We start from the raw sequence: 539905 nt of genomic DNA on the forward strand, positions 1-539905 counted from the left end.
TAGGCTGAGTTCCCACAGCGAAGAAGAGGCTCAGATTCAAACACAGCCCAAGCCAGAACTGCTGCCCTGACTGTTTTAGACACAATAAGTGCTCTAGATCCATGGGCAGTGGCAGGAGGGGCTTGGTGGGCTTTAGCTCACTCACGATCTCCTCCTCTCCCCTATTCTCTGATATGGACAACGGAGGTGTTCTCAAGGGTATGTAATGTAACTTCATGACAAGTCCTGGGTTCCACCTTCTAACCACATTGCCCCCATAGAAAATGTTGGATCCGCCCCTGCCTACAACATATTTATAATTCGTTGGCCATGCACACACACACCCAGCCAGCACACACCATCTTACGTTTTGTATACAACCCAAGTTAAAAACATCTGCATTCTGTGCACAAGAGGCCTCTGTTTCACGTTCCCCAGGGGTTCCATGCTCCCTGTGATTCAGCCACGCAGGGAGGGTCACATTCACTAAGTGTGTCTTTTACCTTTTCCTCTGGGGTCTAGTGGGTACAGCTCCACTGAGCTCCTGTCCTGTGACCAACACCCAACCCAGACCACTAGACGGGCAGAGCGGGTCAAGAGTGGCACCTGGGGACAGTCAGAGGGCGGGCTCCCGGACACTGCAGGGAGGTGTTTAAGGTGCTGTCTCTGGGAGGGTTATTCCACGGGACCCTCTTAGTTTAGGGTCCCCCCAAAAGCAGCCTCTGGGAAGAATGTGATAATATGTAGGCAACTCGGGCTCAGTCCTTCTGGGGACCCTCTAAGAAAGTGGGTAGAACACACCTCAGAATTGTCCCACCGAGGGTCCTGGAAGCTGGGGTTCTTATCCACCAGGCCCTGCCCTCTTGGATTGAAGGTTGATTTGGGGATATGAACCCTCCAGCGCTTCCAGCCTGCGCCTCTGGGAGCAGAAACTCCTCCAAAGTCCCAGGCAGAGCCATGCAGGTGGTTGAGGTCAGAAGCTCTCAGGCCCTCCATATGAATAGGAGCTACTCACCAAAGCTCTAGATGCTTCTGGCTGGGACGGGGCACCAACGGAGTCTGCTACAAAGCTAGAGCAGGAAGAATACCAGCTCCCCCGTGTTCCAGCCCTGAGACTCCCGGGACCCTCAGCCCTGCTTCTTCCCTATCCTCTGCTGCTCGGACCTGTAGCCCTTCCTTTGGTGTAATCACACCTGGGATATCCCCCCTCCTGGGAAGTCCGTCCATGCATCTCCCCTGTGGCCTTCCTGCTGCAGCTGAATTCTGGCTGCCCTTTGTGCCCCCTTCCTTCCTCTGCTCTCAGGTATATGTTCTCCTCTGTGTTACAGAGAGCACTGGCCACCTCCCTTGTCTGGATCCTGCTGGCTCTCCTCGATGGGAAGTGCTTTGTATGTGCCTTCAGCAGCTCCGTGGACCCCGACAAGTTTCTAGACTTTGCCAACATGACTCCCAGCCAGGTGCAGCTCTTTCTGGCCAAGGTGCCCTGCAAGGAAGATGAGCTGGTCAGGGACAGCCCCGCTCAGAAGGCAGTGTCTCGCTACCTGCGGTGCCTGTCACAGGTAATTCGGGTGGTCCTCTCCCAGCCCTGGGAAATGTCCTGCATTGGTTCCGAGGGGCCTGGAGTGAGAAGGTACAAATGGTTTTCTGAGGCACCTCCCAATGCCGCAAGCACAACCATGGAGCATGTGGTCCCTGGAGGGATCAGGAGTGTGACTCACACACAGGACAGTGTTGGGCCTTAGGAAGTGGGGACTCTGCCATCAATGCTGACTCACCCCAGGGTGGATGCCAGGTGCTCATACGCTCCAGGAGTCCACTAGGCTCATCCCCAAGTTGGATGGCAGGAAAACACTGGAGATAGACTGCTCTACCCTGCCACCACCCCATACACACATTCTGCCCACGCCTCAGAAATATGATACTAATTACCATTTATTAAGCACATATGTGTCAGGCACTGTGTTAAGCATTTCATATGCATTACTTCATTTAGTTCTCAAAACAGTCCTATGAGGTGGATGCAATCATGATCATCCCATTTTGCAGATGAGGAAACTGAGGCTCTGAGAGTTTAGTTCACAAGGCCAAAGTCACAGTTTGTGAGAGGCTGGGCAGAGATTTGAAGTGCCATTCCTCCAAACCCTCTCATCCACCTCCCTACAATGCAGGCTCCCCAGATGTCCGGCTCCCCACAAGGCACAGAATCCATTATCCTGGGGACAAACCCCAGCCCCATCCATCCCCAGCCCAGGCTCCAGATTCCACCTCCACCACTCCCAGAGCCCAGCCTGGGCTGTGTCCCCCAAAACGTGTTTACATGAACCCACCACATGCAGAGCATCACTGGAGCTACAACCCAGCACTTTGGGGTGCCAGGACAGGCTTGTGGCAGATGCAGGCCCGTGGAGTGGCAGAGAGAGGACCAGTGCTCAGGATACACTTGGTTCTGCTTCAGACTGTGACCTCGGCCATGTCCCTCCCCCTCTGGGCCTCAGTTTCTCCTGCAAAGTAAATGGAGGTCTGGTCTCCTCACCTTGATGTCTCCTATAGATGTAAACACTGTAGGCTCTCACTAGTTCCCTGGAAAGAGTGTAGAATTCTCAGTCAGACCAGGGTTCAAGTCCTGACTCAGCTGTAAATGATCAGTCACACTAAATGCTCCTCCAGGTTAAATACTTACACGAGTATTTTTAATTTGGAGTGGGGGGAGGGAGGACCTTGTAAGAGGCCAAATGAGAGAGCTTTGTCAATCACATCTGCAAATGATAAGGATTCAAATATGTCTTTGTTGTTTAGAGGAGTGATACCTCTGCTCCAGGTCCACACGGTTGCTCGGGTCTTAAGCGATGTCTCAATACCTTTGGCTGGGCAGAGGGGAGGGCGAGGGGCTGGCCAGGTGGGGTCTCCAGCCTCAGAGAACTGCTTCCAGCTTCTCCTCATGCTTGGCCTGGAACAGTATTCCCTGTTCACATCCTGTAAACTCTTGTCACCCTTCAGGTCTCAGCCTCAACCGCACTGTCATCTGAGCCCTCAAGTTCAGGTTGGGTATCCCCCCTCTGATTTCCCACAACCCCCGATACATCCTTCAACATGGCGCTTAGCCATTCATCACCTATTTCATTGTATCTTTCACTAAAGTGTGAGCTCTAGGAGAGCAAAGACTGAGTCCTCAGTGTCTTCCCCAAAATATAGAATGGATGGATGCATAGATGGGATGGATACACATATATAAGCACGGATGAAGAACCGAATAAAAAGATGAAAGGATGATGGATGGATGGACGGATGAATGGATGGGAGTGAAAAGGAGGCAAAACTTGACCTCCACCCACCTTAGGTTTTCAGCTGAGACTAACAAAAAGACAGATTAACAGGAGGAAAACAAACAGTTTATTATTGTGTGCACTGATCATCACGCAGGAGAAACCTAAAACAAAGAGTAACAAAAAAAACAGGAGAAAGAGTAACTCAAAGCGGTGGCTTAGAAGTGTGCTTATATAGCATCTTCAACCATGAGCAATACCATTGTAGAGAAATGTCAGCACAAGGGAAAGCAGTTTTATGCTTCCAAGGGTGGAAACTGTGGGAAGGTAAATAAATACATGGGAGGAAACGAATGGAATAAGGTTTGTTTGCAGATTCCTCTGCTGCTGTCTCTGGGCTGATGAGAGTCTGTCTCCAGCAAAAGGGGGATTTATATCCTGCCTTCAGGCAGAAGGGGAGGTTGCTCCTTCTTAATTGTCTTCAGCTCAAAATAATTTTTATGTCAAAGAGGCATATTTTGGGGTGACATATTCTGTTTCCCTTCAGGAGGAAAGTTGGGGGGATGAATGGCAGGTGGATGGATGGTTGGATAGATAAAAGGAAGGAAGGATGCGAGTATGGGAACATGAATGGATGGGAGGCTAGGTGGCTGGATAGGAAGGAGGATGATGGACAGATGGAAGCATGGTTGAGAGGATGGCTGGATAGAAAGACGATAGATATACAGTCAGATAAGAGGATGGATGCCTCCTAGATGGGTGGAGAGATCGCTGGATAGAAAATGGATGCAAGGATGAAAGAATAAATGGGAGGAAGGACAGATGGAGGTGGTTGGTAGGATGGATGACTAAGTGGGAAGATGGATAAATTTGGAAAAGGATGCAAGGGATAAACAAAGGGAGAGACTTTGGAACCCCCTTGCCACATTGTACAATATCTGTGTCCCGCCACACTCAACCTCACGCTCCCCACCCTCCAGGCCATCGGCTGGGGTATCACCCTGCTGCTGGCCGTCGTGGCCTTCCTGGCCCACTGTTTGAGGCCCTGCTTTGACCAGACAGTCCTCCTGCAGCGCAGATACTGGAGCAACTACGTGGACCTGGAGCAGAAGCCCTTCGACGAGCCATGCTGTGAGCACGCGCGGGACTTTGCGCACCGCTGCATGCTGCACTTCTTTGCCAGTATGCAGAGCGAGATGCGGGCACGGGGGCTGCGCCGGGACTCCGCGGGCAGGGGTCCGGAGACCCCTGAGATGCCCGAGTCCCGCGAGGGCCTGGACGGTGGAAGCGGGAAAGCCCACCTGCGCGCAGTCTTCAGTCAGGAGCAGGTGGACCGCCTCCTGGGCACCTGGTACTCCAGCAAACCACCACTTGACCTCATGGCATCTCCTGGGCTCTGGGGGAGGGGGGTGGCGCCAGGAACCAGGCCATCCCAGCACACCGACGTGTAAGGACCCTGGCCGTGTCCCCACGTAAAATGCCCGCTCTGACAAGGGTCTGAGGGCTCTCCAGGCTATGGGGAGCCCAAGGCAGGGCAACTGAACCCCTGTTGGCCTCCTTCCCCAAAATAGCCCAATCTCTGGCCGAGTTTCTGGGTGTGGCCCCCTGTGTGCTCTACAGCTGTGCTTCCCAAGCTTCAGTGTGCTCACTGTTCACCTGGGCTCTTGTTAAATGCAGATTCTGAGTCAGTCCATCCAGGACTGGGGCTAAGACTGCATTTTTAACAAGCTCCCAGGTGATACTGATGCTTCTGGTCAGTGAACCAAATTTTGAGTAGCAAGAGTCTAAATAGATCTGCCATGGGTTCTGGGTCCTAGATGTCCAGATTCTACATTTAAAATAATAATAATGACAATAGCACATGCTTGTATGGTGCTTATTATGTGCCAGTCATTAGTCTAAATTCTTTCCATATATAATTCATTTAATCTTTATGATAATCTAATGAAGTAGGATGATTATTAGTCCCATTTTTTCGAGGAGAAAACTGAGGCATAAAAGGTTAAGCTGGGGCTTCCCTGGTGGTGCAGTGGTTGAGAGTCCACCTGCCGATGCAGGGGACACGGGTTTGTGCCCCGGTCCGGGAAGATCCCACATGCCGCGGAGAGGCTGGGCCCGTGAGCCGTGGCTGCTGAGCCTGCGCATCCGGAGCCTGTGCTCCGCAACGGGAGAGGCCCCAACAGTGAGAGGCTCGCGTACCGCAAAAAAAAAAAAAAAAAAAAAAGGTTAATCTGCCTGAGGTAACCAACCCATGTACGAGCTAGAACTTTATCCCAGGACGTCGGCTCTAGAGTCGGCTCTGAGCTACTGCATTAGCCTCCCCTCTGGACGGTTGGTGTGTGTGCTTGTTTTCAGTGCTCTGGTTGGGTTTCCTGTAGCCTCCAGCACGGTTCTCTGAGCAAGCTCAGCAAGCCCCACTTGTCGAGTTCCTCTTAGAAGTACTAATTAGTGCCTCTTGCTGACTACTGCAGATGAATAGCTTTATATCTTCCTGGCAAGGGGATTTTTCTGTTTTTGAATGTCAAGGGGGCTGACCTTCCAGCTCCCATCTTCCCAAGTCCCAGCAATTCTACTCCTAGCCCACCAAGGCTGAGCAGCCCTTCAAGATGCAGTTGCATTGTCAGCCCAGCCTTCTGCTCACCTCCAGCTAGCAGATGCTTCCTCCCTCACCCCTCTACTCGCCACCCTCCCCACCACCTGCAGCCTGACCCCTGAGCTTAGCCTCTCTTTCTAAGGCTACCTCATTCACCAGGCATTCCAGGGCTATCTACCCACTGCTCTCAGCAAGAAGCTGGCATCCTGGTAAGGATTTCCCCAGGGATACAGTGTATGGACCAGATCTGCAAATGAGGGTGCAAATTAGGTGTCTAGGCAGCCCTAGACATCTCCACACTGAACAGGAACCCCACGCGGCTCTGCAGATTCCAGTGTTTAAGAACCTCTGGGCCAAGTGTGGGTGTGGGGTCTGACTCAGGGATGAAGACCCTTGAAACACCAGGGTTAAATCTTGCTGAAAGAACTGCCACTCAAGCTCTAGCAGCCCAAACCGGAAGGGTTGGGGGAGATCTAGCCTGTGAGCTCCTCTGGGTCTCTGCCCCTCTCTGATGACTCACTCACCACACACACACTCACACACACACACACATCCTGTTATTGCCGCCATCAGCAGAGTAGTGCTTGGTGGCCACAGACATGCACAGACTTGGGTTCACCCCATGCTTTTCTGGTCCTCAGGGCATGGGGGCAGCACAGGGGCCCCTGGATGCCCTCCTGGAGCCCAGCCCCCTCCATATCAGGCAATCTCTGTTCTCCTGGGTGCTTGCCAAGGGACCTTGTAGGATGGACAATCCCTGCAGCTCAGCATTTCCCCTCACACCCTGCTGTGGTCAGGCCATGCAAATGTCTGAAATAGTACTGGGGTGGGGAAAGATTTAGGCAAAGTGTTAGCAGAGATTGGGGGAAGGGGGGGAAGGGAGGAGGGAGACCTTGGACATGGTCCAGTCAGCAGGGGTGAACTCCAGCCCAGGGAAAGGAGGCTCAGGGCCCCTACCTTGGGCTGCAAGGAAGCAACATCTGGACCAGTAAAAAGCCACTGACTGCAATCTATACTCTTGCCTTCTTATACTGAGCACTTATAGGTGCCTACTGCATAGAAAGCACTATGCCAGGGAGTAGGGAAGAGAGGATACACAGATAATGTGCCCCACCGTCAAGGAGCTCACTGTCTACTAGAGGGACACAGATGGGTATAGACATCATTATAGGGACTTCCTTGGTGGCACCGTGGTCAAGAATCTGCCTGCCAGTGCAGGGGACATGGGTTCGAGCCCTGGTCCAGGAAGATCCCACATGCCGCAGAGCAACTAAGCCCATGAGCCACAACTACTGAGCCCGCATGCCGCAGCTACTGACACCTGTGTGCCTAGAGCCCATGCTCTGCAACAAGAGAAGCCACCGCAGTGAGAAACCCCCACGCACCACAACGAAGAGTAGCCCCCGCTCGCCACAACTAGAGAAAGCCCGCACGCAGCAATAAAGACCCAACACAGCCAAAAATAAATATATTTTTAAAAAAATCATTATAATCCAAAGCAAAAGGTGTGATATGATAGAAGTTAGCCAGGTGCCACAGAGATTCGGCATGGAGAATAATGGCTCCAAGCTGGGGGATCCAGGAAGGCTTCATTGGAATGGGCCTTAAAGGATGGGGAGGGTTTTGACAAGTGGAGTGAGCGATGGGGGTGGGGGAGCAGAGTACATACAAGGAGGAAACAGAGAGAACAAAGGCAAAGAGACGGGAAAGGGCAGTGTATGGTTCATTGGTTCACTCAGCAAACATTGATGGAATGCCTAGAGTGCCAGAAAGCAGGACAGACATCCTCCAATCATAGTGGAGCTTCCAGTCTGAAGGGAAGATAAGACATGACCTGGTGAACAAAGAACCAAATGCAGGGCGTGTGGTCCAGCCTGGCAAAAGTGAAGGACCTTGGCCAGAGGGCTGAGGAGCCTACTGCAGAAGAGTCCCACCAAGAGACGCTCCCTGAGCCTTGCACCCAGTGACACATTCTTGGATCCTTAGCCTTCGACAGTCCTCAAATTCGTCCTTACCCTCTTTAGTCCCCAGATGACATGGTTTCAAACCCCAAACCTCCTTGCCCTCCTCCCTTCACACCACCATTTATTCATACCCTGTGAGAGAGAGATGCCTGGCACAGTTCATGCCACCCCGCCTGGGGGTGAAGGACACAGGTGGGAGGCTGCCACCTGCTCCCCTCCCAGGAGAGCAGCCCTCATGGGTGCCCGAACTCATTCCCCTAGCCTCATCCAGCTCTGGGAGATAGTCCTCCTGACCACACACTATACACAGGGCCTCTCTTCTGGGAGACACAGTGGGCAGATGGGCAAGGCAGAAATGTACTGGAAGAGTGGCTTTGGCTGCGTAAGTCCCCTGTCTCGTACAGCCTGGGCAGCTGCGGCTCTGCATGAGAAGGGGAAGATGGCGGCAGCCTTGAGGGTTTTGCTCAGGACTGAGTTTATCCTACAGGCAAGTACTTGTGGGCAGTCAGGAGGAGGGATGATTCTCGGGCTTCACCCACATGGCAGTGATGCCTGAAGCTGCCGGAATGGTAGGGCCAGCAAGAGAGAGAGAGGCTGAGTGGGAAGAGGAAGGACCGAGACCTTCAGAGTTTTGGAGGAGAAAGAGGAGGCAGCAAATGGGAGAAAGGGAAGGAATCACAGAGGCAAAGCGTCCAGAATAATGCCATGGAGGAGTGAATTTCAAGATGGGGGGAGGATGAGCAGTAAATCCAGAGCTTCAGAGGAACCCAGGAGGGAGGGGACTGGGAGAAAATCATAGGTTCTTGGTAACTGTCCAGGGCAGGAGACTGATCATCCAGGGAGGTGGTCCCGGCAAAGCAGATGGGTGGGAGTCAGATAAATCCCTGGACACCTACCCCACCCAACATTATAAAGGAAGAGTGGGAGGTTTGGAGCCTGCCCCAATTTAGGATATTGATATGGAGGACGGCACCAGGACCCAAAGACCATGATGGGAGGAGAGGAATCCACACCTCTCTGCCAAGAGGCCACCTCTGCCCAACTCTTTGAGGCCAAATGAAATGACCTCTCCTTGCGCCTTGATCAGCTCTCACACGGGGAGGGCAGAGGGGCTACGGGAAGGGGAGAGTGGCCCTGAGGGTCCAGAGAAGAGCAGTGGGAGATGGCCTAGGGTGGCCAATGGTAGCAGAGTGAAGGTGGCTGTTGCCATGGCAGTGAGCTTTGAATGTGCACCAGCACTTCCTGCCCACCGCCCCCGGCACATAAAGGAGGAACTGCTCTTCAGCCGTCCCCACTATGCTCACAGAAGCCAATCCTGAAGGCAAGCCCAGAGCCAGAGTGGCCAGGGCTGTAATATCCTGTTTGTGTCGGAATTCCTGCTTCCTCCCAAGTTTATCTTGGTCCAAGGCACACTTTTCTCTTTTATTCTCTTACTCATGCATTCATTCATTCTGCACTTACTAACTGAGCACCTACCAAACCAGGCACACTGTGCTGAGCCCTAGGAACATAACAGTAAAACAAAACAGATGTTGGCCTTCAGCCTTTATGGTCCAATGGGAGCCCCAGATATTAAATACACCCTCCAAAACAAGTAATTAACTGTAATTGGTGCTGTGAAAAGGAAGTACATGACTTGGGTGGGGGGCAGGAAAGCCTGTATCAGGGAATTCCCAGCGGTCCAGTCTGCACTTCCACCACAAGGGGCCCGGGTTCAATCCCTGGTCAGGGAACTAGGAAACTAGGATCCCACAAGCCACGCGGTGCAGCAAAAACAACCCAAAAAAGCAAAACCTGTATCAGCGGGACTCAACTAAGCTGAGTGTTCAGGAACTTCTCTCAAGAAGAGCCATTAAGCTGAGATGGTAAGGATGAACAGGAATTTCTCAGATGAAGAGTAGATGGAGAAGCATTCTAGGAATGTGCAAAGCATGTGCAAAAGTCCTGAGATGGAAGGGGTTGGTCCTGTTTAAGGAACTGAAATCAGGCATGTGAGCTGGAGAGTAGACATTGGGCGGAGAGTGGCCCTGGGGCCAGCTCTCACACGGCCATATAGGCCCTGTTAAGGACTGTTGGACTTCAACCATTGAAGGGAATTAAGTATGCACTAATTTAATCAGATGTGTAAAAAGATCACACTGTCCACAGTCTGGGAACAGTTTGATAGGGGCCTGGTATGAACTGTAGAAGGCAGGAAGAACTGATGGATCCTGGGTGAGGGTAGGAGAGAAATGACAGATTAGAGATATTTGGGAGGTGGGATGGACTCTGGGGCTCTCGTTTGTCGGTGTCCTGCTTAAAATAAACGCTTAGAGCAGACCACCCTGTATTTGTCAGATTAAACCAAGATGTAGAAATAAAATGCAGTCAAAACCAAAATGTCAGTGCATTAACACAACAAAGACATATTTCTTACGCAGGCAAAGTCTGAGGCAGGTAAACAGGGGAGGGAGGTGCGGAGGAGGGAGACTCCCCTGCTCACCTGGTGACCCAGCTGATGGAAGCTCCCCCATCTTGGGATGCTGCCATCCAGACACATGGCATTCCCCAGATCTTGAGACAAGGAGGTGAGTGGAAGCCGTTTACGTAGAAGTTGCTCCCAAGAAACACCAGGAAGGAACAGGGAAAGTGATACAGGAAAGGGAAGAAAGCCTGCAACGGGTGTGGAGCTGGTCGGTCACCGCTGTGGGAAACTCTGGGAGCCCATGCCCCACAGTCATCCCGACCCAGGGAGGAGGAAGGTGGGGGTTTATTGTCATTGCCGGGGACCCTAACGGCGGCACCTCCAGCTTGCTTTGGGTCAAATGTCTCAGGTGTGCCATGAGCAGCCTTCAAAAGTAGAAGTGAGTGCTGACAAAAATAGGGAGGTGCAAATAAACAAAGGAACTTCATCAAACTAAAACTCTTTTGCACAGAGAAGGAAACTATCAACAAAATGAAAAGGCAACCTACTTAATAGAAGATATTTGCAAATGATATATCTGATAAGGGGTTAATATCCAAAATATACAAAGAACTCATACAACTCAATGACAAAAAAACAAACAACCTGATTAAAAAATGGGCAGAGGACCTGAATAGACATTTTTCCAAAGAATACATACAGATGGCCAACAGGCACATGAAAAGGTGCTCAACATCACTAATCATCAAGGGAAAGGCAAATCAAACTCACGGTGAGATATCACCTCACACCTGTCAGAATGGCTATTATCAAAAAGACAGTAACAAGTGTTGGTAAGGATATAGAGAAAAGGGAACACTTGTGCACCGTTGGTGAGACTATAAATTGGTGCAGCCACTATGGAAAACAGTAGGGAGATTGCTCAAAAAATTAAAAATAGAACTACCATATGATCCAGCAATTCCACTCCTGGATATTTATCTGAAAAAAACAAAAACACTAATTTGAAAGTATATATGCTTTCCTATATTCATTGCAACATTATTTACAATAGCCAAGATATGGAAGCAACCTAAATGCCCATCAACAGATGAATGGATAAAGAAGATGTGAGAGATATACATATGTATGTATATAAATATAATGGAATATTAGCCATAAAAAAGTATGAAATCTTGCCATTTGTGACAACATGGATGGACCTAGAGAGTATATAAGTCAGATAGAGAAAGGCAAATACAGTATGATTTCACTTATATGCGGAATCTAAAAAACAAAACAAATGAACAAATGTAACAAACAGAAACAGAGTCATTGATATAGGAAACAAATAGGTGGATGCCAGAGGGGAGAGGGCTTGGGGGAGGAGAGAAATAGGTGAGGGAGATTAAGAGGTACAAACTTCCAATTACAAAATAAATGAGTCACAGGTATGATATGTACAGTATGGGAAATACAGTAATTGTGTAATATCTTTTTATGGTGACAGATGGTAACAACTTGTGGTGATTGTTTTGAAATGTATAGAAATATCAAATCACTATGCTGTGTACCAGGAACTAACATAGTGTTGTAGGTCAATTATACTTCAAAAACAAACAAACAAAGAATGGGTGGGGTTCAGAGGCACCTGTTACACTGGTGTCCAGGGTCCCAGAGACAGGAATGAAAAAGAGTGGGGACAATAGTCAGAGGTGAGGGGCCTATGCCAGAACTCAATCTCATGGCCCCAACCTACATGGAACAGGGGCTGGGAACTGTAAGGAAGCACATGAAATATTTGGGGAGCACTACCATTTTTTGGCCACAATATGCAACCTCCAATATAGGTTGGCTGTTGCAGAAGAGAATAGCATTGTATCCCTCTTAGTCAAAGCCCTCATACCTTGGATAACACAGCCTGACAGTACTTGAGCTGTCCCGGCAGCCCCATCTGGCTGATGGCTCCTGCCTCCTGCCCCACCCTGTTCTCTGGGCGCTCCCACAGTTGCTGGAAGACAGCAGTGCCCACTTGAGCACCACACACTCATGCCGTCCTATGCAAATTAGGTGTTTTCCTAAGGGTACAGCGTCCGCTCTCCAGAGGCCCCCTTTACATGCTGCTTCATGACACTTAACTCTTCCAAGGAGGAGAGGACTCACCAGTGGGGTTGGTGCCCAGACAACACTCCTGAGGGCAGGAGGTGAAGGGGGTGGTGCACACCCCACAGCAGTGGCTGCGGTTGGGTTTGCCACCAATGCATCGAAAAGCCTGAGCAGGGTTGTGACATCCTGCTTTCCATTTACACGCAGTCGTGCTCTAGGATTTACAGGGAGAGGTGGAGAAGACATGAAGCACTGCTAAGTACACTACCAAATACCCCTACCACAGTAGGCAGAATAACGGGCCCCCAGGGTCCACCAAGGGCCCCCAATTTCTGGAACCTGTGAATGTGGTACCTGCAAAAGGGACTTTGCAGATGTGATTCTGTTAAAAAACTTGAGATGGGGAGACTATCCTGGATTAGCCAGGTGGGAGCTTCCTAACCTTCTTCATATCCTGGTGCATCATGACACTGGTAACCTTGGTACATGACATTGGGGCAAACTGAGGGGATTTGTAGACACCTATAGAGAGTCTGTTGGGAAAAAAAGCAATTACATCTTCTTGATCTTATATAATTATGAAACTAAGAGGGAAGATGTAATACAACGTATTAGGAAAGACATTAAATACTGAATTGGTGTAAAACCTCCAAATGGAATCTCCCAGACTTCTTAAAATGAGAAACTTGATCTTGCTTTGGCGAACACAGCTTTTTAACATCAGACTTTTTGCATGAAATGACCACAGGCAATTCTTATTCAAAGATCTTTTTTTTTATTGACAGATAAAATTATATTAGTTTCAAAAAAATGGTTCTGAAGAACCTAGGGGCGAGACAGGAATAAAGACACAGACATAGAGAATAGACTTGAGGACACGGTGAGAGGGAAGGGTAAGCTGGGACAAAGTGAGAGAGTGGCATGGACATATATACACTACCGAATGTAAAATAGATAGCTAGTGGGAAGCAGCCGCATAGCACAGGAAGATCAGCTCGTGCTTTGTGACCACCTAGAGGGGTGGGATAGGGAGGGTGGGAGGGAGATGCAAGAGGGAGGAGATATGGGGATATATGTATACGTATAGTTGGTTCACTTTGTTATACAGCAGCAACTAACAAAACAATGTAAAGCAATTATACTCCAGTAAAGATGTTAAAATAACAAATAGAACTACCATATGACCCAGCAATCCCACTACTGGGCATATACCCTGAGAAAACCATAATTCAAAAAGAGTCATGTACCAAAATGTCATTGCAGCTCTATTTACAATAGCCCGGAGATGGAAACAACCTAAGTGTCCATCATCGGATGAATGGATAAAGAAGATGTGGCACATATATACAATGGAATATTACTCAGCCATAAAAAGAAACGAAGTTGAGCTATTTGTAATGAGGTGGATAGACCTAGAGTCTGTCATACAGAGTGAAGTAAGTCAGAAAGAGAAAGACAAATACCGTATGCTAACACATATATATGGAATTTAAGAAAAAAAAATGTCATGAAGAAACTAGGGGTAAGACGGGAATAAAGACACAGACCTACTAGAGAATGGAACTGAGGATATGGGGAGGGGGAAGGGTAAGCTGTGACAAAGTGAGAGAGTGGCACGGACATATATACACTACCAAACGTAAGGTAGATAGCTAGTGGGAAGCAGCCGCATAGCACAGGGAGATCAGCTCGGTGCTTTGTGACCGCCTGGAGGGATGGGATAGGGAGGGTGGGAGGGAGGGAGACACAAGAGGGAAGGGATATGGGAACAGATGTATATGTATAACTGATTCACTTTGTTATAAAGCAGAAACTAACACACCATTGTAAAGCAATTATACTCTAATAAAGATGTAAAAAAAGATGTTAAAATAATTATATAAGTTTCAGGTGCACAACATAATGATTAACTATTTGTATATATTGTTAAATGCCCCCCACAGTAAGTCTAGTTAATATCTATCAGCATGCATAGTTACAATTTTTTCTTGTGATGAGAACTTTTAAGATCTACTCTGGCAGCAACTTTCAAACATGCAATACAGTATTATTAACTATAATCACCAGGCTGTACATTACCTCACTAGGACTTATTTATTTTATAACTGAAAGTTTGTAACTTTTGACCCCCTTCACCCATTTCACTCACCCCGTACCCCTCAAGGCTCTTTAACGATGATCTCTTCAAATGTTTGATAAACACCACCCACAAAAATCGTGATCCAAGGAGGTGATAAAACTAATTTTTACAGCCATTCAAAAATTCATGAGACTTCCCTGGTGGTTAAAAATCCACCTGCCAATGCAGGGGACATGGGTTCGATCCCTAGTCCAGGAAGATCCCACATGCCGTGGAGCAACTAAGCCCGTGTGCCACAACTACTGAGCCTGTGCTCTAGAGCCCACGAGCCACAACTACTGAGCCCTCATGCCACAACTACCGAAGCCCAGGCGCCTAGAGCCCGTGCTCTGCAACAAGAGAAGCCACCTTAATGAGAGGCCTACGCACCACAACGAAGAGTAGCCCCCGCTCGCCGCAACTAAAAAGAAAGCCAGCACGCAGCAACAAAGACCCAATGCAGCCAAAAATTAATTAATTTAAAAATAACTGTAATCAAAATTCTAGTGATAATGAGAATAATGGGTTGAGAATCCAATCAAGCTGTTTTATTCCACGTATTTTAAAATAACACTGAATTTAGAATTTGCAGAGAGTGTATATGTGGTTAGAGCAGACACCTGAAGCCAATTTGGGCACCACGAAAAGGGCACATCGGCTACAAACAGGGAGCCGTGTCCACTATAGATGGAAGACAGAGATTCCAGGCAGCCTTTTGGAGCAACACTCCTCCTGGACTCCTGGCCTCATTTGCTGGGTCTCTCTCATCCTGCTCTCCACCTATGGCTGTGCCCCTTGGGAGCCCCCAACAGGGTCCTCCAGGGGCCACCAGCCTGGGTGCTCCAGTTACCCAAGGCCCAGGTTGAGGGCTAAGGGGAGCAATATCCTTCCCCACCTGTATCCTGCTTGTGACACACTAGCATTTCTACCCAGACTCGTAGAGCAGGAGAGAGAAAGGCAAAAAACCAAAAACAAAACACACTTCCCTGCCTCCTCCTCCACCCACACCCCTACCCCCCACTCCCACCTGGTCTGGGTTCAAATCCCACTCTTTCACCTACAAGTTGTGTAACTTTTAGCTGGTGCTGGGGAGGAAGAAAACTTTCCTCTACCCTTCTAGGTTCTTCTGGCTTGTTTAAGAATTAAATTGAAACAAGGCAGATGAACAGGAGGAAATCAAATTTAATTTCGTACGTATGGGAGTCTCACATACATTAGAGTGTCAGAGACAGAAAGGTAAAATCAGGTACTTACGCCATCCTGAGCTAAGGACTGGGATAGGGGCCTGGGGCTTCCAAGGGCAGGAGGCTCATTCACAGGATGATAAGTGTTACCAAAGCAGGTCTGTTTACCCAACACACAGCAAACCAAACTCTGAGATGCCAAGATTTGCGGCAGAGGAAGAGTGTGTTCACAGGAAGGCAATTGAGGAGAAGGGAGAGCAAGCCTCAGATCCGCCTCCCCCAAGGCGAGGGGGTTGGGATAGCTATGGAACAAGCAGGTGGGCTTGGCACGGGGAAAGGTGATTGGAGGCAGGAAAAACGTGTGGTAACTGGGGTTCTGCACAGGTGTATCTGGGTTACATGCTTCTGCATATTCAAAAATACAGGCACTTACCGTGATCTGAGGGTAAAGTTTTCCAGTCCTCTGACGTCAAAAGGCCATTCATGGGCTTCCCTGGTGGCGCAGTGGTTGAGAGTCCGCCTGCCGATGCAGGGGACACAGGTTCGTGCCCCGGTCCTGGAAGATCCCACATGCCGCGGAGCGGCTGGGCCCGTGAGCCATGGCCGCTGAGCCTGCGCATCCAGCAACGGGAGAGGCCACAACAGTGAGAGGCCCGCGAACCACACACACACACAAAAAAAGGCCATTCATCATACACCTCTGCAGGCCCAGTTTTAGGGGTGGTGGTCCCAACCAGCCTTAGCTGGCTTGCACTGGACAAGAACTGGCTCCAAGTTCCTGTAAGACAGTTGGGTTACGTGAAGCTGGGAAGCTATGCAATTAAAGAGGAAAAAAGGGAAAGACAGAAAAAATAACTAAAACAAGCTTAGTCAGTGAAGGCAGCTTACAAGCAGAGGGGTTTTTACAAGCTGTTCCCCTGTCTGTTGCCCTGAAAGACAAGCTCAAGAATTCCTCTTAGCTAACCATCAGCTTTCATTAACTCTGTGAGGTACGGTTTCACAAGAAGATGAGCAGATGTTTGGTAATTAGGTGTTTGCCCTGCCATATAGATGGTGCCACTTAGATAAAATTTACCTCTGGGAATAACTCTTTCTCTGGGAAAAATCCCCAATTTAAATTCCTGTAGTTAGTTAAGGGAGGAGCAGTAGTTTCTCTCAAGCCCACAGGGTCTCTACTGCCTTTAGCTCAAAATAACCCACATGCCAAAGTAGCACATCTTGGGGAGGTCTGTTCTGAACCCTACACTTGTAACTTAACCTCCCTGAGCCTCAGTCTCAACCTCTGTGAAATAGGGACAATAAAACCTACCCCATGGCATTGTATGAGGATCCCGTGAGGTGATGCGTGTGGAGTGCCGGCATAGGGCCTGACCCAGGGGAAGCCCCGGTCAGTGCCAGTTCTTGTCAGTCACACAGAGACACGCAGACACAAAGATCACTCATGTGGTTATGTAAGAGGATGAGGCCAGTACTGAACCCAAGTTCCACTGCTCGCCACTCAAAAGGCCAATACTGGGGTTCCCTGGTGGCGCAGTGGTTGAGAGTCCGCCTGCCGACGCAGGGGACACGGGTTCGTGCCCCAGTCCGGGAAGATCCCACATGCCGCAGAGCAGCTGGGCCTGTGAGCCATGGCCGCTGAGCCTGCACGTCCGGAGCCTGTGCTCCACGACGGGAGAGGCCACAACAGTGAGAGGCCTGCGTACCGCAAAAAAAAAAAAAAAAAAGGCCAGTACTAGGGGGACAAGTGTTGGTGGAAAAGGAACATCTGCTTGATTCAGCAGTCTTCATCTGGCAGGGGTCGGCTTCCTGTAAAAAGAACTTAGGAACGTGTGTCAGGCCTTTATCTGTGTCTTCGGGGAACTGGGAGTTTGGTGCCTCTGCTCTGTGGCTGGTCTGTCATCTAAACTGTTACCAGTTTCCCAGCACAACAACTAGTCTTTGTGTTTACATCTTCATGTTTCCTAACCATTAACTCTTGAGCCAGCCTTCTGAGTCTCAGGGGAGGCCTGGGAGACGAAAGCTTTGCTACAAACAAGAGGCTGGAGGACATGGGTTGGGGCTGGGTTGGGGAGGTCTGTCCCAGGAAGGCCCCACAGGACCCTGCTTGGTTACAGTTACACTCACACACTGCAGAGCCACAAACACTGAAGCCCAAAGCCACAGCAAGTTCACACACAGACACACACAGAGGCACACAGATCTGAAGGTCCCAGGGAGCTGCCCTGTCCAGGCTCTTGCTCAGCCTCCGCAGCCCCAACCTCACCCTCTCGCCCCAGACAGAAGCCATCTGGCTGGAGCTGGATCTGACCCACTCTTCTGAGAGAGCTGGCGACATCAAAGGGAGCCCTTTAAGCCCCTTTCCACTTTGCTGTGCTGGTGGAGGGGGCCCTGCCTTGGTTCCTGCAGACACTCTGGAGTCCCCAGCCCCAGGCATGAAACCTTACCGCCCACTCCTTTATTTTTTGATCTGGCGGAGTAGAGGTAGGAGGTACAGCCAGGAAAGGATTTTTCATCTGTAATCCACGAAGACACAGACACACCCACCGAGACACAGGCAGACAGGACATAAAAGCATCTGCATTATACTTATAGGCCATAGCTCTCTGCCCGGCAGGGAGGGGACCTAGCACCCTCTCAGATCCAAATCCACTGTCTCCAAATTCAGGACTTTTTACTTTATTCATTTAGCACTATCTCCACCACCATCCCCATCCCCACTGGGACCACTATCACCACCCTCATCACGATTATTACTGTGATCACCGCCACCACCAGCAATAATAGCATTGCCATCACCACTATCACCATCATAACTGCCATCACCACCACCATCACCACCATTAACACCATCCCCACCACCACCATTATCACCCCATTATAGCCACCACCACCACTGCCATCGCGACATCATCATACCATCCTTGTCTGAACAGATGGAGGAGCCCTCTTGGATCCTGACACAGCATGGAGGAAAGACCCAATGAGAAGGGCAGAGGGAGGGCGACATGCTTCCTAGGAGCCCAGGGGACAAGGTCCAGAAGCTCAGGCCTCTGCAGCATCCCTAGTTTCTCCCAAACTTCAACCCTGCTGGAGACAGTGTCTTCCCGGCCAAGTCTGAGCCTCCTTCCCTGCCCTCCTCCCAGCCCACAAAGAACTGGTCCCCATCAAGCATGGTCCTCGTGGTTTCCCTGTGCCAGAGCCAGCCGTGGAGAGAGAGAAACCCAGCAGGGGCGGGGCAGGGAGGGGCAGCACCCTGGCTGCACCCACGGGATTGGCCAACCTGTGCCCTCTCGGCCAGCACCTGACTTAGAAGGTTCCTCAAAGAGACAGTGGCCTCAGCCTCCGCCCTGAGCTCTGCCCATCTCAGCCATGAGGTACGCACCCAGTGGGCAGAGTGGGCCTCAGGGGCCATCCTGAGGCAGCGGTGAGGTGGGAGGAGGCCAGCAGGCCCCGTGGGGGACACCGTGGACAAGTTCCAGATGATCTTCCAGTTCCTGCAGTCCAACCAGGAGTCCTTCATGAACGGCATCTGCAGCATCGTGGCCCTGGCCAGCGCCCAGATGTACTCCGCCTTCGACTTCAACTGCCCCTGCCTGCGGGCTACAACGGGGCCTACAGCGCCAGCATTCTGCTGGCGCCACCTCTGGTGCTCTTTCTGCTCGGTCTGGTCATGAAGAACAATGTGTCCATGCTGGCTGAAGAGTGGACGGGGCCACTGGGCCGCCGGGCCACGGACCCCGCCGTGCTGCGCTACATGTTCTGCTCCATGGCTCAGCGCGCCCTCATCGCACCTGTCGTCTGGGTGGCCGTCACACTGCTGGATGGCAAGTGCTTCCTCTGTGCCTTCTGCACTGCTGTGCCCGTGACCATGCTGGGCAACGGCAGCCTGGACCCCGGCCTGCCCCCGCCCGGCCCCCGGCCTGCCCCTGCCCGAGCTCGCCCGCCTGCTGGCCCGGGTGCCCTGCCCCAAGGTCTATGACGGCGACTGGCTGCTGGCCCGCGAGGTGGCCGTGCACTACCTGTGCTGCATCTCGCAGGTAAGGGGCCAGATGGCCTTGGGCTGGGTCTCCCCTCACAGACCGGGTCCCTCGGAAAGGACCCCATCCCCCATCTCGAAATGGGGCTTCCTCAGGACGTGATCATGTTTCCCCAAATAGATGTAGGCCCCCAGCCAGGGCTGGGTCTCCCTCCTCAGACGGAGCTCCGTGGGGCAGGGGCATATTTCCCCAAAGGAGGCCAGGGCCTCCAAAGGCAGAACCATGTGTCTTCCCTCAGGTCAGTGCCACCTGGGGAAGGAGCACTGTGCCCTGTGCTGAGGTCCCCAGAGGGGACCCAACTGCTCAGCCAGCCCCCCATCCTCCACCCTGAGCTCCAGTTTGGAAATCTGGGGGAATTTGCATCCATTTCCTCTTCCAGGCTGGGGCAGTGGTGACGCCAGTGTATGGTGAGCCATTTGGGTACATTTCCCTGGTAAATGTCCCCAGCTGGCACTCCCTGCTCAGGGAGTGGGAGCTGAGGGGCCGGTGCCCCTGGAAGGGAGGTCTGAGTGAGGGGGATGCACTGTTGGGATGTGCCCCAAAGGAAGGGATGGAGGACCCACTGATGGGGAAATCTAGAGCTCAGCTCCCTCAGCCTTGCTCCCACGTCCTCCGCCCCTCTGGTCCCTCACCCGTCTGAGCCCCTCAGACCTCCTCTGCAGTTATTGTGTGTGGGGAGGAAGACCCAGGCAGGGAGCCAGGCTGTCAAGGAGGGGACAGGGGGCTGGGCCTGCCCTGCAAGCCTGGAGAAACATGCACACTCTGCTCCAGCGAATCCAGACACCCCCACTCCCCCTCCAGCCTGGGCTCTCCCCTGTGGGGCTTGCGTGGCCACCAGGCACCCATGTGAACCTCACGCTCCGAGCGTACAATCTGAACTCTGCTTCCCCCCCAGCCTGCACCTCCTCTCCTGTGGGTACTTGTCCGTCATCCCAGGCCTCGGGGCCTGGGGCAGCTGTCCCTCCACCTGACCTTTAAACCATCAACTCATAAACTAAAAGGGCCCCCGATGGCAGGCTGCCTGGCCTATAGATATGTTTCATTTGGCCTTCAGGGGTTGAATTCGAAATTCAATTTTACAATTAGTTGGTATCATCTAAAACCCAGAAATTTTCACATGAAAATGAGATTTTCCAGCTTTACTTGAAACTTCAGGAGATTCAGCCAAGTAGGGTCCACATTTCCTCATCCAGCACATGCTCCACACCTCCCCACTTGATGACTACTCTGCTATAACCCACTGACCCCACTACAGGCATTTGGTTTGCCCTGCTTCCCCATCCTGATCTGGCCAAATGCTTCTCTGTGCAACTGGGGTTGACCCTGAAGCTCAAACTGGGGGAGCAGCCTTCCCCACAGTGAGTTACAGGAAGAAGAGAACTAGCACCCAAGCATCCGGTGCTCTTCAGCATGGAGTTTGAGCAATTGTCCAGTTTGTCTCTGTGACCCCTGAGCCCAGCTCAGAGCCCACACAGAGGAGGCACTGACTGAGTGCTGCTGACTGAAAGGCAGACACTAGCAGAGCCGGAGGAGAGATACAGGACTCAGAGGAGGAAGCGTCACTATGGGAGGTCAAGGAAGGCTTCCTGAAGGAAGAGGCATGCTTACTGAGGGCTGGTTGGCCTAATAATAGTGGCTAACAGTTACTGAACACTAACTAGGTACCAGGCACTGTGCTAAGTTTATTATCACATTTAGTCCTCAGAACAACCCCATGGGATAGGTACTATCAACAGCCCCATTTTGTAGGTGGGAGATACTTTGCTCCTAGTCAACCGTTAAGGACAGGCATACTTCGTTTTATTGCAATTCACTTTATTAGGCTTTGTAGACTTTGCATTTTTCACAAGTTGAAGTTTCATGGCAACCCTGCATCGAGCAAGCCTATTGGTGCCATTTTTCCAACAGCTTTTGCTCACTTCGTGTCTCTGTGTCGCATTTTGCTTATTCTCATATTTCAAATTTTTCATTATTATATTTGTTATGGTGACCTGTGATCAATGATCTTTGATGTTACTACTATAACTCACTGAAGGCTCAAATGATGATTAGCATTTTGTAGCAATAAAGTATTTTTTAATTAAGGTATGTATATTGTTTTTTATACATAATGCTATTGCACACTTAATGGACTACAGTATAGTGTAAACATCACTTTTTTTTTTTTTTTTTTTTTTTTGCGGTACGCGGGCCTCTCACTGTCGTGGCCTCTCTCGTTGTGGAGCACAGGCTCCGGACACGCAGGCTCAGTGGCCATGGCTCACGGGCCTAGCCGCTCCGCGGCATGTGGGATCTTCCCAGACCGGGGCACGAACCCGTGTCCCCTGCATCGGCAGGCGGACTCTCACCCACTCTGCCACCAAGGAAGCCCTAAACATAACTTTTATATGCATTGGGCAACCAAAAACTTCGTGTGACTCACTTTATTGCAAGACTTGCTTTATTGTAATGGCCTGGAGCAGAACCCACCATATCTCTGGGATACGCCTGTAGTGGAGACAGGCAAACCCATGCAGCTTATTTCCAGGGTCTGCCCAGCTAACTCCTGTGTACTGAGTGCCAGACCTACATACAGGGCATTTTACTCACGTGGTCTCATTTCCATGAGATGGGTAGGTCTATGCCCATTTTACAGAACAGGAAGTGGAGGCCAAGAGGTGCTGTCATTTGCTCTTTGTTGTCAGTGCTCTTTTCCCTAAGGGCCCTGACATGAAGTGTGCTTTGGGGGGTTGGACAGGTTTGGGAGGCTAGAGGGCAGTGCCCAGCTGACTCTCTCTTCTCTCCCCTGCAGGCACTGGGCTGGTCCTTCGTGCTGCTGACCACACTGCTGGCATCCGTCGTGCGCTCTGTGTGGCCCTGCTTCACTCAGGCCGCCTTCCTCAAAAGCAAGTACTGGTCCCACTACATCGACACTGAGCACAAGCTCTTCGATGAGGCATGCACGGAGCACGCCAAGGCCTTTCCCAAGGTCTGTATCCAGCAGTTCTTCGAGGCCATGATCCATGACCTGGAGCTGGGTCACGGCCATGGGGCGCTGGCTGCAGTCCCTGCTGGCTCGGCTGCTCCCACTGCCACAGACGGTGCCAACGAGGAGAGGGAGAAGCTGCGTGGCATCACCGATCAAGGCACCGTGAACAGGCTGCTCATGCGCTGGCACGAGCGCAAGCCGCCCCTGCGGCTGAGCCAGGAGGAGCCACTGGTGGGCAATGGCTGGGCTGGGGGCGGGTCCCGGCCTTCACGCAAGGAGATGGCCACCTACTTCAGCAAAGTGTGAGCCGCAGCCAGGTGAAGAGGCAGGAATGGGGGTCTGAGGCCACAGCACCTCAGACCCCCAAACCAGATGGAGAAATGAAGGCTGCGAGTGCTGGCAGAAGGCCCCAGAGCACTCACCTTGTGCCCAGGCACTCACCTGCCCATTTGGGGCAGGAAATTTGGAGCTGGAAGGGGACCTCTCTCCTCCAACTGTGACACTACCCTGGGTGGCCCTGGAGTAATAGGGCCATGAGCAGTATTAGTCAGAAGGGTTCAGAACTGGCTTTGGGGGGACAAGCTCCCTCCTGCCCAGCCCCTCCCAGGCCACTCCACCCCTGGTTCATTATCTCCTTTCAGGTCCTACGAGCCTCCTTGCCCCAGCATCCACTCATCTGTGATTTTTTAGGATCTCTTTTCCCTTATGCTCAAGGCTCAGGGAGTGGGAGAGTGTCCAGCCATCTCATGAAGCAGGAATCCTCTGATTTTGGCCAATCTCCTGAGTGAGGCTGAACGGGCCAAGGTGGGCCATAACGACATGACACAGCCTCATGTGCCACAGGTGATAAGACAAGATGCCAGAAGCTATAGGTACACTCAGGAGAAGCCAGGGTGTGTCTCACCATGGAGTTCACGCAACATCATCAAGGTGGACTGCACATTTACTTAGCACTGGGCACAAAAGGCCCCGTGTCTTAGTCTGTTTGAATTGCTATAACAAATACGGCAGACTGGGTAGCTTATAAACAACAGAGACCTCTCTCACAATTCTGGAGACTGGAAGTCCAAGATCATGACGCTGCCATGGTCATGTTCTGACGGAGGTCCTCACTGGTTGGTAGCCAGTGCCTCCTCACTGTGTCCTCACGTGGCGGAAGAGACTAGGGGGCTCTCTGGAGCCTCTTTTATAAGGCATCAATCCCATGCCTTAAGCACCTCAAAGGCCCCACTCCCTGATATCATCACCTTTGGGGGTCAAGATTCAACATATGAATTTTGGGGGACACATTCAGACCATAGCACATCCATGGAGATGTCCTTGGAGACTGCCCTGACACATCCCTCACATCAAAAATCAGACCATCCCCAGAGCTTGAGCATTTAGAAAAAGAAGCTGATGCCTTCCCATTTTCTCAGAGACTACCCCCCCGCCCTGGGGGAGGGGGGTCTAAAGTGCTGAGAAGCTCCGCCCTGAGGTGGGGATGAGGGTGGAGGGGTGGGAGGGGAGCTGCCTAGGGTGGAAACAGCTCAGACTCCAGAGTGAGAGAGAACTGGGTCAAATGCTGGATCCACCACTTACAAACCGTGTCCCTTGGGTCAGTTGCTTCATTTTACTGTGCCTCAGTTTCCTCATCTGTACAGTGGGGATGAGGCACCTACTTCATGGGCTTGTGTGAGCATTAAATAGGTGAGGTGTGTAAAGTGCATGGCACGTGGTGGGCACTCAGTTTCTGGCGGATAATGTGTGTATCAATTTCCAAACCTGAGGTCTTATCCTCCTCCTCCCCCTGGACGTAGGGGGAGGGGACATAAGGAACTGGAGCTACCTTTGTCGAGGGGGAAGCTGAAGGCCGAGAAGATGAGCTTCTTGCCGCCCCCCACCCCCCAAGACATCTTTGAGACTAAGTCCCACTCATCTAAGAATTCATTTTGATCTTGATCCCTGTAACATTGTGTTAATAATTTCCATTCTTCCTTAGGCATCCTTCCCTGTGGTCCCACTTCTGAGACCCAGTCTCCCTCCCTTTAATTATTTGGGAAGAGGGTGAGACCTGGAAGCCAAGGTGGGCTGGAGGGCTCCTCCAGGAGGTGGGACTTGCTCTAGGGGAAGAGTCAGATGAGTAAAGACCAGGGGTGTGTTGGCAGCTGCGGGGTGGTGGGCTCCAGTGGGAAAAGCCAGCCCAGAGGTATTGGGAGGTACACAATATGAAGGAAAGAGTAAAGTTTGGGGTCAGACAGACCTGGGTTCAAATACTAGGGCTGTAGGACCTGTAGTTACCCAATCCCTCTGACCCCCAGTTGTCTGCCTATAAAACGGATGTTACAAAGACCTGCTTCTTAGGGTTATAGTGAGGTTAAAGGATGACTTTTGAGGAAGAATCGGGAACTTTGTTTGGCACATGGTAGGATGTGAAAAAATAAACACTGGTCCTTTTCTCTTCATTCCTGCATGTGAACAAGCCCAGCTCAGGGAGGCCAGCACGTCACTCAGCAGTTCCATGCTCCCAGAACCACAAGCAATGCAAAGCAGACAGGGGTCTGGGGGAGGGGGGGGTCTCTCCCTTGATCCTGGGGGTCATCTAGACTGTCCTTGGACAGGACTCTCCCTTTCAGCATTCCTGACCCATGGCTTTTCAGCCTCAGCTTGCATACTCCCACAGACGGGGAGCTCATGATCACTTTCTGGGACAGGCTGGGCAGCTCTGATTGTTACAAAGGGCTTCCTTGAGAAACCTGCCTCCTCCTCGTAATTTCTACCTACCAGTCAGAGCTCTACCCACAGGGCCTTAGAAAATCCCTAGAGTCCAGAATTTTCTCATTAGCGCTCCTGAGATTTGAAGCAGCACCTGGGGAGCTAGCTGGAGTACAGACAGAAGAGCCAGCAGGGGGAGGGTTTGCTCAGAGAGGGACAGGACGGCTCTGAGGGAGAAGGGCCAGAGCAGGGGAAGGGTACCCCTGGCTTTGCGCACCCCGCTAGGAGGCAGCGTCAGTCTGGTGGCACCTCTCCCTTAACCCTGCTTGGGACTCGGTTCTGGCAGCTTCTGTCGGTGGGGGTCAAGCAGGGGGTGCTGCTGAAACCGACCTGGAAGGCAGGCCGGGGCCAGATCTGGCTGAGGCCCCCTTCCTGGCCTGGAACTGGTCCCACTGGCGTGGAGCCTCAGAAGGCAGGCGAGCCGCCGCCGCAGGCCCCTCCACTTCCTCTCCTCTCCCCGCGCCGCCCTCCCCCACACTGCCTGGCGCCCGTCCGGAGGCTGTTTTTCCACTGGCTGGCGTGAACCATCCATCTCACGGGTTCTGCCTCTTTTCTGGAGTTAAAACTTTTCTGAAGACACCACAAGCCCCAGGCCCTGCTGGTCTCTCCGGAGCAGAAGCAAAGCGGAAGGGAGCCCGCCGAGGGCACGGGCTGGCCCATGCCCGGGAGCTCCAATGTCCTCACCCCACTTGGAGAGCCCAGCTCCGTGGAGGCCAAGGCCGCTGGTGCCCGCAGCTGACCCCAGGTAAGGAAGGGGAACGTGGCAGGGCCACTCCGAGGCTGCCCAGAGGAATTGTCCCGGGGAGCCAAGCCCCTCGTTGAGGCTCCCAGTCCCCAGCCACCGGTTTCCTGTCCTGACTGTTGCTGGTGGCGGTCCCATCCCGGGCCTGGGGGCCAGGGGCAGTCGTCTCAGAGACAGCCTGTTCCCTCCTCTGCTCACCACCCACCAGTGTTCAGGCGTCTTGTACCCCACTTTGGGTGGTTTCTGAACCCAGGGGAGCATATTAGGAGCCCTGAAGCCAAGAGGGGAGAAGGAAGAGGGAGAGGGGGCTGCCTTTAACCCGTTCATCCCCAGCAATATCACAAACTCTCTTTCCCGAGGAGTTAGGCTGGAGCCCCTGGGCCCCCAGGCAGTGAGTTAGGGAAGTCAGGTCTCCTCTTCCTCCTGGAAACCAGCCCATCTGGCCTCCTCGTGGCCACCCAGCTCTGCACCAGCCAGTCTGGCCGCGTTGACAGTGATTAGGAGGGGTGGTGGTCTAGAGAGGAGGCATAGAAGGAAATATGGGCAGGTCTCCCCACCTTTGTTTGCTCCGTCCCTCCACTCCCCAGATGCCTCTGGCCTGAGGACTTTGTTTTTCATTCCCGGGATGGAGGGTAGAACATGGGGCCACACCCTGGCCTGTGTGGGTGGAGCCTGGGAAGGGAGTTGGGGCAGAACATGGCTGGAGCCCGAGGCCATGGCCACTTCCTGGCAGGCTGCCAGCACATCTGCTGCCCAGACCAAGGCAAAGCAGGCTCGAGAGAGGGTGGTGGGTATGGCCAAGCCTTAGCCTTCATCAAGCCTTCCTGTTGCTGGCCGGCTGGGCGGTCCCCAGGCCTAGGGACCTCGGTGGAACAGAGCTGCTGGATAAGGAAAGGGTAACGGGTGGGGAAGGGGAGGTTTGCCAGGGCTCTTGCAGATGGGCACAGAGCAATGTCAGTAGGAAACCAGGAAAACAGAGGGCTCACTTAGCTTGACCCACCCTTGTCCACTTCCCAGGCCTCCTTAGGTCATGCTCAAAAGTCCTGTCCAGGCACCTCCATATCTGACTAGCTTTGAGCAGAGTACTTTATCCTCCTGAGGCCTTCGTCTCCTGATCTCTGCCAGAAGGACAATCATCCCCCATCTGCCTCACCTCTGGGAGGCACCCTCAGGACTGGACAGGGTGAGACGGAGGGTTTCATATATAGGGCAACTATCAGGCACTGTTTATTCCCTTTCATTTTCCTCCAGCATTCCTAAGAGGAGAGCAAGGACCAGAATGACTTATCCTCTTTTCACAGATGAGGACACTGAGGTCCAGAGAAAGGTCATGAAGTATGTCGAGAGCCAGGATCTCCTAAACCAGTCCAGAGCCTGAGGTCTCCAAAATGAAAAGGTTCTTATGAACTCCAGGGATGCTGCACCAGGCTCACCACTGACGGGGGGCCCCTTCCTCCACCCCCCCACCCCCCCATATCACAGGGTCAAGTCCAAGTCCCTTATCCACCAGGACACCTACTCTGGCTTTTATACCCATGGGCTAGACACCTTGAGGACACACCCTCCAAATAGTCCTAGGTCCCCCAGCACATTAGCAGTACCTGGAATCCCAAAGGGAAAGCCAGTCAACAGCCCACAGTCCCCAATGCCACAGGGCCAGTCCTAGTCCCCACATCAAGGGAAGCTTGTGGTGATGACAAGAACCTAAGTGTCTGAGGCAGATAGAGCTGAGCTTGAATCTCAGCTCTGCCATTCATATGTGAGCCTGATAAGCACTCACCCCAAGGAAGCCTCCACCTTCCCTACGCGCACTGGGATATCAGAGCTCAGTGCAGGATCTTGACGATGGGCAATGAGGGATGTAAAGCGCCCGATACAGTAAGAGCTCAGTGAACACTGCCTATTCTCACTCCACCCAGGCCCTGGGGCTCCCCGAGTCTCCTTCCTTTCTCACCAGCCTGACTTGACTACACAAGATCCCCTCGGTCCCTGTTTTTAGAGGCAAATACTGATCAGTCATCTCCAGTCCCACAGGAAGCACCAGGCCAGCCGCTGCAGGGGGTCAAATGGCAAGACTGTGCCCTGCCTTCAGGGGCCCATAGCCTGTGCGCTTTCCTAGTCCCACCAGGAGCCACCGTCCCAGTCTCGTCCTGCCTCCACCCTTGCCATCGGTCCCCCAGCTGACCCGTCCCCATGGCAGCCCTGATCGCAGAGAACTTCCGCTTCCTATCACTCTTCTTCAAGAGCAAGGATGTGATGATTTTCAACGGGCTGGTGGCACTGGGCACGGTGGGCAGCCAGGAGCTGTTCAGTGTGGTGGCGTTCCACTGCCCTTGCTCACCAGCCCGGAACTACCTGTACGGGCTGACAGCCATCGGTGTGCCCGCCCTGGTGCTCTTCCTCATCGGCGTCATCCTCAACAACCACACCTGGAACCTGGTTGCCGAGTGCCAGTACCGGAGGACCAAGAACTGCTCGGCGGCCCCCATCTTCCTCCTTCTAAGCTCCACTGTGGGCCGCGCAGCCGTGGCCCCCATCACCTGGTCTGTCATCTCTCTGCTGCGCGGTGAGGCCTATGTCTGTGCTCTCAGCGAATTCGTGGACCCCTCTTCGCTCACAGCTGGGGAAGACGGTTTCCCACTGGCCCAGGCCACAGAAATCCTGGCCCGGTTCCCGTGTGGGGAGGGCCCTGCCCACCTGTCGGGTTTCCAGGAAGAGGTCCGCCGCAGGCTCAAGTACGAGTCCCAGGTGAGCCTGTGCCAAGGGAAGCTCCTCTTCCTTCTCTCCTACGCGGTGGCTGGTGGGGAGGTGCCGGGATGACCCACATTAACGCTGGAGTCAGTCCTCAGGGGCTGAGCTCTCCAGGAAGTCACTAGATTATCAGCGTCGGGCATCAGAGTTGGGTAACTATGGGTCAGCGCTTGGTGGGGCAAGGGTGAATGCCATCCCCAATAAGAGAGTTTTAAACATTAAAGGAATGTTCTTCTTGCTCAGACCAAGCCTTGATCCCAGTCACAGAGTAAGCCCTTTGCTCCAGCCAGATTGAGCACGAACCCCTGCCATCTTATGAAATATTTGCTGTCGACCGTGAGCTGACCGTGGAGTGTGGCTGGCTCAAGGGATGAGCATATGCTCCTATCCCAGGAAAGGCCCCTGTCCAGCACTGAGTCAGCCTCAGGCATTGCTGACAGGAGGCGGACCCCTTGAGACAGGAAGGGGTGTCCAGTCGGGGGGGGCAGCAGCTGCCGCCCTGATCCGAGCCTCAGCCTTGGCTTAGTTCTGAAGGAGCGGAGTTGTCAGGGAGAGAGGACGAGGGCAGAGACCTGGGCAGAAGCAGAAAAACAGCCGAAGTATTCACTGAAGAGAAGCAGGGCATGAGGGAGAGCTAGGAAAGAGCAAAGATTTTCTAAGGGGCTCCTCTTGGGTACAGAAGAAACACATGTAGAAGCAGGGCTGGGGACAGCACCGAAGGAGATGGAAGGTGGTAGAGAGAGAAATAAAATGTACTCGACGATGCTCAAATGCCCACAGCTCTCTGTACAGGCTTTAATGGGGAAACAAGGATGACCTTGACTGTCCTAGCCCTCAACAGGCTCACAGCCAAGCGAGATAAGCACATGGGTAATTTCAAAACAAGGCAGAGAATGATGATACAAGAGGAACCAGGCCATGAGGACTCAGGGAAGGCAAAATTGCTCCCAGAAGGGATTTTTGAAGGCTTCCTGGAAGTGGTATCTGGGCTGAGCCTGGTAGATTGAGCTGGATTTTGGCGGGCTCAGATGATGTGGAGGGGGCCCTTGGGGCTGCAGGAATGGCAGCTGAAACTGCAGGAGGCTAAGTCTAAGTACAGAGACGGCGGAGGTCAAGGGAGTGAGGGCAAAGAGGAGGAATTACAGTCAGAAGGGCCTGCCGCCCTTAGAGGAATAGAATCTGCGGCCAGGGAAGTGACACAACCAGCTCTCAGGGGGTCGTGACGTCAGGTTCAGCCCAGCCCACACGCCCTGACCAGCTCCTGCTACTTCTTACGGGGGCGTTGGCGGTCCAGGCAGCTCCTTGCCTGCCCTCAACCCCGCCCTTTCTCTGGCCAGCTCTTCGGGTGGCTGCTCATCGGTGTGGTGGCCATCCTGGTGTTCCTGACCAAGTGCCTCAAGCACTACTGCTCACCACTCAGCTACCGCCAGGAGGCCTACTGGGCGCAGTACCGGGCCAACGAGGACCAGCTCTTCCAGCGCACGGCCGAGGTGCACTCGCGGGTGCTGGCTGCCAACAACGTGCGCCGCTTCTTCGGCTTCGTGGCACTCAACGAGGATGACGAGCAGCTGGTTGCCAAGTTCCCGGTGGAAGGCACCCAGCCACGGCCACAGTGGAACGCCATCACCGGTGTCTATTTGTACCGCGAGAACCAGGGCCTTCCACTCTACAGCCGCCTGCACAAGTGGGCCCAGGGTCTGGTGGGCAACGGCGCGGCCCAAGACAACACAGAGATGGTCCTGCTCGCCTCCTAAGGGTCCTGTTCCCACACTCTTTGCCAATGACACTACTTGGTCCCAAACAGAACCCCATGGCCTGTTTACATCAGCACCAGAGGGGAATTGTTTTTTGTGGGGGGTGCTTGTGGGATCTTAGTTCCCCAACCAGGGACTGAACCTGCACCCTCAGCAGTGAGAGCGCGGAGTCCCAACTACCTGACTGCTAGGGAATTCCCCAGAGGGGAATTTTTTTTTTTTTTTTTTTTTAACCATAGCTTTTGGGGAAAACAGGCCAGGAAAAAGGAACACAAAGTAAAACTGGGGAACAGATGTGAGAGCCAGTAGACAACGCCGTCAGCTCTGGCAGGAAGGCTCTCTCTCATACCCGAAGAAATTCCCTCTCCTGTTGCCACCAGCCACATGGTCAACAGCTTTGGAGAAAAGACCCTTTCCCGGAACTGGTCCTTAATTAACTATGATGTGGATGACCTTCGACTGGTAGGACCCAGTCCCACCGGTCTGCGAAGCCCCGGACAGCAGAGCCAGGTGACGGTGAAACTCACCAGCAGGCTCCTGTGCCGAACGTTGTGTGTAACTGCATATGGACACCTGGCCCGGTGCTGCTCACCTGGGAAGCAGCCCCCAATGTACGCCTCTAGCTTTATTTTCTATAAATTTTTGATATAAAGTTCAGCCCCCAATGTATGCCTCTAGCTTTATTTTCTATAAATTTTTGATATATAAAGTTTTTCTTAGTATAAAGGACTAGCTTGGTGTCTGCACGATTGGATGGGCCATGCCACAGCAGGCTGGAGGTCATGGGGACGGGCCCAAATCCCATTCCTGGGGAGGGAAGAGGACAGAGACTCTGGGCAAGACTGAAATGGATGGAAGGGAAGGCTGGGGCACAGGGAGAGCCAGGTGTTCCCACACGCAGGAAGGCCCTGGGATTGACGACGCCTTAACTGGGTTCAGTTTTCTGATTTGATCTGGGAAACAGATGGAGCCCGGCCTTTCTCAGAGGGGAAGCTCGGCTAAAATGTCACGAGTCAGCAGGCCCTGCCCTTGCACTCAGTAGGGCAGCCTAGCTCTCGTAACCTAGAGCCGGTGACCAAGAACCAGGCCGAGCCCTGCTCCGCCTCCCTCCCATGCCCGCCCCTGCCTGAGCCCCTCCACCGCCTCTAAAATCTCTGATGCTCTCTCCCTTGTCCCTGTCCTGCTTCCTGGCATATGACTCAGTCACTTCCCACGGAAGAGCTCTCCAGCTCTCAGGACATTTAAAGCTCTGCCCAAGAAAACTTTAATTCCCTTAAGACCAAGCCGAAAATGAACTGGCTTCAACAACTAGCTGGGTGTGTGCTGGCCTCGAGGAACTCTAGAACATACAGGATTATTACTTATCAAGGAGGAGGAGAGACAGTCTTTCTGGGAACTTTACAGGGAGGTGGGGGTATAGTGGGCCCGTCATGTCCCCTTCTCTCTCAGGACTCAAGGAACAACCAGCAAGTCAGTCGAGGCCCTCCGCCCAGCAAGCTCTCCTCAGGGGAGCTACAGGGAGCCAGAGAAACTGTGCAGCTCTCCCAAAGCCACACAGCACGTGGATCTACGTCCCAGCCTCACAGCCTCCACAAAGGGGCACGAGGTACTAGCTGAGCTGAGGCTGAGGGAATGCCCAGAGACTCTGTGATCTAGGAGAGCGAACCGCTTCCCAGACCCTGCTGACCCCCACTAGCTGGACCAAGAGCCTGCCAGGGCCAAAGTGGGATCCTGACCACAGAGTCCCTGGGAGTCGGCCCTCCATTCCTGCTCCCCGGGACCTCCCATGAAGGAGAGACTCTCAGCTTTTCTGGGAGCCCAGGAGCCTACTGCCTGCAACGACTGAGCAGCCCCAGAGAAGGAAAAAGATGAAATAAATTGGTTCCTAAAACAAGCAAAAAGGAATTATGAGAAATCTTAAATCCTTTTTTATCTTGACAGGATTACCCCACAGGATGCTGCAGAAAAAGCAACACTTAAACAGAGTCCTCAGGCAACACAGTTTCTCAACTGCCCAGGTGCCTGAGGGTCGGCCTGGCTGGCCCACTGCCACCAGTGCCCTCGGAGCCAGCTGGCCACTAGTCCTCCCACATGGAGCTCTTAGCCTCCACATATTCCAGGGCCTTCGCCTTTACTGCCTGCACGTCCTTCTCGGTGCCGTGTTGCTTCTCGTAGTCCAGGTAGCGCTTGAAGAAGAACTTCATTCGCTTGGGGGCCAGGCTCAGGTGAATGACCCGCTCGAAGATGTCCCTGGGAGGGAGAACAGCCAGTGTCTGCCTCTTGGTTCCCGGCCACACGATTCCTAGCTAGGCTTCACCCACTTGCTCTAAGGCTCTGGAGCCAGGCCTTCTGTTATCCAGCACTACCACTTCTACCTTTATTTTTTTTCCCTTTATAAACTCCCATCATGTCTGTGGAGAGGGAGAACACCACCCTCACTTTCCAGAGGAACAGAGATGTTAAAGGACTTACTGGCCTGAAGTCACACAGTGAATCAGGACAAAGCTAATGGGATGGGGACAGGCAATAAGGTGTGACTCTGTGAGAAAAGCTCTGCTTAAAACTCACTGATGGGCTTGGGTGAGGCATCAGTTCTTTCTGGACCACCACCGGTCTCTAATCCTCCCTGCCTTGGGGGGATGCTGGCGGTGATCAGTGAGATCATGCCTGTGAACACTCTCTACCATGAGAGCCAGGCTCAGCATTAATTATGAGGAAAACCCAAGTCTCCTGATTCCCAGGCCTGGGGCTAGCCTACCTCCCACCCAAGGTTCCAGCCAGACCAGAGGCTAGCCGCTGAGGCAGAAAAGAAACTGGAAAAGTGAATGTCATAGGACATGTCATGTCAAAGCCGTTTTTCCAGACAGAGTAAGAGAACTGGGGTTCCGGGAGCTGCTGGGGGGCTAAAACGCCTCCAAGTGGCCAATGTTCCCAACCCCCCAACAGGCAATTAGGCCTCAGCCTGTCCTCCCCTCTCACCGGACTTCCTTCTGGCTGCCACGCTTGATGATCATGTCGATGTAGACCGACCAGACATCCGTGCGCTTTGGGTAGGTGCTCAGCGTGTTCTCGAAAATGGCTTTGGCGCGCTCCGCATCCCCCAGCTGGAACTCAAGCTGGGCAAACTTGGCAATCACATCCACGTCTGCAGGGAGAGGACAACTCAGACACAGAAAGCAGACAGATGCCCTCATCAAAACACACTACCCTACAGGGACAGGGTCTGATGCCTGATTCCCTGCTCTTGGGTCCTAAGACCTAGGTGATGACAAGAGGGACAGTGGGGCGGGTTTAGGGCCAAATACACAGATGGGCACTGATCTATGACTCCCAACAGCAGACATCGTACCCTCCGGACCGAGAAGGGGGAATCGGGATGAGAGGTGGGCCGTGGGGCAGGCAGAGGCAAAAGAATTAGTGCTAATTCCTTTCTGTCCCTCTATCTTCGGAGTTTAGAATTTTAAAATGCAACACGAGCTATGTTCATGAGCATACGATCAAGAGAGAGAGAGCCACGTACGCTCCACAGGGCTTTCCCAACACCAGCCCTTGGATGAGGAGACCCCCAGCCCTCCGCCCAGATGGGAGACAGCCTACTGCGCCCTGGAATTGGGCCGGTGGGTGGGAACAAGCACTCACGTTCTTTCTTAGGCAGGCACTCGAGGGCTCGCTGCATCACGCGGTGACTGGCCCCAGCCTGGCCCCTCCGCAGAAGAAAGGCGCCGTATTTGATCCAGACAGCTTTCTCCTGCCTGAAACGTTTCAGCATCCGGTTGTAAAGTTCACCAGCTTCCTGTGGGAAAGACGACATAAGCTGAGGAGAGTGATTAAGACAGAGGGGCGACGGCAGAGACAGGCACCTACACTCATGGGAAGCTAGACCTGGGCTCAGACTCCATCAGTATCCAGGCCCAATGTCAGGTACGTGGGGGGAGAGGGCAGGCGCACAGGACGAGGAGAGCACGTGATGGGGAGTCTCCCTCCTAAGCCTGTGCCGTGAGGAGGTCCTAAGACTAGAAGAGAGAACGTGAGCATGACGAGGGGGAGGAGGAGAGATGAAAAAGGGCTACTGGGGTATGTCGCCTCCTGTCGGTGACACGCGTCGGCATCCCAAGGGATAGACCCCGGGGTCTGCTGTCCCTTCCCTTCCCTCATCCCGGCCCCACATTCCCAAAGCGGAGGCGGGGGAAACGACTTCTCCCACCTGGAAGGTGAGCAAGCCTGGGGCAGGACTGGGTCCAGATGCGGCTGTTCTCCCCCGAGACTTCCCTGCTGCCTCTGGGGCTCCCAGGAGCTCGTTTCTAAGTGGCTGAGGTCCCCCTGGCAGCCGGCCACCTGGCCCAGACTCCTACCTGGAATTTCTCTGACTTGGTGTAGATGTCAGCCAGATGGAGAAAGACCTTGAGAGGCTCGTTGTACTGCACGGCCCGCTCGAAGACCTTGGTCAGTGACCCCTGGGAGCCGTACATGTTTTCTAAGTTCAGCAGGGCCACCCACACGTTCAGCTTCTCCTGCTCCTCTCTGGAGGGAGAGCAGTCAGCACGTGAGCTCCATCATCTTGGCCCAACGAGCCCCCCACTGCTGTCGGGGGACTGGAACTACATCCTCCTCCCCAGGCTCCACCCACGTCCTCAGTTCCCACCCCCAAGTGCAGGCCCCGAGGGGCCCTGTCCCCACCGCAGCTCACACAGTAGCAGGAACCCCAACCCCATGGCTGTGGGGTCTGGGGCTCCCCGGGTTTCTGCCTCCACTCCTGGGAAGGAAACCTACCAAATCTCAAACCGGCCTGAGGTCTGGACTGGAAGGAATCTGTGGTCTGAATCTCCCCCCAAACTAAGAGAATGATGCAAAGGAGCACCATCCCTCTTCACTAGCCTTTGGGAAACCCACTCTACCCTCGGCCTGGAACATGGTCACCGACAGCGTTTTCGCCCAGGGATGTGGAGAGGTGTTTTCCCTCTTGTACTTCTGCTCCGAGTGGGGCACCTAACTGAGGGCCCATGCCTCGTGTAAATGTTACCCTTGGCTATCTCGGTGAAGAGGACTATAAAATATAAATGAGCAGATCTATTTCACAGACAGCACATCTCTGAAAGCCCGTGAACCCACAGGTGCCCGGTGGCAGCCACCCAAACTGCCGCCAGCCTGCCGAGGAGACACAGCCCCCCCTGGAGAAAGACAGGGCCCCAAGGCAGGAGGGCGTAGCCGAGACCTGAAGGAGATGGTCTTGAGCGCCCTCTCGGCCACGGCCCGGGCCTTCTCGATCTCCGTGGCCTGCAGGTGGAAGGCCATGTACTGCAGCCACAGGATGGAGCTGTTGGGGGAGCTCAGCACGAGCCGGTCGAAGTCATCTGCCGACTCCGGCTGCCGCCCGGGATCCATCAGCGCCTCCTCGATGCGGGACAGCTCTTTCTCTGCCTTCTGCTTCTCCAGCTCCCTTTCCTTCTTGCTTTTCTTCTTCTGCTGTGGAAGGCAAAACACCAAGTGAGCAATCTGCTGCTCAGCCCTGGGGAAGTCTGTGGTGGAGGTCAGGAGCCGGCAGGGCAGCCCCCGAGCTCCGCAAATGCTCCCAGCCTGAGACGGCCCCACCCCTCGGAAGAGACACCCAGGCTAGCTAGGACAGAGCACGGGAGAGCGGCGCCGAGGGTCCCTGCGGAAAGGACGAAGCCCTGGAAAATACGGCACCGTGGCCTGCTCTGTCTTCTCGTCCTCCTCGCCGTCGGAGCTCTCTTCGCGAGGTGGCAAGGCCGGGGTCAGAGTGTCCAGCTCCACATCCCAAGCGAAGCCGGAAGACAGCTGCAGCCGGGGTGCTTCTGCCGGCCTGGTCTGCTTCTCCTGGAGGATCACAGGCGCATGTGAAAAAAGCACTGAGCCCAGGCTGCCCCTGTTCCACAGCCCCTTTCCACCCGGAGAAGCAGGGACCGCCACGGTGCCCAGAGGCCTTTTCTCTCCTCCCACGGCCAGGCCAGGCCCCGGTGCACTGGGGACACTTTTAGGAGTGACGTGAAAGCTTCCTTTGTAAATAAGTAGGTTTAAGGAATATTTTTAAAAAGCCACATAGGCAAACACATATAAACGTGCAGGCATAAAACAGCAGTAGAGCTAGGACAGAGGTAGGACAGATGTTCCGAGGATGGCAGGGATGCGACACCTGAAGTCTGGGAGGCCCTTCCACACCTGCCCTCGGTCCCAGTAGCGCTGTCCTCATTTCTCGGAGCAGGACACAGGCTCAGACGGACAAGCCTCCTTTCCTTTTCCCGTCCCCCCACCCCCACTAATTCAATTCCACTCCAGCTAATAAACATCGACTAGAATTGACTTTCACAGCCCACTCAGCAGGTGAAGCAGCGGCCCTGTTCTCTGGAGCTGATGACCAACTGAGGAAACTAGGCACCCCACCTCCTCACATCTTACAGAAAATGAAGACAGGAGGGTGGTGCTGAGGACAGCCCAGCCCTCAGGCAGGGGAGCAGGGACTCCCTCCTGGGGCGGCCCTTCCCCCACATCCGGCGCCGCACTCACCTGGGGCCGCACACCCATCTCCTCCACGTCCTCTTCTCCTTCCCGGTAGTACACTTCCACACCGCTGTCGTCCTCCTCGGACGGGGCAGCTCTCCTCTGCCTCTTGTTCCCGCTTTCCTGGCATGACAGGCGGGGACGACGCTGAGCCTGGCTTCTCGCCCCGAGCGCCCTCCGCGGCCCCGAGCGGTACCCTCTCCCCACCCAAACTCAGCCTCTCTCGGTCCTCGAGGCTGAGGCGAAGCGGCTGCTGGGCGGATTCTGGAAGGCTCTCCTTTTCCTGTGAAGGAGGCCATCCTCCCCGAGGGCCCTACCTGCTCACTGCCAGACTCCGGGCGCGGCCGCTTGCCCAGCTTCTTCGCCTGGGGCTTCCGGGGCTCTTTCTTCTCCTTGCTGGGCAGCTGTGCCCCCTCCTGCCCCTTCCCAATCCTCTTCTCTTGCTGTTTCTGATTCTTCCTCTCCTCCTTCTCTTCTTCTCCTTTGTGGTCTCTCTCCTCTGCCTCTGTTTCCCTGCCCCCTTGCTTCGGAAGTGGCAGTCCCAGGGAGGCAGAAAACACGTCCGGCTTTCCAGTGTCGTCGGCGGGGATTGACAGCTCTACCAGGTTCTCCCGGCGGTTCAGGCTACGACAGGGAGACCAGACGAGCGGGCCATGGGGACAGCATAAGGAGCGCAATGGTCACAGTGAGCAGCCCGCAGTGTCTGGGCCTGCCCCCACCTGCCTTGGAATCCGTGCAGGGATCTCAGGAATTATCTGCACGATTGCTTTGGTAGAAAAATACAGAGGGCAGCTGTGCTATCCCTTCCCCCATCCCCAAAGACGGGTGCCTGTGCAGAGGAAAGTCTCCACGATTGCCTTTAGGAGCCGAGGTAGAAGGCTCCACACAAAGGGAGCTCACTCATCGTTACTTACCATTGCCTAAGCCATCGTGTTTATAGTTCACCTCTCCATCTCCACCCAGCGTTCCCAGAGAAAGAGGTGAGAAAGAGAGAAGAACACCTACCTTAGGACCTTGGCTGTGAGCAGCTTGCCCTCGGGGAGATACCTGTCGGAAGGGGCATCCTTGGACAGGCTGTACTGGGAGACATGTGGGTATCGGGCCAAACCTGTAACTGAGGGGCCAAGGCTGACAGGAGAGAGAGACAAGGGTCCTGTGGTCAGAAACACAGCAAGAGAGTCCCCAGCCAAGCCTAATGCCTCCTCTCTCCCAGAGACTCAAGTTGTGAAGAGGATTGAGGACAGACAGAAGGTTCCTGGCGCTCAACAAAATAAAGAGGGCTTTGTAGACTGGAAAAACCATCGAGCGTAATGAAGACATAATTGAAAAACGCTCTTTACCCCATATCAGAGCATCACAAAGCACTCACAAGCTGCTAGAAAGACCAGAAGAAAATGAGGAAACATAATTACAGCAGGGAAGGCTGTAACATCTGGGGGTTCATGGAACATTTACAAATCATGACCATGGACATGCCACATTCTTTGTCAAAAACGCCCAACAAGAGTAATTCAAAACTTCTTTGAAAGTATAAAAAGACTTGGAATTTAAAACACTGGTGGGAACACAGACTCTCCTTCCTTCATGTTCCCTCCAGAGATGGTGACCGGGGGCAGCAGCGGGCCAATCAAGACAGGCCCCGGGAGAATGCTCGGGGCTGGTCCACGCCCCCGGGCTCCGCCTCACTCACCCTAAGAGCACGCCGGACGGCTGGACGGACTTCACGTAGCCCCTCAGGAGCTGCCCTTCCTCAATATCCTGGATGGAGTTAATCTCAGGATCTGTTATTTTGCTTTTCGTCTCCGGGTTCGTCCTAAAGGAATAAAAGGTTTACTACACATTTACCTCTGACCCCATTTCCCGACCCTCACCCCCCAAATCTCCTGTGATAATCACACTTTGTAAGAATACGACTCTGGATCTGTCAGTAGGATATCACCATCAGAGCCCAGCCCTACCCTCTCCTGAACTCCTGGCAGCTGGGGACGGCTTTAAGAGTAACAGGGAGAGGCTGAGCAAGCCCGAGGGAGGTTAAACCCCATACATCCATTTCGAACCGTGACTTCAGGCCAATCCACTTCACGGCACACTTGTCCCTACTGTGGAGGCCTGGGGGCCTCAGCTTTTCTGGATAAAAAACGGGGCCGGGCATAAAGGGGGTGAGCAGAGAAGCAAGCTGGGAGGCCCAAAGCTCTGTGTCAGATCCACACAGCCTCTCCTCAGTCCTCTGGGGCCGGGGGTGGGGAGTTCTCCCCCAATTCTTCCCCCAACAACACAGACACTCACCTGGATGATCGCAGTGACAAAGTCAATACAGGGCCTGTAGTGGACAGCACATAACACCTGGAGTGAGAGCAAAAGAGAAGGAAACGCTGACGCCAGCCAGCACCTCAGGAGACGGGAGAGGGCCTCGGCTTCCTCTCCACAAGGCTGAGCAACAGGCGAGAGCGAGGGCTCTGTTCGTCCTGCTGACAGCCTGCTGAGGGACTCGGGACAAGTCCCCTCTCTAGGCCTCAGTTTACTAGTTCGTCAAGTAAAAATACTGCTACTTTCTCTCCTCACCCAAGAACGGTGCTGGGAGGAGGAAACAAGAGGATACATGCAAGCCCTCTGGAAGGCGCACAGGGCCACGCGGTGATTACTTAGGAGGTGAGACCAGCCCTGCATCGCGGGCTGGGAGGGTCTGGTCTCGTGGAGAGACAGACTCAGCACAGGAAACCATGACAGGGGACAGCCTGGTACCAGTGCCGACTCAGAGCAGCGGGTCAGAGGAGCCCATGAGGGAGGCCTGAGCAGGGGAGGTTTCTGGGAGGGAAACAGGATTTACTCTTTGGGGGGGGCGGTTTCCAAACCCACCACGCAATGGTGGTGTCATTTATACCACCATGCAAGGTAGAGGATCTCATCAGTAGAAAGGATCTCAGCAACAATGTAGTCCAAATTCTCCCATGACAGGCACGTGCCTTTTCTACCAGGGAATCACAGCCCTTAAAGCAGGAAAGGACCTGAAGGGATCATCTGTCTTTAGGCATTTAACTTATTATTCACATTGACAGATGAAGGAATTACAACTGAATGCTACTCATACATTTAACTACAATAATGCTATTTATTTATTTATTTATTTATTTATTTATTAAGATGTTGGGGGTAGGAGTTTATTAATTAATTTATTTATTTATGCTGTGTTGGGTCTTTGTTTCTGTGCGAGGGCTTTCCCTAGTTGCGGCGAGCGGGGGCCACTCTTCATCGCGGTGCGCGGGCCTCTCACTATCGCGGCCTCTCTTGTGGCGGAGCACAGGCTCCAGACGCGCAGGCTCAGTAGTTGTGGCTCACGGGCCTAGTTGCCCCGCGGCATGTGGGATCCTCCCAGACCAGGGCTCGAACCCGTGTCCCCTGCATTAGCAGGCAGATTCTCAACCACTGCGCCACCAGGGAAGCCCAATAATGTTATTTTTAAAAAATATTTTGCTAAAAAAAAAATCACACCTGTATTTTGTAAGCCTAAATAAGCAAAGCAGAGATGATCTTGGATTTCCCTCTGACTCATTCTTTTTCTTCTCCTAGGCCCTGGGCATTTTGTGCTGTTTAGCCCTGACAAGTGGTTGAGAATTTATGCAGGTGCTGGTGGCTGGGACACTCGAGATGGGAGGACAATTACTACTTTCCAGTCTCTGCCTCCTGAAGGTGTCTGCTCCACTGTTGGATAGCTGTGGTTGTCAGACAAGTCTGTATTGTACAAGGCTGAAATATGCCTCTCCATGCTAGTTTATTCAGGCTATAAAATGGTTTTAAAACTCTGAGGTAGGTTCATTTTTGTGCATCCAAAATAGTTCATAAAGCACCCCCCAACTGCAAAAGGTTACTGCTATCCTCTTGCAGAGAACACATACAGATCAATTTTTTTTTTAATTAAAAAGATGAATGGTTCAATAGTAAAATGAGGAAGCAACTTGGCCAAGCAAAGCACAGAACAAATGTAAACAGCCAATAAACATGAAAAATGACCAGTAAGAGAAATTCAAATTAAAATGCAAGATCAATTTCAGCCTATTCAATGGCAAAGGTAAAAAATTAAGAATATCCAGTGCTGACAGGGGTGTGAGGAATGAACAGTCATATTTATTGTTAATTGAGATAAAAATGAGCAAAGTCCTTTTGGAAGGCACTTTGGCAAAATGCATAACATTGTTTGACCCATCAACTTTACTCCTAGGAATTTATTTCACAGTTATACTTTCACTAGTATACAAACATATGTGCAAAAGATATTCACTTCAACATTATTGTCCATCAACAGAATTGTTTAAATAAACTGTGATTTTTAAAAAAACACGTCATGCAATACTAAAAAAAAATGTTAAAAATAAGGTAAAAGAACAAGGCTGATTTTAATATACTAGCACAGGAAAGAAAAAGTGTATGATAAACTGCCGTGAGAAAAAAGCAAGTTGCAGAATAGCACATAAAATGAAATTCTACTATTACATACAGGCAAATTATACCTATATATGTTAGAGTCTTGAAAGATAGAGATCAAAGTATCTAATGGCAAAAAGTGGTGGAGAAAGAGAGGAGCAACAGCAATTTTCATTTTCCATTTTATATACTATTTTTTTCTGGTACAAAATCACACATCTATAATTAAAAGAAAAACAAAAACAAAAAAACCCCCACCAATCCCACAGAGAGCTGAAAAGAGGAAGAGAACTCAGCCTACCTGACAATCTTCTGTGGGGTAAAGTTTTCCAGGGGCGTCTCTGAGTAGGAGTCACTCAAGTGAAATATACTGACTCTTCCGATCTTCCCGAAGGGGAAGGAGACGGTCAGTCCCTCCTTCGGAAGCACCTTCACCACGCGGCCCATGGCCACTTCGCCTTTCTTGAGCTTGTGAGGACCTGGCAGGAGAATGAACCAGATTCAGGGAAGAGGAAATGAGCCAAGAAAGAAGCCCAGGCACTGGCCAACCAGAGTCCAGGGGAGGTGGAGGTGTCCAGACTCGGGCTGTCTAGGCTGAGTGGACCTGAATGATCACACCACATGATCAGACCCGGATCACCATGCCATGTGGTCAAGAATGCGAGGGCCATGTGGTGGACAAACCTTTCTGAGAAACCTAAGAAAAACAACTGTGTAGGTCAAGGTGACTCAGACACAGGCCACAGAGCAAAGCCCCGAGAGAAAAACTGTTCCAAGGACATAGCCACCAGGCTAGGCTTTCTAAGGACTCCGAAACCCACAGCATCCTTCAACCTGGGCAGTGACTGAAGACCTCTTCCCGCTCCCTTCCACCCCCTCCCTTCCCTGACCAGGTCCCATTTCATCACCACACCTATGAGTGAAAGACACAAGAAGGCCTTGGAGGAATCTGGGCCGACCACGGTGGCCTTCAGGGCCTGGCCAATCCGGAACTTCTTATCTGGATGTTTCAGAACCTGGAAGGGCGAGAAAATTCTTCTGATGTTTGAGGAAAGGCCTGTCATTTATCCAAAACCACAGCATTTAAGTCTGCACGGTAAGTATCTCCCACGGTACGGTTCCCTGTACCCACTGCGAGCACACACCAGACACTAAGTTGAGCTCAGGGAGCTGGGGTTTCCTCTCCAGGGATCTCAGCCACACTGACCTTGAAGCTAAGAGAAGTGAGCAGTAAGGGAATTCTCCCCCGGATGTCTGGAGCGATGTCCACCTCAAGCCATTTCTTAACCACGTTGTACTAGGGGAAAAAAAAAAACAGGAGGAGAAATGGAATGGGCAGATACAAGCGTCTCTTCTCTTCCCTTCACTAAAACAGACTCTCCTAAAATCACAGGGCTCAAAGGGCCCAAAGCCTACATTGTCCCAAGGAACAGGAATGCACCCCTACGTCCCAATGCCCCTGTCCAACCTCCACTTCTCGCAGGCTTCACTCAGAGTCTAGCTCAGAGCCTTTGCCAGCCCAGCAGAACATGCATCTCTTCTGGCGCCTCAGCTGATTAGGAGGCAAAAAAGGCCTCAGAGATATCCTCAAGCAGTAGGACCAGTCCCACTGACCTCTGTCGCCCCCCCCAAACTCAGTTGTGCCCAGTGACTGTTAACCATCTTCAGGGACTAACATCTTATTTCTAAATCAATTTAGATTTTGCTATTGACACGGTGTTCTGCCCTAAATACACACCCCAATTTTCAGGTCAACTCAACAAAACATGTTATCAAGCAGCCACTGTGTATATGGCATGAGAGGGGTAAGTAAAAGCCAGGCCCTGCCTTCAAAGAGATTACAGTCTGCAGAGAGTAAGTCAAATGAGTATGCAGGAGCAAGCAACAAGGAAGAGCACAGCATGTTACGGGACCCTGTAGGAGAACTAGTAAGAAGGGAGGGTTATCTGTGCTGGACCTTGAAGGGTTGTAGGCAATAAGAATAGACAGTACCCCCAGTGTAGAAATAAAGGCAAGAAGGGAGAAAAATAGAGGAGGTTTTCAGCATGACTGGTATACCAGATTCATAAAGCCAGATTATGAAGGGCTTAAACACCACTCTAAGGCATCTCGGGTTTATGAATGTCTACAGACAACAGGTAACTAAAAGGACCAAGCACCACAGACATACTCAGATACATGCTCATGGAGGAAGAATCTGGCAGCAATGAAGAGGAATTATCCTTCAGGGTCAAGCTCAGACCAACCCACTCTCTGATGTATTCCAACTGGTATAGTTCTCACTGATCTCTTCCCTTTACTCAACTCCTGTTCCACTTGGGGTTAGAACGCATAATCTGGCACCCAACTACATATGGTTTTGCACTGTTACCGAACTTTATAAAAGGCAAGAATCTAAGATCCAACATTTTATTTTAAATAAAACATTCTTATTTTTATTTAAAATATTTGTGTGTGTGTGTGTGTCTTCTGATAAAACTTTATTTGTGGACACTGAAATTTGAATTTTACATTATTTAAGATAAAATAAAGAACCGGATTTAAAATCTTGCTCTGTGATGTATTTTTCTTTCCATTTTGTACAATTAATCTATAAATATGCAGAAGTGTGACTTGCTTGCTAGCTGTTTTGTAGGCCATAGATTTAACTCCTTGATTAGACCAGAAGTTTTCTAGGAGCAGAGACCTTCTACTGTCTTCTACAAACCAGCATGGCAGCAAACACAGAAGCAAAGCCTAGTGCAAATGGTCATTGTCAGTTTCTCCCCGTTTTCTTCTGTAAGAGGGACAGCATTGCATTGCAGGGCGTGCACTACTCACCTTCTTCAAGAAGCAAGTGACAGTCTGACCAGCCTGGTACTGTTTAATCTTCTCCAAGGGGCCAACAGAATGAGTGTTGAGAGCAGTGTGGCCATCCTTCTCCAGCTCACTGGTTGCAGAAAGGCAAGGGAAAGAGGAAACCAACCTCTGGAATCAGCTTCTAGCTTGAAACCATCTCCCTCGAGTGGCCATGGATTGATTTTACAGGACTCCGCTAACTCATACACACCCACCATGCACCACCCCCCGGCCATTTCTCTCCTTAAAGGGGAATGAATGTTCACAATACCTGCGTGAAAATTAATCCCTTCCAATTCACTCACCTAGGTATGAACAAGCTCTAAAGGAGGTAGCCAACAATAATCTTTATAAGTATAGGAAACAAAACTATTTTACTTCTTTCAGTGCTTTAGCTACTGCTTTACCGTTTGCAGAACTGCTTTCACAAATAATCTCTCACTGAATGTGACAACACTCTCATGTGTGCATCAAGTAGGACAGATATTATTAAACTCATTTTATGCTACAGACCCAGGAGTTGAAGTCAGAGTTCCTGATTCAAAAATCCAGTGCTCTCTCCCCTATGCTACCTTGGCATCATCACTTTCTTGATTCTCTTTTTCTTCTCAGAAAAGCCACAAGGAGATGTGGTCTGAAAGTTATCAGTCCCCAAATCACTTCAAAGGAAGCACAGAATTCCCACCATTCCAACCAGCCCAGCTTACCAATTCAAATTTCTAAAACAAAACAGAACTCATCAGTAAAATGGTACAAGTAATACTGGTAAAACTGTAACATATAATAGCAAGTACTGGTGAATATAGGAACACAGGAAACTCATACACTAGTAAAGCTGAAACACACCCAGCAATTCCACCCTAGAGAAATCCCTGCACAGGCGCACAATGGAACGAGTTCAAGGATGTTCACTGTGGCATTGTGGAAACAACCGTAAACGTCCTCCATCAGCTTGAAAATATATACAGTTTGGCACAGGCACAGGATGGGTTACTGTTTTAACTCTAGGCCCCGAAATGGAGAGATCGCAAGAACAAAAGTTTGAGTGAAGAAAACAAGCTGCAGAATATTAAGCCCAGCATACAATTTATGTAAAATTTGAAAACCATACAAAATAACTTTTTGTATATATATATATATATATATATATATATATATATGTATGTATGTATAACGAAAGTATAAAAGCAAGAGCTGGATATATGTCAAATAATGGAGAATTCATCCTCTGGGGGTGAAGGGAGAAGCCTGAGAAGGGAACATCTGTAAAATGTCATTTCTTAAAACACACACAGAACATCCATGTGCCTGGCACTCTAATAGATAACTAACAGATAATTTACATTCATTATCTATAATGCCTTTATACATATATATATATAATATATATGTATAGTTATGATAAAAAAATTTATTCCTCAATAGCTGATATGGGAGTGCCTCTGTTATGAGCTGAATTGTCTCACCCAGCCCCCCAAATTCTTATGTTGAAGCACCAACTTCCAATACCTCAGAATGTGACTGTGTTTGGAGACAGGGAATTTAAAGAGGCAATTAAGTTAAAATGAAGTCGTTAGGGTGGGACTTAATCCAACACTACTGGTATCCTTATAAGAAATTAAGCTACAACTCAATAATAAAAAAACAAATAACCTGACTGAAAAACAGAACTGGAACAGACATTTCTCCAAAGAAGATAATACAAACATCCAAGAAGCATAGGAAAAGGTCCTCAACATCACTAGCAGGGAAATATAAATCAAAACCACAGCGAGATATTAACCTCACATCTGTAAGGATGGCCATTATCAAACAGAAAATAACAAGCATTGGCTAGGATGTGGGAAAAGGGAATCCATCCCTGCACACTGCTGGTAGGACTGTAAAATGGTGCAGCCACTATGGAGAACAGTATGGAAGTTCCTCAAAAAACTACCATATGATACAGCACTCTTACTTCTGGGTATGTAGCTAAAAGAATTAAAAACAAGATCTCAAAGAGATATCTGTATATCCATGTTCACTGCAGCACTATTCATAATAGCCAAGGTGTGGAAACAACCTAAATGTCCACTGATGGATGAATGGATAAAGACAACATATATACACACAATGGAATATTACTCAGCTTAAAAAAGAAGGAAATCTTGCTGTATGTTACCACACGGATGAACCCTGAGGATGTTGTGCTGAGTGAAATAAGCCAGTCACAGAAGGACTGTGCAGGACTCCACTTATATGAGGTATCGAAGTAATCAAACTCAAAGAAACAGAAAGTAGAATGATGGTTGCGAGAGGCTGGGGAGTCAGGGGGAAATGAATGGCTATAGAGTTTCGGTCATGCAAGATGAAAAAGTTTAGAGATCTGTTATATAAAAATATGCATATAGAACAATACCATAATGTATACCTAAAAAGTGTTAAGAGGGCAAATTTATGTTATTTATGTTATTATTTTTTTTACATCTTTATTGGAATATAATTGCTTTACAATGGTGTGTCAGTTTCTGCTTTATAACAAAGTGAACCAGTTATACATATACATATGTTCCCATATCTCTTCCCGCTTGCGTCTCCCTCCCTCCCACCCTCCCTATCCCACCCCTCCAGGCGGTCACAAAGCGCCGAGCTGATCTCCCTGTGCTATGCGGCTGCTTCCCACTAGCTATCTGCCTTACGTTGGGTAGTGTATATATGTCCACGCCTCTCTCTCGCTTTGTCACAGCTTACCCTTCCCCCTCCCCATATCCTCAAGTCCTTTCTCTAGTAGGTCTGTGTCTTTATTCCTGTCTTACCCCTAGGTTCTTCATGACATTTCTTCTTTTTTTTATGTTATGTTTTTACCACAATAAAAAAAATTTGAAAAAAGAGGAGATTAGAACATAGATAAATACAAAGAGAAGACCATATGAAGACACTGGAGAAGATGGCCACCTGCAAGCTAAGGAGACAGGCCTCAGAAGAACAAACCCTGCTGATACCTTCGTCTCAGACTGAAAGCCTCCAGAATTGTGAGAAAACAGATGTCTGCTTAAGTTTAAAAGGTATATAAAACACAAACACACATAACAAGTATGCGTTATCTTTTTTCTTTTCCCAAAATGATTTTAAACTGACTCTCTTAAAAAAAAAAAAAAAAGGTGGGCGCAACTACATTAATGGCAAGAGAAAGCTCAGTGACTAGCAGGAACTCCAGAGATACATGTAGTGACTCCTGACCTGCCCTGCTCTCTTAACTTCCCCCCCTCCAAATGGGTAAACGAGCAGGTACCGTTTCATCTCGCTCGAGTGTCCCTCACCAACCCTGAACTCAACTCGAAGACACATGACATTCTCTTTGTGCACAAGAGCTCCATATACAAGTGGGAATGAAAATATGATGGCATTTCGTAAGGAAGTCAACACCGTCAATTAAATAAATGTTTTTCCTCCTGACTTCAAAACATGTATTTTAAAACATAAAGCATTTGAGAAATACAGCAACAATAGCATTATGTTTATGCTAAGTTTCTCGGGGGCCTCGATTGACATAAAATAATTAACAATACAGCACAGGTGCGTGGAGGAGGTGGAAGATGTGCTACAGTGTTTTACCTGTCCATCTGTCTATCTGTCCTTCTAACTCTCCATCCTCCATCTCCTCTATGGAATGAACTCATTTCCTGGCTTGGCCCGCACTGCCACTACCAAGGACCGCCGCTATGGCTGACACCAGTCTCCAGAGACAGGAGGGTGGAGCAGCACAGCAGTGATGGTTCATGAGAGGCTCCAGACTCTGAGGGTCAAGAACCATTCAGGATGTTAGTGAGTCTTCCCACAATGCTCACTGACTCGCCCCTTGCAGTATTCATTGATTTAACATACCTACCCTTAGCCTGGGTCAACTACTTGACCTTAACCCTTAATTAAACAAGACGTCCAGCCTCAGCGGCGAAGACACCGCAGACTAAAACAACGAATATGAGGAGGTCTCTGTTTTCACGACAAAGGGACACAATCAAGTCTACAAAACTAAGGGAACCACAGATTAAGCAAATAGGAACGTGTGCGTCCACCGAATCTCATCATTCTGGAACTAAAGGGCTTTCTTTCACATCCTTCGAAGTAAGCATTGTGACCATCTGGTACTTCAAGGTTCCAGGAATATTTCCCTACCTCAGACACAAGCCTTCTCCGAACTATTCCACTTCTATTCTGATCCCTTCAGGATGCTAACCAAACCTTATCCTCGGAAAGCTGCTTAAGAGGTCTTTCCATGACATCCTAGGCACATAAGACTTACAGCCTGTATGGATCTGGGCCTGACCCTGCAGAGGCACTGGCACAGTCATGTGTATCTAGCTTCATTCACTGATGGCCTATCAGGTCCTAGAGGCTGGGTTTTTTTAAGTGGGGGAAGCAGAAGCAGAAGCAGATAGGCCCATAGATCAACATGCTTAAGATCCTCTGCAAGAATGACCCCAGACAAACTGGATCCACCACTTCACGGAACTACTAGTTCCACCAGTCCACCTAGAATCCCTCGTGGAACATCCCTCTGCAGAATCCACCAGAACGTGACCTAAGATTTCAGTCACCGAGCAGTAGTCTATTATCAAAGAACAGGCATTCTTGGCTACGTGGTGTTTATTTAGGGAATTACTGAGTTCTAGAAAATTAGGTTGAGAGCAAAAATGTTTCTTTTTGTTACATGCCAACAAACAGAACTGCAATCAGCCTTTAAATTGATACTTAAACCCTGAATACAGCTTTCACATTAATTCTCATATAATCCCTCTAGCCAGCTGTATGAGAACCAGACAAATATCCCTCCTGGAGAAAAAAAAGACAACCTGGACAGAGAGAGGCAAAGGAAGTCACAACCCTGGCTGAATCAAGCCTAGAACTCAGGCTCCTGACTCCAAGCCCAGCGCTCCTTCCATGAGACCACTGGAGCTCCCCTCACCTTGGCCGAACACTCAGCTCCGGGATGGTTCGAATAAATCTGGGATGACTTATTGGGAGAAACCTGGAGAAACAAATAATGTCAAATCATTTCTCTTATTCTCTGTAACACCATAATCGGGAGACCAGAATTTCTAACTGCCCACCAAACCGAGCTTAAAAAACCGCCCACTCCACTGCCACACCGCCCACTGGTAATACCAGGCCTGAGGGCTTCCATTCTCATCGTTTGAGTAAATGTTAAGGAACTGGCTCATCTGATCTTTTAGGGTTGTCATATTAAACCCTGAAAAGAATTTTCCAATCCTTTCATTCTAAAAATAAGGAAATTGAGGTCTAGAGAGAACAAATGACTTACTGAAGATCCCGCGGTTACTGAAATTAATATGCAAATCATTGGCTAGACTTTGAATTCTCTTTTTGGTTTTCTTATAGCAAGGACTTCTGCTGAAATAACATAATGTAACTAGATTGAAAGTAAACGAGTATAATTAAGGTATGCTGTGGAGGATGGATTACAGTAACTGCTGACATATATGGAGCAATAACTATGTGTCAGACAACCCACCAGGCACACTCAGTGCTAGGTGTTCTCTCTTCCAATCTTTGCAATGGCCCTGCAAGGTGGTCACTACCATTACTCTCACTTTACAAATTAGGAAAAATAAAACTCAGAGGGCTGAGTAACTACTTAACTCCTGGTCGCATAATTTTAAGTGGCAAATCTGGAATTCGCCCCAGATCTGACTCTAAATCAACGCTCTTATCCACTACATTATACACCATTAAAAAATAAAGACATACAAAAGGATTATTTGGCGAATATTTTGGTTAACTAAAAGAAAATCTAACGTATGCACAACTTTTTGGAAACTGCCTCAGTTCCCATGCCTTCTCCCACGATTACCACCATCTCCCCTCCAAGCCAGTCCCTCCCGCAAAGCCTCCATACTTGAATGTCTTCATGTCTCTCCCGCCAATCACTCGGGCAGTGACCTTCTTCCCAACTTTCAGCTTGGCAGTAGGAGATGTGCCCACTGGAACATCATCTAGAATGTGGGAGGCATGGATGCAGCCAACGATGCCATCTTCCAGGGTCACAACCACATGGGTGGGCTTAATGGACTTGACGGTCCCTGTGACCACGTCCCCGATGGACAGGGTGTGCTTCCTTACAGTCCCTAAAACCAGAGCTGGATCTACTTCCTCGTCCTCGTCGACCGTCTCAGAGTCCTTCCGGGTCTGTCTCATGGTCCTCTTAGCAGCTGGCCCCTCAACGGCCAAAAGAAGACCCGTCACTCCTGGTTCTGTGGTCTGGAGGGTTAGGGAGACACCCTGTCCCACCTGCAACTTCTCTGAATCAAAGCGGAAGGTGTCGTTGAGGTGAGAGGTCAGGGAGAAAGCTGCTAGCTGGCCAGTCTCTACCAAGGAGGCAAGGGCAAAGGGCTCCTCCAAGTGCTGCACAATCGCCTGGTGATCACTGCCTTTCTTCAGCTGGAAAACAGAAAACCCACCATCCCTGCTTCTTACAGAGCACAAGGACTTGTTCCTCACCCACTGCGCAGGGTGGGTCTGGGAAAGTCCTCTGAGTCCAGGGGCTCAAGGCTAATCTGAGCTGTAACAAACTAGCCTCCACTGCCTGGACCCAGCTTTCCCCTCCTGTACACTGAGGCGAAGTGACCACACTCAAGGCGCCACATCAGGATCACCTGGAGTTAGCCTCTGTTTTGAATTCAGATTCCGAGATCCTATCCTGGAACTAGTGAGAGCAGAACTTTAAAGGTGACTCTGATGCACAGCCAAGTGACCTCTAATGGTTCTCCAGCTTTAAGATACTGTGGTTCCTCCTCTCTTAGTCCCGCAGCTCTCCACCCAATTTATTCACTCACTCAACAAAGACAGTCATTACTGAGAGCTTATTGTGTGCAAGGCATGTAGCCTGTCTTTCTCCAACATCCAACTTGTGCTCATGCCCTTACATGCACTAGCTTCTCTCGGATGACAGAATGGGACAGGGACCTGCTAGAAAGCTTAGTGAGGGGTTAATACTGTTTTCTATTTCTCTTTGTCTCTCAAAGTCTTAAGATTATAAGCAACTGGAGGTTAAGGATTACATCTGTATAATTCTCTGTAACATACCCTATGTGATTAGGGGATTAATAAGTACTTTAGACGATGACGAAATATACGTGTCATCCGGAGAAAAATACCACTCATTTTAAGACTTCTCTTGAACCCATTCTTTGCCCACACAAAAGTGGACAGAAGAGGGTGTTAGATGAGCAGCCTGGAGGTCAGAACTACCCACAGACATGTTTTGTTTGGTTCACGGGATGTTTAAAAAGAAAAATGGTTTCAACATTTCCTACATTTATTTCAAATAAAAAATCCACATTCTGCCTTCTCTTCAAATTCAAAGACTTCCCAACACTAGACGCAGATGTTCTCCTGTGGCAACAGTGAGATGGGACCGAGTAGTCTCTGCTCCTCGGTGGCAGTGCGTGCACTCCGCAGCCTGTCAGTCCCACTGTCGAGTCCCACTGTCACCACCCCCCAAGACACCTGGCCCGCTTTGCTCATCCAAGCACCTGCTTGGCCCTAATCAGGGTGACCACGTGATTTACAGCCCGAACCACAGTGAAAGTCACTGCAACTAGCAAGCACACCAGGGAAGAATTCCCTGGAGGCCCAGTGGTTAGGACTCGGTGCGGTCACTGCCAGGGCCCGGGTTCAATCCTTGGTTGGGGAACTAAGATCCTGCAAGCCGCATGGCTCGGCCAAAAAAAAAAAAAAACAACAAGCACACCAGGGTGAGAGGTACACCTGGGAATGACCCAGACAAATCCAGGCACACGGCCACCCTGTCTACAGGTATCTGTGAACCATGTGGGGTTGAAGGGGTGTGTAACACCTTTGAAACCATGGGAATGGAAGTCCTCAATCAGCAAGCTTACCTTTTTAGCTTTTCTATTCACCAAATCGTGGCAGAGGGAAACATGTACTTCCAACTTCAACACATCAACGTTTAAGATCACAACCTTCTTTTTCTGCCCAGATTCCACCTCCTGCCCTGCAGTGCAGAACCAAACACAAGGTGATCACCCTCCTGGAGCAGGGGCGAAGGCAGACAGCATCTCTCCAACAGCCCTGCAGCCCACAGGCACAAAAAGGAAAAGTGGACCTATGTCCTAGGTTTATATGCGCTAGGGAAGCCAAGGGTCTAGCTCCCATAATTCACATTCAGGTTGTGTCGATTTATGCAACCTGGTATATAAAAATCTAGATTTACCCAAATACAACAATAAAGAGATTCATACCTAAACCTTCTTTAGTATGCTGCTGTCTTGATTTGCATTTACACAAGATAAGCATGCCAAAAATTTCTGCTGGATCAGCTCATCTATGTATTTGGAAATTCTGTACCCAGAAGAGGAAGCAACGGGCAAGTGGTTTCCTCTACAAACCATGATGGGCGAGAGAGATGCACTCACCTGCCCGATGATACTTGCTGGCTCTTAGGACCAGGCCGGGCACTGGGCCCTCACTGAACAGTACAGAGCCATCTCCCAACACCTCCTGCACCTCTAGATCAAGGACCATCCCTGGGGTCATCTCAGCCAGCGTCTGGATCAACGCAGAGTCTGCCAGAGACCCAAAGGAAATAGGGATTAACAAGATGAAATGACATTCACCATTCTTTTCCTCTGGAAATACGGTGACACATGGAGGACATTTCCAACATGGAGCATTGGAACCACTACGAAGGCAAAATCGCTCTTGGTAAAAATGTCCGATATCCATGAAAATTCCCAGTACAGGCAGAGACCTATGCCCCTTGCTCATCCCACATGGCCACAATTCATGGAATAGCCAACGAATGCCAGAAACACATGCTTTCCTTTGATTTCGGAATTTTCATTCTTTCTGTTTGGAATCTACTCTCTCAAGGTTCTTATTCCCAAATCCCATCAGGGTTCCAACAAATCTACACAGTGGTTCAAAGCTTAGTAGGGTCAGATTAATAACCCCCCACAAAGTCTTCCAGCAGGTCCCTGTTCCATTTTACCATCCACTACACATCTGATGAATAAAGGAACAAAAAGTGAAGAAGTGAATGGATTCACAACAAATGCAAACCTGAGCTCACAGAACTCAGGGAAATTTTGATTCTGGACTGGGAGGGAGCCCCAGGGGAACTTCTGGGATACCAAGTAATGATCTTTTATCTGAATCTGGATGACAGTTAAACAGGGATGTTCACTTTATAAATGTTTACTGAGCTGTACTCTAATAGATTTGTGCACTTTATGGAGATCCTACTCCCATTAACAAAAGTGTACCCATTTTTTTTTAACGTCGGGGAAGACCAACAACTCATTGGAATAGACTGAAGACACACACGCCCCACCCCTGGCCCTCATCCTCCGCCCTCCTGCCCCCACCTCGGTTGCTCATGAGGCTACGGACGCCCTGCCGCTCCTCCAGGCACTGGCTCAGGAGGAGGAGGCTGGTGGTGGCCAGGTCCCCCAGACTGCAGTCCGACAGCCGCAGCGACAGCAGCATCCGCTGCTTCTCCTCGTCCACGTTGGTCACCTTAGCAACCACCGTCTGCCCCTCGACAAAGTGGTCACTTGTGGAGGTCACAAACTTGTCACTCATGATCTAAAAGGGAAGAGCGGGCGCAAAATGAAGAAAGGAAAGGAAGTCTTTATTAGGACAACCCACTTGAAACACCCAGAAAGAAGTGTGTGAGGCAGGAGGTGGACCCCAGGAAGGTCCCCCCAGCCCTCTGAGCACAGCTCACCTCCCCTTTCGTAAAAACACAGGAGGCGCCCTGGCTGCCAACCCAGCTGAGAAGGCCCCAGAGCAACTCTCTGCCCCTCACTGTGCATGTTTCTGGGGCCCTCCCCCCTCTCCCATTTTAAAAATTGTTCTGGCAGGGAATGCAAATGAGACCTGCCCAAGCAAAACATCAGGGGAACACACCCACGGAAAGGACGAAACACTTATAAATTATCTGTGGCAGGAATGAGCGATGAGCCCTTTGCTCACCACCATCTTTCACGGGCTTTGGTAAGACTCCTCCCCGCTCTGGGTGTCAGTTTATGCGGCAGGCCTGAGAGGGGGTTCAACTACGGGATCGCTAGGATCTTTTCCAGTCTGAAAAGTCTGCTATCCCATGACCTACCCAATGCTGTAGCATGAAGTAGAAAAGGTGCCCCTTCCTCCAGGACACAGGCTAGGCAAGAGGCCTGCAGACTGAGTCTCAGCTCCACTCCGGCTCAGCCAGGTGCCTCTGTGTCATGCCCCTGAAAACCTTTCAAGAGAATCGATTCTTTCCCACCAACCCTCAGGTTCCATGTCCCTGCTGTCTCCCCTCAAAGGCCCTTGTGCAGGGAGGTGAACTTACAGCTTTGGGAGCCAGTCCACTAAGGCCTGACGGGAACTGGACGAACACACCGTAGTCCTTGATGTTCTTCACAAAACCAGTGAGCAGCATTCCAGGATGGATTTCTGAGAAGCTCTTGGGATCCTGGCCACTCTCTACTGCAGACACCAAAGCTGGCTTCCTGCAAAGGAGCTAGTGGCACTTCGTCAAGGAATGTTCCAGAAACGGCAGAGCTGTCCATCTCTCCCATCTCCGTTCTCCACTCTACACCCTCTCTACCACCGTGATTCTCTAAGTGTGCAGACCAGCAGCATTAGCATCACCAGGAACTAGTTAGAGAGGCAAATTCTTAAGCACCAGCCCAGACCTACTGAATCAGACACTTCGGGGGCGCGGGGAGCAGGCTGTGTTGGACCAAGCCCTCCAGGGGATTCTGATTCACACTGAAGTCTGGGAATCACTGTTTCGCTCCTGCCCTTATTAACTCACCTCCAGATTACTGGAGGGGACCTAAGGGGAAGGCTTCATCCCTGTGGTTTGGCAGCTGGATCGGCTGTGACACCATCCTCCTGCCTATCTTCACACTAACCAACCCTATTTCCCCTCCTCTGCCTATCTCCACCCTAAGGAGAATCGATTTCATATTCTGCAAGAAAGGAGGCAGTGTCTTCCTTCTAAGCGCCCACACGAAGACCGAAAGCAATATTCTGAGACCTATATCCCAGCAGGGGGAGGCGGAGGGGAGAAAAGAGGACAGCAGGTACTTATTAACTGTTCCAACTCAGGGGGGTGAGCACTGAGTGCCCCAAGAAGGCTGGATGTGCCACTGGGAGTGTCCCGCTGGGCCTGGAGTGCACGTGGCCCTCTCCCCAACACCCTGGGCTCCCCCTCTGCCCTGACCACCAGCATCTGCCAGCAGTACCTCGATCCTGCTCTAACGCCCACCAGGGGAACAGAGGCAAAGTGCAGGCTTGCCCACTGGTTTGGTCTGTGGAGGTATTTCTGCAGTCAGAGGGTCGACTTATTTCCCATGGAGTTTCCAACTAAGAGCAGAGCCTGACCCGGAGTTCCCCAGCGCCCCCCTCCCCGCCGAGGGCCCACAGCTCCCACACCTCCACCTCCGCGGCCCCCCAGAGACCAGTAAAGGATACAACACGCCCCTCACCCTCGCTCAGACACAGGACTCTGTGAAGGGTGTCGCCTGCCTGGAGCCAGCTATGCAACAGTGGGCCGTTGGTGACGTGGTCTGACAGATGAGGCGTGGGAAGGAAGCCGGGGACGTTGTGAGGCAGGACAGCCACCTGCAGCCCATCCTTGGTCTTCTCCAGAACCTTCACATCCACCAACTACTCAGGGAAAAGGAAGACAAAAAAGAGCGCTTGTCTCGAGCAGAGAGCAACTCGTGTGCGTCGGGCAGAGATCAGAGGCATCGAATATCCAGCACCAGGGATGACTGAGAGGTCGAGATCAGAGAAGCAGCTTTCTCCCACTCCCCACCCCACGCTCCCAAAGACCCAACAGGCACACACACCCGCACACACAGCAGGACCCATCTGGTGCTCACATCACTCCTCTCCCAGGTCCCTCCACTGGGTCCCAAAGGAAAGACAGTTTTGCAGGCTGGTCCTAGGGACCAGAAAGGAAAGAGAGCAGCAGCACACCGCTGACAAGCCACACCGTAACATCACTTTCCTTCCTAGACAGTCCACCTGCTCTGACACACAGCCCCAGAGCCTTATCTAGCTTCCTTCATCTTCCCCCTGCATGGTTTCCAGCACCCCAGGTGTCAGTGGTGCCCTGCTCTCTACCACCGTAACTAAAATAATTTGTCTGGAGAAGTCCAGGTACCTGCCCAGCGGTAATGGCTTTTTTTTTCTTCTGACTGTGTCCCGCACATTCTTTCTTGGGATCACTTGACAGCTTGAAGGACAAGAGCATCCTCTCTTTGGATGGCTCACAGTTCAGCACTGCAACCTTCACCACCTGGTGAGAAACCATACCTGCTTGGCCCTGGAGAGAGGTGCCCCCCACCAGCACCACAGAGGCCTTGGGTGGTTCACCAAGACCCTGGACCAGATCAGAAGGCAGTGAAGAGAAACGTACTGAGAGCTACACAGAGTCCCCACAAGTCAGCCTTTCGGGTGACAAAAGACATGAATGAATTTTGGGGTATAATCCCAAGTTTTAAAAAATCATTTTTTCCTAGACAGACCCAGACTCATCGGATGTAGCGCACTGCCCCCTTGTGGTGATAGTGGCCTCAGAACAATTTCTGATGTGAGGGACACTAGTGTATTACAGGTGAAGATTAATTTCTTCTAGGTTGAGGGCCTAAGTTCCATTAGTTTGCTAGCATCCATTGAGCCCCCTTGAGGGTTTCTCTCTGTTCTGTTCCATCTCCTCCACTTAGCTGCCTCAGGCCCGCTACCCCACATGCTCTCTTCTGTGACCCTTAAAAAGTAGCCTTCCATGGGCTTTCCCTGGTGGCGCAGTGGTTGAGAGTCTGCCTGGTGATGCAGGGGACGCGGGTTTGTGCCCCGATCTGGGAGGATCCCACGTGCCGCGGAGCGGCTGGGCCCGTGAGCCATGGCCGCTGAGCCTGCGCGTCCGGAGCCTGTGCTCCGCAACGGGAGAGGCCACAACAGTGAGAGGCCCATGTACTGCAAAAAAAAAAAAAAAAGTAGCCTTCCTACTCCTTCAAATCTGTGTTCATGGGGTCACCAACGGTAGGAGCCTATCCAGGGGAAGGGTTACCTGGCCAGTGTAAAAGACACTCTCTGGGTCAGGGATATACTCGGCACTGAGCTCATGCCTGGGCACCAGTCCCTGCACGTCATTGTAGAACTTCACAATGCAGCCGTAGTCCTTGACCCGCAGGATAAAGCCGTGTGTCTGCAGACCAGGCTTAGCATCGGCATAGCTGGTAATGGCAGGAAGCTTGGACTCAACCAGGGTTTTCTTCAGGGTCATCATCAGCTTCCTGGCTTCAGGGTCACAAAGCAAAACCTAGGCAAAGGATACTGGCCATGACCAAGTCATCCATTACCAAGAGAGCCACTGAGATGGTCTCTGCATCCCCCTGAGAGCCATGGTCAGTCCCTAAAAACCTGCTATCTCTTTCCCTCTGAGAATAATAGCTGCAGACTGTCCCCGCTTCCTGCTGAATGATGACCTAGGGAGCATTTATCTCTATTTCAAATGTACTACCTCCCAAAAGTCCCCTCCTGGGCCTAGAGCAACACTCGCCATCCCGGTGCACCTCCAGAGTCCTGTGTCGGTTACTCCTACTCTGCCTCCACTCCCTCTCCCTCCTGGACCGCTGCATCTCATCTAACAGAATGAATGACTGAACCAGTTTACCCCCTCAACAGTGTTGTGGACTAGCTGTAAGCTAAGACTGAGTGCGCCAACCACCTCTCATTCCTCAAAAAGTCATCTCCTCGAGGGCAGAGAAATTCCTCTATTTCTAACTTCCTGACCCCACCACTATAAAACTTTGTACCAATGGGTAATCAATACCTTTGTTGAGTCCATAATGAAATAAAATGAAAATAAGAAAATCCAACATTCTAAGTGTCTGCACACACCAGGCCCTAAGCACTGTATATTATCATGTTTAATCTTCACAACTCTGTGAAGTTTCTGTCAGCATCCAAGCCTTTGTTATAAAACACTCAAGTTTTGGCAGCTCTGGTTGGGCTATTTCTGTGCCTAACACAACCCCTGCTCCTCCTCAACCTTCTAAATCCTACCCATCCTTTCCAGTTCAAGCCCCACCTCTGCCAGAAATCTAGAAGACATTGTAAGAGCTCAACTGAGCTCAAATAGAGCTCCATTTGAAAACTGGTTCTGCCATTTATTAGCTGTGTGACTCTGGGCAAGATACTCTGCTTTCCTAAGCGTTCCTTTCCCCATCTGCAAAATGAGGATAACAGTACTTCCTTCATAGGGCCATTTTAAGGATGAAATGAAGTAAGGCGTGTTACGATGTGCCCAGCACAGCAACTGGCACAGAATACACGTTACATGGTAGTTGCTATTGATCATATTGATCATCACTGATTATCAATAATTCTTGCTGCCCCAGCCTACCCTCACCTCCCCGTTCTGAGATATGACCACAAGCATACAGCCTGCACCAAACCACCTGGCCTGCTCTCTTCATGTATGGATATTTTAACTACCAATTATACCATACAATTATCAAGGGCAGGGACCCAGTTTTCTCTTCCCAATGCCAAGCGCAGGACTGCAGATATTATGTGGTCACTTTGTGGAAAAAGGCAGAAACTTCAGCTGAGAAGCATCATTCTCTTCCCATATGGCCAAAACCCCACCAGCGACCCTTCAGGAGGCTCACCCGGCACTTGACCTCATCTCCAGCGTGGTACTTCTTCTCCGGATTCTTCATAAGGATGTCGGCCAGGTGCATGGGAGGTATCAGGGCCCTGATTTGCTTGCCCACCTTCACCAGCATCCCGTATGGCTTTATGGTCATCACTTTGCCCTAGGAAAAGATGCCATGATGCCTCAAGAATATCTTTGCTATACTTCTTACCACAAAGCATCTCACACCTCTCTTTCGAAGCTCAGCTTCCTGAGGTAACTGTGCCTGTTATTCCAGATCTCAGAGGGACACAGCACATACCCCCCAGTGATCTGGGTGCAGCAGGGTTTATTTATGAGAACCTTCATATCTTTTTGTGCGAGGATCTTCTTTCTATCTGCCTTACAAATTCATTATCCAACGGAGAGGACTATGTCTCCTAAGGAATGAACTCTACATATAAAGGGGAGCTGCTCAACTGGGGCTGAGTGGCTGCACAGGAGCAGCAACTGGCTTCTTACTAATATCCCGGCTGGCTCAATTATCAAAGAGCTAACTTTTGACCTGGTCTAATCAACACCATCAAATCCCAGGACTGATGACCTACTTCCTCTGTGTAGTGGGGCGGTACCAGCAAGACCTTACCTGGAAATTAATTACAAGTTACCCAAGGGAAGAAAAAGAAATCCCAGTTAGCAGGCAGAGAGAAGGAATATGACTTTAAACGTGTTCACATGGGGACGAATGTGCTGACAGTTAGCCTGTGAACTAAAGACTATCTGAAGGTCGTAGAGCATCTAATTATACGCTTGAGGTCTTACCTTTACCAAGGCCCCAGGCTTGATGTCATGATAACTAAGGAACTGAGCTTCAATAACGGACCTAGAACAAAAGGCAAATACAAGATTCAGTACATTAGGACAGAGGCTGCCTAAAATTCAGGGCTACCAAAATCATGCTGGCAAGAAAGGAAACCCTCACCAAGCAAGGCCACGAGACACTGTGGGCGTGCGCTGCACAGGAGCACACCTCTACACCCCGCACAAGTCAGTGACAGACTTACGTCCTCAGAGAGAGCAAAGCCAGTTCATCCATTTGGCTGTAGTCGACGATTCTACACTTGTGAGTGTTCCCTGGCTTGAAGGTCTCAGGTTTGAAGACTTTCTTAGAATTGGAGAGATGGCTGAGCTACAAAGTACCAAGTGATTAAGGACCAGCCAGAAGCAACAGATCTGAGGCAATCAGACATTAAATCAGACAAGGAGTTGACTCAGTACATTTGTCACCTACCATAAAAAGAGCACTGTGATTACCTGTTAAAATAATTGCTCTAACTAAAGAACTGCTTTATACTACCACAGAATCTCTATAAAGTCAGAGAAGAGTCTAGATCACGGGTCGATAAATTACAGCTCATGATTAAGTCTCTATATTTGTAAGTAAAAGTTTGACTGGACCACAGCCGTGCCCTTTCATTTACATACTGTCCTTGCTGCTTTCAGGCTATAACAACAAAACTGAGTAGTTAGGACAGAGTCTGTATGATCCATAAGCCTAAAATATTTACTATCTGGCCCTTTAAAATAACTTTCCCAAGCCCTGGTGTAGATCCTAACTCATTCTTGTACCTAGCATCAACCAGGTATCAATTAAGGCAAGTCAATCTTAAGGCACTCTAATATAACAAACAGACCTTGTTCTAGTCCTTATGAACTGTCTGCCACGTTTGGGGAAATTCAAAAACAGGAAACTAATACCCAAGGATGAAGGAAGCAGAAAAGAACTTGTGTCCCCAAAGTCCTTCTGGTGATAAGATCGTGATGAAACAAAGAGCCTCCTTACCCGGGCATAGGCCAGAGCCCCATCCGTCAGCCTGAAGGTGGCCCCGGCTTTGCCGAAAAAGCCCTGGACAGGAACATCATCCAGTACAGCTCCCAGCTGCTGGCAAGAAAGCCGGGTGAGTGGACGCCCGGGCTGCAGGAAGACAGCGCGCAGGCTCAGCCGTACAGCTCTAGTCCGAGGATGGACGCAGAGGACACAGGCCCGTACCTAGACAAGGGAAAGGGCATAATGAGCAAGACAAGGCACACCAGAGACAAGGCACCCTGGAGCAGACTTTCAGGGGTCAAGACTCTCCATGTGTTGACCAAGCTATAGATGTAAGTACTAAAATCAGCTTGTGCAATCAAACAGAATGTCCCAGAGGAACTATGTCCGACTGAATCAATGCTTACACAAGGCCAGGAAAACATATACCAGCGTCCCCTCAACACCATGAGGCTAATAATACATATGCAACAGGAGCCATGTACTGGCATCACTATATCAGAAGCTCATCTGAAACACACCAGAAACAGCCTGCTCTGATCACAAGGCCATAGCATGTAAAATGTCTCAACTCTGCACACAAATATGGCTACAAGGAGGAAAAAATTACTAGAAAGAGGTTCACCAAAAAATTAACAATATTATTACTAGGTGGTGGGAAAACCTACTTTTACTTAAAAAAATAAAACAACAGAAAAAACCAACAGTCTCTATAGCTTCCATTAGTATGTGTTACTGTTAAAAACAAAAAATAAATCATTTTAGGATTTTTAATAAAAAACAATGATTACCACATATTGGGATTTTCTTCCCAAATATCCACGTTCATTGCAGAAAATCTGAATATTTAGACAAGGGTAGAAAAATCACCCAGACTTAATCACTAACACCTGATTGCATAATCAGCCAGCATTTTGACCAGATGTACTTTTTAAGACTTTTTTCCTCCAAAATTGAATCTATATTATAGCACTTTGTAAACTACATTTGTGTATTTAAACATATATCTTGTTCTATGTTAAACACTCTACTAGAACACTTTAAATTATAAAAGCAAAAGATTTACTACCAAGAAAAAAAAATCAAAGAGTATGAAATAAAAACTACAAGTTGCGTTCTTCTCCACAGGCTCCTCCTCTAATCTCAATCCCCAGAAAGAACCACTGGCAGTTTCTTGTGGCCCTTCCAAGACACTTTTCATTCCCCTCATCACCCCTCTGACACCTGTACACATGCAGTCCTAGGACCTGCCTGTAGCAGCTGTGACACTGGATGGCTGGTTGAGACACAACTGAAATCCAGAAAAGATAAGTGCAACATTTCTTACTGGCTGATTTGAGAAATATGTTCTGGCTTTCTTAGGGTCCAGGTGCATAAAGTCAACCACGCCACTGAAGAACGAGAGGAATTTTAGCGTAAGGCCAAATGGAGTCACCTAGAAATAAAAAGAATCAGTTATGAAAAACATCTCTCTGAAGGAACCAGGAATGAGACTGTTCATAAAGCCACATTATCCATGATGATAACTGTGTGTCTCTCCTCCCCCAGCTAACCCTTATCATCTTTCTTCCCATAAAATGAAATGGCAGCACATCTCCTGGCACTGGCTGTTCCTTAATTCAGTAAGGTCATCGCGCCCAGGCCTGAGAGGACATCAGTCCTCCACCCTCAGGATTTCCCAATGGGATGGAAGGCACTTTACACAAGGAACCTCGGGGAACTGCCAGCCTGACAACTGGGACAAACTGTTGCTAACTTGGTGATGTGCTCAGACTAAGAAGGTAAAAACCCACATGCTTGCCAGAGGGAGATACTGACCGGAGCAATTCACCCTACAGAGCCCCACAAAGCTAAGAAAGTAGAGGTGACAAGCCTCTCAAAAGAGAGCAGGGAGGCAGGTGACTGAAATAAGGGAAACTAAGTCAGATCCCCAGGTCCTCTCCTCAAAACTATAGGATCCACCCTTCTCCCATCTCTACAGAAAATGGGAGAGTTATTCTCTGGGAAACTGTACCAGACTCAAAACACAGGAACAGTGCAAACCATGAAAATGTGAATTAAGAAAAATTCTGAATATCATATATAGATATGGAGACCGCCAGCCCCTTTCTGCCATCTAGCTCTTTGGCAGCCAGGCTTATATGCTCCTGATTCGGGTGTCAGTAGATCCTTTCCAGAGAAATCTAACATGCCAGAGAAGACTTCTAACAGTGACATCTGGAGGTTGCCACTAGTTCCTGACCCTGACAGGGAAGTCAGCCAGTCAGCAAGTCGCACCCAGGCACACAGACTTCCCAGCAGTTTTTTAGTGCCTCTCTCATAACATGGCAGTAAAAACAAAAACTCAATAGAGAATGTGAAGTTTAAGTTGAGAGACTTTCCCAGAGGTAGGATATAGACAAATACATGCATGTACCAAACCAAAGAAGAGAGGAAAAAATAAGAAAATTAGAACTGATCCATTAAGTCCAACATCATACTAACAGGAGTTCTAGAAAAATAAAAGAAAATTATATTAAAAATTTTAGGGCTTCCCTGGTGGCACAGTGGTTAAGAATCTGCCTGCCAATGCAGGGGACATGGGTTCAAGCCCTGGTCTGGGAAGATCCCACATGCTACGGAGCAACAAGGCCCATGAGCCACAACTACTGAGCCTGCGCATCTGGAGCCTGTGCTCCGCAACGGGAGAGGCCACAACAATGAGAGGCCCACGCACCGCGATGAAGAGGGGCCCCTGCTCACCGCAATTGGAGAAAGCCCTCGCACAGAAATGAAGACCCAACACAGCCAAATGAATGAATAAATAAATAAATAAATTATTTTATTTTATTTTTTTTGCGGTACACTGGCCTCTCACTGTTGTAGCCTCTCCCGTTGCGGAGCAACAGGCTCCGGACGCGCAGGCTCAGCAGCCATGGCTCACGGGCCCAGCCGCTCCACGGCATGTGGGATCTTCCCAGACCGGGGCACGAACCCGTGTCCCCTGCATCGGCAGGCGGACTCTCAACCACTGCGCCACCAGGGAAGCCCAATAAATTTATTTAAAAAAAATTTTTTTTAAGATCTGATAAGGGGCTAGTATCCAGAAGATACAAAGAACCCTTACACCATTCACACTAAAAAGATAATCTAACTTTTAAATGGATAAAGACTTCTGATTCAATATTTCTCCAAGGAAGATTTATAAATGGCTAATAAGCACATGAAAAGATGCTCAACATCACTAATCATTGGAGAAACGCAAATCAAAATCACAAAATACCACTTCACACCCACACCCACTAGAGTGGCTATAATAAAAAGAATAATAATAAGTGTTTGTGAGAATGTGGCGAAATTGGAACCCTTATATTGCTGGTGGGGATGTAAAATGTTGCAGCCACTTTGGCTGTTCCTCAGGAAGTTAAAACACAGAGTTACCATATGACCCAGCAAGTCCACTCCTAGATATACACTCAAGAGAAATGAAAACATATGTCCCTACAAAAACTTATATACAAATTTCATAGCAGCATTACCCATAACAAGACAAAAGTGGAAACAACCCAAATGTCTACCAACTCTATATGATGGAGTATTATTCAGCCATAAAAAGGAATGAATCACTGATAAATACTACAATATGGATGAATTTTGAAAACATGCTAAGTACAAGAAACCAGACATAAAAGACTACATACTGTATGGTTCAATTTATATGAAATATCCACAATAGGCAAAGCTAGAGATAAAAAGTAGATTCGTGGTTGCCAGGGGCTTGAGGGAGGGAATGAATGGAGAGTGACAACCAGTGGGTACGGGGTTTCTTACTGGGGTGATGAAAATGTTCTGGAATTAAATAGTGATGACAGCTGTACACCCTTGTGAATACACTGAAACACCACTAAGCTGTACACTTTAAAAGGGTGAATCTTACTATATGTGAATTATATCTCAACTTAAAAATTGGAAAAAGAAAAAACCCCACAGTGATACAGAAAACTTTCCCAGAACTTAAGGATCTACATTTCTGGATTACAGGAGGTCAGCACAAATAAATGGAAAGAGAGTCATATAAAAGCACATCATTGTGAAATTTTAAAATGAAAGGGATAAAGACAAGATCCTTGAACATACAAAGAAAAGGAAATCAAGATAACATCAGGCTTTTCAACAGCAGTAGAGGCCAGGTGATAATGGGAACAAGATCTTCAAAATTCTGAGGTATTTTTTACCTAGAATTCTAACCCCAGATTAACTACCAATCTCACGTTAGAGCAGAATAAAGGTATTTTCAGATATACTAGGTGTGCAGAAAACAGTTAACATAGCAGGCCTGAGACTGCGATCCTTGGAAAAGCATGCTTGCGGTGTTGGCCCTGGCCTGGTGTCTGGGAACTTAGACTTCAAGAGGGTTCCCACCACTCTCAGAACTGAGTGGCTCACTGTACCTAAACTATTTGTGCAAACAATATGGTTTATGCTAAACACTCGAATTCCTTAGGAGAGTCAGGAATTTTGGTACATGCCAGGTAGCGGGTGCCTATGTGACCAGCCGCAAATAAAAACCCTCAATGAGCTTTGCTAGTAGACAACATTCACCCATGTTGTCATAACCTGCTGCTGGGGGAATTAAATACACCCTATGTGACTCCACTGGAAGAGGATTCTTGGAGGCTTGTGCCTGGTTTCTTTCAGACTTCATTCCATGGGCCTTTTCCCTTTGCTGATTTTGCTTTGCCTCCTTTCACTGCAATAAATCACAGCCGTGAGGACTACTATATGCTGATGGTGTGAGTCTTCCTAGTGAATCATCGAACCTGGGAGCGGTCTTGGGAATTTTAAGACACATGAAGTGAAGAAATTAACCTCCCGTGTACTTTTCTGAGGGTGCTTCTGGCGAATGTGACACATTAAAATGAGTGAGTAAACCAAAAAAGAGGAATACATGGAATCAAAGAAGATTCTATCCAATACAGAAGAGTGGGGAAGGATCCGGGATGACAGGGAAGGGAGCCCTACAGAGCAACCAGTCCAGACTGGAGCCGGATGACAGTACAAGGGGCTCCGGGTAGGGGGAAAAAGTAGCAAAGATTATTTAAAGGGTTTGAAAACACAGAAAATAGTGAGAGAAAAATAACTACAGGATGTATGAAGAAATAGTAAAAGGTAGGAAGAGAATTCAGCAAATGACAAAAACAAAGCTGATTAGCAACTCCAGGAAAAAAAGCTGTTCAAGAAACAAATTATATTATCTAGCCCAGCAAATAAATGATATCTATGTAGTCATATAATTTAAACACTGAATAATGATTTAGCCAAAATTTTAATATTCCTTTGTTGAAAGGTTGGGAGAAGGTAAGGATAAGCGAGCCAAAACTTCATCTACCTTGATAAGAAGTTAAAACTCAATGCCTCAAAGTGATAGGATGCAGCAGAAGCTTATTATTATACTTCGAAACACAGAGGTAAATTTCAAAAGATAAGCTAAGAGTTAAAGATGGGGGTTAGATGGGATGAGCGTTCTTCATCATAAGCCTTTTAATACTATTTGATCTTTTAGATCAGCACTGTCCAAGAGAAATATAAGCCACATATGTAATTTTAAGTTTCCTAGCAGTCACACTGTAAAAATTACAAAGAAACAGCTGAAATTTATTTTAATAGTTTATTTAACCCAGTATAGGCAAAATATTATCATTTCAACACGTGGTACTGGCTACATTTCCAGTGCTTAATGGTCACATGGGACCAGGGGCTACCCTACTGGACAGCACTCTTTTAGACTGTGTGCACGTACTATTTTAATAAAAATTTTAATAAAAATTATTTTTATTTTAGAAAATAGTAGTAACAATGAACGGCTTACCTTCTGTACCTGGGCTTTGACTACCAGTCCTGGTAACAAGCTGTTGAGGGTCCAGTTTTGCTCCTCAGTAGCAATGGCAGCAGAAACTTCTGAGTAACCAACAGACAGACTAACAACTCCTCCGTTGCCTTTCACCTCTTCAATAAGGCAGTTCAGGTACTGACCTACCTTCAATTTAGCACCTGCAAGTCCAGCCCCCAAAATGAAAAATAGCTATTATGAGAAGGACTTTGAACTTGGGCTCGAGTGATACCTGAGAGATCCATGGCCTACTTGCCCAGTTACCATGCAATACTCCCCATACTCCCAATTTCTCAGGGACCAACTACAAGAAGGGCGTGAAATGACCCTGAATGATCTGGAATCAACTACCACACAAAAATACGAAAACCTCAACAAGGCGGGAGAGTACTGGTTCAGAGGCTCCGGGGGCCCAATTTCAGCGGAATCTTCTAAGTGAGAAAAAGTGAAACTGGTCCATCAGATCTTAATGAGACTGCCACTCCCTGACCCTTCACACATCTCCCTTTTTCTATCACCTAAGATTAACAGTTGATTTTAGCAAAGCCAAACATGCTTCAGGGTCAGCATTCTGCATTTTACTCACCAAAGTGGCATTTAAATATAACCCCCCCATATACCACCTCACTACCATGGACTGGTCACTCTTCTTCCTCTTACCTTTGTTCTTCTGTTGGATGTACTCCTGGGCTTTCTGCAGTGGCAGAAAAGCTCTGGCCCCACTAACACCAATGTCCACTAGATAGCCATGGTCTTCCAGGCTGGACACAGTACCCGTAAGCAGCTGGAGGAAGGCAAAGCATTCCCAAAAGTTCAAAAGTCAAAGGTCATGGGACACATAACAAACATCCACTACTAAACATGACTGTTCCCACCATCCCATAATCCCACACATCCTCTCACTTTTAACTTTAAACCTCAATCCCTACAACACAGGGAATATAGCCAATATTTTATTATAACTATAAATGGAGTATAACCGTTAAAAATTGTGAATCACTGTAACATACACCTGTAACTTGCATAATATTGTACATTAATTATACTTAAAAAAATTTTTTTTAAAGAAAAGAAAAAAAAACTCAGTCCCACTACAGGATAGAAGAGGGAAAGACATCAACTTTAATTCTCCCAGGGTTTGAAGGATCTTATGGTTTCCAGACAGAGAGGAGTTGAATAATGGAATGACAGAGAGGGGATTCTCCCCTGGAGGATTTTCAAAAGAAGGAAAGACTTTCATGTTATGCAAAGAGATAAACCAGATGGCCTTGCAGTGCCAGCACTCTCAGCACCATGACTAATGAGAATCCAGAACTACCCTTCTAGCTGTCATCAAGTCTTTTCTAAGCACCTCCAAGATGTCTCCCCCCACAATCCTGCCAACCTCCTTTACCTTTCACGGGAAGCAAGCACTGTGGCACTCAAATCCGGCTCTGACACTTACTAACTGTTTGGTGTTTGGCCACTTAAGTCACTTAAACCTTGTTCAGTCTGTTTTCTCAAATGTACAAGAGGGATACCTACCAGCCTCACAGGGTTGCTATGAAAATTTCTTCAGAGAAAGTGTCTAAAACAGCACCTGTCAAACAGCGGCCTCTCTTGGGCTTCCCTGGTGGCGCAGTGGTTGACAGTCTGCCTGCCGATGCAGGGGACGCGGGTTCATGCCCCGGTCCAGGAAGATCCCACATGCTGTGGAGCGGCTGGGCCCGTGAGCCATGGCCGCTGAGCCTGTGCTCCGCAACGGGAGAGGCCACAACAGTGAGAGGCCCGCGTACCGCAAAAAAAACCAAAACCAAAAACAAAAAAAACAGCGGCCTCTCAATACCTGTCAATTTCCTACAACTTGGCTTACTGTTATTCCCCACTCTACCCAACGTTCAGGGCCTGGTCCAAACTCCACCGCTTCTAACCAAATGTTCCAAGATCATACTGATCTCCTTCCTCTTAAGTGAGTATAGTTTATATGAGTGTGTTTTGTACCTACTTGACTTGGAGGCACTGAGTGGGGATACATTTCTGCTGAACCTGCATAGGACTAGGAGAGTCAGTAGTGGATCATCCATTAGTACGGCTGACAGGCTAATTGCCCTGTCTACCCTGTCTCTCACTCTCAGAGAGCAGCCCTCAAGCTCTCCCCACAAATGCCAGTGGCCTCTGAAAAAGACTTCATCTGTGAAGAAGTCTCGGTAAAGAAGGCACTTCAAGGAACTCCTTCTTACCCTTGCTAAGATTCCTTGGAAGCATTTTTTTCCCCCTACCAGCAAATCTTGGACTTGCTTTCCCTTTCTCCCCTCCAGGGTAATGTGATTAGGTTCAAGTCTTCAATTTCCATTAAGTACCCAAAGTACCCTGGCGACCTTCCCCCCAGGAAAACACGCACCCCCATGTGTAACAGTTAAGCTGAAAGTGAAAGGTAGTCTAGACACACCCCAGGAGGCAGGACAGGGAGAAGGCATAGTTGCCTGCTTCTCTGCCCTGGCCCCAGAGACGTACCATGCCGGGTTTCAGGGCCTCAGCACTCAGCACTTTGTTGACATTTCTGGGGTTCAGAGACAGCTTGACATTCTTTTTGCCCCTCTTTGTCATGTCCAGACTGCTCACCACACATCTCACCAGCATCCCAGGTGAGAAGAGCTCAGGCAAGCTGACCAGGTCCTGCAGAATATAAATGAGAAAAAACTGATACGTACCCTTCCCCTGCACTGAGAATTTATTGCCTGGTCCTGGCTCAGCGGTTTCTCATCCTCAGATCCCAAAGAGCCCAAAAGGCAGATGAAGAGAGTAACTGCTCACCCACAAAGGAAGCGGCCTGTGGCCATGTCACAGTCTTGGATTACAGCTTAAGGTCTCCAAACATCTCCACGCAATGGGCCGATGTAAAATGACGTGTTAAAAGAATCGTCTACAATTACGGTCTCTACTTCCTCACCTTCTCCTCACTCTTCAGCTCACTGCAATCTGAGTTCCACCCCCATCACTCCATACTTGATCTCCCAACAAAATCTCCAATGACTTCCATGTCACTAAACCCAACAGTCCACTTTACAGTCCTTCTCTCACGTGACCTTTACAAAGCATTTAACTCTGGTGCTGCTTCCTTAAGCATTTCCTCCCGGCTTCCAACCCTTCGTTCACCTTTCTTCCTTCTCTGTGTCTCTGGTCCCACCCTCTTCTGACAGCAACTCTCCTTTTATTCAGCAACTAAAATATAGTATTTGCCCCAGGCTCGGTCTTTCAGTCTCTTCTCCCTCTATGTGCTCCCTCTAAGCAACTTCTTCCCCCTCCACAGCTTCAATTACCACCTATACAAAGAAGTCTCACCCATTCATGTTTCTAACCCAAACGTCCCTGAGCTCCAGCATCATCTATCTACTGGTTGTCTCAACTGTACCTCAAACTCAACATAACAGAAAATCATATCACGATCATCTCTCCTAATCCAGGTCCCCTTTCAGGGTTTCCTGTCTCAGGATGGCATGGCCAACTGTCAAGCCGTGCTCAGCAGAAACCTAGGACTCACCTCTGACGCGTCTCTCGGCCTTGCCACTCATATGGAATTCGTCACTAAGCACTGACTTTACCTCCTCAGCCCTCAGTAAATCCATCAATCTCAGAGCCTAGACTACGACAAAAGCCTCCTAACTGGTCTCTAAGCAGCTACACATGCCTCTTCAATTCATTCTCTGTGCTGTCTACATGGCACCCACCCCAGTGAGAACATTTCAAGGGCTTCCCACTGATTCTAGAAAAACAACCCTAAACGTGGTCTGGCCTCCACCCAGCCCTCCAGCCCCATCCCACTCCACTCTCCCCGGCTCTCTCTGCTCTAGCCACACTGGCCTTCTGCTGCATGTCGGGCTCCTTCTGCCTGAACCCCCTTCCTTCCTTCCTTCTCTAGCATACCCTCATCCTTCCTACCTCAGCTCAGGCATCCCTTCCTCAGGCAAGTGTTCCAGGTTCCCTGGGCTAAGTCAAAATCCCCTTATTTTTTTTTTAAAAAAAAAAAGGAGAAGAAGAAAAGAAAAAAAATTTCCCTATTATAAACTCTCTTGGTACCTTGTACCCTTCCTTCTTAACACTTAGCAAAGTTGTCATTTTACATTTGTTGGTGTACTACTTATTTCCAGTTACAGATTTCATGCGGGTTTCCCTTACCTGCAGGGGTTCTTCTTGTGCCACCTGCTCATTCAGCTTTGCAGTGTAGGCATCACAGATTTCAGTCACTTGCACACACCCCTGGAGGCCGTTGGGGAGACTAATCACCAGTTCCAGTTCATTTACCTCTTTCACGCAACCCAAAATCCGCATCCCCTCACACAGGGACTAGAAGAGAAGAGTGAAATGTATACAGCAGGGAAGAGAACAATGATTGGGGAGGTTGGGGGGGGTTCTGGCTTCTAGTCCCAACTCTGACATATAAAAGCTACGAGACACATATGTGTACATGTCGGTACACTCATCACACATCTGAGCACGACGAAAGATCGAAATTATACAACAGTGTTTCCAGCAGGGTGCTGGAGGGCACTCTCGCCTTTTCCTTTATTCCAAGCAGCCCAAACTCAAAGGCCTAGCAGGCAACACAATGCAGGACAGAAGTCAGTGGAGACAATGGCAGTCTGGAGGGTGCATGCCAGGTCTAAAGGGCGCAACCACTATGCAGCTCTGTGTGTCTACAAACATGAGGGAGTGCGAGCTTGTATTGTCAGCACTTTCAAATTTTTACAAAAAAAGCCGGAAATCACATTTTTATGGAAAATTTTTTAGTTTTCTAATGTTGGCATGAAGTTAAACAATTATTTTTTTAAGTAGCACACAGGACAAAGAAAATACTTCTGCAGGCTGAATCTATATCTTTCCCTTAACTATCATTTGACTTTTTTTTTCTTTTTTTACAACTAATGTGTATCAGAGTTATCTAAAAATTTAAGGAACATAATAAGACTGCTTCACTTCTCTGAGATAATTTCCACATCTATGAAATGAAAGGGAAGAATTAGAGTGATTGCTAAAGTTATTGCCAGTTCTAACCTACGACTCTACTAAAACACAAGTTCCATGAGGGCATCGGCGGGATGAGGGACTCAGCAGCTAAAAAGAAAAACTAAAAAAACAACACATGATCACAGGCACTGGTTAATAATTGAAGGAAATAATGCTCAATTCTGAACAAAACTGGAAGAAGTTCTAGAGACATAAGCTACACACACATATTTATATGAAAAGAATGAAGGAAAAAAGGAAAGAGGAAAGGAAGAAGACATACACAGACTTAAGCAACTCAGAGAGTTTGTTTAAAACAAAACCAGTTATAAAGCAGAAACTAACACACCACTGTAAAGCAATTATACTCCAAAAAAGATGTTAAAAATAAGAAAAAAAAACTTTGACAAACCTCCACACTAAGGATTTCAAACTTCTCTCTTACAAACTTGCTGCTTTCTCTCTTTTCAACTTTCAACTTTTTTGTTTTTGCTGGCTCTTTCTGGATCTTTTTCCTTTTGGTGGATTCCTCTTCAGTAGAAATCTAAAGGGGGCAAAAGATCCAAAAGAATAAAAACCAGTAATCCTAGCCTTTCCCTCCAACTTTAGGTCATCTGTCACCTTGCTTTGTTTCCCTTCTACTCCACCCCACTCCCAATTGTTCCTTTAATTCCTGCCTCAACGCCAGTCTCCTGTTCTGACACCAATTCTCCCTTTGACCAAAATCCGAGCTCTGTTTTCAAAGCCCCTTCTCTCCTGTGTTCTTCCTCCCTTGACTGGGATGAGCACTGGGGTTCCCCGCTGGGAGAAGCAATTTGGAACAGTGCAAGAAAATAAAAGGTGGAGTTACGAAGACCCGAGTTAAATTCCTATCCCCACCATTACAAGCTGTGTGATTTCAGCTAAATTATATAACCTCTCTGGGCCTCAGTTCCTCACCATGGAATGATGATCTCTACTACACAGTACAGCTGGAAAGATTACATAAAATAGACATGAGACCATACAATCAAATGTTAGTTACCGTCCCTCTAGCATTTGAAGCACAACCTACTCTAGGTGAAGATTTCAAATTCTACTGCAAATTATGATCACTTTATACAGCAAGAACCTCATTCAAAAATGCAGTGATCAGGGCTTCCCTGGTGGTGCAGTGGTTGAGAGTCCGCCTGCCGATGCAGGGGACATGGGTTCATGCCCCGGTCTGGGAAGATCCCACATGCCGCGGAGTGGCTAGGCCCGTGAGCCATGGCCGCTGAGCCTGTGCGTCCGGAGCCTGTGCTCCGCAACGAGAGAGGCCACAACAGTGAGAGGCCCGCGTACCGCCAAAAAAAAAAAAAAAAAAAAAAAAAAATGCAGTGATCAGACTGTTTTCTCTCCATCCTTAATCAACATGGTAAGTTTCTAAGAATAAGAAACAGGGAATTCCCCAGCGGTCCAGTGGTTAGGACTCCGTGCTTTCACTGCCAAGGACGCGGGTTGGATCCCTGGTCAGGGAATTAAGATCCCACAAGCCGGGCGACGTGGCCAAAGAAAGAAAGAAAGGAACAATGGCACTGCAAACTCAAATACTAAATGCCATACTTCAAAAGATATAGCCTTGTGGTGGCAAGGACTCTCTAACAAGTTTAATTTATAAAAGTAGACTTCAACAAGAATCCAATCTGGAAAGCCACACATTCTCAAACAAGGCTCATTCTCCATAAGGACACTAGAGAGAAGGTGTTCAGTGAGTCTTATCAAAAAAGCACACCACTTACATTAAATAAGTTGTCTTGTTCAAATGACTGCTGGAAAGCTTTCTCTTTCTCTGATTTGTGGGTCTTTCTTGTACCCCCTCGGGGGAAGCTTTCTTCCATGGTTGCCGTGTTTGGGTGTCCTAAAAACAATGCAAAGAATAGGTGAGTTGTATCCTTAGTGTCAAGGTTGTGATCAATGGGCAAGAGATAGAGCCTTCTAGCACGAATGTGCTGGACAGCATTCAGGACTAAGAAATGGATGGTTTGATGCCAGGCAACAGATAATCCATAATTCATCTTTCCAAAGGTCTTTGCTTCAAAACCACAAGTCCACACATTTTTCTCCAGTAAAAGAAGTTAGTTTCAATGTAGTAAATATCATTAAGCAGTTTCAGTTAAGTCACAGATACATACACAGATGAATACATAACCCCCTACCTTCAAAGAATACACATACTTTTAAGAAGATAAAACAATTACGCAAACTATCTAAAATACAAATCAGATTATAAACTATCAACAAGGTGGTAGGAAATAATGAGGCTTCAGCAAAGGAGGAAAGCTTCCTAAAAAAGATGCGTTTGAGCTGAATGTTAAAAGATGAATAAAATTTTGACAGGTGGAAAGGGAAAAACAGAAGGAATACGAGAAAAAGCATGGAAATAGGAAAAAAAAACAATTATTTCGATAAGCACCAGCAATGTCTGTCAAGCTGCTCAAAAGCTTGCTCTTGCCTTTCTTTGAAGAACTGTTCAACTAGATTACAAGGTGAATAAAGCATAATAATTGGAGTTAAATTTTAAAAGACACGTTGGGCTTTTTGTGTCAGATCTTTCATCAGGTGTGAATAGATTAACGTTCACTTTGGCAAGTCAGAGCCTTAAGAAGAGGGAAAGACAGAAAGTAACAAAAAATATATATACTTCAGGCTATAGATTGGACAGGGAAATAGGACAGAAGGAAGGTACACCGGGTACAAGGATTTAACTGCAGTACAACAGAGAAATCATAAGAACCAGAACTACTGAATAGCTAAAAGTGAGAACAGAAGATAGGGGTTGGTTCTGAGAGACACTTGGGAATAGGAATCTAAAAAGGCTTGAGACTGTGAAAGAGGTGAAGACCTAGAGGGAGCCTAGGAGTTGGAATCAGGAATGGATGTGTTTGGTAGAAATAGAACAAGCAATGCCGTCCAGTTTATTAGGAATTTGACCCTTAATCTCATTTCAGACAAGGCGAAACTGAAGCTTCAAAGAGTAAACTGATCCCGCGACAAAGAAGGGCCTTGAGCTACTTCCTGGGGACATATTCTGACGTTACAGGGACCACTCCAGCAGAGCCGGCTTCGGAGCCCAACCACTCACCCGGCACTGCGGGTGCATGGCAGGGATCCAGAGGACCTAGTACTGGGACAGACCTGGAAGCCACTCAGTTTCCACCCTTGTCGCCTTTTACCCCCACTCACCAGCCCCAGGACGCCAGCACTTCTACTTCGGAGGCCGAGCCACTGTAATCACACACGCGGAGTCTAGACACCAGCAGCCCAAGGCTGCTCTTCCGGAAGCGTGGGCGGGCTCAAAGCCTCCTTCGGTATGCTGTACCGAGTCCTATAGGGCGGGGCGGGGTGGGGGGCGAGCCATTTAGAGACAGGAAGCGGAAGGGCGGGACTTAGAGCCGTAGCCAGTCGGCACGGAGGGCCAACTCCGTAAGGCCCGTTGAACGTTTGCGGGGGAGGCGGCTTCTTCCGGCGGGGCTGAGGAGCAGCTTCGTCAGTTGAAGGACACTTGCCGCGGGGTCTGTTCGTTTTGGAAGGTGGGTGTGGAGGGGAACCCGGGCTCGAACCTGGCGGCTCCGCTTTGTGGGGCTGGCCTAGAATCCGACCGTTTCCTGGTTCGGGCACACCGCGAGGTCTTCGCTTTGGGTGGGGGGCGTGGGGTGGGGGAGAGTGATGGTGAATGGAAAAGAAATTAGAGAAAATGAGGGCCGGGCGTGAGGGTTCGGACAGTGGCTGGGAAGCTTTGGTGCGAGTTAAAGGCCCCTTTCCCCCAGCTCATAAAGGCCCTTAGAATGCATTTTCCAGTGGAGAAAAAGGCCCGCAGCGAAGGGAGTGTCCCAAGGTCACCCAGTGACGTAATATTGGATGAGAACTCGGGCTTTTGACCCCCTCTGGTCATGTTTACCTCTTTCCCACTGTATGCGCAAAGCAGTTTGTTTGCACTGAGCTGTGCTTAGGAAGCTGTCCAGCTAGGCCTCCTTTAGCTGCGCTGCAGCCTTTGTCAAGCGCGAGTGAGTGTAGCCCGCCTTCTGCGCTTCGCCGAGCCCGCGATAAGCGGGTTAGATTTCAATCTGTTCGATCAGTGGGGAAGGCCTTTCCTAGGAGGTAGCCAGAATAGAGAGCTGTAAACTCCTTTAAGTGCAAGAGGCTGCTGCTTCTGGTACGTGAGCGGCTCTCCCTCGTCTTTGCCTCCTTTACCGCGTCATCTCACCAATCCAGGTGGGTGTCCGGTCCGACACAACAGCAGTACCCAGAAACAGAAAGTAGCGAGGGTAGTTTCTGAAGGGCCCATTTTACAGGTGAAGAGAGGCGTGGAAAGATGAATTATACTTAATAGCAGTTCGCCCCTTAATTAGAAACAAGCGAAGACCCCATCGCTTAGACTCTGCCATAGGCTACAGTTTAGCAGTTAGTACAGTTTAGTCTAGGTATTTTTCATTAATGTCTTTCTAAACTGAAGTATGACTCAGAAGGAAAGCAAGTTTCAGTTCAGTTATTCCACAAAGTACCCTCTAACACGAGGATTCCTGATGTTTGCCCAAAAGTAACCTGCAATTTGCTGAGGAAGCAGACCCAAGTGCTTGCAGGCTTTGCTCCAGTTGTTTATCTCAGTTTCCCCTCCATCGCAGCGTTTTTTAAGAGTCTTTCTTTACAACCTAGACTAAATTGCAGTTCCTGTACTGTGCCTTTCCCTGCAGTCAGAATTAGTCCTCTGTGTAATATTGCAAACATCAGCCTTCCTTCTATATTGTGTGGAGAGAAGTTCAAAGCACCTTAATATTGTTTCAATTGTACACCATTTCACCTTCTGAAAATGTTTGTTAAACACAAGGTAGTCGGAATTATCAGTTAATAATTGGACAAAGTTAAGCCCTTATTTTCTGTAGGGTTTCTCCGAGAAACCTACTTGACACTATGAGAATCCAAAAATCTGTCCTGAAGATGAATGGGAAAGCATGTGTTTAATAAGTTTACTAAAATAAAACAATTAATATGAAAGCTATATCATAAAGATTTCTTTTAATGGAGATTTTCCTACTGGGCCTGAACTGGCCAAGGCCCCTAAGGTGGCCCAGGGAAGTTTGGAATCCTTCATTGCTACAAGAACTTTCTTGAAACAGTTTTCAAAATTAAGGTCATTTGTCCAAAGTTTCATTGCCAATTCTATGCATGTGAATGCCTCTGAAGGCCTTTGAATGGTAAACTGGAGAGTGCCAGTTTCCATAGCAACGACTTCCTCGCAGGTCTCTCCCGCTTCCATTTCATCAAGAGCCAACTGAGTCACTGCCACTGCCTACCAATCTCGACCGGACCTCGACCGGCTCGTTTATATTGCCAATCGACTCGGCGTGGCGTCGGTCGTGGTAGATAGGCGGTCATACAGACGAATTTTCGAGTGTTGTTCTGGTGACCTTTGAATGTGCCTTTACTATTTTTTATTATAAAAGAAATACACGCCTTTGTGAAATACATAGGTTCTATAACTGTAACCCCGTTTTAAAGTTTGCTATATATTCTTCCAGGTTTTTTTCCCAATATAATTACTAATAAGCATCTCGTTTTGTTTCTGTTACTGCAGTGTTTTTCAAACTTTTAACATACATCAGAATCACCTAGAGGGCATATTAAAACAGATTGTTGGGACTCAGGGTTTCTGATTCAATAGGCCTGAGAATTTTCATTTCTAACAAGTTTCCATGAATAGTGACAGTGTGGGGACCAGACTTTGAGAACCATTGATGTGCTCTATAATGTCCAGAAATAGGATTTTTAAAATATTTAACATGACATTGGGACGTGTTTCCATGTCAGTACATAAAGATCTGCGTGCATGAGGACATCATTCCATGTCTATATATAAAGATCTCCATGCATTCTGTTTCCTTCAGTGGAAACCATCACTTATCAGTCTCCTGTAGACGGACTTCTAGTTCTTCTTTATTTTCATAAACTATTTCATTTACCATTTTTGAACCATACTATATGTTTCTACTTTGTAATATTTCTATAAGGATAAATTCCTGGCGAACAAACGAACCAGCTAGGTAAAAGGATATGCTAAGTTTTTAATTTGATAGCTATTGCAGAAGAATTGCGTATTAGGAAGGTTGTACCAGTTACACTCCCTCCAGGCAACAGAGAGAATCCTTATTTTCCCACATTCCCACTACTACTGCTAATTATCATAAATTTATCTTTGTAGCCTGATGGCTAAATATTGGTCTCATTTTACATTTCTTTGATCATTAGGTGATGTATGTTTCACCTTTTTGCATTTGGCCACCTTTATATTTTCCCTTCCCTAAGATGATTAAAATATTTGCCCATGTTTTCTTCAGGATATTTTGGCTTCACTTTTACATTTAAATCTTTTGATCTGTTTTGGTGTAAGGAGTAAGGATTTCAGCTCCCCGCCCCCACCAATAGTTAGTATGTATCAACTCCATTTAGTAAATGACCCCTTCTCCTCCTTCCCATGGAGGTCCTAAATTTATAAGAAAAACTGTAAAAAGAGGGGTTGCAAGGTGAGCTGTTTAGTTGGTGGCTACCCCTCTGAGGAACTTTGAAAAGTATCACAAGCTCCAGCTTTCAGCTAGTCTTAAAACTGATTAATTCCAGGTACAGTGTACTGTGGTATAGATAGAGCCAGGAATGAAAACATCAACCAATATTGAGTCAGAGGATGGACTTAAAGACTCTTCCTGTGCCGAGTGATTTGATATATATTCTGGAGTGTTGTGTGATAACAACCAAGATAAAGTCCTCCTTCCAAACGTTTCTCTTATCAGCAAGGTTTTTTCCACCGTTTTTCTGCTGCTTTGTTGGGTGGGGCATACATAAAATTTACAACATTTATATGTAATGAATTTTTTTGAAATTTTTAATTAAAAAATTTTTTTCTTTTAAATTGCATCCAAACCAATTTGTTGCTTTCTTTCTTTTTTTAAAAGATTGAAATCATGGCAGGTCCAGAAACTGATGCTCAGTTCCAATTCACTGGTATCAAAAAATATTTCAACTCTTACACTCTCACAGGGAGAATGAATGTAAGTATTAATGATACCTTTAAGCAGTTGTTTTAGAATAAAATAGACGTGACAACAACTCTTGTTTACTTTTTCCTCTCGTTTTCAGTGTGTACTGGCCACATATGGAGGTGTTGCTTTGATCGTTTTATACTTTAAGTTAAGGTCTAAAAAAACTCCAGCTGTGAAAGCAACATAAACGGTAAGAAATTAACATTTAAGACTTTATATAACTTTGCCATTTTGATCTTAGGGTTCCCCCCCCCCACTATACAAGTATACTGTTCAAATTTTATTACATTCAAGAAAAAAAAAAGAAAGAAAAATATTGTCCATGTCCCCATTACCCTGACAATGTTCGTTAACATTTCGGTTTAGCTCTTTTTTAATATATTTGTTTGGTTTCCAGTGGCTATGATCCATATCTGTAATTTTGTCTTATAACATGCATGTTCTCTATAATTTGAATGCATGAGTGCTCATGGGTATATGATTTATTTCACAGAGGAAATGTCTCCTACTAGAATTTTTTCTTAATATAAATAACATTACAATGAATGCCTTTGAGCATGAAATGTTTGTATCTGTGACTGTTTTCTTAAGGTGAAGCGCCTTCCCAGAGGGTTGTGGGGTGCCTAGCTTTCTTCCCCAGGCAGTGTTGACTAACATCAGTTTCTGATTTTTGTTAATTTGAGGAGTAAAAATAATCTCTTTTTGATAAAGTTGTATATTTTTTCCATTTGTTTACCACTTGTATTTTTCTTAACATTCTGTGTTCTTCTCATTTAACATTTGGGACTTTCTCTTTGTGAAGACCTTCTCTCTCTTGTATAAGCTCTCTTAATAGTTATTAACCAGCCTTTTAAATCAGTTGCAAATATATCTTGGTTTTTGCTAGTTTCAATTTTTATGTAAGCCATTCTGTCTCTTCCTTAAATCCCCCTAGACTTCATTTTCTTCTTATAGTGCCACCCAACCCCCATTTGCCCTTGCTTGAGTAAATATTTGTTGTGTTGGCGGTAGATGAGGTGCAGAAAACACAAAACCCCAAACCCAGATCTTTATCTAATGTAGCCCTCCATGACAGAAAATTTTTTCCTTTCCTCTTAAAAACTTTTCCAGTCACAAAACTATTGACCTTAAGGGACTGACTGCATATCCCGGAATGCAGTGGCCCATGGCTTGTTCCTGACAGGCAGTTTTTTGCCCAATTTTTCATGTTAGGTTCCTCCTAACTTTGTTTTTACAATGGAGATAATACACCCTCCCTGTTTTCTACTGTTTAAAATACTACTTTATGAAAAAAGATGTTATTCTATGTACTAGGCTTTTCTAATGGTATACATTTAGCATCATACTGAATTATTGGCAGCTCTTTTGTTAAAGGGGGAGTGTTAAATTGTATTAAGCTGAGAGACACCTAAATTTTGGGGGGTTACTGACTCCTTTGAGAATCTAATGAATTTGCATTCAATTTCAGGGGGGTTCACGGATAGTCTTGTACTAGTAATTACTGAATGTCTTAAAAGTAGAGTTGAACACATTGGTGTCTAAACAATTTTTGTTTTGTTTATAGGATTCTCAACTGTACCTCATCTGTTAAGTTCCCATGCCTGAAGAAGCTAATGTCAACTCATCATGTGATACCCAATTTGTACAATAAATTATGAACCTGGAAAAGCTGGTTGTCTTTATTTACAAGATATCAAAAATATAAAAACTGTACAAAATGCAACAAAGGCAAAAAACTGGCAGTGACTTGGTCTAAATCTTTTAGTTTCCCAAAGCAAGGCTCAGTACTGGAGGTAAGCAATTGAAATGTCTGACTTCAAGTGTACTAGGTTGTATGTAGCCATTTTAGCTGAAGTAGAACATGGAAGTTAATTTCTTCACCTGGTTTACAGAGTGTTTGCGTGCACTCAATCCAACCGGTATAAATTCAGATGTCGATGGATGGTTGTACTTCATCTATTTCTCAAAAAGGAATTGTAGTTCACCTTACCCAGTTAACGTACATTCCACTAATTATGAGCCAAGCAAAAATGCTAGTGGATCATTTAACGTAGTACTTGAGTGCCATACAGTAACTACATTTTTACAGCAGGAACATACATGCTCATAGAATTCTTCAGCTAAAATTCAGGATGGTATTATATTACTCAATTTGAACCTTGAAGCAGGATGAATTACTGAAATCTACTGATTTTTTTCTAAACATAATAAATTAAAATAGCATTCGAACAGGTGATGCATAGTTTCCACAAAATCCAAAGCACCTTAAATGTCCCCTCCATGAACATAATACCTCTTATTCAACTAACGGAAATTAGTTAAATGTGGTTGCTATAGAAATGTGGAACTATCCTGTTCAGATTTTCCAAGCAGCATACTTCCAGATCCATATAGACAAAACATTCTTTGTAGCTTAAATATTAATCACTGAGGTATTTGCTTTTAGTCTCCCTTTTTCAAACAGTAGCTTCCAAAGGTCTTTACCGATGGTTTATTGCGGACTATAAGCTCCTGCAGCTAGAACCAAGTTTCTTCTAGTAAAATGGAGGTGTACAACTGGTGTTGATTTGGTCATATATGTTCCCAACAATAACTCCTGTGAATTCTCAGGTAAATTTATATGCCCAGTGGCTGTAGTAAAGTCATCAGTCTCTAAATCTTCAAATGCTTTGATAGCATCCCATAACCGTACTGTATTATCCATTGAACCTAAGGGGAGATCAAAGGAAATCATTTAGTAGCATCTGCCCTATTTAGATTCTGAGATTCTGTCAAGTATGCTTTATGCATTTGCTTTTTATTCCTGGTGAAAAAAATCTAAACTTGATTAATAACTCTTCCCTCTAAAGAAGCACTTCAAGCAGTAGTTTTAACCTGAAAAGTCAACATACATATAGGATAACAATCTGGAATCATGGCTAAGGAGAAGCAAAACTTAAAAAACAGCAGGACTTAATTTTGCAATGGTCAACATTCAGTGCTTCCTTTAAATATACCATTGACCCTTTACCACAAAGCCATTTCTAGTCATTTACCTGATGCCAAAATTTCACCATCTCTACTAAATCTAAGTGAACAGACTGTATCACTGTGGCCTTTTAATTCTCCAACCATCAAACCATGTCCAATATCCCAAAGGAGTACTCTGCCATCTGTTGCTCCTGTAGCCAGGAATCTCCCATTGGGAGAAAATGTCAAGGAATGAATTGGTCCCTAGAAAAGAAGTCCATGGAAAGAATCAAAAATAGGGTTAAAAATACCTAAGAAAATAAGACAAAAGTTAGAATTATAAAGTCTAGTGGTGCGAACAGTATCTTTAAAATGTGTCACTGGTTAATTTTTTTTTAACATCTTTATTGGGGCATATAATTGCTTTACAATGTTGTGTTAGTTTCTGCTGTATAACAAAGTGAATCAGCTATACATATACATATATCCCCATATCCCCTCCCTCTTGCGCCTCCCTCCCACCACTCTAAGTGGTCACAAAGCACCGAGCTGATCTCCCTGTGCTATGCAGCTGCTTCCCACTAGCTATTTTACATTTGGTAGTGTATATATGTCAATGCTACTCTCTCACTCCGTCCCAGCTTACCCTTCCCCCTCCCCGTGTTCTCAAGTCCATTCCCTACGTCTGCGTCTTTATTCCTGTCCTGCCCCTAGGTTCATCAGAACCATTTTTTTTTAGATTCCATATATATGTGTTAGCATATGGTATTTGTTTTTCTCTTTCAGACTTACTTCACTCTGTATGACAGACTCTAGGTCCATCCATCTGGTTAATTTTTAAACTATTTTTATCTCAAAAGAACCTTGTGTGCTGGAATAATGAAGGTATAAAATACCTTGTGTCCAGTGAAGATCCTTACACAGTTCCCATTCAGGACATCCCAGAGCCGCACAGTTCTGTCTGCAGAGCCCGTAGCAACATAATTAGAATTGGGATGGAATCTGGTACAATTCACATCAGCAAGATGGCCAGCAAATATCCTTAAAGGCTGATAGTGATCTGTAGCCCAGAGCCTTTAAAAAAATTATTGAAAACAAAAGAAGGTAATTAGATAACTGTGAAATGCCAAAATTCTATCCAAAATAAATATAGAAACCACCATGTGAACTGTTAGCTCCAAATGGGTCCCACTCACTAGTTACCTGAGGGAAAGAAGATGGAATGACTGAGACTAAACATTCTTTTTTTTTTGGCTGCAGTGCGGCTTGTGGGATCTTAGTTCCCTGACCAGGGATTGAACTCGTGCCCTCGGCAGTGAAAGCGCAGAGTCCTAACCACTGGACCGCCAGGGAATTCCCTAAACATTCTTAAGAAAAACTAACTGATACGGTACAAAAATTTTTTAATTCTATAATCCTTTAGTTCTCTGTATGTACACCCCCCACTCCAACTCCTAGTCTAACTTATAGAAGAGTATTTTTCCCTAGTTTTGGCCACCACATAATTAGTTTCTAACCCAAGACACCTCATCCTCAACTTCTAAGGAGATGACAGGGAAATAAACATGCTCACAGTGGTTGTAAAAGACAAGGTTTAGCATCCAGTTGGGGAAGGGGAGGGCATGGACTCTTGGTATAGACATAATTGCAGACAGTAATATTCCTGTCCCAAATTCGTTTTCAAATAAGGACCTATAAATGCTGACGTTCTCAAAATGTTGATCCTGAATAATAGAAGCAAAAATGAGTTTGGCTGGAGTTTCTAATTCCCAACAAGAAACCATTCTGTTCCTTGAATAGGCCCAGTCCTAAGCTCATAATGTTCTTACCGAGCTACTCGGTCGTGGCCCCCTGACACAAAATAATATCCATATGGAGAAAACTGTGTGTCCCACACTGGATAGTTGTGTCCTTTATATCCCACCAAGCAGGTAAATGTTTGAAGACTCCACAATCTAACAGTTCCATCTTCTGAAGAGGAAAGCAGGTAGTTCCTGAGAGAAAAGAAGGTAGTACATTCGATTCCTAGAATAACTTAGTTACCTGTCCAGTTTCTATGTACATTTGTATATATTAAACATAGCTAACTGACATGCTACATCTCACTTTTAATTTATACATGAAATTCACAGTAGATAACAAGAGTTGAAAGTACTAACTAATGTTAGCCGTGACACTCTACATCTACCGAGCACCTACTGAATGAGGCTAGATTATTTTAAAAACATTATCTATTAAGAGGAAAATCACAGTTCTTTGAAAAAAAAATACCAAAGATGTAATGACAAAAAGTATGATCAAATAAGGTCACCTGAGAAAGGCTTCTAAGAAATGTGATATGTCACTTAAAACTTAATTTTTTACTTCAAAATGGAGATGCTATTTTCATATCCTGTAAAAGTTGTGTAAGAATTTAGAAGTAAACATCTTTTAGACCCCAAAAAAAAAAAAAAAAAAAAGCCAAAACAAAAAACACTATAACGAGAGAATAATACTCTACCTTCTTCAGAAATGAACAGAAAAGCTGAATTACTCAGAAAGTACTACGGTTTTCAATGAAATCAGAAGTTTCCCTCAAGTAAAAATGTACCATCTGGCTAAATCCTATAAAATAACAAAAATCCTCATTCTCAAAGTTTCATAAGGATGAAAATCTTGATGGATTGAAAGCTATTATCTATCAAATAAGATACAGATGGTATTATTATAACAAAATACCCTCCCTGCATTTCTACAGAATGTTAGAGATCATGAAAAATAGGCAAACATATTTGTGGGTTTCAAATTCCCTTTTCAGTATTCTCTTAGTTCTTTTGATTATACAAAGATAAATCTTCAATTGATAGGTAATATGCCTTTAATATCAGTAATCTGTTGTGAATTTGGAGATGACAGAAGACAGCAGTAGCCACAAAACCCAAAGAAAGAACCCAAAGAAGCAATTCAACCCCTACTGGAGTTACACAAAACTAAAGCTGATTTTTATAACCAGCAAACCCAAAGCTATGTATCCTGATTCTGTAAATTTGGGTATTATACACCAGTACCCCAATATAAATCAGCAGAGGGCAAGATGCTAAAAGATAATGCACTACTATGTATAAAATAGATAACTAATGAGAACCTACTGTATAGCACAGGGAACTCTACTCAGTGCTCTGTGGTGACCTAAATAGGAAGGAAATCCAAAAAAGGGGATACATGTATACATATAGCTGATTCACTTTGCTGTACAGCAGAAACTAACACAACAATGTAAAGCAACTATACTCCAATAAAAATGAATTTAAAAAAAATTTTAAAGGATAATAAAATAATTCTCTACAAAAAAAATAGTAATAATAAAAACGGGGCTTCCCTGGTGGCGCAGTGGTTGAGAGTCCGCCTACCGATGCACGGGACACGGGTATGTGCCCCGGTCCGGGAAGATCCCACATGCCGCGGAGCGGCTGGGCCCATGAGCCATGGCCGCTGAGCCTGTGCATCCGGAGCCTGTGCTCCACAGCGGGAGAGGCCGCAACAGTGAGAGGCCCGCGTACCGCAAAAAAAAAAAGAATGAATGATAGGCAACCACAAGATTTTTCTAAAGGAATTTTCCCCAACATTCTCATAATGTTCCCAGTAGTTAACTTTCATATAATCTCAATGTAATACAGCAGTATTTAATTCTTTTGTTTGTATTTTACCTATCTGGACTGAAGCTGGCTCCATAGACGGGCCCACTGTGACCATACAAAATCTTCAACTCACTTGCTGTTTTCTCATCCATGATTCTTTCTAAGACATCATCAGATTCTTTATCTATGAGGCTAAGATCTAAAATGGTCCAGAAATGTTAATTTTTTAAAGTACATTCATTAAAACATTTTAAGGCAATTACATCACAGTTCAGGAGAAGAACTAACATTTGAACTGTTCCTCCTACATACCAACCACTGTGCTAATGCCTCTAAATTAGGTGCTATCATCCCAGTGTATAAGAGAAGAAAGTGAGGTTCAGAACAGTTAATAATATGCCAGAGTGCACACAGCTACTTAGTGTTGGAACTAGGGCTGAAACTCAAATTTATCCATTATATCACCATGTTTCACAAAAGGAAACTACAGAAATATTAAAATAAATTATTGAAAATGTATTATCTTGTTTAACAATACAGTTAGCAAGAAACTTTCTTTAAAATGTAACCCTGGTCTTAGTTCATTTTAGCCATTTTTATGGCTAAAACAGAAAGTACTCTCCCACTATTTAAAGTTTTTTTTTTTTAATTCACAAGCAAACAATCATAAAATGTTAAGATTTTTAACCTTAGGGAGTTTTCTAGCCTAATGTCCTCATTCTACAGATGAGAAAACTGAGGACCAGTGAAATTAAACCAGACTAGCACCCCAGTCTCCTGATTGCCACTCCAATGCACTTTTCACTGTTGGCAATGTTATTAGCCATTTTGACTTAAAGTAAAATCAAGTGAAATTCTGCTAAGGTCACAATGTCTTCTGTATACTTCTTGGAATCAAGATTGGTGTAAACTAACAATGAGCTTATATCCTGACAGGTCATCTCAGTTACCTGCTGCTTGTTTGACACTACGAAGCTTTTTGGGTGTCACAGACCACACTCTGACAGTTGAATCTGCAAAACCTCCAGCAATCAAACTAGAATCATCAGTGACATCCACTGCAGTGAGGCCCTGCCAATTAAAAAATATATATATATATATATACACACACACACACACACACACACACACTAAACGATACTGTTTTAGGGAAAAAATTATAATCACATATTAGAGAATATATAATGATAGCTATTTTTCTCATATAAAAGATCATTTGAGATTTCATTCTCCTTTGAAATCAACTGTTCAAAAGCACTTACTTTGAGAACACGTCATTTACCCCTTTTTGCCCTCTGAATTTGGAGTGCATCATATAAAGCAAATGTTAATCATTTTTGTACTTTACTAAATATATCCTCAGCAGCCTATTATAAAGCCTTATGTCTATAGAGGCTTACAGACATAAAGATGTGAAGAATTCTTAATAAAAAATATTAAGTTTACGTAAGTACTTAAGTTCAAGGGAGATGAACCACATAGCTTCCTCCTTTTTCAAAGGCTAGCAGAATTCTGATCAGTGAAATGAAGGACACATACAAGCAAGATTCTGGTACCTATAAGTCGCTAAAGGTCTTTTAAACATTGCCTTCTATCTATTCTGAGCAATGTCCAATTCTGCTTTCCTAACTGCTGTCTTTAAGCCATATTTGTATCAAGAGTTTAAAGAAGAAATCTTCATTTTAGTTAAGACATCTAAGTTACTTTTAATGGTAATCACTATTTTTCATGACTCCTAATTTTCTCCCAGAAATTGCCAAATCATTTTACCAACCTGGTAAGCATTGAGGAATGTATAGAAACAAATTGAGGGTAAACAATCTGGCCCAAGGCGTACTCGTTTGGTGGTTTCTTTCATATTCATGATCTTATCCAATTTATCTGAATCTTTCAACTCAGGAAGAGGGATTCTGTGAAAGAAAAACAGACTGGAAATTACTCTGAATATTAAATAACTTGAACCATCTATAACATTGTCTTAAACTTCCACACATGTTCCTGAGGTTTTTTTCCTCACCTGTTTTGAGGTGGAGCATTGGGATCTTGTTTTTTGCTTTTGGATCCGATACTATCTTTTTTAGGCTTCTTCTTTTTAGGTTTTCCTTCTTCATTTTCTCCTTCTTCATCCTCATCATCCAAAGGCACCTCAATTTCTGGCTCTTTTAATAAACCAAAAAATACCTACAAGTCAAAGGAGCCAATTTTTTAAATTACTTTTTTGTTCATTAATACATCCTTTTCATATCTTGATAGGAGGAATCACAATTACAATAGGGTCATGTATATCCTGAAGCAGATTCTGTACTTGTCTACCCAGTAGCCAATCTCCCCTTCTTCCTTACTAACAGAACCCTGATTTTGTTGGAGCAGCAGTATGCTCAGTTAAAATAATTTCTGTTCCCGGGCTCCCGTGAAGCCATACAATGGCCATATAATATCATTCTGGCCAATAGATGTACACACAGATATACTGGGTAGTGTTTTAGAAAAAAATACTGTTTTCCTGATAAAAAGGGAGAGATTCAGCAGGTATGTCTTTCATCCTCCCCCTTCTGCCTTCCTGGAATACAGATGCAAAGCTGGCACTGCAATAGCCACCTGTGAGCACAATGAAGAAAGCCACGTTCTGAAGATGGCAGAGCAGAAAGTAGAAGGACCCAGGGTCCTTGATGGCACTGTGGAACCCTCACACCAGCCTAGGAGGGCCTTCTGCTTTAATTCATTTTATGTGAGAAAAACCCTTACTTGCTTCTGCCAATGTAGTCAGGGTTCTGTTAAATGCATCCATTCCCAAATTCTCACTAATATATACATCATCCTTAGAACATGAAACTTAGTATACAGTGTAAAATTATTCCCAAACTAGCTATAAGAAAAATGTGTAAATTATGTAGATGGAAATGCTACAATTTTTCATAATCTGCATTATATAGTTCTTAGGTTTATTCCCATACCTTTGATTTGTTTGCCTCTCGTTTAGCCTCTCCTGCCAAACTTCCCACCATCGCATCTATCTGTTGCTTACTACGCGGCATCCCATCAAAGATGTCAATGTAGAGGTGCTCCTGAACTATGTTCCATATCTGATTGTTCTGTTTCTCCTGAAGATGCCTCTTCAAGAGTTGGTACGAGTCTCGGGAAATACGCAGAACAAATTTACTTGTTCGAAAATCCAACATGGTCTCATTCCCTTTCATGTGTTCCTTTTTGGTAAGACTAGATAATACTCGAAGGTCATCCTGGTAATAACATTCCTGATCTCCATGGAACCTGTTTCAGTGATTTTAAAAAGTCATTTTTCAATGTAATCGTTAAGGGATCTGCCTCTCCCCCATATATTTATAAACATCCCAGAATATTTTCAACGTAGTAGTCTGAATAATCGTGGACTAAGCTGTAGGATAAGAAGTAACGCATTTCAAAATGATTACAATTCAGTTCTGAATTCATCCTAAAAATGACCAATTTAATTCTCTAATGAAATAAATGCATCATAAACATTTTAAGAGGATTTGAAATAAATACCATAAATGAATGAAAGATAAGCTATCCACCATTGGCAGACAGTCTCATTTGAATGCCACCATTGGTAGACATTTGAAAATGTTAGAAACTTTGCTCTACTAAATTTTATGTTCTCTCAAAACTCACTTTTTAAAACTTTTTATTATGGGAAATTTCACACACATACAAAAGTAGAAACTATTATAAGGAATTCAGTGTACCTATCACCCAGCCTCTCAACAATAATCAACACATGACATTCTCACAAAACCCTTCATTTTTAGTGATTTCGCATATTCTTAATACCAGATATAAAGAATAAACATCCGTACTTTAATAACATGACTAAAGAACAAACGTGTTGATATCAAACAGTGAGCACTCCATTTACTCACCATTACCAAAGGCAATTAAATAAAGCTTTCAGCCTTGATGACAATTACTAAATTTAAATGTATTTTTGTTTCTACAAATCTTAATTATCCTAATAAAATAAAATGTAAGGATCATATATTGACACTCACAAAGAGCAGCAAACAATGCAAAAACATTTAGAAAACAAATGATTAAACATATTAGGACTCTAGCTCTGACACACAGCCAGTAGATTCCTAAACTGTTACCTGTGCTACCCTACTATGACTCATCAAGACATGAATTAAGAGTTTCTGTCTAAGATTTGAATGAAATTAGAAATCTCAGCCTCCTGGTGTTGTATTAGTCGCCACCAATAAGCTCATCTGAGCATGGGGTCCTGGCAAGGGCTGAGACTGTTCATGACAAGGACACAGAAAGTCAGTCCCCTACGATATTCCAGCTTCCTATGTGAGGAGATGGCTACACCATGAGACTGGAAGAAGAGGTTTTTTGATGACAGTACTGTAAGAAAAATGAGCTTACAAATTCTGTCACCATCAGCCTTAATCTTTTCTTTCAGAAACAGTGAGCTACAGAACATTTGCCTTATATACCTCCTATTAGGCACTGTAGAATAATGAATGAATATAATGACACAGAAGCCAGGAGTCCTGAGTTCTCTTGTTCCTCTATTACCACTACCTGTGTTACCTGACAAGTTCTAGCTTCTGGGTCTATTGCTTGTACCAAAGAGCTCTCATTTAAACTGTTCAGCACTGCCTCCTTCTTAAACACTCCTTTTCTTTGGCTTCTATAACTCAACACTCTCCTGGTTTTCTTCCTGCTTCTCTGGCCTCTCCTTTTTCTTCTACTTGGTCATCTCTTCTACTCCAAATGTTGGAGTTCCTTGAGGCCCAGGCCTAGCCCTCCCATTGACTTAGTTCATACTCCTTCCTAGACAGTCTCATCCCTATCCATCAATATTGCACACACTCCAATTTATGGCTCCAGTCCCTACCTCTCCTCTAAGCTCAGAGCTTTATATATCCTCCATCTATCAACTTGACATCTCTTAAATAAGTCAAAGGCATAAACAAATCTGAACTCAAGATTATTCTACAACCTGACAGAACCGGTCCTCTTCTAGGGTTTTCTACCTCAGTGAAGAGCACCCCTATAAAGCTAGGGGAGCCAGAAACCTAGGGATTATCAATTATACTTTCATCTCCCTTACACCTCCATATCCAATCACTCACCAAGTGCCTCACGAATATGTCTACTTCCCTTCACCAACGCTCTCACACCCTAGTCCAGTGTTTCTCAACAGGGTTGCAACTAGTATTTGGGGCAAAAAATTCATTGCTAAGTGGGACTACCTGCACGTATTGGAACTTTTGGAATCCCTAAGACACCTGATCCTCCAGCCTAGTCATTACGACAACCAAAAACACCTCCAGTTTCAAACAGCCCAGAGGAAGGAGGCATAATATTACCTTCCGTTGAGAACCAGTACAATAACCCCCAAAATGGTCAACCTATAATCACTCTGTCCCCCACCATCTGTTTTCCCCACTGCATAAAGGTCCTTTCAAAATGTAAATCTAATAATAACATGGTCCTTCAATGACTTCTCTGGCAAAGATGTCTCACTGTCCCCAAATATCCATTTTTTTCTTTCTTCCTCCACAATAAAACACCTGAATACTAGCTGTCACATAGACACCTAGGTAAAGACCATATTTCCTACCTCCCTTGGCCATTGACTAATGACATAAAAAAGGGAGAAATATATGTCACTTCCAGGAAGGATGTGTGCCCTCCCTGCTGACTGTAACGCTGATATGATTTCTTAGAGCCAGAGAATCACCTTGTACCACAGGTGGAAAATGCATGCCAAGGATGTCAGAGCTACAAAATAAATCAACAGAGCCTGGGTCCTTGATAATCAAGGACTCCATACCAGTCCTAGACTGCCTACATTCATGAGAGAGAGAAATAAACTTTTATCGTATCCAAGCCTCTACTGTTTGGGGTCCAGTCACTCTCAGTCTAATCTAATCCTAACACAGCTTCATATTGCTCTTAGGATAAAAGTAAACATAAACTTTTATTTACGCCAACATTGTTTTGACTTTTCAGTGCATCTCAGCCAAATCTAATCCCATCCAATACAACCTCCTACTGCTCTGAGGATAAACAAAGACCCTCAATAAGGCCCAAGAACCGCCTGCTCCAGCCCCTAATCAACCGGCCAGCTTCCTGTTGTACCACACCCCACCCTCACACTCTGCTCCAGCCACACTTGCCTTTCATCTCTGTACCTACCATGATCCTTCCTGCCACAGAGCTGTCACACATGCTTCTCCCTCTTCTCTTCCCCTGGTTAACTCCTGTTCAATCTTCAGATCCTACCTCAAGCATCACTTCCTCTGGGAGCCTTCCCTGACTTCTGCAACTAGATCAAATCCCTCATTTTAGGTTCTCATAGCACCAGGTACCTCTCCTTCATAAAGTACTTTTTGAGTTGCAATCTTACATTTGTGTAGTTACAGATGCGTGTATTCATTATATATATATATAGCAATATATACATAAATTCACATACTTCTCAAAGAATGATTTTGCTTCATTCTCATGTTGATTGTAGACTAGTTCCAAATACATGTGTACAAATAGGGGATAAAAGAGTTGGGATAACTCTGCCCGATGGCAGTCCAAGGAACATTCAATGAAGTGTTTCAGTCCACTATAGTATTCTTCATACATTGTGGGGTCTCCTTGTTGGTTGTAGGCTGATAGTACGGCACTGACATCCGGCTGGTCTTCCACAGCTACACTTCCAACTGTTTAAAAAACGAAAAATAACTTTCAGGAAAGTGACCTGACATGCACCAAGAGACTAAGGCTGTTTTTGCTAAGGTCCAGAGGTGAACTGTTTCTCAGATGTTTGTCCTTCTCCTCTCAAATGCTCTTCCCCAACTCAATCACATAACCTTTTAATGGGATTCACTTTGTTTCAGTCACCCATCCAAAATTCCTTCGGTTTGTCCATATCTTAAAATAAAAATTTCAAATCAATAACAGAAAGAGGGGCTTCCCTGGTGGCGCAGTGGTTGAGAATCTGCCTGCTGATGCAGGGAACACGGGTTCGAGCCCTGGTCTGGGAGGATCCCACATGCCACGGAGCAACTAGGCCCGTGAGCCACAACTACTGAGCCTGTGTGTCTGGAGCCTGTGCTCCGCAACAAGAGAGGCCGTGATAGTGAGAGGCCCGCGCACCATGATGAAGAGTGGTCCCCGCTTGCCACAACTAGAGAAAGCCCTCGCACAGAAACAAAGACCCAACACGGCAAAAATAAATAAATCAATTAATAAACTCCTACCCCCAACGTAAAAAAAAAAAAAAAAAAAAAAAAAAAAAAATAACAGAAAGATTCAATATTTTTCCTAGAGGTACCTTATTTTAAAGACAAATTTTATAAAACATGGTATGTGCAGATCAAACAACTATCTTAATCTTCTCTCAAGGCTCAGTGCAAATGGCACCCACCACCACCAAGCTATGCCCTGGAGTAACATTTCCAGCTCTCTGAACTACCTAAATATTTTGTAACTGTCCAGCAACACATCCTATCCTGTTACCTTCATATATGTACATCTATCACTCCCTATAAAATATAAGCATGTTAATGGTGGGAAGGACTTGCCTTATTTATATTTCCAAAAGACAAATCTATTTTATATGCTTAAAACAATTTCCATAACCATCATTTCAAGGCAAAAAGCATGAGTATTTATTTGTAATACTTCAATACCAAACAATGATACATCTGTCAATTGAATCAGAGTTTGTTGGAAATTTTTAAGTTGCAATTATAGTACTGTTATGCTCTTTACTGCACAAATTTTAGAGAAGTTCTTTAGAAGTTTACTCTGATGGCCTCTTTTCCTCCCTACTGGTTTCTGAGTTACAATCTAAAAAACAGGTCAAGTTTCTGAAGAGATGAGAGATTACAACAAAATAACCAACAACATAATTCATCTATCTCATAGTTCATTCACAAAATTCAGCATTCAAAAAAGATTCCTCTCAATCACATTTGCATACATTTCTACTTATGGGGTACAATGCTACATATTCATACTTCACTTCTGGCAATGCTGCAAAGATTAGGTCTCATAAATACAAAAGGGGAGGGGGGAAGCCTCAGGTGTCAGGGATGGATACCTAGGCATAAACTTATCAGTGCCAGACATTTTACATATATTATATATAAATCTCACAATAACCCATTTAATAGAGGGGAAAAAAAAAACTCTCAAGCTTAGGAAGAATAACAATCAGCATCACACAAGTAAAAGCAACAGAGACAGAAACTGAACTCAGGTCTGCCCAACGGCTGTTCCTAAGTGAATGATTCTCAAACTTTGCCCTACACCAGTACCCCTTGGAAGCATTTATTTTAAAACGCAGATTCCCGGACTCCACCTGCACAGGGTCTGATTCACTAAGTCTGAACTGACGCCCAAGAATCTGCATTCCTTTAAAAGATTTAAAACCAATGTTAGTTAGCCTATATTTTGAGAGAGACTGGCTACACTATAGTCATCATTCCCTGGCTGTGTGGTCCAAAGCAAGTCCCTTGGCCTTTCTCAGTCTGTTTTCTCATCTCTAAAATAGAAGTACTGTCTACCTCACAGTGGAACTGAGAAAATTAAGATACATAACAAAGTATTTATAGTAAAAGTACGCTAGTACAAAACTGTACAAATATTGCTAGTGTTAATGTATCCCTGACCAAGGCTCAAGAGCCCAAATGAGAGGAAATGGACCAAAAGCTTGAAAGTCCCCGCCTCTCCGCGCCCACCGTCCCCATACATCCCTCAGCTCAACAGCTCTCCACAGCCTCTCGCTGGAACTGACAGCTCGGAAGAGGGTTTGACTGCGCAGCCGGCGCACCAGGGAAAGGGGCGGGCATGTGGCCCTAGAGGCGGGCCCAGGAAATTCAAAACAAGCCCGCAGAGGTGCAGGCCTGCCAGCCTCTGCCTTCCCGGGTCGCTCCCTTTCGTGCCGGCCCTGCCTCCCCGGGACCCCGCGGCTCACCTTTCCCCGGAGCCGCAGGACCTGTCGCTAAGCCCGAGACGGCGGCGGACCCCGAAGCACCGCTGACCGGAGGGTCGGGGGCCGCAGGGCCGGGGGCCGAGGCGGTGACCCGACTAAGAAGCGCGCTAGCCGTCTCAGCGCCGGCGCCGTCCGCCTCTCCCGGGGCTCCGGAGCCCGCCACTGCCTCCTCCAGCAGCCGGGCCTCACGGCGCAGCGCCTCTTCGGCCTCGCGGAGGTTGCTCTGCCGTAGAAACTGCAGCACGGCCAGCAGAGTCTGTCGATCGTGGGGAGCGCCGGCCTCCGGAGCAGCGGCGGGCACCGGGGCCGCCCCCGCCGGGGCAACGGCGGAGACAGCCACCGAGGGTTTGGGGGTCCCACCATCCCCGCCGGTCGACGACGACGCCGCAACGTTCCCACCGCCGCCGTTGGGGCCGTTGTTGGTTGTGCCGCCGCCACCCTCGCCAGCGCCGTCCCCCGCCTGCGGAGGTAGCAGCGTCGGCGGTCCCTCAGGCTCTAACTTGACCGCCACCTCCGTCTGCTCCTCCGCCAGCGCCGCCATCTTGCGGCTGAGCCACCTTGCGCCGTCAAGCGTGATTGCGTTTTCGCCACATGGAGGGCGGGGAGGAGCATTTTACGACAGCTCTGGAGGGCCATTTACGGCAGTAGGAGGGGCGAGAAAGGAGGAGAAAAAGGAATAGGAGCAAGAGCAACTTTCAAAAGTGAGTGACAAAAAGACAGGAAGTGGGAGTTAGGGACCGCCTCGTGCTTTTGCCCGATAATAATTACGTTTATTACAGACCAGATATATTCAGGCACTGCGATAGACATTTTACATTATGTGACCTTTAATTCAACAGTTTTTTAAGGTACTATTATCTTCACGTTACAGATGACTCAGCCAAGACCTAAAGACAAAATGCCAGATCAATATTCGAATCCAGGTCTTTAATTTAAAAGCATATACTATTTACCAGAGGGAGGCTTCTGAGATACTGGTAAAGTTTTATGTTTTGATCTGGGGGCGGTTACTTGTTTTTTTTCAATTTATGCTTTGTAAAAATTATTGAGCTGCACGCTTACGTTTTGTGAACTTTATAGCATGTATGTTATATTTCAATAAAAAGTTTTTAAGGACCTGAATTTTGTGATTGTGAAATGTATATGTTCTGTATTCGTGCTATGTTACCCATTATTACAAATAGACTGCATTTTAATTGTATATTTTAAAATAGTATGTGCCATTTTGCAATATGCTTCATAGGTTTAAAAACCTGCTGCATATTTTATCTCGTTTGAATCTCACAACGCTGTGAGATAGGTGCAGACAAGAAAAGTGAGCCTAAGACACGGGGGAAATCTAGCAGTTATTCAGGTTGTTGGTTTTGAGGTCTTACTGGCTTCCTTTGACCCTGCTTACTAGCTGAATGACCTGGAGCAAGTTACTTAACTTACACTACCCCAGTTGCCCAACTTCTAAAATAGGGACAATAATAGTACCTACCTCATAGAGTTGTGTGAGGATTAAATGACATAATGTATATATGATACCTAACACGTAATAACTATTGGTTATTTTTACTTAACCAACCTAAAGAGGTGTCCTGCAAATGTTTGATAAGAAAGTCCAATCATGATGTTCATGGTTATCTCAAGACTGAAATATAAAACTAATCTAATTTGACATAATGTAAGATTGTGAAACATGGGGAGGGGCAGGGAGTGGAGAGTGGCGGGGAGATGAGCAAGAATTGGTTAGCATTTAATCATCAGTGGCCAAGAGAAAAACTGAAATCGGATGATAACACTAAAGAGATGGGGAAATTAATCATTTTCCTCACGATCATTCAACTAATTTTTCTGACTCAGTATTCACTAATTGATATGTAATTAATTGGTAATTAATTGAGAACCAAGATGAGAAATGCTGTGAATAACAAGCCCAGGTGTATTTATAATTCCCTGGAAAGATGTTTTACCCATTATGAATAGTAAATTAACATCTTGATGCATACATCAGTCTCGTGAATCAGGTCCTAGGAACTGGATCCATCTGTACAGCTGAAGCCCAAATACTGGGACTACAAAAGTACAGCCACCCCGTTTCCTTCCGTGGAATCTAACTTTTTACCTGGCTTTGTGTCTTAAGTGCCAAAGAGTCTGGGTTGGGACTTCAGCCAAGGTTTCTTACACCAAGCTGAGTGGTTTTTCTGTTACACTGCAGTAGAGGTAAGTTTATTGAATGATTGCAAAGCCCACTTTTAATTCTTGTTTCTCTTTTCCCCTTCCTTCCTGATCCCTACTTCCCTTCTCCTACTCTCTCCTTAGAATGCTTTAAGAAGTCTAGTGTCAATCTCTATCTTGTTCCTTCATAGGAAAGCTGCTCTTTCTCTCTGGATGTTGCTCTTTCTCTTTGATGTTCTTTCATTTCACTCTAATGTGTCTAAGATTAGATTTTTCCTCTCTCTCCTGATTGGCCCTTTATGTACCCATTCAATCTGAGAATTTTTTTTTTTAGCTCTGGGAATTTAGCAAACATTGTATCTACAAATATTTCCTCCCCTCTATTTTTCCCCTTCCTATACTCTTCATGATGTAGATATTGATACTTCTATCCTCCAGGTTTGTTAACTTTCATATTTTCATGTTTACCCCTTCCTAATACCTTCTAGAAGACTTCCTGTACCTGATTTTTCAATGCGATAATTCATTCTTGGCCTAGATCCATATTGCTACATAACCCATTTATTGAGTTATTTACTTCAACCATTATATTTTTCACAGTGTTTTGAATTGGTTCTTCATGATTTATTGTTCCTGCTTCATGAAATACAGTTGGGTGACTTTGTTGCCCCCACCATCGGAACATTCAGCAATGTTTGGACACTTTTGGTTGTCACAACTTGGGGTAGTGCTACTGGCATCTAGTGGGTAGAAGCCAGAGCTGCTGCTAAACATCCCATAATGTACAGGACAGCCCACCCCACCACAACAAAGAATTATCTAGCCCAAAATGTCAAGGGTGCCAAGGTTGAGAAACCCTGATGTAACCAATATGAACTGTTTTCACTTTGAGAATATTTATTTAAATTATCTTTCCGTATGATGCATTTAATCTGTTTCATCTATTCTAGGTTGTCCAGTTTCTTGCTTTCCTAGGAGGTGTACCTCCTTCTACATCTCATTACTTTTCTACATGAATTTGTATTTCCCAGAAGGTATCAGCTACCTTGACTGATATGTATACCCATAGGGAGAGGCTGAAGCCCAGCATTGGGAAAAGGTGAAGGATGCACCAAAAACAAGAAAACCTGTGCTGTCATTGGCCCCATCACTCCCTGTTTGTCAACATACATGCACACATGTGCACAGACACATATCCTCAGGGTTTTCACAGTTTTTACAGATCTATCAGTTTCTGTGCCATCTCTAGGGTTGGATGTGATGGGGGATCCAGCCACTGGTGTGAGTTTACAATCTTGTTCAGTTCCTAAGTTTAAATTCACACTGCTAAGAGTGGACTTAGAGTTTGCCGCCTAAGGTAGGTAGTTGCAAAACCTGACCTGCACTACCTACTGCAGGAGCTACCAGTGTGGCTCTTGACCACTGCCACTGAATGTGGCTAGTCTGAGCTGAGATGTTCTGTAAGTGTGAAATACGTCCTGGATTTCAAAGACTTAGTATAAAAAGAATGTAAAATGGCTCAATAATTTTTATATTGATAACATGTTAAAAGGATATTATTTTTGATATGAGTTAAATATTTTATTAAAATTAATGTCCTATTTTTTTTTACTTTTTTCATGTGGCTTATGGAACTTTTTCTTTACATATGTGGCTCACCTTATATTTCTGTTGGACAGCACTGATCTAGACCAGTAGCTTTCAAGCATTTTTGGCCATGATTCACAGTAAGAAATATATTTAACATCAGAACCCAGGACTCACATATGTATGTGGATATTTATTATAAGTGAGGCAGAAGTTGTAACAATAATATGTATAATTATTACATGAAATGCACTCTGATATTTGATATTCTTTAAATAAAATGTTCAGTATGACTCATTAAATTTATTTTAGTTTAATTAATTTTAGATTGATCTGCAGTTTGAAAACCCCAGACCAGACTAATTATTATTAGCAGTATTAATATTGGAGGAGATGTGAATAAATTCATAAAATAATTGGTTTTGGAAACACAGGACTTAATAGTTAGATTTGGGGGATGAGGGCAAAGATTGGATTTGGCAGACATCCAGGCATCTGGCTTGGGTGTCTGAGAGGATGGAAGTACAATTCCCTGAGAATTGAACCCAGATGGGGAGGAAGATTATAAATTCAATTTTTGACTTGTTGAGTTTGAGATCCCTGGAAGTGTACAAGGGAGCTAGCCAGTAGACAGAAACACATATGGTTTAGGGGTAAGGAAAAAACGTCTGGACAAGAGAGAGAGATTTGGAAATTAGCATATAGGTGGTAATTGAAGTCATATGAGTGAATAAGATTATCCCAGATAGTGTATAGGGCAAGAAATGAAGATCTAGAATAGAATTCTGAGGAACACACTTAAAACACACACCACACTTAAAGACAAATCCAGGGACCACTCACTCACACATTCTTGAAACTATCTTTTCTCTTGGATTTTGGAACCCAAACCTTTCCATGTTTTCCTCCTTCTTCTGACCACTCCTTGACTTTTCCCTTGCCACTGCCTTCTTCTACCTCACTTTAATTTTTTTTTCCAGATTTAATTTATTTTTAAAACTTTTAAAATTAACAATTTCAGATTTATAGGAAAGTTGCAAAAGTGGTACAAAGAATTCCCAATTACCCTTCACCCACATTCCCCAAATGTTAACATTTCCTACATATACTTTATCCTTCGATAGATAAGATGGATGGATAGGTCTCTCTATATATAGATATAGAGTTCAGACTTACTCTCAGTGGTTCAGTTCAGTTCAACGTACTCTTCGTAGTTCAGAAAAAAATATATATATATATATACACAAAAAGTTGTAGACATGATGTCCCTTTGCCCTTTAAATATCAGTACTTCAGTGTGTATTTGCTCAAAACCAGGCATTCTCTTACACGACCACAGGACAATTCCCAAAGTTAATAAATAAACATTGATGCAACACTACTGTCTCAATAATTGTCTACACACCTTGTTTTGATTTTTCCAGTTGTCCAAATAACATCCTTTATAGCAAAAGAAATTCCAAGATAATTGATTACATGCAGTTGTCATATCTCTCTAGCCTCCTTTAATGTGAATCTTTGGTTATATTTCAAAAGTTTGACATTTTTTAAGACTATGGGCCAGTTAATTTGTAGATTGATCTCCAGTTAGAGTTTGTCTTATGTTTCCTTATGGATAGATTCAGGTTATGCATCTTTGGCAGGAATGTTATAGAAGTCATGCTGAGTTCTTCTAGTGCATCACATCAGGAAGCACGTGCTGTGGATTACTGCCATTACTGTCAATGTTAACTTTAATAATTTGGTTAAAGTGGTGACTGCCAGGTTTCTCCACTGTAAGCATGTTATAGGGAGATATTTTGAAGCTATGTAAATATCCTGTTATCTCTCAAACTTTCACTCACTAGTTTCAGCATCCATTGATGATTCTCGCCTACATAAATTATTAATATGATGGTCACTAAATGGTGATTTTCTAGTTCCATCATTCCTTTTACTTCTTTTTTTTTTTTTTTTGGCGATTCTGTGCTACTCGGCATATGGGATCTTAGTTCCCTGACCAGGGATGGAACCCACACCCCCTGCATTGGAAGCTTGGAGTCTTAACCACTGGACTGCCAGGGAAATCCCTCCTTTTACATTTATCAGTTGGCTTTCTAATATAAGAAAGAGCTTTCTCTTCTCCCATTTATTTAGTTAGTTATATCAATGTGGACTGATAGATTCTTAGTATATTCAATACATTATCATCTGTTACTATCATCGTTTTTATTTTGGTGTTCAATTTATTCAAGATGTAACCATTAAAAACTCCTTCGAACTGGCTCCTTTGTTCTTTTGACATAGCCCATCTTACTTTTTAGCACAATAAGAGGTTCTCGGTTCCCTTTGTATTTTCCCTGCTCCAGAGCTGGAATCAGCCATTTCTCCAAGGAAACTTGGTTCCTTTTAGTGGTATTAGAAACCACGAACAGGGTGCTAGGTGTGTCACTGCTTCTAGGCCCTCTCAGTTGACAAAGCTGAGAAATACACATATGCATGTACATATACGCATACACATATCTATATTCATTTATATCTATAGTTGTGGCGCACGGGCTTAGTTGCTCCGCGGCTTGTGGGATCTTCCTGGACCTGGGCTCGAACCCATATCCCCTGCATTGGCAGACAAATTCTTAACCACTACGCCACCAGGGAAGTCCCCTAGCATTTATTCTTGTTGGCTAAGAAGACAATGAATGTGGAGCAGTCCTAGACACAACCTGGGTTAGAACTGAGTGCAGACGAGCCCAGCAAGAGCTACAGTCCTCACTGCTCTAAAGAGCTGTGTTATGCACCACGTGTTTCTCACACTGCTCTGTGCCTCAGCTGAGGTGAACTGAGGTGGCCTTGGGCTGGAGAGCATCCTGTCTGGTAAGCTGTGACTTACGCTTAAAAAACTTGTTAGCAAAACTGAGCTGTGCCAATCCAGATTCTTCTTTTTGGAACAAGAACAAGACAGTAGCTGCTAGAGCTGACAGAAAGGTCTTGAGGCAGACCTGGGGCTGCGGTGTCTGCTTGGGACCATAGGTACCCGGAGGCTAGGAGGATGCTGGGTGATAGAGAGCGAGGAACCTGACATGGATGGATGGTTGGTCAAAACACACAAAAGATCTGCCAAAGGTAGCCTCACACCCCTGGCCTCCGCAGTGTCCTCCAGCGTCGTGCCCATCCCGGGGACCTTTTCCTGGCCACTGGCGTCCCGCAGCAAGCCTCGTAGGGGCATGCTGCGTCTAGCCGTGTTCTCCGACGTGCAGTGCAAGGTGCTGGAGAAGATGTTCCAGAAGCAGAAGTACATCAGCAAGCCTGACTGCAAGAAGCTAGCGGCCAAGTTGGGCTTGAAAGACTCACAGCTCAGCTTCCAACATTTTATCTTTCGATGTAAAATATCTCTGAGAGTTCCTTTAGTGTAAAATTTTATCCTGGTGTCACTTCCTCTGGGATATCACCCTTTTCATCACAACTATATTCCTCATTTCTGTCCATAAGTTTGCGTTCACTAACTCCATTTATGGGAATTTCCCTTCTAGTTTTATCACTTTTCCTTTTTTGTTGTACTTTCATCTTTGTTGGCCAATTCCTTCTTTCAATTATCCAGTTTTGTAAACTGTCAAGTTAGTTTATCACTGGCAGACAAGGAGACAAGGCAACTACTGCTGATAACAAAATTGCAGTGACCAATGACCAGCCAACTTTAAAAGTAGTGAGGTGATGGTCACTGATCACAGTGTGCCTCTGTTGTTTACTTAGAAATTTGTGGACTGGAGAATTGTATAGCAAAGCTTATACAATTACTCATGGTTCTTATACTATGGTAACTTGAAATTTGAACCTTGTTATTGGGGGACTGTTGTTATTTGACTAAAATATGGTAATTGAAATTCATGGATATCAGAACGGAGCAAATGTGAGGACTTTCTGTGCTTTTTTGTCTTTACTCTGAAGGCATATAGTCCAAATTCTGTACTCAAAAGTAATTTGATAACCATTCACAGTGGTTATCTTTTTCATTTGAAATATGCTTTGGCTCATTTATTTCTCCTTGTATTCAGTTTTAAAAGTTTCCCCCATCCTTGTTGATTTCTTTCTTTCTTTTTTTTGATGTGAAAGGACTATGTGAAAAGGTATATAGAGAGAAGTGTTATGTCCACTCCCTCTATCCTTTCCACCCCACTCTTACCAAACCCAGAGGTTCCAATCATAGCCTGAGTGTGATGGTGGTTATGCAAATCTTTTTTTAAAAATATTTATTTATTTATTTGGCTGTGTTGGGTCTTCACTGCAGCATGTGGGATCTTTCATTAAGGCACATGGGTTTCTCTCTAGCTGTGGCTTACAGGTTTTCTCTTCTCTAGTTGAGGCTCATGGGCTTAGTTGCCCCAAGGCATGTGGGATCTTAGTTCCCTGACCAGGGATCGAACCCACATCTCCTGCATTGGAAGGCGGATTCTTTACCACTAGATCACCAGAGAAGTCCCAGTTATGCAAATCTTAAATTGTAACTGGCTTATCTTTCTTATGTTAATTGTTGCTCATATATACAGATAGATGTGTATTTCCTTCTCTCTCCTTTCTTGAACAAAAGGTGGTATGCTATACATACTCTTTTGTATTTTGCTTTTTTCATTTAACAGTGTTTCCTGGAAATCACAACAGTTTTTAGGGAACTTCCACATTCTTTTTTTTTTAAGAGCTGCATAGTACTCCATCTCAAGGGTGTTCAGTTGCTTATTCAACAACTCTTTTGTATGGGGCATTAGCTGGTTTCCAATATTGTGTAATTACAAACAAAGCTGCAGTGAATAATCTTTTGTATATGTATTTTTGTATTGTGGGATTATATATTCAGAATAAATTCCTAGAAGACTGAAATTGAACTGTTTTTTGGCATGCAGTTCTGTGAATTTCCACACATCTTCTAGATTTGTGTCACTACCACCACACTCAGGATACAGAACAATTCCATCTCTAAAAAAACTCTCTCATGCTGGCTCTTTGGAGTCAAATCCTCCCGCCACCTCTAACCCCGGACAACCACTGATCTCTTCTCTGTCCCTATAGTTTTACCCTTTCCAGAATATCATATAAATGGAATCATGCAGTATGTAGCTTCTTTTTTTTTTTTAATTATTTATTTTGGCTGCGCTGGGTCTTCATTGTGGCATGAGGGCTTCTCTAGTTGAGGTGCGTGGGCTTAGTTGTAGTACATGGGATCTTAGTTCCCCGACCAGGGATCGAACTGGGCCCCTTGCATTGGGAGCGTGGAGTCTTATCCACTGGACCACCAGGGAAGTCCCTGTAGCTTCTTTTTTTTTTTTTTTTTTTCAGTACGCGGGCCTGTCACTGTTGTGGCCTCTCCCGTTGTGGAGCACAGGCTCCGGACGCACAGGCTCAGCGGCCATGGCTCACGGGCCCAGCCGCTCCGTGGCACGTGTGATCTTCCCAGACCAGGGCACGAACCCACGTCTCCTGCATCGGCAGTCGGACCCTCAACCACTGCGCCACCAGGGAAGCCACCCTGTAGCTTCTTGATACCAGCTTCTTTCACTCGGCATAATGCCTTTGAGATTCATGCATGTCATTTCATGTTTCAGTGTTTCCTTTTTATTGTTAAATAACATTCCATTGTATGGATGTACCACAGTTTATCTTTTTTACCCTTGTGTATTGGTTTCCCAGGGGTGGCATAACAAAATACCAAATTACTAATATATAGCAATATGTTCATTGCTAGTATACAGGAATAATGGTGATTTTGGCATGCTGACCTGGTATCCTATGACTTTTTTTTTTTTTTTTTTGGCCATACCATGCTGCATGTAGGATCTTAGTTCCCCGATCAGGGATCAAACCCATGCCCGTTGCATTGCAAGTGTGAGGTCTTAACCACTGGACACAGGGAAGTCCCCTATGACCTTACTTAAATCACTTAATTGTTGTAGAAGTTTTTTGTGTGTATTCTCTAGTGACAATCATGTCCTCTGTGAATAGGGACAATAAAAGGGAAAACACACTTTCTTCTCTATTCTCAACACGTGACACCAGATGTGTGGGTTTTTTCCCACACTGACCAATTGTCTGACACTAGCTGGTATCCTACAGTTCAGTTCTGATACTATCAATCTGAGGTTGGTATCTGCCCACCACCCACCACCAAATGTCAGTCATAGGTATAGGCCTTCCATGTTTCTTACCAACCTGCTATAAACTGGGGTCCCCATAACCCTCTCCTCCTGATAATTTGCTAGAACAGCTCACAGAACTCAGAGAAATGGTATACTTACTAGATTACCAGTTTATTATTAAAGGAAACAACTGAGGAACATCCAGATGGAAGAGATACGTAGGGCAATGTATGGGAAAAGGCGTATGGAGCTTCCATGCCCTATCCAGGTATATCACCCTACCAGTACTTCCATGTGTTCAGCAACCCAGAAGCTCTCTGAACCCCTTCAGTTAGGATTTTTAATGGAGGCTTCTTTATGTAGATATGATTGATTAAATCATTGGCCATTAGTGATTAGCTCAGCCTCCAGCCCCTCTCCCCTCCCCAGAAGTCAGGATGGTGAGGCTGAAATTTCCAACCTTCTAATCACATGGTTGGTTCTTTCAGGAACTGGACTCCATCCTGAAGCTATCCAGGAGTCCTCAGCCATTAGTCATCTTACTGGCATACAAAAAGACACATTATTTCAGAGATTCCAAAGGTTTTAAGAGTTATATGCCAGGAAGTGAGTGGGGGAAGTGAATAGAAACCAAATATATATTTCTTATTATGTCACAGTTTTTATTATATTCTTTCCAATCTGTATGCTGTTTATTTCTTTTTCTTGCCTTCTTCCACTGGTTAGAATTTACAATATGGTGTTGAATATGAGTGGTGAGGTGAAAGTGGACATGCTTAATTTTTTACTATTAAGTGTGATATTTACTGTAGGGTTATTATAAATGCCCTTTATCAAATTAAGGAAATTCCTAGGCAGTGGTATACCTTGTATCTTAGTTCTCAAAACCTGTGGAACAGTGATTAGATTCAGATCCATGCATATGATGACAAAAACTCAGCCTCCGTGCACCAGTGCCAAACTTAATCTCAGAGACAGAATTTTGGGTGAAGTAGAAAAGAATAGCTTTATTGCTTTGCCAGGCAAAGGGGGGCACAGTGGGCTCATGCCCTCAAAAACTGTGTCCCAACCTGGGGGGGATTTGGTGAGGAGTTTTATAGCAATGGTTCAAGGGCAGGGGTTGCTGATAGGGATCAGGGTGTGTGCAGGGCCTGCATTCCTTTAATCTGAACTCAGGTGGTCTTCTGATGAGCTTCTGTGATTCTCAGGGTTAGCAAACTGTGACCTTCTCTCTGGAATGAAGAATGCTTCATCAAGTTGTTAACATCTTCCATTTATTGGGGGTCTTAGTTCTGCAGAAGAGCTCAAAGATATTGTTTTGTGTATCCCTTGAGGAGGAACCAGGACCCTGCCCCAAGGCTGCACTATTGTTTCTTGACTGCTCCTCCCTCATTTCTGCATCCCCTCCCTTCCCTGATTAGCAACTGTTTGAACCTGCCCTGTGGAACTCAGGGAAGGTTATGGAGGCTGAAGCCTATTTCCTACAAACAAGAAACAGGGGACACAGAAAGGCTTCTGTGCCCAGGAGTGATGCTAAAAGCTCAGCCTCTGTGCACCAGTGCCAAATCAAATCTCAGAGACAGTTTCGGGTGAAGTAGAAAAGAATAGCTTTATTGTTTTGCCAGGCAAACAGGGGCACAGTGAGCTCCTGCTCTCAAAAACTGTGTGTCCCAACCCAGGAGGATTTGGGGAGGAGTTTTATAACAATAGTTCAGGGGTGGGGTTGCTCATAAGATTAAGGTGTGTGCAGGGCCTGCACTCCTTTAATCTGGTCTCAGGTAATCTCTTGATGAGCTTCTCTGGTTCCTTTAATCTGGCCCCAGGTGGTCTTCTCTGGAATGAAGAATGCTGACATCTTCCATTTGTTGGGGGTTTCAGTCCTATAAAGAGCTTAAAGGTACTGTTATGTGTATCCCTTGAAGAGGAACCAGGCCCCTGCCCCAAGGCTACACTATGGTTTTTTGGCTGTTCTTCCCTTGTCTCTGCATCCCCTCCCTTCCCTGATTAGCATCTGCTTGAATCTACACTTTGGGACTCAGGGAAGGTCATGGAGGCTGTAGTCTGTTCCTTACAAACAAGGAACAGGGGACACAGAAAGGCTTCTGTGCCCAGGAGCCCCACAGTGTCCTGCTTGGTTTCACATATGCTGCTTGAAGGTCAGCCTAGAAGTTCATACACAACTCTATGGTACCATTTTATTGACCTCCTTAATCTCCCCAACACTTGCATTTCTGGTTCTCTGGCTTCCTTGCTGTTCTGTGCACTCCTTGCAAATGCAACTGCCCTGGAGCCAAGCAAGAGGATAAACAGTGAAAACAGCACTGGGGGTAGCCCCTTGCTCTTGGGATCTGAGTTCCCTCAGAGTTTTAGGTGCTGGCCTGGCCTCCTCTGTCTTCCCCTCCATTGCTACTGTGGATTTTCCTGTGGACTGGTGTGGGAGAGAATGGGAAAGGAAAAACAAAGGAAACTTTGGATTTCCCTCACTCTCTATGACCTACAGGGGCCTCCTTTCCTGACACTCAGACCGTTAATAGAGGATTTCTCTTAGAGTTCTATCTGTTCACACCTGGTGCACAGTTCTGGGTTTCAGCTAGTTTTTGAGTTCAGGCCAGGAGATACCAGAGGAAAAACAAAATGGGAAACACAGTGATAGTTCAGTGGTACCTTGAGTTCTGGTTTCCTTCCCCAACCTGCCTGTTAACATTTGTATTCTGCAGTCTTCAGGTAGCTGTTCCATGCATTCTGTCCAGAATTTTTACCTGTATTCAGTGTGGAAATACAAAGTAAATAAAGTTCTTAATATCCTGACCAGAACCCAGTAATCTCAGTGTCATTTTAATTTATGTTTTCTCTTATCATTAGAGAGTTTGAACATCTTTCTATATTTGGGGAGCTGGGTTTTTTTTTTTTTTATTACTTTGGGGAATGAAGTTTTATCTTTTTTTCTCTAATTTTTAAGTTTTTAAAAATCTATTAGGTATATTAGTTCTTTATCCAAGTAAGTGTTGCAAATATTTTCTCCCAGTTTGTCCATTGTCTTTTTTTTTTTTTTTTTGTGGTACGCGGGCCTCTCACTGTTGTGGCCTCTCCCTTTGCGGAGCACAGGCTCCGGACGCACAGGCTCAGCGGCCATGGCTCACGGGCCTAGCCGCTCCGTGGCATGTGGGATCTTCCCGGACCGGGGCACGAACCCATGTCCCCTGCATCGGCAGGCAGACTCTCAACCACTGCACCACCAGGGAAGCCCTGTCCATTGTCTTTTGATACTGTTTATGTTTTGGGAGCCATGCAGAAGTTTTTTTTAAATGAAGTCATACTCATCAATCTTTATTTTATTTCAGCTGGATTTTAAATCTAGATAGAAATCCTTTTCTTTCATCCAAGTTAAAGAGGAACTCACCCATGTTTTTTCTCTAAAGCCTATATAGTTTCCAATTAGCTCTCTAATCAATCTGAGACTGAATCTTGTATATGGTGTGAGGTATGGATCTAACCTTATCTTTTTCAAAAGTGTTTCAGAAGTCCCACAACCTCTTCAAGTTCGGCAATTCACAAAAGATATACACAATATTCAATTGCAGGTTATACTCAAGGCTAAGGTTTATGACAGCAACGTATGCAGAACAAAAGCAGCAGAAAAAAGATGTATATTGGCAGAGTCCAGAGAATAAATTCAGGCTTCTGCATCTTTTCCATCCAGGACTGCACAGGACACGCTCTCTCTCTCTCTCTCTCTCTCTCTCTCTCTCTCTCTCTCGCATCAAACTACAGGCATATGTGGTATATGTCTCCCCAAGGAATCTTGTTTGTGTTTTAGAATCTGAGTCTTTTGTGCAGGGCAGCTGGTCATATGGGAGGCACATCCTGCTACACAGCCAGCCATGGCAACAGGCTGGACCCCAGCAATGAAATCAGTTGCATGCAAATCATCAGTCTTGATGTTTGTGCAAACCAATCTGACAAGCTGGGACAGCATGGTCCATTGCTCCAAGTGTACACAGCAAATCATCAATCACTGATATAAAAGAACATTCTGAGGGGCATATTCCAAGAGGTTTACGAAAGATCACTTGTGGTTCTAGGTTCCCTGGAAGATAGGAAGGCATACACGAGACCTGCTATTTTAACTCTTTCCTTGCAAAAAGGCTAACCAATTTTCCTAAGGACCTTTATGAAAAAGTCTGTCTTTGCCCCAGTGATTTGAGATGCCACTTTTATCATATACTGAAGTTCTATATGTACTGCCATCTATTTCTGGATTTTCTATTCTATTTCTCGTTTATCTAGTTATTCATACAGTAGTACACATGATGTTTTTGTGGGGTTTTTCATTTGTTTGTTTGTTTGTTTTGGGCCGCACCTCGCGGCTTGTGGAATCTTAGTTCCCTGACCAGGGACTGAACCCGAACCCTTAGCAGTGAAAGCGAAGAGTCCTAACCAACGGACCACCAGGGAATTTCCCACAATGTTTTCATTAGAAAGGTTTTATAATGTGTTTAATATTTGTAGAGATTGTCCATTCCTAGTGTTTTCCTGGTTAGTCTTGCATGTTTGTTTTTCCATTTGAAGTTTAGCATCAACATATCTATTTCCATGAAGAAACTTGTTTCTACCTAGGACTTCCTTTCCTTTGATAATTTCTATCTATTTTCTAATCTTTAAACAAATATCACTTTTTTCTACAAAAATAGAAAGCAAGAATGACAAAGAAAAACCACATTAATCCCAATACTCTAACATAACCATTGATATCATTTTGTTACTATTTCTTCTCACCCAATTGTAATTATACGTATTTTAATCATGTTATTAGAGTCTTCATAACCATCATTTTTAATGACTGAGGAATATTTGAACAAGGAGATAGTTATAATTTTTTCATGACATATTTAATCATTCCCTTATTGAAGAATATTTGTTATGCCCAAATTTTGGCTATTATAAACAATGCTAAATATTACATATTCATTTATTTATTTCCTTGGGGTAAAGAAGCCCGAGTGGAATTGCTATAAGGTAAAAGGTGTGAGCATTTTCAAGTTTCCTGATAAATGTTAATAAATTGCTTTCTTTAAGGTTGTACTATTTAAACTGCCACCAGCAATAAAAGGGCCTATTTTCACTACATTCTTACCTTTCATTGTATACCCTGGCTTAAAATAAAATAAAAACTTGTCCATTTCAATGTGTGACCAAAATGTAAAATATTTCGACCTTCTGACCCACCAATTCCACCTGTAGAATTATGGAAATACTTATCTGATATGCACATACAAGGATGTCCACTGAAGAATATGCCAGTGTGATACCAGGTACCCTAGAAACATAAGTGTGTTAAAGTCCACTTATGGATGGACTTTAGAGGATGATCATGGGGAAAGACTTCTGTATTTTACTTTATACACTTCTGTGTTAATTTAATTCTTCACAGTGAGAATGTATTACTTTAAAAAAAATTGTGGTAATGTGCATAACATGAAATCTACCATTTTAACTTTTTTTTTTTTTTTCTTCAGTACCCGGGCCTCTCACTGTTGTGGCCTCTCCCGTTGGGGAGCACAGGCTCCCGACGCGCAGGCTCAGCGGCCATGGCTCACGGGCCCAACCTCTCCGCAGCATGTGGGATCTTCCTGGACCCGGGGCACAAACCCGCGTCCCCTGCACCGGCAGGCGGACTCAACCACTGCGCCACCAGGGCAACCCCCATTTTAACTATTTTTCAGTGTACAGTACAGTGGCATTTAGTTCATTCGTATTGTTGTGCAACCATCTCCATGACTTTTTTCATCTTCCCAAAATGAAACTCCATAACAATTAAATGATAGTTCCCCATTAGTCCCTCCTCCCCAGCCCCTGGAAGCCACCCTTCTACTTCCTGTGTCTAGGAATTTGACTACTCTAGATACCTCATATTAGTGGAATCATATAATATTTGTCCTTTTGCATCTAGCTATTTCACTGAGCATAATGTTCTCAGGGTTTATCCATGTTGTAGCATAAGCATATTGAAGCAGTGTTTAAAAAGCATTCCTTCCTTTTTGAGGCTGCATAATGCTCCATTGTATATATACATACTACATTTTCTTTATCCATCATCTATCAAAGGACACTTGGGTTGTTCCCACCTTTTGGTTTTGGTGAATAACACTGCTACGAATATGGGTGTACAAAAGTCTCTTCGAGATCCTACTTTCAGTTATTTTGGGTATATACCCCCAAGTGTAATTGCTGGATCTATCTGGCTTTTAAACATTGATGTTCTTCAGGGCTAGATCCAGGACCCTGTTCGCTCTCTGTGATTTTCCCCTTACGTTGTCTCACTGATTTCCATGGGATTTAAATATCAAGGACTATCCAATTTTTATCTCTAGCCCATACCTCTCTCCTGTATCTCTAATACTTTGTTCTATATTTCCTCTTGATGATTATCCAGCATTTTAAACCCAGTGTATCCAAAACTGAACTCCACACTTGCTCCCTCCCTGTCTCAGTAATTGGCATTGCCATCATCCAGGTTTCTCAAGCCAGTACTCATTAACCCATATCCAGTCTTCTCCAAGTCCTAGTTTGAAATAGATCTCTATTTTGGCAATATATTTCCCTCTTCACTGCCATCACCCTAGACCAGACCATTAATTAGCAACTGTCATCTGGATTATTGCAGGAGGCTCCTAAAGGATCTCTTTACTTCTTTTCTTACTCTCTGTATTAGTTTCCTGAGGCTGCTATAACAAACTATCACAGGGGAATTCCTTGGTGGTCCAGTGGTTAGGACCTGGCTCTCTCACTGCCGTGGCCCCGTGTTTGATCCCTGGTCAGAGAACTAAGATCCCACAAGCTGCGTGGCATGGCCAATAAAACCCAAATTATCTCAAACTTGGTGGCTTTAAACAACAGAAATTTATTCTCTCACGGTTCTGGATGCCAGAAATCTGAAATTAAGGTGTTTTCAAGGCCGCATTCCCTCTGGAGGTTCTGTGTGTGTGGCGGGGTGTGAATTGAAACCTGATTCGTCTAGCTTCTGGTATTTACTGGCATTCCTTGATGTTCCTTGACATGTGACCACACTACTCCAATCTCTACCTCTGTCTTCACATCACCTTCTCTGTGTGTCTGCTTCTTTTCCTCTTCTGTCTGTCTCAAATATCCCTCTGCCTTTCCTTATGAGAACACGTGTCATTGTATTTAGGGCCCACCTGGATAATCCAGGGTTAGATCCTCATCTCAAGATTTTAATTGCATCTGCAAAGATCCTTTTTTCAAATAGGTAACATTCACAGGTTCCAGGGATTCAATGTGGAGATCCTCCTGGGGGCTTTGTTTCAGCCTACCACATCCCCTCTTTTCACCCAATAGCTAGAGTGATTTTTTGAAATGTAATTTTATTTAAAATTTTACATGCCTATAACCCTTCAGTGCCTTCTCACCCCAGTTATAATAATATACAAATTCTTTCCCTTGGTCCCCAGGCTCCTGCCTAATCTGAAGCCTCTCTCAAATCTCATCTCCCATTCATCTGCTACCCACTTTACCTAGGCAGCACTTCCCCCAACCTCCATTTTCATACAGTTTACTCCTATTATATCTTCTCTCTCCATAGGTTAGCTTATCAGCTGGTGTGGGAGTCCACACCTAATTCTAGGATGTTAGTTGTTCTACAGCAGGAGTCAGCAAACGTGCCGTTTTTTTTTTTTTTTTTTGGCTGCGCCACACGGCTTGTGGGACCTTAGTTCCCTGATCAGAGATTGAACCCACACCCCCGGGGTGAGGGCATGGAGTCCTAACCAGTGGACTACCAGGGAATTCCCAAACCTGCCTGTTTTTATAAATCAAGCTTTATTGGCACACGGAATTCTTTGTTTATGCATTATCTATGGCGGCTTCTGTGCTACAGCAGCAGAGTTGAGGGGTTGCAACAGAGACTGTATGACCCACAAAGCCAAACATATTTACTACATATGGACCTTTCCAGAAAAAAAAATTGGCAATCTCTGTTCTAGGGTGTTGGTTTCCTATTTAGTGCTCTCAGGTCCACTATTTGGTTTCCTCAACGTCTTTCCAGGTGCTATTGCTGCCTCCTCTAGTAAATACTCTAAGTTTTCAATAACTTGTGTTTATTGTAGATTGTGTTGCTTGGTCTATTAATAGGACATGGTGTGACTTGTGGAACAGGCAGCAGACATCAGGCAGCCACTGATCTTCATCCATGCCAACGCAGCCCTTCATAATAAAGAGAAGGGGTGATCTCACCCATCATGAGGGAATTTAAATAACTTGCACATTTTTATCTTATAAAGGAGTGACCATTTCCCCACTTCTCCAGCTCCTGTGCCTGGGTCTGTGCCAGGCCCTGACTTATGAAAGAGCATGCCCTGTTTACTATGCCCAGCAGATGTCTATATCCAAAGCCAATGTTGCTGGCCTGCAGACTCGGTACTTGCATCAAACTGTCTTTCTCTCTGTCTAGATACACTGTTCTTCATGGAGCGAGATAAGCATGACCCACTTCTCCTACAATGCTGGAGCCCTGACCTGGCTCTTCTGTGGGAGCCCATCCTTACTCGGGTGTGTGGCTGACTGCTGCTTTGTCCCCTCCTGCCTGAATAGCCTGCAGGGCATGGACCACTATGCTCCAAAGTGCAAGCTCTTCTGCCATTTACAAGCATAGGACTTGGCCAAAGCCATGTCTGAAAAGAGGCTATCAGCTTTTCAAGTCTTTTCTGACTCCCACCTGGTAGAGGTTTTTCCTCAGAATTCCAATATTTTCCAGTGGAACAACAGCATATCTTCTTACAAGGGGAAAATGAAGTGAAAACAAACTCCCAAACCTGAGAAACTGCTGCTTGGATGACTTATACAGGATATGCAAAAGTATTCACTTTCAGCTGTTGGTTAAAGTGTTCTCTACCTATCTGTACCCAAAGTAATCTTAAGGAGATTGTTGCTTTACTTAACTATGTTGCAGTGGTTTACCACAAACTGGCTCCTTTTCTTTCCTCAGTGGGCCCTTCTGATAGTAGTCTCAACCAAGAAGCCATGGGTTGCTTTATCTTGCCGAGTATCTTAAGTATCTTGCAGAGCATCTAAATTAAGCTAAACCAACATTGTGTCTACCAATGTATCCACACGCCCACCCCAAATGACAAGACTCTTCCTTATACACTTTAAAATATTTGGATCTCAGAACTATCAGTTGGAGACATTTCATTAGCACACACACACACAAAACCCCCTTTAACTATTTTATTTATTTTTTAAGAACAGGAAGGGGCTATCTAACATTCCTTAACACATGATGATGTGTACCAAACATATATCTGTGGGTTCACAAAACCATGTTAGAAAAACTGTGCTTAGTCTTATTTAGTCTCTGTTTCTTTGGTCCAGTGTCATCTTATGTGACAGACATTTTTTAAATTCGGGAATTATTTCTATTACACAATTTTTTTTTTTTTTTTACTTTTTATTTTATATTGGAGTATAGCCGATTAACAATGTTGTGATAGTTTCAGATGCACAGCAAAGGGACTCGGCTATACATATGCATGTACCCATTCTCCCCCAAACTCCCCTCCCATCCAGGCTGCCACATAACATTGAGCAGAGTCCCCTGTGCTATATAGTAGGTCCACTGGTTATCCATTTTTTTTTTAAAGTTTATTTATTTATTTTTTTAATTAGTTTCTGCTTTATAACAAAGTGAATCAGTCATACATATACATCTGTTCCCACATCCCTTCCCTCATGCATCTCCCTCCCTCCTACCCTCCCCATCCCACCCCTCCAGGCGGTCACAAAGCACCGAGCTGATCTCCCTGTGCTCTGCGGCTGCTTCCCACTATCTATCTACCTTACGTTTGGTAGTGTATACACGTCCATGCCTCTCTTTCGCCTTGTCACAGCCCACCCTTCCCCCTCCCCATATCCTCAAGTCCATTCTCAAGTAGGTCTGCGTCTTCATTCCCGTTTTGCCCCTAGGTTCTTCATGACATTTTTTTTTTAAATTCCGTATATATGTGTTAGCATACGGTATTTGTCTTTCTCTTTCTGACTAACTTCACTCTGTATGACAGACTCTAGGTCTATCCACCTCATTACAAATAGCTCAGTTTCGTTTCTTTTTATGGCTGAGTAATATTCCATTGTATATATGTGCCACATCTTCTTTATCCATTCATCCGATGATGGACACTTAGGCTGTTTCCATCTCCGGGCTATTGTGAATAGAGCTGCAATGAACATTTTGGTACATGACTCTTTTTGAATTATGGTTTTCTAAGGGTATATGCCCAGTAGTGGGATTGCTGGGTCATATGGTAGCTCTATTTGTAGTTTTTTAAGGAACCTCCACACTGTTCTCCATAGTGGCTGTACCAATGCACATTCCCACCAGCAGTGCAAGAGTGTTCCCTTTTCTCCACACGCTCTCCAGCATTTATTGTTTCTAGATTTTTTGATGATGGCCATTCTGACTGGTGTGAGATGATATCTCATTGTAGTTCTGATTTGTATTTCTCTAATGATTAATGATGTTGAGCATTCTTTCATGTGTTTGTTGGCAGTCTGTATATCTTCTTTGGAGAAATGTCTCTTTAGGTCTTCTGCCCATTTTTGGATTGGGTTGTCTGTTTTTTTGCTATTGAGCTGCATGAGCTGTTTATAAATTTTGGAGATTAATCCTTTGTCAGTTGCTTCATTTGCAAATATTTTCTCCCATTCTGAGGGTTGTCTTTTGGTCTTCTTTATGGTTTCCTTTGCTGTGCAAAAGCTTTGAAGTTTCATTAGGTCCCATTTGTTTATCTTTGTTTTTATTTCCATTTCTCTAGGAGGTGGGTCCAAAAGGATCTTGCTGTGATTTATGTCATAGAGTGTTCTACCTATGTTTTCCTCTAAGAGTTTGATAGTTTCTGGCCTTACATTTAAGTCTTTAATCCATTTTGAGCTTATTTTTGTGTATGGTGCTAGGGAATGATCTAATCTCAAACTTTTACATGTCCCTGTCCAGTTTTCCCAGCACCACTTATTGAAGAGGCTGTCCTTTCTCCACTGTACATTCCTGCCTCCTTTATCAAAGATAAGTTGGCCATATGTATTACACAATTTTTATGACCTCTTTTTTGAGCATAATTTTGAAGAAAAAGTTTAATGCAATCATAATGTACTATTTTCATATTTGCCATTTTACTCTCACTTTTAACTATCTTTATTGAGTATAATTCACATACCATACAATTCACACATTTATAGTATACAATCCAATGTTTTTTTGCAGCCATCATCACATTAAATTTTCATGCTTTTCATCACCCCCAGAAGAAACCCTGTACCCATTAAAAATACACGCCCCATTTACTCCCATCACGTCAGCCATAGGCAATCACTATTTTCTGTCTCTATGGATTTGCCTCTTCTGGACATTTCATATAAACAAAGCCATACAATATGTGGCCCTTTATGACTGACTCCTTTCACTTAGCTTAACGTTTTCAAAGTTCATCCGTGCTGAAGCATGTAACAGTACTTTATTTCATTTTGTGGCTAAATAATATCCCACTGAATGGATATGCAACATTTTATTTATCCATTATCTTGATGGATATAGGAATGTTTTTTGCTACTGTGAACTATGCTGCTATGAACACTCATGTAAGAGGCGTTGTGGGGACATATATTTTCATTTCTCTTGAGTATATACCTAGGAGTGGAATTGCTAGGTTATACGGTAACTTTATTTTTTGGCATGCATGCGGGATCTTAGTTCCCCAACCAGGGATTGAACCTGTGCCCCCTGCAGTGGAAGCGTGGAATCCTAACCAGTGAACGGCCAAGGAATTCCCTATATGGTAACTCTTAGGTTTGGGTTTTTTTTTTAATTAATTTATTATTTTTTAAATTTAGTTTTGGCTGTGTTGGGTCTTCGTTGCTGCGCGCGGGCTTTCTCTAGTTGCGGCGAGCCAGGGTTACCCTTACGTTGTGGTGCGCGGGCTTCTCATTGCGGTGGCTTCTCTTGTTGCAGACCACGTGGCACATGGGCTTGGTTGCTCTGCGGCATGTGGGATACTCCCGGACCACGGCTGGAACCCGTGTGCCCTGCATTGGCAGGAGGATTCTTAACCACTGTGTCACCAGGGAAGTCCCTACAGCAGACTCTTAATAAGTGTTTGTTGAATTAAATATAATTGTCTTTCCTTTATGTGATGGGGAATAATAGATGGCTTTCAAATTTTGATTAAATTTCCACCCTGTGTTAATACAAGCATTAATTCCTCCAAATAAATAAACTTACATATTTCAAAATAGAAACTAAATACTTCCTAACGGAAATAATCTTACATGGAAGAAACGCATAATTGGTACTCAAATTGAAATCATTATTATTCGTAATGCAGCATGGTTATAGCACCTATTTCAGTTCTCTGTGCATCAGTCAGTGCAAACAGAATATTGTTGTCTAAAAGGTATCAATTCCGTCGTTTTCAGAAGGCAGTGCAGAGCGACAGCCTTTCAAAGGAAAAAAAATGGGTGAGATTCCTCTAAGATGCGGCCTGCAAGCCCCGCCCCATATACCTGAGCGGCTCCTCCTACGCCCCAGCTTAGGTGCGGGTGGTGAACCACATTTCCCAGCTGGCCTTGCAGGCCTCCCACGCCTGCGCACTGTCAGCTCAGGCAGGCGGGCGGAACTCCCGCGCTATCGAGCCACCTGGTCTCGGTCTCGCCTCGCCTGGTCTCTACCCCTGGCATGGAGGGGGTCCCTGTGATAACGGCAGGCACCGCGGGCTCTGCCAAGGCCGAGGGAGCCGCAGCCATGCCGCCCCCGCCTCCCGTCTCCCCGCCTGCCCTTACCCCGGCGCCCGCAGCGGGTGAGGAGGGCCAGCCGCCACTGCCCGAGGCGGGGGCTCCCGGCTGCTCGGGCTCCCGGCCCCCTGAGCTGGAGCCGGAGCGCAGCCTGGGCCGCTTGAGGGGCCGCTTCGAGATCGAGGACGAGGAGTTGGAAGAGGATGAGGACCTGGAGGAGGAAGAAGAGGAGGAAGAGGAGGAAGAGATGAGCCACTTCTCGCTGAGGCTGGAGGGGGGCCGGCCGGACTCCGAGGACGAGGAGGAGGTATTGATAGCCCCTGTTTGACCACGCCGGGCCTCCTCAGTTAGGGCCGGGTTCCCCGCTCGCCGCTGAAGCCTTTGGCACTTGCACGGACCCTCACCTCTCCTTGCGCTGCCTGCTTGTGGCGCGGACCGGCCTTCTGTCCTGGCCCGGTTCTCTGCCGACTCATATTGTAACGTTCCTGCAGTCCCTTAAGCTCTCTGGGTCCGACTCACTCATTATTGAAGCTACTGCGTGCCAGGGATGTAGGCGCCAAGGGTACCGGCCTGCTGCCCTCCAGGAGCTTACGGTCCATTTCTACAGGGTGTTGAGAGGATGGGAAACCCTTCCCCACCTAGTCAGTCTCTAATGGGGAGATTTTTTTTTTTAATGGGGCAGCGCATACTTCATAAAGTTAGACAATATACCTAGCCACTCAGAATTAATATTAAACACCAGTATCTGGAAAGTTAGTCCATTTCACAATAATTCGTATAGTAAGATGCCCCTCATCTGGCAATATACAGTATCTCCAAAAGAATGAGATCTTTTCGGAACATTGGTTTATATTGTGTTATTGTAACTTTGATGAGAGTGTTTGAAGGGTTGGAGGTAATGTAACATGTTTCCATGTTGCAAAGTAAGCGACACATTGTTGATCATATAATTTGGGGATTATCGCTTAAGAATTTGAAAAGGCAAGGACTTGTATTTTAAAACTATTTCCATTGCATTTGCAGCGCCTGATAAATCTCTCTGAGCTGACCCCATACATCTTGTGTTCCATTTGCAAAGGTTACTTAATAGATGCAACTACCATTACAGAATGTCTTCATACATGTAAGCATATAGTTCATCATATTTCCAAATAATATGTTCAAGTTTTGAAATGTCTTGAAAGTATCCTAATTTCAACATTTTTTTTCCAACAGTTTGTAAAAGCTGCATTGTAAGACACTTTTACTATAGCAACAGGTGTCCAAAATGCAACATAGTAGTACATCAGACACAGCCTCTTTACAACATAAGGTAAGAATATATAAGTAAAATTTATATTTTAGGTATACTTTTTCTGAAAGCTTGAAATTGTGTAGTTGTTAGTAAATTCTTGACCTATCTCAAAATGACGAGAAAGGGAAATACATATTCTTTAAAGAAATACATATAGAGCACTTACTGTGTACCAGGCACTGTGATATCCACTGGGAACTTTAAAAAAAAAAAAAAGGCACAGATCTCTTTTCTTGAAGATTTTAATTTCATCAGTCAAGTTGATGAGGCTAGTTTAGGCTTATCCTTTTCTGTGTATCTAGAATTCTATTTTTAAAACTAATACCTGAAATAACTGGCCTCTTTAGAAAAGCCTGTCTGTCATAGGTCATTGTGGCTTATTAAATTTTCAGCTCATGCTCAGTTTCCTAAGGGAAGAAAAACACTAAAGGTGACCTGCTTTCATTTGTTTAGCAAATACTATTATGTTTTTACTACCTTCATAGAAGAGTGTTTTGCAGATGATACACAGATTTTCAAAATGCAGTCTCTGCCCTGAAGCTTGCATTCTTATTAAGGGAATAAGACCAGTTCACATGGAGCAATTTAGCAAATAGTTCAAGAGTCTATAATTACTTGTAATTATGACCACATACAATTACTTGAGTTTCTCTCAGATGAGAACCATGAGTGCTACCTTAAAAGTAACTCAGCTCTGAGAAAGAAGATAGTCACCCCTAAGAGAAAACAGTTACTTACAAAGAGCATCATTCACTCTGTACCAAATGCATTTTTCTGAATTCTGAGGTATTCTCCATCCTTTCCTTTTATTAGGTTGGACCGACAGTTACAAGACATAGTGTACAAATTAGTGATCAATCTAGAGGAAAGTAAGTTTATTTTATTACATAGTTGTGAATCCCAGAATCTCTCTGACTCTGCTAGTTACATTTTAAGTGTAATTTAGTCTGTGTTTTATCATTTTTTAGGAGAAAAAAAGCAAATGCATGATTTCTATAAAGAAAGAGGTCTAGAAGTACCTAAACCTGGTAAGTTTGGGTGTATACCATAATGTATTTATAGATTAAAGAATACTAACTTAATAAAATTTACTTCCTTTGAGGTTCTTTTTGGTGATAGCTGGTTATTTTATGATCAAAGAGAGAGAAGGATTTTGAAGGTCATGATTTACTATAATCCAATTTAATTATTTATCAGGATTAAAGAGTACAGGCTCTGGAGCTATATTGAGTGTGATCCTAGCTCTGCCACCTTACTAGGTGTATGACTTTGGCAAATTACTTCAATGTCTCAGTTTCCTCTTCTATAAAGCAGGGATAATCATAACACTTTATAAATTGTTGTAAGGATACGTTGAGTAATACAAAGCACTTAAAACAGTGCCTGGAACATAGTAACTGCTCAAATATTAGTTTTTATGATGATGGTAATGTCACAGTATGGAAGTTAGATTTGGGTTTAAATCTTCATTCTTCCACTTACTATGTGAGTGACTTTAGGCAAATTGCCTAATCTCATTAAACTGTAATCTCATTTTCTTTACAGTTAAAGTACACAAAATTGTAAATCAACTATACTCCAATAAAATTTAAAAGAAAAAAGCATTAGTACCTATGTCATGCAGTTATAATAAGGGCTAAATGAGATGGTGCATGTAAAGTGCTAAGCATGAGCCCTGAGCCCTGGCACATAGTAGTGCTTATTAAGGGCTACCTACAGCTATTGTTGCTATTATGCTGAGCTCTTTCTGTGGCCCTGATAAACCAGCCATACATGTCTGCCTTCCATTGTGGAGTGCTCCCCAGGCTTGTCACTAATTTCACTGGCTTTGACAGATTAACTGATATTATTTTAAAAAGGGAGAGTGAGTGCTTTGTGATCTTTTAAATAGTCAACATAGTTAAATTTCTGTAATTATTTTCCAAAGATCTCAGTTTATGATATTTATATTCTAACTTAACTTTTTTGTTTGGCTATCAAATAGCTGTTCCACAGCCAGTCCCTTCGAGCAAAGGAAGATCTAAGAAAGTCTTAGAATCAGTGTTTCGTATTCCACCTGAACTTGACATGTCTTTATTACTAGAGTTTATTGGGTGAGTAACCCTAAACCTCTACCCTAAACTTTAAAATAAAGAATTTTTTAAGTCCCAACAGTTACAAAATCATCCTGAACTAAGGTCATATCGAGTTTTTCTGATATCCTTTTAAAAAATAATTCTGAAATATTTAAGACTTAGAAAAAAGTACTAAAGAGTAGTAAAATAACCACTTGTATCTCCATCATCTGGCTTTTGAAATAAACCATGCTAATATGGCAGGAGGCACTTGGCCACCTCTTCCTGTTCATTCCCCCCTTCCCTTAGAGGTTAATAACTGTTCTCCTAAAAGTAATGATTGTCATTCCCATGCATTGTTTTTATGTGTTTGCCACATGTGTATCTATTTCTAAACAATATATAGAATTGTTTTTGGCCACTTAAAAACTTTAAATGGTATCATACCATGTTTTCTAACTTGCTTTTCTCACTCAGCATTGTGTGATTCATCCATGCTAAAATGTATAACTAGTTCACTCATTTTCACCATTGCCTGGTATTCCCTTAAAATAAATATACCATAATTTATCTTTTCTTGTACTGTGGAACACTTTGTTTCCAATTTTTTTGCTATTATAAACACTGTTGCTTTAAGCATTTTTTACGTATCTCCTTATATATATATATGAGATATTTCTCTAAGAGTGTAGATTTGCTGTGTCTTGGGATATGTTCGTCTTCAGCTTTACTTGGTTTTGCCAAATTATTTTCCAAAGTAGTTGGATATCTCCCTAAGTAATAAAAATTGCTTCTTTCAAACACTGTAGCATATGGTGTACTCCATTATCCTGCAATATTGTTAGGCCGACTGTCATCATAGAGTTGGCCTGTATCAAACTGTAGTTTTCAAAATAATTCCATAGTTTGCAGGATAAACTAAAATGCCTTTCTTGGAAGATCTAGATCTTCCATTTTATGTCACTGATGACTATTTGACTTCCCAGTCACTTCCTCCTTATAACTCTAGGTTGCCTGTATTATTTATTTAGTATCTAGCTTGTATTATGTTGTATTTATCTCTTTATGTATTCATCCTGTGTTCTCAACTGATATTAAGGATCCCTGAGAGGTGAGAAACCTTTCTTATGCCTCCACAGAGCCCATGTAGTAGTGGTTGATGATAATGAAATAAAGATCTCTTTAGAAGAATGAGAAGAAATCATGTAATACCAGACTTTAAACCAGCAATTTCTGTTATTAAAGAATGTGTTCCAACCTAAATGTCCAAAAGGGAACTGGTAAAATAATGGTATATAGCAATGAACATGTGCTAGTAACGCATGTGCTAATATGGAGCTATTGCCAAAATTCACTTTCTCAAGTGAAAAAAAGCAGATGTGGAAGAGAATATATAGCATGTACTCTTTATGTTTTTTTTTAAAAGCGGGTGGTGGGCATATATACATATATATATATTTTTTCCCCACAGGCACAGACCATTCCTGAAAGGACATATAAGAAAATGTTGATAGCAGTTGCTTCTAGAAAAGGGCACTGGAGTGTATGAGTATAGAATTGGAAAAAGTCTTACTTTTCATTGTATTTGACTTTTTACCATGTAACTTGATTTTTAATAAGTCTAGTTAATTAAAATTTGAAAATTGAAAGGAATTTATATTTCTAAAAAAAATATTTTCGGGAAATGTAACCTTTTCCACTAACGCACAGTTGGAACTGACAGTTTTTTTATACCTTTTTTGACAAGTGGCAGTAATGCAAAGATGGCAAATATGTGACAGGGGTGCTACATTACCTCTGTCTGTCCAAAGGAGAAATCAATACTTAATCATGGCAGGCCTTCCTAATGAGTGAGACTTGAGTACTGTCTGTGGTCAAAGCAGTCATTACCTCTTACTGGAGTTGTTACATTGTTAACACATTCCCTGCTGTAGAAAAAAAGAGCCCTCACTTGGAATAAGAAGATCTATATAAGTCCTGGCTCCTTTGTTATATAGCTTTGTGAAATTGAGCTAGTCGCTTTCTGTTTATTCATAAGATGTTTATTAAGGTCCTGCTGTGTACCAGCACAGCACTCTGCTAGCTGCTGGGAATGAAATTGGAATAAGTCAGCCATGGCCCTTGCCCTCATGGAACTTATATTTTTAACTTCTCAGAGCTTCAGCTTCCCTATCTGTAAAACAAGAGAATTGAACCTTATATGTTGATGATTATGATGCGTAGTCTGTCTACATCATAAAATAGTCTTTTATCTGTTTTCAAATGGTTATGGGGAAGAAAGCTTCCAATGTGGCAAAGAGTCCTTTTGAAAAAGTTGCCAGTCCTCAGAGTTAAATCCCCACATGTTTACTACATTGAAAAGCTTGGCGTTACCACTGAAGTCAGGCTACTGAGGGTAACCCATAGGAAGCTCTTTCATGGCAGGACAAATGGCAGGTGAGTTTTAACAAGTACAAGGGCAAATTTGGTCCAGCTGGTGACCCTGCTTGAATTGGATTAGCAAAAATCCTGAGGTAGGTTCAGCCCGTGGAAGTGATTTTTCAACCACTGGAATGAATATGAGATTCCCCGCTCCCCTAAATTTGGTATGCATGTTTTGTGATCTTAAGATAGTCTTGTACAGTACTTCTCCTTTTTGTTCTTCAGTTTCTATGTGTAAAGTAGAAGATTATAAAAAGAAATAACCTTAGGCAGTATAGTGTATATAGAAAGAGCATAGACTTTGAAGAGTGTAACTCAAGGTATGTAACCCCTAGGATGTAGCTTAACTTCTCTGATCATCAGTTTCCATATTTCTAAATTGGGGATTATAATACCAACTCACAGGATTGTTATAAGAATCAACATATGGTATTCCTAACATGTCTAAACTATTATCAGTATATGAATATTGAAATAATGCAGGGTCATTCAGAAATAAAGGTTAAAGTAGTCTGTAGTGCTGTAATGTGTACAACATCGGCCTAGTAAAGAAAATGGACTCACACGAAATAAGTGTATGAGAGAAGATATGGCAAAAATTCAATGCAATCTTAAACTCAGTGGTGTTTAGTAAACCAGGGAGGTGCTATCCCACTGTATGCTATGTTATCCAACTGGGGTGTTAATGTTCAGCTCTAGGCACTACATTTTAAGAGAGATGTTAGTAAATTGCGGTGTAATCAGAATAGTAAAAGGTGTGAAAACCATGTCATGTGTAGTAGCAGAAAGATTGAATCTAATTCACAAGAGTACCAAAAGGCAAAACTAGGACCAATAGGTGTAAGTTACAGGGAGAAACATATTTGATTCAGTGCAAGCAAGCAATATCTAACAAAGTTGCCCACAAATGGAATGAACCGACTTGTAAGTTAAGAAGCTATCTCTTTAGGTATTCAAGCAGAAGCCAGATGCCCATAAATCATGGATTCTATAGAGATAATTCTTATAATGAAAAAGATATTTTATTTATTTATTTATTTTGGCTGCGCAGCTTGCAGGATCTTAGTTCCCCAACCAGGGATCGACTTGCGTCCTTGGCAGTGAAAGCACGGAGTCCTAACCACTGGACCACCAGGGAATTCCCGAGGATATTTTATTTTGTAACTCTTAAGATATTATAATCTTAGATTTACATCTATATATAATGTGTATACATAAATTATGTTTTATGTTTGTCAATGTAACATTCTATAAATAGATATTTATACTATCTATATTGTATATTAATATATTTCTCTATATTTGTATTATAAGACTACTCTAGGTGATGCAATCGTGATATTGCCTATTCTTCACAACATGATAGGGAAGAAAGAATGTGAGCTTTGGGAATTCCCTGGCGGTCCAGTGGTTAGGACTCAACTCTTTCACTGCCCTGGCCCAGGTTCAATCTCTGGTCAGGGGAACTAAGATCCAGTGCAGCATGGCCGAAAAAAACAAAGAATGTGGGCTTTGATATGTACACCCGCGTTTGAAACCCAGCTTTATTACTTACTAGCTGTGTGACCTTAAGCAAGTTATTCCGCCTCTCTGAGCTTAATTTTCCTTATCTGTAGAATGGTGATTCTAATGCCTGAGTTAAAGGGTTACTGTGAGAACTGAATGAAAAACATGCATAATATATGAAGACCTAATATAATGCCTGGTGCATAGTAGATGGTCAAAAAAAGTTTGTTCCTTGTCTCCTCATGATATAAAAGTAATGGATTTAATCAAGAAATCTCTTTGTACTTTTAGGGGAAAAGCAAACTGAGTAAATCATGCCCAGGTGATTATGTTACAAGTAAAACAACAGGAAATGTAGCAGCTTTCTTGTAAGGACTCTATCTTGTAAATGTTGCTATCAAGAAAAAAACACATTAATTATGACAGAAAAAAAAGAAGTTTTACTTTAAGCTAGAAAATGTTAGAATGCTACATGTGGGGGAAATATAAATATTAAGAGTATACTTTTAACTCCTGGAAGTAAATATACAAAGCAATGTAAAATACTGTATAAAACTGCCTTTGCCTTACCACTAGGTGGCAGATATGACAATTAACTACATTTGTTTATTTCATAAAGGGTTAGGTGACCGTGTTTTAAAATTAAGTTGATGTTCCTCAAATATGTGTATTTATGTTATTTTTCTGTTATATAATTAAACATATAGTTCAAAACTGATTAATTTTGCTTTTGTTTTTCAGTGCTAATGAAGGCACGGGACATTTTAAGGTATTTTATTTTTCATTTACTTTACAAGAGTACCCTGTAGCACACAAATTTAAGATTAGCAATCACATGGAGACTGCCTTCAATTACAGTCTATAAAATTTGTTCTATAAATAAAACTTGTTGAAATATGAAGTACATTCAGTAATGCTCTCTTATAATAGGTTTATGAGAAAAGAGTTATTAAGTAGGGATTTGTTACTAATTCAGAACAGTGGTCTAAGGAAAAAATAAGTGAGTAATTTTTAAAACTGAAACCAAATGCTGTGTTAATTCGGTGATTAAAAAAATGTTTCAAAGCATTTTTTGCATATTTGGCATTTAGAGTTAAATATGAGCTTAAAATTTCATTTGCATGTAACATCTTTGGTTGAAGTTAGCCTGCCCCAACTTGTTACTTCAATCATTTACTGAAACTTTAAAGGTAAGAATGAACTCTTTTGTAACATACTTAAGCTCAGAGTTGTCTTAAAGGCTTCAATATCACAGGTGCCGTTGTACACAGTGTTGCTTCTATAGTATGAGTCACTCAGGAAAAGGTGACTTTTTTAAAAGGGGTAAATCAGGCCTATAGTTACTTGGGATTATAAATATATAAGGAAATAGTTGACTTTGATCTGCATAGATTTTCAGTGACTTTGTCAAAGTCTATACTAAAATATGGGTGAGGTTTCCCTGGTGGCGCAGTGGTTAAGAATCCGCCTGCCAATGCAGGGGACACAGGTTCGAGCCCTGGTCTGGGAAGATCCCATATGCCGTGGAGCAACTAAGCCCATGTGCCACAACTACTGAGCCTGCATTCTAGAGCCCGTGAGCCACAACTACTGAAGCCCACGCGCCTAGAGCCCATGCTCCGCAACAAGAGAAGCCACCGCAATGAGAAGCCCGCACACTGCAACCAAGAGTAGCCCCCGCTAGCCGCAACTAGAGAAAGCCCGTGCACAGCAATGAAGACCCAGTGCAGCCAAAAAAATAAATACATAAAATAAATAAGTTCAAAAAAATAAATAAAGGAAAATAAATTTTTAAAAAAAGAACACGTAATAAAAAATTTAAAATAAAATATGGGTGAATTATACCTGGTTGGGCATAGTGTTTTGTTTTGTGACTATAATGGCTTAGGGGACATGAATTGAAGCATAGGAATAAATGAGTACTTTTCTGGATGAAGTATATTATAGGTTTTTCCCAGAGATCATTGTGATGGAGGGAATGCAGTGTTAGGTTTGGTAACTTTTTACCTCTTCTAAGTTGTAAAATACCAAACTTATGGTGATTAACTTTAGGAAGTCCTTTCATAGTGTGCTGGGTGGGAAAGTAGCATATAAGTTTCTATATGGGACAAGTATAGAGTCATATGCTCCTAGAGTTCACTGAAGACACCTGTCCAGTGACCTGTAGTAGCCAGACAAGCCAACAGAGTATAAAAATCTCATGAAGAAAGAACTAAAATTAAAATATTAGCCTATTGCTTCCATGAAAGCACATATGCGCTTAGAATATTTATGTAGTTCTGATCCTCATACATCAAAAAAATATGACACTACCACCTATGAAGTGTTCTTGCCAAAAGAAATGTGAAGCTGATCATACCCCTAGATTACTAATTGACAGGAAATCCAGGGGACACAGGAACTTTTTAAATTACTCTGTAAGAATATATAATAAGCCAAACCTAGACAGTGGAAAACTGCAGGACAAACAGTTCTGTTTCTTCAGCAAATAAAAGGGAAAGACGTAAAGAGGGAACATGTAGATAGAACATACTGATTAAAAGAGACTCAAGGGACATCAGTGTATGGCGTTTATTTGGATTGGATTTGAAAATAAACTAAGAAATTTATGAGATGATAGTCCCAAATTGTAAGTAACCCAAATGTCCATCACCTGATGAATGGGTACACCAAATATGATATATCCATACAGTGGAATAGTATTTGGCAATAAAAAGGAATGAAATATTGATACATGCTACAACCTGTATGAACCTTGAAGACATGTTAAGTGAAAGAATCCAGGCACCCAAAGACCATGTTATATGATGCCATTTATATGAAATGTCCAATATAGGCAAAAGCATAGAGAAAGGAAGTAGATTAGTGGTTGCCAGAGGCTTGGGGGAGAGGGGGAATTGGGAGTGATTACTAATTGGTAAGATTTTCTTTTTGGGTGATGAAAATGTTCTGAAATTAGATAATGGTGATAGTTGCACAACTTTATAGATGTACTAAAAACCATTGAATTGTATACTTTAAAATGGTGAATTTAGGGCTTCCCTGGTGGCGCAGTGGTTGAGAGTCCGCCTGCCGATGCAGGGGACACGGGTTCGTGCCCCGGCCCGGGAAGATCCCACATGCCGCAGAGCGGCTGGGCCCGTGAGCCATGGACGCTGAGCCTGCGCGTCTGGAGCCTGTGCTCCGCAACGGGAGAGGCCACAACACTGAGAGGCCTGCGTACCGCTAAAAAAAAAAAAAAAAAAAAAAAAATGGTGAATTTAATTATATGTGAATTATATCTCAATAAATCTGTTAAATTTTAAAAAACAAGCCAAGATCCAATAGAAACTTCGAATAGAAGCATTATTTGTAGTATATTTGGTGTATACATTTGAGAGTACAAAAATATATCTGATAAAAATAATATATGCATAAATTAGAATTTTAGCTTGAGTCCATCACTGGTTATTATATTTTGTGTGTGAAATCTTTGTTTTATTTTTATTCTCTCTGTAATAACAACCCTAAAAATAATAAAATCATTTTCTACTAGGTAAGAAAATTGAGATGGTGAAATTTGTACATTTACTGTCTATTTTCTGATATCAAGGAATTTTAAAGTATGATAGTGGTATTATGTTCTTAAAAAGAGTTCTTATTTTTTAGAGATACATACTGAAGTATTTACAAATGAAATGATGTGTCTGGGGTCTGCTTCAAAACAAAACTGGGGAATGGGGGCCAGGAAGCAGTTGGAGTAGGAAATGGGTGGGGTATATTTAAAACAAGATTGGCTTTGAGTTGATAAAGCTAGGTTTATAGAAGTTTATTATACTGTTCTTATAGTTTTGAGGCATTAAGTTTTCAGTGTTAACTAATGATACTGATGTTAATTTGCAGGCTTATGTCTATAAGAGGTAATGAATATATTGTTTTAGAAACAAATGATCGTATTTCTGCGTATTTTGACTATTTTTACTTTGCTAAAACAGTCATTTTTTATATTTTCTTAGCTAACACATGGGCAATCTTAACATTTTTCTTTTAATTCTGTATTTATAAGGGAGTTCTAGCTTTTGATATTATAGCTCAGTATTCTCTACTACTTAAAGAGCTGTTTTTATACCTTGTCTTTTATTTATTGTTCAAATAAATATGTCTGACTAGGATGATGCCTAGTTAAACTATTCACCATGTACACTTATGGCATGAAAATCATAAAGTCTGTTTGCTACATTTAATTTAAAAGTGTTTCGCCAAGCAGTAATATAGTTCAGAAAATTTTTTCTTTAACTTTTAATTATGAAAATGTTTTAATACACTGAAGAGTAGACAGAATAGAACCTCCGTGCATCCATTACACAGCTTTGCCAATTAACTAATGACCAATGTAATTTCTTTTATACCTCCATCCACTTCCCTCCTTTCTTTTTTTTTTGGCCTTGCCACACAGCTTGTGGGATCTCACTTCCCCGCCAGGGACTGAACCCGGGCCACAGCAGTGAAAGCACCAAATCCTAACTACTAGGCCACCAGGGAATTCCCACACATCCCTTCTTTCTTTCTTTTTTTTTTTTTTTTAATTTATTTTTATTTATTTAGTTTTGGCTGTGGTGGGTCTTCTTTGCTGCGTGTGGGCTTTCTCTCTAGTTGTGGCAAGCAGGGGCTACTCTTCATTGCGGTGCACATTGAGGTTGCTTCTCTTGTTGCAGAGCATGGGCTCTAGGTGCATGGGCTTCAGTAGTTGTGGCTCGCGGGCTCTAGAGTGCAGGCTCAGTAGTTGTGGTGCATGGGCTTATTTGCTTCCTGGCATGTGGGACCTTCCCAGACCAGGGTTCGAACCCGTGTCCCCTGCATTGGCATGAATTCTTTTTTTTTTTTAATTTATTTATTTTTTATTTTTATTTTTGGCTGCATTGGGTCCTCGTTGCTGTGCACGGGCTTTCTCTGGTTGCGGCGAGCAGGGGCTACTCTTTGGGCGCGGGCTTCAGTAGTTGTGGCTCGCAGGCTCAGCAGGTGTGGCACGCGAGCTCTAGAACGCAGGCTCAGTAGTTGTGGCGCATGGGCTTAGTTGCTCTACGGCATGTGGGATCTTCCTGGGCCAGGGCTCGAACCCGTGTCCCCTGCATTGGCAGGCGGATTCTTAACCACTGTGCCACCAGGGAAGTCCCTTCTTTCTAATATTGTTCTGAAAGAAATCCCGGCATTTTGCCATTTCATCTGTAAAGTGTTTCAGTACTCTTAAAAGATGTCTCTTTTTTTAATGACCATGTAGCATACCAAAAAAAAGTAACAAAATGTCAGTGTTGAGAAAGATAAAAATAAAGTGACAGACCTATTCTAGATTAAAGGAGATTACAGAAATATGACAACAAAATGCAGTGTGTAATCCTTCATTAGATTCTGGATTGAAATAAGAACAACTTGTAAAGGACATTATTAGGACAACTGGAGAAATTTGAATTTTGACCCATTTAGATAATTACATTGTATTACTGTTATAAATTTCCTGATAATTATATTGTAGTTATAGAGGAGAGCCCCTTTATTCTGAGATGATAACTGCTGGTATATTTAGGGGTTAAATATCTCAATGTCTGCAAGTAACTTAAATAATAAATGTACACGTATATACACACATATTACATACATTGGAAGAGATGAAGCAAATATAGCAATATGTTAATCATTTGTAAAGTAGGTGAAGGCTATCTGGATCTTCACTTACTAGTGTAACTTCTTTGTAAGTTTGTGATTTTTCAAAAGGTTGAAGGTGGCGAATAAAAAGAAAATAAGTTTCTTACCAAATATCTAGTCAGTGTACAAGTTTTTATCTCAATCGTAGTGGGTGTTTTGTTTTGTTTTGTTTTGTTAACATCGTAAATCAGGATCCAAATAATGTTCACACATTGTAATTGGTTGATAGGTTTTTAAATCTGTAAGTTTTCTGTTTCTTTTTTCTTGCAATTCATTGTTGACAAAGCTGGGTCATTTGTGCTATAGTTTCCTACAGATTGGGTTTTGATGTTGCATCTCTGTGCTATGATTTAACACGTTCTTCTGTCTTCTGTCTTTCCCGTAAACTAGTAGTTAAGTCTGAGTGTTAATCAGACAGGTTTGATTTGAGGGAACCAAGAATACTTCATAGGTGGTGGTGTTTTTGTACATCTGGAGGCACATTAATGTCTGGTTGTTTGTGTCTTTGTGTTGTTAGCAAAAATTGGTACTCAATGTCTAAGCCCATTACCTGAATAGGGTTTGGGAAATGATTCTGTCATTCCTCCTCCTTTTATTAAAATACTTCAATAATGAGGAACTTCTATTTGATTAGCCAGTGGTACCATTCATATAGGAAAGAAAGAATAAATGCTGATTCTTTCCCTTGACTTACAAGGTTCAAAATAATGAGTTGGTTCATTAACATGCTCCAGTCATAATCAATTAGGTATTTTTGTTTTTGTTTTTACTTTAATATGAACTCATGCATTTAAATATATTTGTGGTTTAAACCCATTTTAATTATTATCTTTATTTATGTTCAAATTGTCTTATCATAGATAATCATGGTCTATAACAGCTTCCTTGCTATCTGATATGACAAGATGTTCCATGCTCAACTCATACATCTCTTGCCCCAGACACAGAATCTGTCATTTCTCCAAGGTGTCTTTTGGTGCTATTTCAAATTCACCATCTGGTTGCTAGGGATTTACCTTGCGACTGGGTTGGTAACTATTTTCAGTTGACAGAGGTAGGGATATTTTCAAGGTAAAATGAGTTGTTGCCATCTTTTTAAAAGATATTGGGTTGGCTAAAAAGTTCACTTGGAAAAACACGACCAAACTTTTTGGCCGACCCAATATTTTTAGTGGTATGCATTTTCTATAGTCAGAAAATAACTGAATGTCTCTTAAATCTCCCTATAGATTCTACCTTATTGTTTCAACTTTCTTCTCAAATTGACCTTTTGTGTTATAGATGGTGGGGAAGATTGCTGTGCTTAATTTCAAAGAAGTAAAATTCTTCTGTGGAATTTTTCTTTCCTGTTTATATGCAGATGGTAGGAGGCTATTAGATGCAGCAGGAAAAAAAAATGAGTTGACCATTTAGGTGAGAACCTGCTTTGTAGCCTTAAGAAAAAAAAAAAAAAGGCAAAAAACAAAAGCAAATTGTTAAAAAAGCTGGATCTGAATTATATCGGAAAAAAATTCTGTTAACTTGTGAGCCTAGGGTATGAAGACTAAGGTTAACCACGTGAGAACCCAACTTTGAAAGCCAAGGCCAATGTTTTTCTTTCAGATACTGGCAGATCTCATAATTCTGTTCTGGGTGGTCTAAAAAGTACAGTATTGATAAGTTTAGCTAAGTTGGATTAATCTTAATAAACACTTGGGGGTGAAGCGCTTACCAAGAACTATAAATGATGAATATTGAATTGTCCTCTGTTGGTATACCTGAAGCCTACTATTGAAATGGTAAGCCCCAGAAATTGACCTTCAGAAATGCACTGGTTGCCAGGCAGGCATCTAGCTAGATTACCCAGAATAGCAGCTTCTCAAGGCACATGATGGGATTCTCATGCTAATCAGGCAGTGCCACCTACAATGCGGTACCTTCATCAAGACTTCACCTGGAGCACTGCTGTATCTGCTCCTTAGTGAGAAAGACTGCCTTAGATTTTCAAGATGATTCTTAAACCTGCGTTAAAAGAACACAAGCCTTTGCCATTTTTGTCTAGATTATATCAGTATCCATGATGACAACTAGGTTCTCTAATTAGATTCCTTTACATAAAGAACAGAATAAATCAATACACTAGTAATAACTAAGTACTTACTGTGTGCCAGGAATTAATAGTTATTTACATATATTAGCACACTTTCCTTATGATAATTCTATGAGGTAGGTGCTATTAGTATCTCTATTTTAACAATACAAATGGGGAAATGGAGACACAGAAGCGTTTAGCAACTTGTCCAAAGACTTGCAGCTAGAAAATGGTAGAACCAGGGTTTAAACCCAGGCAGTCTGTCTCTGGAATATCTGCACTTAACATGCTCTCTGCTGCACTGTGGTAATAAGGGATAGATCTATTGTTAGGAAAGTTCTTAAGAAACCAAATTACAGATAAGAGAGCTGAGTGCTGTTACATGGAAGAAATGTGTGCCTAACCTGCCTGGGTCCTCTTGGTAGCAATTCTGGGCTCCCTGTCTGCTAGTGCTAGAAAAACATTGTTCACGTTTTCCTAAAAGGTACCCTTTTAGTTCTTATTACCCCAGCTTTTCATTTTTATTAATAGTAGTATCCTTAAAATTGCCTCAGAGAGAGAGTGGCTAGGTAAGCATTAGTTTCTATTTTAAAAGCCTATGGTCAGGGCTTCCCTGGTGGCGCAGCAGTTGAGAGTCCGCCTGCTGATGCAGGAGACACGGGTTCGTGCCCCGGTCCGGGAAGATCCCACGTGCCGTGGAGCAGCTGGGCCCGTGAGCCATGGCCGCTGAGCCTGCGCGTCCGGAGCCTGTGTTCCACAACGGGAGAGGCCACAATAGTGAGAGGCCCGCGTACTGCAAAAAAACAAAAAAAAACCTATGGTCTCTCTACCTATCACCTTAGACCATTGGATCAGATTCCAGCCATATAAGTCTAGATGTTATTTATTTTTTTTGCAGTATGCGGGCCTCTCACTATTGTGGCCTCTCCCGTTGCGGAGCACAGGTTCCTCAGGCTGCGCAGGACGCGCAGGCTCAGCGGCCATGGCTCACAGGCCCAGCTGCTCCACGGCACGTGGGATCTTCCCGGACCGGGGCACGAACCCATGTCCCCTGCATCGGCAGGCGGACTCTCAACCACTGCGCCACCAGGGAAGCCCCGTTAATCTTTTTATTTTCCACTTTTAAAAGAAAATTTCAGACTCATACAAAGGTAAACAGAATAGTAAAATGAATGCCCATGTATACATCACTTAACTTCAATAATTATAAAATCATGGCCCATCTCAATTCATCTATACCTTTAACACTTCTCTTATATGATCTTGAAGCAAATCCCACACTATGTATCATTTTATCAGTAAATAATTGTTTGTTTCTAAAAGATAAGGACATTTTATAAAAACATAATAATGATACTATAATTTTTATTTATTTTTATAACTTGTATCTGAACGTGTAAAGCAGCTTTTTAAATATTTATTTGTTTATCTATTATTTATTTTGGCTGCGCTGGGTCTTAGTTGCAGCATGTGGGATCTTCGTTGTGGCATGCGGAATCTTTTTTTTTTTTTTAATATTTATTTATTTATTTGGTTACACCGGGTCTTAGTTGCAGCACGTGGGCTCCTTAGTTGTGGCGTTAGAACTCTTAGTTGCAGCATGCATATGGGATCCAGTTCCCTGACCAGGGACTGAACCTGGGCCCCCTGCATTGAGAACATGGAGTCTTATCTACTATGCCACCAGGGAAGTCCCACATGGGATCTTTAGTTGCAGCATGCAAACTCTTAGTAGCGGAGTGCATATGGGATCTAGTTCCCCGACCAGGGATCTAACCCAGGCCCCCTGCATTGGGAATGCAGAGTCTTACCCACTGGACCACCAGGGTAGTCCCCAATACTATCATTTTTAAATTTTACAGTAATTCCTTAAATATCCACATGCTATTTAATTTTCCTAGATTGTCTTATGAAAATTGTTTTAAAGATTTTTAAAAATCAGGATTCAAATAAGATCCATATATTATAATTGGTTGATATATCTCTTACTTATAGGCCTTGTATCTTTTTTAGTCTAGCGGTTCCTCCTCAGCCTTGGTTGGTTTTTTTTTTTCCCTGAAGTTTTCTTGTTGAAGAAACCAGGTTGTTTTAGACATTGAATCTTGGGTATTTGCTGTCAATAAATTTTACTCTAAGTTTTATTCTTGATGAGGTAGTAAAACAAGTCAGTAAGCCTTTCTATTAAAAAAAATTGTTGACATACTTTTTGGAGAGGTGAAGCTAAGCAGAAATTCTTTTTTTTCTTGTTTGATAGATAAATTAACTCAAATTTCATAGTGATTTTTCTTTCATAAATCTGTTGAATTATCTGCTATAAAATGTGCTTTAAGGTTTATGCATTTTATGTATATTTAATCTGAAATTGGTTTGTTTGTTTACTTTTGTAGCCATTGGAAAAGAAGTTTGTCCGAGTTTCAGGAGAAGCAACTATTGGACATGTAGAAAAATTCCTCAGAAGAAAAATGGGTCTTGATCCAGCTTGTCAGGTAGAGTATATGTGTGTAAAAAGACAGGAAATTGGGAGATTACCTTTAACATATTGAAGAAAGAACCGTCTCTAGGATATCATGCAGTGGCTTTTATTTTATGACATTGTAGATATTGTAAATGTTAATTTGAATATTGGTACACAGTGATCCCCGCCCCCAAATTTAATCACATTTGACTTGCTGCCATTGGTGACCATCTATGGGTGTCAGAGAAAAGCTGAGGGTGTGAGAACGATTAAAGAGCTTCTAGAGCTTCAGCTCCAGCTCTTTTCTTTTTGATAGTAGAGCACAAGTTTACTTTTCCATCCATTCACTTCTCTTCAGAGGACATCCTTGGATTTATCAGTGTTTAGCTCAAGACACCTAGAAAAGTGAAACAGCTGTCTAATATAGACTCTGTTAGTTTCTTAAGGATTGAAAAAGATCTCTCATTCTAGCTATATAATTCTTTCTTGTTGTAAGATGGAAATCTCAAACCTCATGTATTGTTGCATATAAAGTGTAAGTAAACTCATAGTTTAATAATGTGGGCCAGTGAAAATGCACGTTTATATAGCTCTGCTTTTTCATTAGTCAAATTTAAAAGGGGTTTTTGTTATTCTCCATCATGTGTAAAATTTTGTAGAATAATTTTTATCTAAAATGTCTATTTGCTGTAGATCTGAAATTTTGCTAATGTTTTTAGTATCAATATCTGCTGGTACTAAATATATATTAAATTTAATTAAATGTGATTTCTCTTACTGACTTTGACATAATGCTAGCTGTATCTCATGGCAACTGAAAATTGGAAATGTCTTATCTATCACCTTGTAGCCAAAGCATACTTGAGGTTATTCTTAGCCTTTTGGTTAGAAATAGATAGCTGTTTAGGGACTCCTGAACAAAGAATTGTGAGTAATCCCATAATAGTCTATTATTTCTAAAAGCAGAAATCAGAAGACTTGCACCTGATTATATAGAATAAGAAGTGGCACCCAAGAGGGCTTTCTTTAGAATATAGATTACTTCCTCTGTGGCTAGATATTGATCAGAGCCATTTATAAGTTTCACACTGGTGTTTTAAGAAATTTGGTTGCCAAAGCTCTAAATTGGTTTTATTGTGTAAAAATGTGGGCTTATTTTTTGCTCATATCACAGAATTCAAGGCTTTTAACATTTTGAAATAAAATGATGTAAAATTTGTTTCAGTCTTTAATTTTGTCTCTCAGCTCTTCGCTCTTTAGGTAAATATTTTTTTCTAATTCAGGTACTATATACCTGGTAACATTCATAAATTACTATTTCACCAAAATTTTAAAATAGTGGAACAGAGAATTATCAAATATGCAGACCCATTTGTGACTAAAATTGTTTAAGCCTTCTAAATCCAAGAGAGAGTAAACAAGAGTTACTTCTAATATGAACAAAACATTGAGCTAGTTAACCATTAAACAAAATAAAATTCTTGGTCAACCCAGTCACTTGAGCCTTCTGTGCTGACCTTCCTTAAAACCATTTAGTCCCAAATAGAAAATGTATTCTTTGTTCACAGATATGTGACCTTCATAAATGGTTATTTACTAGCAGGAATGAATATTACTAGGGGACTATTAAATGATAAAATACCTTTAAAAGTATTATTTATTTGTGGCAGATAAAAATAAAAATGGAAGACAGTTCTGAAAGATAAAAAAAATGTAGACATGTGTTCTTAAGAGATTTAAGTTAATTCAAATCAGAAATCAATAATTATCTGAGTAGGGCTTCCGTGGCGGCACAGTGGTTGAGAGTCCGCCTGCCGATGCAGGGGACACGGGTTCGTGCCCCTGTCCGGGAAGATCCCACATGCCGCGGAGCGGCTGGGCCCGTGAGCCATGGCCGCTGAGCCTGCGCGTCCGGAGCCTGTGCTCCGCAACGGGAGAGACCACAGCAGTGAGAGGCCCACGTAGCGCAAAAAAAAACCCCAAAACCAAAAAACTGTAGACATATGTTCTTAAGAGATTTAAGTTAATTCAAATCAGAAATCAATAATTAGTAGGGCTTCCCTGATGGTGCAGTGGTTGAGAGTCCGCCTGCTGATGCAGGGGACATGGGTTCGTGCCCCGGTCCGGGAAGATCATCCCACATGCCGCGGCTAGGCCCATGAGCCATGGCTGCTTGAGCCTGCGCAGCTGGAGCCTGTGCTCCGCAACAGGAGAGGCCACAACAGTGAGAGGCCCGCGTACAGCAAAAAAAAAAAAAAAAAATTATCTGAGTAGATTTCTTTCACATAAGAGAGCCCAGTGCCTCTGGATCACCATGGTTGATTTAGTGGTGTTTTGAATTTATTGCTGTCGTATTGTATCTTGTTTTTTAATAACTCTTGTGTTCCTTTGTACATTATTTGATCTTCAGACCTTACTTTGCTTTTTTGAAATGATCACCACATTGATCACTAAATATTCTCTGTATAAACGATGTGGTAGTCGATTTTGTTGTTAATCCTACCAAAATTCGTTCCATCTTAAAAGACAGGTTCCTCTTTTTTAAAAAATAAATTTATTTATTTATTTATTTGGCTGAGTTGGGCCTTCGTTGCTTCGTGGGCTTTCTCTAGTTGATGCGAGCAGGGGCTGCTCTTTGTTGCAGTGCACTGGCTTTCTCATTGCGGTGGCTTCTCATTGCAGAGCGCAGGCTCTAGGCGTGCGGGCCTCAGTAGTTGAGGCTCATGGGCTCTAGGGCGCAGGCTCAGTAGTTGTGGCGCACGAGCTTAGTTGCTCCGTGGCTTGTGGGATCTTCCCAGAGCAAGGCTTGAACCCGTGTCCCCTGCACTGGCAGGCGGATTCTTAACCGCTGCACCACCAAGGGAGCCCAGGTTCCTTTTTTTATTATTTATTTAGTATATGACCTTAACCCTATCATTGAATTGTTTCCAAATCCTTTTTCAGAGACTCTAACATGTCATATGGTGTATCCCTACCGTTCATTTACTATCTATTGGTACTAAATTGAGCATCTATGTGCTTGGTCTCCAGTACAAAGATGAGACAGAAAATGCCACCAGGTGACTCCGAGTTGTGTGGGAAAGATATAAAAGTAAACAACTGAATGACAATAGGATATGATGAGTGCCACAAGAGCACAGAGTGAATGATTTAACTTTGGAGGGGGTCAAAGAAAGGATTTGAAGAATGGATTTTTTTTTTTTTTTTTTTAGCCAGACAAAGAAAAAAAGAACATTCTATCAAAGAAAAGTATGTATGAACAAAGAGGAATGAGTGTGGCACTGGCTCAATCAGTGAAAAATCCTGTCTTGAAAGCTTTAGTGTGATCTTGCTTTTAAAAAGATAAGGGTTTTTCTTCCCTTAAGACTATCTTCACATTACAGTTTCTGCTCTGAGATTCAGAAATATCGTAGTTATTCTTCCTAACTAAGACTTAATACTCCAAAGGGTAGAAAGATTATGCAGAAAAGAGTTAACAAAGCAGACCTGAGGCTGCTGCCTTTAGAAGGGCTGGCTTACAAGGTTGGCCCTTGCCTAGCTTCTAGGAAGCTGGCTTGTAAAAAGTTCCCTGTGCTAATATGAAAAGTTACCTAACTATTAAGGGTGTTTCCCTGTACCTAGACTGTACAAACAATGGGTCTATGATGAATACCTGCTTTACTTCTGGGAGTCTGGAATTTGGTAGTTGCTAGGCAGATAATGCCAACATGACCATCCCTCAGTAAAAACCCTAAACTCTGAACCTCAAATGGACTTCCCTGGGCAGAAACACTGCACAAATTGGCTGCATTTCCACTGCTAGAGAAAAGAGTGTGTGGGTGTTATCTCCTCTTGGACTGGGAGGGAAGAGCATAGGAAGCCTGTGCGTGGCTTTCTCCAGACTCTACCTACATCTTTTTACCTTACTGATGATCTGACTGTGTATCCTTGCTTTGTTGCTGTAATTACTCATAGCTGTGATCATGCTGAGTCCTGTGAGTCCTTCTAGCACATTATCAAATATGTGGGTCATGTTTGTGGCACCCTCAGAGATGTGATTCTGTTTGAATGAACTAATTTATGAAGTATTTACAGTCAAGTAACTTAAAAATCAGCATGTAAAATGAGAAGTAGTTTAAATGTTTATCAGGAGGATGGATGTATAGCTTATGATATATTCATAAAATGGAACACTATGCAGCTATTAAACACAGAGAGCTAACTATGCATTCCAAAAGATTCCATAGTATATTAAGTTTTTGTTGTTTGTGTGTGTCTGTGTGTGTTTTAAGAATATGTAGAACAAAATATGTGACATGATCCCATTTCTAGAAAAACAAAACCAAAATCCCCACATGCACACATTGCACCTAGGAGCATATGCATCAGACTGTTAGTAAATGGCTAACCTCTGGGGGTTAAGATTAAGTTGAAAAGAAAATTGTAGTAACCACATCATAAATGTATACCATGCAGCGAAGCCCACTAAGAGTGGTGGTCTCTGGATTGTTGGATACTTAATAAAAACATAATGTTAGTTTCCAAGTTCTTTAATTTTTCGTGGACCTAGTTCTGTGCATAAGATCTGCTATTATTGCTTTCAAGTCCTTTTGCAAACAAGTATTGCTTTGCCAACTTTGAAACTGGTAAGCATAAAACAAAAGTTGTTACTAATCGGAGGTTATTCATCGTGAGATACCACAGGGCTTGACTAACTGACCTATGGACCAAATCTAACCTGCCATCTTTTTATGAATTATGTTTTATTGGAACAGCCATACTATGGCTGCTTTCATGCTACAGTGACAGAATTGAGCACATGTGACAGTGATCCTGAGTCCCACAAGCCTAAAATGTTTATTATCTAGCTCTTTGTAGAAAGTTGGCCAACCCCTGACATGCACTTATCTGTGGAGAAAGATAGACCTGGGGACAGACCTGGGTTCCGATCTGAACTTTGCTACTTACTAGCTTTGTGACCTTAGGAAAGTTTAATGTCTTTACTTCTTAGCGTCCTATCTGTAAAATGGGAATTACAATACCTAGCTCACAGGAATGTGAAAATGAGATGAGATAACATATGTCAAATATATAGTGTAACAAATGCTGTGCATAGAGGCTACTCAGTTAAATGCAACTGCTTTTACTATTCTTACCCAACCATGCTGAAGGTTTTAGGGAAACTAACATGTTGGCAGTGCATAGGATTTTTAGAGTAAATGGAATTTGAAGGTCGGAAATCTGGTTAGGAGACGGTTTCAGTGGTTTAAGCCTAAGAGCAGCAGTTGAAAGAATGATATGAACTTAAAAGGCATGGTGAAGAAGGAAGCAACAGGACTTGGTAACTGCATGTGAGAAGAAAGGAAAAGGAGAAATAGGAGTTAGAGCTGATATTTTGGTTTGGAGCAAGGAGAAATTTCATGCCGTAAGCTAAATAGGGACGTTAGGAGGGGGAGCCTGTTAAGTGATATGTATTAATAAGATGTTGAGGACCTGTTCCCATTTTAAGGCAATGGGAAAGGAGTACTCAGTGAAAGATAATATAAAGATTTGCATTTCTGTTTCTAGCAAGTGAGTATACTGGAATCATATTACTATATAATATATAACTGTACAACCATATCGTTCTTTCTAGAGCATTCTATATAAAAGTAGATTTATCTTAGAGCTTTGACCTTACTAAAAGGGCTGAAAAGACCTTGTTAAGATTGTTCCATCTGTAAAACAGTTCCCTTATTGTGTACTTTATGTCAGTCGTAGACTTTCCACTGTTGGAAAATGAGATATTCCTCGTTAAGAAAATTATTCAAATAACTAAAGATTGCCTTTTTAAGCATTATAAGCCCTTTTAATCATTGTGTCATGAAACTTTTTTAAATAATAGACTTTTCTGTGCCTTCTTGTGCTGAACATATCAAATATGATTTAACTTGTTCTCAGAGATTCAAGGAAATCATTTTGATTGTCTGTAGTGTTCTTTGTCCTGCTATGTCCTCTAATGCTCCTTCCATTTTACTTTATTTGTAAAAAGTTTCTAAAATCTTTCTTGAGAGTGTTTAATCAGTCTAAAATAGCAAAGTCTAGTCTAAAAATAATTATGTTGATCTTCCTCATTTTGTCATATGGTTTTCTGAAGCAGGAAAGCAAACTTATACTCTTATTTGCCTGTAGGTAGATATCATCTGTGGTGATCACTTGTTAGAGCGGTACCAAACTCTAAGGGAAATTCGACGTGCAATAGGTGATGCAGCAATGCAGGTAGGTCTTAGACTTTACCATATTTATGCCTAATGGACAAGTTATTTAATGAAAGAAAAATGTTCCATGTTATCAATAAAGTTCTAATAAATATTCTATAATTTTCTTGAAATTATCTGGACTGTAAATAATAAAGCTAATGTTTATTGAATGCTTGCTGTGTGTCAGGCATTCTTCTAAATGATTTGTATCGATTAGCTCTCTTATTCCTCATAGTTCTATGAGGTAGGTATTCTTTTTTTCCTAATTTTAAAGATAAGGAAACCAAGGTACAGAGAGGACATGTAACTTACCACAGTGAGTGAGTGAGTGAGCCAGGGCTCAAACCCCAGGCAATTTGATTCTAGAGGCCTTTTTTTCTTTTTTCTCTGTCCAGTATTGCAGCAGAGCTTTGAAGACTACTGGGCAAATGTAACTGCAAGGACATTTCTCTAAGAAAAATTTGTAGAGACTCATTAGGCTATAGAGATTCACATACCATTCCTTGCTCAATTGGTAAGAAGCCATGGTAGCCGTTATGATGTTTTAATTAGCCTATAATGTGAGTGGGAATATAATATGAAATCTGGTCAGGATACATGAAAAGCAAGATAAGACTTACAATTTTAATGAAGAGAAAGATCCAGTTTCTCTTGGAACTTTACCCTCTAATTCTAAAATCCGTTGGTGGATCATATAGATGAGGAAACTGGTGTAGAGAGATTAAGTAACTTGCCCAAGGTCACTTGGCTAGTTAGTGGTAGAATCAAGGTTCACCTATTAAAAAAGTTGACCTTAAAGCTTAGAATCTTAACAAAAGGGTAGCTGAATACTTATTTGGGTGATTATTTGATTATTCTTACATGTTTTTAGAAATATAGCACCATACCAATTGTCTACATTTTGGTAACAAATAATTCAAAAGATTCTTCATAAAATACAAAAGCAAAATTGTTTCTTGGCTAAGTAAAGCATACTTAGAGATATAAACAAAACATTTCTTAAAATTTTTATAAGGTCAAACTTCAGAAATCTTAGAAAATGATTGTCTTTTTTTTTTTTAAATAAGTTTATTTATTTATTTTTGGCTGCATTGCGTCTTTGTTGCTGCACACGGGCTTTCTCTAGTTGCAGCAAGCGGGGACTACTCTTCGTTACCGTGCGCGGGCTTCTTGTTGCGGAGCATGAGCTCTAGGCGCTCAGGCTTCAGTAGTTGTGGCACGTGGGCTCAGTATTTGTGGCTCATGGGCTCTAGAGCGCAGGCTCAGTAGTTGTGGCGCACGGGCTCGGTTGCTCCGCAGCATGTGGGATCTTCCCGGACCAGGGCTCAAACCCGCATCCCCTGCATTGGCAGGCGGATTCTTAACCACCGCGCCACCAGGGAAGTCCCGATTGTCTTTTTAAAAGTTAAGCTTGATTAGAGATGTAAGAATCTAGGAGTAAAATCGCCAAGTCAGTGGAGTGGGTAGAAAATATGACTTCAATTCAAAAAATATTTACGGAGCACTATTCTAGACATGGGGAGATTCAGAGATGAGCAAGTCCCAGAACTTAAATAACCTGAAATATAATTAATTAAAGTCCTCATTGATAACAATGTGTCATGTAATCTCAGGACCTCTTAGCTAAATGAATAACATATCTTTGCAGTGGGAGAGCTAGGAGGTAGCAAGTGAGGGAGAGAATGGTAGGAGCTGAGATCTGAGCAGTTGGAATAAAACCATGCAGGACTTTATAGGCCATAGTATGAACTTTGGCTTTTAATTGAGTGAAGTGGGAAACTACTGATTGGAGAGATTTGAGCCAAGGACAGAAAAGACATAATCTGATTTACCTTTTAGGAGATTCACTCTGGTTGGATAGTTTAAGAAGACCATGAATGGAGACATCTAAATATAAAATATAAATAATATTTATATATTTCTATATATTTCTATGGAATATAAACATAATAGACAGATTTAAATTTGAATTATAAGGAATTATCTCATTTCATAAAATGCGATTTTATACATGTATTGAAGTTATGAGATTTTGAAACAGCTTGTAATAGTGAAATATAACTATATGCAAAAAAATTGACATTATGTAAAATGTAATTTGTATTCATGTAAAAATGTTAATAGGATCCTTCTGTGTGTGTTAGAATACAAATTCCTTTACTTTGATTAGACTAGTTAGTCTAGAACAGGTCTGATGGTCTGTGGGCCAAACATGGTATAGGACTATACTTTATTTGGCTTATTCTAATTTTTGAGTTTAAATTCCTTTAGCTAAGCATCTGCTCTCTGGTTTACCACTGGTCTCAACTTACCCTATTTGACTACATACATGACTCACATATTCATTTATTTTACTTTTCTGGCCTTTGTGGGCATTTGAATTGGTGAACCCCTTTCTAGAATTCTGGTGAGTTTTCACCGAAGTTGCCAGTAACAGTAGCCAGATTGCAGTGAGTTGAATAGTGAATGAGAAATGAGGAAGTGGAGCTATGAAAAAGCTTAATAAAGAAGGAAGAGAGAGCGATAGCTAGCGAAGGGTTGGAAATGCAAGGCGTGCATGCCACCACTCCCTCTATATGTTGCTCAAAGTAGGCCCATTGCCCATGGCATACTTCCCCAGCGAGCCTTCCTTTTAAGCTAGTTTTCCAGTTCATAGTAGATTAGAAATAACACCTTAAAAAGCACACTTTTAAGCAGCCTTGGTGAGAGCACAAAGAATTAAGACCTGATATCAAGAGAGGAGACATAAAAAGACTCAGAAACAAAGCATCTGGAGTCATTTACTGTCAGGTTATGTTTCCCACGACCCCAGAGGACATCACTGTGTTACAGCACAGTGTAGTTACTGTTCATAATGATGACTCTGGATATCAAAGAAAGGGTAAATTGTATTGAACAGACTTCAAGGAGGAAGTAAAATGTATGATACATTAAATGGGTAAGAGTTCCAAAATTTTCTCACTTGTTTTAGTTGTAAGCTGCATTTATGTAGGAAATAAATGTTTTATTTTCTTAGCAGATCCATGATACTTTATGACAATTGAGTCTTTTTTAGAGAAGTCCAGTGCTTGGGTGATATATTAAGTAATCTGTGCAGAATGAAATGTGTATCTTTTAGTTCTTTTTGAAGAACTGTTTTGCCATAAACAACCGTGACTAACTGTGGATACCTGGTAGTTTCAGAATTTTCTTCTGAGAGTCATTAAAAAGGCACATTGGGGCCTCCCTGGTGGCGCAGTGGTTGGGAGTCCGCCTGCCGATGCAGGGGATACGGGTTCGTGCCCCGGTCTGGGAGGGTCCCATATGCCGCGGAGCGGCTGGGCCCGTGAGCCATGGCCTCTGGGCCTGCACGTCCGGAGCCTGTGCTCCGCAACGGGAGAGGCCACAGCAGTGAGAGGCCCGCATACCGCAAAAAGAAAAAGAAAAAAAAAAAAAAAAAAAGGCACATTAACAGGGAGTGTTTAGTAATGAAGTGAGTGAGCAAGCAAGTTTATTTATCTTGGACCCTTTATTCTCTTTAAATCAAAGAATTTCATATTAGTGTTGGTTTATGAAAAATAAACTATCTTTGACTTGATCATTTACATAACTGATTTTTAAATAACTGCAGAACACTTTTTTTCTTTTCAGGATGGTCTGCTGGTCCTTCATTATGGACTTGTGGTTTCTCCTTTGAAAATTACTTGAAGATTCTAAGGGTATTATGAGGAGGGAAACAAAATAAGGAGACTTCTGCAGGATTGCATCTCACCAAAGATTTCCATGAAATGTGTAATTGCTATCACTTTGTGCTGTTCGAGACATAACTTACCTATTTCGAGCACCAAGAATCATAGGACTTACAATTACAACTTGGTATTATAGAATGCATCTGTTTTACTAGAGACTATATATAAAAAGCGTCCACAGCTCAGGGGGAAATTTTTAAAGCAATGAATTTTTATGATTTCAAATACTTTGACATTGATTTTGTTTCCTAATCTTTGAGGTAAATCAGTTACTGTTTTTGTTTTTGTCTTCATTGAGCCATACCCCTTTCAAGTTGGTGGTTAGGATTCTGCTCTCTGAAATGGCATCAGTTGGTCAGTCATCCTTTTGGAAAAGAAGTGTGCTTTTGAACTGAAGATTTAAAGCCAGTCTTTGTTAAATTACAGAATGTACCTCTTAGGCAAAGACCAAAACTATGGGCCACTTTTGTATGTTGCCATCTTATTTCGAACTTGTAACTTTTTTTTTTCAACCAGCAACACTACTAAAGAGATATTATTTAGTTCTAAAAGGGATGGATTATAATTTTTCTGTGTGAAGAGACTGTCTCCTGTAGGGTTTACGGCCCGTACCATAAGCCTTCAGTGTAATAAAGACTCCTTTAACATACCTTACAACAAGGGGTGCCTGTTTGCAACAGTATTTTTATTTTTTGAATGTTAGTCTGATTAACATTCATTTTGAGTACGTAATGTGATTGTCAATACCTTGTAATGGCACTGCTTTTGAAAGTAATTTAAAAATTTGAGTGAATTTGAGAAGTTTACAGAATACTTGTTCATTGTTTCCTCAGTAAGTCAGTTTAATGTTCATTTTCACATTACTTTGTCACTGGGATAAAGAATACGGGTGTTTGAGAGCTCACTCACTTGCATGCAAATATTTCAGTTTTAAAGACTATTTTGCCTAAAATTATCATTGTGATGCTTTCTAAAAGAAATATTTTGTAGACCTTATTTCACTGCAAAATTTCCAAGTCTGCCTAAAAAATATTACAATTGGAGAAAGATTGGCAATGTTTTATAAAGAATTTGTGAATTGTGTATAAATCTCTTCTAACATTTAATACAATTTTTTAAATAAAAATTTATTTTAACCTATTTTGAAATGTTTGTGTTTATTGTGGAATTTTAAAAAATAACCAAAACTCTTTAAGAGACGACATAGCCAAATCAAAGTTAAAGTGTGCCATCAAAATAGATATTTTATAAACATCTTTACCTTCACTGGTTATACTAGATGCCTTTATTTGACAATGGACAGAATAGCAACTATGGAACTCATTGCCTCTTAAATGTTTCTTGCACAAATTGCTTACTATTTTTATTCTTGTCCCATGTTAACATCTGTGTTGGGGATCCCCAAGACCACTCTCAGGTTTAATGGTTCACAAGAAGGACTCATGGGACCCAGAAAGCTATTATACTCTTGGTTATAGTTTATTACCGTGAAAGAATACAGATTAAAATCAGCAATGGGAAAAGATGTATAGGGTAGAGTCCAGGAGAAACCAGGCACGAGCTGCCATTTGTCCTCTCCCAGTGGAGATGCAGGGAGAGTGTTTAATTCTCCCAACAGTGTTGTGTGACATGTGTGAAGTGTTGCCAACCAGGGAAGCTCACCTGAACCCTAGAGTCCAGAGTTTTTATTGCAGTCAGTCACATAGGCATGCAGCATTGATACCCCAGCACCCACCATTTATGGTGAATGCCTATTTTTGTACACCTGGGCATCTGAGCAAAGATGCCCAGAGGGCTGGGCTGTGGTAATAGTAGCTCCGCAGAATGTGCGCTTGGCAGGTTTCTCAGTTCCTCCCTAAATGCCATCCCAATCTTTTCTCTCTGGTATCGTCATTTCCTCTGACCTTGGGCTTCACTGAGCTTCCCCTCTGCTTCTACTGCATTGCCCTTCCTTCCTGATTGAGTGGAATACATTCTTATCTAGTTTCTGACAATCTCTCCTCTGGACTCAAAGTTGACGCAGACCTTGCACACACTCACAGAGTGACTCTCCTACAGCAACTTCGGCTTTGAATTCTTGAAAGTAATGCCATTGACCAGTTTACTTGTCCTATTCAGTCTACCCAAAGTATAATCTCAGTGATCAATCCTAGATGAATATTCTTGTAGAATGACCAGGTCATAATTGCTTATTAGATATATGTGTGACTAATTAAAAATTTTTTTTCCCTTTCAAGTTCTAATAGTTGCAACCTCTGTGGTGTATTTTGTTATCTTGGAAAGCCCTAGCAGTAGAGAAGATTCAAGCAGATGCTGGTTCTGAATGTTTATTTTTGCTGTCTTCAGCAGATCATGTCCAAAGGGTAGGCCCTCATTTTTAACCTTTTTCAACATGTTGTTGTGTACATGAGTTTTATTTTTGGCCTCTCTTCAAAACTGGACTGATGAAATCTAAATTTTATCATCTATTGACATTAATAGTCCATGCGTAAACGAAATGCCATATTGATCTTCTGAAAGCTTGCCAAGTATTTACTTACATAGAATGGATATCATGGTTTCATCTTTACTTAATTTTGGTTTCAGTTTGTTGGTGTCTATTGTTTTACAGAGGTTATAATTGTGATACTATTTTCACTTAAGTGAGAAAAGTTTTTTTCTTCTGTTTCTAAGAAAGTGTTCTCCCAAAAGAAAAGCTGGTTAAATAACATTTTAAATCAGAAGATGAAGAAGACAGTGTTTGCCAGGAACAGATTTTACCCCCCAAAAGACACAGAGGCAGTATTGCACACTGGTTGAGGACATGAATTGTGAAGCCAGACTCACAGCTTTGACTTCCAGCTTTGCTATTTTCAAGCTGTGTGATCTTGAACATGTTATATAACTTCTCTGAGCTTTAGTTTTCCATATCTGTAAACTGGGACATGGTACCTAACTCAAAGACTTATGAGAATTAAGGCACTCAGAACAGTGGCTGGCATATAGTCTATTTTTTCAAATTCAAATATGGTTCCTATATAGTCACTTCTTAGATTACTTTGCTGAGTTAGCTTCTAATGAATAAGTAGGTCCATTATTATTAAAAGATTGATGTTAAACCATCTTTTCCCCCCTTTTTTCTTCCTTACATATTTTCTCTATTCACTTCTATTAATTACTGGATGAGGGGTGGGGATACAGGATCTGAAGTTGGACTTGAATTCTGCTTTCACCTTAATTCTAATCTTACCTCTGCTGTTTCTACTTCACAGACTAGGTCAGTCCATGGACAATTTCAGTTGCCAGAAAGAAGTTCCTTTTGCTGAGCTTACATCTGGCTTAAGATAAAGACAAAAGATTGTCTAGCCCTAAAGGACATCAAGAATTCTATATGTCATGTATGAATCCTTATGCCAGGAAATCATGGGAGATGGAAGTTACCCCTTTCATTTATTCATACTTATGGCATAGGAGATAAATCTGAGTTAAATTTGTTTTAATAAGCCCTTCTAAGGAAAAATGCTTTTTTTGCCCTGTGTAATAATCAGCAATTAACTAGACCTGCTACTGATTGTATTCCAGAATTCCAGCCCTCATATTAATGATTTTGGTTACACTCTGCTGAGCATTCTCTAACCCCTAGGAGAACGTGATAAAACTGGAATGAAATGTCTCGGAACAGAGACCACTTGTCTCATCAGGGGAGAGAGTAGCCATGTGGTGATCTACAGTAATTAATCAATGAGGAAGGGAGCCTGGAGACCCTTCCAAGATCAATCTTCATTTTTCTTTGTAGCCTGAGCTTTCTCTATTTTGTTTTATTCAGAATCACTGAAGCACTGTAGAAACATAATTCTTCAAATATCTGTGGTGTGACTCACTGTTTTATGACAATCCTGGTGTGTGTGGATGTGTGTGTATATTTCAAGGGATTGAAACAAAGAATTTATAAATTTTAGCTCGTCCCCACCCCCACCTAGTAAGCTTGTGAAATAGCATAAAACATGAGGGCAACCAAGTCATCTTCTAGGAGATGGACAGAGGAGAAACCTTTTGATCTACATAGTAACCATTCCTTTCTCCCTTTAAATGTATGTGGCAGGGGTTGGTAATGTAATAAAAACAGTCCTTTGTTTGGCTGGATTCAGGAGCACTCACCCCATTTGCAAATGGCATAGCCATGTGAGATATTGGAAAATAGCAAAAGGCATGGGTGACATCAACCTAACATGTACATTAAATCTGAATATGCAGCAAAGCCAGTAATGTATTGTCTATAAAGAAAAATAAAATTTCACATAGGATCTCTGTTTTAAGATCCTGCAAAGCTCCCCTCAGTTATTTCCATTTTAAATTGGTACTGTGCTTTCAGGTATACCAATTTATTTGGTTCTAAGAAACAAAATGTATTCTTACGATTTAGATGTTGCTTAAAAGCAACTTAGAGATTTCTGACGATATAATAATAAAAATGAAACTAGTTGGAAATCAGTGATTACCACTCATAAGCAAGCAACATTTCTAGCTATTCTTTCTTTCATTTACATCCAGGGAGATTTCTGGCTTTTTCTCCAGGCTCTGTTTTGAAATCAATACTACTCTTATTAGATCTGGCTTATGTGTTCCTAATGGAATTGCTTCTAACTGGGTTGACCCAGGTGGCTGTACATAATGGTCTCAGCTGGAGCAGAAGGTATGGTAGACTTCATAATTATATTTTTCTGATAGTTTCATAAATCGTCTATCAATGGATTTTTAAAATTGAGGTGAATTTACATGACATAAAATTAATCATTTTAAAGTGAATAATTCAGTGGCATTTAGTACATTTGCAATGTTGTGTAGCTACCACCTCTATCTAGTTTCAAAACATTTCCATCATTCCACAGTAAAACCCCATCCCTGTACCCATTTTTTCCAGCCCTAGCAACTACCAGTGTGCTTCCAGTTCTGATGGATTTTAAATACATTTGAAAAACTCTCATGTTTGCCTTTAGATCCATGAATGGTGGTTCTGGGCTCCCTGCTTATGTTCACAGGTAAGTTCTAGAAGTTCATCCCCAGGACTTTGTGTAATTTGCATTATCTCTGGAGGTAAAATTTGGACTCTAGCTTCCAGACTATTGTTCAAATCTTGCCCCCCTCTTTTTTTTTTTTTTTTTTTTTTTTTGCGGTATGTGGGCCTCTCACTGTTGTGGCCTCTCCCGTTGCGGAGCACAGGCTCTAGACGCGCAGGCTCAGCGGCCACGGCTCACGGGCCCAGCCGCTCCGCGGCATGTGGGATCTTCCCGGACCGGGGCACGAACCCGTGTCCCCTGCATCGGCAGGCGGACTCTCAACCACTGCGCCACCAGGGAAGCCCTTGCCCCCCTCTTTAGCCAGTACAGTAAAATGAATTATAAATATCCTGGATTTATTACCCCTTGAGGAGTGGTCCCTTCTGTAATATTCCCTTATTTCCAGGCTCTTTGATACTGAGCTACAGAAGTCCTTTAAATTATTTTTTAAAACTCCTTTTTAAAAAATAGGTAAATCGGGCTTCCCTGGTGGCGCAGTGGTTGAGAGTCCGCCTGCCGATGCAGGGGACACGGGTTCGTGCCCCGGTCTGGGAAGATCCCACATGCCGCACAGCGGCTAGGCCCGTGAGCCATGGCCACTGAGCCTGTGCGTCCGGAGCCTGTGCTCCACAAGGGGAGAGGCCACAACAGTGAGAGGCCCGCCTACCGCAAAAAATTAAAAAAATTAAAAAAATAAAAATAAAAAATAGGTAAATAGCCCCCAATTCTGTATAACTTTTAGCAGGAGCAAGGGGAGACTCGATTTGATAGGCCCAGAGCCCAGTTTTGGCCTGCCACCACCTTACTGCAATACAGGAAGGCAGTAGGCTCAGGAAGTCCGCAAAGTGTAGCAGTTTGCCTTTGGGACTTGATGTTGCCAAGGATTTCTGGGGCAGAGAAACCTTAAGTGAAACCTGGTGAGGAAGGGGTGAAAAAGAAGATAAAAAGAAAGATTTTTATTCCCTCAAGTGAGTGGACTTTCTTTTACATAGAAAGACAATGAAGGAAAGAAAAGCAAGCATTGTAGAGTCAGAAGGCCAGGGTTTAACTCCCAGCTCTGTTACTCACTATGTGGCATCAGACAAGGGTTTTAACCTTGTCATTCCAAGGATCTATTCCTTCATTTGTCAAATGGGTATACAAATACTACACCTAACGAGGGTTGTGAGGCTTAAATGAGATCAGTCTATGTTTACTGCCTAGTACAGTGGCTGGCACATAGTAAGTAGGTACTGAATAAATAATAGCCGTTATTAATACATCTCAGAATGCAGAGGATCACATTGCCTAGTGACTCTGAAAGTCATATTGGATATCATTAATGTACTTTGTGGACAGGCTTCCCCACAATCTCACAGACTCACTTTGTTGTCCTGTTCCATCATAACAGTTGATGTTGCTGCTTCCCTTTCCTTCTCCTCCCTGACTTATGAGTCTGAACACCATGTTTCCCTGTTACTATAATTGTTCTGATTTAATAATTTATCAACTCCATAATTTGCTTTTTTTTCCTTTAAATCACAGTGTTACTTCTGCCATTCTTTCTTTCTTTTGGTACAAACACACTTTTTTTTTGGCTGCGTTGGCTCTTTGTTGCTGCGGGCGGGCTTTCTCTAGTTACGGTGAGCAGGGGCTACTCTTTGTTGCGGTGCGCGGGCTTCTCATTGTGGTGGCTTCCCTTGTTGCGGAGCACAGGCTCTAGGTGCGCGGGCTTCAGTAGTTGTGGCACGAGGGCTCAGTAGTTGTGACTTGCGGGCTCTAGAGTGCAGGCTCAGTAGTTGTGGCACACGGGCTTAGTTGCTCTGTGGCATGTGGGATCTTCCTGGACCAGGGCTTGAACCTATGTCCCCTACATTGGCAGGCGGATTCTTAACCACTGAGCCACCAGGGAAGTCCCCCATAATATGCTTTTAATGTCTTTCTTTTATAAACGAGCTCATGGCAATTAGTGGCGACTCATTGAAAATAGGAGATACAAATGAGTCAGAGCCAGAAATTATATAAATTAATGAAAGGACTCTGGTCTTGCATAGAGAAGGATCCATTAACCATCTAGTACTATTCTTAGAAGCGGCAACCAACATCTACATTACAAACCCGTGTATTGATGACACTGTTGTTCCTTAATAGGCCCTGAAAGATGTTTTGATTACTACAAAACTCTCATTGTTAGTGTGCAACTAACATCTTTTTTCACTAGCAGTACCACTAATGTATCTTCAAGTGGCATGAAACTGCCCTTAGCCAGATGGACTAAGAATGACAGTATTGTTCAGGATTCAGCAAGCTCCAGCTTCAACCACTAGCACCAGCTGTGAATTGCATCCATATATCCCCTCATTTGCAGTCTCCATCCTGGAACCTGGCATGGCATTAGGGAATCTCAACTTGGCGTCCATGGACTCCTGGATACCCCAAGTAGATAGTCCTAAAGGAGTCACAAGCCCCTGATCTTTACAGTTTTGTGTGTGTATTCTTTTTTGGGAAGAGGATCCATAGCTTTCTCCAAGGGGTGTTTAATCCCCAAAAAAGGTTAAGAATCATTAGAGTAGAGGAAAATTCTATTACTGCTGCCCATGTTCTACCTAGACATCTGGGTTCTGCAAAAGTATAGCCTCATTTTTAAAGAAGGAAAAGATTCTTATCATTTTGAAGAACTTTTTATCATGTGCCTTCTGCCAGTTCATTCTCAGAAATCTTCACCAAGTTAAGCTAGTTAAATTATTATCCAGAACACGATTGGTTCAAGGTGGCAGAGTAGAAGGACGTGTGCTCACTTCCTCTTGTGAGAGCAACGGAATCACAACTAACTGCTGGGCAATCATCGACAGGAAGACACTGGAACTCACCAAGAAAGATACCCCACATCCAAAGACAAAGGAGAGGCTGCAGTGAGACGGTAGGAGGGGCACAATCACAATAAAATCAAATCCCATGACTGCTGGGTGGGTGACTCACAAACTGGAGAACAATTATACCACAGAAGTCCACCCACTGGAGTGAAGGTTCTGAGCCCGTCAGGCTTCCCAACCTGGGGCTCCAGCAACAGGAGGAGGAATTCTCAGAGAATCAGACTTTGAAGGCTGGCAGGATTTGATTGCAGGACTTCAACGGGACTGGGGGAAACAGAGACTCCACTCTTGGAGGGCAAGCACAGAGTGGTGTGTGCATGAGGACCCAGGGAGGAGCTGTGACCCCATAGGAAACAGAGTCAGACCTACCTGCTAGTGTTGGAGGGTTTCCTGCAGAGGCAGGGGGCGGCTGTGGCTCACTGTGGGAAGAGGGACACTGGTGGCAGAAGTTCTGGGAGGTGCTCCTTGGCATGAGCCCTCCCAGAGTCTGCCATTAGCCCCACCAAAGCACCTGTAGCCTCCAGTGCTGGGTCACCTCAGGCCAAACAACCAACAGGAGGGAACTCAGCCCCACCCATCAGCAAACAAGTGGATTAAAGTTTTACTGAGCTCTGCCCACCAGAGCAACACCCAGCTCTACCCACCACCAGTCCCTCCCATCAGGAAGCTTGCACAAGCCTCTTAGATAGCTGCATCCACCAGAGGGCAAATAGCAGAAGCAAGAAGAAATACAATCCTGCAGCCTGTGGAACAAAAACCACATTCACAGAAAAATAGACAAAATGAAAAGGCAGAGGATGATATACCAGATGAAGGAACAAGATAAAACCCCAGAAAAACAATTAAATGAAGTGGAGATAGGCAATCGTCCAGAAAAACAATTCAGAATAATGATAGTGAAGATGATCCAGGACCTTGGAAAAAGGATGGAGGGAAAGATTGAGAAGATGCAAGAAATGTTTAACAAAGACCTATAAGAATTAAAGAACAAACAAACAGAGATGAACAATACAATAACTGAAATGAAAAATACACTAGAAGGAATCTATAGCAGAATAATTGAGGCAGAAGAACGGATAAGTGACCTGGAAGACAGAATAGTGGAATTCACTGCTGCAGAACAGAATAAAGAAAAAAGAATGAAAAGAAATGAAGACAGCCTAAGAGACCTCTGGGACAACATTAAATGCAACAGCATTCACATTATAGGGGTCCCAGAAGGAGAAGAGAGAGAGGAAGGACCAGAGAAAATATTTGAAGAGATTATAGTTGAAAACTTCCCTAACATGGGAAAGGAAATAGCCACCCAAGTCCAGGAAGCACAGAGAGTCCCAGGCAGGATAAACCCAAGGAGAAACACACCGAGACACACAGAAATCAAATTGACAAAAATCAAAGACAAAGAAAAATTATTAAAAGCAACAAGGGAAAAACCACAAATAACATACAAGGGAACTCCCATAGGGTTAACAGCTGATTTCTTCAGCAGAAACTCTACAAGCCAGAAGGGAGTGGCATGATATATTTAAAGTGATGAAAGGGAAGAAACTACAACCAAGATGACTCTACCCAGCAAGGATCTCATTCAGATTCAATGGAGAAATCAAAAGCTTTACAGACAAGCAAAAGCTAAGAGAATTCAGGACCACCAAACCAGCTCTACAACAAATGCTAAAGGAACTTCTCTAAGTGGGAAGCACAAGAGAAGAAAAGGACCTACAAAAACAAAACCAAAACAATTAAGAAAATGGTAATAGGAACATGCATATTAATAATTACCTTAAATGTGAATGGATTAAATGCTCCAACCAAAAGACTGAGGCTTGCTGAATGGATACAAAAACAAGACCCATATATATGCTGTCTACAAGAGACCCACTTCAGACCTAGGGACACATACAGACTGAAAGTGAGGGGATGGAAAAAGATATTCCATGCAAATGGAAATCAAAAGAAAGCTGGAGTAGCAATACTCATATTAGATAAAATAGAGTTTAAAATAAAGACTGTTACAAGAGACAAGGAAGGTCACTACATAATGATCAAGGGATCAATCCAAGAAGAACATATAACAATTATAAATATGAAAGAGGAAACTGACAGTAATACAATAATAGTGGGGGACTTTATCACCTCACTTAATGGACAGATCATCCAGACAGAAAATTAGTATGGAAACACAAGCTTTAAATGACACAAGAGACCAGATAGATTTAATTGATATTTATAGGACATTTCATACAAAAACAGCAGATTACACTTTCTTCTCAAGTGCACATGGAACATTCTCCCAGATAGATCACATCTTGGGTCACAAATCAAGCCTCGGTAAATTTAAGAAAATTGAAATCATATCAAGCATCTTTTCTGACCACAACGCTATGAGATTAGAAATAAATTATGGGGAAAAACCCCGTAAAAACACAAACACATGGAGGCTAAACAATACGTTACTAAATAACCATGAGATCACTGAAGAAATCAAAGAGGAAATCAAAAAATACCTAGAGACAAATGACAACAAAAACACGACAATCCAAAACCTATGGGATGCAGCAAAAGCAGTTCTAAGAGGGAAGTTTATAGCAATACAATCCTACCTCAAGAAACAAGAAAACTCTCAGATAAAGCTTACACCTAAAGGAACTAGAGAAAGAAGAACAAACAAAACCCAAAGTTAGTAGAAGGAAAGAAATCATAATGGTCAGAGCAGAAAAATGAAATAGAAACAAAGAAAACAATAGCAAAGATCAATAAAACTAAAAGCTGTTTCTTTGAGAAGATAAACAAAATTGATAAATGTTTAGCCAGACTCATCAAGAAAAAGAGGGAGAAGACTCAAATCCATAAAATTAGAAAAGAAAAAGAAGTTACAGTGGACACTGCAGAAATACAAAGCATTATAAGAGATTACTACAAGCAACTCTATGCCAATAAAATGGACAACCTAGAAGAAATGGAAAAATTCTTAGAAAGGTATAATGTTCCAAGACTGAACCAGGAAGAAATAGAAAATATGAACAGACCAATCACAGTAATGAAATTGAAACTGTCATTAAAAATCTTCCAACAAACAAAAGTCCAGGTCCACATGGCTTTACAGGTGAATTTTATCAAACATTTAGAGAAGAGCTAACACCCATCCTTCTCAAACCCTTCCAAAAAATTGCAGAGGAAGGAACACTCCCAAACTCATTCTATGAGGCCACCATCACCCTGATACCAAAACCAAAGATACTACAAAAAAAAAAGAAAATTACATACCAATACCACTGATGAATATAGATGCAAAAATCCTCAACAAGATACTAGCAAACAGAATCCAACAACACATTAAAAGGATCATACACCATGATCAAGTGGGATTTATCCCAGGGATGCAAGGATTCTTCAGTACATGCAAATCAATCAACGTGATACACCATATTAGCAAATTGAAGAATAAAAACCATATGATCATCTCAATAGATGCAGAAAAAGCTTTTGATAAAATTCAACACCAATTTGTGATTAAAAACTCTCCAGAAAGTGGGCATAAAGGGAACCTACCTCAACATAATAAAGGCCATATATGACAAACCCACAGCAAACATCATTCTCCATGGTGAAAAACTGAAAGCATTTCCTCTAAGATCAGGAACAAGACAAGGATGTCCGCCCTCGCCACTCTTATTCAACATAGTTTTGGAAGTCCTAGCCATGGCAATCAGAGAAGAAAAAGAAATAAAAGGAATACAAACTGGAAAAGAAGACATAAAACTGTCACTGTTTGCAGATGATATGATACTATACATAGATAATCCTAAAGATGCCACCAGAAAACTAGTAGAGTTAATTAATGAATTTGGTAAAGTTACAGGATACAAAATTAATGCATAGAAATCTCTTGCATTCCTATACACTAACAACGAAAGATCAGAAAGAGAAATTAAGGAAACAACCCCATTCACCATTGCAACAAAAAGAATAAAATACCTAGGAAGAAACCTACCTAAGGAGGTCAAAGACCTGTACTCAGAAAACTACAAGACACTGATGAAAGAAATCAAAATGACAGAAACAGATGGAGAGATATACCATGTTCTTGGATTGGAAGAATCAATATTGTGAAAATGACTATACTACCCAAAGCAATCTACAGATTCAATGCAATCCCTATCAAAGTACCAATGGCATTTTTTACAAAACTAGAACAAAAAAATCTTAAAATTTCTATGGAGACACAAAAGACCCCAAATAGCTAAAGCAATCTTGAGGGGAAAAAATGGAGCTGGAGGAATCAGACTTCCTGAGTTCAGACTATACTACAAAGCCACAGTAATCAAGACACTATGGTCCTGGCACAAAAACAGAAATATAGATCAATGTAACAGGATAGAAAGACCAGAGATAAACCCACGAACCTATGGTCAACTAATCTATGACAAAGGAGGCAAGGATATACAATGGAGAAAAGACAGTCTCTTCAATAAGTGGTGCTGGGAGAACTGGACAGCTACATGTAAAAGAATGAAATTAGAACACTCCCTAACACCATACACAAAAATAAACTCAAAATGGATTAGAGACCTAAATGTAAGACCAGACAACATAAAACTCTTAGAGGAAAACATAGGAAGAACACCCTTTGACATAAATAACAGCAAGATCTTTTTTGGACACACCTCAGAGTAATGGAAATAAAAACAAAAATAAACAAATGGGACCTAATGAAACTTAAAAGCTTTTGCACAGCAAAGGAAACTATAAACAAGCTGAAAAGACAACCCTCAGAATGGGAGAAAATATTTGCAAATGAATCAACGGACAAAGGATTAACCTCCAAAATACATAAACAGGTCATGCAGCTCAATATTAAAAAAACAAACAACCCAGTCAGAAAATGGGCAGAAGACGTAAATAGACATTTCTCCAAAGAAGACATACAGATGGCAAAGAAGCACATGAAAAGCTGCTCAACGTCACTAAGTATTAGAGAAATGCAAATCAAAACTACGAGGTATCACCTCACACCAGTTAGAATGGCATCATCAGCAAATCTACAAACAACAAATGCTGGAGTGGGTGTGGAGAAAAGAGAACCCTCTTGTACTGTTGGTGGGAATGTAAATTGATACAGCCACTATGGAGAACAGTATGGAAGTTGCTTAAAAAACTAAAAATAGAATTACCATATGACCCAGCAATCCCACTACTGGGCGTATACCCAGAGAAAACCATAATTCAAAAAGACACATGCCCCACAATGTTCATTGCAGCAATATTTACAATAGCCAGGTAATGGAAGCAACCTAAATGCCCATCAACAGACAAACCTATAAAGATTATGTGGTACATATATACAGTGGAATATTACTCAGCCATAAAAGGGAACGAAATTAGGTCATTTGTAGAGACGTGGATGGACTTAGAGACTATCATACAGAGTGAAGTAAGTCAGAAAGAGAAAAACAAATATTGTATATTAACGCATATATGAGGAATCTAGAAAAATGCTACAGATGAACCGGTTTGCAAGGCAGAAATAGAGACATGTAGAGAACAAACGTATGGACACCAAGGGGGGAAAGCGGGGAGTGGTGGTGGTGGTGGGATGAACTGGGAGATTGGGATTGACATGTATACACTAATATGCATAAAATAGATTACTAATAAGAACCTGCTATTTAAAAAAATATAAAATTCAAAAAAAATTATTGTCCAGGTACAGAACACACTGTCTTTCATCATCTGATTGATTTCCCCACTTCCTGCCATGAACTGTCCACTTAGTGCATTATGTGTTTCAGACCAGACAGTCTGCAGACTGCCCAAAGGCCCTGGCAGGGAAAAAACAAAAAACAAACAAACAAAAGAACATTAAACGAAACTAAACGTGGATGCAGGAAACAGACAACATATGATTTCTGAATGACTTGGGGGTACACCCGTCTCATTGAACCAAAACAGTGCTTCTCTCAGTTAAAGCAGCAAAAACCACGAAACACATTATGTTGGTGGGATTCATGTGACTTTTAATTCTCATTTTACTAACATTTTACAGTAAGTGTGGGGCATAAAGATGGGATGGAGTAAGGGAAAGGAAGAAGAGAAAAGTATTCTTTCAAGTTCCTTGAATGACTGAAGCACGTGCTAGGATAAGAAAGTTCAGTAGAAGCATCATGTCCTTTTCACCAGAGTTCCTAATGGAGATGTGTGACAGAGATATAGCAACTCTTTAGATCTGGTGGAAGTGACTCCAACAGAGAATTAATTCTGCATCAAACTTGGCACACATGGAAGACTGGGCAATGCAGCTGCTACACAGCTGGGCAGATGAAAACTGGACTCTCCAGAATCTACTTCCTAGCATGTGAGTAGGAGCATGTGTGCCCCTTCTCTGGTCTGAGTATCTCTTTGTCTCCAGCAGGGAACGGAGACCCCACTAACCATGCAGCAGTGGGAAAACTGTTTGGGCAAGACTCTTTTAGAAAAGAGAAATATTTCTTTTTTATATTTGCTGGCGGTGTTGATTGACCAGAAGTGACTTCTTTTACTTTTGGGCAGGAGCATTGTGTCCTGGTGATAACATAATCTATACTTAGCACTCTTAAAAGGCATAAGAGTGAAAACAAGGCCTCCTTAGGACCTAGACTAGTGGGAAGGGGAATATGTGGATTCTGTCTAAGGGTAAAGGCATGAAACAGCTAATTCTCTATCACCACAAATGAACTGCCACAGATAAATGAGACCTTGGCCTTTCCCCTTCATACAAATACCTCAATGCCTCTTCTAGCTTATACTACTAAATCTAAGGTCAGCTTAATCACAGTTTGGGATTAACTATGACTGTGCTTCTAAAGGTGAAAAGCTACACTCAATAAAGTATTCCTTTTTCCTAATTAAATGGATTTGAATAAGCTAAAAGCCTAAAATCTAGGGACTTTTTTCAATATTTTATTTGTTGGGGGCAACCCATAAAACTTATCACTGCCATTTCTTTTAAACTATAGCAATAGAAGGACATGAAATGGACAGGGAGAAGTCACTACACAAATCACAGAAATGGTCAGCATGCATCTAATTCTACCTATTGAGCAGAGAGAGCTAAAGGGGGTAAGTTCTTTTGAGAAGAACCGAAATGTATTTCAAAGGGATAAATACTACACTAGCCTTTTTTTTTTTTTTTCTGAATGGAAGAAAAGGATATATGGAATTGAGGGGGGATGGGAGGGAAAGAGTCCATTAAACAAACACCTATCATTTGTGAAACAGTTCTATCAGGGTGGTGTCAGGTGTGGACCGTGGGTTTATCTTTGGCAGTGACCTTATGTTTTAGGTATCTAGAGTGAGATTAAATAGCTGGGTAATGGCTGGGTATGGTGAGTGAATATAGGTTTTAATTTCAATTCACAGCAAAATGATGATGATCACAGATTTAGTACCTTAGTTTGTACTTCCTTTGTACCTGAATCATCTATTGCTGTGAAGCCTAAGGTTTAGGTGAGAAAGCTGCATTCTTAGATAACTCCTCTGTGATTGCTCTAGGACTGCGGTTTGCTCCAATCTAAGGTGTGGTTTTCTTATTAGAGAAAGTAAGTATTCAATGCTAAATATGAGACTGAAGCCTTGAAAACACTGTGTAGTGGTGACAGGTGCTTTGGATCAGGAATAGGCTGTTTAACAAGTCAAATGCATATTATCCCCTCTTAAGCATTAACTTTTTTCAAGCAACAGAATTATATTTTTTGGCTTGAGATGGTGTTTTCTTCTATATTTGATTTCTCGGTTTTCTTAGCAGATATCACTGTCTCCTCCAATATTTCTTCAAAACTTTCCCCTATCTGGGAGGTTTTCTTCATGGCTACCTTAGAAGCCTCCTCTTCCTCCTCCTCTTTCTTAAGAGACAGCCCACTGGATGAGACTTTGGAGGTGGTAGAACTGAGGATTCTAGGAGGGAGCAGATAACTTGGATTGGGAAGTGGATTCAGCCCTGAAATGCTTAATCCACTGGTGCTAAAACGCGTCTCTTCGCCTTCCAGCAGTTTCCTGTAAATCCAACAGAGAAAAACTCTCAGGAAGTCAACTTGAAACTTTTAAAGAATTTAACCCTCCAGCCTCTATTCATTTTAGAAACATTAGAAAGATTTCGCAGTTTCTTCATGAGATTGAGGCCAATAAATATTGAATTTCAAGGCTCAAAGACCTGGACTTTATCTGGCACGTGCACACACACAAACACACACTCACACACACACACACACACACTCACAAATCTTTAGCACAAGCTGTGTTTAAAGCACTGTCAAGGGGAAACCTATCCTATTCGCAGATACATTTAAAAAAACCCTACAACTCCCCTTGGTCTCACCACACCCATTTTTGGCACTTAAGAGTCTACAAAGCTCTAAGGAGAAGTAATTTCACGAATTAACACCTTAAGTGCAACAGGGATAAGAAGGTAAGAAGTCCACAAAGGAATTGCCTAATCAGCCTGAACTTGAGATTTGTATTTTTTTCAATGTGTAGGGGTACAAAGGAAATGGAATCAGCAATAACAGAAACCAGTGAATTAAACTGTTTCAGATACCAAGCTTTTTCCCAGCCTGGCTTAAACAGCATCATAAAAGCATGGCCCCAATACCTTTTTTTCTCGTAACTCTAATAATTTTTATCATTTATTTTAAATCAGAAACTCAAAACACTATCAACTCCTCTTGGAGCTTTGTTTTGAAGTAGTATACATAGTGTAAGGAAAAAAAGAAAAAATTTTCAGACAGATCTGGGGTTGAGTTTGAGCTCTTCCATTACCAGCACTGTGACTTTGAGCATGTTGCACAGTCTGTGGTTCAAGTTTTCTCATCTGCAAAATGGGAATAATATGACTTGATACCTAGATAATTTATATGCAGAATCTAATATAGTGCCTGGAACACAGTAGTCATTCAAAAAATAGTAGCTGCTGTTATTTATTTATTTAGAAATTTATTTTTTTTTATACAGCAGGTTCTTATTAGTTATCTATTTTATACGTATTAGTGTATACATGTCAATCCCAATCTCCCAATTCATCACACCACCACCACCACCCCCACCATGTATTTATTTTTTTTAGAGGTAAATGTTCACTTACATATTGCTTGAGTAGGAATCTAGGGGGATACCTCACCTATTGGGACTTTCTATGTTATATGAACCTTATTTTAATTTAATTTAATTTTTTTTTTTTGCGGTACGCGGGCCTCTCACTGTTGTGGCCTCTCCCGTTGCGGAGCACAGGATCCGGACGCGCAGGCTCAGTGGCCATGGCTCACGGGCCCAGCCGCTCCGTGGCATGTGGGATCTTCCCGGACCAGGGTACGAACCCATGTCCCCTGCATCGGCAGGCGGACTCTCAACCACTGCGCCACCAGGGAAGCCCCGAACCTTATTTTTTTTTTTTTTAAACCAAGAGGTGATTTTTATTTATTTATTTATTTATTTATTTATTTATTTATTTATTTATATTAGTTTCTGCTTTATAACAAGGTGAATCAGTCATACATATACATCTGTTCCCACATCCCTTCCCTCTTGCATCTCCCTCCCTCCCACCCTCCCTATCCCACCCCTCCAGGCGGTCACAAAGCACCGAGCTGATCTCCCTGTGCTCTGCGGCTGCTTCCCACTATCTATCTACCTTACGTTTGGTAGTGTATATATATCCATGCCTCTCTTTCGCTTTGTCACAGCTTACCCTTCCCCCTCCCCATATCCTCAAGTAGGTCTGTGTCTTTATTCCTGTTTTACCCCTAGGTTCTTCATGACATTTTTTTTTTCTTAAATTCCATATGTATGTGTTAGCATACGGCCGAACCTTATTTTTAAAGTTAGAGTCTGATGGATTTTATTTCAACCTCTGTGCACTCACATTATCCCCTTAAATCCTTGCAGAGGTAGGTAGACTACTCCAGGCCTAGTAAGGTGGAGCTGGGATACAACCAAGTCGAGGGACATAAGGGTCAGCTCACCTGGAAGGAGCCCGTGATGACTTTCCTTAACCCCCCCTCACCCATCAGAAATCAGAGAGACTAAAACCACTCATTTGGGTAGAGATGCCCCAGGTGATGGGATCTGCTTGGGTGAGCATGCCCTGTGACATACCTGTAAGCTGCTATCTCAATGTCAAGAGCCATTTTGACATTGAGCAAGTCCTGGTATTCCCGAAGGTGGCGCGCCATCTCACTCTTGGTGTTCCTCAGATCATTCTCCAGCTGCCCAATGTTATCCTGAAAAGCAACGCGTGTCCAACATATTTAGGCCAAACCAGCTGACATTCATGGAGACGGAGATTGAGAAAGCAAGGATTCTCAACCCTGCCTACACATTAAAAATCCAGACCTGTCCCCCAGCCCAGATTCTGATTCATTTGTTCTAGGGTGGGGTCCCAGCATCTGCATTTTTTCATAAAGGTCCCCAGGAGATCTGGATACATTTCTACCACGGAGCACACAGTTCTAAACTGAATACTGGGGAAATATTTATTTTTTACTTACTTACCGTCCCTCCCTTGCTTGTTGTATTACTGCTGAATCACTCAGTTGTTACATGCACTTTCCCAAACCAAAGGCTCAGGTTAGGAGCTTAGATTCAGAAAATTCCAACTGTGGAGAGCACAGAGGGGATGGCAAGTCTTCTCTGCCTCCATTTGTTTTGATGGTTTCCTGGAAGTCTGCTACTCAATCACTTTACTGAAAGCATTTTACATGACAGATAGGGAGGAAGCATAAACACTCCAAGGAATTTTTTTTTAATCCAAATGGCAGATTGAAATTATAATAGTTTTTTAAAAAGAAACTAAGTTCATATAATACTTTTGCTTTAAGTTCCTCCAGGTACAAACCCAGGCACAGAAGAAAAACAGCTTTAAATCTGTGATTCTTGAGAAACCAGAGGATCTTTTAAAAACACAGTAGATCCTATTGCTCATCTTCCTAAAACCCTCCAACAGCTTTGGAATTAAGTCCAAACTCCTCAGCATGGCCTCTACTTTTCCCCTTGCTCAATGTGTTTCAGGGACCCTGGCCCTCTCTTTTGCTCCTTAAACTTACCAAGTTCATTGCTATCCCAGGCCCTTTAGGCTAGCTATTTCCTCTGTTTGGAATGCTCTGTGGTGGGTCTTCACATGACTGACATCATGTCATACTAGATTCAGTTCAAATGCCCTTTACTAAGACAGGTCTTCCTCAGCATCCAATTTAAGTACCCTTTCCACACTGATCTAGCACGTGATTTTACCTTAAACCAGGGCAGCTGCTAGCCCATGAAGGAACTTTGTGTAAATTAGAAAAAGGCACCTCCAGTGGGAAGACAAATTAGAAAAAAGCCCCCACTTGAAACTGGCCACTCTGCTTTTTATTTATTTATTATATTTAAAAAATAGATTTATTTTTGGTCGCGTTGGGTCTTTGTTGCTGCGCGTGGACTTTCTCTAGTTGCGGCGAGCGGGGGCTGCTCTTCGTTGTGGTGTGCGGGCTTCTCATTGCAGTGGCTTCTTTTGTTGCGGAGCGCCGGCTCTAGGCGCGTGGGCTTCAGTAGTTGCAGCACGCGGGCTCAGTAGGTGTAGCTCGCGGGCTCTAGAGCGCAGGCTCAGTAGTCGTGGCACACAGGCTTAGTTGTTCCGCGGCATGTGGGATCTTCCCGGACCAGGGATCTAACCCGTGTCCCCTGCACTGGCAGGCGGATTCTTAACCACTGCGCCACCAGGGAAGTCCCCACTCTGCTTTTTAGCTCTTATCATTATCTGGGTAATTCCTTGTTGTGGGCGGCCGTCCTATGAACGTAGGATTTTTAGCAGCATCCCTGACCTCTATCCACTAGATGCCAGTAGCACATGCCCTGCCTCCCAGCTGTGATAATCAACAATGTCTCCAGACACTGCTAAACGTCCCCGGGAGGGGGAATCACTGTTAGAGAACTATTGCACCAGGATGTAAGTTACATGGAAACCTGGACCCCTTCTGTCTAGTTCACCCCTGGAAGCCCATAGCCTAGCACAACGCACACTGTAGATGCTCAGTGAATGACTGTTGAATGAATGAATGATGCTACATAAGCATTTCTTTTCTTATTCTGAGCAGATAATTTATATAATTCAGTTGCAACTCTGTCAACATGAAGAGCACAGTGACTGAGAGTTATTTTTATGAAGTAGTGATGCAGATAAACATATCAGAAACCTCAAGAAAGTAAGCGCTGAGGAACGCTTTGAACTTCCCTTGTGGGGATGTTGAAGTGATGGTGAAAGGCAGGGCTGACACATTGGGGGTACAAACTTCCAAATCAAGAGAATCTGCAGAAAGAACAAAAATTCATACCACCTACCTGTTCTATAAATATTGACAGGAATACCACAAAGAAGAAACTCAATTAACTGGTGGGTACAGAGCAAGGGATGATAAGCAGTGGGGAAAATACATAATACACTGGACATTGATGAAAATATTCCAAAGTGTGTTAAGAGATCATGAGAGTTTAAAAGGATTTTTACCAAGAAATTTTACTGGATGGTTGCTGTATTTGAGGTTAAACTAGCCTACAAGCAAGTCTGCTAATGATGCATTAGAGGTAAGAGAATATTATTGTGGTAAGGGGGAAAAGAGTCTAGGGTGAAGGAAAAAGGAGAAAGGGGAGGGAGTATATTCATTATGCAAAGGAGCAAGAGAAATGTTATATGAGGAAAAAAAGAGGATTTCATCAGCATCTTTGGGTTGCATTTCTTGCCCTGCCACAAACATCTAACATACCTCAGTCAGTTTTCTATATTTCAGTTTCTTTGAAACCTCCATTTCTGTATATGGGAAATTACAGTGTTTATTCTTTTCTGAGGTGTTCTGAGATCCTCAACTTAGGATGCCAATTTAATGCACCTCACATTATTATGTGATGAATCCATTATCTGTTAAATTAGATAACAGGCATTAGAACAGCATATGGCACCTAGGAATGCTCAATAAATGTTAGTGATTTTTATTATTGTTAGTATCATACCATGTGACCCTCTACCCTTATAATGATATGGACAAATTAATCACGAGCCCTCCCTACAACCCTTTAGATAACTAAGGAAGGCGACGTAAAATAAAATTTTAATACTGGAGAGTTGGAGGCAAACCCCTTAAAGCACCACATTATTATTTTTTGTTTGTTTTTCATGAAGATGTACATCTCCGTAACAGATTTTTTTAAAATCACAATTTTAAATAAAAACCTTTCTGAAGTGGTTTGTAGTACTCTTACCTAGGACACTAAACATAATGCAACCTTTCTCAGCAACTAAGGATTAAGATAATGATCAATTATTTTTCTATAATTCTATAATTTTCTATAATTTCTATAATATTATTTTTCTATAATGTGATGTGATTTATCTTTTAGGTCAACTAAGATATATCAGACTGTTTATTTCTACCCTAAATGGCCCCTTAGAGCAGTATTTTTTTTTAATTTTTAATTAAAAAATTTTTTTAAAATTTTATTATTTTTTATACAGCAGGTTCTTATTCGTAATCTATTTTATACATATTAGCGTATATATGTCAATCCCAATCTCCCAATTTATAGAGCAGTGTTTGAGTTAGTGTTTGCTACGTATTGGTTTTCTTTGTCCTGCAAGCTTAACTGATCTGTTTCTACTCGTTCTTGACAATGCCTGACTCCAGTGGTTCCTCTTCTTTATCTTGCTGCAGACTTGAAATCCAAATAGCAAAGTACTTTAGAATCATGTAAAGTTAACAATAAACAGGCTGGGGGCAGCAGAAGGGCCAACGTCCCAATATGTGATTTAGAGATAGACGTTTTGTCACATCAGCAGGTTAATTAGGTCCTTTTCAAAAAATTATTTTTGTTTCACAGCTGTGTTTTCTGAATGAGAGGTTGTTGGGGAGCTGAGTTCCAGAGAGATGAAATTTCCTTCAACTTTTCTGTTACACATTTCACATGTCTATTTTATGGATCAGTGTAGACAGAAAGCACGACTTTGCTCCTGTTAGAAGGAACTGTGCTGACTGCTGACCACGGCTCCTCAGTGTCCAGTCTCCTTGTCTGCACTCTCTTCCCCACACCAGGCTGTCTTGCATTGCCCTTCAAAAGCCCTGCCAAAGATGGCCTCCAGCTCGAAATGTGAGCAGAGCGCTGCAGTCTGCTCCCTCCCCCAACCACGCAGCTACTGCTGGATTAGCCTGAGGGAGTGGGAGAGAGGCACTCCCAGCTCCAGCGGGGGTATCTCCTGGAATGGCTAAACCAAGTGCTGAGCATCTTCCTCAGGGCCAGAAGGAAGGATGAGGGCTGGGAGTAAAGAGAGAGAACTGGCCGCACTAGCATCTGCAGTGGAGCATAGGAACAACAGACAGTGCTGTGGGTTTCATCACTTTGAGGGGCCCTCAGCCAGGTGAGCAGTAGTGAGTGCGGCATTCACTGATTGAAAGAGGCTGTTCAGAATTACTGCTCTGCCTGATAAATGAAGGTGGGGAGAGAGGATTTCTATATAAGGTACACTCACAGGTCACCGTGCTGCCTTTTCTCACTCCTGTCTTTGCTTCATCCCATATTTTTTTTTCCTACCATACTTTAAAATGTTGCATTATATGTATTTCTATAGGCTGGTTTACACTGGGAAATGTGGTTTAAGTCAATGCACACCCAAATCAGTCTGAGGAATGACGGTGCTTTTATCGAAATTGCGTATTCCTGGGTCCCACCTGCAAACTGCTGAATCCGTATCTTTGGGAGTGGGCCTGAGAATCTTTCTGTTAAGCGCCCAAGTAACCTTGGTGGGTCAATGGGTTTAGGAACCACTAGTTTTTTTTTTCTGTAAAGGATCTATCAGGATGGCCCAGGTGACAATAATAGAGTGAGGTAGAGGGGGCAAAAACAGAACAAAAGAAAGCAAAAAGCACATGGATGAGTTGAAAAAAAAAAGAGAGAGGAACCAAATGAAGCTTTTTTCTTGAATTCTAATTTCAGAAATGGATCTATCAAGCTATAGATTTTTACTCAGCCACTGCCACCCCCAATCTCCAAGGGGCCAGCCCCTTCCTCCTATTTAATTAGGCTGCATTCCAATCTCATACTGGAGAGAGGAGGGCAGACTTGGCTCATCTCCCTGGAGAGCATTAACTAATGGTGTGATCTTGATTGTTCAGCAAGGTCTTTCAAGGAAAGCTTCAGCTTTCCAAGACTGACCATAGTATAGGGCCAGGGCCCCCAGTACCCTGCAAAAATGTCCTTAAGACATCTTTGGCAGAGCAAGGACTCTAATGGTGGTGAAGCAGCTATGCAGGAACCAGAATCACCCTGTGTCAGAAATGGAAAACCTTCAGCTAAAGAGGGTGGCTCTGTTGGGCTTCTGAGGACAACAGCCCTAACTCCTCATGATTTTTCCTGTTACCTGATTCAGGCTCTCTCATACACCACTGTATACTTACTATGTCACCCTGAATCATTCATCACCCTTTCAAAAGTGTGATAAGCTTTCTTTCCTCAAATAGGCTGATAGTTCTCAGGAGCAGGGAAAATGTGACTTTAATGGGGCCCTCCTCTGCCTCTAAGAGGGTGGCAAACTTGCAAAGGAAGATGAGCCTACCACTAATCTCTGAAGCAGAAGAAAGAACAGCCTCCACTACTGCAGTGAAAGGGGAGGGGGAGGGGGTTAGAGGGCAAGAAAACAATGGCTGAATCTCACTGTGGAGGAGGCTTTTCATCTCAGTCAGCACTGCTAAGACTGTTACAGAGAATAGCCTGATGACTCCCTTGTGGCTTCAGGACTTCAGGATCCCCAGGTGAAGATGTGAGCCCCACCTCAGCCTTAGGTCCTAAGAGGTAGGTAGGATATATATATATATATACACACACACACACACATATATATATATACACATATATATATACATATATATATGTATATACGTTGTCTGATCTTCTCTTCCATTCAAAGCAGGTCCACTGAGGCTCTGAGGCTAACGCTAATGGGGGCAGCACTGCAGAGCTGCAGAAGCTGCAGTTTCTGTTGTTTTTTGTTTTCTGCAGACTACATCTCCATGACCCTACTATTGTCTAACACTGAAAGCCTTTTAAAGCAAACAAAACAAGCCAGACAATACTGTCACTACCTCTCAGAATACAGGGGCTATAATGAGCAAACAGAGGACATGGCAAAGCCCAATTCAGATGGCAGTTGTGGCTAAGTTATCCTTTTTAGAGAAATACTGGGCTAGCCCTCCAGAAGACCACCTAACTCATCCTTTGAAGCTTCTAGAAGAAAACATGAAGTCTCAATTAACTAAATGTGATTAGTTCAGGCCGTCTGGGACCTAGGCCACATAGTGAAAAGTTCAAGTTGCAGATATTGAAGTGGAATAGAAGTATTTGAATATTACTGTAATTCCAAACACCAAAACAAATGGTCTAAGCAAGCTTCCTTCCTTTATCAAAGGGAGTAATTTATGATGAACAGCAAATACTGCACATCAATAGCTCCAGACTCAAATACCATTTTGAGGTTTCACTCCTTTCTTGATTGTATTTTATTATTGTTCCCAAACCCCATTAATTTTATCAAATGTAAACTTTGATCTTGGCTAGAATGAATTATTGCAAGTTTCTGCATTATTAGCATTCTATCCCATGGAATTTTTATTGCACTTTGAAACTGAACCACACTATTTAGATTCTTTTCTACACTTTTCTCCTGCCTCTGTGTCCTTTGTGGTCATAAGCCCAGAATGTTCTATGTGGTAAAACTGAAGATGCAGTGGCCTTTGTTTGGAGAGAAAAGGAGGAAAGAGCCAATCGATACCTTCACAGGGGCTTAGAGGACAGGCAAAGACGGAAAAAAAATAATTGACCGATAACAAAGATGAACCCATCTCTGTGATTTATCACATGCACTTAGGATGGAAAAATGTTAAGGAAATGGGCATTTTCGAGTGGGACTTCACTGCTGCTGAGCAGATTAAGTGGTTTTTGTTAAGTGCTAAGCCATCCATGAAAGTGAAAATTGATGCTGTCCACGAGGTGACCCTTTTGATTGCAGGTAGCCAAGACTGATGCGTTGGTGTTGCAGAAGAAAAAAAAATCAAAGCAGTTAATTGCCTAGAGACTCATAACTGGGACATGAGACAGGAGGGAAATTCTGAGATGGGAAGAACTAGAGATCAGCACCGAGGACAGCGACCGACAACTCTCATTTGCTATCGGCTGCAAAGCTTTCTTTAGGAAGAAGTAACATTACTCGGTCGAGGAGGGAACCGCGTATGTGTGTTGGGGGAGGACAGCAGAGCGGTTATTACGAGCCCAATCACTCGTCTTGTTGGCTCCCAATCTCTACTCCTTTGAGGGCAAAAGTCAAGACAATGGGATAGAACCCTTCCCAGTTTAGTCCCTCATTCTTCCCCCAACCCATGGGCAGAACTATTTCCAGGGCGCACAGAAAGCCTTTCAAAGTCAATCAAACAAGCCAGACAGCGGAAACAGCACCACCAGCCATGGAGAGGCTGTGACCCACCCCCGTTGGGCTCACTCCTACTTTGGGTGGGTGCTGTTCTTCAGGTCGCCAGCGTGTTTATGCCCACTTGCTGACAGGGAGGCATGAGGTAGATTTTAAGACTCCGAAGAACAGAAGCTTGAGGGCTTCTTTGTTAGAAGGGCTTGGACAGGGACGTTAAGTGAGGGGCAGGGAAAGAGGGCGTCCAGGCCCCTAAAATTAGCGAGGGAGGCTCCAGGGCTTTTTGTTTGCTAATGTCTCCAGGCGGGGCTCTTTCTGTCCCCTCCCTTATCCTCTCCTTGGTTTCTAGGGCCCCAACTGTGCGGGAAGTATGCGCGGGAGAGAACAGGACTCCCCTCCCTACGCAGCGTTCCAAACTTTACCTGGTAGCTGGCCACCTCGGCACTGTGACGCTCCTCCAGCTCTAGGATCTGCCTCTCCAAGGACTCGTTGGCCCCGCGCAGCCCCTCGATCTCGATAGTGCGTGCCTGCAGCTGGCGCCGGTACTCGTGAATCTCCTCGCGGCTGGCCCGGATGGCCTCGGTGCTGCGCGCCGCCTGCTCGTTCAGGTTGGCAAACTTGGACTTGTACCACTCTTCAGCTGACTGCAGGTTCTTGGCGGCCAGGGACTCATACTGGGCGCGGATCTCCCTCAGCGCCGAACTCAGGTCTGGTTTAGCCACAGCCACGTCCACCTCGGCCGCGGCCTGCGACGACGCCTGCAGCGTGGCCAGTAGCTCGGCCACCTCCTCGTCGTGCACCTGGCGCACGAAGGCCAGCTCGTCCAGCAGCGACTCCACCTTCTTCTCCAGATCCAGGCGGGCCAGCGTGGCGCCGTCCACGTCGCGCTGCTGCGCCTTCAGGGCGCGCTCGGCCCCTTCGCGCCCTCGGCTCTCCTCCTCGCAGCGTGCCCGTAGCCGCTGCACCTCCTCCGCCAGCCCGTCGCGCTCCAGCAGGGCCTGAGCGCGCGCCGAGCTCGCCTCCTCCAGCTGCGCGCGCAGCTCGCGCAGCTCGCGCTGGAAGAGTTCGCCGAGGCGCGACGGCTCGGCGTGGCGCTGCCGCAGCGCGGCCAGCTCGGCCTCGAGCGCGCGGTTCTGCGTCTCCAGCTGGTGCACCTTCTCTATGAACATGGCGAAGCGGTCGTTGAGGCCCTGAAGCTGCTCCTTCTCGTTAGTGCGGATGATCTTGTACTCGTTGGTGCGCGCCGCCGCCTGACTCAGGTCCAGCCCCTCGGACGCCGGAGACCGGCGGTAGGCCAGGCCCAGGCCGAGCGACGAGGCCGAGGAGCAGGCAGGCGAGGAGGCCACATTGCAGCGGGACAGCGACTGCGAGCGGAAGCTACCCGCGCCGCCGGCCCCGGAGAGGCGCGAGGACAGGCGCGAGCCGTCTCCGAACACCTTGCGGTAGGAGGAGGCGGCGCCCAGGTAGTGCTCCGAGCCGAAGCTCATGGTGCCGGGACCGGGGCCGGGAGAGCGGCTGCGCCGGAGCTGACGAGGAGAAGAGAGGTGAGCCGGCCGGGACGCGGCGGAGCGGTGTGCACCGGGTTTTAAGGCGTGGGGTGGCGGGGTTTGGGGGGTGGTGCCTGGGGCGGCGCGTTGTGGGCGGAGCTCCTGCTCCGGGTCTGGCGGAGAGAGGGAAGGGGGGCATCCAGGAGCGGGGGCGGGGAAGCGCAGTGACTACCGCAGCTGCGCGCGCCACGGACCGAGGGCGCGGGGACAGAGCCATTTGTGTAGGAGCCACCGCCTGTCTGAAGCGTCCGTCCCCGAGAGTTGTCTGGTTTGGAAGTGACTTGTGCGGAAGGGTGCCTAAACGATGGGGGTTTCCCATCCGGAAACCACACGGCTCCATCGCGTCCCTTGACCCTGTCCACCTTGCCCCCTTTAATCCCCTGGGAGGTTAGTGTTTTCTGGGAGGTATGCTGTACGCTCATCGCCACCCTGGAGCTCCCGAGCGTGAGGCCCTGTTTTTCCAGACAGAGTGTGGACCCTCAGGGCGCGGCTTTGGCCCCTCCCTCTGCCCGCTTGGGGTTCCCAGGGGAGAAGTGGGTCTACGTCAGAGAGCATCTCATCAGCTGTTCCTCTGCAGCTCTCCGGAGCGCCCGGGGTTGGGTGGCTGTGCTGAAAGCCTGCGACGCCCGGGAAGAGAGGGGAGGAAGGTAAAGAGAGTGGGCCTGAGTTGCAGAGAGTGGAGAGAAGCGGAAGAAAGAGCTGGGATGGCCACGATGGACAGAGCTGAGGTGCCCCTGCCACTTGTATAAGCGTGCTCTCCTGTTCACCACAGTCCCCCGCCACTCTCCATTGAATAACGTCCACCTTCTTTATTCATTTACTTTACCTGTCTGGACCTGTAGGCATTTGAGATTTCAGTCTGTGTAAATGTTCATCTGGTTTAGGGAGGGCCCCTTCTTGTGGAGATCTGTCTTTGGACAAAAGAGGTCCCTGCAAACAGATTAAACTCCAAAAGTAGGGAAGAGTGCTGATGACTGAGCTGGCCTCCTTCACTACACAGTGGTGGATTTCCAAGAAGGGGATCTGTAAAGATAAAGGCTGGGAGGAGGTCGGGTGGGGTCTTCAAACTTATAATCTCTCAGGATGTGGCTATGGCTTTGAAGAGGGAGGATGAAGAACTTTTTAGTAGATTCCAGAATTCCAAACTGAAGGCCTTTCTTGATCTTGGAATCTCAAGGATGTAGTTCTAGGATAAGTTTTACTTTCATGGAGGAAATACTGCCTGAGACAGGCCACTAAAGGAAGGGGGGAATGTTTAACCATGTTATCAGGACTACCAAAAATCAGCAAAATGTCCTAGTTAGAGTTTCGCCGTTCTTTTTCTTTCCATCCTCCAATAGAAGCAGTAATCCAAAGGCAAAACACACATAGAGCAGAAGGTGAGGCAAAAGGCCTGAATAATCCATCAAAGGGGTAGTGGCCCTGGAAAATCTAAAGTGGGCTGCATTTTGCAATTTCTGAATAGCTTACTGAGATTCCCCAGTGAGACTTGTGTCTCCCTGCCTCCCCTTTCTTGGCATACCACTCCGTAGGCCCAGATGTTTGGCTTTAATCATTTTAGCACAAAGCTGTACTACCAAGGAGTGATCTTGGCTGAGTCTCAAACCACAACTCCTTCCAGCTGGCCAGGTCTCCTGAGGGAGTGCCGTGCCCTATGCAAGGGGTGTATATTCATCTTCCTGTAATGTCACTCAGGCAGACATATTGTTCAGTTATCCCCAGGTTCTCCCTCATGCCACATTCTCTGTGGCCTCTGCATTTGGCAGTGCTCACTACTCTCCTGGGTTTCAAGGACTTAGTCTTTGGCCTCTGCTCTTCTCTCATAAATTCTTTTTTAGGTATGATGCCTCCCAGAGGCAGGGAGCCTTGTGATAAAGTTCTCTCCATAAGAGCTCTAGTTTTGGATCACAGTTCTTCCTAGCCATGGGACTTTGAACAAGTTGCTATTGTTTGCTGAACCTTAGTCTCTTCATCTGTAAAATTTCAATAAGACAATCCACCTGAGGAGTCTCCAAACCCGACTGCTCATTAGAAGTACCTGGGAACTTAAATTCAGATTCCCAGGCATTACCTCAGACCCATTGAATTTAGGTTTGAGAACCCTTGACCTCTCTCTCATGAGATTACTGTGAGGTGTAAATGTGATTATGTATACAAAGTGGGTATCACAGTGCCTGCCATGTGCATGCTCAAGAAATTCCTTTAAAATTCCTTGGAATTTTTTCCTGTGCCCCCACTTCGGCTGTTGAAATCCTTAAGGCTCAAATGCTGCCTCCTCCGTGAAGACTTCCCTGATATTTCCAATGTAAAGTGATCCTTCCCTCTCATGAACTCTCCTCCTCCTACCCACAGCCTTTGTAGTATTCACATAACATAATTGCCTCCCATCTTCTGCTGTAATTATTTGTGTGTAAACTGAACTGGAAGCTCCTTGAGCACAACTTCTACATCTATGTATGTCTCTCAGCATCTGTCACAGTATTAAACACATGTGAGGAGAAAAAGATGGTTGAATTTTTTCCTGTACAACCACTTGGGAAAACTCTTTGGCATGACACCAAGGGTGTGATCCATAAAAGAAATCAAGAAACTCGACTTCATAAAAATTAAAAAATCTTTTGCTCTGTAAAAGACCCATTTAAGAAGATGAGGGCTTCCCTGGTGGCGCAGTTGAGAGTCCGCCTGCCGATGCAGGGGACGCGGGTTTGTGCCCCGGTCCGGGAAGATCCCACATGCCGCGGAGCGGCTGGGCCCTTGAGCCATGGCCGCTGAGCCTGCGCATCCAGAGCCTGTGCTCCACAACGGGAGAGGCCACAACAGTGAGAGGCCCGAGTACTGAAGAAAAAAAAAAAAAGAAGATGAAAAGACAAACCACAGACTGGAGGAAGTATTTGCAAATCACATATCCAACAAAGGATGTGTATCCATAGTATATAAAGAACTCTAAACATAGCAGTAAGAAAATGAACATTCCAATTAGAAAATGGACAGAAGACTTGAGCAGACATTTTACCAAAGGGAATATACAGATGGCAAATAAGCATATGAAAAATATGTTCAACATCACTAGCCTTTGGGGAAATGCAAATTAAAACCACAATGATATATACTTATTAGAGTGGCAGAGACAAAACACTGACAATATCGAGTGCCTACAAGGATTCAGAGCATCTGGATCTCTTATCCACTGCTGGTGGGACTGTAAAACAGTACAGCCACTCTGGAAAACACTTCGGCAGTTTCTTATAAAGTTAAAAATACATTTACTGTATGACTCAGCAATCTCACTCCTGAGTAATTAGCCTAGAAAAATGAAAACCTATGTTCACAGAAAAATTTGTATGCGAATGTTCACATGAGCCTTCTTTATAATAGACAAAAACAGAAAACAACCTAAGTGTCCTTCAACAGGTGAATGGATAAACAAACTGTGATACGTCCATCTAAAGGAATGCTAATCTGTATTAAAAAGAATCAACTATTGATGAATAATTCTCAACAACTTGGATGAATCACAAGGGCATTATGCTGAGTGAAAAAGTGCTCCATATTATGTGACTCCATTTATGTAACATTCTTTTTTTTTTTTTTTTTTTTGCAGTATGAGGGCCTCTCACTGCTGTGGCCTCTCCTGTTGCGGAGCACAGGCTCCAGACGTGCAGGCTCAGCAGCCATGGCTCACGGGTCCAGCCGCTCCGCGGCATGTGGGATCTTCCCAGACCAGGGCACGAACCTGTGTCCCCTGCATCGGCAGGCGGACTCTCAACCACTGCGCCACCAGGGAAGCCCTATGTAACACTCTTGAAATGAAAAAATTGTAGTGATTGAAAACAGATCAGTGGTTGATGGATTAAGGTTAGGGGGAGGATACGACTATAAAGGGGTAACATGAAGATTGTTTCGTTCTGTAACTTTGAGTTCTGTTACTCAAATTTATACATGTGATAAAAATACATAGAATGAAAGAGGAGAGAGAGAGGGAGGAAGCTAGTGAAATCCAAATAAAGTCTGTAGTTGAATTAATTTGTTGTGTCAGTGTCATTTTCCTGGTTTTGATAATGTACTAAGGTTATGTAAGATATTATCATGAAGAGTGAGCTGGATGCATGGTACCTGGGAACTTTACTATTTTTGCAACTTCTTGTGGGTCTTAAACTATTTCAAAGTAAGAAATAGTTCTTTGAAAATTATATACATATCAAAAATAGGCAAATGTTCTTTGGAGGTATATGCTGAAGTATTTAGGTTTGCAATGTCATGATTTATATAACGTAGTCTCAGATGGTTTGGCAAAAATAGTACACACACACATACACACACACAGATGCAGGGGAGATAAAGCAAATGTGGCAAAAAGTTAACAGTTGGTGAATGCAGATGTTTATTGTATTAGTCTTGCAACTTTTCTATAGGTTTGGAAATTTCAAAATAAAAAGTTATGATAATTGATTAATATATAGGTAGATAGGTAGAAAGATAAAGTAAGCAAAAAAGAATGTAGTATCCAGAGCCTTCAATCTGATGCTCTACCAGCTTTGCCTAATTACAAAGTACTCTCCCCGCTCCCCTCCTGCCCAACAATAGGAAAATCCTGCTTGTTCTGGAGTAACAACAACAAAAAGTCAGAATTTACACTCTGTTGGGAGTATTTTAAGTGCTATACTGAATCCTTGGTGTTACCATAGCCAATTAACAAATATTTACTGAACCCTGGCTATGTGCCAGCTGCTGGAATTATAGCAATGAATATAGCTAGAAGTGATAAAAAGTGTCCTTTTCTCAGATTAATTTTTTTTAGTAAATATAGAATCATACACATTTTATATATGTTCTACAACTTTCATTTCTTACCTCATAAATTGTAGCCATTTACCCACATCAGTTATGTAGATCTATTTACTTCATTTTACAGTTCGGTGTGGTGTGCAGTTATATGGATGTGCCATAAGTTGTTTAATCAATCTCGTGTTGGACTCTTATATTGTTTTTAATTTTTCCACTATTAAAAACACCGTAATTTTTTAAAAAGAAAGAAAAATACATGACCTGAAAGAAAAAGAAAATATATTACCTGAGTGAAATCCAGCCTCCACGTCTACTTTGCCTTAAACAGCCAACCAACCGACATTTATTGAACACCTACTGTGTGTCCAGTTAAATGTTTTTGCTGCTTGTGTCTGTTTGTGTAGGAGAAGACATGTGATGTGGTCACTACCTCTAAGGAGTGAAGTTGAAGGGTTATGGCTAATTTGAGGTCCTAACTTACGGACTACGATAAGGCAGGACGTATTTGACTGCAGACCATGTGTGTTAAGTACTTAGAGGGAAGCCCACCCCTTTTCTGTGTCTGGTTTTATACTAGTAATATTTGTTCAGCCGAGTTTCTTCAGCCCCATGAAAAGATGCTTGCGTGAGCATGTCATTAAGGCAGGTGGGGAGGATTATGCCCCAAACTTGCTGGAGAAGTGGGAAATTTTTTTTTAACAAAGACACGTGAAAGAGCATGAATGACACCAAGCTAAGTCGTACACTTATTTGTACTCTGTCCATAAAAATTAAACAGTTTCTATCTACAAGAAAAGGCAAAAGAGCTCTGAGTCCTTTGGTATGGCTCAGTTGATGGTGACACGTCAATCTATGTGGTTGTAGTTTTGCTTACAAATTGGTATTTACACAGTTTTTTTTTTTTTTTTTTTTTTTTTTTTTTTGCGTTACGCGGGCCTCTCACTGTTGTGGCCTCTCCCGTTGCGGAGCACAGGCTCCGGACGCACAGGCTCAGCGGCCATGGCTCATGGGCCCAGCCACTCCACGGCATGTGGGATCTTCCCGGACCGGGGCACGAACCCGTGTCCCCTGCATCGGCAGGCGGACTCTCAACCACTGCGCCACCAGGGAAGCCCGACACAGTTTTGCATTGCATTGTTTGATGCACAGCCTTTTGTCCCCTTGCACTTGTTCCATATTTTTGCTTAGAGGTTTCTTGGTGACCATTCTAATTTAAAAATAAAATAAAAACAAAAGTTTCTATGTTTTGGCCTTAGCAGTCTCCCCGTGCTTAAGCTGACCCAGAAGACTCTGTGTGTTTGCATACTTCTCTCTCTCTCATCCTTTCCCCCTCCCCAGAATTAGCTCTTTGCTTACCTCTTCTAAATCCGAGTTCAGGCTGAACCAGAGTTGCCAGAGCCCCAGGGTTAGGAGAAACAGGGAAGCTTGCCCGCTCAGTTGCACTTCAGGACCTAGGACAGCTCCTCAGCCTTCCTGGTGTGGGCGCCTACTTTTTTAGACCTCACAGAACTTCAGAATGGAATCAAGTTTGAGAAGCCATTTGGTCTCCCCCCCACCCCCGCCTTTTGATGATGCCTAGAGAAAGGATCCCACTCAGCAAATGTTTCAGGATTATTAACTGCCTGGCTGTGGGAGATACAAAGGGCTTGGAGGGCTCCCACACCCCCGGCATTTCCTGTACCTACACGTCTGCTGATGCCTAAAAAAATCCTTCAGTTCAACTCAGCAAAATTATATGGATCAAGCTTTTCCCTCCCTGGAAAGAGGTTATGGCCTAAATACAGATATGCTGTGGGAAGGGGAACAAAGGGACTCCAGTTTGAAAGAGAAAATAATCCCTCCTGAGGGCTTATCTCGAAGGGTACTAAAGGAAGAGAGAGCACAGAGCATTGGGAGCCCAAAAGGGGCTGGAGAGGAAATGGCAGGAGGAAGTAAAGAAGAGGGGCGTTCAGAGAAGTCTGGGCAGATGTGGTGAGCTTCACACTGTTGGCCCCAAGTGTACCCTGAACACACAGTCCAAGGAGAAGCCTCACACTTTCTTAAGAAGAATACAGAGGCCTGTTGTCTCCTCTTCCAAATACACATAGCAAAAGTCACCAGACTCCTTTTCAAAAGATATTTATGTAATGATTTAATGCATTTTTTGTCTTCATTATTCCTCATAATAAACTTAGAAAGGGTTTGTTTTGGGTTTTTTAAAATTTTTATTTATTTATTTTTGGCTGTGTTGGGTCTTTGTTGCTGCACGCGGGCTTTCCCTAGTTACGGCGACCAGGGGCTACTCTTCGGTGTGGTGTGCGGGCTTCGTATTGCGGTGGCTTCTCTTGTTGCAGAGCACGGGCTCTAGGCACACGGGCTTCAGTAGTTGTGGCTCGTGGCCTCTAGAGCGCAGGCTCAGTAGTTGTGGCACACGGGCTTAGTTGCTCCACGGCATATGGGATCTTCCCGGACGAGGGATCGAACCTGTGTCCCCTGCATTGGCAGGCAGATTCTTATCTACTGTGCCACCAGGGAAACCCTAGAAAGGGTTTTATTATTTGCATTTTTCAAATGAATAAACTGAGATCCTGAGAGGTTGGGTAACTTGCCCAAAGTGACACAGCTGGAAAATGCAGAGCTGGGCCTTGAGCTCAGTTTCTCTGACTCCAAGCTGGTGTTCCTTCCATCACACTGCATCTCTAACAGGGTCTTTGTGTGCATGTGGTAAAATATACATAACATGAATTTTACTGTTTTACCTGAATTCTACTGTTTTAGCCATTTTAAAGTGTACAATTCAGTGGCATTAATTACATTCACAATGTTGTGTAATCATCACAACTATCTATTTCTAAAACTTTTTCATCACTCCAAACAGAAACTCTGTAACCATTAAATAATAACTCCCCCTGCCACCTCCCAGACTCCAGCCTCTGGTAACGTCTGTGTTTTGTCTCTTTGATTTTGACTATTCTAAGTACCTTATATAAGTGGAATGGTAGAATATTTGTTCTTTTGTACCTGGCTTATTTTATTTAGCGTAATGTTTTCAAGGTTCATTAGTGTTGTAGCAGGCACCAGAGTTCCATTTCTTTTTATGGCCTAATAGGGTCTTGTGGTTGCAAAGGACAGATTCACTCAGGCCACCAGAAGTAATGAGAGGTTATTGTAAGCAACCTTATAGAATTAAGGAAGACAGAAATCTCAGCCACAAGGCTAGAAGTTCAGGAACTGCCATATGGCTGGGCTTACTTCAGACTTAAATACAGTTTAGAATCTGATAAACACAGCTCTAGGGACCAAAATATCTCATTGCCCCGACAGTGGCAGGAGTTTGCTGTTTTCTGATACTTGGCCATTTTGTCATCTTAGCAATCTGCTTCGACAGCTCCTGTATGGTCTGGCACTACCAACCACCAACTTCTTACTCTCTGAAAAGCAATGCTCAGGCTTTTGCTGACTCCAGATTTCTACCACTTCAGTGATATGCTATCTTTTATCCTTCTGTGCCCTTCGTCTCCTGTGCCCACTGTCAACTGACAAGCTTTCTCCAAAAATCTGATTCTCTTTTTTGATGGCCTGGTTAGTCTCCAATCATCTCATATCTCATAAGCCATCTGCCTGCCCAGAAATTAGCTGCCCTTGAGTCAAGCATCTTCCCCTGCTCTTATCACTTGTGGCCAGCGTGATAAGTCACGTGCTATTAATATATGGTTCTTGATGGTAAAGCCCTGCCTCTCTCAGGAGGAGGTTGAGAGCACCGCAGGCAGGCGCCCAGAGAATCATTGGCTTAATTCTTCTACATCAGCTCTCCCACACTCTGCTGTGGAGCTGTCTATTGTACTTTAACCCTATGGCCTGCGTCTACTTCTGTGACTTCTCAAGTCATGGAGCAGAGGTAAATGTCTGGGTTAGTGTGTACTATGCAGATATTTCTACACATATTTTTAGATTATACAGGCATAGCTCAGAGATATTGGGCGTTCAGTTCCAGAACACTGTAATAAAGTGACTGTCTAAAACTAATATCACAATAAAGCAAGTCACACGAATTTTTTGGTTTTCCTGTGCATATAAAAGTTATATTTACACTATACTGTAGTCTATTAAATGTGCAATAGCATTTTGTCCAAAAAAATCAATGTACATACCTTAATTAAAAATATTGCTAGGGGGGCTTCCCTGGTGGCGCAGTGGTTGAGAGTCTGCCTGCCGATGCAGGGGACACGGGTTCATGCCCTGGTCCAGGAAGATCCCACATGCCGCGGAGTGGCTAGGCCCGTGAGCCATGGCCGCTGGGCCTGCGCATCCGGAGCCTGTGCTCCACAACGGGAGAGGCCACAACAGTGAGAGGCCCGCGTACCGCAAAAAAAAAAAAAGAAAGAAAATATTGCTAGGGACTTCCCTGGTGGTGCAGTGGTTAAGACTCTGTGCTCCTAATGCGGGGGGTCTGGGTTCGATCCCTGGTCAGGGAACTAGATTCCACATGCATGCCGCAACTAAGAGTTTGCATGCCACAACTAAGGAGCCCGCCTGCTGCAACTAAGACCTGGTGCAACCAAACAAATGAATAAATATTTTTTAAAAGTAAAGTAATTTAAAAAATTGCTAAAAAATGCTAACCATCATCTGAGGCTTCAGTGAATCACAATCTTTTTGCTGATGGGAGGTTTTAAGTATCGTGAGAATTATCAATATGTGACACAGAGACATTAAGTGAGCAAATGCTGTTGGAAGAATGGCACCGGTAGGCTGGCTTGATGCAGGGTTGTCACAAACCTTCACCTTGCCCCAGATAGTCTCAAAGGTCGCCTTCTAAGATTCTCTGATTGCTAGCTGACCATGTCCTGTTGACTTTTCCTGGTAGAGGTTTCTGTCCATTTCTTTCCATTCTTACTGCCATTGAGGTATATTATTTCTCACTCAGGTCATTCCAAAAGCCTTCTAATTGCCCCCTCCCCACCCATGTCTCCAGGCTGATGCATTTCAGCCTTCCTAGTTTTTCAAGATTATGTCATCTTCTTCCTCAAAAGCTTTCACTAGCTGCCCACTGCCTACTGAACAAAATCCATGTGATATCTGACATTTGAAGTCCTTGATAATCTGTGGTTGGTTATTTGTGCAGAGCTCTCTCCCCACAACTGTACTGTGGGCTCCTTGAGTTTCAGAACCATGCATGTCTGACTCACTTTATAGCCTCCCACACAGTTAAAGACTATTGACAAAGAACATCAAATATCTCCAAACTAGGAATGAAGCCCTAAGGAAGTGATAGAAACCTCCCAGTGAATTTCAGTGATGATGTTTGGCAGTTAGCACGCCCATGTTCTGCATGGTGGAAACATGCAGACTATGTGTGTGTTCAGATTTGCATTCAAGGTTGATGAAAGACTATCTGAAAGGCATTGTGCAGTAAGGGATGTAAGGAAGTTATGAAAGGTGTAAGGCAAGGTCCCTGCCCTCCAGGGGGTGAAGGGTTCAGGGGCCATGTGTGCAGGAAGACGTCTGCTTAGAACAGCAAAGGAGTCCTTGAAGTGGCTTCCTGGTGACCCAGCAAAGGGAAACTGGTTATTTGGGCTGACCTTGGTACAGCCCTCCTTCAAAGAAGTGCTGTGACTCAGACCCCACTGGCTTCAGCCCTAGTGCCACAGGGGACCCCTGGTGGGTGCAACACACAGGTTGAGGAGAGAAAAGGGGAAGGAAAGAGGGAGAGAAGGAAAGTGAAGAAGGAAATGGGAGTAAAGGAAGTACATTACTAAAGAATCTAACACTTTTATCCTACCTCCTAGTTCAAACAGCATTTTCACAAGAACGCTGTGAGGTGGCTATTAATATTTTTATTCTGATGATGATAAAAAGAAGGAGAGGTTAAGGGACTTGCCTAAAATCACATTCAGGGTTCTAACATAAAACCTCCAATAAGAGAAAGTACCTCAACTCCCATGCCATGAAGTAAATTATGATAGTAATGGTTATGACCCAAAGAATAAAATAAGTATCTGTGAGCCCATACTGATGTAACTAAAAGATTGAGTAAATAAATAAGTGGGGAAGAAGGAACAAATCTCCCTTACAGAAGAATTCAAATTAAGACATGTAAAAGGAATGAGAGAAACAGCAAATCATGATTAGAGCACCACAGTAATATTGCTGTAGGCAAGACCTACTGATAAAGGTAATATTAGTGAGCAAAAGTTTAAGGAGAAACATGACATTTGCATGGCCTCAAAGTATAGACTCCCAAATATTTAATTATCTTGATTTTAACATATGTCCACAAATGCTTGGATACTCCTCCCTCCATAAGGTAAAGCTTAATTCCTCTCCCCTTGGATGTGGGCTAGGTTTAGTGATATATTTCTAACAAATAGAGCAAGAGCCAGCGAAGAACCAAAGAGGAACTATGTTAGTCTCTGTGAGCCATACAGCCTTTTGCACAGCAACTCACCTCTGGTGTTGTAGCATGAAAGCAGCCACAGAAAATATGTTTAAAAAAAATGAGTGCAGCTGTGTACTAACAAAACTTTATTTACAAAAACAGTCAGTGGGCTTTGATTTGGCCTTCCAGCCATAGTTTGCTGACCTCTGGAATAGTGCATGGAAAGGAAAAAATGGTAACTTTGCAGTGGAGAAACCTGGCAGACCCCACCTTAACCAAGTAATCAAGGTTAACATTGCCAGTAATAAGTCATATTGAAGTGGTGTCAGCAGAGCAGCAAAGGAAGAACACCAAAGTTGATCCCTTCATAATAGTAACAAAAAATGCAGCAAAAACGGTCAGGATCAACTTTTTCAGAATACTGGACACTAACTAAAAGCCTCCAACAATCGGGAACGTTTTCAAGAAAAACCAGCTGAATTTCAGTAAGAATAGCAAGCTTTGTGGGGTTTTTTTTCTTTTTAAATTAAATTTATTTATGGCTGCGTTGCGTTTGTGGGGTTTTTTTTCTTTTAAAATTTATTTATTTATTTATGGCTGCGTTGGGTCTTCATTGCTGTGCTTGGGCTTTCTTTACTTATGGCGAGCAGGGGCTACTCTTTGCTGTGGTGCGTGGGCTTCTCATTGTGGTGGCTTCTCTTCTTGCGGAGCTCGGGCTCTAGGCGCACGGGCTTCAGTAGTTGTGGCTCGCGGGCTCTAGAGCACAGGCTCGGTAGTTGTGGCGCACGGGCTTAGTTGCTCTGTGGGATGTGGGATCTTCCCGGGCCAGGGCTTGAACCCGTGACCCCTGCATTGGCAGGCAGATTCTTAACCACTGCGCTACCAGGGAAGCCCCTTTGTGGTGTTTTTTGTTTTTTTAAATTTATTTATTTTATTATTTTTGTTTATTTATTTATTTTTGGTTGCGTTGCGTCTTCATTGCTGCGTGCGGGTTTCTCATTGCGGTGGCTTCTCTTGTTGTGGAATACGGGCTCTAGGCACACGGGCTTCAGTAGTTGTGGGTCGCAGGCTCTAGAGCGCAGGCTCAGTAGTTGTGGTGCATGGGCTTAGTTGCTCTGCGGCATGTGGGATCTTAGTTGCTCTGCGGCATGTGGGATTCTTCCCAGGCCAGGGCTCGAACCCGTGTCCCCTGCATTGGCAGGCGGGTTCTCAACCACTGCACCACCAGGGAAGCCCCTCTGTGGTGTTTTAACTTATTCTGGTCCCATCCAGTGTTGGAAGTGGCCTTGAAGAAAATAGCTGCATTCCCCGTACAGGTATTGGAAACAGAAAGAACAGAATGGATCTCATTCACAAGAAATTGTGGTTGTTTGTTTTGACCTATCTGGTGGCTCCCTCAAGAATTGGCTCAAAGGACTTACCTTAATTTGAAACCACATGAAAAAATAAAGAATGCCATTAAAGGTAACTCCATAGGTAAATATAAAAGACAGTACAAATGTATTTTTTGTAACTCTTTGTTTTCTACTATCTTATTTAAAAGATAACTACATAAAGCAATAATAATAACTTTGCATGGGCACACAACGTATTAAGAGATGTAGTCTGTATGACAATAATAGTACAAAGAAGGGGAGAGGGAACAGAGGTATATGGGGGCAAAATTTTTGTATAATAGTGAAATTGGTTGGCCTGAATCAGAACCAAATCATTATTAGTTAAGATGTTCATTGTAATTCCAATTATAACTGTCCAATTATACATTGTCCATGGTCCAATGACAATGACTAAGAAGTTAACCCAAAAATATAGTAAACAAGGGAATTAAAATGGGTACACTAGGACATAGCTAATCAACAAGAAAGAAGACAGTAATGGAAAAATAAGAGAAACAGAAAAGATATACAACATATAAAAAACAAATAGAAAAATAACAGATAAAATTCCTACCTTATGACCAATTACATTAAATGTAACTCCAATGAAAGGGCAGAGAGTGCTATAGTGGATTTTTAAAAAGTGATCCAACTATATGCTATCTACAAGAGACTCACTTTAGATTCAAAGACAGGAATAGGTAGAAACTAAAAGAATGGGAAAGATATTCCATGCAAATAGTAACTAAAAGAGAGCTGGAATGGCTATTCTAACATCATACAAAAAAGACAAAAATTGTTACAAGAGACAAAGAAGGACATTATATAATGATATAAATATATAACACTTATAAAAATATATGCACTTAACAACAGAGCCTCAAAATAAATGAAGCAAATATTGACCATATTGGAAGGAAAAATTGTTCAATAGTAATAGTTGGATGCTTTATTATCCCCATTTTCAATAATGAATAGAACAACTAGACAGGTGCACATGGAGTATTCTCCAGGATAGACCAAATGTTAGGCCAGAAAACAAATCTCAGTAAATTTTTAAAAAAATTGAGATCATATAAAGTATCTTTTCCAACCATAATGGAATTAAGCTAGAATCAATAGCAGAAGGAAGTTTGGAAAATTCACAAATATGTGGAAATTACATGACACACTCCTAAATAACAAAAAACTAAATCACAAGGTAAATTAGAAAATCCTTTGAGAGGAACAAAGAAGAAAACACAACATACCAAAACTTATGGTATGTAACAAAAGCAGTTCTCAGAAAGAAATTTATAGCTGTGAATACATACATTAAAGAAGAATGATATCAGATCAATAATCTAAACGTCTACCTTAATAAACTACAAAAAGAACAGCAAGCTAAACCCAAAGCAACAGAAGGAATGAAATAATAAATATTACAGGGGACTTGGATGAAATAGGGAAAGGAAAAACAACAGAGAAAATTAACAAAACCAAAATTTTGTTCTTCAAAAAGATTCACAAAACTGACAAACATTTAGCTAGACTAACCAAGAAAAAAAGGGGATGCTCAAATTACTAAAATTGGAAATGAAAGCAGGGACATTACTACTGACTATATAGAAATAAAAAGGATTTTAAGAGAATACTGTGAACAAGAGTATGCCCACAAATTAGATAACTTAGAATAATTGGGAAAATTCCTAGAAACACACAAACTATCTCAATTGATTCAAGAAGAAATAGAAAATCTGAATAGACCTATAAATAATGAGATTAAATCAGTAATCAAAAAACCTCTTAACAACAACAACAAAATCCCAGGACCAAATGGCTTCACTGGTGAGTCCTATCAAATATCTAAGGAAGAATCAGCACTAATTCTTCTCAAACTCTTGCAAAAAATAGAAAAGGAGAGAACACTTCCTAACTCATGCCAGAGATAACACATAAAAAGAAAACTACAGACCAATATCCCATATGAATACACATGCAAAAAACCCTCTACAGAATACTAGCAAACTGATTCAAGCAGTACATTAAGATTACTTCTCAAGACCAAGTGAGATTTATCCCAGCAGTGCAGTGGTGGCTCAACATATGAAAATCAGTCATTGTAATACACCACATTAATGGAATAAAGGACAAAAACTACATGTGATCATTTCAGTAAATGCAGAAAAAGTATTTGTCAAAATCTAACACCGTTTCATGATAAAAATACTCAACTAGAAATAGAAAGGAACTTTCTCAGCCTATTAAAACCATCTACAAAAACTCATAGCTAACATCACAATGGTGAAAGACTGAAAGCTTTCCACCAAAGATCAGGTACAAGACAAGGATATCCACTCTTGCCATGTCTATCCAACATGTACTGGAAGTTCCAGCTAAGGAATTAGGCAAGAAAAAAGAAATTTAAAAGCCTTCAGATTAGAAAGGAAGAAGTAAAGCTATTCCTATTCACTGATGACATAATCTCAGATATGAAAAATCTGAAAGAATCTACAAAATACCTATTAGAGTTACTAAACAAGTTTGGCAAGGTTGCAGGATATAAGATCAATGTACAAAAATCATTTGTACTTCTATAAACCAGCAATGAACAATCTGAACATTAAATTTTAAAATTTTCACTTATAATAGCATTAAAAAGAATAAATACAGTTTACCTTTGAACAACATGGGCATTAGGGGTGCCAACCCCTGCCCCAAGCACACAGTTGGAAATCCATGTATAATTTTATAGTTGGCCCCGTGGGGTTCCACATCCACAAATTCAGTCAACTGTGGATTGTGTAGTACTGTAGTACTTATTGAAAAAAATCCATATGTAAGTGGATCCATGTAGCTCAAACCCATGTTCAGGGGTCAACTGTACCTAGAGATAAATTTAACAAAAGAAATTCAGGACACTGAAAACTACAAAACATCATGGGAGGAAATTAAAGATCTAAATAAATGAAAAGATATCCCATGTTCATGTATTGGAGGACTTAACATTGTTATGATGGCAATACTCCCTGAACTGATCTACAGGTTTCATGCAATCCTTATCAAAATGTCAGCTGCCTTTTTTGCAGCTGGACATGGACAAACTGATTCTAAGATTCATATGGAATTACAAGGAATCCTGAATAACCAAACCAATTCTGAAAAAGAAGAACCAAGTTGGAGGACTCATGGTTCCTAAGTTCAAAACTTACTACAAAACTACAGTAACTAGAACAGTGTGGTACTGGCATAAGATAGACTTATGAATCAGTGGACTAGAGTTGTGTCCAGAAATAATCGCATACATCTCAGGTCACTTGATTTTGACAAGACCATTCAATGGGGAAAGAATAGTCTTTTCAACAAGTGATTTTGGGTCTACTGTATAGATGCATACAAAAGAATGAAGCTGACCTGTATTAGTTTGCTAGGGTTGCTATAACAAATACTACAGGCTGGATGGCTTCACACAACAGAAATGTATTTTCTCACAGTTCTGGAGGCTAGAAGTCTAAGATCAAGATGTTGGCAGAGTGGATTTCTTCTCTCCTTGGCTTGTAGATGGCCATCTTCTCCCTCTGTTTTCCCTCTATGCGTCCCTGTTTTATTATCTCCTCTTCTTATAAGGAGACTGGTCATATTGGATTAGGGCCCACAACAATGATGTCATTTAACCTTAATTACCTCTTTAAAGATCCTATCTCCAAATACAGGCACATTCTGAGGTACTGGGGGTTAGGACTTCAATACATGAATTGTGGGGAAGAGGTGCACACTTCAGTATGTGAGGGTGACCTTGGGAGCCCAGCACGGAACACCACAGAGATCCGGAGCAGCAAGCTCCCTGCAGCAGGAAGAGGCAGGCACGTGTCAGGCTGTGCATGGAGGGTTTTCATCAGCCACATGTGTAGCAGTGACAGAGGCAGCTGCTCCCCCAAACAGGTTCTCTGGTGAATGGAAATGTGTCTTCCATTCTCTGTCCTTAGCAACACTGGCCTCTTTGGTTTGTGTAGAACCGCAGATACAGGACAACTCAAAGGGAGAAAGGGATATTGGACTTTCTGTTTGTCTGGCATGTGGGTAATCAAGCTGGTTTTCTTTTGAAAAGTAGAAAACATGTGACCTTATGTGTCTTCCAGGCTGGTGATTCTGGCTGTTTCAGGTTATGCTGGTTACATAAATTCAAGCTGGGCTTCTGAGACACAATTGCTTCGTATCTTTTGTCATTATTTCTTTCCTTGTTTCTTTGGAGAACAGGGCTAGGATAGTGGAAAACCAGAATTCTAAACTGAATAGAAGGGCCCTTATCCTTCAGAGAGGACTGCCCCCGTGTATCTTAGTATCCGGTAAAATGTGACTGCGCCCCCTTCCCACTCACCACGGATGTGATTTTCTCATCATCTGAGACAGTTTGCTTCCCAGCCTTTTCATCCTCATTGCTTCTTCTCAGTCCCCATAGGTGGACACATGCTTAGTGGTCTGTAATGAATGTTTACTGATCCATCATTTCTATTGCTCAAATAAATTCATTTTTTAAGAAATTAATTAGGATGGATTATTCCTGCTCTAGGAGCTCATGATTAATGACTTGGTGCATTTAAAGTCCTGCACATGCAGGCAGTGTCAGGCCCTAATTCAAAAGCTTTTTTCCCCTCTGTTTCTTCATTTAGAACAATGTATTCCCTCTCTCTCTCTCATAAAAATAGGTTCAAAGTCATAAGTAGATTGTAGCTACTCCTTCAAAGATTCTCTCAGAATTAGGGCTCTATTTTTTTGTTTTTGTTTTTTTCTCTTTTGGCTGCGCCAAGTGGCTTGCGGGATCTCAGTTTCCTGACCAGGGGTTGAACCGGGGCCATGGCAGTGAAAGCCCAGAATCCTAACCATTAGACCATGGAGCATTCCCAGGGCTCTTGTGATAATTAGAGAAATAAGTCTCAAACTGAGCTTCCACCCAGCCTTATGAAAAGAACAAAAGTTTATTTTTTCCTCCCATTTCTTTGTTCTAATTCTCTCTTCTGCTTTTTAAAAATTTAACTTGTACTTCCTATTTCTCATGTTGCTGTACACTCTTCAAATATTTTAAGAATTATTATTCATAATTTTCACTTTTAATAGCTGCATTATAGCCCATCAGATTGGTATAGTTTACTTAGTCATTCCTCAATAGCTAGACATTTAGGTTTTTTTGTTCTTCAGTTTTTACCATTGTAAAAAACACTGCAGTGAATACTTTTCCCCATTTTTTTTCTTTTCAATTACTTACTTAAGGCAGACTCCCAGAAGCAGAATCACTGTGTTAAAGCGTGCACTCCCAGAAGTAGACTCACTGTGTTAAAGTGCGCAGACGTTTGTTGCAAAATTGTTTTCTAAAATGGTTGTGCTAGTGTATCATCTGGAACTTATTAATGTGTTTATTTTACCATACCCTGACCAACATGAAGCATTATAATTTTAAAACTTTGCTAGGGCCTCCCTGGTGGCGCAGTGGTTGAGAGTCCGCCTGCCGATGCAGGGGATACGGGTTCGTGCCCCGGTCTGGGAGGATCCCATATGCCGCGGAGCGGCTGGGCCCGTGAGCCATGGCCGCTGGGCCTGCGCGTCCGGAGCCTGTGCTCCGCAACGGGAAAGGCCACAACAGTGAGAGGCCCGCATACCGCAAAAAGAAAAAAAAAAAAAAAAAAAAAAAAAAAAAAACTTTGCTAACTAGAATATATATTTTATTCTTGACTTTTTATTTTGAAATATTTCAAATCTTCTGAAAAGTTATGAGTAATACAATGAACACTGGATGCCCTTTCCTTAGATTAAATTGTTAACATTTTGCCACATTTGCTTTAACTCTTTATACAGACACATATACATACAGACAGCTTTCCCTAAACCATTGAGTTAGTTGCAGGCATCATGACACTTCACTCCAAATACTTTAGCAAGTATCTCCTAAGAACATGGACGTTCTCCTACATAGCTGCAACATAATTATCACCCTTGGGAAATTTAACATTGATGCAAGGCTATATTTAAGATATATCCATATTCTAATTCCCCTGATTGTCCTTTATAGCTGGTTTTATTTTTTTTTTTTTTGGTTTTGGTTTTGGATCATACATTGCATTTGGTTGATATATCTCTTATATTTTCTTTAATCTAGAACTTTTTTTTTTCTTACATTGATCTTGTTGAAGCATCTAGGCCGGTTGTTTTGTCTTTGTCTGATTCTTTCCTTGTGTTTAGATTCAAGTTAGACACTTTTGGCAGGAGTACTACGTAGACAATGTTGTGTCCTTCCTGGTGCATCACGTTTGGAGGCTAGTGATACCAGATGGTCTCATCAGGTTAAAACTTTTATTCTGTGACAGTTTTGACATACAATTATTATTTCCTAGGAAGGACAGTGCTCTCCAAACTACTGCCTAAGAGGAATCGGGCTCTCTATTTCAAACAGGAAGGGAGAAGGAAGTAACACCAGTTGAGCACTTACTCTATTCCAGACACCATGCCAAGGGTGTTTACAGAATTAATCCCATTAAACCCTCATAACAACTCAGGGGTTATTATAAACATTTCACACATATGGAATCTAAGGCATAAAGAAAGGGCCAACTAACGTTTCAAAGTTCCAGAAACTGATGGAGCTTAATTTTAATACAGGTCAGTCTTACTTTAAAGCTCATGCTTATTCAACATAGTATGCTTTCTTAAAACCATGTTCAGAATAAGGTGGAGTATCCTCACGTAGACCCATCCAGCATGGGGTAATGAAAGGATGGCAAGTACAAGGTGCACACATCACTACTCATCATTCGTCACTCACGGCAGACATTGTTAATCAAACCCACCATGTAACCCTCCAAGCCTAGGTGTTTTGAATTCTTTCCCAAGTCACTGTTCCAGGCATGTGCCAACAACTGAGAGGAGTCAACAGGGGAGATAAAATTTATTCTGTGGATTTGTAAGCAGGCACACATGGGTTCAAACCCATACTCTACCACTTACTAGCTATATGACTTTGGACAAGTCACTTAACCTTTCTGAGGCTCAGTTTTGTTACCTATAAATTGAAATAATATGTAATTTGCACTAGAGTTGCATTAGAATTATCATGGGATTGTTATGTTTGTAAAAGTATCAAGTACCCAGTGCTGTACCTGGTCTGTATTTTGAACTCAAAAATGTATAGCTTTTGATGCTCAACATTGCTAATCATAAGAAAAATGTACTGATAAATCAAAACCACAATGAGATATCACCTCATATCTGTCAGGAAGGCTATCATCAAAAAAACAATAAATAACAAATGTTGGTGAGGATGTGGAGAAAAGGGAATCCTTATGCACTCTTGGTAGGAATGTAAGTTGGTGCAGCCACTATGGAAAAGTGTGGAGATTCCTCAAAAAACTAAAAATAGAACTCCCAGTGATCCAGCAATTCCACTCCTGGGTATATATCTGAAAAAAAACAAAAACACTGATTTGAAAAGCTATGTGCACCCCAATATTCATAGCAGCATCATTTACAATAACCAAGATATGGAAGCAACCTGAGTGTCCATCAACAGATGAATGGATGAAGAAGATGTGATACACACACACACACACACACACACACACACAAAACATGCACACACGCTGGAATACTACTCAGCCATAAAAAAGAATGAAATTTTGCCATTCGCAACAACATGGATGGATGGACCTGGAGGGTATTATGAAATGAGTCAGACAGAGAAAAAGTGTATGTTATCACTTCTATGTGGAATCTAAAAAAATAAAACAAGTGAATGAATATAGCAAAACAGAAACAGACTCACAGATATAGAGAACAAACTAGTGATTACCAGTGGGGAGAGGGAAGGTGGGTGTCAAGATAGGGGCAAGGGCTTAAGAGGTACAAACTACCATGAATAAATAAATAAGCTACAAGGATATATATTGTACAGCACGGGGAACATAGCTGATATTTTATAATAACTTTAAATGGACTATAATCTATAAAAACTTTGAATCACTATGTTGCATACCTGAAACTAATGTTGTAAATCAACTGTATCTCCAAAAAAATATATAGCTTTTAAGGAGCTCTATCCATCACTTCAGTTCTTGCTCTGTAGACCTGGGAAACATTAGAAAACAAGGAAATTATGTCAAGGAACCAAAGTTTGGAGATAAATACACACAGCACATAATTAAGTACAGGCTATGAGTTCTGTAGAGGTTAAAAAAAGGAGTGAAGGAGAGCCTGGCTGGAGTTCTACAGGGCGGCCTTCTGGAGGAGGTGAGATTTGAGCGGGTCTGAGGGAGATTTAGGGTTTGAAAGAGCCACCGGTGGGAAGGTGGTGCAACATGAGCAAAAGCGGTAAGAGAAAGTCAGCAGTACAAAAAGGAGACCAGTCCATTTGGAACATAGAGTGGAGCCTGGAGAATGTCTTGGGATAAGGAGAGTCTTCAGGAAAAGCCCCTCCAGGCAGTAACCTTTGGTTTCCCTCGCGTTCCCAGCCGGCCCTGTGGTCTTACCCAATTAGCCTCAAAGAGCACCGGGGAGGCCAGAGACGCTGCACAGTTTTGGGCTACCACCAGGGGGCAGTATGGCCCCACAACTTAGAGCTTCTCCGGTTCGTTTAGAACTTTTTCTGAGTTCCTATTTTGTGCCAGGAGCTGAGCTGGGAGCTTAAAAGTATCTCTCCACCAATCTAAGGGTCTAACGTTTGTGGAGCTCTTTGCATGGAGGTTGCAATGTACCTTTTCCTCGGTGATCTCACCTAATACTAATCACAATCCTGTGTGATCTCCGTGTATTTGTCTCATCCCCATGGAGGAACTGATGTTGAGGGGTTTAAATTCAAACCGACTGTGAGGGAATCTGAATTTGAACTCAGGGCTACGATCTCTAACCCGTGCCCTCTGCTACAACCTACAGCCTTTTGTCAAGGGGATAGGAGCATATAGATATTTAGCATAATAATGAGTTGTATTAATAATTATTAAAAACCAATGGTAGGGCTTCCCTGGTGGCGCAGTGGTTGAGAGTCCGCCTGCCGATGCAGGGGACACGGGTTCGTGCCCCGGTCTGGGAAGATCCCACGTGCTGCAGAGCGGCTGGGCCCGTGAGCCATGGCTGCTGGGCCTGCGCGTCCGGAGCCTGTGCTCTGCAAGGGGAGAGGCCACAACAGTGAGAGGCCCGCCTACCGCAAAAAAAAAAAAAAACCAATGGCAGAATTTCAGTTGGAGAAGATGAAAAAGTTCCAGAGATGGATAGTGGTGATGGTTGCACAACAGTATGTATGTGCTTAATGCCACTGAACTGTTCACTTAAAAATGGTTAAAATGGTAAGTTTTATGTTATGTATATGTTACCACAATTTAAAAACATTCATTAATAACAGTAGTTAATTATATTAGTAGCTGTCTTTTTAAAGCACTTATGAAGGTGTTAATCATTTAATTCTCACAACCACCAGTTGAGGTAGGTACTATTCTTATTCCCATTTAACAAAGAATTTCGGGAATTCCCTGACGGTCCAGTGGTTAGGACTCTGCGCTTTCATGTGTTCCATCCCTGGTTGGGAAAACTAGGATCCCGCAAGCTGTGCGGTGTGGCCAAAAAATAAAATAAAATAAAATAATTTCATCACTTGGTCTGTCCTTCCTCCCTCCCTCCTCCACAACAACTCCAGTATAGGCTGTGATCTGCACCTAACTAATCCTTGTTTGACCAGCATTTTAAAGTGTGATGGAGTGGAAAGACCATGGTCTTTGAAACTGACCGACCTGGAGCGGATATGGGCTCTGCTGCTTTACCAGCTGAATGTTCTTGGGCAAGATACTTAATCTCTCTGAGCCTCAATTTTTTCATTTATGCAATAAAGATAACAATAGTACCCACTTCATAGGGTTGTTGTGATGGGCAAAGAAGTGTAAAATGCGTAGCATAATGCCGATACATAGTAAGCACTTGAAAATGATGGCCGTTCTTATTATTTGCACATAGTAGAGTGTTCAGAAAATAATAAGTAAATGGATCGATGTGTCTTGAGAGTACCTGAAATAGCTCCTGGCCCTCCTGGGCACGTTAGAGGCAGGATATTCAGTCCCAATCAGTTTAGCCCAATCAGTCCAGGAATGACAGGACTGGATAAGCTTCTTTGAGTCCAACTCCATCATTTTACAGAGGAAGCCAAAGCCCAAGAAAGGGAGTCGTTTTGTGCGAGGTCACCCTTTGTGTCAGTCAGCCAGGAAGTTACCCTGAGAAGGAGTCTGGGGGTGAGAGCCCCGCCCCTGGAGCCAGGCCTGGGTGACGATGCGAGCTTCACATTAGCCAGCCTGGGACCTCTCCCAGAAAACAGGTTGTCATCAAGTCCCTTCCAGCCTTGGGTTTGTTCTGAGAGGCACTCGCCTCTGCCCTTTTCTGCAGGAGCAGCCAAGAGGATCATGAAACTGGGAAATCAGCTGTTTATCCTAGCTTCTAGGGTGGGGAGTGAGGGGAGAGAGGCAAGGGGAGGGACTCTGGGCACCTAGCCCTAGCAACACCTTTGGTTAATATTTATTCTTTCTCCTTCCTTGGGCTGGAAACCAAGGGGAATCCAAGCAGCACCATGTGAAGCAAGATCCCAGGGGCTCTGAGAAGCTTGTTCCAGTGAGAGGTGACTCAGCACAGGCCTCAGAACCACAGGGAGTGTCCCGCAGCCTGGATTCTGCGTAGGCCTGTGTGCACTATGTGGGCCACTGTGGCTGTTACTGTAGGTCTTCTGAGGGGAGGTTTTGTCTCCTAGGAGCCCGACGATGTCCTGGCCACCCCCCAGCTAATAAGTGGGTGGTAGGACCAGGGTCCTCGTTATGGTTTCATCTCTAAATAATGTACTTTCCCTTGAAGAAGCCCTTCATGTTTTGTCTGGATATGCAACCCTCCTTCTCTGCAGGCTCTTATCATCAGTACCATCTCCAGACTGGGATTTCTAGAACAGATGTCATCAGGGCACTCCCAAAAGATGCCTCACTGTTTGTGAATTGAGCTGTCATCCTTAGCACAACGTGGTCCTGACCAAAATTTCTGCCTCATCACAACCCCCACTCCTTTCTCCCACCAGGTACCCTGTACTATAGCCCAGGTTTTTGTTTTGTTTTGTTTTGTTTTTTACATCTTTATTGGTGTATAATTGCTTTACAATGGTGTGTTAGTTTCTGCTTTATAACAAAGTGAATCAGCTATACATATACATATGCTCCCATATCTCTTCCCTCTTGCGTCTCCCTCCCTCCCACCCTCCCTATCCCACCCCTCTAGGTGGTCACAAAGCACCGAGCTGATCTCCCTGTGCTATGCAGCTGCTTCCCACTAGCTATCTATTTTACGTTCGGTAGTGTATATATGTCCATGCCACTCTCTCACTTTGTCACAACTTACCCTTCCCCCTCCCCATATCCTCAAGTCCATTTCCTAGTAGGTCTGTGTCTTTATTCCTGTCTTACCCCTAGGTTCTTCATGACATTTTTTTTTCTTAAATTCCATATATATGTGTTATCATACGGTATTTGTCTTTCTCTTTCTGAATTACTTCACTCTGTATGACAGACTCTAGGTCCATCCACCTCATTACAAATAGCTCAATGTCGTTTAGCCCAGGGTTTTGCAGCATGAACTGTCCTCAGAAGCATCGAGGGCCCTTGTTTTTTTGTTTTTTTTTAATAAATTCATTTATTTATTTATTTTTGGCTGTGTTGGGTCTTTGTTGCTGCACACGGGCTTTCTCTAGTTGCGGTGAGCGGGGGCTACTCTTCGTTGCAGTGCGCGGGCTGCTCGTTGCGGTGGCTTCTCTTGTTGCGGAGCACGGGCTCTAGGTGTGCGGGCTTCAGTAGTTGTGGCACGCGGGCTCACTAGTTGTGGCTCACAGGTTCTAGAGCACAGGCTCAGTAGTTGTGGCGCACGGGCTTAGTTGCTCCGCGGCATGTGGGATCTTCCCGGACCAGGGCTCGAACCCGTGTCCCCTGCATTGGCAGGCGGATTCTCAACCACTGTGCCACCAGGGAAGCCCGAGCACACTTGTTTTTTTTAAATGCAGATTCCTAGGCCTACCAGATCCATTGCTCCCGGGGCCTGGGAACCTGCTTTTTAATGATACTGAGGCTGATTCTTGGGCAGACTGCCATTTAAGAACTACTGCTCTGCCAAACCAGATTGTTATTTCACGACTGTCTGGGCCCTCGGTGCCCTTTCTCATGCTGTCCCTCTTCCTAGAATGCCCTTCCTTTCCTTCCCAGCCTGGTGCACTCTGCTCCTCCTTTAAGGTTTATCTCATGTTAGCTCTTTTGTGCTCCTTCACCCCAAATCTAGGTTCCTTTCTTTGTGTTCACACAACCCCACTTCACTTTCTACCTACCTCTGCCCTAGAATTTTCGTACCGTCAGGGTTGGTTCCTCTGCTTGTTTGTGAGCTCCATAAAGACCATAGATAATTCGTTTTTGAATTCCCTAGACCTAGCAAAGTACCTGGCAGACAGAAAGCATGTTTGCTGAATGAAGGAATGAGTGAATGAATGGAGACCAGGCTCCAGTCTAACTCAGAAAGGTAGATTTAACCCATTTTGTAACTGACAGATTCAGGATTAATCGTGCAGGTTTCCTGCTTCACAGTTTCAGTCTGTTACTTGGTCTAAATATTTGGTCTACTCTTGAGGAAGCTACAGATTTACGTTTTGGCAAGAGCTATTTAGGTTAGCCATGAGTTAGGACTTAGAATTACTTTTTTTTTTTTAAATCTCAAAATGTGATTCTGTCTTAAGCCAAGGAACTGCTCTCTCCTGATCGCTTTGAGGATAGAACTCACCAGACTTTTTCTCCACCTCAGATCTGTTCCTCAGGATCATCCATCTCATAATTCTTGACCTTTTAACTCTAGTGCCATACCTGCCACCTCAGCCAGGCACACCCTGGGCCTTGCCATGACTGCTTCAGCTCAGAAATGCCAACATGCCGGTCTCTGGCCAGAACTTCCTTGCCTTCAGCTTACTCACTTCCCCCACTCCCAGTTCACCTGCTCTCTGACATCATGACTCCCTGATCTCTTTCCTAAGCCCCAACCCACAAGTAGCCTCCTTTCTTCTTCCCCTTCCACAGGGAGGTGCCCCTCCTTCCATCCCAGGCAATCCCTCGCCTGGGCGCTGGACTCCATCCCTCCCGATCCCTCAGCACTGTGTTGTGTCCTCACCTCCCTTTCCTCCATCTTCAGTCTCTCCCCTGCTGTTTTCCTACCACACATCAACACAGTCAAGCTCCTCTCACCTTTGTGGCTACCTTCCTCTAGCTATTAGCCAGTTAAGGTCTGGGACCAATTCTGATTGTGTGGAGCTTTCCCCACACCACCAAGCAATTCTTGGTTACCAGCTGGGTGTCCTACAATTCAACTCAGTTCTGACACTATCTACCCAGAGTTAGCATCAGATCCCACAGGTTAAGGGCTCAGTCCCACAAGACTGCCCACCCACCTTCAGATGCCAATCAAAAGCCCAAGTTGTGACCTGTGCTTCTGTCCAACTGGCTGTAAGTCAGAGGTTCCCATGACCCCCTCCTTCCTTGGGTTTGATTAATTTGCTAGAGTGGCTCACAGAACTCAGAGACACATTTTACTTATTAGATCACCGGTTTATTTTAAAAGGATATAACTCATGGATAGCCAGATAGAAAGAGATGTTCACCAACCTGGAAGTGCTCTAAACCCCATCCTTTTGGGTTTTTATGGAGGCTTCATTGTATAGGCATGATTGATTAAATCATTGGCCATTGGTGACTGATTCAACCTCCAGCCCCTCTCCCATCCCCAGAGGTCAGGGGCGTGGAAAGGTTCCACCCCTCTAAAAACATGGTTGATTCTCCTGGCAGCCAGCCCCATCCTTAGGTGTGGTCCAAGAGACCTCATTAACAAAAGACATCTTTATCACATTCATCACTTAGGAAATTCCAGGGGCTTTAGAAGCTCTGCCAGAAACATATGAAGACCAAATATATATTTCTTATTATAAATCACAATATCACACCAATCTTTCAAGTTCCCTTCACAGCATAGCTTATCAAGAGTAGGCCTAATTTGCTACCCACTCATTCCCAACCCAGTTTCTGTCCCCACCATTCCAGTGGTTCTTTCCAAGACCCCAGGTACTCCCAGCCTCCTAACTGTAAAATTCACTGAGCAGTTTTTAGTTGCTATTTTGCCTGCACTTTGTATGGTATTTGACACGAGGAGCCACTCCTTTCTTCTTGAATCTCTGTTCTTCCTTGGTTTGCAAAGCACTCTACCTACCACTGTCTTTATGGGGTCCTTTTCCTATTCTCAGACGTCAGCAGTCCATACCTTTCCTTGTTTAGCCCTTCTAGCTTCTTGTTTTATTCGTTCCCTCTGATATGCCTCATATAATCTGAAGCTTGCCACTTGGTATGCAAGACATCTGAACTTTAGTAAAATGAGAATTGTCATGAAAAGTACAACATAGGCATGCAAAGGGCTCAGCAAAGTGCCTGCCACAGAGTAGAGACTCCCTAAATGGTAGTACTTTGTATTATTATTGTTAATAATAAAATAATGTCTTTATCTCTGCCCTATAGGTTTACATCTCTTTATTATTATTTTTTAACTTACCTAATGGGTTTATATTTGATATAGTACTTCTCACCATGGAGATGTTACCAGTTAATATAAAGAGTTTTTTGTTTTTGTTAAACATTAAATCTCTTCTCTGTTTCAATGTCAATATAAAGTATTTTTTTTTACATTAAATCTTTTCTCCATTTCAACGTTAGGTACATCGAATACATTTTCTAAATGTTTCCCCCACAAAGAGATAAGTTTTAATTTTTGACCAACTGTATTTAATAGCTAGGTACAATATTAACTTGGGAGATAACAAAACAAAAATCCATTAAAAATATGGAGAAAAGACTCCTCGATGATGCAGGAGGCAGTGATTATAACTTAAACAGTGGAAATTTCCCAGGATTCTGGGCAAGAGTTTTCTTCTTCCTATTGAGAATTCTGAAACTGCAAAGTTCAGACAGCTCACTTCTTTGACCTTCTTTCTAAGGCATTTTTCAGTGCATTATTTGTTGTGAAGAAAACGTTTTGTTTTCCATTTAACATAGTATATCAATTTGTTCCTATTTATAGGGAAATAACCAAGACTATGAACTACCCTATTTACTGTTTCTTGGGAACTTTCAGTCACCAAAACTCAGTTCTGAACCTCAATAGCACAAAGGTTTTCAGGGCAAGGTTTGATTCAGGAGGCCCTTCAAAGTCACATCCGTCCATTTCTCTTTCGTGCATACACCCCCAAACAAGCACAAATGCCTGTAATGCTGAGAACCACACCGAGCAAGAGAGCGATTGCATCTCTGGCTTCTACTGCTTCAACAACAGGCAGCACCAAAAGCAATGAAAAGAGAACTAGGAACAATTGTGTTGAAACTGAGATCATGATGTTGAGATCTTGAGGTGACTGGTTCTTAAAGGCTGAAGGTTTCACAGAAAGCGGTATTTGTTTAATTCTATCAGTTCAGGATGCTGAGGCCAAGAGGTTCCATGTGATAGCACCTTCAAGGAAGCAGCCATTACAGGAACGGCAAGCAGGGCTATTATTGTTTTTTAAACTTTTTATTATGGTGATTTTTGACCGGTCCCCAGAGTAGACAGAATTGCGTAAAGAATCTCTGTGTACCATGCCTCAGCCCTAACAACCATTGCCCCATGGCCAGCCCTGCCCCATTCACCCATATTTTCTACAAAAGATACAAACTTTAAAAAATAACCATAGGGCTTCCCTGGTGGCGCAGTGGTTGAGAGTCTGCCTGCCGATGCAGGGGACACGGGTTCATGCCCCGGTCCGGGAAGATCCCACATGCCGTAGAGCGGCTGGGCCTGTGAACCATGGCCGCTGGGCCTGCGCGTCCGGAGCCTGTGCTCCGCAACGGGAGAGGCCACAACAGTGAGAGGCCCGTGTACTGCAAAAAAAAAATAAAATAAAAAAAATAAAAAATAAAAAATAACCATAATACTATTATCATACTTAAAAAAATATCCAACCTTCTGAGATCAATTTGTAGTGTATCTGATTCCTTTAAGATATTGCCACCTGGATATTCTCCAGGTACTTCAAACTCAGCTTGTTCAAAGCTGAACTCACCACCTTCTCAGAAACCTGTTCCTCCCCCACCAACTCTGTGGGCCCTGTCTTGGTGATGGACACCACTGTTCATCACTCCCTCAGGTCAGGACTTTGGGAGTAGCGTTTTGGGGCTCCTCATTCTTTCTGACGCCCCATCTAGCTAGCCACTCACCTCCTAGAGATCTCTAGTGTCTGTCCCCTACGTCTCCCCTGCCACTGTCTTACATTATCAGGCTCTTATTGGGTTCTTTGCCCCTGGGCATTAGCTTTTTAACTGGTCTCCTCATTGAGTTTTCACCTGCTAATCTTTTAATGCTATTGCCATAATTTTTTTGTGGTAAAATCCACATAATATAAAATTTACCATTTTAACCCATACAGTTAAGTGGCATCAAGTATATTCACATTGTTATGAAATCACTACCACCATCCATCTCTAAAACTTTTTCATCTTCCCAAACTGAAACTCTGTACCCATTAAACAGTAACTCTCCATTACCCATCTCCCTGTCTCCTTCCTGGTAACCATCATTCTACTTTCTGTCTCTGTAAATTTGACTACTCTAGGTACTTCGTACAGTATTTGTCCTTTTGTGTGTGGTTTATTTCACTTAGCACAATAAGGTTCCACGTTGTAACATGTACCAGAATTTTCTTCCTTTTTAAGGCTGAATACGTTCCGTTGTATATATGTACACCACATTTTGATTATTTATTCATTCGTCACTTGGGTTGCTTTTACCTTTCAGCTATTATGAATAATGTTGCTATAAACATGAATAGACAAATATCTCTTTGAGACCCTGCTTTTATTTTTTTTTGCGGTACGCGGGCCTCTCACTGTTGTGGCCTCTCCCGTTGCGGAGCACAGGCTCCGGACGCGCAGGCTCAGCGGCCATGGCTCACGGGCCCAGCCGCTCTGCGGCATGTGGGATCTTCCCAGACCGAGGCACGAACCCGTGTCCCCTGCATCGGCAGGCGGACTCTCAACCATTGCGCCACCAGGGAAGCCCGAGACCCTGCTTTTAATTCCTTTAGGTACATACCGAGAAGTGGAATTGCTGGACCATATGGTAATTCTATTTTTACTTTTTTGAGGAACTGCCCTACTGTCTTCCACGGCAGCTGCACCATTTTACACTCCCACCAGCAATACACAAGTGTTCCAATTTTTTCCACGTTCTCACCAACACTTATTATTTCCTATTTTTTTGTTATAGCCATCCTGCTGGCTATGAGGTGATACTTCATTGTGGTTTTGGTTTGAATTTCCCTAATGATTAGTGATGTTGAACATCTTTTCATGTACCTATTGGCCATTTGTATATCTTCTTTGGAGAGAGATCGATTCAAGTCCTTTGCCCATTTTTGAATCAGATTGTTTTTTGTTGTCCCATTGCATGAGTTGCCCTTTTTCTCTGGTAAGAGTGTACTTCGATGCACAGAAGTTTTCAATTTTGATGTAGTCCACTTTATCTGTTTTTTCTTTTGTTACCTGTGCTTTTGGTGTCATATCCTCCAATAACCTTTTAAATACATACAGTTGTATCCTTCCACTGTCCGTTTATAATCCTGCTATGGTTTCCTCTTTTAAACTCCTTAATGATCTAGTCTCTGTACTTCTTCAATCTCACCTCTTGGCGATAGCTCCACCCAAATATACTTATCAAGTCACTATGAATTACTGCATAGCTCTGAGCATTCACCATTCTTTACACTAGCTGCTTCCACTTTCTCTCCCTCTTCGTTTTTCACTAAACTACCTTTCATTCACCTTTTAAGACTTCTTCAATACCTCCTCCTTTAAGAAGACTTCTTTGACTTTTCCCAGAGTTAGGTGCCTTCCTTGTCTTTCCATTGTTGACTTTTACTGTAACACTTATCAGAATGTGTTTTAAATGTTGGCTCACCTGTGTCCTGTCCCTCCAGGTAGACTGTAAATTCCTTAAGGGCAGGGCCCTATCCCTGTCTTGTCATCTGCATGCTGCTCAAACTTAGTTGAACAATTGAACTGGAATCTCTGCCACTGTTCAGTTGTTTTGACCTTGAGAAAACTAGTTAAACTCCCTGGGTCTCAATTTCCTCATAAAGTCATTAGGATTTATTGAGATTATATTTGTAAGGTGCTTGGTGCTTACTCTGGCCCAAAGTAAAAGCTCAACAAAAAATGAGCTGTTATTATCATCAACTTGTTGAATTGATATCTCAAGCTCTAATCAGTTGTATGACTTCGGACAAAATTCTTAAACTCCCAGGGCCTCAGTTTTTCCTTTTGTAAAGTGAGGTGTTTGACCTGGATCCTCTATAGCAGTGGTTCTCAAACTAAGCTGCACATTGCAATCATCTGGGGAGCTTTAAAAATACTGATGTCTAGGTCCCTCTCCCAAATATTCTGATTTAATTGGTGTGAGGTACAGCCGGGCAAGGGTATTTTTTAAAAGCTCCCCTGGTGATTCTAATGTTTAGCCAGAATTAAGAACCACTGATCTAAAGTTTCTTCCAGATATAACACGTTGATATAACAAGTTGAGCTGCCAGGATTCTTTGGACGCCAGGGGATGGAATGTCTCCCAGCATTCTTCTGCTATCACTCTTTGTTAGTTTAGCAGGAAGCATTACTGAACAGGCTCACTAAGCTGGAATTCCAAGAGTATTTGTGGATTCCTGAGTGTTTATACTTAGCAGCTCCCTCCATCCTGGAGTGACCTGGGGGACCAGAAGTCTGAGAAGGAAAAATATTGGCTTCTCCTTAACCCCACTGCTCTAAACCAAGGCCCTGGAGTCTACCCTGGAGTGTTGTACTGTGGAAAGTACTGTGTCAGGCTGGAGGGAAAGATCCTTGGTATAAACTTAGTGGGAAAACTTGGGGCCCTGACTAGAAGGGGGTGGAGGCTGAGAGTCACAAATATGCATTCCTTTAGGGTGCTTTAACACCATATTCACAGCCATTACTTATATGATTCCCAGAACAACCTTGAGAAACACAAAGCAGGCATTACTGCCCCCATTTTGTAGAAGAGAAAAACAAGTCTCCAAATGGTTGAGGACTTCACCAAACATTACACGGTTGGGTTAGCAGCAGGACCAGCATGACAGCCCCTGTGTCCTGACTCCCCAAGCTGGCCTCTCTCACTATGTCTGCACACCCAGTGTGAGATAATAGAAAACACATATTGGTCTCATCTCCTGGTTCCTGGCACAGAGCTCCCAAAACCCTTGTAGTTTCCTGGGTGATGGGAGTGTTTTTTGTTCTAATGAGGCAACTCTGGGTGGGGTCCTGAGTGGCTCCTGGATGACCTGACTGGATGACCTAGCTGGAAAGACCAAGCCATGACTAGAAGCTTGGAATTTTCAGCCCTGCCTCTCATTCCCTCAAGAAGGGAGAAGAGCTGGTAGTGGAGTTAATGATCAGCTATGCCTACACGATGAAGCCTCCATTAAAATCCCAAAAGTATGGAGCTCAGGGAGCTTCCAGGTTGGTGAACACATGCAAGTACTAGGAGGGTGATACACCCCGCATTCACTGGGACAGAAGCTTCTGTGCTCGGACCCTCCCAGACCTCACCTTATGTATCTCTTCATCTGGCTGTTCATCTGTATCCTTTAATAAATTGGTAAATGTAAGTAAGTGTGTCTCTAAGTTCTGTGAGCTACCCTAGCAAATAATTGAATCCAAGGAGGAAGACGTCATGGGAACCTCCAATTTGTAGCCAAGTCAGACAGAAGGTGTGGGTATCGTGGTGGCCTACTACTTGTGATTGGCATCTGAATCTTGGTTGTGGGGATGGGGGGAGGGGGCAGTCTCATGGGACTGAGCCCTTAACCTGTGGGATCTGACGCTGTCTCTAGTAGATGGTGTCAGGATTGAGTTAAATTGTAGAACACCCTGGTGTGTCACAGAGAATTGCTTGGCGTGGGGGAAAACCCCACACCTGTGGTGTCAGAAGTGTTGTGAGTGTGGTAGTGGTGTGAGAGCAATGAAACACAGGTGGAAAGACTGAGGTTTTATCTAAAACACCCAGATAGCTCAGTCTTTCTTGGCTCCTTGGAGTTGGAGCTGTGGTTCTAAAAGGCCCCATCAAATGCTACCGCGAACAACTGAAATAACTCTGCCCAATTCCCCTGTGATCCCCCGCCTCTGAGCATAGCAGTGCTAAATGGGATCATTAGCAAATGCCTTCAGTTCTGCAGTTTGGGGTGTTCAGTACTAGCTTTGAGGCTTGGACACTCAGGGAGGTGTTTAGTTTTAATGGCCCATGTGTCCAGGGACACTCACAAGGGCCTGTAGAGCACTGTTAGTCAAATGCAAATGCTGGGTCACAGACAGGGTTTGGCCCTTGGCCACTGGCTCAAGATGAAATGGAAAAACCAGAACAGGGTAGTGATTTTTTTTTTTTTTTTTAACTAAGCTCAATTTAAAACCCTGTCTTTTTTTCTGAGATTATGTCTTTCCTACTTCTTTTGGTCTTAAAATTACCTTTCATAAAATAGTGGTAATGGTAGATGGCAGTTTATTTTAATGTTCTGAATGGCATAGTTAAAATAGGCACCCTACGTGAATTCCCAAAATTGCTTTTGAAATGTTATTGATCCAAGGAATCCTGAGTTTGGTAACACTCACCATTTTGGAGGGCCATGTGATCTCAACTCTTCAGGGGTGTGGGAGGCCACAGAGAGCGCCTCACCTCGAGGGCGGTGGTAAAAATTGAACAGTAAAATAATTAAAATGCATGGAATTGGGCTTTGCCACCTATAAGTTCGCAGAACCACTTTGATTTTATTTAACAGACATTTACATCGTGCTTCCTAGATGCCCAGCCCAGTCTCAACTGCTGCACAAACATGATCTCATTTCATTCTCATCAAGCCTTTGAGGTACATGCTATTATTATCTTCACTTCCATTTTAAAGCTGAGGAAACTAAAATGTGAGGGCATTGAGAAACTTGCCCAAGGTCACAACTAGTTAGCAGCAGAGCCAGAAATCAAAGCCAGGGAGTTTGGCTCTGGAGTCCATGCTCTTAATCCCTATACCATGCTGCCTGGTTAGAAGCAATTTCAGACTTCTGTGGCATGTAATGATCTATTTTCAGCCTCTGACTCCATAGACAGAAGCTGCCTGTGGACTAAGCTGCCTGATCTGTATTGAGCAGCTGTCAGTGATCTCTTTTGAGCCCTTCCACAACACCACTGGCAGAATCAGTGGGCAGATGGCTCTTGGACAGAGCCTGGCAAGTAAGCAATGGTGAAAGCAGTGAACTTTGGATAAGGTCAGGAAGTCCTTGTAGCTTGGAACCTGGGTCTGTGCAAAGGCCTTCTGAGAGGTCCCCTAGAGCTTAGACATGTGGTTTTCAAACACCTTTTGTGTGTGTGTGTGTGTGGTATGCGGGCCTCTCACTGTTGTGGCCTCTCCCGTTGCGGAGCACAGGCCCTGGACGCACAGGCTCAGCGGCCATGGCTCACGGGCCTAGCCGCTCCGCGGCATGTGGGATCTTCCCGGACCGGGGCACGAACCTGTGTCCCCTGCATCGGCAGGCAGACTGTCAACCACTGTGCCACCAGGGAAGCCCCTCAAACACATTTTTTAAAGCAACCAAACGCTTTTCTCAATCATAGACACATGGGCAGTTAATACATATACACACACACCCCATCTATGTGAACTCCCTTCTTAAAGCAGATACAAGTGGAGGGTGTGTTGAAGCAGAAGTGGGGATCCGGTTGATCTTACTCTGATCCCTTATGCACTATTGAGTCACTATCTGGGAACTTAGAGCTTTGAGGAGCACAGTTTGAAAACCATTGCTCCAGACCATGGTTTCCTGGAGCATGTCCTACAAAATATTAGTCTTGTAAGATGCTTTATAGGGAAAAAAAGTTTCATGGTCAAATACATTTGGGAAACTCAGGTTGTTTCATCCTTGCTTTTTTATTTACAGTTACTTATTAGTGGATAAAGTGTCCGAAAAATCTGGAAGGGGGTGAAACCACTTTTAATCCACAATTTTCCTCTTAAAAAAATGGATGAATTGAAAAAAAATGGGTGAATCATTTTATATTTACACAGTGCAGTACTATAGAGCAATGAAAATAGACGAACAATTGCTACATATGGATGCATCTTAATACTATACTAATAAGTGAAAGAAGCCAGACACAAAGGCATGTATACTGTATGAGGTGGAAGGTGACATAGTGCATGGACGGGGGCATGAGATGAGTTTTGAAGCTTCTGGTTATATTTTATATCTTGATTTGGGTGGTGGTTACATAAGTGTGTTTACTTCGTGAAAATGATTTGTGCATTTTTCTGCATATATATATGTTTATGTTATGCTTCAGGGAAAAAAAGGGAAAAGCAAACGAAATACCAACATTGAAGGGACCAAAAAAGAAATGTACATGAATTTAACTCATAAAAAATATATATATTTTTTTTAACACTGCAGCTTTTCTGAATCAGGTTATCTGGTTCAAAGGCAGGGCTCCTGGAAAACTCATAGGATGAAGGGTTTCCCCTGGACCACCACTAGAGAAAAGGTATTATAGTATGCACTGAGCAAGGAGGCCCACATTTATTTGACTCTGTAGTCTGTATTTGTTTCTGGTCTTCATTCCTAATTCCCTGTGTATTAGTTTCCTATTGCTGATGTAACTAATTATCATAAATTTCATGGCTTAAAGCAACACAAAAGTATTATCTAAATTCTGGAGATCAGAAGTCTGAAATGGATTTCAGCAGATTAAAATCAAGGTCTTATCCAGCTATGTTCCTACATTCCTTCTGGAGGCTCTCAGGGAAAATCAGTCTCCTTGCCTTCTTCAGCTTTTAGAGGCTACATACAGGTATTCCTTGGCTCATGGTCCCCTTCCATCTTCATAGCTAGCAATGGCCAGCTAACTCTTTCTCACATTGCATCACTGACGCTGACTCTTGTCCTTCCCTCTTCTACATTTATTATTTTTTAAAGATTTATTTATTATTTATTTATCTTATTTATTTTTGGCTGCGTCGGGTCTTAGTTGCACACCCGGGGTCTTTGTTGAGGCACACTGGATCTTTCGTTGTGGTGCGTGGGCTTCTCTCTAGTTGTGGAATACTGGTTTTCTCTTCTCTAGTTGTGACACGCAGGCTCCAGTGTGCGTGGACTCTGTATTTGTGGCATGTGGGCTCTGTAATTTGCAGAACATGGGCTTTCTAGTTGAGGCCCGCGAGCTCAGTAGTTGTGGTGCGTGGGCTTAGTTGCTCTGCGGCATGTACTCCCTATTTAAGGTCAGCTGATTAGCAAACTTAATTCCATCTGCTACCTTAATTCTCCTTTGCTCTATAATTGCGACACAGTCACAGGTTCTGGGGATTAAGCCATTATTCTGTTTACCACACCTGCTAAGGGATTAGATACAGATCCTAGTACTTAACCTATTCTCTCTTCTATTAGCATGGGTTTTCTTTCAGATAGTTAGCATCTGACCAAAAAATTAGTTGAAAATAATTGTTTTGGGTTTGCTGAAAGTAAAAGTAATGAACTCAACTATCCATCACTCAAATGAGAGATTTATTTACTTTTAACCCAATAGGACACTTGTTACAAGAGTGCTATAGATGCCAGATAAGGGAGGACCCCAGTTTGTGGCAGGCTTGGAAAACTGTGTGGGTCTCAGGGACTGCACCCTCTTCGTGCCAATGAAATGTAATCATTGAGGGCTAGTATCTGACATCTGAAGTGGAGACAAGAAAGGAGATTAAAAGACTGGTGCTCTGAAGGTGAGGTGACATAGTTTGTAATCCCTGATGGTACAAGTATGAGTCAGTTTCTTTGTTTGGGTCAATTGAATAGTTTCCACAGTATTGAAAAACGGCTGTTCACAGTGGCTCCTTGGACTAGCAAAGAAGGAAGAGACCCCAAAAGTCAGTTGTTGCCCAGGCAGCAGGCAGCAGGAGGTGGCTCAGACTGGCTGCTGCCGTGGCAACATTGATTACTGTCACAGGCAGGCATGTGGTAGGTAGATAGCAATTTCAGAGAACACACGGACAACCTGCATCAGAATTACCTGGAGAGTTTGTTTAAATACGAATTCCCAGGCTGCACAGCCAGAGATTGGGATGAGATCTGGAATCTGCCTTTTTGAAAGGCAACCCTTATTCTTTTTTTTTCTTTCAATTTACTTATTTTTATTTATTTTATTTTTGGCTGTGTTGGGTCTTTGTTGCTGTGCGTGGGCTTTCTCTAGTTGCGTCGATCAGGGGCTACTCTTCATTGCGGTGCACGGGCTTCTCATCGTGGTGGCTTCTCTTGCTGCAGAGCACCGGCTCTAGGTGTGCAGGCTTCAGTAGATGTGGTGCGTGGTCTCAGTAGTTATGGCGTATGGGCTCAGTAGTTGTGGCTCATGGGCTCTAGAGTACAAGCTCAGTAGTTGTGACACACAGGCTTAGTTGCTCCACGGCATGTGGGATCTTCCCAGACAAGGGCTCGAACCCGTGTCCCCTGCATTGGTGGGCGAATCCTTAACCACTGTGCCACCAGGGAAGCCCAACCCTTATTCTTTTTTTTTTTTTTGCGGTACGTGGGCCTCTCACTGTTGTGGCCTCTCCCGTTGCGGAGCACAGGCTCCGGACGCGCAGGCTCAGCGGCCATGGCTCATGGGCACAGCTGCTCTGAGGCATGTGGGATCTTCCCGGACCGGGGCACGAACCCGCGTCCCCTGCATCGGCAGGTGGACTCTCAACCACTGCGCCACCAGGGAAGCCCCCAACCTTTATTCTTGATTGTAGTTTAAGAACCACTGATTGAAGAAAATAATGCATCCCTGTTACAAGTCCCTATACAAACCCTTGTTGTATATCCTTGCATGAGGCCTCACCTCTTTGCTGTGAAAACCAGAGGCACTTTCTTGCTTACGAAGGCCTAATCTTCAAAAGCAAAGTAGATGTGCTGTCCCAGGAATTGATAATGACAAATGCCCAAGTTTTGCAAGTGCTAAGAGTTTAAATAGTCCTTTCATGATTTCTGCAAGAATGGAAATTTTTTTTTCCCCAAGGAACATCTAGTAACTCTCACAGAACTAGTCATGTCAAAATATACTTTGGGACTCCCAAAATAAATTTCCCAAACGGGTGAAATGCTGTTCTGTATCACTGGGAAGGACTAGGGTGGGACCCAAGCAGATTTCAATATGAACCCAGGACTGGAGAGGATGGCTAAGATGCAGGACTGGGCCTCTGATATGATGGAGAGATACCATTCTTTCTCTAGGAAGGTGGGACTATCGTGTGTACATAAAGAACACCACACAGACTTCCTGATTTTTCCAAGAATCACTGCTGTCATGAGCCACTGTTGCTGATGAGAATGTGTTCTTATCCCTTACGTGAGTTAAGAACAAGTGGATTAGTGGATGTGTGAAATTCAAAGTGTTTTATATTTCTCTAATACTACTGCAATACTTGTAACTCAAGGTGTGGGCAAATTCTGATTTGCTAGTTGTAGTGAACACTCTTGACTGCCTACCTAGCATCCATTCCCCACCCCTTCTCCCTGTCAAAAATCCCAGTTTTGCTCAGATATCCTCTCCATCCCCAAAACCCAGGGACAAATCTGATTAATCAGTGTATGATCCTTCCTTGGCAATGATTATTGGTCCTGGGGGTCTGCATGTGTCCTAATTCATCCCAGTGTGGTTGAAGGGAAGGACTTAGAATCTTTTGTTGACACAAACAAGGATACTTGTAGCCATCCTACAAGCAATGAGGGGAACATGTTGTAGGATGAAGGCAACCCTGAAGGTTGCAGGACAGAGAAATGAAACCTGTTCCTTGTGGCAATGTCAGTGACTGAATCGTGTACCCTGGAGTCCACAATACCTCTGGATTTTCTTATTGTTTAAGCGCCTTGTAACTGGGTTTTCTCTTCCTTATGGTCAAAAAATCTCCTAATGTTTACAGTTGCTCGTTTGCTTTGTACTCTCTGGTTTATGCATTTTATATGTAACACATAGAAAAGTAAAAAGAAAGAAGATTAGATTGTGGGCTGAGAGAATAATGATCTGTGGGACAAAATTTGTTTATATAAAAGCTGTTGTGAGTTGTGTGCTTCTTCCTGTATTATCACACCTTTCAGTTCCCACAGGTGTCCACATCCAGAAGACAAATTCATTAAATCAGTTTCTTTTTGTATTTCTTGTCTCCAAATTAATGATATGTGTCTAGCTTCCTTTTAGCACAGAATGTTGTTTACTGAGGTTGATGCAGAGTGCTAAGATGGGGACATTCAGTTAGGAAGTGCCTTCATTGACGAATGGCATAAAACCTAAACTTACCTAGGCTTATCAAAGAAGTGGCTTTCCCAATAAACGAGTGAACGCTCTTTCTCATTCTGACATTAGTATGCCTTACTTTTTGGTCCTAATATAGATGCTGCTTAACCTGAACACGTGAAATGCTCTATAGGGGGCTGGCAGGTCTGGTCCCACAGTGAAGAGGGGTTCCATCATAAGCCCAACAACTTACCACTTAGAGACCAAGATTGGAATGGCTGGTGCTGTAGCAGATCTACCTGGAAACAAATTGTACTACTGTCTGACTCAGGTTCCTGGTCCAAGAGACTGCTGACGACTTCACAAGGTAGAACACAGGGATATAAGCCCTGATGTACTTTTTTTTGGTTTTAAAATAATTTAATCAAACTCAAAGCATTGTAAAAGGCATTAAAATGAAAAACAATCCTACCACACACATTCATTTAGTTATTAATTAATTTATGTAAAAATATATATGGAATCCCCAATGTGCCAGACCCTGGGCTAGGTGCTGTATCCTCTCTCAGGGGATGAGACAGACACTGTGGACAAGACTGTCCTTGCTCCTCTGGAGCTTACAGCCTAATGAAAAGGCAGATATTAAAGACATAATCACACAAATATTTATTTAATTGCAATTGTGGGATGGGAAGGGAAGGGAAGGGAAGGTATGGGCAACATGAAAGAATACTGGGGTAGGGAGATCGGGAAGCCCTCTCTGAGTTACATTTGAGCTAAGGCTGAAAGGATGAATAGAGTTCAAAACGTAAAAAGAGCTTTTTGGAGGGACATGGGGACCAGCAACTGAAAAGTGGCAATTTGGAAGGAGCTCAGTGAACATGGAGGAAATGGCCCTATTTAAGTATTTGATTTCTTTTCTTTTAAGTTTTTTTGAATTTTTTTCCATTTTATTTAAAAAAAGTTTTTATCTGTGCAGTAAACACTTATTTTTTTTCTTTTCCATTATGGTTTATCTTAGGATATTGAATATAGTTCCCTGTGCTGTATAGTAGGACCTTGCTGTTTATCCATTCTATATGTAATTGTTTGCATCTGCTAACCCCAAACTTCCAGCCCACCCTCCCTTGAATTTTTTTTACTGTGGTAAAATATATATAACACAAACTTTGCCATTTTAGCCATTTTTAAGTGTACAACTTAGTGGCATGAGTACATTCACAGTGTTGTGCAACCGTCACCACTGCCTGTTTCAACACTTTTTTCATCATCACAAACAGAAATTCTGGACCCATTAAGCAATAACTTCCCATTCCTCCCCACTGCCCCAGTCTCTGGTAACCTCTGATCTACTTTCTGTCTCTATGAATTTGCCTATTTTAGATACTTCACAAAAGTAGTATCATATAATATTTGTCCTTTTGTGTCTGGCTTATTTCACTTGGCATAATGTTTTCAAGGTTTATCCATGTTGTAGCAGTACCAGAACTTCATTTATTTGTATGGCTGAGTAATAGTCCATTGTATGGATGTACCATACTTTGTTTATCCATTCATGTGTTGATGGCCATTTGGGTTGATTCCACCTTTTGGCTACTATGAATGATGCTACTATGAACATTGGCATATGAGTGTCCGTTTGAATCCCTGTTTTCAGTTCTTTGGGGAATATACCCAGAAGTAGAATTGCTGGGTCATATGGTAATTCTATATTTAGCTTTTTGAGGAACCACCACAGAGGCTGCACCATTTTACTTTCCTACCAGCAATGCAGGAGGGTTCCAGTTTCTCTACATCCTTGCCAACACTTACCTCCCTTTTTTTTTTTCCTTAAAGTAGGTATGAAGTAGTATCTCCGTGTATTCGATTCTGACTCTTCTGTCTCCTCAGGAATCTATCTATCCTGAAACTCTGAAGTTTTTCAGGACCACTAATCTGGCATGGGGCTTATAATGACCTACCTTCATCTTTTACCCAAGTGTTTAATTCCCTAAATAGATATTCAGCAACGCTGGGCTAAAGTGTGGGTGGGGAATCTATTTATTTATTTATTTATTTATTTATTTATGGCTGCGTTGTGTCTTCGTTGCTGCGCACGGGCTTTCTGTAGTTGCGGCGAGCGGGGGCTACTCTTCGTTGCGGTGCGCGGGCTTCTCATTGCTATGGCTTCTCTTGTTGCGGAGCACGGGCTCTAGGTACACGGGCTTCAGTAGTTGTGGCACATGGACTCAGTAGTTGTGGCTCATGGGCTCTTGAGCACAGGCTCAGTAGTTGTGGCGCACAGGCTTAGTTGCTATGCGGCATGTGGGATCTTCCCGGACCAGGGCTCGAACCCGTGTTCCCTGCATTGGCAGGCGGATTCTTAACCACTTTGCCTCCAGGAAGTCCCGGGGGATCAATTTAGATTTCCAGTATTTACTACCTGGTAGTTGTTTGATAAATAGAACAATTGTCATAGAGGTTGCAGATCTTATCTCTCTCATGTTGTAAACACCCAGTGGAAGTTTCCAACAGGCACCTCAGAGATCTTTGCTTGATTCAAATGAATTAATTTTCATGAGTATATGAGGCAATTGATTGGTTGGTTACATTCCATTCATTTGAACTGCAGACCTGATCTCTGCCACTCCTCTGCTTTATGCCGTCAAGTACTCTCCATTGCACTTAAGATAAGGCTACAGATGATTTATAAAGTGTATAGTGCCCTGTGCCCTCTGCCTCCTTACGGACCATTTTTTGCCACTTTCCCCCTTTCCCTCTAGGCTGCTGATCATTCTGCAGATAATACAAGGCTCATCCCTACTTCAGGGCCTTTGTGCCAACTGGTCCCTTTTTCAGGGATTCTCTACTCTTCCAGGTAAGCCCCTCTCTCACTTTTTTTACTTAAAAAAGTCCTATTCATCCTTCAGGGCTCAGCTGAGATGTTCCTGACCCTCTCCCTACCCCAAAGCCGAGCCCCTATTTTGTTCTCCCTCAAAACATCTTTTACTTTTCCTGCATAGCACTTACTAATTGTAGTAAAATAATTATTTGTTTGTTTAAAGTCCATCTTTCCAGGCAGTCAGAAACCTACGTGAGGGAAGAATCTCATGTCTTTATTGATCAGCGTTAGGCATATGGAAGGAGTTCAGTGCATATTTTTGAAGACATGTAGGTGCTCCTAAGTCTTACATGGATGTCCTGTCTCTCAAATTGAACTAGATGTTTCTAGCTGGACTAAATGTTATTCTGATTGTCTCCTCGAATAATGCATTATCACAGTAAGTGCTGACCCTATGCTGTTAGAGAAAGATGGATGAAAAAGAGAGGAGACTTCCAAGGTGGCTGATTGGATCTATGACTCAATACTTCCTGGGAGAAAGATCTGGGGGCAGGCTGTTTCTAGGCCATAGGGCAGGGTATTGAGCAATGCTTGCGTTTCTCTGAGGGATTCTGCCAAGAAGCAGAAAACTGATGAGTGACCTGTAAACGCAGCTCACATTCTGGGTGACTCAGAGTTTATGGTATTCTAGGGGGAAATTGTGTTAATCAGAGGGGTAGGGTAGCCATGTGGGTGCTTGGGCAGGAAGTTTGGTGAGAAGCCATCCAAGGCCACAGTGAGATGGCCTTTCTTGCCAAGTACTGCCTGGGCTCTTCCGCCAATGTCAAGTCAGAGACACCAAGCAAGCCACTTAAGGCTCTTCATTGCTTCCTCAGGCTCCCCAACCCTCTGTTAGAAGGTTGTTTCGTAGTTGGCATGGCTTGTCTTACTCCTGAAAGTCATGAGACCAGGTATCTTGTCCTTTTGCATTTGTAAAATTAATTTTTGATTAAAAAAGCAATGTAACGGAGCTGGAGGAATCAGGCTCCCTGACTTCAGACTATACTACAAAGCTACAGTAATCAAGACAGTATGGTACTGGCACAAAAACAGAAATATAGATCAATGGAACAGGATAGAAAGCCCAGAGATAAACCCACGCACATCTGGTCACCTTATCTTTTTTTTTTTTTTTTTTTTTGGCGGTACGCAGGCCTCTCACTGTTGTGGCCTCTCCCGTTGCGGAGCACAGGCTCTGGACGCGCAGGCTCAGCAGCCATGGCTCATGGGCCCAGCCGCTCCGCGGCATGTGGGATCTTCCCGGACGGGGGCACGAACCCGTGTCCCCTGCATCGGCAGGCAGACTCTCAACCATTGCGCCACCAGGTAAGCCCTGGTCACCTTATCTTTGATAAAGGAGGAGGAATGTACAGTGGAGAAAGGACAGCCTCTTCAATAAGTGGTGCTGGGAAAACTGGACAGGTACATGTAAAAGTATGAGATTAGATCACTCCCTAACACCATACACAAAAATAAGCTCAAAATGGATTAATAACCTAAACGTAAGGCCAGAAACTATCAAACTCTTAGAGGAAAACATAGGCAGAACACTCTATGACATAAATCACAGCAAGATCCTTTTTGACCCACCTCCTAGAGAAATGGAAATAAAAACAAAAATAAACAAATGGGACCTAATGAAACTTCAAAGCTTTTGCACAGCAAAGGAAACCATAAACAAGACCAAAAGACAACCCTCAGAATGGGAGAAAATATTTGCAAATGAAGCAAGTGACAAAGGATTAATCTCCAAAATTTACAAGCAGCTCATGCAGCTCGATAACAAAAAAACAAACAACCCAATCCAAATATGGGCAGAAGACCTAAATAGACATTTCTCCAAAGAAGATATACATTTTTTTTTCAAAGAGAAAACAAAATTTTAATATCAATAACATTGAGCACTTGGATCCAACCATATTTGGAGCCCGGTTTACTTCTAGATTTTTCTATCATATAAAACAATCTATTCTTCTTTGTTTTTTACTAAGCCATTTTTAAAAATTGAGGTAAGAGGCTTCCCTGGTGGCGCAGTGGTTGAGAGTCTGCCTGCCGATGCAGGGGACACGGGTTCGTGCCCCAGTCTGGGAAGATCCCACATGCCGCGGAGCGGCTGGGCCCGTGAGCCATGGCCACTGAGCCTGCGCGCCCGGAGCCTGTGTTCTGCAACAGGAGAGGCCACAACAGTGAGAGGCCCACGTACCGCAAAAAAAAAAAAAAAAAAAAAAAAAAAAAAATTGAGGTAAAGTTCACATACAGTGAAAAACACCTATCTTAATTATAAATTTTGATGAGTTTTGATAAAGGAAACACTCTTAACTACCTCCTCAGTCAAGATATAGTATATTCACATCACTCTTTCACTCCTTTCCAGTCCGTCCCTACCCCACCCCCATAGTCTACTGTTCTGATTTTCACCAGTTAAGATGAACTTCACCTGTTTTTTAACTGATTGTTAATGGAAATATACAGAATATATGCTATGCCCAGGGCCAGGAATAGAAGATACTCACTTGATATTGGTCAATATTGCTCCCTTGATCAATATTAGTTGATTCAGGCCCTCCTCACTTCTTGCCTATGTTACTAGCCCCTTCCTGAAGTTTTAAAGGTCTTACCTGACCTTTCTGCTTCTAGTCTCACCCTGCATGATGCCACTGGGATAATCTTTCTAAAGTGCAGATCAAATCATATCAGTCCAAAAATTCATCAGTCACTACCTATGGTGTTTGGGATTAAATACAAGCTTAAAAAAGCATTTAAACATCTCTAGCCTTTGCCTCCTATCCAACCATACACTGGAGAGAGGAGGGGCTACTCCCTCTCTCAGTGTATGCTCTACCTTTCCCCATGCCCTCCCCCATGATGTTTACTAAACGATTTGCCCTGCCTCTGGGCATATACTGCCCTGCCTGGGTATATACTGATTTATTTCTGCCTTATTTATCTTCCCATTTCTGGTTAGCTTTATGTGACATAAGCTCTAATTCAAGAGTTATTTCCTCTGGGAATCATATCTGGGCCACCAGGCTGAGTTAAGAGTCCCTTCTCCAAGTCCCCTTAGCACCTTAGGTATATCTTTATAATTGCCCTTATTACATAGATGACCTGCAATCAGAAAAACTTATCTTTCTTGTTCATTAGACAGCAGGCAGCTGGAAGACAAGGACTTCATTTTTCATCTCTATTCCCCAAGTACTCAATATGTATTTAATGAATGAACGAAGGTTTCTACCTCAGAAATTTCCCATTGCAGTTCTGCTATGCCATTTTCCTGTTTTCACTGGAGAAATACCTGTCTATTATGCTAGAACTCCAAAGTAGTAAAAACTTTTTTCTTTACCTAGGATATTTATTGTCAATTAAAAAGACAGTCACTGATTTTAATAGAATCTCCTGTGGATTATTTTCAGTTGAGAACAGGCAATTATCTACTAAGAAAACTATACTAACATTCTCCCTTTCAAATCTAACGATGTGAATACAAATAGAATTACATTTTCCTTCAATGTTAGTCCTACTGCTTTGGAGACAGCATTTGATCTGTAGGTCAATTTACTTAAAGATGTAATTGTAGAGTAACAAAATATGAAAACATGTATTAAAAACTAGCTTAAACCAGCTTTTGATTTAGTTCTTTCTATGCAAAACAAAAGCAAAAGCCCCCCAAATTCAAATAAACTCTAAGAAATTGAGAAACTATTAATGATTTACTCACCAATTATGAAAGAAAAATACTAGTAAACATCTCAATAGCTTTATTTCTTTCTCCACTAACAAAATAATTAACTTGTAAATTTCAAGTGATCAAATAAGATTTATCCTTTAAAGAAAGGAATAGTCAAAGAGTATCAGCTTTCTGTACTGCTAAGGCAAATAATAACAAAAATCAATTAGACTAAATTTGTTTTTATAAGAGCAGACTACTTTCTGTGTCCCCAGTTTTACTGTTCTTTATACCCTACTCAAGTTTTCCTAAGCCATTCCATTTTTTTAAACATCTGGTGTATTAGATAATGTTTAAAAGTTAATATTATGTGTTGGCAACCCACTATTTACCTGGAATTTATAAATAAATTAAAAATTTTCTAGCAATATGGACACCAAAAAGTTAGATTTAGAATTTTTGAATTTTGTATTACTTATCACAAAAGGTACAATATATAAGAATATATATATTCTTATATATATATTCTTGTTTTTAACAATTGTATTAAATGGACAACAACTTTAGCTAAGAATAATTATATGCTGGTGTACTTTCTCAGTTGTGATTATTTCTAGTATGCCCATTTTAAATTATAGTCATTGTAATTTTTGGATTGTCTGCAGTTGGAAAGTCTACTTACTAGTCTATTAATTTTATGAAGCTTCTAACAAAGAAGATATACAGACTGCCAACAAACACATGAAAGAATGCTCAACATCATTAATCATTAGAGAAATGCAAATCAGAATTACAATGAGATATCATCTCACACCAGTCAGAATGGCCATCATCAAAAAATCTAGAAACAATAAATGCTGGAGAGGGTGTGGAGAAAAGGGAACACTCTTGCACTGCTGGTGGGAATGTGAATTGGTACAGCCACTATGGAGAACAGTATGGAGGTTCCTTAAAAAACTACAAATAGAACTACCATATGACCCAGCAATCCCACTACTGGGCATATACCCTGAGAAAACCATAATTCAAAAAGAGACATGTACCAAAATGTTCATTGCAGCTCTATTCACAATAGCCCGGAGCTGGAAACAACCTAAGTGTCCATCATCGGATGAATGGATAAAGAAGATGTGGCACATATATACAATGGAATATTACTCAGCCATAAAAAGAAACGAAACTGAGCTATTTGTAATGAGGTGGATAGACCTAGAGTCTGTCATACAGAGTGAAGTTAGTCAGAAAGAGAAAGACAAATACCGTATGCTAACACATATATACGGAATTTAAAAAAAAAATGTCATGAAGAACCTAGGGGCAAAACGGGAATGAAGACGCAGACCTACTTGAGAATGGACTTGAGGATATGGGGAGGGGGAAGGGTGGGCTGTGACAAGGCGAAAGAGAGGCATGGACGTGTATACACTACCAAACGTCAGGTAGATAGATAGTGGGAAGCAGCCGCAGAGCACAGGGAGATCAGCTCGGTGCTTTGTGACCGCCTGGAGGGGTGGGATGGGGAGGGTGGGAGGGAGGGAGATGCATGAGGGAAGGGATGTGGGAACAGATGTATATGTATGACTGATTCACTTTGTTATAAAGCAGAAACTAATTAAAAAAATGAATAAATAAACTTAAAAAAAAAAAAAAAAAAAAAAAGAGTCATGTACCAAAATGTTCATTGCAGCTCTATTTACAATAGCCAGGAGATGGAAACAACCTAAGTGTCCATCATCGGATGAATGGATAAAGATGCGGCACATATATACAATGGAATATTACTCAGCCATAAAAAGAAACGAAATTGAGCTATTTGTAATGAGGTGGATGGACCTAGAGTCTGTCATACAGAGTGAAGTAAGTCAGAAAGAGAAAGACAAATACCGTATGCTAACACATATATATGGAATTTAAGAAAAAAAATGGGGCTTCCCTGATGGCGCAGTGGTTGAGAGTCCGCCTGTCAATGCTGGGGACACGGGTTCGTGCCCCGGTCTGGGAAGATCCCACATGCCGTGGAGCGGCTGGGCTCGTGAGCCATGGCCACTGAGCCTGTGCCTCCGGAGCCTGTGCTCTGCAACGGGAGAGGCCACAACAGTGAGAGGCCCGCGTACCGCAAAAAAAAAAAAAAAAAAAAAGAAAGAGAAAGAATGTCATGAAGAACCTAGGGGTAAGACAGGAATACAGACACAGACCTACTAGAGAATGGACTTGAGGATATGGGGAGGGGGAAGGGTAAGCTGTGACAAAGTGAGAGAGTGGCATGGACATATATACACTACCAAACATAAAATAGACAGCTAGTAGGAAGCATCCGCTTAGCACAGGGAGATCAGCTTGGTGCTTTGTGACCGCCTAGAGGGGTGGGACAGGGAGGGTGGGAGGGAGGGAGATGCAAGAGGGAAGAGAGATGGGAATGTATGTATATGTATAACTGATTTACTTTGTTATAAAGCAGAAACTAGCACACCATTGTAAAGCAATTATACTCCAATAAAGATGTAAAAAAAATGAAAAAAATAAAAAGCAATGCATGGGACTTCCCTGGTGGCGCAGTGGTTAAGAATCTGCCTGCCGGGGCTTCCCTGGTGGCGCAGTGGTTGAGAATCCGCCTGCTAATGCAGGGGACACGGGTTCGAGCCCTTGTCTGGGAGGATCCCACATGCCGCGGAGCAACTAGGCCCGTGAGCCACAACTACTGAGCCTGCGCGTCTGGAGCCTCTGCTCCACAACGAGAGGCCGCGATAGTGAGAGGCCCGCGCACTGGGATGAAGAGTGGCCCCCGCTTGCCACAACTAGAGAAAGCCCTCGCACAGAAATGAAGACCCAACACAGCAAAAATAAATAAATTAATTAATAAACTCCTACCCCCAACATCTTAAAAAAAAAAAAAAAAAAGAATCTGCCTGCCAGTGCAGGGGACACGGGTTTGAGCCCTGGTCCGGGAAGATCCCACATGCCGTGGAGCAACTAAGCCTGTGCGCTACAACCACTGAGCCCGCATGCCACAACTACTGAAGCCCATGCGCCTAGAGCCCGTGCTTCGCAACAAGAGAAGTCACCGCAATGAGAAACCCGCATACCTCAACGAAGAGTATCCCCCGCCCGCCGCAACTAGAGAAAGCCCGCGTGCAGCAAAAAAGACCCAATGCCATGAAAATAAATAAATTTATTATTTTTTTAAAAAGCAATGCATGAGTACATTTATCTTCTAAAACATTAAAGCTAATACCCCCTTTGAACATTATCCACAATCTTGGTCCTTTATCCCTGTCTTAAAGATAACCTCTGATAAAAGAGTTTGGCAGGTAGCCTTACAATCTGTTTTGAAAATCTTTTACAAACTTAATGTGTAATTGTCTTAGTTCAGGCTTCTATAACAGGATACCAGAGACTGGGTGGTCTATAAATAATATAAATTTATTTCTCACAGTTCTAGAGTTTGGGAAGCCCAAAAGCAAGGTATTAGCAGATTCAGTGTTTGGTGAAGGCCCACTTCCTGTTTCAGAGACAGCTGTCTTCTTGCTATGTCTTCACAGGGCAGAACGGAGTGGGCAGCTCTCTGGGATCTCTTTTAAAAGGACACTAATTCCATTTATGAGAGCTCTGCCCTCACGACCTAATTACCTCCCAAAGGCCCACCTTCAGATACCATCACATTGGGGATGAGGTTTCAGCATATGAAATTAGAGGGGACACAAATATTGTCTATAGCAGGGAGGATAAGAAATAATGGTATTTCTGTGTTTTATATTAACTTTTTATTTTTATTTTTTATTTGTTTATTTATTTATTTTTTGCGGTATGCGGGCCTCTCACTGTTGTGGCCTCTCCCGTTACAGAACACAGGCTCCAGACGCGCTGGCTCAGCGGCCATGGCTCACGGGCCCAGCCGCTCTGCGGCATGTGGGATCTTCCCAGACCGGGGCACGAACCCGTGTCCCCTGCATCGGCAGGCGGACTCTCAACCACTGCGCCACCAGGGAAGCCCTAACTTTTTATTTTGAAATAATTTAAGATTTACAGAAGAGTTACAAAGATAGTACAGAAAGTTTCAGTGTACCTTTCACTCAGCCTGTCCTAGTGCTACCAGCTTATATAACTCCAGTTCAGTCATCAAAATGAAGAAGTTAACATTGGAACAATACTATTAACTAAGCTATAGACTTTATTAGAACTTCACCAGTTTTCCCACTAATGTCCCTTTTCTTTTCCAGGATCCAATCCAGGATTCCATGTTATGTTTAGTTGTCTTGTCTCCTTAGTCTCCTTCAATCTTTAATAATTCTCAGTCTTTTCTTGGCTTTCATGACCTTAACACTTTTGAAGAGTCCAGGTCAGGTATTTTGTAGAATATCCCTCAATTTGGGCTTGTCTGATGATTTTTCATGATTAAACTAAAGTTATTCATTTTTGGGGAGAGTTTTTAAAAAATATCAAATCAGTCAATCAATCTCATGCTGCAATTTGCTGTTTTCATTCAACAATATGCTTTTGAGATAGATCTATATTAACATATATAGATCAAGGTCATTTATTTAAAATTCTCTACAGAATTCCATTTTATGAGTATTCTACATTTTATTTAGCCATTCCCCTGTTGCTGGGCATTATGGCTGATTCCAAATTTTCTTTATTAGCAGTATCATAGTAATTATCCTTGTACATACCTCCATAACATGGAGTTATGGTAGATAACTAGAAGTGGCATTGCTGAGACACGGATTTAATAGATGTTGTCCAATTGCCCTCTAAATGGCTGTGACAATTTACATTCTTTTGATATCATGAAGCTTGAAAATTGTTGCCAGTTTCTGTTTTAATTTCCATTTCCCTGGTTACTACTGAGGTTGGGCATCTTTTTGTATTCTTACTGGCAATTTATTTTTTTTTTTCTGTGAACTGCCTATTTACATTTGCCCATTTTTCTAGTGAATTTTTTTCTTATTGATTTGTTGAGTCCTTTATATGTTCCACATACAAATCCTTTGTTTTATATATTACAAATGTTTTCTCCTAGTCTGTTATTCTTAACTTTGTTTCCCATTTTTTTCAAGTTATTTCATCTCTCTGATTAAAAAAATTTTTTTTTCTCATTTTTTTCTTTTGGAAACAAAGTTCTTGATTATAAAAGTAATATAAACAATGTAGAAAATCTGGGAAATTTATGAAAAAGTATAAAGAACAAAAGAAACCACCCCAAGTCTTATCGCTGAAAGAAAACCACCATGAACATACTTAATGACATATTTCTTTCTAGTCTTGTGTGTGTGTGTGTGTGTGTGTGCATGCACATTTTTTGCTCAGATGAGATCACATTGCATATATATATTTTTTCTATTTGCTTAGTGCCACGGTCTTTAGGCACAAACTCTGGCCTTTTTCCATGTGCCCTTGGTTTAAAGGTAGTGTCAGACTACCTTCCAACTCCTATTTCTTCTCCCCATATATCCTGAAAAATCTAGTAGGTGAGAGCCCCAAGCCCTGTCCTCAGCCAACCTGAAGTTGGCTCAAAAACACGAGAGGGTAGAAATGCTCCAGCAGAGCACTTATTAAAAAGTCTTGGAGGTTTTAGCTGACTATAAGTTCAATGAGTCAGTAGTGCAGGTACCAAGAACTTTATTGCTTGAATTCAAGGCAGTACAAGGAGGAAGCTACAGTCCTGCTCTGCTCTGATGGTACCACAAACGTTTGGTTCAGTCTTGGGCAACGTACTCTAAAGTAGCCACAATCAAACCGAGTAGGTGCGTGAGAAGAATGAGGACAAAGACCCTCAAAACGAGGACAAAGGAGAAACAATGGAAGGAATGGGAGATACTGGTCTGGAAGAGAGAAGACCTTGGGCAGAGGTCTTCAAGTATCTGAAAAGTGGAAGGTGGGAGAGAGATTAGACCTGTTTGTTCTCTGAGGCTCCAAGGGATAGGACTTGGGCCAGAGAGTGGACGCTTAAGAAACACCTTCTGGCTAGTCAGAGCTGCCAAGACTAAGGAATGCATTGCTCTGGAAATAGTGGCTTTCTGTCATTGAGGAGTCTTCTTTCAGATGCAAGTTGGTGGTGGGTGGGTGGGAGTTGATATAATAATGAACATTTCTTGAGTGCCATGTGCCAGGACTGTGCCGAGGATCTTACCTCTGTTATCTTATTTCATCCTGTCACCACCCCATGAGGTAGGTACTGTTGTTATCCACCCCTATATTGAAGATAAGGGAACTAGGTATGATGAAGTCAGGTGTATGCCCAAAGTGACACAGTTGGCGAGTTGTGGAACTGGGGTTCCAACCCTTTCTGACAAACTCCAAAGCCGGTACTTTCAGTCATCATTGGGATTCAGGCGTGGTATGGGAGTCTGGACCAGAGGGTTTTTGAGGTCCGTTCGACTGGAATATTCTGTGGCTGGGAAAACGGATGCCCCCACCCCCCTAAGAGAAAGCGTCGCAGTGTAAGTGAGGTAGTCCAGGGCCCTGCAGAAGGCCCAGGGATGGAGACCTAAAGGACATGGAAGGGTTGTCAACGTGCGTCACCCCACAGCTCAGCAGCGAGCAATGTTCTGTTGTTTGAAGATCCCCAGACCCACGCAAGGGACCGGGACGCAGGACCGCCTCGCGGTTCTACTCCCGAAGCGCGGCCAGGGAGCGTCGCGGAGGCCGGGTTCTGCGGCGGAGCTGGGGGACGGAACAGCGCGCTGGTCCCTGGCCGGGCGCGAGCCGGGGGCGGTGCCGGGGCGGCGGGGGCTGGGAGGGCGCGCGCCCGGGCGGCTGCGGCAGTTGCGCTCTGGGTTTGCTGCCTTGCGGTGGGGCCGGTGAGTGCGGCGGGACCCGCGGGCGGGAGGGGAAGGAGCGGGCGGGCGAGGGAGCGAGGGAGGGTGCGCGGCAGAGCGCGCGACCTGGGCCAGGGCCCCCCTCCTGCCCCCACCCCGGCCCTACCCGGCCGCTACGCCTCTCAGGCCCCGCTCGTCCGGGCGCCCGCCTGAGAGCCCGCGGACCCCGCGCGCCTCCAGCCCCAGGTAGCCCCCGCCTCGGAGCAGCCCCTTGCTCCGCGCCGCGGCGACGCCCCCGGCCCCACGTCACGCTCGCGCCATTGTTTCCTGGCCTTGGGCTCGCTGGGAGCCGCCTTACCCTTGGAGCGCGGCCCTTCGCCTCGCCGCTTTCCGGCCCGGTGCCCCGCTTTTGCCTCGCGCTGGTGGCAGCCCCCATCCCGCCTCGGACGGACGCCTCTTTACGCAGTTCTGCTTATATTTTACGGCCGACGCCTGGCCTCCTCCTGTACGCACCCGAAGCCTGCCTTTCCGCCCTGTTAATGGACCTCCCCACCCCTTGCGCGTTCCCGGTCAACCCCGAGGAACTAGCTAGCCGCTGTGTTAGGATGCAAGGTTGACAGCGTTGTAGCAAGAACCACCAGAAATTGCCAACTGAAAGCCCACATGCTAGTTTGGTCGTTTGCAGCACTTCCTGGAAAGCTCACACCGAATTGCAGGCCGCCGCAAAAAAACGTGCTAGTTGTTTCCCAATGGCTGCCAAGTCAGGGGCCAAATGTCCGGTGGCAGTCTATTCCTTTCCTTTTCCTGGGGTACGCCGAAGCCCTCTAGAGCCAAGAGTGAGATGCAAATCTGAGGCCTAAACCATTAGTTGTAAGCATGACGTTGGGGGGCTTTTACTTCGGTAGACCTTAGCTTTTAAAGGCAGTAGGAAAAAATAAAAAAAATAAAACCAAAGGCAGTAGGTAGAGTTGGATGTCAGACGTAGTGTTTTCCCGGCTTTGGGCCGTTATTTTGAGGATGCGTTGTTAAGTGCGGTGCTCTGCAGTGACTAGTCACCATTATAGGGTTGTGTGTGCGCGCGCGTGTGCGTGTTTGGGGTGCGGACAGGTTCTTCTTGATTGAACTTGTTTCATAATGCGTATATACTGTTCATTTTGCCTCTTAAGGCAGCGGATGCAAACTCTGGTAACTGTAATGTGAAACAGTGCTATTTACTGTGGAAACAATGTTACTGAGGTCTTTTTAGATATTTACCTCGACACTTTTCAGCACTGGTTAGAATTTATCCAGATGAAGACATCCAGGCCTGAAGAGGTGAAGTTCAAGAAGACACAGCTTGTAATTAAAAGCAGAACTCTACATGCTGGGCTGACGCTAGCGCACACAGACTTTTTATTTTTGAAATGCATTTCTATTGCAGTGTAAGCCACTACATTTCGGTATAGGTGCTGCATCACTCTCATCAACCTAGACTTTAGATTTTATTTAATTAATTTATTTTTAAATAAATTTATTTATTTAATTTATTTATTTTTGGTGGCGTTGGGTCTTCGTTGCGGTGCGTGGGCTTTTCCTTGTGGCTTCTCTTGTTGCAGAGCACGGGCTCTAGGCACGCTGGCTTCAGTAGTTGCAGCATGGGGGCTCAGTAGTTGTGGCACACGGGCCTAGTTGCTCCAAGGAATGTGGGATCTTCCTGAACCAGGGATCGAACCCTTGTCCCCTGCATTGGCAGGCAGATTCTTAACCACTGCGCCACCAGGGAAGTCACCAGACTTTAGATATTTAGAATTCAGTGATTAGCTAATCTGTAAAACGAGAGGGCCAAAGGAGTTGTTTGCAAGGGTTCATTCCGTTCTAAGATTTGATTCCATTGTTTGCAAATTTACAATCAGCCTCAAGTTTCCAAAAGTTTATAATTGTAGGAAGATTTATATAGATATTTACATAGGGTATCTGCAAACCTTACTAGTGATATCAGGTGTATCTTCCTAAAGAGAGCCAGATTACAGTAGAATGTTAGGAGGAATGTTCATTCATCTGTCTCTAGGCTATTTCTACTGTTTAATAGGGGAAAGAAAGCACACAAAACATGTTTTTTTTTTTTAAGTACATCTTTTTTCCGCGGTACGCGGGCCTCTCACTGCTGTGGCCTCTCCCGTTGCGGAGCACAGGCTCCGGACGCGCAGGCTCAGCGGCCATGGCTCACGGGCCCAGCCGTTCCGCGGCATGTGGGATCTTCCCGGACCGGGGCACAAACCCGTGTCCCCTGCATCGGCAGACGGACTCTCAACCACTGTGCCACCAGGGAAGCCCTAAAAAAGTACATCTTTTTATTGCTTACCTCTTTTACCAAAAAGCTTAAATTCAATAGTAAAAAAAAAACCCAACTTTATCATGTTGTTTATGATAAATATCATATCTTTTCCAGTTCTTTTGTACATATAATTTTTATGTAGTTATAATTGCTGTGTACATATTTAAAATTTTGCAGTTCCGCACATTTTTGGGATGTCCATGTGTCTAGAGAATTCATCTGCTTTTCATTTGTGGAGGCTCTGTAACATGCTTTTATGCCCAGTAAGCAGTGCCTGGCATACAGGCTCTCAGTAACTTTTTGTTGAATGAATGTAATATTTTGAGCTGCCTAGACATCTCGGGCACAAAGTGTTGAATATCACAAGGCATATGTTAAATGACACGTGAGTGGTAAAGGCCATCGATGCAGGGGCACGTGAGACAGGAGGCAGCATCACGTATGTTTAAGGGCCTGGAGTTTGGAGTCTGGGTTTGAGAACTGGCTTTGCCACTTACCATCCGTGCACCCTTGGAGAACTTAACCGTAGAGAGCTTCACTCAGTTTCTCTCACCATGAACAAGGGAAAAACAGAACAAATTTCAAATTTCACAGAGTCGTGTGGGGTGAATGGGATAATTCCATTGAAGCAATACAGGCACGCATGAAATTCGCTATAAATGTTAGCTATTATTACTGTTTGTTTTTCATTCAAAGTGGAGAGATTACTGTAGGTTGGTGGGATCAGGGAAAACATCATAGAGAAGGTGACACTTGAGAGTAGGGAGAGGATGCAAAAGTGGACATATTGAGGGTTTACTGAGTAGATTGTTCTCACTAAAGCAAAGGGTTTGGTAGAGCAATACTATGAGATAAAACTGGAGAGGGAGGACTTCCCTGGTGGCGCAGTGGTTAAGAACCCACCTGCCAGTGCAGGGGACACGGGTTTGATCCCTAGTCTGGAAAGATCCCACATGCCGCAGAGCAACTAAGCCCATGCGCCACAACTACTGAGCCTGCACTCTAGAACCCGTGAGCCACAACTACTGAGCCCGCACTCTAGAGCCTGCGAGCCACAACTACTGAAGCCCGCACACCTAGAGCCCATGCTCTGCAACAAGAGAAGCCACCGCAGTGAGAAGTCCGCGCACCTCACCGGAACTAGAGAAAGCCAGCGGGCAGCAACGAAGACCCAACACAGCCAAAAATAAATAAATAAATTAATTAATTAATAGGAAAAAAAAACCCGGAGAGAGAAATTCTAGTAAACTGTTTCCAAGATATGCTACATGGGTTTCTTGCAGATAGAATAGAATTAATGAAGTAAGACAGCTCTTATTTGTGAGTAGCTGGTGTTTGTTTTGTTTTTTAAGTTCAGACCTTGAAAATTATTTGCTTTAAGGAAATCGATAGCAAATTGTTATGCAGTGCTAAGGTCCTTGTTATTTGACACAGTAAATCCTTTTTTTTAAATAAATTTTTTAAAGCATTTTAAAAAAATTAGTTATTTTATTTATTTTTGGCTGCATAGGGTCTTTGTTGCTGCACTCCGACTGGGCTTTCTCTAGTTGCGGCGAGCGGGGACTACTCTTCGTTGCAGTTCGCGGGCTTCTCATTGTGGTGGCTTCTCTTTTTGAGGAGCACTGGCTCTAGGTGCGTGGGCTTCAGTAGTTGCAGCGCATGGGCTCAGTAGTTGTGGCTTGCGGGCTCTAGAGCGCAGGCTCAGTAGTTGCGGCTCACGGGCTTAGTTGCTCTGCGGCATGTGGGATCTTCCCGGACCAGGGCTCAAACCCGTGTCCCCTGCATTGGCAGGAGGATTCTTAACCACTGCACCACCAGGGAAGCCACACAGTAAATCTTATATGACTTCCTACCATTTGAAATTTGTGTTTTATGATTGGTTACCAAGGTTTGCAGTGGCTGTTTTTTCTGTTGCTTTCTGTGGAAAACAACTTTAGCAGCAACTCCCACCCCCACCCCACGCCCCACCAAATAGCAAAATTGCCAGCAGAGCAGCAAGATAGCCCCCCTTTTAGGTGGAATACATACTCCAAAGGATTAAATTGCCTTGGAGAGTGTTGAACTATTTGTTCCTATCTTTTGTGTGTTTCTTTTGGTTGGGAAGCATTATCAGGAGTGTGAGATGAAAAAGCCTGCTGTGTCAGGATCTCCTTGGAAAGAGAAGACTGAAATCTGGTGCCTGAAGTTTAATGGCTAAAAATACACGTGTGTGTATATATATATATATAAATATATATACGTATATATTTATATACGTATAGAATATACATCTCAGTAAATTTGTTGGGTACAGTAGGCCCGTCGTATCCGGATGCAGAGCAGGGGAAAAAACAGAGGGGCGACTGTAGTGCTCCATTTTTTTTTTTTTTATTTTTTTTTTGCTACGTGGGCCTCTCACTGTTGTGGCCTCTCCCGTTGCGGAGCACAGGCCCCGGACGCGCAGGCTCAGCGGCCATGGCTCACGGGCCTAGCTGCTCCGCAGCATGTGGGATCTTCCCGGACCGGGGTATGAACCTATGTCCCCTGCTTCGGCAGGCGGACTCTCAACCACTGCGCCACCAGGGAAGCCCAATATATATACATATATATTTATATACATATAGAATATACATCTCAGTAAATTTGTTGGGTACAGTAGGCCCGTCGTATCCGGATGCAGGGCAGGGGAAAAAAACAGAGGGGCGACTGTAGTGCTCCATTTTATGTAAGGAGCTTGAGCATCTGGGGATTTTGGTATCTGTGATTGGGGGGCGTGTCCTGGCACCAACCCCCACGGATACAGAGTGACTGCTGTATTAGTATTTCTGTTTCCAATGTCCAGTGGAGTATATGTTTTTTAATGCTCCTTGGTTCAGTTTAATGTGGTTTCTTTAATGTTTTAATTTAAATTTATTCAAAAATATGAAATATTTCAAAATACAGGAAATAATGTAATGATCATCTTAATTATAGACCATCATATTTATTTTGTGTTTTTTTTACCCATTTTCTAATTGTGTAGTCTCTCTTTTCAATTTACTGTATTTTTCAAAGGGATAAAATTAGATACAGTTGAGGCCTGTATGAATCCTTGCTGATCCTATTACCCTCTCTTTCCCTGTCATGAATTCAGTAATTATCATTCCCATTATGTTTATATACTTTTACTAATATGTATATATCCCTGAAAGTGCATATACTTTTGTTTAATGTATTATGCACATGATTCTGCAACTTGGTTTTTTATTCAACATTGTTTTTATTTTTTTTGAAGATATGATTTTATGATAAAGCACTGATGAAAGAAGCTCATATGAAGATTTTTTTTGGGGGGGTAGGCAATGTTTAACTTCTTGCCCAGCCTGTGTTTCCAAGTCTGTCCCAATGTTGGGGCTATTCTTTCTTTTTTTAATTTAGTTTATTGATGTAACATTGATTTATAACATTATATAAGTTTCACAAGTACAGTGTTTTATTTCTACTTTTGTATACCCTTTGCTCACCACCAAAAATGTAGTGTCCGTCCATCACCATACAGTTGTTCCCCTTTACCCATTTTGCCCTCCCACTCCCACTCCCCCTGTGGCTCACTACTACTCTGTTCTATGTTTTTGTTTGGTTTGGTTTATTTATTGTTTGTTTGTTTATTAGTTTTTTATATTCCACATGAGTGAAATCATGTGGTATTTGTCTTTCTCCATCTGACTTGTTTCACTTAGCATGATATCCTTAACGTCCATCAATGTAGTTGCAAATGGCAAGATTTCATCTTTTTATGGCCAAGTAGTATTCCATTGTGTGTGTATGTATATATATCCCACATCTTTTCATCCACTGATGGGCACTAGGTTGTTTCCAATCTTGGCTATTGTAAATAATGCCGGGATGAACATAGGGGTGCATGTGTCTTTTTTCAGATTAGTGTTTTCGTATTCTTTGGATAAATATCCAGAAGTTGGATAGCTGGATCATATTAATTTTTTGAGGAATGTCCATACTGTCTTCCATAGTGGCTGCACCAATTTACGTTCCCACCAACAGTGTATGAGGGTTCCCTTCTCTCCACATCCTCACCAACACTTGTTATTTCTTGTTTTTTTGATAGTAGCCTTCCTGTCAGGTGAGAGGTGATATCTCTTTGTGGTTTTAATTTGCATTTCCCTAATAATTAGTGATGTTATTTAACATTGTTTTTGCTACATATCCATGTTGGCAGATAGATCTTTAGTTCATTCATTTTAATTTCTCTATAATATTGCATTATATGAATAAGCCAGTTTGTTTATGAATATTTAGGGGTTTCTGCCTTTTTTGTTATTAGTAACAGTGCTGTAATAAACATTCTTGGATGTGTCATCTTGTTTACATGTGTGAGAGAGAATTCTAAGCCTAGGGAATTCTTAGGTGGTAGGGTATGAGGATCTTCACCTTTACTAAATAAAGCTGAATTATTTTCCAAAATACTAAACACAAAACACCCATCAGCAGGTTGTGAGAGTTCCTTTTTTTTTTTTTTTGAGAGTTCCTTTTTTACCATATCCTTACAAACATTGATATTGCCAGACTCTTAAATTTTAAAATCAAATTAAATTTCATTTAATTTGCTTTTCCATTTATTGTAAGGATTTATTCCATTTGCATCCATTTATTGTAAGGTTTTCTTTTCTATAAATTGCTTCATTCTTTTTCTGTTGGCTCATTTTCTTTTCCATCATTAGTTTGCAGCTGTCTTTATCTCTATACTAATCCTCTCTCAGTTATGATGTTGCAAAAGTCTTCTCAGTGGTTGCTCTTTACTTTTTGTTGTGCATAAGTTTTACATTTTTATCCCAACTTTTTATTTGAAAAATTTCAGTCTTACAGAAAAGTGCAGTGAGAGTTCAATGAATACACTTACATCTTTCACCTGGATTCACCAACTGTTAACATTTTGCCATATTTACTTTTTATTTCATACATACATTTTTTTCCTAAAAGTAATTTGCAGACATCATGGCACTTCATCTCTTAAAAGATATACTTGAATATCCTAAAAACAAGGGTGTCCTACAAACCTACAGTATAATTATCACATTTAATATGAATGTAACATTATTATCTAATATACAGTACATATTAAAAATTTCTTAATTGTCCCAATAATGACCTTTATACTTAATCTCCAACCCCACCCCTGGCCAGGATCATGAGTTGCATTTAGTTGCCATGTCCCTTTAGTTACTTTTTTTTTTTTTTTAATCCCACATTTTGTTTATTTATTTATTTTTTTGGCTGTCTTGGGTCTTTGTTTCTGTGGGAGGGCTTTCTCTAGTTGCGGCGAGCGGGGGCCACTCTTCATCGCGGTGCGCGGGCCTCTCACTATCGCGGCCTCTCTTGTTGCGGAGCACAGGCTCCAGACGCGCAGGCTCAGTAGTTGTGGCTCACGGGCCTAGTTGCTCCAAGGCATGTGGGATCTTCCCAGACCAGGGCTCGAACCCGTGTCCCCTGCATTAGCAGGCAGATTCTCAACCACTGCACCACCAGGGAAGCCCCCCTTTAGTTACTTTTAATCGACAACAGGTCCCCAGACTTTGGTTTGTTTTCATAATATTGATATATTTGAAGAGTCCAGGTCAGTTGTTTTGTACAATGTCCTTCAATTTGGATTTGTCTGATCATTTCCTTAGATGTTTAAATTCAGACTAAATGTTTAGGGCAGGAAGAAGCTTTAAATTTTAACACAGTCAGATTTGTCTATCTTTTCCTTAATGGTTTGTGTTGTCTTTTATCCAAGAAAACCTTCCCTACCTTGATGTCATAGGGCTCTTCGTCTCTGTTTTCTTCTAAAAGTTGTATGGTTTTGCTTTTTTTTATATTTAGGCTTATAAATGCTGTTTATTTTTTCTGCTTAGTCTACCTTTAATGTGGTGTTAAATTAGCATTTGTGTTACACATTCTTTTTCTACCATTGTGTTTGTCATAAAATTACTCTGTAAATTCATAAAGGCTTTTGTTATGCACTAAATTGTGAAAATTTTGAGTTATCTGACCATGCTAAAGGTGTAGAGGTTGAAACAGCTGAAACATTCTGTGTGAAAATTGTAAAAATTTAAAGATGTATTTGTAAGAATTTAAGCATGGTATGCTGTAAATAAGACCAAGATGAAACATCAGGATCTTTCACAAATCTGAAATCAGTAAATGCCATATTTTTAACCTTGGATTATTGACTTTTGCAGTAGGTTTGATGAGATAATCCTATGTGGAACTAAGCTTTCGGGAACGAAAGAAACCTACAGATAGTACATTAAGATTAGATTTAGGATACTTACATTGACATTTAATGTGTGAAATTGTATAGCCTTTGCCACATAATTGACACTCTGAAGTTTTGACTCTGAAAGTAGAAACGTATTATAACATTCCTCCAAACATAAGGTACTACATTGTGCAGAGGCCCCTACATTGTGTAGAGGCCGCAAGTATTCAACACTGTGGGCTCTAGTATTATAAATAATAATTTATTATGCACTGTGTCAGCCACTGTTCTTAGCACCTTGCGCTTATTAATGCATTAAATCCTTGTTCCAACTCTGACCATTTTGGAGTTGAAGAAACTGAAGTGATTGTATAATTTGCTCAAACATAGAGCTAAATTAGTGTCGGAGCCAGGTTTTGAACCCGGACAGAATGGCTCCAGAATCTGCACTCTTCACTACAAGTATAATTCTGTGACCCTGGTCAAATTATTTAACTTCTCTATGCTGTTTTCTTCTTTGTACAATGAAGATAATAGTACCTAATTCATATGGTTGTTGTGAGAAGTTAATTAGATAAAATATGTATAGAGCTTAGAATAATACATGAAAAAAGTGAGCACTCAATAAATGTTAGCCATTATTATGTTAGCATTACTAAGGCATTGAACTTATACGTATCTCTGAATTTTTACCAAATAAATGAAGTATGCCATATATATGAGTGTATATATACAAAAAAGTAGAAATACCATGGTGATTATTTCTGCCTTTCTGATTTTTATCTCTTTATTATTTTGAAAGAGGAAAGATAACAGCTAAAACAAAATTGAGTGATGAGCCAGGAGCTCATTGGTAAGAGAATGAGTTCTTTTTGAAATAAAGCAGAATTTTTTATCTGCCTTTTAAAAGAATATTCAAGAATGATTACTAAAGGTGCAAAGTGTTATATATTAGCTGAATGTAAAAACTTTTCAGCTCTGTTACCTTTATGCTTTTGAAATTATAGGTTAATTATAATTAATTATAGCTTAGTTAATTATAGCAATGTTTTGAAGAAATAAAAATCATATTGTGGTCCCCCTTTATCTGCAGTTTCACTTTTCACAGTTTCAGTTACCTGCAGTCAACCATAGTCTGAAAATATTAAATGGAAAATTCCAGAAATAAACAATTCATAAGTTTTAGACTGTGTGCTGTTCTGAGTAGTGTGATGAAATCGTGCACCATCCTGCCTGGGATCCACAGTCACTGACATCCTCATGGCTCAGTAATCCAGGATCACCCAAAGCTGATGATCCTCCTTGTGACATATCGTCAGAAGATCAATAATAGCTTAACACTGTATCACAGTGCCTATGCCATTCACCTTACTGCATCTCATTACGTAGGCATTTTATCATCTCACATCATCACAAGAAGGATGAGTACAGTAGCATAAGATATCTCAAGAGAGAGAGAGAGAGAGAGAGAGAGACCACATTCATATAACTTTTGTTACAGCGTTTTGTTGGAATTGTTTTATTATTAGTTATTGTTGTTAATGTGCCTCTTATATGCCTAATTTGTAAATTAAACTTTATCATGTGTATGTATGTATGTTTAGGGAAAAATATAGTTTATATAGCATTCTGTACTATCCACAGCTTCAGGCATCCACTGGAGATCTGTACTACATATTCTCAAGCCCAATCATTTAAAATGTTTTCTTTACATACTCTTGTTCCTTTTTGTCAACAACCATGTTATTGTTGAAGGTCTGGTATTACTCAAAACATTCAGTTGGAAGCAACCTTCATATGCAGATGTAGAACAAATATTGCATTCTGTGTGATATGGCAGAGGTAATGGAATTCTAGGAGTAGCAGCAGTGAAGTGTTCAGGATAACATGAAATTCGGGTCTTTTTTGTGTATTTTTGGAACTTTAGGAACATATGCAATAAATTTACATTTTCTAGTTACAGTTTCAAACTAGAGATTGGAGCATGTTGTTGCTTGAAGAGGAAAAACAAATTGTCCGGGCAACAGGTACTACATTTCTTATTTGACAAGATCTCTTCTCAGCTTTGTTATTTTCTATTAGAGAACAGGGAACCTTTTGTTCCAAGGCCTGGTGTTGAAATGTGAGCAAAATACTACATCAATCAAGCTAAGAATCTTATTCGTTTTCTGAACCAAGAGTACGATTTCATGAAGATTCATTTAGAGCATTAAAAAAAACTTGTGTAATATTCTTGCATTTTCAGGCTTACACAGAACTTAGCCTCTGGAAAGCAAAGCACTCCCAAGTGTAGAGGTTTAGGAGTTTATTTCTGCCTGTGTATATCACGTCTATAGTTCAAGGAACTGGGGATACAGCAGCGAACAAAACCAGCCTCACCCTCATGAAACTTACATTTTAGAGAAAAGGACTTAATAGTACCAAACTGTCAGATACGTTATGTCTGGAAGTGTAAATGTGCACAAAAGAGAACCAAAATGGGGTGAGAGGATAGCACGTGGTATGTGTGGATAGGTAGGTGTGATTTTACCAGTTGGAATTTGTTAGCCATCTGTATCACTTGGTGTGTAGACTATGAATGTTGGTCTTTCACACAAATGTATAGTATAACTTGGGGCAAATGATATAAAGAACTCTGAATGAAAATAATGAATGAAATGAAAAATGAACAAAAAACTGTTCCTCATAAACTAAAAGATAGGAGTTAATGAAACATTTAACACAATTTATACGTAACACACTTTCAGGAGTCTTACTTTTTGGGAAAAATGTTCCTCATCTTAAAATATTTCATGTGATTATTTTCTTCCATGTATTTAATGTTTAGAAGGAACAAAGGTTACAAGAATACTTTCAAAGCTAAATTTTATTTCAAAGTGCTGTTCTTTGAGTTTAGAGGTGATCCTATTAACTACAGATACTGTGATTTAGGTTTTCAGCAGTATTATTAGACAAATTAATCTAAATTTGGATCTGACTTCCCTTGTTTTCCAGGGAATGTATTTGTAAGTAAATTGGTTTGTGGTCTTGTTACAGAGGGGACCCTTGATGGCAACATAATGATATAACCATCTAATTTACCTCTGTATTTTCTTGGTTTCACTTGCTCATCTGTCAAGGATTAGGATTATCAGGGGCTATGTGTAAAATGTTAGTATGATATCAGGCATACAGATAGACGATACAGCTTTAACTTTTCTTTTCCCATAAAGTAAACTAGTTTAATATGTGTGATATGCAAGTAAAGTTGTATTTATGAAAATAAACTAAATTTCAGGCTGGTGAGAAAATTCAAAAAAGCCATTCAAAATTATCCTTTCCACTCAAGTCTCAGGGCAGTGTTCATTGTTCTTAGAATGACAGTGGTTGATTATAAAACTTATAAATTCCTAGTTTTATATTTTCAAACACAAGATAAATTCCAGTGAAGTTTAGTAAAACAGTGAGTGTTCATATTTACTTAACTGTTATCATTATCCTATTATCTATTAGTGACACACTAATCCCATTGAAAGATGAATATTTAGTTCAAACTGCCACGTGTGTAAAACACTTTGCCTGATGGACCTGTGCTACATACTGTGTTTAAGTGTTACTTCTTTCTAAGTGAGCTACTGACATGATCTGAAAGAGACATTAAAATGGCCTTGCTAACCAGGCTGCAGATTGCTCACCAGGCTTACTCTGCAGTTTCAGTTACTCTTTGCTTCCTGTTTTCAGAAGTTGCCTGAAGCTTTTGGGGCAGCTGGTTTCCCTTTCTTTGGGGGAGGATGATGTTAGTGGTGAAGGGAACTATGTATGTTTTGCCTATGAAGTATTTTTAAAGTGTGAAACTAAAATATTTTAAATGCCTGAGAGTTCATTTCAGTTGTTACTCTTCAGATACAACTACTTTGCAGGCTGGATATTTTATATTGAAACAAAGGACTGTTTCAGTATAAACTGTACCACTATTGCTTGGAAGGAATTAAAATTTGAGCTTTTTATTCAGCATTAGTCACTGTTGTGCCTTACTGAAAAAACTACTCTTAAGCTTGACACTGTAAACAGGTGACAAATAAAGTGTTTACCTACTTATTGGAACATTTTTTTTTTGCCAGATGATAATCAACGTCTATAATTTTACTGTCGCTGTAAAAAATAGTTAAGCATTAGATAGACTGACTCTGTGCATAGAGTCCAAAAGTCTGTCATAGTAATGCTAACATGTGTTAGATAAGATCATAGGAAAACTTTCAAATAAGGAACTTTTTGAAGATGATGATTTAAGAAAATCTCACCCCTGTACCTTCACATAACTATATAGACTTCATGGCAAATTTTATTTCATATTAGTGATAATATGGTTATTTAATCATTTATGTTTACATTTTTACTTGAATAAAATCTTGTGTTATCTTTGCTGAGACTCTGTAATTTGAATTTTTAAAATAAAATGTATTCTGTTTAGTCCATGAATGATTCAAGAAAGTGCTTTGAATTTTTCCTACAAATAATTTGAAGAAAGTAATACAAAAAGAAGTTAAAATATATGGGGGAAATCTTTTTTTAGTATAATTACTACCTCTAATTTGTAAGGAAAGAGGGAAAGAAAAGCCTGCCTTTTAAAAAACAGTTTTATTGAGGTATAAATACATACAACAAACTCTATATTTAGAAGGTACAACAAGTTTGACATATGTATATAACCATGAAACAGTCACCATAATTGAGGTAATGAACATATCACACCCAAAAGTTTCCTTGGGCCCCTCCCCGCCTCATGCCTCCACTCTAGGCAACCACTGATCTGCTTTCTGTCACGGTAGCTTAGTGGCATTTTCTAGAATTTTATGTAAACAAAATCATGTAGTGTGCACTCATTTTTTTGTCTTCTTTCACTCAGCATAATTTTGAGATTTATTCTTGTATATCAATAGTTCATTCCTTTTTATTGCATAATCATATTCCGTTGTATGGATATGACACAACATGTATCCATTCACCTGTTCATAGACATTTGGGTTGTTTTCAGTTTCTGACTATGGCAAACAAAGCTGCTCTGAATATTCATATGCAAGTCTTTATATGGATATATGCTTTCATTTCTCTTGGACAATTACTTGGGAGTAGAAAGATTGGGACATAGAGTAGATGTCACGTTTAACTTTTAAAGAAATGGTGGGAGTTCCCTGGTGGCCTAATGGTTAGGATTCCGGGCTTTAACTTCGTGGGTCTGGTTGAATCCCTGGTCAGGAAACTGAGATCCTGCAAGACCAACAGCACGTCAAAAAAAAAAAAAAACCGAAATGGCAAATTGTTTTCTAAAGTGCTTGTACCGTTTTTATATTCTCACCAGCAGTGTATTGGAGTTCTAGTTGCTCTTTATCCTCATCAGATTTGGCATGGTCAGTCTTTTTTTTTTTTTTTTTTTGGCTGCACCTCACGGCACACGGGATCTTAGTTCTTCGACCAGGATTGAACCCGTGCCCCTTGCAGCGGAAGTGCAGAGACCTAGCCACTGGACCGCCAGGGAAGTCCTTGGTCAGACTTTTTACTTTTTTTTTTTTTTTTATGGTACGCGGGCCTCCCCCTGTTGTGGCCCCTCCCGTTGCGGAGCACAGGCTCCGGACGCACAGGCTCAGTGGCCATGGCTCACGGGCCCAGCCGCTCCGCGGCATGTGGGATCCTCCCAGACCGGGGCACGAACCCGTATCCCCTGCATCGGCAGGCGGACTCTCAACCACTGCGCCACCAGGGAAGCCCAGACTTTTTACTTTTAAACATTCTAATAGGCATGTAGTAGAATCTCATTATGGTTGTAATTTGCATTTCCCTGCTGATAAATGACGTTGAGTTTCATTTCATGTGTTTATTTGCCATCTATGTATCTTTTTTGATGAAGTGTCTATTCAAACACTTTGCCCATATTTTAATAATTGGATTCTTTGTTTTGTGTTTTGAGAGTTCTGTATATGTTCTGGATACATGTTCTTTTATCGGACGTGTGATTTGCAAATAGTTTCCCTCAGACTGTAGCTTATCTCCTCTGCTTTTCCTCCCAAAGAGTGATAGAAAACATTTTAATGGAAACATAATACGAAAATACAATTTTGTTTTGTTTATATTCCTCTGTTAGCCATGAAAAGGGACAAGTTGAGTATACAAACAAGATTGAAGAGACAATATTTAAACTTCCTAAGGGAGTAAAATATTTTAAGTGTTTTTGCATCACTCATATACATATAAACCATAATGTGCAAAACAGATTAATATGACTTGTAATGCCAACCTAGTAGTAAGTTGATTTATTTGTTTTATTTTATCTATCATCCGCTCACTTTACTGAGGTCTCTGAACAAATATTATTTCCTTATAGATACCTTCCAAGGTTTTCCTACAATATTATCATTGTCATTCTTTATCTCTTCACCTTATTTGTTTTACCTGTACCGTATACCACTTATCACTACCTGACACAGTGTGTTTGGTTACTGTCTTACTCCTCCACTAAGATGTAGGCTCCATGAGGCTGAGAATTTGTCTCTTCTGTTGTTGCTTGTTTTTTCCTCCTCTTATTGGTGTCTTCTGAAGAGCAGAAGTTTTAAATTTTGATGGAATCTAATTTATCAACTTTTTTTCTTTTATCCATTGTGCTTTAGGTTTTGGAACTAGGAAATTTTGACTAACCCAGAGCTCACAAAGACTTTCCCTTATGTTTTCTCCTAGAACTTTTATAGTCTTAGATTTTACATTTAGGCCTACAGTGCATTTTGAATTAATTTTTGTATATGCTGAGAGGTGCCTGATGGTACTGGCTAGGATAGAACCTCCAGTACAATTTTGAGTAGAAGTGGTGAGACTGTACATCTCTTTTTTCCTGATTTTAGGGGGAAAACATTGAGTCTTTCACCTTTTTAGTATGATGTTACCTGTAGGTTTTTGGTAGATGCACTTTATCATACTAAGGAAGTTACCTTTATAACTAGTTTGCTGAGAGTTCTTATCAGGGAAGCATGTCGAATTTTGTCTTATACTTTTTCTGTATCTATTGAGATGATCATACAGTTTTTCTTGTTCCTTTTTTTTTTTTTTTTTTTAAGTAGACTGATACGTTGACTGATTTTAGCATGTTAAATCATCTCTGCATTCCTGGGATTGACTCCACTTGGTTGTATTATTCTTTTAAAATATTGTTGGAGGGCTTCCCTGGTGGCACAGTGGTTGAGAGTCCACCTGCCAATGCAAGGGACATGGGTTCGTGCCCCAGTCTGGGAAGATCCCACATGCTGCGGAGTGGCTGGGCCCGTGAGCCATGGCCGCTGAGCCTGCGCGTCCGGAGCCTGTGCTCCGCAATGGGAGAGGCCACAGCAGTGAGAGGCCCGCGTACTGCAAAAAAAAAAAAAAAAAAAAAATTGTTGGATTTGATTTTTATTTCTGTGTGATCAGTAATAATTTCCCTGCTTTCATCTGATTCTAGTTACTTGCATCTTATCTCTGTTTCCTAGTCATTCTAGCTAAGGTTTTGTCAATTCTGTTGGTCATTTCAAAGAATGAACGTTTGGTTTCATTGATTCTGTGTTTATTCTCTATTTTACTTATTTCTTCCCTAATTGTTATTATTACCTTCCTTCTGCTGGGCTTGGGCTTAGTTTGTTCATCTTTTTTTTTTTTTTTTTTTGCCATTCTAGTTCCTCCAGGTATAAAGTTAGATTATTGATTTGAGATGTTTCTTCTTTTTAAAAATTTTTTTTATTAGTTTCTGCTTTATAACAAAGTGAATCAGTTATACATATGTTTCTTCTTTTTTAATGTAGGCATTTACAGCTGTAAATTTTCCTCTGAGTACATACGGCCTTCCCTGTATCTCATAAGTTTTTGGTGTTTTGTGTTTTTGTTTTCTTTTGTCTCAACTATTTTCTAGTTTTCCTTGTGATTTCTTCTTTGACCCTGTTGGTTGTTAAAGAGAGTGTTGATTAACTTCCACATATTTGTCAATTTTGTAGTTTTCCTTATCTTATTGACTTCTACCTTTATTCCATTACGATAGAAGAAGATACTTTGTATGATTTCAATTTTTTAAACATTTATTTATTTAATAAATTTATTTATTTTTGGCTGCATTGGGTCTTCATTGCTGCGCGTGGGCTTTCTCTAGTTGCGGAGAGCAGGGGCTACTCTTCGTTGCAGTGCACGGGCTTCTCATTGCAGTGGCTTCTCTTGTTGCGCAGCATGGGCTCCAGGAGCATGGGCTTCAGTAGTTGTGGTGTGCAGGCTCAGTAGTTGTGGCTCGTGCGTTCTAGAGCACAGGTTCAGTAGTTGTGGTGCACGGGCTTAGTTGCTCCTTGGCATGTGGGATCTTCCTGGACCAGGGTTTGAGCCCGTGTCCCCTGCATTGGCAGGTAGATTCTTAAACACTGTGCACCAGGGAAAGTCCTCACAAATTTTAATAATGTTGTATTTTCATTTTGAGTCAGTTCTAAATAATTTCTAATTTCTCCTTTGATTTCTTCTTTGACCCTTGGGTTATATAGAAGTGTGTTCATTTATTTGCAGATGTTTGGGGATTTTCCAGGTATCTTTCTGTATTTATTGCTAACTTAATTTCATCGTGGCCAGTGAACATACTTTGTAAGACTTGATTCTTTTTCAATTTCAATTTATTGAGACTTGTGTTATGGCCCAGAACATGATCTATCTTGGTAAGTGTTCCATGTGCACTTGAAAACAATGTGTATTCTGTGGTTGTTGGGTGGACTGTTTTATGAATGTCAGTTAGGTCAAGTTGGATGATAATGTTGGTCAAGTTTTTTCTATCCTTAACGGACATCCTGTCCACTTGTTCTATCAGTTATTGAAATATTACTGAAATCTCCAGCTATAATTGTGGTTTTTGTCACTTCCTCCTTGCAGTTCTACAAGTTTTTGCTTCATGTGTTTTGAAGCTCTGTTATTAGATGTACATAAGCATTTATGATTATTATGTCTTCTCGATAAATTGACCTGTTTATCATTAAGAAATGGGCTTCCTTAAACCTGGTAATATTCTTTGATCTGAAGTATACTTTGTCTAATACTAATGTAACCATGCCAACTTAAAAAAAATTTTTTTTATTGGAGTATAGTTGATTTACAGTGTTGTGTCGGTTTCTGATGTACAGCAAAGTGATTGTTTTATATATATATAAATATATATATTTTTTCTTTTTCATCTTTTCCGTTATGATTTATTATGGGATATTGAATATAGTTCCCTGTGCTATACAGTAGGACCTTGTTGTTTACCTATTTTATATATAGTAGTTTATATCTGCTAATCCCAAACTTCTAAATTATCCTGCCCCCATCCCCTTTCCGGTAACCTCAAGTTTGTTTTCTGTGTCTGTGAGTCTGTTTCTGTTTTGTAAATAAGTTCATTTGTATCATATTTTAGATTCCACATATTAGTGATATCATATGGTGTTTGTCTTTCTCTTTCTGACTTACTTCATTTAGTATGATAATCTCCAGGTCCATCCATGTTGCTGCACATGGCATTATTTCATTTTTTTTTATGGCTAGTATCCTATTGTATATATATATATGCAACATTTTCTTTATCTAGTCATCTGTCAATGGACATTTACATTGCTTCCTTGTCTTGGCTGTTGTAAATAGTGCTGCTATGAACATTGAGGTGCATGTATCTTTTTGAATTACAGTTTTCTCTGGATATATGCCCAGGAGTGGGATTGCTGGATCATATGGCAACTCTATTTTTAGTTCTGTTTTTTTTTTTTAAACCTCAGGATGGAGGACAGACTTTATTTATTTATTTATTTATTTGAACCATTTTATTTTTTGGCCACACCGTGTGACATGCATGATCCTAGCTCCCTGACCAGGGATTGAACCCCGTGCCCTTATCACTGAAAGCGTGGAGTCCCAACCACTGGACCACCAGGGAATTCCCTAGTTTTCGTGTTGTTGGGTTTTTTTTTTTTTGTTTTTGTTTTTGTTTTTGTTTTGCGGTATATGGGCCTCTCACTGTTGTGACCTCTCCCGTTGCAGAGCAGACTCCGGGCGCGCAGGCTCAGCGGCCACGGCTCACGGGCCCAGCCGCTCCGCGGCATGTGGGATCTTCCCAGACCGGGGCAGAAACCCGTGTCCCCTGCATTGGCAGGCGGACTCTCAACCACTGCACCACCGGGGAAGCCCCTATTGGGTTTTTTTAATATAAATTTATTTATTTATTTTTGGCTGCATTGGGTCTTTGTTGCTGCACCCAGGCTTTCTGTTGTTGCAGCGAGTGGAGGCTACTCTTCGTTGCAGTGTGCAGGCTTCTCACTGTGGTGGCCTGTCTTTGTTGCAGAGCACGGGCTCTAGGTGCGTGGGCTTCAGTAGTTGTGGCACGTGGGCTCAGTAGTGTGGCTCACGGACTCTAGAGCGCAGGCTCAGTACTTGTGGCGCATGGGATCAGTTGATCCATGGCATGTGGGATCTTCCCGGACTAGGGCTCGAACCCGTGTCCCTGCATTGGCAGGCGGATTCTTAACCACTGTGCCACCAGGGAAGTCCTAGATTTCGTTTTTTCTAAGGAACCTCCATACTGTTTTCCATACTGGTTGCACCAGTTTACATTCCCACCCACAGTGTAGACTTTTTTCCACACCCTCTCCAGCATTTGTTATTTGTAGACTTCTAAATGATGGCCATTCTGACCGGTGTGAGGTGATACCTCATTGTAGTTTTGATTTGTTTTTTTCTAATAATTAGCGATGTTGAGCATCTTTTCATGTGCCTATCGACCATCTGTATGTTTTCTTTGAAGAAATGTCTATTTAGGTCTTCCACCTATTTTTTGATTGGGTAATATTTATTGTTGTTGTTATTGAGTTGTATGAGCTGCTTATATACTTTGGAAATTAAGGCCTTGTTGGTCGCATCATTTGCAAATATTTTCTCCCAGTCTGTAGGTTGTCTTTTCATTTTGTTTATGATTTCCTTTGCTGTTCAAAAGCTTATAAGTTTGATTGGGTCCCACTTGTTTATTTTTGCTTTTATTTATATTGCCTTCGAGACTGACCTAAGAAAACATTGGTACAATTTATGTCAGAGAATGTTTTGCCTATGTTCTCTTCTGGGAGTTTTGTGGTGTCATGTCTTATATTTAGGTCCTACAGCTTTTTTTTTTTTGATTGGGATAGATATTTAAAACTTAATGTAATTTTAAAAATATGGTTGAGTAAAATTCTACCACCTTGCTATTTTTTTGTTTGTTGTTTCCTTTTTCTCTTTTTATGTCATATTTTGGGTTGATTATTTCTTGTTTCCATTTTATCTCTTTTGTTGCCTTATTAGCTATAACTTTGTTACTGTGGTGATTGCTTTAGGGTGTATAGTATGCAACTTTACCTTATCACAGTCTGCTTTCAAGTGGTATACTACTTCATGTGTACTATAGGAGTCTTAAAGTAGTATACTTCTGTTCTCTTCTTACACACCTTTGGGTTATTACTGTCACATATTTTAGTTCTGTATATGTTATAAACCTAACAATATATTACTGTTACTTTTACTTCAAACAGTTATCTTTTAGAAAAACTTAATAGTAGGGAAAAATATTTTATAGTTACCCATTCCTTTGTGTAGATTGATTTCCATCTGGTATTGTTTTCCTCTTACCTGAAGGACTTCCTTTAAAATTTCTTTTAGAGTCCGCTGTTGATGAATTCTTTCAGCTTTTCTACATCTGAAGAAGTCTTTATTTCTGAAGGATGTTTTTGTCAGGGAAAGAATTCTAGGTTGACACTTATTTTCTTCCAGTTCTTTAAAGGTGTTTCTCCACTTTTCTCTGGCTTCACTGCTTCAGATGAGGAATTTGTTTTTTTCTTCTCTATATGATGTCTTCTTTCTCTAGCTGCTTCTTTAATATTTTCTCTTTATCACTCCTTTTAAGTAATTTGATTTTGATGTGCCTTGGTGTAGTTTTCTTGTTTTGTGTGCTTGGGGTTTGCTGAGTTTTCTTAGACCTGTAGATTTATAATTTTCATTAAGTTAGAAATTTTCCCCCACTATTTCTTTAAATAATTTTTTTGTCTTCTCCCTTTCTCTTTTCTTTTGTGGACTCCAATTATGCATATATTAGAAATCAGAATACACTTGAAACTGTTGCACAGGTCACTGATCTGTTTTAATTTGGATAGTTTCTATTGCTATGTCTTCAAGATACTAATGTTTTCTTTAAAGTCTAATCTGTCATTAATCTATTCAGTGTATTTCTCATCTCAGATTGTAGTTGTCACTTCTAGATGTTTGAGTTGGGTCTTTTAAAAAGATTTTTCACGCCTGTAAACATTTTCAGTCTTCTAGTTTTTTGAACATATGAAATACATTCAGTTATCAATTATATATTGAATGATATATTATTTGAATTGCATATTATATATTGAATTTTGTCCAATTATAATAACTTAGTGTCTGAGTATTCTATCATCTGTGTCATTTGTGGGTTTGCTTCAGTTGATTTTTTTTTAAAGATTTATTCATTATTTATTTTATTTATTTTTGGCTGCGTCAGATCTTAGTTGAGGCACGAGGGATCTTCATTGAGACATGTGGGATCTTTCATTGAGGCGTGCGGGCTCTTCGTTGTGGTGCACAGGCTTCTCTAGTTGTGGCACGCAGTCTCCAGGGCACGTGGGCTCTGTAGTTTGTGGCACGTGGGCTGTAGTTGAGGCGTGCCAGCTCAGTAGTTGTGGCATGTGGGCTTAGTTGCCCCACGACATGTGGGATTTTAATTCCCTGACCAGGGATCAAAACCATGTCCCCTGCATTGTAAGGTGGATTCTTTACCACTGGGCCACCAGGTAAGTCCCTGCTTCAGTTGATTTTTCTCTTCATTATGTATCATAGTTTCCTTTTCCTTTGAATGCTGCTAATTTTTTTTCCCTAGGTATTTTATTCTTTTTTTTGAAGTGGTAAATGGGAGTGTTTGCTTAATTTCTCTTTCAGATTTTTCATCATTAGTGTATAGGAATGCAAGAAATTTCTGTGCATTAATTTTGCATCCTGCAACTTTACCAAATTCATTGATCAGCTCTAGTAGTTTTCTGGTGGCATCTTTAGGATTGTCTATGTATAGTGTCATGTCATCTGCAAACAGTGACAGTTTTACTTCTTTTCCAGCTTGTATTCCTTTTATTTCTTTTTCTTCTTTGATTCCCGTGGCTAGGACTTCCAAATCTAAGTTGAATAATAGTGGCGAGAGTGGACATCCTTGTCTTGTTCCTGATCTTAGAGGAAATGCTTTCAGTTTTTCACCATGGAGAATGATGTTTGCTGTGGGTTTGTCATATATGGCGTTTATTATGTTGAGGTAGGTTCCCTCTATACCCACTTTCTAGAGAGTTTTTATCATAAATGGTGTTGAATTTTGTCAAAAGCTTTTTCTGCATCTATTGAGGTGATCGTATGGTTTTTATTCTTCAGTTTGTTAATATGGTGTTAACAATTAATATGGTGTTAACATTGATTGATTTGCGTATATTGAAGAATCCTTGCATCCCTGGGATAAATCCCACTTGATCATGGTGTATGATCCTTTTAATGTGTTGTTGGGTTCTGTTTGCTAGTATTTTGTTGAGGATTTTTGCGTCTATATTCATCAGTGATATTGGTGTGTAGTTTTCCTTTTTGGGGTATCTTTGTCTGGTTCTGGTATCAGGGTGATGGTGGCCTCATAGAATGAGTTTCAGAGTGTTCTTTCCTCTGCAATTTTTGGAAGAGTTTGAGAAGGATGGGTGTTAGCTCTTCTCTAAGTGTTTGATAGAATTCACCTGTGAAGCCATCTGTTCCTGGACTTTTGTTTGTTGGAAGATTTTAAATCACAGTTTCAATTTCATTACTGTGATTGGTCTGTTCATATTTTCTATTTCTTCCTGGTTCAGTCTTGGAAAGTTATACCTTTCTAAGAATTTGTCCATTTCTTCCAGGTTGTCCGTTTTATTGGCATAGAGTTGCTTGTAGTAGTCTCTTAGGATGCTTTGTATTTCTTCTGTGTCTGTGGTAACTTCTCCTTTTTCATTTCTAATTTTATTGATTTGAGTCTTCTCCCTCTTTTTCTTGATGAGTCTGGCTAATGGTTTATCAATTTTGTTTATCTTCTCAAAGAACCAGCTTTTAGTTTTATTGATCTTTGCTATTGTTTTCTTTGTTTCTGTTTCATTTATTTCTGTTCTGATCTTTATGATTTCTTTCCTTCTACTAACTTTGGGTTTTGTTTGTTCTTCTTTCTCTAGTTCCTTTAGATGTAAGGTTAGATTGTTTGAGATGTTTGTTGTTTCTTAAGGTAGGCTCGTATAGCTATAAACTTCCCTCTTAAAACTGCTTTTGCTGCATCCCATAGGTTTTGGATCATCATGTTTTCATTGTCATTTGTGTCTAGGTATTTTCTGATTTCCTCTTTGATTTCTTCAGGGATCTCTTGGTTATTTAGTAATGTATTATTGTTTAGCCTCCATGTGTTTGTGTTTTTCACGTTTTTATTTCCCTGTAATTGATTTCTAATCTCATAGCGTTGTGGTCAGAAAAGTACTTGATATGATTTCAATTTTCTTAAATTTACTGAGGCTTGATTTGTGACCCAAGATGTGATGTATCCTGGAGAATGTTCCATGCTCACTTGAAAAGAAAGTGTAATCTGCTGTTTTTGGATGGAATGTCCTATAAATATCAATTCAATCTATCTGGTCTATTGTGTCATTTAAAGCTTGTGTTTCCTTATTAATTTTCTGTTTGGATGATCTGTCCGTTGGTGTAAATGAGGTGTTAAAGTCCTCCAGTATTATTGTGTTACTGTCGATTTCCTCCTTTGCAGCTGTTAACACTTGCCTTATATATTGAGGTGTTCCTGTGTTGGATGCATATATATTTATAATTGTTATATCTTCTTCTTGGATTGATCCCTTGATCATTATGTAGTTCCTTCTTTGTCTCTTCTAATAGTCTTTATTTTAAAGTCTGTTTTGCCTGAAATGAGTATTGCTACTCCAGCTTTCTTTTGACTTCCATTTGCATGGAATATCTTTTTCCATCCCCTCACTTTCAGTCTGTATGTGTCCCTAGGTCTGAAGTGGGTCTCTTGTGGACAGCATACGTATGGGTCTTGTTTTTGTATCCATTTAGCGAGCCTGTATCTTTTGGTTGGAGTATTTAATGCATTCACGTTTAAGGTAATTATCGATATGTATATTCCTGTTAACATTTTCTTAATTGCTTTGGGTTTGTTTTTGTAGGTCCTTTTCTTCTCTTGTGTTTCCTACTTAGAGAAGTTCCTTTAGCATTTGTTGTAGAGCTGGTTTGGTGGTGCTGAATTCTCTTAGCTTTTGCTCATCTGTAAAGCTTTTGATTTTTCCTTCGAATCTGAATGAGATCCTTGAAGGGTAGAGTAATCTTAGTTGTAACTTCTTCCCTTTCATGACTTTAAATATGTCATGCCACTGTCTTCTGGCTTGTAGAGTTTCTACTGAGAAATCAGGTTTTAACCTTATGGGAGTTCCCTTGTATGTCATTTGTGGTTTTTCCCTTGCTGCTTTCAATAATTTTTCTTTGTCTTTAATTTTTTCCAATTTGGGCTCCAGGCGTGCGGGCTTCACTAGTTGTGGCACGCGAGCTCAGTAATTGTGGCTCGCAGGCTCTAGAGCGCAGGCTCAGTAGTTGTGGCACATGGGCTTAGTTGCCTCGTGGCATGTGAGATCTTCCCAGACCAGGGCTCAAACCTGTGTCCCTTGCAGTGGCAGGCAGATTCTTAACCACTGCGCCACCAGGGAGGTCCCTTTTTTTTTCCATTTATTTATGGCCGTGTTGGGTCTTCATTGCTGTGCATGGGCTTTCTCTAGTTGCGTCGAGTGGGGGCTACTCTTCGTTGCGGTGTGCGGGCTGCTCATTGTGGTGGCTTCTTTTCTTGTGGAGCACGGGCTCCAGGCATGTGGGCTTCAGTAGTCGTGACACGCGGGCTCAGTAGTTGTGGCTTGCGGGCTCTAGAGTGCAGGCTCAGTAGTTGTGACACACGAGCTTAGTTGATCCGCAGCATGTGGGATCTTCCCAGACCAGGGATCGAACCCGCTTCCCCTGTATTGGCAGGCGGATTCTTAACCACTGCGCCACCAGGGAATCCCTCCTTAACTTTTTAAAAATAAAAAGAGGTAGACTTTTATGAATACTATTAGAGATTTTTAAAAAGTTGGAGTTCACTGAAGGCCTTAACAATAAATTAACAAAATTTGTTTCCTGTACTTTACTATATAGACTATAATTGCAGTAGAGCTCACGTTAAAGTTTTTCTTTAATGGCATGACTATTCTGATTTCCCTTAATTCGTCATAGAATACAAATTTCATTTCTGAGTCTTATTTAAACTTATGTAAGATATAGTCCTGGTCCTTCCCTCAACCTCCACTCCACCCCCCACCGAAAACCATTGAAGTTCCATTGTAATTCTCTACTTTTAAAAATTTAACCCTTTTTGGTCCACAAAATAGTCTGGATTTGCTACATGAATTTTTAAAAATAAACAAGTAACCCCATAGTGTATCTAGATTCAGTTATAGTAGTCTAGCAAATAACTTCTCTTAAGTTACGTAGGGTCCTACTTCCGCTACCAGGGATCGCATCTGTGCCCCCTGCAGTGGAAACACGGAGTCTTAACCATTGGACTGCCAGGGAAGTCCCTTAACTAGAGTCTTTTGCAAGTAACAGTACTTTTGTTATCTAAACAGTGTTTGGAAATCTTGATTACTTCAGAAACATTACAGACCTAAATATATATCCAAAAGAATTGAAAACTGGTACTCAAGTAAATACATTGTTTATACATGTTCATAGCAGTACTATTCACAGTAGCCAAAAGGTGGAAGTAGTCCAAATGTCTGTCAGCGGATGAAGAGATAAACAAATTGTGGTACATGCACACAGTGGAATATTTATTATTCAGCCATAGAAAGGAAGGAAGTATCTGAAACATGGTAGAACATGGATGAAACTAGAAAACATGCTAAATGAAAGAAGCCAGATACAAAAACTCACGTTCTGTATGATTCTACTTATATGAAATATCCAGAATAGATAAACCCAAAGAGGCAGAAGTGGGATTGGGGTGGCCATGGGGTGGGGAGAATGGGGAGAAACTGCTTAATGGGTAAAGGGTTTTACTTTGGAGTGACAGAAGTATTTTGGAACTAGATAGAGGTGGTGGTTGCACTATATTATGAACATACTAAATGCCATTGACTTATTTTAAAATGGTTAGTTTTCTTATGTGAATTTCACCTCAGTAAATTATTATTTTAAAAAGCTACAAAGATGGCTTACTTTAAAATTGCCATAATGTCATAAACAATGTTAGCATTTTCAAAATTGGAAATAAGTTAGAATGCAGATGTTTTCACAAACATTGGTATTTTAATAAAATGTTAATAAACTTCTTAACTCTAAAAGGTTATTTTTCATCCTTGTTTAAAGCTGAAGATGAAAACTGCAAAAATAGAAGTGAAACCTGTAACAGTGCCTATAGTAAAAATACAGTAAAGACACCTGCTCACCTCGATTTAGATGTTTATTCTAATGAGATGAAATGTTTTAGTTTATTTCTTCTTCTAGTTCAGTCTGTAATACTAGCTGCAAGATAATTTATCATTGAAAAATATAAAAGCAGGGCTTCCCTGATGGCACAGTGGTTGAGAGTCCGCCTGCTGATGCAGGGGACACAGGTTCATGCCCCGGTCCGGGAAGATCCCACATGCTGCGGAGCTGCTGGGCCTGTGAGCCATGGCTGCTGAGCCTGTGTGTCCGGAGCCTGTGCTCTGCAACGGGAGAGGCCACAATATTGAGAGGCCCGCGTACAGCAAAATAAAATAAAAAAACAAAAAGAAAAATATAACAGCATAATATAATTAGAAGTCAAATACTCATACATATTTGTACTACCATTGATTGAGTTTAGTATGTTTATCAGAATCAAAAAGTTGCTTACTTTACATATTTTGAACATACATTAACTGAAAATTATATATTTTCACATGTCTGTGGTCTCAGCCCCTTTTCTAGAATCTAGGATTAAAGTAAATTATTTTTTTTTAAAAAGTAAATTATTACTGGCAATCATGCTTAATTATTTGAAAGTGTTATATATGATCTTTCTGGATAGAAATTACTATATGAAATTATTTTCCTAAATTTACATAGTTTAGAAGTGTTACTTTAATTTTTCAGTATATTTCCATATTCAGTATATTTAAATAGTAATATCAGACAATTTGCAATCTAGAGTTTTACTAATTTTTAAAAAAAAATCTGATTTCAATATACAGATGCTAATGTTAATCTACTAAATTACTGATTTTCTTTTCTAGAATTGAGCATACAAGTAAAATAAAATGACAACTTCCTGGAGTGATCGGTTACAAAATGCAGCAGATATGCCTGCTAACATGGATAAACATGCCCTGAAAAAGTATCGACGAGAAGCTTATCATCGGTAAGTATTTTGTCTATTTAATCATCAAAACAGCTCTATAAAGTGGGCGTATAATATCTTCATTTTATGGATGATGAAATTAACGTGCAGAGTGGTTAGGCAATTTACCCTAGATCACATAACTGGTTCATGGTTCAAACCCAGTCCAAAGTCCAGAATTTTTTTGCCAGAATTTTACAACCACACTGCTGGTGCTTTTTTAAAAAACTTCTTACTGCTTCTTATATCTACTAAAAAAAAGTCCTTAAGAGCACAAAATCTTCAGCTGCTAGAAAATTGCGCCTTAGTTATTAATAATGCAGTTTGGTTTTTTTGTTTTTAAATGAGATATAGTTTTAATTTATCACAATGTCAAAGATTCAAAAGGTTAGGTATTAGTATAGATATGGGGAAACAGACACTTTCTTTTTTTTTGTATTTTTGAATTTCATTTTATTTTTTTATACAGCAGTTTCCTCTTAGTTATCCATTTTATACATATTAGTGTGTATATATCAATCCCAGTCTCCCAATTCATCACACACACCCCTCCACTTTCCCCCCTTGGAGTCCATACATTTGTTCTCTACATCTGTGTCTCAGTTTCTGCCCTGCAAACCGGTTCATCTGTACCATTTTTCTAGGTTCCACATATATGCGTTAATATACAATATTTGTTTTTCTCTTTCTGACTTAATTCACTCTGTATGACAGACTCTAGATCCATCCACATCTCTACAAATGACACAATTTCACTCCTTTTTATGGCTGAGTAATATTCCATTGTATATATGTACCACATCTTCTTTATTCATTCATCTTTCGATGGGCATTTAGGTTGCTTCCATGTCCTGGCTATTGTAAATAGTGCTGCAGTGAACATTGGGGTGCATGTGTCTTTTTGGATTATGGTTTTCTCTGGGTATATGCCCAGTAGTGGGATTGCTGGGTCATATGGTAATTCTATTTTTAGTTTTTTAAGGAAACTCCGTACTGTTCTCCATAGTGGCTGTATCAATTTACATTCCCACCAACAGTGCAAGAGGGTTCCCTTTTCTCCACACCCTCTCCAGCATTTGTTGTTTGTAGATTTTCTGATAGTGCCTATTCTAACTGGTGTGAGGTGTTACTTCATTGTAGTTTTGATTTGCATTTCTCTAATAATTAGTGATGTTGAGTAGCTTTTCATGTGCTTCTTGACCATCCGTATGTCTTCTTTGGAAAATGTCTATTTAGGTCTTCTGCCCATTTTTGGATTGGGTTGTTTGTTATTTTAATATTGAGCTGCATGTGCTGTTTATATATTTTAGAGATTAATCTTTTGTCTGTTGATTCATTTGCAAATATTTTCTCCTATTCTGAGGGTTGTCTTTTCGTCTTGTTTGTAGTTTCTTTTGTTGTGCAAAAGCTTTTAAGTTTCATTACGTCCCATTTGTTTATTTTTGTTTTTATTTTCGTTACTCTAGGAGGTGGATCAAAAAAGATCTTATTGTGATTTAGGTCAAAGAGTGTTCTTCCTTTGTTTTCCTCTAAGAGTTTTATAGTGTCCTGTCTTATATTTAGGTCTCTAATCCATTTTGAGTTTATTTTTGGGTATGGTGTTAGGGAGTGTTCTAATTTCATTCTTTTACATGTAGCTGTCCAGTTCTCCCAGCACCACTTATTGAAGAGACTGTCTTTGCTCCATTGTATATCCTTGCCTCCTTTGTCATAGATTAGTTGACCATAGGTGCGTGGGTTTATCTCTGGGCTTTCTATCCTGTTACATTGATCTATATTTCTGTTTTTGTGCCAGGACCATATTGTCTTGATTACTGTGGCTTTGTAGTGTAGTCTGAAGTCAGGGAGTCTGATTCCTCTAGCTCCATGTTTTCCCCTCAAGACCACTTTGGCTATTTGGGGTCTTTTGTGTCTCCATACAAATTTTAAGATTTTTTGTTCTAGTTCTGTAAAAAATGCCATTGGTAATTTGATAGGGATTGCATTGAATCTGTAGATTGCTTTGGGTAGTATAGTCATTTTCACAATATTGATTCTTCCAATCCAAGAACATGGTATATCTCTGTATCTGTTTGTATCATCTTTAATTTCTTTCATCAGTGTCTTACAGTTTTCTGCATAAAGGTCTTTTGTCTCCCTAGGTGGGTTTATTCCTAGGTATTTTATTCTTTTCATTGCAGTGGTAAATGGGAGTGTTTCCTTAATTTCTCTTCAGATTTTTCATCATTAGTGTATAGGAATGCAAGAAATTTCTGTGCATTAATTTTGTATCCTGCAACTTTACCAAATTCATTGATCAGCTCTAGTAGTTTTCTGGTGGCATCTTTAGGATTGTCTATGTATAGTGTCATGTCATCTGCAAACAGTGACAGTTTTACTTCTTTTCCAGCTTGTATTCCTTTTATTTCTTTTTCTTCTTTGATTCCCGTGGCTAGGACTTCCAAATCTAAGTTGAATAATAGTGGCGAGAGTGGACATCCTTGTCTTGTTCCTGATCTTAGAGGAAATGCTTTCAGTTTTTCACCATGGAGAATGATGTTTGCTGTGGGTTTGTCATATATGGCGTTTATTATGTTGAGGTAGGTTCCCTCTATACCCACTTTCTAGAGAGTTTTTATCATAAATGGTGTTGAATTTTGTCAAAAGCTTTTTCTGCATCTATTGAGGTGATCGTATGGTTTTTATTCTTCAGTTTGTTAATATGGTGTTAACAATTAATATGGTGTTAACATTGATTGATTTGCGTATATTGAAGAATCCTTGCATCCCTGGGATAAATCCCACTTGATCATGGTGTATGATCCTTTTAATGTGTTGTTGGGTTCTGTTTGCTAGTATTTTGTTGAGGATTTTTGCGTCTATATTCATCAGTGATATTGGTGTGTAGTTTTCCTTTTTGGAGTATCTTTGTCTGGTTCTGGTAACAGGGTGATGGTGGCCTCATAGAATGAGTTTCAGAGTGTTCCTTCCTCTGCAATTTTTGGAAGAGTTTGAGAAGGATGGGTGTTAGCTCTTCTCTAAGTGTTTGATAGAATTCACCTGTGAAGCCATCTGTTCCTGGACTTTTGTTTGTTGGAAGATTTTAAATCACAGTTTCAATTTCATTACTGTGATTGGTCTGTTCATATTTTCTATTTCTTCCTGGTTCAGTCTTGGAAAGTTATACCTTTCTAAGAATTTGTCCATTTCTTCCAGGTTGTCCGTTTTATTGGCATAGAGTTGCTTGTAGTAGTCTCTTAGGATGCTTTGTATTTCTTCTGTGTCTGTGGTAACTTCTCCTTTTTCATTTCTAATTTTATTGATTTGAGTCTTCTCCCTCTTTTTCTTGATGAGTCTGGCTAATGGTTTATCAATTTTGTTTATCTTCTCAAAGAACCAGCTTTTAGTTTTATTGATCTTTGCTATTGTTTTCTTTGTTTCTGTTTCATTTATTTCTGTTCTGATCTTTATGATTTCTTTCCTTCTACTAACTTTGGGTTTTGTTTGTTCTTCTTTCTCTAGTTCCTTTAGGTGTAAGGTTAGATTGTTTGAGATATTTATTGTTTCTTAAGGTAGGCTTGTATAGCTATAAACTTCCCTCTTAAAACTGCTTTTGCTGCATCCCGTAGGTTTTGGATCATCATGTTTTCATTGTCATTTGTGTCTAGGTATTTTCTGATTTCCTCTTTGATTTCTTCAGGGATCTCTTGGTTATTTAGTAATGTATTATTGTTTAGCCTCCATGTGTTTGTGTTTTTCACGTTTTTATTTCCCTGTAATTGATTTCTAATCTCATAGCGTTGTGGTCAGAAAAGTACTTGATATGATTTCAATTTTCTTAAATTTACTGAGGCTTGATTTGTGACCCAAGATGTGATGTATCCTGGAGAATGTTCCATGCTCACTTGAAAAGAAAGTGTAATCTGCTGTTTTTGGATGGAATGTCCTATAAATATCAATTCAATCTATCTGGTCTATTGTGTCATTTAAAGCTTGTGTTTCCTTATTAATTTTCTGTTTGGATGATCTGTCCGTTGGTGTAAATGAGGTGTTAAAGTCCTCCAGTATTATTGTATTACTGTCGACTTCCTCCTTTGCAGCTGTTAGCAGTTGCCTTATGTATTGAAGTGTCCTATGTTGGATGCATATATATTTATAATTGTTATATCTTCTTCTTGGATTGATCCCTTGATCATTATGTAGTGTCCTTCCTTGTCTCCTGTAACATTCTTTATTTTAAAGTCTATTTTATCTGATATGAGTATTGCTACTGCAGCTTTCCCTTTGATTTCTATTTGCATGGAATATCTTTTTCCATCCCCTCACTTTCAGTCGTATGTGTCCCTAGGTCTGAAGTGGGTCTCTTGTAGACAGCATATGTATGGGTCTTGTTTTTGTATCCATTTAGCGAGCCTGTATCTTTTGGTTGGAGCATTTAATGCATTCACGTTTAAGGTAATTATCGATATGTATATTCCTGTTAACATTTTCTTAATTGCTTTTGGTTTGTTTTTGTAGGTCCTTTTCTTCTCTTGTGTTTCCTACTTAGAGAAGTTCCTTTAGCGTTTATTGTAGAGCTGGTTTGGTGGTGCTGAATTCTCTTAGCTTTTGCTCATCTGTAAAGCTTTTGATTTTTCCTTCGAATCTGAATGAGATCCTTGAAGGGTAGAGTAATCTTGGTTGTAGCTTCTTCCCTTTCATGACTTTAAATATGTCATGCCACTCTCTTCTGGCTTGTAGAGTTTCTGCTGAGAAATCAGCTGTTAACCTTATGGGAGTTCCCTTGTATGTCATTTGTGGTTTTTCCCTTGCTGCTTTCAATAATTTTTCTTTGTCTTTAATTTTTTCCAATTTGATGACTCTGTGTCTCGGCATGTTTCTCTTTGGATTTATTCTGTATGGGACTCTTTGCACTTCCTGGACTTGGGTGGCTATTTCCTTTTTTTCATGTTAGGGAAGTTTTCAACTATAATCTCTTCAAATATTTTCTCCTGTTGTTTCTCTCTCTCTTCTCCTTCTGGGACCCCTCTAATGCAAATGTTGTTGCATTTAATGTTGTTCCAGGGGTCTCTTAGGCTGTCTTCATTTTTTTACATTCTTTTTTCTTTATTCTGTTCCGCAGCAGTGAATTCCACTCTAGGTCACTTATCTGTTCTTCTGCCTCAGTTATTCTGCTATTGATTCCTTGTAGTGTATTTTTCATTTCAGTTATTGTATTTTTCATTTCTGTTTGTTCTTTAATTCTTCTAGGTCTTTGTTAAACATTTCTTGCATCTTCTTGATCTTTGCTTCCATTCTTTTTCTGAGGTCCTGGATCATCTTCACTATCATTATTCTGAATTCTTTTTCTGGAAGGTTGCCTATCTCCACTTCATTTAGTTGTTTTTCTGGGGTTTTATCTTGTTCCTTCATCTGGTACATAGCTCTCTGCCTTTTCATCTTGTCTGTCTTTCTGTGAATGTAGTGTTTGTTCCACAGGCTGAAAGATTGTAGTTCTTCTTGCTTCTGCTGTCTGCCCTCTCAATAATGCAGTTTTTAATTGCCATTTGCCACAAACTGATTATAGTTTTTAAATAGTTTTAGAATTGTGCCTGCTGATTACTGTATTAGATTGAATGTGGATTATTCTGGGTATTAGCAGTGTTTACTTATATTGATTTAAGACTTCAATATTTTCTCTAAATCATTTTTCCTTTAAAAGTTTAAAAAGTAAGTATTTTCAATTCATTTGCCAGTTTTAATAGATTCAATTAAATGGCTGCTTCTAAATCTTAATGGCTACCTGAATCTTAAGTGGCTGAGATACTTGGAAGTAGATACTGCAATTAGGAATCATTTGGTTTTAGACAGAAATTAGAAGTTTATACTTGTAGGATAGAAAGATCTGGGTCCTAGTAGAACTGTCTCTGCCTCTGTCCTGGGAAAGCCAGGAAAAGTGGAAATGCTGGTGTACTGGTAGTGCAAAAACTTTGCATAGGCACTCCAGGAAGTCTACAACAACTCATAATTACTCATCTGTTCTGGGATGGTTAAACTAGTTTATACAGATAAGTTCTTGTAAGTAGACAAAAAAATAATTCTGATTCCATTCTTCTCTGTGTAGGAAAGCTAGGTCAGAATTAGGTAACATTTTAGTGCTTCAGTAAGCATTAATATTTTGAAGAAAATAGTTACTTGATATTGAATATTTTGAAAGTTAATTATTACATCAATAGTTGGTTTTTAAAGTAGGTTGGTGATATTTCCCTGATGGTAGGTCACTAGGTAGCATTTTTCCCAATTCATTAATGTTTACATTAAGAAAAAAGTTAATGTAAGAACAAACATTGTAAATACTACTTGTACTAAAGAAAAAAATTTTTGAAACTTATATCAAGAGAGAGTTCAAGATGAAAAATTAAAAACTGACTTCCAAAAGTAAAAAGGTTTGTATTCAAATAATTTAATTTATGATATACACAAAGTTTTATCACTTTTAGGTGAAAAACACACCTGCCTGCCAGCTGATGTCACATTCTTAGAAGGATGCAAAGGATGAATCCTGAACCTCACAAAATGTGCTAATTTTTGTACTCTGAGTTTAAAACATGGGTACAGCCTTTTCCAAATTCCAAATCTTTTATTCTGCTTTTTCTGTTTGCTTGTTATGTTCATTGGAAACACCCATTTCTTCTACATTCTTGGTTTGGTTTGGTCCAAGGGGTTTTATGTTCTCTTACCATCCAGTATTTGTTGAACAACAGGTTCATGCAGTATAAACTGTCCTTTCTTGTCAGTTTCATTTAATGCATATTTATATTTCACATAGTCCTGAGCTCAGTATGACCTAAATTAAGCACAGGAGCTGACAAGAAATCTCTGTCTTGGCAAGGTGGAATCTCCAGTCCATCCCACTGTAGGCAGTACCCATTTACCTTGTTTTAGGCCCCTGTAAGTTTTCTATTTTGATCACTTAGTGGTACAAATCTACCAGAAAGAAAAATAAGCCATATTTATATTAGTAGTATACTTCAAGGAACCAAAACATTTATATTGAATATTTGTACATAATTTTAATAATCAAGATCAAAAAGAAATGTACACAAGTGATCTACTTTAAAAATGTAAACGTCTAGGAATCAGATACATTGTATATTTATGATACATTGGACCTAGGAACACAGTGAAGATGACAAAATATAAGTTTATAATGCTGTCTCTGAAATTTGGTCTAAGCAATGGAAAAGAAGTCAGCAATTGGAGTCAGAGTTGGAAATGCTGGGTTCAGGTTTTGTGATCCAGGGGAGACCAGTTAGCCTCCCTGGGTGGTGGTTTCTTTAGGTATAAGATGATGAGATTAAAGGGGAAGGTCTTTAAGGCTTCTTCTAGCTTTAAAAATTCTATGCTCAATAAATATTTGTTGCTTTGAACTTAATAATTGCTAATTAATAATTGCTTACTTGAGAGCTTATGTTACACACTGCATATAAGAGTCTTTAGTCAACTGATCCACAAGTGAAAACAAGCTGAGCATTTACTGAATAAACTCCCAGTCACTGGCCCAGCAGGTTGTGATTTCACCTTCGTGGTAGTTCTCTGGTGAATGTGTTTATATGGAGGAAACAAAGTATTCCATAACAAATTGATTTAACTCTATTAAGCAGAAACATCTGCTGACTGTGTAGCATTTCTAGATTTTAGGCTGCTGTTTTTTCTTAAACCCTGAAAGAGTAAAAACATTTCAGGTTCCCATTAAGATATGAAGACTCAGAATCAATCAGTGGGTACCAATGATCCTCTGCAGTGTGTGAGACGTGTTGCTAGATGTGCATGGGAATTAAAGTATAAAACAGAGTTTTTATGTATAAATAAAACACATAACATATGCATTTGGAAGAGATAAAATATAAAGGTGTTTTATACTTTCTGTTCAATTATTTGCTCAGTCTGTATATTCATGAAGTATACATTTGGTTGTGATGTAACGTATTTATCAGTGGAAACAAGGGCTAGAATTATGCAATGAAGAGAGATCATCTAGGAAACATCAAGTGTCCTAATTGTATTTAATATTTCACAGCCTGAGAGCACTTCTGACTCATTTAGAATGATACTTCCTGGAAGATTCTGGACAGGCTCTGTACCCTACATTCTTCATATAGTAGAGTGCAATCTGAAGTAACAGAAGGAATAGAAAAAGCATCTTGAAGGGCTTGAATTCTTAAGTCATTTAAACCCCCCCCTTTTTCTATTTTTTCCCCTATTCCCCCCCTATTTTTTTACTAAAATAGAATTTTAATAAAGTACACATACCATAAAATTTGCCATCTTAACTGTTTTTAAGTATACAGTCAGTGGTATTAAATACATTCACATTGTTATGTAGTTATCACCACTGTCCATCCCCACAGCTCTTCATTTTGTGAAATTGAAACCTTACACCTACTGAGGAATAACTTGCCATTCTCCTCTCACCCCAGCCCTTGGCAACTAATCACCATTATCTTTCTGTCTTGATGATTTTGGTCACCCTAAGTACCTCATATAAATGGAATCATACAGTATTGGTCTTTTTGTGACTGGCTTGTTTCACTTAGCACGATGTCTCCAAGGTTCATCCATGATGTAGCATATTGCAGAATTTAAAAAATTAGATTCTTGAACTCTTGCAGGTATTTGCTTTTGTTAATTAAAATTTTTAAATAGAAAGCATTTAAAAGAAATTTGTTTTAGTTTTCTAGTTAAGTCAATTTGTAGAATGTTCTATTTCAGGGCTTTTTATTAAAGACATTTATTGGGGTTGGTAATTTATCATTGGTTAAATTAGGCAGGCTATGATGATCATTTATCATAACTGTACATTTTATGTGATGCTTTAGAATTCCCTTTTAGAAGAAGCTAAATATTTTTAATTAAGTAAATAAATATCTAACTTCTAGCTTTTTTTCTTGCTTAATGTTGGTCATCCAAGTTTCAATATGGAAATAATGGTCATGTGTCACTATTAAGAAACTGGCCTTCAGAATGTATGACTTATTCTTCTTCCATTTCCTTATTATGGTTGTTGAGTCTTCTAGGCTGGAGCTAATCATCAGGCCAAACCCTTCTTTGGAATATGTTTTGGTGTATGGTCAGAGACAGGCTGAGCTGCTCATATGTTACCGTCGCTTGAAGGAGGCAGGTTAGACACTTACCTCTGTTTAAAATCTGATAGTGATGAGTACAGATCACAGTTTGTATCCACCATATCCAGGACTGGAACAATTAGAATTTTCATCTGCTCTCCCTGTTGACAGTGTCCAGGATGCTGAAGTCAGGTATTTGGTTTTATCCTTTTAAAGTTTTATGATTACAGTACGAAAGAATTTTTGTAAGTGAATTTGCTCTTTCTTTATGAACACAGCTTATGAATTTATCAGTGGTTTTTATCATGTTGAACTGAAATTTGGTAAGTAATTGGGCTTGTGAATTTTTGGTTATCCAGTCTTTTGCCTTATTTTTTTTATTTTTATTTTTATTTATTTATTTTTTTTTAAGTTTATTTATTTATTTTTTTAATTAGTTTCTGCTTTATAACAAAGTGAATCAGTCATACATATACATCTGTTCCCACATCCCTTCCCTCATGCATCTCCCTCCCTCCCACCCTCCCCATCCCACCCCTCCAGGCGGTCACAAAGCACCGAGCTGATCTCCCTGTGCTCTGCGGCTGCTTCCCACTATCTATCTACCTTACGTTTGGTAGTGTATACACGTCCATGCCTCTCTTTCGCCTTGTCACAGCCCACCCTTCCCCCTCCCCATATCCTCAAGTCCATTCTCAAGTAGGTCTGCGTCTTCATTCCCGTTTTGCCCCTAGGTTCTTCATGACATTTTTTTTTTTTTAAATTCCGTATATATGTGTTAGCATACGGTATTTGTCTTTCTCTTTCTGACTAACTTCACTCTGTATGACAGACTCTAGGTCTATCCACCTCATTACAAATAGCTCAGTTTCGTTTCTTTTTATGGCTGAGTAATATTCCATTGTATATATGTGCCACATCTTCTTTATCCATTATTTTTATTTTTTTTAATTAATTTTTATTGGAGTATAGTTGCTTTATAATGTTGTGTTAGTTTCTACTGTACAGCAACAAAGTGAATCAGCTATATGTATATGTATATCGCCTCTTTTTCGGATTTCCTTCCCATTTAGGTCACCACAGAGTTCCCTGTGCTATACAGTAGGTTCTCATTAGTTATCTATTTTATACATAGTAGTGTATATATGTCAATCCCAATCTCCCAGTTCATCCCACCCTCCCTTGCCTTATTTTGAAAGACACTGCAGTTACTTTGTCTTTAAAGTTCTTTATATATTTATCTGAAATTATTTTTTTAATTGAAATTTTGGCCTTCATACCAGTATTTATTTAAATCTGTTGAATAATAATTCTCCAATCAAAATAAGTTTATTATATATGTTTAATAAAAAGGAATTTGCATACATATATAAAATTATTTTTTAGTACCTATAGCTTGGCACATTAGTAGAAGTAGAAATATTTATGGGTTTTTTTAACCTCAAATTAAAAGTAGGTATCAGGTTTTATGCAAAGATTGCAGGTTGATAAATTTTAATTTTTTTGTCAACCACTTATGGATATCACATGAATGTCATTCAGCTTTTTAGTTGTGTCATCAGTCAAGCCAAATTAACCTGCCATTTCAGTATGGTTTCAAATATTCAAATGGATAAATTGTTAACATTTCAGTAGCCATATTATAAATTGAAAATCACATGGAAATATAGGTCCTCAGGAATGCCAAGGAACCGTCCTTAAATAATGTACATACATCTTGTCAGAATAAGAAGAGTGAGGGGCTTCCCAGGTGGTGCAGTGGTTAAGAATCTGCCTGCCAATGCAGGGGACACGGGTTCGAGCCTTGGTCTGGGAAGATCCCACAGGCTGCGGAGCAGCTAAGCCCATGTGCCACAGCTGCTGAGCCAGCGCTCTAGAGCCCGTGTGCCACAACTACTGAAGCCCATGTGCTGAGAGCCCGTGCTCCGCAACAAGAGAAGCCACGGTAATGAGAATCCCGCACACCGCAGCGAAGAGTAGCCCCCACTCACCGCAACTAGAGAAAGCCCACGCGCAGCAATGAAGACCAAACGCAACCAAAAATAAATAAATTTAAAAAAAGAATGTTTAAAAAAAAAAGTGAGGTAGAGTATCAGAACTGTACTAAATTTTTTTGTTAGTGTATCATTCTAATGCTTTGGTTAGAGTTTCATATTCCTAAGGAATGACAAATGGGGATTCAGGAATTGGTAAGATTTTAAATTTTTATTTATTTTGACCCAAAACATTTGATCGATGGAATACTCTTCAGCAATAAAAACGAATTAACTATGGATACACACAACTTTAATATAGCTCAAGTAAACTATGCTGAGTTAATAAAGCAAATCTCAAAAGGTTACTTACTGTATGATTCCATGTCTATAACATTCCTGAAATGACAAAATTATGGAGATTGGGAAAAGAGTAGTGGTTGCCAGGGGTTAGGGATTGGCTTGGGTCGTGGGAGGTGGGTGTAGCTATAAAAAGTTGTACAAGGAATCCTTGTGATGGAACTGTTTTGTATCTTGACTCGAGTGGTGATTGCATGAGTCTACACACACACAAATGAGTGCATGTAAAACTGGTGAAGTCTGGTTGGTGGATTGTGTCAAGGTCAGTTTCCTGGTTGTGATATTGTGATATTGTACTATATTTATGCAAGATGTTCCCACTGGGGGGAAACTGGGTGAAGAGTGTAGGGAATCTCTCTGTATTATTTCTTACTACTGCATGTGAATCTACAATTATCTCAACATAAAAAGTTGACTTTAAAAAATTCTCTCAGTGACATACCTTTCCTTACATCATAGGTATTGTCTGTTCTAAATACAAGTACGCTTTATAATGAGCAGTGATACTACTTTATGGAATACAAATCCTCTAAACTTTATTGTTCAGAAGAAGATGCTGGATCCTAAAACATGCTCAATTTGTTTCTCTGCCACCGTTCCCTCTATGCTTCTTCCCAAAGCAGTATACCTAAGAGTAAAATAAAACAGGAAGTAGTGGTGGTGGCGGCATCAAGGAAGAGGAAGGATAAGTGATAGCAGATCTTTGATTTAATGAACTCCTGCAGTAAGAAACTCAGGCTGAGGAAATGTTAATCATATTTAGATAGTGTATTTCACCTTCAAGGATTCTGTCTGTGTGTGTGTGTGTGTGTGTGTGTGTTTTGCTTTGCTTTGCTTTGCTGCGCCACGCAGCCTGAGGGATCTCAGTTCCCTGACCAGGGATTGAACCTGGGCCATGGCAGTGACAGCCCCTAATCCTAACCACTGGGCCACCAGGGAACTCCCTCAAGGATTCTTTTGGATATGGCTTCTTTTATTCAGTGTACTGTCTGAGAGATTCATCCATGTTTTTGTGTATATCAGTAATTTGTTCTTTTTATTACTATCTGGCATTCCATTGTATCATTATACCACAGTTTGTTTATTCATTTTCTGTTAGTGGACCTTTGGGCTTTTTTCAGTTTTTAGCTACAGACTGAGAAAATAATTGTAAATCACATATCTGGTAAAGAACTTGTATTCAGAATAAATGAAGAACTTTTAAAATTCAATAATATGAAAACAACCCAATGAAGAAATGGGCAAAAGACTGACATGTCACTACAGAGGATATATGGATGGCATACACGCATATTTGTAACATCACTAGCCATTAGGGAATACAAATTAAAACCACATTGTATATGCCTATTACAGTGGCTGAAATAAAAAATACTGGCGATAGCAAGTGCTGTCAAGAATGTGGAGCAATTGGAGCTCTGATACATTGCTGCAGCTACTCTGCCAAACAGTTTGGTAATTTCTTATAAAGTTAGAGACCTTTAGCCAATGACCCAGAGATCTTACTCCTAGATACTTGCCCTAGGTAAAGGAAAACTTTATGCTCACACAAAAAACTGTACATGAGTAATGTTTATAGTATATCAGTCTATAATTGCCTCAAACAAGGGACAGCCCAAATATCCTTTAGTGGGTGAATGCATAAATAAAATGCAGTACATCCACACAATGAAATATAACTCGGAAAAAGGAACACTACGGAATACACAATTCAGTGGGTTTTAGTATATATCGAGAGTTATGTAACCATCACCACTATCTAATTCCAGAACATTTTCTTCACTCCAAAAAGAAACCCCACACTCATTATTAGTTACTCCCCATTCCCTTCTCTTCTCAATCCCTGACAACCACTAATCTACTTTCTGTCTCTATGGAATTACCTATTCTGGACATTTCATATAAATTGAATCATAAAATATGTGGCTTTTTTTCTTTCTATCTCTTGCACTTAATGTTTTCAGGGTTCATCCATATTGTAGCATGAGCCAATACTTAATTCCTTTAATGGCTGAATAATATTACATTGTCTGGATATACCACATTTTGTTTATCTGTTCATCTGTTGCTTAATATTTGGATTGTTTCCACATTTTGGCTGGTATGAGTAATGATACGTCAAACATTTGTGTATACATTTTGTGTGGACATGTTTTCAGTGTTGGGGATTATATATCTAGCAGTAGAATTTGCTGGGTCATATGGTAACTTTAACTTACTGAAGCATTATCAAACCGTTTTCCAGTGCAAATGCATCTTTTCCATTCCCTTCAGCAATGTTTGTGGCTTCCAATTTCTCTACGCCCTTCAAAACAACACTTGTTATTGTTAGTGGGTTTTTAAGAATTACTATAGCCATCCTAGTGTGTGTGTGGTGGTATCTCATTGTGATTTTGATGTGCATTTCCCTTATGATTAATGATGTTGAGCATCTTTTTATGCTCTTATTGGCCATTTGTATATCTTCTTTCGAGAAATATCTCTTCAGATCCTTTGCCCATTTCTTAATTGAGGTTTTTTTTTTATTATTGAGTTGTATAAGTTCTTCATGTTTTCTAGATACTAAACCTTTGTCTGGTATATGATTTTCAGACATTTTCTCCCATTCTGTGGGTTGTCTTTTCACCTTCTTGGTTATGTCATTTGAAGGACAAATGTTTTTTAATGCTGATGAAGTCCAATTTATGGTTTTTGTTGCTTGTGCTTTTGTCATCATGCTTAAGAAATCATTGCTTAACCTACGGTCACAAAGATTTAGACCTATATTTTCCTTTGAGAGTTTTATGTTTTATATTTAGGTTTTGGATACATTTTGAGTTAATTTTTGTATATGGTGCAAGATAGGGGTTTAAATTCATTCTTTTGCACGTGAATATCCAGTTATCTTAACTCTTGTTTGCTGAAAAAGAGTATTGTTTCCACATTAAATTATCTTGATACTCTTGTCAAAAATCAGTTAGCCATAGATATATGTGTTTCTTTCTGGCCTCCCCATTGTATTCCATTGGTCTATTTGTCCTCATGTCAGTACTACACAGTCTTAATTGCTACAGTTTTGTATTAAGTTTTGAAATTGTGATGTGAGTCCTACAGTTAGTTTTTCCTTCCTTTTCAAAATTGTTTTGACTATTCTGGGGACCTTCTATATACATAAGAATTTTAGGATCAGTTTGTCAATTTCTGTGAAAAAGCCAACTGGGATTTCAATGGGGAGTGCATTGACTCTATATATCAGTTTGAGGAGTATCATCATCTCAACAATATCAAGTGTTCCGATTGATGTACATGGGATGTCTTTACATTTGTTTAGACCTTCTTTAATCACTTTCAACAGTTTTTGTAGTTATCAGTATATAAGTCTTAACACTACTTTTGTTCAGTTCATTTCTAATTAGTCCATGATTTTTGGTGCTACAGTAAATGGAATTGTTTTCTTAATTTTATTTTTGGATTGTACATTGCTAGTTTATGGAAATACAACTGGTTTTTGCATATTGATCTTATATCCTGCAACTTTGCCAGATTTGTTTATTAGCTCTAATTGTGTGTGTGTGTGTGTGTGTGTATTCTTTAGGGATTTCTATATATAAGATCATGTCATCTTCAAATAAGGGTAGTTTTACTTCTTCTTTTCCAGTTTGGAGAGCCCTTTTCTTGCCTGATTGCCTTGGCTAGAATGTTCAGTACCGTGCTAAATAAAACTCATGAGAGTGGACATCCTTTTCTTTCGCCTCATCTTAGGAAGAAAGGTTGCAGTCTTTTTTTTTTTTTTTTGGCTGCGTTGTGTCTTTGTTGCTGCGCGTGGCCTTTGTCTAGTTGCGGCGAGCGGGGGCTACTCTTCGTTGCAGTGCGCGGGCTTCTCGTTGTGGTGCCTTCTCTTGTTGTGGAGCACGGGCTCTAGGCGCATGGGCTTCAGTAGTTGCAACACGCAGGCTCAGTAGTTGTGGCTCACGGGCTCTAGAGCACAGACTCAGTAGTTGTGGCACGTGGGCTCAGTAGTTGTGATGTGTGGGCTCAGTAGTTGTGGCTCATGGGCTCTAGAGCACAGGCTCAGTAGTTGAGGTACATGGGCTTAGTTGCTCCGCGGCATGTGGGATCTTCCCGAACCAGGGATTGAACCTGTGTCCCCTACATTGGCAGGTGGATTCTTAGCCACTGTGCCACCAGGGAAGTCCCAAGGTTGCAGTCTTTAATGATTAAGTTTGATGGTAGCTGCAGGGTTTTCATAGCTGCCCTTTATCAGGTTGAGGAAGTTCTTTTCTTTACTTTTTAAAATTTTTATTGGAGTATAGTTGCTTTACAATGTTGTGTTAGTTTCTACTGTACAGCAAAGTGAGTCAGCTATACGTATACATATATCCCCTCTTTTTTGGATTTCCTTCCCATTTAGGTCACCACAGAGTGCTGAGCAGAGTTCCCTGTGCTATACAGTAGGTTTTCATTAGTTATCTATTTTGTACATAGTATCAATAGTGTATATATGTCAATCCCAGTCTCCCAGTTCATCCCACCCCCTCTCCCCCCTTGGTATCCATATATGTTTGTTCTCTGTTTCTGCTTTGTAAATAAGATCGTCTATACCAATTTTTTTCAGATTCCACATATATGCATTAATATATGATATTTTTCTCTTTCTGACTTACTTCACAATGTACGACAGTCTCTAGGTCCATCCACATCTCTACAAATGACCCAATTTCATACCTTTTTATGGCTGAGTAATATTCCATTTTATATACGTACTACATCTTCCTTATCCATTCATCTGTTGATGGTCATTTAGGTTGTTTCCACGTGAGGAAGTTCTTTTCTATCCCTCATTTGAGGTCCCTTTCTATTCCTAGTTTGCAGAACCAAGGAAATAGAGGGCTGACTGCATGGATTTTCAACTCTGTGGGGTTTGGTGCCCCAACACCCTCCTTTTTCAAGGGTCAACTATATTATTATATATAATAGTAACATGCTCTCAGAAGTCAAAAGTATGCAAAAGGCCTATCAGAAATGTCACTCTCACTAATATTCCTCCCAAAATTGGTAGGTAATAAACTTTGGATTTCTTTTTATTTATCATGCTTGGGAGTCATTGGAGTTTTTGATTCTATGCTTGTGTTTAATTGGTTTCTAAATTCTCAGCCATTATCTTTTCATGTGTTGTCCTTGCTCTATTCTCTTTCTCCTCTCCTTCTGAACTCTAATAAGCATATGTTAGTCTTTAGCACTGTGTTCCTCTCTTCTTATATCCTTTCTTTTGTATTTTCCATCCTTTTTTCTCTCCATGTTACATTCTGGAAGGTTTTTCCTGACCTACCTTCCAATTAACTAATTATCTTTTTGGTTGGGTCTGACCTGAATCTGTTCATCACAATTTTTTTAAACATCTTTATTGGAGTATAATTGCTTTACATCGTTGTGTTAGTTTCTGCTGTATAACAAAGTGAATCAGCTATACGTATACATGTATCCCCATATCCCCTCCCTCTTGCGTCTCCCACCCTCCCTATCCCACCCCTCTAGGTGGTCACAACGCTCCGAGCTGATCTCTCTGTGCTATGCGGCTGCTTCCCACTAGCTATCTGTTTTGTTTTTTTTTAAATTTTTATTTTTAAAATTAATTTAATTTAATTTATTTTTATTTTTGGCTGCGTTGGGTCTTCATTGCTGTGCACAGGCTTTCTTTAGTTGCCGCAAGCGGGGGTTACTCTTTGTTGCAGTGCGCAGGCTTCTCATTGTGGTGGCTTCTCTTGTTGGGAGCACAGGCTCTAGGTGCACAGGCTCAGTAGTTGTGGTACATGGGCTTAGTTGCTCCGCAGCATGTGGGATCTTCCCGGACCAGGGCTCGAACCCATGTCCCCTGCATTGGCAAGCAGATTCTTTTTTTTTTTTTTTTTTTTGCGGTACATGGGCCTCTCACTGTTGTGACCTCTTACGTTACGGAGCACAGGCTCCAGACGCACAGGCTCAGTGGCCATGGCTCACGGGCCCAGCCACTCCGCGGCACGTGGGATCTTCCCGGACCGGGGCACAAACCCATGTCCCTTGCATCGGCAGGTGGACTCTCAATCACTGCGCCACCAGGGAAACCCTGGCAAGCAGATTCTTAACCACTGCACCACCAGGAAAGCCCCTAGCTACCTATTTTACATTTGGTAGTGTATATATGTCATTGCCACTTTCTCACTTCTTCCCAGCTTACCCTTCCCCTTCCGCATATCCTCAAGTCCATTCTCTACATCTGCGTCTTTATTCCTGTCCTGCCCCTAGGTTCTTTAGGACCACTTTTTTGTTTTTAGATTCCATGTATATGTGTTAGCATACGGTGTTTGTTTTTATCTTTCTGACTTACTTCACTTTGTATGACAGACTCTAGGTCCATCCACCTCACTAAAAATAATTCAATTTCGTTTCTTTTTATGGCGGAGTAATATTCCATTGTGTATGTGCCACATCTTCTTTATCCATTCATCTGTTGATGGACACTTAGGTTGCTTCCATGTCCTGGCTATTGTAAATAGTGCTGCAATGAACATTGTGGTACCTGACTCTTTTTGAATTATGGTTTTCTCAGGATATATGCCCAGTAGTGGGGTTGCTGGGTCATATGGTAGTTCTCTTTTTAGTTTTTTAAGGAACCTCCATACTGTTCTCCATAGTGGCTGTATCAATTTACATTCCCACCAACAGTGCAAGAGGGTTCCCTTTTCTCCACACCCTCTCCAGCATTTGTTGTTTGTAGATTTTTTGTATTCATCACATTTTTAATTTTAGTTTTTATTACTTTTTAGTTTCTTCAGAATTTCATTTTGGAATCTTTTTTCAAATATGCTCTGTTACTTTTTGTATTTCCAGTTATATATTAAACATTTAAATCTTAATGAACTTGGTTTAAGAATCAAAAACACCTGAAGTTTCCTGGCTCTATTTCCAACCACTTCCTTTTCAAAGCTTTTTTAAAGAGAACTGTAGTTGTTACTATTCCCATTAGTAAGACAAACCATCTCTGAATGTAACTACCATAGATCAAGAAATGGAGAGCAATACAATCATCAATCCCAAATTTTAATCTCTTAATTATTTTTTTAAAGTGTTTGAAATTATTTAGGTAATACACAAATAAATTCTTATTGTGCAATATTCAGGAATACAGAAATATATAGAGTAAAATATGAACATTCCCCTTTATTTACCCTTTCACCCCCCAGTCCTCTTTGTCATAGATGAACACTGTCAGTAGTTTGGAGATTATTCTTCTAGTCCCCTTTCAATACATTTAAACACACATGCACACGTGTGCACTTTAATACAGCCTCCTCATCTTTCTAGATTCTGGCCTGTTCTTTTCATTCCTGATGGTGCTAGTACAGGCTCTGGTCATCACTGTTGTGGTTTACAAAAGTAACCCCCATTAGGTCTCCCTGCCTTTAGCCTTGTCCTCTTCAGATCTGTTTTGTTAATCACGTTTATCACTCTGCTTAAGACCTTTAGTGGCATCACATCCAGCATGCTATGGGATAAATTCTAAGCCCATTAATAGAGCATTTAGGGCCCTGTGAGGACTGATCCTTTCCTTTGCACTTTCATCTTGAGCAGCTCCCTTCCTCAAACTCTGTATTCCATCAACTCTGAATTGAATCTAGGTTTTTTCCACACATCATAATGTCTGTGTCACTCTGCTGTTCATTCATAGTTTCTCTTCTGTTGGAATGTTCTCCACCCCTCTTTTCCTCTTAAGTCTGATTAATACCTGCTAATCTTTTTAGTGTGGTGGTTAGGAACCTGGGCCTTGGGTTAACATTTCGGATTATTTCGTTTAATTTCTTTAGAATCACAGTATTTAACTGCTGTAAACTTTGTTTTGTCATCTATGAAATTGGAATAATTTCTACCTCATAGAGTTATTTGAAGATTAAATGAGATAATAAATATATAAAGTGCTTAGCACAGTGTCAGTTTAACAACAACAACTTGGGCATCCTGTCTTTCAGCAAGACTGAGGAGAATATAGATGCACCTCTCTGTTGTGCGTATCTCTAATACTACAGTTACACACGACTTTTTCACAGATTTTGAGTGGGTCTCCTCCATTAGACTTGGAACTCCTTAAAATCAAGGACTGTCATGTTTGTTTCTGTATTACTGGTACCAGGCACTGGCACGTAGATATTTAGTAAATATTTCTTAAATGTATGAGTTTGAAATAGCTAGACAGTGCAGGCTCTTTTGCACAGGAAGCTCATATAAGTGTGCATACGCTCCGTTCAAGTGAGATTTTTGTTTTCCTTTCTCTTTACAAGTAGTAAAGTCTTAAAATAGTAATTACATTTATTTCCACCACACTGAGCTGTGATGCCACAAGCTGGAAATACAGGGAAGCCATGGGAAGTTGGCACTCTCAGGGATTAGATCATTTTTCCATATTCAGTTTGTATTCTTGTATTTATGGAATTTGGTTTGAGGATAGTGAAAGTCCTTATTCATGTATAATTTGAGAATTGGATTTTTAAAATGTGTTTCTCAAGAGATATTTTGGTGAGATAATGCTTGACAGTCGAGTTGCTTTCCCTGTACCCCAACCCCCCAAGTTACAATAGTTCTTTGAGTGCTTACCAATGACAGACAATAACCCTACCAGATGTTATCTGTCTTCTATAGATGAAAAATCTCAGGCTTAGGTTAATTAAGTTATTCAGCCAGAAAGCTGAATTCAAACCTAGTTGCTCTGGTGCTCGTTCTGTTTCCATTACACCATACTGTTTTTCTAAATACACTGAAAATAATTTCAGTTTGAATTTATAGTATTTAGTAGTGCTTTTAGTTACTTAGTGACTATTTAAACATTTTAGTAACTAATAGAAACCTTTATAGTAAGATATTTAGATACTATTTAAAGATAAAGTTTTTTAAAGTTAAATTTTAAATTCAACTAGTATTTCTTTAAGGTATATATATTTTATTTTTAATTTGAATCATCAATAGATGGATTTATTTGCCATACCAGTGTTCTTAGACTTTGGCACACTTGTTTATTTCTTCCCATGTTGCATAATCCCTATGCATTATATTGCTCAGGAGGCAGGAATGTTGCAGATGTTTTTCTTTCGAACTTCAGCTTGCTCTAAGATTTGGAATTAACTTTTAGAATGTTCTGGGTATATCCCCCACATGCCAAAGACCTGTAAATTTCTTTTCACATGGGCTGAAATTTTCAGATGTTTGGGTAAAATATATGTGAACACAGATGTTTTCCTTAAAAGCAGTTAATGGTCAGAAAAAAGACCACAGTGTGGAAATACTTCAGGTTCCTCCTGTAATATGATCGGCACATAAATACTTCCTTCTCTTGTAGTTCACATTGTTCATTTTCTAAGGGGAGGAAATAACTAAACTGATAATTAAAACATAGTATTATGTATTATGTTGGTTTTTTGTTTGTTTGTTTGTTTTTTTCTCCCAGAGTAAACTAAATGATTTGGACTGACTAGGGCTGCTCCGGTCTGTGAAACTCACATTGTTTGCGTACTGTTGGCGGGCCTCATTAGGGGGTAAATTTGCTTTTTCTGTGTGTTTGCCAGTAACGATTCCTGTCTCTTACGGGAACTTACCATTTGGATTGTCTCCTTCCTAAACTGGCCAGTCTTACACAGTTCAGACCATTAGTTATTTTTCCTGCTCTCCAATTTTTTCCTATTATTATTTGGTTTTCAAGTATTTAAAGCTGAGGATATTGGTCTCTGAGATATTGCCTGGTTAGGGTTCGGCATCATGCCCAAATTTGTTGGGCCTCTCAGGGCCTGAGTTCTCTGTGCTTTAACAAATGAGCTACAGTTCTCTAGAGATCAGTGAAGCTTGTTTGTTGATCCTGTATTCTCTTCCAGAGGAAGTAGATCTTTGAGAATGTCTAAGGAAGGGTAAGTGAGTTTATTATTCTTTTCTCCTCATTTTTCTCAGTGAAGAGATGTTCTAGTCATCTGAGTGAACTGGGAGATTAATAAGCAGTGCTACCAGTCTGAGAGTGGAGATGGGGGGGTGAGAGATTGAAAGAAATTCAGCTGAAAGTTTACATTGTTAGTGTTTCACATGTAATCTGCTGTAAAGTTACTCTTGCTATTTTGAACGACTGCATTGAGGATGGATGATCTTAATAGAAATTTAGTGAAATATAAGCACCCTGTTTACCCTGTGGTAAACTCATTTTGTTTTTCAGTAGAAAGTGTTTATGAAGATTGGAAGCAAGCAGTAGTATCTTACCAAAGAATTTTACATAGAAATAAGTGAAGTTTAAAAATTCAAATGCATTTTTAAATAATTTGTACCTTTAGAAAATGGTGTGAAAGATTGAAAAGCAGCCAGTGATATTGTTTTCTTTCTGGGCAGTGTAGACAAAAAATAATTTCAAGTGGAATCCCCTATTCCTCTGTATTTTGCAATATAAAATAGTTCTGTGTTAGGTTTTTTTATTGTCTTTATATTATTTTCTCTTATGTTTCAGAGTCTGAATTATTATTGATATTCTTTTTGTGACCACTATAATAGGTGACATGTCAGTTAATAGCTGCATACTGTTAATTATCTTATTTCTAGCCTTCAAGCATAACTAGACCTGGTTAATTTTAGAGAGACATTCCCTTTGATCACATAGGACATAGATTCCCTCAAAAATAAGTCTTTAAAAATACAGTGCAATTAAAATTTTTATTTTCTTGAAGCTCTTAATTTTTTTCTAATAGAAAATTTGAAATAGTTTCATAGCCTTGTGTTTAAAATTTAATCTAATCATGTATTGATTATGAGCAGAATAAAATTGGCCCATTTTACTGCTATTTTAAAACCTCATTATTGAGTAAAGAGAACAGCCATGGGTATAAATAATTCTGTATTATTTTTAGACCTCTCATGACATCACTAGAATTTTAAGGTTTCTTTAAATGTGAACATTATGAGAGGACTGCCTCTTCAGGTTTGTATGTTTTCTTTCCTTCCAGCACTGGCTACAAATTTGCAGTTTTTGTTAAACAATTTTTATGATAAATAGTATCATGGATGCTGGTAATATTTGTCAGGCTCGTACAAGTGGTTGTTTATAAAGCTGGTTTATAAATTTAAGAAGAACTATATTTCTAGATGCAGTCAAAATTAGTACTTCTTTCTCCCCTATGGTAAAGCATATGCTAGAATTGGTTAGTTAGAAAGGGCTCTGTATAAGTCAGAGGACACCATCAGGCCTGAGATATTCTTTTAGATTTATTTCTAGGGGCCCATGGGGTAGTTCTTGTACTGCCTGAATAGGTAATGAACAAGTGCATTTGAAATGCATGGATCATATATATGAAATGAGTTAGCTTTTATTTTCTTTTGCTACCTTTAGAAATAAGTGGATAAATCTTCTACTTTGGGATGAAAAGAATTCTTATGTTCAGAATTTTGGTATGTGTGATATTTTGATATCTATAAAATATTTCCCTAATATTAATGGGAAAGGATTGTTAGTAGAGTTAAATCATCAAAAATTATACTTGAGCCTTATGTAAACCTATAGTAATCAAGATAGTGTGGTATTAGTGTAAGGATAGATATATATAGATCATGAAACCTAATAGGGAATTTATAGACCCACACATATATAGTCAATTGATTTTCAGTAATGAGGCTATGGTAATTCAATGGCAAAAGGTTAGTCTTTGTAACAGATGTGCTGAAACAACTAAACATTCATATAGAAAAAAATGAACCTCAACCTTTGCCTCAACCATATATAAAAAATAACACAAAAAGGATCATAGCCCTAAATATAAAAGTTAAAAGTAAAGTGTAGGTGAAAATGTTTGTGAATTAGGTAAAGACTTCTCAGAAAAAATACATAAAAAAATAAAAACATGGAAGACAAAATTGATAAATTGAGCTTCATCAAAATTTTTTTAAAACCCTCTGCTTTTTTTTTTTTTTTTTTTTTTGTGGTACGCAGGCCTCTCACTGTTGTGGCCTCTCCCGTTGCGAAGCACAGGCTCTGGATGCGCAGGCTCAGCGGCCATGGCTCACGGGCCCAGCCGCTCCACGGCATGTGGGATCTTCCCGGACCAGGGCACGAACCCGTGTCCCCTGCATCAGCAGGCGGACTCTCAACCACTGCGCCACCAGAGAAGCCCAAACCCTCTGCTTTTTGAAAGACAACGTTAGGAAAATGAAAGGGCAAGCCACAGACTGGGAGAAAATATTCTCAATACATATGTATCTGATAGAGGACTTATTTTATCCAAAATATATGAAGAATTCTTATAACACAATAATGAGACAAACAACACAGTTTATAAATGGTTCTTCACACAAAAAGACATGGCCAATAAGCACTTGAAAAGATGCTCCACATTATTAGTCATTAGGGAAATACAAATTAAAACTACAGTGATACATCACTGCAGACCCACTAGAATGACTAAAATTAAAAACACTGACAACGTGGAGCGACTGGAATTCTCACGCATTTTGCATGAGAATGCAAAATAAAAATACATTTTGGCAATGTCTTTTAAAGTTAAACATATACTTACTAATGAACTAATGAGTCCACTTCTAGGTATTTACTCCAGGAGAAATGAAAGCGTATACCCACGCAGATTTGTACATGAGTGTTCATAGCATCATTATTTATAATAGCCAAAAACTGGGAACAACTCAAAGTATGCATTAACTGAATGGGTAAACAAATTGTGGTATATCCATGCAATGGAATACTACTCAGGAATAAAAGAACTGATTTTTTAAAAACAAATTTATTTATTTATTTATTCATTCATTCATTTATTTTTGTCTGTCTTGGGTCTTTGCTGCTGCGCACGGGCTCTCTGCAGTTGTGGAGAGCGGGGGCCACTCTTTGCTGCGGTGTGTGGGCCTCTCATTGTAGTGGCTTCTCTTGTTGTGGAGCACGGGCTCCAGGCACGCGGGCCGGAGCAGTCATGGCTCACAGGCTTAACAGTTGTGGCCCGTGGGCTCCAGAGCGCAGGCTCAGCAGCTGTGGTGTGCATGGGCCGAGCTGCTCCGCGGCACGCGGGATCCCCCCAGACCAGGGCTCGAATCCGTGTCCCCTGCATTGGCAGGTGGACTCCCAACCACTGTGCCACCAGGGAAGTCAGAGCTAATTTTTGATACATCTAACAACATGAATGAGCCTCAGAAGTATTGTGCTAAGAAAAATGACCAGACACAGACTACACGGTGTTTGATTCCATTTATCTGAAAGTTCTAGTGACAGAAAGCATAGATCAATGGTAGTCTGGGGCCGTGGGTTGGGGAGGGTATTGCAGAAGGACATGAGGGAATATTTTGGGTTGATTGGGGTAGTTGTTACATGAGTGTATACAATTGCCAAAACTCACCAAACTTCGCACTTAAAATGGGTAAATTTCACTTTAAGTAAATTATACCTCAATAAAGTATATACCTCAACTTGTTTATTTAAAATTCTGTAAATAGTTATTGTTTATGTATATTCAGGGGAATATATTTGGGAAGATACAGGTGCTCTAGGATGTGTAATGCAAGGAAAAATGCATTCTCCTTTCAGTGTCATGATTGAACTCTACTCTTCTAAAGCTGTTAGAAAGCCTTTTATTACTAGAGCTATTGTCCTTTAGATGAGAGACCAGAATCAGTTTTGGCATTTGCTTTTATTTTAAATTCTAGATTTTGACCTCTCTTTTCCATTATAGGTACAGTCAGTATACTTGTTAATTTGGTCTAATGATAACATGGATAAACATATTTTCTTCTCTAATTTTTATCCCACAGAATTCAACCTTAATATTTTGCTGCATTTTATAAATTATCTTCTACACACTGGTTTTTACTTTTAAAAATTGGGGAGAAAAAGTAAAAAAGAATTTAGGGGGAAATAGAAAAAAAGATTGGAAAAACCTGTTTTTAATTCAACTGAGATTTTAGAACAGTAAATTTGTTTTCAGAAGTACTGACATTGTTTCTGGTTTCTCCCTTAATTTATGTATCCTTTATTTGTTAGTCCTCTTTTTTTATTCCCCACCATTCTGCTCTCATTACTGCAGTTTCTTCATTTGAGATTGAAGGTGAAGGGAATTTTAATGTCTGTTTCTTAAAGAGAATCTCCTTAAAGTATGCTTTGAAGTCTTTGGGGGAAAGATAGCATGATCACTACTCTTAGTCTTTTATCGCTTTTAAGATACACATTTTTTTTTCACATTTAGACATCTCTGAATTTGGGCTACATCCACCTAGAATTAAGTTGAGTTCTTCTAGAAAGGGTTTCATTTCTCTCAGTCACTTAGGGGCAATATTAACCACCCTAGTAGTGTAAATGCAGACCACAAACCTACCTGACTTAATTGTTCAAATTCTCAGGGGGAGGATTTTCCCCTTCCTTGGACTCACTGTCAAGGCTGAGATGTACAAATGTCCTTATATGCTTTTTCTTTGTTGCAGATTTATTTCTCCTTTTTCCTTGTATTATGGGTATTGCCCTTTGATAATCCTAGCTTTGTGAGGTTGACTTTTCTTGGGCATCCCTCCCACCCACCCCCCCCTTGCCCTTTGCTAGTGACATATAACATGGGTGAGTTTTACAATTGATGGCATCCTAAATTTTAATCATCTTTAATTTTGTTCTGTGCATGCCTCTACATTCTCTTCTTTTTACTGGAACTTATTTATACTGAGTATTTGAGAAAAATTAATATTATAATTAATTCACATATTATTTTAGAAATGATAATATGCTTGTTCAGACTTTCAAAGTACAGGGTACTATTCTCATGGTATAATCTGATAAACAAAATGTATCACCCCTGAGGATGATCCTCAGAGAAAATATTCAGACAAATTAGTAAGAAGTTACTGGTTGCAAATTTATGAAGACAAAAACTTACGCTTAAATGACTTTTGTTTTTATAATCTAGTCTAAATTTTCTTGTTGTGTCTGTATATCCATGGTATTTAAACTTTGAATTTTTAAGAATCCATTTCATAAATTAGAAAGTTTTTATTTTTTTTAATTTATTTATTTATTTATTTATTTTTGGCTGTGTTGGGTCTTCGTTTCTGTGCGAGGGCTTTCTCTAGTTGTGGCAAGCGGGGGCCACTCTTCACTGCGGTGCGTGGGCCTCTCACTATCGCGGCCTCTCTTGTTGCGGAGCACAGGCTCCAGACGCGCAGGCTCAGTAGTTGTGGCTTACGGGCCTAGTTGCTCCGCGGCATGTGGAATCTTCCCAGACCAGAGCTCGAACCCGTATCCCCTGCATTGGCAGGCAGATTCTCAACCACTGCGCCACTAGGGAAGCCCCCTTTTTCTTTTTTTAATCACTAGCATTCTTTTACTGAAGAATGGAGACATAAAGGCAGAATGAGGTCTTGCCATTATGTTTTTTAAAAGAATAGCTTTATTGAGATATAGTTCACATACCATTCAGTTCACCCTTTAAAGAGTACAATTCAGTGGTTTTAGTATATTCACAAGAGTTGTGCAGCCAACAGCACTCTCTCATTTTAGAACATTTTTATTATCCCCCAAGGGAAACTCCCCATTCCCTCTCCCCAAGAGCCTCTGGCAGCCACTAATTGCTATTAAGGTTTTAGTTTAAATTTAATTTTTAGTTCTATTAAATACTGTGTCCGGTCTTTACCAGGCCCTATGCTAGTTTTTGGGAAGGCAATAAATCCTGACCTCAAAGTTTATAATCCAGTAAAGAATAAGAGAATTAAACACATACTTTATGTATGTGATAAAATATAGAAATAAATGATTTTGAGTATTCATACTGCTCACATGGATCACAACTTTATAGAATTTTAGTTGTTGGTGAAATTTCTTTCATTAACTAAAAAAGTGATCTGAGACCCAGAGGCACATCACTGTTACATAGTTCTCTGGCATGGCCAGAATAGTTTCTTAAAGAAATCACTTGAAATTGCTGGGTCTTGAAAAATAAGATAGAGATAACTGAGAAGGTCATTTCAGGTATGGGGAACAATATAAACAAAACCTCAGGGCACTTTTAGGAAATAACAAGTAGTTCATTTTGATTATTAGAGCAAATGGTGCATGATGTGGAGCAACATGAGATAAAACTGATTTTGGAAAGATCTCCATCTTTCCAAGGCTTTGAACTCCTTGAAGATATAAAAATTTGTAATATATTAGTCTGGTGGTAGGTAGTGAGGAATGTCTAAAAGTTATTAAGTAGGTGATTATAGAGCTGGGCATTAGGACAGTGCTTCTCCTGTATGTTAGAGGACCAGTTTTTTTTTTTAATTCTATTCTGTTTCAAATTGATACACTTATAATAAAAATGAATTACTAGAAAAATGAAAACATAAAATGTAAGTATACATTTTTTGTTACTGTGTTCAATAAACAAAATTTTTTTGTCGAATGAAAGTTTCTAAATACTTGCAATTTCTTGAATTACTAACAACACTTCACAAACCAGCATTAGTCTGTGGACCACACTTTGAGTAGCACTACTTCAAAGCAATTAATTTGGCATTAGTGTGCAGGCACAGCAATTGGGAGATGATTGCTGGAGAGTTAATGAGGACCTGGACAAATTGTTAGTAGTTTAAGCTGAATGGAAGATCTGGATTAGAGACATTTGGAAATTTAAATGAAGGCAAGTGAGATGATATGGATTTGAGGGAGAGGAAAGAATCAATAGATGTTAACTGGATTTTAGGCTTGAGGGGAAAATGAGAGTGCCATAGCAGAAATAGAAACTAGTTGGGGAGAAAAGATACTAAATTAGGTTTTCAACAAAAATTCACATTATAGCATTTTTCTGTTAATTAACACACACACGCACCCGCACCATTTGGTTGGTAATCTAAATTTGGCAGTCTCCAAAAAGCATTGTAACTTTTTCTTTTCTTTGATTGTAACAAACTTTGAGTAATATAATTACACAAACCCATAACCAAAACATGCCTAGGAAGATTTTTTACTTGTATCCTTATTCTCATTTATTGTTTCAGTAACTGTTATTGGGCCTTTGGCCAGGAACTTGTGACTCTTAGGCAGGGGGAGGAGCTAGGGATAAAGTTCACCAGTGCCAAAGAAATTCTATTCCAAATGGATTTGTGTGGAGCAACAGTGATATCCAATGACAAGTTAAATTAAACACAGAGGTGTTTTCTCCAACACTGTCTCAGAAGATACATGCTGTTGAGGGGGCCTGGTTCAGACTGAAACAGTCTTTTTGAAGTAAGGTTAAAGTCACACACAAAGAATTATACTAGGGTCTTGAAGAAGAATTTTGTTATGTGACTTCAAGAACTAGTTGACTCTGATAGTTGCACACTTTGCAGAACGGCAACCAGTGACAGATGAGGTAATACTGCTTTGAATTATGAGTTAAATCTCAAAACCATTAACAGTTTGCTATTTACAAAATTCCAAATTTAGTAAATTGCATGTTCATGTTCCTTAAGTGTAAGAATACTAGATCCCTGTTCTTAAAGCACATTATATTAATAGTCCTGTTTCTTTTGATTAATATCTATATTTATTTGGATAGCATTTCTTTAAGTTTTATGCCTTACTGCAGTGTTATATGATAGTAAAAACTGTTGCATTTGTCTTTGTGTTGAATTCTGTGCCTGGTTTTATAGTGTTTCTGGGTCTGTCTCCTAAAGATTGTGTCTCTTGTTTTAATGCTCAAGTCTATATCTTGCAAATGACTTAGTATGTAGGAATTTCTGGCTGATAATTGCATTTCAAGGTTGGATGCTTAGTTCAGTCATGCTTTCTAGGGTGGCAACTTTGTGCTTTATTTAAAGCAAGCTTCGGAAAGTTAGTTTCACAAATATATTCAGGCTCTTGAAGATAGAAGTGGAGTATGTTCCACTGGTTAATAATTTAGAAAAGTGACACAAGTTGACTGGCATTGACAAAGATACAGTCAGGGTCCTGGGACCAATAGAAATTTTTGGATTCCCCAAGCAGATAGAATATTTTCATTTTAAATGTGTGGTGGAACAGTGAGCCAGTCTTTTAATTGACATAGTACCTAACACTTTCTTTTATTATAATAGTAAAGAATAGTTATTAGTTTGAGGCCAAGAGATCAGTTTCTCTTTAAGACTATGTTCTGGAGATGTGGTATTTCTGGCTCAAGGCTGCCTCTCTGCTGAAGTCAGTGCATACTTTCAGCATTTGCATGTTTATTATCTTTGTAAATCATAGCATATATATTATTACAGTTCTCTATAATGCAGCTGTTCCATTTTGTCATCATAGCTTTGCTTATGCACTTTAGATATTCATGTACGAATTAGATTTAATTCCCTATTGCCCCCATCTCCCATGTTGTAGCATAAATTAGGGAAAGAAAAGGAGAGATGAGAATATATGTGAGGTTTTTCTTTTTGTTTCATAGTAGGAATAAATTAGACGGGGAGACAGGAGTGATTGTTTCTTTTTTAAATTCAGGAGTTGCTCCTGTGGGTGAGGGTACTTATTTTAAATGAAAATGAAAAGATAAAGCTTATTTGGTTTCATAGAAAAATGTGTTATTTTCTCATTTTAGACATCTAGAAAGTCTTTGCTAGTTTTAGCTACTCCCTAAAGGACAGCTTCTAGGATATATGTCATAAAATGGTACTTGCTTTGTAATAAGCATTCAACAAATCTGTTGATTGAATCAAGTGACCAGTTAGTCAACAAGGAAAGAGTGTGATTTGATGGATATTTAGCAACGATTATTTTCACAGAAAAAACAGATTTTCTTATTCCTGATATATATCATTCCCAGAGTTTCTCTGGATAATACCTAAGGTACATTATGATCTCTATATCCTTAAAAAATATGAAAAGGAATATAGGCTTAACCTCCCTTCTGGACGAGAAAGAAACGGGTAAACTCTCTAGCTGGGTCTGTTGATAGTTTCTTTCTACCTTAATCAGTGATTGAGTGATACTAGCAAAGTATCTTTTTTTCCTGTGATTTTAGCTGTGCCTAAAACCAGCTTGCATCATTCTTCTATCAGAATCAAAGCTGTTTCTTTTATTATGTGGCTCCACATACATCTCTCCTGGATAGAAGAATCTTCCCAGTCTGTTCCTGCCTCAATTCCCATAGAATATTTTAGGCATGTCAGCTGTTTGGGCTCTGATCAAGGATTTGATCCAGTTGGCCCCCTAGCCTGAATTGAGAGAGTGTTTGAAAAGCCTGAGCTTCAGTGTGTTTCCAGAGTTAAAACCATTACTCGGTGTCTTTTCCCTCTCTTGTGCCTTCATAAGGATTTATATAACTGGAAAAAGGTGATAATAAAGTAGATGCTCCAATCAGTAGAAATAGAGTGAAGTTTGATGAAGTGGTAGAAGGGTCATGGTGATATAGTTGGAGTTTGGGTTTGTTTTTTTTTTTTTTTTAAATTTGGGTAGGTGTCATTTATCCTCTAGTTCCCTGTATCTTTCAGTTATTCCCTACTCTTCCCCTCCCATCCATTATTAACCTAATCAAAGTAAATGTTGATTTTACAGAATACCAGGTTTTCTTAGGGAAAGAAAGTGTAGATGTTTTATATAACATCTCTCTCAGGAACTAAGAGTTTTATAAAGCTAATCTAGTGTTCATAGTGCACTATGAGATAAGTAATGATTTTCATATTTTTTAGAAGATAACATTTCTGAATTCAAGGACCTATTGATTTTTAAGTCCCCTATTAAAATATTTTTGTTGCTGTTGTTGGGGGTAGGAGTTTATTAATTAATTAATTTATGCTGTGTTGGGTCTTCGTTTCTGTGCAAGGGCTTTCTCTAGTTGTGGCAAGTGAGGGCCACTCTTTTTTTTTTTTTTTTTTTTGCGGTATGCAGGCCTCTCACTGTTGTGGCCTCTCCCGTTGCGGAGCACAGGCTCCGGACGCGCAGGCTCAGTGGCCATGGCTCACGGGCCCAGCCGCTCCGCGGCATGTGGGATCTTCCCGGACCGGGGCACGAACACGTGTCCCCTGCATCAGCAGGCGGACTCTTAACCACTACGCCACCAGGGCAGCCCCAGGGGCCACTCTTGATCGCGGTGCGCGGGCCTCTCACTATCGCGGCCTCTCTTGTTGCGGAGTACAGGCTCCAGACGCGCAGGCTCAGTAGTTGTGGCTCACGAGCCTAGTAGCTCCGCGGCATGTGGGATCCTCCCAGACCAGGGCTCGAACCCGTGTCCCCTGCATTAGCAGGCAGATTCTCAACCACTGCGCCACCAGGGAAGCCCTATTAAAATATTTTTAAGCAAATATTTGATTATTTGTCTGCATTTAAAATTGGTGCATATCAGGGAACTCTGCTCAGTGTTATGTGGCAGCCTGGATGGGAGGGGAGTGTGGGGGAGAATGGATACATGCATATGTATGGCTGAGTCCCTTTGCTGTGCATCTGAAACTATCACAACATCGTCAACTGCCTATACTCGAATATAAAATAAAAAGTTAAAAAAATAATAAAATAAAATTGGTGCATACATTCTGAGATGAGAGGAAAAGTTTTCTATTAAAGTTTATAACAGTAATATTTGAGTTGGTGAAGAGTTTTTTTAAAAAGTCATTATCTAGATTAGTGGTTTCCAAACTCTTGAGTATTTCACAGTTAAAATATGGAGCATTCATCCCTGTGTGTGCTTATTTATAAATTATTTATACTACTATTCTTACTTGTATGTAGTAGAAAACATACACAAATTAGATATTTTAAAATGATGAGATAAATTTGAATAGAAGCTGTAATATTTTCTTCTGTATCCCAGTGGAGTCTTCTGTATCCGCAGGTGCAGTCACTCCTCTTTGGAGACTACTGACCTATATTGTTAATGCGGGAAGCCCAGCCCAGGTATCTTTATTTCTACCAAGTTTCCTGGGTGATTTGTAGCATTCTCATTTCTCATAGCTACTTATGAAATGAAGGCAAAGAAGAGGTTTGGTAATAAGAGGATAAACCATTCAGTAATTTTGGCCACCATACTTTGGGATCAGATGGAGGGGGTATCCTTATTTTCAGAGATGATTAAAACTTACCGCAAAGCACCATCATGGTGATGATCCACCATACTAATATGTTTAGTTTTCTCTGTGTCTTCATAGCGATCTTTCTGAAATTTGAATCTGATTATTTCATTTCATCAAAATCTGATAATTTGTTCTTGCCTGCAGGATAAAGTCCCAACTCTCTAATGTGACATACAAAGTCTTCATTAATTGGACCCTTGCTGTCCTTTTTTACCTTCATAACCTTTGTTGCCTCTTTCCCTTCTCCTCTGGAAAACTTCGGTTTGCAAAAACAAACAAAAGTAAAACCAAAGAAAACCCAGCTCCAGCCTCAGTAAATGTTTTTTGTTCATTACAAACCCTGTCTTTCCTTTGTCATTCTGTCTGGAATGCCCTTCTTGCTTTGTCCTACTGGAAGGAAGACTTCTACTAATTGTTAAAATCAGCTCAGACATCTCATCTGGTCTCTAAACAACTTGTTTTCTCTCCTGCATGTTATTTTATAGCATTTATTGAATTGCTATAATTATTTGCTTGTAAGTCTCTCTCCTGCTATGCTGAATTCCTCAAGGTTAGAGATTGTAAGTTAAAATATAAGTTCCATGAGGGCAGGTACCCTTTAGTTCTCTGCCGTATCACAGGATCTGGCATATAGTAGGCATTCAGTAAGTATTTGTCACATGAATCTGTTTATATTTGCGTCTTTAGTGTCTGGCATATGGTAGGCTTTAAATGAACCTCTGTTTATTAAATAAACTATAAATGAATGAGTGAATGAATTATAAAATCTCAGAAATAAGCTTATATTATGGGGTCTGACTTAGAAAAGGGGAGTTGATTCTCTGAAAACTTGAATACATGGCATCACTAAAATCAAGACATAATAAGGAAATTTATGTATTTTTGTATAATATCTGATGTCACTTATGGTATAAGGAGGACTTGAATAATTTATATTTTGAATCTTCATATTGGTATTTAAATGAATTCTAGAAAGATAGCCAAATAATTCCATTGAACTTAATTTTTTTTATTGTTTCAGTGTTAATTGAGATATCATTTTTTACTCCTTTCTTTAGGGTGTTTGTGAACCGAAGTTTAGCCATGGAAAAAATAAAGTGTTTCGGTTTTGATATGGATTATACACTTGCTGGTAAGTAGCACTTTCTGATTGCTTAAGAACTACTACTTTGGATATAACACAGTAGGCCATTCAATAAACACTTGTTGACGTAGTCATATATTTAGCTCAATCTCTTTCATTGAGATTTATGAATATTGAAATTACCAGATGTCCTTGAGATCTAGATTGTAGAGATAGGTAGAACAAGTGCTAAATTACTTTAGAGACCCTGGTAAGAAATGATATGATGAAATTATACATTAATGTGTATATTTGGGCACTTTGGGCTTTTACTCTATTAAGCTGTTCTTCAAGGATGGAATTTTGTATCTCTCTACCACCGGTAAACGTTTATCAGTTAAAATTTTTAATATTTTCTTAAGACAAATGAAAAATGTGTTGATTTTCTATTGAAGTGATTGCACATATACTATGTAAAGACTTTTTAAAAACTAGAGCTATTACTTTGTTCATTATCAAATAGACCTTAAACACCAGCACTCTGCTGTTTTCCCCTTCATATCTCTGAGATACATTTGAAATACTCAGTGTATTAGCCAATAGTTGCAGCATCTGTTCAGAACGTATGAAGTTTTTATTAAAATATTTGCAGTCTGACAAAAATGTCATTTAATTTAAGAAGGAGTAGGGATGAACAAGGATCAACTGTATAGCACAGGGAACTATATTCTATATTCAATATCTTGTAACCTGTAATGGAAAAGAATCTGAAAAAGAATTATATATATATATATAACTGAATCACTTTGCTGTACACCTGAAACTAACACAGCATTGTAAATCAACTAACTGTACTTCAGTTAAAAAAAAGCTAAAAAGAAAAGTAGGGATGAAGAACTGAGTTGAGCACATGTGCATATATGTATCTACATGCACATGTATACAACTGTGACACTCAGAAAAGAATCTTTCAGAAATTTTCTCTAAAAAATACTGTCTTTAAGTACACAAAAACATTAAGATGTATTAATTCACTTATGTTCAGAAACTTTATATAACATTATTAGAAGGTTTATATCATCTCAAATTAGACAAATCTCAATTTGATTTTCAATTTAGGCTACAAATATAAGTGAATAATATAAATGTACAAAAATGAACACATGTAGTTTATAGGTACTTGCCACATATATGTGGGTATGGTATTTTACCAAACAAGTTCTATATTGAAAATATGCACTGACTTGATTTGAATTTCTCTTTCTTCCCTCTATATTCTTTATTTGGTATTCTATTGCCTTAAAGCTGTTTTTTCAGCAGTTAGATTCTTTTATATTTTCCTAATTGGACACAGACACTTTTTAGGTATACTTGTCAGAAAGCAGTTAGAAGCGCTATACTTTCTCAATGTAGATCTTGCTGTCCAAATTGGGAGAAAATCTTGCATTCTCTCTCCTTTCTAGAATTCTACTCTCCAGGGAAAAGAATGGCAAGCTAGTTTGGTAGCTGAAAGGGATATTAACTAAAGCAGAAGTAGAAGTTAATGGGGCTGAAACGTGACAAACTTTTTTTCTTGGTTAGTAAGACAGTCTCACTGTATTGAAGTAGTTCAATTCAATAAGTATTTATTGGAAACCTGTAATGTGCCTGGCACATTTTGTTACTGAACATTGAGATAAATGTATATTCCCATAGAATAATTTAAAAAAGAATTCTCTTGTTTAACAAAAAAGTCACTGAATCTTAGTTTCTAAACTTTAAAGCTACCTTATGGTTTCTTCTTTTTATATGCTTTTTTTTGGTAATCCCACTTTATATTTTAATGCTTACTCTTAGTCTAGACACTAATATACTTTGCTTATATGTAACAATAATTATTAACATTTATTAAGTGCTTATTATATGCCAAGCCCTGTTCTAAGTGTTTTACATAGGTTATTTCATTTAATACGTAGATTATCTCATTCACATCACTTATTTAATATTTACAAAATCCTATGAGGCAGATACTACTATTATTGTCTTCATTTTACAGCAGATGCTGATTTTTTAAGGACTTTGTCTAAAAACATTTAGCTGTGATATAGCTGAACTACAATTCAAACTTAAGCATCGTGTTTATATATGTATATGATATATATGTATATAATAAATTTAAATTATTATTGTGAATATTGACAGTTTATAGTGAGGTATAATTTCAAAGTAATAAGCACCCCCCCAAGCAAACTGAGACTTAAGCACTCAAAAGGGCAAAGCTCTTTAAAGTAGCCCCCTTGAGAGACTATATATTCTTCCAACAGTTCTATGTTGGATGAAAAACATTGGTACTACCCTGTGGTATTGCCTTCACTTCATAAAGCATGTAGGAAAACAAGTTTATTGACTTCATACCTGTCACCTGTTTTCCAGAATGGTATTCATTAAATTTGTCTGTGAATAACTTTTGGTAATTTTAACAATCAAACTGCACCCTTGAAGTGCTAAGGACTTTTCATCAGAAAAATGTGCCATGAAGTAGAGAGACAAGACTAAAAGAAGTGTTTTTTGAAAGCTTCGATAGATATCCCTGAAATAAGTGTAATAGCCTCACAGGGTGAATTCATGGAAAGGGCCTGTATTCTTTCTGAAGACTTTTCTTAGACATTGACTTCTCTGTGCAATCCTGACACCTTGCTATATCATTCCCCAGAGCAATTTGTATGTCACTTGCAGCTTTTGTTCACTTGCATGCCTCCCCTTTGGCCTGTGAATTCCTCAAGGGTAAGGGCTTTCTTTTTCACATTTATATCCTTTGTGTTGCCTAAAGCCTGACATATAGTAGTTGCCCAGTAAATATTTATTGAGTGAACGATTTGGGTGCATAAGTTTTAATATATCAGTTTAAGAATCAATCATAGTATTTTAGTTTACCCAGTATAAAATATACACTAATAATTCAAGTTAAATACTTCCAAATATGAACTTATTTTTTAAATTTTTATAAACTGTATTGAGGAATAAGTTACATACAATAAAGTACATGCATTTTAAGTATATAGATTGAGTTTGATAAAATGTATACACAACCACTGCCACAATCAAGATGTAGAATTTTTCCATCACTCCAGAAAGTTCCCTCATTGCCTTTTTGAAGTTACTTCTCTCTCCGGCCCCACTCTTTGCCTCAGGGCTTTTTGTCACTACAGATTAATTTTACCTTTCCAGAATTTCATGTATATGGAATCATATTCTAATGTACTCTTGTTTCTGGCTTCTTTTGCTTAGCATAATTTTTTTCGTGATTTATTCATGTGTGTCTGTCAGTAGGCAGTAAATTCTTTTTTTACCCCTAACTTTTAAAACTTTTTATTTTCAAATATTTTTAGACCTATGGAAGAGCTGCAAAAATAAGAGTTTGCCTTTAGTCTCTCCTCATGGTAACATCTTACTTGACCATGGTTGACTGTAGTACAATTATAAAAACTAAGAAATTAACATTAGTACAGTACTGTTAATTGAACTACAGACTTTATTCAGTTTTTACACTAAAGTCCTTTATTCCAATCCAATATCCAAACCAGAATCTCACATTGCATCTAGTTGTCATATATCCTTTGTCTCTTCTGTGACACTTCCTACGTCTTTCATTGCTTTGACACTTTAAAGAGTACTGGTTAGGTATTTTTGTAGAATATTTCACAATTTGGGTTTGTCTGATATTTCTTCATGAATAGATTGAAGTATTATGCATATTTGGGAAGAATACCACAGAAGTGATGTGCCCTTCTTAGAGCATGATACCAGGGGTACATAATGTTGATGGGTCTTACTACTAGTGAAGTTAACCAGTCAAAATTATGAAATTCTCCTTTCTCTTTAAACTTTACTTTTTTTTTTGGAGGGGAGGCCAAGTAGTAGTCCTTTGTTTTTATACTGCAATTTGTTTAATCCATTTATCTGCTGATGAGCATTTGGGTTGTTTCCAGTTTGGGGCTATTGTGAGTAAAACTGTTAAGAACATTGGTGGTGTACAGTCTTTTTGTGGATGTATGTTTTTCTTTTTTTCCTGGGAGAATACTTAGGAGTGTAATTGCCAGCTTACGTTTACCTTGTAGGGAACTGACAAATGGTTTTTCAAAGTAGTGATACCGTTTTAAATTTCTACTCAGCAAACATGCGATTTCTAGTTGCTTCACTCCTTGTTTACACTTGACATTGTCAGTCCTTTGAATTTAGCCATTATAGTGAATATGTAGTGTTATTTCACTGTGATTTTACTTCGTATTTCTCTGTTAACTAGTGATGTTGAAAATCTTCATGTACTTATTGGCTATTTGTATTTCTTTTGTGAAGTGCCTATTCAAATGCGCATGGTTTAATTGGGTTGTTTGTCTTTTTATTTTCAAGCTATAGAAGTTCTTTATATATTCTGAATACTGGTCCTTTGTCAGATATATACCTTCTGAATATATTGACCAATATATGTTGGTATGTCTACTGACATTCTATTCCATTGGTCTAAGTGACTATCACATGGTCTTGATTGATTATTGTAGGTTTTATAGTTAGTCTTGAAGTCAGGTAGTGTTAAGTCCTCTAACTTTATTCTTTCCTCGAATTGTTTTGATATTCTAGGTCCTTCACATTACTGTATAAATTTTAGAATAAGCTTATCACTTTTTCAAAAAAGCCTGGTGGGATCTTGATTAGGATTGTCTTGATCCCTTGTTCCATTTGTGGAAAATTGACATCTTAACTACATAGAATCTTCCAGTCCATAAACATTAATACATCATTCCATTTACCTAATCTTCTTTCTTATCTTTTAGCAATTTTTTTGTGATTTTTGGTGTAAAGGTCTTATACATATTTTGTCACATTCATTTGTTAAGTATTTCATATTTTTATGTAGTTGTAAATGGTGTTTTAAATTTCATTTTCTATTTTTTTGTCATTTGCATTTGGAAATGCAGCTTATTTTTGTGTCCTGTGACTTGCTTAATTTGCTTATTATTCAATACTTCTAGGAGCTCTTTTGTAGATTCCTTAGAATTATCTACATATATGATCATATGGTCTGCAAATAATTTACTTTTTCCTTTCCAATCTGTATATATCTTATTAAAAAAATTTTGGCCTCATTGCACTGACTAAAACCATAATACCATGTTGAATAGAGGTGTTGAGAATTGACCTCCTTGGGTGTTCTTGATCTTAAGGAGAGAATGTTTAGTTTTTCACTATTAAGTATGATGTTGGTTGCAGGTTTTTTATAGATGATTTTTGTTAGGTTGAGGAAGTTCCCTTTTATTCTTAGTTTTCCGAGAGTTTTTTTTTTTTTTAACATGAATTGGTTGCTAAATTTCATCAAATATTTTTCTGCCTCAATTGAGATGATTATGTGGTTTTTCTTTTTTGGTCTGTTAAAAGGGTGAATGGCATTGATTGATTTCTGAATGTTAAACCAATTTTGCATTCCTGGAATAAATCCTTCTTGGTCATGTGCCTTTTTTTTTTTATTGGCAAATTTGATTTGCCAATATTTTGTTGAGGATTTTTGCATTCTGTTCATGAGGGGTATTAGTTGATAGTTTTCTTGTAATGTCTGTCTAATTTTGGTTTTAGGGTAATGCTGACCTCATATACTGAGTTGGAAACCATTTCGCTTTCCCTTTTTCTCTTCTTTTTTTTTTTGTTTGTTTGTATTTTGGCGGTGCCTCGCAGCTTGTGGGATTTTAGTTCCCCAACCAGGGATCGAACCTGGGCCCTCCTCAGTAAGAGCACAGAGTCCTAACCACTGGACTGCCAGGGAATTCCCCCATTTCATTTTCTTATTTTTGGAGAGCTTGGGTAGGATTGGTATTATTTTTTCCTTAAATATTTGATAGGAGTGAAACCATGTAGGCCTGGAGTTACCTTTTTGTGGGAAGGTTTCAAATTATACATTCAACTTTTAAACATAGATATAGGGTACGTTTCTATTTCTTCTTGGATTAATTTTGATAATTTGTGCCAATTCGTCTAAGTTTCAAATTTATTGGCATCAAATTATTCATAATATTTTTTATTATTCTTTTGATGTCTGTAGGATCTGTAGTAATGTTCCTATTTTCATTCCTGATATTGGTAATTTGTGCCTTTTTTTTTTCCTTCATCGGTCTAGCCAGAGGTTTATCTATGTTATCAGTCCTCCCCCAAAGAACCACCTTTTGGTTTCAGTGAGTACATGAGAATGAGGAAGATTTAAATTTTTTTTTTTAACTATTGTTAAAAAAAATTTTTTTTAACAGTAGTTTAAAAAAAAATGTAGTTACTTATAAAATTAATAAAGTATTATCCAGATATCCCAGACATCATTATCTTTATTTGGTTTATATTTTTTTATTAGGATCTAGGCATTAACCATTTTTATTTCTGATGAAAGTTTTTTTTTTTTTTTTTTTTTTTTGCGGTACGCGGGCCTCTCACTGTTGTGGCCTCTCCCGTTGCAGAGCACAGGCTCCGGATGAGCAGGCTCAGCGGCCATGGCTCATGGGCCCGGCCACTCTGCAGCATGTGGGATCTTCCTGGACCGGGGCATGAACCCGTGTCCCCCACATCAGCAGGTGGACTCTCAACCACTGCGCCACCAGGGAAGCCCTTGCTTCTGTATTCTAACTCTTAGCACCATTAACATTTTTTATCTTGTTGGCCTACTTTCTTGCTTCAGGTGTTACTGGAAAATGTTGATTCTTTGTGCAGAATGAAATGTGGCACAATGCACTTTCTTTCAGTTTTTTTCCCCCTGTATATTTTGACTTTAGAGTTCGGGGGATTAGGGAATTGGTTGTTTTAGCCTTTTTTTCCAGTATAATTTCAGTGTATATTAAGGGCTTAATAAATAGTAGCAGTTACAATAAATAGCTACCCTCTTGTATACTATTCCTAACTAGAGAAGACATTCAATAACCATTTGCTTTTTTTTATTGGGGGAAGGAACAAGCCAATAAATGTTCATTTTATATGAAATGAAATTATTAGATATGCTATAAAATTGCTATTAGCATAATCTATGAATTGCCTATTCTGGCAAACAACATTTTGAGTGATAGAGAGTTATCATTTACAGCATAGATGGATTACTAGTTTTCAGAGTTAGAATGTAGTGAAATTGATAGTAAGGCTAGGATTGATGCTTCTGAAGTGTCTGGATAGGACATCACATCTCAAATGGCAGTTATGTTTTGGAATGGTACATTCAGTGAGAGAGGGTGGTTATTGGCTCAGGGCCTACCTTATCACGCTGTAAACTTTGCCTAAATTTCTTCTCAGAAAACAGTTACATAGGTTTTCTCAAAGTTTCTTTTCCCCTGTTTACAATGTTTGAAATATACATGTCTTTTTCATAGAAAGTGTTGGGGTTGGGGTCTAATTGTGGAGACTTAAGCTATTTTCATAAGGAAACAGTTCTGTTTTTGGTCTAGAAAATGGCCACAGGAGACCTTCTTTGGGAGGAGGGGTGTCATGGTTTGGGTTAGCTCTGATTTTTCACCTTTAATTCATATTGATAGGTAAGAAAATTGGCTTTGAATAATCCTCATGTTCTTCATGTCAAATGTTGGGGTTGATAGAATTAGTGATGAATGATCATTTAAAACTTTGACTTGTCACTAATAAATAAGGAAGAAGATAATTGAGGCAAGAATACATACATGGACTCTAAGAATGTTAAGCTGTATGTATATAATTATTCCAAACTTGTAAATTTCCAAAAGTAAATTATATGGACCTTTGGTAGAATGAAGTTAAGTTGTGGTATTTTTTGTTTGTTTGTTTAGTTTATTAAAAGAGAAATTGATAGCCTTATATTAATTTTTAAAAATTTTATGATTTTGCTTACAGTTTGGTACATTTATTCCCCTGAATGAAGTGAATCACAGTGTTCAGTATCAAATCCATTCTGATGGGAACCTCATTATCTTCATCTGATCTGAATGTCAGCCTCATAGCCCAGACAGTTTTTTAGAGAAGATCCCTTTATCATCAGCTATCCCTATAATTAAAGCAAGCTATACATTTTTGCTTTTATTAGTTTATTTGCAGGATATCTATGTAAGATTGACATTTTTATATAAGATAAAAATTAAAACTCCCAAACAAAAAACTTTTGGACCTAAAATCAGTTTTAATCCTGAAATCTGCCTAGAGAATTAATGCCAGTATTGGTATTTATTTAGCTCCATCTCTGTAATACTGTAGATTAACACTTTATTTCCCTATTGGGATTATGTACGTTAATTATGGTCTAACCAGTTTTTCTACTAAGTACAGATTAGTTTATATATGAAAGTCAATGTTTAGAATCTAGGTCATACTTAGTCTTGTATATTAGCTTTGCCACTGACTAATGGTGGACTATGTTTTATATAAAAAGTACCTATTAGGCCTATTTATAATTCCTCTCTCACCCCAATTACTTTATCAACATTCTTTCCACATGATGTATATCAGAAACTGGTCCTTTGCATTTTTGGCTTCCTCTACAGATAAGTGTTTTTCTTTTCCCTTGGCTTCTCTTTCCCTTAATTAGACCTGTTGAGTGCTCTGGTTTCTTATTTTATTAAGTTGCCCTAGTGTAGGTCCTTTCTAGACCTCAGAATTTGTTTCTGGTCTTTTTCTGAGAGTGATCTTTAGCCTTTTTGTGCTTAAGTGGGACAGACAGATGGATCAGACTTGTAAGTGCATTCTCCAGGACAAATCAAGCCAAAAAAGATCTTGATAGTCAACCTAAGATTAGGTCTTTGGACTTGTCAGAGAGCAAGAAGGTTGTTTTTAACCCAGTTACTCCCTCTCCACAGAATGAAGGGACCAATCTATACTATTTGTGAATTTTGTTTCTTTGACTTTGTTTGCATAGAGGACTCCTAAAAATGTTATGTTGCTGAATTTGTTGTTACTAAGAGTGGACAGAAGAGTGAAAATAGAAAACAAAAGGAGGATTGGAGTTTTTAAGGTTTAGTGCTTGTTCATTTTTCAAGTGGCATATAGGCATAAAAAGACCTGTGGTTTCCATTACTCTTAGTATTCTGTAACTTAGTTTTATAATATTATACCCAGAAATTTATTGCTGAGGTTTTAAATGAGAAAATCTTTTGTGATGAAATGAGTGACATAATGTACTTACATCACCTCCTCACAGTTACAGATCATCACTTTCTGACAGACTGCTAATCTACAAAATGTGGTTTCTTTAACAAGCAAAATGCTAGTCAGTAGCTGTTAAGTGAGAGTAATCTGGGTATAAAAAAGTGATTTAAAAAAAAAGCCAGAATAACCCTCTTTCTGTTTTGAGGGATAAGTCCCATAACACTCTGAGTTTAGGCCCAGTCTTGTTTTTCATCTTTACCTTAGAGGCTATGTGGTTGGAGAAGAAGAAGAAACCTCAGAGTGTGATAGACTTGGGTTTGGATCCCAGCTCTACCTGTACTAGCTCTTGGCCACCAGGCCACCAGCATGTTACTTAGCCTCCCTGAATCTCAGTTCCTTCATTTAATCCAAAAAGAAGGAAAGAGTGAGTATAGGGATAAACTATTGGTACAAAGTTTGAATGGAATAATGTATATAAAATGATAAATGCAGTGAAAGTAGTTTTCTTGCTCTGACTGGTGATACCAAAATATTAATATACTGAACTTGAGCATAAAGGAAACTCTAAGGAGAAAAGTGACAATATTAAACTCATTTGTACTCCTATATCTTGTGGGAAAACCTGGAGTGCTAAACAGATGGCAGTGGAATATATAATCATTCTTTTGAATTTTCTTCTTAAGTATTGCAAATGATCACAAACTTAACAGAAAGTTAAAGTTCTTTTCTGAGTAAATTTTTAATGACAGGGTATTTGGCATCAGATTATGTTTCCGTAGAAACTAAGCAGTGTTTTCAGTGAAGGGTTATTTCTTAGCAGGATCATGCTGAAGGAATAGATTTCTGAGAAAGGATCCTTAATTAAATTAAAAATTTTTACTTTATGACAAAGATATTACTGATATGCTTCTAATAAATGCAAGGGGAGTTATTTGCTTTTTTGAAACAATAAGACTCTTTTAAGTGAAAAGAACAAGTTGACTTTTGCAGTTGCATGAAAGACTTAAACATGCAGTAAGTTCCATGGAATTAACATCAAAATTATATATGTAGAATTGTTAAGTTTTCGGAAGTTTTTACCCCAAGGGAGAGTAGTACAACATTTTTGGCGGAGGGGGGAAGATTTGTTAATATTTACTTAATGCCCTTCACAAATACAGAGTGACTCTTGATTTAGGATTATGAAAATGTATTACTATTTCTAACTTGGTTCATTTAGGAAATCATCTTGATTTTTCTTTTTTCAATTAAGAAGTCTGGTGTTTTGTTTGTTTGGTTGGTTGGTTTGTTTGTTTCCCTCTTGAGCTCAAAGATCCCAAAGAGATACATTCCAATATTTTACCAGCTTCAATACCTTCAGGTTCTGAGCCATTTAAGTCCAGCAATAAGTTCCTTATTTCTGTTACCATTTCAGAAATAGTGGATGCCATGGGCAGTGTCTAGTGTCCCCATCTTTTCTGAAAAATTGTCAGGAGGAAGAGAATAAACATTTATTAAGCATGTATTATTATGAGCTAGAAAATGTACTTTATGTACAGCATAACTTTTAATCCTCATATCAACCCTCTGAAGTAGGGATTATTAGCTCCATTTTACAAATAAGGCCACCAAGTCAACAGGTAAAATGACCTGTATGTAGCTTGTACATTGGCTTAAGACTCATAGCTAAAATTTAAACCCAGGTCAGTTTCCATTTCTCCTGCTGCTCCCAGCTATTAGAGGTATAGAAATTATTTACTTACCTCTAGATGAGAACTTAGTAAGAGAAAAAAAAACTCATAAGCATAAAAGATCATCCTTCATTTTGTTCCCAAAATAGGAATTCTCCCTAGGGCGAAATCCATCTTGCTCTTGCATCTATTTAAATGTAATCCTCATTCTTAGACTGCAGATACAGTAGTCGCCTCTTACCTACAGTTTCACTTTCCATGGTTTCATTTAGCCACAGTCAACTGTGGTCAGAAATTTTTTTTTAATGGAATATTCCAGAAATAAGCAATTCATACGTTTTACATTGCACACTGTTCTGAGTAGCAGGATGGAATCTCGCACCTTCCTGCTCCATCCCACCCAGACTGTGAATCATCCCTTTGTCCCGTGTATCCTCCCTGTTAGTCATCTAACAGCCCTCTCAGTTATTAGATCAACTGTCATGATATCACAGTGCTTGTGTTCAAGTGACCTTTCTTTTTTTTTTTTAATTATGGCCCCAAAGAGCAAGAGTAGCGATGCTGGCAATGCTGGAGAGAAGCCTTTAACTGCTTCCTTTGAGTGAAAAAGTGAACGTGCTCAACTTCATTAGGAAAGAAAACAATCATGCTGAGGTTACTAAGATCTACAGTAAGAATGAATATGCGCGAAACTGTGAAGAAGGAAATAGAAACTCGTGCTAGTTCCGCTGTCACCTCAAACTACAAAAGTGTGGCCACCGTTTGTGCGGTGGGTGCTTAGTTAAGATGGAAAAGGCATTAAATATGTACAATAATTGAGAGAGAGAGTGTGCGTAACTTTCATTACAGTGTATCGTTATATTTTATTAGTAGTTAGTATTGTTCATCTCTTACTGTGCCTAATGTACAAATTAAGCTTCATCAGAGGTATGTATGTATATGAAGAAACATAGTATATGTAAGGTTTGGTACTGTCCATGGTTTCAGGTATTCACCGGGGCTCTTGGAACGAACTCACCAAAGATAAAGGGGGACTACTATAGTTTTACACTATTTTTCTTTCTCTAATTTTTAGAAGCAGTCTAAAGGGAATGAAGCCTTAAGAGTACTGTATTTTTAGAATTATAAAATTATTTTTAGAATTATAAAATTATGCTTTTTAGAATTATAAAAGTATGCTTTTTTCAATTAAAAAATCTTGGGAGGGATTGAAAATATACTTTAGACTCCTTTTGAATTTTTCTGTCCTCCTCTCCTTTCTAGGCCATGTCATTAGCCTCTGGGGATGAAATTTAATTATGCCAAAGCTAAGCACTTCGTATTAACAAGCCTAAAGTGGGGAGACAAGATAGAATAAAGCTATTAGGAGTATCAAGGAAGAAATTAAGAGAAACTAGTCCTTGGTTTTGGTACACCTGCTACTAGCAGAAGCATCTCAGGACTTTTGCTCTCTCATCCTGTCCTCTCAGGCATAGTACATGCACTCTGATCTTGTTTGATTGTTAACTGGAATTGACTCAATTCACTTGACATTTAAATGAACATTCTTTTGCATGGTGTATTTACTTGGACTAAAGTCCAGAGCCCTCAGATCATGTTTCTGTCAGCAATTGTATATTCCTACCAACCTTACTGGCATTAGAGGCATTTAAAGGGGTGAGGAAACACAATTAAAGTAACAAGTACTATATAGTATTGGCGTACTGTCACTGAAGACATCTCAAATGAGGTAGGGCACTGTTTTCTTCCCTTTTTTTGTGTGGTAAAATATTCATAACGTAAAATTTACTATTTCTTCATTTTTAAGCGTATAATTGAGTGACATTAAATACATCCACCGTGTTGTGCAACCTTCACCACTATCCATTTCCAGAACGTTTTCATCATCCCAAACAGAAACTCTGTACCCATTAAGCAATAACTCCCCATTTCCTCTTCCCTTCAGTCCCTATAACCTCTAGTATACTTTCTGTCTCTGAATTTACCTATTCTGTATATTTCATATAAATAGTAGAGTCATAGAATATTTGTCTTTTTATGTCTGGCTTCTATCTCTTGTCATAATGTTTTCAAATTTCATCTATGTTGTAGCGTATCTCAGAATTTCATTCCTTTCTAAGGCTGAATAATATTCCATTATATTTATATACCACATTTTGTTTATCCATCATCTGTCAGTGGATACTTTGGATGCTGCCCCCTTTTGGCCACTGTGACTAATGCTGCTATGAACATTGGTGTACAAGTGTCTGCTTAAGTCCTTGCTTTCAGTTTTTCTAGGTCTATACCCTGGAATGGAATTGCTGGATCACATGGTAATTCTATATTTAACTTTTTGAGGGACTGCCACACTGTTTTCCACAGTGGCTGCACCATTTTACAGTCCTATCAGCCATGCAAGAGGGTTCCGATTTCTCCACATCCTGGCCAACACTTGTTATTTTCAGGTTTTTGTTGTTGTTTTTGTTTTGATAATAGTCTTCCTAATGGGTGTGAAGTGGTATCTCATTGTGGGTTTTGATTTACATTTCCCTAGTGGCTGGTGATGTTGAGCATCTTTCATGTGCTTATTAGCCATTTGTATATCTTATTTGGAGAAATATCTATATAAAGTCCTTTTTCAGTTTTTAAATGGGTTGTTTGTTTGTTGTAGTTTTTGAGTTGCAGCAGCTCTTTAAATATTATAGATGTTAATCCCTTTTCAGGTATATGATTTACAAATACTGTCTCTCATTCTGTGTGTTGTTTTTTCACTCTCTTGGTGGTGTCTTTTGAAGCAGAAAAGTTTTTAATTTTGATGGTCTAATTTGTCTATTTTTTCTTCTGTTGCCTGTGCTTTTGCTGATTTCACATCCAAGAGGTCATTGCCAAATCCAACGTAATGAAATATAATGAAATACATTGAAATGTAATGAAATATTTCATTATATTGGTAAATCCAATATAATAAAAATGTTCTAAGTGTTTTATGTTTTTAGCTCTTAGTATTTAGATCTTTGATCCATTTTGAGTTAATTTTTGTGTGTGGTTACAAGGTAAGGGTCTAACTTCATTCTTTCACATGTGGACATCTAGTTTTCTCAACACCGTCGAAAAGATTGCTCTTTCCTTGGTGAATAGACAAGACATTCTTGTCAAAAATCATTTGACCATATATGCAGAGAGAACACTTATTTTTATTTCTTTATTATTATTATTTTTAATTTTATTTATTTAATTTTGGCTGCGTTGGGTCTTCATTGCTGCACACGGGCTTTTTCTAGTTGCGGTGAGCAGGGGCTACTCTTCGTTGTGGTGCGTGGGCTTCGCACTGAGGTGGCTGCTTCTCTTGTTGCGGAGCACGGGCTCTAGGTGCACGGCCTTCAGTAGTTGTGGCACGAGGGCTCAGTAGTTGTGGCTCGCGGGCTCTAGAGTGCAGGCTCAGTAGTTGTGGCGCACGGGCTTAGTTGCTCCATGGCATGTGGGATCTTCCCAGACCAGGGCTCAAACCCGTGTCCCCTGCATTGGCAGGCGGATTCCCCAACACTGCGCCACCAGGGAAGTCCCAAGAACACTTTTTAAAAAAAATGAAACATATGACAATGTAAACTTTTATGTCTCTGCTTCAACATCTCTCCTTAAAGAAAGATGAACTCCTTGCAATAGTGATGAATTAAATTAATATGGAACATCAGCTGAATTTAACTTACTGTGGATAGTGTATAAACTGGATGGATCTGTTTGAAGTTCTTAATGTGAAAACAGGGTCTCTTAAAGGAATGCATTTCCTGAAAAGTTTTTTGTACAAACCAAGGAAGATAACCAAAAGGAAGATAATCAAAAAGGCCAGAGAAATTCTCATTGTCCTAGGTCATGAGATAGTAGTCAGAGCATCCTTCTCATAACTTGGAAAATGTAGAACTTGCACATTACCGTACTCCACAGCCCTCCAAACAGATTGTCTATGTGCCGGAGGTTTTTGTGTTAGTGAATGATCGCGTTCAAGTCAGTGAAAGTTATCAACCTGTGTGTCCTCTGACTTATTCTTGAGGGGTTTATCAGTTTGTGAATGGATCTAAATGTTCACAGTTGAAGATTAAAGGAATATAAAAATAGGTGTAGTTCAGTAAGTGAAATACATTCATTATCCCCCCTTAGTGATCTTTTTTCTTAAAAGAACTTTTGAACGGGTTTTTTGTTTCTTGTTTTTCTGAAACAGTAGAATAGGAGAATAAGCTGAGTGAACAGAGAAACTAGGGTAACAGATAAAAGGGGGAGAAACCTTTTCAAAAAGAGATGATCCCTTTCCATAAAAGAAAAAAACAAGGATGGTGGTTGATAAAATTATCAATAAAAGTAGATTGGAAAACAGCCTCATAAAACTAAGCAAAATAAAAATCTAATTAGAATATATTATGAGGACTCAACCCAAAAAAGAGAATTGTGAAGATGAAAAGTGATAATTTAGTATTAGAGTCCAATCAGTGATTTGTATCAAGGATCCAGTTAGAATAAGCTGAACTTCACAGGCCTATGGTTGAATGGGTTTACATAGCTGGAAGGTTTGCTATCTATAAAGCAATAAAGTTTACTTTTATGTAAATCCTCAAAAGAGATTTGAGGTGCCTTGCAAAATTAAACACATATAAAATGGGTCAAAAGAGTAATTTTATAAAAGAAAGCCCATAAGAAAATATGCTGCCAAATAGATATTATCCTTCATAAAGTCACCTTATTAGGGAAAACTTACTCCAATACCTCTGTCATTTCTTAGAATTTTAGGAATTCCTTTGGAATTGTTTCCACAGCCAGTTTATAAACCCACAAGAAAACCTGCTTCATCACTTCAAGTAGTCGCACCTGTTTTTTGTTTTTGTTTTTGTTTTTGTTTTTGTTTGCGGTACGCGGGCCTCTCACTGCTGTGGCCTCTCCCGTTGTGGAGCACAGGCTCCGGACGCGCAGGCTCAGTGGCCCTGGCTCACAGGCCTAGCCGCTCCGCGGCATGTGGGATCTTCCCAGACTGGGGCATGAACCCGTGTCCCCTGCATCAGCAGGTGGACTCTCAACCACTGCGCCACCAGGGAAGCCCCACACCTGTTTTTTAACCCTTCTCAAATTCCCCTCTTAGTCGCTGGTTGCTCTCAATAACTGCCCCCCACACCTTAAATTAAATTCATCATCTGTTGATGAAAATATGCCACCAGGGAGGATCTATATCTAGAACAATGTGCTGTTGACTCTGAAAGTAATTTTGAAAGAAGAATTTCAGATATGTTTTAAGTAATGATTGCATTACTGGAATAAGTATCAATATATATTGCCTTGGGAGTGATTATTTTGAATGGGAGAAGGCTCACTTGGATGGTAAATTTTATTACATTTGCTTTTAAAAGGTGTTATTTGGGGAGAGGGTGGGGAAAAAATAAAAGGCATAATACAGTTTGATTGTTTTCACTTCAGGATTGTTTTGTTTTGGAGGTTTTTGGGTTATTTTTCTGTTGTTTGGGGGTAGTTGTCTTTTAGAGAGAACTTACTTAGGAATAGATTCATTGATCCTTAGGTAGAAATACTTCTTTATTAGTTTGTTTCTTTAACTGAACAAAGCTATCCTTTTTTTAACTGAGCTATTTTTGATGGCATCCCTAATATAAAAATTTTCTCACATGTTTACACTTTTATTTTCTTTAGCCCAACATATCAGCCTATGTGTTAACTCTGATTTCCTAAGAGTTTTTTGTTTTTTGGGTTTTTTTTGGTTGCGGGGAGGGCCGCAGGCTTTCTCTAATTGCAGCGAGCTGGGCTTCTCTTTGTTTTGGTGCGTGGGCTTCTCATTGCGGTGGCTTCTCTTGTTGCGGAGCACGGGCTCTAGGAGCGCGGGCTTCAGTAGTTGTGGCAGCCGGCTCAGTAGTCTTGGCTTATGGGCTCTAGAGCGCAGGCTCAGTAGTTGTGGTGCACAGGCTTAGTTGCTCTGCGGCATGTGGGATCTTCCCAGATCAGGGATCAAACCCATGTCCCCTCCATTGGCAGGCAGATTCTTAACCACTGGGCCACCAGGGAAGTCCCTCCTAAGAGTTTTAATGCATGGTAGTACTAAGCCAGTACTATCATACCAAAAGATCAGTGCTTTTGGTAGAACTGGTTTTCTCATCAAGACTATAAAATTGATAGCCATAGTATAGTTAAAATATTTCTGAGCAATCCTTAATTTAGAAGGCTTTTATTATAACTTATTGCTGATAAAAAGACTGTTCTGGTATTACATTGGCCTCTAAATGGGAGGGATTTTTAAGCAGTTTAATTAAAGGATCACCTGATCTAGGTTATGAAATAATTCTGTAGGTGCATATATATGATACATGTGTGCTATTTAAATATTCTGTTATAGATCAGTTTAAAAACTTTTTCATCTGATAAAATTACTCAATTGGGAAAGAATAAATTAGCAAGGATAGAGGAAACAAGAATCCAAAATAGTGATAATTGTTAATGGGTTTAAAGTGTAGCTCATTTAATATTCTATCTACTTTTGTGTATGATTAAAAAATATCCTTAATAAAGTTAAATTTAAAAAGCAGGTGGGGAAAACTGACCAAATACCAACAAAGTGATTTTATTTTTAAAAGGGTGCTTAAATTTAAAGGTGTTTTTTTAGTCTTTTCATTTCCATTTGAGAATATAATCTTTATTTTACCTCCTCTTACTGCTTTTCCTTAAACTTAAGAATTTCTTACACTACCTCCCTCAAGAAATGAAATACGATTTCCCCAGCCGAGCATACTTTTGAAGTGGTCTCTGTATGTTAGGGAAGAATTAAAAAAGAAATAACACTCCAGTGTATTATCTTCTCTGAATGTTTGCTTTATCATGGGGATAATGGCCACTGAGAACAAGACAAATGATAATAGAGTTAAGCTGTGTAGGGAAGATTTCGGTTGAACATAATGGATAAAACCTGCTGGGTCAGGGAACTCTAATAGTCGGTTACCTAGGCAGATCATGAGGTGATTGTGATTCTTTAAATCATTAAATTCTTTAAATCATTGGGAACATTTGTTTGCTTTCACAGTCATATGAAAGATTCAGATAATTACAATTGTTATGGCATAATTGTCACAGCATTATGGTAGGGGACCAAATTAAGTGACCAGGTAACGGTTCCTTTATTTCCTAAATGTTTTTTATCCACCCCCTCAATTTTTCCTTGAGATGAATAGAACAACAACATTATCTAGGATAATCTGTGGTTGTTGAAGAATGAATTTTTCCACCTGGATTTCCAAGTCATTAAGTACTTAAATTCTATTTCTTTAAAACTTTTTGAGGAGGGGAATTCCCTGGCAGTCCAGTGGTTAGGACTCCGTGCTCTTACTGCTGAGGGCCTGGGTTCGATCCCTGGTCAGGGAAGTATCAGTAAGATCCCACAAGCTGTGCGGCACAGCAAAAAAAAAAAAAAAAGGCTCTTTGAAGAGGACAGTCAAACCATTTCAGTTAGATGGAGAACTTATGTGGAAGTATCTAATCTAAAGTATACACTAGAGGTTGCACACCAGTCGGCCATGGGCACACCTCAGACCACAGACCCATCGTTTGGCTCAAATAGAGTTTGTTGGTTTTTTTAATTGAGTCAGTAGTTAAAAGTTGGGAGATTCCAAGTATGAAAATCTGGGCTGGTTGTTATCACATAAATGGCAACAATTGGCTCTCATTCCCACCAGGGAGTCAGCTACATCTGACAGCTACTTCCCCCTTTAGGCCAAGACATGTACCAACACTTAGACCATTTCTCACATTAATTAACTTGCCTGACCCTGATAGAGGTGTTTGGAACATATTACCTGAATCTGAGTTTCAGAAAGTTTGGTAAACCTTATAGTACCTTGAGATGCTGGTTATAAAAATGAATTATCCATATAAGCCTGAGTAAATGATACATATATATATATATTTTTTTAAATAGACTTATTTATTTATTTTGTTTTTGGCTGTGTTGGGTCTTTGTTGCTGCACGAGGGCTTTCTCTAGTTGCGGCGAGCAGGGGCTACTCTTCATTGCAGTGTGCGGGCTTCTCATTGCATTGGCTTCTCGTTGCAGAGCACGGGCTCTAGGCGTGCAGGCTTCAGTAGTTGTGGCACTCGGGCTCAGTAGTTGTGGCTCACGGGCTCTAGAACGCAGGCTCAGTAGTTGTGGCACATGGGCTCAGTTGTTCCACGGCATGTGGGATCTTCCCGGACCAGGGCTTGAACCCATGTCCCCTCCATTGGCCAGCGGATTCTTAACCACTGCTCCACCAGGTAAGTCCCATACATGTTTTTTAAGAAGACTTCCTGGGCTGGGTTAATTGGCCCCGTTTCTGTCCCTCTGTACCTCCTTAGTCACATTGTATTGTGGATCTTCTAAAATTTATTATAAATATCTAATTGTATATCCCTGTAGCACACTACAAGCTCCTTCAGGCCAAAGACCATGAGTTATTTTGTTTTCTGTTCTTAGCATCTAGTACCTGTACACAGTAGGCATCCAAATGTCTGTTACATTATTCTAACTTTAGTACGGGCATTTGAGTGTGATGATCTGTTCTTATTTGGGGGGAAAATTATATACTAGCTATTTCTTTCTTTTTTTTAATTACAAGCAGCTTCTTTGGTTAAAGAGGATTTTTAAAGTTAATTTCAATAATTTTCAGTTTTCCGCATTTTAAGTTGAAAACAATAGCTGAAATACACATTCCTAGTAAGCATACAGGTTCTCAGAGGGAAAATTTTGAGTTAGGTAATTTTTTTCATTTTATTTAAAAATAAACATTCTTTTAATACTCTTGGTAATTTTTAAAACAAATCTTTTAATTACCATTTAATTTTGCTTTTGCAATAAATTGAGACTGGCAGTCTTTCAGACTCTACTTGTTTACTTATTTACATGTCTAGCCATGTGGGAGTTGGTTTTATTTTATATTACTGAAAATGTTGAATGGTATCTAGCTTTTTGTATTTTAGATAAATTAAAATTGAGGTAGTTTTTAGAATTTTTCAATATCTCTTTTTAGATCATTTATGATCTCTTAGGTTAGAGAGAAAATTTTTGACTATGTCTGTGATATTGTGTTGGGGTTTTCAAATAGTTGTGAAAAGTAGAAAAAGTCCTCTGGTGTCTGTTTATATGGGAATGGAAAGATTTAATTTAAAGTTTCCTTAATGAAAATGTGAATTATTATCTTTGCTAGTTACAGTCTCAGAGAGCTAAGATCACTTAGCCTAAATAAATAGAGAACATTGATGTTGATCGCATTCATAGAATAAAACAAATAACTTCTTGAGTGGTTGGGTTGGATTTTTGCTTTTCATAGTGTGATTGGTAGTGCTGGTTTCTCCTAGTTGTAATGTTTTTAGAAATTTTCAACATTGTATTTAGTCATTTTTGCTCTTCCATTTAGTACCATCTCCCTTTCACAAAAAATCCAGAAGTTGGAGAAATCTAACGGTATGTTTTCAAAAACCTAAATGTCTCGAGGAAAAATGACTCCCTATAAAGTTAAACATAATTCATATCTCAAAAGTATCAATATCTTGGGCTTCCCTGGTGGCGCAGTGGTTGAGAGTCCGCCTGCCAATGCAGGGGACACGGGTTCGTGCCCCGGTCCGGGAAGATCCCACATGCCGCGGAGCAGCTGGGCCCGTGAGCCATGGCCGCTGAGCCTGCACGTCTGGAGCCTGTGCTCCGCAACGGGAGAGGCCACAACAGTGAGAGGCCCGCATACTGCAAAAAAAAAAAAAAAAAAAGTATCAATATCTTGAAAGGATTTATGTGTCTTCAAGTCAGTTATCTTACTAGACTAGGTAGTTTCTTTAACTTTATGAAAGTAGAGTAGTATGACTCCATTTACTGAGGGCAAATATACACTCACAGAATCAAAATAAAATTTTTACCCTCTATTTCATATTTAGACATCTGGTTAGATTTTTAGTAGGGTGACATTGGTTTTTATCTTTATCAAGAATACAAAATTAGGTGTTAGAAGGGTAGAAAAGTAGGTAGATAGGTACAGGTAGACTTAGTTTAAATGGGTACTTAAAAGCAAGATGAGACTGCTCAGGTTTATTTTTGCATCCTTTATTAGTCTGTTTCACTTACTATAGTTCAATTTTAAATGCTGTTTACCAGTTGCATTCAGTTTCTATCGTATAAACCTGAAATGTGCTAGAAAAAATAAACTAAGACAAAAGAAATTTATTTTTCTGTTTGTCTTTTGACTTAACATTTCAGGATCAGACTTGGCTTGTATTCCAGGCTCAGGGTACCGGAAAAGTTAAATAATGTATAATACTTAAGATTATCTTCAATACCCTTGTTTTGTTATGGCTAATTAGATGAATTTAAGTGATGGTCAGAGGCTTCTAAATAGGAGGCAGTAACTCCTATTAATACCAATTTCCAAATGGTATCTCTCTGTTCCAGCCCATCACAACAGTTTTAAAACCAGTTTTTGTTTTTGTTTTGTTTTGTTGCTTTGTTTTGTTTTTTAACAGGAGTGCCAGTGTAACTCCTTCAAGACTGGAGTGACACACTCTGCATCTGCATCTGCCTCATGTGAGTTCTCATTTTGGCAGCAGCATTCTGCTAGGCTGGAACCTCTGTAGAGGTTTGCCCTTCCTTTGTCTAATATAAACTACTACACAGTGTGTCTTGGTGGCAAAGGTAAAAAGTGCATGAGAATTCCAGACTTCCCTGCAGAAAGTTTTCAGCTCACCTAAAGGGACTGTCTCCACTAATCCAGATTCTATCTTGTATGAACAAAATCTACTCAAAACAGTGCACAACTTTCATCTCCACAACACGCAGTTGATATTTTTTGAAGAACTGTTTTTCCCTCGCGGATTAGGAAGTAAAGAATATCTTTAAATGCTCTCAGTAGCTTCAGCTTTCAAAGCTTTGGTTGTTCTCTTTATAGTCTGGTTACGTAACCTGAGAACACAGTGTGCTGCCCTGGTGCCTGAAGCAGTCTTCTTTTTTGGACTCTGGCCCTTAAAATAACCTCTTCCTTTGTCTTTGGATATTGGGTAAATTAGAATAGGCCTGAGAACCTTCTTGAAAAAGAAATAAGCAGTGAATGTGTGAGGCTGTGTTGACTCTTGAAGCTATTGGCAGTGTTTTGGAAAGTCAGTTGTGAGAACTGAGTTTGAAGCTCTGCATCATTTACTTGCCAGTTTTGCCAGACAAATTGAAATTAGAGCCTTTGCAGCTGTGGAGGGCATATAGAGCTCTAGTCTGAGGTGATATATATGATTCTGCACAGATGTCCAGGCTGACTTTGAAGGGCCTGGTTGATTAAAAAAGAAATTTTGCTATCTATCTATCTATCTGTTTATTTAAGGCATGATGGTACTTTGTAGGGTTCAGGAATTGTCATTTTTACCACCAGGTCAGAACAAATTGTGATTATTCCCAAGGGACATCTAGATTCATGCTCTGTGTAGCTGCAATTCTGCTTCTCCAGCCCTGGTTGTACTGTACAGTTCTCTAGCAGCTGATTTAATGACCTGGGAGTTCGTGTTACTGAAATGATTATCCAGGAAGCTTATGAGAAAATGTCAATACCTTGTAGGTCTTACTGATTAATATAGAGCTTAGTGAAATAGATAGCGTTGTCAGAGTGGAACTTGGACTCTCTTTGCTAAATCCATTCCCACCTGTGATTAGAGCAGTTTCTTTTGGACTAGTTGAAAGAAATTGGAGGGAGAGTAGTGTATTTCAACACCCAAGCTTAAATGTTGACGGACTACTTAATCTAGAAATTCATTTTTAACAGTGGCACTACATGCCACCACAAAAAGCTTTGGATGAGACTCAGGGAGACCGAAATTCTGGCTTCAGCTGATGTTTCTACATGCTGTGTAACTTCAAGTTAGCAAATGGGGAAAATACACTGTATTTTTTGGAAGCACCCTAAACTCATTGAGAGAAAGGAAATTTAAAGTATTTATTTCTGTAGGTGGAATTTCTAGAAAGTCATCTCAGTTGAACACTTGGAAGTCCTGCCTTGGAATAAACACAATGTGACAAGAGTATAGTGTTTTATTTTCTATTATTCTATTCTTTATGGTGGCAAAATGGGGAATTGAGATCTCTGCCCTCACACATTTTTTTTCACCAAAAATTCTGAATAAATTGATTTGGGTTTCAATCTGAATTGCCTCATAGAAATAGATTTTAATCACTATTACTCCATCACTTCGCTAACTAGGGAAAATTATTCATTTAGGGGTGAGCCTGGGTGGAGGGTGTTTAAGTTTTGTTTCTGTCTCCCATTCTTAAGGCATATCCAGCAAATTATCTTTCTGAAAAATTAATAATTGAAAACATTTTATATGGGCCAAATCCTATGAGAATGAATGTCAATGGATTATCCAAATTACTGAGCTATACTGGAATTTTGTTCCATTAAATATTGTTGGACGTAAGTGGGGCTTTGTTAGGACTGAGAAGTAATTTTTGTTTTATGAAAATTTTGTTAAAATGAAATTCACTTTCAATTGAGGTGGAAGCACGGGGTGGGGTGAGATATTCTTTTATACTCTCAAAATAATTCAAATTGACATCAATGGATACCAGACTTTCCTGGTTTTATGATAATACACCAGCTCTTATTCTGTTAGCATGTATGAATATATAGCACTTCCTTTACCACAGTGTACATCATTCAAATTTAAGAATTCCACACTTGAGGATTCAAAAAATTTTGTGGGCAGGGATGGGTGAGGATGGGGCTGGAATTGAGGGGAGGAGAAAAATATAGCCAGTTTTGAAAATGTTAGCCAGGGTTAGCATTAGCCTTAAATTATTATTACCCCTGAGACCACAGACGAAATGACAGCTTCTTTTGGCATTGTTCTGGTGAGATGAGACTTAAGCATCTCCTAAAGGACCTTAAAATTTTGAGGCTTATAAATATGACAAATGTTTATTAAAGGATTTTAAAATCTCACCTTGTTTTTTTTAAATTTCAGTTTAATTAGAAAGAATAGATAATACATTAATATGTTAACAAGTTTTAAAGGTACAGAAGAAGGTACATGAAAGTCTTCTTCCTTCCCCTATCTCTTAGTCACTCAGTTCCCTTCTGTGGAGGAAACCACTATTGCTGTTTTCTTTTATGTATTTCCAGAAATATTCTAAAGGATTGTTTTTGGAAAGGGAAAGTTGAATCATACTCATTAAAACATTAGCACTAACTTGGATAGGCAGACTAATTGCAATGAAGAATCAGTTTGAGCCATAGGCTATATATGTTAATTATAGGTAGAACTATAATAATAATAATAGTTTAATTATTATGAGACAAAAGAATAGGATGTTTGGGGGTGTTTTTTAATCCTCATTTGGCATTTAGCAAGATTGCAGGTCTTTTTATTTTTAGTTTTAATATGGCTTACCCACCCTAGAGACTGATGGATGGTTGCCTACCTACATCTTTCATTTGGAAGAAACCTGTTTAAAGGAGCAACATTTTCTTTATACTAAACTGCAATAATGATTCTGAAAAGATTTTTCGTTATAGAAAACTTCAGACATATAATATTAGAGAGAAAGCCCCATATTCCAAAATCCATTTTATTTCACCTGTAAAAAACTCATTATTCTTCTTCGGCAGATAAGGAGGTATATATATTTTATATATATACTTGCACGTACTCATTCTTCCATAATCAGATCTAATAAAATGAGTTATAATTCTTCAATGTCTAATTCCCAATTCATATCCAGATTTTCCTATCTCAGACATGTCTTCTTATGGTTGTTTTAGCACTAATAATTTGCAAAATGCAATTTTGATGGCTATGACATTGTCAGGGCTGATAAAGAAAACAAGTAAATCCTAACAAATGGAGTCATGCTGATTGGAGAAGGAGTTTAAAGTAACTACTAAGCCAGATAGGAATTCTAAAAATAGACTGCTCTTTAAAAAAAAGAAAAAAACAACAACTAATTTTGAAGGATTCCTACGCCAATCATGCACAACAGTGAGGACTTCAACATACATAGACCTATCTAGTTTTATATTAATTATATTCTCATGGTTAATATCACAGCTGGGCATATTACATGATCCCGCCTGCCTTTAGATTGTGGGCATGAAAGAATAAAGAGGAAATAATTTGGGGATTAGGTTTCCTAAGAATGAAGGAACTCTTCTGAAATGCCTGATAATTCATCTTGTTGCTGCTCCTCCTACTATAATATGACCTATTTCCACAGACTGACAGTTGAGTTCTGTGATTACTCAGGGCGGTACAAAACATGGAGTTTGAAGGAAACGAAGAAAAATGGCAGATTTAGGAGGAGAGAGGAATTGGGAAAGTAGAAATTCGCTCATTTGCCTTCTATTTTAAGTGGCTATTCTTTTAATGAGAACCTCCTCTTTGTGCAGTGTACAAGTCCCCGGAGTATGAGTCCCTTGGCTTTGAGCTTACCGTGGAGAGATTAGTTTCTATTGGCTATCCTCAGGAGCTGCTCAGCTTTGCATATGATTCTACATTCCCTACCAGGTAATATTTCAGGATTATTTTTGGATTAAGACTCCTCCTTCTGTCCCCCAAATTAATAATTCCAAATGCATCCTCAACCAAAAAACTTCCCCCAGGCAAACAAAAAACCAACAAAGCATCAAAAGATTCTTTGGGTTTTTTTTGTGTTTTTTGTTTGTTTTTGGTTGGTGTTGATTCTGAAATGACCATGAAACCTTTCATGTACACCATATATTTTGTGTTCCTGACTTGAACTTTGAACTTAGTTTATTGTTATTAAAGAAGATCCATTTATGAGAAAGAAGAGAGATTATTAAAATTGATGGGCAGTAATCGCAGATGTTCTTCTCTTACGCTATTGGAGAGTGGTTACATGTTTTGCTAATATATTTAACTTGGTAATCAGGAGGCTTCTTGGCAGTTTGCATTCCTAGATTTGATAAGAAAGATTTGACATTAAGAAAGATGATGCTGGGACTTCCCTGGCGGTCCAGTGGTTGGAACTTCGCCTTCCAATGCAGGGGGTGTGGGTTCGATCCCTGGTCGGGGAGCTAAGATACCACATGCCTCATGGCCAAAAAAACAAAACATAAAACAGAAGCAATATTGTAACAAATTCAATAGAAGACTTTAAAATTGGTCCACACCAAAAAACTCTTTTAAAAAAGAAGAAAGATGATGCTTATTTTGAGATGCCATCATATATGTCCCATATACAACATGTAACAGAGGGAAATATAAGGCAGCTCAGTTGTCCAAGGAAATTAAGAGAGACTCTGTTTTAGGACAGAACCAGCTGTATTAAGAGGAACTATTGTTTATACCTTGTTTGATTAAGCTCTTATTTCTCACATAAAACAGTTGTGATTATTTATCTGGACAGAGTAAATATTTGTTAGTTGTTCTGAGATTCGTTTTTAAGACTTTATTCACTCACTTTAGCCTCTAGAGTTATATTGTTTGGGGACATACTTGAGCTGCCATAAAACCTGAATAAGGTGAGGGTTGGTTTGTGGTGATGGAGTAAATACTCCATTAGATTATTGCCTTTATTACTTTGCATGATTGGTGATGTCTTCATTTTTACATAGGGGACTTGTCTTTGATACACTATACGGAAATCTTCTGAAAGTTGATGCCTATGGAAACCTCTTGGTCTGTGCACATGGATTTAACTTCATAAGGGGGTGAGTTCAAAGAACCTTTAACCTCTTTCTCGTGTTTCTGTAGTCAAACAATATGAAGATGATATTGTCTCCCCAAATACAATATATTTTCCTATTCCCTCATCATTAAAGATCAATTCCTTTACATAAGGATACTTAAAAATTATTTATTAGGCAGTGAGGACCCAAACTGACTTATAAATATAGTTAGCAGTTACATTTTGTTTAAATTAGTGCCTTCTAATTATATAGCATACGACAAAGCTAATCTTGAAACTTGCCCAAAAAGAACTGTAGTGGCTTTGACTTATTTGAAATTCTAAGATTTTTATTTTCTCCTTTGTAATACAGTTCTCAGGTAGCTGCTCAGAAGAGGTATGTATGTAAAAGTGCTTTGAAAAATTTGAAACTACAGCAATGTAAATGACTGAGATTTTTAACAACTAATACATTATTTTTTATATTACAATGAGTACCTTCAGGTATTTGATCATGTGGTTAAAAATTTTTAAAACATGGGGTTAAAAATGAATACAGAGTGACACTATTTAAAACAAATAAGGATACGTTTTATTTTCATAATTAGAATATTTCCACTATTCTTACTAATTTGGACTTTTCACCCCAGTAATAAACAGCAGATAAAATTTAGTATCTAGTGTTTTTTTTGTGAAACATCTCAATTTTTTCTTTAAAAATCACAGTGCCACAATATGACAGTTTCTATAATTGTGGCTTTACAATTACAGTATATATTTTCTCTACTGTTATATTACCTAATTTACTACTGACACTGTATTAGGATCACAGCAACTCTTAAAATCAAAATGGGTTAAGTGTCAGTCTGTTATTTATTTTCAATAGCAAAGTAGTAAAAACCACAGTCTACAATGAAATTGTTAAAGAGACAGTGTCTTTTTGGTAAGTACATTTTGTGATAAGAGACACAAACTAACAGAAACTGTACCAGAGTTTCCTTTAAATCTGAGGTCACAGCAATGCCCTATTTGGAATTGAATCATATGTTACAAGACTCTTCAGCTGGCGTTACACAGGCTAAACAATTTTCAGGTGTACATAGTGAGAACAGTATGAAGTGAACACCCTACCTTGACACATCTGGTTAGGCCAGTGGTTATATCTATCTTCCTTTCACTGTTCCTCTCGTGAGGGGTTTGTTCAAGTTCATGAATATCAAAAGGCAGGATTTAGAATGTGAAGTGACTGCAAATAGTACTAAAAACCCAAGCTATTTTATGTATAGATATTTTCACTACAATTCAGAATCCCAATGGTGATGAACCAAGGTTCTATTTATGAACGTCTGAAATGGACTTTTGTGTTGCTGGGTAGGGGTGTAGTCAGAGAAGAAAAGGAAGAGAAGAAATTCTATATATTAGTACTACAATTAGATTTACTTACTCAAGATCTATAGACCTCCTTTCTTCCCCCGCAAATAAGCCAATAAAGTTTCCAAATAGCTCCTTTGGAAATACATTTAATATTGTTTCAGAAATAAGTCATTTATGATTAAATGCAGACTCATTCAAACAGTACTTGGCACTGTACAGTCTTTAGAGTTAAATAAAAAAAAAAAAAGTCCATGGAGAAGGACAGAATGAAGGTGGAGGGAAAGGAAGATAATTATTGAAGTATAGTGGTGGACAAGGTTGGAAGGAAAATTAGGGCTCCAGCAAGCATCCCCTAATATGCCTTGCCAATTGAGTTGGAGCCTCTTTTAAGACAATGGTAAAGGCTTTTAAAGCTTTAGACTAGGATAATATTAAGATCAAGTCTTTATTCTGTGGGTCACAGATAGTTAGCAGTACTGTAGTATAACCGTCTTCTTCCCAACTCCAAGTCTAGCATCCCTTCCTTTATGATACATTACCTCCCCATGAATTAATTTTTTTTAAATGTATACTAGCATGACTTGACACTTAATTTAAACAAAATGTAGGGAATTCCCTGGTGGTCCAGTGGTTAGGACTCCGTACTTTCACTGCCAAGGGTGCAGGTTCGATCCCTGGTCGGGGAACTAAGGTCCTGCAAGCCGTGAGGCGCGGCCAAACGTTTAAAAAAACAAAAAGTAAAACAAATATAGTAGGGGCTTCCCCGGCGGCGCAGTGGTTAAGAATCCGCCTGCCAATCCAGGGGACATGGGTTCAAGCCCTGGTCCAGGAAGATCCCACATGCCACGGAGTAACTAAGCCCGTGCACCACAACTACTGAAGCCCGCGTGCCTAGAGCCCGTGCTCTGCAACGAGAAGCCACTGCAATGAGAAGCCCACGACGCACTGCAACGAGGAGTAGCCCCCGCTCGCTGCAACTAGAGAAAGCCCGTGTGCAGCAACGAAGGCCCAACGCAGCCAAAAATAAAATTTAAGAGAGAACAAAAACAACCCAAAAAAACAAATATAGTAAACAAAATGTAATCACTAACTGTATTTATAAGTCTGTTTGGGTTCTAATTGCCTAATAAATAACTATATTTAGGTAAAGGAATTATTCTTTAATGATGAAAATGTCATCTTACTAAACCTGACTGAGGAAAGCGTATCATTACTGTTCCCTTCTGCCTTAATTTTCATTATAGAAAATCTTGGAAGGCTAGAAGATATGCTATTCCATAAAGTTATTCTTTATTGGGAACACTTATTTCAGAAGGGTGACTAAGACAGGGAGCTAATGTGATTTTATATCCCTAACTAGAGTTTATGCCATTTGTAGTTAACAAACACAAGCAGGAATTTACCCAAGTTATTCTGAGTATGAACTTTAAATTTGGTGTCCTTTTTTCAAAATAGTTAATCTTCATATTTTACTGTGAGGACTGTGCATTTTTATATTTTAGTTTTTCTCCCTTTTTGTTTCTCTGTAATATGTATATATTTTAAACATCTTTATTGGAGTATAATTGCTTTACAATGGTGTGTTAGTTTCTGCTTTATAACAGAGTGAATCAGCTATACATATACATATACCCCCATATCTCCTCCCTCTTGCGTCTCCCTCCCACCCTCCCTATCCCACCCTTATATATACTCTCTGTAATATTTTTATACTATTAATACTATCCCCTTCCTCTTGTTGCAGTGTTTTATTTCACTCTTCAAGGTTCTCATGCATCTCTAACTTCTGTTTTTTTCACTGGCATTTTCTTTTAAACTCTGAATATCCTCCGTGGATCTAGTCTCAGTCTGCTCTTCTTTCTCTGCACTCTTAAGTGGCCTCTTCTGCTCTAATAGTCTTCCTGACTTCATTTATTACCTGTGCAGAGATGATCCCAGCTATCTCTCAAGTTTGAATCTCTATTTTAAGTTCTTGACCTTTGTTTCTAATTGCCTGTAAAAATGTTTACTTTTAGATTAACATATCCAAAATAGAATTCCTCTTATATCTACTTTTTATCTAGTTTTCATGATTCTGTTTATGGTACCACCATCCTCTCAGAGACACCTTAGTGTGAGCAGCATCATCTTTGGCTCTTAGGTTCCTCATCTACCACATCCGATAAGTTACCTCGTCTTGTTCATTTTACCTTGGCAATCTCTCTTGAATAATTCTCTTTAATTTCCTTTGCACCCACTCTAGGACATGCCCCTCCTGCTCTCAACTGGACTACTACAGTAATCCCCTAACTGACTTCCCAGGCCTCTGTCTCTGTGTCAGTTAGTTTTTGCTGCATAATAAAGTACTTCAAAACGTACTGGCTTAAAACAATGGCCATTTGATTTAGCTCAAAATTCTGAGAGTCAGCTGGGCAATTCTGGGATTGTTCAGCTGATCTAGAATGGCCTCACTCACATGTCTGGCAGTTGGCAGCCTGTTGACTGGGGCACCTCATTTCTACATGTAACCTTTTATCCTCCAGCAGGTTATCTCACTCTCATTCACATAGCAGTCTCAGAGTTCCAAGTGCAGCAAGAGTAGGAAAGCCCCAATACACAAGTGTTTTCCAAGTCTCTGCTTGGATCCCATTTGCTGCCATTCAAGCCTGTATTCAAGGATGGAGAAACAGACTGAGCCTCTTAATAAGAAAAACTGCAAAGTCACATTACAAAAGGATAGGAAGAATTTGTAGCCATTTTTGCAACACATCACATTTCTTCCTCGGTTTTATCCTAAAGCTCCTACTAATTTAATATTTTTACAGTTCAGCTCTGATGGTTTTATCCTTCTGCTTAAAAACTGTTGGTGGGGACTTCCCTGGTGGCGCAGTGGTTAAGAATCGCCTACCAGTGCAGGGGACACGGGTTTGAGCCCTGGTCCAGGAAGATCCCACATGCTGTGGAGCAGCTACGCCATGCGCCACAGCTACTGAGCCTGCACTCTAGAGCCCGTGAGCCACAACTACGGAGCCTGCGTGCCACAACTACTGAAGCCCGTGCGCCTGGAGTCCGTGCTCTGCAACAAGAGAAGCCACCACAATGAGAAGCCCACGCACTGCAACGAAGAGTAGCCCCCGCTCGCGGCAACTAGAGAAAAGCCTGCAGGCAGCAACAAAGACCCAATGCAGCCAAAAAAAACCCCCAAAACTGTCAGTGGCACTGTTGCCCCTGAATGAAGTACAAAAACAATAGCATAATTGCCTCAATTCGACTTTCTAGCTTTATTTTTCTCTGTTCCCTTTTCTCAGACTAGTTTCTGGATTCGTCTGTCTAGCTTTCAAGGGCCAGCTCATATGCTACCATTTTCATGAATTCTTCCAAGATTTTCCTCTCCACATTCCCACATTCATTTCTCTCTACCCCTTAAGTTGAAATGGTCTCCCCTGCTTCGGTTTTCTCATAGCTCTTCGCACCTTGCTTGTAGTTGTGATTTTTTTACCTTGCTGTAATTATCTGTGTATGTGACTCACCTCCCTTGCCAGACTGAGAACTTTTTAGGGGCTGGAACCAAGCTTCTTCCTTTTCAGAGCTACCCATGTGTTTTTTGGGTTTTTTAAATATTTACTTATTAATTTTTTTGGTTGCGCCAGGTCTTGGTTGCAGCACAGGGACTCCTTAGTTGCAGCTCCAGGGCTCCTTAGTTGTGGCATGCGAACCCTTACTTAGTTGCAGTGTGCATGTGGAATGTAGTTCCCCGACCAGGGATAGAACCCAGGCACCCTGTATTGGGAGCACGGAGTCCTGTCCACTGCGCCACCAGGGAAGTCCTGCCATGTGTATTATTTGGAACCCTGCCTTGCACATAGCCACCAAAATATCTGAATAAATTTTTGAATGATGAATATGTCTCAGTTATAATGTTATTTTTGAATGTCAGTTAATGTAAAATTTTTTCTTTCAGACCAGAAACTAGAGAGCAGTATCCAAATAAATTTATTCAGCGAGATGACACTGAAAGATTTTACATTCTGAACACACTGTTCAACCTACCAGGTAGACTCATTCTATGCTTATATATTATGTATTCTATGCTTATTCTATGCTTATATATACTGACGCCTTCCCTTCTTTCCATGATCGTTTGTCTTTGCGCAAGGACATAATGAAACAAATTTCATTATCTCACTTCTAGCTTATGAATATCTATTCTTCATTTTTCAGAGACCTACCTGTTGGCCTGCCTAGTAGATTTTTTTACTAATTGTCCCAGATATACCAGGTATGTATATACTATAATTTTCTTTTTCCAATTGATTTTTTTTAAAAATTAATGTACAGGGTTTTAGAGAACTGGCCACTGCAGGTCTCTTCTGCTTTTCTGAAGTGAATTTAGTGCTAGTGAAAGATGCCACATTGCCAGCCTGAGAGATGGAACAGCACCAGCAGCTCCATGCAGGCTCTCACCTCCCACACGGCCCTCTCCTTGCCAGTGTGCTGCAGCCATGTTTGGAAGGGACCACTTCTGATTGGCTTCTCCTGGGAATGAAGACGGCCAGCAGAGGTGCTAATTGTGACAACTGAGTGGGAGGTTTGTGTGATGACTATCTGTCCAAGCAGAATTGCACTAAAACCCCCCAACTCATTTCACAGCAGCTACCCAGGAGCCATTCAGGGATGGTAATGTAGTTTCATTCCCAGGCCCAGCAAGATTTAATTAAGTAGTAAATACTGTTTATCCTCCCCGAAGTAAAATTTTGCTTAAGTCTTAAAAAAGTTATCCTTTCCTTTCTAGGGAGAATTGTAAGTTCAGCCGTATGTGCCAGAGTTTGCCAACTTCTTATCCTCTTTAGGCCTTATCCACTTCAAGGCACTAAATTTGGTGGAGCACTAAGTCACTAAGACAAACAGAAAATAGACGATACCTTAGTACCTCGAGACGACGTCAGAAAAGTGAGGGTGGAGAGAACCTAAATTACCAATTTTAAATGTTTCTTTGATGGGAACCTGTTTCTTAAAAGTGATAAAGGACCTGATACTTTTGGAACTGGCCTTTTAGCTTCCATTCAGTATATTCTTCTACCACTTTGCATCTGTTCGCAGTTATTGTATTCCATTGAACACTGTAGTCATCTCTGGTGGTCAAAATGGGTTTTCATTAGGGAGTAATTATTTTCCAAATTAGCCACACGGCCTTTATTATGTGACAGTGGAACCTTTGGGTCCCCTGGGCAATGCTTGATATTCATTTTGGATTCCCTGTCATGTTCTTTTTATCTTTCTCTAGCTGTGAAACCGGATTTAAAGATGGGGACCTCTTCATGTCTTACCGGAGTATGTTCCAGGATGTAAGAGATGCAGTTGACTGGGTTCATTACAAGGTACCTAGGAGCTGCTGCTTCACCTGCTCACTGCCTGGCATGTGTTTTCTATGGTCTGACATTAACTTTCCAAGTGCAAATAGAGCAGAATTGTTCATCTGTTTAAAAAAAAGGGGGTGGGGGGATCTGCCTCTGGTGATAGCTGTCTAGAATACTTCTGTCCTTGTCTTTGGCTGTCCTGCTTACAGAGGTAATGCCGGTCTTTCCTCAGTGGTGGTGCTTGGCTTCTAGATCTTATTTCAGTTTGCATTTCCCAGACTTACTGGAAGAGATTTTAGCATTAGGATTATACTTACCATATCCTTTCGGGATGACTGTGGTCCATTTGTTTTTTCCAAATACCTCCCACTTGGCCAATAACATTAACTAAGTAATATTATGTTTACATTTATTATAAATTGTGCTGAATAAAATATAAAATGCCTTTTGATTTCTGGTTTAAAATAAAAATAGTTTTATATTTTAAATACATTTTGGAGGTGGAGTTGCAGCACATCACATCTGCCACTTTATCCTGGCCTTGTTTAGTTTATCTGCTTTTCTGGAAATACTTAAGAAATGCATTTAGGCTGACAGTAGTCACAGTTTTTATAATAAACTTAAAAATTGATTTTGTTCTCTTCTTCCTTCCTTTTTTCTTTCTCTAGGGTTCCCTTAAGGAAAAGACAGTTGAAAATCTTGAGAAGTATGTAGTCAAAGATGTAAGTAATAAAGGGAAAAATAGATGTGCATGATAGCTTCCTTTACCTATTAGGGAAATTAATAACAAGCTTATTTATAATGAAGTGGACAAGAGAAGATATTTCTGTCGTAGCAGTTTAACACACTCCGAGTATAATCACCAAGAGTTTTCAGCCGGAGCATGGGTTTTAGTTTTTCTTGTTTGTTGTTAGGCAAGAAGACCCAGTATTTCATTTGTCCTTTTAGCTCTAATTACAATAACAGCAGCTAGAGTGGTTTCTTTGCGCACATCACTGTGCTAAGTGATTACATTCATTATCCCATTTAATCTTCCATATAACTGTGAGTTAGTTACTGTTACCTCTGCTTTATAGATGAAGAGACTGGGGACTTAAACAACTTGCCCAAGTTCATACAGTTAATAAGTAGTAAAGCCAAAATCACACCTAAATGTATCCTGAATCATAACCACAGCACCAGATCATCTAAAAAATGTACATATGGGGCTTCCCTGGTGACGCAGTGGTTGAGAGTCTGCCTGCCGATGCACGGGACACGGGTTCGTGCCCCGGTCCGGGAAGATCCCACATGCCGCGGAGCGGCTGGGCCCGTGAGCCATGGCCGCTGAGCCTGCGCATCTGGAGCCTGTGCTCCGCAATGGGAGAGGCCACAACAGTGAGAGGCCCGCGTACCGCAAAAAAAAAAAAAAAAGTACATATGTGTGACTATTATTTAAATTGTCTTTAACCTATAAACAGGGAATAATGAGGAAAGCTTTAAAATACTTAAAATGACATTAGTGGAAAACCTAATAAAATTTTTAAATATCTGTAGTTTAGTTAAAAGCATTGTGCCAATGTTAATTTCTTAGTTTTGATCTTTTTTTTTTTTTTTTTTTTGCGGTACGTGGGCCTCTCACTGTTGTGGCCTCTCCCGTTGCGGAGCACAGGCTCCAGATGCTCAGGCTCAATGGCCATGGCTCAGGGGCCCAGCCGCTCCGCGGCATGTGGGATCTTCCCAGACCGGGGCACGAACCCGTGTCCCCTGCATCGACAGGCAGACTCTCAACCACTGCGCCACCAGGGAAGCCCAGTTTTGATCATTATACTGGGGTTAAGATGTTAATATTAAGGGAAGCTGGATAAAGAATATATAGAAACCCTCTGTACTATTTTCACAACTTTTCTGTAAGTCTGAAATGATTTCAAAATAAAAAGTACACACAGACGCACACAGCACTGAGATGAGATACTTCTTCCTTTTCTTACAGAGTAAAAGTAGAATGCAATTATTTTCTCAAAGTTCTTTGGTAAAGATTTCTTATTGTTTTCATTTTTTGTACCTCCTATTTCCCGTCCACTCCCACTCCCATGATTGTTGTTTCAAGAAAGAACACTGAGGGGTTCAGGAGGATTTAAGTGAAGGAAGCTATTTACTGTGAGAGAAGGAAAGGCTGTTTTTCTTTCTGGTCACATCAGGAGTTAGAATTTCCTCATGTATCTGCAGGTGGGTCTGGACATTTCTAGGTTGCATCATGACACATCATGTCACTTCTGCAAGGTGTTTCATAAAATAAAAGTATAGACAGTGAAGCCGTATCTAATACTCTCCATAGAGTATTTAGCTGGTGATGTTTAAAAATCAGCTTCTCCTCATCTCTAACACACTTAATTCACTTACTTTTAGAGATTATGAGGTAATTTAAACTCGTTCCTGAGGCAGACATAATGAGGAAGTTAGAGATATGTTTTTAATAGGCATATAATCATTTATATATTTTATATATAAATCTATTATATATACACCATGTATATACTACATCTATGATACTTAATTCATGCATAGTGACAATGTGGTCTTCTAAATGCAAAATTCTGAAACCAACCAACCAACCAACCATCCCTTAAAGGGCATCCCCTATTCCTATTTCAGTGGACAAAAGTCCAGTGTTTAACTACTCCACAGTGTAAATGAATATATACAGATGGTCCCCAACTTAAGAGTTTCTGACTTTACGATGGTGTGAAAGCAATACACATTCAGTAGAAACTGTAGGTGGAATTTTGAATTTTGCTCTTTTCCCAGCTAGTGATATGCCCTACGATACTCTCGTGATGCTGGGCAGCAGCAGTGAGCTACAGCTCCCAGTCAGCCATGCGATCACAGGGGTAGACAACTGATAACATCCATTCTACTTTTCATTTTCAGTACAGTATTCAATAAATTACATGAGATATTCAACCACTTTATTATAAAATAGGCTTTGTGTTCGATGATTTTGCCCAGCTGTAGGCCAGTGTATGTTCTCAGCACGTTTAAGGTAGGCTTGGCTAGCTGTCATGTTTGGTGTATTATTGGGACATAACCCCAACATAAGCGGAGGAATATCTGTGTGCTTTAGTGTTTCGCTCATCATCATAATTATATTTCAGGGAAAACTGCCTTTGCTTCTAAGCCGGATGAAGGAAGTAGGGAAAGTATTTCTTGCCACCAACAGTGACTATAAATACACAGACGTAAGTGCTTAATATTCATATTTGTTTATTTATACAAAGGAATTATTTTGGACTAAAGAACTGTGACTATAATGAGGAAGATAGTTTATTAAGTGAGGGTATTTTATTGCCATTTCATTTTGAAAGCAGAATGAAGAAAGCAAAAATATATAGCATACATCAGAGTGGTTCTCAAATTTTTCTAAATATTTCTTTTGACTATTTTCCCTGATTACAGTTGGCTACTTGAAGGTTTTCTCTTAGGGGTTATTTAAAACATTTGTGCTGATTAAAATGTCTTTGTTGTCTCTTTGTGCTTCATTTCTAAAACTTGAGAAGTTACACCCTTTCTTATTGCACATGTGTACATACGTGCCCTCCCTGCTGTTGGGAGCCAGACAGAAATAGATGGTGCTAAGGTGTTGTGACTCTTAGCCATCAAAATTTACTACCTCTTAACTTAAAAAAATTTTTTGCCATGATTAAAGCATATAGAAAAGATGATTTAACTCCTTATCGTGTTACTTTTGCTAAGACAGTTACAAGTTCCCAGTACTAGCAAGAAGCTCAGCACTCCCCAATCCTCTTTATGTAAAATGTTGATTTAGAAATTTGGTGATTTGGAGTAAGCAAGTAAGTTGGCTTGGTTGGTCTAGGAACAGTAGTAAGAGGGCCAAGGTATATTATTTCCATGTGAGTCATTAGTTATCTCTACACCCTTATCTCAGATACCCCTTACCTCCAAATATGTGTTCCAGTCCACTAGAAGAACTGGATAGGAATATATGGATGTGAATGTGTACAAAAAAATCTAGAAGTCTGTGTTCTACTGAGAATGTCAGCTTGCATTTGTTTGCTATGATGAAGCATTCATTTCTGGCTTCCACTGCCATGATTTCATAAACTTTAGAGGAAACAAGAATGTGATGAATCTTGTATTGAAAAAGACATGTCTTATAAAAAGCTTGTGTGTGATTTATTTAGGTGTCATATATCTCTTGCAGAAGTAGTATATGGACCTTATGTTGGATTTTTTTTTTCCAGAAAATTATGACTTACCTGTTTGATTTCCCACATGGCCCCAAGGTACTCTATGTAACTTAATAGACTGTTGCTTTAGTAACAATGAATGCATTTAATATCCTGGAATGTTGAGGGTAAGGAATTGGTCAGGAGCCATTCAGAAATCTTCATTAATATTAGAAGTAATGTCGGGCTTCCCTGGTGGCACAGTGGTTAAGAATCCGCCTGCCAATGCAGGGGACACAGGTTCGAGCCCTGGTCCGGGAAGATCCCACATGCCGCGGAGCAGCTAAGCCCGTGTGCCACAACTACTGAGCCTGCGCTCTAGAGCCCGTGCGCCACAACTACTGAAGCCTGCGCGCCTAGAGCCCATGCTCCGCAACAAGAGAAGCCACGGCAATGAGAAGCCCGTGCACCACAGCAAAGAGTAGCCCCCTCTTCCCGCAACTAGAGAAAGCCTGTGCACAGCACTGAAGACCCAGTGCAGCCAAAAATAAATAAATACATAAGTAAATAAATAAATATTTTTTAAAAAGTAGTAGTAATGCCAGGAGTTAGTGTAATTTAAAGTTGCTAGCAGTTTGAAAACTTGGTAGACAGAAATAAGAGCAATTCGTGTGGTACTTAGTAGGATGAGATCAGAATAATTCTATGCCCAAGAAATTTTATACAGAATTGTTACATTTGTATGGCAAATAAAGGAATTTTCAGGTTGAAGAAGATAATGTAATTAAAAGAAACAGAGAAAATGTATATATTCTTGCCAACGTCTAGATTCTGCCGTTAGTTATTGCTGAGTTCTGTGCCAAAAGAACAGCTAACCTTGATACTTAGCAGAGAAGTCTTCATTCCTGTAGTGTGGCCATATTTAGATTTAAGGAATACTCATTGCGATTTAGTCACTAAGCTTCTTTGAATAAATGTCATAAATAACTGTTTTGAGATCACCTAAAAGCAGAGTAATGCACTGCTCTTTGGCTTGACCTTAAAAGGTTAATGCCATGATTCCAGTTCAGGATGGAAGTAATGTTAATGGGCATACCTTCTACATTAGTGCTGATTAGCCTGCCACATAAGCCAAAAACCAGTGTGTACCTGGAACCATCATTCTGAGAACATAACCGATGAAATCTGCTAATAATAGTTCCACGTCAGTTGTATACTTCAGTTCTGATGCTAATCTGCCTCTTACATATTTGTTTTGCAACTCTCCTTAGCCCCTTTGAGCCTCTTATAGCCCATTTTTAGAGTGTGAGCACACTTTCTTTCATACATTATATTGCTTGAAATAAATTAATAAGTAGGTGAAATGATTTAAAATATAGAGGTTAGAGTCATTACTTATATTTTTACTTTGCCTGCTTCCAAAAGGATGTGGCTTATAGTAAGCCACAATATGTTTTTAATAAAATAGTGGGATTTTTCTAGTCATACTTAGTATTTCTACATTCCTTTCATCTGATTGAGATGAAACATGAGTGCTTTAAGGTTAGGAGTGATGTTTCGGCTTTTGCTGTTTCTCCCTTTTCAGCCTGGGAGCTCCCACCGACCATGGCAGTCCTACTTTGACCTGATCTTGGTGGACGCACGGAAACCACTCTTTTTTGGAGAAGGCACAGTACTGCGTCAGGTGGATACTGTAAGTTGAGAGGAAGGTCTATCTGCGAGCAATGACCCTTCATGTTCCTCCTTTCCCCACTCCTACTCTCCCTAAGGAAACAGGTATTTTTAACTTATTAGCCATATCTCTCTTGAAGTTAATCTAAGAGTTTTGGTCTTAATCGATATAGCAAATTAATTCAAATGAATATAATTCAAAAGTGACATTCATTTGGCTGCCTAGCCAAGTAGCATTTTGGGGTGGAGATTGTGATAGAAGGATAAAGCATTACGAAGTCCATATTCTTTTCTCACAGAAAACTGGCAAGCTGAAGATTGGTACCTACACGGGCCCCTTGCAGCATGGCATTGTCTACTCTGGGGGTGAGTCACAGACTTCCCTTTATTTAGTGTAAGTCTTTGCTCAGACCTGAAAGCTTTGGTGTCCTCCTGGCACAGTGCCACATATACTCTTCAGAATTCTAAAGATGTCATCTCCTGATGGTAAACACCTCAGTCACCTACTAATAAGAGTCAGGGAGAAAGGTTTTGAGAAGTGGTCAGTATGTCCTAGTGAACCTTTGATTTTCACTAAAAGGATCAGCTTTTTCCAATCCTCCTTTTGCCTATTTGAGGCATTTTCTCAGTGTCTGGAATCATGTCGGGTGGTTCCCAAGGGGTCCTCTAGGGGTTTTTAGGAGCCCCTGTGGACACAGATGTGTATTTTGTTGGAATGAGAAGCAGTGGAACAAAGCCAACCTAATGGCAGATCTGTGATGAGAAATGGCAGTGGTCCTTTGAAGGGTTATGTTCCCTAAAGCTGAGACGTGTAGTTTTGTTGCTCTTGTGTTTGGTGATCAAGAGCTCTGGTGAGCACAGTGGAGCTAAAGGCCTTGTCTTAGAGGCACTAAAGAGGTTGATGAAAAAAGACAATGGTGAGTCTTTAAGAAAGGTATGCCCTTTTTTTAGTGTGTTCCTCACATAGTTAAAAGAATAAAATTAATCTGTATTTAATGGTTATGGTACTTGGCACGCTGGTTTTTAATATGGAGACATTTATTGTTATCTCATTGTTCGTTCCATTGTTTCAGGTTCATCTGATACAATCTGTGATCTGTTGGGAGCCAAGGGCAAAGACATTTTATATATCGGAGATCACATTTTTGGGGACATTTTAAAATCAAAGAAACGGCAAGGGTGGCGAACTTTTTTGGTGATTCCTGAACTTGCACAGGAGCTGCATGTCTGGACTGATAAGAGTTGTAAGGAGCCATTATTCTTACTTTATAAATCTTTGACGTAGCTAGTTTATATCTGAATGCCCAGCTAGGAATCAGTCCTCCTTGATGAACCATTACTTTGTATGCAGGGGGTCAGAGGTGGTCAAAAGATGGGCCCTTCTATTTGGATACCTCCTTCTCATATAGCCAGATATTTCACAGAAGTCCAGAATTTTGAGAGGTTATCTTGTTCAGCCTTCTTCTTGAATCCCTTTAAAGTTTAGAATATTACTGGTCTGAGTTATGTTACAGTAGCAACTGAAAGTGAACTCTGCTTACCTCTGTAGTCCCTTATTTGTTCAACCATGCCTGCTAGTTCCAGTCTCTCTGCTACCAGCCCATATCTGTGATTCTGGGGCATTGATGGCTCTGAGTGCTGATCACCTGGTATTTATTTGCTCTTCGGAGAAGTAGAGAATGAGGCATTCTCTGAACTGAGCTATACTCTGCACTGAATTGAGCTTTGACCCTAGTTATGTAAAGATGTTTGACACACACAAGTTCTCCAGCCAGTCCTAGCTGGCATCACTCACAGTGTGGTGGAAGGTCCTGCCTCTGGAAACTCAGCCTGCCTCAGGTAGTGACCCTGGCTCCACCACTTACTATCTTCAGCCCTCAGGCAGGTTACTGAAACACCCTGTGCCTTAGTATCCTCAAATGTGAAAATGAGGGTAACACCTTCTCTCATAATGCTGCTGAGACTTATCTGAGGCAGTGCCTGCATAAAGGAGATAGAAGTAACAACCCTTCTCAACCGAGGCTCCTCATCTGAACCACAGAACAGACAAAATGATTTGAATGACTCTCGGTTCTCCCCAAGATGGTAGATAAAGATTTGTTACATACAGTGGATACAGATAAAGAAGATTTGTTATATACAGTGGATACATCATGGCTTGATTCTCGTTGGGGAACCCAGATTGAGAAAGGCTAGAACACACAGAAAGCATGCAACGTATAGTGGCTGTTGCTATTGTTTGTACTTCGTGGTGGGATTTTCTGGCTAGACTTTCATCTACGTTTTCAACTTTCTACCTGCAGAATTTTAGAAATCTGGTTGATTTGGTTCTGTTTTCTGGACTTGTGACTCATTCTTTTATCTAAAGATGGAACCGTTAACACTTGCTTTGTTGACACACCTGAGATGGGGTATGAATTGGCACTTTATAAGCTCAGAATCAGCATCCAGTTAGGAAAGTTGTATGTAGTGGGTGGTTTTAAGTAGGAGGAAAGGCAGTTAAAGAGGAAATGCTGGCGTCATCTGCTGCCAGATTCCAAGCAGTGTCCGTGGGTCTTCCCGAAGGTGGGGGAAGGAGGTCATTTTACACACTCACCTATAGCTTTACTTTTCAGTCATATCTGCAGCCTTTTACTTTAGTTTTAGCAACAGTTAAAAACTAGATGATTTTTGATTTACTTAAAACATTTTCCTTGGGCCTCCCTGGTGGCGCAGTGGTTGAGAGTCCGCCTGCCGATGCAGGGGATACGGGTTCGTGCCCCGGTCTGGGAGGATCCCATATGCCGCGGAGCGGCTGGGCCCGTGAGCCATGGCCGATGGGCCTGCGCGTCCGGAGCCTGTGCTCCGCAACGGGAGAGGCCACAACAGTGAGAGGCCCGCATACCGCAAAAAGAAAAAAAAAAAAAAAAAAAAAAAAAAAAAAAAAAACATTTTCCTTTTCCTTCCCAACTTCAGCACTTTTCGAAGAGCTTCAGAGCTTGGATATTTTCTTGGCTGAACTCTACAAGTAAGTTTCCGAACCCTAAAAATTTCTCCCCTAAAAACCATCTACCTCCTCAGGAGTCACTCAGATGTAAGAGACGTCCTTTCTGGAGATTTTCACTGGATTTTTCTTGTCTCCAGGCACCTTGACAGCAGCAGCAATGAGCGCCCAGACATTAGCTCCATCCAGAGACGTATTAAGGTATCCAAGTGGGATTTGGGAGAAAACTTTGAAAATAAACTTTAAGTGATTTCTGTATTTCTGATATTATACAGGGAGTGGCACATAGCCAGTGTTCAGTAAATACTTATGGAATGAGCTGAGCCTTAATCTTGTTCTTTGCTTTAGAAAGTAACTCATGACATGGACATGTGCTACGGGATGATGGGAAGCCTGTTTCGCAGTGGCTCCCGGCAGACCCTCTTTGCCAGTCAGGTGATGCGCTATGCTGATCTCTATGCAGCATCTTTCATTAATCTGCTGTATTACCCGTTCAGCTACCTCTTCAGAGCTGCCCACGTCTTGGTGAGTTATATAGCCTAAGGCTACTATTTGCAGTTAAGATAATGCTGTTAAGGCCAAGATCTGCCACTAGCTATCTGGCCTGGCACAGGGAAGTTTAGATCATTTCTTTCTAATGTGCAAAGCCCATAGCCAGGTTACCTGGCTGCACAAAAGGGAGTTTTTGAGAAAGTATGATCAAGATAGAATGTTACAGAGCTTAACTTTACTTTGAAAACTACTTGGTTTAAAAGTTGTTTGAATGGTGAAGACTTTCCTCTATTATTAGTGCTAAATGAGAGAAGTGTAGTTTTAAATTCCTATATTCTACTACTGATCTGTATTTCAGGACTTCTTTGCTGTGAAATAAATAGGAAGTAATAATCTCTTCTCTCCCGTCTTATCCAGTTTCAGGCTATAGTATATAATGTGGGCACAGTTTTGAGTGGGAGAGAAAAGAGGACAGGCAGCTTTAGGAAGTTCTAGGAAGATACTGCGGTATCTGAATTGGCTTGGCCTCTGGTCCATTATAGGTGCTTCTGTACAGCCATCTAACAAAGGCAGAGGGATTAGGATCTGGGAGACAGCTGTTTTGTTCTGCCTGCTTTCTGAACCTCTGACTTGTTGTAGATGCCTCATGAGTCAACAGTGGAACACACACATGTAGATATCAATGAGATGGAGTCCCCCCTTGCAACCCGGAACCGTACATCAGTGGATTTCAAAGATACCGACTACAAACGGCACCAGTTGACACGGTCGATTAGTGAGATTAAGCCCCCCAACCTCTTCCCACTGGCCCCCCAGGAAATTACACACTGCCATGATGAAGATGATGATGAAGAGGAAGAGGAGGAAGAGGAAGAATGAGAAGGAAAAGCAAAACTCTGAGCACCCATTAAACAAGTTCTGGCAGGACTCACAGGAGCAAAGGATGTCCCTGTGGGGGTCCTAGTGGGGGGCGGGGGGGGCTCCATCAAAGGTACATCCGGAAAGTTTCTGAAGACTTTAAAATACTCTAATCATAGGGGATACTTGTTTTAGTTTTGTGTGTCTGCACTCTGCAGATGGTTCAGAATTGTAATGGAGTCTGTACTGGAGGAAAGTAAGGGTAAAGCTGGGCTGAACTGCATGCAGCTGGCTCCATCGTGGCTTGTGACACTGTTTCCTTGTCTTGTTTCATCATCAGTATGTCATAGTGTATCCAGATACACTAAGGGTGGTGAAGGGTCTCAGAGTGGAGCAAGGAAGACAATGGGAAGAGGTGATCCAAAAACGTTGTTATGGTACAAATTGTGCTCTTATTCCAAAATCCATCTTTTTCAGTGCATTGCATAAGTATTGTATATCAGTGGAGAAGTATATTATTTCCATTATCAAATGTAGTCTTCTGTTAAGGTCAAGGTTCCTTTACCAGCTTTTAAGTGTCCTCAGTGACTCCAGTAAGGCTGCTGTCAGTGGCTTAGCAGAAGTGTTCTCTACTTGCTGTAGGGCTGGTCTGGAATGGACTGCAGCGATTTCGTTTTGAGGCAGAAGTCTTCATCCACTTCTACATGTTTTTGACTGATAGCAAAAATGCTGATTATCCAAAAACACAGTCTTTTTCTCATCTGGGATAAATCTATAGAAAGAATTCAGCTGAAAGAGGACAAAGGAGCAAGCCACTCGAAAAGAAGACAACCTCTTTCTTATACTACACCATAACGGAGTAAAATTCATCAGTGTGGGCCATATAGTGTGGCTTATGCCACCCCATTCCAGCCTTCTGTATCCTGTTGCTATATTTCAAATTCAAGCATAAGAGGGTGGAAAGAGGGCTCTGTAAGCCAGAACCTTTACAAAAACAGGGCACAATCAACGTGGATAAATTCACTTCAGAATCCCAAGTGTAATCACTTCTTGTTGTTCAGAACAAGAATGGATCATCACTGTGTACTTTAAGGTATTATAACTGCCTCACCAGAACAGTGAAAGTTGTTAAAACATTTTTCACAGTGGTGTAGACTCTTACTTTAACCTTCATATGTTTCTTCCATTCTTACTGTCATTTGTCAACACAGGAGGGTAGATTAGCTGCTCTAGAATTCAATAAAGTATAATATTTCTAATACTGACTTTGACCCCTTCCTGTAGCACAACTATAGTAACTGCTGGTCTTCCAGTGGGTTTAGGTTTTTTTGTTGTTGTTTTCTTTTAATTAATTAATTTATTATTTGTTTTTGGCTGTGTTCGGTCTTTGTTGCTGCACATGGGCTTTCTCTAGTTGCGGTGAGCGGGGGCTACTCTTCGTTGCAGTGCGCAGGGCTCTCACTGAGGTGGCTTCTCTTGTTGTGGAGCACGGGCTCAGTAGTTTTGGCACACGGGCTCAGCAGTTGTGGCGCGCAGGCTTAGTTGCTCCGCGGCATTGGGGTCTTCTTGGACCAGGGCTCGAACCTGCGACCCCTGCAGTGGCAGGCAGATTCTTAACCTCTGCGCCACCAGGGAAGTCCGTGGGTTTAGGTTTGACTTAGTGATATCAATTTGACTCTCTCTTAAAGGAAATACAGTGTAGCATGATTAATGGCTAAATTTATAGCACTTAAATAGGCCTCAGTTTTTTCATGGAAAGTCTTTTGGTACAGGACTACGAGGTGAGGCTTTTTTTTCCCCTTTTTTAAAAAGTCATTTTATAGGTAGGGAACACAGCACAGTAACTTAGCCAAGGCTGTATCACGTCCACCACTTTCAATGCGTAGGGCTTTACACCGTCACATCAAGACATGTACATCCTGTTATCTGTTAGGAATTTATACTACTTTTAAAGTATTAGGTTAGAAATGCTATTGCAGGGCTTTCCCTGGTGATGCAGTGGTTAAGAACCTGCCTGCCAGTGCACGGGTCATGGGTTTGATCCCTGGTCCGGGAAGATCCCACATGCCACGGAGCAACTAAGCTCATGCGCCACAACTACTGAGCCTGCGCTTGCCTAGAGCCCGTGCTCTGCAACAAGAGAAACCACTGCAACGAGAAGCCCACACACCGCAACGAAGAGTAGCCCTACTCGACGCAACTAGAGAAAGCCCGCGTGCAGCAACAAAGACCCAACGCAGCCAAAATAAATAAATAAATAAAATAGGCTATAGCAATAGCTATATAGGCTATAGCAATTAGATATTACTCCTGTTTTAAATTTTAGCAAATGTTTGTGATCACCCCAGCTGTTAATTATTCTCATTCAAGATGGAGATGCTGCCCAGTTTGACACTGTCTTCAATGTTCCCAAAGCCAAATAATATGTGAGTGACTTATTACAACTACATGGCTAACTTAATAGTACCTTTAAATATCTCCCCTGTTAGAGCAAGGCCCAACATGATCACGTTGCTTTAATTTACCACCCCTTTTGTTTTGTTTTAGTCACATAAGACCTTATCTAAGAGTTTCTTTTCAACTAGATGAGTCTCTGGTAGTGGGTCCAAAGATTGAGAAGTGAAAAGCACACACCTGGAATAAGAATTCCACTGCTGGTTACAGCTTTCTTTAGGACCACCAAAATATATGTTAAAGAGCTAGGATTCCGTAAGAGTCTAAGGCCCAGAGCAGAGCTTTTGCTTCTCTACATATTATTCCTGTTAGAAGAGTGCTGAGAAGTAAGTGGTCCGTGGGCAGGGACTCAGAGCAGCTGTAACTGGACTTGTTAAAACATGAATATGAGTTTCTCTCTGTTGCTAATAATTAAGGAAGAGAAACATAAAATTATAATTTTCCGTTAAAAAAAAAAAAAAACCCTAAGGTGTTTAGACTGAGAGGAAGCTCTCCCAACTCTTTTCAGAACTTCCTTCCTGGGTGTTTGGAAAACACCACTTAGTTTCAGACTTTGTGAGGCCCCCAGCACCCTAGTATATCCAGCAGCGGTCAGAGGCACAGCAGACCATAGCCCAGCCTCTGCAAGAGGCCTTGTCCTGTGCATTCCTCTCTACGGAGATGGTCAGGTAAAGCTCAGATTGTGTATTTTAGAAAAGTTACTTAAAGCCAAGAAAGTTTAGTGTTCTGTTCAGACCTTAAGCTTCCTACCATAAGCTCTGTTGAGACCTAAAATAAGAAAACAAGCCCTGCTTTTAGGAAAAGTGGGTCTTAACAGAAAAACTTAGAGCTACAAATCCTTTAGACATGTTAGTATTGTTTTTAAGCAACCACTTTAAAAAGCCACTTGCAGTGACATGTCAGATTTAAAAGTACTTTGTCCATGTTTAGATATTCCTAAATCAGATTTATTTATTTAAGAAATATTTTGTCAGCAACTTTAAAGCCCTGCAGTTTTTCCAAGGCTGCCGAGCATTTAAAAATACTCTGCTTGTTCACCACAAATAGCCTGAGACAAACAACTGCATATCTAAGTCTACATTAAGAGTAGGAGCCTTGTCCACATTCCATGTTATGGAAACTATTTAACCTTTCTTTGATGGTGGGAAAAATGGTAACTATGATCTAGCTATTGCCATACACTTAATCCCAGATCCTCAGTTCAGCAGTTTATGTCTCAATACTTAGGTTTCTCATGACATTCTTTCTTGGTGACTAGAGCATAGAGCTATTCTTAAAGTTTTTCCTCAAATGGAACAATTTCAAATGATACACAGCTTTGGGAGGCCCTGAGAATGAAATCTAGACCATGGAGCTACCTGAGCAGCCTTGAAAAAAAGACCGGTGCACAGCCACCAGAGAGCAGGGAGGACGTGCACATGCACAGCAGCCAGGACGCAGAGCTGGTGACTTCCAGGAATCCACGTTGTCCCATCTCACACCTCCACGAACGGAGAAGGGGCACTGCACGCTGTTCTCACAGCTGAGCATGTAGGAATAGCAGAAAGCAAGTCATCTACGGAGAGAACGCACTGGTTTACAGAATGAACAAGGCAGCTTTTCTGTTTAACCTGGCAATCTCAACCATTTCTCCCCTGGCCTCAGACGTGGTGTCTTCATCCCAAGTCCACAACTATCTGACTTGTTCCCACAAAGGTGTGCAATAAAATATAAACAATAGTTTAAGTCCCTCTAAAGAGCTTTAACAGAAAAAAGTACTCCCGATTGAACACGCAACACCTCATCTCAAGCTTGTCGACTCTTACTGCAAGTGTAAGTAATCTATTTTCTAATTTAAAATGACAAAAGTTTTTGGTCTGGTCCCTTTATGTTCCTTCCTATAAAATACCTTTGCTCCATTTTATTACTAGAAAAAAGATGGGTTAGACAGATTGGTTCATGAATCAAATTAGGTACAAATATTCACCCAAATTCTCTGCCTCTCCCATTGTGCTCTTCCCAAAGCCATGTCTGGCCAGGGCTATAGATGAGGCCTGAAGAGTCTAGGCCAAGATAAACCTCATCATACACACTGGAGCCCAAGCAGCTGAGTGCACGCACAGTCTTCACATGAAAGACAGCAATAGTCCTTCCAAGTCTCACAGGTTCCTGAGATACTTGGCAAGAGGATTTGTCATGCAAACCTTCCCACCACTGAAAAATGTTTATCAAATGTCCAGTCTTTGAGAGAGGGTTTGTGCCAAAGGTAATCTTTAACTTGTGGGTATACATATTTTGAAGGAAGTAACTTCATTTTTAGACCCCCTGCCCTCAAGTCAAGGATGTAGCAGAATTGTGGCAAGGAAGCTGGCTTCATCTAAAATTCCTGCCATGTGTTGGCCTACTGTTTGACTGCTTCACAGTCACTCATACCCTAGCAGGAAAAGCACTCTGACAAAGAATTCCTTTAACCCATTCCCCCTTGCATCCTTAGGCCTCACAATCATCTACCTGGGGAGATGGCATGCCACCAGAATGTCACAGAGGGGCACTATAACCATTGCTTTGTTCTGGGACTTTTTGAAAGAGCAGAGATGTGAGGACCTCAGGGAAAATGATAAAACAGTCATACAAAGAAGCCAAACGTTTATTAGCCATCTCATGTAATTCAACTTTTTGGCTTTAATAAGGAATCATCTCTCTATTAAACTGAATTACCTTCAAGAAGTGTGCTTTCAGAAATCAACTCCAGGCTACAAAAAGGTCGTTCAGTTTGCACCAGTCATTTTCTCTACAAGACCGTCTGATCACTATCTGTGTCCTCAGAAGTGCTGAGTCGAGAAGAGGCGCTGGGGAGCATAATCTGTTAGACGGAATAGAAACCCCAGAGCTTTTATCATGGTACAGCTTAGAAATGAACTGGCGTGTGGGCAACCCCATGGATGCAGAGGGAAGGCTTAGGCAAATCTCATCTTCACAGTAGGAAAAATCACCTTTATTTCCCTTGGAGAGTTTCCTGATTTGAGCTCAGGACTCATCTAGACAAGGTGAGTAGAGCAGGAAAAACTAAGCAAAGCAGCCACCTGGGAGGCGGCGTGCTAGAGAGAGAAGTCCTTTCCCAGCACTGCTTGCTGCTTTCTGCTCTGCTGCTAACAGGCTCCCAAGAAGATAATACTTCATGGGATGTAATCTACCTTGTTCCACTGTCGAGAAATTGGGGGTGATGATTGGGGAGGTGGGAGCACTGGTTAGGTCAGGAAGTGTCTCAGCCAGTCTCGTCAGCAGTTCTTCACTAAAATGTCTCCATCCACAGGACTAAGTGCAAGTAAAACAGACCGAGAACATCATGGTTAAAACAATATGGTAGGAAAAACAAGGGACCAGTCATCAAGAGGCTCAATTCTCAGAAGAATGTAAAACAGAGACTGAAGAGTGGAGGGAAGAAGGATTCCAAAAGAATGTGGTCTAGGAATAGATCACAGAGGGGCCATGAACCTCGACTGGAAGATCTTCGGAGTCTGGGCACATGAGTGAGGAGGGTAGAAGGAATAGAAGGGACAATGGAAGAGCACGTGGCTTATTAGGGAACGTGGGAGGCCCACTGAATCCTGAAGAGCATCTGACCATGACTCACCACACTCATGCCCGGTGTTTTTAACTTGAGGGTGGACCATCTGTGCCTGCTGCAACCATTCTCCTAGGCTTCCCATCGCAGAGAAGGATCTGCAGAGCCATTTTCATCTTGAAGAGCCAATTGAGAGGCTTGAATGAGGCCTCTGGTCTTGCCCAGGAAAAAACAGCTTAGAGATTTGCCAGCTGAAGTGTGTTATTAGTGACTGCGTGGCAAATGTCTGGGGCAGTTTGAGTGGATTAGCCCAGTATCTTTATCTGAAATGAACTGATGGGGGACAGATTACAATCCTCGAGAAAGAGAACACACCCCTGGCATTGGCTGTACCAGGCTGGAAGTTGGAGGCTCAGTTCTAGCACCCGCTTCCCTTTTAACATAAGACTTGGCGGTGTACGTCCAAAGGAAACGCCCTGCTGTGTTGCCATGCCGACCACCAATCCCAGCTTTCCCACCAGGCAGGGGACAGAGGCCAGTGTTGCATAGGTGACAGAGGAAAGAGGGAACACACATTCGCTAGAAGGGTGAACAGAAATCATTTATCTAAACAGAATAATAGAAATGAACAAAAACCTTTTAAAACAATCAAAATTTACAAATAAATTGATACAAAATAAATAGGAGAGATTGTAAATCTACAACATCATTTGAATTATAAAATGCATTCATTATGACAATCAGCTCATGAAACCTATACATGTCATTTGTGCTTATTTAGGTTTATATACACAGCTCTGGATACTGTGTTCAGAAAACTTCAGTGCTACAAAGCATGAAATGTACACTATGATACAGTCAGTAAAGGCTAAGGAGGATGGAAGTCAGACTCAAAGCAGGGTCTTATTTGAGGCGCCAAGGCAGTGTTGGCATTGGGCCTCAAAACCAAGAAAAGGCATATTAGAAGCCCAGGTGGGCAGGCAGCTTCCATGGTCCAGAGAGATGGGTTCTGCAATCCAAGGTGGGAATTAGAGACCATCACTGTTGTGGGACCAGGCCACCAACCTGGCTTGGGAGTGTGGGAGTGAGGAAGGAGGCTCTGGCCTCACAGCCACGCTGTACCATTACCCAGAGAATAGACCCAGTCACCAGGAAACCACCTCTAAAGTATTTCACGGAGGTACTTGAGAGGCCCTGCCATGAAGTAAAGACCTGCCTCCATCCTCATCTCAAACACCTGCCATCAGGAATAGAGGTGGGCCCAATAACAGGGGCCAGGACACTAGGACCAACGTAAGAGCAGCAACCTGTTCAAGACAAAAGCAAAACCGCTCCTTCTCACCCACTTTAAAAGACAACAGAACCCTAGGCTCCATGGATGAGGGGCTCCAGAACAGATCTCATCTTGGTCATAGACGCTGTACTAACAGTAGAGGCATATGTACATAATAAATAATAATATAAAATAAAGCATATACATTTGTGGACTTAAAAGGACTCCAGAAACAAGTCAACGGACTGACACACTCCACCTTCACAGCAGACTTTAGACACGGGGAGTAATGAATCAGGAGCGAGGCTGGGGCTCTCTGGGGAACAAGAGTCCTGAGGCCTTACTTTTCTCCCTCTCCCTTCTGCTCTGGGAGCCTGAAACCAGCTGTTTATATCCAAGGGGCCTGGGCCTCCAACAAAAAGGGCAGGCACTCAAGGCCCACCAGGTCCATTTGATAGTTCTCTCCAGGGTGAGTCTGAAGAGGGAGCTGGCCCCAAAAGAAATCACTTCTCGAGTGAATCCATGTTGGTCAGATGTGGGCAAATGCTGGAAGATACCCTGCCAAGTGAGGCAAAACAATACTCCCAGTCATTCTTCCAATTCGTTTATGTTTAATACCCAGTGGGTATGGAAACTTGAAAATGTGCACTCACTCAAGTCTTATAGTATGTGTTGGATCTGTGTACATATAAACCTCGGCATACAAGCTCCTAGAACCTTACTCTCTTGCCACTTAGAACCTTTGTTTCCATGTTGCTTCAAGTACAGCCTGATACTTAAAACAGTTCTTCTGAGATGACATCAGTGGCTCTAGCCTATACAGTGAGAAAGCTTACTTGAGCCGAGCCAACCACAAAGGTCTGAAAAGCAAAGAAGGTCCCCAGCCCAAGACAGTGGGAGGAAAGCTGCTCCAAGCTCTGCAGCTGCTGTGAACTGCCATCTTCCTCCTGTTCTTAGGGCTGACCAGGGGCTCTGGCATCTTCAGGCAGGGCAGAAGGAAAAGCAGCATGTACGCACTCCCTGCAGGAAGGGTGCCCGCACGTGCTGGAGGAGGAAGGCCCACTGCCATAGCCTTGAGTAAGCTTGGTGCGGGTGCCCCGCACATCCGCAAAACGAGGCAAATGAACATCATCCTAGAATCCTCTGAACTCATATCTCTCCTATCAGCCCACGCAAATACAAAAGAAACGTGGAAAGATAAAAATTTGCAAATGGCCCTGAGGTATAAAAATCCACTGAGTAGGTTGCTCACTGATCCATTTACGTGGGAAAAGTTTCTGAGTCCCCATATCACTTCCATATTGAACTCTCTAAATCCCTCCTAATTCTGGGCTAACCTGCAACCCACCAAGATGCCCTTGCTGGACAGAAGCACCACTAGTCCAGAGGCCGGAATAGAACCACACCTGACCCAGGACAAGAGCCTGTGTCCTCAAGGAAGAGAGTGAGCACTGGTGCCTCAGGAGCCTCCACTCCCTGAACTGCCAGCTCAGCCTCGCAGTCTTCAACGCTCTGCAAGAAAAACCGTCTCCGGGATCAAAGCTGAGAGGGGAACAGTTCCTGCTCTCGTGCTAGTAAGGAGCTTGTGTCATGTGACATGCACAAGCCAACCTTCCCTGGTGGCCTCCTGCTTAGAATCCCAGGGAACAAGGTGAGCACCTTCCTGTGCCAGCCCAGGTGAGTCCTCTGCCTGAGCCGGGCCCTGGGGAACACTGGAGGAATCCTGGTCTCCTGGCCCAGGAAAGGCAAAGATGGTCAGATCCCTGGCTGTTTTTTCAGAAGATGACAGGGTTGGGTTTTGCTTTTGTTTTTGACCAGCCAGGACACAGGTTCAGTTGGCCAGGGCCTACTTAGGTCTGCTCCTCAACCTGAGGTAACTTGAGGACAGAAGTTCATGGTCCCTGCTAAGCCCAAATTCCCATTGCTTCATTTCCTAAGGGAAGTGCAATTCTACTTGTATCTAGCACTATTTTCCTAGACTTGGAAAAGCTGGACCTTTAGTTGTGTTGGTACTGGGGATAGCACAAGTAAATATATTCACAGTTAATGTTCCATATTAGTGTGAAGTTTTGCATTCAACATTTGCACAAAAGCTCCTGGAAATATTAGAAAATGGCAAGATGCCCTACTCCTCCCACTTGGGGAAGACAACACTGTCAGCATGGGCACTGAGCTCTCTTCCAGAAGTGAGGTGAGGAAGGAGGAGAAAAAAGAGTTACACGGGGTGCCCTTTCACATTCAAATTAGGTAAGAACCAAGGCTTAAGCTAGTTGATTAACATCTCAGTTTCCATGCACAAATCTTAAGGTTCTGTTTTCCTAAGAGTTTAAACATACGATTTTAGACTTGCCTGATGCATGTGAAACAGAATTAAAGGGAGGGAACCTCTAAAGCAGTAGGAAGAAAGTCTCCCTCATGTATGAAGAGAAAGCAGATTGTCCCAGGAACACTTGGATACTAGGAATCCAGTTCCAGGAGGAAGCTTCGGGATGCCAGAGTGGCTGCTTAGGAGAGGAGGAGGCCCTGCCTGGTCCCTCAGAGCCAGGGCTTGCAGCAGGGGCCACTGAAGAGGAGAGCGAGGCCCTGGCCTGACACTGGGGCTCCTACAGAATTCAGGACCCCAGGCCCTGTGTCTGCTCCACAGCCCGCTCCCCATCCACACTTACGAAGCCAGCAGCCCTAGGAGAGGACGACCCACCAGTAGTGCTAAGGACTGGCCGCTGCACATCAAGATCTCAACTATTTGATGGTCTTTCTCTGCCTTGCTCCCATTTACTTTGTAGACATGAACTGCATAGACCTTCCCCAAATCATTCTCCTGCTGCCCCACAGAAGCCATGAGCCAGCATTTCTCCTTCAACAGCCTGTAGTCTGTCTCCCAAAGGAAAGTGGGGGGCCTGAAAGAGGAATCTGTCGCTCAGATACTGAGTGTTACCATCTGAAGGGCCTTGAGCCTTGCCCAAAGCAGATACAACTGTAGCCAAATGTTAGCCTTCATTCCTTCAGGGACCAGACAGGACTTATTTGGGATTCCCTGTTGTTATAAAACAGTGTGGAAAATCAAAGGTAAAGAATAGTTTATAGAAAATAAATACGAACTTGGGAGGCTAAAATTTCGTCCTCCAGGGGCCCTACTGCAAAGCCCCCCTGTGCCAGCTCCATTATAGAGAGGACTTTTCAAAAAGCCACACAATGAGCAGGTAAGACAGTATGGAAACGTTAACCATTTCTCCCTGAAGTCAAGGAGCCAGCAGCTGGAATCCTCTCAAAAGGGCTTTAGGATTCACAGAGCAGCAGTGGGGCTCCAAAAAAGATCCAGCACAGTAACTGTGATTCCAGAGGCTCCTTCCAGTAGCAAGGCACCTGGAGACGGACTGCGTGTGGAGAGGCAGATTCAAAGCAGATAGGCCAGGGGAAGCTGACGGGCGAAGATCCAGGAGGCCAGAGGAACCATGGCTCAGCAGCCCAGCTGCACCAGACCACAGGGATGGCACTGCTGTCCCGGCCCAGAGCGTGGCGTGCTGGCTGGGGCAGAGGCCTCCTCCCCCAGCAAGGCCCGAGTTTCACTCTGTTACAGGGAACTCTCTCTCATTTCTGCGCCCCCTACAGATAATCCCAGTTCCCGTGTCATGTCATACTGACGCCGTGCTCAGCCAGACGCATCTTAAGAAAGTGAGACCTTTACACTTGGATGGGTTTGTTTATAAAAGCAAATACTCATAGTACAGGGTTCCACTAACGTCAAGCTCCGCGGTGGGAGCACCATCCCACGGTGCTCTAATTTGCGTGCCAGCAGCAGGCCACTCAGCCCCTTGAGGGGGCACCCACTGACTTCTACCAGGTGAGACCAGTACTTCCCTCACTAAGGGGCACGGCACCTTCTGAGGAAGATGCTCCAGGACCAACATCCCAAGGGAAACACTGCGCCAGGTGCGCACATGACACTGGAGCCACCGAGCTGCTCACCGGGAGGCAAGCCCAGCGTGTTGCTGGTTCTTTCCCAACCGCAGCTCCCACCCGCCAGCGCGCAGCCTGGGGTGCACAGTCCTACCTGGAGGAAGGAGAAGAAACTGCCGCTTAGCCCCAGGGCTTCCCTTCGTGCAGTGAGACCCAGTGGAGAAGACGCTATCTTCTCGCCTAGTGACTGGGCGCAGCGAGGACTGACAGGTCTACATGAAAACTGTGGTCAGTAGGAAGTCATTTCAGTGTACGAATGTTGCCGACAAAATGCACATATCCCTTGGGTTAACACTTAAAACACAGATAAAAGAGTTAGGAGTTCAGTCACTCAAGAAATACCTCCTGACATTAATTTCACTACACGTGATGAATTTGATAGTAAAGTAAGACAGACACACACATGAAATGGCCACAACACACATTTGGTTTCTGAATCCCTGTTAGGGGCCAAACTGACCCTGGTTGTACGGGCAGCCTCTCTGGCGTGGGCCACGTCTGAGGCGGGGGACACAGAGGTCCTCAGGCGGGGACACAGCCACTGCTGGGCCCCGCGGGCCCAGGGACAGAGGGGAAGGGGGCAGGTGCCGGCAGTCCCCAGTGTTCCCCCCTTTAGACACATGGGCCTAGACGTGCCTTCTCGGCAGGGCGCACAGAGCACAGCTGGAAGGTCCGACTCCTTTTCTGACAATGACATACATCCCAGCGGGAAGGGCAGGAGCGTGGACTCCACACCACGAGTTTACTCGAGGGCCCTGTGGAAGATTTCCATTTGGCATCTGTGTAGCAGCATCGTGGGTTAACGAGAGCAAGGACGGGGCGGTGGGTGACGGCGCTCTGTAAGCTGGGGCGGAAGAGGCCTGGCTGAGCTGGAGGCCCCAGGCTGTGGGAATGTCGGGGTGAAGCCACCTCGCCTCTTGCAAAGATAAACCATAGGTTTAAAATCCATTAACATTCATTTTGGTGATAAAAATTCCTTAGAGTGGGAGCAAAATCACATTCCAAGCAAACGTTAAACCTTTCTGAGGGAAAGGGACACCGTTAAACATTAACTTAAAACAACACTGAGCTCAGAGAGGCTGCAGGTCCCTGCGCAGGCTCCACCCTGCAGGGCCAACAGCCTGGGCAGGTCTGTGTCATTCATCCTTGAACTTCGACAGCGACACCCACTGGGGCACAGAGGAAGGGTGCCCCTCCCTGGGGCGGGGGCCAAGGAAGGCCACTGGAGGGACAAGTCCATCCTTCTAAGGTTACATCATGGGGTCACAGCAGAGTTCAGACAGAACAATTTAAAACTCTGCAAAAGACACTTTTTAAAAACATGATCTCTCGGAAAAAAATAAATCGCAACGATTTCCAACTTCATGCAAATCGAGGGAGGAGGAGAGTGGATAATGATAAAAGGTACAGCTGAAAAAATAAACATGATTCTATTTGGGCGGAAGAAATTCATCTCCATAATCTCGAATGCCACGCCCTGGCTGTCGATTTCATGTCTCCAGTTTCCATTCCTGCCCTCCCCGGCCTCCTCTGCTGCTTCCAGGAAGGGGACAAAGTCTTTGGTCTCATGATGGTGCAGGATCCAGCATGGCACACAAGCGCACACTAATGGGATTCACGGTCAGACACGGAGGCCGAAGCCGGTGCTCTAGATGGCGCCTTCGCTGTGCAGGCTGTGGTTGGCCTTGCTGTGCGTCACACAGTTCTGTTCATTGAGCAGGTTGGCCGTCTCATCTGGCAACCCGTCATGCAGCTCCGTAAGAGTCAATTCAATTTTAGTGTTTTCACTGTCTGAAGACTGAGGAGTTTTGTCCATCCGGGATGCCATCAAGGCATTTTGGTATTGCTGTCTTGAGATCTGAGGCCAGGAGATGGTACAGAAAACAAACCAAGATAATGTTTATTTTTAGGCTCTCTTGTCTCCACGTGGTATTTATTACACCTTACATCCCCCGAAGGGCCCCTAGCAGTTGCTCTAGAAGAAACCCATCCTTGAGTATAAACTGAGCCACTTTTTAAAGTTCAAGTTGATTCTAGTGAACAAGTCACTTTTTGCTGATATATAAGCCATTTCCAAGTTCTGTCTCGACATTTCACAGAGGCTAGAAAATGGCTTCCATCAGCTAAAGCTGGCTCATCCCCCACAAAGCGATCTTTATTTCAGCCTAAGAAAAGAGCCCCGTCTCTCGTGAAGACCGGCTGGAAACGTTTACTCATTTTCTCGCCCCCTCCAGCTCTCGTTCCCTGAAAAAGCCACATTTGACTTGGCAGCTCGCTGGACAGAGCCAAGGAGACCGATGTTCTTCCCCAGCCGGAGTCAGGGCGCAGGAGCTGGAGGCAGGGCGCCCGCAAAATGACCGAGGCAGGCTCGGCGCGGAGGCCGCTGAGCCAAACGCTCTCGGTGGAAGCTGACCGCCGCCTGCTGGGCCCCGCCAAGCCGTTGTGTCCTCTTACCTTAACAAACTGGAGATCGGAGAGGGCTCGCACCGAGTAGTCGGGGATGTAGACTTGGAGGAATGAAGAGCTGAGCTGATTGTTGCTGCTTCCCAACGTCGGCGTTATCGCATCGATCCGGTCACTGCGACTGAGAGAGTCCGAGTGATTCAAGCCGCATGGGCGAGGAGGTGACTTGTTTTCACCTGGAAAAGGAGAAGAAACCCAACTGCCTTTTAAGTGAGGTAGACGCAACTCAAAGCTCTTTATTTTCCCAATAATAATGAATAGACAAGCTCAATCAACTTATGCCAGACGCCTCGGCCATGCAGCTCAGCCGCAGGGTCTCCTACAGCACGCTCACGGCTTCTCCTGCAACACGTTCCCGGCCCCCGTCCACGCCAACAGACCCAATCCTCCGAGTTTCCAATAGCAAAGACCCCGTGGCTGCACACTGTGTCAGGAGCACAGGCCGGGGAGGCGAGGTCCGAGACACAGAAGCTACTTGATATGAAACATGGGCTGTAGGAAGGTAGCAGCACTGCGTTATTTTGCCAGAAGCAAAAACAAAGGACTCGAGAACGTTCATAAATCAGTACACGTTTTTAAAGGGATCAAAACGCTTCTGTCTGCTCATACCATACCTGGCAGCCAAACCTGTTATCTTTGCCTCTGACCCCAGTAAAATCCCTGTCAGGCAGCCCGAGGACATCTCAGGATTGTTAAGAACCCTGGAAGACACCAAACCCTGAGACGGTTTGATTAGGTCACCTTAGGTGCTGGGGGAGTCTTCAATGAAATCGACAGTACTCTTTCATTAAAACAAAGTGAAAGGATATCCAGGTGAGTCTAAGTGTTGCTGCTCTTGGAGGCATGTTCACCACAGCTTCTAATAAATTTCATTAAAAATAAAACCCACACCCTCACCAGGGCTTCTTCCATTTTTGCTTTTCTAGTCAAATCCATTGCACAAATATCAACTGGGTGCCCACACTGAATTGCACAACGTCACGGGATTGAAGGGGACCAATTTTCCCACCTGATGGTTGGCTCCTCTTTGCAATGTGTCCCTGACTGGCTCTCGGCTGGTCCCACCCTTCAACTATCGGAAAGTCTGTCATCACACCCATCAAAATCTGCTTCCCCAACTTCATTCTCCTCCACTCTGTGGACCTCTACTGAGTGCCTTCCATTCCTCTGCTACTTGGAATAGCCCTTAAAAGTGTGAAGATAGTTAAGTCTCTTCCTCTCCGGGCTAAATGATTCAACTGTTCACCTCACATGTTTTATCCCCCCCGCCCCCGCTTACCCCATCCTGACCATTGTCTGAGAGTCCATTCAGCAAACGTCCCTCTTTTTTATTTTTTATTTTTTTGGGGCCACGCCGTGCGGCATGCGGGATCTTAGTTCCCCAACCGGGGATCAAACCCGTGCCTCTTGCATTGGGAGTGCAGTGTCTTAACCACTGGACCTCCAAGGAAGTCCCAGCAAAGTCCCTCTTAAAATATGACATGCAGAACAAAACATGGCAAGTACTCAAGAAGCCTCATATGGCGAGTCCCCTTTCTCCTAAAATTTTCATGTAACCACTTTCCCTACAATTTTCATGTCATGAACCAATTTTCCATTGTTAGTCAAAATTAAACTCAATAGCAGTTCCTCTTGTTGCTTCCACTTATCTATGAGAACAAGGCAAATTAATTTATCAGATATTTTCTATTTAGCAGATGACCCAACTTTGATCAGATGACCCAACTTTGCTAAGCCTCAGAGTCCCTATCTGTAAAAGGCAAACAGTAATAGCACCCACCTCGTAAGGTCTTATGGAGATTCAAAATGAGATAAGATATATAAAGTGCTTAGCACGGCGTCTGACACCCAGTAAGTGCCTGATAAAGGAGGCTTGTTAACATTATTATATTCTTTCCCATAAGTGTCATCCCAGACCTCTCCACCACGCGCCTACCCTCAGGATCAAGCTACTCTGTACTTGTGATAACTTCCCACAGGCTGATGGATGGAACAGTCTCACCGTATCCCTGGGCTTTAGCCCCAAATCTACAGATACTTCTGAAACGGTGTTCCCTTCGGTGGGTTACAATTTAAGGTTATAAAAACAAAACGTTTAAAGGGCAGTTTTCTTACCGATCAGACCCTGTGCATGGCCAGATGGCCGTCTGAGGCCTTAGGCAGTGCATCTCAATCTCCCGTTATTTTCTCCTGAGGAGGATTACAGGGCAATTTCTCTGGTCTCCCAAAGTATCTAGACTCCCAGTCAGCTTCCTCTCAACCCACTGCCCTCTGTTTTCTGAGAGATGAACCCTCTCCTTTGCCAGGAACCCGCTGCCTGGCGTCACAGCCAGAGTCTGGAGCAGCAGACCGTTTTCCAGGACCTCTTCTGCAACTTGACAGGAACCAGAACAGTCACCTTTCATCGGCGTGTGGGGAGATGTGCGAGTCTTCATACCAAGGAGAACAAAGACCTTAAGTGCCCCCCTCCCAGTGCAGGTCATGTTTTGTTGCCAAATTTATGTGGCAAGGTTTTATGACAATAATTATGAAAAAGACTTTCAATTTTAATTCCTCTTATGCCTTCGCAGAATTGTTTTCTTTGTTTTTTTGTCTTGGCTTATTTTATTCATCCTACCTAGGGATGCTTTCATTTGCTAGTAAGCTAGAAAGACACAATAAAGAAACATTCCCAGCCTCCTCCCTGAGAGCCACCAGGCACCGTGTGGAACTGGCTGGAAATCACTGGTGTAGCTCAACCCCTATTCATCAGGTATCATATTACTGTAATGCCAGCACCTTGAAGGCCTGGACCCACAAAGTGGGTTTTCCCATTACTAGGTCAGATGGAATGGGCAGAACTAAGAAACCTCTAAGTTCTACAGAAAAAGTAAGACACAAATGACATTTCCCCGAGCTTCGGCCAGAAGTCACTTTACTTCAGCATCCGTGACATTTTAAATTGGTAGCAGATGCCAGCAAATAAAATGGGGAGGAAACAATACAAACATACATATAAATACATATTTATGTATACATATATGTGTATACATGTATATTCTGTCAGCTGATTTGATTCAAATAGCCCCACGAGTAATATCTTATGCCCAAACACCCGCAATTTTTTTTAAGAGCAAAGACCTGAGGGAACGTTAGCTTCTCTCTAAGACAAGTATTGCCTCCTTTGCCGAACATCCGCATTTTAAGAGTTTTGCAGAAACTGGATTATGAAATGCAAATCTCACCAGTCAGATCTTAAAATATAAGCTGTATGGAACAAAATAAACACAGAAAAGTTGTACTACCAAATAGGAAAGTCCAGCAATTTTAATTAAAGAGAGATTAAACCTCTGCCTTTCTTTTTTAGCAGCTGGACATATTAGCCAGGCATGACCATACTCTCCTGCAGGGCAATAATCAGCAGTTCGTTAGGAATGTGCACAGTACTAATTTCAAAACAAAGACAGCGAGACAGGAGAAGCGGGGCCACCTGCCCGAGGAAGGGTGGAAATACATGCACCTCGTTCACATGGATGCCACAAAAAGGACCAAAGAAACAGATTTTGGGGCCTCACCAAGAGAAGTTCATAGTCCTTCAGCCTTTTGGCTGAATGTGTTCTGCAGAAGAATCCTCAGGTTTGGGGCCTCTGCAAATTCCATGCACCATGACTTTGCTGAGGTCACCAAAAGACCAAAGGGCAGCCTCGAAAATCCAAGGTCAGCAGTGTGGATGGGTCACGCAGGGAACCCGTGTCAGACGCACTCTCCCCTTCCCAGTTTCAGGATTCCCTTCCCATCTCCCAAACCCTTTGCGCACCTGTTGTGGGCTTATGCTGTCCTGGATAGCTCACTATTAGTCACAGAACCATGGAGTTTTAGAGCTCAAAGAAGAACTGAAAATGGCCTTGACCAAATAAAGGGAGCAGACCCGGCCAGCTGGGCTTTGGTGGGGTCAACGGAGGCAATAAGAATTATGAAAAGGAAACATGCAGAATTACCTGGAGAACCTGCTGCTAACAACTCTGTTCTGCTGACAACAAAGGTACGAGACAGGGACAAAGGAACTGAAAAATGGAGAAAAACAGGGTGAGACCATATCAAAAGGCAAGAAAGGAGCTCTCTGTAATCAGGGGACAGGAGTGGATACCTGTTCTACCCATAGGAGTGTTCAGTCCCGGAAATGCAGAAGACTACATGATATTATATAAGTCAACTGAACACACACTGCTTTCCAGGAAGAGGAACATAGGGAGGCTGAAATCGGGAGAAATCCTACTCACAGGCTTCTTTACTAACCTAGAAATCTCTTAAGCCAGTAGTACCCCCATTGCAGTTTATAGCTCAAAACATGCTCTTAAGGACTTCAATCACAGCTAGCCACGCAAAAGTGGAGCTTGATTCATCAACTGCCCCAAGAGCATGACCCAAGCTGCCTGTGCCAGCACCTTGATACCTGTTCACAGCACAGCCTACAGCGTCCCTATCTGTGGCAAAAAATTATTCAATTCATTTACATTCGTAATTGGTCTGATTGTAACTTTGACCAGATGCTTTGAAATTTCACAGTATTCCACAGCAATTCAAAGTATTAGAGGAAGGTAAATAAAGAATATCATATACAGATTTCTTGGGAATGGCAGACCAGTTGATCAACATGGCCTACCAGGCAGGGGTCATATTTTCTGGGCAGGTTTTTTTTTTTTTTTAATTGAGGTATAATTGACAAATAACTGGGCCGGTCTTGATAACTGATTAGTGTAGGGTCTTTCTAGGCAATCAACATTAATAAATAGAAACATTACCTTGGGATTACTATACTTATTATTGCATCTCAATGAATATACAAAATCCCGAATCCTCAATGTAAAGTCAAGTAAAACGCTGGGCTTTGAAGTAAATAAGATGCCGTTAATGAAATTCTCTTCCTTCCAAGCATTTCCTACCACATTAGGTAGGAAATTGCAGCCCCACACACTTCCTATATGGAAGGCCTGCTCTTCAATTCCTTTCCTGAATGTGATTTACCCTATATAAATCCATGGTTTAATATGAACCGGGCTAATATTTAGGGTTCAAGAACTAGTGATGCATAAAAATGTACAAGTTACTCCTCTAGCTGTCCTTTCAAAGCCACCTTACATACCTGATTCTGCTAACCTGGGGCAAATTTGAGGGTGGTTGCCAAGCAATAGTCACAATCTCAACACCTACTTGTGTTATACAAACATTTCCTCTTGTGCTTTAAAGGTGACAAAGTACTCATGTGAGTATCATCACATTCTATTCTTCTAACAGCCACAGGAGGTAATCTTATACCCTTTTAATAACGAGGAAGCCAAGGGCCTTTCTCAGTCAGACAACCCATAAGTGGAACTCCGGCTGTCTCCGAGGTCTTCTTGGCCTAGTTAAGAATCTCCCCGTCCTCTCACTAGCAGTGAAAACCGAAGATCACCTTGACGTTGACAGCAGACCCCTACTAATTAAGTGGGGTTAGACAGGCTTGTGTTTGTGTCACACTGGGTGCTAGACAATGGGGACACTGGCCCATGTGACTCAAAAACCTGCGCCAGGATAGTGAGCAGATGCCTCGGGGACAGGGGAGGTTTAGAAATGTCAGAGAATTCTTGACATTTCCCTGGCTTTCTAACTGTAACATCTCTGGGCGCCTGAGATATTGTGTGGACGAGTAGATGAGGACCAGCGTCACAGCGCAGACTTGTCTGCAGGTGGCCCCTCCCCGCTTTGAGACTGGTCTTCAGAAGTGACAACACTCTTTCAGGATTGTATAAAAGGTCATTTCCTAGCACAGCATGTCATTTGGGATTTTGGCCACAAGGTGGTACTGCAGCCCCTGTTTACCTGCCTGCCCCGTTCCAGCGGGGATCAGGTAGCAAAGCAAGCGGTGCAAAGAGGAACCATTCGAGTCCCATCCCAGAGGTGAGCCAAGTATCCGCGTCCGTGTTCCTACTAGAACAGACACCGCTTTCTGGCATCTTGGGCTCAGAGCACTAGGTCGATACCCCGTGGCACACCCACCCTTAGGTGGCTGACTTAACTGGCCAGCTCTCTAAGTTGAGAAGAGCCGGCTATAGGCAATGGATATATATTAAAACCTCAACTATCCTCAGAAAAATGCAAATTAAAAAACATCCAGGGGGGCCTCCCTGGTGGCGCAGTGGTTGAGAGTCCGCCTGCCGATGCAGGGGATACGGGTTCGTGCCCCGGTCTGGGAGGATCCCATATGCCGCGGAGCGGCTGGGCCCGTGAGCCATGGCCGCTGGGCCTGCGCATCCGGAGCCTGTGCTCCGCAACGGGAGAGGCCACAACAGTGAGAGGCCCGCATACCGCAAAAAAAAAAAAAACATCCAGGGCCTCCCTGGTGGCGCAGTGGTTGAGAGTCCGCCTGCCGATGCAGGGGATACGGGTTCGTGTCCCGGTCTGGGAGGATCCCATATGCCGCGGAGCGGCTGGGCCCGTGAGCCATGGCCGCTGGGCCTGCGCATCCGGAGCCTGTGCTCTGCAACGGGAGAGGCCACAACAGTGAGAGGCCCGCATACCGCAAAAAGAAAAAAAAAAAAAAAAAAAAAAACATCCAGAATAGTTAACATCTAAAAGAGTCAACAGTATCAAGTGACGGATATGGAGCCACTGGAACCCCGGTCAGCACGGGCAGGAGTGTGATTGCCTCAGCCACCCTGGGAAACTGTGGGGCTGCAGCTCTTAACGCCGACCCCGCCAGTCCACTCCTACACATACACCCAACAGAAATGTCTTCACCAAAGGACGCGGACAGTGTCACAGACACACAATTCGGAGTAGCCCCCAAACAGGAAACTACCCCAGTGTCCATCTGCAGTGAAAAGAATAAATGCACTGCTGTATATTCATACCATGGAACACCGTACAGCAATGAGAAGAAACAGAGTATAAGCTCACACAGCAGTACAGATGAGTGTGCCCAGGACAACACTGGGTAAAAGCCGCCAGACTCAATGCAATATGTCCTGTATAATTCCATTTACCTGAAGTTCAAAAAGAGGCAAAACTAGTCAATGCTTATAAGTCAAGACAGTGGTTACTTTGGGGAGATAGTGACTAAAGGGGAGGGTGGGGGGAGGGTTCTCTGGGGTTGGTGATGTTCTGTCTCTTGATCTGGGAGCTGGTTTACACAAGAGTTCAGTTTATGAAAATTCATGGAGGTATATATGTATGATGTGAGCAGTATTTTTTGTATACATGATACACTTCAATATAAAGTTCAAAAGTAAATAAATTGGGTTAGCCGGCAGGTACAGAAAGATGACAATACAAGGGCATTATTTCCTAAAACCTAGCCCTGCCCTGAGGCTGAGAAGGAAACTCACCTGGGGAGGCCGTAAGGGCCATTACACCATAGTATGAAAAAGCACTGGCTTCAAACTTCATACCTTCTTTCCCAGCTTCTACTTCCACTTTCCCCTGTGAAAAGAAAAAAGGGAGCATGTTCAGTCCAATTACATGAATTTCTTTGCAAACTCTATGCAAGATTTAGTCCTTCCTCAGATTTCTGTCTAAACTCCTTTCCCAACAACCCCAAGGAAGTAAAAAAAAAAAAAAAAAAAGCGTCAGATAATCTTTCCCACTTAGATGGAGGAGAGGCTAATTCGTCTTAAGTATGAAACATTGGGTTTAGCTGGAGATGCAGAGGTGAACGTAGTGTGATGTTTAATTTCCACGAGTCCACACTCAATATTTCCCAGCATCCCAGTTCGTGGGTTCTTTGAGAGCCCTCCCAGTAATTGAAAGATGGGGCTCTTGTTCCACCTGTGGGACAAACGCTGAGAAGGTGCTCAGTGACGGTCACCCAAGCAGTTCCGCGGGAGCCTGAGTCGGAGCAGAGTCAGGGTCAAGGGCCAACATGGTTTGTCACCATGAAACAGGGAGGACTAAACCGGCTCCCAGCGGCAGAACTCCCTCTTATCTCCCTAGCATGGGTCCTGACCAACTGAGCAGACACGTCGCAGGCCAATCCCTGGTCATCCAGACACTCCAGAGGCACTGGGACACCATGGTACTTCCCGGCAAAGCACCTTAAGTAATCTCGTTCCATCAGGACAAAACCTCTTCTTTTTTTTTTTTTTTTTTTTTTTTTTTGCTGTATGCGGGCCTCTCACTGTTGTTGCCTCTCCCGTTGCGGAGCACAGGCTCCGGACGCGCAGGCCCAACGGCCATGGCTCACGGGCCCAACCGCTCCGCGGCATGTGGGATCTTCCCAGACCGGGGCACGAACCCGTGTCCCCTGCATCGGCAGGCGGACTCTCAACCACTGCGCCACCAGGGAAGCCCGACAAAACCTCTTCTAAGGTTCTCCCTTTTCTTTCCTTCCTCTAACTTGACTACAACTTCTTCCCTCTCATCATCTCCTCTGGGACACACTGTGCCTTATTCATCCCTCTAGCCTTACGGTTCACCATAATCCTTTTCTGGGCTATTGGAAAACCCTCATGAGCAAGTTGCATTCTAGATTTCCAAGCCAAGGGTCAGAACAGCTCTTGCTCACCTTACCTATAATTATTGCCTCTCTAGTAGGAGGGTACGTTTATGGTGCATCCTTTACATGGGCAAACAAAACTGAAGCTACCATTTATTGAAGAGAAACTGTGCCGACAATTCACAGTGCTTATTAATCCATTTAATGCTCACAACTCTAGGAAGCAGACACAAGCACCACCCTCTTATAAATTAGGAGAGCAGGGCTCAGAAAGATGAAGTAACCGAAGAACAAACTCTTCACCAGTATGCTACACTGTGCCGCCTATGAATGCAAACTCCATCACTGTGATCACTCCCTATTATTCTGTACCAAATTCCCAGTTATGGAAGCCCTTTCTCAAAACCCTTCTTCCGAAAACTATCTGTTGTCTCTCTTTTGCGTTTTCCTTCACTCAATGGAAAATATTAGTTTTATCCATCTCCAACCAATTCTCTTGCTATAATATAAAATCAACCTGTAAACCAACAGGCACTAAAAGCCCTGACCATGCAGGGTCCTCAGGAGAGGTTGTGCAGCCTTGTGAGAAGACAGCCCTTGCTCCTCCAAGAGCACACAATCCAGAAAATGGGAGAACACATGAAACTCAACGGTTCAAGGCAGTAAACAAAAATTCTACATGGGGAAAAAGAAGAATATAAGGAGTTCAGAGAGAAAAAAATGACTTCCTGGTCTTGTATAAAGATACATTTTATACAGGAAGGAAAATCTGAGGAGGAGTAGGATTTGAGCCAAGGGAAGGGAACAGTGTTGAGGAAGGTCAGAGGTGGGTGACAGCGGACTTCCAGGCTCAGTGAGTTTGCCAGGAAAGAAGGGGAGATGGGTTTGGAAAAGCAGTTTGGTGAGGGCTTCCCTGGTGGCACAGTGGTTGAGAGTCCGCCTGCCGATGCAGGGGACACGGGTTCGTGCCCCGGTCTGGGAAGATCCCACATGCCGCGGAGCGGCGGGGCCCGTGAGCCATGGCCGCTGAGCCTGTGTGTCTGGAGCCTGTGCTCCACAACGGGAGAGGCCACAACAGTGAGAGGCCCGCGTACCGCAAAAAAAAAAAAAAAAAAAAAAGCAGTTTGGTGAGCAGGTCAGACTGCGGAGCTCCTTGAAGGATGGGCTAATGAGGTCAGGTTCTTGAGCAGAGGAATACGGTTTCAGGAAGATCAAGTCTAGACAGACACGAGAGCAGTATCCACAGGGTTGGAAAAAGATCACTATGGGAGGAGCTATGGATAAGGAGTCAACATAATTTGGTGAAACCGTAAGGGAGAAAGAAGCGCAAGGAGGGGCTTCCCTGGTGGCGCAGTGGTTGAGAGTCCGCCTGCCGATGCAGGGGACACGGGTTCGTGCCCCGGTCTGGGAGGATTCCACATGCCGCGGAGCGGCTGGGCCCGTGAGCCATGGCCACTGAGCCTGCATGTCCGGAGCCTGTGCTCCACAATGGAAGAGGCCACAACAGTGAGAGGCCCGCGCACCGCAAAAAAAAAAAAAAAGAAGCACAAGGAGAGAGAGGGAGGCATCAATAATCACAAGAGAAGTTTGCTCTGAGCGACTTGAAGAACGGGGACCCCATGAGTGGAGATGGAAATGTTGGGAGGGAGATGCATCAGTGATGGGGGCCGGGAAGAGGGGACGAATTCCCTTTAAGAAAACAAGGCCTTTTGAAGAGTCCATCAAGAAGGCTGAAATGGAAGGACGAAGGTCAGGGAAAAGGTCAGAACTGGAGATGGGGGTCTGAGAGAGGAGAAGAGAAAATGAGCAATTACAGCCCTTGACTGGGAGTAGGAGGAGAAAAAGAAACAAATATGGGACCAAAGGGAAAACGGATACGAGTAGGACCGGACAACCGTTGTCATCACAGAAGCTGGGAGAGGGAAGAACCTCAGAGTAAAGGGATGGTCAGAGGGTCACCGAGGAGGGAGCCATTGTGGCCTCAGGGAGTCTTTTCCTGAAGAAATCAGACTGTGGAAGGGAAGGGAGGGCAAGAGGGACAAAGCACAGGCAGCAGGGCCACAGGGGAGCTGGCAGCAGCCTTGGGGTCAAGTGAGGCCTGTTTAGGATTAGGCACATTGGGCAGAAAGGGCGGAAAGTTAGTGGAGAGAGAGAAGGTGGGAACTCAGGGAGCAAAAGCCAAAAGCTGGTGGAAAGAATGGGATGCAGGGTCCCTAAGAGAGGGGGGCAGGGACACAATATTCAGAGACAATGAGCAGCAGAAATGGAGGTGCCCACTGTGTATACCTTCAGTTACTTATCCATTTCTTCATGGAGTAATCCCTGATATTGTATCAGAGAGCTAGGATGTACGTATACGCTAACTGAAAATGTCTGCCTCAGTGACCGTAAGCTCGAAAGTGTCTGTAGGACCATCATGTAACCTGCATTTCTAGGCAGAAAATCAGGAGGAAGGATCAAATGCCATATAGCCTCATATCGACTTCCGTTTCTATGGATCTCCTGTTGATCTGGATCCTTTAATTTTTTTTTTTTTTATACAAGCTACAGGGCCTTCTGTGTTCCGTGTCCCTGCAAATGGGTGCCAGCTCTGGAACCTCTGTGCACCCTGGCCTCTCAAGAGACTCCCCCAGAAGCTGTGAGTCTGCAAATTAAATTAGGACAGCTGCTCGAAGATTTGCAGCCCCTCAGCTGATCTCTCCCTGCCCCTCAAGACAGGCCGGCAGGTGGTGGGGAGGATCCGCTATCTTTCTTCTGGAGTCTACCTAGTCTAGATCCATCAGATTACAGGCAGGTGTACTAGGTCAGTGGTTCCCAGCTGCTTGGATTCCAAGAACTAGGAAAATCCATCTTCCTTCTCAGAAACAGAGAGGGTTGCCTCATTTTTATTTCATAAAATAAAGAGATTTTTAAAACACAGCTATCTACTGCGACCATCATTCCACAAAAGCCCAGACATTTTAATCCCCCAAATATAGAAAATAGATAATTTCAGAATAACAGGTCTTTAAGCTGAATACACACAGCTTTATGAAGAACTCACTGCAACTGTTTTTATTTTTCTCATTTTGCCTCAAACTGGCGAAAACTTTGCCAAGTATCAGCATTTAGGAACCACTGCACTAGACTAATTTTGCTTCAGTTATAAAACTGCAGTAAAGGAGAGGAGACCTGTGGTTCTTTCAGTTCTAACATCCTGTGATTCTACAATTCCAAAAGTTTAAAAAACTGCCCAGCCCTATCTCCTTCTCTAGAGGACTGAAGCTTTCCTGGTAGGCAAGTTTTAGAAACATCCAGTGAACACATTTTTTTTTACTCATCTATGTGTGTCAGTGTCTCAAAGAAGTGACCTTTTTCAAGTAAACCTACAGGTACACAAAGCAGGGCTGCCCCATGAGGAAATGGCTTGCCTGGCCCAAGTTCAATCAGGTGTCTTCTCAGAAAATAAACTTCTTCCATATAGGGAAGGAGCTCCGTATCAATTTTACTTTTGAAACATTCACGAATTTGCTCTAGTCTAGTATATCACACACACACACACAAAAAAATCGAGACAGGGTAGACTCCCAAAGGAAGCTAGGGCTTCATGTTGGTAAACTGACAGAACAGGAAGAAGGCCTCACTGTCCCAGGCAAAGCTGGCTCCCCGAGTAAAGTTACTACTACAGAATCCTACCTTCCTTTGGAAAAAGGTATTAGACAACTCTTTTCAAAGTTTCTAAGCATCGACAAAGTACCCAGCAGTCACGTGCTGTACCTGGCCTCAAGGCAGAAGCCTAATCTATCCTCGTCGGCACAAACAAGATGGAGCGCTCAGTGGAAGCCGTGGACTCAAGGCTGAAGACCCTCAGATCCCACATGCTGAGCATCTACTTGGTCTCCTGCTCACTCTGGAATTGAGTTCTTTTTTTATTTTGTTTTTGTTTTTTAAATCACCATCACAAAATAGGGTTTGACACCTAAAAGGAGGTAATGAAATGCCAGGGGCACAAACGCTAGGTTGTGTTCACCAGCACTGCCCAGTAAGAGGGGACGCACCACCCAGACATCCTCTAGCAAAATTTTTCAATCTGCAGTCCACAGATGTAGTCCTAGGACTCAGCAAGTTTGCTTCATAAACACTTAAATTTAAAAAAAAAATTTTTTTTGACGGTCAAAAATTAATTTACATATATTTCAGGCTATCTGGTTGACCACCTTCTAACCAAGTACTGCCACCAGATGTCAGTGGCAGCATTTGCCTTAGTGCTCAAATCCGTTAAGTTGTTCTTACTACGTGAATCATCGTGGCTAAGGCTTGCTACTCAACCAACTGGGAGCTTGTTAGAAATAAAGCATTTCAGACTCCACCCTAGATGTACTGAATCCCCAAGGGATTCCCAAGCACACTGAAGTGTGAGAAGCACTGAGCCAAAGAGAAAGGAACAGGGGAGGACTAAACATACAAATAATCCGGTCACACCCAGTGGAGGCCAAATAACAACACAACATACTGTACAAACATACAGAGTAGCTCAAACTGAGCACAAGGCTGGAGGGTGCCATCCTTGCCAGGCACACAGGGACCTAAGTGTGCTGAATGCAAGAGCCAGCGCCAGAGCTCCCTGCTACCATCCTGGGACCAGTGGCACTTTACTGTCAGCCAAACAGTGTCATTTACACATTTAAAATACTAATTACAAACTTGTTTTCTTCATTGTTCTATGTAAGAGTTCTCAGCTCAAAGGGTTCAAAAGGATCTCATGCTAGTTTTATATTTATACATATTTAATTTTTAAAAAATAGAGTCAGGGCCTCCCTGGTGGCGCAGTGGTTGAGAGTCCGCCTGCCGATGCAGGGGATACGGGTTCGTGCCCCGGTCTGGGAGGATCCCATATGCCGCGGAGCGGCTGGGCCCGTGAGCCATGGCCGCTGAGCCTGCGCGTCCGGAGCCTGTGCCCCGCAGCGGGAGGGGCCGCAGCAGTGAGAGGCCCGCGTACCGCAAAAAAAAAAAAAAAAAAAAAAAAAAAAATAGAGTCAACACTAGGCATCTAAATAATTTTTTTCTGTAATATGGCTGTTTTATCTGTACACAACTCAAGAGTGAGGAAACATTATTCACCGGGACACGGAGACCCTGCAACTCAAAACTCCTTAAGAAGGTTTGGTATTGAAGGCTTCAATTCTCTCCCAATAACAAGTGAAATGATATTAAATATTGTCAAAGGCTGTTTAGTTCTAAGATGCTACCTGCCACCTCCACAAAAGAACAGATTTCACTCCGCAGGGAAAAACCCTTTCGAATCTATGTCAGAAGCCCTAAAGGAAAAGAGTGGATGGGGCAATTGAACAACAAAATATCTGGGGCATGAAATCAACAAAAATTAACCCCAGAAAAAAAAGCATCCCTTTCCATTGATTACATAATTGGCAAAGAAAAAAGCTATTCCTCTTGTTTTCCTATTATTCTTTATATTTACTAAAATCACAACCTAATTATGTGTTGTGTAAGAACAATGATATTTTTTTATCTGCTTAGACATTTTATTCCCCAAAGGACCAACAAATACTTCACTGTAAAATATCAACTATATATATTAGAAAAATGGTTTATAATAGTTATAATTACAGGCACACTATCTTTTTTGACATATTTTTGTACATGCTTTCTACTTCTTTTATGACCATATAATGATCTCTCATATTATCCACACTGAAATTTGATTAGCTTAGATATATGGACTATTTCTACTACTTTAATTATAATTGATAGATTTATTTGCTATAAATCTATTTGCATAAAAAGCTTTATAAAAAATGATTTCTTGAAATGCATGTATATGAGGGGTTTTATATATTTATTCCCAAAAGGAAGCTGCCAGTTTAAGCATGTGACTGGTTTACAGCATTTTTTTCTTTTTTGTTCACTGTTCATCATGGATTTTTACAAAGAATTTTTGTTTTGGGTTTGTTTTAGAAATCAAGAATGGATGCTTAATTTTGTCCTGATATCTATTGATTTAAGCATAGGGATTTTTTCCTTTACTGCTTTCCTAATTAACACGGCATATTTTAGTTTTTTTGTCCTTCTATTAAACTAGCCCTGAATACCTAAAATAATCCTAATTCAGTCACAGCCACAGTGAATAGCTCTTTGGGTCCATTACTGGTCTCTAACTGCTACCTTTTTATTTAGGAATTCTCCATCAATGTGGACAAGTGAGACTGACCCAGAACATTATCAGACTTTAGATTAGGCCATACTGTCGTAAAGAATGCATTTAACTATCAAATTATCTTGTTCTATTTGTACAATACAGAAATCGAGTTCTTTAGAGTCTCAATTTTTTTTTTCCAAGCAATTCCTTTGATTCTAGCTGCTTTTTTGGGGGGAAGGGAGAACTTCTAGTTTTCTTTTTTCTCTTATCACATTAATTATGCCAATAGAATAAAGATTTTGTTCATCTTTTAGAAGAACCAATCTAGATTTTATTTATGGGATGTAAAACTTTTTCATTTTAAAAGTTATTTTCATGACACTCTGTTATTTAATTTGTTCTTTTTAGTTTGTTGCTTTGCTCTTTTTCTATTATAGAAAATCAGAGATATCTTTTTTTCTTATGTAAGTACTTAGAGGAATAAAATTTTAAACTTTGACATACTGTGGATACGGTATTTATATTATTTAATAGTCTTTTATTCTATACCTTATGTACAAACCTTTGTAAGAGAATTGCTCACAGTTTTTAAATAGCTTAGTACTTTTCGATTATGCATTTTTATATCTAATTTTATTTCATTATGATCTATGCAGGTAGTTTTATGAAATTTCTATCTTTCTGAATTTACTAGAATTTACATGTGACAGAGCAAATGACCAATTTTTATGAAGAAGTCACATAAAACTTTTTTTTTAAGTGTATTTCCCTGGCTTTATATTTAATTTTTTCAACTTGGTTAATTTTATTTACACAATTTAAAACTCTAACATTTTTTTCTTGCTCTTTTATGATGGTGGAAAAAATATCCCCCCAAGATTATGTTCCTACCCATTCCTACTTTTATATGTGTATTCTGTTATTTAAGGCATGTAGAGCCAATAAAGTTTTCTTTCACTATTTATTGTGCTTTTATCACAATACATTTTAGTTTAAAAATCTACTTTCTGGGCTTCCCTGGTGGCGCAGTGGTTGAGAGTCCGCCTGCCGATGCAGGGGACGCGGGTTCGTGCCCTGGTCTGGGAAGATCCCACATGCCGCGGAGCGACTGGGCCCGTGAGCCATGGCCGCTGAGCCTGCGCGTCCGGAGACTGTGCTCCGCAACGGGAGAGGCCACAACAGTGAGAGGCCCGCATACCCCAAAGAAAAAAATCTACTTTCTCAGATAAAACTTGAAAGTGCCTTTTTATTCATATGTAGTATGTGTCCCATAACCTATAGGATATTCTTTTAAGTAAGCTTACTTAAATGGTTTGCTTTGAATAAGTTAGACTTTATTTCATCTAGGGTTTAAATTCAAAGTGATTGTTTCTAGTTATAATTGTATTCCAAACATCAATTACTTAATAAAAGAGTTTTTGTAGTGTCTGCAGAAGAAGGCAGCTTGTTGGCACTGGGGCCAGGAAGGGAAGGCAGCTACAGCTGCTTTCCTCTGGTTTAATGTTCTTGAAATGCAGTAGAACATGCTCAATAACCTGGCATGAATTTCCAGTGATGGATTAGTGATATTTTAGGGTGGAATATACTCTGTAAATGGTGATGGCTATGCTAGACTGACAGGGTATTATATTTCATTTTGTCATACTCTGGGTACCTCAGGTAACTGCCTGGCCTTCAAGAACATGATTTTCACCAAACTCTACAGTTTGAACACCTCCATAAAGCCTTGAAATCTTTATAAAACTCCCATGATGGGGCTTCCCTGGTGGCGCAGTGGTTAAGAATCCGCCTGCCAATGCAGGGGACACGGGTTCGAGCCCTGGTCCGGGAAGACCCCACATGCCGCGGAGCAACTAAGCCCGTGCGCCACAACTACTGAGCCTGCACTCTAGAGCCCATGAGCCACAACTACTGAAGCCCAAGCGCCTAGAGCCCATGCTCCGCAACAAGAAAAGCCACCGCAATGAGAAGCCTGCACACCACAACGAAGAGTAGCCCCCGCTCGCTGCAACTAGAGAAAGCCCGCACGCAGTAACTAAGACCCAGCACAGCCAAAAATAAATAAAATAAAAATTTTAAAAAACTCCCATGACATCGTCAGTTCCAAGAACTTGTCACATTTGTAAAAATATTTAACGTGACATAGGTATTCAAATATAGGTACACGGACATAAAAACCTTATCAAAAATATCTTTAAAGATTTACTTATAAAGGGACAAGAATTATGAAGCCCCTCTTCCATAAAATCTATTTTTAGATCCATCAGCCAGGAAATGGCTTTTTTACATACCAATAGAGCATTACTGAATCAGAATTCATAAATGCTAACTATATAAAAATCAACGATTGAAAGCCACAGAGTTTCTAATATTACTGAAATTCACAATGTCAATCCTCAAAGTTCTAAATAAACTGTCTTTAATGTCATTCAGTTTCTCTAGGTTTAAGGAATATTCACATCTAGATTTTATGAGAAACATGAATGCTTTACTCCTTCACTGTAGTAAATAAAATAAATTCCCAACCCCCTCAGAGTTTCAAGCTTGTCTATCCCCAGAGAAAAAGAAAAACAATTCCTGATTGAATGAGACTAAGGTTAGTAGAATAATCAGGGTACTGACTTAGAAAACCTGCAAACAGAAGTTTCCAAGAAACACTATATGAAAGCAGCATATACCTGGTTAGTCCATAGACTTTTCTACAGTTCCTCACTTCTGCTTCCAGAATTCACTATACAGTCCAAACACGGGGCATAAACACAACACTTCCCAGAGTTTCTAACATCTAGACATCTGATAAGAGTTATTTTCAGATAAAAAGAAACATCTTGATTCATTTAGATAACTGGGACTTGCTGGACTCAGCGTAAATTGTAGATGGGTCTACCAAGTGCTAATTATACTTGTATAAAGATCCCTCCAATTCTTACCTAGGAAGTAACCAAGGAACAGGAGAATGCTTAAGGGGCTAGTATTCTTATATTGAAATACACTCAGAATTCCTATAAAAGTAATTCTTCAATAAAGAGACACAAGAAATCAATAAAACTAGCATGCTATTCATTGTACTATTCATCATACTATTCATCTTGGTCTCCAGGCCAAGAACTGCGCTCTACCAAGTGAAACTGTGAGATAATAAGGGCCTCCTGTCAATCCGAGCACAAAAGCCCCTCTAGGGCCCTTAGGAGGGTTCAGAATGGATGGACCTTCTCCCCTTATATAGTGGATTATGTTACAGTGACAAGGAGGTAAGTTACCATTGCCATGAGAGGCCGTGATTATCCCATCAGTTCCTCATTAAAACAGAAGCTGGTAGTAATCAGGAATAAAAACAATAATAGGGCTTCCCTGGTGGCGCAGTGGTTGAGAATCTGCCTGCTAATGCAGGGGACACGGGTTCAAGCCCTGGTCTGGGAAGATCCCACGTGCCGCGGAGCAATTAGGCCCGTGAGCCACAACTACTGAGCCTGCACGTCTGGAGCCTGTGCTCCGCAACAAGAGAGGTCACGACAGTGAGAGGCCCGCGCACCACGATGAAGAGTGGCCCCCCACTTGCCACAGCTACAGAAAGCCCTTGCACAGAAACGAAGACCCAACACAGCCAAAAATAAAAAAATTAAAAGGCTCAACATTTAAAAAAAACAATAATAAATGGATTATTTTGACGGCGTTAAGGGAAGAGATCATAAGGCATCTCTAGGAAGTTGTGCAAGACCAAGTCCTAACAAGGGGCAGAAGAAATAAAAGATGATAAAAAGAAGACTCAAGGAACTCACAACACTTAAATTTCAAATGCCCAGCCAAGATTTAGACGTGCACAGGTAATTCCCCAAACTCTTCAAAAAAAATACAGACACCTGAATTCACCCTTCTTCAAATGAATGCCTCAATGCCTCAGCAATCACTAAGTGCCTGTCTGTATTGGAAATTAAAGTAATTAATAACATCGCTTTATATTGAAATTGTTTGCAGATACGAAAACAGGGAGATGAAATTCTCCCACTGTAAGGCCACCCCAGAAGTTAAGTATGTTATATCCTTGACACCCATTCACCTATACCAAGTCTCCTCCAAACTGGAAGGGTGGGTACTCAATAAGATCAAACAACTATTGATTAATTCTTCTGACCTGCAAAATGAGAACGAAGTAGTCTACAGGTTTGTTTCGCTGGTAGAGGTAGTATTCTGGGGCTTTCTTGTTCTTCTCATCATACTTCAGTTCCTGGATGACATTGGGGTGCTTTAGCAGCCTTAGAAGGATCTTCTCTGACATCTGGGATGGGCTAAATGCTTCTACTTCTATAGATATAAACACAACTTGATATTACACTTCAAATGGATGGAAAAAAATGATACTAGTGATTAAGGTGTTTAAAGAAAAGAATACTTGGAATTGAAACGATAACAGTATGGATTAACGAGACTTCCATTTGGTGATCCACTGGGGGCAGATTACCTGGGAGAAATTAGAAAATGCTGAATTCTCATGTTTATTGCTTTAAAACTTTTCATTTTCAACCTGTCATTGGTTTCAGTTCTCATAAAAATACCCTCATTTTCTGACTGACACAAAGGAAAATCAACCAGAAGCAGGCTCCATGACTGCCAGGACACCCTGCAACAGGCCACAAAAGACTGACTGTCCAACAACAGCCAAAGGAAGAAGCAAAGGTCAGGAAGCATCTAGGTGTGGGTTAGTACCAGGTGCACAGACGCAGTGCTCCACATCTCATTCTCCCATTCAACTACCCTGAGAAAGTCTGGGAACAAAGGAAGGTAGAGATTCAGAATAAAAGCAAGGCACGTGCACACATCAACATGCACTCCAACTTGCTAATTAAAAAAAAAAAGTAATGTTGATCTGAGTTTACAAAGATATTGATTTTATTAAAATAACAAAACCCAAAATTACTGACTTAAGGGTGCCATACTGAAAGTGGACTTTATGGTATCTCAGAGGCAGAGTAGGGTAACATTTAGTTTTAAATTGTGGTTCTTAAATGATGAACAATATTATCAGAAATAGAAAATAATAAGGGAGTTAAAGACATTGTCTATGTTTTAAAATTTTTTTAATTATGTTATATGTGCGATATAAATTCTGTATTAGCTTCTGTGACTTTTTTGTAATAACAAAATTAGACAGTACATTGTGGAAATTTTGGAAAACAGAAAAAAATGAAGAAAATAAAATCACCTATAAACCAACCACTCGTAACCATTCTGAGCAATTGGTGAGCATTTCTTTCTAATACCTCACCTAGGCATGTGTGCCATGTACGTGTGTGTGTACACACAAAAACACAAGGATAATCTTGTGTACACACGGTTTTATACTGTTTCTTCTCACCTTACATTAAATCATGAGGATTTTCCCATGTCATAAATATTATATGGTGAGCATGTCCAGGTATCTGAAAACATGATCTTAAAGAGTGCCTAACATTCCATTACCGTTAGCATTCTTTTCAAAATATCTTAAGTATACTGCATTCAGTTGAAAGGCATTGGCTGCCCATCTTGGACACAGACGTCTTCTACAGGCCACTGGGTACTCTGATTTTCTCACACTTCCCCTGGCCAACAGAGCTCACCCTTCGCCTAGAGAGCCATCTGGGGATGTGAGCAGGGTCAGTCGGTCTCTCAAGTCCGTTCGACCTTGACCTCTCTGGAGCAGTCAGTGCTGGCTGCGTTGGTGGTTTTAATAATGTGAACACTTGCCTCCTGGAATGGGCCCAAGTTAACAATCTGATTTGAAGAGGCCATCAAGAAATCCATGTCAGAGTTCTTAGAATTTCTGATTTCATTAAAACCATAAAGGGTAAAGATTTTATTTTGAAAATTTATTGTTCTTCTTTGAAAATCATAGCACCTGTGTCACCACCGATGTCCAACTGTTCTTCTGAGGCAAGCTGAAGAGAGAACTACTCAACTGTCTGACACACAACGAGGTAGTGTCTGGTTTGCACTGTCCGCCTGCTCCGCCAGCTGGCTCTCCCCTGGACTTAGCTGAAGCGGATGGCCTGGCCTACTGTTCACATGCAGTGTGGCACTAACATTCATCCTTACCTTTCAGACCAATTTTAAGTTACTGGTCCACCCCTGGTAAATGTCTCAGAGGGTTCATGCCGACACTGAACATAGGAGAGGAGAGAATTTAAAAAGAAAAAAACAAAACAAAACAAACAAAACAAAAAAACAAAAAACAAAACACAAAAGTGGCATTACTTATCACCCCATTTCCCAGTCTCCACCCCCAGCCCACCCCAGTCAGCGGTGGGTGAGAAACTCGCTCCAGGGTTGGCAGAGATTTCAAACTGCGATAAGCTGCACTTGCCTGTTGCTAGGAAACGGTGCATGGCCAGGAGAAGCTGTGGTGATATTTTAACCTTCATCTCGCTGTCTGTCTGCTTAAAGGCAGAAAAATCTTGCTTTCTCTCTCGATGGGCCACTTTCTTTTTCGTTCTGTTATCAGCTGAGGGAGAAATGGAAATGCATTCCATTAGATTGGGGCTCTTTTCGAATGAAAATGACATAATATATGGAAAAGGCTAGGCTCTCTCTCCAGATGGTGGGCACGCTACATACAAGCACCACATGGAAAGGGGAAGGGAGAGAGAATCCTCATTAAATCAGTGCAGCACAGTCATGACTGTGACACAGTCCAGAGTAAGAAATCGCAGGCAACCTGATGGGGAGCAACTATCAACACACTTCGTGAAGATCTTCAGAGCCTTTTTAAGTACATTATTGGGCAGCTGGGGACAAGAATCCTCCCCTCGTGGAGCCTATACAACCACATAGCAACAGTGCCTGTAGCCCGGGGTGCACACACGCTCCTGCTACTGAGGTCACCACACCGCAGTGAAGAACAACCATGTTACAGAAGACACAAGGAAGCACGTCCCTGCCTTTAAGAGGCTCCCAGCCTCTGCTGAAAGAGAATACACACACACATACACACACACACACACAATCTCAAGAAACAAACAAGAACACTTTCATGGGACAGTATTTTAATAATAATAACTGTTAGCTGCATTTCTACCCCAGGCCATGAGATCCTCAAGGTCAACCAAATACAAAGGAAGTGATTCAGAATAGAGGTCAGCACACTTCCTCTGTAAAGGGCTAGACAGAAAATACTTCAGGCTGGCGGGCCATGTATGCTCTGTTGCAACTATTCAACCCTGCTGTTTAGCAAAAAGCAGCCATATGTAAATGAATTAGCAGGGCTGTGTTACAGTAAAACTTTATTACGGATATGAAATTTTAACTTCTTATCATTTTTGCATGTCACAAATAAAATTATTATTCTGATTTTTTCAACTGAAAAATGTAAAAAAAAAAAAATTTAGCTTCTAGGTCATATAAAAACAGGTGGCATGCTCTTGAGGGCTGTAGTTTGCCAATCCTTAATCTAGAAGGTGTCTCATGCAAAACCTTTTTTCAAGTATTTTTCTGGACAAAGTAATGATCAAGAAAAAACTAGGTTAGAGACAAGATCCTAATTGCTTCCTTTTTTTCCCCCAAGAATCATGAGTCTTTACATTACCATTTCATGCCTAGGGCAAAACAGATTGATTACTAACTAGGCTTGTCCTGGGGAGACGGTGAACACAACCTATAATTTTCCTGTCTCAAATTCTCTTTAGAATCAGGCAGCATAAATCAATGCAAGCATCCTAAATAATTTTCTAATGACAAAGGTAGTCATCATCCCTGATCTGAATCAAGAATATACCTGAACCACAAGTTCAGCATCTCATCTCAGGAAGCCATGTATGAAATCAGTCTCATCAAGGTTTAAAAGAAGTGAACTGAAGTGTAAACATAAAAGCTCATAAATGTCTACATTATCTTTCTTACAATGAGGATTACCCCTGGGGAAACACATAAATAAGCAGAGACACACTTGGTATTAAATAGTCACTATGAGGAGGGATGAAAAGAATGTAAATGCACAATTAACAATATTCTCTATTATGAAATCTCTGATTATTCTCCAAGAGTCAAAAGGATAAAGCACATAGGAACTGGTGTTCTTTTAAAGAACACTATACAGATGTGAGGAAAACATAAGATACATTTTCAGAAGCAGGTCAAGAGATAAAACATAAAATGTATTTCTTTAAGGGTGCATGGAAGACTTTTTAAACTTTAAAATGAGGGACATTCCCTTCTAACAGGACTGAAAAAAAAATCATTCCGCTTTGAGCAAGGCTGGCTTTGTCTTGGGTGCTCCAGGACATTTGAACAGTCCATTTTCCCCTCCAAGTCATGCTTTAAAAGCCAAACAGGACAAAAAGTGCCCAGATTATCTTTCTCTATACCACCTTTGAGAGCCCCTAACATCTCAGGCCTTGGGCCATCTTTGGCATTAAGAAACTCTTGAAAGAGTCTTACTTTGCTAAGAGTAAGGCTGAGGAAGAGGGTTTAAGCTCCGCAGTCCAACGGTTGGAGACTTTAATGAGACAAGATTCATGTTCAACACTCAGCCCAGAATTAAGCCGACTCCTGGGCAAACAGGTGTGGATACTTCTCTTCCCCTGCCCCGATCCAAGACCACCTCTCAGAAGGCAGAGAAGCACAGAACAAGAAAAACACATTTTTATTTTGTACCCTAACCTGTCCTGCTTTCTCTATATACCCTGCTGCACCACCACTGCCCCAGCAAAACTATGCCTGCAAACCTCACCTCTACCCTGGTCCATGGGTCCTGGAATAGAGAAATTTCAACAGTTGCTATCCATCAGTTTAACAAACCCCCCTCACTTTTTAAGTATTTGAATTATGACCATAGGTAGAGACAGAAATTTATCTGAAAACAATTTGCCTAATTGTGTAAAATGAAAATTTAGTAAAGAACAAGTCTTCCTCCAGATGTAAAGTAAATGTGAAAACCAGGAATGGAGTTTTCTGTTCAGGGCAAGCAATGCCCAAATCAATAGTTAGAAGCAGTTGACTTTTCAAAAAAACATGGCCAGTTGACACTACAGGACCTGCCTCTTCTTCCTCTCTGATGAAGCGACTGGAATATACTGGCAGGTGGTACCCAGCCTACACACACAGTGCATAATCAGAAACAGGCAGACAACAGCTGGAGAGATGTCAGATGACTCACAAACAACATGACAAATAAAAGCAAAGGTTTTGGAAAATTACACTCAGGCGATGGTACTCACTGTATAAATCTGTTTCATCTAGAATCTCAGATTTGATGATTTCTTCAATCACATCCTCTAATGTGACAATTCCCAGAACTTCATAAAATGGATCCCCCTCTCCCTCATTGTTTACTCGCTGCACAATAGCCAGGTGAGATTTACCTTTAAAGAAAAGAAAACAAAGAGGTAATTTTCAGAATTTCCTGAATGAAGTCTTATAAATGATTATGGTAAAAATAGCAAACACAGATACCAGATTATCAAAGTCTATCTTTCAGCATTTAAAAATGGTTTGGAAATACCACAAATGGAAAAGCTTCATGGGCCATAAAAAGTAAAACCAGTTAATCCAGAAGAGCATCATTGTCTACACACATGGTACCACCCTGTTACCACTTGCTTCCTAATGGATTTGGTCTTCAGTTATGTCAGCTCTTCCTTTGTGACCTTTCAGCAACTGCTACTTTACTTTAGGAGAGCAGTTCTCAAAGTGTGGTCTGTGGACCCCTAGGGGTGCTCAAGACCCTTTTAGGAGAGTCAGAAAGGTCAAACTATTTTCATTTAGAACACTAAAATGTTCCTGGAATTTTCCACTGTGTTGATATTTGCACCAATGGTGTAAAGTGCCTGAGCACAAATCAAGGCAGCGGTAGTAGTGGTCACTATGCTAGTGGTCACTGTCTTCTCCTACATACACATACACACACACACACACACAGTGAGAGGGGAAAAAGTTAGTTCCTCTTAAGAATATCCCTTAAATTAGGAGTTTGGGATTAAAATATACACACTACTATATATAAAATAGATAGCCAACAAGGACCTACTGTATAGCACAGGGAACTATACTCAATATCTTGTAATAACCTATAATGGAAGAGAATTTAAAAAGTATATAAAAATATATATATGTGTGTATATATATATATACATATATATGTAACTGAATCACTTTGCTGTACACCTTAAACTAACACATTGTAAATCAACTATATTTCAATAAAAATGTAAAAATAAAATAATTCTTTTCAGAACAACAAAAAAAGAATATCCTTGATGAAGCAGTAAAAGTTATTAGCTTCATTAAATCTTGATTCCCGGGACCTGTCTTTCAATATTGTATGTGACAAATTGTGAAGTACAGTAAAACACTTCTGTTGCATTCTCAAGTACGATAGTTGTTTTGAGGAAAAGGACTCAAATTGTTTTGAGGAAAATGACTCAATGCAAATTGTTTGAGTTGCATGTTGGATCAGCCACTTTTTTTCATTGAACATCTTTTTTATTTGAAAGAATGACTACCAAACAAACTATGGTTATTTAGACTTGGATATTTGGCAGACATTTTCTTGAAAATGAACAAGATGAGCCTGTTACATTAAGGAAAACAACAGCAGTGTTTGCTGCCAAAGATAACATCTGAGCTTTCAAGGGAAAATTAGAATTTTGGGAAACTTGTATCCACCACCATGAACCTGAGAGCTTCTCAGTAAAGACTTTTCTGATGAGACAGGTGGTGCTATTAACAAATGAGATTTTGAAAGCACTGAACAATAAAATGTGTCAACATTTCAAAGATCTGCATAACTCTGTGAACAAGTATTTTCCAAATGACCATGGCCATGGTATTACCAAATCACGCATGGGTAAATGATTTGTTCAGAATGCAATACATAACAGTGGATTTTAAAAAACTTTTTATTTTGCAGTAATTTTAGATTTACAGAAAAGTTGCAAAGACAGTAGAGTCCCTGTATACCCTTGACTCAATTTCTCCCCCACTGATAACATCTTACTTTACCATGATATAGTCATCAGAACTAGAAACTGACATTGATATGGTAATATTCAGTAAATTCCAGATTTTATTTGGATTTCACCAGTTTTTCCATTAATGTTCTCTTTCTGTTCAAGTATCCAATCCAGAGTACCATATTGCATTTAGCTGTCATGTCTTCCCAGGTTCCTCTGTTCTGTGACAGATTCCCAGTCCTCCCTCGTTTTTCATGAGCTTGACAATCAAGTAGCACTGGTCAGGTACTCTGCAGAATGACCTCTTATCTGGATATGTCTTTCTCACGATTAGACTGGGATTATGAGTTTTCTAGTTACATCACATCAGGGCTCACATGGCAGCCACATGACATCACAGGCGATGTTCACCTTCACCACTCGGTTAAGGTAGAATTTCCCAGGTTTCTTCTCTACTGCAAAGTTACTAATTTTTCCCTTTCCCTCATTCTACTTTTTGGAAGCAAGTCACTAGGTCTAGCCCACCCCCAGGGAGGGGTGAGTGGTAGGAATTAAGCTCTACTTCCTGGAGTCAGAGGGTAGCTACATACATTATTCAGAATTCTTCTGTAAGGAAGATTCCAGACCAAAAGATTTTAATGAAACAGTGCACCAAAAGTCCACTGGCATAGTTTCAGATTCTATATTGCAACTAACCTTTAAGAAACTATCACTTGGGGAGTTTTGGTATATTATCAAAGAAGAACATACACAAAAAGCCTATTAAAATACCCCTCCCTTTCCCAAATACATATTTGTGTGAGGCCAGATTTTCTTCACATACTTCAATAAAACAGTATACAGCACAGACTGAATGCAGAGGAGAATTCAGCTGCCCTCCATTTAGCTAGATAATAAAGAGATACACATAAAGGTAAACAATGACACTAAGTTTTGGAAAAAAGTTATTTTTAATAAAAATGTTGTTTATGTTAACATGTAATGGATTTATGATTGTCCCTTAAAAACGAATAAGTAAATGTTGAAAATTTCTCAGGTTTAATTTCAAATATAGTAAACATCAAAAAGATATAACCTACAAGGAAGAACACATGCTGTGAAGCTGACCAGTCCTGGATGTGAACTCCTGCATTGCCACTTTAGCCATCACCAGCTGTGTGATCATGAGCAAATTACCTAACTTTTCTGAGCCTCAGTCTCCTCTAAACCCAGGCTCATTCATGATAGTCGCTGCCACACAGGATTATCGTGAGTGTCAAAGATAATGTTGGTACCTAGCAAAGACAGTGCCTGGGATCCACTGGGTGATCAATAAATGGTAGCTCCTACTAATTTATTAATATTCCTCCTCAATTCTAAGGCACCATCAACTTATTGCCAGCTTAGTAAGAGAAAAAAACCCTACTACACTAAATGTACACTGCAGTTAAAAGATGCATTTCAATTTCAGAAAGATCTTTTAAAATATTAAATTTATCTCTAACACCAATATTGGTTTTCCCAACCCAAGGCACGCAAGGCATCTGAAACTTATCCTTAGGTTAAGCCAAGGAGATATGATATCTGGAAATTTCATGATCAGTTAACACGTATATTATTTTTTTAAATGTCAGGGTGAGGTTTTGGGGGGTTTTTTTGCAGGGGGGGGAGTGAGGGGTGTCCTTTAAATAAAGTTTACTTAAAACTTCAAACTGGGTGAGTTTGCTCAGACACAATCAACCAGACAAACTAAAAATATCCTGAAGGCCAGGTCTGATCAAGTTCCCAGCACTTACTCAGAAACTGGCTTTGGTTCTGTAGGCTTGTCCGCCCTTTTCCGCTATGCCTCAGACCCCTTTTTATAGGCAACAATGTCTGGAGGCCTAGAAGTTTAGATTGTTAGACAATTAGGCCTCCTAACAATTTGCATCCTTAGCATGCTCACGCTCAAAGAATGAAAATATTTTGAGCAAATAAGACTAAGAGGGAAACTTATCAGCAATAGATATAAACACCGCATCAGGTCAAGTCAATTCTAGTCTAGTCAATTTGGTCCGGTCAGTTTCTCACATCTGCTTTCCCAAGGACCCAAACATAAGCAGTTAAAAATTCTTGGTGAATGCTGTCTGTCGAAAGTTAAATTCTTTTGCTATTCCCAGCTTGTGATCATTTAAAAGGAATTTTCCAAAGCAAGGTCTAATATTAGACTCAAAATGAAGTTTCCATTCCACTGAGGCGCTATTCTCACCAAAGTAACTACCGCATAATCAGATTGTCTTGGAGCAATTCGTTTAAATGCAGATGGACATACTTGAAATACCAGCTCAGCAGCACCAACAGATCTGACTGGAAAGAGCCTTACTCTCGGAGAAATTATTCATGTAAGGTAGGCTTCTGAGATTGAAAATTATTAAGTTTTCTTCCAAGCTCACTTGTTCCCTTTCACACCCCCACCTCCAGTGTTGAAACTTCTTCATCTGCCCCAGAGCCACATATTTTTAGCTTTGGAATTCCTGGTGAGAAGTCTTGTTTTTTGAACCTTCTTCCCACTAAGCAGTACAAAAAAAAATGATACCCCTCTTCTCTAATCATGCTTGTGGAGGGCAACAATACAAGGTACCTCTTCCCCCACTTAACCATTCGCTGCAGGGAGTTCAATCTTTGGCCTCATCAATGGAGCAATCAAAAAGAAAATGTAAACCTGTCAATACAGAAATTTTAAAAACTGAGCTCAAATAGCATCCTTTTGAACCTGAGTGTTGGAGGCATTAAGCCAGGATTGAAAGCAGCAAAGCAATTTTGGGGAAACTAATAAAAGGCATTCAGGGGCTTCCCTGGTGGCGCAGTGGTTGAGAGGCCGCCTGCCGATGCAGGGGACACGGGTGCATGCCCCAGTCCGGGAAGATCCCACATGCCGCGGAGCAGCTAGGCCCGTGAGACATGGCCGCTGAGCCTGCGCGTCCAGAGCCTGTGCTCCGCAACAGGAGAGGCCACAACAGTGAGAGGCCTGCGTACCGCAAAAAAAAAAAAAAAAGGCATTCATAAACCAAAAACTAGAATTTTTTTGGATTCTTAACCTCCAAAGAATGAAAACACAGCCATCAGCACAATATGCAATTATAGGCATTAAGTGGCACTAAAACTTTTAAATATACATGGATTAACTAAACTTGATTAACTATATACAGAATAAAGCAGACATTAGGGCTTGGAGACAGCCCTTATTTGCTAGCTATAAAAGGTCTTGCAGTATTCATGTCATTTCCAACTGCCCTGAACTTTATACCCATAGCCTCTCTTCATGTAGTCTGGTCCTAGATCACTAAGGGATCACTAAGTCAGACCTAAGAGAATCTATGCAGGCCTCCCTTCAGAGTACAGGGCTCTATCAATATATTTCTATTCAGGGCTTCCCTGGTGGCGCAGTGGTTGAGAGTCTGCCTGCCGATGCAGGGGACACGGGTTCATGCCCTGGTCCAGGAAGATCCCACATGCCGCAGAGTAGTTGGGCCCGTGAGCCATGGCCGCTGAGCCTGCGCGTCCAGGGCCTGTGCTCTGCAGCGGGAGAGGCCACAACAGTGACAGGTCCGCATACCGCAAAAAAAAAAAAAATATATATATATATATATATATATATATTTCTATTCAAATTCAGTATCATAAGCAAGTTATTATGAAATAATCACCTAGATTTTAACCGCTACGTGCTCAAAAGAGGGCACTTGCACAGATGAAATTACAAGAATATGTCTTCATTGTGAGGTATGCTAAGTAAAATCATCTATACACAGTAAAACTGGGATCGAATTTCTGCCTCTGCCTGCTTTCACTGCTTCCTAAATCAAAGTATTGCCTATTCTCTCTGGAGAATCAGCCCAGAATGGTAGCAGGTTGCCACACTCGCATTTTTTAACCTTACCACGACGCTAGGCTCGAATTCTGAATGACAGATACCATTTGTATTTTGATAGAAATAATTAACTAGATAGTGATTAGGCTGGCAAAGGGTACCTTAACTGCCTGATGAAAATATGGACTCGTTGGCTATCATACAAGTTTGATGTCAATCAAGTGAAATGGAACAGTAGACAGAGTAACTGAAATAGCTAAGGAAGAAAGCCAAAAGGGTAGATGAAGTAGAATGGTATTAGGAACAACTCGACACAGCTGCACTAATAACAAGTGACAGGCAGTAGTCCAAGAGACCTAACAATGCAAGCGCAAGGCAGACAGAGTCTTAAATGCCACTCGAACAGCAGGAGGAAAACAAACAGAAGATTCAGCCGTGAGAAACTAAAGCCAAACGTTTTATATCTGCCATGGCTGCTGTGTCACACCACTGCAGGGGCACAGAATGCAAGGCCTAATGGTTCCCCTGAGGTTGTGCAGTGTCGTGGCCCCTCACTTAAACAAGGGTAGGGCAAATGAAGTGTTTGATATGCCTTTGTTTTTAAACATTTCCCAGTTTATCTAACATAAGAATTATAATAACTCAATAAGTAAGAATTAATAAAGTTCCTAAGAGTGAGTTCTATGACAGGGGTCCCCAACCCCCAGGCCGAGGACAGGTACTAGGCCGCACGGCAGGAGGTGAGTGGCGAGCGAACAGAACTTCATCTGCTTTTCCCCATCGCTCGCATTACCGCCTGAACCATCCCCCCATCCCTCCATCCCCCACCCCCATCCGTGGAAAAACTGTCTTCCGCGAAACCGGTCCCTGGTGCCAAAAAGGTTGGGGACCGCTGTTCTATGGAACTAGTGATAAAAGAAAGAAATGCTCTGTAAATCAGAATTCAGGGCCCCCATCACTAAAACAAAATGGGACGGAGGATAGATTTGAATTGCCATACTTAAGATCTCCCAAGGAAACCAGTTTGCATATTAGTCATCAAGGAATCAATACACTTTAAATAGCATTAGAGTTAGATTTAGTCTGACTTACAAAAAGTGAACAAACTGATCAATGAGCTAATGTTTATGAACGTAATTTATAATCGAGAAAATACAATGCTATGTATGTATCAATGAACTATAGTCACACAAATCCATTCATTCACTCAGTAAACATTTACTGAAGGCCTACTATGTGCTGGGCTCATACCTCAGGGAACAAAACAAAGCTCTGGCTTTCAAGGAACATTCTAGCAGGGGAGACAGACACTAAGGGAAAGAGACAGTATGAAAGCATGTCAGATTGTATAAAATGCGCTGTGGAGAACAAAAAAGCAGGGGCCGAATTATTTAATTTAGGCTGGCCAGGGAAAGGGGACATTTGAGCAACGCTGAAGGTCGTTACAGAGCTAAATGAAGTAAGTGAGGGGCTGGGGAAGACGTTTCAGGTGGAGGGAACAATGGAGCCCTGAAGAGGGGAGGCCTAGCATGCTTGAGGAAAAGCAAGGACACCGGTGTGGCTGGAACAGAGTGAGCAGGAGAGGAAGAATCAAAGATCGGGGGTGGGGCAGCAGGGGTGGTGGGCAGATCATGTCACCATCACAAAGACTTTAGCTTTTACTCGGAGATGGGAAGTCCCTGGAGGGTTCTGAGCTGAAGAGCGACTTGATCTGTATTGTTTTGAAGGGATCACTGGCTGCTGTGGTGACAAAAGGCTTGGCAGCTGGTGGGAGAAAGATGCAGCGGGGAAGGCAGAGCGGGGGGAAAAAGGAAACCCAATCAAGAAGTTATTTCAGGGCTTCCCTGGTGGCGCAGTGGTTGAGAGTCCGCCTGCCGATGCACGGGACCTGGGTTCGTGCCCCGGTCCGGGAAGATCCCACATGCCACGGAGCGGCTGGGCCCGTGAGCCATGGCTGCTGAGCCTGCGCGTCCGGAGAGGCCACAACAGTGAGAGGCCCGCATACCGCGCAATAAAAAAAAAAAAAAAAAAAAAAAAGTTATTTCAGGGATCCCAGTGAAAGGAGATAGTGACCAGAACCAGATGCTAACAGTGGAGGGGATGAGAAGTACTTAGATTCCAGGTATATATTTTAGAAGGAGCCAACAGGTTTTGCTGATGGACTGAATGTAGGGGGGAGAGAAGGAGACAAGCCAAGGCTGACTCTAAGGTTTTGGGGCCTGAGCCGTGGAAAGGATAGAGTTGCCAAGGAGGACTGTGGAAGGTACACGTCTGGAAGGAAAAAATCAATTCAGTTTTAGACACGTTAAGTTCAAGATGCCTACTAGACATCCTAGTGGAAATGTCAAACAGGCAGTTACATACCTAAGTCAGAATTCGAGAAAGAGCTAGCGAGACATGTGGGTTACAGATGAAGCATGAGAACCCCCAGAGAAGAGAGGCTAGTGAAGCCAGACACTGGAGGAGATCACCGGGAGAGAGGGTGTGAGCAGAGAAAAGATCCCAGCACTGAGACTGGGGCAGGCCAATGTCTCATAGGGCAGGAAGTGGAGATACAGCCAAAAAGGAGATTGAGAAGGAGGGGCCAGTGGAGTGAGCAGAGAATAGAGAGAACAGTGTTTTGGAAGCCAAACTTTTAAAAAACTACTTCAAGAAGCAGAAAAGAGTCAAAAGTATATGTAGTCAAAAGGTTGTAAAAGATGATTTTGGTGACAAAAGATGCTCAAGATAAGAAAGGTCATAGATGAAGAATCCAAAGATTATCATCTCAGTGCCATCCACTGTGATTTCCAGAACAGCCCTTCCTACTTCTAACAGGGACACACACTGGCCTGCTTCTGCCAGGGAGCCTTTACCAGAGAGAAAAAGGCCTGTGTCTTTAGACAGAGTCTGGTTTGTCCTCCCCCAAATAACACCTCCCCCTCTTTTGAATACCCACTTCTGGAAATGATGCCATGAGATCTCCAATCACCCAGGCTTAAAACTCTAAATCACCTTTGTCTCTTCTCTCCATTTCTCCCCACCCTTTTTTTTTCCCCCTTTTTAACGAAGAGTGAATGAATGGATGGATACCTATGTGAAATAATGTGTATAAAATGCATGGTTCAGGGACCTCCCTTGTGGTCCAGCGGTTAAGACTCCACGCTTCCAGGGAGCTAAGATCCCACATGCTTTTCAGCCAGAAAACCAAAACATAAAACAGAAGCCAAATTGTAACAAATTCAATGAAGACTTTTTAAAAAATTGGTCCACATCAAAAAAAAAACAAAAAGAAAGAAAATGCATAGTTCAAGGAGTAGTTACAGAACTACCACCCAGCAGGGACTAGAGGGGACTTCAGGGGTATGGGAGGCAGGGGCAGGAAGGCACCAGGGCGCGACAGGAGAAGCAGCTAAGCGCGACAGGAGAAGCAGCTAAGTCAGATAAGCAGACGTAAGCAGGTTCCGAGGGGAGCACAGGCCTGCCTGTGGCCTCCCAGGTAGGACCTGTCGGCAACCCCTTCTCTGTTAATAGCAGGTCCCCATAAAATAGATGACCTGGTGGTCCAGCAGCGTATTATCTCATGATGACTCAGTGGCAATACAACCTCAGAACAGGGGAAGCAACGCTCCTACTACATTTAGCCATATGTGGAATAGTGTGTTCAGGTCTGGGTCTTGCATTTTGTAAGAGGCAAACTGAGGCGAGAACTACCAAGATCTCGTAAGATGTATAAGCAGTGGCCCGTGAGGAGGAAATGAAGGCCAGAGACATTGAGCTAGATGAGAAACCTGGGCAGGGATGAGACGGGACGGCAGCCTTCAAATCTCTGAAACGGAAGTAACCATCTGGTTCTTGTGGCTCCTCCTCAGCTGACAATGCTGCCCGTGTACTCGAGCCTCGTTTACCACAAGGTCAGTTGTTTCCCTGCTTAGATCATAAACTCCTTGACCTCTGTGTTATTCATCTTTGTCTTACTCTTCATCCGCAGGCCCCACCAAGCCTAGCATAATAACCTAACACTCCTACATACACAAAGGTAATACTTACTAAACTGCAACACAATCATATCATCCTATTACTCAAAAAGTGCTCATTTCCCGGGCTTCCCTGGTGGCGCAGTGGTTGAGAGTCCGCCTGCCGATGCAGGGGACACGGGTTCGTGCCCCGGTCTGGGAAGATCCCACATGCCGCGGAGTGGCTGGGCCTGTGAGCCATGGCCGCTGAGCCTGCGCGTCCGGAGCCTGTGCTCCGCAACAGGAGAGGCCACGGCAGTGAGAGGCCCGCGTACCGCAAAAACAAAAACAAAACAAAACAAAGTGCTCATTTCCCATCAACAGCTAAATTTGAAAGAAAACATCTTCGAGTGGGGTTCAAAGGCCATCATACGCCTCTTATGCTCTCATTGTCCCGGCCAATCAAATGACTTGATTTTGTCCAATCGTAACCTCCATGGGTTTCCTCATCCTCACAGAAGAGGTAAGAAGGAGCCTCTCCTCAGGGGAAGCAATCAGCGATCACAGGAGCCCGACTCCTGCACACACAGCCCTGACACAGCCCCGCCTCAGCTACACCCGGGCCCGGGGAGTGCCTGGGTCCCTACACCCACATTACTCTTAACAGTAGATAGGTCCTTACCCTATCCATCACCCTCTCAGTTCAACAGGTGCAAAATCAAAAGAAAAAGCAACCCTGAATAACAAGCTATAGTACACAAAAGCAGCTATTTTCTCACAGATTTTTGTAATGAATACATGGATGAATTCTTACACATGCCTTGCAGATCTTCTACTGACTCATACGGTGACAGATCTAGTATTATGACATGAGTACCATGGTAAAGTTTGCTTAAGGAGAAGCAACATGATTTCATTCAGGGAGCTATCACCTTGCTATTTCTGTCCTGTTTAAAGCTAAAAAAAAAAAAAAAAACCCCACAACCTTCATGTTTTTTAAGTACTTATTTTACCTCACCATCCCAGCCACAGCTAAGTGCATTTTTTCCAACTGAATTTTCCCACCATAAAATACACCAGAAAAATGTGACACAGATCTTAAAATAGTCCTGTATAAATAATCCAGGAGTATATCTATAGAAGCACTTGCTGTATATAGAAATACACTGGTTTTAAGTGATGATAACTGTTGCTATTTCAGGAGACAAAAGCCCTCTTTTATCAGAAGTTTCACTACTTCTAAAAATTCCAGTGGCCACCAGCTAAGTGGCTGACCAAGATCTCCCTAGCAGGACAGCTTCTCCGCTCCAGGTATGTGGGGTTCCTCAGCCATCGACACTCCAAGTTAGGTCACATCTGCCAGGAGTTTTACTAGGGTGGAATATGGAATCATGGTTTCCTAAAAAATAATCTAATCTTGGGGGGTGACGGTAGGAGTTTTTGATGCAGACAGTATTTCTTAATAGGGCCGTTTCCTGGGTAGAACCCTGAATTTATCTACTAATTTAGATTATAACAGCTTTCAGGGAAATTCGTTGACCAAGCTCTGAAAGTAAGAAGGGCAATCGTTCACGGAGGTGCTCAGACTCTAAGGGACTTAAAAAAAAAGCAGAAGCAAAGCCTATGCCTTCCCTGAAGGTTGACTGCAGAGACCTGGGCACAGTGCAGGGAGCCCCCAGGAGTCAGAGCACCTAGGTTGAGTTTCCCAGGGCCCAGCCTCAATGCTGCTCCCTGGAGGTTACCTCTCTGATTGTCCCAGGCTTCCTTCGATTTGCTATAAATACCTGTCTCTTAACATTTAAACTAAGTTTGGTCCCACCTGCCCATTCTTAACTGTAGTTTCTTATTCTGTATCCCTAAAATAGAAATACCTGAGGGACTTCCTTGGTGGTCCAGTGGCTAAGATGCCGTGCTCCCAATGCAGGGGGCCCGGGTTCGATCCCTGGTCAGGGAACCAGATCCCGAATGCCGCAACTAAAAAAAAAAAAAAGATCCCGCACGAAGCAACGAAGATCCCGCGTGCCGCAACTAAGACCTGGCGCAGCCAAATAAATAAATAAATATTAAAAAAAAAGAAAGAAAGAAATACCTGAAAGAGAAAAACATTAAGTTGAACATATCTTTTAAGACAATCAATGTTTAAAAGAATTATGTTTGTAGATATCTTTAGAATGTTACTATTATTTTTGACTGGTTGAATTTCACTTCTCCATAAATCTCTCTGATGAGTTAGATTAGAAACATACACTGAGAAAATCCAATCCACGTGGTTCTCAGATTTTGACAGCTGTATCCATGGAGATTTGGGGAAGGTGTGGCTGCCTTCAAGGACATCAGCATTTACATCTGGAAAAGTTCCTGAAATACATGAAAACTACAGATAGCTGCCTGGCACCTCAGAGGCATGCAAATATTCACTAAATGAGCGAATCCACACGCTTATCTAAATCCTTCGAAAGTAGTTTTACCTTCAATCTATACAACTTTCCAGGCTAAAATCGTATTTGTCCTACAGCTAACTACCTCCTGCACATTTCTAGAGGTTTCCTCTCGACTTATGTTTTAGGTTACGTCTGGCCTTATTTTTTGAGGTGGTAAATCACATCTTCTCTCGGTCATCATTATTACACAGTGAAGACTCCATCTTTTTACAGTATGCCCAATATTTCATCTAAGAATTTAAGCTTCTCTGTTTTTAATATAAAAATGTTCTGTAAAAAATCATCTGTCACCTACAATTTTCCCATCAGGCATACTTTCATCCACTCAAATATATATTGAGCATGTAGTTTATTCGAGCATAGGGCTAAGACATATACATGTCTACCTCCTTAAGAAAACATGACTATTTTATTTATTTATTTATTTTTGCGGTACGCGGGCCTCTCACTGTTGTGGCCTCTCCCATTGCGGAGCACAGGCTCCAGACGCACAGGCTCAGCGGCCATGGCTCACGGGCCTAGCCGCTCCACGGCATGTGGGATCTTCCCGCCCGGACCGGGGCACGAACCCGTGTCCCCTGCATCGGCAGGTGGACTCTCAACCACTGCGCCACCAGGGAAGCCCAACATGACTATTTTTAAAAGACAGATTAGAAAAAGATTAATCATATTATAAAAGGACTGCCTTATAAAATGGATCATTTTTAATAGAATTTTATTTTGAAATAACTGTGCATTCTTATGCCATTGTAAGAAATAACAGAAAGGTCCCATGTGTTTTCACCCAAGATCCCACATACTTTTGGGAGCATCCTGCAAAACCAAATTGTGGGACAGCACACCTTAACCAGTATACTGACATCAATACAGTAACGTGCAGAACATTTCCATCACCACAAGGACCCCTACCGTTGCCCTTGTACAGCCACACTCCCTTCCCTTTCCAACCCCCAGAACAAACCATGTTAATAGCTTCTCTGGTAAAGTAAGTGCTTAGTTTTCCACTGACAGTGGCTCTTAAGCTTTCGCTTTTAAGTGTTAACAAATACTAAAAAACTCACAAAATGGTGATCAGTAGGAAAACATTTTTCAGTCAACAAAAACCTGTTTTACATGCAACTTCTGAAAACTCAGGAGTGGGCTTCAGTCCTCACAAGATTAACTAACCAGGCTCCCCTGGTTGAGGCACACAGCGGGCAGTTCTACAACTGTGAATGCTCAGATGGGACTGCTTATAAAAAGCAGCAGAGATACCAGCCCTGATTTAATAAATGTCTGCAGAAGCACCTCTGTGGCAGTATTTTCCAGGCAGCTCCTCTGGCTTCTCTGAATGGGATGGATTTTTTTTTTTTTTTTTTTTTTTTGAGGTACGCGGGCCTCTCACTGTTGTGGCCTCTCCTGTTGCGGAACACAGGCTCCGGACGCGCAGGCTCAGCGCCCATGGCTCACGGGCCCAGCTGTTCTGCAGCATGTGGGATCTTCCCGGACCGGGGCACGAACCCGCGTCGCCTGCATCGGCAGGTGGATTCTCAACCACTGCGCCACCAGGGAAGCCCGGGATGGATTTTTGATGTGTAAACTTGGATAGGTAACAGCCCCCAGTAATTCAATTAAACGTGAATCTAGGTGCTGCTGGGATGGGATTTTGCAGATGTAGTTAAAGTCCCTAATGGGTCGACTTTAAGAGTAGCTATCCTGGGTGGGATGGACTCAATCTACTGAAGGCCTTAAAAGCAGGGTGAAGGGCTTCCCTGGTGGCGCAGTGGTTAAGAATCCGCCTGCCAATGCAGGGGACACGGGTTCGAGCCCTGGTCCGGGAAGATCCCACATGCCGCGGAGCTCTCTAAGCCTGTGCGCCACAACTACTGAACCTGCACTCTGGAGCCCGCGAGTCACAACTACTAGCCCACGCGCCACAACTACTGAAGCCTGAGCTCCTAGAGCCCATGCTCCGCAACAAGAGAAGCCACTGCAATGAGAAGCCCTCGCACCACAACGAAGAGTAGCCCCCACTTGCCGCAACTAGAGAAAGCCCACACGCAGCAACAAAGACCCAACACAGCCAAAAACAAATAATAAATAAATAAATAAATAAATAAAAAAGCAGGGTGAAGGCTTTCAGAGGGAGAGAAGACCTTCCACCTGTCGAAAGCTGCTGCAGACCACACCCATGGGGTTTCCACCTGCTCATCACATTCCCTCCCTCATGGCCTGCCCTACCAACTCTGTACTTTCTCTTAGACAGCCTCTGCAATTACATAAGCTTGCCCCTTTTAAGAAAATTCCTTAATGAATGTGGTATCTGTCTTTTACTGGTTCTGCTTGTTGAACCATAACTGACCTACTCAGGATCCACACCACAAAGGGATTTAGGAGGCAGGTACCAAAGGAAAACTAGGATTAGGGAATTCCCTGGCAGTCCAGTGGTTAGGACTCTACACTTTCACTGCTGAGGGTGCGGATTCAATCTCTGGTTGGGAACTAAGATCCCTCAAGCCACATGGCGTGGCGAAAAAGAAAAACCAGGATTAGACGAGGATTAGACTAAGTAATATTTCCCAAACCCAAGACAATGGGTGACTGATTGTCTAGGAAGACTAATATTATGTACTAATATATGCACTAAATGCCTGAGAGACCTGCTGAATGAACTTCCTGGTAGAAATAGCAAGTAAACTAAATTTTCAGAACAAAAAATTAACCTCGATTAAACTGCGATTGTATTTAAAGAAGCTAAATCATTTACTTCAAACCATCCACGTGGACTCTCCTATTAAGGACAGCCCTGTGGGCCTCCCACCTAGCTTAGGATTCCAGGCCACAAATAATAGATGGCCTCGCATTCCCACACCACCACCAGCTGCTCATTCTCTTTTGCTTGTTCTTCAGTCTTGCTGCCAGATACGTTAGCCAGAAACCCAAAGTGAGGCAGTTAATAGAAGATTCCAGTCACTATGTGACTTGCTTAATGGCCTGTCGAAAAGATTTGTGAGAAAAATCTTATGAACCAACAGAATAGAAACTGAAGAGTTTTTTCCATTATTCTCCTCTCCCAGAGTATTTAAAGACTTGGATTTTCCCATCTTTGGGGGAAATATTTTCTTATAAATAGTGAGGCATGCCGGGCATCTCCACTTCATCTTTTTTCGTGGTCTGTACCACTCACTGTACACTCACTGGAATGTTTTCCTAGTAAATGATCAGCAACGGAAAACGTGGCTAAGACAAAGGATGGCTTTCAGGCTGAGATGATGGGAACCTCCCCATCTTTCCCAAGAGATAAGTAGTTCTTCTATAAAACTGAGGGGCTTATTTTTAGAACCAATGAGTCTATTTCTGTCTTTCCTTTAGACTTGTAGCTTTTGTAAGGATGATAAATGAGGACTGAGCATCTTAGTGAGGTAACAGCCCAAAATATTAGTAATTGCCCAACAAACCCAGTAATAGGAGATTCAAAAAAGGGAAATATATATACATCCACTGCTAAGGTAAGGCCAACTATCAGTGTTTTAATTTTATGATTTGCTTTTCTGTTCCTTCCTTGGGTCTTAGTCTTTGGATCAGTAACATTTAGAACTTTGTTTTGCAGTCCAAAACTCTTAACATCAACTGAACTAATTTCTTGGATGATTTCTACAACACAAGGGGGCAAGATCGGTCATTAGACAAAGCAGACATAAAAACATGGTTCTCTTGTGATACAGTGTATAAAAATTACCTAAGTCCATGGATATGGCAGCAGAAGGTTCTAAAAACTCAGAAGAAAAGGGCTACAGTTCTTAGCAGGAGAGACAGCGAGGAGTTGTCAGGAAAGCTGCAGGTTACTTTGAGACAGTCATCCCAAATGCAGTAGAGGAACTGTAAAAATCTGCCACAGAAGGAACGATGATCCATAGTCAGAAAAGTAACTGCAGCTTAAACAGGAAACCCTTCTTGTTCAGGACCGTCATAGCCACCGTTTGCAAAAAGTGCAGCTATTGATTAATGCAATGTAGTGTCAATTAGTTGTATATTCCTGAGGTCTTTTATCTGTTGTAGCTTGGTCTTTTTCTTTTTCTTTTCATTACATCAGGTACATTGCCCTGTAAATTGTGGTAGTGGTACCAGGAATAAAAAATAAAGGAATTTTTAACTTTTACAAAAAAAAAAAATTACCTAAGTCCAGATGACGTGCCAAAAAACACTACAGACGAAACCACCCCTTACAACATTTGCTTTAGGAGCAGGCATTTTAAGGAGAGAAGTGAGGCCATCACTTTTTTTAAAACCTGCTTAAAGGGAAAACTAAAGGCTGGTTTTATTAAGGAAAACCTTATCCCCTTTTCTTACTAAAGTCTCCTCTTTTCAGAAGTCCTTCCTGATGACCTCGAGTTGTAATGAGGAAATGGAATTGCTATTTTAAATTATTATACAGTTAATATAAGTTAATAATTATGTATTATCATATAGTTAATAATCACAAGATATGAGGGGAAAGGGCTATCGAAATGATCAAAATATCACTGAGTCCTGGAGTCACAGGGAAAAATGAAAAGTCATCTAGTTCAAATTCTCATCCAGTGCATTAACCCCATCTGCAAATTTTGAGCAAATAATAAACTTGAAAAAATATAAAGGGAGCAAAAATAATGAGTATTTTTCTTGCTGACCTGAGATAATAGAAGTCCTAGCATTTTACTCTTCTTTTTCCTGTCCCTAGAAACCTCAAGCACTTCATCATCACCACAGAAGAGAAAAGATGATACATCAGGGCTTCCCTGGTGGCGCAGTGGTTGAGAGTCCGCCTGCCGATGCAGGGGACACGGGTTCGTGCCCCGGTCCGGGAAAGATCGCACATGCCGCAGAGCGGCTGGGCCCATGAGCCATGGCCACTGAGCCTGCGCGTCCGGAGCCTGTGCTCCACAACGGGAGAGGCCACAACAGTGAGAGGCCGGCGTACCGCAAAAAAAAAAAAAAAAAAAAAAGATACATCAGATGACTTTAAAAACCAAACATTTTCTGTTTAAAATTCCTTCACAATTCCTTCTCACCACTCCCATTATCTATCTTTCCTCCCAATATCTCTTTAAAATGTGTCAGAAACAAAAGAAAGAAGTTTTTGTATTTATTTTTTTAATTAATTAATTAATTTGGCTGTGCCTGGTCTTAGTTGTGGCACGCGTGATCTTCGATCTTCATTGTGGCATGTGGAATCTTTAGCTGCGGCATGAGGGATCTTTAGTTGCAGCATGCTAACTCTTAGTTGCAGCATATGGGATCTAGTTCCCCGACCAGGGGTCAAACCCGGGCCCCCTGCATTGGGAGCACAGAGTCCTAACCACTGGACCACCAGGGAAGTCCCAGGTTTTTGTATTTCTATAAGGAAAAACATCCATCAATAGAGAAGCCTGGTTAAATAAATTCTTGTAAATCCATACAATGGAATACTATGCAGCCATTAAACAGGACCAAAGTAGATCTCCCTAAATTGTTATGAAAATTTACCCAAAATAGATTAAGGGAAAAAAACTGGAATATTTTACATAGTATGATCCTATTTGTATAAATTGTATATGTATAGGAAAATTCTGGCAAGCAATAGTTGGTTAGCAGACATTTGGTCCTATCCAAAATGTCCGTAAGATATCCCTGATATTCAGTCTTGTCCAAAACCATTTGGCATGGCCCAAATATGCTCAGGACATTTTGGACAGGACCAAACGTTCTACAGGGGAAACAGTTAACAGTAGCATGTTGACTGAAATTTGTAACCATTAAAAGTTTGTGTCCTACAAACAATAATTCTGATAAAGTCTATTTTGTGTGATTGTCATCAAAAAGTAAAAAAGAATGGAGATTTATAACCACATGCACTACATTATTGTACATAATTCTAACAAGAGAGAATGTTTGACTAGGAATGAATGAGAACAGAATCCTCTGGCAACATCAGATGCCTCCTAAGCACCACTTCAAAATCCTCTCGGTCCCATTGCTTACCCCCTTTCACCCCTTCCACCACCACAGCGACCAGTTCCGCACAGGCTCGGATTGGCTTCATGCCCGTGTGACCAGTGCAAACAGACATCATCTCATATACAGCTCATGGCCCAGCTGACTGCATCTCTCACTTCTGCCTTGGGACTTCTCCTGAACGGAGAAGGAAATAATGCCCATGGGAAAATACATCCCCTTCTGTACTCAAGCACCATTCTGAGAGCATCTCACAAGGCTCCTTTAGGTAGGGGACTTCCCTGGTGGTCCAGTGGCTAAGACTCCATACTCCCAATGCAGGGGGGCCAGGGTTTGATCCCAGGTCAGGGAACCAGATCCCACATGCCGCAACTAAGAGTTCACATGCCGCAACTAAAGATCCCGTGTGCTGCAACTAGAGATCCTGCATGCCACAACTAAAAGATCCCATGTGCCACAACTAAAAGATCCCAAGTGCGACAACTAAGACCCGGCGCAGCCAAATAAATAAATAAATAATTTCAAAAATAGAAGTCCTAGGTAGGAAAGAACACCTGTTGCCTGTAGCCGAAGTTAACACACCATCACATCCTTGAATTTTCTTCCCTTCCTTCCCATTTCACTTCCCTTGTCCTGAACTCCTGCTCCCTGGGATCCTAGTCCAAATAAACGTCCCAGCACGCAAGCCTTTGTATCAGGCCAGTGTTCAGGCTAAGACGCCATCGGAAGTTTCTCTACTGACCAGCTTCTGGCTTTGTACATTTCATCCTCTTCTGTTTCCATGATACCAGTGTGTCTTAACACCTCTGGCACTGGTATCTCGATACAATGCTGGTTTTGTACCTTTGTGTCACAATACCAGGTGAGCTGGCACCGTGCAGGAGTATTTCTCGAGGTCATTCCTACACTGGGATGGCTAGCAATAACTAGACATTGAAGTGACTGCAAATCCAAACTAAATGTATCCCCAGCTCAACTTCCCCACAGCTAGGTTCCAAAAAACACCCGGGACCATTCCAACATTAGAGACAAAGAGTGAAAGAGGGTAATTAAAAATGCCAAGAGAGAAATTTTGATCAATTGTAGTTAAAATATTTGGATTTTGCAAATTTTACAAAAACACATGACCATGTAAATAAACTCATCTGGCTAGGGCCCATGCATGTGAGAAGCATTTAAGTTTAAGGTTAATTAGCCTTATGGTAAATCTGCTTTTCACTATGTACTAATCAAGTAACTGTAACAAAAGTAGACAGAACACAAAGACTGAAAAGGATCAAATCTATACACTACCACCATCCCCAGTCTAATCTTCTCTCCTAAACTTCAGAGATAAAAATATTCCAATTGCCTACTTGATCCTCTTCACTTGTCCTATGAGCATCTCAAGTTCAACACGCCCCAAACTAAATCTATCATCTTCTTTACCAAACTTGTTCCTTCACTTCTATTCCTCTTTCTGACTAATGGTACCAGAATATATCAAGTGTGAAACTGTGGGAGTCATCTTAGATTCCTCCTTTTTCTCTAGTTTCACCCTGCTATGGCAAACTGGTTATACACTGTGTTAAGCTGTTGAGTCGTAAATTTAAGACCACCTCTTAAGTATCTATTGGATCGCTCCCATATTGAGACATCCCCAACACCAGCTCACCTTAGTTACAGGCCCTCGATATTTCTCTTCTGGGACTTCCCTGGTAGCGCAGTGGTTGAGAATCAGCCTGCCAATGCAGGGGACACGGGTTCGAGCCCTGGTCCGGGATGATCCCACATGCCGTGGAGCAACTAAACCCGTGCACCACACTACTGAGCCTGCGCTCTAGAGCCCGCAAGCCACATCTAGAGCCCATGTGCCACAACTACTGAAGCCCTTGCGACTAGAGCCCGTGCTCCGCAACAAGAGAAGCCACCGCAATGAGAAGCCCGCGCACCACAATAAAGAGCAGCCCCTGCTCACTGCAACTAGAGAAAGCCTGCGCGCAGCAACGAAGACCCAACACGGCCAAAAATAAAAAATATAAGTAAATAAATTTATGTAAAAAATATATATATTTCTCTTCTGAACTGCAATAACCTTCTAACTTCTCTTTCTAACTTTAATGTAATCTCCCAAAGCCACCTCCCTGATGCCATAGTAACCTTTCTTAAAAGCAAATCTGAACGTGTTATTCTACTGCTTAAAATTCTATAATGGCTTCCCATTGCATTTGGGACAGTTTAAACACTTCAGTATGGCCTACAAAGCTATCATGACATGATCCCTAGCTCTTTCTCTAGCCTCATCTCCTACATCTTTGGTCATTCAATGTCAGAGAACACTTTCTGTCACTCTCCTGTGCTATTTTACGGTTCCCTCTGCCAAGAACACCTTCCTCCCCTTGGCTCCTTTACTCTGATTCTCCTTCAAGGATGCAATTCAACTATCAACTCATCCTTGAAGTCTTCCTAACCTCACCTATGCCAATTGGGTTTGATGTCCTGTCTCGGCGCTTCCACAGAGGCTTCATTAGCTCCACCAGAGGATTTATTATCCTGTATCATAATATTCTCTCTCCTATACTATATTGTGAGATTCTTGAAGTCAAGAGTTCTCTTTTATACCTAAAGCCTCATAAGCTAGCACGGTCCCGGGTATATAATACTGTCAATAAATGCTGAATAAATAGCTCAAATTAATCATAAGAAAATGAGAAGGGGGATGAAGATTAGGGGAATAAAAACAGTATTATCTCTGCAAGCTCTTGTCATAAGAGGAGATTGTTTTTCTTCCTGGGACACAATGCAGTAAACGAGGCCAATCAGTGACTGCCAGTTGATTGTAATTTTTAGCAACAGTTTCCCAGAAGAGTGACCAATTGTTCTTACCTAATCTAAGGCCTGGTACATAAAAGACTCTCATTTCCTATTTAATTTAATTTTACTGATTTTATTATTTCAGCTCCTATTGGCACCAAATTCTAGAAAAGTTACAATAGAGTTTGTCCCCAGATGAAGCCAGCTTGAAAAACAAGTACAAATCAAACCCTGTGCTCCTTCCTGTTGGGCTTGAGAATATCTTCAAAGAATTTTCATTGTCTTCTTAAATACACAACTTGAATTCAGCCTGGAAACCGAGACTCAAATATTGAAATATGATGGTTTGTCAAGTTAAAAAAAAGAAAGAGAGAGAGAAAGAAATGAACTTAGCTTATTAAATGAATGAATGTTCAAAAGAAGTCAACGTTCATTTGCTTACACAAAGATTCTTCAAACACCTTTTGAGGTATCTGCCCCTCAGTCAAAATGACAACATGTCTTAAGCCTTCTGGGAGTAGGTACAACAACTGCCTGATAAGAACATCACCTTGGTTCCTGACAACACCCAGAAAAACCTAGGTCATCCTTGGTCACTACTCCCTCACCTAAAAAGTCAGTTTTAGAACTCAAAGATGTGTGCTGGGACCCCAGAGAATAATGTCAGTGACTAAGGGCTTAAACTAAAATTAGACAGATCTGGGCTTCCCTGGTGGCGCAGTGGTTGAGAGTCCGCCTGCCGATGCAGGGGACACGGGTTCGTGCCCCGGTCTGGGAAGATCCCACATGCCGCAGAGCGGCTGGGCCCGTGAGCCATGGCTGCTGAGCCTGCGCGTCCGGAGCCTGTGCTCTGCAAGGGGAGAGGCCACAACAGTGAGAGGCCCGCCTACCGCAAAAAAAAAAAAAAAAATTAGACAGATCTGGGTTTGGATCCTTTGGTTCTGCTACACACTAGCTGTGTAACCAAAGACAAGTCATTTACCCTCTCTTGGCCTCTCACATTAATCATCTGTGAAACAGAGATAAAAATCCCAAGTTTCCATGAAAATTGAATGAAAAAGTTTAGAATTTAACACAGTACCTGGCTCATAGCAAGTATGCAATAAACGATAATGATTATATTCTTTTTTTTTTTTTTACAGAAAGCTTTTAGAGGTGCGTTTTTTTTAATTTTTATTTATTTATTCATTTATTTATAGCTGTTTTGGCTCTTCGTTTCTGTGTGAGGGCTTTCTCCAGTTGCGGCAAGTGGGGGCCACTCCTCATCGCGGTGCGCGGGCCTCTCACTATCACGGCCTCTCGTTGCGGAGCACAGGCTCCAGACGCGCAGGCTCAGTATTTGTGGCTCACGGGGCTAGTTGCTCCGCGGCATGTGGGATCTTCCCAGACCAGGGCTTGAACCCGTGTCCCCTGCATTGGCAGGCAGACTCCCAACCACTGCGCCACCAGGGAAGCCCGATAATGATTATATTCTTGATGAACTTTCTCCTGGTTCCGGAAGCTAATAATCATCTCAAATGAAGATGTATAATACTATTAATATCTATAGAAATAGGAACTTGGGATCACTGGGAATATTCAGCTACAAGCTGCTTGTTTTAAAACAGAGGCTACGGGCTTCTATGAAAAGGGTAATTTACATCACCTGAGCATTCAATCCTACGCAGGCTTGTTTTAAAGTTCTTCAGCATAGCAACCCCACAAATTGTTCACTCTGTTTCTCAAAAGCAAAACTTCGCAGCTGGGTGGATTCAAATGGGTTATGGAGATTGTCCTCCCTCCCCTCTCACCTCTAGAAGTAGTTGCTCCCGCTTACTGGATGAGGCAGTGGGGAGGGCGGCCCATGAAGGAAGCTTGTACAGCCACTGCCTTTGTCATATTTCCTCTGTGAAGAAACAGAAGACTTCAGTTCCTGGGATTGGTTAAGCTCTAGAATAGAGAACTAAGGAACTACTTTGTATTCTCCTAGAAATCCCATCTCTCTTTGTGCATAGCGCCATTGCAGCAGAACTGTTACACATTTTTGCATCTTGATCAGGAAACTGGAAATGATCATGAACACAGGTAGCCTGCCATACACCATAAATTGAAGGAAGCTGGCACAGAGCAGAGAAAGACTCAAAGACTGAGGGAACGTGAAGAGGAAAAGCCAGTGAAAGAATAAATTATATACAACAACCATGCCAACCCCGACGTTTGCAAAAACACTGTGACGATTACTGTTTTAAGATCAGAATTGACTTGAGGTCAATATGGTCTCCTCTGGTCCTGGTCATGGATTCATTCAACACATATTTTTATTGAGCACTCACTACATGCTAGGCACTGTACTAAGCATGAGGGATTAAAACAAACACATACAAATAAGACTAGTATTCACTGTCAAGGAACTAGGAGCCTAGTGTGAAAGACAAGTAAAATGATAACATGGTAGACTCTCTCAAGGGACCTCCATGTGGCAACTTGCTGGTTAACTGACACACTCATTCTCCCTGTGAAACACACCGACTGAGGCCCGCAGCACACTGAAAGCTTCTGGCTAGTAAAACTACTACTCTGCACACTGTACTCGCATAGAGTAAGCAGAATGTTTTCTAAGAATTGGTTATTTTTGTTCCCAAACCTATTTATGACATCTGCACTTGATGCTGCAATTTAAATATTATAGAAACTCATGACAATAAAAAGAAATTCCTGTTTCTATGGAAACTATGATGAATCCTCTGGAAAGAATGAATCCTCTGGAAAGAATCAGTAAAAGCCAAGTTGCTTTAAAAAAAAAAAAAAAACCCTCAAAACAAACGTATGGATACCAAGGGGGAAGTGGGGGGGACGGGATGAACTGGGAGATTGGGACTGACATATATATATATGCTACTATGTATAAAACAGATAACAAATGAGAACCTACTGTATAGCACAGGGAACTCTACTCGGTGCTCTGTGGTGACCTAAATGGGAAGGAAATCCAAAAAAGAGGGGATATATGTATACATATGGCTGACTCACTTTGCTGTACAGCAGAAACTGACGTAGCAGTGTAAAGCAACTGTACTCCAATTAAAAAACAAACCAAAAAAACACCTCAAAAACTTATACTGAATTAGGAGTGGGCAAGAGAATCACGAAAAGTGAGGAAAAAAAGTCTTTAATGATTCTGCACTTTGTATTGTTTGTTCAAAAATCCTTTGTATGGTTTATTCCACTTAAGAAGAAAACTCAAATTTAGAGAATTGAGAGAAGATATAATATAGATGTTAGATGATCTCCTTCAACCATTACAGGGAACACAAATCAGTCCACATTCAAAGAAAAAGCAATACTATTTTCCAGTGCCTGTTGGAAACTGATTCAGGCAAAGAACATAAATGCTAAACATTAACGGAAAGGTTGATGGAGCAAATAATTTTCATGTGGTACCAAAGTATCACTCCATGAATTACCGTGATAATCCGTGGAAGGGGGAAAACATCTTTACAGTGGAGACAATTGATAGTTGCCACCTTAATCAAGTGATTCAACATTATTAACAGTGAACAACCAGACTGTGTGCCACCTGATGTGATGTGCTGTGAAGTACAGTTCATCCTCTATATTCTTGCCAAAAGAGTTTAATTAAGAATTTGGATCTAATTTCCAGTGTACAGGTAATACAAGAGATCAGAGAAATTAAATAATAATGAGAAAACAATCATAGAAACCCAAAATGTAGAATACTCTACCAAAGAACTAGCGTGGTTTCTTTAAAAAGTCAATACCATTATTAATTCTGTTTGGTATCATTATGACACCAGTTTGGTTATGTAAGAATATGTCTTTTTTTTTTAAGAGTTGAAAGGGGTAAAATGACATGTCTTGAATTTGTTTTTAAAATAGAAGAAAAGCAAAGAAAAAAGATAAGTGAAGCAAATATGGCAAAATGTTGATAATTACTGAACCAATGAATATATTGGGGTTAATTGCCTATTTTTACTACTTCTGTATATACGTTCAAAACATAAAGAGTAGAAAACACTCAACGTCATGAAAAAACTGAGGGGGGGATTATTCTAGCTTAAAAGAGACATAACAACCAAATGCAATGCACAAATCTTGACTGAATCCATATTAGAAAAAAACAATTGTAAATGACATTTGGGGAAAATAACAATTAGAAAATCCAAATATAGACTGGGTAGTAAATGATTTGGGGGAACAATAAATTTCTTAGTGATAATGGAATGAGGATGATGTAGGAGAAGTAATGCTGAACATTTCAGGGTCAACTGTCATGATGTCGGCAATTTACTTTGAAATGGTTAAAAAAACATTAAGAACTATCAAATCTAGGAGATAGGTATATGAATATTCATTATACCAGTTTTTAACTTCTCTGTATTTTTTAACATTTTCATAATCAAAAGTTTTAAGTTTGTCAAAGGGTTGCAAATGCTTTTTTCAAAATAATATATTTAAGATATGTATATAATTTTTTAAATTCCATATTTCAGTTAACTTTGTTATTTAGTGAACCAACTAAAAGGTAAGAGGGGAGAGGATCCAGACGTGGGGTGCTGATACATACATGTATAACAACCAGCTCTCTGGGGAAAACAGCCCTGACATGTAGCATTCGCTAGTTTCCAGGGTATGAATATCCCTACCACAACTGATTCCAAATTACTAACACGATGTCACTGAACAAAGAGTTGGGAAGAGATGAGTACAATTGGTCTTTCCAGCCAGTAAAAGCCAGTTCCAACACACCACTGAATCCAGATCATAACAGAAGGATACCAGCCGTAACAGGAGAGAGGGAGAAGATGGTTTACAGAAAACAAAGCAGCAAGGTCATCAGCCCACAAGGGGCAAGGCGGGAGAGGACACAGAGGTGTGAACACAGAAGACAACATATTAAATTATATACAAATATTCAGCACGATGCTTGGTATACAGTAATCACTAACTAACTAAGCACCTCCTACTATTATTATACTATTATTTTCTAACCTGATGCATAATCTAAAAGGTCATCTCATCTTTTTAAGATGTCATATGGTGGTTGCTTCTAGGGAGGAGAACTGAATGGCTGGGCAACTTGTAGTCAGGAATGGGAGGAAGCTACTTTATTGCTTTGAGCCTTTTCAGTTTTGAAAAATGTGAATGTATTACTTATTCAAAATATAAATGAAATTGAAATCTATAAATTTTAGGACATGGGTCTCTTGAAAGAGCTCTTCTCTCACCTTAAGTCCCTAGCCTGACATGTATGCAGTTATGCATTCATCTCCATCATTCCTAATGTAAGAATTTAAAAATCAACAACCACAACCAATAAGAAAAGTTCCAAATCATCATGCCCAGCTGACATGGTAGAAACTGAAGTTTAACAGGTCTATTTATATGTGGAAAAGTTAGAATCTTGGCTGCCTCAGTACCCACGATAAGATTCACATGAAATCTTCAATCACTCAGAATGCCACATTTCACTCCAAAATACATTCATTCAACAAATATTTACTGAGCGCCTTCTATGTCTTTGGGTCTGGGAACACACATGAACAGAATTCTCTCTCCAACTCTAAGGAGTTCTAACTTGGCTTTGGAGAGTTTCCTTTACTAGGAATTTATCTAATCTTGGGCAACTATCTTTAGGCCAAAATTACTATTTATATATATGAACAGTAGAAATAATTCTTACTTAAAGGAACCAATATTTTCTCATAAATTTGGTGGAAAACACATTTTGTTACATGAATCCTGTCTTGAAACCATAAATTAGAGGTGTATTCTTCTAGGGGGAAAAGGCCATAGAAAAAGGAGCACGTAAACATGATTCTTAGATGATTAGCAGTGGTGAGTCCAACTCTGTAGGACTCTGTGCCTCCATGGGCAGGAGTCAAGTGAAGTAGCAGAAATCAAGAGGGAATTGCAATCCTAGGAGTAAAATAATCCCCCTGAAGGCCTCCTCCATCATTAAGGTCAAGTGGGAGCCCCAGAACTCTTTGTGTTTCTGGCAAGACCACTCCCCGGTCTCCCCTTCAATACCTGCAGCCTCTCCACCAATGTCTGTCTTGGGATCATCGACTAATTTCATCATGCCCTTTACGCCGCTCACAAGAAGCCCAGGACTCCAAGGCCATCCCTTATTTTTTGCCAGCCTCAAGTGGTTTCCTCTCACGCATGCATTCAATAGCACTCTGCTGAAGGCTCAGGAGATCTGTGGAGCGCTCTCTTCTTCGATATTCTCTGAATTCCAGTCTCTTTCACCTCCCTGAATTCTCAACTCCGCCTCCTCAACTCAGGGAGACTGCCAGATTCTGTTTAGGTTGCCCCTCCTTGTACTCCATCCAGGTAGAAAGCTGGGGCAATCATAAGGGCTCACCTTATCTCAAGGATCATTTTCCTGCCACTGCCTGCTATCCAACGTCTGAAAACCACTATTTCAATATACTTTGTACAGCTTTCTGCTTGTTTAAGGAAGGAGGGTAAATCTGGTCCCTGTTACTCCACACGGGCACAAATGGAAGTCTCTCTTCCATTTAATGTTTATTTTCCATCCTAACTTAGTCACTTTCTTCCACGGTCACTCCCTTGACCTCATCATTCACCATTACTGCAATCCGTCATTATCTCAATTCCGAACATCTACTCTCCAACCACCATCTCTTTTTTTTGTTTTAGGACACTCCTGCTAGTATCCCAATTCCAACAATCCTTTGCCCTACTTTCAATCCGTTGTTTCCACCACCCTTACTTGTCCTCTTTCTCCTCCTAATCTAGCTCTACTTCATTCCATTGTCAATCATTTTCATTAGACCCTCAACTCCCTCGCCCCTCTCCATCTTATTTGCTTGGCTAAACAACAACCCGGGTTAAATCCAACTCATTATCTAAGAAATAGTACATATTTTATGGTTTAACTTATTTATTGTCTTCTATTCCACTAGAAGGACAGCTCTATGAAGGCAAGGATTCTCATTTTCTTTGTTTACTGCTGTATTCCCAAAGCTGAAAACAGTCCCCAGTAAATGGATGATACTCAATTATTTCTTGACTGGTTTAAATAATAAAATCCAAATGCTCAACATAAGTATTCAAATGAAAACACTAAAAGTGAAATGTATCATTGTTTCTAGAATATCAAACTGCTTCTTGCTGTAAGAGAGATCATTTAAAAAAGCAGATAATGTGTATATACTTCCGTCCCTATCTTTTTTTTTTTTTAACAACCTCTCTTTAATGATTTTTTTGTAATGTTATATACATGGTTCTGACAAGATTTCAAACTAGAGTGAGCTCCCAACAGAATCCTGGAGATCCCAGAGACAGGTTAATAAAATTGTCACACTAACATAAAAGCTGTGAGAAAAACCTCAGGCAACAGAGAGCAGCCAGGTTTCAGCTGGGAGGAGAGGCCCATGCTAGGCTCTGAGCAGGTAGCATGGAGGAGACCAGGAAGAGAGAGGCTTCTTTACCTGTGTTTCTTTCTCTATGTTGCTCATGCTTTCTTGGCCCCCACTGCTCATAGCACTCTCCTGCCCAGTTGGTTCTACCAGCAGTATTAGGGTGGTATGCTCAAGTGGGCTGGGTTGGGGAACAGTTAAATATAGGTACAAGCAACTGCAAAGCCCTAAGTGTATCTTCCTCTTCCTACCCTCCTTCCCAGCCAGAGTAAGATGAGGACTATCGTCAGAGAAAGCTCTCAGAAGCACGAGCCAGTGCCTCTGTTTTTGTCTGGGAGTCCAGGGATCCATCAACAGATGACATGGTTAAAGAGCCAGAAAAAATGGATTCATAGAGAAGACAGATGAGCTCATCTTAGGGGCACAACTGCTATACAGAAAAACAAAATTAAAGCAAAAATCAAGCTAATGGAAAATAAATTAGTAAATATCTTCAAAGAGGGACCATAACTGGAAACATGCAGTAAGAACAGGAAGTTTTAAAATAAGAACTAGAGTTAATGCTATGAAAAATTAAGAGCCAAGATAATAAAGAACCCAATAGCTGGGCTGAAGAGCCAAAGATCAGGTTAAGAAACTCTCCTAGAATATATTAGGGAGGGAAAAAAAGGATGGAAAAAAGAAACATCAAGAGGTAGAGGACAGAAGTGGAAGCATCAATATATCTATGTAATGAGGCCCAGAGGAAAGGGAGGAGGAAAAACAGAAGGAGAAAATACTTGAACAAGAAAAAACTGAGGGTTCCCAAATTTAGAAAAAGATGTAAGACCTCGGACTGAAAAAAACCCATAAAAAGGGAAAAGAAGAGGGGGAAAAATTTATAACTAGTCACAGTATAATGAAATGAAAGAACAACAAAAAGAAAAAAATTACTAAAGTTTAGCAGAGAAGTAAATGACTTATAAAGGAAAAACAAGAATCACGTTGACTCCAGAATTCTCAAAAGCAACACTGGTTCTAAGAAGTCAATGGAGTGATAGGTTCAAAGGGATGAGAAAAAAAAATTCAAACTTAAAAATAAGAAATACATATTCTGGAATACACTATAAAAATGGGAAAGGTAAGTAAATAACTTATCAAGTTTATTACTGTCTAAATAAGGTACAAAACCAAAAGTAAATCCATAGCAATTCCAGAACTAAAATTCTTTAAAAATCAAAGCACTTTGGAGGGGGCCCGGTAGGGGGGTGTGTAGGGACTGGAGGGTATAGAGAGGAAGATGAAAACTTCTAAGATGCTAGTATTTTTTGAAGTGTGTGTGGGGAATACATACATTTAAAGGATGAAAATAGGGAAAGATTTTCAATAGGAACAAACACCAGTATATGTATTATCAAAATAAGAGTTAAGGACAACTACCAAAAGAATAAAAATAGAATGTATAACTTTCAAATAGAAGGACTATTAGATTTAGCCAATAGATGGTAGGAAGAAGATAGCAAAAATAAGCAAACAGAAAACATAAAATAAAATAGCTTAAAAAGTCAAAATACAGAAATATTTTATGATCGACATAAATGGGTTTAGCTCAACTGACATTCACAGAATAACTTTTTAAAAGATACAGGTAATATATGCTCACTGTACAGAAAACATGATGAAGTAATTTGGAAAACAATTAGAATCTAATGAAGAAATTAAAAATCACCAATAAAATCCCACCTTTCAGACATTTTTCTCTACTGAAGTGTTTATTACATACTTTTTTTCCACAAAAAATACCTTTTTTTGCACTTAAGTCTGAAAATCTTTGCATATCAATCAACATGGAACCTTATAACGATTTTTAGTGGGTAAATTGTAGTTCTATTTTATATCACCATAATTGTTAGATATCCAGTGTATTTCATTTCCTCTGGGTTAGACATTTCACAATTGTTTCCAATCTTTCATCTTTCATATAATGTTTGATGCTTCCTCCTGGGAAAACTACCCTTCCCTGACCTCCACAGGATTTAGAGAAGGCCCACAGTTTTATGTAATAAGACTGCCCCCTCCATCACTTGGCTCTCCTTCTCAACTGGATAATTCTCATCACCACATTCAAAGTGCCAAATATTTCCCATCTTTAAAACCGAAAAAGCTCTCCAGATTCCCTCTCTCTTTCCTGTTATCATTCCATTTCTCTACTGTTCTTTATAGCAAAACCCTTAACGGAACTGTCTCCATCCACTGTTTCTATTTCCTCCTCTTTCCTGTTCTATTCAATATGTTCCAAACTAGTCATATCCAATGAAACTACTTTTATGAAGATCTCCAATGACCTCTTATTTGGATAAATTCCAAGATCAATTCTTAGCCCTCATCTTACTCAATTTTCGATTACTCCTTTCCTGAAAGTCTCTTCACTTGGCTTACACCACACTTCCCTGGTTTCTCTCCTTAACGGCCACTCCATCTCAAGCTCCCTCGCTAGTTCCTCTCATTCCCCCGACCTCTAGAAGACAGAGTACTCTTGCTCTTCATTCTTGGATCTCTTCTGTTCTCTATGGACACTTACTCACTTGAGTAATTATCTCATTTAGTCTCAAAGTTTTAAATATCATTTATACATCCAACATCCCTACCTGCATCTCCATCCGGGTCACTCCTTTGAATGCCAGATTTATATATCCAACTGCCTACCTGACATCTCCACAGTCTACCAAGAATATGAAACCTTCTTTCTCTCAGTCTCTTCCTCCTTTAGTGGCGGAAGGGATGTACCAACATTCACCAAAATTAGTTGCTCAAGCCAAAAACCTAGTCTTCATCCTTAACTTTTTCCTCACTTCTAATCCTCTGAAAAATATCTAGAATTTGATTTTCTCTCACCACCCACACTGACCCCCTTGGTCCCAGCCACTGTTATCTCTCACCTGAACTGCAACAGCTTCCTAACTGGTCTCTCTGCCTTACTCTCACTCTCTACAATAAATTGTTTGCAGAATACCCAAAGTAATCTTTTCAACTTCACTAAGATTCTGTCACTCCCCTGCTCAAAAACTCCCCATCGCACTTAGAGTAAAAACCTCTCACCATGTCCTGCAAGGCTTTACTGACCCCTGCGGATCTTTGTGACTTCATCCCCCACCACTCCTGGCTTACTTTTCTCTAGGTGCTTCTTGCTGTTCCTTGAATATGCCAAACATACTCCTGCTTAAGGATCTTTGCTCTCTCTGTTCCCACTTGTGGACCACTCTTCTCTCGATTTTCATGTTTCTTAGTCTCCCACTTCATTCAGGTCTCTGCTCAAATGTCACCCCTTATGCGGCCTTCCCTCACCAGCCCATCTAAAACAGCTCCCCCCTGCCCCAGTCAAAGGTCCTCTCTTTCTATGCTATATGTAGCACTTATCAGTATCTGATATTATATTTCGTATTTATTTGCTTAGTCTGCTCCCCACTTAGATATAGAATGCACGAAGGCAGGGACATTATCCTAGTGACACTGTGTCCTCCGTGCCTGGAACACTGTCTGGCACATAAAGGGCACCAAATCTTTGAGTAATACTGACTGCACATCCTCAGCCACACATCTTCATGTATTTGTCTATTAAGGGCTAATGATGCATCTTTTCCTCCCCCTACAAAAAAAATCAAGAGATTCAGACAAGAACAATGTAGAAAAAATGGGTTATTACAAAATATTTCAGATGTAAACAGTATAAAAGAAAACAAACATCCATGTACCTATTATCCAGTTTAAGGAATAAAACATTATAAATACAGTTGAGCCCCAGGAATACCCACCCACTCCACTGAGGCAGGTTAATACCAGGTTTGAAGAAAAATAAAGGAGAGGAAACTATTTTTTGATTCACCTATTTTTCTCATCTGCTTTTTTAAAAATGAAAATAAAACTATTTGACAAAGTACTATAAGTACTTTTTAAAAAAAGCGGGGGGAACAAGGCTCCATAATGCAGTGAGATTGGTGGGTTTTGGACAGAGAAAACAAAAGAAAGGGGAGAAGAAATACTAGGGAAGTGGGCAAAAGGAAGCAGAGGCCTGGTGGGGTATTCATGGCGATCCCAGGAGGAGGAACAAGGCAAGTTAGGAACTAGGTGCAGGTAATTTATCTTCCCTACTGAACATGTGATTACAGAAGGATTACAAATGAAGCCTGGCTGAGGGGTCAGGATCTAATTAGGTACACACCACAGAAGGCTTAGACAACATTGATGTCATCACAGTTTGACACACAAGCATATATCGAAGTTGGTAAGTGAATGCTGCTGTGTATGACAGAGGGGAAACAGGCTGGTGGCTCAAAGCATAAGTGGAAGAGAGATGGAAAATCTTTTTAATTAGAAGAATACTTTAAGGATTTAATAAAGTTAGAGTTAAACTGGAAACTCCATGACCCATTAAAAACAGATCTTTTAGATCTTTGTCACTCAAGAGCAGTATCAGTAATCCAACAGAACAATTTCATATGTAATCAAATTTCTAACAGGTCTAATAGTATCTAACACTATTCTCCCACAAAAGCTACTGGCTCCGCAGAGAATATCTGACTCTAGGCTTGGGGGTGGGGGGTGGGTAGGGGGGATACATCAGGATGGGACTGAAATACCTTGTTTTATTTTACTGGATTTATTATCTTTTTGTTGTGTTTTAAAGGTTTAAATAAAATAGGCTTTTAAAAATCATAATTTTAGGGCTTCCCTGGTGGCGCAGTGGTTGAGAGTCCGCCTGCTGATGCACGGGACGCTGGTTCGAGCCCTGGTCCGGGAAGATCTCACATGCCGCGGAGCGGCTAGGCCCGTGAGCCATGGCCACTGAGCCTGCGCGTCCGGAGCCTGTGCTCCGCAACGGGAGAGGCCACAACAGTGAGAGGCCCACGTACCGCGCAAAAAAAAAAAAAGAAAAATCATAATTTTAGTAAGCTAAATTCTGACCGAAGTGTAAGTTACTCAGGGGCTGCCTGGGATAGTAGAACCAGAGAGCCTACATTCAAATTCCTGCCCTCTATCCCACTTCAGGCAAGGTACTTGGATTTTTGTGCCTCATGGTCTTCATTTGTAAAACAAAATAATAATAATAGCACCTGCACCAAAGTCCTTGTGAGGATGAAGTGAGTTAACACATATAAAGCACTTAAACAGTTGGATAAAAATGTAAGTGCCCTACAAATGTTAGCTATAATTATTATCATCATCATTACTGATAAAACCTGACAAGGCTACAAATACCTTGAGGCCAAGAACAATGTCTTATTTGTCTCTGTATTTCCAGCATTTAGCACACTTCCTGGTACCCAACAGATACTCAATAAATACTGCCTGAATTTAACTGAGTAATTCTAAAATTCTAGCTGTTAGGTTGTAGGTTGCAAGCTTTAACACATTAAGGGAACCACCATGATAAATAGCAGGAGGAAAGACAAAAGGGCCAATAAAAACAAGACCCCAAATCTTATACCATCAAAAATATTGTTTCTTGGGTATTTTAAAAATTTATTCTGGGTTTCTCAAGGTCTACCTTGTACTAAGGGAGTTTGATTGGGATCAGATAGTAATAGTTGATCAAAATCTAGACCCTCAGTCTAGAATTACATTAGATTCACTAAAGAATGAGATTCTCCCCCACAATAAATTTAATCTAACAGTTCACTGTAGAATTAAATTACTTTAACTTTTTCCAACCACCAAAACTTGTTTCTGAATTAAAGTACAATACAGCCTTAACCCATTCAATTCGGGACACCCTTTTGATTTTCCATTGCTCTTGGATTTTCCAGCAGTTTAGTCTCATTTGGGTTAATTACCAGTTCTCTAGATGGAAAATTTTCCTGGTAGGTTGTTCCATTCACAGCCATTTAGAAAGCACTGCTTGCGTCAGACTCTGTTTTCTGCTTGGATAAAGGGGGCTGTTACTTCAAACCCCAATTTTTCTTGGCGTCCCATAGTCACACTTCATTGAGTACACCCTGTGCTTACCTTCTACAAATGACCTTTCAAAGCAACATGCTTCATCTAACCTGCCAAGTTAGCAGATTTACCTTTCCTTAGAGTACTGATTAAGGCCAAAGAGGTTATAATTCCATCAACAGACATCACATGACTGCAGTAATAGTAATAATTCGCCATTATTGAGGGCCTGTGTATATTAGGCACTGTGTTTGTATATCTCATTTAATTATCCAAGAACCCCATGAAGAAGATATCAATTCCATTTTATAAATCACAAAACTGAGACTTAAAAAGGGTAACATTCCCTGGGTTTCTGTCCTCCCTTCAAAGGACTCTAAGTAGATTATTCAAAACGTTTCCTCACACACAATAGGGCCTGCTGAACTACTGTCTTCATTTTACAAGAAATGGAAGGTCAAAGGTTTTATAGCTAAGAAGTACACAGACAAAAATGAATTCTAATTGATTCCAAAATCCATCTTGTTAATTATTTTGCTATGCTATCTATACAACTGAATAAGGCCTTTCATAGAACTTCCTTCCACTCTCAGCTAAAGAATGAAAGATCTGCCTGAAAAGGTTCTATTTTGTACTGTGAAAGAAGGAAAAAGAAGGAAGGAAAGGCTATGGCAACTTCTGTCTCCAAAGGGTCTTAAGCTCTTATTTAAAACAGCAGATTAGATCAAAGAAACCGGCATCCAGACCCAGATAAGATGGTTTATCAGAGGCACTAGTCTGTCATCTTCTCAGTCTGCCGGCTCTCCAAAGGCTCTCCAAATAAAGTCGTCTTCCTTATCTCTACACCTTGTCTCTGATTCATTGGCCTGTCATGCAGCGAGCAGAGCGAGCTTGGACTCGGTGCCAGCCTGAGGCCCTTTCTGATAAAGAACATGAACAAGACCCCAAAGACCCTAAAACTCCAATTTGCATGACTAGAGTCCATCCTTCCAACCTGTGATACTGAACAGAGAAGAATATCTGTGCTCATTTGGGTAGACTCCTAGGTACTCCAGAACATGGAAAGGAACACAAGAGGGAAAAAACTCCCCTTGAAGAAAGAAATGCTGTTTCCTGGAGGGAGGAGGTAGTTTTCAGGCTGAGAGATAGAAAGGGGATTGGATAAAGGCAGAGAGCAAATCAAAGGTGACAAAGCCACAAAAGGCAGATGCAGGGGAGAAAAACATCTACATTAGCTGTACTGGCGCTGTCCAATAGAAATAAAATGTAAACTTAAAAAAATAAAATAAAATAAAATAAAAATAAAACAGATTATACCAAACTGACTAGGATCACAGTGAAATCATTAAGTACTGAACCCTTTCTAGAACATTCTTCAATGTCTTTAGAACTTCAGTAAATTGCTTTATTTCCAGGTAAATAAATTCAACCATTTTTTGCAATTCAACTTAAGATTTTTTTTTTTCTTTTTTTTGCGGTACACGGGCCTCTCACTGTTGTGGCCTCTACCGTTGTGGAGCACAGGCTCCGGATGCGCAGGCCCCGTGGCCACGGCTCACGGGCCCAGCAGCTCCGCGGCATGTGGGATCTTCCCGGACCGGGGCACAAACCTGTGTCCCCTGCATTGGCAGGCGGACTCTCAACCACTGCGCCACCAGGGAAGCCCCAAGATTTTATTTTTAATAGACATGTCAAGTCACCTGTCTTTTCTCTCAAAACCCAAATATATGCTATTCTGCAACAGCCCAGTTTTGATTGATGAACTTGCACTCATTTTTAGAAGCTCTCATTCTGTAATTCTTACTGATAGAAAGTATTTTTAAAATTCAACCTAGTGTTCAATGTTCAATTTAACTCTTAAAAAAAATCAGTTATACCAGGTTATTTCCTAATAACGGTATCTCTAGCAAGGTTTGTTGGGTTTTTTTTGTTTGTTTTGTTTTGTTTAAGTATTTGTTTTTTCAAATGAGCTTAGAATTTAAAATGGGAATTCAAGGAGCACTCATGCAGTATTTACTAATTATCAAACTTTCATTAAGCTCAATAATTTAACATTCCAACTAGAAAATTGTATTATTAAATACTCCTGACCTGAAATCTACAGCTGTATGTTGCAAGCTAATCTTACACAAAAAGTGCAAAAGTATCCTCAATTCTTCAGCTTAAAGGTGTTCACAAAATTGAGCCCAAATAACGTCCTAATCACATAAATTAACATCTCCCTAATTAAGGACTGATATAAAATTTACTTTACTAAGCAAATAGTTTATTGTATATTAATAGTGTAAATTGACTACAATTCTATTAGACAATGTTTAAAATAGACAAGAAAGGTTTATTTTAGTTTGATATATATTGCATGAAACTGCTTTCCAGGAAGAATGAAAGCCTACTTTTCTATACCCTTAACAATGGATAGTCAATCTTTGCATTTCATTTAATGAAATGTGTAAAATATGATGTCTTGTTGATTACTAGGTTAGACTTAACAGTTTCATGTTTTTGACTACTGGTATTCTTTTTTTCATATCCTCTATTTTTCTACTGGCATATTTATCCTTTTAAAGTTTTATTTAAATGCTCTTTGTAAATTAAGTATTTTGTGCTATCATTTGTTTTGCAAATATTTATCCCAACCTGTGGTTGTCTTTTAACAGATTTGGCTACAACCCAAAAACTATTAATCTTTTCCTTCATGAATTCTGGGTTTTGTGTAATCTTAGAAAGGCCTTCCAACCAAAAGTGTAAAATCAATGTATTCTCCTGCAGTTGATCCACCTGCAATTTGTTCTGGCCCAAGAAGTGGCCACCTCCTTCTTTTGAGTGTCGTATATACTCCTAAATTCTAAAATTCTAAGTTGATCAAAAAGTGTGTCACATTCATATTTTTCATGACTTTAAAAAGTTTAGATCTATTCAACCCTCACTAGTTGTCATTTGTTTTCCTAAACAAGAATACTTTTTAGCCCAAGTCATCCTCTTAACTATGTTAGTTATCCTTTTCCAACTCAATCATGTTTTTCCTGTATTATTGTATCCAAAACTGAAACCAATACTTCAGATGTAATAAATAAACCGATACTTCATTTTAATATATGACCAGGATGGTGCCTCTGTTAGGTTTCATATTTCTTAACAATGCCCAGCACTTCATCCAAACTGTACTGAACCATTGTTTTTAGAACATGGTTTATAATAAGTCTTAGCTCATATTCCTCTGACAAAAAGTATATACTTTATCCTTGTCCACAGTGTCAAGAGTTTGATCACTAATGTAGGCACATAAAAAATTCTTAAACATTATCAATGATACCTAGGCAACTATAACATATAAAATCTCTCAGACATTGCTGGTATAAGTGTTAAGTACTTTAACTTCACTGGAGGTCAATTTGGCCAAATCTACCAAAACTGCAGACATTCCTTGATTTATCAATTCTATTTCTAGGAATTCATCCTACAGGTAAACTTACACAAGTATAAAATGATGTATGGGGCTTCCCTGGTGGCGCAGTGGTTGAGAATCTGCCTGCTAATGCAGGGGACACAGGTTCGAGCCCTGGTTTGGGAAGATCCCACATGCCGTGGAGCAACTAGGCCCGTGAGCCACAACTACTGAGCCTGCGTATCTGGAGCCTGTGCTCCACAACAAGAGAGGCCGCGATAGTGAGAGGCCTGCACACCGCGATGAAGAGTGGCCCCCGCTTGCCACAACTAGAGAAAGCCCTAACACAGAAACGAAGACCCAACACAGCCAAAAGTAAATTAATAAATTAATTAAATAAAAAAGTAACCGTACCATTAAAAAAAAAGGAATCTTTTTTAATCTGATGAAGGATATCTACACAAAATCTAAAGCAAACATCATCCTTAATGGTGAAATAGTAAAAGCTTTCCCCCAAAATGGAAAGTAAGACAAGGATACCCACTATTTCTTTTATTCAACACTATACTGGAGATCCTAAGCAGTACATTTAGGCGAAAAAACAAACAAACAGTATACAGTTTGGAAAGGAAAGAGATAAAACTCATTATTTGCCTGACATGATTGAGTTCACACACACAAAAAATCCACAAGAATCTATAAACAATGAAAATTAAGTGAATTTACCAATATGTTTGATTAAAGGTCAATATACAAAAGTTAATTATTCTATATATCAACTACCACCAATTCTAAAAATAGAACCATTTACAACAGCATTTACAAATGAAATATTTAAGAATAAACTAGCAAAATAAAACCTCTACACAGAAAACTACAAGTGTTATTGAAAGAAATTAAAGACTACATCAATAACAGAGGGTGATATACCATGTTCAGAGATTTGAATGTTGTAAAGACATCAGTTCTTCCTCAAACTGATCTCTGGAGTCAATACAATCCCAATGAAACTTCCAGCAGGTTCATGTATGTACTGATACTAATTATAAAATTTAGATGAATATGCAAAGGTCCAAGAAAAGCTGAGACAATGTTGAAGAAGAAATACAAAGTTCAAGGACTTATATTAGCATATTGGCAAGTTATCAAGTCTCATACAAAACTGAAGTAATTAGGAGTTATGGTACTGGCACAGATAGAAAAACTGATCAATGGAACAGAACAAACAAACATAGACAAAGGAATCTTATGAAATGTTGGTAGGAATGTAAACTGACACAATTACTTTGAAAACTGTTTGGCATTATTTACTAAAACTGAATATAAGTATATCCTGTGACCTTGCTACTCAAAGTGTGGTCCAGAACCAGTACAGCTGGAATTCCCTTAAGCTTGTTAAAAATGCAGGCCCCATCCCAAATCTACTGAAGCAGAATGTGCATTTTAACAAGACCCCCAGGTGACTGATGTGCACAGGACAGTTTGAGAAGCACTGCCCTAGGATCCATCAATTTCACTCACTGGTATACATATGCCCATCAGAAATGCATACAGTTGTCCACCAAGAGACATGTACAAGAGTATTTATAATAATACTATTAATAGCCAAAACCAAAAACTGCCCCAATGCTGAACAATGGAAAGAATAAGTGGTGGGATAATCACAAAATAGAGTATTATTCAGCACTGAGAAGGAACACTCGTAACTACAACTCACAAATACAATGCTGTATAAAAGAAGCAGACCAAAAGAATACACCTGGTATGTTTTAATTTACATGAAATACAAAAAAAGGAAAAACTATCAATGCTGAAGTCAGGGCAGTGGTTATTACCTTTAGGTGACGTGGGACCATTATTCCCTCTTAGTTACTATTTCTTGATATGCATAGTTTTACATGGGTGGGAAAATCCATCAAGCTTGCATTTTGTGTACTTTCTGTATATATGTTATACTTTTTAAAACTTTCATTAAGAAGTACCAGAAGGTTAAATGGGTCAACTATATAGAAAATGAATTCTCTCTCAATAAATCTGTTATTTTTTTCTTTTAAGTTCTGGAAGGAAATACCCTAAAATCTAAAAAATAGTTCTCTCTGGGAGAGAAGATTTATAATGGTTTTCTTTTGTTTACTCTTCTGAGTTTCTCATTTCTTATTTTCTACCACTAAGGACACTAATTTAATAAGTTATTTTTGTGGAGGAAGATTGGGAGATTATCCCTAGTGGTGACCTCCCAAGGGTTTCAGTGACACTGGGAAACCATTCAAAAACTAAGTAATTCTTACTATAACTGAAGAAACATTTTACTTCTAAAATGTAATTTACGGCACCTACATACAAGGCAAACTGAAACAAAATGTATTCTATGAATTACCATAATGTTTTCCAGTTTTCAAAAAGTTCCTAAAGAAAAGAAGAATCCAGCTAGCTTAGTAGAGAAAATACAAACAAAATTTCAATGCCTCAAGTTGAGCTCTGTGGTGTTAGAAAAAATTTTAACCAGAAATGTTACTTTTATATTGTTAAGCTACAGATATCTTTTCATGTCACTATTTTAAAATCTACCTTATCCTCTCCCCTTTTTTTTTTAAACAGCTATGAGATATAATTCACGGGCCATACATTTCACCCAAAGTATACAATTCAATGGTTTTTAGTATAGAGTTGTATGACCATCACCACTATCTAAAACTGCAGAACTTTTTCATTACCCCCAAAAGAAACCCATACCAGTCAGCAGTCACTCCCATGTCTCCCAACCCCTTACCCCCACCATCAGGCAAGCATTAATTCACTTTCTGTCTCTACAGATTTGCCTATGCTGGACATTCAACAATTTTCTGTAGTTTACTGAGTACAAGTTTTACAATTCTTTTGTTAAATATAATATACTCCTAAGTATTCTATTGTCAATAAAATTTTCTTAATTTCATAGTTGATTGTTCATTGTGAATGCACAGAAATACAAGTGACTTTCCTATACTGTTGCTCTTGTATCCTCCCTGCCATCCCGCTAAATTCATTTATTAATTCTAATAGTTCTGTAGTGGATTCCTTAGGATTTTCTGCATACAAGATCGTGTCATCTGCAAACATAGTGTTACTTCCTCCTTTCCAATCTGGGTACCTACCTTATCCTTCTTTAGGGGCTATAGATTATTCATCACACATTGATTTTTTCTTGTTTTGGCTGCGTTGGGTCTTCGTCACTGCGTGCAGGGGCTACTCTTCACAACTAGAGAAAGCCCCCACGCAGCAACGAAGACCCAACACAGCCAAAAATGAATAAATTAAATAAATAAAATTTTTTTTAAAAAGAGGGCTTCCCTGGTGGCGCAGTGGTTAAGAATCCACATGCCAATGCAGGAGACATGGGTTCGAGCCCTGGCCCGGGAAGATCCCACATGCCGTGGAGCAACTAAGCCCGTGCGCCACAACTACTGAGCCTGCACGCCACAACTTCTGAGCCCACGTGCCACAACTACTGAAGCCCGCGCACCATAAAACCCACGCTCTGCAACGAGAAGCCACCGCAATAAGCCCGTGCACCACAACGAAGAATAGCCCCCGCTCATTGCAACTAGAGAAAGCCCGCGTGCGGCAAGGAAGACCCAAAGCAGCCAAAAATAAATAAATTTATTTTTAAAAAAAGATATTAATGTGATGGTAATGTGTGATGAATAAGCTGTCTTAAAGACCATCCTGCCTAGAGGCAACACAGTATTTTTCAAGTTCCTTGAAGTTGTTCACTCTGAATTAGCATACACACATTAAGGATACATGTTAATTTCTAGAACAAAATAGTGGCCTAGGAATAATATAATACTCACATGGGGTTACATTTGATAGCGAAAGAAAAGAGTGGAAAGTACTTATCTTCAGGAGTATTGAGTAGCTTGTCAATTATGCATATTGATGCAGTTAGCCAGGTCATTCTAATTTCCTTTGCTACTACACTAAATAAAGCCCTGATGGGCCTCCTTGCTCTAGATGCTGGTAAAACTACTCTGCAAATATAAGTATGCATTCACTGAGCTCCCATCCCACTGCCTGAAGTCACATGTGCATTATGAGTAAGAAAGCCACAAATGGGGCTTCAGTATAAATAAGGAACTAATCTTGTTTTTACATAAGCACTCATGAAAATGTTTTTCTAAAAGCCAACTAGGTGGGCACAATTTTATGGGGCATCAAAATAGATTTTACAAACTCTCTATAACTTAGAGATATCCAGAAGCAGGGGGGAAATATAAAACTTGAATGCTGACCTAAGGCTATAAAGGTGGTATATGTCCTGTGTAGTACAAGCCACGTTAAATATATGATGTTTAATGCTCAAGGAGATATCTGTTCTAAACCTTCACGTAGTCTAGGGGTAATGTCACTATTCTTTTATTCTTTCAGTGTTTTATTCTTTTAGTTGCTAAATATTATGATATGCTCAGTCATTTTTTTTTTAAGGGGGAGGAAATGAACTATAAAATCATGTTAGAAATCTAATGGGACTGCCAGGGGCTTCTCTGGTGGCGCAGTGGTTAAGAATCCGCCTGCCAATACAGGGGACAAGGGTCCGAGCCCTGGTCTGGGAAGATCCCACATGCCACAGAGCAACTAAGCCCACGAGCCACAACTACTGAACCTGTGCTCTAGAGCCCACGAGCCACAACTATTAAGCCCGCGTGCCTACAGCCCGTGCTCCACAACAAAGAGAAGCCACCGCAATGAGAAGCCTGCACACTGCAATGAAGAGTAGCCCCCACTCACCGCAACTAGAGAAAGCCCGCACTCAGCAACGAACACCCAATGCAGCCGAAAATAAATAATTTTTTTAAAAACAAGAAATCTAATGGGACTGCCAAGAAAAGTAAGCATATCCTTCTTGCTTAATATTGTAGCTTTATCTCTGGATGAAATACACTACATTGATCAGAAACTTCATACAGGATCACACAATGGTACCTTTCATCTATACCATATGGGTCTTTTTCCTGAACTGCTTTTTCAGAGAAATTATGCTTTACAAATATTTAAACAGACAATTTAAATACAGCTGGTCTATAGCATGTGACATTTACATTTTAGATGCTGCACGCGTAAATATTAAAACCAAAACACTAGACTTCACATCTGTTTTTCCATTATATTTAAATTGTTCATCGGAATTTGAAACAAACTTTTACATACACTCAGTATCTAAATTATAAGCAGGTTGTATTCCTATGTTTCTAAATCAGAAGTAAAATTTCCCAGAGGAATAATGTCATAAGTTGTGATAAGATTTTTCATAAAAACTTGTTTATTAGAGTTGCTAAAATCTACTACGTAAAGTACAGTATTGGACTCAGCAATAATATTGAGTCAATAAACTTCTGTGGGCTTAGTAACCTAAGCATTAATTGTGATAAAATGGAACATAATTTTTAATACTTAGCAAAGGCATTATTTTTTAAGATCTTTTAAAAATATTTTGACTTTTGTTCCCCCTTCACACTCATTTTTTTTCAATCTAATTATAGTCTTTTAATGCTTTGAAGAAGAAACACAAATAAATTCAGGGATACTTTGGAAGAATAATAGGTTATACAGCAAGTGCTAACTGAGATAATCTCAAGCTGATGAGCTTACAGGCCAGCTTTATTTATTTTATTTATTTTTTAACATCTTTATTGGAGTATAATTGCTTTACAATGGTGCGTTAATTTCTGCTGTATAACAAACTGAATCAGCTATACATATACACACATCCCCATATCTCTTCCCTCTTAGTCTCCCTCCCTCCCACCCTCCCTATCCCACCCTTCTAGGTGGTCACAAAGCACCAAGCTGATCTCCCTGTGCTATGCGGCTGCTTCCCACTAGCTATCGGTTTTACATTTGGTAGTTCACACTCATTTTTTAAATTGATTTGATGAGGTCCTCAATGTCTATAATGTCAATGCTAAGAAAAAACACAGAAAGAAGTAAACTAACACAATAGCAGTTAATTGGAAAAAACATAAATAATATTATTTCCTTCACGGGGAGAAAGCAAAGTAAGTTGAAACTTTAGGAACACAACTTTTCTTCTTTACCCCTTTTGCTATGGCTATGACCACACGGCAAGAAAATAACAAAACTGAAGAATGTGCATAAGCACATGGTGGTAATGTTCATGCAAGATGTTCGTGAGTCATGCGCTTCCTGTATTTCAGAGTGCCTGTACTATATTTCTTCAATGGTATTTCAAATTCAAACATAAAAATCTTTATCTTCTATTTGGGGGTACATAAAATATCAGTGGATTCATTGTATATGGTCAGATAAACAATTACTTACTATCATGAAAACACTCATTTTCTGGGCTTCCCTGGTGGCGCAGTGGTTAAGAATCCACCTGCCAACGCAGAGGACACGGGTTCAAGCCCTGGTCCAGGAAGATCCCACGTGCTGCGGAACAACTAAACCCATGCACCACGACTACTGAGCCTGCGCTCTGAAGCCCAGGAGCCACAACTACTGAGCCTGCGTGCCACAACTACTGAAGCCTGCGCACCTAGAGCCCGTGCTCCACAAGAGAAGCCACCACAATGAGAAGCCCGCGCACCGCAGCAAAGAGTAGCTCCCGCTCGCCGCAACTAAAGAAAGCCCGCACACAGCAAAGAGGACCCAACACAGCCAAAAATAAATAAAGATAAAATAAATTTAAAAAGAAAAACAAACAAAAAAAAACACTCATTCTCCTTACTTTCAAGAAGACATTTATTTACCTCATCTACATTTCCAGATGCTCAGTGAGGTTTTTCACTCAGGTGACAAAAGGACTTTTCATCTCTGTTCTTTAAGAAATATTTGGCTTCAAAATGAAGAACAAACATACATCAACGTAACCTGAAATCTAGTCATTCCTTTCCCCTGGCATTAAGTAACTTGGATTTGCCTTGTAATAACAGGTTACTGAGGGAATATGGTGCAATGTTCTTTAACTGAAGGATCAGCCAGGAGCACATGGCTCCTATCAGGGCTTGTTTGCACAATCTGCTCCCTTTGCCCTGTGAACCTAGGGCTACTGCAGCCCTCCCACTCACTTCGCTACAACATGCCTTAGCAAATGCTCAACCTCACTTTTCCTTTCTCTTTTCCCACTACCTTACTTTTACTGCTTATCCTAAATGGATCATGTGGTCATTCTGTTTCTCTATACTTTACTACCTGTTTTCGTAAGTGGACCCTACAACTAGAAAATACCCCTCATGAACAAGGACTCACCTGAAGCTATCATCAAAATTTAAATGTTTCAATATTCAGGCAAAGGTATTATTTTTCCAAATAGTTAGACTAGAAATCCAGCACTGTGCTGTTTCTCTCTTTTGCAATGGAGTGATATGGGGTCTAATTCCCTTCCCCTTGTGTCTAGGCTGACACTACTGACTTACCAGCAACCAAAAGAATGAGCAGAACTGATGCAATTTCTGAGACTAGGTCAGAAGAACCCTAGCAGTTTCTTCTGGTTCTCTAGGGATGCTTGATCTCTGGACAGTCCATCTCCAAAACTTCCCTGTGCAGACTTTCCCTCTCAGAATACAGCCAGCAGGCGTACAAATTCAAGTTACATAGAGAGGCCATGTATAAGTGCTCCTGTCAGCAGTTTCAGCTGAGCAGAGCCTTCAAGTCACCCCAGCCTGGACACTAGACACGTGAGTAAAGAAGTCTCCAGATGATTCTGGCCTCCAGCTGTTTGACTCTGCCTTTCAAGTCTTCTCAGCTAAAACCCTAGACTTTGAAGTACAGAGCAAGCCATCCCTGTTATGCCCTGTCTGAAATCCACAGAATTTGTGGGTATGATAAAAATGATTTTTTTTAATTTATTTATTTTTTTGCGGTATGTGGGCCTCTCACTGTTGTGGCCTCTCCCGTTGCGGAGCACAGGCTCCGGATGCGCAGGCTCAGCGGCCATGGCTCACGGGCCCAGCCACTCCGCGGCATGTGGGATCTTCCCAGACCGGGGCATGAACCCATGTCCCCTGCATCGGCAGGCGGACTCTCAACCACTGCGCCACCGGGGAAGCCCAAAATGATTATTTTTTAAACCACTAACATTTGCGGGTACTTTATTACACGGCAACCAATAACTGTAACAGAGTTCCCACAGTTAATGAATTCCAGAAAGAAAATAGAGAAAAGAGAAGAAAACTAGCAAAGTAGTATTTAGAAAGAAACATGCATCTTCAAATAAAAATGGCCTACCAATGGCCAATACAACAAATTTAAAAGATGTCAAGACATACTGCAGTCTTTCAAAGATCAAGTATAAAATCAGTCCTCTAGGGCTTCCCTGGTGGCGCAGTGGTTGAGAGTCTGCCTGCCGATGCAGGGGACACGGGTTTGTGCCCCGGTCCGGGAAGATCCCACATGCCGCCGCAGAGTGGCTATGCCCGTGAGCCATGGCCGCTGAGCCTGCGCGTCCGGAGCCTGTGCTCTGCAACAGGAGAGGCCACAACAGTGAGAGACCCGCATACCGCAGGAAAAAAAAAAAAAAAAAATTCAGTCCTCTACATTGGAACAAGAATTAGGATAAGACTGGCCCCCTCACCATTAAGACTGGATGCTAGCAGGGCTTCCCTGGTGGTGCACTGGTTAAGAATCCACCTGCCAATGAAGGGGACATGGGTTTGAGCCCTGGTCTGGGAAGATCCCAAATGCCCTGGAGCAACTAAGCCGTGCGCCACAACTACTGAGCCCGTGCACCTAGAGCCCATGCTCTGCAACGAGAAGCCACCACAATGAGAAGCCTAAGCACCATAACGAAGAGCAGACCCGGCTCACCACAACTAGAGAAAGCCTGCGCACAGCAACAAAGACCCAACACAGCCAAAAATAAATTAAATTTTTAAAAAGACTGGATGCTAGCAGACAATAAAGCAATCCATCAAAAGTCTCAGGGAAAATTTTTTCAACCTAGAATTCCACACCCAACTAGCCATTACATGTACAGGCTGAATAAAAGGACTCAAAGTGTACTTTCTTCACATCTTTCAATAAGATGGTCCTTAAGGATATGTCCCATCATTGTCAGGGAGCATGTCAAGAAAGGAAGAAATACGGGATTCAGGAAACAATCTAGGAAAGCAATAATGGGAATTCAAAGGATGGTAACTAGAAGTAAATGCCTAAAGAGTAATCAGTCTAGTCTGGAACAACAATGGGCTCCAGGGAGGTTTCAAGGAGGAAGGGAGACTAGAACTCAGTAGATTATATAATAAAATGGAGAGTTAGAAAATAATTGACAATATAATAAAGGCAAGCACCTCAAAGAACAAGAAAAGCAGAAAAAAAGACACTATACAGGGCTTCCCTGGTAGCCGCAGTGGTTAAGGATCCACCTGCCAACGCAGGGGACACGGGTTTGAGCCCTGGTCTAGGAATATCCCACATGCTGCAGAGCAACTAAGCCCATGCGCTACAACTGCTGAGCCTGAGCTCTAGAGCCCGTGAGCCACAACTACTGAGCCCACACGCCTAGAGCCCGTGCTCTGCAACAAGAGAAGCCACCACAATGAGAAGCCCGCACACCACAACAAATAGTAGCCCCCACTCGCCACAACTAGAGAAAGCCCGCACACAGCAACGAAGACCCAACGCAGCCCAAAATAAATAAAAAATAAGACACTATACAAGAAAGGAAATGTAATCAAGGTACAGTACTAGGATGAGAAGTGAACAGTATTTATACAGTCATAATAATGTAAGTGATTTATTGATTTGTATATAGGTTGAATCTAAGACAACCGTAGTTACCTTACAGAATGAAATCAAAATCTCACCAGCTTTGATAATATACTGATAAAAGTCCTTTACTTTTAATAACAAAAAGTAAAAAGACATCACAAATTGGAAACATAAGAGGGAAGATGAAAAAAAGGTAGAGGCACTACTGTCCTAACTATTGAAAACAGAAAAAAATAACTGATAAAACCAAACTTTAGTTTTTTGAAAAGGTCAAAAAAATTGCTAAATCTCTAGCAAGAGTAACAAAGAGAAAAACATAACACAGATTTTATCAGGAATGAAAAGAGGGAATTTCATTACAGACATTAAAAAGTTAATAAGACATTAAAAGAAGAGAATACTACAAACAATGCTACAACACATAAATTCAACAATTTAGGTGAAAGGGGCCAATTCCTTAAACTCCAAACTAGCAAAACTCATCCAAGATGAAATAAATAACCCGAACATTTAACAAAATTTAATTGTAGATAAAAACCTTCTGTTTTTATCTGTTTATCACAGATACAGAGAACTAGTGGTTACCGGTGGGGAGAGGGTAGTGGGGAAGAGGCAATATAGGGGTAGGGAATTAAGAGGTACAAACTATTCGGTATAAAATAAGCTACAGAGCTTCCCTGGTGGTGCAGTGGTTAAGAATCCGCCTGCCAACACAGGGGACACGGGTTCAAGCCCTGGTCTGGGAAGATCCCACGTGCCGCAGAGCAACTAAGCCCGTGCGCCACAACTACTGAGCCTGTGAACCACAACTACTGAAGCCCATGTGCCTAGAACCCATGCTCTGCAACGAGAAGCCACCACAATGAGAAGCCCATGCACTGCAACGAACAGTAGCCCCCACTCGCCGCAACCAGCGAAAGCCCGCGCTCAGCAACAAAGACCCAATGCAGCCAAAAATAAATAAATAAAATAAATTTTAAATAAATAAACTACAAAGATATACTGTACAACATGGGGAATGTAGCCAATATTTTACAGTATCTATAAATGGAGTATAACCTTTAAAAATTGTGAATCACTGTATCATACACCTGTAACTTATAAAACATTATATAGCAACTATACTTCAGTTAAAAGAAAAAAACAACCTTCTGGGGAAAAAATCTCCAGGCCCCTATGATTTCACTGGTGAATTCTACCAAACGTTTAAATAAGAAGTAACACTAAATATATATAATCTCTACAGAAAATATAAGAGGTAGATACACTTCCCATCTTATGAGACCAGCATCAACCTGATTCCAAAGCCAGACCAAAACACTAAAGGAAAACTACAGACCAGTATATCCCTTTCCTTATAAACTTACATGCAAAATTCCTCAACATAATAGTCAGCCTTCTTTATCAGTGGGTTCCACATCTGAATTCAATTAACTGTGGATCAAAGATTTCAGGAGAATTCTATCAAACATTTAGAGAAGAGCTAACACCTATCCTTCTCAAACTCTTCCAAAATATAGCAGAGGGAGGAACATTCCCAAACTCATTCTACAAGGCCACCGTCACCCTGATACCAAAACCAGACAAAGATGTCACAAAGAAAGAAAACTACAGGCCAATATCACTGATGAACATAGATGCAAAAATCCTCAACAATATACTAGCAAACAGAATCCAACAGCACATTAAAAGAATCATACACCATGATCAAGTGGGGTTTATCCCAGGAATGCAAGGATTCTTCAGTATATACAAATCAATCAATGTGATACACCATATTAACAAATTGAAGGAGAAAAACCATATGATCATCTCAATAGATGCAGAGAAAGCTTTCGACAAAATTCAACACCCATTTATGATAAAAACCATCCAGAAAGTAGGCACAGAGGGAACTTTCCTCAACATAATAAAGGCCATATATGACAAACCCACAGCCAACATCATCCTCAATGGTGAAAAACTGAAACCATTTCCACTAAGATCAGGAACAAGACAAGTTTGCCCACTCTCACCACAATTATTCAACATAGTTTTGGAAGTTTTAGTCACAGCAATCAGAGGAGAAAAAGAAAAAAAAGGAATCCAAATTGGAAAAGAAGAAGTAAAGCTGTCACTGTTTACAGATGACATGATACTATACATAGAGAATCCTAAAGATGCCACCAGAAAACTACTAGAGTTAACCAATGAATTTGGCAAAGTAGCAGGATACAAAATTAATGCACAGAAATCTCTTGCATTCCTATACACTAATGATGAAAAATCTGAAAGTGAAATTAGGAAAACACACCCATTTACCATTGCAACAAAAAGAATAAAATATCTAGGAATAAACCTACCTAAGGAGACGAAAGACCTGTATGCAGAAAATTATAAGACAGTGATGAAAGAAATCAAAGATGATACAAATAGATGGAAAGATATACCATGTTCTTGGATTGGAAGAATCAACATTGTGAAAATAACTATACTACCCAAAGCAACCTACAGATTCAATGCAATCCCTATCAAACTACCAATGTCATTCTTCACAGAACTAGAACAAAAGATTTCACAATTTGTATGGAAACACAAAGGACCCCAAATAGCTAAAGCAATCTTAAGAAAAACGGAGCTGGAGGAATCAGGCTCCCAGACTTCAGACTATACTACAAAGCTATAGTAATCAAGACAGGATGGTACTGGCACAAAAACAGAAATATAGATCAACGGAACAGGACAGAAAGCTCAGAGATAAACCCACGCACATATGGTCACCTTATCTTTGATAAAAGAGGCAAGAATATACAGTGGAGAAAAGATAGCCTCTTCAATAAGTGGTGCTGGGAAAACTGGACAGCTACATGTAAAAGAATGAAATTAGAACACTCCCTAATACCATACACAAAAATAAACTCAAAATGGATTAAAGAACTAAATGTAAGGCCAGACACTATCAAACTCTTAGAGGAAAACCTAGGCAGAACAGTCTATGACATAAATCACAGCAAGATCCTTTTGGACCCACCTCCTAGAGAAATGGAAATAAAACCAAAAATAAACACATGGGACCTAATGAAACTTCAAAGCTTTTGCACAGCAAAGGAAACCATAAACAAGACCAAAAGACAACCCTCAGAATGGGAGAAAATACTTGCAAATGAAGCAAGTGACAAAGGATTAATCTCCAAAATTTACAAGCAGCTCATGCAGCTCAATATCAAAGAAACAAACAACCCAATCCAAAAAAGGGCAGAAGACCTAAACAGACGTTTCTCCAAAGAAGATATACAGATTGCCAACAAACACATGAAAGAATGCTCAACATCATTAATCATTAGAGAAATGCAAATCAAAACTACAGTGAGGTATCAGCTCACAGCGGTCAGAATGGCCATCATCAAAAAATCTACAAACAATAAATGCTGGAGAGGGTGTGGAGAAAAGGGAACCCTCTTGCACTGTTGGTACGAATGTAAATTGATACAGCCACTATGGAGAACAGTATGGAGGTTCCTTAAAAAACTAAAAATAGAACTACCATATGACCCAGCAATCCCACTACTGGGCATATACCCTGAGAAAACCATAATTCAAAAAGAGACATGTACCACAATGTTCATTGCAGCTCTATTTACAATAGCCAGGACATGGTAGCCACCTAAGTGTCCATCAACAGATGAATGGATAAAGAAGATGTGGCACATATATACACTGGAATATTACTCAGCCATAAAAAGAAACAAATTTGAGTTAATTGTAGTGAGGTGGATGGACCTAGAGTCTGTTATACAGAGTGAAGTAAGTCAGAAAGAGAAAAACAAATACCATATGCTAACACATATATAGGGAATCTAAAAAAAAAAAAAAAAGAAAAAAAAATGGTCATGAAGAACCTAGGAGCAAGAAAGGAATAAAGACACAGACCTACTAGAGAATGGACTTGAGGCTACGGGGAGGGGGAAGGGTAAGCTGGGCAAAGTGAGAGAGTGGCATGGACATATATACACTACCAAACTTAAAAATAGATAGCTAGTGGGAAGCAGCCACATAGCACAGGGAGATCAGCTTGGTGCTTTGTGACCACCTAGAGGGGTGGGATAGGGAGGGTGGGAGGGAGGGAGATGCAAGAGGGAAGAGATATAGGGACATATGTATATGTATAACTGATTAACTTTGTTATAAAGCAGAAACTAACCCACCATTGTTAAGCAGTTATACTCCAATAATGATGTTAAAAAAAAAAAGATTTCAGGAAAAGAAAAGCAAAAAAATAACAAAACTTCAACTTCCTTCACACAGGCAACTATTTACACAGTATTTGCATTATACTTAAACTACTTATATAACATTTATATTGTATTAGGTATTATAAATAATCTAGAGATGATATAAAATATAAGGGAGAATGGCATAGGTTATATGCAAATACTACACCATTTTATATAAGGTACTTGAGCATCCTAGGATTTTGGTATCCGTCAGGGTCTTGGAACCAATCCCCTGAGGATACCAAGGAATGACTGAATTAACAAATGTCTAGCCAAACCAGGCCAATAATCTACTCTGGCCATTGGAAATGTATGAAACGCACCATCCTATATGGTGTGTTTCTACTATATGTTTTTTTTTTTTTTTTTTTTTTTTTTTTTTTTTTTTTTGCTGTACGCGGGCCTCTCACTGCTGTGGCCTCTCCCGCTGTGGAGCACAGGCTCCGGACACACAGGCTCCGCAGCCATGGCTCGCGGGCCCAGCCGCTCCGCGGCATGTGGGATCTTCCGGGATAGGGGCACGAACCCGTGTCCCCTGCATCGGCAGGCGGACTCTCAACCACTGCGCCACCAGGGAAGCCCATCTACTATATGTTTTTTAATGCACACAGTAGTAAATATAATTATCAAAAATCCAAATAGTATGGTAAGCTCAAAGGGGAGTATGCATTCATTCAATTAACAGTTTCTGAATATCAAGTTCTATAAGTCAGTTACAAATAAGCCAAGGACAATGTCCCAGAAGAAATGACTACCTAGAAAGGAGATACAGAAACCTGTGTTATATAGTCATCTTTTGGTATGGGGGTGGGGTCGGTTCCAGCACACCACCCTCCATACCAAAATCCAGGAATGCTCAGCTCCCTCATACAAAATGGCACAGTATTTGCATATAACCAAAGCACATCCTCCCCAATACTCTGTATCATCTCTAGTTTATAATACCTAATACATGTAAATGCTATGTAAACAGATGTAAATACAATATAAATGCTATGTAAATAGTTGCTAGCAAGCAGCAAAAATAAGTTTTGTTTCTTGGAAATTTCTGGAAATTTTTTGAATACTTTATACCCACCAGTTTGTTGCATACATGGATGGGGGACACGTGGATTACCCATTTGCCACTATCGAAAATCCAACCTGGGGTACATATACCTGGGAGGGTGTAATTATGATCCCCACTTTCTAGATCAGGTTCCTGAAGGTTGGAGAGATCAACTAGATCTGATATAGATAGATTCCACGGCTGGAAAATGAGATTGCCAAGGTTCAAATCCAGGGCCTGTGCTATTAACTACTGTGATTATGATGTGGCAAGCAAGAGAATCAGGGTCGGGCAAGGAATCACACCCCCACTCACAAGTAGGTAGACAGTGCACAGCTCAACCTCCCAGCCTTCCCCCGACACATACTCCTCCCTCCCATTCATTAGCACCCAAACAGAAAGGCAGAAAGGAATTGGAGCTGCTCCTCATAAAGGATGCCCCCAACTGAGGTGGGTACCAGAGCACAGTCTTTGGCAGGTATGTTTATTTTGGAAGAAGAATGCCAAGGGACACAATTTCTGCCTTCAGAAAGCTTAGTCTAGTTTATACCCAAAGATCATGTCCTCAAATTGTCCGCAAATATGTGATATGCTCAGGGATTGTAATAATGTGCACATACACATCAGTGTGTGTATAGTAGATATAATAGTCATGTCAATGCACATGTATATGGAGAACAGTATAGATTTTCTCTAAAAAAAAAATCCTAGTAGCGCCATTCTACTTAATAATGTAATACTTCATAGCTGAGCTAAATGGACTCTCACCCTAGCTATGAGAATTTATTTTTTAAAGTTTACTATGAGTATAACCAAGACTTTAAGGGTTACTGGTTAAACTATTAAGAACTCTTTCAAAGTAGCCTCAAGCACTTAGAAGTATCCATTTACATGCAAAACCAAGGCTCAGGTAATTGCAAATTCCTTAAGGATCATGCTAGGTAACATGTGATTTCTGTTTTATGTACATATACATATACACACAAATGACAATATAACGTTCCTTAAAAATTACTGTGTTTAAGATTTTAAGCTAGTTTAGACTGGCCTTCCCTCTACTCCCTCAAGTTAGTATGGCTTTACCACATATGATGGAATTTAAGAAATAATGAAAATTCTAAGAGCTAAGCAAGCCAATTAGGAAAAAGTGGCATAACAGCAAAATGGAAAAAGTTTGATGTCGCAGTTCAAATCCTGAGACCATATATCACAATTTTAAAAGGAAGTAACCCAAAAGAATAAAAATATCCATTTTAATCAATATTTTATTTTCTTCAATTATTTCTATCCCATTTTAGCTAGAAAGGATTTCATGAGGGAGAAGAGTAAACAAAGGGGGCACACTCTTTCAAAATTACAGATTTCCTAGGACCACAATGGAAAATATAAAAAGTTGGGTCTAAAGGGGTTCAGAACAAGCCTCCCCAAAATGTGCCATTTTTGCATGAGGCAACTGAGCTAAAGGCCATCAAGACCCTGCAGGTTCAGGAGAAAGCTCTATCCCTCCCTTAACTACCTAGAAGAATTTATATTGGAGTTTTTTTAGAAAAGGTTATTATCTGAGAAATTTTATCTAAGGGGCCCCATCCACATGTAGAACAAACATCTAATCACCAAACGTCTGCTCTTCTTGTCTGGTAAATGACCCTCCTGTCCTTGGAGGCCCCAGACCCTTATATCCCATTCCTTAGTTCAGGATGGCATGTATGCTTCATTTTACCTTTCTGTCTCTCAACCGCTCATGTATGTGCAGTTCCCATACAGAACACATATTTTTCTTCCAGTTTTAACGACACGTACTTGACACACGTACAGCACTGTGGAAGCTGACGGTGTACAGCATAATGATGTGACAACGAGAGGTGATTATCACAAGATTAGTGAACATCCACCATCTCGTACAGATACAAATTACAGAAACAGAAAAAGTTGTTTTCCTTGTGATGAGAATTCTTGAGAGTAAACCCTAACAAGTTTCAAATGTAACATACAGCAATGTGATTTATTGTGTTGTACAGGACATCCCTAGTACTTATTTTTCTGATAACTGGAAGTTTCTACCTTTTGATTGCCCTCATCCAATTCCTCTTCCCTCTCCCTCCCACCTCTGGTAACCACAAATCTGATCTCTTTTTCTATGAATGTTTGTTTCTGAAATATAGTTGACCTAGGAACTAACATAGTTTAATATTACACAATAGTGATTTGATACTTCTAGACATTTCAAAAGGATTACCACAATAAATCGTTAAGATCTGTCACCATACAAAGATTTATATATATTCCCACACTGTACATTTCAAACCCGTGACTCATTTATTTTGCAACTGGAAGTTTGTACCTGTTAATATCCCTTACCTACTTCTCTCCTCCCCACATCCCCATCCCATCTGGCAACCCAAAATTAAATTTGATTTTCTCCTGTTGATCTGACTCATGTCAATTTAATTCTTAGACCAGCCAGAAGAACCTAGAAGGGTAAAGGAGAGTTTTCTTCCTTCCTGACGGGTCTCAGTCTTGAAGAGACAGAGATCTTGTCTTACTCTCCAACAATAATGCAAATTCTCCATCTAGTTGGAGGATGGGGTAAAAGAAACAAGAAGGTACATTTCTGCAAAGATCTTTAAAGTTCCACATCCTCAAACAACCATTCAAGGCATGCACATTAAGGAAGGGACAAAGACATTCTCTCACACCTCACAAATCAAAAAGTGGGAAGGGTTAGAAAGAGGACTAAGATTACACTAAAGAGGCTTTCGAATCTGCCATCCACAGAAGAACTGCAGCCAAGATGCAGATGACTGTGATGACCATCACTCTGGAGGTTGAACCCTGGGATACAACAGAAAATGTAAAGGCCAAGATCCAGGATAAGAAAGGAATTCCTGGGCTTCCCTGGTGGCGCAGTGGTTGAGAGTCCACCTGCCAATGCAGGGGACACGGGTTCGTGCCCCGGTCCGGGAAAAATCCCACATGCCGCGGAGCGGCTGGGCCCATGAGCCATGGCCGCTGAGCCTGCACTCCACAATGGGAGAGGCCACAACAGTGAGAGGCCCGAGTACTGCAAAAAAAAAAAAAAAAAAAAACGAATTCCTCCTGATCAGCAAAGACTTCTTTGCTGGCCAGCAACTGCAAGACTTGCCTACAACATTCAAAGAAGTCCACTCTTCATCTGTGTGGAGACCTCATGGTGGTGCTAAGAAAAGGAAGAAGTCTTACACCACTCCCAAGAAGAGCAAGCATAAGAGAAAGAAGGCTAAGCTGGCTGTCCTGAAATACCATAAAGTGGATGAGAATGGTAAAATCAGCCACCTTCGCAGGGAGTGCCTGGAGTTCCCACGGCCAGCCACTTTGACAGACGCTATTGTGGCAAATGTGATCTAATCTACTGTTTCAAGAAACCGGAACACAAGTAATTGTACACTGATTAACGAAGGACATGAGCTAATAAACTAAAACAAAAAAATTTACACAGGGGCTTCCCTGGTGGCGCAGTGGTTGAGAGTCCGCCTGCCAATGCAGGGGACGCGGGTTCGTGCCCCAGTCTGGGAAGATTCCACATGCCGCGGAGCGGCTGGGTCCGTAAGCCATGGCCGCTGAGCCTGCGCGTCCGGAGCCTGTGCTCCGCAACGGGAGAGGCCACAACAGTGAGAAGCCTGCATACAGCAAAAAAAAAAAAAAAAAAAAAAAAAAAAAAATTAACACAAAAGAAACCCAGTATGAAGTTTTGGTGAGGAGTGTTCTAGATTAGGAATTGGGCTTGTTCTCTCCTTACCCCCCTCCTCACTGGCCTTGTGCCCTGTCCACCTGAAAGCCCAATGGACATGAAATGTAAGGGGCTGTGATGACTGCTATTATAAATGACACAGGGGACTTCCCTGGTGGTCCAGGTGTTAAGACTCCATGCTTCCACTGAAGGGGACACGGGTTCGATTCCTGGTTGGAGAACTAGGATCCCACGTGCTGCACAGTGCAGCCAAAAAATTAAATAAATATATAAATGACACCATTCCTACCATACTAATAACGTTCAATGAGCCAGGAGCCCTAGAGTTCAACGAGTGAAGAGGACATTTAAAAAAACCCAAAGTACCTTTTTTTTTTTTTTTTTTTTTATAAATTTATTTATTTAGTTATTTATTTATTCTTTTGGCTGTGTTGGGTCTTCATTTCTGTGCGAGGGCTTTCTCTAGTTGCGTCGAGCGGGGGCCACTCTTCATCACGGTGCGCGGGCCTCTCACTGCCGCAGCCTCTCTTGCTGCGGAGCACAGGCTCCAGACACGCAGGCTCAGTAGCCGTGGCTCACGGGCCCAGTTGCTACGCGGCATGTGGGACCTTCCCAGACCAGGGCTCGAACCCGTGTCCCCTGCATTGGCAGGCAGATTCTCAACCACTGCGCCACCAGGGAAGCCCCCAAAGTACCTTTAAGTGTTTCATTTTCTTAGTGTAGTTAGACATGACTCACTTCACCTAAGAGCTCACACAAAACAAGTATTTTTTCTTCCCTGGCACATCAGGCAAGCCTCAATTTTTAAAAATTTTATTTGCTGAAGTAGCCTCAGGAGAAAAAGGCAAGAAAAGAGAAGACCACAACTAAGTTTATAGATAAGGGAAAAGTTACTCACTAAAGGAACAGTAACTTTCTTCAGGAGCTGTTCAAGATGATTGAAAAGATAACAAAAGGTTCCCCTGCTCATCCGGACATGCTGCCACAGGTTCAGCGACAGTGGTTTGCTTGTCTGTATGGACAGAAGTGACCCAGGGGAGAGGACTTTAAAAATACTCCTGTTTACCTAATGGAACTCAATGTTCAGCATGCTCATCTCATTCCTTTATCCATCTCCTCTCCTGGTTCACTCACCACAAACAAGGGCTGAGATCACTTCCCCGGCAGAAGGAGGGAGGGAAGATACTACTACATACTAATAATTTTACATTTTTGCTTTTCACCCTGGCACATGTATTTGTCAATGATCTCTGCAAACTTCTAAAAGCATTATAAAACTACAGTAAGGTGGATAATCACCATCAATTAACTCACCAATCCTCATAATGAATGGTCTCCCTTGACACTCTCCTTATCACTGTTTTTGGTTTTTGTTTTATGCCATGCTGCATGGCATGTGGGACCTTAGTACCCAGACCAGGGATGGAACCCACTCCCCCTGCAGTGGAAGCACGGAGTCTTAACCACTGGACCTCCAGGGAAGTCCCTCCTTACACTGATATTAAAAAGTTTTACACCAAATTCAGAAATTCTCAAATCTAGTTTTCATCAAACAACACGTTTAAGGACTTAGAGGGGGAGACCCTTACCATTTCAGGATGTATAAATATATCCTGAAGGTGACTATTTTCAAACCTCTGGAAATTTTTCAGTTACATGCACACCCCATAACCATCATTTTTTAGTCAAGTTTTCAGCTCAGTTTCAGTCACACTCACCTCACTCACTCCTATCCAAGCACACCCATGCTGAAGCCTCCCACTGTCATCCCAAGAAGACCCCTCTCTTTTCTATGATTTAGCGCATGTCATACACTGCGATGTTGGGATCCCCTTCCTCAAGGGAAGGTCTCTTACTTCCCCCTCACATCTGGCACGGGCAGGCCTCCATGTTGTGGAACAGTGAATAGGCGTTGTCTCCCCACCTCTGAGACACTGATTCACGTCCATCACTCTTTTCGCAGACTTGGCGGCAGATTCACGTTGTCTCTGCAGCCTTCTCTGATAGACTCGTTCTACACCAACCCTTCTGCTACTACCATCACCATCAAGCAGTCCTTCCTGCAACAGATACTCACTGAGCCTGTCACAAGCCAGGCACTACTCTCAGGCTGGAACTGAAGCAATGAACCAAAAGATAAAAATCCCTGCCCGCGTGGAGCATACATTCTAATAGGGGAGAAGTGGGGTGCCCTGGAAATCTCACATTCAATTTGAACTTCATTATCATTTAGTTGTTTTGAGTCTATATCGAGTCAAGTGACTGTCTAGACTCCTGTCGGAGATATTCTGCAAAGACGGGTACCAACGACTCCTCCTAAACCTGCAGACATAGGACTACTCTTCCTGTCAAGAGGTAGACTCTATTTCCTCTCTACCTGAACCTGAGCTGCCCTGTGACTTGATCAGCAGAATCATCAGAAGTGACTGCTGTGCCAGTTCTGGGCCTGGGCCCTAAGAGTCCTGACAGCTCCCACTGCCTGGGAAACCAGGTACCATGTAAAGAAGCTCAGCCTATCCTGCCAGAGAGAAGGCCGTGCGGAGAGAAGGCCCCGAGGATGAGAACCGTGGCACGCCGGGTGACAGCCAGCATGAGGTCGCAGACACGTGAGTGAGGCCACCTCAGACCTTCCAGCCACCAAGTGAACGCAGCCCCGTGAGTGAGCCCAACAAACATCACTGGAGCAGAGATCACCACCCATGATAAATTCCTGAACTTCCGCATCACGACCAATAAAATGGTGGTTGTTTTAAGCCACTAAATTTGGAGGGCCGGGAGGGGGAGTTGTTGTTAGGCGGCAACAACTTAGCCTTAACAAGACAGTGCTCTTAACCAGAGCCAGAGGTGGCATCTTCTGCGTGTTTCTAAGCCTTCATTATGTCCATTATGGTTAGGCAAAAAGGAGACGTCCAGTCAAAATCTGACGAGGGAATATTTATAAAACTAAATGGGGCAGGGGATTCTGGGAAGATGCCACAGTATGAAGCTCCAGGAATCTATCTCCCACCTAGACAACAACTGCATTGGTAGAATCTGTCTGATCCAACCATTTTGGAGCTTTGAAGGCTTGCAACTTCCACGGGAAGCCTTAGATGGTAAATTGTGGTGAATGTCAGTCAATTTTGGCTCTTAGCACAGTAGGAGCTACCCATCGTCCATCCCCAACCCCTTGGCAGACAACTGTGCATGTTTTCCTGGAACCACTGCCCACAGCTTGTGGGAGCTAGGGTGTGCAAAAAGGACCCTGTCCTCCAAATATCGGCATCTCTGCTCTGAGTGCTGACGGCTGCTTCTGATCACAGAGCGCAGACAAGAAGGTGGGCGGCCACTGTCACTGTGCCTCCCTGACCCTACTGCAGCCCCTTCCCTCTGGCTGAAATGACTTCCAGGGGGATTAAAAGGCCAGACCCCTTCTCCTCCTTCATTTTTCACTTTTTCCCCTTTTGGAGCCAGACTTTAAAGACTAGGACATTTAAAAACAACTGCATATATGGAGAAAATTAGAAAGTGACTGTGTGTGCCCAGGGAAAGGCTCAGGAAAGACCTGGGAAGACCTTCAGCTTACATCTCAGACTGATCCTCAGCAAAGAGACTGTCTACAACAATCAAAAACAAAAAACAAACAATAAGAAAAACAAGCAAACCTTAGGGAAGGGGGAAATCTGATTTCCAGAGTTACCACATTATTAAATTCAAAAGTCCAGTAAAATAAAATAAATCACAAGGCATACAAAGGAACAGCAAAGTATGACTCACTCAAAGAAAAAGAAAAATATCAGGACTTCCCTGGTGGTCCAGTGGTAAAGAATCCGCCTTTAAACGCAGGGGATGCAGGTGCGATCCCTGGTTGGGGAACTAGGATCCCACATGCCGCAAGGCAACTATGCCCGCGCACCACAACTACAGAGCTCACAAGCCTCAACGAGAGCCCATGTGCCACAAACTACAGAGCCCATGTGCTCTGGAGCCCACGTGCCACAACTAGGTAAGAGAAAACCTACATGCCACAATTAGAGAGAAGCCCACGTGCCACAATGAAAGAGCCCACGTGCCGCAACGAAAGATCCCACGCAGCCAAATAAATAAATAAAGAAAAAAAACAACAGATGCTCTCTCTCTGAAGAACATGTAACGGCTGATACACTAGACAAAGACTTCAAAGTACTGTCCTAAAGATGCCCAACAGACTAAAGGGAGATATGGAAAAAGTCAAGAAAACAATGTGTGAACAAAATGGAAATATCAATAAAGAGATAGAAAACTTAGAAAGAACCAAAAGGAAATTCTGGAGCTGAAGAGTATTGATACATAGCTGAAATGAAAAATTCATTAGAAGGATTCAAAGGCAGATTTCAGCAGACAGAAGACTCCGCGAACTTGAAGATAGGACAATGGAAATTACTGAATCTGAAGAAAAAAAGGATGGAAGAAAAGCCAGTAGAGACTAAGGGACCCATGGGACACGATTTAGAAGACCAACATAAGCATAGTGGGAGTCACAGAAGGAAAAGAGAGAGAGAAAAGGGCAGAGAGAATATTTGAAGAAATAATGGCTGAAGATGCCCCAAATTTAATGAAATACATGAATATAAACATCCAAGGAGCTCAGTAAACTCCAAGTAAGAAGAACTCAGAGACCCACACCAAGACACATTATAATCAAACTTTCAAAAGACAAAGAGAATCTTGAAAGCACAATAGAAGTGACTCATCATATACAAGGGATCCTCAGTAAGATTATCAGACTTCTTGTCAGAAACTTCAGAGGCCATAAGACAATGGGTCGATACAGTCAAATGCTAGAAGAAAAAAACTATCAAACTAGAATCCTGTATCTGGCAAAACTGTTAAGAGTGAGGGAGAAATCAAGACTTTCCCAGATAAACAAAAGTTGAGGGAGTATGTGACCACTGGACCGGCCCTACAAAAAATGCTCAAGGGGGTCCTGCAGGGTGAAATGAAAGGACACTAGACAGTATTTTGAAGCCTATAGAGAAATACAGATCTCAGTAAAGGTGAGTACATTGGCAATTGCAGAAGCTAGTATTATTGTAACAGTGGTTTGTAACTACGCTTTTTCTACATGACTTAAGAGACTAATACATTTAAAGAAAAAAAAAAAAACTATTAGTGTAAAAGCTAGTATTACTGTAACTTAGGCTTCTCACTCCAAATCTTGTTTTCTACATAATTTGAGAAAGAATCATAACTTTGAAGTTATAATTTTAAAGAATCATAACTTTGTTTTTGAGTGTACTACGTATAAAGATGTTAATTATCTGACATCACCAACCAAAAGGGCTGGGGAACAAAGCTGTAAAGACTCACATTACTAAAATCAGAAATGAAAGTGGGGACATTAGCACTGGTTCTACAGATATAAAAAGGATAGGAGTACTGTGAACAATTGGATGACAACAATTGGATGCCAACAAATCAGATAACTAGATGAAATGGACAAATTCCTAGAGCCACAAAATCTACTGAGATTAAATCATGAAGAACTAGAAAATCTGACTATTCCTATAATTAATAAGGAGATTGAATCAGTAATCAAAAGTCTTCCAACAAAGAAAATCCCTGGACCTGATGGCTTGACTGATGAATTCTACCAAACATTTAAAGAACTAACACCAATTCTTCTCTAATTTTTCCAGAAGACTGAAGAGGAGGGGATACTTCCAAACTCATTCTGTGAGGCCAGCATTACAAATCTGGACAGAGACACAACAAGAAAACTACAGACCAATATTCCTTGTGAACAGTGATGCCAAAACCTTCAACAAAATGCAGCAAACAGAAGTCAGCAGCATATTAAAAGGATTATATACCATAACCAAGTGGGAAATGCAAGGATGGTTCAACAGACTTTAAAAAAAAAAAGTAATATGCCATATCAACAGAATGAAGGAAAAAATTCTACACGATCCCTCAATAGATGCAGAAAAAGAATCTGATAGAATAACACCCTTTTATGATAAGAACACTCAAACTAGGAATAGAAGGAAACTACCTCAACATAATAAAAGCCATATGTGAAAAACTCACAAAAACCATCATACCCAATGGTCCAAGACTGAAAGCATTTCCTCTAAGATCAGGACCAAGGCAAGGATACCCACTTTCAGCATTTCTACTCAATACAGTGCTGGAAGTTCTACCCAGAGCAATTAGGCTAGAAAAAGAAAGGCAACCAAATTGGAAAGGAAGAAGTAAAATTCTTATTTGCAGATGATATGATCTTACATGTAAGAAAACCCTAAAGACTCCACACACCAAAAAAACTGTTAAAACTAACAAATTCAGTAAAGTAGCAAAATATAAAGCCAATGCAGAAAAATCAGTTGCATTTCTATATACAAACAATGAACAATTTGAAAAGGAAACTACTAAAACAATTCTGTTCACAAAAACAATTCTATTCACAATAGTATCAAAAAGAATAAGGAATTAATTTAACCACAAAGGAGAAAGATTATACAATGATAATTACAAACACTGACAAAAGAAATTAAGGGCATAAATAGAAACATCCCATGTTCATTAATTGGAAATCTTAATACTGTTAAGATGTCCACACTACCCAAAGCTACTACAGATTCAATGCAATTCCCACCAAAATCCCAATCATGTCTTTGGCAGAAATAGAAAAAAAAAAATCCTAAAATTCATATGGAATCTCAAAATGTCCCCAAGTAGCCAAAGCAATCTCAAAAAAGAACAAAACTTGAGGATATACTTCCTGATTTCAAAACTTACCACAAAGCTACAGTAATCAAACCAGTGTGATATTAGTGAACAGACAGACATATACACCAATGGAATCTACCAGAGAGCCCAGAAATGAACGCTTGCAATATGGACAAATGATTTTTTTTTTTTTACAAGGGTGCCAAACCTTCAATGGGGAAAGGATATTCTTTTCAACAAATAGTCCTGGGAAAGCTGGATATCCACATGCAAGAGAATGAAGTTGGATCCTTATCTAACACCACATACAAAAATTAACTCATAAAATGGATCTAGAACCTAAATATAAGCCCTACAAGTATAAAACTCTTAGAATAAAATATAGGACAAAAGCTTCACAACATTAGATTTGGCAATAATTTCTTAGATATGACACCAGTGGCAAAGGAAACAAGAAAAAAAGACAAATAGGACTTCAAGAAAACTAAAACTGATGTACATCAGAAGATAATAATCAACAGAGTAAAAAGGCAACCCACAGTATGGGAGAAAATATTTACAAATAGTTTATCTATTAAAGGAATAGTATCCAGCATATAACTCCCAAAACTCAAACAATAAAACAACCCATTTAAAAATGGACAAAGAACTTAAATGGACATTTCTCCAAAGAAGATATACAAATGGCCATGAAGTACACGAAAAGATGCACAACATAACTAGTCATTAGGGAAAAGCAAATCAAAACTACCATGAGATACCACCTCATACCCATTAGGATGGCTACTATCAAAAAAAACAGAAAATGGTAAGTGTTGACGAGGATGTGGAACCCTTGTGAACTGTTGGTGGAAATGTAAAATGGTACAGCCACTGTAGAAAATAGTATGGTAGTTCCTCCAAAAATTAAAAATAGAATCACCATATGATCCAGCAATTCTACTTCTGGGTCTATTCTAAAAAGAAAAACTGAAAGGAGGGTGTGGGGTAACTATCTGTACTCCCATGTTCATAGCAGCATCATTCACAATAGCTAAAACATAGAAGCAACCCATGTGTCCATGGACTGAAAAATAAACAAAATGTGGTATATACACATAATGGAATATTATTAAGTCTTAAAAGGGAAGGAAATTCTGTAATATGTTGCAACATGGATAAATCTTGAGGACTTTATGCTAATTAAGCCAACCACAAAAAGGCAAAAACTGTCTGATTCCACTTACATGAGGTACTTAGGATAGTCAAAAAAATCATGAAGGAAGAAGGTAGAATGGTGGCTGCCAGGGGCTGTGGGTAGGGGGAAATGGGAGTTACTGTTTAATGGGTATAGAGTTGCAGTTTTATAAGATGAAAAGAATTATGGAGATAGAAGAAGGTCATGGTTACACAACAATGTGAATATATCTAATACCACTGAACTGTGCACTTAAAGATGGTTAAGATGGTAAATTTTATGTGTTTTAACACAACAAAAAAATTTTTTAAAACCTAAATGGGATACCTATAAGCACAGAAGAGACCTAGAGCATTTTCTTTCTTGGACAGAGGACTCAAATCAGTTTTTGACTGTGTATTCTATTAGTTAAATGTTGGCCACACCTCCTCCAATATACTGTATCTATTTATAAGTTATACACAAATATTACTATATTAATACATTAGGTACATCATGAAATACCTTCAAAAATAAATTCAAGAATAATAAGTATAAATGTGTTTCTATAAAGCTATTTATGTTTGAATAGACACGTGAGTCCTACTGCATCCTAGTGGTTGGCTGTGCATGCAACTTACCTTGGGGACGACTGCCTTAGAGTAAACCAGTTTCTATGTTATTCTCGAATTCCTCCTTCTTCCTTCTAGCTCTCTCCCCTTGGCCTCTGTACTCTAAACTATTCCAGTTTTCTTCCTCTCAATGTTTTCCTTCAGCAGTTCCACTTCCTGCTTCCACCTTTTAAATATGGGCTTTGAGGTATGGCCTTCTGCTCTTCCAAGTACATCCTCCCTTGGCAATTTCATCTTGCTCAGTGACTAACCACTGCCAGAAGTCTTCTCAGCTCGTTCTCTCTCTGCATTAGTCTATAACCACTGAACATTTACATGGGAGTCAAAAATCTCACCACTGGTGTATCATCTAGCCCACCTCACCCGCACTGTCAATGCCCACACAAAACCCTCCAACTGTTTATCTAGCTTCTGCTGAATCACCCCTAGTAAAGTAATTACACATCTAGGAACAATACAGAACATTTTCTAACAGCTCTACTTATTAGAAATTCTACTAATATTAAGCTGAAACTGACTTCCCTGTAATTTCCATATTGGTTCTAGTTTTGGCTTCTGAGGTTTCACTACCCACACTCAAATCTAAATCAAATGCACTATCTTTGTAATCTTTGAGTTTCAGTGGCAAGACATGATGACCTCCTTCTCCAAGTAAAATAGGGCAGGTGAATATCAAAGCTAATTTGCACCCTATAAACCAAAACAGGCAATGAATACTACAGGTAAATCAGGGCAAGCACAGAACAATGTCCAGGACTAAGATATTGTCTAGCAGATATAAGAAACCATGGATCTCTAAGCTGATGGATGATACCAAGTCTGAGGTGTCTCTTCAGTTGATGGGGCGTGTTCATTCTCTGTTTAGGGAACTAGGCAAGTCCTCCATGCGCCCAATCCTACTTTTATGATGGTCTCTTGATGACATGTTGTGAACTGAATACACGCTAGCTTAAAAAGCTATTCCATTTATACTCCAATAAAGATGTTTAAAAAAAAAAAAGAAAGCTTTTCCATCAACCTGATCTAACGATTTAAAAGCAAAACAAAAACATACTCTCTGTTGTAGAATAAGCCATCAAGGGATTACATAAACACTAGGAGCTTCTGGGTACTCATGACTTGGTCATGATGTTGGACGAGTTGATGGCTAGAAGGAATATGACTAAGAGCTGCCAGTAAGAACCCAAGGAAGAATCTGAAATAGTGCAGGGTGACATGTCTGCCAGGAATATATCTAGAGAATACCAAAGGGAACACAAATGAGACTGTGATCTTCTGGTCTGTTTAGGGCCATTCACTTGGAAGCAAGGGACCAGAAAGACTTCCCATATCTAGCTCTGATGATGAGGAACTTGGTAGTAAAAGAAGCTTTGAGAGCTCTAAGGCTTCCCTGGTGGTGCAGTGGTTAAGAATTAGCCTGCCAATGCAGGGGACACGGGTTTGAGCCCTGGTCCAGAAAGAACCCACATGCCGCAGAGCAACTAAGCCCATGCACCACAACTACTGAGTCTGCACGCCAGAGCCTGCAAGCCACAACTACTGAGCCCGTGTGCCACAACTACTGAAGCCTGTGCACCTAGAGCCCCTGCTCTGCAACAAGAGAAGCCACTGCAAAGAGAAGCCCGCGCACAGCAACAAAGAGAAGTCCCTGCTCACCGCAATTAGAGAAAGCCTGCACGCAGCAACGGAGACCCAACGCAGCCAAAAATAAATAAATAATTTAAAAAAAAAAAAAAAGCTTTGAGAGCTCTCAATGATGTTTTAAAAAGACTTGGCTGTATCAGACAAAATATGTAGATACAGAAGAGGAGTCCTAATTAAGTTAAACATGAGGGTGAGGAGAAGAAAAACATGTTTCAGATAGAAGAAAAAAAAACTATTCAAATTCTTCTGAGGAAAAAAAGACAAAACAGAGCAATTTAGAATTCTCAAGGTCTGCCAAGGTTTCCTGCACAAAGCAAGAATTTTGTCCACTTGCTGAAGAAGAGAAAGATCTTTCTCTTTCATATTTCTTACGTTAGAAAATATTAGTAAAATTCAGTCTTTCAGTCCTTAACAGCGACTAAAATGTAATCACACAATTATATTTAAGTTATATTCTGAGCTTGGACTGTCAATGAAATATCTTGTTCTAGAGAGAATATTTCCTAAGCTTTTTACACATACTTCTTTAAAAATCACTAGTCGCATCAAAATTTTTTTCCTGCAAAAACCTCGTACACAGAGAGACTTGGAGCCATTGCTATAGCTTAAAATATTGGAATTCCCTTAATAGTTACTGGGAACTATGATAGTAGAAATTATTTTTATTAGTGTTTCTCTGAAATCTATTCATGTATAACACCCTTTATAGTCATCCTACTCTTCAGCTTTCTTAAAATGGCCATTAAATAGCCTTGGCTATTCCACTAATTGCATAAGCATGAATGTTTTTTAATCTCTCTGGTCTTCATTCTTTATCCACAAGGTACATTCATTTATTCACTCATTCAACAAATATTTACTGACAACTACTGCCAGCCAACGGCAGTCTCATAAAACTTACAATCCAAGTGCTATATAACATGAAAAGCCTAGACTAAGATGTTATTGTCCCTTTAAGATCTAAAATTTCATGATATAAAAGATCACCTATATGTACCACTTAATTGGATCAAAAAAGCAGAAGACAGGGACTTCCCTAGTGGTCCAGTGGCTAAGACTCTGCACTCCCAGTGCAGGGGGCCCGGGTTCAATCCCTGGTCAGGGAACTAGATCCCACATGTCGCAACTAAGAGTTTGCATGCCGCAACTAAATATTCCGGATGCCGCAACTAAAAAGATCCCGCATGCCGCAACCAAGACCCAGCGCAGCCAATAAATATTAAAAAAAAAAAAAAAAAAAAAGTTCCAAAAGGACTATTACTAAAAAAAAAAGGACAAAAACTTGTCATTATTAAGAAATATAAATATTTAGACCACACACAAGCAAGGTCTGCTTCAATCTGGGGAGCAAATTTCTAGCTCTATCACAAGTTCCTGTCCAAACAAAGTCAATGCCTGTAATGACCAAACAATGGGTCATAAATATGTGAATCTCTTTCCAAATTATGAAAAGGCTGAAATGATTAAATAGAACATTATAGGGCTTCCCTGGTGGCGCAGTGGTTGGGAGTCCGCCTGCAGATGCAGGGGACGCGGGTTCGTGCCCCGGTCCGGGAAGATCCACATGCCGCGGAGTGGCTGGGCCTGTGAGCCATGGCCGCTGAGCCTGCGCGTCCAGAGCCTGTGCTCCGCAACGGGAGAGGCCACAACAGTGAGAGGCCCTCATACCAAAAAAAAATAGAACATTATAGATGGGTAATTTAAACCTACATAAGTTCATGTTTAGAAACAGTTTTTTATAGTTAGTTTTTTAGTTCCTTTATAGAAGGCTTTCTATAACTTAGGTTAGTTTAATTAATGTTAATTTTTCATTCTTTCAAAACTTCATGCTGCAGAAGTTTACTGAATGCAATACCAATCACAAAACTGTACTGCAACTCAGTCACCAAGTTTAAAAACATGTTCTTCGGGCTTCCCTGGTGGCGCAGTGGTTGGGAGTCCGCCTGCCGATGCAGGGGACACGGGTTCGTGCCCCGATCCCGGAGGATCCCACATGCCGCGGAGCGGCTGGGCCCGCGAGCCATGGCCGCGGAGCCTGTGTGTCCGGAGCCTGTGCTCCGCAACGGGAGAGGCCACAGCAGTGAGAGGCCCGCGTACCACAAAAAAAAAAAAACAAAAAAAAAAAAACATGTTCTTCAAACACTCGTCTGAAATAACAATGAAAGTACTGTCATCTAATTCAGAACAATAAACATTCATATTTACCAGTAGGAACACTCCTGTTTCCAGCTGCTTACAAGTCCCCGAGTCATAACTAATACACTGATGAAAACAATTACTAGTATCTGAAGGCCCTAAAGCCACAAACAACATACTACTAATCAAAGCTTTACAGTCTTGATTACACAGGGGAATGCGGTTAGGCCCAGCAAAAAGCCCAAAGGGAAGCCAGCTTATCTCTCCCGCAAATTAGTAATGTTTTTCCTCTCTTTTCTGCCAAATCCTTGAAGGAGGAACACACTTCACATACAATTCAATAAAAAGAACCCTAAAAAATATTTCATATTCCTGAGATTTAATCATTCATTTATCTGACATTTACTATACACTTCACTATTGCAGGATCCAGGCTAACCCTATGATAGATATGGTCCCCATCTTCCCTGAAGGTTAAGGTCTAGTGGGATAGACCAATATGAAACAAATAATCAGTGTGATAAATATTGTGAAAGAACAATAACAATGTTAAAAGACTTAGAGGAGAATCTTACATAATATAAAAAGGGAAAGAACACCCCCCCTGAGAAAGTGACATTTAATCAGACAGCTGAAGGAAGTTACTTATCTTAATTTTTTCTCTGCACAATTGCACAGATATTTGTTTTTGGTCAAATAAGTTGCATATTAAAAAACATCCCATTTTAGAACTAAACAGCAGCGTGCTGGAGTGGGCCAGTACTAGCTCCTAAGAACTGATTGTTAAATTTTCACAAACTGCACAGTTTGTTTATTAAATACAGTCATCCTTGAAATTGGCCATGGTGGGACTATTTATACCATGGGAACTGGCAAATGCTACAAATCAGGGCTTTTCTTTTTGGAAAACCCATTCACCAACACACCACTGCTTGTAAAACTCTCCTTCTTAATAACTCCTCTTGGCTTCTGCCTCATTCCTGGGACAATCAAGGCAAACAAGGGATAAAGTGAAATTGTCATACTCCTAGCAAAAGCCCCACATATCAGTGATTTCTCAGGGCAAGGAGAGGTCTCTGCAGTTGCAACCAGAAAGACAGCTACTGACAGATGACCTTTAAATTTCCCTAGTGTTGTAATTTCAGGTTTTGCTTTCAATGTATACTGTTTCCTTGTTTCTTCAAATAGTTGTTTACATTTTAAAACCATAATAAAGTATATGTTCATAAATCAGAAAAAGAAAACCAAACAAACCGGTCAGCAGGTATATTTAAAATACAAGAAAAGCACGTAAGCATTTCTGTTTGCCCTCTGCCATCACCATGTGAAGATCACACCTCAGCTAGACTGGCGGTCCCCAAGGAGGATGAGATACGTGAAACAGAGCTAGGTCACCCCAGTCGTCCCAGCCAAGACCACCGAAGACCAGCTGAAAGCCCAAAGTCAGCAGAGCCCCCCAGAAATGTGAAGAATAATACTTATTGTGAGCAACTAACGTTTCTCAGTTATCTGCTATGCGGCATTACTATGGCAATAGATAACTGATATACAAGATCTTAAAAAATTACTCTTCCTACTAAGAAAGACTCTGAGTTGGGATCCAGAAGTGAAGGATTTAAGCACAGGAAAAAAGATAAAGAGAATTTTTAGGTTAGTTTGTGAAGGTAAGATTCAGGGCAACAGGCTGTACAGTTCTATAGTTCCTGTTGGCAGTTCTAGGGCAGATGCCTCCAAAACAACCTAAAGAACTGATACATAGGGGCTTCCCTGGTGGCGCAGTGGTTGAGAGTCCGCCTGCCGATGCAGGGGACACGGGTTCGTGCCCCGGTCTGGGAGGATCCCACATGCCGCAGAGCGGCTAGGCCCGTGAGCCATGGCTGCTGAGCCTGCGCGTCCGGAGCCTGTGCTCTGCAAGGGGAGAGGCCACAACAGTGAGAGGCCCGCCTGCCGCAAAAAAAAAAAAAAAAAAAAAAAAGAACTGATACATAACCCCATGTGTTTTAGAATTCTGGCAATGAGTATGGGCTAATAAGCTAGTGATGTGAAGAAGAGTAAACAAACAAAAAAAAGAATTATGGAAAATTCCAGGGAAAAAACTGTAAGATGTGATAATACATTATCTGTCTCACAGTGAACAATTTTCACATGTTCATAATAATGTACACACTAAACATGTTAGTTTGATATGAGAAGTTAGGGAATGCTTCCCTGAGAAAGTGGCATCTGAAGCCAACTGAAAGCATGTCTTTAAATTTTGGATAATTATACTGGGAGGATAGCGAGAAAGATGTTTGCATATTAGAAGGAGGAAGGAAGTTTAGGAAAAGCAGATCCTTATCTTCCAGTGTAGGAAGCCCTTAAATAAGATCTAAAACTGAAATTAAAAAAAAAAAAGCAATTTAACCACAAATTTTTAAAATATCAAATTTAATAGCATAAGAAACAGCTAAGCATTGAAAGTACTCAACTTTTGGGACTTCCCTGGTGGCGCAGTGGTTAAGAATCCGCCTGCCAATGCAGGGGACACAGGTTCGAGCCCTGGTCTGGGAAGATCCCACATATGCTGCGGAGCAACTAACCCCATGCACCACAACTACTGAGCCTGTGCTCTGGAGCCCGTGCTCCGCAACAAGAGAAGCCACCAAAATGAGAAGCCCGTGCACTGCAAGGAAGAGTAGCCCCCACTTGCCGCAACTAGAGAAAGCCCACGTGCAGCAACAAAAACCCAACACAGCCAAAAATAAATAAGATTAAAAACAATTTTTTTTTAAATGCTGTGAGTTCAGAACACAATGATTAAAAAAATTTTTATTAAAAAAAAAGTTGAAAGTAGTCAACTTTGGGGAGTGGGAACCGGGAGGACACAGAGGGCTGCTATTTTTAATCATAAGCCCAGTGTCTTTTAAAGCTCTTATATTAATAAAAATTAAATTTTTAACCTCATTTGCCTTACTTCCATTCTCCCCAAATTTCTATTTCTAGACACCTTATGTCTATTACAACTAGAACTGTTTCCTGAATTCATTTTATTCATTCAACTATTTATTGGACAGCTACTAATGTCCACTGTTTTTGATAAGCAATTAACAAAAAACTAAGTCTCTAGTGGGGACACACATAATATTTTAGATATATTAAACATATACATAGGGACTTCCCTGGTGGTCCAGCGGTTAAGACTTTGCCTTCCACTGCAGGTGTTGTGGGTTCAATCCCCAGTTGGGGAGCTAAGATCCCACATGCCTCGTGGCCAAAAAAACCAAAAAACATAAAACAGAAGCAATATTGTAACAAATTCAATAAAGACTTTAAAAATGGTCCACATCAAAAAATATATAAATATAGATAGGCCAGGAAGTGGTAAGAAAAAAAGTAATGCAAAGTAAACAAGTGGGTAGGAACAGCTATTTATATACGTTGGTGGTATTTAAGCAGACATCTGAAGTTAATAAGGGAGCAGCCCATGCAGATGTGTCAGAAGGACAAAGGAGGTGGAGAGAGTAGCTAATGCAAAGGCCCTAAGATGTAACTGTCCTCAGCTTGTTCAAAGACAAGTTGGTAAATCAGCTATATAGGGCCTTATGTGCCATTGTAAGTACTTTAGCTATTATTCTGAGTGAGCTAATAAACCATTGATGGGTTTTCAAATGAGGAGTAATAGGAGTTAACTTTTATTTTTTAAAAGATCACTTGCTGGGCTTCCCTGGTGACGCAGTGGTTGAGAAACTGCCTGCCAATGCAAGGGGAACGGGTTCGAGCCCTGGTCCAGGAAGATCCCACATGCCACGGAGCAACTAAGCCTGTGCATCACAACTACTGAAACCCGCGCGCCTAGAGACCGTGCTCGGCAACAAGAGAAGCCACCGCAATGACAAGCTTGCGCACTGCAACGAAGACTAGCCCCCGCTCACCGCAACTAGAGAAAGCCCGCGTGCAGCAATGAAGACCCAATGCAGCCAAAAATAAACTAAATTAAATAAAAAAAAAAAAGATCACTTGCTGATGTACAATCACTAGCAAAAAAAACTGGCGACATATACTAAGGCTGAGGCTAGTACACATTGAACCAGAAATCCCACTCCTGGGTATACATCCAACATAAATATATACATATATTTCCCCAAAGCCACATACTAGAACATTCATAGCAGTGTGATTCATAATAGCCAAACACTGGGAACTACCTGAATGCCCATCAACAGCAGAATGGATAAATTGTGGTATATTAACACAATGGAATAGTTCACAGCAATAGAAGAAACCAAATTTCATGCACCATCGTGGATGACTCTCACACACATAATGTTGCATAAAAGAAGCCAGACATAAAAATTACACATTGTATGATGTCATGTACATAAACAACAGACAAGACTAACCTATGCTCTTAGAAGTCAAGACAGGGGTCATCCTTGGGGGATCAGTGACTGCAAGGGAACGTGAGGAGCTGCTGGTCACGTGCTGCTTCTTACTCTGGGTGCTGGACTTAGAGGTGTGATCAGCTTGTGAAAACTCACTGCAAACCCATAATGTGTGCACTTTTCTGTGTGTATATAAATGTCAGTAAAGTTCTTTTTAAAAGATGAATCCGACTGCTGTGTGGAAAATGGATTCTAAGGAGCAAAGAAATAACAGGGAGAGCAGTTAGGAAGCTAGGGTAATGCTCCAGTATAAGATGATAGTGGCTCAGGTGGGAGAGGTAGAGATGGTGTCGTGTGGCCACATCCTGGAATACTTTGAAGCTTAAGTCAACATGATTTCCTGACAGACTCTATTGAACAGTGAAAGCAACAAGGACAACACTAAGATTTTTTTACCTTGACAACTGGAAAACAGAAGTGTCTTAACTGAAGTGGAGAAGACTACAGAAAGTGTAGATTTGAAGAGCATGGTGGGGGGTGTCTATTTGTGAGCATCTTATTTTTGTGAAGGGTCCAAGTAGAGCTGTTAAACTGTAATTGGATGTATAAATGTATAAATCTAGAGATCAAGAAAATCTGGGCTGGAAAATAAATTTGGAGTTGTTAGCCACAAGCATATAGTTTTAAAACCGAGGGACTGCCTACCTCGGCCAAGTGATCAAGGTTTACATCAACACTCAGTATAAGTCATTTTGACGGTATGTACCCTTGATATGAAGTGATGATATGAGGTGATGAGAGTGACACTTTGTGGCTTCCTCCCCAAACCCTCAACTCCCAACAAGCCCTTCTACAAAACACCTGACCAGTACGCCTTAAAATTGTCAAGATCCTCAAAAACAAGGAAAATGTGAGACACTGAGAACTGGGGATTCTGTCTATTAGCTTCATTCCTCCCATCACCTATTTTCTCACTTCTTCCTTCTTACCTTCACACTGCCTCTGACCTTGCTTCCACTCAGTTGGCTCCCTCTAGGGCAGCCCTGTCCAACAGAAGTTTAAGTGAGGATGAAAAGAAATATTCTATACCTGGGCTGACTAATACAGGAGCCCCAAGGCACATGTGGCTACTGAGCACTTGCCATGTGTCATTGTGACTGAGTAACTGAATTTTTAGTTTTATGTAATTTTAATTAAGTTACATTTAAATAGGCACACATGGCTACTGGTTACTATTTGGACAGCACAGATCTGAGTTCAGGGTCTCTTATTTGATCCTTTCTTCTCCTGACCCTTTACCCTTTATAAGCCATGATACTTCTGACTCTCCATGATTATCTTGGCCCTAGAACCACTTTAAACAACATCTGGGAGGTCCAAGAAGGAGGCGATATGTATATACAAGCAGCTGATTCACTTTGTTGTACAGCAGAAACTAACAACATTGTAAAGCAATTATACTCCAATTAAAAAAATATATCTGGGGTAAAATAAGTCATGGGAATGTAATATACAGCATAGGGAATATAGTCAGTAATAGTGTAATAACTTTGTATGGTGACAGACAATAACTAGGCTTATCCTGGTGATTATTTTGTAATGTATAAAGATATCAAATCAAAAAAATATATCAAATCACTATGTTGTACACCTGAAACTAATAAGTCAATTATATTTCAATAAAAAATAAAAAAAACCCAACATCTGAAGTCAGATTGCACTTGGCCTTGGTTCCTATCTCTCTGTACCTACATAGTAAAACTGGAAAAGGACATAAGCCTCCTGGTCCAAACGACCTCCCTCACTAATCTGCCTGTTAACTTAAGCCTCAAAGATCACTAAGATTGATGCCTATGAATTCAAGGAGAGATTTCTCAAATGTGAATTTTTTTTTAAACAAGGAAAGAAGATTCCAAGTGTTCAATATAAACTGGATATAAAAAAACTCTTTACAAATAAAAAAAATATCCAAATTAATGATATAAACTTAATGAGATAAGGAATGTCCTCCTAAAACTAAACCACCATTCACAATGTGAATATGGTACCAGCTTACACAGCACATAGTCCTGCCACTTTCCTCTAGTCAAACAATTGTAAAATCCTCATTTGTACAGTGTGTCTTTACAGCCATTAGGCAGGAAGACAGCATTCCATTAAGACTTTCTCATTAACACACAATAATTATGGCAGTATAATCTGGTACAGACCCAAAATGAAGTGCCAGGGCTCAATGATAATGTGATCGTCCAGAAGATCCACATTACATTTATGTTAATTTTGAAAGATTATTGAAATAAACACAATTTTTTTTTTTTTTTTTTTTTTTTTTTTTTACACACAACAAGGATCCTGAGAGTAAGTTCCCAAACCATCAGAGAACTCTAGCTTCAGAAACAAACTATTCCCAGTTGAAAATAATAGCCATGGGGCTTCCCGGGTGGCGCAGTGATTGTGAGGCCGCCTGTCAATGCAGGGGACAGGGGTTCGTGCCCCGGTCCGGGAGGATCCCACATGCCGCGGAGCGGCTGGGCCCATGAGCCATGGCCGCTAAGCCTGCGCATCCGGAGCCTGTGCTCCACAACGGGAGAGGCCGCAACAGCGAGAGGCTTGCGTACCACAAAAAAAAAAAAAAAAAAAAGCCATGAGAGAGTAACTAATAAGAACTTATTATAATTTAGCTATCAGATGCTTTCCACCCTGTAGTCAGATGAGAATAGCTCTTCAGAAAATTACTTTCACAGGGATCAATGTCTTTTTAAAATCTTATTAGGGAGAGAATAATACAGTGAGCCCCCCTGTACCCAACACCCCACGTGACCAATTATTAGCCTGCAAAGGTTAAGTTTTAATGGCCAAGACAAGTTGCATGATGAGGATACCAGCGACATCTCGGTAAAGCGCCAAGACAAGTAAGTAGCACAATGAAAGAAAAGGTAAACGGGCTCCTATTTATTCGGTCAGCAAACATTTATCAAAGCTTCCCATACGTCCAACCAACCCTTAGAGTCCAAAGACACAAGTGTGGTTGGTCCCTGTCTTCTTGAAGCTTTCAGTCTAGGGGGTTTGAAAACCACCAGCCAACTACAAAGTAGTGTAAAACATGTTATAACAAGCTAAGTAAAGTACCAGGTGAGCACCTAACCCAGACTCGAAGGCTGGGGGAAGGCTAAAACAGGAAGGATGAGGAGGAATTTGCTGAGGGCAGCAATTCTGCATCACTCTTTACTACATTCTTCTTTCACTAGTCGTAAGATTCCACACACTGTGCTTTTTCTCCTTTTAAATCCACTATCCCTCCAAAGAATTTGTGAACTTGAAAGAAAATTAGCATAAGGAGGTATGTTTTAGTCTATTTGGGGCTGAGACTGCTTCAAGGTCTTTCAGCTTCTAAACCCTTCCGTCTGCTCAATGAGCTCATACTCACCAAATGTTATTTTCATTAATCATCCAAATTTCTCTCCCCTTCTCTTAAGAACGTCAAGGTTTCTCAGCTGAAAGGACCCAGTAAGGTTCTTTCCCAAGAAGGGAGCAGAATTTCACTTCAGGCTGGAAGTGGCTCACAGAACCAAGAGAGGTGTTTACCGCAAGGAGATCCCCTTCTCCCCTATGGTGAGGCCACGTTTCAAGCTGCTGACTTCATTGTAATTGTGATTCCCAGAGCTGTCGCCAAACTCCAGAGGAGCCGATTACAGCCCACCTAAATTTTCCTCAATTTTAACTGGCTATGCTTCTATTACTCTGTAACCCTAAACTACTGCCTAACATTTATTACAAGATCATTTACCAAAGAATTTTACAACTGGAAGGAGTCCTTAGAGATCAGTTATTGCCGTGGTTTGCAGATTGTTCCAGAGAAGTGCTTCACAGGTCCTGCTGACACAGACACTCGAATTTTAATGTGAAGAATTCACTCATTCAGTTTTATGAAGACCTTGGCATAAAGCACCTCCTGCCTCCTCAATGCACATATACTTGCAGGTTCTTATAATTGTGTCAGTGATGAGAAAAGGCTGTAACTCTGTGGAGGGCCTTTGTAAAGATTCCAGCCCACACAATCCACTTAGGTAAACCTGCTATCCATTCATTCATTGACACTGAACTGAGCAGAGCGGCAAAGAAAACTGAAGTGCATCTGCTGGCTCATGCTCTCTAAAGGCATTACAATCAGTTGCAAAATAATCAATGAACTTGATAACCTTATGTCATGATAGCCTATTAAAATCTGAGTATGATAAAACTGAAAAGACAATAAACATCCAAAGTTTAAGAGTGAGCAGCTGTTAGCAATTTGACTTAAATTCCCCTAAAACATGGCTGCCAAGTGTTTGGTCAACCAACGCCCTCACACCTCTAGCAACAGAAATTTATCTTCCACTCAATCGTTAGACAGCTTTCACTGATTATTCCTTAAATTGAGCTATGTCTTTCTTCCCGTAGCTTCCATCCATTGGCCTTAGTTCTATCCCCGGAAGCACAAGGTACAAACCCTCTTCCTCTACTCATGTTTGATTGTGGCCTCCCCCATGCCCCAAGTTCTCTCATCTCCAAACCAAATATTCTTTCAATCATTCTTCTGTATGTGGCCTGCAGTCCCTTCGCCATCTTGTCTACCACCTCTGAACACATTCCAGAATCTGCATTCCAAAATGGACCTGGACTCAATAGTTGTATCCACTCTAGTACAGAATAAAATACAATTATCATCTCCCCCAATTCTAGATGTTCCTTTTTTTTTTAATAATGCACCTGAGGTTGACTTTTTTGTTGCCACACCTCACTACTGACTAGCATTCAGCTGTTGACCGATGCCCCAAAGTGCTACTATCATCCACGTATCCCTCAACATCTTCCTGTGCTTACTTTTTTAAAAAAATTAATTTATTTATTTTTGACTGCATTGGGTCTTCGTTGCTGCACACGGGCTTTCTCTAGTTGCGGCGAGCGGGCTTCCTTGTGGTGCACGGGCTTCTCACTGAGGCGGTTTCTCTTGTTGCAGAGCATGGGCTCTAGGTGTGCAGGCTTCAGTAGTTGTGGCACGCAGGCTCAGTTGCTCTACAGCATGTGGGATCTTCCCGGACCAGGGCTCGAACCCGTGTCCTCTGCATTGGCAGGCAGATTCTTAACCACAGCACCACCAAGGAAGCCCCCTCCTGTGCTTACTTATACAATTGGCTTTATGGGCCAAAAATAGTTACATTTCATCTGATTTTAACCACTCCATCAACTTATTTTGACAAAAACATGACAATTCCAGTTTGGACATGTACATATCCTCTAGATCTTAGATCTGTTTTTTGTGCTTTTCTCTCTCCCTTTCCATTCAAAGTAAAGGCCTGATCAGATGACCTAGCTTCAGGCTCACACATACTAACCTAAACATCCCTTCCAACCCCTCCATTTCAAGCCAAAAAGAAATCATTCCAAACATTTTTACCTGGAATTCAGCTCTTCTTCAAAACCGCAATCAGCAAGAGGAAAAGGCAAGGAAATGGTATTACCTGGTTCCTTCAATGTCTTTCTAACTGCAATGCTCCTAAAAAGTTTCCCCAGGAGCTTCCCTGTTGGCGCAGTGGTTGAGGGTCCACCTGCCGATGCGGGGGACACAGGTTCGTGCCCCGGTGTGGGAGGATCCCACGTGCCGCGGAGCGGCTAGGCCCATGAGCCATGGCCGCTGAGCCTGTGCGTCCGGAGCCTGTGCTCCGCAACGGGAGAAGCCGCAGCAGTGAGAGGCCCGCGTACCGCAAAAAAAAAAAAGTTTCCCAGGAGTTCCCTGGTGGCCTAGTGGTTAGGATCCCAGGCTTTCACAGCCATGGCCCAGGTTCAATCCCTAGTCAGGGAACTGAGATCCTGCAAACCACATAGTGGTGCGGCCAAAAAAATTTAAAAAAAAATTTATTTTCAAAAATTTTATTAAAGTCTCCTCATTCTTTTTCAATAGTTATCTTTCACCCCCAATAATGTATCAGCAACAACTGCATGAAGGACATGGGTGACAGAGAAGCTGAGCTGTAAAGGATGGGTAGAATTTTAAAACGCAGCAATTTTGGAAGGCTGTAGGGAGCAATTCCACATAAGGATTCAATAAGCAAGTATAGGGAGAACGAAAACTAGTACATATGAAAGATACTGTTCGCTTAGTGACTAAAAACTGGAGGAGACAGAGGACAGTAAAAGAACAATATTTCATTCAAAAGGTCTAGAATGCCACACTAAGAAGGCTAGACTTTGCTGGAGTTGTTTGCCATTGAAAGTTACTGCATAGAGTAGTGATTTAATGAGAATCACAGTTTGAGCAGATCGACCTGAAAGCAGGTGTATAAAACTAATTAGAGGGAAAAATACTAGAGACCAGACCACTCAGGGACATGAAGACCAGAGAAAACAACTGTATTGATGTACAATAGATTCAAAAGTGAAAACAGAAAATTATCCGTATTTCATTGAATCTAAGATGATTTTTAAATGCACCATTACTTTATGTGCAACTAAAAAAGTGTTGCCAAGTAAACTATGACATGCTATCCTCCCAATTTCATAGATGTTAAAATGTGAAAAAAATGTACATTTACAATGAAATATAGCCTACAGCTTTGGATTTAACACAATTGGCTCGAGATCAAGAAACTTGCTTATTTTCAGGATATAATATACAGCAGTGTTTCTTTTTATCAAGCACATGAAGTCTCTCCTTACTAAATCTCCAGACCTGTCACAGGAATTCAACGGATTTAGGTGAAAGTAACCAACCAGCACCACTCCCTTCATTCTCTCTAAGAAAAGACGTCTGCTTTACGTACTGTGATTTTTTTTTTTTTTTTTTTTTTTTTGCGGTACGCGGGCCTCTCACTGTTGTGGCCTCTCCCGCTGTGGAGCACAGGCTCCGGACGCGCAGGCTCAGCGGCCATGGCTCACGGGCCCAGCCACTCTGCGGCATGTGGGATCTTCCCGGACCGGGGCACGAACCCGTGTCCCCTGCATCGGCAGGTGGACTCTCAACCACTGCGCCACCAGGGAAGCCCCGTACTGTGATTTTTAACCAGGGTTTGACATCAATCATGAGGCAGCTTCTTCCTCTCCCTTCAAAACAAAACACAGAATTGTACCCCACACCTGATCTACCAAGTAAGAATATCTTCGTAGGAAATGACAGCACGTGTACTGGAAAAACTCCCTGAAGTTATTCTGCTGCTCCTCTGTTTAGGAACCACTAAAGTAAAAGATAGTGACACTTAAAATATTCAAGCATGTAAAACTCTTTCTAAGCTTAACTCAAAACCTGAAAGTGATAAATGGTTGGCAAATTTGACAACATAAAAATATAAAACTTCTGTAAGGAAAAACTCCACCAGAGCAACTAAGCCCGGGCATCACAACCACTGAGCCTGTGCTCTAGAGTCCACAAGCCACAACTACTGAGCCTGTGTGCCACAACTACTGAAGCCTACACACCTAGAGCCCATGCTCCACAACAAAGAGAAGCCACCGCAATGAGAAGCACGTGCACCACGAGGAAGAGTAGCCCTGCTTGCCACAACTAGAGAAAGCCCACACACAGTAACAAAGACCCAGTGCGGCCAAAAATAAATAAATAGATTAAAAAAAAACCCACCATAAAGAAAAATAAGTTGTGAGAAAATACTTGCAGATTGAGTTAATGCCAAAATATATAAAGACCTCCTATTAATTAGAAAAAACAACCCAAAAGAAAAATAAGCAAAGCAATAGGCAATTCGAAGTACAAATGGCTAGTAAATACAAGAAAATGGTCAGTTTCACTAAAGAAGTGCAAATTGTAACAATGAGCTATTTTTCACTTATCAAATAGGCAAAAATTTTAAAAGATGAATAACAGCCAGTGCTTGGTAAGGCTACCTAAAGCATATGGGCATTATCTGTAGAAGAATCAAAAATTCATCAATGGTGAAGTAAATTATAGTAGAATCATACAAAGCTCTGCAGTTGCTAAAATAAATTTGGCAAATCTGTATGCATGTGGAAAAAATAGCCACCACAGACTGTGCTAAGTTAAAAAAAAAAACACTTTGATGTTAAAACAATATGTATACTATAATTTCTTTTTTGTAAAAACCACAAAATCCAACTGGGTATGTTTATATCCATACAGAAAAAGGTCTAAAAGTAAACAGACCTATTTCTTAACAGTAATGACCAATAAGAAAGAGTAAGGTGAGGGGGTGGATGACAGACTTAACTCTTACTTTATATATTGTACTTCTCTATTGTTTCAATTTTTACAGTAAGCAATTTTTTTAAATTTCCCAATTAATGAAAAAGTATCAGCTGCACATCATCACTTTCCAAACTTAACACAAACAGTTAACATGATACCTTCATCTACAGAAGTTCCTGTTCCTTCCCCCTTTGTTTTCTGGGTGCTTTTTCTAACTTAACCCTTCTAACTAGAGCCACCTGCAGGCAAGAGCTCATTAACAAATGAGTCTTTCAATATTTCAGTCTCTTTTCCCTTCCAGGGCAACAGTCTGCAAATGGACTTGGGTTTTTCAGTAACAAACTGCAGAACCAACACAAGAACTGAACAAGAAGGACAGTCAGTAGCAAAATCTTTTCTGAGACCAAGCAAGAGATGGAACAGGTGAGCGAGAAGTTGGCAAACATCTTCTGTAAGGACCAGAGAGTAAATATCTTAGGTTTTACAGGCCGTAGTTTCTCTGTCATCACAACTTAACTCTTGCCATTATAGTACCAAAGCAATCAGATCATACCTAACCCAATAAGCTTAGTTACGTTCCCATCAGAATGTGACGCTGAAATCTTAAGTTTCATAGTTTTCATATGTCATGAAATACTATTCTTTTGATTTTCAACCATTTAAAAGTGAAAAAAATTCATTACTCTGCAGACATACAAAAGCAGGTGGTAGGCCACAGGCAGTAGTTTGCATTAGAAGATAATTTTACAAATCTCAAAGAGTAAAAACAAGCAAACAAGTCTCTAGTAAAATACTGTCTGGATTTTTTACATAGAAAATTTTTTTCAAGAGCTTTAAATATATATAGTGAACCACAGTACCAATTACCACTATTATAAAAGGAGCTTTCTCTCAAATGGCTGACAGAATTTATATTAAAAGCGATTCCTAAGTCACTAGAGAAATGAAAATTAAAGCCACAATAAGGTATCACTACACTTCCATTAGAATGATTATAATACAAAAGACTAGCAATACCAAATGTTGAAGATGTGGAAAAACCAGAACCCTCAAATATTGCTGCTTTGTAAAATAGTACAGCCACTTTAGAGAACAGCTTGGTGGTTTCTCAGAAAGTTAAATATATACTTACTATATGATCCAGCAACTTCACTCCTATGCATCTGCTCAAGAGAAACGAAAACATACGTCCACACAAAGACACTTATGCAAATGTCCATAGGAGTGTTATTCTCAAAATAGCCCCAAACCTAGAAGCTACACAATTGCAATCAACTAGCAAATAAACATAGTTTACCCACACAGTATAATACAATTAATCAATATAAAGGAACAAGCCACCGACACATGCAACAACATGGCTGAACAAAACATTATGCTCAGTGAGAGAAGCCAGACATAAAAGACAACGTAATATATAGTATTCAGTACCCAATTCCAACATGTCAGTTTTTTACCCCTACACCCAGCTATTCTTTGACACCAGCTGGGTGTCCTACAATTCAACTCAATTCTGACACTAACCAGGGAGAGTATCAGATTCCACAGGTTTAGGGCTCAGTTCCACTGTGCCCCACTTCAGATGCCAATCACAAGTCCAGATTGTTACCTGTTCTTCTGACCAACTAGCTATAAATCAGAGGTTCCCATCACCCCCTCAGTGGGTTCGATTAATTTGCTGGAGTGGCTCAGAGAACTCTGGAAAGTAGTTTACTCACTAGATTACCAATTTATTACAAAGGATATTAAAAGATACAAATCAACAACAGCTTGATGAAGAGATACATAAAAGACACAAAGGAGCTTCTGTACCGGAGGAGTTCAGGGCCCAGCATAAGGTTGCGTGCGTTCTGGTTCACCAACCTGGAAGTTCTCCAAACCCAATCCTTTTGGGTTTTTATGGAGGCTTCATGATTGATTAAATCATTGGCAGCTGGCGATTGAATTCCATCTCCAACCAATTCAATTCAACCTCTAGAGGGAGGTACGGGGAGGGGCGTGGAACTGAAAGTTTCAACCCTCCAATCACAAGGTTGGTCCCCCGGCAACCAGCCCCCATCCTTAAGTGCTTTCCAGAAGTCACCTCATTAACATAAACACAGGTGTGTTTCAGAGGAATCAGTTATGAATATGCAGACATCTTTAACACTCTTACCACTTGGGAAATTCCAAGAGTTTTAGGAGCTCTAAGCCAGAAACAGGGGATGAAGCCCAACTATTTATTTCTTACCATACATCACAGTATCACATTATATGACTCCCACTTATATGAAATTTCTAGAAAAGGCAAATCTATCCAGACAGAAAGCAGATCGGTGATTGCCTTGTGGAGGCAAAAGCAGAGATTAAGTGTAAATCAGCAGGAAGAAACTTTGGGGTTTTGAAGAAAGCAAATGTTCCAAAACTAGATTGGGGTGATGGCTGCACAGCTCTATAAATTGACTTTTATAGAGTCAATTTGACTTTTGCACCTTAAAAATAAGTAAATAAGTAGAATAATAAAAGGGGGAGAGAGACCGAAGATAGCCCAGTGGACCCACCAGGTGGCTCACAGCTCTCAGCATGTCCCAGGCACTTCCCTGATTCTGTGCCTTTGCTCTGGGAGCTGGAAGCCCTCCTTAACCGAGTCCTCCTGGAAACTCTAACCCACCCCCACTTCACTCCCAAGGAGGGGGCTGCTTCTTTGAATCTTCCCAGCACTTTGTGCTCAGACCTTTTATCTTAGTCACCTTGAGTCCTAACCCCTTATTCTGTGATAAATTCCTTGAGGAAAGAACTGTGTCATTCATCTATCTATTCTTCATTACACCCTACACAGAGCAGGCACTCAATGAATATTTGTAATATTGAGTTACAAAATCTATGGGATTAGGTGCTAAACAAAACCCTCTTGTACGTTAGCATGAAAAGTGGCAAAAATCTAAACCTTTAAAACTCACTCATACTCCTAACTCCCCCACCAACCTCCAACAAACCATTATCTATATCCCTTCCAATTGTTCAGAAAACACTTCTAGTAGGCTCATTCCAGACTTTACCATTTTAATCAAGCAAATACAGGAATCACGAATCACATTTCAATGCTGAGCACAAACAAACTTGACAGCCAGGCATGAAATCTGCAAGTCAGTGAAAACTTAATGAGACCCAAGAAAATATGGCTCCATATTACCTCAACCAAATACAAATTTCAACCCATATAAAATTCCCAAACTAGAAAAAATATCATCTTTAGAAGCCTTTCTGGCAAAATCCTGGTTGAAATGAAGATCCTCAGCTGTGACAGAGGCTACCTTTTATCTTAAGAAGTGTTAGTACTGGTGTTACAAACCGAACTTGGGTCCGCTCACCTGCCTCGCAGCAAAGCCAATTTAATCATAAACTCGGCAGGGGAACTCGGTTTTAGGGGGACTCAGTTTCACTGGTCACTTTTGTCTGAAACAGACAACACAGAGACCTTGAAGTTTAGAAATGTTCTAGCAACTCTACGACTTCTCAAACGCTGGCCTTTGGTTATTTAACTTCATATATAAGTGACTTCTGAAAATTATTTGCTCTTATTTTCAAAGAAGGTAAGACAAGGCAATTTCTTTTTAAAGTCACAACTTGCGTCAGATGGAATTTAACTCTCCCAAAAATGATGCACTGAGATAGAGTACATAAAGGCCAAACACTGATAAGGATAAAAAAGCTGACTCAAGACTTTAGAAAAACAAGCTTTAAAACAGTGAAGCAGACGCTATGAGGGACTAAAAGCCATCTACTGGTAATCTTCAAGGAAGAAATCTGAGATTTTAAGACGTTCAATCTCCAGTCAAACAGCAAGTATCAACTATGAAGATAGTCTGAAGTGATTACACACCACTGGGAAAGAGGCACACAACTATAGCTAGTGAAAAAGTAGCTACAGTAGCTAGTGCCACTTGCCTTTTCACTCAGACCTGCTAATAATCAGACACCTATTTTAAACATCTGTGATTGTAGTAAGTGTAAACCCTCTGGTACTATCTGTGATTTTATTAAATAAACATAAGCCATCCGAATACGGGAGTAAGGGGGGAAAAATATTGAAAGCATTTTTAACTTTTCATCCTTTAATGGCTGATGCTCCAAACAAGCCCAGACAGGGTGGGGAGGAACCACAATTATTGAGAACTGACTATGTGTCAGGTGCTTTACATATAATATCTCATGTAATCCTAACCAGACGCCTAAGAGGTGCTTTAAAGAGGGGAAGACTGAGGAACAGAAAGGCAAAGTAAAATTTAACAAGGCCCAAAGCTGGTAAGTAGCAGAGCTGAAGTTTCTGTCTTTCCTACCATCTCACACCACCTCCCTAAGCTGAACAGTTTGTGCGGTTAACTAGCTCTCACTCCAGTTAATTAATTACAGGACACCTGACACCAATACGACTCTCTTGATTTCTCCATTAAGAACATCTAATTAGCCAATTAAGTGAACATTTTCTATAAGTAACTTTCAGTATTACTTTATGCATAAAATTACATTTCATTACAGTTGGTAGACTACAAATTCCTTGAGAAGTGACTCAATAAATATTTGTAGAATATTTTTTAAAATCCGTTAAGCCTCTCTGAAGTTCCTTACCTAAAAGACTGGCATCCAAACATTTGCATCTTTCCTTCATTTATCCTAAAGTAAAGGAAAGCAATCAACAATGGTTTATTTGCTTAATCTCCAAAAGAAAACTCAAAAAATATGATTCCATGACCAGAAATAATTGCCTTCTTTGAGTTTCTACACACTTTGTTTGTCTCTTTAAACACTTACTATCTTCTTTGTGGATTAAGATTATTTCTGTGCCTGCTTTACCTTCTCTACCACACTGTAAGCAATTTTAATATGCCCCACAGCATCTTGAATAGAAGATGCTGAATGTTTAAATGAAGAAAATTATTTCTCTTTTCTCCCCTAACATTTCTGTCATACAGATGCTCAGAATCAATGTGGTTAATAAAAAATAAAAAAGATTTTTACAATAATAATGAGATTCTTCGGGAACAATCAGCCTTGAATCCAAGTGGATTTCTGTCATCAGGTTCTAATTAAGAACGGCAGATAAAGCAGATGGAGAACAGCTTTAATCTTCATGCTAAGTTGATCCTTCTCTGGTGAAAACACAGAAAAATTGTTTGGACAAGCCAACTGAACAAACATGATATTGGATGTCTAGAGGAAAGTCATTCTTCAAGAGTCTTCTTTCCACTAGATGGCTATCTGAACTTTAACCAAGAGAGCTGGTCCAAGGGAAAGGATCACTTAATGTTACTGTGCATTCCACCTAGGCCAAGGAAAGGGGGTGGTTGTAACGGGGGAAAAAACTTAAAGACAGGGACTTTTTTTTTTCTATTTTAAAAAGTTTTCCCCTTTTGGAGCTACTTGCTTAGTCCTCTTCCCATTTTACTTCCTCATATCATTTACTCAGCAATGCAGAAGTATTTTCATAGAACTGATGAAATTTTGCCAAAGTTCTCATCAAAGTTTAGGGTTCACTTACACTGATTTGCCATTTGATTTCTGATGCAAGCTCTCAGGACTTTGGGCCATCTAAATGTGAAATCTTTCATTTTTTTAATGAATGGCTCCAAGATAAAGGTAAACATTAATTATTAAATGCTACCAAATAGTTCTTCCATTAAGGATAATGTATTGTGATCTATATAGTAAAACTCTGGCCATCTAAAGTGAACCCACTTAGGGCCATTTGTTCAAAATTATTATTTTATACTAATGTTTATTCACTTCTTTCTGCTTATAGAATAAAAAGCTCATGAAAAAAATTGAGGACATTTAAAAAACATTTTGTTTCTGTAAAGTCTTTATAAATTTTTTTCCGTGCAAATAAATTGACTATCACAAAATTGGTATAATACTGTAATATATAATGTACATCACACTGTGTTATGTACACTCCCATGTTATTAATTATGCTTAAGTACATCATCTTAATAGCTATATAATATTTCATCATTGGGATATATCTTGTTGGTCATTTGAATTGTTTCCAATATTTTTCTGGTTGAATAATACTTTGATAAACATCTCTGTGCACACTTCTATGTCTGAGTTAGACCATGTCCTCAGGAAAGATGACTAGAAGAATAATCACAGGAATCCCAAACAAAAATGTTCACCAGAAAGGGTGTGTCAGTTCCCACCAGCAGTGAGAATGCCCATCTCCTCATACCCAGGTCAACACTGAATTTTACCATTAAAGATTTTTTTTTTGCTGATTAGGCAAGAAGCGGTATCTTGCTGCTTTAATTTTCTTTTATTACCAAGGTGGAAATTATCTTCACTTTTTAAAATTTAAGTGGCTTGTTTCAAGTCAGAAGTCTGTTTCTTCATTAGCATGATTACACAGGCTTCTTTAAAACTTTGTAAAATTGCAACTGGCTCTAAAAGGCTTTATTCACAACAGATTTGGCTATTCTTAAGACAGATAAACCACTGCAAAAAAAAAAAAAGTAATATCTTTAAAACAGAATTTCATATCATCTAAGTTAACTTAATTCTAAAAATTTTTTTTTTTTTTTTTTTTTTTTTGCGGTACGCGGGCCTCTCACTGTTGTGGCCTCTCCCGTTGTGGAGCACAGGCTCCGGACGCGCAGGCTCAGCGGCCATGGCTCACGGGCCCAGCCACTCCGCGGCATGTGGGATCCTCCCGGACCGGGGCACGAACACGTGTCCCCTGAATTGGCAGGCGGACTCTCAACCACTGCGCCACCAGGGAAGCCCTAATTTTAAAATTTTACCATTGAATTTTACAATTAAAATGCTAAGGTAGTTATACTGCATTAAATCCAGGAGATAAAAACAATATAAAATTCCGCATTTTACAGGAAGAAAAACATTTCATTAATGTTTCTTTTGTTAAAGTGTAAATATTTCTTTTTTATAAGACATGCTCAAAATGAGTTACTAGAGAAATAGCCTCAGCATTGCAAAAAAAAATCATTAATCCTTGAGTCTAAGTAAGTGTTCTTTCTTTTCATAATTTCAGCTTCTTATAAATAAGAGAGATGTCTTGGCTCATCAAGAACATTTAAATATCAATTAAGGGGCTTCCCTGGTGGCGCAGTGGTTGAGAGTTCGCCTGCCGATGCAGGGGACAAGGGTTCATGCCCTGGTCTGGGAGGATCCCACATGCCGCGGAGCGGCTGGGCCCGTGAGCCATGGCCGCTGAGCCTGCACGTCCGGAGCCTGTGCTCCGCAACGGAAGAGGCCACAACAGTGAGAGGCCCGCGTACCGAAGAATAAAAAAAAAAATCAATTAAAACAGCAGAATCAAATTACCCAATGATCTATTTCAAAAGCCTGGCGTTGCCTCTTACATTATTTGATGGAGAAAGAACAATAGGGAGGTAAGAATGGTCTGCTCCATCTGGTGGGATGTTTCTGTGTAGCCATTCAAAATTGTGTTGAGTTTAAGACATAACATTAAATGGGGGGGAGATACAACACTATAATCCCTATAATTATGTTAAAATCATAGCACATAATCTCACTATAATTATGTTAAAAATAAATAAAGATAAATATGCACTGGGAAGAAAAAAGATATGTCAAAATGATGAAGCAAAACAAATGACATTGCTTTCAATAGTTAAATATTGTTTGTTTTATTGCAATAATATTATGCATTCTTGTAACAACAACAACAAAAGATTCTGTAATTCTTTAGTAACTGTCCCTCCAATAACCCTTCAGTCATGATCTGCAGAGTGTATACATACCTGTACACAATATGACCATTAAAACAGGAAAGTGGTACTGCAACTCTCAGTATACAAAGTATCCACCAAGTTTTAAATGAAATGCAAGTAAAAGATCACAATGATTTTTTAAAACTACTTTTACTGAGAACCTAATGTGTCAGGCACTGTGCTGAGCTTTCACATGGATTAGTTCATTTAACCCTCTCACAAATCTAGATGATATTATCACTGTTCTCATTTTAAAGATGAGGATGCTGAGGCTTACAGATAAGCTGAAGTAACTGGCCCAGTGTCATACAGCTATGAAGTGGAGAAGCCAGGGTTCAAAGTCACATGTTTAATGCCAAAGCTCATGCTTTTACTGAGAATGAGACACTGGCATTTCTTCGTTAATAACCACACTGAGTGTGTAAGCTACATCCAACATTCCAGATGTACATCCCAGATACAGCTTGTAGCTTTCTGGGTTGCAATCACAACTCCATTTACTCTTCCACAGAAAGCTTGAGAATCCCTCCTGAACAGAAGTAACATATTTGATTCATTTTTTCATGTGTAGTTTTACTGGCAAATGTGTAACAATAAAATGATCTCACTCAAAACTTCCAAAACCAGGATTACCATCTTTGCCTCTGAAAGCGCACACTGAATCCTGGCTATCGTCTAAAAGGGGTTTTTAAAAGCACCAATCTGAAATAGCCATCACAAGCCAAAGCACAAAGACCAAGTTGTAAAAAACAAACACAAGTTGCTGGAATTTAGAACAAGTCAATTCAGACTCAACAGTCTATATAGGAAAAGGGAATAGCTTTAAGATGAGGCCATGCCAAAAACTATCCAATTTCAAATTATATTCACTTTAATTCCTTTGTTGTCCATACAATATTACTTTTTGAGACTAAGTATATAGAAGAGTCTCAAATTATTCAACACAGTAAGAAAAAATGAAAAGTGGACCTTCTAAAATATCACACAATTCAATTTTCTCTCCCAGAGCAACTGCTATTTAGTATTGTAGTATTCTAGATTGTGGTAGGTGTAGGGATTTATTAGAGAAGCAAAAAGTGATATCCAAGTGAGCAGTTCTTCAGGCTAATATAGCTGAAAATGCCAGATTAATTACTATATGGCACCTGAAACTGTATCAAAATTAAACAGAGAAATTAGTCCCTGTCTTTAAAAGATGGTTTTCTTCCATTAGTGTTTAATTCCAAGGACAAAAGTCAAGACCTTAGAAATGAAAGAAATCCTGACCTAAATAAAGGCTATTGAAGAGCCTTCTTTAGTGAGAAGAAAAGCTATACAACCCTAAAAACAATAGTTTATTGATTTCCTAATATAAAAACAGTGACTGAATGGGGGGCTAAGACTTCCTCATCTCTGGGTTGTCCACCTTAGCCTAGCAGCTTTGTGCCCTGCACACAGTCAGGTCAATAAATACTTCTTAACAGATGTAAGAGGAGACGTTAAAGGTTGATCTATATCAGGGCCCTCAATGTCTTATAAGTATTTATTAATTGATTTATGAACTTACAAAAACCAAACTGTTAAAAAACAAAACAAAACAATTTTACATACAGAATAGCACAGTGGTTAAGTGTTTCTGAGCAGTTTGAGATTCACCCTCGCTCGGCCACTTTCTCCCAGAGAAACCTTAAACAGTTCCTTGGCCTTTCTGAGCTTCAGTTTCCTGACTTGTAAGTTAGGAATAATAATATCTATTTCATTGGGCTGTTGGCAGGTAAAATTAAATAGCACGGTACCTGGCCTATAGTAAATACTCAGTAAATGGAGCTACGGTTACTATTACATGAAAACTCTTCCTTTTTGCTAGGCAAGTTTTAAGTAGCAATCTAAATAAAACCTGAAGCCAGCAATTTTTACTTTTTAGAACTTTATTTCGCATAAGTCTTCCCTGAGAAATCACAAATCACTGTCCATAAAGTTCCATACTATATAACTGGTGGGATACTGACTTATTAAAGCTGTGTAAACTGACTCAGTAGTTAATTCAACACATACCAAAGTCATATTTTCTTCTCCTGTACACTCAACAGTAGAAAATAATTCCAAGTTTCCCTGAAATATACCCACTGATCCTACAATGATATCACCAACTAACCCCACACATCCTATATGTTTCCAGCACAGAACCATCAAGGCCTTCTGTTCAAGTATTGAGGGAGAACTACTTTTTAGTTACAGCTGCATTGATATATTTCAGAGACATACAGAGCATGTCCCATGGGCTTCGACCAGGGGGCATGGAATACTATGCTGCCCTAATACTGGGTTTTGAAATATTGTTCCCCAGTACCCCGCTAATAAATCCTAACAGGCCTATATTTGAAACAGTACTTATTTAACACTTTTTAAAAAGAGTACTAAAATCAGTATCTAAGAAGTTCAGACTTAAATAACCACACTAATCTTCTTTCAGTTCCTTGAATATACAATGTTACCATCCCACCTCCTCACCTTATCTCTCTGTAATGTTCTCTTTTCACACCCAAATTTCCCCTAGTTGACTCTGACTTCACTGTCAGATCTCAAGTCACTCAAAAGTCACTTCCTTCCCTCACTTCCCATCTGCTGACATTCTCTCATGGCACCAAGCACTTCTCCTCCCCAGCACGACCCATGATGGCAAGTCTATTTGTGCAATTATCTGATCCATGTCTACCTCCCCCACTTAACTGCAAGCTCCAAGAGGACAGTGACAGTCTTACTCATCAACAGAAACACAGTATGTTTCAAAAAAGAAGTGATCTTTCGAAACTCGGTAACACAAAATTATGAGACCAGTGTTTTTAACCTGTGGATTTTCAGTGTTTTTCTACATTTCTTCTTTATAAGTATTTCTAAGTATTTAAAAAATCCCAGCCAATATCAAAAATCATCACGATGTGAAACACTGGAGGACTAATATATTTTTTTAAAACATAGAAACAAAGGCATTCCACATCAAAAGCTTTTGCCTGATTGAACCTATTCACAGCTTCAGAACACTGTGAAACATGGCTATTAAATATAAAACTGAACCTTTCATAGGTTTATTTCAAAACCCAGGAAACTATAAAAGGATTATAGCACCTATGAAGCAGTAAGAAAACAATTAAAATGTATGCCAGAGAAGAGATTACAAAACATATGACTGGGGAATTTATGGCAATGAGGTTAGTAACTAAAAACTTGCTCAGAGTAAGCCAGTACTTATAAGAAAAAAAAAATCAGTTCTTTCATGGTTCACACTTTCCATCTTACCAACATTTACTGTGAGCAAAAAATTCTGGCATTTGGTGAAGAGTTATTCAAAATATAAGCAGAAGTATATTTTAGAGAGAAAAAAATGAACACTAATGTATTAAAAAGGCACGTGTTTAGTTCTTTCTCAGAAAACAAATACTGTGCTCTCCAAGCTGGTACCTTATATTAGTATGTTTCAAGGTCTTCTCCTCATTTGAAAAGTAAACAGCTAGAAAATAAGTACCACAGTGAAGTCCCCAGCCCTTTCTCAATGTGCTTGAAGTCCTATTCTGGATGTATATCAAAATAATTAAGTAAAGCTTTCAGGCTACAGAAAACAAGTTCAGAATTGAAGCAGTAATGGCTCATGGGTTTTCAATCACTAATGAACTTCCCCTGACGCTTCACATATCTAACCCAGGAGTGAAGAATTTGGGCTCTTAGGTGTTTGCACAAGAAGTGGAGAAAAGACCTTTAAAAAATACTTGGGTTGGAACAATGGGCTACCTCAAGCCCTTGCTTTAAAAAGTCCTCCAAGGTAGAAATTACCCCAACAAAGAGATTTTTCTTTATATACAGGTGTTCCATTAGTACCAGTAAATATACCCTACTTTTCCCTAAAAGCAAAATGGAAAAGACTCAGGATAGCAATCAATATGTACAAAGAACCATTTACATGCACACTATTTATAAGGCAAAGAATCCTAAAAACCAGTCAAATCAACTGCTCAAATTCTCCCAAACATAACTTTTCTGATCCTATGCCTTTCCCAACTTGTTCCCTCCAACTGAAATGCTCTGACCCTCCCCTCAGCTTTTGGCCTTCTTCGAGACTGCCCTAAGTACGTCTCTATCTTCTCAGCACTAGAGCACCACAGAACACTCCCTATAGCACCAATTAACTCATTCTGTCTTTTTTATAACTACAGTCAGAACTTTTCCCCCATGTTCCTTGAGGACTTACATAACATTTAAAATAGCTTTCCATTTTCCATACTGCCTCACATTCTAGATCAAATATTTATGGAAGTTATCAGAACTGGAGGGACTTGGAATTCTGAGTTTCAACCATGTCTTTATGGTAAAGCAATCAATGACCGCAGAGTTGAAATGGCTTCACTGCTAAAGTACACATTGATTGAGCACTCTAAGTGGCAAGCCCAGAGATGAACTAAATAAAAATTCCTGAGCTCAAGGAGCTCACAGTCCAATAAAGGAGAATTGTAAACAACAATTACCAAAAGGAAAAAAACTTCACACAGTGATATATGAGGTATGAACAAGGTCCTATAATAACAGAAGAGGGCATCTAACTCAGCTGCAAGGTGGGTAGTTAAAGGCCTCCTCTGCAGAAATCAACTCAGCTCATGTAATAGTTAAAAAGAGAAGGGAAGTAGGTGAAAGGTTCCTTGACATTGGTCTTGGCAATGATTTTTTGGCATTGACACAGGCATCAAAAGAAAAAAACAAATAGGACTACAGCAAACTAAAAAGTTTCTGCACAGCAAACAATCAACAGAATGAAAAGGCAACCTATGGAATGGGAAAAAAAATTTGCAAACCATATATCTAATGAGGGGTTAATATCCAAAATATATAAGAAACTAATACAACTCAATAGCAAAAAACACAAAAAACAAACAACAAAAAAAACCCCAAATAATTGGACTTTAAAAATAGGCAAAGGACCTGAATAGACATTTTTCCAAGAAGACATACAAATGGCCAATAGGTATAGGAAAAGATGCTCAACACCACTAATCATCAGGGAAATGCAAATAAAAACCACAATAAGATATCACCTTACACCTGTTGGAATGACTATTATCAAAAAGTCAAAAGATAACACCTTAAACATACACAATTTTTATTCATCAAAAAAATAATTAAAATTTTTCATTTTAAAAATAAAATAAAAATCAATAAAAAAGAGAAAGAAAAGACAAATATAACAAGCCAAAGCAACAGCACCTAGGAAGACAGAGAGGTGGAGAACATGGAGCTCGACTTGAGCACGGCTGCAACTTGAAGGATATGGGAGGGGCAGGTAGAAGAAGAGCCTGATGTGCCTCTTTTGAATAAGTGAATAAAGGAATGCATGCAAAAGGAAAACTAATATGCGTTTTCTACTTGCAAAAATATATATACTCTATTTGAGGTAATACATACTTGCTTTGTGTCTTGTATTATTGGTTAAGGGTCAATAGGAGGCAGTTGGAAGTAGCACTGGATTAAGAACTAGGAAATCCAGGTTCTGGTCCTAACTTTGTCACTAACTACACAACTGCTCTTGGGAAAACACGTAGTGCTCATCTAGAAAATAAGATGTTTGAAATAGATTCACTACTATGTCTTCCTATCTTAAACATCTATTTTCACGCTAGAATGGAAGGAACGGTTTAATATCAACAAAGATGGACAAGAGAGACTTTGTAGAATGAAACTTTTTAAAAGGAGTAAGATGACAAAACCATTGGATGAAAGTGTGGGAGGGGTTCAGGGAAAACACAATCTCAAAATATCACCCCACAGCTTACTCATTAATTATCAAGGGAGGAAGGTACTTTTCAATGTAGTATTCTTGCCAGAAAAAAAAATTTTTTTAACTGATTCTAACTATGAGGGAAAAAAAATCAGACAAATCCAGACTGTGGAACATTCTACAAAACAACTAGCCTGGACTCCAAAAATGTCAACGTCATGAAAGAAAAAAAGGAAAGGGAACTGTTCCAGATTAAATGACATCACACATGAAAAGATGCTCAACATTATTAGTCATCAGGGAAATGCAAATCAAAACCACAATGAGATATCACCTAACATCTGTCAGAATGGCTATCATCAAAAAGAACACAAATAACAAATGTTGGCGAGGATGTGGAGAAAAGGGAACCCTGTGCACTGTTGGTGGGGATGTAAATTGGTGCAGCCCCCATGGAAAACAGTATGGAGGTTTCTCAAAAAAGTAAAAATAGAACTACCATATGACACAGCAATTCCACTGCTGGGAATATATTCAAAACAAAAACAAAAACGCTAATTAGAAAAGATGCATGCACCCCAATGCTCACAGAGGCATTATTTACAATTGCCAAGACACAGAAACGACCTAAGTGTCCATCAACAGATGAGTGGATAAAGAAGATGTAGTATAGGTATGTGTATACACACACACACACACACAATGGAATACTACTCAGCCATTAAAAAGAACAAAATTTTGCCATTTGCAGCAACACGAATGGATTTGGAGGGCATTATGCTAAGTGAAATAACCTAGACAGAGAAAGAGAAATACTGTATGATATCACTTATATGTGGAATCTAAAAAATACAACAAACTAATGAATATAACAAAAAAGAAGCAGACTCACAGATATAGAGAACAAACTAGTGGTTACCAGTGGGGAGAGGGGGGAAGGGGCAATATAGGGGTGGGGTAGTGAGAGGTACAAACTACTGGGTGTAACATAGTCTCAAGGATGTATTGTACAACACAGGGAATACAGCCAATATTTTGTAATAACTGTAAATGGAAAGTAACCTTTACAAATTGTGTAAAAAAATATATATATATATATATATATATATATATCAAAAAAAAATTTTTAAGGACACCAAAGAGATCAGACAATTAAATGAATATGGTTGAATATTAGACAATATATTTGTACTGATATCAAATTTCTTGAGTGTGATAATGTTACCGCGATTATTTGGGAGAACATCCTTATATTTAAGAGATCCCCGCTGAAGTATTTAGGAGTGAAGTATCATGATATCTGCAACCTACTTTCAAAGGATCAATGGTTCAGGAAAAACACACACACACACATATATATGTACATATGTATATATGGAAAGAGAGACAAAAGTGGCAAAATATTAACAACTAATAAATCTAGATGAGAGGTATACAGGAATTCATTATACCATTATTTAAACTTTTCTGTGTTGGAATTTTTTTCAAAATAAAAAGTTGCATGAGGGGAGGATGAGTGAAAATTAGGCAGAAAAGAACAAGGTCAATCTTGAAAGAGGCAGTATAAGAGATACAAAAGTAGTAATTTAAAGACCAAAAAGAATTAAGAAATAGAGGTGTTAAATATATACGATATAATTATAAGTGGTGTAAGAGAGATCAGCAGAGATTTCAAAAAAAAATGGCATTCTAACAAGGTATTAAGACACAGCAGAGTCTTAGGTGGGCAGAACTAAGTGTCTTTTAGGAAAAGGAACATGAGCAGAAGTGTGCCAGCCACAGTATGTTTATATAGAAACACTTATACACATGTAAATATAGACATATAGACATACAGACATATACATATTACATATATGAAGTTATGAGACTGCTCTTTTGGAGAGAAGATACAAATATGGGTTAGAGCCAGAACATGAAGAGCTCTGCAAACTCTGGAAGGGTCTGGATTTCATACAGGAGATAAAGGGAACTCTTGGAGGTTTTTTTGTATTTTCCCCCTAAATAATAAAGGGCTTCCCTGGTGGCACACTGGTTAAGAATCTACCTGCCAGTGCAGGGGACACGAGTTCGAGACCTGGTCTGGGAAGATCCCACATTCTGTGGAGCAACTAAGACCGTGCGCTGCATCTACTGAGCCTGTGCTCGAGAGTCCCTGAGCCACAACTACTGAGACTACGTACCACAACTACTGAAGCCCTTGCACCTACAGCCCATGCTCCGCAACAAGAGAAGCCACCGCAATGAGAAGCCTGCACACCGCAACAAAGAGTAGCCCCCGCTCTCTGCAACTAGAGAAAAGCCCACATGCAGCAACAAAGACCCAAAGTAGCCAAAGATAAAATAAATAAAATAAAATAAATAAATAAATTTTTAATTAAAACAAAATAATAAAGTAATGCCTGCTTGCTTTGGGGGAAGACTATTGCCCTGTGTTTGTGGTGCTTGCATTCACTTGGGATTCCAAATGACCTGGGGAGAGAAAACGAGCCTCGCCTAACTTCTCTGCAGTTAACACTTCAGGCTTTGGGGTCCTTTATTTGGCAAGGAGATGGTAAAGTGAGTAATACACTATTTTGGAAGATAAGCCTGGACAGTTTGAAACTGTTAAGTTTGGACACAATGTTTAACCCTGGAACTGCACCTTAAAAACCAGTACAGTAATAGAATGTTCTTTTGGCCAGGTGCCCACTGAAATTTATAAGGGATTCCAAAAGACACTTGTGTGTGGGCAGGTCTGTGAAGACAGTATAGTCTTTTGACCTGGGAGGCCCAGAGGCCCTTTCAGTGTGCCTATGAGGTGAAAACCTGTCATAATGACACTAACATATTACTTGGCCTTTTTTACCACTCTCAGGTGGATTTTCTAACTACGTAACAATGAATTGAAAGCAGATGCCCATGAGAACATAAGTGTCTTATTAAAGAGATCCATGTCAGTTTCTAACGTATTCATAAATTATAATAAAGATGACTATATATAGAAAAAGTAATGCCTGCTTAATTTAGGAAATATAGAAAAGTAATAAGATAAATATAAAAATCATCCTATCTTTATTAGTAACATTTTGGTGTATCTCCTACCATCTTTTTTTTTTTTTTTGGCTGCATTGGGTCTCCGTTGCTGCATGCAGGCTTTCTCTAGTTGCAGTAAGCGGTGGCTTCTCTTGTTGCGGAGCACGGGCTCCAAGTGCACAGGCTTCAGTAGTTGTGGCACGTGGCTCAGCAGTTGTGGCTCACAGGCTCTAGGGCGCAGGCTCAGTAGTTGTGGCACACGCGCTTAGTTGCTTCACGGCATATGGGATCTTCCCGGGCCAGGGATGGAACCCGTGTCCTCTGCATTGACAGGCAGATTCCCAACCACTGCACCACCAGGGAAGTCCCCCTACCATCTTTTTATGTAGTTTTAGAATCATAGCTGAGCCCATGTTGCTTTTTTTTACTTAAAATAATCATTTTCGTATGTTATTAAAAACCTTACATTACTCTAAATGGTTGCATCAAATGTACACATCCAGATTTGCTTCACCATTCCTAAATACTAGATTTTTAGATTGTTTATAAATTTTTGCTATTTAAAAAAAATATTTAGGGCTTCCCTGGTGGCGCAGTGGTTGAGAGTCCCCCTGCCGATGCAGGGGACACGGGTTCATGCCCCAGTCCGGGAAGATCCCACGTGCCGCGGAGCAGCTAGGCCCATGAGCCATGGCCACTGAGCCTGTGCGTCCAGAGCCTGTGCTCCGCAACGGGAGAGGCCACAACAGTGAGAGGCCCACGTACCACAAAAAAAAAAAAAAGAAAAAAAAAAATTTAGCTCCTCAAAATATTGAAAATAGAATAACCATATGATCCAGCAATTCCACTTCTGGGTATATACTCAAAAGAACTGAAAGCAGGGACTTGAGCAGGTATTTGTACACTCATATTCATAGCTACATTATTTTCAATAGTCAAAAAGTGGAAGCAACCCAAGTGTCTACTGATGGATGAATGGACTAAAAAAAAAAGATGCTATATACACACACTGGAATATTATTTGGCCTTAATAAGGAAGTAAATTCTAACATACACTACGACATGGATGAACCTTGAGGACATTATGCTAAGTGAAATAAGCCAGTCACAAAAGACGCTGTATGATTCCACTCACGTGAGGTACCCAGTGTAGTCAAATTCAGAGACAAAGTAGAATGGTGGTTGCCAGGGCCTGGGGTGGGGAGGGATGGGGAGTCGTTGTTTAATGGGTACAGAGTTTTAGTTCTGCAAGATGAAAAGAGTTCTGAAGATTGGTTTGCACAACAATGAGAGTGTACTTAACGCTACTAAACTATACACTTAAAAATGGTTAAGATGGTATATTGTATGTGTATCTACCATAATTTTTTTAATTCATAAAAGTTTATAATTAAAAAAATATTTTTAGATGAGCATCTCTATGTTTTAAGTTTTACATGCATTTCTGATAGTTCCTGTGATGAGATTTCTTTAAGTAGAGCTACTAGACGAAAGGGCGTGCAAAAAGCATCAGGTTCTTAAGCATATTGCCAAATTACCTTCTAGGAAGATCATCACACCATTAATATTATAACAGAGTCTCACACCACACCCTCAATAATATTCACTTCAATCATTCAACAATATTTTTTGTGCCCAGCCCTGTTGTAGGCCCTGGGAATACAGGTGGGAGCAAGACAGACAAAAGTCCCTGCCCTCATGGAGCATATGTTCTGGTGAGAGAAGCAGGCCAAAAAATTTAAAATTAAAAAAGAAAAAAAAGTAAACAAAAGATATGATATAGGGCTTCCCTGGTGGCTCAGTGGTTGGGAGTCCGCCTGCCAGTGAGAGGGACGCGGGTTCGTGCCCCAGTCTGGGGGGATCCCACGTGCCGCGGAGCGGCTGGGCCCGTGATCCATGGCCGCGGGGCCTGCGCGTCCGGAGCCTGTGCTCCACAACGGGAGAGGCCGCAGCGGTGAGAGGCCCGCGCACCGCAAAAAAAAAAAAAAAAAAGATATGATATAGTATGGGGCAAAGGAAGAAAAAAATAAAGAAGGGAAAGCAGATGACCATTGCAGAGGAGGGACTGAAATTTTAGATAGGAAGGCCACAGACAGCCTCACTGACTTGGTGAAATCTGAGTAAAGATCTGAAGGAAGGAAGCGAGCCATAAAGCTATCTGGGGGAAGGGCATTCCAGGGACAGGGAACAGCAACTACAAAGACCCTAAAGCAGGCCTAGAATGCCCCCAGTATCCAAGAAACAGCCAGAAGGCCACTGTGGTCGAAACAAAGAGTCAGGGAAAAAGTAGTAGGAGATGCAGTCAGAGAAGAGGTCATGGGGCCTTGATAACTGTACACTATCATTCTCTCTTTTAGTTTCAATTTGATTTCATTATGGTAAGAATGCTTAATACGAGATCTACCCTCTTAACAAAATTTTAAGTGTACAATGTAGTATTGTTAACTATGGATACAATGTTGTATAGCAGACATTTGGAACTCATTCATCTTACTTTTATCATTTTTTTCTATCCTGGCTATTTTGATAGGTAAAAAGACAACGTATTAGTCTGCTTGAGCTACCATAACAAAATACTATAGAGAATGGCAAAAACAACCGACATTTATTTCTCACAGTTCCAGAGGCTGGGATGTCCACGATCAAGGTGCTGGCAGAGAGCCAGCAGTTCCTGGTGAGAGCCCTCTTCCTGTGTCCTCACATGGCAGAGAGAGGGTAACCTCTGTCTCCTTCTTCCTCGAACCCCATCATGAGGGCCCTACCCTCATGACCTCATCTAACCCCAATTACCTCCCAAAGGCTCCACCTCCAAATACCATCACACTGGGGACTTCAACATATGATTGGGGGTGCGGGGGTGACAGTTCGGTCCACGGAAGATGATATCGTACTATTTTGATTACAGGAGGTTTCTAATAAACTAGTAAGATGAAAATTATGTTTAAGGAAGATCAACTTAGTAGAGGCATACTTGATGAAATAGACAAAATAAGGGGAGCAATCCTGGAAGTTTTACAATAATCAAGATGAAGAGATTGATTCATTCATTCATTGAAAATGCACTTATGGAGCACCTAAGACAGAGTAGGCACTGAATGAGGCACAAATAAAAGCAACTAAGGGCTGCAGTAGTAGAAGCTGGAATGGGAAGAAAACAAAAACTGTGAGAGGTATTTTCAAACAATGTCAATTAAATTTGGTAACAAGATACAGGGGGCAAAGAGAGTATAAAGTTCCCATGTATTACAAGTTACTTGAGAACAGGAAAAATATCTAAGTCATCTTTGCATCCCACACAGTTTTTTTTATTATGATACTGAATAAATGCTTAAGGATTAAAAGTGAGTCAAAGAAAACATTCTAAAGATGGAAAAAGACCATGGAAGATAAAGACAAAATCTTGGGGAATGCTCAATTAGAAATGGAAGGAAGAAATCAGGAATCTAAAAGGAAAAGGAAGGCGTCAGAGAAACAGGAAGAGAAACAAGACTGTGCTGAAGAGCTAACCTGAATGTGAAAAGCAGCAAAGGGGTCAAGGAAGTGAGGAAGGATGACAACCAAGATGTCGATTTGACAATAAAAGGAGTCACTGGTCATGACAGTTTGAAGCCAGACTGCAGAGGATTAAAGATGAACCCAGGGGCAAGGAAAAGGAAGTAACTACCTGTTCCTTAGGAAATCTTGTAGTAAAAGGATAAAGGAAAACTAGACAGGTAACCATTCCTGAACACACATAACTCTGCCAGAAATGCCTACATTGGCCTCTGCACATGCAGTGACGCTAAGGAAGCTTTAAGGAAGTATTTACAACATTCGCCCTAGTTGGGAGCCTCAAACAACCAGGTGGGTTGAATGAATACAGGAAAGATTCTATCTGTACCATGTATGAAGAGGCAGCAAGTCTTCACAGTTTGCTACTAACAGCTGGTTTGGTAAGTGGCCTTAAGAGGTCAGAGAAAGTAATACCTGTAGTGAGAACTTGGTTTGTTGGATTTTAGCTAACGTGTGCTAAACCAGCTTACGTCAATTAACATTCTTTTTTCTGTTTGTTTAGTCTCACTATGAGACTGTTGGAGGCTCTCCTCAAACATCCGGAGATGTTTGGCTGTCCATTTATATTTAAGAGGGTTATGCTTAAATGCTGGCAAAGGTTCCGTGTCAACTGATGAGCTTCACTGTAGAGTAACCATGCCAAAACTTCTGTATATTTTTAAATATCAAGGAACTGAGTAATAATAAATTTATCTGACTGCCTAATATGCATGGGACTATTTAAGAACACTACTGTTTGTAAGAAAGCAAACATCAATTTCACTTCCTAAAATGCTTAGTTTTCTTGGGAAGCTAGATAAAAGGAATAGAGGCAAAATCCACTGTCATTATTTTATCTCATTTGAAAACACACTTTAGGAAAGATGCCTAAATGACAGCTAACTTATCCTATAAATAAATATAAAGTTTCTGTATACGTTCAGAAAAAGAAAGAAACTCACCTATTTTTATCTATCTGAGATAAATGATGTATAACAGGTGTATAATTTCATAGGAATATAATCAAAGAAATACCTGATCTCATCAAAGTTAAAAAGTCTTTTTATTGTAGCAAATGTATAAGGTAGTCTGGAAACTACTGAGCTTCAAGCATGTATTGTTCCAGTACATTCCTTTTACTCTTTTGTCCCCTTTTAATAATTATTACTGGTTTTACAGTGATGATTTCTTTTTTTTTTTTTTAACTGGGGTATAGTTGGTTTACAATGTTGTGTTAGTTTCTGCTGTACAGCAAAGTAAATCAGCTGTATGTATACATATATCCCCTCCTTTTTGGATTTCCTTCCCATTTGGGTCACCACAGAGTGCTGAGTAGGGTTCCCTGTCCTTTATAGGATGATTTCTATAGATAAAAGGAAGCATCAGTTTCCAGAATCTCAATGTCCCCAAGTGAGAGATATCTCGGGATTACTTTATGCTAAAAGTACAAATGTAGGTGAAACTCAACTACTTCACCAATCTTTTATTTAATAAGGGCAATCAAGTAAGTATCAAACAGCTTCATTCCAGGCAGTCCAGATACAAATCTAAACTGGATTTTGTCAAATGATAACATGTTTTGAAAACAAATGCAACACAAAAATCTAAATTCCTTTTTTTCAAATACAATATTAATTTTGCTAAGCTGTTGTACATGCACACGTGCACTCACACACATGTATGCATAAACACACACACCTTATGGGTTTTAAAATGATATTCGTTTTTCACTCCAAACACTAAGGATTCCAGTGAGGAAGATAAAATGGCACAAATGACAGCATGGTTGCATTATGACAAAATATTCCATATTTCCTAGGAAAAAAAGGATAAGTTTCACCTAAGTACACTGAATTTCACTTAAATATCAAAATCAGTAGTTCAAGTCACAAAATTTACACTTTTAATAAAATTTTAATGGATTTCATTTTTCCCCAAACATTACAAAACACGTGCTTAAAAAAAAACAACATGGGCTTCCCTGGTGGCGCAGTGGTTGAGAGTCCGCCTGCCGATGCAGGGGACACGGGTTCATGCCCCGGTCTGGGAAGATCCCACATGCCGCAGAGCGGCTAGGCCCGTGAGCCATGGCCGCTGAGCCTGTGCGTCCGGAGCCTGTGCTCCTCAAGGGGAGAGGCCACAACAGTGAGAGGCCCGCCTACCGCAAAAAAAAAAAAAAAAAAAAAAAAAAAAAAACATGATGGGATTAACATATGTATAAAATAGATAATCAGGATTTCCCTGCTGGCACAGTGCTTAAGAATCCGCCTGCCAATGCAGGGGACACAGGTTCGATCCCTGGTCCGGGAGGATCCCACATGCTGTGGAGCAACTGAGCCCATGTGCCACAACTACTGAGCCCGTGCTCTAGAACCTGTGCCGCAACTACTGAGCCCGTGTGCTACAACTACTGAGCCCGCACGCCTAGAGCCCATGCTCCACAACAAAAGAAGTCACCAATGAGAAGCCCGCACACTGCAATGAAGAGTAGCTCCCACTCACCACAACTAGAGAAAGCCCACGCGCAGCAACTAAGACCCAACACAGCCAAAAATAAATAAAATTAAAAAAAAAAAAAGAATTAACAAGGACCTACTATATAGCACAGGGAACTAATAACCTATAAGGGAAAAGAATCTGAAAAAGAATATAACTGAATCACTGTGCTGTACACCCTAAACTTACACAATATTGTAAATCAACTACACTTCAATAAAAAAATTAAAAAAAAAAACTTCAAGCAACAAAGAAAAACATACTTCCTCCCCTAAAACCCACCATCAAGAGGTAGTCATTTTCAATTAATATTTTAGTAAATGTTCTTCTAGCCTTTGCAGGTAAATGTATGTACACAGGAAGAAGGAAGTAAAAATTTTAAAGAAAAAACTTAGCAGATGGCCCACACAATATGATGGTAATAGTATTTTACCCAATTGATTTGCTTGCAGCAGAATCTCACCCCCACCGCAAACAATCTCATGCCCCTAAAGTATAACCACTGGAGCAAGAAAAATCTCTCTGCTCAGTAATCAACTCTATAGAGACCAGATTATTCCTGCCATGCCTTAAATCAAGGTGGTACACTAGTGACTAAAGGAAGCAAATCTTGAAGGAGATGAGAGAGCATGTTTTCTCATTCTAGCTGTTTTTAATGTTACCTCTAAAAACCTGCTCAAATACTTCCATCTCTTGTATGGTTCTCAGTACTGCCTAAGCCCCGAATGCCATTCTGCAGAGGCTCCAAGTTGAGTCAGCACATTGTTTTTATGATTGCAGATGGGCAAATGGAAAAACTGAGGCTTTGCACACTCCCATAAAGATCAGATGATGCCCTCAGTCTGTCTTTGCTAGCATGGGAAAACATTCTCTCTCTCAGATTACCAGCCCCCCCCCCACCCCCGCACTCCCCGCACAAAAAAAGAAAAAAAAAAAAAAAAAAGAGCATAGAGTTTCATTTTGTCTCTTCTGGTTACCTGGTACCCCAAAACCTCAAGAATCATACTGACAATGACAGTACGAAATGCAGAATGACTAAAAGTCAGGGTTTTTCCTAGTCTCTGTATAAACGACCCAAAGAAAAACCCTTGGTAAAATGGGGCCTGGAGAAGAAAGGCACTACAGAACCACTTAGATACTAAGCAAATGCAGCCTTTTCTGTGCTCATCTTCTAGCCCAAATCCCAAGTCTGATACAAAACCACTCTAAACATTAGACAGAAACAAATTAACTTTTAAATTCCCAAGCTCCAGCCAGCTATATTTTTGGTCTCTTTGACACATTTCATACAGCCTATTTCTTTTTTTGTATATCTAATCTGAATCTGAAATAGAAATGTTACTCTTTCCTAACAAATTTCCCAAAGAATGACAATGTCAGTCGTCAATAGAGCTTCACTCTATACATATGAAAGTGTTAAGTAAAAATGATTAACTTTTTTTAAGGAAAAAATAAAGTCCACTACAATCAAATGAAACATAAGGTAACCCCCCCAAAATTCACATATTTTTGAAAAGCACTTTCTTATTTTAAGAACCATGTGTTACCTAATAAATGAGTTCAGCAAGGTTGCAGCCTACAAGATCAATATACAGAAATAGATTATATTTCTATATACTACCTATGAACAATCTAAAAATAAAAGTAATAAAACAATTCCATTTACAATAGCATCAAAAAATTTTTATTCCAAGTATTTTATTTAACAAAAAGATTTCAAATACACTGAAAAATACAAAACATTGTTGAAGGAAATTAAAGAAGTCCTAAATAAATGGAAAGATATCCCATATTCATGGATGAAAGATTTAATATTGTTAACACTGCAATACTCCCCAAATTGATCTACAGATTCAATGCAATCTCTATCAAAATTCCAACTGCCTTTGCAGAAATGGACAAGAAGATCCATGAAAAATTCATACAGAAATGCAAGCAATCCTGACAATCAAAATCACCATGAAAAAGACAAAGTTGGAGAATTCATACTTCCCGATTTCAAAACTTAGTACAAGGGACTTCCCTGGTGGCGCAGTGGTTGAGAATCTGCCTGCCAATGCGGGGGACATGGGTTCGATCCCTGGTCCAGGAGGATCCCACATGCCGTGGAGCAACTGAGCCCATGAGCCACAACCACTGAGCCCACATGCTGCAACTGCTGAGGCCCACACGCCTGGAGCCCACGCTCCACAACAGGAGAGGCCACTGCAATGAGAGGCCAGCGCACTGCAGGAAGAGTGGCCCCTGCTCGCAACAACTAGAGAAAGCCCATGCACAGCAATGAAGACCCAATGCAGCCAAAAATAAGTAAGTAAATACATTAAAAAATTTATTTAAAAAATAAATAAATGTATTTATTAAAAAAAAAAAACTTAGTAAAAAGCTACAAGAACCAAAAGAGTGTGGTGCTGACATATGAAGACATAGATCAGTGGAACAGAATTTAGAATCCAGAAATAAACCCTCACATTTATGGTAAACTGACTTGTGACAAGGATGCCAAGATAATTCAATGGGGAAAAGGTAGTTTTTTCAACAGATGGTGCTGGAACAACATGATATTCACATGCAAAAGGATGAAGTTAGACCCCTATTTCACAGCACATACAAAAATTAACTCAAAATGGATTAAAGGCCTAAATGTAAAAGATAACCTATGAAAGTCTTAGAAGATAACACAGGCATAAAACTTTGTGACCTGCTACCAAACGTAAGGTAGATAGATAGTGGGAAGCAGCCGCAGAGCACAGGGAGATCAACTCGGTGCTTTGTGACCGCCTGGAGGGGTGGGATGGGGAGGGTGGGAGGGAGGGAGATGCATGAGGGAAGGGATGTGGGAACAGATGTATATGTATGACTGATTCACTTTGTTATAAAGCAGAAACTAATTTAAAAAAAAACAAAAAAAACTTTGTGACCTGGGACTGGACAATGGTTTCTTAGATATGACAATAAAAACAAAGCAACAAAAGAAAAAAAAGAAAGAAAGAAATTGGACTTCATCAAAATTAAAACTTTTCTGCTTCAAAGGTTACTACCAAGAAAGTGAAAAGACAACCCACAGAATATGAGAAAATATTTGCAAGTTATATACCTGGTAAGAAACTAGTATGTAGAATACATAAAGAACTATTACAATTCAATAATAAAAAGACACAATTAAAAATGGGCAAAATATCTGAAGAGACTTTTCTCCAAAAAAGATAAACAAATGGCCAATAAGCACATGAAGTGATGCTCAACATCATTAGCCATTAGGAAAATACAAATCAAAACCACAATGAGACGGGACTTCCCTGGTGGTCAAGTGGCTAAAGACTCTGCGCTCCCAATGCAGGGGGCCTGGGTTCAATCCCTGGTCAGGGAACTAGATCCCACATGCATGCCGCAACTAAAGATCCCATGTGCCGCAACTAAGACCCAGCCCAGCCAAAAAACACAAAAACAAAAAACACAATGAGATACCACTTCACACCTACTAGGATGGCTATAATTAAACAAACAAACAAACAAATCACAATAACAAGAGTTGGCAAGAATATGGAGAAATTGGAACTCTCATACCTTACTGGTGGGAATGTAAAATGGTACAGCCACTTTGGAAAACAGTTCGGCAGTTTCTCAACGAGTTAAAAATAGAGTTACCATATGGCCCAGACAGCCTACTTCTAGTTATCCACCCAAGAGAATTGAAAACTTATGTCCACACAAAAACATGTATACCAGTAGTCACAGTAGCATTATTTATAATGACCAAAAACTAGAAACAGCCTAAATGTCCATCTACTGATGGGTGGATAAACAAAATGTGGTATATCCATAAAACAGAATATTATTTGACCATAAAAAATGAATGAATTGGGGCTTCCCTGGTGGCGCAGTGGTTGAGAGTCTGCCTGCTGATGCAGGGGACACGGGTTCATGCCCCGGTCCGGGAGGATCCCACATGCCGCGGAGCGGCTGGGCCCGTGAGCCATGGCCGCTAAGCCTGCGCGTCCGGAGCCTGTGCTCCGCAACGGGAGAGGCCACGACAGTGAGAGGCCCACACACCACAAAAAAAAAAAAAAAAAAAAGAATGAATGAAATACTGATACATGCTACATGTATGTACTTGGATGTACTGATACATGCCATATGGATGTACATGGATGAATCTTGAAAACACTACACTAAGTAAAAGAAGCCAGACAGAAAAGGCCACATTGTGTTTGCTTTCATTTATATGAAATGTCCAGAACAGGCAAATTCATAGAGACAGAAAGTAGATTAACACTTTCCAGGGACTGTGGGGAGAGGAGAATGGAAAGTGACTACTGATGGGTTTCTTTCTGGAGTAGAAAATGTTCTGGAAGTAGACAGTAGTGATGGCTGTACACCTTGTGAATACACTAAAAATCACCAGGTTGTACACTTTAAAAGGGTGAATTTTGTGGTATGTGAATTATATCTCAATTTAAAAAAAATTTAAAGTAACCATTTGTTTCAGCAGTAAAATGTTCCTAAGGAGAAATGGAATAATATGAGTTCTCTGTTAGTAAAGGTTAGTTTTCCCTAAGCCCAGGACTCATAATGTTCTCAGCAGATGTGAATTTTTTCCAGGTATGTTATTCTACAAGGTTAACAAAGGGAATTTTGCAAAGACTGGCTATGATTACCCTATCCTAACACATCAACAATTAACACTTTTTCCATGTTTCCTTTCAGTCCGTATACATGTATATTTTTACATATTGATAATCTATGCAAAATAATCAGCAAAAATTTTCCCATACTGCTACATGGCTTTCAAAATGATCATTAAATGGTTGTGATTAGTTGACACCTACAATTTTCTTAACTCCTTCCCCTCCATGTCCGTCTTGAAGTGTTAGATATATTTAAGTTATCTCGAATTTTTCACTATTTCTAGATTTCTTTTTTTTTTTTTTTTGCAATATACATACAACATGAAAAGCCAACATAGCTCTTTTCTTCTCTTGAATTATATCACTGAATTAAGATTTCCAGGGGATATTACTAAACCCTTTGTAGGACATTTTTATGACTCCTGGTTGCCTTCTAAAAGTATTTAAAAAGTTACATTGCTATAAGCAACAAAAACTTGCTATATTAGACATTGCCATTTTTTACGCTTTTGATGTAATCAATGTTAAAAGATTTTATCTGAGTAATCTAAGATCTTCCTTTAGTCTTCAAACTCTAGTTATTCAAAGGTTTCCAAAATCCATGAGCACTTGTTCTATTTCTTTTAAACTCTGTTGTTTTTTTCAGTCACTTACAGTTAAGGAGAATGAAGAATTTTTTAAAATTCAGCATTCTTACTCTAAGGAGGGTAGAACATGTAATCAATTGCCTTGTTTTCCTTAAAAATATATACACATGTGGCCATCTCATAAGTAACAGCAACCGCTAAAAAAGCCTAGAATTCAATCACAATAAAAAGAAAAACCTAACAATTAGCCACTTTCAAGATTTCAACATCCAGGGTAACTCCTTGGCGGTCCAGCGGTTAGGACTCGGCTCTTTCACTGCCGTGGCCCGGGTTCAATCCCTGGTTGGGGAACTAAGATCCCGCCAACCGCAGCGGCCAAAAAAAAAAAGATTTCAAAATTCATAACAACTGTCAGCACACATGGCCCAAGGTGTCTCTCTTGACTTGCAATCTTTAGTCTAGAGAAAGACCAAGAACAACGTGGAAGAGTCTACAGAGCCATTACATAAAGATAATGGTTAACTGAGCACTAAGTGCCAAGTACTACTAGAAGCATTTTCATATTCATTATCACATGAATCCTTACTAAGTACCTTATGAGTTACAAAATATCCCATTTTACTATGGAAAAAACTGAGGCTTAAAGAGGCTAAGTTACTTGTCCAAAGTAGATCCAGGAAGAGCACATTTTTCTTAACCTTTATGCTAGCAGGTGGTATCCTCCCCACAGGATGTGAATTAAAAAAAAAAAAAAAAATCCCACCTAGGTCTGACAGCAAGAGGGGGTTAAGTATGAAGAAATGAGGATCTCACCATCATTACAGCAGTATTTATGATCAACGGTTGCACAGATGTAAAAGTGGGGGAGAGTCAGCACCCCCATTATCTCCATCAAGCCCTAAGCCAATCTAATAAACATATCATCTACAGAAGATGCTTGTTCTTTCTTCCCCTTCCACAGCCTGCCACCCCTAACATCTCTCTATGTAGACATTCTGGAGGTGCCAGTGATGTGATTTGAAAGAAAGAATGCTTATTGTCTCTCCTTTGCAGTGTTGGTAGGATTTGGGGTTTTGCATTTGCGTTCTGAGAAAAAGATGATGAAAAGACAATACTAAAATTGTATTCAATCCCAGTCATCCATTTCCATGTATTTAGTTTAATAAATGTTCTTTATATGCCAAGCAAATCTTACTGGAATTGATGCTGACTACCAATTAAAATACATGCATTTAGAGAAAAGGGCCCTTTAGAAAGAAATATACTACTTTATATGTAACTAAGGTACTGTAAACATCTAATTTGAGTCCAGAGGTTTGTTCTTAAAAGTTTAAGTAGTTCAAAAGCGAACAAAACCATAAAATATTACGTTGGCTCAGTCTATTTTGTGCATTTTCCTGGTTAAAAATATTTTAAACTTGTTTAGGTTTGCTAATAATTAAAATTCACGGGTAAGTCACAGTAGTTTGGAATGTTTCAGAATTTAAATAATTCTGAGGCCCTTTTGAGGGGAAGGGGCAGGTGCTAAGTAATCCCCATAAAAACCAAAAGAAAAAGCAAAACAAGATCCTTTCCTGTTTTGTCCAGATCATACTAAGTCAGAGCTGATATTCACCTATGGTGTCTACTGACCTAAAAGGCTTCGGTGATTCTAATACAAATAACCCCCAAGTCAGACTGGATCATCTGAAAGAATTTAGCTTACATTATAAAAAACCTGAAAAAAGGGGCCCACAGATGTATGAATGGAACACATGCTTCAAACGCTTTGATGACTATTTCAATGGAAACTTCACAGACCTGTACCCTGAACAAAAATTAAAAGCGCCAAAGAAGTTTCACCCCATAGTCCCAAATCCAATCTTCATTACTGTCACAGAAGAAATAACAACAACAACAACAAAATCATTCGAGGATATCTAAAACAAGTTAACTCAAAAGAAAAAGAAATAGCTTACACTGAACTACCTGAGGCTTCAGGTAGATATCAATACCCATTTCTTAAAACACACTCGTAGTCTAACCTTAGCAGAGTAGAAAAACTCAATTAAAGTAAACTAAAATAAAATGAGGTCACACATTCAGACTTATTTTCCATGTAACAAAATGCCCGTCAAAGATGGTTTGAATGCTGGATATCGAAACTATTGACATGAAAAATCACAAGGCAAATAAAACCAATGGCAAACCTATGTATTTGCTTTTTCAGTGATGCGGCTGCCTTTAACAAGAGTTTAAAGGTACCTTGAACTTGGAACCAGAAGTCCTGCTTGTTGGAATGGAGAGAACTCCATGCTAGAGTCAGGGACATAGGTTTTAGTCCTGTTGATGCTATTAGCTAGGTGGGTAGCCCTAAGCAAGTCACTTAGCTTTCTCTCCTCAGGGTTTACTTTCCTTATTTAAGAGGTTGACTAGACCAATGTTTCCTAAACTCACCTAATCACAAGAATTACCTCAGAGTAACTGTTAACAGTATGGATTCCAAACCCCCTTCCCTAAGAGATTCTGGTTGAGGAGGTCTCTGAGTGAGGCTTAGGAACTAATTCTTAATAAGTGATCCAAGTAAGTTTTATCATCTGGTAACCTTCACAAACACTGGACTGGATGATCCATGAGCTGCCTGACTTCCAGCTCTGGTTCTATACTATCTGGATGTTTCAAAATGATGTTCTAAAAATATGCAAAATTATAAGAGTATCACATGTGTTATTGCAAAAAGTTAATAAACATACAAGCTCAAAGAAACAAATACATCCACCCCTTCACCCTCAACACCATTCATACTTTTAAACATCAATAAAGACATCCTCCTAGATTCTAGGCAAGTGGAACACTTTATTTGGTGAGGAAAAAAGTTTTAAATATTAAACTCTCAGCACATTAATATGGAAAGACTTGTGTTATAGGAAGAGAGAATTGTACACCAAATGTTGTAAGTGAAAACTACACATTGCATTCTTCCCTTAAAGAACATTATCTGATGAGCTTACCTGTTCCTAGTTTTAAAAAAGCTAAAAAACAGCCTGTCTGTCTCTAGCAGCTATGAAACAGCCAGTGAGCTCTGCAATACTGGAATGCAATTGTTACAAAGCTAAAAGAAACAAAACAAAGCAAAACAAACAAACAACTAGGTGGCTCAGAGCCCACTACCTTTTGTTAGGAAGGTTTTGTCAGGTATAGGGAGAGCGTCCAGGGCACTTTCTGCACACAAAGGTAGCAACCTTATTTAAGTCTTCCTTCCTCTACACTACGTTGCTTTAGATGTTTTTTCCAAAATTCTCATAATCCACTAGTGGGATTTACTTTTACTCTCTGTTTTAGATTTATAAATAACTATAAAACTCACAAAAGAAAAAGACTGACGGCGTGGACCACAGGGGGGCAGGGCTGTACAGGATGCTCCCTGGCAACCGTTTGTCACATAAGTGGCTACAAAAGATGTAAATAAAATCAAGATTGAAACACAAAACTGGATTTGGGTCAGCCTTGCAACACAAACAGATATGAGACTAAGAGTGAAACATGACTACATACTTCAGCTATTAGTCAAACACCACAGTGTTAGCATAAAACACTGTCAAAGTGAATCTTGATGCTTGACCTGCAAATAGTGGAAATGGAATTGTTTAGATTTATGGTCATACAGGCCAAAAATTGACTTAACAGTGAAAGTGGGGACACCAACTGTTAGGTACAACATCACAGAAGCACTGGGTTTAAGGCCATATATATGTCTAAATACATTTCTGTGTTTGTTGCTCTCAAGAAGCCCTGAGGCAATGCTTTGACCAAACCTCACATTCAATTAAAACAGAAATGTAAAATCAGGATCAAGGGGATCAGCATAATAGAATGGTTAAGAGGGCAGGTTTGGCTGTGACACAGACCAAGTTAAAACCCCAAATCAACAAACTACTGAATGACCTTGAACACATCATTTCACCTATGCCTCAATTTCCTCATTTGTAAGATGGAGATGATGCTTTGCTCAGCTATCAGATTTAAACAAGGTGATACATGTAAAGCACTAAGCCCTGTACCTGGTAGAGAGTAAATAAATAGGTAATAATAATAGTAAGCTAACTGTAAAAATTAGCATAATTACTGTCTTCCAACCTCAAGTAAAGCTGTAAGTTTCCTGGCAGCCAGGCAAAAACTTCTAATCATTAGAAAGAAGACATTTACATACACTACATAAAGGTAGCTTTTCATTTCCTTCCACACTACAGAAATTTTCCCCCTCCTTAGTAAAGAATAATTCAGACTAATGATGTAGAGCTATATCCAGGAAAGGCTTCAATGCAGACATTTTTAATTAGAAAGAATAATTTCCAATGAGATCTGGATTAAGGATCTAACCAGTTTGGTAGAGTTACAGTTGGTGTTGTTAGAAGAAAGAGGAAAAAAGAAGAAAAAGCCTTCAAACCACCCCACACACCATTACTCAATAGAGAAAAACAATAGCAGGTTGACTGTTCACATAACTTCATAATTGAATTAGAAAATGAAAAAGAAAAAAAAAATCAGGTGAAATATTTTAACTAACACAAAAGAAAGAAATAACACAGTTATTAGTAAGGTGAAAGTGACCAAACTCATCAAAAAAAGATCAAGGAAGGGAAGGTGAAAAATTAGTTATTCCTACAGTTTCAGTTTCAGTAACAAGCACCCACTCTATCCTTTTAAGATCATGGCTTAAATTTCCCATTTGCAACCAACTTTCTTTGCCCACTCTCCCTAATATGCTACTAGCTTGAATGTACCTTTAATCTGTACTATCTTCTTAACTGAATACATCATTCTGGTTACAGACAAAAATAACATCTTGTGCATTTCTTTTTTAATATAATTCAGGGGAGGGCTTCCCTGGTGGTGCAGTGGTTAAGAATCCACCTCCCAATGCAGGGGACACAGGTTTGAGCCCTGGTCTGGGGAGATCCCACATGCCACAGAGCAACTGAGCCCGTGTGCCTCAACTACTGAGCCTGTGCTCTAGAGCCCGCGAGCCACAACTACTGAGCCCATGCGCCACAACTACTGAAGCCCGTGCACCTAGAGCCCATGCTCCACAACAGAGAGAAGCCACTGCAATGAGAAGCCTTGCGCACCACAACGAAGAGTAGCCCCCACTCGCCGCAACTAGAGAAAGCCCGCATGCAGCAACGAAGATGCAACGCAGCCAAAAATAAAATCATTTTTTAAAAAAATTCATGGGAAAATATTGGCAATTCAATCTTTAAAGGATACATTTCAAAGAAAATTCTGTGAGAAGTAATTTGGGGAGAGGGACAAGTTCTTAGTAAAAATAAATCAGTCATAGGAAAACTGTTCAAGGACAATCAGAAACAAATTTCAAAATAACGCAAATTTTGAAATTTTGAGTTAGGGGAAGGATTAATGAGTTGCAAGGTGCAGAACTAAATTCTCAAAGTGAAAAAAGACACAGAAGTGAAGAAAAGACTTCAGCAGGGAGTACACACCAGTGCTACCAATCCATCAGTAGATATGCAAAAATTCTGAATAATAATAAAAAACCATAGACTATATTATCTGTATCAATATTGGGAAATTTAGCAACAGAAAGAAAATAAAGTATTTCAAAGCCATTTTCAAGCATTTCAAGATATTTTTCTATATTACAGATACTGCAGCAAAATGAAAGAAGAGACTGGTTAGATGCTCTAATTAGCAATTTAGTAGTGAAAGAATAATGACGTCCCCAAAGAAGCTTTGTCACCTAGAGATAATGGACATTTTCTTTTTACTGTTTAAGAATCCAGAAGAATCTCCTTCTGCTTTTAAATGCAAATTACCAATCTCTGAAGCACATTCTGCTCTATTCCTTTATCTGAAAATTACTGCGATGGGATTCTGTTCCAGAGAGAACACCGTTCAGGCAAGAAAATGGAATTAGGACAACTACACACTCTATGTTCAAATCATCACATCCAGTGAGCTGTCACCACTTACACATGACCTTTTTCAGTGGAGAGACCACCATCAGTGATCAAAATTCTACTTGAAGAAGGAAGAGTTAGTTTTGAGGACTATCGGTTCATTAAAGGTTACACACACATTCTAACATAATACATGAACATGCACCAGCATCATAACAATTTAAAAACTCAGTATCCCTTGGCTTTCAAATAACAAAACTAGCTATTTACTGGAAAAGTTTTTAAAGCCAGAATTTCAGTGATAATAGTATGAGTTGCTATTTACCTGTTCATTACATGGTAAAACAAACCAAAAATACCACGATGCGAGAAAGGTGAGCACACCATACTCTGCACTTCTCTTCCCTGGCAAAACTCCCTGGAACAGTGAACAGTGACTTGGAGACATGCTTCAATTTAATGTACCAGGTGATCAAGGTTAAAAAGAACACTTTTAAACCAGAAAGTCTCAGGAAATAAATAAACCATAATAGAGGAATTCATCCCATTGTTAAAGATCCAAGCTTTCTGCCAAAACCACACTTGGTTTGGGAAATTTTATTTGTTGTCAGGTAAACATAAATAGTGAAGAAAGCTAGGTAAGATAGAGCCTCATAAAAGGTAACTTACCTCTAGTCTTTCCAAGTTATATATTAACGAATAGCTTTAGTTTTTAAAAAACCCTCTTTTCTAGCTAAGGCAAGTCATCCAAATGAGTGAATTTTTTTGGTGATACCTGGCTTATCCCATACCATATTCTCAAAAGCGGACCCTAATCTCTCCCACAGGTCACCAGACAACCAGGAACAGAAATTACTGAAAATGCACTTCCAATCTCTGAAGCGCCAGTGATTGTATAGGGTTTAGAAAAGCTGTTTAAACGTTTTCCAAATGCCTGCAATTAGTACATGTCAACCAAATGGCATAGCACGGCACGAGCGGGTCCCTACTTTCATCTACCCACTCAGAATCCGGGCAATGAATGCAGCAGACCTCTCAAGACCAGACTGCAGGGGGGAAGAGTACCATGCACAGAAAATAGGAACCCTGCTTTTTGATATGGGAAAAAGCAAGTGATGGCAGTCTTGTGCTTTTAAAGAACCTAGAAGCGCTTACTAGTTCAATCCATCCCCAAATCCATGCCATCCTTTCAACTTTGCAATTAAAAGAGAAGAGAAATTCCGGTCAATTCGCCTTGGGGGGTTGTTCTGAGGGTAGAGAACTCAAGTAGGGAGGAGGATGGAGAGAGAAAGAGCAAGCCAATGAAAGACAGCAAAATTTCCCACCTTTCTTAAATTCTTCCAGCATAGCGTCCAACTTGGTGTCATTGAAAACAAAGTGCAAGGGGTGGTTATAAAATTTAGTGATGGTTTTCAGGGGAGTACAGTCATCTGGATCCACGAAGGCCAAGTCTTTGACAAAGAGGAGGTCCACGATGTTGGAGCGCTCCCCCTCAAATACTGGAATCCGAGTGTAGCCGCTCTCCATGATCTCCGACATGGTGTTGAAGTCCAGAATGGCTTCGCCGGTGATCATGAAACAGTCCCGGAGGGGAGTCATCACGTCCTCCACGGTCTTCGTGCGGAGCTCCAGCGCCCCTTGGATGATGTTCAGCTCCTCCTTTACGAGGTCGTTGTAGGGGTCTGTGACCCGGAGCATCTCCAGCAGTTTTTCCCGGTTATAGACGGTGCCTATCTCCTGGCCCAGGACGCAGTCCAGCAGCTTGCTTACGGGGTAAGAGGCGGGGAAGGTCATCATCATGAAAAACTTGGTGAGGAAGATGGTGTTGGCCCCCACAGCCAGGCCGTGCCGGGAGCAGATGGCCTGGGGCACGATCTCCCCGAAGATGACGATGCCGATGGTGGAGACCACCACCGCCACGAGGCCTGAGCCAGCTATGTCGTCGAGCAGGATGGTGAGCGTGGTGTTGACCAGCACGTTGCCCAGCAGCAGCGAGCACAGCAGGTAGTTGCCCTGCCTGCGCACGGGCTCGATGCGCTTGGCGTAATTCTTCTCCTTCTCCGTGCCGCAGTTCTGCACGATGCGCAGCTCCATCGGGTCCAGGGCCATGAGTCCCAGGTTGAGGCCGCTGAACATGCCCGATAGGCACAGAAGCAGCGAAATGAAGATCACCTGCAGCCAGAAAGGCAGCAGGAACTTCTTCTCCTCCCCCACGATCATCTTGGTGTCCTCGCCGTCGTGATAAATCCAGGTGGTCTCGGCCCACGGGGGCGGCGGGAGCCCGGCCACCCCGGAGCCGCCCTTGCCCCCGACGGCGCCACCCGCAGACCCCGGGCCGCCGGCGCCCAGGGCTGGCGTGGAGAGCGACGTGCACAGGTAATAGGACTTGCTCTTCTCCATCTTGCGCAGCGGTTTGATCTCGATCTCAATGATGCCTGATGTACGGCGATTGAGAATGATATGGGGCAAGATGATGATATCTGATGTGCGGATGCCGCAGCGCTGGGGGCCGCTGTCCGGCTCCGGCGGCGCAGGGCCCCCCAGCCCGCGCTCGCCCGGGCTGTGGCGCCGCCGCTCATGCTCTGTGAAAGCAATGCGGGACCATGTCTCGTTGTTGATGTTCTGCCCGTACACCCGCAGCTTGACCCGGGTCCGCTCGCTCACCCGCAGCGCCCCCCCTTCCATGAACGACACGTCGTTCGTGTCCTCCAGCCGCAACCCGATGATCACAGTCTCCTCGTTCTCGCCCGCCGCTGCGCAGCCGCCCGCGCCGCAGCAGCAGCTCAGCAGAAGCAGCGGCAACAGCCGTCCAGCCGCCGCCTGCAGGACCCCCCGGCCGCGAGCGCTGAGGCTGCGGCGCGCCGCCATCTTCCAAGTGGGCAGTGCGGCGGCTGCCTGCCCGCCCGCCATCTTTACTTCGGGTTCACAAGTGCCCCAGCCAATCATAGGGTGGCTGCTCCAGCTGCGGCTTCATCCTTCCCACCCGGCGGCGCGAGCGCAGGCACCGGCCCCTGGGCGAGACTGCAACGCAGTGTTCGCACCCACTGCTCAGCAGTCCGCCTCCCTGACTGACACTGACTCGGCCTGGGCCAGCTCAGGAACCTCGAGGCTGGCGGGAGGGGGTAGAGGGGGGAAGAAGTGCCAGCCGCTCCTGCGAGAGGCAGGCAAACCAGCTAGCTAATCACGAGCGGGCGTCCGCCCTCCCTGCCAGGGGGCTGGAATGGGGGCGTGGCCGTGAGCGGCGCCGCGAACCAATAGCAAGATAAATGGGCGGGGAGACGAGGGCCAGCGTCCTCCTCAGCACGCCAAGTTTCCAACTGAAAGGCGCGTGACTCTTGTGTATGTGCGAGGGGAGGAGGTGTGGCCAGCCGGTGCCCGAGAGCCAGTCACAGATGAGAGCTGTACGAAAGGGGGCGGGGCCCTACTTCCGGCTGCCAATGAAAAGGGGCCATTCGCGAGTCCGACAGCCCGGAGGGACCTCGGTAGTACATCCCGGCCCTTGGGTTGCCCCGCTGGACTAATGTCCCGAGGCGGCCCGAGGCGGCTGGTTCTCGCTGCGCCACGCTGCCGGCTTCCGCGTGCTCAATGCCCGTGCAGAGAGGCTGCGCCTTCCTGCCCCAGGAGCCCGAGAAGCCGACTAGGGAGGCTTAAGATACACAGTAGCCTAAAATGATGTCGAGCCACAGGCCGCGGCCCCCTTATTTACGCGTGCGCGCCTCTCCACTCGGGATAAGCGGTGGCCGGTGGGCCCCAGCACCGCACAGACCCGCTCTGCTGGAGCCTCTCGCTTATCCCTAAGAGACAAGCGCCCTCTGCAGCTCACGGTCAGGTGGCGCCATCTGCCGGTATCGCGGGCGCCCTGCAACGCTTTCCAGGTCTGTCGCAAACCCCACAAGGTGAGAGGGAGGTGCGGAAATTAAAGTAGTTCCCCATCTTCCAAGTCATAAGAATCCCTTCATTTTCTTACTGAAAGTCCCTGGCCCCATTCCATATTTACTGAATGGGTAGGACCCAGGAATCTGTATTTCTAACTGGGACTCGGGCAAATTTGGGAAATGGGAAGGGGCAGACATACTAAGCAGATCCATAAAGGCTCATTCTTAAACACACTGACCAAACCCAGCTAGGTTCATCGGTCACTCAGGAGGAAAAAACCCTGAAGACCTAGGACTCCCAAGCCCATTCTGTATCTGGAAGAGATGCAGTAGCAAAGTTTTTGCCAAAGTGGGTTTTTTCTTGCAGCTTAAACATCTGAAAAAGAATTGTTTCCTTTTTTTTTTTTTTTTTGTATTCTGCAAGCACATTTTCTTCCCTTTATGTAAACCAATCAAACATTTTTTATTAATTTCTAGTAGAGATGATTGCAGTGGCCTCCTCACTGGTCTCTGCTCTTCTACACCTGCCCCCTTCCCTTCTCAACCCAGCAGCCAGAGTGGTCTTGTTAAATAAGACGCTGTCCCTTCCTTGTTTGAAACCCTACTCTGGCTTCCCAACTCATCACAGTAAAAGCCACTGGTAGCTATAATATCTGACAAGGCTCTAAAAGAGCTGCTGCCCACCCACTTTCTTCTATAACCTCATCACCTGCTGCTCCAGCCAGATTCTCCTGGCTGTTGTTCCTTCTCTCCAGGGATGCTCCTTCAGGGAGCCTGTGCACTTGCAGCTGTTTCCTGTGCCTGGGACTCTCTTCCCCCAGATGTCAGTATAGAACGTTAGTCCACCTCCTTCAAGATTGTTCAAAGGCCACCTTTAGAGGGCCTCCCTGGTGGCGCAGTGGTTGAGAGTCCGCCTGCCGATGCAGGGGGTACGGGTTCGTGCCCCGGTCTGGGGGGATCCCATATGCCACGGAGCGGCTGGGCCCGTGAGCCATGGCCGCTGAGCCTGCGCGTCCGGAGCCTGTGCTCTGCAACGGGAGAGGCCACAACAGTGAGAGGCCTGCGTACCGCAAAAAAAAAAGGCCACCTTTAATATTTATTTATTTATTCATTCATTTACCTATTCATTTTGGCTGTGCTGGGTCTTAGTTGCAGCATGCAGGATCTTCATTGCGGCATGTTTAGTTGCGGCATGTGGACTCTTATTTGTGGCATGCAGACTCTTAGTTGCAGCATGCATGTGGGACCTAGCTTCCCTACCAGGGATCGAAGCTGGGCCCCCTGCATTGGGAGCACAGAGTCTTACCCACTGGACCACCAGGGAAGTCCCAAAGGCCACCTCTATAAACTTGTGAACAAACACTCCCTACACTCCATCTCTATTGTATTTTCCTTAATTTAGTTTACATCTGTCTCCTTCTACTAGAACTTAAGCTTTCTGAGGGCAAGGATTTTGTCTGTTTTGTTCACTGCTGTATCATCAGGGCCTAGAACAATGGTAGATGCTCGAAACAGTACTTGTAGAATGTTAAAGAAGTGAAAGAATTTTTATTCTGATTATTTCAAATAATGCCCCCAATCTAGTTTCCAGCCCTTCGGCTTCTGATGCTGCTTCTCCCACCCACAATTCTCATACTGCTATATCTGGGAAACAAGTTTATATTTTAAAAACCCTGATTCACACACTCAGCATGCATTTATAAAAATAACATTATCAAAGTTTGGAAGAAAAGCTGAGCTTTTTAGGGATATATGACAAAGGATAGATACAGTCCTTTTCTAAGTCAACTGATTGAAAATAAAACTGTTTTAACTTCATAAAAAGTGTGAGTACAAGTGTGTGTAAGGGTGCTAAGAGGGAAGATGATTAAAGGCTCTTAAATGCTGAATGTACACTTTCGGAATAAGAGTGTGGAGATGGGGGTGGGGAGAAGCTTGCCAAACCTACAGACATTTCCTGTGCATTTCAGAAAAAGCTAGAACAGTCAGGAAAGTGTGGCATTCAGCAATTTAGAAGCAAGTTAGAAGTTCATAGCAAAATGTCAGAAAGCACCCATCAAGACAATTTACAATGTAAAACCAGCCAAGCTCACATTCACACACAAGCTCAGCAGTCCCCTGTGTGAATTTGACGTTCATCCTGAGTGGCAGTGGTGGTAGGAAGGGGGGAATCATAGTCTCCATGTAGGGAATTTCCTGGGCATCCAGTGATTAGGAGGTTTCACCTTCAGAAAGGGCTACAAAATCCTCAAGACTGCTAACTGGTGGCTGTGGATGTCTAATCCTAGGTAGGTTCTGACTTTGACCTTCTGCACATCATTTAGGTAAAGCAGAACCTCCTAGCAAATACCTTCCCTAACCAACCCTCTCTTGCTAGAATCCTTTACTGGATCCTCAAGGGGAAGGGTACCAGTTCAGTTTTCTCATCTGCATGGAATATGCTCCCATGTCTGCAGGTTCAGAGATTTGGGAAGGCGCTGCATCCAGACCTAAAAGACTTAGAGAGTTTGACTTTAAAAATAGCAAGTAACACACCAAATGGCTCTCTATGCATCTGGTTTCTCAACATAAAACTCTAATTTTATACAGAAACCTTTTCCCCCCAGAAAAAAAAAAAGCCTAGTTGTAGAAAAATATTCAAAGTTATTGCTTCAACAGTGACATTTTAATCTCACCAAAGCACCGGATCTTTTGAGGAAAAACAGGAACTGGGTGATGCTCCAGTTGCCCAAACTTTCCCTCCAATCAAACCTGCTCCCCCTGAAACAACATTGTCCATTTGTTTAAAGACATAGAACTCTTTTAGCTCAAATGAGAACTTTTCACAACAGAGGGCAAACAAAACAAAATAAAGTCAGCAATGCAGTTTACCTTCTCTTTTTCAGGCTTTTTGTTTTGGGCTTTCCTATTTCCCTCCTTTGCTAGATATTTTCTGGACATAGTCACTGTGGAGAAAGAGAAGGGAAAACATGGCTTTTTTACAGAGTTGTGACAAAAGCTTCCTCCTCTGAGAAGGGTGCAAGCTCCTTGAGAGCGAATCCCTGCAGATGGTGGGTGGCCCCCTGCCACTTCACATTCTGCCAACTCTTCCCTCCCTCTCCGCCCCCCATCCTGGTCCCTCCCCCCTCCCTTCATGGTGCACTGGACAGCACCCCACACCCACTATCCTTCTCCCAGGGAGCTGCCGCTCCTAAACCTCCATGGGGCAGCCCCAAGAAGTATCCGTCTGCTGCTCCAAGTCCACTGTTTGCCCTGCTCCGGGCCCCCTGTCCTCCTGACTGCCAGGCCCTGCGACTGCGGGACTTTCTAGAATCTTTTAGGGTGTTCTTTCTGACTGCTGCGCCACCCCAGTTGCAGTCTCCAGCTCAGTCTTGGACAAAGAAATGTTCTGAGCTCCATTATCCTTATCATTGCGACTAAAACACTCAACCCAGGTTGCGATTTTAGGTTTTAAAATGTTGATCCATGTGAATATTGCCCATCCAACAATCTAAATTTAAAAACTACATTTGGGGAGTGAGGAAGAGGTGGGAGATAAGGCAGACTCTGACAGGATGGTAACTAGGGATGAGACTGCAGGGAAAAGAACAGATCCTAAATGTCCAATTCTGAGCCCTGGGTCTGATACCAGAGCTCTAATTTGTGATTATGGCTCTAGTCATAAAATGCCAGCTTTCCCATATCAGCTGAATTCATTCCTATGGTCTTTTTTCCAAATTGTTTGGAGCTGGAGCAAAAATTCTACTACAATAATTAGTCAAATCTCCATGTATAGACAAATAATATGCCAGACCTCAGTGGGAAAGAATTCTTCTCCTATTTTTAGTTCCTCTGAGATACCTATTTATTTGAAACACCACTACACTGAAGATTTAACTTATTGCTTCCCACTTATTAATACCACATCTCAATTCTCTGCTTCCTCTTTATTTTTTTTAAATATTTATTTTATTTATTTATTTGGCTGCATTGGGTCTTAGTTGTGGCACGCAGGCTCCAGAGCATGTGGGCTCTGTAGTTAGCTGCATGCGGGCTTTCTAGTTGAGGTGCATGGGCTCAGGAGTTACGGCATGCGGGCTCAATAGTTGCGGCACGTGGGCTCAGTATTTGCGGCATGCGGGCTTAGTTGCCCCACAACATGTGGGATCTTAGTTCCCTGATCAGAGATCGAACCCAAGTCCCCTGCACTGGAAGGCGGATTCTTAACCATTGGACCACCAGGGAAGTCCCTCTGCTTCCTCTTTAAACTTTAAGTTTGTGTCTTATTTCTCACCCCATTTCCTTTTTTCTCTTTCATTCATCTGTTCCCTCATTCAACTTGTATAGATTGTGTATCTAATAAGCTCCAGGCGCTGTACTAGGCATTGTGGAGCTATAATAATGAATCAAAAACTTACTAGTAAGGAGGTCAGCAAACATGTACTAAATAACTATATAGTGCAGGATAGAACATCGAATGTCTTAAAAAGAAATACAAAATAAAATGCAGGAATCGAGGGAAGCTCCATGGTCTTTGAGTTGGTCTTTGAGATATTTAAAATAAACAAATAGGTATCCCAGAGGAACTAAAGGTTAGAATAGAGGTTAGAATAGGTTAGAATAGAGAGGTTTTTAGATATGCAGATGAAAAAGCTATTCAAAGAACCTGTGTTTTAGTCTGCTCTATCCTAACAAAATACCATAGACTGGGTGGCTTAAACAACAGAAATTTATTTTCTCACAGTTCTGGAGGCTGAAGTCCCAGATCAAGGTCCTGTGAGGTCGGTTGTTGGTGAGAGCTCTCTTCCTGACTTGCAGATGGCCCCTTTGTCCTCAAGCGGCCTTTCCTCTGAGTGCATACATGGAGAGAGAGCAAGAGCTCACTGGTATCTCTTAATAAGGACACTAATCCTGTTGGATCAGGGCCCCATCCTTATGGCCTCATTTAACCTTAATTACTTCCTTAGAGGCTTCATCTCCAAATACAAACACTCTGGGGGTTAGGGCTTCAATATATGAATGCAAGGGGGAGGGACAAATATTCAGTCCAAGGAAAAGTAATTGAGAGAGAAGAAAGAGGAAAAAGGCATTCTACTGGAGAGAAAAGTGTGAGAAGAGGTTGGAAAGGGAGCAGCATTTTAGAACACCATATGCTTGAATTTGGTTCTATGGCCCTTGAAGAGGAACAGCAAGAATAATGTTGGGAAGTTGGTTGGGGTGGGTTGAATGCCAAGTTTAGCAGCTTAGATTTCATTCTTCAGGAGCTATAGAATGTTCTAAGTAGAAGAGCTGTATTACAAGAAGATTAACCGACAGGTGCCAGTGCAGTGATGCTGAGGCCCTGCCTGCCAATTTAGGGATTTAGGGAACTCCTACCACTCCATGTAGAAAAAAATCTTCACAGTTTCCAAAGCACCTTCTCACATATTATCTTGACTGGCCTTCACAACTATGACTAAGGGATACACCATTTCTCCAGCAACATATAGGACAAACAGAGACAACTATCTCATGCCACAGGAGCCCCCAGAAAACCAAGATGGAACACCACACCCTCCAACTCTGGAAGTCCACACCTGAATCACAGCTGTGGCCACTGTGGTCTGTGCAGTAATCATGACTCTTAGAGCAAACACAAGGTTTCCCAGGTTGGCCTTGGCCTCCTGAACATAGGTCAGATTTCTGGATATATATTTTTTAACTTTAAAAAAGTTTTTGACATATAATAAACATATATAAAGGTGCATAAAGCATAAATGTATACTAGCTGACCACATAATTTATCATTTAAAACAGAACCTGTTTGAGAGTGGAAAAAAAGGTACTATCAATAATTAACCTAGTTTGAAGCTAACTAGGACAGTCCCAGGCAAAGATTATGTTCACTTTGTTGTTGTTGTTGTTTAATTAATTAATTAATTAATTTTTGGCTGCATTGGGTCTTCGCTGCTGTGCACTGGCTTCCTCTAGTTGCAGCAAGCAGGGGCTACTCTTTGTCGTAGTGCATGGGCTTCTCACTGCAGTGGCTTCTCTTGTTGCAGAGCACAGGCTCTAGGTGCGCAGGCTTCAGTAGTTGTGGTACGTGGGCTCAGCAGTTGTGGCTCGTGGGCTCTAGAGCTCAGGCTCAGTAGTTGTGGCGCATGGGCTTAGCTGCTCCGCAGCATGTGGGATCTTCCCGGACCAGGGCTCGAACCTGTGTCGCCTGCATTGGTAGGTGGATTCTTAACCACTGCGCCACCAGGGAAGCCCCTTATGTTCACTTTGTAATCGTTTATAATGGTAACAGGAGCCACCCCCTAGTTGAGAAAACCCCTATATAGCCCTTCTAGATCACACACATGTTCTCTACCCTAGATGTAACCATTATCATTACTTTTATAGTAATTATTTCCCTTTTTAATTCTATATTTTAAAATTTGGGAATCCCTGAAAGGAGAGCAAGGACAAACCCTCTGATGCAGGGGTACAACAGGAGTCAGAAGAGCTAGGTGTAGTCTTGGTTCTAACCCGTCTTAGACTGTACTCCCACCATGCAAGTCATTTAAAATCCTCAGCCTCAGTGTTCTCCTCTGTAAAATTAGAAAAATCAGCATTATGAGGGAGGCATAGGGGAGTTCTTTTCAGAAAAGAAACAACTGGGGATATTTGGCATGGTTTATAAATAGCACACGAAGCAATGAATTTTCCTCTTTACCATGAGAAATCACCATTTGTAAAGGATTCCCTCATGGGCTCCTGTTACATTATTGAAAAGCAAAAATAAAAACACCTCCTTCACAACATTTCCCTAGTTAGTTCCCTTGAAAGGAATAAGGTTAATAAGAAAAAGAAAATAAGGACAGTTAATAAAAGGTTAACTACTAAGCCTAGAACCACACCAATCCTTCTGTGCTTGCTGTGCAAACCTTTCCTCCCTAGCAACTTGACATTTTGAGGCTTTGCTTTCCTGAGGATGCTCATTTCATATTCACAAAGAAAGTGATGCGATGGAAGCTTGTTAACTCAGAACAGAGAATAAACCATCCAGGACGCCTCACCTAACACAAACAGGCTCTGAGTTATATGTCAAATTACCATAAGCAGCTCCAGTGCTCTTTGGTTCCCTCCTGTGAGCATCCCTGCCAAGCTCCACGTGCCCTTCTTGGCTTCTGCTTGTAATGAATTAAACATGTAAGTCAGAGTCATAGATTAAGCCATAGGCCTGCCATCATTTGAACTATAATGGGGAAAATACCCTCACTTTTAATTTTGATGAAACTGTGCTAATTCTAGTCCTAAAATGGGGCCACAAACTCAGAAAGCCTAAAGGGGTCGGCAACGTTGACTGGGTAGGGACGGTGTCTAAAGGGACACACCCTGTGTAACAGGGGAGCCAATACTCACTGGGGCCACGGCAGCTGTGCAAAATGCAGGGCTCATGTTGCCAATTTTTCAAGAGAAGCCAGAAATTCGTATGTTATGGGAAACCTTCTGATTTATAAATGTGGGCAACTAGTTCAAACAATTTTTTAAAATTCTGTAACCTCTCCAGAATCTAGACCCACAAGTCTGTTTCTGAGTTGGAAGGGAACTTAGAGTATGCCAAGTTCAAAACCTCATTTAACAGCTGGAGAAAGCGAACCCCAAAGTGGACAAATGATTTTCCGAGGGGCAAGTAACTAATTCAGCAGTAGAGCCAGATCTAGAAAGAACACCTGCTTTCTGTCTCCTGAATCACTTTTCCTTCCATGAATGAGAAGAAGGTTAACGGCTTTCGGCCTGGTTTGCAAAGTCAGCAGACACAAGTCTGGCTTATGGAGCACCCAGAACACCAATTCACCATTCTACTTTCTTACTCTCTCTGGCTTCTGGACAGTGTATAGGAGGCACTCTGCTATTATATGAGGCAATGGACAGAACGCTTCTGTCCTCAACTGATTTTCCCTTCATCCAGAGCCTGTCACTGCTGTACGGCTCTGCTACATGAAAGGAGGGACTAGTGTGGCCTGTCGGGGAAGGGGATCAGGACGACGGTCAACCGTCCAAGACAAGCAAGGCTCACCCGGCAGAAGATGAAGTACAAAACTTACATTCACAGAACACTCCCATTAACCTCAGTGGGAGTTGTGTTTACGGGAACTGCAGGATCAGCAGTTGAACAGAGACTGGAATGAAGCAGTAAAGCTCAAGTCATGGGTTATTATTAGGATTGTCTACTTCCAGCTTCATATTTACAAAAGAGTTCATTTTGACTATCTAGTGAGACCCCCCTCTGCTGACTCTTAGGGCAGGGTCTACAAAAGAAACCCTGTTTAGACCCAAATTGTGGCGTGTGTACAATTGAAGAAACTTGGCAAAGCACAGAAGTGAGGACAGGTACCAACAAAGTTCAGAAAATATGCCTGGCTGTTTTTATCCTGTTGGCCCCCGGGGTGCATAATATTCCATTGTTAGCAATCCAGGCCTAGGATGGTGCCTGGTACACAGTAGATACATAGTTAATATTTAGCGACTTAATGAAAATGTCGACTTAAAGAAAAATACACAACGTAAGAGTTGTGAGTTGAGTTTTATTCAGAGTCTTACTGAGGGCTCTAGCCTGGGAATCAGCCTCTTGGTAGCTCTGGGGGGATGGCTCTAAAGAGCTAGGGGGAGAAGCCAGTGTAAAGATGATTTTGTCTGGGGAATATGTGTAATCAAGCATACATCTCAGAGAAAGGTTACTGCTAGTCACAAGGAACAGATATCTCAGTTAATCATTTTAGTGCTTTTCCACATATGTAAAGATGTAAGAATCTGGGTTCATAAAAATTTTTCTTGAGATATATCTAACTATCTAAGGGACCTGTTTTTCCCAAGCACAGAGTGCTTCATCCTGTTTTTCATCCTGAATTCCTTTCAGGGTGTACTGTCATCAGTGGTAGCAGTAGCTAAAGACTTAACCCTTGCAGAACCTGAGAGCAAGCAACATTCACATTCTTGCTGAACTCACGTAAGAGGCCTCCCAACCTAATAAGTCTGGGAGCCATTGGAAGAAAGGCCAAGAATCAGTAAGAGGAGAGGGTTCTGCTGCTGTCTTGGCATGACCTTTAAAGCCATGTGTCCCTGAAGGGGTGTGGGGGTAGGGGTCCTGTTTAGGCTACTTACCCCGAGTAGGTAAGCTGAAAAGCCTCTACAGGCTTCCATGATTTTTAATAAATCCTCCCCCTGTGATAATGAAGCACTGAAAATACTGTATTTGATACAATGATCAATTAAGAGAAAATCTGCTCCTTTAACTCTAAGTCCAATATCTTTTGAAAAAGGTTTGTGGCAAGGGAAGGCCCCTGTTTCTATGGCACTGCTGTGAGTAAATATGATGTTAAAACGTATTAAATGATTGCAGAAGGTTAATAAGTATATAATCTAGGTGGTGGGTAAATGGGTCATCACTATAATTCTTTAAACTTTTCTGTATATTTGAAAATGGTTCTAATAAAATGTTGGAGGTAAAGCTGCCCGCTGTCAAAAGACCTACAGGCAGCTTCATAAACCACGTCCTGGCAGTAAAAGAAGCATTGGTCTTTAGCTGGTCCTGACATCACAGGCTCGCAGCAACCATGTATCAGTAGATCTAAACTAATAATAATCTAAACCATGTGCCACGTGCTCTTTCAGAGAACTTCATACAGATGAAACGAAGGCACAGAGATGTTAAATTATTTTCTCAAGGCCAAAATGCTAAATGGCAGAGTTAAGAGGGAAAAAACTAAAATGTTTGGCATCAGCTTTTTGCTCTTAATCATCATTCCATACTGCCTCCCACTCTCATAAGGATCAAATATTCCTAGTTGTCTATTTCACCTATTTTTGAATATTTAAATAACTGTTTATGGCATTTCTCTGGGTAAAACATATCTACTTTAATTTTATATTGTCTAATATATATCTTTTCTAGATTCCAGATCAAATACAATTCTTAAAATGTATATATATATATATATATATATATATATATATATATATATATATATCCTTTTTTTTTTTTTTTTTTTTTTTTGCAGTACGCGGGCCTCTCACTGTTGTGGCCTCTCCCGTTGCGGAGCACAGGCTCCGGACGCGCAGGCTCAGCGGCCATGGCTCATGGGCCCAGCCGCTCTGCGGCATGTGGGATCTTCCCGGACCGGGGCACGAACCTGTGTCCCCTGCATCGGCAGGCGGACTCTCAACCACTGCGCCACCAGGGAAGCCCAAAATGTATATATATATATTTTTTTTTTGCAGCACGCGGGCCTCTCACTGTTGTGGCCTCTCCCATTGCAGAGCACAGGCTCCGGACGCGCAGGCTCAGCAGCCATGGCTCACGGGCCCAGCCGCTCTGCGGCATGTGGGATCCTCCCAGACCGGGGCACGAACCCGTGTCCCCTGCATCGGCAGGCGGACTCTCAACCACTGCGCCACCAGGGAAGCCCTGTATATTTTTAATAAATGAAAATAATGTATAAAGTATGTTATTCTTTTTTTTTTTTTTTTGACTGCATTGGGTCTTCGTTGCTGGGCGCAGGCTTTCTCTAGCTGCGGCGAGTGGGGGCTACTCTTCGTTGTGATGCACGGGCTTCTCATTGCGGTGGCTTCTCTTGTTGCGGAGCACGGGCTCTAGGTGCACCTGCTTCAGTAGTTGTGGCACGCGGGCTCAGTAGTTGTGGCTTGTGGGCTCTAGAGCACAGGCTCAGTAGTTGTGGCGCATGGGCTTAGTTGCTCCACAGCATGTGGGATCTTCCCAGACCAGGGCTCGAACCCATGTCCCCTGCATTGGCAGGCGGATTGTTAACCACTAAGCCACCAGGGAAGCCCTAAAGTATGTTATTCTTAGGAAAAGAACAATGTGAATTTCTAGCCCAATATCATCACTCAACATCTTTTGGGGGAACTGAGAAGTTCAGAATGACAAGCAAAAGGCTAATACCTCTTCCTCATAAATTCTGAAAAGCCTAATAAACCAAATAACCAGAACACCCTTTCTTTTCATCTTTTCCCCTCGCAGGACCATCGAGCATTCATGAATAGTAAAGTATGCCTAATCCCAGCTGTACCATTCTAACTAATGCTGTCACTGAAGTAGGTTATGATTGGGTAGATATTGAACTCTAGAACCAAGAAAGCACTGTTTAGAATCAAGGTCACATAGATGAATCGGGCTTAAAAGATACCATCTGCCCTTTCCTCGCTTTGTAGTAATAAGTTAGGGTCTATAGCTGAACCCACTCAGAAATCTGAGCATTTCTCCATTTTGAACAGCTTTGTTAAAAGAGGGGTCTGTCCTGTAAAATTCATTCCAATGTTTTACAAGACCTCTTGTATTCCCATGCCTCTAATGAAAAAATTTCTTGGGTCATGCCAATTTCCCCCTTCTTTTTTTTTTTGGCCATGCCATGTGGCACATGGGATCTTAGTTCCCCAACCAGGGGTGGAACCCACGTACCCTGCATTGGAAGCGCGGAGTCTTAACCACTGGACCGCCAGGGAAGTCCCTCCCCTCTTATTCTTTTTGCACTGAGCTCAGAGCGACTAGTTGAGACTTTCTTATTAAAAGTCTTCATTGCTTAAAGGCTGTTATTTAAAAACTGACCTATCAGCTCCTGATGACAAGGACCATGGCTTACACATGACTTACACATGACTTACACATGACTTACACATGACTTACACATGACTTACACATGGCTTACACATGACTTACACACACTTTCTGTGCCCCTGACAAAGTCTTCAGGTACAACTGGTCTTCAATTTATTTACTCACTCTTGAACCTTCCCTTAATGCTCTTAATTTCTAATGATATAACCATCCTTGAAATATTCCTCAATCTTCTTCTTTAACTATGGAAACTAGAACTAAATTTAATATTTTCCTAAAAGTTTAACCAGGGCACCTTATAAAGGAAAAGAAAACCCACCATTTTTACATCTCCTAGCTTACCTTTTAAAAATTATCAAAGTTGGGCTTCCCTGGTGGCGCAGTGGTTGAGAGTCCGCCTGCCGATGCAGGGGACACGGGTTTGTGCCCCGGTCCGGGAAGATCCCACATGCCGCGGAGCGGCTGGGCCCGTGAGCCATGGCCGCTGAGCCTGCGCATCTGGAGCCTGTGCTCCGTGGCGGGAGAGGCCACAACGGTGAGAGGCCCGCACACCGCAAAAAAAAAAAAAAAAATCAAACTCTTTTCTTGATCCGGTTAAGATTTACTGCAGATGGTCATTATTTTATCACACATTAGGGTAAACTGAGGTCAAAAAATGATTACCTGTTTTCTTCATTCAACTGCACATTAAAAAGAAGAAAAAAAACCAACTTTGATTTAAAAGACCAATTACCTCAAGAGCACTCCTACCAAATTTGATTTGGCAATCTTTTGGCATGATTAGCATGAGTTCAGTAGGAGCTCTGTTTAATGAGCAAACATGGTGAAAAGTCCAAAAGGTGCTATGCAGGTCAGAAGGAAGATGTTTTCCCTGAGGCCCTTGGCCAGCTGTTATTTCTGAAGCCTTTCTTGCCCATCAGCCAGGCTTTGAGACTGCTTCTCAGTTCCATTTCTGGCCACTAGGTGGCACCAGACTCAGTTAAGAGAAAAACTGCTTAACTAGTCTTTAGATGATTTTGCTGTGAACCTTTAATCAATACTTTGTCAAAATAATTCACTAATTGTTATCTAAAATACGGTGGAGTTTTGCCTTTTATTCTTTCTTGTGGTATGGGCTGTGGGGAAGAGCAGGTGAAGACATGTGTAACTCATTCTTTCACCTCCTGCCCACTGTCTTCTGGTCAGCTGTTGTTTTAGCAGCACTTCTCTGTGCCTCAACAGCCGCTGGCAGCTTCAGGGGGACTTCTGGACTTTGCATTGTCAGACCCTTCTGCAAGCTTGAATGGATCTGTGATTATATCCTGTCAAAAGACAAACCAAAATGAAAGGACAAGTTAAAGGTGTTTCAAAAGACCCAAACACTAACATTTCAGTTGGACTTAGGTTGATTTACCTAGAAGGAGGATAAAATTTTACAATTCTGGGCTTCCCTGGTGGTGCAGAGGTTAAGAGTCCGCCTGCCGACGCAGGGGACACGGGTTCGTGCCCCAGTCCGGGAAGATCCCACATGCCGCGGAGCAGCTGGGCCGCTGAGCCTGCGCGTCTGGAGCCTGTGCTCCGCAGCGGGAGAGGCCACAACAGTGAGAGGCCCGCGTACCGCAGAAAAAAAAAAAAAAATTTTACAATTCTGTGAGGTCCTGGGAGTAGCATCAGTCACTAACTTATAAAAGTAGCTGTCTTTTCCTGACGTTTCTAATCAAGTTATCACTACTTTCAAGGTAAACTTCATTTACAGCTTTGGAAAGGTGTTCCCTTTGGGGCCAAGAGAGTTGATTCTGCTTTGTTTCGTTTTATGCGATTCCCATTTGTTTGTGCCTTTTACCTTTTTGGAACTGAGCTACTGAAATGCTGAAACTTCTTCCTTTCCCTTACTCTAATCTCTAGAAACGTGTGCAAGAGAAGGAGGTAAGTCCCAGATACCAGGACCCTCATTAGCAGTTGCTGATGTTCAGATGTTGAGATTGCCAACCACAACCAGCAAGATTTCAGGGCAGAGTAAGTGGAATTTTCAAAAGATAAGACGGCAATCTTTATTTTTCCTCCTTTCATCTTCAAATGAGATACCTCCACCAGCAGTGCCAACGGGGTCAGAGAAAAAACAGGCAAAAAGGTTGGAATTCAAGGGTATGAACAAGCCACCTTAAATAATGAAAGTGAATTCATTAAACATGAATTTACACTGTTATTATTTATTGGTGGTCAATGCAAATAGAAGGGTGTACAAGTGATATATCACTTCCAAATGCATGCTTTCAGCCCAAAAAGCTCTCAAGACTTGAAATAAATAAAAGGTGGGACACCTTGACAAGCAGTCCTTTCCAGCACCAACATCTTGTGCTTCTATGAACCGTATAGCTACGGAGAGGTAGTGCAGCATACTGGTTAAGAATGTCAGTTCTAGAATCAGACGTGGGTTCAGAGTCACTGCTTTCTAGCTGTGTGACCTTGGATTAGCAAATTAATCTCTCTGAGCCTGTTTCTTCATCTGTAAAAGGAAGATAAGGGGTGTTGTGAAGAGTAAATGACGTGGTGCCTTCACATATTAACTGTTCGGTAAAGGCTAGGTCCTCTATACTATTACTACTGTTGTCACGTGCTTACTACCACGACTGTTAACTGGAGCAAGACAGTACATAGCACACCTCCTATCTGCATCATTTCAGATGCTGCAGTGTTTTAATAACATAATTCTTTTAAATAGCAAAATACATTTTTCTTCTCAGAATTAAAAAAGGAGGAGGAAGAGAAGAAGAAAAAAGAAAAGCTTTCTCAGAAACAGTCATTATCGAGTCAACCCTCAGTAACAAGCAGTACTTTCATTCCTCTATTGCAGTAACTGATAGGAAAACAAAAATACAAGCCATTCCCTACATGCCGCCTGCTTACGGTACTCAGGAATCTATCATTAAGGTCCTCCATAAAAAAGATAAGAATGTCCTCCCCCGAGAGCACAAGGTTATATTTCTAGGACACACAGTTGTTTCATTCGTTAAATCTTCCTTCAGTGTCAATTATTCCCATTTCAGAAACGTGGAGCTGATGGCAAGACAATGGCACAACCATAGGCTGAAAGAAATACGCTAGGACAGATGGGAGATTGTTATGATAAACCAGTTCAAACATGTAGAACGTTGCATTCCAGCCTGAGGTCAGGAACGCTCCTGCACAGGAGGTGCTGCTAGCTAGGAGAGCTATGCTAGTAGAAAATCATCTCCTGCAGAAGCAAACTCACTTAACTACATTTTCCCAGCCAGAGTGCAGTGGAAGTGCTTTGGCTGGGGAAAAGACTTCCTTTGCTTGTAACTAATTTTCTGACAGCTTTTAGAGCCAGGATTCAGGAAACCAGGTACAGGAGAATTAGAACGATGAAAATATTTCAAGATAAACATTGATTCTGACCAGCAAGATTTTGTTATCGGTGAAATACCAAGAACTTCAAAAGACCAATAACACATTCATGAAATGTAACGGCCTGAAAAGTCAGAATTCTTGTTTTTTCTACTTTCCCCCCCAAAGTTACCTCCTTAGAAACACAGAAGGGTTGACAATAGCAGAGTGCTCAAGAACTGAATAAAGCAAAGAAAGAAAATCGCTCTTTACCTCTAGACGTGGCTTCTACACTTAGCTTGGACTTGATTCATGCTGGTAATAGTGGCCAAACAAGAACATACCAGGCTTTTTTGGCCCCAGGATTCTTTTTTTTTTTTTTTTTTTTTTTGCTTTATAACAAATTTAATCAGTTATACATATGTTTCCATATCCCCTCCCTTTTGCGTCTCCCTCCCACCCTCCCTATCCCACCCCTCCAGGCGGTCACAAAGCACCGAGCTGATCTCCCTGTGCTATGCTGGCCCCAGGATTCTTGTCTCCAATTCCTCAACTACAAATTTACCATTTTGGAGAGTGATCTGGCTTGCAGGATCTCAGTTCCCCAACCAGTGATTGAACCTGGGTCACAGCAGTGAAAGCCTGGAATCCTAACCACTAGGCCACTAGGGAATTCCCAATAAGCTTTACTCTTAAAGTGAGAGAGTGGCATGGACATATATACACTACCAAACGTAAAATAGATAGCTAGTGGGAAGTAGCCACATAGCACAGGGAGATCAGCTCGGTGCTTTGTGACCACCTAGAGGGGTGGGATAGGGAGGGTGGGAGGGAGACACAAGAGGGAGGAGATATGGGGATATATGTATATGTATAGCTGATTCACTTTGTTATACAGCAGAAACTAACACACCATTGTAAAGCAATTATACTCCAATAAAGATGTTAAAAAAAAAAAAAGACTACTTGGGAATTCCCTGGAGGTCCACTGGTTAGGACTCGGCACTTTCACTGCCAGGGCCCCGGCTTCAGTCCCTGGTTGGGGAACTTAAGATCCCACAAGCCGCCCAGTGTGGCCAAAAAAAAAAAAAAAAAAAGACTGCTTGTGAGGTAACAAAATGGGGGGGAGGAAAAGGCACAAGAGTTACTTGTGTATCAATATGTGCCCCACGTATCCAAAATTTCTATGAAATATAAACAACAGAAAGTAAAATTCATGGAGAAAAGATTACAGAAATTCTGAGCTCAGGAGAAAGGGTTTATGAGAGAATGATAAAAGAATCCTGCAAAGATGGTCAGAACTCAAATACGTAGAACACGGTTCCAAGGGACCAAGAATATTAACAAATACAAGTCCATAACCATAACCACCTCTATTTCTTGAGTGTGTATTATTTGCCAGGCATTGGCCAACATTTACATGTATCATTCCATTTGATTCTCACAACCTGAGGAAAAAAGGGATTATTACCTCCCCATTACACATGAGGAAACTGAGGGTTTAGGGAGGTTAGGTAAGGTATCCAAGATCACACACAAGTGGCAGAGCCAAGATTTGAACCTAGTCTGTCTGACTCCAAGACCTGTGTACTTAAACCCCATGCTGTGCCACCACCCTGCCCCAGCAAGATCAGTAGCTTATTTCCCTGAGCTTCCAACATCCAGTGCCTTGAGGCGCATCACTGTAATGACTTTGGTGAATGTTAGAAGTTCTATCAGAGGAGCTTCCCTGGTGGTGCAGTGGTTAAGAATCCACTTGCCAATGCAGGGGACACGGATTCAAGCCCTGGTCCAGGAAGATCCCACATGCCACGGAGCAACTACGCCCGTGTGCAACAACTACTGAGCCTGCGCTCTAGAGCCCGCGAGCCACAACTACTGAAGCCCGCGTGCCTAGAGCCCATACTCTGCAACAAGAGAATCCACTGCAATGAGAAGCCTGAACACCGCAACGAAGAGTAGCCCCCACTCACCGCAACTAGAGAAAGCACGGGTGCAGCAACGAAGACCCAACAGAACCAAAAATAAATAAATAAAATAAATTTAAAAAAAATTTTTTTTAAAAAGGAAGTTCTATCAGACAAAAGAGACTTGAAATCCATCATTAAGCCTGTTCTAAATAATAAAATACTATAAAAGGATGAATGGACTAATAAAATAATTATGCTAGCATGAATGGGGAAAAGGTAAAAGTAAATAAGAGGAAGAGAGATGCTAATATCTGTTAAAACTACCTATCTGCCTTCCTCACAGGGAAGCTGTGAGAGATGACCTGAGATAAATTGTGATAAAATGCTTTAAAAAATGCTACACCAGTATTTCAGTTACTAGAATAATTCTAAATATGAATCTAAGACATTTTAGAAAATATTCATTTTCAAATATGCTGGAATACTGGCTCAAATATACATTTAAGAAGTTAGATATGATAGAAATTAGCATTCCAAAACAGCAGAGAAATGAATTAATAGGAAAACTTGACTAGTTAATATTCAGAAAAATAGCGACACTCTACCTGAATATTTATGTTAAAATAAATTCAAAGGACTTCCCTGGTGGTCCTGTGGTAAAGAATCCACCTTCCAACGCAGGGGATACAGGTTAGATCCCTGGTCAGGGAACTAAGACCCCACATGCCGTGGGGCAACTAAGCCCACGTACCTCAACTAGAGAGCCCGTGTGCTGCAAACTACAGAGCCCACATGCTCTGGAGCCTGTGCGCCACAACTAGAGAGAGAAAACCCACACATCACAACTAGAGAGAAAAAACCCAAACGCCACAACTAGAGAGGAGCCAGCACGCCATAACGAAGAGCCCAGGTGCTGCAAGGAATATCCTGTGTGCCGCATCTAAGACCTGAGACAGCCAAAAATAAAAAGTAAATAAATTAATTAATTTTAAAAAAGGAAAGGAAAAGAGGAATTTAGCATTTTAAAAAATAAATTCCAGATGGAGTAAAAATTTAAATGTGAAAAACAAACCATGGAAGTGCTAGAAGAATCTTCAATGACCTTGGATTAAGTAATAGATTCTTAGCGATGATACCCAAAGCACAAGCAAAGAAAAACTAACTGGACTTCATCAAAATTAAAACCTTTTATGTATCAAAAGACACTATCAAGAGAATAAAAAGATAACATACAGAATGGGAGACGTTTTTGCAAATCATGTACGTGATAAGGGTCTAGTATACAGAATATGTAAAGAACTCTTACAACTCTGCAACAAAAAGACAAATTACCCAATTTAAAAACAGGCAAAGGACAAGACATTTCTCCAGAGAAAATATACAAGTGGTCAAGAAATTATACAGCCAACAAGCACATGAGAAGATGCTTAACATCATTAGCCATTAGGGAAATGCAAATCAAAACCACAGTGAGGGGCTTCCCTGGTGGCGCAGTGGTTGAGAGTCCACCTGCCGATGCAGGGGACACGGGTTCGTGCCCCGGTCCAGGAAGATCCCACATGCCGCGGAGCGGCTAGGCCCGTGAGCCATGGACGCTGAGCCTGCGTGTCCGGAGCCTGTGCTCCACAATGGGAGAGGCCACAGCAGTGAGAGGCCCGCGTACTGCAAAAAAAAAAAAAAAAAACCCACAATGAGGTACCACTTCACACTAAGATGGCTACAATCAAAACAGAACAGAAAATAACAAGTGTTGGCAAGGATGTAGAGAAACTGGAACCCTTGTACACTGCTGGTAGGAATGTAAAATGGTGCAGCCACTGTAGAACACAGTTTGGTGGCTTTCCAAAAAGTTAAATGGAGAATTACCATATGACCCAACAATTCCACTCCTAGATATAGACCCAAAAGAATTGAAAATAACTACTCAAACAAGTACATGAAGCACATACACAGGCATGTTCACAGCAACACTACTCACAATAGCCAAAAAGTGGAAACAACCTGAATGTCTATCAACTAATGAATGGATAAAAAAAAAATGAGGTCTATCCTCATTTTTAGTCCCTAATACAAGGGACTACTGTTCAGCCATAAAAAGGAATGAAATACTGCTATATGGCTAAACCTTGAAAACATTATATTAAGTAAAAGAAGCCAGACAAAAAAGGCCACATAGTGTATGACTCCACTTACATGAAATGTCCAGAATAAGCAAATCCAGAGACAGAAAGCAGATTAGTTATTGCCAGGGGTGGGAGAGGGGGAGATTGGGGAATTAGGGCTTAATGGGCATGGGATTTCTTTTGCAGGTGATGAAAGTTTTCTGGCACTAGACAGTGGTAATAGTTGCACAACCTTATAAATATACTAAAAGCTGCTAAATTGTACACGTTAAAATGGTTAAAATAATGAATTTTAAGTTACATGAATTTTATCTCATTTTTAAAAAGTACTAAAAGAAAATATAAATTTATAATGTTCACATAGATCATTGTGAACTTCCTATAATAATTCCTTTAACCATTTTCTATTAGAGTGAAATTCATTTTTTAATTGCTCTATAAGAGATTGTCCATTATATTTTGCAAATATTTTCTCTCATTTATCTTTTTAGTTGCTTTCTTTTCCTGAATAGATGTTTTCAATTTTTATGTAGTCATTTCCTTTATGGTTTCTTTCTCTTTTTTTTTAAGCTTCTTTTTTCTTTTAATTTATTAAAAGAAAAAAAGTGAGCAGGGGCTACTCTTCGTTGCGGTGCTCAGGCTTCTCATCGCGGTGGCTTCTCTTGCTGCGGAGCACAGGCTCTAGGCGCACGGGCTTCAGTAGTTGTAGCTTGCGGGCTCTAGAGCACAGGCTTAGCTGCTCCACGGCATGTGGGATCTCCCCGGACCAGGGCTCGAACCCATGTCCCCTGCATTGGAAGGTGGATTCTTAACCACTGTGCCACCAGGGAAGCCCAGGAAAATGAAGTTATGAAGGTAAATCATTTTATAGGTACAAAAATGCTAGAAATAAGTTATGGTGGCCAACTAAAAGAACAATGCTTTGTTTCTTGCTTTAGCAGTCTGTGGTGACCATAACGATTTTTTAAATAGTTTTCTGTTTGAGGTTAGGGAATTGAAAGCCGAGCAAGCCTTTGCTTCAAAAGCAGTATAGCCTCCACATGTCGGCAACTTCTCTCCAATTGGCCCGATCAGAAAATCTTGGGCAAATCGTGAATTCTTCAGGATAGCTGCTGTTTCTTCGTCCACTTCAACAGTTTCATCTTTCTGAAGGGTAGCATGAAAAACACATTCTTAGAGATGCCACTTTTGTCTCAATAGAAGAAAAACACCCTGAAGTTCTACTAACGAGCAATATCTCAAGATAAAGAGACTATACCTTTTGACATAAGTATTTTCTCATGTTCAGACCCTGCTGCTAGCTTCATGCTTATTTCCACATGGAATTGACCAGTGTCGTTATCAGTTTTCCTTTGGTGACAGTGCAAAAAAAAGGGCACTCGTGGCTTCAGTGTCTAGTCTCTGCTCAGAGGCAAATGTAGAAAACCACTGCTCTCTGAGTTTCACCTTATTTATTGCTAAAATGAGGGCTTTGGACTAGTGGCTTTTAAAGTGTATTTCCTTGAGTCCCAGGGTGCCTGGGAGGTGTGTAAAGGGTCTACGCCTTGGGAACCAGGAGCGAACACAGGAGATTCTGAGCTGTCCAATCCCTGCTCCTATCAGATAAACTCTGCTTGTATCCCTTCAGATACTGGGGTTATATAAAGCAATGATGGACACATAGTAAGTATTGATCTTTTAAATAAAATTTTGCTGAAAAAGATAATTCTGGGGGGGTTAGAGAGTGGGCAAAATGGCTAAAGTGGATCAAAAGATACAAACTCTCAGTTATAAAATAAATAACTCATGAGGATATAATGTACAGCATAGTGACTTTAGTTAATAATAGTGTATTATATATTTGAAAGTTGCTGAGAAAGTAAATCTTAAAAGTTCTCATCACAAGAAAAAACAATTTGTAAATATGTATGGTAATGGACATTAACTAGACTTACTGTGGTGATCATTTTGCAATACATACAAGTATTAAATCATTATGTTGTATACCTGAAACTAATATAATGTTATATGTCAATTATATCTCAATAAAAAATAATTCTGCTATTAGAAATGTTGTTTTGAAAGCCAGTAGACCAGAGTAATGATTTCAAAGGCCCTTCCCACTCTGATCCTGTGAATCTAATGAAGCAGGCAAGTGGCAGTGTATCAGTGAAAAAGCATTAATGGCTCTGCTGCACCAGGGCGTATTTTAGAAATTTGAAAATGCTATCTAGACAAAAAAATCAGATGAAGGAAACAGTAAAGTTCTTCCACCTTTGGAGCAAATAATGACTGTATCTTCTATTTACTGAGTTCCCAGTACCAATGTTTTGCTATATTATTGCTAATCTTTATAGAAATTCTGCCATGTAGGTATTATTATCCCTACTTTTACAGTGGAGCAACTTGCATCTCTAACAATTTTGGTGGCACATTCAAGTTTACCTGAGTAATCAATAAATAACAGAGCCAGAATTTGAAACCAGGTATCTAACTCCAAAGCCTGTATGTCTCTGTTTTGAGAAAACAAAACCTACTCTAAAAAGAGTAGTAGAAATGTCAATGTCATCATTAAACACTAACAATCCTTAATTCCACAATACAATTAAACAACTGAAATACTGTTATGCAGTCCTCTCCTATTTTTCCATCCTCTTTCTCTATAATTCCATTAATCTGATGTCTGAATGACGTTTCTCATAAAAAAGTTTTTTAGATGTCACAATGGTATTTGGTTATGTAGGAGAGTATTTTATTCTTAGGAGATGCATGCTGAACTATTTAAAGGTAAAATGTCATGATATCTGCAACTTACTTTTCACTGGTTCAGCAAAAATGTATATACGTATATGTATATGTGTGTGTATATATATAGACAAACACACATACAACAAGACCAGAAAAGTGAGAAGCAATGCAAGGTTAAGAAAAGGTTCCTGGAGCAAAGGAAAGAATAGAAAGAATGCTGGAAGTCACGGAAATCTTATTTACCTTAAATGTGAAATTTGCATCAAATATTAGTTCTTTCTCGTGTCCTGTGATTCCTCCATTGTAAATAACTTGGCATCTTTTGGTTGGTCCCGTCTTAGGGAGTTTGAAAAGGAGAAATGTTGCAGAAACAAAACGGCAATCACCTAAAACCAGAATATACTCATGGTTCATCTCCAGCACTCCAACGGCTATTGGTTTGCCCAGCAGATGAAGACTTAATATTATAAAGACGATTTCTTCTTTGCATGCCATCAATTATCTTTATGGGCACATCACTCTATTTACTGAATAACTTCAAAGTGCTTTATTAAATGCCAAACTTTGGGAGGTTGCCATTAAACAGGAGACAAAATGGAGATTTCCAGATGACACAAAGTCTCCTTCAATGAGACTCACTCAGGAGACACTTGATAATCACCAAATTTGAACCATTCAGGGTGCAGTTATAACAGTCCCTACTGCTGTTTCTTACCGATCATGTTTTCTAGTTCCTTGTTTTGAACTGATAATAAAATTGGCAGTGACCAAACGTGGAGGGCAGAACCCAATTTTTTGGGCAAGGATAGCAAGGTCCTTCCAGTACAAAGCACCACCCAGGCACTCACCTAAAAAAAAGAAAAATCACAGATCAACGAATACAACTAGGTATTAAGGGAATTATTCTTCTGTATAATTGATTAGGCTATGGTATTACTTAAGGCATAGGTTCTAGAAAAATAGGAGAAGGACCTGAGTGTCCCCCAAGGTATAGAAAGTTATGGTTGAAACCAGATATGCTAGCTAATGGTCTCTGGGAACCATTGTTCAGGACAGTCACTAATATATTGGTTCTATCAATCATAATATTCATGTATGTATTAGGTCACATACTAAAAAGCACTGTTATGTAAAAAAAATACAAGAAAAATTCCAAAACTGCCTCTTAGTTCCAGATTAATCTCATAATGATCTGCTATTAGAACAGTAATTACTATTAATGTTCATAAGGCATTTTACAGTTTTTAAATTTATTACATCAACAAATTAGAAATAATCTAAATCATCACCGATAGAGAAATGGTCAAATAAATTATGGTACAGCTGTACAATACAGTTGTATAATACAAACATTTAAAAAAATTTTTTAAGTTTTAGGCTTAGGAAATATGCTAAATAAAATTAGAATACTAAATTCTATATGCAGCATACTCCCAATATTATTATACACACCCACAGGAAAAAAAAAAAACCCTAAAAGTGTGTATACTAAGCTATTAAAAGAAGTTATTACTGGGTTATGTGCTTAGTGGTAACTTTTTCTTTTTGTATTTTCCAACTTTTTTTTTTTTTTTGGCTGCGCCACATGGCTTTCGGGATCTTAGTTCCCGGACCAGAAATTGAACCCGGGCCCCCTGCAGAGTCCTAACCACTGGACCACCAGGGAATTCCCTATTTTCCAACTTTTTAACAATATCCATTTCTTCTTGTATAATAAGAAAAAAGTTAACATAACTTATTTTAAAAGTTAAGAACTTTTGATTTCATAACCAGACTGACCAAACACAAGCATTTATCTCCTCAACGTCCAGAGACTCCATGAAAATGACAGTAAAGGAAATGACAACACAATAATGATGAGAACACGGGGAATTAAGGAGGCATCAACTCTGGAGCAGTTGCCATCATTTCCACACTAGAGCTTTTTTTCTTTTTTTTTTCCACACTAGAGCTTTTAAGAATTTCTCACATTCATTATCCCATTTAATCTTCATAACAGCCCTATAAGGCAGATTGAATTATTACCTACAGTTTACAGTACGGAACACACGACTCAAAGAGATTAAATTGTCCAAGGTCATACCAGATTTGTGTCAGAGGAGGAACAGAACCTAAGCCTCCTGAACTAATCCCATGTTCCCACATCACACGGCCTCATCCTGGGTATTAGCAGGATGGAACTCTGTACTTGGACGAGTATCTGCCTCAAAACAAAATAAAACACAAAAACCTACCCCTTAAAACTTTGTGCGTCCTGACTTCTTCTGGCAATTCAAGGCTAGCATAGACGTCACTGAAATATAGCTCCCCACCGTGCTGAAACGGCAGAATTAATCCAAACAAGGTTAAAGATTACATTAGTCCCAGATAGCAAAGAAAGGAATGAGGGGCTAAAATCAAGTTTTAAAAAAACAACAGAAGTTCTTGAGCTGACCCTTTTTGGACAAATAACTGCTAGCTGCCTCCCTAGTTACAATCATAGCCAACTGCCACGATTTTTTTCAGTGCCTCACTCAACAGGTAATAAAATAACTTTCCAAGCTTAACCAATCTGAAGCAAAAGCAACCCCAGGTTGTTACAGAACTAACAGAAGTAAATAGTATTAATAAACTCTTCTCCCTTAAAAATTATATAACTTTGGTAATGTTATTTATTTTTATAATAACACATTATCTTTTTAAAACATTGTCCTTAAAATCTCAGGCATATGAGTGATCAGGAATTTTAAGATTTTATTCAGTTAATTTCAAGAGCATGGACATCTAGATTCTATAGTAATGTCTCTACCTTCTACACATACACCCTGCTGAAAACAGTGAGCTGGTCTATACAATGGCCTACTCATTAAGACATTGTTAAATCATTTCTACATAGATATTCTTATTTGATCTCTAAAACAGCCCTATAAACCAAGAATCTCATAATCTTCTATCTTCTGTCATGAAGAGATACATCTCATGATACATATAGAGGGTGTGGAGCTCCTGCAAGTTTTCCTTTAAGAGAGTAGTTAATGGAAAAGATCCATCTTCCTTAACTTCCCAAAGATCTGGAGCCCTGATGGATACAAAATAAGGATCCCTGAGAAACACTGTCCATGCTAGGGAAGTATATACAAAATAACCTTAGTAGTCAGTCCAAAGGTCCCCGCAGCTCTGCAGATGCTATTCTAGGATTATGTACAGCAGCAAGCAGGAGAAAAAACAGCCAAGAAAGCAAATTTTAACATATTCAATCACAATCATGACTCTCAGATTTACCACCTTTTGAAATCTAGAGGAAGACAAATTCATATCTAGGGTATTCCTGTCACTCCCACATTTTGCCACTCTTTCTAATTTAATGGAGAGTTTGAGCTCTCAGCTCAAGGGGACAGAACAGGACATATCCCATGTGCTCTCACTGATGTTCAAAGACCACTGGGCTCCCTCTTCCCCTCACCTTTAACACTCGATATACCTCCTGCAGCACTTGCTGTTTATCAGGTACAAGGTTAATGACACAATTGGATCTAAAAAAGAATAGACAGAATGTCAAGCACATCTGCAGACTACTTAGACACCTTCAAATCCTTTTAGTCCCTAAAGGTGGTTCCCACCATTTTCTCAAAGCTACAGTATTCTTCCCACCTCCCTCCTCTCTTCCCCACACTCAACTTTGTCCCAAGATAAGGGAGATGGACAGAGTGTTTGAAATCTCAATAAACTGTTAGCAAGTTTGAGTGTGCAGAAAAAATTCTGAGGCATGCTTCTTATTTGTTTCTGCCCTGATGTTGATCATGCAACAAAATGACCTGGGACCAGATGCCTACTGCACAAGGCATTTCTTATGCCACATGTAAATAGGCTAAGTTCCTCAAAGGCAGCTTTATTAAGGCATGATTTGATAATTCAGAGGAAAAACAGCAACACAGAATCCTATAATTTGCCATGAAAATAATACTGAAGATAACATATTGTATAAGCAGACTCATTGGTCTTGCTGGTCTTTTGGGCTCATTCGTAAACCACGGTTAAGTTTAAAATACATTCTCAGGACTTCCCTGGTGGTACAGTGGTTAAGAATCTGCCCGCCAGTGCAGGGGACACAGGTTCGATCCCTGGTCTGGGAAGATCCCACATGCCATGGAGCAACTAAGCCTGTGCGCCACAACTACTGAGCCTGTGCTCTAGAGCCCACATGCCACAACTACTGAAGCCCAAGCCCCTAGAGCCCGTGCTCTGCAACAAGAGAAGCCACCGCAGTGAGAAGCCAGCGCACCACAATGAAGAGTAGCCTCTGCTCGACACAACTATAGAAAGCCCGTGCACAGCAACGAAGACCCAACGCAGCCAAAAAAAATAATAATAATAAAATACGTTCTTTCTCAGGCTAGTGTGTTCTGTGGCTGGTGGACTACAAGTGCCCCAGGCCAGCTCCATCCCTTTATTAAGTTATGCTAAGTTTAGTTTAACCCCCCAAATAAGAATCCACTCAGCAAAAAGTGGTGACATTCGTGTGTTCAATAGGAAATGGGCTATATTCACAATAGTAAGGACACAGACCTACATAACAATATCATAACTCTCATTCTTGATTCCAGCCTCTCCTAACTTCTCTATATAGCCATGAATAAAAGTCACATTGGGTGCCTGGAAGCCATATTTTTCCATGTGATATTCAATGTACTTGTTAGCCACTTCTACCTAAAGGAAGAAAAAAAAACAGATTTGATAATCAACATTTTTTTTTTTTTTTTTTTTTTTTTGCGGTATGCGGGCCTCTCACTGTTGTGGCCTCTCCCGTTGCGGAGCACAGGCTCCGGATGCGCAGGCTCAGCGGCCACGGCTCACGGGCCCAGCCGCTCCGCGGCATATGGGATCCTCCCGGACCGGGGCACGAACCCGTATCCCCTGCATCGGCAGGCGGACTCCCAACCACTGCTCCACCAGGGAGGCCCCCGATAATCAACATTTTTGAATGCACTAATTTTTTCCTAAAGTTTCCTATTACTAATGGAATATACTGCCCCCAGAATGTTTTAGGTATGTAAACAAGGTTCATCTGGGCATGCAGGATATACTACAGAGTGGGACGACTCAATGGGGCATAAACCCCCTGTTTGATACATGGGTTTTATTTGAATAAACTCTTCATTCAATAAGAAAATCTTTCAGGATAGATGGTAGAAAGAAGGAAAAGATCAAACTCCATTCAGTCATCATGATATTCATAAATCAGATCAAACCTTTGACTCTGTTCTCCCAGAGAAGCCCCTAATTGTCAAAGTTCTTGGTTCCCAGGTCAGGAAGCAGTAGTGGTACAAGCGAGCACTGCATTTAGCACCCTTCTTAAATTATCCTTGAAGAGTCACAAGGAAACAACTTTATCTCTAAAAGAATGCTTTTCAGAATTTTTTCCTCCTTGTACTTGAAATAATTGCCTCACCTGACCTTCTGTCATGTCTATTCCGGTGACATGTCCCTTCTCACCAACCAGCTGACTAAGTGCATAGCAGTCTCGGCCACTTCCACTCCCCAGGTCCAAAATCCAGCAGTTTTCCAGACACTCAGGGATGACCAGACCACAGCCATAATTATCTGGGAAATAGAAAATATATACACATTTTTTCCCTCTAGAGACGAGAAGATGTGGAACCATTAAATCTTATAAATCCTTCCTCCTTCCCTCCCTCCTTTCCTTCCTTCCATCATTCATTCAATTTCTCTTTAGATGTTTGGTCTCCCTCACTACACCGGAAGCTCCATGAAGGCTGGGACTCTATCCGCTTTATTTACCATTGAATTGATGGGCACTGTACCAGGTACTAAGACAAATAAACCAACTAAAATATTTGTTAGGCATTAACTGAGCATATTATGCAGGTCCAGGACTTGCTAGTTATTGAAGAAGAAAGGTAAGACAAGAATTCTGTCCCTTAAGTGTATTTAACGAGGGAGATAAAACACAGACACAGAAAACATTTTCCATGATTTATTTACAAACTGAGTGGCACAGGAAGTAAGTGTTATAGTGGTTTGGGGAAGTGGTGCCCAAGGATTAAAGAAGGCTTCACAAAGTAGGTGGGACATCAGTGAGGCGTTGGGTAGGTAGGATTTGGAAGGTAGAAAGGAAGGGGGGGCTTTCTTAGTGGCACAGTGGTTCAGAATCCGCCTGCCAATGCAGGGGACATGGGTTCAAGCCCTGGTTTGGGGAGATCCCACATGCCGCGGAGCAACTGAGCCCACGTGCCACAACTACTGAAGCCCGCACAGCTAGAGACCATGCTCCGCAACAAGAGAAGCCACCGCAGTGAGAAACCCTCGCACAACGAAGAGTAGCCCCCGCTGGCCACAACTAGAGAAAGCCCTCGCATAGGGATGAAGACCCAATGCAGTCAAAAATAAATAAATTAATTATTTTTTTAAAAAGGAAGAAAGCAAGCAGGGGGAAGGCATTCCACATTGATAACTTCATGCCAGGCAGGCAGAAATCATCTTGGCAGTGTTGATGGCAGGAGGAAGGGAAAGGTCTGGCTAGAGTAGTATGGTGCATCAGAGGGAGCCAAGGTTGGTTAGGAAGGGAGGGCCAACCTGGACAGGCTTGAATGTCAGGTCCAAGGAGTGTGAATGTATCCTGTGAGTAAAGGGGGAATGTGTGTGGGTCACTGGAAGTTCTTCAACAGAGCAGTAAGATGATCGATCAGAGCAGTAAGATGATCGATCAGTGCTGTGCTTTACCAGTTTTATAATAGATAAGGCAAGCCCCATGGATTGGAGGAGACGGGTTAATTCCCTAGTGACCTGGCATCACTATATTTTGAGAAAGATGCTGTCTGGGGTCTTCATGGAGGCAGCACAGGGCACTTTACCTCAAGGATACTTCCTCATTTACATTCTGCAGGGCTTCCCGGATGTGCTTAGGGACTGGCCTGGCTGCAGTGACACACGCATTGGTCTGGAGGTCTGCTGATTTCTTCAGCACCTGCCCGTAGTAGGTCTGACCCAGGGGCCAAGGGTGGGGTGAGGGGTAAGGAAAGAAGAGTTGGAGCTGGTGTCCTCAGGGTGGAGGCGCCCATACGCCCCACCAACCCCCCTCCAACCCCCCCAGACCTGGCCAGCCTTTGCTCGCTACAAAGCTCTAAGCCCGGACTTGGCCCTGCCCCACCCCAGGGATCCTGGCGGGCCAGGCCGGGCTTCCAAAGGCCTACAGTTCCCACTCAGCTGAGGCTCCACCGCAGCCATAGGCCCTACTGCGGGCACCTGCACGTCCTTCCGGATCTCAACGTCGCGGGTGGTGGCCACTGCCGGGAGGGAGAGAAGGCAGCTTAAAGGCGAGGGCGCTGAGCCCGCATGGGGGAGGGGAGCCCCGGGACTGAGGGGTGGTCTAGGGGCGGGCGGCAGGCGGAAGCGCAGGGGGTGGTGATGGTGGGCGGTGGGGGGAGCGGGGTTAGGGGCAGAGGGCCTGCCCCGGGGGCGGACGGGAAGGCGAGGGACCACACTCACTGTCTCCTCGGCCTCCGGACTGCAAGACTTGGGCCCTCAGCAGCCGGCTCTCTAGGCCCAGCGCTCCAGAAGCCCAGCGCTCCCGAGGCCCCGCCCCCGGGCAGGAACCCACCTGCGCAGTCCGACCACGAGTCCTCACCTCGCGCTCCGGCCCTCGTGTGCCCAAAGTCATCTTGGCTGTCTTTGGTCTTTCCAACCAGGAAGAGGCTCTTACTATCAAGGACCTTCCTTTATTGCTCCACTGTGATTTTCATTTTATAACGCTCGTATGAACACCCACGTATATACTGATTTTTGCCCCCTTTGGGAATGAATTCACCTTTTCTCAGTCTACTTTCTAAAGTCAGGTGTATTGAGATAGAATTTACATTCAGTAAAATTCACCTTTCTTTATAAAGTGTACAGTTCTGTGAATTCTAACAAGGTATATACATCACCGCAATCAAGACTCTCACCCAAAAAGTTTCTTCCTGCCCCTTTGCATAGTAAATCTCCTCACCCCAGCTTCTAAACAACCATAGATCTGTTCTCCCTCCTTTCCCAGAATGTCATAGTGATGGAATCATATCAATGATTCCATATCAATCAATCTCAGTCTATTTCGAATTGTATTTAGGAAAGCAACTTTGCTAAGTTCATTTTTAACCTCTAGTATTTTTTTGGTCAATTCACTTGTTTTCTAAGTATTGTCATTTCATCTTGCAGAAAAAAAAATTTAATTTAATTAATTTCTACACTCCTACACTTGAATACCTTATTTCCTTTTGTGGTTATAACAAGAATTTCTATTCATTAGGATAGTAAGGCCATATGGGGTTTCAACTGAAAGGATATCTGAATGGAAGATTTACTAAATTACACTCATTTTTCAATCTCATCTGACAATAATAATCTTCCCAGATGTCAATCAGTTGTTGTTAAATGTTAAGAGGAAGGTGTTATATTTTTATATTTTTAACAAATTAAACCCATGGAAATGATCCTTGTTGGAATATTTTATAGCTTAGAATATCTCTATTAAGTGTGTAAAAATACATTTGTATAGATATCTGGTTTTTGGCAATTGTTTAATGGTGAAAACACTCCAAAATATTAGTTTTCAAAACACTCTCTCCATAAAATTAGTTCCTTCAGAAAAGTTGTCACTTTCTCACTCATTCTTAAAATGGTAACTTTATCTTGAAAGGACAGATTAGTGGGAGGTTAAGGAAAAGGCTCTATCATTTTCCACTTGTTCACTTGTGCTTGTTTTATTATATTATCTTCAATTTGTGGTTATTCACAAGAATCATTTGATAAGCCTTAAATCCACTTAACCACACACAGATAAACTGCAGTAAAACAAACCACCATCAACTTACATTTAGTTATTCCCAGTTTTCCTCAGGTATCTAGTGTGCAGGGCTGATTCTGGACCAGACTGCTTGTGACCATCATTCATTCTGATTGGTCAGTGCTTCAGCCACAGAATTTTTTGTTTTTAATATCACCCCTGCTAAATGATAGGTATGCTATGTAGGCCAAGTCAGATATCTCATATCAAGCCATATTTTAAACATTAGCACAAAGCTAATTTTCTCTTTCTAAGATAAAAAATAAATATACACAGATATTTTCTTCCCTTACCTCAAAGGATGGCCTTGTGAATACCTCCACACATCCCACCTTGGAAGCTACTGGTCTGACAATTCCAGGATGGTCCAGAAAGGCAGATTTTTGGTTCAGTACACAAAACCATCTTTCAAGTAGAGCATTCCAAAATGGCCACCACCACTAAATAAAGGATTCTCCAAACATTAGAAGTATTTAAGCAGAAGCTAGATGACCAACTGGTTACTTACCAGAGATGAAGTAGCAGGGGTAAATGGATTGGATTCAATTACTTCCGTTTCTTTTTTATGATGCTAAATACTAGAAATGACAGGAAGCACCCTTGTTTCTATTTATAAGAAAAGTAACAGATAAAATAGCAAGCTAGACTAGTAGTCAGAAGACCTACCATCAAGTTCAGTGACGTTGGGTAAGTCATTTAATCTCCCTGGCTACGTTTTTCATCTGTAAAACATGGGGCTAGAATTTAATCACTTGTGAGGCCCCATACAGCTCTAATATTCTGGGGTTCTATTATTCTTTCTTCTAAAACATACTTTTAGAGAGACTTTTTTTTTTTAAGTTTAATTAGAAATAGACGTTGAACTTTTTCAGATGCCTTTTTGGTGTATATTACAGTGATGTATGATTTTATTGTTTTTTATTAATGTAATGTGTTCTGCAGCTGTTATATGAACTTTGTAACTCTAGAATTATTTTAGCAGTTCTTCCAAATATTTCTCTATTCAATTTTCTGAGATTTTATTAGGATTTTTGCATCCATGTTCATAAATAAGAATCTCCTAAATGTCTTTCTATTATCTTGCTTTTTATTTTTTTTAATGAAAATTACATTTACTTCAGCAAAGGAACTGGGTATCTTCCAATCATTTTCTATACTTTGGGAGTATATGGAAATGATTTGTTATTTGATACTTTGGAAAAGTCTCAGGACAGCCATCACAAGCAGATGACATTTTAATTGGTTATTTCTGACAATTTATGGATTATTTCTCATAACCAGTCTGGACATATTCTCTTTTAAATGTCAGTTTTATCATATTATATCATTATAAGGAGCCAGATATTTTGATACTAGTAATTAAATTTTTAGCATCAAGCTGACAGATCTCTCTTTTCAAATCTAATTGATTTATCTTATATATCTCCTATTCAATTATAAATGTACTAATTTGTACTTTTACGATTGAGCTGACATTTTACCAATTTAATCTGTAAGAACCAATTAATGGTTTCAAATATTTTTCTAATTTTTGTCATTCATGCTTGGTTTTCTTATTCCACTTTGATTTCTTTTGTTCTCTTTCTAAATTCTAACCACAAACTCCTTAAAAAAAAAAAAAAGAAAACATTTACTTACGCCTTATCCCTAATACAGATATTTAAAGCATGATTTTTTTCTTTATAGTACTGCTTGGGTATCATCACATAAATTTGCTTGCATAGATTTGAATTTTCATTATTTTGAAATTATCCTCCCACATATCCTCTACAACACAAATGTTATTTTAGAGAAGTATCTTTTGTCGCCATATTAACCTATTTCTATAAGAAACAAACTATCAAAGTATGTATACATTTCTGCCTGCTCTCACATTTCTGTCTACTTTTCTTTCATGTATTTTGGCATTATGTTCTTTAAAATGACTAAATCAGTACTACTAGGTTTTCATTATTTAATGTAAATTTCATCTTTATTTACCATTCAAATTTTGATTGTGAAATTTATTTTATCAGATATAACATAAGCAGTCACTGCTTCTTTCATATTTGTTCCAGCATGAGGAAGAAAACATAGACCATAGTTTAATTGTTTTTCATCTTAAATATTTCTTTGTTTTGTGTATACTTGGATGGTTAAACTTTGTTTTGTTTTCTAAACTGGTGACTTTTTAAAAAAATCAGTCCTTGGATTTTCTAAGTAGATAGTCCTACTGTATGATAACAATTTTGTCTCTTCCTTGCTAATAGTTACATTTAATTTTAATTTCTGCACCAGGTGTGGCTTCCAGCAAAATGTTGAATAGAAACTGTGATAGTAACATCAAATGTTTTACTACTAATATGACAATTGCTGTAAGTTTGCAAGCCTTCTTTTTAAGCTAAATTGAGCCTGTTTACATTTAATAATTGTAATAAACATTTATAGAATGAATGTATAAGTGAATTCCTTCATACTGTTTTTTTACTTTAAGTTAATGTATATATATATAAAATGAGGAATAAATGGAATCTGATATGATTAGTCAACTTGATGATATAGAATATGAATTAAATTGAACTCATATTTGCTTTTTTTCTTTCGGTAAAAACACCATTTTCTTATGTCAGCTTTCTCCCAATACCTTAGTGAATTAAGAACTGAGCTAAAACAGGTTGGAAGTCCCATTTTAAATTCAAGTAAAGCACAGACATTCAGACTTGACAACAGACAACGGTAATGACATTTAATGAGATAAATTCAATGAACGTAGGTAAATGTCTATAAACATAAGGTTTTCTACATGGCACAACCCTATACCGGAATCACAGTAACTCAACTGCATTCTCACTTGACAATAATGTCATACAAGTGAATTTGCTGATGACTAGCAAAATTACAAAATGAACCCAAGGCCACTTAATCAAGAGTCACAACAACAAAGAAACTCTAGGAATGAAGGTCAAGGCAGGAGGTTGCAGCTGGCCAGATATGATACCATTTGCCTAATTTTCATGTAGGAATTTGCTACAACAAATAAAATAACTATCTCCTCTTAGTTACTAGAAAAGAAAAGAAAACAACAGGTATTACCTAATCACCATTCTGTGACCATGAAATTAAAATATTTCCTGAATGTATGATTAAAAGAAAAAAGTCTTTAAAAACAATATTAATCATTCTTATACATTCACAATAGAAGCTCTTAAGTCTGAATTTAAAACACTACTCAGTATTTGCTTAAGAAACACATTTAGACAATATGGCTTTTGACATATTAAAGTTCTATGAGAAAAACTAAGACATCTTTTAATTTTGCTTTAATATCGAATTAACAGAGCAACTTAAAAATTCAATAAGAGCATGGGTTGGTTTGATTCAAGAAGTGCTTTCAAAATTCAATCACTTAACTTCCTTTCAGGAGAAAGTGTTCATCATCACAGATCTTATTCTAACTTAACTTTTGGAGAAGAAAATGGAAAATCAAACCCATAGCACAGTAGTTATGTAAGATATTTCCTCCTCTGTGTCAGGCAAAGTGCCTTTGCCCTCTCATAACACGTTCTACTTCAACAGATGATTTAACTGGTCCTGTAGATTTGATGACTGCTCAACACTACAAATTAGAATAGAGAAAAAGGTTTATCTAGAATGAGCATCTTGTTGTCATAGCAACCCTCTCTATGCAATATTACTTTCTTTTGGCTTTAAATGTGGGGGCTATTGATGGGGTCAGATCCATGGTTGGATGCAGAGATAGGGGTATTCCTCTACATTCTTTGTATGCAATGGTTTCCTGTCTCTGCAAGTTCAATTTCATATGTTCTCCCTAGAAAAAATGGAGGACTAGATACTGAAAAAAAAAATGTGATCAATGTTAAAAAAAAAGACATCTCACTGTGCAAATGATTTGCACAAAGTATATTATATGCATAGTTCTGTTGAACTAAATCAAAATTTCTATTGGTCCACTAGGGTCCCAGACATGTTTAAACTATGAAGAAAAGATCTGTAAAGCCAACTAGTAGTGTAAACAACATTGCAAGGGACAGATTTAATCCACTTAAAACAAAAACAAGGCTGTTCAATGACTTTGGCACATTTACTTGACTTAATGAATATTACCAGCATAAAAGGTTTCCTACCCTCAAAGTTGGTCTCTACACCCTATAACTTTTAGAAAGCCTTTGCTAGCAGTGAATTGACTTACTGCATGCCTTTGAAATATTCTTTATATTCCCAATGAGCTATCCTAGAACACGTGGCAACTTAAGGGCATCTGTGAACCAGAGTTTTGTACTGATCCTAGGCCCAGCAGCATAATTCCCCCCAGCCTGCTACAGTTAGTTGGCCCCCCACTCCTCTACCTTTGGGGTTACTTACTTCTTCTGAATAGCTTCTTGCCTAAATCAGAAAAGGAAAGAGGAAAGTAAACATAAGAAAATGCAGCGAACTAGTAAAAGTTATTTTTGGTCAGATATGTATATATAGGCAGAACAAATTTCCAGCTTGTCACATTTCATATTTCTGTCCATCCTACCCTAAGATTGTGCTATTGAACAGAGGTTCAATATCTGAGTGCAGAGTTGCTGAAAAGATGATTCTAAACCTAAAGATGTAATAATATTCTATCAGAGTGAGGGATGTGGTCTAACAAACTACAAGTATGGCTCAAATTCAGTCTGGGTATGTGGAGCCAAACGGTCACATACCTGATCTGTACACACCCCAAAAAATGAATATTTAGCTATTTAGATATCAAGAGTTAAATTCCCAATCAGATATTTCTAATAGATACATAAGTATAATGTCAACTACATAAAATAAAAAGCAAAATGAAATAAGATGAAAAGTTAATTAAATTATAATTTTGTCCAAAAGGGGTCTCTATATTTCAAAATCTCCTGGATGATTTATATGTAGTTAGGGCTGGGTTATATATGGGAATGTAAGATAAAGAACATAGTTATACTTGGTTCTCCAGGAAAGGTGCAGATGCTCCAGGAAAGACCTCAGGCACAGACAGTGGACAGATACTGGTTAAGTGCCTACTGGGTGCCAAGCGCTGTGCATGTGTGTGGTCCTGGATGGGCCCTGCCCTTATGGGGTTTGCAGTCTCTCCTTCTGAGAAGCCCTCAAATTATCAGAGAGGTTCACAAAGGTGGTCCCCACTCTGATCACACCCCATACCCCAAATTCTTCTGCAGTCTCACTTCCAGAGGGAACACATCCTTGACTAACCCCTCCTTTACTCCCAGCTCCTGCCTCCACAGGAAAATGTGCTGAAGCACAAAGGCCACAAGAAACAGCCTGCAGAAAACGATTGCTTAGTAAGTACAGTAGGCACTGGAGAGGGCATACTCACTGGTATTGAAGATGTGTCGTTATTATTGCCATTTTTCTTAAACTCTGCGTTAAAAAAAAAAAAGAAAAACAGAGAAATAGAACATTCCACTTCCCTGAAGCCAAACAAACTGTGCATATAAAACCCAAATCATAACAGAAATTGTTTCTTACATCTTCTGAGTGTAAGATGGCATCTTCCTGTAGTACCATGTTTCGAGCGGCCTGACCTAGCAGCTGGAAGACGAAAATAAAATGGTAATAATCAAAACTTCCAAACTTCCTGTAATCTTCTCTCTGCAGCTGTTATACCACCACCCTTTCTCCGTGCCCACCCCCACACACACCCCATACAAATATAAACCCTCCAAATGTAAAGGAGGATAATTTCCCATTTGTTCATGTTGAAAATCCATTTCATTGTCACTACGGCAGTTCTGGCATGGGCTCGACATCTGTTCTGAAGGCCACAGCCTGAGAAATCAAGCCCTCCATAACTGCTGAGTTTATTAATCAAGTGCTGAGAGGCAAAGTCTGCGAAAACAAACTCTGGCTCCACAAGCCCAGTGAGAACCTAACTTCTGATTCTTTAAAGGCAAACTTGAGATTTGGGGTGGTTTGAGAGGAGAGAGAGGGCAGGAGTTAGGATAGGGCTTTAAAGGACAGAAGGAAGGTAGCTGTCGAGAAATGGAATGAGAGACACAGAGGGGGTAAAAAGGCCTGGGGAGAAGCTTGGGCTTTAAACTGGGAAACCACCATGTAAAGGATGGCCAGATGGAGCTGGGGAAGAGGAAAGAAAGAAGTGCGGCAGCAGACTTTAATGAGTTCACTGATAGCTGGGCCCTGAGACCAAGAGAGAAAGGCTGAGTGAGCTCCGTTTCAGCTGGGTGGCCTGCGCTCAGCAGATCTGCCTCCTTACAGAGAGCCAAGAAGGGATCAACAGAGGTTTCTGGCCTCCTGTGGCACCCTGTTCCTGGCAGACATGCAGTTCAACCATGTAAAGGGAGCTACTGTTATGTGTGTCCTACCAACCCTCCCTGCTCCCTTGGGTCAGAGAGATTCTGGTGAAAGGCGGACAGATGACTTCAAATTAACCAGGACACCAGCACTGCTCCAGCCTCCAGATTCCTTCCCTCACAGCAACTTTTATTTATTTTTCTTTTTAACTTTAAAAATTAACACAACTTGGGACCTCCCTGGTGGCACAGTGGTTAAGAATCCACCTGACAGGGCTTCCCTGGTGGCGCAGTGGTTGAGAGTCCGCCTGCCAATGCAGGGGACATGGGTTTGTGCCCTGGTCCAGGAAGATCCCACATGCCGCGGAGCGGCTGGGCCCGTGAGCCATGGCCGCTGGGTCTGCGCGTCCGGAGCCTGTGCTCCGCAACGGGAGAGGCCACAGCAGTGAGAGGCCCACGTACCGCAAAAAAAACAAAAAACAAAAACAAGAATCCACCTGACGATGAATGGGGACACGGGTTCGAGCCCTGGTCTGGGAAGATCCCACATGCTGCAGAGCAACTAAGCCCGTGTGCCACAACTACTAAGCCCCCATGCCACAACTACTGAAGCCTACGTGCCTACAGCCTGTGCTCTGCAACAAGAGAAGCCACCACAAAGAGAAGCATGCACACCGCAACCAAGAATAGCCCCCGCTCGCCACAAGTAGAGAAAGCCTGCGCACAGCAACAAAGACCCAACGCAGTCAAAAATAAATAAATAAAAATAAATAAATGTACAAAATAAAAATAAAACTTTACATGCTTCTAAAGGCAAAACAATAAAATAAGACCTATCCAGCCTCTTCCCCTCCCCGGTATCTCTCTCCTATGCATAAATATATTTTAAATTAGCTTTTGGTTTATCTTTCCATTGTTCCTTTACAAACAATGGACATATATATAGATTCTGCCCCCTTTACATAAAATGTAACCTACCATATGCATTCTTCTGCACCCTGCTATTTTCACTTGATAATATATACTGAGATGGATCTGCAGCAGTATATACTGAATCTCCACCTTGTTCTTTCAGGGCTGCTGAGCACTCCACTGAATAGATGTCTCATAAGATTATTCAACCAGTCCTCCGCTATAGACTTTGGGGCTGTTTCCAGTCTTTTGCTATTGTAAGTAGTGCTACAAAAAATACCTCATAGTTCTTTGTATCTTTTTGCCATCATGTCTTTGGATAGACTCAGAATCTTGACTGTGACTGCTGGATCAGAGGGTTTTAATTTTGCTACATATTGCCACCCACCCCCCATTAAGGTTATACCATTTTGCATTCCCACCCACCAGGTATGAGAGTTCCGGTTCCCTCCTTGTGGCCACTTTTAAGTGACAAACTCCAAACTCCTATGGATGGTGACTGACAAACCGATGGCAGAAAAGTAAGAGTTCTAACAGAAGCTTCCTCATTCAGTCAACAAATAGTTACTAAGTGCTTATGAGCCAGTAAGAGACATAGCCCCCATCCTTACAGGGCTCACAGGCTGGGATGACAAAGAAGACAAAGGTACTACAATACCTTGTGGTAAGTGCTGAGGGGGAAGCACTGAATGCCCTGGGAGTCCGGGGGGCAGGAGTTACTGCCCCAGTTACTACCATTACTGGGTAGGTGCTCAGGGAAGGCTTCCTAAAAGAAGTGACTTCTAAGCTGATACCTAACGGCTGCTGTTTAGAATTCCGAAGTAATATAATGTTACAAAAAAGTGGCATGATCAGATTTACTGCTTTAGAGTGTGGTAAACAGGATGGACTAGACAGGGGACTAAAGGCAGAGAGACAGGTTAGGAGAATACTGCAGTATTCCAGGCGAGCAATGAGAGTGACCTGAACCACAGATGTGGCAGTTAAAAAGGGCGGCACGGGGGGCTTGAGAGGTATTTAAAGATAGGCTGGACGGGACTTGTAATGGCCTGGAATGCAGGGGCTGTTGGAATGTAGGGCCAAGGTCTTTTCTGTGATGACAGATGTAGTCATTGACATTGTGCATCATTTTCTTACATAAACCAACCACACACGTAACATATCACCTAAGATTTCCAGTTTCAGTTTCCTTAAAGTGGAACGTCTTAAATACACCTGTAAAACCACCTGAGTACAGAATCTTTTTAGATTTCTAGGAACTTCCTCCCAGGCTTGGACCACTGTCTTGCTCATAATTAACTCAATACCAGTTTGTCTTGGTACTTCTCTTCAACAAGTATTGCTAATTTTCAACTTAGTTTTCATAGCAACAGCAACCCTCTTTTTTTCTGCCCTCATATTTCATCATTTCCCATATCACTCCATGAAACAATGTAGTTGCAATAGCAAGCACAAGCGCCTTACACAGGTTTAGGAAAAAACCACAATGAACCCTTACCAAGCACACAATTCACCTGGAGGAGCGGAAGCGCAGGTGTGCACGAGAGAAGCGTATTAGGCACAAGCATTCTTTGTGCCATGGACATAGGTTGGTATGATTTCCTCACTTTGTGCTCCAGTCACACTGGCCTCCCTGCATTCCTTACGTACATCCCCATCTCAAGGCCTCTGCAGTTGCCATGTCCTCGACGTGGAACTCTCTGCCTCCAGATGTCCATATGGTTTGCTCCCTCACTTCATTCAAGCGTCTGCTCGAATGCTACCTCCTCAGAGAGCCCTTCCCTGACCACCCTATTTACAGAAAACCCTTTCAGCACTCTCTATTCCCAGCTTTATTTTTCTGCATAGCATTTACTACCACCTTTTTTGTGTTTCGTTTTTTTTGTCTGTCTCTTCACTAAAGTGGAAGTTTTCTAAGTACAGGGACTTAGTTTTGTGTACCAACGTCTCCCTTGTACCTAGAACAGTTCCTGGCACATAGCAGACACTCTATAAATATGTGTTAAGTGGATGCTGTGAAAATGAGTGTTTTACACATGGAAATTGTCAGTTACTCAAACAGAATAGCTACCTGGAGACTGCTGAAGAGAGAAGCAATGCTCTGTGGGCTAAGAAGGATTGAAAATCAGTAAGACACTCCCATAACCTCAGAGCCTAGTAAAGGAAATGGCAAAAATACATAACTACAGAAAAATACAATATGGTATGTGGTAAGTGTCATGTAAGAGATCCAGTAAAAAAGAAAAAGTTTAGACTTGAGATATGTGTCAACTCTGTCCCAGAAAGTTGGACTGGCTTCAGCTTAACTCAATCCACACCACTTACTGAACACCCTGTCTAAATCTACTACAGAAGAAGCCCTCATGAAAAATACACGAGGAGCAGGAACGGGAAGCAGCAAGCCATATTAGGGCAGTCAATGGTGGCACTGTGGCTTTTTGGCCACTGAATCCAGCTAGCGGCCATGGGAAGTGACGTCAAAGAATGTGGGCTTAGGACCTGTCTGCCTAGGCTTGAATCCTAGCTCTACCCCTTCCTAGCTACTGTGGGACCCTGGACCAGCGAAATTCCTCTCTGTAAGAGCAGTACCTCCTTTATTAGTGATTGTGAAGACTTAATGAATTAAACGACATAAAACACACACTTTTTTTTGGAAAAGCTGAAATAGAATCTAAAAATCATGAAAAGGAGAAGGAAGCAGATATGTCTACCACGAAAACTGACAAAGCAACTTCTGTGCAACCAAGGCAAAGAGTGAAACACAGTAAGTTGCATAATTCTTATTTGGTAAAAGGCAACACAACAACTCTTCAAAAAAGATAAACTTTCCTCTGATACTGAATCCTAAAATGAGTATACCATGTGGACCTCACACAAAGCATATCTGGGATCATCAGATCAGTGACTTCAGCAATAGTATTATGGTAAACGCAAACACTTTTTGTTTTTTTTTAAATTTATTTATTTATTTATTTATTTATTTATTTATTTAATTTTGGCTGCATTGGGTCTTTGTTGCTGCGCACGGGCTTTCTCTAGTTGCAGCGAGCGGGGGCTACTCTTCGTTGTGGTGTGTGGGCTTCTCATTATGGTGGCTTCTCTTGTTGCGGAGCATGGGCTCTAGGCACACAAGCTTCAGTAGTTGTGGCATGTGGGCCCAGTAACTGTGGCTCGCAGGCTCTAGAGCACAGGCTCAGTAGTTGTGGCACACGGGCTTAGTTGCTCCGTGGCTGTGGGATCTTCCCGGACCAGGGCTCAAACCCGTGTCCCCTGCATTGGCAGGCAGATTCTTACCCACTGCGCCACCAGGGAAGTCCCGCAAACACTTTTTTCACTCAGCTCTTTCTTGCAGCCACTATCAACAGAAGCTAAGGACATAACATGAAAGCTAATTTTGCAAGGATAATTCTACTGGACCTTAAACTAATATAAATAAAGCTGCTTTGAACATTCATATACAAATGTGAAGGCTTGCAAACATATTATGTTTGCTAATGCAACTACATAACAATGAAATAATAAGTGATGAAACATGAGTAAAAAAAGAGTGGGAGAGAAAGAGGTGCTACTGTTATGAAAACTAACTTGAAAATCAAAAATACTTCTTGAAAATAAGTAGCTAAGATACACTGCTACTGAGTTAATTATGAGCAAGACAATGGTCTACAGGAGAAAGTCATAGAAATCTAAAGACTCTGTCCCCAGATTGTTTTACAAGTGTATTCAAGATGTTTTCCACTTTAAAGACTCCAAACCTGGATATCTTAGATGATACATTATGTGCATGGCTGGTTTATGTAACAAAATGATGTATATGTTTTCTTTTCTCCTGGTTAAAACCTAGAAGTTGAAAGTCTAGGTCATTAGACCCATTTTGTTTGTCCAGTCACGTGCCTCGTGGGCATTTGGATTGTCTCCAGTTTGGTGCTATTATGGATAAATGTGCTATGAACGTGTGCAAGTCTTTGTGTGGACATATACTTTCATTTCACTTGGGTGAATACCTCAGGGTACAATGGATAAGTCCTTTTTTGGAGAGAAACAGTGTGCACATATAAAGCTTGCTGGTGTGACAAGCTATCAAATAATCCCATACACGGAATCAGCCAGAGGATGATGAGGGGAAAATCACGGCAAAGGAGAAAGCTAATCTAAGAAACAGAAAACCAAGAATGTGGCCAGAAAGACAAGTCAGAAAAGAATAAATCTGTGGACAGACGATGCATAAAAGTGTGGAAGGAATCTGGAATGTTGAGGGCAAAACCACGCGGAATTTAGGGGCCGAAAGAGACATCTTCACTACAGACAACTCTGAGAAACAAATGAGGAACTCGTTAGGATCACTATCTCATCCGTCGTCTGCGGCGATCTCTGCTTTGAAGCACCGATTTCCATCATTTCGTTTCTTCCTCCCCGCCTCCATTCCCCCACCACCACCCCGGCTCACAGGACCGCTAGTCCTACCCAAAGAGACTACACACCCCAGAATGCAACACGCGCCCTCCGGAACGAGGTCTTCTCCCTTCTCCACTAGTTCACGGACTACAATTCCCAGGATGCAACACGACCCTCTTCCCACGGCTATGGAAGTCAAGTCTCCCGGTATTAAGCCCGGAGAGTCCACTCCCAGCTCACCTCGGAGCTCCGGGAGCCCTTCAGCACCTGCTTGGTGAGCGCGATCACGTCAGTACCACAGGTGTTCACCTTCTCCGTGAGAAGCCCCTTCACAGACTGACCGAATCGTGCTTGCGAATCTGGGGTTCCAGTCGCCATCACTTCAACCAGTGAACTCCTCCCCACGGGCGATGGCGCGTCGCAGGGGCCAAAAGATGAGCAAAGCGAAAGGAGGCGGTGTCTTTTTTTTCCTACCATGGGAAAAGGAAGGGACGCATGCGCGTAGCGGAGGGTGAGCTTTGCTCACTTTAAATTCATTTAAAATACTCAGTTGATATCCTGAAGAAGACAGGGCCCAGGCAAACATCAATGGAGGGGATGGAATACAATTTCAATAAACCCATGGTTTAAAATCAGAAGGCCTGGATTACAGTCCCAATTCTGCCATTTAGTTGTGTGACTGCAAATTATTCAGCCTCTGCAGCATCTTGTGTTCCTCATCTGTAAAACAGAAGTAATAAAGTTAAATGCTCCAAAGTGTATGAGAATGAATTAAGATCAATTCAATTTTAGCAAACATTTCATGAACGAAATACCAAACACTGCTGGGCTGAGGTAAAGAAAGAGAAGAGATGCAGTCCTTGTCTCCAGTGAGCTCCCAGGCTGAGGAGGCATGTAAACAAACAGAAGAACCGGGAAGAACAAGCTAATAGAAAAATTGGCAAAGTTCACAAACAGGCAGTTAAAAAAGTAAATAAGATAGTCAATAGGTATGACAAATGTTTTACATCTCTAGTAATTTTTAGTGATAAATGACCCCTTTGTTCTACTTAAAGCAAACTGATTATCACCTTCAAAAGAATTCGTATCTGAAGTGTTTCATGTAGCTCTATTTTTTTTTTTTAGCTAATGCACGAGAGAGATGACAATGGTAAATTGGCAAATTATGTTTAAAATCACCTATACTCAGTATCAACATTACTTTCTCTTCCAAGTGTCTAGATTCATATGTCTGATTCTTTCATTTAATTCTTATTCTTAATCAACTTTATTGAGGTATAATTTATGTTCAATAACTACATTCTTTTAAAGCATACAGTTTGATGAGTGTGATGGATGTGTACACCTGTGGATTACCACCACTCTTAAGATACAGAACATTTTCATCACCCCCACAAGTTTCCAAGTGCCCCTTTGTAGACCATCTATCCCTCACTCCAGACAACAACAGATCTGCTTTCTAGCACTACAGATTAATTTGGGTTTCTAGAATTTTATATAAATGGAATCATACAGGAAGTACTTTTTTTGGTCTGGCTTCTTTCTCTCAGCATAACATTCTGAGAGTCATTCACTTAGTTGTGTATATCACTAGTATGTTCCTTTTTTATTGCTGAGAAATAGTCCATTGTATGGATATATCTCATTTTGTCGATCCACTCACCTGTTGATGGACATTTGGGTTGTTTCCATTTGGGGGTTTTATGAATAAAGCTGCTATGAACATTCATGTACAAGTCTTTATGTGAGTTTGTTTACATTTATCTTGAGTAATATCTAGGAGTGGAATGGCTGGGTCATATGGTAAGTCTTTAACTTTTCAAGAAACTGCCAAACCATTTCTCAAAAGTTTACCACTGCATTCCCAACAGCAGTGTAAGAGACTCCAGTTGCTGCACACCCATAAACTTAGGAAAAGATTGAGCCATGGTAGAGCCATGGTAACAAGTAGCCACCTGTAGTAGACAGATTGGCCACTGACAGCTGGCTTCCATGATTCCTATCTCCTGGTGTTCATGCCCTTGTGTATTCCACCTCTCTTACTTGTAGGTGGGACATATGACTTGCTTCTAACCAATAGTATATGCGTAGGTGATGGGAGATATGTGATTATATGTAAGTGATTATGTGATTACATTACATAAGATTGTAAGGCTCATCTTGCTGGAGTCTCCCCCTTTCTAGCTGTGAGGAAGCAAGTGGCCATATTGGACAACTCCATGTGGCAAGGAACTACAAGTGTCATCTAGTCACTGAGGGCTGAGCTCCAGCTGACAGCCAGCAAAAAAATGAGGCTCTCAGTCAAGCAACCAAAAGGAACTGATTGCTACTAACAACCAGGCAAGTGGAGAAGCAGATCCTTCCCCTATCGAGCCTCCAGATGAGAAGCTGGCCCACACCTTGATTGCAGCCTTCTGAGACTCTTAAGTACATGGCTCAGAAAATCTGTTCTTTTATTCTTGACCACAGAAATAATAAGATAATAAATATGTGTTGTTTTAAACCACTACATTTGTGGTAATATTGTTACACACAATAGAAAACTAATATACCACCAGAACTTGTTTGAAATACGTTCAGTCAATGGCAACTCACCTCAGTGAATCCCTTTTGCAAACCAAGCAATCAGGGTCTATCCATTGTCCTATCTTCAAGTTCACTGAGTCTTTTGTCTGCTTAAATCTCCTTTGAATCTAATAAATTTGTCATTTCAATTATACTTTTCAGCTCCAGAATTTCTTTTTGGTTCTTTATAAGTTTTCTCTTTATTGATATTTCTATTTTGTTTACACATTGTTTTCTTGACTTTCTCCATATCTCCCTTTAGTCTTTTGGGCATCTTTAAGACAGTTACTTTGAAATCTTTGTCTAGTATATCAGACATTAGGTCTTTTTCAGGGACAGTTTCTACTGATTTGTTTTATTCCTTTGAGTGGGCCATACTTTGCTGTTCCTTTGTATGCCTTGTGATTTTTTTTGTGTGAACACTGGACTTTTGAATTTAATAATGTGATAACTCTGGAAACCAGATTTTCCCCTTTCTCAGGGTTTGCTTGTCTTCCTTATTGTTTGTTTTTGTTTTTAACTGTTGTACACAGTCTCTTTGCTGAGGATCAGCCAAAGTGTAAACTGAAGGCCTTCCCAGTCTTTTCTGAGCCTTTCCCTGGGCACACACAGTCACTTTCTAATTTTCTCCATACATGCAGTTGTTTTTTAATGTACCAGTCCTTAATGTCTGGCTCCAGAAAGTGGGAAATGTAAAAACTGACCAGGGGGTGGGAATTCCCTATCAGTCCAGTGGTTACGACTCCACGCTTTCACTGCTGAGGATGCAGGTTCAATCCCTGGTCAGGGAACTAAAACCCCACAAGCTGCGTAGCGTGGCCAAAAAAAAAAAAAAGAAAAATGACCAGGGGCTGGAAGGGAGGGGAGGAGAAGGGCCCTGGGCTTTTAAATCCCCTGGAATTCACTTCAACCAGAAGTAAAGGGGCTGTGACAATGTGGGGAAGGTACAACAACAACGGCCGCCCACCTTCTTGTCTGCGCTCTGTGATCAGAAGCAGCCGTCAGCACTCAGAGCAGAGATGCCGATATTTGGAGGACAGGGTCCTTTTTGCACACCCTAGCTCCCACAAGCTGTGGGCAGTGGTTCCAGGAAAACATGCACAGTTGTCTGCCAAGGGGTTGGGGATGGACGATGGGTAGCTCCTACTGTGCTAAGAGCCAAAATTGACTGACATTCAACACGATTTACCATCTAAGTCTTCCCGTGGAAGTTGCAAGCCTTCAATGTTCCAAAATGGTTGGATCAGACAGATTCTACCAATGCAGTTGTTGTCTAGGTGGGAGATAGATTCCTGGTGCTTCATACTGCGGCATCCTCCCAGAATCCCGTCCCCCATTTAGTTTTATAAATATTCCGTCGTCAGATTTTGACTGGACGTCTCCTTTTTGCCTAACCATAATGGACATAATGAAGGCTTAGAAACACGCAGAAGATGCCACCTCTGGCTCTGGTTAAGAGCACTGTCTTGTTAAGGCTAAGTTGTTGCCGCCTAACAACAACTCCCCCTCCCGGCCCTCCAAATTTAGTGGCTTAAAACAACCACCATTTTATTGGTCGTGATGCGGAAGTTCAGGAATTTATCATGGGTGGTGATCTCTGCTCCAGTGATGTTTGTTGGGCTCACTCACGGGGCTGCGTTCACTTGGTGGCTGGAAGGTCTGAGGTGGCCTCACTCACGTGTCTGTGGCCTCATGCTGGCTGTCACCTGGCGTGCCACGGTTCTCATCCTCGGGGCCTTCTCTCCGCACGGCCTTCTCTCTGGCAGGATAGGCTGAGCTTCTTTACATGGTACCTGGTTTCCCAGGCAGAGGGAGCTGTCAGGACTCTTAGGGCCCAGGCCCAGAACTGGCACAGCAGTCACTTCTGATGATTCTGCTGATCAAGTCACAGGGCAGCTCAGGTTCAGGTAGAGAGGAAATAGAGTCTACCTCTTGACAGGAAGAGTAGTCCTATGTCTGCAGGTTTAGGAGGAGTTGTTGGTACCCGTCTTTGCAGAATATCTCCGACAGGAGTCTAGACAGTCACTTGACTCGATATAGACTCAAAACAACTAAATGATAATGAAGTTCAAATTGAATGTGAGATTTCCAGGGCACCCCACTTCTCCCCTATTAGAATGTATGCTCCACGCGGGCAGGGATTTTTATCTGTTTGGTTCATTGCTTCAGTTCCAGCCTGAGAGTAGTGCCTGGCTTGTGACAGGCTCAGTGAGTATCTGTTGCAGGGAAGGACTGCTTGATGGTGATGGTAGTAGCAGAAGGGTTGGTGTAGAACGAGTCTATCAGAGAAGTCTGCAGAGACAACGTGAATCTGCCGCCAAGTCTGCGAAAAGAGTGATGGACGTGAATCAGTGTCTCAGAGGTGGGGAGACAACGCCTATTCACTGTTCCACAACATGGAGGCCTGCCCGTGCCAGATGTGAGGGGGAAGTAAGAGACCTTCCCTTGAGGAAGGGGATCCCAACATCGCAGTGTATGACATGCGCTAAATCATAGAAAAGAGAGGGGTCTTCTTGGGATGACAGTGGGAGGCTTCAGTGTGGGCGTGCTCAGATGGGACTGAGTAAGGTGAGTGTGACTGAAACTGAAGACACCATTAAAAATGATGGTTATGGGGTGTGCATGTGACTGAAAATTTTCCGGAGGCTTGAAAACAGTCACCTGTAGGATGTATTTATGAGATAAATGATAAGGATCTCCCCCTCTAAGTCCTTAAACATGTGAGTTACGTGATGAAAACTAGATTTGAGACAGCTTCTGATTATTTCGGGCAAAATTTTTGCATCAGTGATAAGCAGAGTGTTGAGGAAGGCCATTCATTTTCAGGATTGGTGAGGTAATTGACAGTGATTTTTCACCTTACTGTAGTTTTATAACACTTTAGAAGTTTACAAAGATCATTGCCATATGTATGTGCCTGGATGAAAAACAAAAATATATGTAGTAGTATGTAGTAGTATCTTCCTTCTCTCCCTCCTTCTGCCCGGGGAAGTGATCTCAGCCCTTGCTTGCAGTGAGTAAACCAGTAGAAGAGGTGGATAAAGGAGTGAGATGAGTGTTTTCCTCTAGGAGAACAAAGGCTGACAGAGAGAGGATAAGGCAGGTTAGTTGGAGTGGAATTGGGGGAAGAAATCCATGGCTCTATCCTGGAGAGGCAGGACCTCAGGCAATGGTGATGTATGAAGGGCATTTCTAGGTACTGGTGCCCTGAGTTGTTATACTTGCATAAGAAACCTAGAAGAAAGTGCTAGGGTTGTTTGTTCGTTATTTAAGTTTTGTTTGTTTGTTTTGCAGGGACAAGGTGTTGACAGTGTTAATTGGTGTGCTGAAACTGGCATCAAGATGGCCCAGTCCAATAGGAACATTAGCTTCTTTGGTTCAACACTGGTTCAACTCCAAACAATTATATGAATGTTTGGTGCCAGTATTATTATTTTCCCTAAATTAGAGGACACTAAGGCTCTAGAGAGACTAAGACAGGAGCCAAAGATCAGAGTCCATGGGCTTCTCTGTGAGGCCTCAATGTGAAGGCCTGAACTACAGCTGGAGATAATTTTAGAGACCTGTTGTTAGGAACCCACTGTGTGTACTAGATAACTTGATTTTGAAAATTGGAAAGTGTTGTACAAACAGGCCTCCAAACCCTTACTGTAGTCAGTGGGTATTAATACCCTTGGATGGAAACCTGTGGATGTTCACAGGTGCAAATGGAAGTTAATGACACACATTCATTGAAAGTGTTTTCGTTGGACCACAAAGGAGCCTCTAGGTCTGCAGCTCTTTAAAAAGTTTTGTTTACATGTCCTTCTGAGAATGCTATCAAAAGTATGGCCCTTTTCCCCAGAAGGGTGCACATATGCATACACACAACCCAGCATACAATTGTAGGGAGGATCTAGGTTCTGCAGCCCACCTACAGCATCCAGTGAATTCAGCTCATTCTTTGCTGACTTCACCAAGGTCACTTGAGTGAACTGAAATTCTCTTCCATCATAAAATTCTCCATATCTTTCAGGCACCTTTAGGCTCTACCTAAAAATAGCATGAAGAAAAGTAATAATTCCATCCATAATCAGAGACAAGATTCTTGAGTCCAGCATGGAAACCATGATGGTAATTTGATCAATGAGATTGTTCTCCAGGGAGGGAGGTTTTAATAACTTTTGTGACTGGCTTACTCTTTCTCCTCAGTTGCTCCAGGAGTCATCTGTGAATAAGTCCTTTCAAAGGGGATGATTTTGACTCCTACAAATTTAAGCAGATCAGAGGTCCTGGGTAGAGGATTTAGAATAAGAAATAGCATATAGTAACCCTAGTTGTCAAATTACATTGGCTTTACAATAAGATTCTGCTCATTTGGTGTAGCTCAACTCTTTTCTTGTTCCCTTGGTTTTTTCATACACTAGACAGGCCTAATTTTAATTCTGAACATTGAGTTCTATTAGGTAAACAGGAGTAATTTTAAAGTTCCCCTCCCCTGAGTCACTTCTGACCATGGAGACAAGCAAACCACCGTCGCCAAAGCCCTGGCAACATGTCCAGATGAGCAGGGGAAACTTCCATTATCTTTTCAATCAACTTGAACAGCTCCTGAAGAAAATTTCTTTTCCTTCAGTGAGTAACTTTTGTCTTACCTAAAAATTTAGCTGTGGTCTTCTTTCTTCTTCCCTTTTTTCCCTGAGGCTACTTCAGCAAAAAATGTTTTGTTTTGTTTTGTTTTGTTAATTGAGGCTTGCCTGTTAGGCCAGGGAAGAAAAAATAATTTGTTTTATGTATGTTCTTATTTGAAGTGAGTCATGACTAACTACACTAAGAAGATGAAACACTAAAAATACTTTGGGGTTTTCTTAGTGTCCTCTTCACTCATTTGTTGAACTCTAGGGTTCCTGGTTCATTGAAGGTAATTAGTGTTGGTAGGAACAGTGTCATTTATAATAACAGTCATCACAGCCCCTCACATTTCATATCCACTGAGCTTTCAAGTAGACGGGGCACAAGGCCAGTGAGGGGGGTGAGCAGAGAACAAGCCCAATTCCTAATCTAGAACACTCCTTACTGAAACTTCATACTGGGTTTCATAATGCAGAAGAGCAATCATTAGTGTAATCTTGAACCCCTTCCCCCTTTTTGATTTGTGAAGTATGAGAGGAGTGTCTTAGTCCCCTCCTTAATGGGCAGTGCCTTGAATGGTTACTTGAGGGTGTAGAACTTTAAAGATCACAGAAATGTACCTTCTCATTTTTTTTATCCCATCCTCCAACCAAATGGAGAATCTGCATTATTGTGGGAGATTAAGAGGAGATCTCTCCCTTCAAGATTGAGCCCTTGTCAGGAAGGAGGAAAACTCTCCTTTATCCTTCTAGGTTCTTCTTGCTGCCCTAAGTATTAAATTGACATGAGACAGATAAACAGGAGAAAATCAAATTTCACTTTGTATGGGAATCCACGCACATAAGAGGGTCAAAGACCCCACATACATAAGAGGTTCGGAGACAGAAAGGTAAAATGAGGTATATACACCATCATGAGCTAAGGAATGGGGCAGGGGTCTGGGTCTTCCAAGGACAGGAGGGTCATTCACAGGGCATTAAGGAGAGCAGATGCTTGATAATTAGATGTTTGTTCTGCCATGTAGATGGAGCCACTAAGATAAATTTTATCTCTGGTAATTACCTTTTCTAGGAAAAATCCCCAATTTAAATTCTTCTAGGTAGTTAAGAGGGGGGCAGTGAATTTCTCCTGAACCCGCAGGGTCTCGATTGCATTTAGTTCAAAATGAGCCTCATGCAAAAGTAGCCCATTTGGGGGAGGCTTGTTCTGAACCCCTACAGATCCAATTTTTATATTTTCTACTGTGGTCCTAGGAAATTTATAATTTTTAAAGAGTGTTTCCCTTTTCTTTACTTTGTCTCCCTCATGAAATCCTTCTAGCTAAAATGGGATGGAAATAATTAATGGAAGAAAATAAGACATTGATTAAAATGGATATTTCTTTTTATTATTTATTTTGGATTACTTCCTCACTTCCATTTTAAATTGCAGTATATGATCTTAGAATTTGAGCTGTGACAACTAATTTTCTTCATTACACTAATCTCTCACTTTTTCATAATTGGTTTGCTTAGCTCTTAGAATTTTCATTACTTTATTTCTTCATGTGTAATAAAGCCATACTAGCTTGGAATATTTGAGGAAGTAGAGGGAAGTCCAGTTTAAATTAGCTTAAAATCTTAAATACAGTATTTTTGAAGGAATGTTATATTATCATTTGTGTGTGTGTGTTTTTATATATTTATATATTTATTTATTTATTTACATATATATATAACTTAAATCACGTGTTACCTAGCATGCTCCTTAAGGAATTTGCAATTACCTGAGCCTTGGTTTTGCATGTAAATGGATACTTCTAAGTGCTTGAGCCTACTTTGAAAGATTCCTTAATAGTTTAACCAGTAATCCTTAAAGTCTAGGTTATACTCATATTTAGTAAACACTTTTTTTCTCATAGCTAGGATGAAAGTACATTTAGCTCAGCTCTATGAGGTATTACATTATTAATAAGTAGAGTGGCACTACTAGGACTTTTTTTTTTTAGAGAATCTACAGTGCTCTCCATATACATGTGCATTTACATGACTATTACATCTACTACACACAGTGATGTGTATGTGCACATGTATTACAATCCCTGAGCACACCACATATTTGTGGACAAATTGAGGAAATGATCTTTGCGTATAAACTAGACTAAGTTTTCTGAGGGCAGGAATTGTGTCCCTTGGCATTCTTCTTCCAAAGTAAACATATCTGCCAAAGACTTTGTTCTGGTACCCACCTCAGTTGGGGGCATCCTTTATGAGGAGCAGCTCCAATTCCTTTCTGCCTTTCTGTTTGGGTGCTAATGAATGGGAGGGAGGAGTATGTGTCGGGGGAAGGCTGGGAGGTTGAGCTGTGCACTGTCTACCTACTTGTGAGTGGGAGTGTGATTCCTTGCCCGACCCTGATTCTCTTGCCTGCCACATCATAATCACTGTAGTTAATAGCACAGGACCTGAATTTGAACCTTGGCACTCTCATTTTCCAGCTGTGGAAACTACTTTGAACAGATCTAATTAATCTCTCTAAGCTTCAGTTCCCTGATCTAGAAAATGGGGGTCATAAACACCCTCACCAGGTACGTGCACTTTAGGAGAGATTTTTTTTTTTTGATGTGGACCATTTTTAAAGTCTTTATTGAATTTGTTACAATATTGCTTCTGCTTTATGGTTTGGTTTTTTGGCCTCGAGGCATGTGGGATCTTAGCTCCCTGACCAGGGATTGAACCTGCACCCCCTGCACTGGAAGGCGAAGTCTTAACCACTGGACCACCAGGGAAGTCCCTAAGAGGGATTTTTGATAGTGGCAAATACTATGCCATTTTATATAAGGGACTTGAGCATCCACCAATTTTGATATCCATGGGGGTCTTGGAACCAATACCCCGTGGATATGGATAGACTACTGTTCGGGGGGATTTTTGTTTTAATTTTGAAATGGTAGCTTTATTTTTTACAAGTTAATTAAAATGTAAATGCTTTAATAAAGATTTTTCAACAATCAGATGATAGAGGTATCACTGATATCTAAGGATGAAAAGCAAAATGTACAGCCAGACAACATTGTGACTAGGGCTGTTAAATCAGCGTCTGAAACCACTGCCCGCATGGTTCATGACAGTGCAGGGTCAAGTTCTCAAAAAGAAGGTCATTAGCTTAACTCAGTCTGAGAACTGATTCCCCTTCGGCCATATGCTGCTATTCCAATCAGAGTCACAAATCACAAACTGTGGGTGAAGTCACATGAGTATAGGAGGCAATAATTGACATCTCTACTACAGGAGCCAGCCATTTCTAAACTCTATGAGGGTCAAGAGCAGTATCTGTTTGTTAAATGTTGAACATTAGTAAAAAAAAGACCATAAAAAAAGATTGAATATCGGTGATAGATTAAACCTTGAGAACGGTGAAATCATCCAGGGAGAATGTAGATGGAGAAGGGCCAAGGACAGGCGACTAGGGAACCTTGACATCCATGAGAGGATAGAGGGAACAAGAAGAGGAACAAAAGAATTACCAAGAATCCACAGCTATGTGATATTTCATATGAGAGGGTTTAAAGAAGATGAAAAAATCAATAATGCGAATTGAGAGTTTTTATAAGAGAATGTCCGAAAGCAGCTACATGTAAAAGGATGAAATTAGAATATTTTCTAATACCATATAAAAAAAAACTCAAAATGGATTAAATACCTAAATGTAAGACTGGAAACCATAAAATTCTTAGAAGAAAACATAGGCGGAACACTCTTTCAGTAGCAATATTTTTTTGGATCTGTCTCCTAAGGCAAAGGAAACAAAAGCAAAAATAAACAAATGGGGCTTAATTAAACTTAAAAGCTTTTGCACAGCCAAGGAAACGATCAACAAAACAGAAAGACAGCCTACTGAATGGGAGAAAATATTTGCAAATGATATGACCAATAAGGCATTAATATCCAAAATATATAAACAGCTCATACAACTCAACATCAAAAAAACAAACAACCCAATTAAAAATTAAAAAATGAAAAGATGTTCAACACTGTTAACCATTAGGGAACTGAAAATTAAAACCACAATGAGATATCACCTCATACCTGTCAGAATGGGTATCACCAAAAAGATCACAAATAACAAATGCTGGCAAGGATGTGGATAAAAGGGAACCCTTGTGCACTGTTGGTGGGAATGTAAATTGGTGCAGTCACTGTGAAAAAGAGTATGGAGGTTTCTCTCAAAAAACTAAAAATAGGGACTTCCCTGGTAGCACAGTGGTTAAGAATCCGCCTGCCAGTGCAGGGGACACGGGTTCGAGCCCCGGTCTGGGAAGATCCCACATGCCGTGGAGCAGCTGGGCCCGTGAGCCATGGCCCCTGAGCCTGCGCGTCTGGAGCCTGTGCTCCACAATGGGAGAGGCCACAACAGTGAGAGGCCCACGTACCGCAAAAAAAAAAAGCTACAAGGATATGTTGTACAGCACAGAGAATATAGCCAATATTCTATAATAACTGTAAACGGAGTATAACCTTTAAAATTTTTGAATCACGTTATAAACCTGAAACTAATATAATATCAACTATATCTCAGTAATAAATAAATAAATAAAAGAAGGTCTGAAAGACATCCAATGGATTTCTCAGTGTGGTGGGGTCAGAGGCCAAACTACAATGAGTGTACAACGAATGCGGAATAAGATAGAGACACAAGTGTTCATCATATTATTCTACCAAGAAGTCTGAACATGGAAGGAGAGAAATTAAAGGAAAATTAGAAGGGAACAGGGAACACAGCATCAGTGGAGGATTTTAAAATTTTGTATGGGATAAAAGTCTTGAGCGTATTTGTCAGCTGAAGAGAAGAAGCCAACAGAGAGGGTGAGTTGAAGATGCAGGAGGAAGATGATGAATGAAACAAGAATCTGTGGGAGGTCTGAGGAAACAGTGTCGAGAGTGTAGGTGGAGGCCTCGATTTTTTAAAAAATAAATTAACACAGTCATTAATACTATTTCTAGTCTTCTCTTCCTTTTTTCTTTTTTTTTTTAGAGTTTAACTCAACTTTGAAATGGGTAATGCATTCATACGATTCAATGCTTTAAAAGATACAAAAAGGCAGGCACCTCTTCCCACCACCACCACCCTAGTGGCAGCTTCTTAGTTCTTTCCATTGACAACCAAATTCATGAGTGTCTTTTCTTTTTTTAATGAACTTATTTATTTATTTATTTATTTATTTATGGCTGCGTTGGGGTTTTTTTTCAACATATTTATTGGAGTATAATTGCTTTACAATGGTGTTAGTTTCTGCTGTATAACAAAGTGAAGCAACTATACGTATACATATACCCCCATATCTCCCTCTTGCGTCTCCCTCCCACCCTCCCTATCCCACCCCTCTAGGTGGTCACATAGCACCGAGCCGATCTCTCTGTGCTGTGCGGCTGCTTCACACTAGCTATCTATTTTACATTTGGTAGTGTATATATGTCCATGCCACTCTCTCACTTCATCCCGGCTTACCCTTCGTTGCTGCACGCAGGCTTTCTCTAGTTGTGGCGACTGGGGGCTACTCTTCACTGCGGTGCGCGGGCTTCTCATTGCGGTGGCTTCTCTTGTTGCAGGGCACGGGCTCTAAGCACACGGGCTTCAGCAGTTGTGGCTCTCGGGCTCTAGAGCGCAGGCTCAGTAGCTGTGGCGCATGGGCTTAGCTGCTCCGCGGCATGTGGGACCTTCCTGACATGGATCAAACCCGTGTCCCCTGTGTTGGCAGGTGGATTCTTAACCACTGTGCCACCTGGGAAGTCCCTCATGAGCTTCTTGTGTATCCTTCCAGAGATACTTTATGCGTATATGAGCAAAAAAAAAATACATACATTCTCCTTTTTTTACACAAATGGGGCATTCAATACACATCATTCTTATTTTTGTTTTTTTTTAAACCTAACAATATATTTGGGAAATACTTCTATAATAAGCATGTAAAGTGTTTCCTCCTTTTTCAAACTGCATTTTATTCCAGTCTCCTACTGATGGGAGATGTACTGCTAGCAATTGTAAACATTGCAGAAATGATTTGTTTTTGTACACTGAACTGTGAGACACCTGAAGAATAAATTCTTAGAACTGGAGTAATTGGTTCAAAAGGTATGTACACAGAAAATTTCAATCTATATCATGAGAAGCAGAATAGCATTGCAGTTAAGGGCTAAGAGCTCTAGATTGCTTTAATTCCAGCTTCATCGCTGACTAGTTTTACAGCCTTGGGCAAGTCCTTGTGTCTGTTTCCTCATCTGTAAAATGGAGATGTTGATAATAATAGCACCTACCTTAATAAGGATTAAATAGTACATGTTATACATAGCAAATGCTCAATAAAGTTATTATTATTTTGCCAAATTGTTAGAGAGACTGATTAGAATCAGGAGTACCAATTCTTTATCTTTAAGGTGGAGGGAAAGGAAGTGATAAAGTGGAAATTAAGAGAGATACAACTTAATGGTCTCAGGTTCCTTAAGTAAAAGGAAAGATTATCTCCTAAGCATGAAAGGAAGGGGATTGAGAATGGGGTTTGAAATTCAGAGGAGTAATTGAAATGGAAGTAAGCGTGACAATCTTTGGATTTGAGGTGAAGGAATTGTAAGGCTGGGATGTTGGATGATCATCCCCCAAGGACAATAACGTCATGCACGATGACGGCAAGAAGAGAGGAAAGTTGTAAGCTTCGTGCCCAAAATCTTAAAATGAATCTTCAATGAAAATGAGCAACATGAGGTCAGTAAGGAATTGCAATAACAAAGGAGCAAGAAACTGCAAAGAGCAGTTTAGAAACTGCAAAGGAGCAAGAATTCGAAGGTGGAGGAGTGGTAGTCTGGAGGCTGTGGGGAGTGAAGAGAACGTCAATTCCATTGCCTTACCAGGACATCAGGTGTCTTCATTCAAAAGGACAGCAGAGGTATCAACTCACACCTGTTAGAATGGCTGTTATCAAAAAGACAACAAATAACAAATGTCAGTGGAGAAAAGGAAACCCTTGTGAACTGTTAGTGGGAATGTAAACTGGTGCAGCCACTATGGAAAACAGTAAGGAGGTTCCTCAAAAAATTAAATATAGAACTATAATATGCAATTTCACTCCTGGGAATTTATCTGAAGAAAACAAAAGCACGAATTAGAAAAGATATATGCACCCCTATGTTCATTGCAGCATTATTTACAATAGCCAAGATATGGAAGCAACCTAAGTGCCCATCAGTAGATGAGTGGACAAGGAAGATGTGGTATATATATACAAGGAATACTACTCAGCCATGAAAAAAAGAATAAAATCTTGCCATTTGCAACAAAATGGATGGACCAAGTGGGTATTATGCCAAGGAAAGTAATCAGACAGAGAAAGACAAATACGGTACTACACCACTTATACGTGTGCCTAAAAAATGAAACAAATGAACAAACATAACAAAACAGAAACAGTCATAGATACAGAGAACAAACAGGTGGTTGCCAGAGGGGAGGGAGATAGGAGGAGGAAAGAAATGGATGGGGGAGATTAAGAGGTATAAACTTCCAGTT

General features: G+C 41.5%; 13 protein-coding genes across 28 annotated transcripts in view; 6 read left to right on the forward strand and 7 right to left on the reverse strand.

Annotated features, from left to right (window-relative positions):
- CALHM3 (calcium homeostasis modulator 3) overlaps positions 1-4693 on the forward strand; it is a gene marked incomplete at both ends in the record, with an annotated part of 5641 nt that extends 948 nt beyond the window's left edge. The window contains 2 exons of the mRNA XM_081243156.1: positions 1283-1538; positions 4223-4693. Coding sequence (XP_081099282.1) covers positions 1283-1538; positions 4223-4693 — 727 coding nt within the window. The remainder of the gene's footprint in view (positions 1-1282; positions 1539-4222) is intronic.
- Positions 4694-18960: 14267 nt separating this feature from the next.
- On the forward strand, positions 18961-22902 carry CALHM1 (calcium homeostasis modulator 1; the record flags this gene model as incomplete). The annotated part of the gene is given in 5 exon segments (XM_081246858.1): positions 18961-18965; positions 19031-19185; positions 19188-19498; positions 19500-19628; positions 22420-22902. Coding segments are annotated over 5 exon segments (1083 nt in total).
- Positions 22903-25606: 2704 nt separating this feature from the next.
- On the forward strand, positions 25607-31326 carry CALHM2 (calcium homeostasis modulator family member 2). 7 transcript variants are annotated; one of them, XM_081225072.1, is made up of 4 exons: positions 25607-26095; positions 27394-27488; positions 28012-28840; positions 30181-31326. In XM_081225072.1, exons 3-4 carry the CDS (start codon positions 28286-28288, stop codon positions 30595-30597), a joined length of 972 nt encoding a protein of 323 aa, XP_081081198.1. In that variant the 5' UTR covers positions 25607-26095; positions 27394-27488; positions 28012-28285; the 3' UTR covers positions 30598-31326. The 7 variants fall into 7 exon arrangements, with proteins under 7 accessions (XP_081081198.1, XP_081081200.1, XP_081081201.1 ...); XM_081225074.1 differs by having other exon boundaries at positions 28092-28840; XM_081225075.1 differs by having other exon boundaries at positions 28119-28840.
- A 1183-nt stretch (positions 31327-32509) lies between these two features.
- PDCD11 (programmed cell death 11) lies at positions 32510-75016 on the reverse strand. 2 transcript variants are annotated; one of them, XM_081225052.1, is made up of 36 exons: positions 74914-75016; positions 73470-73588; positions 72122-72253; positions 70882-71049; positions 69220-69381; positions 67387-67510; positions 66706-66887; positions 62185-62292; positions 60873-61079; positions 60094-60218; positions 59852-59912; positions 59064-59210; positions 57458-57709; positions 56552-56686; positions 55855-56049; positions 54725-54895; positions 53757-53976; positions 52806-52955; positions 52269-52384; positions 50267-50808; positions 49316-49378; positions 44353-44461; positions 42740-42829; positions 42446-42548; positions 41834-42011; positions 39400-39456; positions 38804-38926; positions 38119-38241; positions 37431-37737; positions 37120-37236; positions 36283-36432; positions 35810-36057; positions 34950-35118; positions 34237-34390; positions 33577-33742; positions 32510-32847 (listed from the first exon to the last, which is right to left on the reverse strand). In XM_081225052.1, exons 2-36 carry the CDS (start codon positions 73566-73568, stop codon positions 32676-32678), a joined length of 5625 nt encoding a protein of 1874 aa, XP_081081178.1. In that variant the 5' UTR covers positions 73569-73588; positions 74914-75016; the 3' UTR covers positions 32510-32675. The 2 variants fall into 2 exon arrangements, with proteins under 2 accessions (XP_081081178.1, XP_081081177.1); XM_081225051.1 differs by having other exon boundaries at positions 35810-36060.
- A 99-nt stretch (positions 75017-75115) lies between these two features.
- On the forward strand, positions 75116-80429 carry ATP5MK (ATP synthase membrane subunit k). Its single transcript, XM_081247369.1, has 4 exons — positions 75116-75260; positions 78675-78770; positions 78859-78951; positions 80326-80429. Exons 2-3 carry the CDS (start codon positions 78684-78686, stop codon positions 78946-78948), a joined length of 177 nt encoding a protein of 58 aa, XP_081103495.1. The 5' UTR covers positions 75116-75260; positions 78675-78683; the 3' UTR covers positions 78949-78951; positions 80326-80429.
- On the reverse strand, positions 80426-94931 carry TAF5 (TATA-box binding protein associated factor 5). The gene is made up of 11 exons (XM_081247360.1): positions 94293-94931; positions 91794-92031; positions 88282-88597; positions 87345-87508; positions 87102-87237; positions 86278-86398; positions 85397-85526; positions 83540-83704; positions 82607-82784; positions 81797-81974; positions 80426-81470 (listed from the first exon to the last, which is right to left on the reverse strand). The coding sequence occupies exons 1-11, from the start codon at positions 94849-94851 to the stop codon at positions 81253-81255; spliced, it is 2403 nt and encodes an 800-aa protein (XP_081103486.1). The 5' UTR covers positions 94852-94931; the 3' UTR covers positions 80426-81252.
- Positions 94932-116663: 21732 nt separating this feature from the next.
- On the forward strand, positions 116664-145433 carry PCGF6 (polycomb group ring finger 6). Its single transcript, XM_081235903.1, has 10 exons — positions 116664-117266; positions 117983-118082; positions 118175-118271; positions 119067-119122; positions 119222-119281; positions 120238-120346; positions 124976-125003; positions 134372-134470; positions 140590-140676; positions 144288-145433. Exons 1-10 carry the CDS (start codon positions 116904-116906, stop codon positions 144342-144344), a joined length of 1056 nt encoding a protein of 351 aa, XP_081092029.1. The 5' UTR covers positions 116664-116903; the 3' UTR covers positions 144345-145433.
- A 14558-nt stretch (positions 145434-159991) lies between these two features.
- INA (internexin neuronal intermediate filament protein alpha) lies at positions 159992-171343 on the reverse strand (the record flags this gene model as incomplete). The annotated part of the gene is made up of 3 exons (XM_081233131.1): positions 170157-171343; positions 162396-162520; positions 159992-160301 (listed from the first exon to the last, which is right to left on the reverse strand). The coding sequence occupies exons 1-3, from the start codon at positions 171219-171221 to the stop codon at positions 159992-159994; spliced, it is 1500 nt and encodes a 499-aa protein (XP_081089257.1). The 5' UTR covers positions 171222-171343.
- A 27716-nt stretch (positions 171344-199059) lies between these two features.
- On the reverse strand, positions 199060-199343 carry LOC308615403 (small integral membrane protein 30-like; the record flags this gene model as incomplete). The annotated part of the gene is made up of 1 exon (XM_081230803.1): positions 199060-199343. The coding sequence occupies exon 1, from the start codon at positions 199237-199239 to the stop codon at positions 199060-199062; it is 180 nt and encodes a 59-aa protein (XP_081086929.1). The 5' UTR covers positions 199240-199343.
- A 24081-nt stretch (positions 199344-223424) lies between these two features.
- On the forward strand, positions 223425-328511 carry NT5C2 (5'-nucleotidase, cytosolic II). Of its 6 annotated transcripts, none has more exons than XM_081228511.1 (18): positions 223425-223506; positions 250364-250488; positions 283948-284021; positions 309132-309249; positions 310320-310415; positions 315687-315778; positions 315947-316004; positions 317010-317103; positions 317751-317804; positions 320217-320300; positions 321324-321365; positions 322834-322941; positions 323219-323285; positions 323993-324163; positions 325875-325926; positions 326043-326103; positions 326251-326427; positions 327034-328511. In XM_081228511.1, the coding sequence occupies exons 2-18, from the start codon at positions 250388-250390 to the stop codon at positions 327271-327273; spliced, it is 1689 nt and encodes a 562-aa protein (XP_081084637.1). In that variant the 5' UTR covers positions 223425-223506; positions 250364-250387; the 3' UTR covers positions 327274-328511. The 6 variants fall into 6 exon arrangements, with proteins under 6 accessions (XP_081084637.1, XP_081084638.1, XP_081084639.1 ...); XM_081228512.1 differs by lacking the exon at positions 223425-223506 and adding an exon at positions 223690-223710; XM_081228513.1 differs by lacking the exons at positions 223425-223506; positions 250364-250488 and adding exons at positions 259486-259606; positions 282652-282713.
- A 96-nt stretch (positions 328512-328607) lies between these two features.
- Positions 328608-482427, reverse strand: CNNM2 (cyclin and CBS domain divalent metal cation transport mediator 2). 4 transcript variants are annotated; one of them, XM_081228475.1, is made up of 9 exons: positions 480576-482427; positions 364717-364860; positions 361869-362006; positions 359661-359830; positions 348287-348380; positions 347813-347944; positions 344921-344986; positions 340935-341119; positions 328608-340338 (listed from the first exon to the last, which is right to left on the reverse strand). In XM_081228475.1, exons 1-9 carry the CDS (start codon positions 482194-482196, stop codon positions 340129-340131), a joined length of 2760 nt encoding a protein of 919 aa, XP_081084601.1. In that variant the 5' UTR covers positions 482197-482427; the 3' UTR covers positions 328608-340128. The 4 variants fall into 4 exon arrangements, 3 of the variants coding, with proteins under 3 accessions (XP_081084601.1, XP_081084602.1, XP_081084603.1); XM_081228476.1 differs by lacking the exon at positions 347813-347944; XM_081228477.1 differs by lacking the exons at positions 344921-344986; positions 347813-347944.
- Positions 482428-495794: 13367 nt separating this feature from the next.
- Positions 495795-512444, reverse strand: AS3MT (arsenite methyltransferase; the record flags this gene model as incomplete). The annotated part of the gene is given in 13 exon segments (XM_081246982.1): positions 495795-495914; positions 495918-496001; positions 503072-503206; positions 505031-505173; positions 505503-505542; positions 505544-505635; positions 507022-507103; positions 508230-508299; positions 509337-509473; positions 510216-510402; positions 511639-511766; positions 512030-512070; positions 512273-512444. Coding segments are annotated over 13 exon segments (1332 nt in total). The 3' UTR covers positions 495795-495893.
- A 3866-nt stretch (positions 512445-516310) lies between these two features.
- Positions 516311-525620, reverse strand: BORCS7 (BLOC-1 related complex subunit 7). The gene is made up of 5 exons (XM_081242531.1): positions 525431-525620; positions 519102-519164; positions 518950-518993; positions 517968-517988; positions 516311-517200 (listed from the first exon to the last, which is right to left on the reverse strand). Exons 1-5 carry the CDS (start codon positions 525566-525568, stop codon positions 517149-517151), a joined length of 318 nt encoding a protein of 105 aa, XP_081098657.1. The 5' UTR covers positions 525569-525620; the 3' UTR covers positions 516311-517148.
- Positions 525621-539905: the final 14285 nt, after the last annotated feature.

Source organism: Mesoplodon bidens (genome assembly GCF_964165515.1).
Source record: "Mesoplodon bidens genome assembly, chromosome: 1".
Taxonomy (NCBI): domain Eukaryota; kingdom Metazoa; phylum Chordata; class Mammalia; order Artiodactyla; family Ziphiidae; genus Mesoplodon; species Mesoplodon bidens.

Excerpts from the sequence above, each read along its gene's own strand:
- CALHM2 (XM_081225071.1), top strand. The coding sequence starts at position 28,286 with ATGGCAGCCCTGATCGCAGAGAACTTCCGCTTCCTATCACTCTTCTTC. Across the intron at positions 28,841-30,180 it reads GGCTCAAGTACGAGTCCCAG|CTCTTCGGGTGGCTGCTCAT; the intron begins GTGAGCCTGTGC and ends TTCTCTGGCCAG.
- PDCD11 (XM_081225051.1), bottom strand. The coding sequence starts at position 73,568 with ATGGAAGAAAGCTTCCCCCGAGGGGGTACAAGAAAGACCCACAAATCA. Across the intron at positions 56,687-57,457 it reads GTGTCTTTTACACTGGCCAG|GTGGTGAAGGTTGCAGTGCT; the intron begins GTAACCCTTCCC and ends GTTTCTCACCAG. Across the intron at positions 36,433-37,119 it reads AGATGGGTGTGCGGCCCCAG|GAGAAGCAGACCAGGCCGGC; the intron begins GTGAGTGCGGCG and ends GTGATCCTCCAG.
- ATP5MK (XM_081247369.1), top strand. The coding sequence starts at position 78,684 with ATGGCAGGTCCAGAAACTGATGCTCAGTTCCAATTCACTGGTATCAAA. Across the intron at positions 78,771-78,858 it reads CTCTCACAGGGAGAATGAAT|TGTGTACTGGCCACATATGG; the intron begins GTAAGTATTAAT and ends TCTCGTTTTCAG.
- TAF5 (XM_081247360.1), bottom strand. The coding sequence starts at position 94,851 with ATGGCGGCGCTGGCGGAGGAGCAGACGGAGGTGGCGGTCAAGTTAGAG. Across the intron at positions 87,238-87,344 it reads AATGCTCCACCTCAAAACAG|AATCCCTCTTCCTGAGTTGA; the intron begins GTGAGGAAAAAA and ends TTTCTTTCACAG. Across the intron at positions 81,471-81,796 it reads TGGTGAAATTTTGGCATCAG|GTTCAATGGATAATACAGTA; the intron begins GTAAATGACTAG and ends ATCTCCCCTTAG.
- PCGF6 (XM_081235903.1), top strand. The coding sequence starts at position 116,904 with ATGGAGGGGGTCCCTGTGATAACGGCAGGCACCGCGGGCTCTGCCAAG. Across the intron at positions 120,347-124,975 it reads TTATTACTAGAGTTTATTGG|TGCTAATGAAGGCACGGGAC; the intron begins GTGAGTAACCCT and ends TTTGTTTTTCAG. Across the intron at positions 134,471-140,589 it reads GTCTTGATCCAGCTTGTCAG|GTAGATATCATCTGTGGTGA; the intron begins GTAGAGTATATG and ends ATTTGCCTGTAG.
- NT5C2 (XM_081228511.1), top strand. The coding sequence starts at position 250,388 with ATGACAACTTCCTGGAGTGATCGGTTACAAAATGCAGCAGATATGCCT. Across the intron at positions 309,250-310,319 it reads GATTCTACATTCCCTACCAG|GGGACTTGTCTTTGATACAC; the intron begins GTAATATTTCAG and ends ATTTTTACATAG. Across the intron at positions 326,428-327,033 it reads TCAGAGCTGCCCACGTCTTG|ATGCCTCATGAGTCAACAGT; the intron begins GTGAGTTATATA and ends GACTTGTTGTAG.
- CNNM2 (XM_081228475.1), bottom strand. The coding sequence starts at position 482,196 with ATGATTGGCTGGGGCACTTGTGAACCCGAAGTAAAGATGGCGGGCGGG. Across the intron at positions 347,945-348,286 it reads GGCCCTTACGGCCTCCCCAG|GTAAATGGAATTATACAGGA; the intron begins GTGAGTTTCCTT and ends TTTGAACTTCAG. Across the intron at positions 340,339-340,934 it reads CCGATCTCCAGTTTGTTAAG|ATCTCAAGACAGCAATACCA; the intron begins GTAAGAGGACAC and ends TCCTGGCCTCAG.
- BORCS7 (XM_081242531.1), bottom strand. The coding sequence starts at position 525,568 with ATGGCGACTGGAACCCCAGATTCGCAAGCACGATTCGGTCAGTCTGTG. Across the intron at positions 518,994-519,101 it reads CCATCTTACACTCAGAAGAT|AGTTTAAGAAAAATGGCAAT; the intron begins GTAAGAAACAAT and ends TTTTTAACGCAG. Across the intron at positions 517,989-518,949 it reads ACGACACATCTTCAATACCA|GCAAGAAGCTATTCAGAAGA; the intron begins GTGAGTATGCCC and ends TTTCTGATTTAG.